This window comes from Marmota monax, unplaced genomic scaffold (genome assembly GCF_021218885.2).
Source record: "Marmota monax isolate L192 unplaced genomic scaffold, Marmota_monax_Labrador192_F-V1.1 WCK01_AAM20220418_F8-fsc00042, whole genome shotgun sequence".
Classification (NCBI taxonomy): domain Eukaryota; kingdom Metazoa; phylum Chordata; class Mammalia; order Rodentia; family Sciuridae; genus Marmota; species Marmota monax.
This window is the reverse complement of record NW_026693008.1, coordinates 2,238,641-2,815,356: the sequence shown is the minus strand read 5'-3', so window position 1 is coordinate 2,815,356 and position 576,716 is coordinate 2,238,641. Positions and strand designations below refer to the sequence as shown.

Below are 576,716 nucleotides of genomic sequence, written 5' to 3'. Positions count from 1 at the left end.
GGATGTAGCTCAGTGGTAGAGTGCCCCTGAGTTCAATCCCTAGTACTAAGAGAAAAAAAAAAGTATATATCTAGTTTATTAAGTTTATGCTGTTTAGTATTTTATTACATGAATAGAATATATTCTATTTATCCATTTTCCCATTGAGACACATCACATGCATTTTAGACCTATAGATAGAAAGATTGGAAAAAGAAAAGGATCTAATCAAACAGTGTTAGGATATATAATGTTGAAAATCTTGATTTCTCCTTTTGATACGTTATTTATTTTATAAAAATGGAATGTATAGATGAGTATACTTGAATGTTTATGTAGGTTTATGTAGGTTAGTTCCTTTGCAAGGAAAAGCTCTAAACTTACTTTAATGTCTCATGCCTATCTGGATGATGCTGGATCACTTTTGCCAAAGCATCATATTCTGAAAGACATAAAAATATTTACCAAGTTTTCTTTTAAAAACCTTAAATATCAAAAGAAAACGCATAGTATCACACATGTCTCCTACTCATTTTCCTAGTACATAAAGAAATGAAAACAACGATGGATGGGAGTATTGCCATGCCACTTGATTGAACCACAACGATAACCATCTGTGACATCAAAAGTGTTAAATACAAGGATTTTGGCTCCAGATTCTGTTTTTCCACTAACATGTCCTGTACAGAATATAAGAAGTCAGCATAAGCATTAATGACTTTTAAGTCATTATCAATCAAGTGGACTGAATCTGAAAAGGATCTTACTCTTTGCCCAGAGTGTGTGATGGTGGTGGTAGGGGGTAGAATCAGTGAGAAAAACATATCTTACTGTTAATTTGTTAATTTCCTCACCATTCTAAAGGTAAAAACTTCAGAAACTTTAAAATACTTCAAAATTAAGATGATTGTTGCTGCTTCACTGAGACCTCTAAGATTAAGTTTTATTGCTTATATTAACATTTCCATGAAATGGTAAATAGTGAGGTTCACTTAAAAGTCTCCTATTCAATCAAAATCCTTTGCAATATATTTTTAAATAATGACATTGATATTAATTATTATGTTATTATATTTTGCTGTAAATTGGCCACTGAAACTTCAGCATACATACTTTGAATTGAATACAAAAGCCACCTTTTATAAAGGGGAAATAAGCCAGGCTTAGTGGTGCGTGCGTGCATCTAATTCCAGCAGCTCTGGAGGCTGAGCCAGGAGAATTGCAAGGTTTTTTTTTAGTTGTAGGTGGACACAATACCTTTACTTTATTTATTTATTTTTTGTGGTGCCAAGGATCAAACCCAGTGCACCACACGTTTGAGGCAAGTGCTCTACCACTGAGGACTGCAAGTTTGAGGCCAGAAGAAGAAAAAAAAAGATATGGGGATGTAGCTCAGTGGTAAAGCACCCTGCAGTCAATCCCCAGAACTAAAAGAAAAAAAAAAAAAAAAGAGGTCAGGATAAAACTTTATCTTAATTAGCTCTCTAAAACGTGAAGTTTATTGTTTTGGAACTCAGTATATTACTAAGCATGATTTTTTTAAATTAAAAAAACCTCCATTACAATATAATAGATATTCAGTATAACACAAAACAAAAACAAAGAAAACCTAGATAATAAAACTCACAACCCCCAAATAACTGTTTACATCTTCTATTTTCTTCCAGTTTTTAATATATATTATCATAATTATGATCGTACTTTTTTTTTGGGGGGGGTACCAGGGATTGAACTCAGGGGCACTCGGCCACTGAGTTCGATCCCTGGTACCCCCCCCCCCAAAAATTATTTGAAAGTTTATGAACTATATAAGGGTATACTCTAGTTAAAAAGAAGATTAGAATAAAACTAAACTTTAACTTTTTCTTGTTATATAGTTAGGCAGCCTGAATATATCTGCTTCCTTTATACTTAATGAAAACCAACTGTGTTTAAATTCTCCTCTCTCTCTCATCAAACAAATCGACCCTATAACTAGTGTACTTATATAAATCACTTTTGCTGATTAAACAAAATATTCAGGCAAAATTGTCTGAAGACAGAAAAAAAGTAGTACTAAGAAATATCTGGATAATCAATACATCTCAGCAAAAACTTTTTTTCAGCAGATCATTCCTTTTTTTTCTATTTTCTATTTATGGTTTTAAGAATTAAATGTTTCTCCTAATTCTTTTTTTCTTAAATTTATTTTTTTAGTTTTAGGTGGACACAATATCTTTATTTTATTTCAATGTGGTGCTGAGGATCGAACCCAGTGCCTCACGCAAGAGCCACAGCCCCAGTCCCATCCTGATTCTCTTTGTCAATTAAATCGATTCTAGCTGCTGATTTTACCTCACATTAAAAACTGCATGAAAATATCAGTCAGTAGTAAAGTATTTGCACATGAAATCCCTCAAAACCCTTACCTTGGCGATTTTTTCGTATTCGTTTTGCTTGAAGAATCTGCTTTTTGCACTCAGCAATTTTTTCATGAGCTCCAGCAATACTACATTCTATATAAAAGGGTATTTTTTAAAAGATAGTTAATAACAACACATATAATCTCCATCCATTTTCAATTTTAAAACGTGTTTTAAAATTGAAGTCCTATTGCTAACTAAATAGATGCTGGTATTAAAAAAGTAGCTGTAACCCCAATCATCATACCACACTATAAACTTTTGCAGATACCACTTACTGTATGCATTCTATTAATATTGTAAGTAACTTTTATCACTAACCCAAGAATATTGTTAGTAGGTATTTTTCCTTTAGATCATAAAGAATAAAAATATAGACGAAACATTATTATTTTTACCTATTTCTTTGTAAATTTTTTCATAATTTTCCATTTCTCTGAGATTCATGTCATACACCAGCAAAGTTTTGCCCATTGAAAATTCACATTGAGATAGTGTACTCAGCATACGTTGGTACTGGCTATATCTGATGGAAAAAAGAGGAAAAAGATGTTTGTGGATTGCTAAAATTAAACTACTTTAATACAGGCAAAGCTTTGTTAATTAAGTTATATCACATTCTGAGACAAATGTTTCCTTTAAAAAAAATCTAGAATATCCATCCCTTATGTTTTCTTTTTCCTTTATAACCAGCTATGGTTACAAACGTAAGACGGGCCTATTGTTTTTATCGGTGTAGGCTTAATTCAAGCAAATCTGTCTGAATTGTTTAAATCATTTTTAAAAATTATTTTGATTAAGAAGTCTGCTTATTTTCACAATTCAATTCTCATAGTTTTTCCGTTCTATATGTATATTACACTTATTCTGTGGAAAGTGAATCCAAATGAGGAAGAATTTTGTTAAAAACCTAGATATCTTGCAGGAACTTTATTAACAAAGGAAAGAAGTTTCATTTAGATTATCTTGTCCTGTTAAATACTTATCTGCTAAAGGTGACCATGTTAACAAGCCTGAATTTAGTCTTCATTTCTTCTTTTACCTGCTTTCTACATGTTTGTTTTATAAGGCCTCCGAAGAGAAGTAAGAAAAAAAAATCTTTTGATGAGACAAGAAGTGACTTAAGTGGACAATTCGGTGAGTGAAAACTTAAAACATTAACAGGACCTTATTAAAATGACATCAGTACACTGGCATAGAGACAAGTGAAATGAATACCCTTCCTCCTGGGATCCAGAGTTGCACCACTTAATGAAACTTTTCACTAGCAAATTAATTCTTCGATCATCTCCAGCACCATCTCCATCAATGAGGAGACGCTTCCGTATCACTTCGTCTGAAGAGAGAAGGGCAAAGTGAATTAAAATGACCACTTAGCTCTTGTGACTTTTCAGGACAAATAATCAATATCACTATTCAGATGCTCATTGAAAAGATAATTATTGAAATGTCAATGTGCTTGGGGCTGGGGTTGTAGCTCAGTGGTAGAGTGCTTGCCTAGTATGTATGAGGTACTGGGTTCGATCCTCAGCACCACATACAAATAAGTAAATAAAATAAATGTCTATAGACAACTAAAAAATATTAAAAAAAATGAAATGTCAATGTGCTTAATGATACTGAATTGTATTAATGGCTAACTAATATCCCACTCTTCAGTATACACCCAAAGGACTGAAAATTAGCATACTACAGTGATGAAGCCACATCCATGTTTATAGCAGCTCAATTCACAATAGCTAAATATGGAATCAATCTAGGTGCACTTCAACAGATGAATGGATAAAGAGAATGTGGTACATACACACAATGGAATATTACTCAGTCACAAAGAAGAATGAAACTATGGTATTTGCCAGTAAATGGATGAATCTGGAGATTATTGTGCTAAGTGAAATAAGCCAATCATAAAAACCAAAGGCAGAATGTTATCTCTGATATGCAGTTGCTGACTCACGACAAAGGGGAGGGAAGAATAGAAGTTCACTGGGTTAGACAAAGGGGAATGAAGGGAAGGGAGAGGAGATGGGAATGGGAAAGACAGTAGAATGAATGCGACAGAACTTTCCTGTGCTCATATATGAATATACAACCAGTGAAACCCCACATCATGGACAACCACAAGAATGGGATCCTAATCAGAATAATCTATACTCCATGTATGTATGATATGCTAAAATACACTCTATTGTTATGTGTATCTAAAAAGAATAAAAAATGGCTAAGTGGATAAATTGTATGATGTGTATCTTACAAATACATATATATGTGTAAGTTTTTTTTTTTTTTTAAAGAAAGTGATTTTCTATTGTGTGTCAAGGTATCACAGGCAAAGAAGAAAAATCTTCAGGTAGAATAAAAATAAATAAATAAGCAACCAAGAAAATAAATTCTTGGATAACTTTTTTTTGAAAAAAAAAAAAAAAGAAAAAGAAGAACCTGTCTGGCTGGGCGGCATGGTACACCACTGTAATCCCAGTGGCTCAGGAGGCTGAGGCAGGAGGAGCACAAGTTCAAAGCCAGCCTCAGCAACTTAGAGACGCCCTAAGCAACTTAGTGAGACCCTGTTTTATAATAAAAAATAAAAAGATCTGGGGATGTGGCTCAGAGGTCAAGTGCCTCTGGGTTCAATTCCTGATGGGAAGGGGGGATCCTTGTCCTGAAAGGCAGTGGTGAGAAGAGATAGAGTAAAGAATATTTAAAAAGACAGAGTGGCGGACTAGGACAAGAAAAGAGAAGTCGGTAAGGGGAAGGGAGTGAACTGATAAAATACAAGTAGAATACAGTTATCTTAAGTTTCCCCATGAGAATTTCTTTTCTTTTTCTTTCTTTTTAACAAAACTGTCTCATTTTGCCCTGAGGAAAAGAGAAAAACAGAAAAGCAGTACAGACCGGCAGTGACTATAACAAGTGGGGTCCCAACCTGCCTGCCTGGCAGGCCTGAGCTCGTGTTTGGACCAGAATCATAACAAAAAAAGGCCAGGGGAATCCACAATACAATGTCATTTCCCATCAGCCTGGCAAAGACCAAAACCTGACCCTTCAAAAGGTTGGCGAGGGCATTGGGAAATTGCACTCACATATACCAGAGGGTGCACACTGTCAAACTCTCCAAGGCCACGGGATGAAGAGTGCACGCACCTTTCTGACTCCATAGTTTAATTCTAGGAATTGAGGCTTTAAAAATATGTGCACCTACACACACAAAGGAAGGTATAAAGGGTTGTTTGTAGAAGTGCTGTCTGTAGTTGAAATATTGCAAACCTATATATTCACCAGGAAGAGACTGGTTTAATTATGAAATGTTCATATAATAGTATGCAGCCAAAAAAATAAGATTGGAGTCTATACTGATGCCAAGAAATCTTATTTTTGTGAAGTAAAACGAAAACGTGCGGAGAAGCACAACATGCTGTGCTATGTGTAGAATGGAGGAGCCTGAGACCGGGTATGTGTGCGTGTGTACGTACATCACACAGGCATGAGTGTAGTCAGAAAATATCTTTGAAAGGATTCATAAAACTAGTAATAGTCAGCCAGGTGTAGTAGCATATGCCTGTAATCCCAGCAGCTTGGGAGGCTGATGCTGCAGGATTGTGAGTTCAAATCACTCTCAGCAACTTAGTGAGGCCCTAAGCAATCTAGGAGAGGCTGTCTCAAAATAAAACATAAAAAGGGCTGGGGATGTGGCCTGGGGGTAAAGTGCCCCTGGGTTCAGTACCTGATACCAAAAACAAAACAAAACAAAACAAAACAACTTTGGTAATGTTGGTTGTTTCAGATGAGAGGGACTACATCTAAGAGATGAGAAAAAATGTAATTCCTTACATGCCATTGTACAAGGATTTTGTTTGCTTATTTTGGGAGGTTTTGGTTTCGTTTTTAACCAAATGCACTTTTTAAAAAATGAATTTTTAAAGTGTAAATAATTCCTGGAGAGGCTGCATGATGAATCAACAGCAAAATCTTTAAACAATAGTTCCTGTGTGTAGGCAGGAGGATTTCTGAGCACAGGTGCAGCGGAGATAAAACCTGGGAAGGCAGAGGACTCCAGTTTTAAAATATATTGTGGTAGCATGAGATAGACATTTTTAGAATTGAGTTTGGTTGTCAGGCATGGTTTTGAAAGACTGCTCAAGCTATAGATTCATCAGATGTTTTATATTTTAAAAACATGAACTAATGCTTTTGGTTTTTAAACACATACAATGTTATCTAAAGAAACAAAAATAAAAGTCCTCAAAGAGATTAAAATGCAAAATGATTTTTTAAAAAACTATCTCAATGTTTCAATTTTTTAAATGAAACAAAACAAAAAGAAGCCAGGTGTGGTGGCGCATTCCTGTAATCCCAGAGGCTCGGGAGGCTGAGACAGGAGGATTAAGAGTTCAAAGACAGCATGGCTGAGTCCATAAGCAACTCAGTGAGAACCTGTCTCTAAATAAAATATTAAAAAGGGCTGGGGATGTGGCTTTGGTGGTTAAGAACCCCTGGGTTCAATCCCCAGTACTAAAATAACAAAAAAACATAAATAAAATAAATAAATACAAGGAAATATCTACAGGTGAGCTAGTCTGGCAGAATTGATGCTCATTACCAATTCTATCGAAATTTCAAAGAACATATGGCCTTTGACTCAACAACCCCAGATGTACTTAGGCAATTATTCAGTAATTTCTCTTACTTATTTTTGCTCTTTTCAATCCCTGTTGTCCCTTCCTCCCCACCAAACCGACCTTCTACCCAGATGCCTAGGCCTTATGCTTAATATTGAGGACAGTGGATTTTGAATGTAAATGCATTCAGGGAACAGAAGAAAGCATATGAGGAAGGGGAATCTATCATAAGACCTGATTTTTTCAAGTTTGATAACTATCTAAAAATGTTGAAACATATTTTGTGATCCTTCTAGCTATTTTAAGACCTGTGCAGTTTTCTATATATAATGTAATACACCAATTAGAAAAGTCTTCCTGAAAGACATGTAGAACATGGTTCAGGCCAAACCAGCCAAGTCTCCAGGCTCCTCTCATCCTCCCTACTTGGGAGAAAGGTTATTGAGGGCCAGCACTATGTCCTATTCCTTCTGTTTCCTCCTAAGCCTCTCACACCATGTCTTATACATTCAAATGTTCAATAAATATTCTTAAATTAGATTTGTGCTTCCTGCACAGGACCATCTGCTTTCTAAAGAGCTTTGTTTCAACCAGCCACTATGGAGGGCTAGCAGGCAACCACCTTATTTTTGTTTCCACAGTGGTGATTACTTGTACAAAAGACATGAATATCTGACCAATCAGATGTATCCACAGGTACCTCAGCAAATTCTGAGGATATGAAATAAAGACCTGAGCCCTTTTACTCTCACTGGAGAAACAGCACACATAGGAATACACACGCAGGGAGGCGGGGATTGTTAAATGAGTGCCACAGTGCCACAGGCAGTTGGTAGAGATCAGGAGTACAGCTCCCTTTAGCTTGGGGAAAATCAAGAGGTTGAGTCTAAGTGGCTTTTTTGTTTGGTACCCATGATTGAACTAAGGGGTGCTTCCCAGCCCTTTTAAGTTCTTATTTTGAGACAGGGTCTTGCTAAATTGCTGAGGCTGGCTTTGAGCTTGAGAGCCTCCTGCCCCACCCTCTGGAGCCCTGTGCGCCATTATGCCCAGCTGAGTTGCTCTTTTGACACTTAAAAATCATCAATCAAAAAAACTGAAAGGCAACCAATTCTATCAAAATTTCAAAGAACATAGAGCCTTTGACTCAACAACCCAGATGTACTTAAGCAATATGACACTGGATTATGCACTGAAACATTATAATAACAAATACTAAAAGCACACCAAATATACATAAATAGGGGAAAATTAAACAAATTTTAGCATAGGAACAAGAGGGAGTACTCTGAAGCTATAAGGAAAAAAGAATAAGTACTCCATGTATTGATCTAGAGATCATTTAAGATACCTTGTTATAAAAGGTGGAGAACAGTATTACGGTATTCTTTTTCAAACAAAAATCAGGGGAGATGAGAATATATATTTTTATGAGCTTACATTTGTTTGGATACCCTGGAATGACAGACAAGAAACTAATTACAGGGATTACCAAGAGAGCGGGCAGTGTAAGTGGGGTAGACAGACTGGAAATGAGAAAATATCCTTTTGTTTGGTTTTTAAATCAGAAGAGTATTCAAAATGTTAGTTTTCTTTTTCTTGGAACTGGGAATTGAACTCAGGGGCACTCAACCATTGAGCTACACCCCCAGCTCTTTTATATAGAGACAGTATCTCATTGAGTTGCTTACATCCTCACTAAGTCGCTGAGGCTGGCTTTGAACTCTCTATCCTCCTACCTCAGCCTCCCGAGCAACTGGGATCACAGGCGTGCGCCACTCTACTTAGCTAGTTGTTATTAAAAGAAAGTTCAAGTCCTTTCCCTTCACCCTGGGTAAGGAGAAAGCTGTGAGCTCCAGTGTGGGAGCGAGAGACAGGCTCAGGGGCCTGAGTGCACTAGAACACCAGGAAGACTGGACAGATGACAGAAGTCAAATAGTGGGACCCGGCATCATATAGGCAGTGGGGTGGGACTTTGAGAGTGCATATTAATAAATGCCCTATTACTAAATCCAGGCTTTGCTGGTAGGTAACTGGGAGTTGCTAAAGATTCATGGGCAGAACTTTCTAGAAGGATCAAGCTGAGAGCAGTGTACAAAATAGACTGAAACCAGGAAAAGCCCAGAAGCAGGAAGGCTGGGGCTGCCAAAGCGCTTGCTGTTAGGAGATAACATGACCTAAATTAAAAGGAGAGATTAGAATCACAGGTCCTGGGAGGCAGGTTAGGATGAGCAGAGTCTTGGTTAGGAAGAGGCAGGGGCCAATGCCAACGCTGGGGGAGACTTGAGAGGGAAGTGGAAGACGAGTTGTGGCAGGGAGGGGATTCCCTGTCTAGGCACTCACAGGCCTCCTCACCATTGGCCTGATCCCCCTTCAATCTGAGCATACCTCCTCACAGACAATCTCCTGGGTTACAAATAAAAAACTGGAGCCAATGTTTGCTTATTCACCTAATGTCTACTTTGTGTGTGTGCACACAGATCAATATTTAACCTCATCTGTAAAATGGGAATAAAACTATCTTCTTTGTAGGGTTGCAGACTTCACGGTATGGAAAGACACAGAGCCAGTCCATGGTAGAAAAAAGCAAAAAAATATATTATCCTTATCTTTATGTTGAATTTAATCCTCAACTTGTTTCATCCTAAAGATGTTCAAAAGTAAATGTCAAAGGTATATCTAGACATATCTATATACCTATGTGGATACATTTCATGCATTTATGCATACACAATTTTCTCCAATTATGATTCCTCACAAATTTGCTTCTGCCTCAAACTTATTCCAAGGTTATGCATTTCTGGCTTAAACTTTAAGATAGCTGCTGCCTAGAAAACTCTCTGCAGACAAAAATTACTGAAATAACACATATAAAGCGCAGAACACAACTCCAACAGAAACAAAATCAAACAAAATGGTGTGGCCCCAATTTGAGAGCAGCTTCTATTATCTCTAAATTTAGAGTTTTTAAATTTAGAGAAAAATTTTTAAATGCTTATACAAATGGTATAAACATTATGATTTTTAATGACACCCTTGTTATTGTTAATGACGCCTTAACAATTAGGTCCATACTGAACACATCTAAAGCTATACACACTGAGTTCATAAATTATCATACATGAAGCCTACCATAAGCAATCTGATTGCTTACATTAGTAATTCGGTGGGCTGTGGTCCATCCTGTAAAAACAATAAAGATGGCTTGGAAATTATTTTATTGATATTAAATTAAGATGAGGTAAGGCCTTGCAAAAACAATGTTTGTTCAGATTCCTGTTAGATTCATCATTAGATCAGCACCACTCATGAGTTATTAAGATGAATTATATGTGGCTTGTTTGTTAAAGATTCCTTATGGCAAAGTAACTCTGGGGCCCTTTCAAAAAGTTCAAAAAGTTTAAACTTTCAAAAAGTTTAAAAATCATTAAAGTAATTTTTAAGGCCAATAATGTCAAAAAGACACATAAAACGTGGGCAGAAAGAACAATAAATAAGACGGTTTGATTCTTCCACGTAAATACTGGTCTCTCCTGAGATCCTTAGGACCAATCTAAATAAGTTGCTGATGCCAAAGTAAATTTTTCAAGTCAAAAGTGTCTAAAAAATTTTTTTTTAAAAAAGCAAAAAAACAGTGTGGGGATCTTCTGTTTTTCTGTCTCAATGCTTAGAATATGGTGCATCTCAAGGATGGAGTGCCAAACTTGTTTATCTATTTGGGCTAAAGAAATATGAAACAGTTGAAGTACGTTAGTTATCCTCTTGCTGGAATAGTGGATTATGGAATAAGCTGGACAAATCTACTGGCACTGGTGGAAAAAGAAAGGGAATCCATTTTTTGTCCCACCAATAGCAGCAGCAAATACTTAAGCGCTGTTCACACACTTCTTGGTGAACATACATCCCATGTGTCTCCTTTCACTCTGAAAAGTGTCCTGGCTTGGCTACTAAATGGTCACTCAATTTCAAAGGGCTTTTACATGTGGTATCACACTTCATCCTTGAAACACCCTGTAAAGTGTGCTATTATCTTTCTTTTATAGGTGACTGGTGTCACCTCTGTATTCATAACAAAATATACAGAATTACATTATTATACGGTTATAGTGCAGTTCCGTTATTCTGTCATATTGTTTATAGGCATATTAAAATCATTATTTCAAATTTTAACAAGCATATATCCATGCATTACACCTTTCTGATTTAAAAAAAAAAATCTGTTGTCAAAACCAACAAGCTCTATTAAATGGAACGTAGAGATGACCCCACTCCCCTTCTCGTCTCCCATCTGTTGCTCTGGCATATCAATGATCTACCTAATGTTCTCTGTACTGCAAAAAGTGCTTTTAAAATGATTTTTAACAGGGTACTAACACTGTTTAATACTCTTTAAATTAACACCTCCAAGATACAAACTGTTAACATATTTTAAATTAACAGTGACAACATCCAAACTATTTTTCAGTTAGCCAAAATGATATGGTGACATCAGGGGAGAGAGAATAAAGGAATTTGACAGTAACTTTCCAGGACTTCCACTCTTTCATCTATAAAATGACAATGCTCCCAGTGGCTCAGGAGACTGAGGGAGCGGGGATTGTGAGTTCAAAGCCAGCCTCAGCAACTTAGAGAGGCCCTAAGCAACTCAGAGAGATCCCTTCTCTAAATAAAATATAAAAAGGACTGGGGATGTGGCTCAGTGGTTAAGCCACTGAGTAACCATGGGTTCAATTCCCAATATTCTCCCCCACCCCAAATAAAATGACAATGCTGGTGATAACATCTGTAGTCCAATATCTACAGATGGCAACATAGTGCTCCTCTCTACTTCCTTCAGAGGCAGTGTTCTTCCTCAAATTAGGTGCAGAAATAAAGGGCTTCTGTATATGCATATGCAGACGTAAGGACTGCATGAGGACAAAGCTAACCAGGTACCCCAGTTTTAAACCTTTTAAAAGGATACTGTTTTGTTGTTGTTGTTTTGGTACTAAGGATTGAATCCAGGGCTCTTTAGCACTGAGCTACATCTCCAGACCTTTTTATTTTTTATTTTGAGATAGTGTTTCACTAAGTTGCTCAGAGCCTAAGTTGCTGAGGCTTCAAACTTGCATTCCTCCTGGCTCAGCCCCTGCCGTACCCAGCTCACACTGGCTCTCATCTAAGCACCAGGGACAAATACTGGTCCTCCTCTAAGAGGTTTTCAGAATATCAAAAACTTCCACTGCTCACTGTCCTCTCCTCTGACGTCACCAACCCAAGCCCATGTCTTTCACATCAAATACTTCACATTGGGCTCCCAGCTTCCATTCTGGGCTTTCTAGAATGCACTCACTACCCAGCAACTGAGAATGATCTAAAAGATGAAGTGATCATTGACTCTCTACTTAAAATCCTCCAATCATTGCCAGGTGCCCAGAGGACAATCCGTCCCTTCCATAGCCTACACAGTTCATCAGGAGCTCCACTTGGCTTCCCTCCCTTTACATCCCTCTCCCTGGGTACACCCCAATTGGCCTTCCTCATCTTCACCCAAGAGGTACAGTCTGTTGTCACCTCAGGCCTTTGCCGCTACCTGAAATACTTTCTTGGGTGCTTCACATGGTTGATCTTTTCAGATCTCACTTTAAATGTCAGCTTTCAGAGACATCATACCTGATCAACATATTTTATCCTAATTGTTGGCAGCTCCACCCCCATTACTTTATCATCATTCCATCAAATTCATTCTCAAAACTTAATTATGCTTCTTCTCAGAAATTATCTTATTTACTTATTTGATGGCATGCTATTACCTCTCTCCCTTAAGCAGAAGTAGGGGCCCTCCCTCCTCTGTTGTGTTTAGAAGGTCTGAAACACTTACTTGTTGACTAATCACAAATATTACTCATTTCAGCTCATTTTTCTCCCCAAGAGCAGAAAAGTCAGGGAAGGGAAATACGAGCAGATTCAAAGATGGAGAGGGCACAAATCTCATCATAGGAGAGTAGAACAGAGGTTAGTAAACAACTTATATTTAATATTTACCGAACGTTACTATGTACTGGATTCAGTGCAAAGGCTTTTACTGCATTTCACCTTCAAAACAACCCTCCGAGGTGGATTTCACCATCTTCATTTACAGAGAAAAAAGCTGAGGTTCAAAGAAGCTAAGTAACCTGCCTGAGGTCAGACACTTTATATTAGTGACAGAGTGGGGATTTTCATGGTCTCAAAGGATGTAGGGGCACTTGACTGCAGTACATTTGCCAGAACTCATCTCCTTTCCATCTCCCATTTACAAAATACCTCTCCTTTGGAGTGCTATTTCTCAATAAATATAGAAGTAGCCCTAGTAGGCCCAGAGTCACTCCAGTCACAACGTGGGATCATCCTGACTCTCCCCTTCCACGCTCACTCAGGCACTGAAGCCCTGGCACCCTACCTTATACCTCCCAACCTGTCCACTTCTCCGCATTCCCTCTTAGTCAGTCCCATCCTGGTCCAAGGCCCCATTACCTCTCACTTGGACCATCGTAAGAGTGAAGAGCAGGAACTCTGGAACCGTCTGCCTGGTTTGAGGCCCAGGCTTTCTAACCTACTACCTGTGAGACTTCAGACAAGCTACTTAATCTCTTTGGGTTCCAGTTCCATCTGTAAAGGGGGGCAATAATTAGAAAAGTGCCTGATACATAGTGTAAGTACAATATACATGTTAGTAAGGGACAGGGAATTTACTTAGCACCTCAACTTTTCCTCAACATGCTTCACACAGTACAGTGATGTGTGTGTGTGTGTGTGGTGGGGGCGGGGGTAAATGCAATTCTGGGGCTGGGATGTAGTTCGGTGGTAGAGTGCTTGCCTAACACACACAAGACCCTGGGTTTGATCTCTAGCCCACAGCCCAAAGTAAATCAACATAAGAAAAGCAAATCTGATTACATGACCCACATCAAAAATGTTTAATAGCTTCCCATTACAGTTAAAAATCTTTGGTTCAACTTTCTAAATTGTAGTCAATACTTCTCATTTTTTACTCCTTACAATATTTTAGGCTCTTGAACAAGTGGAAACCAAGTCCAACTATACCTATTTATCCTTAGAGGAAAAAGAAAAAAGGGATTAGAGTAATTACTTCACAGAGGTTTCCTACTCACTCAGTGTACAACCTATTCCAAAAGTTCCCAGGTTTGCTCTTCCCGCGTGGTATCATGGGTAACCCTTACAACTCATTACTTAATGTGTCCTTCTCACCAGTCTGTAACCTCTGAGGAAAAGATCTTGCTTGTTGGTTCTAGGCTGTAAACCCCAGCAAGGCCTAGCTAGCCCAGGCATTATAAATATCTACTGAATAAACAAAACTGGAAGCCAGCTGGGGTAGTGCAGACTTATAATTCCAGCAGCTCAGGAGGCTGTGGCAGGAGGACTGCGAGTTCAAAGCCAACCTCAGCAACTTAGGAAGGCCCCAAGTCTCAGTGAGATTCTTGTCTCTAAATAAAATACTTAAAAAGGCTGGGGATGTGGCTCAGTAAGTGGTCAAGCACCCCTGGTTTAATTCCTGGTACCAAAAACAAAAAACGAGAGAGAGAGAGAGAGAGAGAGAGAGAGAGAGAGAGAGAGAGAGAAACTGGAATGAAGCAGAGTTAAATTCCCCATGAAAGTCCCTGGCCTTTAACTGCCCCCCCCCACTACTTCTTACGGGTCCCCACATTTGGCCTATCCCCGTTCTTCCCATTGCCTAGCTCCTTAATGTTGGGACCGTCTCCGCCCAGGGTCCAGAAGCAGCCTCTTCACAAATAGCATCAAGACCAACAGCCTTTCCCTTCCCAGGTGCCCCAGAACCTCCCTTCCTAACAGGAAGCCTTCCAGATTCTTCCTCCAGTTGCCCATCATGCCTGTTCACCATTCCCCAAAGTGTCCCCTTACTGATCAGTCCCTAGCCCGTCCACCTTACAAATACTCACAAAACCAGCCCTCCCCAATCCATTCCAGCTGACAAACCACCCGCCCCAACACACACATTCTCTCTCACACACATACACACTGTCCCCATGGCCCTGGTGGCCTCAACCTATAAGGGTGGCACACCAGTGAATCTCCCAGGTGCACTTCCGACTGCCCTCCAGCCGCCCCACTCATTCACAGCCATTCCTCTCGGACCCTGGCTGCAGCCCCCTGTCCCCACCCACATCCCAAGGCTTCCTGGCGATCCAGCCTATTGTCTGAGGGACCCCTCCAGGTGTAAGCAGCCACCCCCAGGCCCCGGAACTCCTGCCCAGCCCCTGTAAGCAGCCACCCCACAGGCCCTGCGGCATCCCGAACCCCGGCCTCCACGCTCCCTAGCCCGCGCCGCTCCCGGGACCTCCCTCCACGGCCCCTGGAACCACGCGCCCGCGCTCGGCTCCCAGCCCTCGGGACCCCACGTGTGCCCGCGGCCCCCGACGGCCGGCCCAGCACCCGCTCCCGGTGCCCCGCGCGGCCCCTGGGAAGGCCGGCCCGGGAGTCGGCGTGGCTCCGAGGGCGGCGGAGGCTGGGCGCGGCGGCCGGCGCGGCCGGGGGCCTGGGGGACGCGGCGGGGCGGCCGGCGGGACCCCGGGAGCGGCGCCAGGCCGCGCGGGCCGGCGGCGGGCCTCACCGTCAGTCACGGCTCCCATGGCGTGCGCGGCGGCGGCGCAGGCTGGAGCGGCGGTTGGCGGCGGCGGAGGTCAAACTCCCACAATGCAGCCGGGTAAACAGCCATGGAGGAGGAGGCGGCGGCGCCCGCGGCCGCCCGCTCCGACGCCTGAGTCGCGCCGCGCCGCCGCCGCCGCGGGACCCGCGCGCCCCGCGCTCCCCGCACTCCCGGGGGACGGCCGCGGCCGGCGCGTGAGGGGGCGAGGCCAGGCGGCCGGCGGCGGCGGCTCGGGCTGCAGCCCCGGCCCCGCCGCCCCCCTGCCGCCCCCGCCCGGCCCACGCCCAGAGGCCGCCCCGGAGGCCGCCGCCAGCCGCCAGGTGAGCTCGCCCGGGCGCCGCCGCGGATGCGGGAGCGCGGGGTCGGGGCCCCCGCGGCCCCCGGGGAAGGTGGCCGCGGCCCCTGCCGCGCCCGGGCCGCCGCAGCTGGGGAGGGAGTGCAGCCGGGGGTGGGGCGCGCGGCGCGGCGGGGCGCCTGGAGCGGGGCCGCGGGCCGCGGCGCGGGGTCCCGGCAAAGTTGGCGCCCGCGCGCGCCGGGGCGGGTCTCGGGCGCGGGCGCTGGCGGCGGGAGCGGCCGGCCAAGGAGGAAAAGGCCCCGGGTTCCAGGTCGCGCGGTTCCGGCCGCCGCGTCCTCCCCCTGGCTGCCTGGGCTCCGGCGGGTGCGGGAAAAAGGGCGAAAGAAACTTGGCGACCTCCTGGAGGAGTTCGCGGGGCGGCCCCGAGCGCGGTGCCGCGGGCCTGCCCACCCCCGAGCCGGGGTCCCGTCGGGGGTCTGGACGGAGGGGGGGCTTTCGTTTCATTTTGTCTTTGGTTTTCAGAAACCGTCTGTGTGACCGTCCCCGTCGTAAGGGGAAGTTGGGAGCGGAGGGGGAGGTGGTGGTGCTCCACGAGAAGCGTCGCCCATGCGTGGAGTGAGACCTTCCCCGAGCAGATCCCAGGGCATCTCTGCCCCCAAAGTCACTTTGATTGGATTTCGATGACTTTCTCGTAAATGGCACCACTTAGGTGCCAGTTGAGGAAACAGACACCACAATGGTTGATTTGACCTCCAAGGAGAATTTATGCAGTTAGCACCAGAAGCCTGGCAGAGTTTTGAACCCAGGTTTGGTATTTGATGGAGACGTGTCCTTCTTTTCCAGTTTTCATGACCCTCTTGCATCTTCATATCCTGTATAAAGCAGTTAGTTGCCTAAGATGAATTTGGTGGATTCGGTTTTCTTACTGAAGTTGGGTCCCTTCTCCCAGGTTTCCCCCAGTTCTTTCAAAGAGGAAGAGTTGTAAATGCAAATGTATGCTAAGGAAGTGTAGTTAACCTCTACAAAAAAATCGGTATATGTAAATTTTTATTCATATTAAGGGAAGCTCATAACTTCAGTAATACCATTGCAGTATTCTTAAGAATTCATGCTCAGATTGGATGTAGGGGTACATGCCTGTAATCCCAACTGCTCTGGAGGCTGAGGCAGGAGGATCCAAAGTTTGAGGCCAGCCTCATCAATTTAGGGAGACCCTGTCTTGTAAAGGACTGGGGATGTGGCTCAGTGGTAAGGTGCCCCTGGGCTCAATCCCCAGTAAAATAATAATAATAATAATAATTAATTAATTAATTAAAAATTAAAGCTCAAGAATTAGCTTTTTGGTTCAAAGGCAAAAAATAACCGGTGTATAACTTTCCTTCCCCTTCCTCCTGAGTTTGAAAAAATATTGGCCTAAGGGGCAGGCCAGTGGTCCTTGGGTTTCAGACCCTGTTCATTTGGTTTTGGACAGAGAAAACTAACCAAAAGAATGTCTTTAAATCTTAAGTAGTACAAATAGTATGTTGAACATATCAATTGGTTGTCTATCACCCAAGAGGCATTTTGGTGGGGGTATTTCTTATTTGAAAAGTAATTGTCAAGTAGTGAAAAGATATTTTTAAAAGCTGCCTATCACTTGATCTTATCATCTTATTGATTTTGAAACAGTATCTAGTGAGTTCAAAGAATCTTTTAATGTTTTTAAAGGAAAGTATTGCTGATCCTTGTAACTGTTAAATTTCCAAGAAACATTTTATCAGTTATTCATAGATGGAGTCCTGACCAAACACTTTATAAGTTCTTTTGGTAAACTTACAATTTTGTTAATGAGTTCTAGAAGTTTTATAAAAGTAATAAGGCCACAGGGGATTGAAAGACTTTGAAGTTTGAGGTGTACCTGAAAAGGAACATTCCTAAACTTCTTGACTCACGTGGGCAACACGTGGTTTGAACTTTCAGGAACTCTTCAAAATCTGCATTGTCAGCCACATAATTTACCTCACAACTGCCTTGACACAGATCTATGCGTTGAACATTTAAGAATTCATTTTACTCCCAGTGGCCTGGGAGGGTGAGACAGGAGGATCACAAGTTAAAAGTCAGCCTCAGCAATTTAGTGAGGCCTTGAGCAACTTAGCAAGAACCTGTCTCAAAATTTAAAAATAAATAAAAAGGAATGGGGATGTGGCTCAGTGATTAAGCACCCTGGGGTTCAATCCCTGGTACAAAAAAAAAAAAAAAAGAATTCACTTTCTTTTTGTCATATAATATGTAGCAAGAGAATATCCTATTGAATTTTAGAAGTGGCCTTTTTTTCAAATACTAACCATTTTGTCATTGTTAATGTAGGATGGACTCAAGTCCTGTGCCATATCGACAGTTCTTTCCAATTTAGGGAGAACTTTGGGTAGAAACATAATTGGAAATAAACAGTTTTAAGCTGTAAGAAAGCTGATTTGCACTTTGAGCTTCTGTGACCTTAGATTTTGTGATTTACACAAGTCTTTAGATTCCTGGTTTCTTTGAGAATATAAGAGACTAGTTGAGGAAATAGATAAAAAATGGGGCCTGTGGGTCTCAGGGGTAGAGTGCTTGCCCAGCGTGTGTGCAGGTCCTGGGTTCAACTCCCAGCCCTGCAAAATAAACAACAAAAAAACGTTCAGAAAAAAAATTGAGTTTGCCTTCTGAAAATATATGAGAGCTCATGTTGGGTCTTTATCTGAGGGCTATGAAATGATGTGGGCCTTTGTGGATATTTCTGAAGTATACTTTTAGAGTAAAGGTTATGCTGGGCTCGGTGGACCTCCAGGAGTGGTTAGAGATTCATCTTTTTATTAAATAAAATGGGGGTGAGAATATTCATGCCCAGGAGGAAAAAAGTTTTAAAAAGTAGAGTTTTGAGCTCAGTACTTTAAAGATGTCTTCAGCCTCGTCCCGTGGCCTTAGAGGTGCAGAAGCACTTCCATTTTGTTCCCACAGCAGATCTTGCCTGTCAGTTGATGAGCCATGCACATACACAAAGGGCAGGCTGGCCTGCCATGCTCGCCCTGGGTGCCTTGCGGCCTAGTCATTGTATCTAAAAGTTCAGACCAGATAGATTGAATAAGCAGGGACTTGAGTCCCTCGCCGTCCTTTAGAGTAAGTGGTTCACAGCTTCACGCTCTTATTTCTCCCTGGCAAATGTGAAATCTGACTAGGAGGCAGGCAGTCACTCCAGGAAAATGTGTTTGTGCCTTGAAGGGAACACGATGGGAAAAGAGTTTCTGTGTCAAAACAGACCTAGGTTCAAGCCTAGGTTCTCTCATGCACTGTGGCTACTTAACCTGCCTGATCTTCTAGTTACTCATGTGGACAGCGGCTGTCTAGCAGAGTTGTTCAGAGGCTGGCTAGAAGTCTCTTTGTGTGTGTGTGTGTGTGTGTATTTAATTTTTTTTTTCTTTTTAGATATCCATGGCAGTAGAGTGCATTTTGACTTATCATATATACATGGAGTCTAACTTCTCATTCTTGTATTTGTATATTATGTGGAGTTTCCCTGGTCGGGTAGTCTTACATGAGCATAGGAAAGTTCTGTCCAATTCAATCTACTGCCTAGAAGCTTCTTGTATAAAATTAAGAGCCCTTGTTTGTCTCAGAGGAAGGAAGGACTTAAAAGCCAGATTTAGGTAGCCGTAAACATGCATAATCGTATGCTAGTGTACATTATTTCCAAATAATGTAGCTATTAACCTATAAAACTTTTTAAAACCAGGTTTTCAATAGTGTGGTAGAACTGAGTGGTCTCCAGGCTGTAGACATTTGGTGGTACATTTGGCATAGCTGAAGACATGTATGCTGCCCAGGAAGAAACAGTGGCCACCCTCCAGCACCAGAGTTGTCTCTGTGGGCAAGAGTCCTTCGAACATTTCCTCTATACTTGTAATTTAAATTCAGAAATTGAAGTTCAGGGCTTGGGATGCAGCTCAGTGGTAGAATTCTGTCTAGCCTGTGAGAGGCACTGGGTTTGATTGCTATTAAAAAAAAAAAAAAGGGCTGGAGTTGTGGCTCAGTGGTAGAGTGCTTGCCTAGCACATGTGAGGCCCTGGCTTCGATCCTCAGCACCACATAAAAATAAATAAACAAAATAAAGGTATTGTGTACAATTGAAAAAATAAATTAAAAAAAAAAAAAACCTTTACATGTACTTTCTAATCTGTTACCCCTAGAAATGCTTCATAATTCCCTCCTTTTGGGGATCCTTACAGTACCTCATGGACTAAGTGGGTGGAAGGTACACCTACAACTTTGCCTAATTTCTTCTTATTATTTTTTTATTTATTTTTATTTACACACACACACCAGGGATCAAACCCAAGGCTTTGCATATGCTAGGCAAGCGCTCTGCTACTGAGCCACATCCCCAGCCCTTTTTGAAATTCTGTTTTGAGAAAGGATCTCAGGATGCTGTCCAGGTTGGCCTTGAACTTGAGATCCTCCTGAGTACCTGGGATTACAGGTGTGTGCCCTGTCCCCTGCTCATTCTGCCATCATTACCTACATGTCTGGGTATCTGTGTCCATTTTTCTCAACAGGAAAAGGAGTCTTCTTGTAGAACTGAATCATATTTTCCTTTAAATGTTAAAAGAGGGCATTATATGTTGAAAAGGTGTAAGTTGTATGAGTAAAATACTTAGAATGCTCATGGCCTTAAAAATAAAGTTGTTTCTTCTGTTTCTGGGGGCTTTCCCCTTTCCTCTCATCTGTTCCTGATGAGCATTTATGCCTGCTGATTTGGGCTGATGGTTATGAACTTGGACTTTAGACTGGAATCTGGATTTGACTCTTCTTTTTCCAAGTTCTCTGGTTTTCTTCAACTTGGTCCAGTAAGCTTCTCTGAGTTTGAAGAAGGTGATCATTAAATGGAATAATAAATGCACAAAACTTTACTCAGTCCTGGGACCCTAGGAAGTGCTCTGAAAGTGGTAGCCATTTTGAAGATAGTTTCGTTCTCATCTTTAAAAGGAGATAACATTTAGTCAGGTTCATTCACACATAAGCATTCTGGAACCATCCTACCTTCAAAAAACTCATGAAATCCTTTCACACCTGCTTACCACAGGCAGGTACCCCAGCCTGTGGGACAATCAGACCTGTCCATTGTTCTTAGCAATGGATGATATCTTCTGATGACAGTGACTGGTTATGTCAAAATCGTGGGCAAGTCAGGGGCCAAACCATCCAGCCTGCCCAGGTTTGGAACCATGACCCATTTAAAAACGATAGGATTTTATAGCCTAGAGCAAAGGTCAGCAAATTTTCTGTAAAGGACCAATTAATAAGTATTTCTAACTTTTCCAGCCGTCCAGGTCTGGTGCACCTACTCAGCTCTGCCACTATGTACAGCAGTGAGTGGCTGTGCTTGGGCTCTAATAAAACTTGACTTATGGACACTGACATCTGAATTTCCTGTCATTTTTAAATGACATAGAATACTTTTTTCCTCTTATATTCAATTATTTAAAAATATAAAACATTCTTAGTTCATGACATGTGTAGACAATAACTGATTTGGCCTGTGGGCCCTCATTAGCTCACTTCACGCCTAGAGGATTATTAGATCCACCGATTTGTGACATTGCCAAGCAACACACCCCTCCAGTTCCCCCATATAAATGCACACATCCTGCTACTTTTCCCTTCATGTAGTCTGTGCTTTAGGTATGGCAGCCTGATGTAATGCTTCCTTCTCACTCCAGCACTTTGTTATCAGTCATAGTGAGTGGCCTTCCCTTCTTAGTGTGTATTAGAGTATGTCACCAGTTAATTATATTTATTGCTAAAAATGTTCTCGCCTTGCCTGGTTTTCCACAGAGCTCCCTGGTGGGACACTCGTGGATGATGGTTTTGAAGGGAATGGGTGCATTTCCAGCTGTCTGGTGCTTCCTGCTCCTGTGATCAGCCTTTGCCCTGAAGGGGACGCCATCAATACTAGCCCCTCAGGCTGCTAACTGGACACTCTTACCTGAAGGAGACCTGCCTCCTGGCCTCCCCCATCCTCTTTCTGCTGCTGTGTTTGGTTAAATAAAGCACACAAAGATTCCTCTTGTGTCCTATCCCCTGGAGATTAGCTGCAGGATTGGTGTGTGCGGAGCATGTGGATATATATGTCTGTGTGTAATTTCATCTGGCTACCCGGAGGCTCCGAGGGCCACTTCTTTTAGTTTTGCTTTTCCATGCTCCCTTGACCCTTGCCTCCTGGTCATTGTGTAGGGTGCACATTTGGAGACCTGGCAACTGCTGGGATGGGTTGACTTGTTTACTTGCCTCTTCCTCCCTTTCAGCATTCTCTACTGATTGGCTTCTTGGGCAGCAAGTGAGTTCTTCTTGGAGTTTCAACTATTCAAAATGTCATCATGCTGAAAATAAAACCGTTAGAAGTTATTGGGTACTTTAGGATTTTTTTTTCTTTTTCTTTTTTTTTTTTTTTAAAGAAAGAGTGAGAGAGAGTGAGAGAGAGGGAGAGAATTTTAATATTTATTTTTTAGTATTTGGCGGACACAACATCTTTGTCTGTATGTGGTGCTGAGGATTGAACCCGGGCCGCACGCATGCCAGGCAAGCGCACTACTGCTTGAGCCACATCCCCAGCCCCGGATTTTTTTTTCTTTTAAGCATAAACCTAATGCAGTATCAGAAGCATGAGTTAGATACTTAGAGATAAAATGCAATTTAAATTTTTTTTGTTATTTTATCTAGATATTAGAGCTGCAAAATATGTTATTACTCTTAGCACCTAAGTATTTTTTTTTAAGCTAAGTTTGGTACTTTTTTTTTTTTTTTTTTTCAGATGACAATTTGGGCAATAAAAATCCTAAGTCATTAGGGCTGGGGCTGGGGCTCAGTGGTAGCGCACTTGCCTGGCATGTGTAAGGTACTGGGTTCGATTCTCAGCACGGCATATAAATAAATAAAATAAAGGTCTATCAATAACAAAAAACCTATGTCATTAAAAAAAATGTTGAGTTTATATCTAAGAAATAAAACAGTTGATCAAGTGGGCATTGGTGTATATGCCAGACTACTCATTGCCTCGTTTTTTATAATGAAGCAATCTAAATACCTATTAATAAAGGCTTAATTAGGCCAATTGTGGCCTGTCTTCAAGTGAAATACTGTGCAGTCTATGAAAAGGATGATGCAGGTTAATATTTATTGTATTGGATGATGTTTAGAAAAAAGAGAATACCTGAGAGTGTGTTGGCATACTCCTATAATCCAGTGATTCTGGAGGCTGAGGCAGGAGGATCACAAGTTTGAGGCCAGCCTGGGCAACTTAGAGAGACCCTGTCTCAAAATAATAAAAGGGAAGGAGTGTAGCTGGGTTCAGTCCCCAGTACCTCAAAAATAAAAAATAAAAGAGAGAACAAAGAAGAGTATTATAGTGGGCATTTTCTAAGATGGACAAAAGCCTTATAAATAGCTAAAGAAAATGACCTGAAAGGAGATACACCAAATAATGGGAACTTATCTCTAGGTAATAAAATTGTGTGTAATTTTTTACTTTTCTTGAAATTTTTTTCCAGTTAGCTTGTGCTTCTTTTATAATCGGAAAAAAAAATGATAAAGCTATTTTAAAAATAGGCATAATTGAAAACATCTCCTATTTGTTGCTAAATGAGCCCTCACTCCCTGGGATGCTTAATTTCCTTCACGGTTCATGTTGTATTCAATGAGAAATGAAATATACTTCCTCATGTAACTTTAAAAGTGTTTTCTATATTTAGTAAACAAGAATGTTTTCTAGACTCTACCAACAGGAAAGAAAAATCCATACAGAATTAAGTGGATTTTCAAAAAAAAATTAAATGAAAACACACATTGTCTCATTTTTACAGTGTGAGATTATTTTCATCTCTTGAAGTTCTTATAAAATTGTAAACAATTAAAAAAAAAAGTCATAAAGAATTCTGTTTGGAAGTGGTATGGAGGTCTCCCGTTTATCGTCTGAGTTAGTTTGATCCAGGTAGGGCCTCACTTTCCTCATCTTTAAAATGGGGCAATACTTTATTAAATTGTTGTGAAGATTAAATGAAGCAAGTGCTTAGCTGAGCACTAGACATGTGGCAGCAAATGAAAGGGGCAAAAGGGTGGAAGAGATAAGGGTACAGTAATAAGAATAGTAATAGTAATAATAATAATGGTGATGATGGCAATAACACTGGTTTGTAATATAATAGTTTAAAATGCTAGCATCCCTTCCAGATGCAGACCTTCATAAGGGCAGAATTTTTTTTTTTTTTTTTTTTTTTGCCGTATTCACCAAACCTGAACTCTCTAACAAGAGCAGGCACCTTGACCAAGACAGGCTTGTAATTTAATTTCACCTTGTCATCCCCCCCGCCCCCCCCCCATTTCTGTTTATACAACACTCCCCAACCCCAGAAAAGTATTCAGAGACTGACAACTCACTAGCATAGAATTGGTGTTGCTTAAGTATTTCCTGAATGAATGGTGACCTAAAGAAACCATTTCTTCTTGACAGAGTGTGGTGGACTTTGAAAGGGATTTTGGTCATTAAAGTATATGGGCAAAAACACCAAACAAAAACTGCTAATGAAGGGAAACTATTTTGATTTTTAGTTTTTAAATAAATTATAGCAATTTTGTTACTTTTTTTAATTCTTAGCTTGTTATCTTCAATTTCAACTCATCCGTGTTCACACCTGCCCCTTTTGTGGTTTAACTATGATAATTTTAGTAAATTTTCACTTTGGGATAACTTAAGTTTTGGATTGTGATTCAGATCCGTAAATCCCAAGTTCTTTTTTGAAATACAATTCACTGTTACGTGGAATTAGAAATATTGACATAGTTATGAAAAATAACTAACTATATCTGGCTGTGATATATTTACTTTTTGATTGAGACAGTAGGACTGAAGAGTTTGTTATAGGACATTTTAGGAAATGCATGGAATATAAAATATGGAAATATGATAATTCATGAAGCATGTCTATCAAGTATGTATTACTGAGAAGTAATCTACTCCAGAGCTTTTTGGCTCGAAACCACCATTTTTATTTGCTTACAATTAAGGCAGGGCAGTTCTTCCACTGGTATTGCCTGGCCTGAGGGTACTCATGTGACTTCTGTCATCTGAAGACTTGAACTGGAGCTAATTGGTCTAGAGGCCTGGAGCTGGATCACCTCTGAGCTTCACATAGTCTCCTCTTCCAGCAGTTAGACCAATCTTCCTTTCTTGGAGGCACCATGTTCCCAGAGGATGAGAGCTGCAGGGCTTCTTGAAGACAAGAATTAAAAGTCACAAAGCCAAGTCTGGTGACCAAAGCAAGTTACAAGCCCAGACAGATTCCAGGGATTAGAAGCAGATCCCACCTCTTGATGGAAACTGCACAGGACTGTATGGGCATAGGGGATTATAGCCAGTTTGGAGAACAGTCTACTGCCTGCTTGCTTTTGTAATGTTAACCAAACTCCTTTTTTTTTTTTTCCATGACTGTTAAACTCTATTTCAAAGCTGGTGCAGTGGCTCATGCCTGTAATCCCGGCAGCTCAGGAGGCTGAGGCAGGAGGATTGAAAATCCAAAGCTAGTTTTATCAACTTAGCAAGGCCTTGTCTTTAAATAAAATATAAAAAGGCTGGGGTTGTGGCTCTGTGGTTAAGCACCTCTGGGTTCAATATCTGGTTAAAAAAAAAAAAAAAAGAAAACCAAAAAAACTTTGCTTTAGGGAAGAATGCTACATACTTCTCTGGTTATCTGGTGAGATGAGAGCTCTGTGAGTTAGGTACTATTATCCCGTGGGCCTTAGAGAGTTTACAAAACTTGCTCTAGAGCTTTTGTCAAGTTAGGGGAATCGTATAAATTAAGGACAGCTTATCCATATACCAGTGCTTCTTAAGCTCACCAATAAGGAACTCACATGGGAGAGAGGTGAGTGAGAAGTGGGAGGAAGTATTTCTTTTTTTTCTTTTTTGGTATTGAGAGTTGAAAGGGGTGCTTAACCACTGAGCCACATCCCCAACCTCCTTTTTTTTTTTTTTAAAAAAAAATTAGGATACAGGGTCTCTCCAAGTTACTGAGGCTGGCCTCAAACCTGAGATCCTCTTGCCTCAGCCTCTCAAGTCTCAGGGGTTGCAGACATGTGCCACTTCATGCACCCGTCAGGAGGAAGTATTTCTTTTAGAATCTTGAAAAAACAGTCCAATATTTGACATAAGTTTTATATTTAACCACATATTATACCTCTTTGTCTTACCATAAAATTAAGTTTAATTACCCATCAAATTAAATTTTATCCTTTTTAAGAAAATGAATTTTTCTAGAATCAAAGTGAAAGCTAATCAGCTAGAGGTCTTTGGAAATTTGACTACTTTAAACAAAAAGAGAGGTTACTGTACAGATGTGGTGTAGTTCCCAGAATTGGCTGAAAATTAGGCTTCAGATGGAGCGGCTTCGGGCATCCAAGTATCGGCACTTGATGAATCTTCTCAGGAGGTTGGAGAACTGCTCTCAGGCAGTTCCCACTCTACTGAGAGTATATCTTTCAGGCCTAGACTGGATGCTGGTAGTTGCCTTGGTTATTGCCTCACTAAGATGGGTACCCCCGGGGAGTTACTCTCCAGCAAGAGAAATGGATGCAGAGCAGGTAAAACCAACAGACAGATGTCCGCTAGCTGAACATTTGTGGACCACTGTGAATGAGTTGCTTTGGGCATCGTCTATCACATTTTATATTTGCCAAAATCAATGACCCTTGATTCACCCTTCTTCCAACTCCATATGCCTCCAAGATTCTTAAACTCCAGTTTGAGAAGCATTCTTGTGGCTATCCACCATATATTTTCACTTCAGCTTTATTAGTGCTTACTACTTTAAGTCCAATAATGCATCTGTTTTTTTACATAATTATCTTTTCTGAAACATGCATTTCCCTGATTTTTATTTATTCACTTATTTTTCTTCAAGGCGGGGCGCGTGTTGGATATCAAACACAGGACCTTGTACATACTAAATGAAGACTGATTTTTTTTTTTAAATCTTTGATTTCTAATTCAACCATTTACTAGTAAGAGAGTGATAGTTAATGTTTTTACCCATTATTGCATAGCAACCCTTTAGGAACTAGTGAGATAAACATAGTAATTGGTCCCTGCATTCAATTTCCCCACACTGCCCTGCGTTTGTCTGTCTTCTCCTGGTTTCTAGCTGCCTTCATTGTAACCTTACTAATATAAAAAAAAAAAAAAAAAAACTAGACTATAACTCATCAGCTGAAGGGAAAACCTACATTTATATAGCTTTTATAAAAGTATGGTAAACCCACATTTCAAATAGTAAAATGCCATGCACATGCAATGTGATTTTAATCAGAGCATTTTTATGTACTTTTTTCTGTTTTGTTTTGTACTCTAATTCTGTGAAGTCAGGAAAGAGCAGATGTTTTCTCTGGTTTTTAGCTGAGGATGGTTTAGAAAGGGTAAGTGATTTCATCTGCAGCACAGGAGTGTTGGCAGTAGAACTCCAGTGTTCTGACTTCCTATGCCTTCTTGAGGTGGTTCTAGAATTTTGTTTTATGGCAGAAGCCTGTTTTCTGGATTCTCAAGGTTTTAAGCTGAATTCGAGATAGATAGGCCGGGCCTCTTTTGGACAATGTTCCCAATTGTCTAAATCTGTTCAGGCTGCCCTGTACCATAAATTGGGTAGTTTGCACACCACAGTTCTGGAGGCTGGGAAGTTCAAGCTAAAGGGTCCAGCAGATTCTGTGTAAGAGCATGCATCCCATTCTTGAGGAGTCAGTCCTCATAGACTAATGACCTCCCAAAATATTCCGTCTTCTAATGCCAGCACCTGGGGGTTAGGATTTTAGCAAATGAATTTGGGGGGAACATAAACATTTGTGGTGGTGTGTGAGGTGTGCAATGATGGTATCTAGTAGTCACCTTGGTAATGGACTTTTTGTTTATTCTTGCTTGGGAGGCCCAGCTTCTTTTTATCCTCACAGATAGCCAGTCAAGGAGCTGGATTACCCCCTCACTTGCCATGGTTATTAGATGGTTTTGAAGTACCTCCTGGAGCCCTTCAGTCTGGCCTGATTTTACTTACTCATGTTGTAATTACCACCTTAAGGTGTAGTCACTTGTCCTCCAGGCCCCTGGAATCTTCTTTTAAACGATCCTTACTGTTTTCTGTTTTCTGCTATTGAGGTCTACTACTACAAGAGGTCTTGAGAGGAATACTTGACACTTTTGTTTAATTAAGATCTCCAGACAGTATTCTGTTAACAGTAGGGTTGTGTATTAGGTCACCTTTCCCCTATACTTTCAAAATTTCATTGTAATCTGAACCATAAACTTGTCTGTGATGGTAGTATGTATGGTGGCTCGTTTGGCTAGGTCTTTTATAAACAGAGACACCTCATTCAAACACATAACACTAGTTTTTAAATAATCTTTTTCTAATTTGTATTTTATAGCCTCTAGCTATGTTCAGTTCAGAACTAGTCAAAAACCTATCTTTTTTTTTTTTTTCCTTCCATTTTTAGTTTGGTCTCATGGTTTTTGCAAATGTCTTGAACCTTAAACTTAATCTTGAAAAGAATGCTAGTAAAGTCCTACAGTGAAAAATATATACTTTTATTCACTGGTGTTTTGTTTTTTTTTTTTTAAACGTTGAACACGAGGACATTTCAGTGTCCTAGCTCACCGCCCTTCCAAGAGGAGATATTTAAGGATCCATTCGCTGTGCCCTCTACTCCCCTCTCTGTTGATTATTATTACTCTGGTAGTTATAACTATAAAGCACTTGCAGATCGAAGTTAGAAAAGAGACCATTTGCCTTTACATTAGGATACTTTAAAGGAATCACTTGTTTAAATTTACTAGCTTCCTAAAGCTAGTAAAGATGTTTATGGCTTCCAAGATTCCCTGTTAACATATCTCAACACTGCAAGACAGTGAAAATAGCACACGTTCAGCTACCCTAGATTATGAGAAAGGCTAGCTCCTAGAAAAGATATTTCAGTAGTATAAATGGTGCAAAACTGAGAAATCAGGTGTCATCATGAACAGCAGCCATGGCCTGGTGGAAGGCAGGTCTCTTGGTGTGCCTGCTCCTTTAGCTAATGGCCAGCAACCATCAGCTTTCTTTCTCATAGCTCTGGTGTCAAACCGGAAAGTTCTTATTGGCTCGCATTCGTAGTGGAACACCAGCCTATTTTCTCTGTGCTTACCGCTGTATAACTGCATAAGATCTGGTCTCTCATGCTCTTACAAAGAGAAACATTTGCATTCTGGTTCTTTTGTTTTAGGAGTACTTCAGAATGCAAAAATAGTGAACTTGGACCTTGAAGATTTAAAAATTTATCTCAATTAAGGTACACCAGAAAACATTGACCTTATAGCCAATATAGCATTCTCATTTTTCACATTTTGAATGGTTTTCTTCTTTCTTCTTCTTTTTTTCTTTTTTTAAAAGCTTCCCAGTTGGTGAACTTATTTATGTATTTATTTATTGTAGTTCTGGGGATGGAACCCAAGGAATTCAGGCATGCTAGGCAAGGGTTTTACCACCAAGCCACATTCCCAGCCCCTGAATGGTTTCTTAAATAACTGTGGCCATGGTGATGCTACTGGGGAAAAAATCGTAAGATATACAAATGGTAAAAAAGGGAAATTGGATTTTGAGTTCTCAAGAATTGTATAAATTGAGTTCTTGTGGAAAACTGAAATTCCTAAATGCTTATAGAGGTTTTTGCTTCATTTTTCCCTGATTATAAAAATCATCTGTATTCACAGAAAATTTCAGAGATTCTGAGACGTAAAAGTTACACTTCTACTAGCCAGAGAAGACCACCACTGTTAACATTGATTGATATCTACCCAGCTGTTTACAGAGTTCCTCAGTAAAATATCCTTCAAAAAAAAACTTAAAAGTAAGGAAAAAGAGTGGCAGAAATTATATATAATGTGAACCAAATTTTGTTAATCCTACTGCCCCTTGGACTACCTACAGGACTTGCCTTCTGGTCCGTGAACTGGCTTCCCCAGCAGGATGGGAAGAAGAGACCTTTCTGACCCTTTGGCCAGCTTTGGCTGACACAGAGTGGAGCCTCCTTTCTGTAGACTGTGGTCTGCATCTGCCTGCATCTTTATCCTAGCGACTCTGTCAGCTCTGAATGCCTGCTGGATGCAGAAGGAAACATTTGTGGAGTCCTTGAAGCAGCTCATAGACATAAGCCTCATCAGTTCTTATCAACCCCCTGGAAGTCAGTTCTTGTTCAAAGGGATGTCCCAATATTCAGGTTACTTGTTCCAAGTGACAGCAAGAGAGAGTGTTTAGAGACTCCCAGGTGATTTCAATTAACATCTAACCTCAAATCCATATGCCTTGGTAAGAGAAAAATCCAGAGAAGGAGCTCAGAGCAGATTATGGTATAAGCATATGCCTGTCCTCTCCTGTGGAAAAGAAAAGTGCTAATCTGGTCAGAACTGTTAAAGAGACAGGCAAGGCTCTGTAGAGCAAAATTTTCTCATCCTGCTCATTTTTTGCCTAGTGTGGAAGGAAGATTTACCCTGGGATCAAAGGGAGATAGAAGGAAGGCTGGTGGGCCAGGTGGCTGGTAATACAAGATGGTTGGCTTGCTCTCTGTCTTCCTTCACTGTTGGTAAGCAGATCCTCAGGTCTGAGAAACTAGCAAAGTGGCCCACAGGGCAGCTTCACCAGGCTGCGATACAACTTCTCAGTGTTCGGTGTGAAAATACAATGCTTGCTTTGATTCCTTGCCCTTAGTGAGAGGAAACCCAGGAGGAGTAGGAGGAAGTGGCATCTCTTTGTAAGCGTTTTATTCTTGACATGTAACAGACTCCTGCCTGGAGAATTGTGGTAGTCCGTCCATTCTGCCAGCTTTTAGGAGCGCCGCCAGTGTTCTCTGCGCTGGCCAGTTTAAAAGGTGTCATTTCTGCCTGAGCAATTTAGAGCTTAATTGTAGCACTTGGAGCAAAGGAATTGCTTTGGAAGATGAATAACCATTGTAGTAACTGCTCACCTGCAAAGAGGGAGACTGCTGATTTTACAAGTCTGTTTAGAATTCTTAAGTTTGGCAGGCAACAGTCTAACTCAGATGGTTCAGGAGACTTTAATGAAGTTGTTATTGTCAGGGTTGGGCAGAGGTGCTGGCAACATGGAGTTTGTCACCCAGAAACTAACAGCAATGGGAAGCCATTATTATCATTGCTAGGTTTAAAGGAGCAAAGATAAGAAGTGGTGTTACTGGGGTTCAGTGAGAAGAGCTGGAGCCGAGGGGTGGGGCCGTCAGACAACTGCTCTAGGACTGGAGGAGCCTCTGCCAACAAGCAGCCCAGGATGGGAGGAAACAAGGAAGGCAGCACTCCCCTCCCGGACTTCCTTTCCTCCTCCTCAGATTGTATTTACTGCCTCCTACTGACCAGATTCTCCCGGAAACGTGCCCGCAAGTGACCCAGTAATATTGTGCACGGAGGTCAGCCTCTTGGGGCACAGAGCAGAACCCAGAACAGTAGAGAATCAGTCTGAAGCTAGAAAGGGAATCAAAATTACATCCCAGAAACATAATTAAAATCTCTCTTTCATCATTCATCATCCTCATCTCCCAAAATTCCAAAATAAACCTTAAATTCCATCTTTTAATAAGTTACCTTTTAAGTCACCCAAATAGTTACCTTACTCTCATCAGCATAATTAAATATTCAAAGAGAATCTGAATAGTTCTCAGAAGAATTAGAAAATCACTGAAAGAACTACTGGGCCATTTTGTTCTTGGTGTTAAAATCAAACTAACATTTTTTTCCCCCAAAAGTATGCATATTAACTATACAAGTGATTTATCCTAATTTATCCTACACTTGGATTTTTTTTATGACACATTGATGAAATGGGTTTCATCATTAAGGTTACGGTGCAAAAGGAAGTGGAACTATTTTTTTGGTTGAAAGGCTTTGCATATTATTCCTTCACATCTGTTTAAAGTGGAAGGGTCTTGCAAGATTTTTACTTGGCCAGTTTGGAAATATAAGAGATTTTTAGCTTATCATAAGAGGATCTTTTTTTTTTTTAAGAGAGAGAGAATTTTTTAATATTAATTTTTTAGTTTTCGGTGGACACAACATCTTTATTTTATTTTATGTGGTGCTGAGGATTGAACCCAGCGCCCCGCACATGCCAGGTGAGTGCGCTACCGCTTGAGCCACATCCCCAGCCCAAGAGGGTCTTTTTTAATCCATATCTTTGATTAGTATTGGGCTTTGAGAGATGGAAAGATAAATAAGGTATTTACTCTGTTCTCCAGAAATTTATGACCAAATAATGAAAAGACGCCCTCACCCAACTCTTAATAATCAGGCATAATAGGAACTTTAATAAATTAACCATCAGCTGTGGAATTTAAAATGAGGGGGGAGTGGTTTAGTTTGTCTTTCCCAGAGATTCTTTCACATGTCTCCCAAATATTATCAAAAGTCTGCAGCTGCCATGCCCTAGAAGTGGAGCTGATAACAAGATACCTACTGGCCCTAACCTGGGGAGTTGGGGTCACAGCCCCTCCCTGCTGTATCATCAAAGGCAGCCAGGCTTTTGGTGCCTTCTGTTGCTCCGAGGACGAAGACGGATGACACCCTGCACTGTCAGCATCCTGTGTGGTGTCTGGCCCTGCATCTTCAGCCTCAGCCATGCCCTGGGCTCTTAGGTCTTTGGGCTTGCCAGTCTTTTCTCTTGAGATTTCTTTTGTATGGAGTGCTTGTTGCACTTCTTCTGCTTCCTGGTCCTGCTTTAAATGCCATCTCTTCACAAAAGCCTTCCTTGACCTTCCAGACAAAATCCAGTGATCTTATTACTTGCTTTAAAATCCATGTGTATTCAGGCACCCTGCCTGTCTCCTTCGAAGCACCTTTTCAATTTATTTAAAGGGTTGATGGCTGCCTTTCCTACTAGAATGTCAACAACAAGGGAGCAGGATTCATGTGTCTTTGTTTGACATCTGTCTCCTCAGTGGCAAGCATGATGCTCAATAGAGAATTGCATGAGGAAAGAAAAAGAACTGGTTTCAAGCCCTGACCCTTACCACTCACCAGTTCTATGACCTTTAGTAGGTCACTTCTTGGAGTCTCCATTTATGTTCTGTAGAACAGGGATAATGATGCTAACTTTCCAGTTATTGAGTGCTTAGTGTGTGCTGGGCACCATGCTTTACTTGAATTAGCTTCTCAATTAAACTTCATCAGAGAGGTGAAAAGACTGGCTTGAGGTCACACAGCTTGTAAGTAGAAAACAGGATTTAAACTCTGATCTTTTAAATCCAAAACCAGATTGCTTTTCATCATGCCTTTTTATGAATGTCCTGGGGATAAAACTGATAAGGAAGAAGGTCTTTAATGCAGGGTGGTATGGATGCCTAGGAATGTGAATGCAGGATGGAGAACTCTAAAGAGTTTTAGGCAATCAGAATATGAGGTTAACTCCACCTACTGGAAGAGGTAGGTGACCTCTAAGAAATTTGCTGGGTCCAGAGGCAGCCTATGGTGCAAATGTTCTGAGTCGAGAGAACATATGAATTTGCTGAGAACTGACCTCGCTCTTGCAGTTGGAGCACCACACAAGGCTAAGAAGTTTAAGCTGTGAGCCAGAGAGTGACAAGCCTTGCAGCCTGGCTCAGGGAGTCACTACTTTTGTGAAATGGCATGAGGAAACTGATAGGTTTTTTATGTTGAAAATATTTTTGAAGCAAGAAGTCCCAAGAGTATCTCTGGGGATTGAAGTGTCCAAAACCCATCTCATAGTTTTGCATCCCTAGCAAAGGACACATTTTACCTGATGGTTTCCTTCCACTGTAGCATCCAGTGAGACAGCCTTTGAAAAGAAGCCAGCATTGTGTTCTTTGGTATAATTCGTTGTTTTTCTGTAGGAGTAGGTTGCCTAGCTCAAGTGGATGGCAACCTTGTAAAAGTCACTTATCCTAGTAGCTTCTCATCTGGAAATTAGGAAGAATAAAAGATCTACCTTGTTGGTTTATTAGTGGCAACATTTACACAATATCTGGCTACAAAATAAATTTTCAGGGAATATTAGCTGCTGTTATTAATATTACCTGTCATTCCAGCTCATGCCTCTCCAATGACTAGGCATTATTTATGTATTGAAAACAAATTGGGTCTTAGGAACTAACATTTTGTTAAAGGTCATGATTTTAGGATGTATAAAGATAGTAAAACTGGCAGTGAAGAAGGCAAGGAGTACTTTGGTGGGACAGTGCTAGTGTTTCCTACGTGTGAAATATATAACGTGAACATAAGTGAGTATGTTGTGTGCACAAGGACTGTTCTTTCTGTGTGTTCTCCCTGAGAAGTAGGTTCAAGCATATCTGTTTTACAGATAAGGAAGTCATGGTCTCTTCTAAAGGAAGTCATGGTCTCTTCTACGATGTTACCAGACAGCTGTAGACCTGAGCTCTCAACCATATGCTTCTCCAAACTATTTGTGCCCTCAGCATTGTAAAGGCTTGACTCATCTCCTATCAACCTCAGCAGCTCTGCTGCATGGGGAAAATGGGAACTGAACCCTTGATCGTTTTCTAATTACTGGATTAATTGAAAGCACCAGAGATAGTGTGTCACTAGATACTTAGTAGAGGCTCAATAAACACTTGTTGAAGATATAAATCTTAATCAGATTGGGCGTGAGGAAAAAGATACGTAAAAGCAGTATTAGATCCTGGCTTCTCAGCCTTTTATTCCATTATTTAAAAAAATAAAAAATAAAGAAATCTAAAGTTACTAAGCATTTTATTAGCATAGACCATTTAACACAGACTAGTGGTTGGAGTTTGAGGTGAAGAAGTGAAGAAGTGCTCAGTGTGTGTTGCATGGTAATAACTCCAATTTGCACAATTTAGTTATCTCTGGATACCTGCAGAAGCCCCCACTAGCTAAGAAGCTCCAGGCCCTTGTCTATGTATTCGACTGATTAGTTTATTCTCAATAAAAACTACTTTTGACATTAAAATATGCAAACCTAAATAGGAAGGTGTATGTGTTTCAAAGCAAGATCTGACTAATATTTGTGTTTTCCTGTAGCTCAGATAATTAAGTGTTGACAAAAAGATAATGCTATTTAATGGTAATAGGCAGAGAAAGAAGGTTACCTTATATCCTACAATACCAAGCCAGCACCATTTAATTTGAGATTTCCTCTCTCTTCCCCAACAGCAGAAAACTAAAAACAAGGCCGGGCACACTGGTGCAGGCCTGTAATCCCAGTGGCTTGGAAGGTTGAGGCACTAGGATGGCAAGTTCAAAGCCAGCCTTAGCAACTTACAAGTCCCCAAGCAACTCAGTGAGACCCTGTCTCTAAATAAAATACAAAAAACCTCTGGGGATGTGGCTCAGTGGTTACACATCTCTGGGTTCAATCAAAAAAAAAAAAAAAAAGAAGAAGAAAGAAAAAGAAAACAAAAAGTCTGTCCCCGCGCCCCTCCCCCCGCCCTAAGAGAGCTTCATATGGCATTTATTTGCCAGATTAAATCTGAAAGGTAGCCAATCAGATGGTAGCTTTATTACTTGGCAATCTCTTCATGATTTATTAGATTATGCCACAGAATTAAGATACTTAAAGGTAATTGTGTTATTTACTATAGAAGTGATTCATTTGGAATTTTAAAGTGTCAAACATTAAAAACCCAGTGCCTAAGCACTGTTCTCCAATGAAAGGTAACAGACAGACTTGGTTGTATGAATGGGACAGGGATTACAGAAGATGAATCCAGGGTGTTTTCAGTGCCAGAAGGCAAGAAAATGCTAATGACACACAAAACCCCTTGTCCCCCCACCATACCCTACACAATGATGAAATATGTCAAAGGGACATAGGAGCTAACTGAAAAAACTTACTGTGGTCAAAGCTAGAACCATATGAGCAACTAAAAAACAGTATTCAGGGCTGGGGATGTGGCTCAAGCGGTAGTGCGCTCGCCTGGCATGCGTGCGGCCCGGGTTCGATCCTCAGCACCACATACAAAGATGTTGTGTCCGCTGAAAACTAAAAAAATAAAATTAAAATTCTCTCTCTCTCACTCTCCTCTCTCTCACTCTCCTCTCTCTCACTCTCTCTTTAAAAAAAAAAAAAATTAAAAAAAAAACAGTATTCAATTATAACCCCAAAATATAAAATAAATATAAATAAAATATACAGTATACATTTATAGTATAAAATAAAGACTAACATAAATAGAAACACATAAATATGTAATACATATAAAATAATTATGTAAGACAAATGTCCACAAATCCATATAATATAAATGAATGATCAAGTGAATTAACAAGTGGGGAAGAATAGATAAATTTTTCATGTAGAATAATTCCAAATGATTTCTGTAAATAATCCCCCTCAAGGAGGGGAACATAACTGCTATTCCCTTAAGTGTGAATGGTGCTTAGGGACTTCCTTCCAAAGAGTATGGTATGGAGAAGGTGGAAAGAGACAGCTTTTTGGCACTGTTCTGGGCAGTGATGTTTTGAATATAATCCCAAAAGCACAAGTAACAAAAGCAAAAATAGATAAATGAGATTGCATCAAACTAAAAAGCTTGTCCACAACAAAAGACACAATCAACAGAGTGAGGAGCATCCTATGGAATGGGAGAAAATATTTGCAAACCACACATCTGGTAAGGGATTAATATCTATGCATATAAGGAACTCAACACAATTTCAAGAAAACAACAACAAAATACTCAAAAAAAAAAAAAAAAAAAACAAACGGGAAAGGGCCTGAATAGACAATACAAATGGCTGATAGCTATATTGAAAAAGGAAAAAAAAAAAAAAGCTTACTGTCATTAATCATCAGGGAAATGCAAATTAAAGCCACAATGAAATATTACTTCACATCTGTAAGAATGTCTGTTACCAAAAAGGCAAAAAATAACAAATGTTGTTGAGGATATGCAGAAGAGGGAAGGAACCCTTTTACATTTCTGTAGGAATGTAAATTGGTACAACCATTACAAAAAAAGGTATGGAAGTTCCCCCAGAAATTAGACATAGAAATAATGTCATCAGTATACCTCCTGAGTGTGAGTTATGCACAGGAAAACAGATATTGCATGGTCTCATTTGTATGTGAAATCTAAATTAACTAATAGAAACAGTGAAATGGCAATTCCAGGGACAAGGGGAATTGGGGAGGTGTTGGCTTAAAAGTACAAGTTTCAGTGAGACTGAATGAGTTTGGGGGATCTATTGCCTAGCATACTGACTATAATTAATTATAATATATATTTGAAAATTGCTAAGAGAAAAAATTCTTTTTTGTTGTTTTTGTTTTTGTTTTGTACCAGGGATTGAACTCAGGGCCGCTCAACCACTGAGCCCCATCCCCAGCCCTATTTTGTATTTTATTTAGAGACAGGGTCCCACTGAGTTGCTTAGTGCCTCACTATTGCTGAGGCTGGCTTTGAACTCACAACCCTTCTGCCTCAGCTTCCTGAGCTGCTGGGATTACAGGTATGTGCCACTGCACCCAACATCCTCAGCCCTTTTTTTTTTTTTTGTATTTTATTTAGAGACAGGGTCTTGCTGAGTTGCTGAGGTTGGCTTTTGAACTTGCAATCTTTCTCTCTCAGCCTCCTAAGCTGCTAGGATTACAGGCATGTGCCACTGCGCCTGGCCAAGAGAGTAAATCTTAAATGATCTCACCAAAAGTATGTGAGGCGATGGATATGGTAATTAGCTTGGTTTTAATCATTTCAAAATATATGCAAGTATCAAGACATCATGTTTAAACCATAAATATATATAATTTTTATTTGTCACTTCAGCCTTAACAAAGCTGGAGGAAAATATTTACATGTCAGCAATAGTTTATTAGCTGTGACAAATGTTTGTATACTTATATAATAAGTTAATAATAGGGGAACTGGATATGGGGTTTATAGAACCCTCAATATAATCTTTGCAACTTCATAAATTTAAAATGATCCTAAAATTAGGCTTATTTTTAAAAAAGAATATGACAAGGAAAAGAGTCTATAGTTCAAGTTTAATTTTCATCTTGCTAAGAGCCTTGCTAAGTAAATAAAATAGCTGTTGGTGTTCTGGGCTGATTGTGGTGTAAAGTGGGGCAATTCTTCCTCACTGTCTTCTTATAAAGCCGTGAGAGTTTGTTTGCAGAATCAGAGAATGCAGGATTTCTAAATGTCCTCCTGTGGAATTTCCTACTGGCATGACTTTTTCCCCCCTTTGCTTTTTTGCCCAGTAGCAGTCCCTTGAGTGGCATTTGCTGTCCTAGTTAATCAGAGGATAGGAGAAATGAAAAACTCTCCTCTTCCCCCTCCCATGAAGTTTCAATGGGCACTGCAAATGTAGGTCAAATTGCATCACTGTAGAGAGGAGCGAACAGGAAGGTATTTAGGAAGTGCTGCCAACCTCACTTTAGATTCAGTGGCAATGAACCGGTGTTGAGCCCGCTTAGGTGTGAGATTCAGGATCAGAGGATCATGTTTGTGATATAGTCCCGGAATGTTACGTTTCAATCCATGACAAAAAGGTCTCTGTCTAAAACCCTAGTAAAAATAACTTAAACTGGCTTTGTTAGATGTGCAACTACCAGCTTCTGGAATTCTTTTTGTCTCTTATTTATTATTGACATACTACAGCAATTTATATTAATTTAGCCAGAGAGATGCTTGAATTATAGAAACTATTGCCATGTATATGTATACAAAATCTACTGTTTGGTAATCACATAAGTCTAATAATGTATTTTGCAAATTACGTATTATCATATGCTCAGTGACATCTTGATTAGCATACAGAAACCACAAATTATGTTTTTTTTAAATCATGTTTAAAGTATGCTTTCTTATAGACTTTAAAGATGTAAGAAGTCTTTAAATTCATGTCTTTATTTTTCACATACTGTATGCTCCCTGCTCCTTTGTAAGACATCCAGATATTGACTGCTAGAATGTTCCATGTTACTGACCTTGTCAGGAAGAGTAAGCATCTTGAGAGCAAATCAACTCTAAAATTTCCCACCTCTATCAAAATAATTTGTAGTTCATTCAGGAACAATTGGAAAGTCAGATGATAAAATGTTTTAAGTTGGCTTGGCTATTATTTAATCTTATGATTGAATGAATTATTCTGTAAACATACTCTTAGCTATTTGTACTTTTTTAATTTCGAGATAATTATAGATTGTTAGTAAGTTGCAAAGATAGTTCAAGAGGTCCTGGTTACTCTTCACTTATTTTCTCCTTTCTTATCTGACTATATACAGTATTGAAACCAGGACATTGGCATTGGTATAAAATGTATTTGTATTTCTGGCATTTTATCACTTGGGTATTTTCATGTTACCACTACCACAAACAAGATACAGAACTAAGCCGGGCTGGGTGGTACACTCCTGTAATCCCAGCAGCTCCAGAGGCTGAGTCAGGAGGATCGTGAGTTCAAAGCCAGCCTCAGCAAAAGTGAGGCGCTAAGCAACTCTGTGAAAAATAAAATACAAAATAGGGCTGGGGATGTGGCTCAGGGGTCAAGTGCCCCTGAGTTTAATCCCTGATACCAAAAAAAAAAAAAAAAAAAAAAAAAAGATACAGGACTATTTCATCACTAAAGAAATGTCCCCTGTGTTACCTTTTTATGGCTATGTTCATTTCTGTTACCCTCAAATCCCTGCCTCCTGGCATCCACTAATCTATTCTTCAACTTTTTAATTTTGTCATTCGGGGAATGTTACATAAATGAGACCATTGGAGATTGCTTTTTTATCACAGCATTTTTAAAAAAATGTTTATTTTTTTAGTGGTAGTTAGACACAATACCTTTATTTTGTTTATTTTTATGTGGTGCTGAGGATCGAACTCAGGGTCTTGCACATGCTACACGAGCGCTCTACCGTTGAGCCACAACCCTAGCCCTTTACTCAGCATTTTTAAAAGAATTTTATTTTTGGGGCCGGGATTGTGGCTCCCCAGTGGAGTGCTCGCCTAGCACGGGCGGGACCTGGGTTCGATCCTCAGCACCACATAAAAATAAAGGCATTGTGTTGTGTCCATCTATACCTAAAAAATAAATAAATATTTTTTTTAAAAAAACAATTTTATTTTTAAAAGAATGTTTATGATAAACACTTTAAACATATTCGTTTTTGAAAAATTGTCATCCAGAGTTTGGTTGACTAATTTTCAAACTGTATTTTTCTAGCTTAGGTGTTCTAAACTCTGTATGAACATATTTGAGCAGCTGCTAAAATCAGATGTGCCAGCAAAATAGCTGATTATGGCATTAACCTTATTTCTGCTCTTAAGGGTGGTATCCTAAAGTTAAATGGAAAATTACCCAGAAAAGGCTTTCTCATTAACAAAGTAAATATTACAATTGATCAATGGGCAGGAATAAAACATCCAAATGTGTACTTTAATTATACCAAATGAAAAATGATCACATTTCTGTGCCATTTCATTTTGAAAGAACTTCAGAGGAGAGAGACTTTTTGGAACATATATTTAAATGAATAGTGACTAAAATATTTACATTAATTGGATAATGTAAAGACTGTGTCATAGCATTGCAGTATGTGATTAGTGTGAAATGTCACCATGTGAAATCCAGTGTCTTCATCATGTTAATAAAATTCTTGGAATGTCTTAAGTGGGAAATGAATTCCGTGGTTAGGAGAGAGCCAGGAACAAACTTCCTCAGAGGAAACAGATCTTCCTCAGATGTCAGTCTGTCATCTAATGAAATACAGAAGATAATCTAGGATCTGTTGGATGGCACATTAGTGTTCACCTACAAATAATGATACCACGTGGCCAGACTGATAGAACTTAAGCAGGTAGAAGTTGAGTTTCCAGGGGCCGCACTGCAGCTCAGTAGCAGTGAAGGTGAAAGTGTAAGCTCTGGCTCTTCACCTTGTCCAGAAGTCACGTTCTTGCAGGTTGTCAGGACAGACTTTTATGAATGGGATAGTTCTGTAACTGGCAATGGCTGTGACTTCCAACATTTAGTCTTTCTGTCAGCTAGGAAACTATTTGGGTGTGTATATGTGTCAATACCAAAAATTAAACCCAGGCTTCCTACATGTTAAGCTAGGCAAACACTCTACCACTGAGCTACACTCCCAACCCTTTTTTATTTTTTGAGACAAGGTCTCATTAAATTGTCCAGGCTGGTCTGGAACTTGCTATCCTTCTGCCTCAGTCTCCTGGGTGGTTGGGATTACACACCTGGCAGGAAACTATTCCTTATCGTTGAAATCATGATATATTTACTGGCTCAACATTTTTCTCTTGATCTCCTGTGTCTTCTTCAAGCAGCATTATTATACTTGAAATAGCTATTGAGAAGTAGACAGGAAATGATCATACTGACCATCAACTATATGCCAACACTGGGCTGAGGATTCATGTGCATGTGCAAATGTAATTACAATATTGAAAAATTGCATTAATTGTGTTCATTAAATGATAGATTCCCCCCAAAGATTTAAAGCAAGTTTTCAGTCAGCAACAACAAAAAGTTTTATTGGTCATTGTGACTGGCCTCTTGCTTCCCAACTATGTATGTATATATGTATCCATATATACATGTAATATGTATGCACATATATTAGAAAATTTAAAGAATATACTTATGTCTCTTAACTAATATATACATACATCATATATATATTTATGAAGCAGTGTGTGTAGTGGTATGAAATATACAGTTGTAAGACCCACCCCTCTTTCTCTTAGCTTTTTATCTGTATGAAATAAGTTATTGACTCATGAAAATCAACCAATTATAGGAGTGAAAACTACCTAGCCCATCAATGCAAAATGTTTAATGGGTATTGCATTAATTACACAATAAACCTTTTAGATTACAAATGCTATATATGTTTAGAGGAAAGAAAATTCTTGATCTCTGACTCTTGATTTCTGTCACCTGTCAAATACAGATAATATCCTACCTCATAGAACTGAACGAGATAAAGTACATAAAGCTAAATATATTTCCTAATAGTTGGCACGCCTTCAATACATTATAGCTATTGCTGTTGGTAATGAAGATTGTAACAACAGTAATAATAACAATAATAATAGCAATAATAATAATATAGTGTAGGCCTACTGCTGTAGCTACCTGAAATCTCAACAACTTAACAAAACATTTTTATTTCTCGCTCCAGCCACAGCTCAGTGTGGGTTGGCAAAGAGGCTCTTGGTTTCCCTCAGTTGTTCAGGAGTGAAATTCTCTGGCTCCTTCCCCCGGGTGCTTGGAGCTCTCTGCATTTGACCAGCAGAGGGTATGAGAGACTGAAGATCAGCTCAGGCTGCGGGGCTGGCCCTGAAGCAGCACCAGCACTTCAGTTCACACTTTAGGACTTGATCATGCATCGAGCCTTATTGCAGTGATTATTGGGAAATTTAGTCAAATGGTATGCTCGAGGAGAGAGAGAATGTGGGTATAGGTGAATGTGGATATTGGAAACTCTATCACAAGTAATATTTAGAATGGCTTATTAGAAGAGGAAGGATTTGCCCTGGATCTTTCAAAGATCTTTTAGATCTGCCCAGCCTGCCTTTTGGAAAGAATATTTAAAGAGCAAGGGTGGAAAAGTAAAAATTTCTGCATGCATTATTAATAAAAATCACATTTACCCCACTAGCTACTGCCTTTACTGTAAGCCATTTGATAGTGACCTAGGGCAAGCCATTTATCTGCCATCGACCTCCATTTTCTTACAAGTGTTCTACACAGGGCTGCGGTGATGGCTAAACAAGACTGTGCATGTAAAGAACTTAACTCAGGTCTGGTCAGGGTAAGCACTGGGTGAAAGTTGTTATTATTGGTCGTGTTAATAAGTATGGTCTCAGAGTAGAATGCTTGCTAGTGCCTCATTTATTTAACTTCTTTCCTAAAGGATTATGTTAGAGTTAGCAAAGAATGACTTGACTGAGGACCTTTCTATGAATTTTAGAGTTCTATAACCCAGGCCAGAAATAGGAAGAGATTAATGTTGCCTTGGCAAAATACTGGGGGAGAACCTCTGTTGCCTAAGCTGGCCTCCCTGCAGTTCACGCCCTAGACTCTTTCCGTCTGTCAGGAGAGCACTGGGAGCCCTGGACTTTCCCTTCTCATCCCTCCTCCCCTCTTTCTCAGGGTCTGTAGGTGAGTCTGGCAAGGAAGCACTAGGTAAATGCCAGAGCAGCTTCTCATTGCTCTGACTTAATTGCATGTCCTTAGCAAGGCAAGACCATCGTGGACCAGGCGTATATTAACCTGAGTGGATGAGTGCCTGTCCGAGCCTTGTTCAGTCTAATCGGACGCAATTCAACAGGCCCTGGGGGTACAGGGATGAACTGTGGCTGATCCTGCATCTGGGAAGCCCATCTATAGTGATTTGTGTTTTGTTTTTTTTCCCCCTTGAGCTGGGGGTGGTTGTGCTCAAGATCAAACCCAGGGTCTTGTGCATACTAGGCAAGTAAGTGCTCCACCATTGAGCCAGCCCCAGCCCTGAGCCAGGCTCTGAAGGCTACGATCTGAGTTACTTAGAAGGTAGAAAGAAAGGAGTGCAAGCAGTTGGAAAAGCAGGTGTTGGGGGACAGGTAGGAATTGCTGTCATGTGTGGAAATGGAGAATGGTTTTAATCTCAACTTCAGTATGCAACTGCCTCAGCTTGCAGGCCTGGGCTCCATGCTACAGGAGTATAGTAGGGCTTTTTTCATCAGGCAGTGGAAGGGTTAGGTGAGAAGATGCAAGTAAAGGGCTTAGTGTTAATACTGGAAACATAGTAAGTGTCAGTGAGTGCCAGTGACCATCAGTATTATTATTGTCATGTACTTTTATAAATTGACCTTCTAATTGTCCGACTTGACCAAGGCTTTGCAAGTGACAAATTGGAGATCTGCTGGAATTTTTATTATACTTTAGTTCTCTTTTAGGCTACTGGTGAAATAGTGCAGTAGAGTCACAATTCATGGAAAAAATGATTAACTCAGCAAAATGGAGAGGGAGCTCAGTGAACCTCAGTGGAACTTGGAGAGGTAGGTCTTGAACTGAGTGAGCTTGAGATGGAAGAATTTTGGCCCCAACATAACCACACATTGCTTTGCTGAACCCTTTTGGAAAGAGAAGAAGGACTGAGTATTGTGCAGGGATGTTGAATCAGAAAATGAGACTAAAAACAAGTTAAGACTGCATTGTGAGGAGCTGCACAGGGCTGGGAATGCCCTAGGACTGGCTGCAGGGATTGAAATGGGCCCTGAGGCCGGGGCCCGAGTTGCCGGAGTCCTTCTTCATGAGTGGCATGGCACCCTCTCCGTTGGTGTCTCAAACACTCAGTACTGAGTGGGGTGACTCTCAGAGCTGTCCCTGTAGCTTCATAGGTACAGAATGACTGGCTGGCCTTCAAAGAGAGGGATACCCAGTAGCTCCATTGAAAAGACAAGTTGTGCAGAGTGTGGAGTTTCATTCTTAAGTTTGCTTCACCCAAGAGAACCAACCTGTCGGGGTTGGAAGCAATTGTAAGTGGGGTCAGAAGAAATGGAGTTAGGCACCCTGTTAATGCATATTTCTGGAGAATATACCTACAGATGACATATAAACTGCTTTTGAATTTTTGGTTACAATTTTTCATTGGGGAGAAGAGACTTAGAAAAAAGCAGTATAGGCTCAGGCTGGGTGTGGTGGTGCACACCTGTAATCCCAGAGACTGAGTGAGGAGGCTGAGGCAGGAGGGCCACAAGTTTGAGGCCAGCCTCAGCAATTTAGCAAGGCCCTAAGCAACTCAGTGAGACCCTGCCTCAAAATGAAAAATAACAAAGGTCTGAGAATGTGGCTCATCCCCAGTACCAAAAGAAAGGAAGGAAAAAAAGAAAAGAAAGAATCATGGCTGCCTACAGGAGACAGGCCCAGAAGGAAAATAAGTGATGACACCAGGTAGGTCCTGTGGAAAGCATACACAAATGACAAGAGGTAGCCCAGTTACCTCCTGCAAGAGAGCTGTCCCCTGGGGCCTGATTTTTGACTTTCCAAGAGAGATTAGAAATTAGGAATTTTATGTGAATCTTCCTGGGTTTTGAAAATTAGAAACAAATTCATATTTTCCCCCCAAGGTCACCAGGCAAAATAGCCAGAAAAAAATGGATTATTTTAAGCTTGTAGGTGGAAAGAAAACATGTCACTTGGGCACTAAGTGGCTCAGCTACATGACCCTGCTGGTCTTGGTGTCAGGCTCCAAACTTGGCAGGGAGCACATACTCAACATTGAGTAAATTAATCAGCTTGGGGAAACCTCTCTTGCTTTCAGTCCTTTCGTATATAGAAGGAAGAGACTGCAATCGTCCTTCAAGGCTTCCAATTTTTTCCCAGCTCTAATTTAGAAAATAGAATCGAGTCACCACCTTGGTAGTGCTCCCTGTGGGGCCTCGTCTCCAACATTTTTTCTTCCCTCGCTGGCCTCCCCTAGTGCCTAGAGTACCATCTCTCTCTAATGCTCGGCGATTTGCCTAAAAGTTAAGGTTTAAGACATAAAAAGAAAATTTATACTGCTATCCTTCAAAACAAGACTGACTTGCTTTAAGCGCCTTGTTCTTCCTTTATCATGGTCAGGAGCTACTTGCTGAATTTGGACAGGCTACATTATATCTCAAAGGGTGATCCAGATTACGCCTGAAGTGCAACCAGGCTGTCAGAGAGCGAGGAAGGCAGCTAGTGGGAGAGCACTTGACCAGCATGTGCAGGGCCCTCCTTGGGTGCCCCGCTGTCCTCTGAAGGCATCACCATGGGTGGGGTGGATGGCTCTCTTGACCATAAAATCTGAATACACTGTCTCTGTCATGGTATTTTGTAACTTACTTTGGGTGATTTTTCATAGCTGTAAAATGTTTATGATGCAAAGCAATTAATTTTGGCTCAAGACAGACATTTTAAGTAAGATAGTGGCTTTTATGGGAAGGAAGGCAGAACAAGGACAGTAAAATGGAAATCAGAAATTCTTTAAAAAGTAGGAGATTGGCCAAGAATTAGAAATCTGGAGGAGAAAAACATCTGGTTTATAGAGATTGTAGGAATGACTTTAAGCATTACCAAGTAACATTTTGTGAATAAATAAAACTGAAACTGTTTTTTTAAAGGGAGAGGGGAAGGGGATGATCTAGGAATAACTTAAAAGCCAATAAAGATGATTATGAATAAATGGATAAAACATGGCGTAGAATTTCAGTCACTAAGTCAGGCACAGTGGCACACGCCTGTAAATCCCAGCAGCTTGGAAGGCTGAGGCAGGAGGATCACAAGTTCAAAGCCAGCCTCAGCAACTTAGCAAGACCCATGCAACTGAGTGAGACCCTATCTCAAAATATTAAAAAGGGCTAGGGTTATGGCTTAGTGGTTAAGTGCTTTTGGGTTCAATCCCTGGTACGCCCCCCCCCCCCCACACACACACACAAAAAAAAGAATTCAATCACTCAGATATTTTAAAGAGATGCTTTATTAGCGCCTTAGTATCCCAAGCCATAGAAATGTTTGGGTTATCATCTTAGAGTTTATGAAAATAAATAAAAATTGAGCAAAGCAATATTCATATTGCCTGACCTTGGTATATATAGCCAGTGAAGATTATAGGAAATGAAGTGTATTTGCAGCGAATTTTCCATAGGAAATCAGCCTGCCTTGTGCTGTATACTTTGACAGCATCTACCCTGTAGCTGTGTCATTGCCTGTATTGGCTACTTTTTTTCTTCTGCTGCATGTCAAAGTTGAAAACCAACTCAATTTCTACCTCTGGTTTGCTAATTCCCAATCCTTTGGAATCCTCCCCAAATTGAGTAGTACCCACATTTCACTTGAAATACCCGTATGCATGTGTGTGCACAACTATGAAGAGTGCATAGCTTCCTTGTGCTTTTTAGGAAGAGGATTTGAGTTTTTTGTTTTCCTGTCTATAGTATGAACAATTGCTTCTTTAAACTGCTGAATGATAAAGGACAGAGGGAGCTCTCCAAATAGTGTTCTTATTCAGAATGTGTGTGTGTGTTACATCTATGATTCTGACAGGTTTCATAGGAGCAGGCTTTCTGAATAGCTATTTTTAAAATTAAGTGAAAACTCATTAGTGGCAAATTACACACAATGATTTTAAGCCCCAGGAGGCTGACTCTATGTACATATTGAGTAGTCATTTGTTCTTAGTTTATTGTAAATACAGCCAATTAAATTCATTGTTAAAAATTAATGAATTACATTTGTCGTAAAATTGGTAAAGCGCCTTGAATTTTATCTGTTTGACATTTCAAAGCACAAGTAATAATTTCAGAACACCTGGTAACTAATAAGATTACAGATTTCTTTTTTTTTTTTTGGTGGTGGTGCTAGGGATTGAACCCAGGACCTTGAACACCCTAGCAAGTGCTGTACCACTGAGCCACATCCCTGGTCCTAAGATTTATAAACTTCAGATTAGCTTTATCCACTGTTTCATCCCTTTTCTTTTTCTTTTTTTTTTTTTTTTTTTTTTTTGATCTGAACAGAATTAAGAAGAAGGAGCATCCACAATCACAGCAGATGAAGATCCACTGGTAAATTATCAGGATTTTTGGCCTGCCCTCTAAAGAAAAGGTAACTGGCTGTTCTGACATAGCAAAGTTGAATAAATGCAATACTTCTAATTATAAGATTATAGTAGAGTTGAAGTTTTACCCAAAGAATGATAGTATTTAATATAAGATATCTGAGTTAGATCTTAAATTTTAAGCATAACCCTGAATATGATCTTCCTAATATAAAATGACAGTGAATTGAAGGCGTGGGATACTATTAGATGTTTGTTTCTCAACACACAAAAATACTAAATAACAAGCCTAACCCCAAAACATTTGTAAAAGTCGCAGGAAGGGATTCGAGATAGAATTCCCCTCTCTCCCCAGCTCTACCCTCTTTGTCCGGGGAGGTTGTCAAAGGTGTGCCTTGTGGTTTTCTCCTTAGCTCTTGTTCTCTTCTCTCCCACACAATGAAGACCCAGCTGGTAAGGGCAGGGGAAATGCCAAACAGGACTGTCACACAGGCAGGACTTCTTCAGGCACACTTTCTGGGCCTAGTGCCCTTGCCCAGGCTGCCAGATAGTCCTGTGCTCGGGAGCAGCATTGGATCATTATGAAAATAGCAGCCACCATTGATGGAGTTTCTCACTACGCCGTCACCATCATGCATTTGCTATTTGGGGAATGGCTGAATTTCACAGAATGAGAAAAAGGATAATATTCCTGGAAGAGTTTTAATTTAAAAAAAAATCCATTCTTCCATCTACTCAAAGGAATGAGGGGGTTTACAAGTTAAGATACATTTTAACATGAATCATTGAAGGATAAAACTGAACAGAATCCAAACAGGAAAGACCAAAAGAATTTCAGCCTCTGGAATTGATCAACTTACATTACTCAGGCAACAAATGTGATGTCTCAATCAGCCTTTAAGCAACTATGGCAAAAATGGAAACATTTTGTATGACATGCACATTCATCTGCAAAGATAGCATTTTACTATTATTAAACCATAACTGGAGCTTCAGGAAAGTGGCAGTTCTGTTTCAGTGTTTAAAAGAACTGAGCAGCTATGAAGCCTCACCTTCAAAATAGGCCCTTAGGATTCTTTGGCCTTCAGCTGAAGGACTACAGTGCAGGGGCATCAGAGGCACCACAGTGGATGGTGTTCATTGTGGACTCTCTGCCAGGTGCTCTCCTGTATGGTGGTGACCCCCTGGCAGTGGAGAGATCTGGAAAGACGGGAGGAGGAAGCACACTTTACAGAATGCCAAGGGAGCTCTTTAGTCCAGAACTATTTACTGAGATTCTACCGTGTTCAAACAGATTTTCCCCAGGAGAAAAAGGAGAATAGGAGGTGATTTCCATGAACTATAATTATGACATGCTTTTTTGAATATTATAGCAATGGAGATTAATGTGATACCAGGACATGAATGACAAGTGGCAGGGAAAGAACAAGAATTACAAACCAAAAAGTCTGCAGGACCTGACAGGAAGGGGAATCAAATGGGCTGGGTGGAACAGTGAGAAATTGACAAGTTCATGACCAGTCTGAAGTAGCAGCCCCTTCTCAGTACTGATTGTGGCCCAATAAGTCCCAAATTGAACACCAACCAACTTACATGCTGTGTTCCTTGCTGGATGCTGGAGCTAAATGAGCAAATCAAGGGGATAAAGGTCCCTCCCATTGAATTAGCACTTATCTTTTTGGTATCAACAAATGAAAATCATATGTGTCTGGGCTGGGGATGTGGCTCAGTGGTAGAGTACTTTCTTAGCATGTGTGAGGCCCCTGGATTCAATCCCTAGCATTGCAAAAAAATAAAAAAATTATATTTATCATGTGTAGCATATTGTTTTGAAATATGTATATGTGTGAAATGGCTAAACTCAACTAATTAACAGATACATGACCCCACATACCTAATCACTTTTTTGTGATAAGAACTTTTAAGACCTCTGGTCGTAGAAGTTTTTAAGGATCCATTATTAACTAGAGTCACTTTAAAGAAGAAAAAAATCCCTTTTATTTAATTGAGATTTTTGTCTCATTTTCCCAGCATCTCCCTCTCCACCTCCAGCCACTGGTGGTTCAAACTCTTCTACATTCCGCATATAAGTGAGATGATCCTGTGTCTGTCTTTCTGAGTGCCATATTTTACTTAGTCTGTGTCCTCCAGGTTCATCCATGTTCTCATAAGTGACAGGATTTCCTTCTTTTTTTAAGGCTAAATAATATTTCATTGTGTGCATAAACTACCATTTCCTTACCCATTATTCCGCTGATGAACACTCAGGTTAATTCCCTAACTTGTTGTGAATAAAGCTGTAATGAACATGAGTATGAAGGCCTGTCTTCAGTATGATGTCATTTCCTTTGTGTATATACTCAGTAGTGCTCATGCCAGGTTATATGGTTCTATTTTTGATTTTCTGAGGAACCTCCATATTGTTTTCAATAATGGCCATACTTTTTAATGAGAGAAACAGACAGTAGAGAGCAGACACAAATAAATGCATTATATATTTATTATATGATAATAATTAGCAAAAAACAAAAACAGGGTAAGGAAAATTAGGAACACTGATGAGAGATGGGACTTGAAGTTTTAAATGGGAGTGATCGTGGTAGGACTTCGAGAAGGTGAGATTTGAGCATTAAAGTCGAGCTCTCTGGGGAAGAGCGAATGGACTGTGCAGAGACTAAAAGCAGATGCCTGCATCGGCTCTGCAAGCCACAGAAAGGAGGGGGCCAGATCTGAGTGGTGAGTTGGGAGAAAAGGGTAGGAAATGAAGGCAGACAGGTAATAGGGCCCAGGGTATGTGGCCTTAGTGACCATTGAACAGGCTTTGGCATTTATTCTGAGAGATGTGGGATATCATTGGAAGATTCTAAGAAGAGTGACTTGATTTGACTTCTGTTTTAATAAAATCACTGAGGCCATTATAGTAAGATAGGCTGTAGGGGACAAGGCAAAAATGGGGAGACCAGTTAAATTGTGGCTATGATAATAACCCAGGCAAGAGATGACAATTTTGCCGGATCTCCAAAAATTTTAAGGGAAATGAAATCTGGACTGAAATTACTATTTTAAGAAAATAACAAAGTTTGAATCAACCTAAATAAGGCTGTGAGATTCTGTTATGTGCTTATTGTTTGCTACGTCAGCTATAGAATTGGTGATGTAATTCAGAGGAAGGTGAAGACTTTGGTTCAGACTAAATTGGAAAAGAAAACAGTTGATTTTACACGAAATGAAAGCTTGCTTTTTGATCAGTGCAGGAGACCAAGGAAAGTGACTATTCACAATAGCTAGAAGGTGGAAACAATCCAAATGTCCATCAACTGATCAACAAACTGTGGGATAGAGCATAGTGGAATAGAGCAATTCCCTACTTTATCCAGAGGGGATGTGTTCCAAGACTCCAGTGGATGCTAGAAACCACAAATAATACCAAACTTTTCTTCTGTGAAGTGTCTGTCCAGTTTCTTAGTCCATTTATTGACTGGATTTTTTTTGTTTGTTTGTTAAGTTTTTTGGGTTCTGTGTGTATCCTAGAGATTAATTATCCGAGGTGCATTAATTATCAGAGGTCTATTTTGTAGGCTCTTTCCTTACATTTTTTATTGTTTTCCTTTGCTGAGAAGAAGCATTTTAATTTGAATCCATCCCATTTATTGATTCTTAATTTTACTTCTTGCGCTTTAGGAGTCTTGTTAAGGAAGTCAGATCCTAGGCCGACATGGTGAAGATTTGGGCCTATTTTTTCTTCTATTAGGTTCACGGTCTTCTGTTCTGGTGCCTAAGTCTTTGATGCACTTTGAGCTGATTTTTGTGCAGTGTGTGAGAGAGAGAGGTTTGATTTCATTTTGCTACATATGGATTTCCAGTTTTGTCAGTACCATTTGTTGAATAGGCTGTCTTTTCTCCAGTGAATGTTTTTGGCACCTTTGTCTGGTATGACACAACTGTATTTATGTGCTTTTGTCTCTGTGTCTTCTAGTCTGTACCACTGGTGTACAAGTCCATTTTGGTGCCAATAGCATGCCGTTTTTGTCACTGTAGCTCTGTAGTATAGTTTAAGGTCTAGTATTGTGATGCTTCCTGTTTTACTTTTCTTGCTAAGGATTGTTTTAGATATTCTGGGTCTCTTATTGTTTCAAATAAATTTTATGATTGCTTTTTCTATTGTATGAAAAATGTCATTGGGATTTTAATTGGAATTGCATTAAATCTGTATAACACTTTTGTTAGTATCATCATTTGACAATATTAATTCTGCCTATCCAGGAGCATGGAAGATCTTTCCATCTTCTGAGGTTTTATTCAATTTCTTTCTTTAGTTTTCATTGTAGAGATCTTTCACCTCTTTTGTTAGATTGATTCCCAGGTTTTTTTGTTTGTTTGTTTGTTTGTTTTTTGGAGGCTATTGTGAATGGGGTAGTTTTCCTAATTTCTTTTTCAGTGGATTCATCGCTAATGTATAGGAATGCATTTGATTTATGTGTTGTTGATTTTATATCCTGCTGCTGAATTCATTTATTAATTCTAGAAGTTTTCCGGTGGATTTTTTTTGGATCATCTAGATATAGAATCATGTCATCAGCAAATAAGGATAGTTTGAGTTCTTCTTTATCTATTTGTATCCCTTTAATTTCTTTCTTCTAATTGCTCTGGCTAGAGTTTCAAAGATGATGTTGAATAGAAGTGGTAAAAGAGGACATCCTTGTCTTGTTCCAGTTTTTAGAGGGAATGCTTTCAATTTTTCTCCATTTAGAATGATGCTGGCCTTGGGTTTAGCATAGATAGCTTTTACAATGTTGAGGTGTGTTCCTACTATCCCTAGTTTTTCTAGTGTTTTGAACATGAAGGGTGCTATGTTTTGTCAAATGCTTTTTCTGTATCCACTGAGATGATCATGTGAGTCTTGTTTTTAAGTCTATTAATATGATGAATTATGTTTATTGATATCCATATGTTGAACCAATGTTGCATCTCTGGGATGAACTAAACTTTATCGTGTGCACTATGTTTTTAATGTTTTTGTATAAAATTTGCCAGAATTTTATTGAGAATTTTTGCATCTTTGTTCATCAGGGATATTGGGTCAATCTGGAATTCTTTGTGAAGTTTTTCACATTTTACTGTTGGCTTTGCAAAAATAGTTTTATTGAGATGTAGTTAAAATATCATAGATGTTTGCACTTAAAGTGTGCAGCTTTTTAAAGATTTTTAGTGTGTTCACATATGTGCAACCATCACCTCTGTCTAGGTCCAAAACATTTTTAGCATCCCTAAAGGATACCCCATTCCCATTAAGCAGTGACTCCTCATATTCCCTTCCCCCTGGATCCTGGAAATCAACAATTTGTCTTCTGTTTCTAGGAATTTGCCTATTCTTGATAATTCATATAAATGAAATTGTGTAATATGTGTAATAATTTTTGTCTGACTTTATTTTACTTAAGCATGATTTCAAGGTTTATTCATGTATCATGTGCTTTGTTCCTTTTTATGGAGTGAAGGAATGTTATTAAAAAGATATAGATATTCCTTGTATAAATATATACAATTTGCTTGTCTGTACATCAGTTGATGAACAATTGGGTTGTTTTTACAGTTTGGCTATTACCAGTAATGTGGCTAATGAACATTTGCATGCAAGTGTCTGAGTCTTGGCTTTTAATTCTTCTTTTTTAAAATTTTTTTTAGTTGTCAATAGACTTTTATTTTCCTTATTTATATGTGGTGTCAAGAATGGAACCCAGGGCCTCACACATGCTAGGCAAGTTCTCTGCCACTGAGCCACCACCCCAGCCCTGCTTTTAATTCTTCTGAATATACACATAGAAGCGGAATTGCTGAATGACATGGTTATTTTAACTTTAACTTTTAAGTGGCTACTAAACTGCTTTCCACACTAGCTGTACCGTTTTACATCCCCCCACTGTCTCCCTGCAATGTAGGAGAGTTCCAGTTGCTTTATGTACTGCTGACACTCTTAACATTTCTATTCTTTTGTCATTTTTTTCACTACAGCCATCATAATGGGTGTGAAGGGCTCTCTCTTACAGCTTTGTTTTCTAATATTTCTTTTTAGTTGTAAATAGACACAATACCTTTATTTTGTTTATTTATTTTTATAAGGTGCTGGGGATCAAACCCAGTGCCTTACCGGTGCTAGGCAATAAGCCCAGCCCCTGTTTTACAGTTTTGATTTTCATTTTCCTAATGACTACTGATTTTAAGTATCTTTGCATTTTCTTGTTGGTCATTTACATTGTCTTCTCTGGAAAAATGTCTGTTGAGATCCTTTACCAATATTAATAATTGAGTTACTCATCTTAGAAAAACGTGAGATGTAAGATGTCTTTCTCTTTTCTTATCAGATAAATCTTTTATCAGATAAATGATTTGCAAAAAAAAAAAAAAATCCTCTGTTCTCTGGGTGGCCTCTTCACTTTCTTGATGGTGTCCTTTAAGAAGAAAAGTTTAATTTCAGTGAGGTACAATTTATCTATTTGGCTCTGTTTTTCAAGAATACCTAACAAGTCAGATTCTAGCCCACTTAGGATTGCTACTCTGCTGCCACAATCCAAGAAACTATTTGGAAAATTCTTAGTCTTTTTGAGAATAACTGTTTTCTCAAGTGGAGAGGCAGGAAGCTTTGGAAAGCTGCAAAGACACATTTCACCTGTAGCATTTTATTTTTTTTTTAGTTCCCCTTTTCTGCTCCTGAATTTCATTCACTTAGATCAGATTTGGGGTGAGGGATTCAGTGGAAAGAAGGATAAGGTCTCTGGGTCGTGAAGATTTTATGTTGACCAAAAGAGATTATGAGTTATAAAAGAAAAAGGTCAGAAACTTTATTATGATCCATTTTTGATACTATTTAAAACTAGAATGGCCAGGAGAGTGTAAAAATTTTTTGCTTTTGGGAAGAAAGGTTTAGGGACCAGTACATCTAAAAAGTCATTCTCATTATATGAGAATTTTCTTCCTTCTTTTCTTCTTCATCCTCCTCCTCCTTTTCCTCCCTGCCACCCCCAGCCCAGTTTAGGAGAATTTATTTTTGTGGTGTGTGTATGTGTGTGTGTGTACACACTTAAGGGAAGGAAAGGACAGGGAACTCTATTCATTCATAGTCATTCACACATATTACTGAAAAATAGTTCAATCTGTAATTCTATAGCCCTTTTACCTCTACTAAGAAAAGGAAGGCTTTCCTTTGGGAATGGAAAAGGATTACAAGTTTATCTGGTACAGTCTGCCCTTTGAGAAGCAATACAAATCCAGACAGGTTGCGTGATGAGGGTGCAAAGAAAGTATATGGAAAATCAGGGTGCCATGTTTCCTGGATCTGTGTCTTTGCTTAGAGCTGGAACTTTGCTGAGGACGAGGGAAGAAACCTCTGTGTCATTCCTCCCACCCTGTGCTAGTACCTGGCATCCTTTGTCCTGGATTCAGCCTTAGGGGTTTTTCAACCAGCTTGGGGACCTGTCTGAAACTATATACTAGGGTTTGGGAGGTAAGGTCCAGGTTCCCAGTGACCCACTAGGAGGCCAAACTTTTCATTCCTAAGAGACTAAGTGCTCCCATTGCTACCTTGATTTCAGAAGATGTGTTCTTGACCCAGTCCATAACATTATGTGATTTAGTGGTGGGGTTCCCCTGTGCTTGGTGGGAGGGAGATTTTGCTAAACAAATAGAATTTGAGAGGGGACTTGATTGGTCAGGAGGATTTCACCCATATTATAGGTGGAGTGACCTCTATGAGCAAAGGCTTAGAAGTTGAGAGCAGGAGAGGGGAGCATATTGGAAACTATGGATTGGATCTTTTGGTTGGACCAGAGAGTACCTACAGGAGACAACCGAACAACAGATAGATGTGGTGGAGCTGAGGGGAGGGCAGCCTGTAGAGAGCCTTAAATGCCTGGAGAGAAGTTTTCATTTATTTCACTTCAACAAGACTATCTGATGGCATAGTGTGGACACATTAGAGTTGGCACTTACTAAATGACTGACATAGTGCTGGTAGCTGATGCAATGCAATTTTTTTTTAAGAGAGAGAGAATTTTTTAAGTTTTTTTTTTAGTTTTCAGTGGACACAGCATCTTTATTTTATTTTTATGTGGTGCTGAGGATCGAACCCAGCGCCCTGCACAGGCCAGGTGAGCATGTTACTGCTTGAGCTACATCCCCAGCCCAATGCAATGTAATTTTGCATTATTAATTTTTTTTTAGTGTTCCTCATAAAGTAGATACTCTTATTTTATTCATTTTATGGATGAAGAAACAGACACAGAGAGGTTAAGTGATTTCCCCAGAGCAATACAGCTAGTAAGAGGTAGAAGTGAGATTCAGCCTGGGAGATGGCTCTAGAACCCATGCTCTTAATTTCTGGACCTTTAAGAATGGTGATATTTACAGTCAGTTTTAGTGAAAGCTTTGTTGGTACAAAGGTGACATAGGAAATTATTTTTCATAGTGTATCTGATCTTTGCATTTTATTGCATCTAAGGTAGCGCACTAAAACTATATGGTTGGCTTTCTTTTATAGCTGATTGTTGGTCCAACTTTTCCATTTCTTTTTTAAAATGTAAACCCTTCTCTCAATTTTTTAAAAATTACTTAACCTAAAGAAGTTAAGTCCTAATCAAGATTTGAAATCAGGTTTACCATAAAATAGGTCAGCATTATATCTCTGGCAATACTTGGGCATTATGAATTGGTTACACTTCATGATTTATTACCTTTTATAATTTATTACTTTTTATATGTGTATTTAAATTTTTTTTGTCTTTCCAAGCACGTTTTTATTACTGATGGATATTTCTTTAGTATAATTCATACCCAACTATACACATATGACTAAGAAAACGAACTGCTTGGAAGATGACACATTTGTGTAGAATGAGTATGTGTACCATCTTCTAAGAGATGGGCATCCCTCATCTTAAGTCTCCACTGTTGCAAGTGCCCTTATTATTTCTAATTTTGCACTTGATTGTCAGAAGGTCCAGCCACTGAGCTGATGAACTCAATTTATTACACACACACACACACACACACACACACACACACTGTTCTCCCTCTGCTGGAATACCATGTATCTCTGACAGGCTATGAGATGTCTCACTAGAGGGAGCGCAGCTAAGGAAAGGCCCTCCTGTGATACCCCTATGCAGAATGGCGCCCTGGCTCACTCTGGAGAAGAAAGAAGGAAAGGGAGAGGTGTGGTCAGAGGAGCTAGAGAGGCTGTGAACAAAGGCACTGCCAATTTTAGGAAGATAGAAAGCCACCATAACTAATACATTCCTAGTTTTGTAAGTCTGTTTCTTTTTACCCTAATAACTTCACTACTTTGAGGTTGATAATGGAGAATCTGTTACCAACCCTGTAATTTACACAGATAAATATACTGTAGTTACTGGTTGTCAAGTTTATTAAAATCTTGTATTGGGACTGGTGGTTTTCCCCAAATAAAAAGACTTGTGTGGGGTCTTGCTTCTTAGAAAAGTTTTGGGAAGTCTCAGCCTTTTTACATTAGACTAGATTTAGGTACTAGAAAGGTAAACTTATTTTTAAAAATTTATTGCATATTGGATGGGTTCAGCCTTTGAACAAAACATTTTATAAGTGAATCTGCTGTGCAAAGAATCCTTTTTGTAAAGAGAGACCTTGTTACCCTTGGCATCTACTGGGAACATACCTAAATTTGGATGGTGAAGTAAGACCATATTTTAAATACATCCTTGGAAGGGATAAAATGCTCAGAATTTGGCAGCATTTCACTTCTGACAGCCTAGTTCTTAAGCTACATACAATCTAATTGGTGGTGACAGCTTTTAACATGAGCATTTCAATGAATTAAAATTTTTGCCTGCTTCTAAGCTTTTTCATACTCTCAGTGAAATTATTATTTTGTGTTCACCCTGGTGCCTAATATAGTGCCTGATATGTGGTAAGTAATGGGGATTGTTAGATAAATTGAGTTCCCATTACTGAAACCTTATAAAATGTATATTGTTTAAAGGTACAGGCAGATGCTGAAGTTCATCCAGGCTAGAGGACATCATCAGAAGTACACTGGCATAAGTACTGACTTATATCATGCAAGACACACTCCTACATTAAAATAATCTGTATTAAATGAATGTCAATTATATGAGCTATTTTCTTTTATATTTCTGGGTATGGAGACTGGAGGATTTAAGTAAGAGGTCATCAAATTCTTTATTATGGTCTGGAGAAAAAAACTAAGTATTTGAATTTCTGTTGTACATGTGTTTATGATCAGTGCTCTTTGTATAAGGAATAATTTAAAACTGTTGCCAACATTTGAAAATCAGATGTACTTTATCAGCTTGCAGTTTTGACTTTTCTTGGTGATTCATTCCAGCTATTAGGAAACCCAAAAGTATGAATATCTATCTTTTCTAGAAGTTAGGGCCTTTTCATGGGTGATGAAACAGTATGGTAAAAATGCATAGACTGTAGCAAAGAGTATAGGGTGGGGAGATAATGCCAGGAATTAATTGTCATTTTCTTGTCCCCACATCCTCCTCAATTTGGTAGCAAATTTCCTAGGTAAGTATTGAACTGAATCACTCATCTTGATATATATAAATACTTGATATTTTTAGTATTTGGGTTAAGCTATGTACCAAGAATCTTTTCGTGTAATCCTGAAATATCTGGCCTTATCTCCATTTTATAGATTATGAAACTGAGGTACTGGCAAGTTAGGTAACCTGCCTGGTGACACAGCTTATAAGTGGAAGAGCTAATGTCTGTACCCAGCAATAGCAAGACTGGCTCTAGAGTCCTACCTCATTTTCCTTATCAGTCCATTGTAAATAATGCAATTTATAACTGGCATGACTGCATATAATGAGATAATGCAATAAGGCACCTACAGCAATTATTGAGGTGCTCAACAATTGATAGCTGCTATTATAATTAAGATCCCTTAGTAACTATTATAATGTTAAGATGATTTTTAAAAAATTTTAAGCTCTTTTGTGTCTTCTTTATTAAACCAATCAAAACTTTGAAGGAAAAAAATATATCAAGCAGGAGTTAAGGTAAAATTTGAAGTATTACAAATTGCTATTTTGATTCTCATTGGCTGGAAGTCCTGTATTGGTAAACTGTGAAATATTTTCACATGTAAAAGAAATCAAGCAATATCTGGAGGAAGTGAGACTGTACTTCACATTTGCCATTCTTCCCCTTATTTTAATTCTCAACCTGCATTTTCAAGAATCAGAAGAACTTTACTCAAGCAAGTTCCCTTTGGTCACTAAATGGCTGAGTAGTCCTCAACTTTTCTTTTCACTGGCAGCTCCAAATGCCATTATATTCAAATTCTCGTTTATTTTAAATGTCGAATTACAAAATTCAAAGTAATTGATAAATTGTATCCTTTGATCCAGGGAATCAGAATTTGGATATTTTCATGCAATTATACATATATTTCAGTAATTCAGAATTATGAAAAGTTGAACATCTGTACTGGAGATATCCAGCTATGTTTATAAAAAATATGTTTATATTCCCTTGTTGGCAAGGGAATCCTTTATTTTATTTATTTATATATGGTGCTGAGGATTGAACCCAGGGCCTTGCAGGCTAGGTGAGCTTTACTGATGAGCCACAACCCCAGCCCAAGGGGATCTATGTTTTGACCATGCATTTTTTTCTTTGATAGTCTTATTTAGGAAGTTAAAACTTAGACATGAATTTTAAGTTAAATACTTCCAATCATTTCTACTACTTTTGGTTACAGCTGTCCCTCAGTAGTATCCTAGGGAATTGATTCCAGAATCCCCCACCCCAGTCACCAAAATTTTGCAGATGCTCAAGTCCCTTATATAAAATATCACTGTATTTGCATATTACCCAGGCACATCCTCTCATGAACCTTAAACATCTCTAGATTGTTTATAATGGCTAATACAATGTAAATGCTATGAAAATAGTTGTTAGCCTGTAGTTATAGAATAATGACAAGAAAAAAATGTACATGTTCAGTACAGGGTCAGTTTCTTTGTTCGCTTTGTTTTAAAGAAAAAGTACTTCCAACCTATGTTGTTCAGTCTGTGGATGCTGAGCCAGAGGATACAGAGGGCCAATTGTATTTTGATAAGGACTGGAAGCATCCATAGTTTCACTTAATGAACTTGTTTGCATTGCAATTTCACTTAAAAAATAGTTCTAAATCTGTCTAAACAAAAAATTCATATGTATTGTGTATTTTAAAATTTGAACCTAAAACCCTTTCCACTGGAGTCCTGCATTTCCTTGTTAATTTTTACTCTTGTTCAAACGTTCTTATATTTCTGCAAGTTGGACTTTGTTTCTTTCAAGGGGAAGTTGGCCTCCTCTGCCACACCAGATGTTTTGAGATTTAAAATACCCAAAAAACACAAAACACCTCCCCCCACCTACTCAGAGAAACACCTGTAAGCAAGCAGCTCTGAACAGATTATAGGAGTGCTGATATTACTGCAGTATGAAATGTGATGATCAGAATCACTGGTTTTGTTTCAGGCTTCAGATTTTCACATCAGTTTGAGATAACAGTAATTATAGTAACATTTAGGGCAAGGGTTCAGTGTGGTCTGCTACTGTTTCAAGTTTCCTATGCTTCAGCTCATTAAGTAAACTTTTATTTTACCATCTTTAGCCTACCACTTAAGAAGAAGGGGTGTGTGTGCAGGCTGAGGAGGGGTGTAAAGTTCTGTGCACTAATGCCCTTAATTTAGTGAACAAACACTGATGGAAAACAGTGCCTTTCAAACATGTTTTCTAGGAATTCTGTACCTTCCCCCAAGCTGTGTGTTCTCACCCTGCCCAAGACAATAAAGAGGGAGAGGCTAATCGCTTAAGTTAAAACTGAATGCGATTTTTAAATGGTAAGATTTTTTATTTTGGGGATGAATGAATCAATTCCAGGAGCAACGGAAGGAAAAATACAGAAATTTGAGGTAGTGACTCTGAACATGTAAACGGATAAAGATCGCCTCGGTTTCCTCTCCTGTACTCTCTATTACACTGATTTCGTGGTCTCTTTTTTGTTAGATGAGAAATTCCAAGTCCCCCGAGCGCAAACCGTGACCTCCACTTGTGAGCACTGGGGCACACACGTGGGCTCGATCGCGTGCACGAGGGGCTGACACCTGGGCCAATACCTGGGCGGCATTTCCATACTGGTCTGTGGTTCCCTACGTGCCGGGCGTCCGCTGTGGCGGCGTCCCATTCATGCTTTTTGACAACTGTGTGGCCGCCCGCGAGACTAGAGTCAAGTGCTTTTCCCTGCACGAGCTTCTCTGCCCCGGCCCTGGCTGCGATACTCGGTGATACCCAGGGGCCGGCCGGCCGGCTCCTCCATAGGTGGCTGCGTTTCCGACTTCGCCCTGGCTCCACTCCGGGGGCTTGACGTGCAAACTTCGCCGGAGCGAGCTGAGAGGGAGGGACCGGCGAGGGGGAGGAGGCGACGGGAGGCGCCTCCGCTTAAGGGAGCCGGCCGGGCGCCGCCGCTCGGACGGACGCGCGGACGGAAGGAAGGAGCGGGGCCGCCGGGCCCGGCCCGGGGATGCGAGCGGCCGCAGGGTGGGCAGCCGGAGAACCCGGGGTGCGGCTCGGGCCTCCCCGCGGCGGGGTGCCGTGCTGGGCGCGGAGCTGGGGCGGAGGCAGCTCCGGGCGCCGGCCTCGGTGCCGGCTCCTCCGGGCAGAGGCAGGCAGGGGACCCAGCGTCCCGGTGGCGGGCCGCCGGCGGCCGGTTCTCTCCCCCGAGGGGCCGCGGGAGGCGAAAGCGAAAGCGAGCCCGCGCCGCGGACTTTGCGCCCGGAGCAGGGGGTGGCCCGGGAGGAGGCGGGCTGGGGGCTGGGCGGCCGGGGGCGCTGTCAGCGCGCCCCACCCGGCCTGCGGGCCGCGCACGCCGCCGGAACTCCCCGGCGCCTCCTTAAACGCGGCCCCCGCGAGACTCTTTTCCCCCTTTTTTGTTACATTGTAGGAGCGGAAAGAATGTCGGAGCGGGCCGCGGATGACGTCAGGGGGGAGCCGCGCCGCGCGGCGGCGGCGGGCGGAGCAGCGGCCGGCCGGCAGCAGCAGCAGCAGCAGCCTCCGCAGCCCCCGCGGCAGCAGCCGCCGCCGCGGCGCCCACGGCCGGAGGACGGCGGCCCCGGCGCCGCCTCCACCTCGGCCGCCGCAATGGCGACGGTCGGGGAGCGCAGGCCCCTGCCCAGTCCCGAAGCGATGCTGGGACAGTCGTGGAATCTGTGGGTCGAGGCTTCCAAACTTCCTGGGAAGGACGGTGAGTGTCCACGCCCTCCTCTTCCCCACGCCCCCCACTTCCCCCCTCCTCTACCCTCTCCTCCCCTCCCCCGCCACCCCGTCCTGTGACCCGCCCCCTCGGGGGTCAGAGATGCTATCGTTCGCTGGGTTGCGGAACGAGGAGGTGCCCACACCTACCCGTGCGTGCGTGAGCGTGCGTCACACTCCTGGCCACTGACCTGCCTCTCCCCTCCTCCTGTGTGTGTATATCTCCTAGGGACGGAATTGGACGAAAGTTTCAAGGAGTTTGGGAAAAACCGCGAAGTCATGGGGCTCTGTCGGGAAGGTGAGTCCAGCCCCCCCTGATGGAGTCTGTGCAAACCCCGGGGAAGTTTCCTTGCTGCTTGACCAGGGACTGGAACCTGAGCCCACCTTACCCGCTCCCCTTCACCCTGGAGGATGCTGCCTGAGGAGGAGGGAGGGGGAGGGCAGAGCATTTGGGATAATCCAGTCTTGGGACTTCCTGTAATTGGGAGCATCCTAGAACCTTTCAGTGGAAGACTGGCAAGGTGCAGCCTGAGTGGCATTCATTGCTAGGTGGTGAGCACTGGGAATCATCAGTTAGGGAGTTTAACCTAGATCCCTTCAGGTGTGACCCCCTTGTGGAGAACATGAGTGGAGGAAGGATTTCTCAGCTTTAGAATCATTTCCATAAGTACTTGGGAGTGGGTACCTTACAAAGGATACCTGATCACCCATAAGTTTCTTTTTGGTAATTAGAATGAATTTTGAACTAGAAAAAAAAAATGTCTTAATCGCTGCTGCCTTATTTCTGTGGAACGTAATGTACAAGATGCTACCAGAGGTTCCTCACGGCATGAGCACAATTGGTCAGACTTTTTTTTTTGAGAGCCGCAGGATGAGGGGGTTAAAAAAATATATATAAGGAAAGCCAGAATTTTAGATGGTGAAATAAAACTTTACTGCCCATATCTAGTGAAATCAGAGTTTAACTTTTGTTTAGTTTTAAGCTATTTGGTGGAAGGATGCTCTAGGGAAATATGTGTAGCTAAAGGTATGCCTACAAATGAAATGTCTGATATCTGGAAGCTGTCAGATTAGTCCTGGAGATTTTCCTTGTTTTTATGAATTAGGTGGCTTGGTGCTTGTGCTACTATTTGCCTGCACCAGGCCCGGGCACACTCTGTTCAGAAAGGAAAAGGCCTTAAGTGAGGCTTGGCATCCCAAATACTGAATTAGGAGTAGGTAGAATGTTGGCAGCTGGGGAATTTTTAAGTCCAGAGCGGGCTGGTAGTTACTGTCTGTACATTTACTTCTTGTTTTCAACACCTGGCTTTTCTTCACTTTCACCACTTTGGTTTTTATCAGTTGCCGACTTGACCTCTTGGCCCTGTGAGGAAGAATAATACAGTGGCAGCCCTATGAGAGCTTCCAGTTGGAACAGATCATAGAGCAAATTAGTTGATTTTCAAAAGGAGAACTGCTGTTTGAGGGCAAAGGAAAGTGGGAAAGCACAGGACTTGTTGGCGATGTTGCAATAGAAAAAATCAGTTGTTAGTCCGGTTTTAGTGTGGCATTGGCAGCCCGCCTGGGCTTAAAAAATTAAAATCACTAGGTGGCAACTCTCATAGGAAGCAGTTGGAGTAGAGCTTTAGAGGACCTGATCCACTCTTGTTCTTAGTTTTCATTCTCTGGGTGTGGATACATTTCCCATAAAGGGTTTCTAAATCTGTGTGAAAACAGGATGCTGATTATTGTAATTCCCCTATAGAGGATGAGTAAGTGTCTTAGTGTTTCACTGAGGACCTTCATCTGGACCAAGACCCAACCAAATTTAGTGGCCTGGACCCATTTTTGCTCTATTTTTCTTTTGGGATACATTTATCAGCAGGTGTTCCATGAAATGCTAAGACCTTTATTTAACTACCTGCTGGAGGCTCAAAAGGGCCATGGATCTGGTTGTGTGTGCTTCTGAACTATCAAATTATTAGTGTTTGTTAGAGGTCATCCCCCATCCCCCACCCCCCACCCACAAGCTGCTCTCACCATTTAGAGGATGCTGTAGCTGCCAGGCTTTCTGTAACTTGTGCTTGCGTGTTTTGAGTAGAGTCTGAAGTTTTAAATTCAGACAGTTCTACATTTGTTTGTGACTGGATTTTTTGGGGCGCTGTTTAAAAATCTAAGCTTGAGAACTCCATGAAGTAGACTTGTATGTTGTCTTAACAAACAGCCCATATCAGAATGTTTCAGGAATAAAAATACATTCAATATTACCAAAACTTATTGAACCTTTTCCATTGTCTTTGGCTAAGATTATCTCCAACGAAGTAAAAGATGTTTTGGAATTAACTCTATACTAATTCCTCTCGTAAATGTCATTATGGTGAGAGAAATATGTAGGTAAATTGTTTGATGAAGCATGGAAAATCAGCAGCTTTCCCTCTTAGAATATCTCTAGGAATCTCTGCCGGGCACCTGGTCTCCTTGAATCTCTGGTTTCTGATAGGTCAGAAAACCTGAGAGAGAAAGTGGCTTAACCTTACATTAGTTACTTCATCTCTTTGAAGGTAGCTTTTTCTATTTGAAAACATACTACATATTTCCCAGGGTTTTTGTAGGGGTTGAAATTAAATTAGATAACCTGTGTATAATGACTAAATACATACTAATTGCTTTTAACCCTTTGAACTGCTGATAATCCCAGACCTGACTTCCTAATTTGATTTTTATCTAGGTCAAGGGTTGGTAACCTGGGACCCTTAAATAGATTTCCAGAGGTCAAAGTTTGTAGAAACTGTATGTAAAATAAAATGTATGTCCACCTTCCAGGGCAAGTGTCCACAGTTTCCCTTGGATTACAACACGTCCCCACCCCTACTGTTTAAATACACATTAGGCTTTATTTCGTTTTTCCTTTTCTCTTTTTCTTCTTATGAAGAAATTCCTTTGTGGCAAGACTGCCCAAGGGTTAATGCTGTGGAAGTCGGTTGGGACTATTGATTTGAGTGGAAGTAAGATTATTTGTGGTTTGGGTCTTCTTTTAGCACAGGTAGCAAATGCTAGGATAAAATTCCAGTTCTTTTCAGTTTAGCCTATTGTATGTCTGCATTCTCATATTTCTATTGCTGTTTTTCCGGTAGTTTGTAATATTTGTTAATGGTACAGTTGACTTGGTAGAAAAAGGTTGGTTATATTTTGACTTTTTAAAAATGAGTGAACTCAAAAAATTACCTTTTTCCCTTCAAGATAATTTGTATAATTCTATATTTGTAATATCACAAATTTGTGTTTAGATGGAATTAATTGGTATGAATAACTGACTAGAATTTCTTTATTAGTTCCTGAACACATAGGAGCCTTAAAAAATAAAAACATTATCAGGCACTGTGGTGCATACCTGTAATCAGTCCCAGCAACTCCTGAGGCTGAGGCAGGGAAAATCACAAGTTTTTGAGGCCAGCCTCAACAACTGAGCTTGGTTCTAAGCAACATAACGAGACCCTGACTAAAAATAAAAAGGCTTGGAGATGTAGCTCAGTGGTAGAGAACCCCTAGGTTCAATCCCCGGTATCAAAAGCCTTAATTGCACAGTATATTTTTTAAATATATATGGTGTCTTTATGGGAATCATCAGTGAAATTGGAAAAATGAACTCTTCTTTGGGCAGGGACCCCTAATTTTTCTGAAGTCCACCTGTTGTGTGGACATCATAGTTCCCCAACTCTTTCCTTTCTCTGTGCTGTCACCACTCATATGTATTGTGATGGCTGTTGCTTTAGAGTGTATGTGTCCTGAAGGCAGGGACATTTTTGTTAATGACTATTCAGTTCCTGCTCACTTCTGTGTTCAGTATTTGCTCCAAAAAAAAAAAAAAGAACGAATGAATTGAGCTGGATGGTAGCACAAGTCTGTAGTCACAGCTAGTAGGGAGGCTAAGGCAGAAGGATCACAAGCAAGTTCAAGGCCTGCATAGCAACTTAGGAAGACCCTGTCTCAAAATAAAGAATTTAAAGGACTGGAGTATAGCTCAGTGAAAGGACACTTGCCTATCATATGGGACCTCCTGGGTTCAATTCCACCCCCCAGGAATGAAGTGGACTACTGTGAAGATTGAACTGAGTGCCATAGGGTGAATGGTTCAAATGACCAATTTCCAATGTATTGTGACTCAAAAAAAACTTACATTGTGTGTTCTACTTAAATTCTGTGTGTTGGGGGTAATGGCACCAGGGGAGACCAGAGGCTTCCTCCCAGTACTTCCTGTTGCTCTGTTCTGAGTTTAGTGTTCCATTCACACTTTCCAGAAAGGGTGAAGACAGGACACTACCTCTCTTATCTCTGATAGTTGGACAGGGGAAGGAGGATGGCAACCCAGGGTGATAGCCACACTTGATGACAGGTGATTTCCCTGTCAAAATACAGGGACCTAGTTGAGCCTGGGGCAAGATGGAAAAGAGGTCAGGAGGCACCTCTAGGAGCTAGCTTTTGTTTTTGTGTTTTAAGGGTGGACTGGGAGGTGGGTGCTGAGTCAGCACAGCAGCATCACCTTCTTTCTTTTCTAGGAGGAAATGAAATGGTTCCTAGTGAACTGGAAACAGGTGTTTGTGTGAAGTCCTGTTAAAGGGCACTGCATTATAGACTCACACCCCTCTCCCTGGGAGTCTTAATCTCTGTTTTTCCCTCGTGTTTCTCTTATCTGTTTTTACACCCAGCTTTTTCTTATGGACAATTTGAAACACACAGGAGAGAAAATATTTTAATGAACCTCTGTAGCCATCACACCCCTTCAACAGCTAATGAGTCACGGCCCAATCTTGCTTCATCTCTGCCCCACAGTGAGTTGTTGTGAAGTACATCCCAGGCATGGTACATTTTTCAGTTTTCTCTTTTCTGCTCACCTGAACTTCAACATGGATCCTGTAAAAATGGAGTCTTGATGTTGTGCCTTTGTTTAGAAGCAGGTCAGGCTGATGTTTCTGATCTCTTCTGTGAGCTTGCAAGGGCTCTTCAGGTGGCAATGCTTGCAGTCTCCTTACATCTTAAGGGAGATCTAAGCCAAGCCTTCCACAGGAGTCTTTGAGATCTATGTCCCTTGGTCAGTCACCTGAGGGGCTTGTTGATCAGGAGTGCACCTTGAAGGAGTGCTCATGCGGTTTGGCGGTAGATTGCCCACACTTGAGAAACGCCTCTCTCCGAGCATCAGTGCTGCAGTGACGTAGGTGGGCAGAATACTGTGTGTAGCTACCTGCCTGTGAGATCTGCACTAACCCATGGGGGAAGGAGCCCCCACCAGACACCCCTGCAACAGGGATTCTTTCCCCCATTCTGCCATCTTTGAGAGTCTATTCAAATTGTAGCTTGTGGGTCAGATCCATCCTGAGCTATTCCAGAATGATTCTTACATTGCTGAATGGTTGAAATCAAAACAAAAGGGTTTCATGACATGTGAAAATTATATGAAATTCAAATGTCTGTGTCCTAAGTAAAGTTTTATTGGAGCACAGCCACAGCCTTTCATTTACGTATTGTCTATGACTGCTTTCTCTGTACAGTGAACAGCAGAGTTAAGTGGGTGACCCTATAGCTCACCAAGCTCAGAGAAGTTGGCTGACCCCTGGTGTGATGACTTCCTTGGAGGATGAAACAAAGCTCCCTTCTGTGATTCTAGGATTCCTTAAGCTTCCTATTTTGACGAGGAGAATACAGTATTTTATTCTGTATTATGTGTATAACATAGAAGGAAATACATGGAGAAAGAAATGGTTTCACCTAAGAAGGTTGCTGCCATGTCCACACTTGTCATTCACAGCTACTCTTCTGTGGCATACATCTATTTCAGGGCAGTTCACATATAGTTTCCAAGAGCCTAGGATGATGGAGTCTCTTAATCCCTTGTGTGGTACATAAATATGCAGCAGAGAGTCTAGAATTTTTATGGAATTTTCACTCAAATTCTTTAGAACTTCTGCCATTGACCTGGTTTAGAGAAACCAGAACTTTGTTGGAGGTTTTGGGATTATTGGAAAGATTCAACAGAAAACAAATCTGCATTTTGCTTGAAGAAGGCAGACAGTGTTCTGAGATCCCATATCTTTATAATTTTGTACTTGGTAAAAAGTGTGCGGCACCTGGTATACGCTATGCTGAATTCAGAACTCTCGAGACTTCGCAGGTTATGGAAAGTGCATGTGTTATCTGCAGTAGGGCAAGATTCCGAGTTTGCAGTTTTGATTGGTTCTTGTAATAACTAATCTCAGGAGGAAAGTATGAGGTTTTATGCCTCCTCGTGGCATATTACCTGCGCATGGTGTAGTGTGTTTCTTCTTTATAAGGACATCCTTCCTAAGGTCCACATCTCACAATGTCCCATGTGTAAGTGGACAGCCCAAGTTTGGTGAGTACTTGTACTGTGTGCCAGCTCATTTTACTTCCTGTAATCTTCGCAGTAACAACGTGTTCTGGCTGTCACCATTATCTCCCTTTTACAGATGAGACGACTAAGGCTCAGATAGGTGAGGTAGCTTGCCAGAATTAGAACGCATCAGGAGGCCTTGAAACTCAAATGAGCCTAACTGTAGCCAACCTGCCTAACTGCTCCCGCGCCCCGTCCATTCTAGAATGTGTACCCACTTCTGATGAGCTTCAGCAGGTTACCCTAACCTTTGTTTTTTTTGTCCTTGTCGGAAATAATTGACCTTTACCAAAAATATTTTTAAAGATGTTAGAACCATTTCCCTGCTGTGCTTTACAATAATGTATATGTTGTATTTAGTTGTTCCTTTATAAAATCTTTTCTTTGTCGGGGGGGGGGGGGGGCACATGTGCAGTTTGCATTAGAAGTAATTGGCTTTTAAAGAAAAAGATTAAATGAAAGCTCAGGTTGCAGCAGATAGCAGGCACAATCATCTGGGATTTGTGCCATTAAAAAAAATCCTTTAAAAAGGGAGAAGTGAAATTTCACTATTTAAATAGCATTTCAGTGCAAGATTGCTTTTAATCACATTGATATTCAAAGTTTATGGCAGTATTTCTAATAAATGTGCTCCTCTGATTATTAAAGTATTTTTTGATTGAAGTTCTAAGGGGAAAAAAAAAAAGCGCCGCCAGTTAGTAGACTTAACAGTTGGAGTTACTCTACTTTTGAGGAAAAGGCAGAGGGTTACATTTATATTCATCATGTACAGCAGGGATTATTATAAATGAGCAAAGGAAGGAGAAGAATGAGTTTTGCATTTTAGCCACTCGTAAAACTAGATTTAGTGTTCTTGTTCCTCTTTGTAATAAAGACCCTGCTAACATGACATACTTTTCCTCTTAGATATAAAAGCATAGCAAGGAAAAAGTAATAGTTCATTATCAATTAGATTTCCAGTCTTAAAACAGAACCTATTCCCCTCCCAGGTTTTACAGATGTTTTTCAAAATCTTCAACTCAAGTGAAAATTTGAGGTTTTCCCCCCTTCTCCAATAGAGAAAAAGTAATGCTTTTAACAGTGGCCCCCTGGCTTTGTATTTCGGTCCAGGAAGCTTCAGAAGTGATTGGGGAACTCCAGAACTAGAGTTGCCAGCATTTTATATATGTCTTCTCCATCATAAAAGTAAGAGCCATTGTCTTGGAATAAAGGACAGTTCTTTAACTTTAGATTTAGGAGAAACTCAATGCGTTATCTTTATTTTTCCTCATTTTATTATGGGCTTTTCAGAGATCAGTATCTGTTTTGGTGTGTGAGAGGCACAGTACTAAATCATTCTTTCCTAAATTGCTGGGCCCCTATTTCTGTGTGCTGTTAGTAGGTGTTATGCAGATAAGAGGTTCCATATAGTAAGCTTGCAAAAGTCAGCTTTCACTGATGGAGGAAGATTGGGAGCTCAGTTCTCCAGCTAAACCCATGTTCAAATCTCAGTCCTAGAATGGAGTTGATGTGAAGGAAATCACCTAGTGTCACTGAGCCTCAGTTGACTTGCCTGTGAATGGAGTAATGGTAATTCCTCATAATGGTTGGGAGGATTAAATGATATAATCTTATCAATAACTAGAACCCAGTGTTATAAGCATGCTTACAATCCAGTGGTCCTTTAGGATTTTCAAGGGAACAACAGAAAGTGAAATAGAGGTTTTCCTGTAGTAAGCAAGGTGTAGACAGTCCATGAGAGGAAGCCTCCCATGTTCAGGATGACCATGTAGCACGTGAGCCTAGGTTTCAGGCCTTCTTGGACTCTAATAAAAATAGGAAGTCTGATAGGTTGTATTTCTTACTTCCTTCTTTAGCCATCTGACTTAGGAGCCCAGTGTGGGTTTTTACTTTTCCACATTTGTACAGAATTGTCTAGAAGCTGTTTCCTGTAATGGTTTTCAGACCTCTTTTTCTGGGCAAGGAAGGTAAATCATAGGCAGCAGAATGAAGTCCTCTAGTTGGGGAATTGATAGTGAGGACTCTGCGCCTGTGATTTTATGTGTGTGTGGTGATCGTCTTGGGGTTTTCTACCTGATGAGGGAGTTTAGAAAGTCACCTTTTCAATTCTTGGAAATTTCTGTTTTCCTTTCAGCAGTTCTCCATTTAAGTTACCTTGTTCTGTTTGGATACCATAAAGAAAGATTCGTTTTAATGGAAAAAAATGATCATTGTAATCACAAATGTTAATCCATGCTCATTGAAAAGATTTTCCCCAAGGTGGAGGCATGGAACGTAAAAGCCATCATGCTTTGTAATCCCACTCAGGGCCAATTTTAAATCTCCAACTTCAGGATTTGGATTTAGAGCACTTCACACTTGATTAAGGACACCAGGTAACAGTGGTGGCTGGCTGATAAGACTCAAACTTGCCTTCCTGGTCATTTCTCTTCCTGACAAGATCCAGACTTTGTCCTTCAGCAGGCCCATGGTTCTTTTGTTCAGCATAACTACTGCTTGGAGAATCTTCTGGGTATTTTGCCTTAATTTCATTCACTTAGCTTTTATCCCACAAATGTTTGACAGCAAGGTTCTCTGGACCTCCTGTAGGGCTAGCGGCTGAGGATACAACTGCAAGCTCAGTTAGGAGGCACAGCCATAACCCCCATCAGGCCTCAGTCAGCAAATACTTAAGGAGTTACCTTCCCACTAAGTGCCAGGTTTCTGATGGGTGTTGAAGATAGCGTGACAGAAGTTAGTCCCTGCCCTCTAGTGAAGTGAGACACAGTATTTATGTTTTTCTCAAGGACTGTGGAGTGCCTTGAAATCAGTAAAATAGGCTAATGTGTTAGGGCTGGGGAGTTCAGGTCAACATGATCAAGGAGGACTTGAACAGGGATTCAGATGATGAGAAAGAAGCAGCCACTGATCTTCTGAAGAGAGGAGATGGAGGAAGAAGGGAGGGAAATAGGATTCAGAGGGTCAGATCACAGAGGCCCAGGTAAGGAATTTGAGGGCATTATAATGGTAATGGGAGCTTCCAGGGGGGCAGCACAGCAGAAAGGTGGCCTGATCAAAGTTCTGCTGTGTGAGGTTCCCTTTCTGTTTATAGAGCCTGCATCATGGAGAGTGGCTGACTGAGGTAGTGCAGAGAGGTTATTGTGTTCCAGATGCTTTTGGAAAGTAGAGTTTACTTGACTTAGTGAAGATGTGGATGAGAGTAAAAAAATTAAATTGGCTTGAGCAACTGAGTGACTCCATTTAATGAGCTGAGGAATGATGAAAGACACAGTAAATTTAGGGTCGGGAGCCCTGTTTGCTTGTATGCAACTGTGGAGTCAGCCATTGAATATACAGTTTACAGCTTGGTAGAGCAGCCTGGGCTGGAGCTCCCAGATCAGTTTGCATCACCAATGAACAGAGACTGGGTTTGCTGTCCTGAGATAAGACAAGTAAGGACCAGTGGCTAAGCCTTCTGAAACTGACACTGACCTGTGGGTACACGGGAGAGGAGAACTCTTTAAGGAGGTGGTTGGGAAAGCCAATGACTGTGGTGGTGTAAAATCTGAAAGGAGAGAAGACTAGGTGGGGGTTAATGCTAGGTGGGGGGTAAGGTGTCAGGTGCTGCATGAAGTAGAGTACTTGGATCTCTGTCTTTGGGGATGTGGTTGTCAATGACCTTGGTCAGGAGAGTTGAGCTGGCAGGTGTTGATCACGGTGCTGGTGCTGGAAGAGCCAGAGCTGAAGTGGCAAGGGCAAGTGTGGACAGTGTTGTTACAGGGTTTTGCTCTGAAAGGTAAAGGAGAAGCGAGGTCATAGCAGGCTGGGGGCCTGGGGTGAAGAGTCCCAGGGAATAAAGGAAGATTGATTTCACTTTATTTTATTGGGAGAGTGGTAGGCTTGTGTGTGTACCAGTGGAAACAATCCAGGAGTGAGGAATCATGGATAGCGTGTGAGACGTGGATACCAGTCAGGGTAATGCCTCAAATTGGGGATGAAACTCAGAGCCCCATAGATAGGTTGGCTTTGGATAGTCAGATTGTTTCCTTCCACTGTATGGTGAGGAAGAGTGTGTGGATTCAGTTGCAGGTCGAGCTGTGGAATTGTGGGATAAGATGGTTGGTTCTTTCCTGTGGCTTCTGTGGAAGAGAGAAATTCAAAGGTCATCAATTGAGGAGGAGGAGGAGGAGACAGGAAGATTACCAAGTAAGCAGGTAATTAAGAATCCTTTGGAGGCTTCCCACTGCACTTAGAAGAAAATCCAAACTCCCTAGCAAGGCCTGAGAGGTCCTGTGTTGTGAGCATAGCATGTAAGCCCAGAAAATCAGGAATGTCTCTGACTTGAGGTGGAATGCTGTTGGAGCAGTGGAGGGGGCAGCAGGGTTCTGATCAGGAGGACTTCTTGCAAGAGGCAGGGACCAGTTAACCAGTCTGGTATGGGGACACTTCAGTGGCAGAGCCTGTAACTTGTCACAGGCTGGAACATGGGCATCAAACCACCAGGAGATGGTTCTGGATGTAGACATCCTGAAAAGAGGTCTGTGCTGAGGGGGGAGTGGGGGTTGTGGTGGCTGAGTTTGAAAGGTCACCATGGTAGCAATGTAGAAACTGAATTGGCAGTGGCTAAAGTAGGAGTTGGGGCCAATTGGGCACATAGCCTACCTCTTAATGTGAAATTCCTGAGTTTCTAGGTAATGATAAACTGCGAAAGTAAAGTTTTAAAATGTATTTATAACGTCTCAAATGAATTGTTTCCCCCTAGTGAAGCCCCTTCCTGACTTCTGCATATGTTTGTTCATTCACTTACCATGTATTTACTGAGCACCTACTCTGGACTTGCTCCTATTCTAGTTTCCAAAAAAACCACAGCAAACCAAACAGCCTTCATAGAGCTTCTGTTTTAGTGCGGGAGATAGGTAACAATCTTAAAAACAAAAATTAAAAATATATGTGTGACGGGATAATGGTGAAAGGGGAAACAGAAAATGTTGGGGTTGCCATTTAAAGTGGAGTGACAAAGGGTTGTCAGAGCCAAGATTCTTAGGACCTGGGGATATAAGTCACATGGTATCAGAACAGCACATCCAGAGAATGTGGTGCAAGGGCAGGTGGGGGGGTGTCGTGCACTGGATTGGGGAGCAGGGGTTGTAGTAGGAGAGGTCCCATGCCAAAAAGTTAGAGTTGGGGAAGCAGATCACAGGGGCCTTGTATCCCATTGATAGTTCAGATCCTTTTACTGTGGCCCACAGGCTTGCTTGGTGTGGCCCCTGCCGGGCTGCTCAACCCTGTCACCTTCCATTCTTTCCTTTGTCTAGTGCGCCTCAGGCACAGTGGCCTCCTTCTGGCTCCTCTGGCTCACTGGAACCTTGCCCACTTGCAAACCCTTGCATCTGCTGTTCCCTGACTGGGCCTTTGCTGCTCCTGCGGCCTCCGCCCCTTCCCTGCTGGCTTCTGTCCTCCTGCTGGACTTGGGTCAGTGTCATCTTCTTCAAGGATCCTCCACATCACTCTGTATACTGCTTTACAGCCAGCAGAGCATGGTGCTTGCTAAAATGTTTTTAATTGTTAGATCTGGGGCATAAATGCTAGGCAGAAGGAATTATCATAAATTTTTTTTCATCAGTCTTGGATAAATTTGTAGAATTACCCTGAGAAGAAAAATAGTATACCACCCACTAATAATCTTATGGAAGCAGGTGGGTCGTGTTCCTGCCGTAGCATTCCACTCCTTTGTTGGTTATAGTTTGGATCAGTGTTCATCTTTGTTTCTGGTGTTCTACCACCTCTTTTTTTTTTTTTTTTTTTTTTTTGGTTGAGTAGCAATACACTGTGAAGAAAGAAATGGTTTTGGTTTGGGAATAACTAGTTATATACAAATAAATGACAGTGTGCCTGAATCCCTCTGTTACATCACCGGGGTTTTCTTTCCCAAGATAAACTCTGCTTTTCTTAGCCTCTGAATAGGATATTTATTTCCTCCCTTCACTTTATTACTATTTCTGGGCCTTTTCCCTTCTACTCTGATGAACTGCTGTTCTGGAGTCAGACTGAGTCTACTGTAGATTTTGTGTGTTACACTTTCTGTTCCTCTTATCTTGCTTAGCCCCACATCTGATGAGCTTTTCATTGTTAACTGGCAGCTGTGGTGGCTATTTTTTCAAAAGATCTTGTATTTGGTAGTTGGCTTTTTTTTTTTTTTTTCTTTTTTAAAGCTTATGGCTCTTGCTGAACGTGATCTATGTGATGTGTCTATAATCTGTTTATGGATCATGTTCTCATTATAGTAGTGGTCATTCCTGGGTAACAAACAAAACTATTTTTTTTTTTAATTCATTAAATTCTAGGTAAGTCTTTTGTAGAAATTTCATGAAGATCCTGTTTTTTCCCCTCACTAGTAGTTCTGCAACAAAAACAGCTTCTTCTTAAATATAGCATTTTGACAGATGGCATTTAAAAATTACACAAACATGACAAATCTTGATCGCAGTATGGTTTGCATATCCCTTTTGAGTGGGGAAATGCTTTAAAAAAATAATTGAGAATTTGAAAAATTAAGCGTCAGTCAATACCTGATAGCACGTAATCATAGTAGTAATAGTAGCAGCTGTCATACTTTGAGCCCTTACTCTGTTAGGAACTGAGCAGAGAGGTGTACATGGATGGCCTCACTTAACATCTTACAGCATATGTGCAAAGCAAAGACTTATCTTCATTCTGAAGGAAAAACTGAGTCTCAGGCAAGCTAACTTGCCCAAATCAGAGTTTATAAGAGGCAAAGTTGGGGTGCCTGGCCTGACCGACCCAAAAACCAGATGGTTCCCTGATTTGTCAGTTCTGCATCTTGAATTGCCATTAGTGAGAGACACCTGGAATGGACTTTTTATTTTTTATTTTTTTGGAAAATATGCCAAACACACTGAAGAGAGCAATTTCAAATTAAGGAAGTGCTTGGTTGATGGTTCAAGGAATAGTAGCAGCATGATTCTAGTGAATAAAGAGGGAATTGTCTTAGGCTCTAGGCTAAATACTTGGGGTTGGAGGGTGTGTGATCGTTAAAAATCCATGTGCACAGTTTATAGAATGCATGGTGAAGAGATGGTTAACTCTCAGAAAGCAAATCCTAATAGTTGAGTAAGGTAAAAACAATTCAGAAATTTCTTAAACATAACTGAAGCATCAGTATACTAACCACTTGAGACAGTATCTCCCCTAAGAATAGAAATAAACATATTGAGACAACCTTTTATAATAATGTGCAAAGATCATTTTAATCCAAAGATTATCTAGGAGCCTTTCTTTTGAAAATTAGAATTAATTTGTACCATCTCTCTCACTAAGCCATGCTGTGGTTGACATTAAGTATCTAAATAGATTGATATCACCTCTCATCTACCTGCCTTGGTGGTAGCACTACCCAAAATGAAAATAGATTAGAACAACAAACCAAATATTTTTTTTTAACCTTGGTCATGTTGCATTGCTGTGATCTCTCTCTCTCTCTTTTTTTTTTTTTTAATATCTTTATTTATTTTTCTGTGGTGCTAAACATGAGCCCAGAGCCTCACATGTGCTAGGCAAGCACGCTACCACAGAGCCACAACTCCAGCCATTGCTGTGATCTTAACCTTCATGTGGCACAAGGCTCATGGGAGTTTGCTTGAAGTCCAGGCCAGCTGGCCTTTCCTGACAGAGCCTGGCTTGTATCGCACCCTTAGTTCACCCACAGTGGGGTCACACTGCATGTTGTCACTGAGAGGGACTGAAAACAAACCCCTCTCCCCAATCTTTCATCAGGAACTGGGAGTTACTCAGTAGCCTCTGGTAGAAATCTAGGATTTTGAAATGGTTATGACTAAATTGAACGTAATTTTTTTAACATGAAAAATAGGTCTTAATATCTATGTTAATCGTTCTCATATAGTGCCTAATTGAGAGTTCAGTGCTTGATTTTGGTAAGATTTAGCAGCTGCTGTTTAGGAACAGCCTCTTCCTCCATTTTATCAGGTAAAAAGTTTCTGTTTTTATTTTCTAACCCTCAGGAAATTCTGAGAGCTGTCAGTTTATGAAAAGGTGATTAGAGAGTGAGTAGAGAATGTCTTCTAAGCAGTTAGTTTGGCATTGTCACTCAAGTTACCATGTGCCCAATGAAAACATCTTGCAATTGGATCCCTTTGTGTGAAATCCCTCTGTAGCTTTCTCTGGAAAGCTGTGGTCCTGATTATATCTGGGCACTGTTAGATGAACAGAGGAACGGAGTAGAAGAATAGTTACCCGATTTTTCTCAAACCCCACAGTTCATAAAATTTTGGGTGGGTTCTAATATACCCATTTGCATAAGGATACTCACACTGCTCTAAGTCACTGGGCAAGTGGCTGTGTCTGTGGAACCATGACAGCTTATGCATTGATTTTGTTCAATATGGCTAATGATTGGCATGTGTGGCATGAGAGTAAAGTGGCTCTGTTTGACAGAGCTGCTGAGCAACTCAGGTGAAACACAGAAGGTTCCAGAAGAGGCGGGCCCTCAAAGCTAGAGTCATGGAGGATGCAATAGGAGTTCAAGTTCTTGTTTGATCTGCTGGTCTTCTTGTAGTTGCTGACTTATAATCACCCGGAACACAGTGGAGGAAAAAGCACGAAGTTTAATACTCAGAATTGTAATGGAGCTTGGATGCAGGTTCTGTGGCAGTAGCTGTGGATACCCATGTGTGGAATCTGGGCTTAAAGCAGATCTAGCTTCTTCTAGTGTGGCAGGAAGGAAGAGTCCCTGAAGAACAGAGAGGGCACTTGGGGACTTCGTTTTGCTGCAGACAGCAACCAAAGACTCCATTAGTGAGGCCACTGCAGGTTGGGCCAGTGATCCCTTTTCCTTATTACCTTTTGCCCTCTTTTCTCCTAAGGAAGAGGATTCATCATTGCCACCTTGTGTTTTGTTTTGTTTTTCTGTTTTCCATGCTTTTGGCTGTCATTTGCTTCAGTTTGTATACCCATACCCTCTTGAAACTGCCCCTCCAAATTCTTACTTGTGAAGAGTTCACATTCAGTCCTGCTGGGTCTTAATGTTTCCATGTCCTGTAGAGGCCATGGTTAACTTACCCAAGGAAAGGAAGGCCTTAGTGGGGAAGTGGAAGTAGATGCAGATGCAGGAGCTTTGGAATCAAAGTTCATAAACTTTTATTATTTAAATAGTGGCACAATATGTAAAACTGTTTCCCACATTTGCATAAGTAGTTTCCTAGGGAGGGACAATACACCTTTTCAACATATTTTCAAAGACCTGCCTGACTCCAGAGTGTTTTCCACCAATCAGTGAAAGTGCTGGGGGCTGGGGGTCAGTGGTGGAGGGCTGGCTTAGCATGGGTGAAGCCCTGGATTCTGCCCCTGTACCACCTCAAAAAAAAAAAAAAAAAGTGCCCAAAGTCTTTAACAAAATCATTGCTGTTATTTTATTTGTAGTTAAAGCAGATTTGTTTGTTTGTTTTGGGTTGCCATAATCAAGGTACTATTTTTGAAGTTTTACTTGGTTTCTAGATGTTTTGAAGGTTTCACAACCGTGAAATTTTCATGGGAACTATATAGTATTCTGGTTGCATTAAAGGTTAAGGGTCAGAGAGTGAGCCAGCCTGAAGTGACTGTTTTTTGTCATAGTGATTTCAGATAGACCAAAAAAGGCCAATTCTACCTGGAGTTTGGGATCTAAACCAACTTATAAATTAAGACAAATGAGGAATAGACTTCAGGATGTGAGGTGACAGTCAAGGTGATCTTTCTAAAACTCATACCTAATAGTGTCTCACACTTGCTTAGTCATTTCTCAGGTTCCCAAGGCCCTTGGGGGTCAGGCTAAAGTACCAATGTGGCTGGTGGACAGCATTCTGTTCACCACAAGCTCTCAGCTCCTAGGCTCTTCCTCCAGGTTCTGTGCTGTCCCTTAACAGGGACACTTCCCTTTCCCTTGCTTTCTTTTTCCCTGTTTCTTTCCCTCACTCTCACCCTCAAGAGTAAGAAAATTATCTACCATCCGTTGGTCTGAGCTGAAAGGTTAGTGCTTTGAGCATCCTTTGAAGGTCTTGGTCTGGTTTTAGGTGTACAGCCTGTGTTTTGTGTTTAGCCATAAAATCATCCCATGTTGCTGCAGATAGTTCTAGTTTACTTACTACTGCGTGCTCTTTCCTTGTTTCAGACCCTGATGGATGGCCATTTAGGCTGTGGCAGTTTTGCTGTTTCCTTGCAGTGCTATGGTTAAAGTCCTTTACAGATCTCTTTGCAGCATTGAGGTTTCTTTTGTTTGCTTAAGGATGTCTGTATAAAGAGATGATGCCAAAGTGCCCTCCAAAACAGTGTTACTACATTCAGGGGCCCAGGGTCTGTGTAGGTGACAGGAAAGTATATTGATGGCAGGGCGTGTTTTCTTTTTTCTCTGTGTCTCTGCTTTCAGAACCGGCAGGATCCAGCATTTCCCCCTGTGTCTTCCTCCGCGGCTCTGGGCTATGGGCTATTGAAATGGTAGTTTTCGGTCCTGTAGACACTGAGAGCCCTAAAATTTGAAAATGCAGTCTGACCTTCAGAGTGACCTGTTGTTCTTAAAGGAATAATTAACTTGTCAGCTTCCTGGTTGCAACAACAGTTCTTCACTGACAATATAAAGTACCCAGACTTTCTTTGCTCTTACACAAAACCTAGGGGCCAACTTTTCCCATTTGTTTCCCTTTCTCTACTCTGCAAGCCCCAGCCTCTACAGTCTCCCCCGAATAAGTCCATGAGGGGTGAGCAGTAAATTTCAAAACAGGAAAGAACTGATAGGAACCGATCCTTATGTGGCTGCCTTAAGTAGTCTTAGCTACTTTTCTTTTACAAAATAAATAAAAGTTCCCTGTGGCTGTGATGATGTCTCTTGTCCTCCTCTAGGTGAAGTGCTGTTTGTTACTACTGAGTGTTTGGGGGGGGGGGGGGACTGTGCAAAGTGACTTATTAGATAACCTTCTATGGCATGGGGGGGGCGTGCAGGGGGTTCCTGCTGAGGCAGGTTATTGCCTGAGTGCCTGTTGGAGGAGTGGATCATTTGATTTCTTTTTATTTACATGGTATTTAGTTTCAGATATGACCATGAGTTAAAAAAATAAAAAAAGCCATGGGAAGTTGTGCAGTTGTCACTTCATTCACAAATTCTGTACTTGAAAAGCTGCTGATACTCACGGTGTTCTCTAAATCCTTGAATCATCGGTTGCCCTTGCTCCTTTGCAGGGAATTGCCCACGCTGTATTTGTATTGAGAGGCCAGAGATTAATTCCTTCAGGAACTAGGAAAGTCTGAAAGCCACCCCCTTGTGTCCTGTCCTTTTATGCCTCTTGCCAGCTGGCAGCCTCTGCCACCTCCCACGGCCTCTTCATTCCTGCCTACTCGGAGGCTATGATTGAGTTTGGCCTCCTTGGCGCACGGTGTGCTGATGTTTTGCCACTTCTCGGAAGAGGTCTCACTGAGGCAAAGAATTGCATGGTTTTCTGGGTTCTTGGGGGCAGAGGATGTTTTTGTTTATGCTGATGGGAACCGATCTGAGCACTAGATGGAAATCCGAAATCAGACAGTCGTCCTATTTATACATCTTTCCCGAGATCAAGATGGCATGGGGGACCACTGGGAAACAGATGCCCTTTGTGAGAGGCAGAAAGAGAATAATTCTGGATGGGCACTGAGCATGGGTATGTTATGGTAGTGTTTTAAGTACTTTCTTCTGAGTTCCTGTAATCACCAAGAATTTGACAGGAAGTCTGTATGCGATCCAGCACCATCAGATTTCTAGGTTGTATTCTCTGCTCCTGCACCCTGGGATATTTAACACCTTTTGCACTAGTTTCCTCAAAAGTGAGCATGATTTCAAGCTGTCTCCCTCCTAGGGTTCTCCTGAGCATGCTCATTTAAGGCAGGATTTCTCCACTTGGCACTATTGGCATTTGTGTGTTGTAGGATGTTTCGGAGCTTCTCTGGCCTCTGCCACGGGATTCTAGTGTGACAACCAGAATTGTTTGCAGACATTGCCAGCATCCCCTGGGGGACAAAATTGCCTCTGCTGCAAAACCTAACCTTTAATGTATGCAAAGCCCTGAGTGCGGTGCCTGGTGTATGGAAATGTTCAGCCATGTTTTGATGCATGCTAGGTGCTAATAATTGTTGGCATGAATGAATGAAGAAGTGTCACATTGCTGCTGTGAAGAGTGCTGTCTCCTCCTTAGCAATCACACTATGGAAAAGACCCCTTGGAGATGCCTTTAGCACTGCAGCCACTGAATTCTTTTTTCTTTTTTTTCCTCTGGTACCAAAGTTTGAACTCAGGGTCACTCAACCAACAACTGAGCCACCTCCCCAGCCCTATTTTGTATTTTATTTAGATACAGGGTCTCACTGAGTTGCTTAGCACCTTACTTTTGAACTCACGGTCCTTCTGCCTCAGCCTCCTGAGCCTCTGGGATTACAGGCATGTGCCACTGTGCTCGGCTACCACTGAATTCTTTTGAGTGGCTGCCGAGGAAAGTATTCTGTCCCCATCCCTAAGTTTGACTGCTCTGACACAGAGACACCTGTGAAATGCCAGAATAGCCATTGCTCCTTGGCTTTGATTTCACGATGCCCACTTTTCTCTTGCTTCAGTAGTTCTGGAATCAGAATGGATTATAAACTTGAAGGGGACAGGGGACAAGAATAGGGCTACCAGTAGTGCTGTCTCTCACATAATAGGTAATGGTTTCAGTGCTGGCAGGTTTTGGTTTTCTTCAGTAACCACCTTTCCCCTTGCAGCAGCTTGTTAGAATGATTGCCTGTTTTACTGCATTGTACTTGCTGTGAAGACGAGTAAACAGCACAAACTGGTGACCGATGTTGGTGGTAAGAAGCGCACGTCTTGAACTGTAGTTGGGTTGCCTCGTAAGTGCTTATAACTTGTAGAAATTATACTACACATTCAGGAGAGCGAGGGAAATGGTGTGGCGGGTCTTACTAGCCTTTCGCTCTTGTTTTGAAATATACTTGAAACAGGCGTGAATCTACCAAAATGTGGGTGCCATGACGGCAGGGTTTGGCCTACTGCTGTATCTTCATGTTGAAAGACTGCTTTGAACTGAGTACGCACACAGAGTTATGGAATGTTAGTTCCTTCTTCCAGCAAGTTTCTCAAAGTGTGAGATCTGATTGTCCCATGATTCCCATTTTTAATGACATGATTTGTTTCTCTCTGTACAATAAGGCCCCTACACGCAAGCCATCTACCTCTCTGTCTGGCCTGTGGTAATAGCAGTGACACAGCTGGCTGTGTGGGATTTGAGTGGTGAGCCTCCTTCTGAGAAGTTTTCAAGGATGATTTTAACTTTATAAACGTTAGCTGAATCCTCCCTTAAAATGGAACTCCACATTTAAAGTCAAGACAGGTGAAAATCCCTAGCTGTGACCTAGGTTTGGTGGGCTTACACTGCTCAGAGACTGTTGTGTTCGTTTACCTTCAAAGTGCTAGAAATAAATCCCTGGAGAGTGAGCCTCAAAGCTGAGATCTAATTAGAAATTTTGTGACTTGAGGAGGGGAATACAGGACTCCAGTAATCTCCTGTTCGACTTTCTCACATACGCTTTTGTGGAGGAAAGGAAGGGACCGCCTGTGGTAGGTTTTGGATAAATATTTGTTGATAGATTAATCTCAGATTATAACATAATGAAATAGATGAAAGTCTCCTGTGGAGTAGAGCGTTATTTTTCTTCATGCACTATTCTGCTCAGCCCATACATTGCGCCTTTGACTGGTTGGTCAATTTTCTAGTCTACCTTTTTAGCTTGAAGTCAAGTTTCATGATGTGGCAGAGAACAGGAACGTTATCACTTTGTAATTACCTTAATCTGATTTGTAAATGCTCTACAATTCATACCATTTAAATAAAGGCTACAAGCCCAATGATAAGAAATCTCAAAAAGAAGAATAAAAATGTTCCTGCATTAGGCTAGTGTTGTTATTTTTGCTGATCAGTTCATAGGCAGTCTGCCAGAAGATGAGGATACAAATTAATTAACTGTTTGTAGAGATATGGCCGTGTCATTACTGATAAGTGAGGACATAAGTAAGGTAATGTGTTGGCTGTTTTTCTGAAACAAGGGAGGACAGAAATATGCTAACTAAAACAAAATAGACCAAAGGCTTAGTAGAGGGGAAAAATAGTTTCTGTTAGTTTCCATTTATTAGTACATTATTTTCCCTATTGTCTTTTAAGTGCTTCCCCTTGTATTGAATGGTGGGAGAAAGTGAGAATCATCATGTTAATTTTTGTTTAAAATATTCAGTGAGGGTTGGGGTTGTGGCTCAGTGGTAGAGCACTTACTTGTCTACCATATGTGAGGCACTGGGTTCAATTCTCAGCACCCCATATAAATTCAAAAAATGGTTCATCAACAACTAAAAATAAATAAATAAATAAATGATAAATATATTCCGTGACTTGTACCTCAGTTGAACGTATTTGGATGCCACCCCATCCCTTACTGAAAACAACCATCTCATTTTTTTTATATACCATAATTCAGGGTTATTGGGATTTATTAGGCCTGTGATAAATTTTAAGTAGGACCATGGATAGTCTCTTATGTGAATAGTTTGGCACAGACCAGTATCTTAAAACAATTTGTGTGTAAGAAATGGTGTCAGGTCTATAAGGCCTGAGTCCTTGGAGTTTCTTGTGTGCTTCCTTGGAGGTAAAGCACAGGAGGACCCTTCCTACTAGGTGATGGAGGAATGAATCCCTGTGGCCAGTGGCATTGTTTGTTGCCTGCTGGTTAGGAACTGGGATCAGGAGTTAACTAGGTGTGACCCTTAACACAGGCCCCAGCTCTTGCCAGCTGTGTGATCTTGAGCAAGTTGCTTAACCTTTCCATACCTGTTCCTGTTTGTAAACCAGGGTTGAGAAGAGCGCCTGGACCACAGGCTGGCGAGAGGGTTACTTACATAAACTGTGAAGTACTTAGCAGGCTCTCTGGTCCATTAAGTGCTCAATAAATGTTTGACACAGTGACTGTTGTGATACTGTATTTTAAACATTTGCCTAACCTTTCCCTTTAGAAGTACTGAAAACAAAACAGATCTGGGGAGAAATAGGTATTTGACTTGAGGCATCAGCCTGAACTGTGGTGGCTTGGGTGATATCACTCAACCACATCTGTTTGCATACGATTATGGTGAGCAAGTGCCTTGTTCAGGTATGTGGACCCGTTTACCCGGGAAGGGCAAAGAGTGAAACTGCACAGTCTGAAGAAGTAAAACTGAGAGAACGTGTAAAACTTTCTTTTGAAAGTATTGCCTGTCAGGTCTCCAAGTACTTGAAAGAGAAATAAGCAAATAAACTAATAATCAAAACAAATGCAAGCTTCCAGTATTTCCTAGTGGTAATAAACTACAGTTTTTTTTTTTTTTTTTAAGTTGGGGGGAAAACACTTTGTAATATTAAGAGATTAAGAGGTGAAGTAATTAACCAGCAGCTCCCACTCCCTTGTCCCCTCTTCAGTGTTCCCTTGCAAATGTCTCTCCTCCCCGCTCCAGACCAGAGAACAAGTGAGTCTCCCACAGGGAGGCTAAAGGAAAGTCCAGAACTAAAACATTTAGTACAGTAGTCAGTAAAGCCAGAATTAAAAAGAAGAATCCACACTTCGGGGACTTCATGTGACCTCTTCCCATCCGTCTCCCCCAGGTCTGACCAAGTGCTGTTAACTGCAGGGTGCTAGAGTATTCGTGGAATGAGTGGAGGAGTCAAAGAATCTGATTGATTTGAGTTGTTTTCACAAGCATCAGTGAGAACATTAAATTGACGTGTGTATTAGTGCAACGCAGTCTTTTAGACTTGGGGAAGATTGATCTTTGTTTTTATTATAACTTCTCTTTAAACAAAGTTGCCTTTGGGGAAAACTAATTCATCGGAGTGTAAGCAGTGAGTGGTTTTAGGCTCTTATGCACCGTTTTCATCATTCTCAGAACCATATTTAAATTTCTGGGACTTTGAGTTATTGACACTTGGTGTGCATGCTTTGCTCTTAAGTACATGATTCGTTTGCATATGGAAGGCATAAAGTTTTAAGATTTAATTTACAAAGCATTTGCTTAAAATTAGGGGAAAATCTTCAAGATGATGACTTTCTGAGCATCTTCTCGGGTATCTTAGCAGCTCCCTGGAACCAAGATGTCCTCAGTGTCGCTCCTCATTCTCAGGCCTGGCATCCTTCCAAGATTTTTTTTTCCTCAGAAAGGGGTACCACCCATTCATCCTACTCTACAGGAAGGGAAACATGGTGTCATTCCCCTCGCCACCCTGATGCTCAGGCCATTGCTAAGCTATGTTGGCACTTCTGAACCACTGAATCCTCCCTGCGCCTTCCCAGTACCATCCCTGAGTCTAGACCGCCCGCCGGGTCGCTCAGCTGTGTTCTGCAGGCAGCTCCTGACTGGCCTTGTACCATGTACCTCCCTTCTCTGCACTATAGTTTGGGCCATGTTGAAAATAGTAGTGAACAATTTGATATCAACCTCCACGAAAGTGCTGCTTCTAGAAGTTAAGAATTTCCAAATAGTATAAGAAGGACCTCCAAAAATTTGCCCTTCAATAAAAGCGGTGACAACGCTGGCAAGAATTACCAAAATCATTGTTTTCAGAATTCTGAAAATCAACCAAAGCTGCCTCCTTCTAGAAAGTGCAAGATTTAAAAAAGTAAAAATTAAAAAAAATTAAAAAAATAAAGAGGCTGAATCAGAGAACTCTGTAGAATTTTAATTTGCTCTGCTTTAACCTCCCCTCCCCAGCTCCACAGTAACTTTGAAAAGAAACAGCCTCACAGCATGATAGCTATAAAACCCAGCAGACTAGCAGCTACCAGGGGGAACACAGTGGGTTTGGTCAGACAGCTGTGTGACTATCTGGTAGCTCCCAGCATGCTCTATTCTCAGAGCTTATCTTTATTTGGCATGGTTCAGAGTTCATTTTATGTCCTATCCCAAGAGTGTTCAAAAATATATATATTAGTGATTTGGGGGCACTACTGGTAAGTTGAACTCAGTGATGCTTTGCCACTAAGCTACATCCCTAGCTCTTTTTATTTTTCATTTTGTGACAGGGTCTCACTGAATTGCTTAGGGCTTTCTCAGTTGCTGAGGCTGGCCTCAAACTTGTGATCCTCCTGTCTTAGCCTCCCAAGTTGCTGGAATTATAGGGATGCACCACTGCACCCGGAAGCAATTTTTTAATATCTCAGTTGCCTAAGCATTATACTAGTTGGAGCTAGCAAACAAACAGAAACTGGATAATTTGTATGGCATAGCAATTGGAGCAAGTTGGAGCTAGCAAGCGGCTAACCAAAATTGAATAGGAAATAAGGTATCAGTTGTGGAGCTGTGTAGAACTTCCACCTATTTCTGGGAATCTAAAAACTATATATCTGTGAGACTATCCATGCCCAAGAAAAACCTAAGAAGGCCCTGTCTGTCACCTCTGGCTGACCTCAGGCTCTGGGCAAGCAGGAAGTGAAGGCTAAGGCAGAGTCATAACTGCCTGCACCTTAGCAGGGGTTGGGAGATTTACAGAGTTCAAAGCATTTAAGGAAATCTCTGTCCAGCAATCAGCCAACCAAACAAGAACTTGACTGGCAACACATGACAAAGAATGCAGACTTTGTACAGTTAGTTCCGGGAAGTCATTAATCAAACAGGGACAGGTGGATGTCATTTCCAGAATTGCTACGCCACATAAATTATCCAGTTTTTGTCTGTTTTTGTGATATTCAGGATTGAACCCAGGGTCTTATGCTTGCTGAGCAAGCACTTTACTGCTGAGCTACATGTCCAGCTCTCTTTTTAAGACAGGGTCTAACCAAAGTTGCCCAAATTTATAATCCTCCTGCCTCAGCCTCTGAGTACCTGGGATTACATGAATCACTGTGCCCAACCTAATTGTCCCATTTAAGTATTATGAGACAAACAAACTGTTTCCATCCATGGGAAGTGAGGGCAAGGAGTACAGAATGGAGCTATATCAAAGCAAAGTTTTTATAAAATACTTTGAAATTGTGATTTTTTTTTTTTTAGGGAATGTTAAAATACTTAGTTTTATGAATGAAATTTTGCAGAAAAAAAATTTTTAAACCTATTGTGCAACTACCCTTTACACTCCCCTTACCATTTCTAGCATCTAGTGACCGTTGTTCTACTAAGTCTATGAAATTAATTTAGTATGCAGCATTTGTGTGTCTGGGACTGTCTTATTTCACTTAACATAATATCCTCTAGCTTCATCCATGTTACTGCAAATGACAGGATTTCAGTTTTTTCTTTTATGGCTGAATATCACTCCATTTTCCATCCCCCCCTCACCCCCCGCATTGTGGGATCAAACCCAGGTTAGGCAAGTGCTTTACCACCGAGTACATCTCTAGTCCTCCATATTGTAGACATACCACATTTTCCTCATCCATTCATCTGCTACAGGACACTACAACTGATTACCTATCCTGGCTGTTGTGAATAATCCTGCCATAAACATGGGAGTGCAGGTATCTCTTAGATGGATTGATTTCCTTTTAGTATATACCTGGTAGTGAGATAGCCGGATCCACTGATGGTACCATTTTTAGTTTTTTGAGGAACCTGCATTCTGTTTCATAATGGCTGTACTAATTTACATTCCCATCACCAGTGTGAGACAGTTCCCCTTTCTCTGCATCCTCACCAGCATTTGTTATTTTTTTGTCTTTTTGATTATAACCATTATGACTAGGATGAGGTGACATCTCATTGTGGTGTTTCTGTTTTTGTTTTTGGTACCGGGGATTGAACTCAGGGGCACTCCACTATGAGCCACATCCCCAGCCCTATTTTGTATTGTATTTAGAGACAGGGTCTCACTGAATTGCTTAGGGCCTTGCTGTTGCTGAGGCTGGTTTTGAACTCTTGATCCTCCTGACTCAGCCTCCTGAGCAGTAGGGATTACAGGCGAGCGCCACCACACCCGGCTCTTAATTTATTTTTATGTGGTGCTGAGGATTGAACCCAGCACCACACGTGTGCAAGGCTATTGCTCTATCACTGAGCTACAATCCCAGCCCCTATAATACACACTTAAGTCTTACTATCTTTTTATATGTATATATAAAATATATAATATATACCTCAGTATATAAAGTATATATTATACATTCAGTTGGTTTTAATTCAAAGTAGGTTATTTGGAGTTAAGGGTGTTAATATATATAAGGTATATATCTTATATACATAAAGAAGACAGTAGAAGAATAATAGAGGAACAAAAAAAGACATACGTATAGAAAACAAATAACAAAATGGCAGATATAAATCATACCTTATTGGTAATTATATTAAATGTAAATGGACTAAGGACTAATCAAAAGTCAGGAATTTGCAGAATGGATCTTTAAGACAATGTCATCCAACCATATGTTATCTGTAAGAGATACACATTCAATTAAAGACAAATACATTGAAAGCCAATGGGTGGAAAAGATATAACATGCAAACAGTAATCAAAAGAGGGCTAAAAGTCTATACTAGAAAGTGTATAAATAGACTTTTATTTAAAATGGGATTAGAGACAAAAAAGGCATGTTATAATCATGAATGGGTCAGTTCATCAGAAAGAAGTAGTTTTAAAGATAATGCATCTTCTAGCAGATCCTTAAAGTACATGAAGCCAAAAACTTTACACTGAAAGAAGAAATGGGCAGTTCAACAATTATAGTTAGAAACGTTAATATCCTACTTTCAAGAATGGCTACAATCAGTAGGCAGAAGATGAAGAATGTGGATGGTTTGGATAACATAAGTCAACTAGCCCTAAGCAGGAACAGGAGAGTACACACTGTTAAGTGCACAAGAACTGTTTCAGAATCAGCTGGTAGGCCATAATAAAACGAGCCTCAGTAAATGTAAAAAGCCTGGAATCATGAGTACAAACTATATTCTCTTACCACATGTAATGAATGATATTAGAAATTAATAGCAGAAAGAGACTTGGGACATTTACAAGTATGTGAAGTTTAACAACACACTGGGCCAGAGGGAAAAACTCATGAGAAATTAGAAAATATTTTGAGATTAATGGAAGTTAAGCACAACATACCATAACAAGAATACAGTTAAAGTCGTGGTTGCTTAGGGGGAAATTTATAGTTATAAACAACTACAAGAAAAAATATGAAAGCTCACAAATCAATGACATTTCACCTTAAAAACTAGGGGGGAAAAAAAAACTCAAAGCAAGCAGAGAGAAGCAAATAATATAGGTCAGGGTGGAAACGACTAGAGAATAGGAAAACAGTAGAAAAATCAATGACACCAGAAGTTGTACTTTGACAAGATCAGTTAAAGAGGAAAACCTTTCGCTAGATTGGGCTGTATTATTCTTATTAATAAAATAGGGATGAGAGTCATGACATCATTACTGACCTTATAGAAATTAAAAGGTTTCTCTGGGAATATTGTGAACAGCTGTCTGCCTGTGGCGCATAGGATAGCCTAGACAGTGAATAAGTTCCAAGAGAGGACGCCAGCCTCCCAAAACTGCCTATAAAGAATCAAAAGATCTGAGTAGTACTAGAACAAGTTATTTGAATTAGTGACATTAAAATGTCATCAGGAAAAGCCCAGGCCTTGACGGCATCACCGAATTCTTGGAAATGTCTGGACATTTACAAGTATATGAAGGTGTGGGGATGTGGCTCAGTGGGGAAGCATCCCTGGGTTAAATCCCCTGTGTCAGTCCTACAAAAACTCCTCTGAAAAACAAGAAGATTAGAAGACTTGACTTCTCAACCAATTCTATAAGCTCAGTTCCCTGGATATCAAAACCAAAGACATCACAAAAACTAAAAACAATGGATCAGATTCCTTCTGCATAAAGACAGCAATCTTCAGTGAAATCCTAGCAAACGAAATCCAGCAACATGTAAAAAGGATTATACCATATAACCTAAGGGTATTTAGCCCAAAAGAATGCAAAGCTGCTTTACCATGTACATGGTAGATGCTTGATATATATTTGATGGCCAGATGAATTGAAAAAAGTCTGGGTCATGGTGATATGGATAACTTCTCCAATATTGGTAATATTCAAGTTTTAGTCCAGATTTAATGATGCTGTATTTGCAATGCTTCTCCATCATGTATGTGAATCACCACCAGTGCAGATTCTGAAGGTTCTGATTCTAACCAGATTCCAGGTGATAACTCGAGCTGTTGGTCCGTGAACCATGCTTCAGGCAGCAAGGCTTTATTCTGAAGATGATATGCACACTGAGTGTGTACTTTGGTTTCCATTGTGACTATTAAAATAGAAGAACTAAAAATCATTTTCCCTGTGACTTGAGGGATCTGAACCAAACTCAAAATGCTTCCTATGTATTTCGTTATTTATTTCTGAACCTTCTGGGTCATATTTCTGGTATGATTTTTAGAGATTTTACAGATATAAGCTAATTATATTTCAGTACGTCTTTTTCATGTAGTTATAAAAGATACAGTTGTCTAGTTTACAACACTCATTACAGACCTGTGGCTGCTAAATTTTACTCAAAAATACCATACGACAACATTCCTGACATGCTAGGCCAAGATTTTTTGTTTTGCTTTTTGGGTTTGGGTGGGGTTTTGTTGTTGTTTTGGTTTGGTTTTTAATTTTATTTTAAGACAGGGTCTTGCTGAGTTGTTCAGGCTGGCCTACAATTTGAAATCTTCCTACTCCTGGAGTAGCTGGGATTATAGGAATGTGCCACTGCAACTGGCCTACACCAAATTTTGAGAATGGGTCTCAACCGTGTTGCCCAGGCTGGCCTCAAATGCCTGGGCTCAAGCAATCCTCCTGCCTCAGCCTCCCAAGTAGCTGTTAGTACAGATTGTCACATGACGATTGCTTTTGTTATGTTGTTCCTGTAGACTGTGATCTTGCTAAACTCCTAAATTCCAGCTGGTGTTTTTGTACATTCCTTGGGAATTTTTCACATGGACATGATGTCATTTGCAAAAGGGGGCAAGTTTATTTCTTCCCTACCAACCTATATTCTTTTTATTTCTTTATTTCTCTTGGCCATACTTCTAATGCTATATTGAATAGCAGTGTTAGGAGTGGATACCATCACAACTATTCCTGAGCTTAGAAGAAAAAGCATTCATTCTTCACTGAGTACCATGCCAACTGTAGGGTTTTTTGGTAAATATTCTGTATCAAATTGAGGAAGGTCTCTGTATTACTAATTATCTGTTCAGATTTTTTTTCTTGTCATGAATTTCATCAAATTCTTTATTGCATCAATGGATATGTTTTTGTTTTTGTTTTTTTCTTATTTAGCCTGTTGAAATTGTGGATTCTGCTGTTTGGTTTTCAGATTGACCAGTCTTCCTCATACCCTTGGACCAAACTCAGTCTTATATGAGTTTTGTCAATTTTATTGATCTTTTCAAAGAACTAGTTTTTTGTTTTATTTATATTTCTCTAGATTTTTCCCTTTGAGTTTTATTGATTTCTGCACTTAGATTTTTTCTTCTGCCTACCTTGGATATAATTTGATTTTAAGATGTGAGATTATGTTATTAACTTGAACCTTTCCCTCAGTTTCTAGGATAAGCAGTTAGTGCTACAGGTTTCCTTCCCAGCACTGCTTTTGTTACATCTCACAAATTTTTGTTATGTTTTTTTATTTTTGTTCAGTTCAGTATATTTATATCTTTTGTGACTTCCTTTAACTAATGGATTATTTGAAGTGTGTAGTTTAGTTTCCAAGCATTTGTAGATTGTTATCTGCTATGATTGTTAATTTGATTCCAATGTGTTCAGAGAATATACCTGATTTATATAGTGTATTTTTATTTACACACGCACACACACACACACGTATAATTTTAGTTCTTTTCAATTTGTTGTGGTCTATGGAGGTTAACCATTTAAAAACATAATGTTATAGGTCTATATCTGGTGCGATTCTGTAGTTAATGTTATTGTTAGTTGTATGAAAGACATGGGTTTTCTGCACCTCCCATAGGAGATACTTGGCTGCCTTTTGAACAAAGGAAGGAGTAGTATTCTTAACTGAGTCATGAGATTATAACTGTAACCACAATAATAATAATGAAAACAATAAATACCATTCTTTATTGAGCTCTGATATATATTGCTGACTGTGTTTAGACGGATACAGAGATGAGCATTTCTTATGTATTAGCTCATTCATTCTGACTTATCAGGTAGATTATCATTGCTTCCATGGCCTTTCAGATGCAGAAATTGCATGCCTACAGGTTAAAGCCAGGTAACTAGGCACTTGAGACCACATCTTACCACAGGCTACATACACATTAGATAAAGATTTTGGTGGGCATTTCCAGATTTCTGTCATCTGGGGTTAAAGGCATGGTTTCTGATTTGAGAGGTTAGAATTTGCTCACAGCATGTTGAAGAGTAGCTTCAGGAACATCTGCGACAGCCTGGCCTGTGGGTCACTGTTGTAACCCTGTTTGCCTTCCCCAGTCCAGGTTCCCCAGGATCCTGGTGTCCGCCTCCTGTGTCCTGACCCAGGTGTTATGTATCAGTTTCAATAGAAGCAGTGACATTGAAAGCACTTAAGGGCTCTTACCTGGGAAGGGTCTCTGTGGGGACATAGGACATTTGTAATTAGCAGTTAATAAATATCAGACAGGAGTATTTTCTGACCTAACTTTGGTTCTCTGATGTTTTTGTTGGTTCCTACTGTGGTAAACTCTTTATTTTTTTCTTTTTAAAATCCACTATTTATTGACTGCTTTAGTTCAGATAAGGCCTCAAAACCACACACATTTGGCAGATTGCTCATTGGCCTTTCCTGTCTCTGATTGGTTACATCATTTAGCATCTTATGGTTAAAGGGAAATCCAGTTCCCTTTAATTATTGGAGTAGATGATATGAATTTGGGAGATTTGCTTGTGGAGGGTGGAAATAAAATTCTATTTTATCTTTTCCTAACTGGGACTCTAAAGCCCATTATAAAACTTGAAAAACTCTAAAGCAATTAAAAACTTTCTATCGTTGATGCTGCTTTTAATTACCCACTATTGAGACTCCCCATTTGAAATCAATGTGGTGTTGACTACAGTGAAGCCTCAGTTATGTGGAGACTAGCCTTCCAGGTGACTTGAAAGTATCTCTAACACTAATGGGGCCGGGAGTCCTTATATCTCAGAAAACTTTGAGCAATAGTAAGAACAGACAATCCAGAGGTACCCCAAGAAGTCTGTTGTCATGTGGAAGTACCTTGGCTGACTCTGATGGAACTAGACAGAAGAACAGGGGTTTCCTGGGAGAGGCAGAGAAAAACTCAGGGAGGTGTTCGTGTAGTGAGGCTGTGAGCCTGGGATGAGCCCACCTTCAACTTGGGCTCCTCCACTTGCTGGCTTTATGACTTAATGCAGGCAGTCTCCTGGTACCACATGTACTTTTTCCTAAAGTAAAAAAGTCACTTTAGGACTTTTTTTTACATCAACCCCAAGAGCTCATGTGAGTTAATTAACATTGTTTTGGGATACAGGAAGCATTCAGTTAACTGTGAACTCTTACTATTTTTGTTGTACATATTAGTGCTTCTCAGGATTGGTTATTTTGTTTGTTTTTTGGTTTACAAACACCCGATAACAGTACCTAGGGATAGTAGATACTCATGTATTTTCAGTAAATGAAATGATGCGTATAGAGCTCTTGGCATGATAGCTGGCGCACAGTAAGTACTTAATAAAGAGTGGTAACAACAAGTAGTAGTTGTAGAACAACAGTGTTGGAAGCAGTGGCCAGTGCATACCGTGACAGTGTAGCAGAAGTAACTATATGCACATGCCTTGCACATACCTCGTGCTGGACATAGTTAAGGGCTTTTTACATAAACCTTTTCTTTTCATCCGTAACAACTGTCCATGAAGGTTATTCTGTTGACGGGTGAGGATACCGAGGTGGAGTAACAACTCTTAGCAACTGGATAGGATTGGGATTTGGACTCCGGCCCTCTAGTTCCGGAAGCTGTTCTCAGATTCTTTTGTTGAGAATTTTCTAGGTTCTGTGCTTTGTGTGTGTGGCCCCTGTCCTCCTGGAGCTTATATCCTAGTGAAGGAGATACACCTGACCCCAAGTGACAAGTGGAGGATGGACGAGGACTGTCTGAAGCCATAGGGGCCGTGGGTGATCAGGGAAGGTGTTTTCAGTGAAATGCAGGCTGAGACTGGAGGCAGCCAGACGAAGCACCCCATGCAGAGGGATCAGAAGCAGCCGAGGTCCTGACAGTCATCAAGTCAAGGAGATGGGAGTACCAGAGTGCAATGAAGACCCCGAGCTGGGGTTGAAGTGATTTTAAGGCACTCAGAACTCCAGAGTGGAGAGCTGGGAGACAGCATGTGCTTATTGGCTGCACACCCTAGGAAGGCCTCCTTAGTGCTGAGTGTGGGTACTAGGTCCTGTACTCGCAGACAAGAAGACTGAGGATAGTGAGTGTCAGGCTGGGATTTGAACACAGCCCGTCTGGCTCTAGAGGCTCCAGCCAACTAAGTTCTTCTATTCTGCATCTCCAGTCCTGCATGCATCTCCAGAAGCTGCAGCGAGAAAGGAAGATGCTGCAGAACCATGTATGGATTCCTTACTCTGCCTCACTCCAACATCTGTGGTCTTCCGACTACTCTGCCGGGTCCTTCAGAGCGTTTCATACTAGTTTCCCTCTTCTTCATTCTGCAGGCTCCTCCTATCTTATTCTGCCTTTTGCATCAGTTTTTGGGGACCATCCTCCACCCTAAGTGACCCACAACCATGCCAGAGTTACCGTTTCTATCATGTGGCTTCCTTACTGAAGGTCTTGGGCTCTCCCTAATGTGCAAGGAAGAGCCACCCATCCTCCTGCAGCCAGATCCCCAGCAGGTGTCCCCTGCTGCTGCCCTGCATGGCCTGTTGGGTGGAGTGTGGTTGGTCAGCAGTGGGAGCAGCAGACCACGAGAGAGTTCAGCTCACATTGTACAGTGGTCAGCTGCTGTTAGATGATGTATCATGTCCTGGGAGGTTGGCAACGGAGCTGGGTAGTTGAAAAACCTCACGTGTGAAATCTTGTGGCTTTGTAGCTAAGTTATCAAGTGTTTACTTTGGACTCAGCACTGTGTCCTCTCCGTGGAATCCTCACAGTAGAGCTATGGAACACTGGTTCTTTGAACTATATGTTGTAGACAAGGGAAACCCAGGTTCAAAGAGGTTAAAAAATTTAACCTTGCTTACACATTTAGTAAAAGAAAGAGTAGGGAGTTGAATCCAAGTAGTCTTGACTGTAAAACTGCTTTGGGCTGTTGCATAGAATGTAGTAGTAAAAGAGAATTTCCCAGTAAGTAGATTTGAAAATAAGACCCTGAAATGTGGAGATTGAACCTGAAACTGTCTCCAGGTATGAGATCACGTGTTGGAAGAGGACTTGAAGTTTTGTCATCCTGAAGGGCATACGCAGTTCCAGCAGGTATTGTGTCACTCAGCAACATGAAGGCACATTTACAGCCTTCTGACTTATGATGGTATCACAGAGACTTAACCTAACATTTTGATCGTTATCCAGCAAGTAATATGTAAGACGTAATCATTGCTGCTTTCTGGATTGATAATCACAAATGAGGAATGATGCTGGTGGTCTGTGTCAGGGCTTGTTTGTGCTCAGAGACCATGTCATGCGGGCCCTGCCTTGTGAGTCTCCAGAAAAGTGACTTGAGGCTAAGAATGAGTGAAGTAAAGCAACAGCCGGCAGAAGTCTGTGGGAAGTGAGTTCCACACGGAGGGACTAGCAAGTGCCAGCATGCACTGCAGGAGAGAGAGCCCACTGTGGCCCAGGATGAGAAACACCACCGACAGGCAGGCCTCCGCTCTGGGCCATGCAGCCAGGTCGAGGAGCTGTTTCTTTCCTCAGAGCAAATGAAAGCTGCAGGAAAGTTCTAGGCACCAGCACACACACAAGAGCGAGCTCACTCCCAGGGGCTGGCCAGGCAGGCACCGTGCTCTCGCTCCAGCAGTACTGTGGAGATTTTCATTTGTGAATCTTATTCGCAAGTCATGAGTCAGTGCGTGAAGGGGCTGTGGTGGAGGTGTGAGTGGGGCGAGGAGGAGCCCAGCTGGGAAGGCCCGGGGGCCACTTCTTGTTGAGGGTTAGGAATTTCAGAAAGAGGGGAAAACTTTCCACGCTGTAGGAACCGTCTGGCCCAAAGGTAGAATTGTGGGGAGACAAGGTAGGTTCCGGGGATTCCGAGACCATCTTGGGACAGGGGTGAATTGACTCCCCATCCTAAATTCTAAGAGGCCTGGCTTTTGGAGAGGTGAGCCCAACCCCACTTTGACGCCGCGGGAGTCTTGGAAGTAGAGGGATGGTGTTATCGCTTTTCAAGTCAGTGGATCGGCCAGCAGGGGAGTGGAGGCCACCGGCGCTGCAGTCAGCGTGGCTGGAGGAGGCAGGTTCTGGGGGACACTGGAACCTGCCTGGGCTGATGAGTGCAGCACCCCTGGGTTCCAGTGGAGGCTTTGCCATGTGCTAGCTCATGAGAGCTGAATGCATGCCTTAGTTTCCTGGCCAGTCGTCGGGGGTGGGGGGTGACTTCTGTCTCCAGGTTGTGGGAAACAGTGGGCACTTCCAGGAGCCAGATATCCTCCTGAGACTGTGTGTATTCTACTTTCCCTGCCTTGTGGAGTACCTGCTAAAAGAGGCACTGTGACCATCACTTTTGACAAATGAAGAAACACAAGTCCACGGAGGTTATAGAACTTGCCAAGGTCACATGTGTCTTGAATGAGGGAACCAGGGGATACAGGGTGATAGAGGGTGGACCACATGCAACCACACTGCTTAAAATACCAGCAATACAGGATGACCGACTGGGGAGCAGCAGGGAGCAAGCCTTTGAAGAGGGGACCGCTGAGCTGAGACCTGAGTTGAGAATGTGCCAGGCATCTCATTTAAAATGATGGCAGAGCCTGGTTGGGAATGAGATTTCTGGGTCTGCAGGGAGAACGGAGGTCAGTGTACCCAAAGCAGAGTGAACCGAGCAGAGAACAAGACAGGCTGAGAGAAGTGAATGCATGCTGGGGGCTGTTCTAAGGGCTGAGGTTTGTTCATAAAAAGCCACTGGAGTCGGGGTGCAGTGGTACGCACCTATCATCCCAGCGGCTCAGGAGGCTGAGGCAGGAGGATTGTGAGTTCAAAGCCAGCCTCAGCAATTTAGTGAGACCCTTTCTCTAAATAAAATATTTTAAAAAGGGCTGAGGATGTGGCTCAGTGGTTAAGTGTCCCAGGGTTGAATCGCTGGTACCAAAAAAAAAAAAAAAGCCATTGAAGAAGCTATCAGAGACTTTTAAACAGGGCAGTGACATGATTTGGTAGAGGATTTTAAAGAATCATACTGGTGGCCTCGTGGAGGGGATTGAAGACCACTTGGGAGATTTCTTCCATAGTCTAGTGCCCTCCAGGTAGCTGTAGCAATGGAAAGAAGTGGGCAGAGGTTTTGAAATGGAGCTAACTGGATTTGCTGGTAGCCTGGATGTGATGAGGGACAGAGAGTTAGAGATGATACCAGGATTTTTAGTTTTGGCCATTGAGAGGCTAATAGTATTTACCCAAGAGAGGAAAGCTTATTAGAAACAAGAAGTGGGGCAGGGCCCACGTGAAGTCTCTTGGACATGCTTGTTCCATTTGAGATGTGTATATGAGACGTCCAGATGGCAGTGTCTAGTAGGCAGTTGGCTACTTGAATGTAGACAGAGCTTGGGAGTAGTCTGGGCTGAAGATAGCAACGTAGGAGTCATTGGTATGTAGAAGTTGGGGATGTGTGGGAGAAGGGAGACACTCAGGATACTGCAAAGGTTAAATGCTTTGCAACAACATTCAAGTTGGGTTGTTGTTGAACACAGTCTCCCATTTGGAAGTAAAGGTCAAAGTTGTATTAACACCCTTGCTGCAGTGGAGATCCTGTCTCCAGCCCAGGGCCTTCATTCTGCAGGGGACTGTGGTGTTTCTGTACGCATGTGCTCACTGGTCTGTGTGCTTAAATCCAGTCCTTCCCTGAATGCTGGCCTTGGGTCCCTAAAGTACCCAAGGCATAGATGTGGGGCCACTCACTCACTCACTTATTAGAAGGTAGTGGTGACCCAGATCTCGAGAAAGGGCCAGGCCTTACACAAGAGCAAAATCCATTCTTTAAATTAGCTTCAGAATCCATGAACTCAAATACAGTATTAAAACTCTTCATATTTTTAAGTACAGAATTGATGGTTGTAGTTATATATTAAAAGCATATTTTGTAAACTTTTAAATTCAATAAGAATTTCATTTTTATTAACTCCGTATTTTTTTTTCTGTTGTAAATCAAATTTTTCTTTGCATTTGGATAAGAGCTGTATGTTAATTTGTGGGTGGCCTGATTACGAATTTATGCTTGAGAAGTATTCAGAAACATATCTATGGCCTTTCATACAAATTATTTCATTTCTTTCTGTTGCCACAACATTCCTCACTCTGTTCCTGTTGCTAAGGCCTCTGGAATGTCCCAATACAGAAAAAGGATATAGAACATTTTGTTTGTTTGTTTGTTTTCCCTGAAGAAATTTTATTTAAATTATCTTGTACACGCTTTGCTTCCAAATATGGGTATGTGTAGTAAAAAATTCAGAAAGCTGAAATTATAATTGCTTAAGATTTTTATAATAGGAACTCAGTTCACGGGGTAGGATGAACTGGGCTTGTGTATACGTTTCTTTCCTTTGAGGGGTGGTGGCACATGGCACACGTGCTCATTAGGAAGATGCTGTGTGCTAACGAGAGACTAAGAGAACTTACAGGTCGCGCAGAGCTTGAGTCCTGGTCATGCTGCTTTCTTGCTGGGTGATATTAGACAAGTTTATTTCTTTATAAGTAGAATGAGGATTATATTGTAAGCTTATTGTTAAAAATAAGTAATGGGATCAGGATATGAAGATGGGGAGGGGACGAGGGTAGATGGAAATGATCAGTGCACATGTGTGCATGTACGGAAGTAATCACAGTGAATCCCATCATCTGTACAATTAATATGTGTCCATAATAATAATAAATCAACTTTGAGATGGGACAAACCCATATATAAAGTGCTTAGCCCAGGACCTGGCACACAGTAGTCAACTGTCATGGCCATCGTATCAGTTGTCTGTTGATCTTAAGTTATTGAGGAAATTGAAATTTTTACAGAAGTATAGGTTCTTGGTCCCTTCCAGAATGACCCCGCCTTCTTAGTTTTACTAACTCTGTCACACATACAAAAAGATCAAAGAAACCAAGATAGAAAGGGAACCTTCTTCCTTGTGGCAAACGTGAATCCTTGCTACTTGAAAGGATCTCTATATCTTGGTATTTATCAAACTGCCTTATTTTTAAATGGGTCCCCAGAAATGTCTAGTGTCTGGCAAAGTGATACATTTTTAAATAGCATTCCTTGTAAGCAATGTAAGAAACTACACAAACTATATCAGGACAAAAACTAAATGAAGACTATGTATTTAAGGCTGCTGTAATTACTGTTTAATTAATAAAACTTATTAATTTGATTTGATAATTATAGATTTCTCATATTTTTCAACTATAAATTGTGAATTTTATACCACTTTAGTAATTTGGATTTTCCTTATTAATAGGCCTATCAAAGATAGTAAGCACAAGGATATCTTGGAGCTTAGGGTAAACTACCTTAAATTTTACTGTTGAGAATGAAATGTCATGTCAGAAACAGTAGCCGTGGAAAATGGCTTACTGTGTGTATACCAGTACACACAGAACCTTTCTCCTCCTCCACGTGCACGGTCTTTACCAACTCAGTGTGTGCATGATTTCAAGGAAAACAGCATGTTGTTTGGCTCCAAACTTTTTTGTTAAATAATTAAGCTTAGCTACAGAAGTTAGCATTCTACTGGAAGCTTCTTCAGTTGTCTGACCTGCTTATGTAATCAGAGGTGTTTAGCCTTGATAGTCCAATTTATTGGAGTTGGAATCTGGATGAAATGTTTAGAAATCAGGGTTTTTTTCTTCAAGAGGGCCCAGAACCCAGCCATCTCAAATCCCAGCTGTTGACCTTAGACAAAGTGCTTCACCTTCCTGAGGCAGTTTCTTCTTCAGTAGAATAGTTATAATGGTACCTACTTAAGTAGCTGTGAGTATCAAATGAAAGAGCAACACATAGAAATGGGTCGGTGCTGCATTTGCATCCCAGAATCATGCTGGACCATGTTGGTTTCGGATTCATAGCAAGCCATCTGCAACTCAGTGTAATAGAACTATTTAAAAAAATCTGAGATGCAGCCACATGTGACTGTCAGATCTGTCATTTACTATTTTAGAAAATATCATCATTTAGTATCTTAGGGCATTTTCTTCTCCCTATAAAAACCACCAGTATAACCCACACTGGAGAAAGTGAAATTAAATTTTTTTTTAAAAAAGCAGATGCTCATCAGCTTTTGGGGTCTTTTAAACATTTGCTGAATTGAAATGTGCCACCTATTCGTTTATAGCAAATATTCTAAATAGTACATGTAGTGTAAAATACTTGTTTAGAATCACTGATGTTGAAATCTTTAAAAAGTTTAGGTTCTCCATCTGAACTTTAAGCTCTGTTCCCTAGATCATTGTTCTGTGAATAACATGAACCATTCTTCATGGTAGGGACTTTTAATTTAACCATATTTACAATGAATAAAGTTACTTTTAATCTTTATGCTTATGCAGATAGGTTAGCTTATTATTGTCAAGTTGACATTATTGTTAAAAACTATCTCCTGCTTGATTCTGGTTGGTAACCAACTATAAGTAATAATGTGAAATGCTGTGTTTGTGCCGAAGCTCTGTTTGGTGGCATCAGTGTATAAATAAATGGACTAGAGGTGATTGTGACCTGGGGGGAAATATTTCTTTATTTATTTAGATATATATTTAATATAAAACATACCTGTATACAATATCTATAAATATGATATAGAAATAAATACAAAATATATGTCTGAATTATATACATATATATATTCATGCTAGTGAAGCCAGCAATTTTCCTCTTCGGTGACATCTCTGTTCCCCTTCTTAACTTATCCATAGGACTTGGGGACCAGCTGACTGGAAACAATCATAGTTAAACAAATAAAACTATCAGATTGTACAGCTTTGAGGATTACTGAGCATTTTATATGATTTCAGATTCTTACACAACTCTTGAAAGAGTTCATTTAACATTGCTTTATTATATGAATGTGTTGTTTGCATTTTAATAGATTTGTTTTATTACTCCTCACAATTTTTGGTGCATGTTATATTAACCCTCTGTAAAAAGTCTGTTCCTTTTAAGCTGGAGTGCAGTTGTCAGAGAACACTGATGAGAAGGTGACTCCTTTGGAGAGTAGCATTCCTCCATGTGGCTTTACAGAAGTCATAACCAGATGAGTAAGTGACACTCTGTTCCTTTGTTGCAGACATGCCAATATTTGGTCTTTGTCCAGCCCATGATGATTTCTACTTGGTGGTGTGTAACGACTGCAATCAGGTTGTCAAACCACAGGCATTTCAATCACATTATGGTAAGTGGTTAACTATTTGAAAATTACTTTTTAATGGGAAAAGTGGGGTTAGACTGCAGGCCAGTCATGGCACATAACATCCCTCCTTTCACAGGAAGTAGACTGTCGAATTCATAGAGAGGGTTAATACCTATCAGATGTTGAGTGTTTTCTGATTTTTATTGAAAGTGATCTGCTAGTGATTTTCTGTTTTTTTTTTTTTTTTTAACTGAAATTAGGGAAAGTGTATTTTATAAGTTGTCTCTTGAAATACCACACCTATGTTTCCTTCTTGAGTCTCTGGTTATGAATTTGGTAGATTTTAAAGTTAAACACACACACACACACACACAGTATAAAGGCATGGGCCTTTCTTGAAATGTGATTTCGAAATTTCCAAGTTCAATAGTTAAGTAGACATTTTTAAAATACTTGTGAGTTGTTTCCTCATTGCTCTTACCAGTATAAATGCAAGCTCGAAAACAGAAAACAGTGAGTTCTAAGATTAGAGTTTAACTGAAGCATCTTAGGAATCAAACTGGAGTTGAGTCCTAAGTGATAAAAAGGAGCAACCCCGGCAGCCTTCTAGAACAAGAGCATTTGATGCAGAGGGAACAGCCAGCTCACAGTCCTGAGGCGGCCACTGTGGCTGAAGGGTTAGTGAAGAGAGAAAGGTGGGAGCTAGAGGAATCCAGAGTTAGAGGCAAGAACCTGCTAACTCTCAGGCCAAGGTAAGAAGCGGTGTGGGGCGTTGGTTTGTGTAAGGGAGTGACACAGTCCCATCTCACTGGGTGATTTGCTGGAGAGTAGTTCAGAGGCAAGAGGTAGCACTAGGCTGAGACTCAAGTTGGCAGTAGAGCTGGGGAGACTGTGGAGCTTGGAGATGTTCTTAAAGCCAGAACTTTTAGGGACTACTGTTGCTTTATGATTCACACCATCATAATCAACATTCCAACATTTTTTCCCAAGGAGTATATCTTATATTTAATCATAAAAAGGTTCTGAGTTCTTGCTTCTGGGTGAGGTCCTGTGGTAATCACCAAAGTGAGATAAAAAATTAGTAAGAAACTCTCTCTGCTAATGACTCAGGCTAGCAACTGAAAGGCTGCTAGTCATTTGGCAGGTACTTTGGAGTTAAGGATTTTGAAGCTGGAATATCCTAGATTTAAACTTAAACCTACAGGGCAACCCTTTTTGGGTCCCCTCTTACCCTGAGGGATCTGTCTCTTCTCACTCTCAAAATAAATAAAATGAATAAATTCAAACCCCCCAAAGCAATATGTTATTACTTTGCTTGAGCAAGTCATCCTGCCTTGGAGTCCTTTCTCATAGTATGGGGAGGGTGATACCCACCTCATTGGGGGGAATTAAATGAAATAACCTAGGTGAACCCAGGCCTAGGGTATGACTGATAAAAGAGGGAGGGCGAGAGCCAGGTGGTTGAAGACACAGCTGTGGATGGATGCAGGTAGTGTGTGTCTAATATCATAACACAGTCACAGCCTTCAGAGTAAGGAGGGACACAGATGGTCTTAGATAGTAACTCGGGGAGGACTCCTTAGAGAAAGTAACCTTCATGTTAGGGTTTGAGAAGTAGAGTGGGTTGTTTCTCCCCATGTAATTTTTTTCTCAATTTTTAAACTTGGAATACATATCCATTGTGGAAAATGCAGAAAATATTGTTTTAAAATAACCTGTCGTCCCCTTAATGAGACGTGTTTGGATGGGAATAGAGAGGACTGCCACATACGGCTGCACAGTTTGTGCACTGAACGCCGTATTTGGCCCAAGGCTGACAACAGGGTGATGTGAGTAAGCTCAGAGGCAGGAAATTCCAGGCAGCCTGGAATGTGCTGCACAAGAGCCGCCATTGGTCAGAACTGATGTACGCACGTGTGAATGAGCCCTGTGCAAAGTCAGGCTGGGACTGGCTCACAGGGCCTCACTGCCCACAGAGTCCCCTGCCCTTGGTGTGTGCTGGTGGAGACCTATTGCACATTTTTAGAACCAGAGAGCTGTGAGTTAGTAATGCTTCAGAGAATTGAGAAGTTGAGCAGATTAGAAGGAAGAGCCAGAGGAAGGGCTTACTTTTTCTAGGGCTTTCTTAGGCAGAAACAGGCCCTCTTGGATGTTTCTTCAAGGAGAACCTCACTCAGTGGTGACAGTACATCTTTATGGGGTTTTAAAAAATCTTCCTCTTGTCTCATTATTAGAATGATAGTGTGTGAGTGAGAAAATCTGTCTTAAGATCCTATGTCTACCCAGTCCCCAGCATAGGGTGCCTGACAAAGCCACTGGGGAAAGAAGGGGCAGAGTCCTTCCAGGGGCAGGGGAAATATCAGAGATGGAAGAGGAGTTTCTGGCAGGAAGGTGAGGCCTGGTACCTGAGTGCCTGCTGGGGAATGTGGAAGGGGTGTCATCTTTGAGGCAGCAGTGGAGGGGAAAGCTGGTGAGATCACAAGAATTTGTTGTCAGGGGCCTGGGAACAACTGCATGAAGTGGAGGGAGCCCCATGTGCTGGCCTTGGAGTGACGCTCACAGTTCAACCACTGTATCTTCTGTCTTGAGGACAGGGGTTACAAAGGAAAGAGTATTTTAAGGAACCTTTCTTTTTGTTGAAATTTCAGAAGGGCAGTTCTTGCATTCTCTTTTTACAGTTAATAACAAAAAAAGAAGTGTTTTTCAAATTCAGAATCTTTCTGAGTGGCCATCGTAGCTTGTTTGTCAGAGTACCAATCCTCCCTGACCTAGGAGTTACGTCCTAATAAACCCATGGTGAGTTGAAAGTATCCTGAGTTACAAATGCATTCAGTCCATCTAACCTCCTGAACACCTTGGCTCAGCAGCACCACCTGCCAAGTGTGGTTGGTCCCTGGTGTTGCTGCTCACTGCTGTTGCCCCCGAGTATCACAAGAGATAATTGTATGACCTGGAAAAACTGGAAATGGTTAAAATTTAAAGTACAGTTTCCACTGAATGCCAGATGGCTTTTATACCATTGTAAAGTCAAAAAATGGCTAAGTTGAACTATTATAAGTTGTGGACTGACTGTATTAGGAAGAACTAGTACCTGCTAAGGGAGGGAATGTAATTTTTCTCTTTTTGGATGAAATTGGTGAACATGTGGGGGCAGCTTTCACCTGTCACTGGTATTCATTTGTGACTTTTAAGAACAAATGAGCAGTTGTTACAAAGTTCAACGGGCAGTTCCTTTAAAACCACTGCTGCCAGTACAGGAATGGACACTAGTGTGAAAGCAAGACGTGTGTAAATCACTTAACGTTAGTGGTAAAATTATTGTGAATTAGTGAGCGACTTACTATCCAGAGGAGTAAGAGGTCATATGCTTTGGGGGAAGTAATGATTAACCAGGATTTCCACTTGCAGTGATGGCGAGTGATTGTAGTGTCATTTTGGCATCTTCAGGTCTCATAGTCTGATTGCTTTTATATAGATTGCTTGCTTTCTTAGAACTACACAGTGATACTGTTTTCTCAGTGTTTTAGTGTTTTGCAATACTCGTCCAACATGCCCTCAGTTACTCAGTGTTTTTAAAAGCAAGATGCTTCTTACTGCTAATTTCAGATTTTAAAATATAATTGAGGCAGTAGACCTGAAGCCTGCTGCACATCTGAATCCAGGGAGCTTTCTAAGTGGCAGAAGCCCCAGGCCCACTCAGATCACCACATCGGAATCTACAGGGTTAGAGCCCATGAGTTGGCAGTGCAGACCCACAAGCTGGCCAGAATTCATTGCTTGCACAGCAGATATGGTCCACTCTGGTGGAGCTGTTGCTGTGTACTCCCAGGACTGGCATAGTGATACACACTATGACAGATTGTCGCTTAGATTTGTCAAATCTAACGATGAAAGGAGGCCCCTGCTTTTTTAAACTAATTTTTAAGTCCTTGTCGTACATTCAGGAAATGTCACATTAATACCTCTAGAACTTTTTTTTTTTTTTTGGCAGTACTAGGGATTGAACCCAGGAACACTTTATCACTGAGCTACATCCCCATACCTCCTTCCTTTTTTAAAAAAAAGTCAAGGCAGTGTCTTAAGATGCTGAAGCTGGCCTTGAACTTGCGATCCTTCTGTGTCATCTTCCTGAGTTTCTGGGATTGCAGGTGTGTGCCACCAGGCCCAGTTGTAAACCTTTTAAGTATGACGGGGGGGCTGGGATGGTGATGTTCCCTATACCTGTAAGCACCATTCTTTAGAAGGTGGGCACCTTAGTTGATCAGTTATTTGATACATTTGTTGGTCTTGTGCCACTGGAGAGAATAAACCGTGTGGTCCTGTTTACCTGTGTTTGTTCTGGATCTGAAGAGGTGGGGACAGGGTAAGGTTAGGGAATGACTTGTGGGGGTGCCTTTGGGGTGTATACTGAGTGGGCCTCCCAGTGATTCCCCTAGAGTGCAGGTGACACTGCTCTGTGCTGCTGTATCACTGTGTTGGCTATAAAGAAGGCCTTCGTTTCTCTCTCAATTATGCAAACACGGGTATCTTTCAGGAAATAGATGAGCCGTGCTAATTCAGTTTGGACAGGTACCACATTTAGAATCGCTGCTCAAAAGTCAGCCGTCAAAGTGATTCTGCCTTAGACGAGTTAGGCTGATCTACTTGTTAACATTTTCAGTCAACTTGAATCTTGAGCAAGGCCACCATAGTAACAAGGGGTTCAGCCATCTTTTCTCAAACTTGGCATCAAGTTCTGGCTTATTATTGGCTAGCATATTTGCACATGATAATCTTTCTTTAAATTAAACCGCTTTCATTCAAATAAATCCATTTATAAAGAAAAGCTTGCTAGAGCCCTAAAGTGTGTTGACCATAAAAGATAGTAAATGTAAAACAGAGTGAAAGAAGACCATAGGCTCCTGTGCTGATGCTCATGCTGGCTCGCAGCAGAGTGGCCACAGCAAGTGTCATCCACGCACAGGGTGCTGCTGCTATAGGAGCTGGAAGAGATTCGGAAAGGGAGAAAGCTGCACTTGTGATTTAATGCTATTAATGTTGGGAAGTGACACCTACTCCATGTTTTGGGAAAAACCAGTTTACAGTGTTGGACTTGACTTCTTAGATATCAAAGGAAAGACTACAAAGACCAAGCCTAGCACTCGGAAGTCGAATTGTAGAATCCCTTGTTGATCTGCAAAAAGAATCTCAGAAGACAAATACCATTGTCATTCGTTGTTGCCATTGTTGCCATTACACATTGAGCCACTATGGAGCCACTACTAGTCACTATAAGTAGCCTGTTGACAAAGTCTATTGATGAAGCCTCAGAAGCCTCAGTAGCCTCAGTGTGGGACGTCTGCCCCTCAGACCTCCGTTCACAAAGGGAGGTGTCATAAATCAGGCTTTTTCATTAACTGTGTAAAAGTGGCTTTAGCAGAAACCCTTGCTGCAATCTTGTCGCTTTCTCCACATACCGACATTGTGAACCTTCTTAGATGAAGAGCTGCACATGCGTTGCTTGGACTTAATGTCCCTTGACGTGCACTGAGGTGCTTTGGAGTCTTTGAGATGCCAGCATAAATTGTATTTGTGAAAATGTCCTTTTCATCTGAGAATGAGTAAATTACTTGTGAGAAATCACACATGCTTTTTTGAGCTAATTGTTTTCAAAGGATGTTAGTGTAAGGACAAAAAGAGGCCTACTCTGAGAGAGCTGGTGGGTGGGCTGGCGCTGGCTGGGGTGCTGCTCCTCACTGTTGACAGCTTTTCTCTTGGTTGTGACCAGCAGTCACCATTGTATATAACTAAGGTACTTTGGGTCACACAGCCAAGGTTGTGCTATTTAATAAAGGACACAGGACTCTTCTTTTGCCATCTGATGGCCCTAGATATGGAAAATAACAACTTAACCTTATTTATTGAATAAGTTATTTTATTTAACATTTTGGTAACTATTTCTGAATGAAAAAATTTTGTTTCTTTGAAATGTGGTAGATTTGGCCACTAAATGTTTATAATCTGAGTCTTTTTCTACTTTGAAATTTTCAGTGATAATTAATCTTTTTAGGAGTAGCACTCATTTAAAAATCCACAGACTAATGATACATTTTAATAGTACTTGATGATCTATAAAACTTTTTGCACGTATTACTTCATTTCCTTTTCTTAGCGGCCCACTGAGTGAATTTTATTCCTAGTTTACAGATGAAAGTTCTAAATAAGATCTCGCTTACACAGATAAAACATACCAGGCCACGTTTTCTGGCTATTTCTCTTGCACATAATGAGGATTGTGTATAAAAAGGATGGCTAGAGTTAAAAGAAAGTCTAGAGAAGATATAATGAATTCCACATGTCGCCAAACTACCAGGGGACAGATGTTCTAGTTCAGGTAGAATTTTTAAGTTTGCTCAGAGTAGCTGGAAGATCAGCACTGTGGACCCCTGATGTTACATCAGAGGGAACATTTAGTAATTCGAAGATGTAACGGTAGTAGGTAGATGTTTGGATCAGCATAGTCATTGTATTTCTCTTCTGCCTGTTCTGCTTTATTAAACCCCAAATCGCAGCAGCTCTTCAAAGCCAAGCCAAGCTCCTCCTCCTTTCTTGTATGGGCCTCATTATATTTTGTAGAGACTTGGTCAGCGTATTTATTTCTGCGGTCAGAATAAAAACTGAAACTTGTTACAGAGAACTAAGTACTTGGCTCTCTTGCTTCAGAGACGCATGCCAGGCCCTCCTCCAGCAGTCAGAGGATGAGCCAGGGCTGGAGCTAGCCAGAAGGTGCACATCAAAATATGAGTGACGTCAAGATGAACCTTAGGTTAACTCTCAAAGGAAACTCACTCAGGTTGCTGGTTTGACCTAAACTTTTTTTGTCACTTAGTAACATGATGTAAAATAAATACAGTGAATTTTTTTTTTTAACCACAAGCTGAATAAGTGCTAATGAGCTTTTTCAAATTATTTCAGCAGCATCAGATAAAGGACTATTTATTCTCTCTCCAGCTAACATATTTTGGTGTCTTTTTTCCTTAGTTGTAAAGGAAGCGGGGTACTTTATAAACTGTTGTTACTTACACCATTTGTAGCAGCAACATTTTAATTTGTAGTTATAAATGTATTGGTTTTTCCATTTATTGATGCCTATACCTTTATTAATGTTTTTACCTTTGGGCTTACTGTTAAAGAAACTAAACAGATCAGTAGGAATGTTATTCATGCATTTAACAAATATTTATTGGACACCTATTATATGCCAGGCATTTCTCTTCACTCAACTATAAAAGCATTGTTTCTTATTTCATTCAGTTTGTATTCTGATTGGGGAGGGTGGAGAAAGGTGAAATAAGATTATTTCAAGTAGGGATACATGCTGGGAATAATAGAGAGTGCTGGGCAGGCCACTGTAGATATTCAGAGATGTATTTCAGAGATAAATTCAGAAATTTTCTAAAGATTGTAGGGGTAGGAAATAATTCCTGCAGTGATTCCAAGTTTGGGGGGTCATTGATTCTTTGTAACTATTTATTTGTTTTGTTTCATTTTCAATGAAAGAGTGATCTAGTCATAAAAACCAGGAAACAAAAGAGAATGTGCTCATTTTCCTGAGACTTCTCATGTCCTCATAGAGGAACAAGAATTTATTCAGGGACGGGGGTGTAGCTCACTTGCCTGCCATGTCCAAAGCCCTGGTTGGATCCCCAGCTCCACCAGAGTACAAGAATTTATTGATTCAGCTGGGCATGGTGGCACACACCTGTAATCCCAGCGGTTTAAGGGGTAGAGGCAGGAGGATCGAAAGTTTGAGGCCAGCCTCAGCAAGTTATCAAGGCCCTACGCAACTCAGTGAGACCCTGTCTCTAAATAAAATATTAAAAAGGGCTGGGATGTGGCTCAGTGGTTGAGTGCCCCTGGGTTCAATCCCGGTCCCCCTGCCAAAAAAGAATTTGATTCAAAACAAAGATCTCACATATCTTGGTTTGTCTTTAATTATTGAAGTTTATAAGGTACATTGTAAAAGACAATTAGCCAACAAAGATACATATGCAATCAGAATAAACTGAGCTCCTCCATCTTGCTTTTCAGGGGATGGTTGGACATATCTACATTCTTAGAACTGGCACTAGGACCCTAGTAAAATGTTGTGTGCCTGTATACTCCCCCCCCCCCGCCCCTTACACACATGAAAAGCTAATCTGTTACGAGCTTCCCTTTGTCACTGAATCTGCCGTACTGTCACTTGTGCCTGTTGTTCTGATTTATCAATGTATGTGAAGCTGACCAGTCCTCTGCCCGTGGACATGGAGACTGTCAGTGCTGCATTTCTCTACACAGTGCTTTTAGAATTCTTCCTACTTTGGGAATGTCTGTCCTTATTTCAGCCCATTGATTCTCCTCATGGAGGGTAGTCACAGCTGCCCACCAGGTTTGTACTATTATGACTTAATGAACTGCTTCTATATCTCAGAGTATCAGAGTATTTGGAATAAACAATGTAATTTTTTTTTCCTGCTACCAGGGATTGAACCCAGGGGCGCTCAACCACTGAGCCACATTCCCAGCCCTTTTTTTTATATTTTATTTTGAGACAGGGTCTCACCGAGTTGATTGGGGCCTCACTAAGTTGCTGAGGTTGGCTTTGAACTTGAAATCCTCCTGTCTCAGCCTCCTAAGCCATTGGGATTACAGGCGCGCACCACCACACCTGGCTAAATATATGCAATTTTTGTCATTCATATGAAAGGGAGAATACTTGGAATTCTTTTTTTTTTTAAGGCAGGCTATATAAGAATTACATAGCAAGTTAATTTTATACACACACGTTCAGATTTATATTTGTACACCCTCATATGTATCTGCATTGTTAATATTCACCAGGGCCAGTTTTGACTTGTCTACTATAACACATAGAATCATTAGCTGTTATAGGATGGCTGTGCTTTGGATTGTAAAGTGGACATTCTGAATAAAAATCCACATTTTTGTTATATTTACTAAAAAATGTTTTTCCTGATAATCATTTCACAAGACTCGATTTGTGTGTTGACGTTGAAAGCACACACCTGCTCTTTGAACCCTGGTAAGCTGTGGTCTTAACTTCTGACCAGAAGAGGGAGTATCTCCCACGTCTCTGTGATGAAGCACCTACTACCTGGCTGGAATAACACCCCATTAATACATTCATCAATACACATGCTGATTCAGACCTAGGAAACACCCTGCTCCAGGGCTGGGGGCTGCGGCTCAATCCAGCTGCTTTTCTCCCTGTTTCACATTGTGTGCTTAGAAATCTTAGTCTTTAGGTTTACTTCTATATTTGTTTTTAAAACAACAGTTCTCAAAACAAATCTCAGAATAATTTTATACATTTTTTACCTAATGTGTTTGAAAGTTTAAGAAATATAAAGATCAGAGAAGGTAATTATCTCAATATAAAATAAGTTCAAAACCAATCAGTATGTCCCTAATTGCACATGGTAGAGTTCTTTACCCTTCAGGTCCAAAATAACTTCGGGATGAAACTTGTCTCACTGCCTCTTATACTTAGTATTTTCAATAGAATGTTAGAACTCTTAATATTCAAGATTCATGAGAGCTTTAGAAAGTTAAGATGTTGTTTTGCCAGTAGTTAATCCGCCTTTCTTCTCTGTGATTCTATGTGGTATTCGAATCTCCGTCTGCTTAGCCAAACAAATGAAATGAGTGACATAATTTCATGCTTCATAAATTTTTCTTCCACTGCTTTCACTGAATTTTGCAATAAAAATTACTAAACCACTTTCATTATAGATGTTTTTATTGGCACATAAGTATATTAAGTACATGTGCTCATATATTTTTACATAAGTACACAAGTGTAATCATCACAAACATGCTATTTTGGGTACAGCCTGCACTTATTTCATTGGCTCTTTCTGCCTCCCCGCCTTCTCCAACTGCTGTAGTCCCCTCTGTAAATCCTAACTGCATTCTGAGTTAGCGCATAACCCCGTGTGCAGCCTTGCACATTTCCCCATGCTCATAGGCACAGAGTCACGAGTTTTTGTTAGTAGGGGCTTTTCATGATAGTGTCATGAAACGGATCCTGTGATGCACACTCTGTCCCCGTAGTCAGCTGTACTTCATGGAAGGCACTCACACACCAGGATACCAGTAACCCCCTCTTCTAATGGCTGCCTGCTGATCAAAGGTGCGGCTGTGCGGCGGCTTCCCCTCTGTGGACATGGCTTTGTTTCTTGCCTTTTGACCCCGTGACAGAGCAACTGTACCACTCTGGTACCTATACCCGTAACTGCTGGTGGCTTTGTTCATGTTGGGATACGTCATAGGACGGAATTTCTGGCCCATGAGGATGGTCCCTGCATCGTTCCTAGCTGCTGCTGGATTGCTTCAGAAAAACTGTAGTGCTTTAGAGCTCTCCCAGCTGTGTGAGAAAGGATCGCCACCAGAAGCAGGTGTTGTGTGGACTTTTCCAAACTTCCACTCGTTTCTAAGACCTTACAGTGTTCCTTATACATATATACACATGCAAATATCATTAATTTTTACTTGGAAGGAAATTTTTCAGTATTCTAAAACAGGGTAATATGAAGTGATAGAAGGAAAAGAAGCATTTTTTAAAATATTCACTTGAATAATGACAGGAAATTTCCCTGGCATCTATGGGAAATTTCTGTTTCATTTGTATGGGATATACATTAGAGAAGAAACCTAGTTCTCTCAAGCCAGTTTTCATCTGCAAAACGTGTAGCCTCCTAAAGGATAACCATTTTGGATGAGATTAATCGTGGGGCTAAGAGAAAAACTGTTGCCAGTCTTGTTTCACACCTCTGTTGCTTGCATTTGGTGTCATTGGTCATCTTTTCAGTGTTCAATATGTGTATCAAATAATGACTGGACTGAGGTCAAACCGTGGTTTACACAAAGCCAGTGGAGATCAAGTCATGAGGGTCTGTTCCGTTTGCCTGCCTTATACATGAAGTGTGGCTGAGGCCCGAAGACCAGGTGGTGCCAGCCAGAGGAAGGCTGCTATGTAGTGGCCCCCGCCCCCGCCCAGGTGAATGGTCCCGCTTCAGCCCCATCTCCTGCCTCTCCTGATCCAGCGAGAGCGCTTCATGAGGCCCGGATGATAGCATGGCAGCATTTCTTGGCAAAGCTAATCCGATTCTGGACAGCAGGCTCCCGGGTCCTCAGATGAATGAATTGCTCGGTATTTCCAAGTTTGAGAATACTTTCTTCCCCTTTCAAGTGCTCCTTGGCAGCAGGTGAGGAATGTTAAAGCTCCTGTAAGTGCCAATTAAGGCCAATTATAACTCGCCCAGCCTGCCGACAGTGGAGTGGAGTTCGTGGAGGCCGGCACTCCTGTAAAATGGAGAACTGGCTGCCCTCGGTGACAGGGACGCTTGATAACTGCCAACAGCTTGGTCTGCTGCCCTGCAGAACCCAGAGTGTTGTTGTCTTCTCAGGGATTTAGACTAAAATCCCAAGATCTGTGAGGGACTTGATTGATTTCTGTAACAAATCTCTTTCCCTGTCTTGCTCTCTCTTTTCTCTTCAAATGATGTCCGTGCACCCTCTGGTTTCCCCTGGGGTGTGCTCACAGTTGCTGGTGTGTATTGAACATTTAAGATGTGCTGGGCATTGCATTACATGCATTAGCTCATGGACTCCCCACCCAAGTCCTGTGGGAGGAGGCAGTGTCACCTGCCAGGTGAGGACGAAGTCTCTCTCTTACCCAAGGCTAGAAGGCTGCCTGCACCCCCTCTACCCACACCCTCACTGCCCACGGGGCCTGCGGTGTAAGTGTGCTCACAGAAGAACTTTATCAGTTCTGGACTCCCTTCACACCTGAGTAAAGCTGATGTGTGGGTGCCATCCAAACTAGAGCAGATTCATGTTGTTCTTGCTCTCTAAAGCATGGATGTTGCTGTATTAAAATTATATTTTAATTAATATTATTGTTTTCTTAGGAAAAAAGAAATAGGACCATATTCCCAGACCTAGAAACTTAAATATAAGCATCATGAGATTTAATATCAAAATAAACTTTATTTGGATAGGATGCTGGAAAATGACTTAAAGAACTTAAGAATAATGCTTTCCAAGCAGAACAAAGCAGTATTTGTTCAGTTTATTCAGAGCATTGAAAGACATATGTGGGTGTTGAAAACCTTAATCTGAGCTTTATTCCCAGTTTTTGCATATTTGTATATATTCTCAGTGGATTAAACTGTATTTTCCTGACCTACCATTCATCCCCTTTCGGATGCTGGCAGCTGGCATTAAAAAAAAAAAAATGAATTCACGTGACTTCTGTGTTGCTCATGTGGAATTAAATGTATATGTTTGTAGCATTTAGGAACATCTGCTGAAATTCACCCTGGTTTTCATCAGGGTTACACACAGAAAGACTTCATCCCCAGAACTCTCACTGATGGGCCGGTTCTTGGGCCCCTCCCCCTGATCCCAGTACTATGACCATGAACATTAGAATGGCAAGCATTTGTGCCACAGGGCCAGAAAGGACTCTGTTGGTGGCCAAGTGCGATGGACACAGTGATGTGAACTGAGACTGAGCCCGAGAAAGGTCCTCCTAGTGCACGGCTGTTCTGCAGCTGGCAACGTCAAGGAGATCCCTTGGCTGCCACCTTGGGCAAGGCAGGGAGGCAGTGGACAGTACTAAGACCTGGAACATTCAGGCCACACATGGAAAACCAGCGAATTCACCTGAAGTCCCTGTTTTTACTGATTAACTTTTGAAAAGATTTGGGACAAGTATACTCATGCAGTGCTTCTGAGGTCTACTGAGGCTTATCCTTTCTGCTCTTCAGTGTCTTTTCAAGGCCACCTTGGTTTTGGAGTGGATGACTATGGCTGTTAAGAAACGTGACTTTTTTTTTTTTTTTTTTAAATAGTAGGTTTCAGAAAAATCCCTGGATCTGATATCATGTCATGATTGGAATCTGAATGTAAACATAATGAAGAATTGTTTAAAATAAATAAATATTTAAAAAAAAAAAAAAAAACGGGCTGGGGATGTGGCTCAAGCGGTAGCGTGCTCGCCTGGCATGCGTGCGGCCCAGGTTCGATCCTCAGCACCACATACAAACAAAGATGTTGTGTCCGCCGAAAACTAAAATAAATAAATATTAAAAAAAAAAAAAAAGAATTGTGGCTACCATTAGGTTAGCCTGTTTAGAATTTGTGTCTTGTCTCATAGTGCCATTTCTCATGTCTTGGATCTCTTTCCTACCTTTTCCTGGCTCCACATCATTTCCATGCATGTGATTCTTGACTTTTGACAAATATTCTCTGTAGGGTGATGATGGGATTCTCTAATTTTTCCCCCACTTCTTTTCACACTTAAATTTGTTCATTCTGATTTCTCAGGTATCTGAACCATCATTAACATAAAACTCAGATCAGTTGGCAGTTTTTTTCCCCTTGTCTGTTTGACAGTAAGATTTGTTGATTCACAAGAGGGGGAATAGTCATGGGGGTGGGTATAATAGGGCTGAGATAGGCAGACAGCCAGACCAGTAAACAAAGAGCCACTTGGGAAATTTTTTGGATTGAAAGTATAGAAGGTCCCCAGCTTTAGTGGTCCAGTGATTGAACACCAAGCTCAAGGCAGTTGGCAGCATTTGAAATTAGGCATATTTTGAAAGTATGCAGAGAAAATGGGTCAAGATTTTTGTTACTAGATTTAGAAAAGCATGCATGGGTATAAGAAACTTTTTTAAAGTGTAGTAATTATAGATAGTATAAGGGAAATAAAACATGGAGAAAGACTACTATTTATAGAAATATTTTAACTTTAAAAACCTGTAACTCTAGCAAAGCTTAAAACTGTAGGTTTTATGATTAATCATGTAAAATTTCTAATATACCTGTCAATAGCAGTATCACTTTAAAAGCATTTGGGAAAATTAGGGTGTGAGTAATTTACATTTTAGCAGGTTAGATTTGTAAATTCCATCTTCTCCAGTTCTGGCAGTTGCCTTTCAAATAGAAGGATTAATTTACACTGGCCGGGACGCCTTGTATGACCATATTAGATGAAATTAGACTCCACCCCCTGTTTTCTGTTGATCTGCCAGGACCTTTGTAATTCAAGTGCTTTTTACAGTAGTAGCAAATGTTACATAAGCCCAAACATGGAGCATATTTGGAGTTGGTGGGCAGCCCCGAATCATGATGCAGATCTGCGGTAACGAGTGTGCAATGAGGCACAGCCCAGTTCTGTGAATGGAAGGTAACAGGACGCCTCCCCAGTGCAGCCCTTCCTCTGCGCAGGAGCTGAAAGCTCTGCTGGGTAAGTTTGCCGAGGCAGTTTTCTGAGGCTGGACTTGGCGCAGGGCCCAGTCCTGGAGGAGTGTGTGGAAGGTGGGTTAGGTCTTCACTAACACGACATAGGGCCGCAGAGGGCCTCCTGGTGTGTCCTCCCCTGCCTGCAGGCCCCGAGGGCTGCACTGCTAAGTGGTGGCGGGAGGGAGTTCTGCAGAGCCCCGAGATCAGAGTGGGTAATCGCAGCAAGAGGGATTAGCTGCTGCAAGCTGTCCACAGGAGCCATTCTGAAATGTCATTTGAGCGATCTGGCCAAAGTTCAAATGCAGACAAAGTCGAGTTTGCTATTAACTCCAACAAAATGCTGAGGTTTGCACCCAACGGTTCCCGTATCTCGAAACAGGGAGAGCATTGGTTACAGTGCCCTCTTTAAAAAAAAAAAAAAAAAAAAAATGGAGGAACGTTGTAACACGCTTTAATGCGTTAACTGTTTTTTTTTTTTTTTTTTTTTTCCTTTTTCTAATCTTACTTGTGGTGAGTGAGGTTTCATGACAGGCAGTTCACAGTTTCCTGTAGAATGTGTTTGAAAGCTGTTTTGTCAGATACTTCAAATCCACAGCAAAGTTTCAAACAGAACACTGTGTCAAGAGGAAGAACAACTTCAAAATACAAACAGTCACCCTGGGAAGTCATTCAGTAACTTAAATTGAGTGTATAAAAATTTAATTATGCACTGACTGCCAGAAAAGACTTTTTTTCCGTTGTGGTGTTAAGGTAGCCAGCAAAGCTGAACTGGTTCTTCCCTACCTCTTGCCTGTCTTTACGCAGGAAGTGAGGGGACAACTGAGTTCTTGAATTTTCACTGGATTCAAATTTCATGGCTTCTGCAGTAATCAGCTGGACTGGGTGGTTTTAATTGAGGTTGAGACTTTATTCCCAGTTGTAGGATTGAAACTACAAATAGATCTTACACCTTCAGCCAGATTGCTATTGTTGATGATTTTTTCTAAAAACTCTTGTCAGGAAGTTTTGGTTTTGCTGTTTCTGGTTTCATTTTTGCATATCACTTCTGGTGTTTTATTTGTTCACAGCCCCAGCCTGAAGGTGGAGCAGATACTGTTTCTCTCTTCAGAAAAAGAAAAAGTAAACTGTGTTGCAAACTCATTGAAAACATAAGTGTAGTTAAGTAGCTAATAATGATTCATTCGTTCCTTACTATGGTATGCTTAAGCATAAGTCTCTCGGGCTTTGTGAGCTTTCTGTGACTGCCGTGTTTGGGATCTTCCAGATCTTCCCTCCTTTCATCCAGAATAAGTTAAATGGAAAGGGTACAAACTAGGGGAGTCAGCCGTGGAGATGGTGACTGAGCACAGCACTTCAACAGACAGTGCTGTCTTTCCTTTGCACCTTGGAGTTGCTGCTCTTCCTTGACCTGGGAAGATGGGACTCCCTGTTGAGGTTCCTACACAGAAGTTTATTTAACAAACAAACAAAACCAAGAAAACTCTAATTTTGAGTTTTATTAGATTTTTTTTTATTCTGTTACTCCCTGCATGTGTAAAAGTTGGGAGTGGTAAAAGCAGTTTGTTTTTTAATTCTCTTTTTGCATTTTGATGATAGCTCTGTTATCATTCATTTGGGAAAAACTGTGACCCAGACCCAAAATGGGACCACAGAGATGCTTATGTAAGAATGGAATATGATTCATGCTTGAATTGCACATGGTATAGCAATGTTGTGTTGTTGAATTTTTGAGGCACTTTTTCCTTTAAAAGATAAAGGACTAAATCAAGAGATCAAGCGTAGCCAAAGAGTGATGGATTTTTAGGGTTCTCCCCCGCCCCTTCTTCACATGTGGTTCCTGAGGACTAGAAACATTGCAAGTGCATGGCCCTGTGGGAGGGAGAGAGAGAGAGAGGTGGCTCTTACAAATGACGTGCATCACCCGGTGAGGTCATGTTTGTTTCAGGCAGGGTGATTTGTTGCTGTTCTGTGTCATTGTCATTTGGGTAACACTGTGCTTCCTGAGGACAGCAGGGAGAAGTCCTCCTGGCTGTTAGGAAAGTACAAGTGTCAGCCAGCTTCTGCATGGCCTGGTGTCTGTACTCAGAATCTGTGACTCCAGGACCACAAAGGTGGCATGAGAAGTTGGGTGGCTGTGTTTTGTTCAGAGCAGTGGCAGCTCTCCCCCACCCCCAAAAGTGTGTGTGGAGGGGGGAGGGAGGGAAGGAGAGGGAGGGAGCATGAGCAGGGAGAGGATGCAGATGATAGCCCTTGTGCAGGTCTGCACCATGAGCAGGATTGCGGGAGTTTAGGAAGGGCGCCCAGCAGGAAACCAGCTGGCTACCAGACAGTCCAGTTTTCCTTGGGAAGAGCCATCTTCTGGCAGCGATTCTGCCGAAGAGGTGCTGCCCCGACAGCCAGAGTGGTCAACTGTTACAACCCTTCTTTGTCTCTGCCCTTCCATCCCTGTCAGAGAAGCCCTTGGATGCCTTTGAAAGGGCTTTTACAAATGCTTGCAAAGAGCTACAAGTTAGGCAGGCAGAGGAGGAATACCCCCGAGATATGCAGTAAGGTTTTTCATATTTCTCACATACTTGAAAGTGGAGTTCAGAAAGAACAAGTCCTCTTGGGAAGAATTCCTGGCAAGAAGATTATTTGAAGTTGCCATATTTCTGCTCCTTTCTTAGCAACATTATTTACAGTCTGTTCACGCCTGGCCCTTCCCCCACTGGAGTGGAGTCTTTCTCCCTTGTAATCTGCCCTTTGTGATCTGTCCCTTTCATGCAGCCAGTGTGAATGGGTGTGCTGCAGTGCTGCCCAGCCCAGAGCCGGGAAATGCCAAGAGACCCCAATACTTCAGTGGGGCCTTTATTTCCGTCATAAAGCACTGACTTGAAGGGCTTGATAATTTGATTATAGACCTTTAGCGAAAAGTTGTTTCAAGTGGCCCAAGTGCTGTAAATGACTCTCTCCTGCACTTTCCTCTTACGTTTTAATTTAAAAGCACCTCTGCATCGGGGAAGGACAAGTGCATTTGGCAGAGGTAGCAGTGGGAGACTCATTTGTTAGGGCAGCCAGTGCTGAAATCGTCCTTTTCAGTGGAGCCTCTCTAGTGGAAGTGATGCCGAGTGCTTTGTGGCGAAGGCTCTTTTCTCAGTGTTTTCAGTGCCTTTCGTAACCCTCCTCAGCCAGTGGTGCTGCCTTCTGCTGGCCCCACTCTTGGCTAATTGTCCTTTGAGGCGCTGCATGGCAGAGGTCAGCTCTGGATTCCCCAACTCCAGATGTACATGTCCCTGGGACAGTCCTGCCCATGTGCTTCCTTTTCAGCAATTAGGCAATACCTGGCTGTCTCTAGAGTAGTCTAGTCAAGTGCTTGGAGAACCCAGAGGAAAGGGATCAAAGGAAAAGCAGATGTGGAGTTAAGAAGAGCCTCTGACAACCAAGAGTGCAGGAGGGCCATGTTGCTGGTCTGGCACACCAGTGCTGCTGCTTGAGAGTCAGAACATGTGCAGGGAGAGCTGGCAGTGACCAAAGTAGCTAGAAGGTGTTCATTGCTTCATGTCCCTGTCTGGGCTCATGGTATGACTTTAAGTGTTATACCAAGGATCTTTTAATAGTTATTGGGAAGATACATATGTTATCTCCTTCATCGGGCCCAGAGTCAGTGTTTCACAGGTATCATTGCTCAGACCAGTACTAAATTGGCGTCTACTCAGCCACTATATTTACTTAGCAAATTGGGTAAATAATAGTCCAGATTTTAAGTTGATATTGCTAAAAGCTCTGAATAATAATTCAGTTGTGAATGACAAAAGTTAGCACAAATTGATGTGTAAAAAGAAGTGCTGGAAATTATATAAATAGAAGAAGGGTTTTGATTTGTCATCTCTTCCAGGTCCTGATCTAGATGTTTCTAAGTAGTCATTCTCCCATGAGAGACACATGATGCTAATTGACACCTCACAAGTTTGGCAGCCTGAAACAGAAGCATAACAGTTGGGTTGATCGGGAGCTGTATGATAGCATAAAGTTATTTTTCATCTTGGACATAAACAGTTTGATTCCTTCACCTTAATGAATGATCCCAAGTTTCTGAACTGAGTTTTTGATAAGCACATTGTGACTTGGTAAGCCTGACCAAACAAACAATCTGTGCGTATTTACCTGTGTTTTGCATTTTATAGCCATGAAAGCTTGATTATCGAAAGTCTTTGCTTTACATTGGAGTGATTGTGGGGTGTTTTGGAAATGGGGCTATCAGAGACTGCATGAAATTATACATTCTTTGAGGCATAAATTGTCATTTTTCCTAAAGCCTTTCTGCATACAGAGTGCACACTGTTTAAACCTACCTGACTGAATCTATCCCAAGGTATGAATTTCATTCAAAGAAAATTGTGGGTTATAAGAATTGTTACTTTGATAATCTGCCTAAGATTTCTACCCTTGGATCCACAAACTGAATTGGAGACTTAATCCTTACCTTGTTGCATTCTAAACCTGCAGTCTGCCCATCCTTCCCTTCATAGTAGGGATTGAACCCTGGGGCTCTACCACCCAGCCCTTTTTTATTTTTATTTTGAGATGGTCCTCCTAAGTTATCCAGGCTGGCCTCAAAAATAAAATCCTCTTGCCTCACTTTTCCGAATAACTGGTATTGCAGGCATGCGCCACCATGCTCTGACTGCCTGCGGTTCTTCCTGAATGTTTCCTGAGCTCTGTCAGGAAAATAAGCTGACTTCCAACTTAAGTTAATTTAAGCTAAAATTAATTTTTTTTTTTTTTTAAACAGCATTGGGGATTGAATCCCCGTGGGCACTCTACCACTGAGCTATATCCCTAGCCCCACTCCCTTTTATTTAAGGCGGAATCTACCAAGTTGCTCTGACTGGCCTTGAACTTGTAACTTTTGATCCTCCCGCCTCAGGCTCCCAAGTCACTGGGATTAGAAGCGTGTACCACACACCTAGTTTGATTATCCTTAACAGATTCTAAAAGTTGTTCCCCTGAACTCCGAGAAGAGCTTAGTATAGAGTTTCCAATTTACAGTGATTCAGTTTAGGATTTTTCAGATTTACAGTGGTGTGAAGACAATGTATATTCAGTAAAACCACACTTCAGATTTTTAATTTTAATTTTTCCCCCCCTCTGGGCTGGAAATGTGTGATTTCATACTATCAGAGATGGTGGGCAGCACAGGATCCACAGTGTCTAATCAGTGGCTTGATGATCAAGGGAAAATGACCGCTCTCCTGTGGTGTTCTGTAGGTGCATTAATGTGGTTTTGACTTATGTTTTCAATTTATTGTGGGTAAATTATTGTGAAGTAATCCCATTGTAAGTTGAGGAACATCTGTATCTTTCTGGAGTGACATAAAAATATATAAACAAAACCCTTACCACACTGGAGAAGAGTGAACTTGGAATAGAGAGAGTTTGGTTTGCTCTGATGTGTGTCCTGCCTGCTTTAGTAATCAGGAGGAATGACAAGTATTTTTATGTCTAAAGGAATGGAGTGTAACTAGTATCAACTGGAGGAACTCTGGGCCTCTGTAGCAGTCCCTGCTGTGATCCCGGTACCTCCTCCCCAGTAGCCCTGTGAGGTAGGCTTGGCAGGTGTGGACACTGCCTGGAGTCAGGCGGCTGTTTGAGTCACCCAGGCAGAGCAGATATTTGGCTCACATGTCTCCACCTCCAAAGTTCTTGTCTTTTTCAGTGAGCTTAAATAATTTTTTTAAGTTAACTATTTTTATTTTTCTTTGGATTCTACTCAGCTGTTTAGTAGCACAGTTCATCTCAAGACTATCCCCAACACACTGAGCTTCTTCTGGGAAGGCAACAGTGAACAGACTGGAAGTATGCGTGATTATGTTGGTTGTGGCATCCTGCTTAACCCTGGAGAACAGGTATATGCTGTCCATGGTCCTTTGCAGAACATGCTCCTCTGAGAAGCACTGGGGGTTGAACCCCCGGGGCACTCTAAGTAAGATAATTCTTTTTGGCCCAGCCAAAAGGCAGCCCTAATTGTTATTTTCTATCAAAATTCATTCTTCAAACCATCTTGGCTACTTCAGAAACCAAAAAATGCTAAATTGGTGGACACTCATAGTTGATCTTTAGAATAGCGACTTCTTAAATGGAAAGATGAAATCCAGAACAATTTGGATTTCCCTCAGATTTTGGATCCCACCTCAATTATAGCAACAAATTATCATCCATGAGCTTGTATGTTCAGCCTGTGTGGACTTCAGCAATTAACCTGCGTTTGCTGAGCACCTGGGAAGAAGAGCTTCCTACTGATCTGTGCCCCAGCTTTTACCTTTACTCTCCCTCTGTTGGCCCTGGACTATATATATGGCTTTCTAGTACCCAGCACCATCTAAGAACAGGCGGACCTACTGTGCTGGAGTTGGCCAGCCTTGGAAGAGCTCCCAGCTCTGCCTCTTATCTAGCTGGATGACACTGAGCCGTTGACTCAGTCCTTGAAAGCCTTAGCTTCCTCATCTGGAAAGTGGGAATGATAACAGTACCTACTTTGTTAGAAGGCTGGTCAGGGCTGAGTGAACTAATCCCTGGAAATCCCATCACAGGGCGCCTGGCACATCCTTTCTACTCGGTAAACAGTGGCAGCAGCTGCCACTTTTACTGTTGTTGAAGGTGAGATTTCTCATCAGTTTAGATTATAAAAGAACAGCAAAAGGTTTAATAAGATACAAGAAAAGCTCTCAGAGTAAAAAGAGTTCTGTGGGTTTTCTTATCCATTAGCCCTGCCGCGTGATGCCCACGAGATGGGATAGAGATACCATGCTCATGAATGATAGAGAAGTGTGTTCTGCAAAGGACCATGGACAGCATATACCTGTTCTCTAGGGTTAAGCAGGATGCCACAACTAACATAATCTTTCTCTTTCTCACTATCATGCATGTGTGTGTGTGTAGACTCTGTGGCAGGGGGTGGGAGGGTACTGGGAACTGAACCCAGGGCTTCGTACATGCTAGGCAAGAAGTGCACTAAGCCACATCCCCACAGCATCTTATTTTATATTTTGAGACAGGGTCTCAGTAAGTTGCCCAACCTGGCCTTGACCTCTGTGATCCTCTTGCCTCAGTTTCCCAAGTAGCTGTCATTATAGGTGTATGCCACCACACCCAGCAAAATTTCTCTTTTTGTAAAGTATGTATTTGATAATCGTGTCAGCTATGGCCATTTTAGAAATATCAAATAATACATGAAAGTTTTTTTTTTTTTTTTTTTTAAATAGACCTATAAGCCTGGGAAGTAGCCAGTTTTAAAAAAGTTTGACACACATCTAGGTTTTTTCCTAAGCATGAATGATAAGTGTTTGAAGTTACAATTTGCTTTGACTCCTTTTTTAAGTTTGTGCCCTGGTTTTAACAGTTGTGCATTATGAATTATTTTTAGTTGTTTTCAAAGCAATATTTATGACCTGAAAAGATATAATTGTTTGCTTTGCACTTCATTTGGCTTATACCTACCTGGGTGTTAATACTAACGATTAAAAAAAAAAAAAAACTCAGCGTGAATTCAGAGTAAGAAACTCGGTTGGTTGCTTTCCATTTTGGAAGACCTACAGAGCGCTCCCCTCCCCTCCCCTGCCCTTGCCTTCAGGCTCGCTGCTCTGTGTGTTCAGGCCACCAGGGGGCGCTGGCTCAGGCTTCCCGCCCCTTTCCCCCCTCCTCTCCCCTCCTCCTCTCCTCTCCTTGCATCTCCCCACCCTGCCCCCCAGGTCTGCTTACCTCTGCATGGCCCGCTCAAGCTGGCACGTGGCTCGCTCTGCCTGCGCCCGCCTGGCTATGGCCTACCCGTCTGAGTCCCTTGCTGGAGCGTTGGCAGCGCCCTCCCAACTCAGGACAGTGTGCTTCCTCTGGGCCACTGCCAGACCCAGAGAGAGGAGCGCTTTGACGGCACAGCCGGGACTGCTCTGCAAACCACACTGCAGCCATGCTCAGCATCTGGCCACCACTTTGTCCCCTGAATGTAGGGTCCCCAACCCTACCCGTAAGTCGCCTATTTCTCTTTTAAGCTCAGAATAAACTTTTTTAAAGCTGTAAGCCCAGTTTAAAATCTTAAGAAAAATAAGTATCCATACTGAAAGGATAAAGGGAGTCCAACTCAACCGTAATTAAATTTGGTTTTTCTCCTTTGCTCTCTTGTGAGGAGAAAGCCAGATGCTGTCCTTTTCAGAGCAATTTACCAGTTTGTGTTGTGAAGGAACAACTTAATTCAGTAGCATGACAAGGATTTGAGCCGGCACTTCTCAGCCGTAATCTCAGCTACACACACACACACACACACACACACACACACACACACAGCCTGTTTTAAGTTTTAGTGAATGAAATGTTCACATGATCTTGGTTTTTAAATAGCTTTCATTTTTGTTGAAGTAGGAATTACAGGGGTTTTTTTTAATTGATACATCAACAGACTTTTAACATTAGGAAGCTTTGAGTCTGGATTTTCTAATGGTGAATCCCATACTAAGATTTAATAGGCAAGGAAAGAAGATGTGAACTAAAGAAAATTGAGGCAGGGAATAAGTTCATTGGATTAGACAAAGAGGAATGAAGGGAAGGGAGGGGCATGGGAATAGGACAGAAAATAGAATGAATGGAACAGAACTTTCCCATGTTCCTATGTGAACACACGACCAGTGAAACTCCACATCATGTTCAACCACAAGAATGGGAAGTTAGACTCCATGTTTGTATATATATAATATGTCAGAATGCACTCTACTATCATGGAATCTAAAAAGAACAAATAAAAAAAAGTAATAGTATAAGTAAAAGTTAAAATTTCTTTTAATAGCAAAATAGATAGATAGATAGATAGATAATGGGGAGTGTGGCCCCTGATGGGAATAGAAAATTGAAAGGACAAGCCTACAGTTGCAGTCAGTTCTGCTATAACACAACATGCATTCCTTAAAACTTACTGCACTGTGCAATAAAAACCACATGAGTCTTATTGGGAAAAATGGGGTTATGGCACAACACTCAAAAACTTCATCAGTGACACATGCAGGAAAAAAAAAGAGGAACATAATGAAAATGGTAGCACAGTCTTACATATAGTAAATAGTCCAAAATACATGAATACTCAGATAAATGTGGCAGTGGACCTTGAAGAGCCTTGGCATTTGCCTGTGGAGTGGCCTGGGCAGGGTTGCCACTCCTGGTGGTAGAGGGAGGTTGTGTGAGACTGGACGGAGAGTTGGGACAGCAGCTGTTCATTGTGAACTGAGATCCATGGTGGGTGTTTGCAGTATGTGCACTGTGTGTCCTGTGTGGCTCCATCAGGCAGGTGTCGTTTCTGCATTGCCCAGTGTTTCTTGCAGACAAAAACAAATGCAAGATTTTGTGGTGGTCAGATTGTTCCTTAATATGTCAATGGCTTTGCCTTCTCAAAACAAGCATGATAGGCGAAGCTGTTTCGGAATTTTATTTAAATATATTTATATATTTTAAATATTTATTTTATAGCTGGACACAATACCTTTATTTCACTCATTTATTTTTTTTATGTGGTGCTGAGGATTGAACCCAGGGTCCCACGCGTGCAAGACGAGCACTCTACCACTGAGCCACAACCCCAGCCCCTCAAGAATATATTAGTACTGCGCTTAAGAGGCTGAAGCAGGAGGATTGAAAATTCAAAGCCAGCCTCTTAGCAACTTAGTGAGGTCCTCAGCAACTCAGTGAGAGACCCTGTTTCTAAATACAATATAAGATAGGGCTGAGATTGTGGCTCAGTGGTTAAGCGTGCCTGAGTTCAATTCCCAGTGCCTCCCCGCCAAAAATATTAATATACCTAACCTTCTGAGCATCTTAATTAGCCACACAGCACAGTGTTCCTTCCTGTCATGATCAGGCTCATGGGGAGCTGTGGCTTTCTGGAACTGCCCAATGTCATCCTGACTGTATTGTATATCATGAGCCTAAGAAAAGGTGACAGTTCACAATTCCAAGTTTTCCTGAATGTATATCACTTTTGCACAACCATAGAGTTGAAATATTATAAAATCAAACCATCGCAAATTAAGGACTGTGTGCCCACTTGCCCTTAGACACCTGAGATCTCTGATACCCACAGAATAAAACTTCTAAGCCCAGCATTCTAGCTTACAGGGGGGTGGGAGGTATCCCCCTCTTTATGCCACAGACAGTATTGTCCAAGGGAACAGTACTCAGGTTGCTTTTGTGGCTTACCATGGGTAAATATTTAAATTTTAATATTTATTTTAGTGTTTATCAGAAAAACATAGCAAGCTTGTTAAGCCTGTCGTTTCTTGGAGATCTTGCTTTGAGGAACAGCTCTCAGCTGAAGGTGGTGGTGCTCTGCTTTACTCTGGAGCCCATCTGGAATGATAGGAGTTGGGTTCAAGTGGTCTGGGGCAGAGGGGCACTAACTGGTGACCAGATGGTGGGGCCAGGACTATGAACCATTCTGAAGTCCTGTATGTAGAACTGTCTGGTCCAAGACACCAAGAATGCCTCTATTAGAGACAGAATTAGACCACAGAAGAGGGAAGTATAGCATTGAAAATAAATCTGTTGAGTAAAACAAATAGTATTTTATATGCCTTTGCTGAGGGTAGGAGAACGGTTTGCAGGGGATGGTGGTGTGGAAAGCACTCATTAAGGACACATGGTGGCAGCCCTCTATGTAGTGCCATGTGCTAGGGGTTCCACCAGCCGTGGTCAATGGTTCTCAAGACATCAGCCTCATCCAGGTGAGTCTTCCAACCTTGGCTGCACAGTAGAGTCACCAGGGGAAGCTTGTCCAGGTCCAGATGCCCAGGCCACATCCCAAACCAATTAAGTCACAATCCTCAAGGGAGGGTTGCAGGTGAGCTCCTGGGGTCATTCCAGGGTGAGAACCACTGTCAGGGCCATTTGGAAATCACTTCTTTGCACGAGGAAAGCTGTACCAGTCTTACAGCTCAGTCTGTCCTGGGCAGGGGCAGGTGGCAAAGCTATAAGAACGTGTTTACAATCGAGGCAGACAAATGCTGAAGCGTGGAAGTAGATTCCGTGCATTTTGGAATCACAGAAAAAAGAAAGACTAGATTTAAAACAGACAAAGAGAAACACACCTCAGATGCCAAATTTGGAAAAGTAATTCCCCACAATCGCTTTAGTTTTTCCTTCCTTATACTCCTTTACCTGGTCGGCACAGCAAGAGGCCTTTATGCATCACTATCAACTTACCCTTTGTAACGAGAGGATAGCCTTTCCGTGGTGGAGTGGTCTAATTTGAATTTGTCTGTAGATAGTATCTGTCTGTCCTGGTGAGGAGCAGGCACTAGAAACCTCATAAAGCATTGTTAAACTGTCCTAACAAGAGTAAGACTCACTGAGAGGTTCTGGGCTACTAAAAGATGGGCTTTGGAAACAAGCCATTTAAATGCTGCTTGGAGTCATTGATTCTAACGTGCTCCATGTTTCAGGTACTCATAGAACGGAACTCCCTTTGCCATAAGTCAGTGTTGGGTCACAGACATTTGAAAGCTGGAGTTAAGCAAGTGTGTGATTTTAATTTACGAGTTTAATCTAAGGCTTCCACCAAGCAGCCGTTGCAGGGGTCTCAAGTAGATGAATTTACCAAATAATTAATACGTTTTCAATAGTAACATTTTTCAACATCTCTTGATTTATATTAAATTGCCATACTCAGAAAAAAATTGATTCTCCCCTGGGTACATTTATTCTCAGTTAAACTTTTGTAGTCTGTTCTCAACCATGAATTACTTCCTGGTTTAAAAAAACATGCCTAGCTATTTATGGTATTTTGTCTTGCGCCTTTGGCACCCTGGTGGTGTGAGCCGGGGCTGTGCCATCTGTAGTCAAGTGAGATTATTTAAAGGGGGTGGGGGGGCAGTGAAATGATTCACTGGAAAATTTTAGCACAGATTCTTAAGGAACGATAAGATAACCCTAGAAACATCTTTATTTGGTGTCATATGCTGGTGGGTAGTGACGGGGAGAAAAAAGGTACAACTTGTTTCTGAAGATCCTGCTATTTTGAAAATCAGAGAGGGGCTGAGCTAGAAAGGAGGAGAGGATGTCCACGCAGTGTCACTTCCAGAGCTCTGCAGATGAGGGAAGAGTCTTCCTCTTCCTGAATCCAGGTTAGAGGTTCATTTCCAGCAGAGAAAACCCAAAAGGCAGTATGCTGGTGTTCAGAATGGGTGTTTAATTCCCGATGGGTATCTGTGATAAACCTCGTTATGTCGAGGTGCTTTGGAAACAGGAGGGCTGGTTCCTAGAACGCTCAGTAAGTGTGGGGCCTAGATAAGCCCTTTCTGAAAGTGACTGCGTTTAGTGTGTTTTGACTCCATGATAACATGTTTTAACCTAAACATGTTGATTTCAGGGAACTCTTCCCGTTCCATGTGAGATTTGCCTGAAACACGGTGTCTTTTTTTTTTTTCCTTTCTTCCTGTTTTCCTTTCCAGAAAGAAGACATAGCTCATCTAGCAAGCCTTCTATGGCCGTTCCTCCCACTTCAGTATTTTCCTTCTTCCCTTCTCTGTCCAAAAGCAAAGGAGGCAGTGCAAGTGGAAGCAGCCGTTCTTCCAGCGGAGGGGTTCTTAGCGCGTCCTCCTCAAGTTCCAAGTCGTTGAAATCGCCCAAAGAGAAACTGCAACCCAGGGGGAACACCAGGCCAATACATCCCCTCCAGCAAAGTAGAGTCCCCCACAGTAGAATGTGAGTATGGCCCTGAGGGTTTCCAGCGCCGGTCCTGCTACAGTGTGCCTGTGTACAGTGGTGGGAGAGTCCGGGAGCCATGGGAACAGACCCATGCAGGGGGCTTTCAAGTGTGTGTGGCTGGCTCTTTTGTTCCCCACTGAGCCTCAGGAGACTTTCAGAGCAGTGGTAGCAATGATAATAATGGTGCTTGTTGATCCCAACGTCTTAGTGGGATAGTTCCCACTAGTATACCCCGGTTCCACATAAGCAGGAAGAGACGCAACTTGAGGCCTTGTCTGAGAAGACTTGAGGTCAGATAGGCCTCACATCCCACTTCTGCTGCTTCCTTGAGGGCTGTGTGCAAGGCACTGTTTCAGCATCTAAGAGTAACAGCCTCCAGGAAGGGGAGTTCTAGTTGGTATCTGTCTCTGGCCCCCAGGAGGCAGTTAATGAATAGGTGCTGGCATTCCTGCCACAGCTATCAGTAATAGTAGAAATAAAAGGTGAAGAGATTCCCAGATGCTACTCTAGGATTTTCTGGGGCCTGCAAAACCAACCAGGAAGCAGTGCTTCCTCCCGGCAGCTTTGGGTTCACATCACAGTCGTGATGCAGGGAGACTGAGAGAAGTTCACACTCTCCTGGCAAGGCTCTGTTATGCTTCCAGGGTGGATCTGGAAGTTGGCAGGCCTCTTGAGGTCACGTGAAGGAGTGGCCGTGCACACCCATAGAAACACATCTTGCTTCGTCATGGCACCCCTCAGCCTAGTAGTGGGTAGCTTTTCCCTGGCATGGCTCCCTTTGCAGTTTATGCCACCCAGCTCAGCCCCAAGGTCTGATAACCTGCGGTTAATCTCAGAGCAGGACCTAACATCTGCTACTGCTCAAGGACCTTGCCTGCCAGGAGAGGCCACAACATCTTGCAGAGTCTCTGCTACTCAGGCTGTTCCAGGTATAGCTGTTTGGGGCTATTTGTCCTGGTTACTATGCCCCCAGTACCTGCTCATCTGTCAGAAGCGCAGGATGATAAGCTCGACTTTCGCTCCTGGAGCTGTCTGAAAGCCAGAGAGGATGCCAGTGTAGTGCCCACGTCACTCACCAGCCTGACAGCCATGGAGCACTGACTCCACTAAACAGTTTGCAGAACCATCACTCCAGCTCCTCATGTGGAGCTAGGGCTTCAGAGGGGACCAGCCCACTATTAGGATCCTATCAACATCACCTGTTTTATGAAGGGAAAATGACAGTGTCTGAGATCCCAAGAGCAGTCAGGGCTTTAGCTGTGCGACAGGTCCTCAGGGCTCACCAACTCCATCCCAGGGACTTATGCTCTAAAGCCCCTGCCATAGAAGCCTCTTATCAGGAAGTGGAGAACTGGCACATCATCTGCTAATTAAACATTGGTCATCATCTTTGACAAGAGCAGGGAACCTTGTCTTGGTGCTGTGTTGTTAGGCATGTATATTTGACATTTATTTGAGTCCTCATAAATCTTTAGTGGCATAAGGGTTCTGCAGAGTCTTTCATCCTTTTAGACTTTTGCCTGGTCTGCCTCTTGCAGAACTTGCATCCGGTGGGTATTCGATCCAAGTCTCCTATAGGTCCATGTGTAAAATTGTTCTGAAATGATAATGGGCCTTTTGCCTCTTCAAAGGGCTTATGGACTGGATGAGTGTGAACATTTACAGGGTTTTCTGGTGAATTCTTACAAAATTCAAAAGGTGCCTTCTGGGGGCCAGTCCGTGTGGTGCTGCTGACCCTGGCTCTGCCTCATCCCTTGGGGCTGCCCTCACTCAGGCGTTGGTGCTCTCTCCTGCTCTTGCAGCATGACGCCGTCTGTGAAAGTGGAGAAGATTCATCCGAAGATGGATGGCACACTACTGAAACCTGCGGCGGGGCCACCCTGTCCTGCTACTGTGAGTTCCTCAGTCAAGCCTGGCCTTAACTGCCCCTCAATACCAAAGCCAACCTTGCCTTCACCTGGACAGATTCTGAATGGCAAAGGGCTTCCTGCACCACCCGCTCTGGAAAAGAAACCCGAAGACGGTTCCAATAACAGGAAGTTTTTAAATAAGAGATTATCAGGTAACCCCCCAGCTCTTTCTTAATAGTGTTTCTGTACTTCAAGTGGGCTTTCCCAGGGACCAAGGGGACTGCTGTGTGTACTGCTGACCCACTGAGCCCTAGGAGAGGCTCCCTAGGTAGTGTTTGTCCTCTTAGCTCTTGCTTTTTTTTTTTTTTTTTTTTTTTGGTACTGGGGATTGAACCCAGTGGTGCTTAATCACTGAGCCACGTCCCCAGTCCTTTTTATTTTTTATTTTGAAACAAGGTCTTGCTAAGTTGTTTAGGGCCTGGCTAAGTTTCTGAGGCTGGCCTTGAACTTGCATCCTCCTACCTCAGTGTGCTGAGTCTTTGGGATTACAGGCGTGAGCCACCATGCTTGGCTCACTCTTGCTTTAAAAGAGTGCCACTTGCAAATATGCACGTGAGATTTGTCTGTCTTGAGATGTCTCCTATTTTCTAATTTACAAAATAAATGAAGGAGTGTTTGGCAAGCCCATTTTAATGTCTCTGTGCTTTTGACAGAAAGAGAGTTTGATCCTGACATCCACTGTGGGGTCATTGATCTCGACACCAAGAAGCCCTGCACCAGGTCTTTGACGTGCAAGGTAGGTCTTCCTGCAGGCAGAGCTGACACCTGTGGCGATCGTGGGGCTCTGAGAAGGGACCACACCATCCCATGGTCTAACTGATGCTCTGGAGACTGTCCTCAGTTGTGTCAGTGAGGACATAACTTGGTCCAGAGAAAGGAGCTCGAGTTGGCAAAGAGTGAAGCGTGTGATGGGAATCATGCTCTCAAGAGAGGTTTTATTTTCAATGAGTTCTGTGTCCTAGAAAACAGTATCCTTCCCTGATCAGTCTGCTGTTTCTCAGGACTCGGTATTGCTACATAGAAATGTAATACTCTCTGGTGTGGTTTAAACTGCACAGACTTACAAGTCCAGAAGCTTCCTTTGCAAATATATGAATTTCCTTAAAATGTGTATGCCACAATTCTTAAACTTCAAAAAACTATTTTTTAAAAATCTATGACTTTAAAATTGCCTTACTTTCTAGTTTTTCAAAAATACAACGTAAAATATAATCTAACTAGGAAATTTAATGATCTTCCTCTCCATTCTGAAGTCTTCCTGTTTTTCCTTTAAAATGGCCAGTAGGCTAATAATGAAGGGGCCTATTCGCTGTGAGTAAAAGGTTGGGCTGGCTTCCATGGGCTCCACTGCCTGAGTGGGCATCTCTGTTGGACAGTATTTCTTTGGAGAGTGTCCCCAATTGTCTCCACAGGGGTTCAAGGAGTATTAGTTTCTAATTTAATTTTATTGTGTATGTTTTGTCTTAAAACAGTGGTTCTGAACCATTTGGAGGAATGGATGCCCCTAATATCTAATTTAAAAAAAAAATAATAAAAAAGCATAGACTCTCTGCTCAGGGATTGGAAAAGTACACATCTACATTCTGATTTTTGCCTTCTGTCCTGGGTTGATGGACACCCCTACCCTGAGTCCTCAAGTTTGTCCTCCCTCAAGGACAAACTCCTCCCTCAAGACAAATAACTTTTGCCCTTCCTGGGATACTAATTGAACACATACTGTAGTGTGTTGAATATGGCCACGTGACCTGTGTAGAATTGTGTCAGGGTTTCAGCTACATCTAAGGGGATTTGTGGAATAACACCCCGGCCCTCTTGCACACCGTGATTCCAGCTGGCCCGCTCTTTCTCCCTCCTCCTGTCTGCCTGGCTTTCAGGAGCAGGCTTGCTCTCTTTATCCAGGATGTTCTACTCGGTTTGTTGGTTTTTTGGTTTTTGCCATGCTGGGGATGGAACCCAGGGCCTTGTGCATGCTGGTAGGCGAGCACTCTACCACTGAACCCATCTCCAGCCTCAGGGTGTTCTTTTTAAAGTTAACTGTGAAACTTCATGGTGCACCAAAGTGTTTTCTTTCTTTCTGTTTTAAATTTTGTTCTACTGTGGTGAGAACTACACCACTTGGCGTCACCCTCTTTTAGTAACCTTTTTAAGTGTACAGCACATCATTGTGGACTGTACGCACACTGTTGTACCACAGGTCCCTGGCACTCATTCATCTTGTTTAATTGGAGCTTTTTGATTGTTGATTGGTAATTCCTCATTTCCCTGTCCCTCTGGCCTCTAGAAGGACTGTTTTTTGATTCTGTGCGTTTGGCTGGTTCTCATAAGTGGGGTCATGAAGTGTTTGTGTTCTGTGACTGGCTTATTTCTCTTAGCATAATGTCCTTTGGACCCACTCATGTTATTGCAATGGCAGGAGCTCCTTTTCGAGGGCTGAATAATATTCCATCCCTTGTATTTTCCACATTTCTCTTTATTGTCTGTCAGTGGGCCTTTACCTTGTTCAGAACAAGGTGTTATAGGTAGTGCTCTGGTGAACACGTGGTTGGGCTGGTATGTTTTTAAGGCCCAGAAGTGGGATCAGCAAGAGGTGTTCCCACTCTCCCTGCGCCTCCTGCTTTTGTGTGGACCTGCATGTTCCTGCCATCTTTCTTTCAGATGGCTCATGCTGTTCTTCTGCTCTTGTGTGTCATTGATGCGTGTGGCCTGGTTCTACGCCTGCCCTTGCATCAGTCTCCCTCTTCAGCCCTGACTTGTCGTGAGTTCAGCATGAAGCTGGCAGAAAATGCAGCCTCCGGCCAGCCTGCTTTCCCAGAGTGCCTTTCTTTCTTCATTGTCCTCTGGTCAGCTCTCTTCCTTCCCTTGCTTCACTCTGGCCTGAACCAGTTAGGCCGTGTAGGACTAATGCCTGCATGGCCCTCCCCTAAATGTCCTAAGTTGCCGCCGAGTCTCTCGCACCCTGGGCTTGGGCCAGTTCTCACCCGAGTCTCTCCCACCCTGGGGTGGGCTTGCTGCTGCTCGCCCCCTTCACTCGTCCCCTGTAGTCTGCTTCCCGCCCGCCTCCCTCCTCCCTCCTCATCTGTATGACAGGCTGCATCATGACCACTGTGCCTCTGTCTCTGTCCAGCATCACTGAAAAACTTGGTATCACACACCCTGCAAGCACAGGTCTTGTTCTAGGTCCCAGGGGTGTAGGGTCCAACAGAATCAGGGTGTGCCCGCTGTCCTTGTCTAACGCCAGAGATGAAGATTGGTGATTTGAGAGGAGTAGAAAACCCACTGATGGTTCATGAAAACGGAAGGGCCTGCAGTCAGAAGATGTGGCTGAGGAAGGCTCCTAGCCACAGGACCCTGCGTTAAAGTCATTCTGTCCTGCCTGGGCTGGGAGGTGTGGGAGAGGCACAGTGGAGGGACGCGCAGGCTTGGACTCTGTGCAGCCCGAGAAACGGGCCGGGAGCTAAACTGGAGGGGAGGAAGAGGCAGGTGACTCCACAGAGCAGAAAGCAGGGCTTTAGCGTGTGCCCAGTCTTCCCTGGTGCTGTCAGCCCCTTGCAGAGTTCTGGATGTCGGGGTGCAGCAGCGTCCTCGGGTCTGTATTTGGAGTGTCCTTCAGAGCCCAGTGGACATCCTGTCTGCTCATCAGCCTGAGCGGGGACAATACCGTCTCCCTGCTTTCTTCACTCAGCTTTCCTTGGCCAAGCAGCACAGCACACTTAGGAGGAGTGTGTATATGTGTGTCTGGAAAGATAGGCAGCTGGGCCAGGGACAGCATGTCATTCATCCCTTCAGTATGTAGTAGAGGGTTTTTTGGGGGGTCTTTTTTTTTTTTTTTACTGGGCATTGAATCCAGGGTGCCTTACCACAGAGCCAAATCCGTAAGTTGTTAGGGGTGGCTTTGAACTTGTGATCCTCCAGCCTCAGCCTCCCGGGCTGCTGGGATTAGGGGCACGGGCCACTGTGCTCAACAAGGATCTTTGTTTTTATGTACTTTTTGACTGGAGCATTTATTTAACATCAGTTGCAGTTCTAGGTGCTGATGTAGCACTGAACACAAACAAAGTTCCTTTTCCTCATTCAGGTTACTTTCATGTGGGTATGTTACATACTAAAGGACCTTAAAGTTTTCAAAAGAAGCTTAGCACATTTATCTGTGCCTGGTTGGGTTTTGGGTGGACATACTTCACAGTGGCCAGTATGACAGTAGGTTGGGTTATCATGTTTCAGATGAATGAGGTAAATCCCCCAAGTTCATAACAACATGTCTATAAGCCCACAGAGCAGTGCGGTGTAGAGCACGTACGGTAGGGAAGCATGGGAAGTGTGCCTTGTCATATTTCAAACATGAGAGGAGGAAATGTGGATGAAGTCACATATGTTCATGGATCACGTGACTAGGGCCTGTCGTCAATGGAAGCTGACCCACTCCTGGGGTTCATCGTCTCCTGCGTTTTTACAGACTGAGACCCCAGCAGTTCATGAATTATGACCTATGAAGTCGTTCCACAGTGATCAGACTTAACTAAGAGTTGCCAACTGTGGTGACCTTGCACTTTGTACATACTAGTTTGTCTTCTGCTGGGAATAGGACTAGACTCTGTTACCTTGGTTTTTATAGAATGTTGGTTATCATCAAAATGCATTTGGCGCACAGACGCTTTCTTACAGGTGTTTCAATCAGAGGTTGACGTTGGTTGCCTTCTGAAAGCCAGCAACTGTCCCTTGGCCTTCCTCCCCTCCGGGTGCCCCTTTCTCAGTTCTGAACCTTGACTCTTGTCTGCAGACTCGGGAGTGGAACTGGCTGCTGGGTGTCTCTTCCTGTTGCAGCTCTTTCTCGGCCTTGTGTTCACCCTCTCAGGTCTTCCATAGCTATGGTGGTCCCTTGTCTCCAGAATGTGTCAGCCCACTCTGTCTTCGCAGGGCATTTTCACTGGAAGACAGAAAAGCAATTGTTTCATTTTTACTCTCTGCAATTACTACAAGAACACTTGTTAATGTGTGTTTATGGAATCATTGTTTCTCTCCTTTGTTAGCATTTGGAGTTTTAAATGGTTGAAAGAGGGACTCTTTAATGGAGTTGATAAGAGCCTCAATAAACAATTGCTCTCATGGTAACAAAACATGAGCACCTGTCACCTGTTTCTACTATTGGCCACTAGTTACATAGCCAGGTGACCCAACTAACATGACTCCTTCATTCTGATAGAAATAACATTCCCAGATTCTCCTCCAGTTAGTCTAGACTGGGTGCTTTTAGTCCAGCGGAGAAAAGATTATGCTTTTGGAATTATTTTTTATCTCATCAAATGCTGAGCTGTCTTTAACTGTGCTGATGGTATAGATTGCTTTTTAAAGAGAGTGGCGTTTGAGGGTATGTGACAGATCAAAGTCATGTAGAGATTCCTCAGTTCTGTGTTTCTTGTTCTTCAGACACATTCCTTAACCCAGCGGAGGGCTGTTCAGGGTAGAAGAAAACGATTTGATGTGTTATTAGCCGAGCACAAAAACAAAACCAGGGAAAAGGAATCGATGCGCCATCCGGACTCTCAGCCACCACCGCAGCCTCTCAGGGACCCGCATCCCGCCCCTCCTAGGTCGTCGCAGGAGCCGCACCAAAACTCTCCTTCTGAATCAAAGCCTTCCGTAGCTAGCAAACCTAAACCTCACACCCCCAGTCTTCCAAGGTAAGCCAAGCCCTCCAACCTGGGCCCCGCCTTCAGGACAGGCTTGTGGGCACCAGGCAAGGCTACAGTCGGGAATCCAGGGGACACACCAGCAGGCTCGCCATAGGGAGGCGCTTTATAGTTGATGCTTACTGTGAGAAGAAGCTTGTCCAGGCCCTCAGTAAGTTTCAGCCAGGGCTTCCCTGGTCGCAGATACAAGCAGCACCACAGAGCTCGAATTATCTGCTCTGTACGTCTTCAAAATCGGGTGTCTCTTAACCCCATTGAGCAGGGCTGACATTGGCCCTTGCCTGCCACAGGTTACTGGTTGGCATATTTCACATGGCCTTGACAGTAGCTTCCTGTTTATTTTTCCCTTCTTGCCGGAGTACACTGTGGGAGTTCTTGCTGGGGACAGGCATTAGGCCCGAGTCTTCACAACATCCACTCACAAACACGACTTTTCATGCAATCCTTTGGGATATTGTCCTGAGTGGAGATGAGACATTTCAGCAGCATAATAAGCAGTGGGCCAAGGTGCTTGAGAATCTGTCACACGCACACCTGAGGTGGTGTTGGTGGAGGGTGTGCGTGCTTGCATATGTAACCAAGTTGAAGTTGAAGGACCCTTGGGCCCAGGTTCCAGGCGGAAGGGAGAGGCGTGCAGGAGGGGGTTGGTGCCAGTGGTTGGGCTGAGGGCAACAGGGCTTCCGCTTAGGGAGGTGCCAGCTCTGGGGTGCTGCAGCTTGCATTCTGCCCTGCAGTTGTCGCATAATGATGGAGTCCCTCCCTCTCCAGGACCTGTGTGCTGGGCCCCTCCAGCGTCAGCCCTGGGGTAACACCCTGGAGGAGCCGTCGGGGTGCTCCTGGCTTGTGCCAGGGTCCCGCCCCAGACTCCCTAGAAACTCCTTCCCTTGGCCATCTTCAGTGGAAGGCTTTTCATTAGGAAGAAAAGCACACTAATTCCAGAACCACTGGGCCACTGTTGCTGTGGGCAGAGAGGCCGCACCAGGCTCCAGAGTACCCACGTAGAGTGGGAAAGCCCCTGTACTGGTGTCACTTCCCGTCACTTCCCATTCCTCCCAGGTTAGCGTAGAGCCCTGGCCAGCGCTTTATAATTTATTGCCTTAGTAACCCAAATCCATTTGAAATTGAAGAGGAACGGGAGTAATTAATTCTCTTAAACTCCACACACGGTCCTCCTCTGGGGAGGACAGAGGGGACTGAGTTCCCAGGTGGTGGCAGGCGAGGGGAGAGGTGTTCCGCTCCCTGGCTGCCTTGCCAGCAAGCCTCCCCAGGAGTGGGGAGCCCAGCCCCCAGGAGGTCTGGGCACGCTGTCTCCCGGGTGTGTGACCTGACCCTCTGCACTTCCTGCTCCCCAGGCCTCCAGGCTGCCCTGCTCAGCAAGGTGGGAGCGCCCCCGTTGACCCTCCTCCAGTCCATGAGTCTCCACACCCTCCCCTGCCTGCCACTGAGCCAGCCTCTCGGTTATCCAGTGAGGAGGGTGAAGGCGATGACAAAGAAGAGTCTGTTGAAAAACTGGACTGTCATTATTCAGGTCGTCATCCTCAGCCAGCGTCTGTAAGTTCCGCGTCCACCCCACTTTGACCCTCCTCCGCAGCAGGGACAGGGCACTGTGTGGCGTGCCCGAGGTGTGGGACGTGGTCCAGGTGTGAGCAGCTGGGCCAGGTGCCCCATGGGAGCCAGCACTGTCGGGAGCATCTTCTGCGCTCCCTCCCTAGCAGGACACTCGGGCAGGCACTGTCACCTCGTGCTCCATGGCCTCTGGTGTCGGGGGCAGCTGTGCCTGAGGGGCAAGCCCGCTGTGTTCTCTTTCAGTTTTGCACATTCGGGAGCCGGCAGATCGGGAGAGGGTATTACGTGTTCGACTCCAGGTGGAACCGGCTCCGCTGCGCCCTCAACTTCATGGTGGAGAAGCATCTGAACTCGCAGCTGTGGAGGTGAGTAGGCGGGGGCAGCTCACCTGCATATCTCCCACTTCCCAGACGGCCCCTGCAGCTGGTAGTCTAAATGAAGCTGTGCCTGGCCACCCTGAGGAGGCACCTGGTCACCCAGCCACTCACTCGTTCAGTGACCACATTGTCCTGGTTGCCCGGTTCAAGGTGGGAGGATGGACACCCTTGCCGAGCTCATGGTTGGTCTGGAGTCAGGGGAGGCCAACACCAGTCAGCAGATGAGTGGGCAGCTGGTCCTCGGGGGGGCTGGACAAGGTGAGAGTCAGCCGAGAGCTTGCTGCATGCCCTCAATCTGTTGGGTATATTTATTTTCCACTGTTCTTTGGCAAGTGACTGCAATGGACCCCTAATTTTTTTAGCAAATAACACTGAAATACAAGGTCACACAGAAGATTGGTGATAGGGTGAGGATTTGGACCTAGAGGCACTTGATTTCCAAATAAAAATGGGGGAAAACAACCTGGGGGATTCAGGGAAAGTGTCTCTGAAAAGGTGACCTTGACCTGATTGAATGAATCAGAGGGCAGCCACAGGGGGATAGGATTCTAGGGATTCTAGGATTCAGGAGGCAGGAGGCAGGAGCCAGGAGTGTGAAGACTGAGCGACAGTAGGCATGAGTGTCATGCGAGACCAGGCCTGAGAGACCAGCGGGGGGCCAGTAGACGGTGGGGCTGACTGTGCAGTGGGAAACTCCGAAGGCCTCAGGTAGAAGAGCTGTGTGTTGTGATTTGCACTTGAAGACTTTGTGTTGTGTTGTATTTGCACGTGTTTCCCAAACGGGAATTTAAGTGAATGAATGGTTCATCCAGCCTTTCCTGAAGTAAAATTGTTCTCATTCCTGCAGGACTTCTCAGAGCCTTTAATGAGCACTGGGCTTTGAAACTCAAAGCAGGAGCAGTCATGAGCCACATGGAGTCTCCTGAACTCTCTGGACTTGGGAACTAGCATTTGGTGGAGTCTACTTTGATGAATATATAAAGCTTTGCTAAAGGGGTTGTTCAGAGTCCCAGATCTGTCATTTGGGCGTCATCAGCTAGTGCTTTGCTGAGTGGGCTCTGCCAGTGCGTCCATTTCCCTCCTGTCGGGTTTCCTAGTGGGTCTGAAGAGCTGGTCAGAGGCCTTAGCACATCGGTGACAGTTGGGAGGAGGACGCGTTGCTCGCTTAGAACAACAGGTCAGGAGCGGCGCTGCTCTGCTCTCCCACTGCGCACTTCTTGCTTCCTTCTGAAGAGAAATCCCCCCTGCCAGTGGTGGAGTAGAGGTTTGTTGGGGTTCAGTGCACCCCAGGGCCCCTAAGGGCCCAGCTTGCCGTTTCTTCAGACTGCCCTGAGGGCTCGAGGCTGGGCAGGGCGGTTGAGCTGCTCCTGCCTTTGAGCTTCCCCGGTCTGTGCTCTGAACTCTGAAAAAGCTGGAGGGGTGGTGAGGTGCACTCACTGCCTCCTTGGGCTGTTGCTGCTGGAGGGCTGTTGTCACTTGCTCTCAGGAGGAAGACGGAGTCCTTTCTACTGACATGACCTCTGGTTTTGAAAGTCAGTACACAGTGACACGCGTGGCTCAGGGATGAACTGATGCATGGGCTTGGAGCAGGTGGGAACTTGGGGCAGGTCCAGCCCCCTGGGCCTGGTTCCAGGCACTCTGTGAGATTGGATGGGGGAGTGCTCCTTGTCCCAGCCTGCTGGCCTAGCACAGTTCCCTCCAGGAAGAGCGCTGTTTGAGCAGCTCTTCTTGGCCTCTTACTGCTAATCACCGGGGTACAGTAGGGGTGAGAGGAGGTGGGCTGAGTGTGATCTAAGCCCCTGCACTTTGTGGGGCCTCCGAACAGGGGTGGAAGTGGCCAGTGCCTCTCCTGAGCACAGTCATGGCCCAGGTGGCTACTGGGAGCTCCTGTGCCCTCTCTCCATGTGGGACCACTACTCCACATCCCTAAGAGGGGCTAGGGAGCTAGTGAAGGATTGGTGTTTGGGTTTTTTTTATATTTTCATTTTTTAGTTGTTGATAGACCCTTATTTTATTTATTCATATGTGGTGCTGAGATTCGAACCCAGTGCCTCACACATGCCAGGCAAGTGCGCTACCGCTGAGCCCCAGCCCAGCCCTTGTGTTTGGTGTTTAACCGTGTGAATTGGGAATGCACTTGCATAGCTTTAAAGCAAAAATTGAATATAAGGAGGCATACAATGAAAAGGCTGTCCCCTCGTCCCCTCGTCCCCTGCCCTTCTATATACCACCCAGCCCACAGACCTTTTTTTAGTTTCTTATATACCTTTATAGAGCTGGTTTGTGCAGACAGAAATCAAGACTACTACGTATTCCTGCTTTGCTTCTGCTTATCTGAAAGGTCACATCACTGCATAAGAACCTCTTCAGAGGACCTGGTGGCGGTTGTTTGGAGTGAGCCTCCACATCCCCAGCCCTTCGGAAGCCTTTTTCCTTTTTCCAGTATTTGATTCAGGACAACCTAGTCCTGAGGCCCCAGCTTCATGATCCCCCTGGTGGCCACAAGAACTCACTGCACTCACTAGATCACCGTGTGTGGGCTTCATTTAGAGCAGAGCTTACCCCTGAGTCACCTGGGGTCCTCTGGGTACAGATTCTGCTCAGGTCCTAGGCCAGGGCCCAGGAACTCGCCGTTCCCAGCACCTCCCTCTCATAGTGCCAGTCCCTGTCCTGTGGGGGAGCCAGGACTCTCTAGACGGTAGAGTCTGCCCACTGCCCTGAGGTGGTATGGGGGGGTGGCTGAAGCATCACAGGTGGCTCTCATGCAGCCCAAATCAAGAAGCTCTGACGTGAGGCCACAGCCGCACTCTGGAGTGGGGTTTAAAGCAGGTGCAAGCACTTGCCCTCGTCAATCCCTGTTTGGGAGAACGTGGTTCTTTGTTGTTGTTGTTGTTGTTTTAATATTTATTTTTTAGTTGTACACAACACCTTTAGTTTGTTTATTTATTTTTATGTGGAGGTGAGGATCGAACCTAGGGCCTCGCACGTGCTAGGCGAGTGCTCTACTGCTGAGCCACAACCCCAGCCCAAGAACATGGTTCTTAAAAGGCACCGGGGAGGCGCTCGGGCCAGCTTCCTGTCTTGGAAATAGAGCGGGGTTGGACTGGGCGAGCGGGAGCCGGTGGAGGTGGCGCTTGCCCTCTAGTCAGGCCCTTCTTTTCTGCTTCCTCGGTTTTTGTGGTTGGGTTTTTAAGAGATGGTTCTTGCTCCATTGCCCAGGCTGGCCCACCGTCCTGGCCTCCAGGGATGGCCCCCTCGACGGGCGGGTAACGAGGACCCCAGCTGCATGGCACTGCAACAGGCTTCATTTTGCCACAGGGGCTGCTGAAATTCTGGTGCAATTACATTTAAAAATTGAGCTAAAATAAAAGTGGGGCCTCCCTACCCTGACTGTCTGCCCAGCTCCTACCCAGATGTCACCAACATTACCACACTGTGGCTGAGCCCCCTGAGATCTGGAGGCTGTATCCCGTGGGCAGTGTTTGGCCAGTAGTTACAACCTAGTCGCTGCTGTTAACTGGTGATGTCCTTCCCCCCTCATCTTTCTAGAATTCCCCCTGTGTTTATGCCTTCTGTATTCCAGGTGCTAGGGCTATCATGGCGAGTCAGCTGTGGGTGGCCCCCTCTGCAAAGGAGTTAGCAACTTGCAGTCTCAGAATGTCTAGGGACAGGTCGGTGCAGGCAAGTCAGCCTGGAGCTCCTGAGAGAGTGGTGCTGAGCCGACCCGAGGGGGCAAGAGTGGGGCACAGAGGGCAGGCACACAGGGTCAGGCCATGATGTCCTCGAAACACGGAGATCTGTGGCTGGGGACGGGAGTTGGCGGTGAAGCTGGGGCGGCAGCACGGGGTGAGGCACGCATCTCGTGTGATTCTAAGAGCCCCAGGAGGGCATCAGAGAATTGGAAGAAGGAAGTGGCAGGCTGGCTGGCTGACTGGTGTGCGGGTGATCGATCCCTCTGCTTGCGGTGGGTTGTCAGGGTCTTTGAGCCTCCATGAGTGGCTGCGGTGAGGTGAGTGTCACACTCTTGCCCTCTCCTTTTTTCAGGAAAATCCCACCAGTGCCCAGTACCACATCACCCGTCTCTGCACGTGTCCCTCACCGGACAAACTCTGTGCCGACGTCACAGTGTGGGATCGGCTACCTTGCCGCAGCCACCGTCTCTGCGTCCCCAGCACTGCTCTCATCCACCTGCATCTCCCCACATAGCAAAGCGGTACCAGCTCATGGAACCACACTAAATGCACAGCCTGCCACTTCCGGGGCGATGGATCCTGTGTGCAGTATGCAATCCAGACAAGTGTCCTCTTCATCCTCGTCCCCTTCCACACCCTCTGGCCTCTCTTCAGTCCCCTCCTCCCCCATGTCCAGGAAACCTCAGAAGTTGAAATCCAGCAAGTCTTTAAGGCCCAAGGAGTCTGCTGGTAACAGCACTGACTGTCACAATGCCAGCAGCGGTACCAGCGGCGGCTCAGGAAAGAAACGCAAAAACAGCTCCCCACTGCTGGTTCACTCTTCTGCCTCCTCCTCCTCCTCCTCTTCTTCTTCTCATTCCATGGAGTCTTTTAGGAAAAACTGTGTGGCTCACTCCGGGCCTCCCTACACGTCGGCAGTGACATCTTCCCACAGCATCGGCCTCAACTGTGTGACAAACAAAGCGCACTCGGCCAGCCTCCGGCACGAGCAGTCAGGGAGGGGCCCCCCCAGTGGGAGCCCCGCAGAGTCCATCAAAAGGATGAGCGTGATGGTCAACAGCAACGACGCCACGCTCTCCCTGGGCCCCTTCATCCACCAGGCCAGCGAGCTCCCCGTGCATGCCCACGGGGGCTTCCCGCTGGCGCACACTCCGCTGGACAGGCTCATAGGAAAGAAAAGGAAGTGCTCGCCCAGCCCCAGCGCCGTCAGCAGCAGCAGCAGCAGTGGCAAGGCCACCAAGGTCGCCAGACTGCCCACCATGAACAGTGTGCACATGAAGCACACGGGCACCCTCCCCGGGGCCCAAGGACTGACCAACAGCTCCCTCCTGCACCAGGTAGGATGCGCACTGCGGGCCTGGCCCCCAGCTCTCCCTGGGCTCTGCTCCAAAGTCCCCCCAGGGGGCAGGGGTTGCCTGTAGACGAGTCCAGCTTCATGGTGTCATTTTAGAAAGGCAGGAGTCGCTGGCCTTGGAGGCCACAGCAGGCTCCTCTGTAGAACTCCTGCTGCCTGCGGGGGATGCTTCTGAAGGAGGGAGCCACGGGGATGTGCTGCAGAGGGGGCTGAGGAGGGCCTGGAGCCGGGACCCCAAGATCAGGACGGGGAGGGGGCAGGGGCATTTCCTGGAGGGTGTTACTCTGAGGATCGCCTGCATTGGAAGTCACACTGACCTAGAGAGGGATGCTTCAAGACTGGAGAAGAAAGTGCTGGTAATAGTTTTCACCTGGAACAATTTCAGATACTCTGTTTAAATTCCACCACCAATTTTCTCCTTCCTGTTTTAGAGGAAGGCATAAAGCCAGGAGTCAGTGTGGGCATCCCCCATTGCACCTTAACAAAGAGGTGGAGCTGGGTGTCCCTTAGCCGGCCAGGGGTGTCGGGCTCCCAGTGAACCATGTCTCTGTCTCACGCTGTGTGTCGTCTTCTCCCAGTCTCCCATGATGCTGGTTCTCCCGCCCCTCCCCTGCTGTCTCTTCCAGCTACCTTTGCTCTAACTCCAGCTCATCTCTCATCTTGTTATTTCATCCATCAGGATATCTCCTCACCTTGCTTACGAACAGGAATTTCAGCTGCAGCACCCCAGAGCCCTGACTTAAAATGTGAGGCTCTTCTTTGTTTTTCCTCCTTTCTTCGTCTGCAGAACGTATGACAGGCTAGGACTCTCGTCAGCCAGGCCACGGCGCTCCCCACGGAGTTCCCTGCAGCATGGGGTGGTGGGCAGTGCTGGAGGGTGGGCAGACACCCGGGAACTAAGTAGCTGCTGAAATTGTGGGCTTGGGTCATTTGGCTTTTTGAGTGGGGGTGGAGAGAGCCTCCTGGGCGAATGAGAATTGCTTTTCCTTCTTATTTGGTGGATCCTCCTCATAGTTTATGGTGAGCATCCCTGCACTGGAAACTCCCTAAAGCTGTCCCTCTGGCTGCAGTGTCCCAGTGGGCCCTGGCCCCAGCAGGAGGGCTTGTAGTGTCAGGTGAGAATTCCTGAGCATACTTGGTCTTCATGTGGACGGGGGCCAGGGCTCGGGCAGGGCAGGGGTGCCCACCTCAATGGAGCGGCTGCTCCCAGACCCTCGTTACCAGTTTCAGAGAAATTGCAAATCTGGACTTGTGTAGAAACTTGGCCATTTTTTAAAGCTATATGATCTTTTAAATCTAGCATAGCCCACTGTCTGTTGGCCAAGCTTATGACCTGCCGGTTTATCACCTCTCTGCTCGCCTGGGGGCACCATGGCACACACCATCTAACTGGGTTCTGCTTGTGGAATCACTCTCCACTGAAGCCTGTGTTGGAGAAGGCTTGCCCTCCGTGCCCAGAGCACTCTTCTCACACTGCAGGAGTCCTAGGGGGCCTGTGTCTAGAGAGCCGAGGATGAGTGAGCCCAAGAAGGGTCACAGCTCCATTCAGTGATCTGCAGGCGGTATCCTGTAGTGTGCTTGAGAGGCTCAGAGGGACCCGTGACCCCACAGTGCTTTAAAGATTGCCACTCCTAGAAAAGTAGACCCTCAAGTTGCTGTCCCTGGAGGAGCTGACGTCAGGACGGTGTCCAGCTGCCTGAAGTCCTCTGAGAAGGGCTGAGGCGGGCAGTGCTGGGAGCCTCTGGGATGCTCCATGGCTGCTCACGGCTGCTCCCAGGCCTCAGGCAGCCCTGGGAAGGCAGAGGCCCCCTGCCCCTGCCTGAGTATGGCATGCCGCAGATGTGTGCTGGCCCGCAGGTGTGCTGGCCTCTGCAGCCTTGTTCTGCTCTCGGGTAACCCGGAATGCCTTCACGGGCACAGAATCAGAAAATAAAACCAAAGGCAAACATGGAACCTTTCTTCAGGCTGGAAGCCCAGGCCTGTGTCTCTTGTAGCCGGTTTCCTGAAAGGAGACCTTGAGAATGGTCAGGCCCAGGGACAGCGAAGGCTCCTGGAAGCTAAGGCCAGGCTCTGTAGCTCGCCACCCCAGCCTCCTGCAGTCAGTGGAACACTAGTGACGCATGGCCTTTGGAATGTTCTAGTGTAGGATAAAGGGGGCACAGAGTCCAAACGCACACTCATCTCTCGTTTCCCCACCCCTCTGTTCTGAAAGCCAAAGGCACGACCCTGACGACTGAAAACAGCACAGGGAGGAACAATCCGGACACTTTTGAAGACAAGTTACACCTCCATGCAGCACTCTGGACTCCGCGATGCCTTTGAGTCTCTTCCCGACCTCCTGTGGGCCCAGGGGAGCCCGCCAGGCCCATGTTTGACGAGGACTTCCCTGAAGCTGTGTCTGTAGCAGTGAGTACTCTTAAAGGACACTGGATCGAGTTCAGCCACCGGATTGCTTTTATCAGTGTTAAAGTGGTCTGGACTGCTTGCTACAAATCTGTGAGAAGTTTCTGTTTTGTTTTGTTTTGTTCTAACTTGCAGTATATCATGGAGCCACTCTTGGAGTAGATTGGCTGGGCAAAAGAATGTTTTGGCAAGAGCGTTACTGTAGACTTTCCTCCCTCCTCCCTCTCCCTGCCAGTTCCTCTTCTCCCCCACTCCCCAGCACCGTCTTCTGTAGGTCACCCTCCAGCAGGTAGGCGCCTCCCCTGGGGCCCGGAGGCCTTCCAGGAGGGAGGGCTGTACCCCAGCAGCCTCTGCAGAAAGAAAGCTGGCTTTAGATTTCCACAGCAGTGTTCCAGGACTAGAGGGCAGATGTTGGCACAAGGCGTCATGACACAGTGACCCAGCCTGTTGCAAGTCATTTAGGATAAGAAGCTGTCCGAGGTTTTGGACTTACAAAATGGTTTCAAGTCATTGATGCCCTGACAGCCAGCATAACCATATTGGAGGCTTACTTTTCATGGTACAAAAGCAATTCTGTGTGATTTAAAGAAAAGAAAAAGAAAATACAAACTAGTTTTGATAATGGAAAACCAAATTGAGGGTGGGGCTGGGAAAGGTAAAATAAAAATAGGGGGAGAAAAATCATCTTTTTCCAAGATTTCCAAAGAGATGCAGTTTTTTTATCTTTAAGTTTTCATGTTAAACAGTACTTCAGGTTGGGTTGATGGTCCTACCCAGTCTTTTTTTTAAGAATTGCCTTTTTAAAGTGATATCATTAGGATGTACTTCCGAGGGGTTGCCCCCCTTTATCTCTGTGGATACTGTCCTGGGACTAAGTGTAAGTTTCTGCATCCAGTGCTCCTGGCATCGCGTGTGTCCCCTCTCCCGTAGGACCACTAAAGATGTTTACTTGGATGCAAGTGGGGTGGGGTGGGGAGCAGATCCTGAGGTGGGTGGACGTCGACAGTGTGCACTCAGGCCCATGCAGGGTCCCCGTGGGGCACGCCTTCTTCCTCAGGGTGACTGCTGTCGTCTTCCTGAGCTGTGGAGCCCTGTGAGGAGTTTCCTGTAGTATCCACCCCGAAGCTTGATACAGTGGAGCAGCTTGGCTCACGAGGGGAGTGAGCTGGGCCTTTATCTGGCGATGCCACACCACAGTCCTGAACTGAGGACCAGGCCTCCTGCCTCAGAGAACAGAGTGGCCGAACACAGGGTAACGTCTCCTCGGCCCTGATCGTCACCCTGATGGGGCCCAGGCAGAGCCAGTCAGTGCGTCCTTTTTTTCCCTCAAATTCTTGGGTGACCAACTTCAGTTTCAGGGAATTTCAAGTCAACAACAGGTAGAATGAATAAATACTTGGTTACCAGCCTAATAATGTGAATTGCTACAGAATTATTCTTATTATGTAAGAAAACAAAGACTTTATGCAGATACTTTAGCTATAAATTGATGTAAAATATTGATTTTTTTTTTAAGAAAGGGGAGAACAGTTCTTGTTCACTTATTATGCAATCAGTAAATGTTTTTAAAATGATACTATAGGAGAGCTAGTGAGGAGAAACGCACGGGCCAGTTTGGTGTAGTTGGGAGAAATCAGTCTGCTTGTTCCATCCCAGTGTGGGAGGGAGAGAAGGAGAGAGGGCATCAGAAGGTATCTAGTCAGTTCCCTGGTGACAAGTGCAATGGGGTATGGGTAGAATTTATTTTCAGAGCCAAGGGGACTTGATGGTTATAAATTAAGTTGCTTTTAGCAATGGAATTTATAGACAGATCATGTTGTTCCGAAAGATGTGAATAGGATCCACGATAGCAAGTTGATTCAGAATATTGTAGATACTTAGATTAGTGAGTGTTGACAATTTGATTTCTTAGACTGAGATTTGAATTGAATTTCACTATGTCTCCCGGTAACACACACAGCATCGGGATTAGGAAATTAGCCATTTGGGATTCTGCCTGCCACAAACAGACCTATTCTAAACAGTGCTATTAAATTTTAGACTGTTCAAATATTTTATTTTCTCCAACAACTACTTTTTATTATGAAAAACAATTAAGACCATTTAAAACACGGGAGTACAAGTATTTTTTTTAATTAAATTAACTCGCAAAAACCAAATTTGCAGTGGTTGGGATGTTTCTAGACAGACTTTGGTATCAATTTAAAACCAAGATAATTTTTATATTCTTTCCAATAGAATTTCATGACAACTTCTGCAGTTTTCTTAACCTTCAAAAAAAAAAAAAAAGTGCTGCAATGATGAACAAAGAATTATACAAAACCTACTTTTGTATCTTTATTTTGGGATTTCTCGTTCTATTATAAATATGGAAGTATCCCTATTTCAGAAGACATATTTTGTTAAAAATGAATTGTACATATTTAAATATGTATTTTTGCACAGGTCTTTTTTTCTGATATCCTGTTTTGGTACAATTGAGATCATCTAGTATTTATTTATTAATTAATAAAGTAAATACCTTTTTATAATTTGAAGTGGTTCACTGCCAAGCCAATAGTTCTAGAACCTGCCTCCTTTACAGTTTAAGGGATGCCTCTGTTCTGTGAAAGTCTTTGTCCCTTTAATGTCTCGGGAGTGGATTCATACAGATGAAGTGGGCATTGCTCTCCCTAGTTGCCTGATTTCCCAACAAGACTACACGTAACTAAGTGACACACTGCTTTTCTTTTGTTCGTGTTTTGTGTGCGCGAGTGTGTGAATGTGCGTGCGTGAGTGTGTGCGTGTGTGTGCCTGTGTGTGTAGACACTCTGAGCACATATGTGTTATTAGTATGTGATGTGGTTTAAAACTAATGGAAAAAACTGAAAGTGCCTGAACCCTAGTTTTAAGCTTAGACAGATTCTCTTTAAAAAGACTTGAATGTTCAGTTGAACTTTGGAGTTTGCTTTTTCCACCTAAATATTGTTTCCAAAATTTTAGGGGAAGAGTCGAAAACCACCAATGCTGGTAATTTTATAAGGTATTTTAAAACTAAGACCTTTGGGGTCACAGTAATTCAACTGGTGATGGATTGCCCAGTGGCACCCAGGGTTACAGATCTTTGTCAGCCAGCAAACTTACATGAGGTGTCCGTTTTGTTATTCACTCATGAAATACAGAGTTTAAAATAGAATATTTAAAATATTTTGTATTCCAAAAATATAATACAAAGAAGTACCTCTGAAAACATTGAAAAAAATGTATAATTTGAAAAATGTAACTTATAAAGGCAGCTGTCTTCCTGCAAGAGTTCTGTTGCCAAGGAATTTCTTAATGTCTCTCATTCTGTCCTGGGTGGGGGGGAAGTCGGGCTTTGAAAAATGATTGTTAAAAAAAAGTTTCATTGTTTAGCAGAAAATAATCATTTTTACATTTTGTGGAAAACATTTTACATTTTCAGATCATTTAAATGAGCACTACATACTGTCAGTGTGAATGTAGGGCCTTGAAAGCGTTTTGCTTTTTTTTTTGAGCTTGGTTATAAAAGCAATCTCCTGTGTTAAAATGTGTGAATAGTTTGATAATTTGTACACATAATCAAGAGCATCTCAGCTGGACTTTGTTGGCTGCTGTATAGAACATGAACAAATGTCAAGGGATAGAAAATTACTTTGGATATTTAAAAGAGAAGAAATATATAGTCTATTTGTTTTGTAACAAGTTTCTGTAAATAAAATAATTTATACTATTTATAAGAAAAAGTTGTGCTTTGCTTTATGAGAAATTAGTTTGTGGAACAAACATGTTACTAAACGGGCAATAAAATTAGGACTTCTCAATAAATGAGGTTGGTTGCATGAAATGTTTTACATGTTTCTGCCTCGTGATCCTGAACTCTTTCGGTCCAGTCTGGCTTCTCTTCCATGTTGGCATCTCACACCTCGGGGAGGGCCTGCGCTGGGCCTCCCTCCTGCACAGGCCCAGGACTTGTGAGGCCGTAGGGTGTTTCCAGCCCCGGGCACAGAGCTTTGCCTTGGATAAGTCAGTTGTAGTGTAAACAGTGGGCACACTGCATTCTGGCCCCGAAGGTTTTTGAGAGAAACAGGGCGGGGTTGGGGGGGGGGGTGATACTGGAGAAACGAATTCTGTTTATACTTTAAATTTTATAACATGGAGTCACTTGGGGTTCGAGTGTTTTGAAATCCAGAGCTGGTCTCTTCTCTTCTCTTCTCTGCTTTCACATACTTCCCTTATTGGCAAGACGAGCATACTTGAGCATTCAGAGAATAACATAATCTTTCTAAAATCTGGTCAGTTTGCCCATTGCAAATAAATCACTCTAATAAATTTTTAAAGCGTGTTGTTGCTTAAAGTAAGGGGGCAACTGCTTTATGTAATGGGAAAAAACATATGCAGACCTTACATGAAAGAATCAGGCTGGCTTCAAACCCCACGGCCCCGTGGACTTCCCAGTTCCTCTAGATGAACCAGGGACTCAGTCCAACCTGAGGACGTCCCTGTGGATGCCTCCTTTCACTTCGGGTGTCAGATTTTCCAGGAGAAGATCCAACCTCTTAGTCTCTTACCATTTGTCCTTTCTTTCCCTTTCAGGTGACCTGTCCCTGGATCCCAAAAGACCAGCTAGATTTTCCAAGGAAGTTGGGGGCAGCATTTTAGGATGGTGGCATGTGGGACCTCACCCACAGAAAAACAGGGTAAGGTCCTTCTTGGCAGAGGAAGCAAACAGGATGAAGCGAGGAAGAAATGTGGGAGAATAATAACTCTGTAGGAAACTTGCTAGACGGCAGAGGTTGAGGGGATCGGAGAAGGTAGGGGCAGGCACATCTGTACTGGAGACGGGGGGAAGACAGAGGTGAACAGAAATCTCTTCCCATATTTCTGATGTTTTCATTCTCTTGCCTCAAATATCAGTTTTTACTCCCCCTTTGAAGGCCTCATCACAAAGCTTTCCCATAAGCTGGGTGCAGTGGTGTACCTCTAGTCCTAGCTCCTCAAGAGGCTGAGGCAGGAGGACCACTTGAGCCCATGAATTCAAGACAGCCTGGGCAAAATAGTGAGACCCTGCCTCAAAAAAATAAAAATAATCTGGGTGCAGTGGTGCACACCTATAATCTCAGCATCTCAGGAGGCTGAGGCAGGAGAATCGCAAGTTCTAGGCCAGCCTCAGCAAAAGCGAGGCCCTAAGCAACTCCGTGAGACCCTGTCTCTAAATAAAATACAAAATAGGGCTGGGGATGGGGCTCTGTGGTCGAGTGCCCCTGAGTTTAATTCCCAGTACTCAAAAATAAAAAACTCAGCTCCCCTTAAATCAAGCCTAATGGGTCCTCTTCTGTTCTCCTCTTCCTCCTCCTCCTCCTCTTCAGCTGCCATTCTCCTAAGAAACTCTTGATCCTGTTTCTAATGGTAGTTAAACCTGTCTTCGACCTGGTAAGGCTGTAATTATTGGCACTTGCTATCCTCATTTTCCATGACCCAAGCTGGCACTATCAGAGTCCCTCAGGAGGTGCAGGGGAGGGTAAGACTGTCAGCCACAGGAGTCTTCAAGGGAAGGGAAGAATCAAGTGCTTATGATTTAATACTTTTTATTAAACTCTCCATCACACAGGGCCTCCAGCAAAACTGTGCAAGACAGGATGAACAAATGAGATCCTTGGAACAAAAACAGGTCACAGAGCTGTTGTAATAATCCAGGTGAGAGCTCCGGAGTTTACAGACTGGCTCTGGAAACCTTTTTAAAGGAGGAGCCAACAGGCCTTGAGGTCTGGTTACGTTGAACATTAACAGGAAGAGTGAGTTTAAGGTTTCCACCTGGGCCAGACTGGTGGATGAGCTTCAAGTACAATGTGTGACATGGTCACAGAGAATAAGACAGACATATGGCCTTAAGCTACCAGCGAGAAATTCAGGTTAATTTAGAACCTATGTGGCCGTCTGGGGTGCTGGGTGCACTCTCTCCCTTCAGCAAAGAATTGAAGAACAGACACAGAGACAGCAAGCGAGAAGTGGGTATATTGCAAAGATGACAGAGAGACAGGACTTCTCCTGACAGAGGGGCCCTCGAGCTGGGAGTCTGGTGGGGAGTTCTGGCCTGTTCCTTTTATGGTCTCTGGAATGTCCTCCTTCCCTTAGCTCCGCCCCCGTCCATGCTCTTCTGTTATTGATTGGTACCTTCTCTGTCCAGGCTTCTGTTTTGGTTTTTCTATTGGGTCCCCCACTTAGGAACACAAGTACGGAAGTGTCTGTCTGATTGGGTCCCCGCTTGAGTCCACGAGCACTTTGGTCCAGCAGGAAGCTGACCTCATCAGAAGACCCTCTCCGTGCTCCTCTGTTCTGGCCCTGCCCCGACCTCCTCACTGGCCGTCTTACCCTGGCCGCCCCAGCCCTTCTGCAGCTCCCTCACCTGGTTGGCTGTGGAGTGTGGATGCAGCTCGGGAGGGAGGTCGAGCTGTAAGACGTAGATTTGTTTTTCACGTATAGGTAGATGGTGAGTGAGGCCATAGAGGGGATGGTTTACCTGGAGAAGGTGCTCATTACTCTATCTGACTTATTGAAGTAATGCTTACGTCTGGTCCTTACTCTGCTAAATAGCGTGCCTAGCATTTCACAGTCTCAGCCCTTCCAGGACAGGTGTTCTGACCCACCCACACTGAGGAGAAACTAAGGTGTCGGGCCTGAGGTCTCATGGCTGGTAGGCAGAAGAGCCAGGGGATGAATTCAGGACAGTCGGGACAGAGGTCTTTTTTTTTTTTTTTTTTTTGGTCACACTCCAAGAATCAAATGGAAGAAGTTGACGGGGACCCTGACAGATGCACAGGCACATCACATTCCATTTCTAGAATTTCACAGACTTGAAGCCCACCCTCCATCAAGCATGATGATGCTGTGCTTCATCCTGGCTCAGAGAGAAAAGACCCAGGATGAAACACAGCATCAACACCACAGAGCCAAGAGTCAGAGGGGAGACAGGGACTGGAGAGACCAAGATGGTTCAGAGAGACAGAGAAACGCAGGCCAGGTACAGTGGTGCACATCTGTAACCTCAGTGGCTTGGGAGGCTGAGCCAGAAGGATTGCAAGTTGAAGGACAGCCTCAGCAACTTAGATCCTAAATCAAAATGAAAACTAAAAAAGGGCTAGGGGTGTAGCTCAGTGGTAAAGCACCCCGGGTTCAATCCCCAATACCAAAAGAAAAGAAAAAAGGAAACATAAGTTTAGAAAGTTGACACCACTAAAATCATCAACCCATTTAGGTAACAGGTGTTTGGGGTTTTTCTCTTCTGCTGCTTTCTCCAGGACCCTGAGAATGGAGGGTGTTGGTTGGATGGGAGAAGTTAGGAGCTTGGGCGGGAGAATGGAGGGTGGAGAGAGGGAGGCAGGGACCCGAGGGTGGAGAGAAAGAGGGAGGGACCGGCCGCTGGGTCTTGGGGGAAGGGAACTGGAGGCCCCCTGCGGAACCTCGGCAGGCCCTCTCAAGACCCTGCTTCCAGTTAAGTTGTAGGTTAAGTTGTAGGTTAAGTTCCGGTTAAGTTGTAGGGTGGTTCTTCCAAGGAACCCATGGTTAAACAAGCTCAGGGGTTTGTTCAGCGTGAGTCTGTGTTCACATCAATATAGCCAGCAACTAAGGGCTGACGCGCAGGGTGGGAGCCAGGGACCCGTATCAAGGTGGCTTAGTTCTTTGGGGAATAGGCCAGAAGACAGGAATAGCTAGAAGAATCTAGAGGAATCCCAGGCTTCATTTCCAAAATCACATCTGGACACAGGTGCCTGTGGTTTCCTAAGGGAAACCATGGGAGTGGTTGGAAGCGGCCTGGAGGAGGACCTGCAGTTAGGGCTCAGAAGGGTGGCCCGGGCTGTGGTCTGGGGTGTCCACTTCAAAGTCCTTGGGCTGTGAGGAAGGCTGAGCCTGCCCTCGAGCCTGGAATGAACTGGGGCAGCGAGTCGGAGGTGTGTGCTGGAGGACAGTGTAAGCAGGTCCAAAGAGAAGGTGTACAGTGGCCAGGGACCAGCAAGCAGTGGGTTTCACCCTGACCCCATATTTCTGAGGCATGTGTGAAAGCACAGCTTCTGATCCAGAGGGGGGCCGGGAGAAGCAGAGTCCTCAGAAATCATGCGTAGTTTGTCAGCACAGCTCTCTGGTAAGGTCTGACAAGGAGGGCAGTGTGGTTGTCAGGGCACCACCTACTGGCAGTTGGGCTAAATGTCACTTCCCCCAGGGAAGCCCAGGAGGGGAAGGCCGATGGAGTCTCTGCTGTAATGAAGGTCAGTCATTCACTAGCAAATTGTTCATTTTTTTTTTTTTTTTTTCTTTTTGGTAGTTAGATGATGGACAGTGGGCCTTATTTTGTTTACTTTTATGTAGTGCTAAGGAAACTCTGCCACTGAGCCATATAGCCCCCATTTTATTTCTTAAACCCAATCCTCACAGGGACAGTTATGTCATTACAAGAGATTTCTCAATGACTGACAGAGGGTCACCCTCCTCCTTGACCATGTCCCTCAAGGCTACAATGGCTTGGACTAAACCACTGCAAATTCTCATAGCACGCGTGTCCTCGGGAACACAGCAACGCGCGCCTGTGGTCTTATGGCTTGGAAAGGAAAACCAGTGGCTGTTGAAGCTCTCCAGTTTCCAGACGGGGACTGACTCACTCCCCCATCACCGTTTGTCAGGGTGGGAGCTTGCTAACAGCTGTGAGTGTGTGCAGCATTGGGAAGGTGAGGAAGGGGGATGGGGCAGAGAAGTAGGAGCCGTTCATCATCATCTTCAAAAAAAAAAAAAAAAAGGTTCATAGCACCAACAGAGTTACTATCAGTTGATTTGTTAATGACCAGTAAGCTTCTATTATCAGTTTAATGTTCAGTCAGGTTGCTGAGAACTAAATGTGTTCACTCATTATCCTAAGTGATTGCAGGTGCTCAGGGATCAAATTGTAGACACCCGTTTAGCCATTTGGGTCAGGTAGAGATTCGTGCAGATGCTGAACAAAGTTCATTTTTGGACTGTATATTCCTAGAAGTTTGTTAATGTGTTAAAAATTAATCTAAAGGGGCCAGGGTTGTGGTTCAGTGGTAGAGTGCTCACCTGGCACTTATGAGGCACTGGGTTCAATCCTCAGCACCACAGAAAAATAAAGTTATTGTGTCCACCTATAACTTAAAAAATACATATTTAAAAAATTAAACTAAAGCTGTTATTTCTGATATAGATGGCCATCTGGACTGGTAGATTTGGTGGATAAACACATTTTATTAAGGTGAGAGAAACTAGCATTATTGCCTTAAAAAATAATCACACAGTTCATCCCCCTGATTGGATTTCATAATGACTACACCCAGGGTTGATAGAAGTGGTGAGATCAAGCTTCCAACTTCAAAAGAAAATACTCACCAATATTAAAAAGGAACTAAGTATGATTGTGCTAGCTTTGTGTCACAGTGCAGATCAAACTATCATTTGATGGTAATCTCATTTCCATATGGTGAGGTGCCCTTTTTGTCTAAAACCAGAAAATTAGGACTTTGATAAAACAAGCTACAAAACTTGAAGCTACCAGAGGTGAGATGCAGGTTAAGAATTCTTTGGCTAGAGTCTCCTAGCCAGCAGATGCTGGGGCTGCCGACCTTCACCTTCAAGTGCACAGTATGAGGAGCAGGGCAGGGTGGCAAGCTCCAGTGCCACCAGGGGCCAGACGGGGGTCCCGTCTGTGGCTCCCAGGCAGGTAGAGGGGCCTGCTGGAGAGCATGCTCCCATCACGCTCAGCTGTAGGGAGTACAGGTCCACAGTGAGCCTCATCTACCCATTTTTCCAGAGAAACTGGAAATAGTTTTTTAACTCACTTAGATGGTGGCCATAAACGTTTGTTGTTTTGCACTTCTGTGGCATCAGGAAGCTGCGCCTCTGCCTCCGGGTTTTCGGGGAAAGCACAGCCATGGACCTGACATTGTCTGGACAGGCAGCACTGTTTAAATGAACTGGCTGAAGGCAGAAAAGCAAGGTTGGAAGTCCCCATGCTATGTCTTCTCCCCTTCTGAGCAAACCCAAGTTGGTTAACAACATCAATTTGGTGGTCTTTCTGTACCCAAGTCTGTCACACTGGCATAGATGACCCTATTCAGTCATCTACTAATGTCCCAGTGGCTTTATCTTTTACTTTGTATTGTCTGAGGTCACCTAAGCAAGCCTCGACTGAGCCTGATCGGGGCCCATTTGACAGACACAGGTGAAGCACCTCCCTGCTCAGCGCCGTGTGGGCTGGGCCTAGAGAGAGGCAGTTTCTCCCAATCTCACAGCCTCACTTAAAATTAGAGTTGTTTGGGGCTGGGGATGTGGCTCAAGTGGTAACGTGCTCTCCTGGCATGCACGGGGGCACTGGGTTCGATCCTCAGCACCACATAAAAATAAAATAAAGATGTGTCCACCGAAAACTAAAAATAAATATCAAAAAAAGATTCTCACTCTTAAAAAAAAAAAAATGAGAGCTGTTTGGTCCCAATTTTATTTTCACCTCCAAATCAGTATTCTGAGGTATAGCGGGGTGCCACTGAGACCTGTAATGGAGAGAGAAACTCCTGAACGGTGGGTGACAAGGGCTGCAATTCTGCACTAAAACCTTGATGAGCACAGAGAATATTCTTCAGAACGTTAGCAGTGGTCATCTCTGTAGGGGACCATTTCAAAGCAGTTCCACTTTGCTTGAATTTCTTTTGAAATGAGCATATATTACTTTTCATGACGGAAACACTCCCTCCCCCAGCGGCACTATCTGCTTCCTTGGTCCCCAGGCTCGGAGTTCTCAGTGTCCATCCCCCATGGGGAGGAAGTACAACTTTGTCCCTTTCCGCATCTCCCTCCTGTCATTCTCACCTACTAATTTTAGGCAGTTGGGCTAAAATGGTAAAAGGAAAAAGAAAACCAAGCACATTTTAAGCAAGGAAGGAGGAGAACAGATGTTCTGGCCACTTTCCTCTAAGGCCACAGGGACTCTCAGCAGAAAAGCCACAGTTGCTGTATGATCACATCAGGCTGTGTCCTTTCACTAGAGGGAGTTGAGGGAAAGACTATTTTTAAAAAACTGGCAATTTGATCTTATTTTCCTTCTAGCATGAACTGTAAGGAGTCAGTTGGCTAAAAAGTAGAATTCTGCTCATTTTATTTATTTGCAATACTGGGGAGTGAACGGTAGGCAAGTGCTCTACCACTGAGCTACATCCTGGGCGCTTTTTGAGACAGGATTTTACTAAAAATTACTGAGGCTGGCCTCAAACTTGTGGTCCTCCTGCCTCAGCCTTCTGAGTAGCTAGGATCACACACACACACAGCTCATAACTGTTCTAACTTTAAAGGGAGACAAGGAGCACAGTAAGTTCTCAATGACAATTTGCTGGATTTAACAGACTACACTTGATGAATTGCAGGATCTTGTATGGACACTTACGTTCAGTTTGTTCACAAAATTAAGGTTTTATGGATCATTTTGAAACCTATAGGCGGGTATTCTTAAATGCTTTACGCATCCAACTGAAAGCCTCCTGTCCACCTCCACACAGCCCCACCATCTCTCCTGTGATAATCTGATGGCAACCACTGTCTCAACCTGTAAGATAATGCTTCTGATATTTTGCCATTACGTATCTTGTCGTGGTAGGTTTTTTTATTTTATCATTTGGTTTATAGAAGAGTTTTTGTTGATTATGAGAATGTTGGAGTTAGTTTCAAATAAGATCACATTTTCTCTAATGTTAGTGATCATTCCCATCAACCAAAAAAGCATGCTCCAAAGCAACAACGAAACCTCTTTCTCTTCCCTGTGAGATGCCAAAACTCACAGCCAAGAGTCACCTTTAACCTAAGCAAACAGCCTCCGATCTCCCCGATTTGTTTTCTCACCTGCCCTCCTGCCATTTTACTTTCAGCAGTTGGGCCACTGCCGCCATCCACCCCTGTCCCACCCAGTGTCGCCTCCAGCTGATTGCTACAGTGACACTTTGAAAGGTAAGTAAGGTAATTTCTCTGATTTCTCTGCTTAAAACCTCCAGTGACTTGCTGTCGGTTTCCCAAGGTACCCACATGCTCTCTCCCTGGTTTTCACTGAAATGTCACCTTACAGAGGCCTTCTATGACACCCTGTTTAAAATGTCCTCTATCCCTATCCCACTGCATCCCCATCTACATAGCTCTTACCCCACCTGACTCAGAGCTCACAGTTGGAAGACAGAGAAGGAGCTGTTCTAATTCCCCCCACTGCTGTCACTGTTTTGGGGGGAGATTCATTTTGCTAATATACGCACAAGATTCCTTAGAATCTATGCTCTGTAAGGTATGTTCTAGAATCTAGGTTGCCAGCTTGCTAATGAGGTAACTTCTTGTCTTACATGGTTACTTGTTTGTGAGGGAAAGCATACATGAAAACATGTATGTTCCACTATACTAAGAGGGTAACAGTGTTTTCTCTCCAGAATCAGAGGTCCTTACCGTACTGATGAGTCCTGGGTCCTATGCCTCTGACTGTGACCATCATACACCTTGAACAGCACTCGTTCGAATGACAAAACACTTTTCATTAATGAATAATTCAAGTGACATTATCATTATAGGACTACCATCCTTAAAGGCAAGTATGTTTAAGAAAAAAAGTGAAACAACAATGTAGTATTTATTTTATAAGGTGAACTGGGCACATAGTGAAATAAGCTATAAAAATTCCAATTACTCAGAAGAAAAATCCTTTGTTCAAATGACTTTACATATTAATTACTCTGGAAAGTTTCTGAACTCTGTTTAGTAGCAGATCTCCTTTCTTGATAGTTTCTTGGTACTGCCAGTTCTTGCTATCAGGTCTATAAATAAATACAGGAAGAAAGTGAATTATTTACCAGCCACATTTCTCCATGACAATCACTGACCTACATTTCTAAGCCACTTGCAAATACCCCTTATTCTATGCACAAAACAGTACCTGTTGGTCTCCACTATTTCATTCACTTTATCAATTTTGCAGTGTAGTCTCCCAGCGGCAATAAATCTGGACAGTTCCCTAATTGAAAGAAAGGAAAACCAGCATTAGCCTTAGAAAGAATAGTACTTGCAGAATGCTTTGAAACTCATATTCAGTGTTCTTTCAGGTAACCCTTAGTCTTCCTTCTAGCCTGAGCTATTATTGCATATGCTGTACTTTTGAGATGTCCTTGGTGTACTGTTGGATTTATCATCTACACATACAACCCTAGAATTTACAGTAATGGGACACAGGTGTCCAACAGTGAAGCCATTCATACCAAGTTTTTAAAGGACCTGGAGAAGAAATGATTCAACTATTACACTGTTTCAGACAAAGCCCATGATCTGCAACAGCCTGTACTGAGATAGTCCCTTCCCGGAGGAAATGTACCAGCTGCCTTGAATTCACTGGTCATCAAAACTGTGGCTTCCGTGCATCTCCTCCTCCACCTGAGCCTCCCATTGCCACCACTAGTGAAGTTTAAGGAACTGACCAAGGCCACACAGCTGTTCAGTTGCAGAGCTGGAAGAAGCAGCCACTCCTTCCCCCAACTCAGAAAACCCATTTATGGGGTCCAGCCCAGTAAACAGTCTTCTGGGCCATGATTACCGAATTTGGAATTCAATATGCAACAAAACCAGGAACACCAGCATTTAAAAACAAGATTACTATCACTGCTTTTCTTTCTTTCAAAGGAAGAAAATGAGGGAAAGACAACAGGGCTTTGGATTAGGTCTAGCTGTGCACTGCATCTCAAAACAAATACTGATCCATTAGTGTCTGAAACTTGCTCTGACATGGTTAAAAAATAACAGCAAATAAAATGATAAAATTCATTGTAGAATTAAAGAATGACAGATTACAAAGAAAATGGTCTTATTTAAATGAAACACACCCTCATTTTGTCATCGTGAACCACTGAAAACTGTATATGACTTAAGGACCTGTATCGGAAGCCATGATGGCACATGGCTGTCACATACACTCAGGGCAAGGAAGTCCTGCAGTAGCCTCCCAGCTGGAAAACAAGGACGACCCCACACACAAACACCCGCTGCCTAACTCACTGACCTCAGTGCCACACTCGACCACCATTCCCCAATGATGCTGAGTCCCCCTGGCTTTTTCTGTTCCTGTGATATCCAAGCTTGTCCCCTTCTCTGCATCTAGAACTCCATGGGGCTAACTGTCAATCATATCTCAAAGCAAATCCTCCCCTCTCAGGCCTGCCACATGTATATACAGTCCCGAGGGCACTAGAACACTTTCTCATCTCTATCAATACCAAGCACACACAGAGATCTATTTGAATCACTGTCTTATTCAAATACAAAAAGTCCTAAGTTCAACCACTAGTTTGGCCAGAATTAGGACCAAATGTAAATACAGAAACCTAAGGTAAAACATTAGCTGCGCGTAGCTGTCAGAGGAACAAAGGATCACGGCAACTTTAGTGACCACTTCTCTGCACCTCGCTCTTCCCATGTATCAACAAGAGGGGAAGACTGAGGAAGGAAGAGATGACAGATGTGTTTTGATATTTAGAATCAAATTCTTGATGTGTATTTTTTCCCCTCAAAACATAATATCCATAGGCAATGTAGAAACTCACATTAGAAGGCAATTGTAAAACTAACACGGTGCTAAACTTACTGATCAATGAATTCCACTCCAACACCAAATGCTTCTGCCATGTAGCCTAGGGTTAAGGACCTGTAGGATTCCAGCAGCTGGCTGTAGGCGTGAATTCTCATTTCTCTTACATAGTATCGATAATGAGGAGCAAAAAGCCAATCCTTTTTCATTTCCTGTTCCACAACCGCTGCAATGAATAAGATGATAAGTTATGTGATTCCACCTTCCATCTTAAGGGATTAAAATCTAAAACAACTCTTGAGTCCAAGAGACAGACTTAGTCAAGTAGAGAATTTCTCTCTGCCCTTCCACACCACCTCAACAGCAGCCGTGACCAAGTTGAGGCCAGCTCCAGGCACATCAGTCATGCGGCACTTGGCTATCTGACATCACCTATTAAAAAGAACCCAGTTTCTAAAGGAATGTGTCCACAGACTGACAAAGTAACTATAGGGAACTTCTTATACCCTTAAGAAAAATTTGTGACATAAAAAAAGACCAGAAAGCAGTATAAATTGGACATTTTAAAAGTAACAAAGCAGAAGCAGTAAAGGGAAAGACTGATGAACCCTACTGTCAGAAATGTAAATGGTCTTAACGCCCTATAAATGTTTAATGAAAAGTGATTTATAAGAACTTGAAAGAGCTCTTAAAACTCAGCTTTAAAAACCAAAAAAGCAGGGGCTGGAGCTGTGGCTCAGTGGTAGAGCACTTGCCTGGCAGGTGTGAGGCCCTGGGTTCGATCCCCAGCACCACATATAAATAAGTAAATTAAGGTCCATTGACAACTTAAAAAAAAAAAAAAGCAGTAAACCATTCACATGATGTTAATGAGCAGTCCATACAAATACAACTTATTTTTTTTGAATATTTACAGATGATATGGCAGGAAAGCAAAGTTTGCAAGTGTAGAAATAGAGGAACGCAATAGTCTCAGAAGACAGTGGGATGAAGCCCTCCATGAACGGGGTGGACAGGAAGATGGCTCTGCTAAGCTGGCTACAGACAGCAAAGAACAGAGCAATGCAAATAAGGGAAGATCTCAGGGCAGGATAAGCACAGCTCGACCTGGGAACAGAAAGGACAAACTTCAGAATACAAGCATCTGCTACAGACATCGAAGTGACCCAGAGAAAAGAAGGACGCTTGTGCCTTGAACAAGGTGGATGACTGGCAAGGATGGGGAGGTGGGAGAGGTTAATGCCTTAAACATCTCCACAGCTCCCAAGCCACCAATCTCATCACACCAGCATGAAACCCCCTTCAATCACTGCTCTCACTAATGCAGCACTTACATCAAGCCCTCGGTAAATGTGCCAGCACCATGCTGGTGTCGGGGACAGGAAGGGAAAAAAATATGAGGTCTGCTCCCAAAAATTCTAGTCAAGAGAGACAATCTAAGAAAGCATGATGAAACGGTGTGCTAGGCTCTAACTACTTATGTAAGTGGCAAGGAGCAAATGAAAACATGCTCAGCATTACCAGTCTTCAGAGAACTGCAAAGTAAAATCACGGTGAGGTCCCACCTCACACCCACTAGAATGTCCATGATCAAAGAGAGACACAGGTACTGAATTCCCACAGTACCCACAAGTTCTGGTGGGAATGTCAAGTGGTACAACTCCTTTGGAAAATAATTTGGTATTTCCTTTAAAAATTAGATCACCATATGACCTGGCAATTCCAGACTCCCAGGTATATATACCTAAGAAAGAAAAACAGCCACAAAAAACTTGTACACAAGTGCTCACTAGCATTATTTATAGTAGCCAAAAAGTGGAAACAGTGTAGACGTCTGCTGACTAATGAATGGATAAACTGTGGCATATTTATACAATAGACTATCACTTGACCATAAAAGAAAATGAAGGAATCCATGCTACAACATGGATGAACTGTGAGTGTATTAAGCTAAGTCAAAGTCTTCGGGCACAAGACACTTATCCTGATTCCACTTACGTGAAATGTCCGGAATAGACATTTATAAACACAAAGTAGACAGAGGTGGCTACGGGGGAGAACTAACTGCTAATGAGTTCAGGCTTCCTAATGGGAATCTGGTAATGGCTGCACCACCCTGTCTGCATAGGACACCTTAAAATGGTCAATTTTATGATATGGGAATTGTATCTTTTAATTTGTAATTCCAGGAACGAGAGAAGTAATGAGTTTGTTCTGATTGAGGAAAGGCTCTAGAGACCCCCAAGCACAAAAAAGAGCAACTCTGCATTACAACCATGTGTACATATGAAGAAGGGGTGAGGCCAAGGGAGCAGTGACTCACGCAAGATAGCCCTGTGCCTGCGTTACATGAGATCGGCCCCTCGAACACAAAGTGCTCCATAAATCCGGCCAAACCCCGGGGCAAAAACAGAACAATCATTTGGAGTCCCCCCCTTCCCATTTTTCATGAATGTGATACATTTAGACAAGCACTTTCTGAAGTCTGCAGCATAAACAAGAGACTACATCAATGCTAAACTTTGCTGTTTTAGCAAAATCATTTGTAAGCTAATTCTTCTGTCATTAGTTCGGTAGTCATTAGAAACCAAATGGCCAGGGAGAAAAGGGGACTGGAGGAAAAAGCAAATTTGTGTGGGCGGAATATCTGTAGAGTAGCTTTGAAGAAACACAGATATTTCCCACAGATTATGTTCTCAGCCCACAACCTCTGAAAATGACATGCAGATCAGCACAAAGCCTTAATTACTGCAAAAAAAAAAAACCTATCAGTGAAGTCCAGGCTCAGCTGACCTCAACCCAAAGACACTCCATATTCCCTCAACTCTTTCCTCATCAGAGTCAACCCTTACAATCCTTTATTCACCCTTAACTTATTACCCGCCCCCCTCCCCCAGCCTCTAAGGGCATGGTGAACTTCCTTGTCAAAGGGCCAGAGAAGGTAAGTATTTTTAGGTTTGCAAGCCACATAGTTCTCCATCAGATACTCTTCTGCTGTGTTCTGCCAGTACCACCGAGACACACACACACACACACACACACGCCCTTTTCATTTTCGAGACATGGTCTCCCTTAAGTTGCCCAGGCTGGTCTCAAACTTGCAATACCCCTGCCTCAGCCTCTGAATAGATAAGATTACAGGTGTGTGCCACCTGTAATACATGGACCTCTTTTTCTATTCTTTTAAACAACACTTTAAAAATATTAAAATCATGGTTACCTCCTGGCCTACAAATGTAGTCCTAAAAATGGACTACAGCTTGCTAACTAACCTTCCTCTCAACGAAACTGGCAGAAAATGAGCCATATTGATCAAAAACTTGCGGTTATCTACACACTACATCTTCCAGGTATGTGAAAAATCATCTTTGGTTATTTGTACACAGGATCAGAAGATAAAGACAGATCATCAAAATGGCCACTCTCTCCTTACCTAATGATTGGAAGAAAACGGAGTAACGACATTCGTAAAGAGAAAAGAGGTATTGCCGAACTGCTGGAAGACTGTGCAACACTTCAAGGATCTCTGCTCCTTTAATGACCTGGGTATTAAAAAAATAAAGCTTATACTTTAATGACTTTGTGTACTTAGAGAAGCATGGAGTGGTCCTTTACAGTAGTACAGGGTCAGTCATCACCTTCTCCCTGAGGTCTGGTCTCTCTAAGGCAATCATGCTGACATAGACAGTGTAAGTCACAAACGTCTTGTAATCCATGAGCTCATAGGAGGTAAACGTCGAGACGGTGTCGAGAAAGAGCTCAGCTGCCTGTTTAAAATCTCTAATGGCCACACAGTAGAGACCCTGGTAAACCTTCAGGCGGTTCCTTCTGTCCCAGTCTCCTCCTTCTTCTATTAAACTATTAAATAAAAACAGTTGAGGTCATAACCTGAAAACAGACAATGCCACTTTTTAAAAATAAATTTGTTGTAGTTACTAGGAATTTAACTCAGGGGAACTCTTACCACTGAGTCACTGACCACCCCACCCCACTTTTTTTTTTTGAGACAGGGCCTCACTAAGTTGCTGAGGTTGGCCTTGAAACTGCGATCCTTCTGCCTCTGCCTTGCTGGGATTACAGGCTTGAGCCACCACATCTGGCCACTTTTTTAATTTTTCAAAGAGAACACAACTTAACTTGAACAAAAGGGCGTATTTTGAAGAAAGTATTTTATTCAATAAGCACAGTTACTTGACCAAATTTAAGAGTTGTAAACAAAATAAGCAAGTTTCTCCTATCAACTTCTCATTAATAGCATCATAATTTAGAGGAAATTTCACCCCATTACTTTTAAAAGTACCTTTTGGCTTTTTCTGTGTTTCGGGTGATAAGATCATTATCCATATAAAACAGACCAATCCGAAGGAGATAGAATACAATGTCCAGGCGGTGACCCAGGGCCACAGTTTTGTCGTATGTCTTACGAAAGGCAGTCAGAGCTCCCTCCTGTCCAGAAAACCAACACAACAGGTGAGGAAAGTTTACAAGTTGCCAAAGCTACCAGCTGTCTGGGAGTTCTTCAGAAAAGCTGGGGCAACAGGTCAAAAACAAGACGGCCACGCGCTGATCACTGCTGAAGCTGTACAGTGAGTAGATGGGTTTATTATACTGTTCTTTCCACTTGTATAAGAAATGCCTAGCATATACTAACATTCTAGAAAATATAAGACATTAGTAACTTATAATTGTAGTATCCCTTGTCTCATGTATGCAATGTTTGCTTTAAAAATTATAATACACTACTTGAAAAAACTTTACTATAAATTAGCAATTTTTATCACTTTGAAAGCAATGGGGGGGCTGGGGTTGTGGCTCAAGTGCTAGCGCTAGAGTGAGGCCCTGGGTTCCATCCTCAGCACCACATAAAAATAAATAAATAAAGGCATCGTGTCCAACTACAACTAAAAAAAGTTTTAAAAAGGCAATGGGAATATTATCTTATGCCACTGATTATTAGCATACAACTATGTACATATACAATCCTATCTCAAAGCACTGTCGAATAAAATAATTCCACTGTTTTGAAGAATATGAATAAAAATTTGTTTATACTTGGTATTTTTCAAAACATGTCTAGCTGGTTTGTATGAAATTCATTCCTTCATAATTTCCATGGACTTACAAGAGAGGCTGTCAAGACAGCAGTGGGTGCACCTCACCTCAACTCCTGACATGTAAACACTACCCCCCCATGAAAAGGAACCGGGGTCCTAGGAGAAACGGACCATTCCAGGTATGGAGAGGAAAGATAACAGGTGAGCTTGTGAAATGTTCCTGTGTCAAAACATAAGAAAGAGGCAGCTGGGGATGTGGCTCAAGAGTACAGTGCTTGCCTGGGGTCCTGGGTTTGATCCCCAGCACCACAAAAAAAAAGCCCACTAATGAAGTCATGTCAAAGGACAAAGAAGCTGTCTTGAAGGGACCTCCACTAACAAATCAACAAATCATAAAAAATAAAGATTACAACCAGTGGCCAACACAATAATAAAAACCCTCCATGTCTATACTTAATAAAAACAGTGTATAGGAGGGGAAAAAAAGAATGTGCTTTTTGGAAGAATGCTACTTAGTAAACATAAGAGGAACATAGTATTAGAACATAACCAATTCGTAACTCCTTGATTTTGACTCAGGCATGTCCTTGTTGAAGTTAAAGGTCTGAATCAAAAGTTTCTCACTCAGAAGTGATATAGGCAGCAGCTAACCAAAACTCTTTAAAACAAAACCATACACACACATAACCTAAAAGCAGAACTAGTATTTTTAAACTTTCATTATATATTCCAAATTTTTACCATGACCAAGTCTTTCAATTAAGTAATAGCTTCACATTTTGTGCCAAGTACTGGTCTAAGTTCTTTGCCTCTATCTTTAGCCAGCAATAAGTAGAAACTGTCATTATCCCTATTTTACAGATGAGAAACTAAGGGTTCAAATCAAAATTAATTAAGCTGAAAATAAAACTCAGATGATCTGATCCAAAGGAGCACACCATTTCATTCTTTATATTGACCCATCATCCTATATACTTAAGTCTACTACTTAAAATTAAGGACATTCAGAGCGCATCCTCTTACCCACTATCACACAACTACTAAATTTTTTTTTTAAAAATCCAGTTCTGGTGAGTGTTATGCAGAACTGGCCACACAGGGCAAAATAAAAAATCGCTCACTATCCCAGCAATTTCATTTCACAGACTGATCAATACCTCAGAGAAACACTAGCTTACAAAAATACACCAAGAGACAAATACAAGCATGTTTTCTACAGCAGCAGTTTGTTAAAACAAAAACAGCTGAAACAGCATATAGGTCCACCAACCCCTGAATAGACAAACTATGGCATATTCTACAGTTGAACATTAGGCAGCAGTTCACCAGAATGAGTGAGATAGGTATCTGTTAACATGGGAAGTCCTCTCAGATATACCAGGTGAAAAGAATAAACAGGACATGGGCTGTAGCTCAGCCAAGCATGCATGAGGCACTGGGTTCAATCCTCAGCACAACATAAAACAAATAAATAAATAAAATAAAGGCATTGTGTCCATCTACAACTATAAAATATTAAAAAGAGAGAATAAACAGGACTACCTGAGTACACTATGATTCCATATAGGTTTTTTTAAAAATTAAATACTACCTATTTTCTACAGGACAAGTGCATGCACATAAATGCACAATAAAAAGAACTAAAAGGTCATCTCTGTGGATGTTAGGAGTAAACGGTCAAACCAGAACTTCAACACTTCCTGTGCCTTTGTATCTTAGAAGGAGAAGAGCAGTGCAGTGTTTTCATAATGTACCACAATAAATACTTCCCAAACAAGTGAGAAAAATGAACTATTGAGAATGACTCCAATTTTGTAAAAGCAGTGAATACAAATCTCCATGTGCACTTGTCTCTAATGACAGGGAGACGGGAGTGGAAGAACACACTGGCATTTATCCAGAGTCAATGATAGGGTCTTGCAAGACTATTGATTACTTATTCATCTTTGCACTGACTCACTAGTTCAGGAACACGACTGCCTCTGGATTTTTAAAGTTATTTTTTACAATGAGATGATATTAGTACAGAATATTCCCCAACTTTACATCATACTCACACAGGAGTGGGGACATCACCGCCACTCACCTTATCGCCTATCCGACAGAGGTACTCGGCTTTTGCCATCATGGCATCTCGAATCTCACTCTCTCCCAGGTTCTTCTCTGCATCTTCCAGCTCCTCATCCAAACGTTTCAACTCCTCCTCATTGGCCTTCTTCATTTTATTGAGCAGGTCCATATCCATCTGCCAGTCGAGGGATTTGCACAAGGCTTCGTAGTAAGGAGCCATGTCTGAAAGCCAAAAAGAGGGACGCACGGGTGAGGTCACTTGTAAAGTCGATGTCTGCCGCCTCTTTTCATGCAACTGTCATCCACCAGTCTCCTCCGCACTCAGGGTAAGGGAAGGGACAGGGCGTGGCAAAGGACATGGCCACAGGTAGACGTCTGCAGGTGGGGGGCCGCCCAAGGGCCAGTCCTGACACTGGCCAAACCCTGCTCGGTCTAAAGGGAGGGTGACCCTCTGCTCTAGACGGCTTCGGTTGCAAAGGAGGGAACTCGTCTCCAAGCAAGAGAAGGCGTCAGACGCGGCCGTCCAGGCACGTCCTCCATGCTAGGAAAGGAGGGCTAGGCCCCGACGGACAGGCCGCCGGCCCCTGGGCCTTTGCTCTCGGCCTAGCACCGGGCTCTCCCCCCAGCTGCCCTGGGAGAGAAAGGACCCCAAAGCCATCGCCTCCGGAAGGAAGGCCCTGCCCCCAGAAAAAGCCAGGCCGAGCGGCGGGGACTCGGTAGCAGGACGCCCGGGTTCACGCCCGGGTTCGCGCCCGTCGGGGAAAGGCCCAGGCCGCTGACTCGGCGCTCGCGGGGCCTCACTGTTGTCGCGGACCGCGGCCATCAGTTCCTCGCGCACCGCCGCGTCCCCGCGGTGCTCCGGCAGGCTGAGCAGGAAGCGCAGCTGCGCGATGCGCAGGTCGGGATTCTTGGGCAGACCCTCCTCCTCCAGGTTCTCCAGCGGCATCTCGGCGGCCGGAGGGACAGCAGACAGAAACAAACCCGGCTCCGACGCGCTGCGACTACGGCAACGGAAGCGGGAGGAGTCGGACAAAACTCCCAGCCACCTCCGGCCCGGCTTCCGGTCCCTTCTCTGCCACCGCCGCCAACAGCGTCACCTACCGGACACCGCCGGGAACGCCTCGCCCGGCCTGAGCACCTACGCCCCCGGGTGGTCACTAGTGATTTTTCCTCGCTCAAGGCCAGGCCCGGAGTGGGTGGAACTCAACTTCCAGGTCGTGAAGCTCTTCCTCCCTCCCCTTTTATCTCTTTGTGTGAAAATTTTTGAATATTTAATAATAAATAGTGACAATGAAAATAACCAGCAAAATCTGTCAAGTCCTTACTCATCATTTTCATTCTTCTAAGGCTGTGACATTAGCCATGTGTGGGCATGTGATCCACTAGGTCATGCAATAGCTTTGTAGCTTGGGCTACATAAAAACCCCTACCTAAGTCCTGCGCATTGGTGCGACCTGTAACCCCAGAGGCTCCGGAGGCCGAGGCAGGAGGATCGCGAGTTCAAAGCCAGCCTCAGCAACTCAGAGAGGTATATGTTGCATAAATTTCCATTCAGGAATAATAGACAAAGAAATAGTGATTTTTGAATCTTTACCATCAAATTATTTTCCAAAAGAGTTGAACCAGCCACTGAAATGACACATTCTCATAAGTAGTAGGTCTTGTACCTACTTCTATAAAAATGAAATAGGCTCTCTTCCCCCCCCCCCCCCCTTTTTTTTTTTTTTTTGTACCAGAGATTGAACCCACAGGCCCTTAACCCCTGAGCCACATCCCCAGCCCTATTTTGCATTTTATTTAGAGACAGGATCTCACTGAGTTGCTTAGGGCCTCACTAAGTCATTGAGGCTGGCTTTGAACTCATGATTCTCCTGCCTCGGCCTCCCAAAGGCCAGGATTACAGGTGTGTGCCACAACGCCCAGGGGAAAAAAAAAAAGGCATTTTTAAGACAAAACAAATGGCAGAGAAAGTAGAACAGCAAAGCAAAAAAAAAAAAAAAACTACCAGCACTCAGCCACTGGTGAAGAGCTTTCTAAACATCTTTCACTTATTCATCCATCAAACATGATGGCAAAGTACCAGGCTGTGTTGTAGGAACCAGGGATACAGCAGTGAAAAGAACAAAGCCCCCCAGGATCGTTACACAAATGCACTTTAAGAATTGTTCTGTTCATCCCACCATGTGCTGAGGCTGTCTTGCTGCATCAATAACTACAGACTGACCTATAGGAGCCTGTGATATTATGGGTCGACTTGTCCCCCATTAGTCCTTAGCTGATATCAGTTTGGGTCATTTCCATCTCTCCACCCTTGTAAACATGGATGGAGGTGGGGATTATGTGTGGACAGTATGCTTTGCATTACTGTGTGATTATTTCTTAATCTAAACCCCTAGAAGTTTATTGCTACATAAAAGAGTGTGTACATTACACATCTGGATACATTCTGTAGGGATTATATCATTTATTTTTCCATTTACATTCCCAATACTGAACAGAAGCCCTGTGGGAGGAGAAAAAGTAATACCCTTCCCTTCCCCACAGCCAGCTTCATGACTGAGACACATGCCTGTCATCCCAGCGGCTCAGGAGGCTGAGGCAGGAGGATCGCGAGTTCAAAGCCAGCCTCAGCAACAGTGAAGCCCTAAGTTACTCAGTGAGACCCTGTCTCTAAGTAAAATACAAAATAGGGCTGGGGATGGGGCTCAGTAGTCAAGTGCCCCTGAGTTCAATCCCGGGTACAAAAAAAAAAGATTAACAGCCCAAAGCATGCAGATTTACTTAATGTAAGTTCTATGGGACAAGAGAGCCTTCAGAAATGAGTGGTTCTGTGCTGAGCTGGATGAAGAGAGGACTCAGGTGCAAAGCATCCTGGGACCCAGGAGCTGTGGTCCTGCAGCAAAGAACTAGGCAAAGGAAGAGGCCCAGCTCAGACTCCTCTTGGTGTCACTGTTCAGAAGTGAGGACGCTTCTTTCTGTCAAGAACAGAGAGGGCATCAGAAAGGACCTGCTTTGAAAGAAGGACATAGATTTTGCTTATGGCCTGATTCAGGGGAGAAGGTGGGAGAAGATACAGTGATCTTTATTCTACTGTTTCCTCAGATCACAAGGTGCCCTATTTGGGGTATCAGGCCTCTCTTCCCTCTTTACCAATTTCTTTTTTCTTTCTTATTTATTTATTTATTTATTTTGGTACCACGGATTGAGCCTAGGGGCACTCGACCATTGAGCCCCATCCCCATCCCTGTTTTGTATTTTATTTAGAGACAGGGTCTCGCTGAGTTGCTTAGGGCCTCACTAAGTTGCTGAGGCTGGGTTTGAACTCAGGATCCTCCTGCCTCAGCCTCCAGAGCCTCTGGGATTCCAGGTGCGCAAAATCCTTTCCCCCATAAGCTCTGCTCACAACCACGACTTCCTTCCCTTGGCCTTTCTTTTATGGAGGTGAGGTTCTTCCCCATTTGTACTGACTGGGTGTCATTCCTGATCATGAGTCCCAGTGCTCTGGGGGACCTCTGTCCTCGGGTCCTGAGCAAGCCTCCTGCGTCTAGACTGTGATCTATGAGGTTTGCAGTTTCCCCTTGTCTATCTTTATGCCTTTCATGTTTTTTAAGCAATGTGACTTCACAATGTTCATATAGCTAAATCAATCACTCTCTTGGGATATGTGACCCAAATCCCCTGCGTGATCATAAACTCCTTTTTATGTGAATATCTCCATTAAGTCACCAGGAAGTTCCAGTGATCTGTAACTGGTTTGTTCTGGTTTCCAGTATGTCCTCGGGTTGATTCATAATCAAATGAAAGCTGCCACTGCCAGAGGACCTCATTAGTAGGCTGCCGCAGTCTGGCTGGGCACAATCAGGAGCCACTTGTCAAAAGAAACTAACTTTATTTTTAGAACCACACACGCCAAACAAAACAGCCTCTCAGGAAAAACCCTCAGAGCCTCAACTGCCACCACCGGCTTTCCACAAGCCTCTCTCTCCCCCACAAGCTTCTCCCCACCTCCCACAATCCTCCTGCTCTTGAGGCCGATTGGCTGGGTCACGTGGGCGGAGCCAAAAAAGTCCCCCAATGAGCAGCTCCGTGGTCTGAAAGGGCAGGGAAACAGCCCAATGAGCATCACCGCAAAGGAGCCAATCAGCTAGATGTTGCTGGGGCCGCTGTGAGCCAATCATCAGCCAGCAGCTGGAAGTTTGCTGGCAGCTGGAAGTTTGCTGGGGCCCCTTTGGCTGTGGCTCTCAACATCTCCCCCTCTCTGTTTAAACAACAAGCATGTGGCTTAGGGACCATGCCTGTTAGGCAGTCCAATTCAACATATGGTCCTTACCCGTCATCGGATGAAATGACCTCTAGGCGTCAGCCTCCTGTCTTAGGTTGGTACCACTGCAATTGGATCATACCCGTCACTGACTACCGGTCCAGCATACAGCCATACTTGTGGATAGGCCTTTGCACCTGTGGGGGGGTGAGGTTCTTTGCCTCACCTCTGTTGGCCCCCAAATTTTAGACCATCACTAGTAGAGGAGGATGCAAAATGCCATGACATTAAGCCAATTGAGGGCTCCTTTGAAAAATTGTACCACCGGTGACACCATCAGCAAAAATACTCCAGCACTACCACAATTCGCTGCACCAACAGATAGTTCACAATGCATACAGGTGAGCTCACAATGTGTCCAGGCAAGTTCTGCAAGCAGTTCAGTGATGGCTATTGTAGAAGCTGTAGATTGGTTTTATCTTTGACTTCACTAGCACTGGGATGAAGATAGGAATTCTGGCAATAATGGCTAAAGAAAAAATTATGTAACATTACAGAAGGCACTAAAAGAAAACAATTTTCTTAACAATTTACATTGTCTTCACCGGCACTGGGATGAAGATAGAAATTCTGGCAATAATGGCTAAAGAAAAAATTATGTAACATTACAGAAGGCACTAAAAGAAAACAATTTTCTTAACAATTTACATTATCTTTAAGAGAATTATTAAATATAATGAAAAGGAAAGGTGAAAGTAAACAAACAGATCTGTTAACCTTCTTTTTTGTTTACATATTAAAACAATCCTCAACAGTTGTTTACCCAATTTAAATTAAACCATATAAATCACGTGAAAAAAATATTTGGATCCATTTTATCATGAGCGCTCATCATATATGATATATGGACATACGTACATTCAAACATATAACACAAAACACAAGTGTGCACACATAATATAATACATACACCACATAACATTATAGTAAAGGCCTTATAACTTTTTACAGGTGAAATCTCCATTGCAATGTTTAAAAACTCTATAGTCAAAAAATAGAACTGATCAGCAAAACATTAACCTAGGTCTGTATGAGCTCAAAAAACAAAATAGAACTTCATGATATGGCAAAGGGCAATAATAAAATAGATATTGAAAAAAGCATCCTGGTTCTGTTGCAGATGTAAGAATAGCCAAACTGGAGTTTTGGATATCAGTTGTTATGGATTTGAGCCAAATCATCTTCTTTTTGGTCTGTAGAAATCGCTTTAGTTAATCTTTCTGGAATCCAAATCGGCTGCTGTTCTCCCTGTGGAAACACATAAACAGACCCCCGACTCCAGACAATCACTGGGTCAGGACCTTGGTTAATCTCTCTGGAATCCAAATCGGCTGCTGTTCTCCCTGTGGAAACACACAAACAGACCCCCGACTCCAGACAATTACTGGGTCAGGACCTTTCCATTGTCCTGTTAGAATATCCTTCCAAAGTACCTTGGGCTTATGTACATTTTTTGGACACATATGCCTTTCCGCAGCACTAAGTCCTGATGAATCCAAATTTAAAAAGTTTAGAGTAAAAAGGGTTATTTTAAGTTTATCTTTGGGGAATATATACCCCTTCCCAATTCCTTCTTTTTGCTTTAATAAGTACATTTTAATAGTTTGATGAGCTCTTTCAACTATGCCTTGTCCCTGTGGATTGTATGGGATTCCTGTTATATGAGTAATGCCAAATGTTGAGCAAAATTGTTTAAAAGAGGTAGAAGTATAACCAGGGGCATTATCTGTTTTTAACTGTTTTGGAACACCCACAGTGGCAAAATTTTGTAAGCAATGAGCTATAACATCTTTAGTTTTTTCTCCGGTATGAAGGGAGCCCATCAAAAATCCAGAAGAAGTATCAACTGTAACATGCAAATATTTTAATTTTCCAAATTCTGGCAAGTGTGTGACGTCCATCTGCCAAATATGGTTAGGTATCAATCCTCTAGGATTGACTCCAAGATTAACTTGTGGTAAAAAGGTCACACAATTTTGACATTGTTTTATTATTTGTCTAGCTTGTTCCTTAGTTATTTTAAAATGCTTTTGTAAAGTATTAGCATTGACATGGAACTTTTTATGAAAATTTATAGCTTCTTCTAGTGTAGAGAAAATATGTATGTCATGTGTAGTTTTATCTGCTAAATCATTGCCCAAACTAAGGGCTCCAGGCAATCCTGTATGTGCCCTGATATGTCCTATAAAGAATGGATCTTTTCTGTCCCAGATTAGACTTTGTATAGTGGAAAGTAAAGAGAAAACAGTAGAAGAAGGGGAAATCCTACCAGCATCTTCAAGAGATACTATAGCATTAACTACATACTGACTATCAGAAAATAAATTAAATACAGAATCTTTAAACATCACAAAAGCTTGTAAAACTGCATTAAGCTCTACCTTTTGAGCTGATTGTTTGGGTACTAAAAATGTAAAAGTTTGATCAGGGGTAACTACTGCTGCTGTACCATTATTTGACCCATCAGTGAATATATTTGGAGCATTCATGATAGGTGTTTTTCTTGTCATTTTTGGAAAAATTACAGGATGTGATGACCAAAAAGACAATAAAGGATTAGATGGTAAGTGGTTATCAAATGAAACATTAGATTTGCACATGATTATTGCCCAAGTATTTAACTCATTAGCTAACTCATCAATTTGATTCATAGTATATGGAGTAATAATTTTATTGGGAGAAATTCCAAACACTCCCTTTGCTGCTTTTATTCCTTTGAGTATTAATTGTCCTACAGCCTCAGGATACCTAGTAAGAATAGTGTTAGGAGAATAAGATAAATGTATCCATAATAATGGACCTTCTTGCCAAAATACTCCTGTAGGAATATTTTTTGTTGGTAGTACAATAAATAATAAAGGCAAACTTATATCAATTCTATCCAAATGCATATTTTCCATATATGTTTCAATGATTTTTAATGCCTTTCTTGCTTCAGGCGTTAACATTCGGGGTGAATTTGGATCTGATGGACCTTTTAGGATATCAAATAAAGGTCCCAACTCTCCTGTTGGTATACCTAAATAAGGCCTTATCCAATTTATGTCTCCTAATAACTTTTGAAAGTCATTAAGTGATTTAAGTTGATCTACTCGTATTTGAATTTTTGGTGGACGGACCATGGTTGAGGATAATAGAACTCCTAAATAATTAATTGGAAAATTTAATTGTACTTTATCTATTGCTATCTCTAGATTATAATTTTTTAATAAGTTTGTAAGTGTGGCATAACATTCTAGCAATGTGTTTTTATCTTTGTGTGCTAATAATACATCATCCATATAGTGAAATATTTGTAGTTCAGGATTTTGATTTCTAAGTGGCTGGATTACTTTGTTAACATAAATTTGACACATAGTTGGGCTGTTAGCCATCCCTTGAGGGAGTACTTTCCATTCATATCTCTGATCAGGACCTTCATGATTCAGTGCAGGGATAGTAAATGCAAAACGTGGACTATCCTCAGGATGAATTGGAATTGAAAAAAAACAATCTTTAATATCTGTAACTAAAACATACCAGGTTTTTGGCAAAGCAGACAACTGAGGAATCCCTGATTGAGCAGGTCCCATAATAACCATCTCATTATTAATGGCTCTTAAATCTTGCAATAATCTCCATTTACCAGATTTCTTTTTGATGACAAAAATGGGAGTATTATGGGGAGATACAGAAGGTTGTATATGTCCTTCTGCTAATTGTTGTTTGACCAGGTCATGGGCTGCTTGCATCTTTTCTTTAGTCAGGGGCCACTGAGGAACCCATACTGGTCTTTCTGATTTCCAAGTAATTTTTATTGTCTCAGTGGCCCTTTCTGAAAATCCAACCCATGTCTGTCTGTTCCTTGATCTATTTGTATTGGTGCTGCTATACCTTGTTCTTGTTTTTCTAATCTTTTTCCTTTCCTAAAACCTTGTCTAGTCATAATAGTGGGTGCATTTTGGTTGATGTTATTTGTTAATGTCAAACCTAATTGATCTAGGACATCTCGTCCCCATAAATTTATAGGAAGATGATCCAATACATATGGCTGTATAGTTCCTTCACATCCTTCAGGATCCTTCCAATCTAATACCATTGCACTTCTATGGGGATTAGTTGCCACTCCTAGGCCTCGAAGCGTTTGAGTGGCTTGTTGTAATGGCCAATGTTTTGGCCATTCTTGACGAGAGATGATGCTAAGGTCTGCACCTGTATCCAGTAGCCCATTAAATTCATGTCCTTGAATATTTAGTTTTAGCATGGGGCAAGAATCTAAATTTAAAGAAAGCATAGCCCAATCTACACCTGTGGAGCCTAATCCCTTGGAACCTCTTTCTACAGTACGACTGGAAAATTTATCATGTAGGCTGGGTATTATTAGTAACTGTGCTATTCTATCTCCTGGTGAAATTACTGATATACCCTTTGGAGAACTGGCTATAATTTTTATTTCACCTTCATAATCGGGATCAATTACCCCAGGACTTATCATAAGTCCTTTTAGAGTAGAAGAGCTGCGTCCCAATAATAAGCCTACTGTTCCTTTGGGAAGAGGTCCTTTCACCCCTGTGGGAATGATTTGAACTCCCATCTCTGGAGTTAGTACTGCTCTGGCGGAGGCGCAGATGTCCAACCCTGCGCTCCCTCTGGTTTGTCTGATGAGGGATCTGATGGACAATGTGTCCTGGGCACTACCCTGATGGGGTTGCTGGGTTCCTCCAGTGCTCCGTATATTTGTGGTTTTGGGCCCCGGAGCATTGGGCCCCCCTGTCCATTTTTTGGCAATGGAGCCCGATGCCTTTCTCCACGATATCGTGGATAAACACCTGGTCCTTGTTCGTTTTTTGATAATGGAGTACCCTCTATGGTGGTTTGAGAACGGCATTCATTAGCTCAATGTCTCCCTCTACGGCATCGTGGGCAAATACCTGGTATTCTACTCCTTTGATACCTAGTTTTGTTAAACCCTCCTCCAATGGGGCAATTCCTTTTAAAATGTCCTGTTTGTTCACAATTGTAGCATGTTCTTGGCCTGGCATCTAAAGCCTGTTTTACTGCAGCTGCCACAATTTGCCCTTGTTCATTAATGTCTCTGGCATCTAAAGCCTGTTTTACTGCAGCTGCCACGACTTGCTCTTGTTCATTAATGTCTCTACATAATTTAATATATGTGTTTAAATCTTCATGTTTCCATGGTCTAATGATATCTCTGCACCAACGATTCGCTTGCTCATAAGCCAGGTGTTTTAGTAATGGCATTGCTTGTTCTGTGTTCCCAAAAACTCTGGTAGCTGTTTGAATAAGCCTATCTACAAATTCAGCATAAGGTTCATTAGCTCCTTGTATTACCTTAGATAATTGACCTTGTAAACCTCCATGTCCTTGTAAAGTCTTCCATGCCTTAATTGCATCTGCAGCATTTGTGCGTATACGCCAGGATCATATGCAATTTGTTGCTGCTGATCCTCATAAGGTCCCTTTCCTAACAACATATCTAGATTTCTCTGAGGATAACCAGCTGCTGCATTTCACCTAGCCGTCTCCTTGCAAAATTCCTCATTGGCAACCTTCCATAACAGGTATTGTCCTCCATTTAGCACAGCTTTACACATATTAGCCCAATCTGCTGGCGTCATGTTCAAGTTGTTAATGGATTCGACCATGCTTACAGTGAAGGGTGCTTGAGGACCATAGGTTGTTACAGCCTCTTTTAGCTGCTTCACTGTTTTGAAATTTAAAACTTGGTAAAATCGCTGCCCTCCTGCCTCAAATACAGGGCATGTTAATATTTGAGATCTTGTCTCAGGATCCCAACTATCAACTGCGGGGGTTGGGGGCCTCCCAGCATATGGAGGTGGCGCTGTTGGTTGGACACTTACGCCCTCTGGTGATAGAAAGGTGTTAGTAGCAGTCTCCTGTAGAGGTGGTGCTGTTGGTTGGACACTTACACCCTCTGGTGATAGAAAGGTGTTAGTAGCAGTCTCCTGTTGTAACTTTCCCCCTGATGGCTTTTTCTGTTTTACACTTTCTTTCTCTGTCTGACTAGCTTGAGAGGCCTTCTCTTTTACTTGAATCTTTTCCTCTGTCTGACTAACTTGAGAGACCTTCTCTTTTACTTGAATCATTATGTCTTCTCCTTCCTCTACCATTGTCTGAACTGAAGGCTTTGGACTAAGCAAACAAGATACGAATGTCCACAATGGCAATGTGCCAACTGGCAGAGTCCCTGGGCTTTTCTTTTCTATTCTTTTTAAATCTTCACCATGATGGTTCCATTGTGATATATTTAACAACTCCTCCTTAAAAAGCCATGGGCTACATTTTTGTATTGTATCAACGTATGCCCTGACTGCTCTTGATTTTACTGGGATGCCTCCTTCCTCTAACAATTTACTTAACACTCTTTCAGTTTGTTTTTTACTAATTTCTGATCCCATATTTCTACTATAATACAACCCAACAAGATGACGCCAAACAAAACCGAGACAGAATGAAATAAAAAGGGAACAACAAAAAGTCATTATAGCCTTTCTATCCTCCTGACATGGGCATCCGTCCTTTCTCCCTATCTGTTCCTCAGACATAAATAGTTTTTCCTCAGATGTGAGCAGTTTTTCTTCCATCTCACTCATCTCCAGGGACAGGCAACTTAAAACAAAAGTGAAGCAAAATAAAAGAGGAATCTTAAAATGGCTACCCATCCTCTCGCCCTGCCCTCAGGGGCGAGCAGTTTCACTTACCCTCAGTCGCCCCCCGTGCGAGCCACCAAATGCCGCAGTCTGGCTGGGCACAATCAGGAGCCACTTGTCAAAAGAAACTAACTTTATTTTTAGAACCACACACGCCAAACAAAACAGCCTCTCAGGAAAAACCCTCAGAGCCCCAACTGCCACCACCGGCTTTCCACAAGCCTCTCTCTCCCCCACAAGCTTCTCCCCACCTCCCACAATCCTCCTGCTCTTGAGGCCGATTGGCTGGGTCACGTGGGCGGAGCCAAAAAAGTCCCCCAATGAGCAGCTCCGTGGTCTGAAAGGGCAGGGAAACAGCCCAATGAGCATCACCGCAGAGGAGCCAATCAGCTAGATGTTGCTGGGGCCGCTGTGAGCCAATCATCAGCCAGCAGCTGGAAGTTTGCTGGCAGCTGGAAGTTTGCTGGGGCCCCTTTGGCTGTGGCTCTCAACAGTAGGCTTCTGTGACCTGTTCCAGGTACAGGTGACCTGGCAGGCAGGCGCCGGGAAGGCAGGCTCGGGCGGGGCTGTCTCTCTCTTTGCTCTTTAGCATCTTTGCCATTAATGGCTGAGAGATCAATCGCACTCTGAACCGTTGCTGTGATTTGGTGGCTTGATTGATCAAAGCAGCTCCAGGCCCCAGATCGACAACTCATTATTGAACAGCAAATCACCTCTTCTTTGTAGCCATTAACTCAATTTGACTAGATTAACTCGTTTTACAAAGACCTCTCTTTAAGCTTGAAGTCTGGGGTCTTTGTGGTCACAGGGTGAAAATAAATAGGTAATTTTCTTTCTTCTTTCTTTTTTTTTTTTTTTTTGGTACCAGGGATTGAACCCAGGGGTGCTTAACCATTGAGCCCCATCCCCAGCCCTTTTTATTTATTTATTTATTTTTGAAATAGGGTCTAGCTAAGTTGCTCAGGGCCTTGCCAAGTTGCTGAGGCCGGCCTCGAACGTGCAATCCTCCTGCCTCAGCCTCCTGAGCCCCTGGGTTTACATGCATGCACCACTGTGCCAGCCCCGTAGGGCCTATTTTTGAACCACTTGGTATTAGAGTCACAAAGCCTGATGGGCCTCTGGGGACTTGATTTCATTTAGAGCGACTCCCAAGCAGGGCCCCTCCTCCCTTCCAGCCTTTCTTCTTTCCCTTTATGTTAGGTCATTTGGCTCTGAAAGGACTCAGAGCGTAGCCAGCTCTGTACCAGCCCATGGGCTGCTGACTGCAATGACTGCCGTCCCTGCTGCATTAAAAAAAAAGAAAGAAAGAAATGAGAAATGCTCCTCTGAGTGTGTAATTAACTTTATCTGCTTGCTCTGGTGAGGCTCCCTCTTAATTACATGCACTTTCTGTTTTTTTCTTTGAATTTCAAAGACGACAGCTTCTCTGCACGGGCCCAAGACAGTTTGTGCTGACAGTTGTCTCTGCTCCTAGGGCCTTCTTCCTAGAAGCAGGTTTTTTCTTCTTTTGGTACCAGGGATTGAACCTAGGGGCACTTGGCCACTGAGCCCCATCCCCAGCCCTTTTTTGTATTTTATTTAGAGACAGGGTCTCGCTGAGTTGCTTAGGGCCTCACTAAGTTGTTGAGGCTGGCTTTGAACTCATGATCCTCCTGCCTCAGCCTCCCGAGCCGCTGGGATGACAGATGTGCGCCACCGTGCACAGTTTGGAAGAATTATTGATGACACCGCATAGCTTGGGGACATGATGGGGAGCATCTGCTTGGATTGTACCAACGAGGAGCAGTACAGAGGCCCCGGAACCACCCAGCAGCACTCAGTGCTCCTCCTTGCCACCTCGTGGGGTCAGGAGTGAGGGGAGGTCAGGAGTGAGGGGAGGTCAGGAAGTTCTGCTGCTCTGGGGAGACCCTCCAGCTCAGGGGGTGCATGAAATCAACATGGGTTGGCTTTCTGTGCCACTAGAAGCCACCTGCACTGACCTCAGACCACCCCACTGCTGGCAGAGATCTACGATGTGCCAGACCTGCTCTTGGTGACATGGACACAGGACAAAGCAATGGTCACCAAATCCATGGTGTCAGACCAGAAAACGTCACAGCCGCAGGGAACATGATTCAGACGGTGGCGAGGAGGGAAGGACGTGCCAGCCCCATGGGACTGAGAGGGCAAAGAAAGATTCTTTGATGAGGTGACGTTTGGGACAGATGGACACAGCAGGTTTGGGTTAGGGCTGCCTCTAAAGGACGCACCTTGGGCCAGGTTTCTTCCTTCTGTTCGTATGGGGTTTTTTAATAGCTTGTTTTCTTCTTCATGATTAAAAACTTACACACACGATCATCTACATGGGCAGAAGGAATGATCCTGAGAAGGTGATCGGAAAAATTAAGACCCTGTCGGGTGCCACAGCCCACGCCTGTCATCCCAGCAGCTGGGGAGGCTGAGGCAGGAGGATCGTGAGTTGAAAGCCAGCCTCAGCAACTTAGTGAGGCCCTAAGCAACTCAGAGAGAGACCCTGTCTCTAAATAAAATACAAAATAGGGCTGGGGATGGGGCTCAGTGGTTGATGGACCCTGGATTCAATTCCCTGTACCAAAAAAAAAAAAAACAAAAAACAAAACCAAAAACCTGAACCTGTGTCACCACTGAGAGGGGGTGGGACTCTATTTCCAGTAAATGGCCTAAGTCATACTTAAAAACCATACTATCATTGAGCCCCACCCACAGCCCCTCTGCAGGGGCCACCCTAGGGACACCCCTCATTCCCAGGGAAGCCATCTGAATGGCAGTTGAGCATCTCCCTGTGGCCTACAAGGGACTCTGTCCCAGATGGAGGTGTGGGCCTCACACATGGACTCGTGAGAATCTGAATCAGAAACCGTGATGAGCATCCTGGGCCAGAAGTGGGCACAGAGAGCAGGAGATCTGAACAGACAGGAGGCCGTGTCGGGAGGGGCCATGGGGAGGGGCCAGAAGCCAGGAAGCCAATGGCAGGCTGCGACCACAGGCAGGAGGGGCCACCCCTTACCAAGCAAAGGAGCCAGGTGGGAGTCACCAAAACAGCCAGCACACAAATCATCCAGGAAACAGGCAGCCATAAGTGTTGGTGAGGATGTGAAGAAAAGGTAAGGCGCACTCAGACATTGCTGGTGGGACTGCAAATTAGTGCAACCACTATGGGAAGCAGTTTGGAGATTCCTCAGAAAACTGGGAATGGAACCACCATTAGACCCAGCTATCCCACTCCTTGGTTTACACCCAATGGACTTAAAATCAGCACACTGTAATGTCACAGCCACATCAGTGTCTATTGCAGCACAATTCACAATAGCTAAACTGTGGAACCAACCTAGATGCCCTTCAACAGATGAATGGAAAAAGAAAATGTGATCTATATACACAATGGAGTATTACTAAGCCATAAAGGAGAATGAAATGAGGGCATTTGCCAGTAAATGGATGGAACTGGAGACTCTCCTGCTGAGTGAAATAAGCCAATCCCCCAAAAACCAAAGGCTGGATGTTTTCTCTGATGTGTGGATGCTGATTCACAATAATGGCAGGGGGAGAATAGAGGTGCTTTGGACCAGGCAGAGGGGAGTGAAGGAGGGGAGGGGTAGGGGGTAGGAATGACAGTAGACTGAATCAGACATTATGACCCTATATGCATATATGACTACGCAACAGGTGTGATTCTACATCAAGTACAACTGAAGAATGAGAAGTTATTCTCCATCTATGTATGATAGGTCAAGATGCACTCTCCTGTCATGTATAACTAATTAGAACAAATTTATATATATATATATATATATATCTCACAGGCCTGACTACCGGTCAACCTATGTAGCAGAGGGACTGGGTCAGCCTTAGATCCCGTGCCAGCCATCACCCACCATCCCTCCCAACCACCCAGTTCATGCTCTCCTCGCTCAACATCACCCTAGATTCTTTTGCTTCCACATTTTTAAATTGGTGCATTGGGGTTGTACATAATGGGACCTCCCTATATTCTCGAGTAATCGTGAGGCATGACCCTGCAGCTAATATTCTGGGCTTCCGGTTCGTTAGAATCCCGATCTTATTCTCCTCACCACAAATATAAGGCACAATCTCAGAGTGAGTCTCTGCTCCTGGGAATAACAATTTGGTACAATTGAATGAAAATTCCTGAGCAATTGGCTCATCATTGGCCCAGAAATCGCACTTCTGGCAACTTGAAGATAAACCTTCAGATCCCACAAGAGTGAACATGCACAAGGTTATTCCTTGCAGCACCGTTTGGAATTGCAAAACGTAGGAAGTAACATAAAGACTCAGACATAGGAAAGTGGTTGAATAAAGTATGTACCTAGTGTGGAGTGGAGTAGTATACAACTGTGGAAAAATAAGAGAGGAAATCTTTATGAGCGGATGTGTGGGGTAGTTTCCAGACATCAAAGGCTACCATTTCACCATTAAAATAGTAAAGGGGCCTGGACGCAGTGTCACATGCCTGTACTCTCAGTGGCTTGGGAGGATAAGACAGGAGAATCACAAGTTCAAAGCCAGCCTTAGCAACTTAGCCAGGCCCTAAGCAACTCAGTGAGGCCCTCTCTAAGTAAAATGCAAAATAGGGCTGGGGATGTGGCTCAGTGATTGAGCACCCCTGAGTTCCACCCCTGGTACCAAAAAAAAAAAAAATGTATTTTGGTCACATTGATCTACCAGTCTGCTTGAACAGAAAGCACATAAATTGCAATTAAATTTTAAAAAGATCGTCCTGAAGAAAATCTCTGAAATCGCACTGCATCGACCAGCAGCGGATTCAGCCATCCAAGACCAGAGGCGGCGAAGGCACTGAGCAATTAGACACCTGCTGTAGGCCAGGGGCAGGTCGGAACCAGGTGGACTGCCTCATCCATGCCATTTAGACCCGTTTCATTTCTAATGTTCGCCGGCAGGGCTCGCGGAGGGCTGGTGGAGGCTGGGTTGGAGGCTTAGGGTGGCAGCCGTTCCGAACCCCTCTGGGACTTGGCCTGTCCACCCGCTGCTCCTTCTCGGCAAAGGCCACCGCGGGGTGGGTGCAGTACCGGATGATGGCCAGAAGAGGGCAGCAGCGCCGCTGGGACCAGGATCCTGCTCCCAGGCCGGCCTGGCGACAGGGACTTGCAGGCAGGGTGGGCATGGCCGCGGGCAGCCCTTGCAAAGGATGCGAGGCGCACTCCGGAGGGATGCACATGGAATTAAACAGCCATTCTGGGTGTTTTCTAAATATCTCAGGAGAAAAAAGATAGGAAGGAGTCAAATACAAAATCACACACCATCCCCCCCTCCCGCCTCCCACCGTTATTCTAGTTCCAAGTGAAGCAAAAGATCTTAATTTTAGACCCTGATGTTCATGACTGTTATGGTGTGGATACAAGGCGTCCCCGAAACCTCCTGGGTGGGACCATGCGGGAATGGTCAGAAGTGGAATGGTCAGTTTAGGGTTAGCTTAATTTGAATGGATTGATAATGAGTGGCACCTGTGGGCAGGTAGAGCTGGCTGCAGGGTTAGGTCACTGGGGCTGCCCTTGGGGACAGTAGTTCACCCTCCTCTAAGTTGTTCTCCTTTTGGTCACATCCATGAAACCCTAACACAAGGACCACCTCCCCAAACACACAAATCACTGCTTCCTTCCATAGATGAGTCAACCACATATTGATTAAGGCCTAGAGTGTGTTCAAATCCATAAGTCCTGGGCAAAAAAAAAAAAAAAAAAAAAAAAGTTGGAGATGTGGACCTTGGCCATCAAGACAAACAAATCTAAAACTTCCTTAGAGAAATTCCACGTCAATGAATTCTTAAAAGTTAGGATGATACCAATTAGGTGGGATTAGTCGAGGTTTTTTTTTGGGGGGGGTGGGGGAGAGAAAATCTTTTTTTTTTTTTTTTTGTAAATGGACACAACACAGTGCCTTTATTTTTATGTGGTGCTTAGAATCGAACCTGGGTCGCGCCCGTGCTAGGTGAGCGCTCTACTGATGAGCCACAATCCCAGCCCCAAGTCAAGGTTTTGTTTGCTTGGGTTTTGGTACCAGGGATTGAACCCAGGGGTACTTAACCACTGAGCCCCATCCCCAGCCCTATTTTGTATTTTATTCAGAGACAGGGTCTCACTGAGTTGCTTAGGGCCTCACTAATTTGCTGAGGCTGGCCTAGAACTTGCAATCTTCCTGTATCAGCCTCTCAAGTCATTGGGATTATAGGCATGTGTCACAGTGCCTGGCCCAGTTAGTTATTTTGAAGATAACACTTCTCATTAGTTTAAGCAATAAGCCAGTATTCTTGATTCAAGTCAAAACACAGAAAACACACATTTGAACCACGGCTACCTCTAAGACTTTGGGACTTCCTCATTTCTGATTTCCTTGGTAAATTGACTTGCTCCAGCTTGCAGGAAAACCTTTCTTTTGCTTTATTTCTTAAACTAGCCTAAGAATAATGATAATGGCATCAAACTTGTGTATAGTACTAAGCATGTACCAGGTACTTGTTAAGAGTCCCAGGCCTAGGAAGCCATTTATTCCATATGACAAACCTATGAGAGAGATACTTTGTTTAGACTATTTTTATGTTGCTATAACAAAATACCACAGACTGGGAGATTTATAAAGAAGAAAAATCTCTTTCTCACATTTCTGCAGGCTGGGAAGTCTAGTATCAAGGTGCCTGCCTCTGGGGAGGACCCTCTGCCACATCATAAGATGGCAAATGGCATCGTCACATGGTGAGAGGGTACATATGCTTAGCTCTACTGTCCTCCTTTATGAAACCACAAATGCCATCAGGGGACACCATACTTCTGACTGCATCTAACACTAATTATCTCTCCAAGGCCCCACCTCCAGACAGCATCAATTTATGAATTTGGGGATGAAGTTTCCCACAGATGAAATTTCACAGGACACAGTTAAACCAAAGGACTGTAATTGTTAGAAGTTCAGCTTTGCTATTTGACTTGGGTATTTTTCCCTCTCCCTAAGTTGCTGACGCTGGCTTTGAGCTTAAGAGAGGTTAAGTATCCACCAAGGCCACACAGCTCATATGCAAAACAGTAGGATTTGAATTCAAAACGTCTGGATCCAGACTCCATGTTGCTAGTCATATCTCACTAATATCAAACATGGACAACACACTCGGCCACACAAAAATAAACATCCAGCTGGGCGTAGTGGTGCACGCCTGTCATCCCAATGGCTAGGGAGGCTGAGGCAGGAGGATGGTGAGTTCAAAGCCAGCCTCAGCAACTTAGTGAGGCCCTAAGCAACTCAGGGAGACCCTGTCTCTAAATAAAATAAAAAAAGGGCTGGGGATGGGGCTCAGTGGTTAAGTGCCCCTGAGTTCAATCCCTGGTACCAATAAACAAACAAACTTCCAGGTAGGATCAATTCACCCCCCTGCACCCCAACTTCCGTCCCTCTCTGTGGATGGATGGCTGCCGCAGGCTTGACTTCCTCTTTCCCTTTCTAAGAAAATGCCACCTCACCGTCACACCAACGAGACATCCAGCAGCCCTGTGAATCGCTTTGCCTTTTGACTTGGGTTCCCCCCCAAAAGAACATCATTCCCATCCTGACCTTTCCCTTCTGTACTCTGTCAATAAAACACCACTTCTGCTACTTTTTATAGAAACCCAATTTAGAAATGTGGTTTAAAAATCAATCACCCAGCTCACCCAGACGGCAAACATCTGTCATCGCCCTCCCGTTATCCCCAAGGTGGTTCTGCCAGGTCAGGTGACAGCCCCCTCCCTCCCCGGTCCCTACAGCATCTCCTGAATCTCTGACTCCATTTCTGTGGCAGCCCCAAGGCTGTGTGGCCCCCGGCCTGCGGGTCTCCAGACCCCGATGGGTCCCCCAAATCACTGCCAGAGGCATGGCTGGGAGCCTGGCTCTGATGGCTGGCTCTCGGGCTCTTGCTGGCCTGGGGAATGCAGGCCTGGCAGGCCAGCCGCCGGTCAGCAGACTCCAGCTCCAGGTTACTCCCTGGTCCACAGGAGTCCTTCATTCTGTAGGCAAATGGGAAGGACAGAAAATAGAACAGGGTGCCCAGGGGCCAGGGTCGGGGAGCGAGGGCTTGGTGCTTTGTGGGCACAGAGCTCCTGATGAGAGCAATGGCATGTTTTGGAAATAGATGGAAGGGAGGGTTGCCCGACATGGTGAGTGCGATTAAGGCCACTGAATGCACTTAAAAACATTTCACCAGGCGTGGTGGCACATGCCTGCTGTCCTGGCTCCTTGGGAGGCTGAAGTAGGGGAGGTTGCATCAGCCTAGGAGTTTGGGACCAGCTGAGGCTGCAGAGCCAAACCCTATTTTCAAGGAAAACAAAAAGACCTTAAAGTATGAAATTGTTGAGTGTGGCTGGCCCACCCTGTCATTCCAGCGGCTCTGGAGGCTAAGGCAGGAGGATCGCGAGTTCAAGGCCAGCCTCAGCAATTCAGTGAGAGCCTGTCTCTAAATAAAATATAAAAAGGGGCTGGGGATGTGGCTCAGTGGTCAAGCACCCCTGGGCTCAATCCCTGGTACCAAAATAAATAAAGTGCCAAAATTTTGTTATGCATATTTTGATATAATAAAAAAGGTTCAAAAAAGTCTCCTTCATGTAAGTGCAACTGCACATATTGTTCTTTTCTCTCTGACTTATTTCTTCCTTTTTTTTTTTTAGCTTTTATAAAAGGAAGAAAAAATTGTTTTCTCCTTATTGCTGACAACTACTTTAAAAAAAATATTTATTCTCAAGTTTTAGGTGGACACAATATCCTTATTTTACATTTATGTGGTGCTGAGGCTGGAACCCCGTGCCTGGTGCGTGCTAGGCGAGCCTCTACCTCTGAGCCACAACCCCGGCCCCAAACAACTACTTCTTGAACCTTGCAAAATTTCCTGCTTCTTCCTCCTCGTTGGTGAAGTACTAGAATAAAACATGTCCTAATGTCTCTGGTGGCTTTTATTGCTTTCCTGCCACAAGTCATAAACACCTTGTGTTTCTTCTCAGTGAGCATAGATAGGCCTTTTGAAACACACAGAAATAGCCAGACAAGTCCAGGCAAGTTTATTTATTTATTTAGTTTTTGGTACCAGGAATTGAACCCAGGGGTGCTTAACCCCTGAGCCATGTCCCCGGCCCTTTTTACACTTCATTTAGAGACAGGGTCTTGTTGAGTCACTTAGGGCCTCGCTAAGTTGCTGAGGCTGGCTTTGAACTTGGGATCCTCCTGCCTCAGCCTCCTGAGCTGCTGGGATGACAGGAGTGTACAAGTGTGCTCAGCCAAGACCTATAATTTTTTCATAATTTTCAAACAATAGCATATATATTTTAGAGACATTACAGACATTTGAAGATGCAGTATATAGTAAATAATATTTGGGAATTATTACTAACTTTCTTTGTTGTGACAGTGTCATGGGCCAGGCTATCTGGGCAATGACTAAATATTTTACCCTGAGACTCTATATCACCTAAGAAATGCTTCTCCCAAGGGAAAGCCCCACCTCTGTACCCATTAATAGTTCCCTGGCATAACATACTTGGCAACACTAAATAGCAATTCTCATACAATGTAAAATTGTTCTCTTTGGTTTCCATTTTTCCTGGGCGATGTACCTTGTCAGAGATGGATTGTCCAGACCTTAGTAACCATTCTCTAATCTGTACTCAACTAGGGTCATTTTGACCCCCTTCCCTCTGCTTGCTTGCTCTATGCCAACCTGGAAAGTCCCCTGGGCAATACCAATGTACCCATCGCATCGTCTCGCTAGCTGCCCAGTCCAGCTTCTGCACCTGCTGGCTTGCAGCTACGTCAACCCAGATGTGGTTTTTGCCTTTAAGTATCCTCAAAGGCTCAGGCTCGGGGCTGTTTCCTGCAGAGACCACTTGGTCCTGTAGTGATCAGTCCCGGCCCGCTGGCTAAATAGACTCTTCAATTTGGACAAATCTGGGACTTGGTGTGTTTTCTGAGCCACCTGCCCCACAACAACAGTATGATAAGACCTTTATTCTTCAAACTTTCATACTAGAAAATTTAGGGGTGGGATAGGATGGGTACGACTTTATACACTTACCTCTCCATATGACATTATTATTGTAAAACTACCGTGATCAACACAGGCTGGTGTTGGTGTAGCGACAGACCCACTGGTTAATGGAGCTGGCTACAGAGTCCAGAAATCGGCTTTGAACAAAGGCAGAAATGATGCTGGACCCTGGCTTCAATCCCAGCACTGTTAAAAAAAAAAAAAAAGTAAAAATAAGGGCTGAGGTTATGGCTCAGTGGCAGAGCACTTGCCTAGCACGTGTGAGGCACTGGGTTCCATCCTCAGCACCACATAAAAATACATAGATAAAATAAAGGTATTGTGTCCATATCTAAAATAATAAATAAAATTAAAAATGGTCATGCAATTGGATCTCCATATGCAGGAAAAGAAGCAAATCTGTATCCCCATCTCTCATCCCACTAAAATATAACATGATAAACATCCTAGAAGAAAACAGAGAGGAAATTCGCAGGACCTTAGCAAAGATTTATCAGCTACAACACTGCAAAAGAATGGATTTATGTATTGAACTGCCTTTCCAATCCACATATTTTAAATTTGTAGAGCGACCCACCTATGAAGGGATGTGTGGTTCAAACTTCATCAACAACAGCCGGGTGCACTCCCCAAGAGTGGTCCTGCAGGCCTGTTCTACAGTCATTGCAGTAACAGGGACGCTACGGTTGGAAGCCACAGAAATGGACTTGGGCCAAGTGAAGCAAAATGAAACCAGATTCAAGGAAGAGGTGGCCCAGCACAGGAAGCAAGTGAACCCACACAGGGATCTGTGAGGGACTTCCGCAATCTGGCCAACTGCTTCAGGAAGCCAAAACGGGATGAGGGAATTCTAGAATTGGTCCTTTTTTTGGTTTGTTCTTTTTAGTTATACATGATGGTAGAATGTGTGTGGGCAAGTTAGACATACATAGAGTCTAACTTATTCTATTTAGGGTCCCACTCTCGTGATTGTGCTTGATGTGAGTTTCCCTGGTCATGCATTCAATAAAGGAGAGGAAAGTCATGAGCAATTAGTTCTACTCTTTCCTGTTCCCACCTCCCTGACTTCCTTTTGTTTCACATTGTCTAATCCAAAGGATTTCTATTAGTCTCGTCCCCCACCTCCCTTGGTTTGTGTTAGCATCCACAAATCAGAGAGAACATTCAGCATTTGGTTGTTTTGGGATTGACTTATGTCACTTAGCATGAGAGTCTCCAGGTCCATCCATTTACAGGCAAATGCCATAATCTCATTCTTCTTTATGGCTGAGCAATATTCCACTGTGTATATAGACCACATTTTCTTTTTCCATTCATCTGTTGAAGGGCACCCAGGTTGGTTCCATAGTTTAGCTATTGTGAATTGAGCTGCTATAAACATTGACGTGGCTGCATCACTGTAGTATGCTGATTTTAAGTCCTTTGGGTATATACTGAGGAGTGGGCTAACTGGGTTAAATGGTGGTTCCATTCCAAGTTTTCTGAGGAATCTCCACACTGCTTTCCATATTGGCTGCACCAATTTGCAGTCCCACCAGCAGTGTATGAGTGAACCTTTTCCCCACATCCTTGCCAACACATATTGTTTCTTATATTCTTGATAGCTGCCATTCTGACAGGAGTGAGATGGAATCTCAGTGTAGTATTTATTTGCATTTTTCTAATTGCTCAAGATATTGAACATTTTTTCATATATATTTTGACCATAGAATCAGTCTTTTTATCACAATACTGAAGAGTGGAAGAGAGAATCCATGTGGAGCACTTGGCAAGGTGCCCCCCCCCCACATTTCCCCAGGACCATGTACACTGAGGGGCAAAGGTATTCTTCATAGTCAGGGTGTGTCTATCACCAGGGAAAGAAGGGGTGATACTGGACAGGGCTGTGGTCACTGCCTGCAGCGCTGTGCCCAGGGCCTTTCCACGGTATGATTAGTGTGTTCACTTCAGGCCCAGGTGCCATTCTGTTCTGGCGGGTGTCAAAATGGTATCATCACTTTGAGAATTAATAGCAGCAGTCAAACTGTAAAATAGCTCTCTTTGGCCAGTGCAGTGGCCCACACCTGTGATCCCAGCGGCTCAGGAGGCTGAGGCAGGAGGATCATGAGTTCAGCAACTTAGTGAGGCCCTCAGTGACTCAGGGAGACCCTGTCTCTAAATAAAATATAAAATAGGGCTGGGGATGGGGCTCAGTGGCTGAGTGTCCCTGAGTTCAACCCCCAGCACCCCCCAAGAAATCTGCTTTTGAATCTTGACCTCAGTGGTCTGGGGGCTTCCCCTGTCACTAGGGGCATGCAGTCAGCAGGTCTCCTGTGGGGGATCAGCCTCCCAGCCCCTCTGGTCTTGCAGAATCTTCTCCACTGTCTTTTGCACTTCTGACTTCCTCCCCCATAAGAGACTCAACTTCTTTCCCTCTAACATAATTCCTTCAACAAACCTAAGCTTTTTTAGGGGAAAACCCAGGGAAAGAGGCTGTTTACAGGTGGTGTCTACTCAAGGTTTCAAGTATGAACCTCTTTGGTCAACGTGTTTGAGATAGTTCCAGGGGCCAGAGCAAAGCCCCGGGCAGTAGGCATCATAAGAATTTATTTTCCCACAACTCTGGAGACGGAGTCCAAGATTAAAGTCTCCGTAGTGTCAAGTCGGAGGCCTCTCTCCTTGGCTTCTAGAAGGTTCCCATGGTCTTCCGAATGTGTCTGTGTTCTAATCTCCTCTTATGTAGACGCCAATTGGATTAGATTAAGGTCCAATCCTATGACCTCACTTCACCTTAAATTAATCTTTAAAGGTCCTCTCTAGCTGGGCACCGACCATGGTGCCCGCGTGTAATCCCAGTGACTCAGGAGGCTGAGGCAGGAGGACTACAAATTTGATGCCAACCTCAGTAACTTAGGGAGACCCTTAGCAATTTAGTGAGATCCTGTCTCAAAATAAAAAGGACAGGGGATGTAGCTCAGTGGTAAAGCATCCTGGGCTCGATCCTCAGCACCAAAAAAAAAAAAAAAAAAGAATAAATAAAATAAAGGTCCTATCCACAAATACAGTCCCATTCTGAGGTACTGGGGGTTCGGGCTTCAACAAATGAACTGGGGAGGCTCAACAGATGTGATGATTTGAGATTCTGAGATGCTCTGTCATTGGGGGTTTTAATGGAATTGTTGATAATTACGTTCATGATTATGTTCTTGAATTCAAGAATTCAGAGGATGGGCTTGCACTTCAGGGTGGGGAACTTGGCCTGATTCTGGAAACTTCTCCAGGGGTGGCTGCACGGTATAGCACTTGCTTGGTCATGACAGCTGTTGGTCTTTGCATTTCTGTTGTTACCAAAATTCTCATGGAGATTCAGTAACAGGTGTCAAGGCTAAAATTAGAGGTAGTAGGCATGGTAAGGAGTACAGTGTGATTAGTCTTTTTTGATTAGAGGGGATAGTTTGAAAGTATTATTTGATTATGGAAAATGGATTTGGGGGCTGTTTTTTTTCTACTCAAATTAGGTCTCCGAGTGGATGTGAGTACTGACTTACAGGGGGTTTGCATGTGGGGGTGGGGTGGATAATTGTCGGGGAGGATTCTAGGAGATTTGGAAATTTAGAGGCAATAAGGGTAGCATTTGGTTCTGAGGTTAAAGGTCAGCAGGCTGAGTTCTGTGACAATGGCAAAAACTCAGGAGGGATGTTTTGGAGATAACGAAACCGGCAAAAATTCTGCCAATTGTGAGGCATTCAATTGAGTTAATTAATAAAGGGTTATTTTCATCACTACCAACGAATGCTAAAAAACGTGATTTTCTTATAGGGCAAAAAAAGTGACGCGTATACTGCAAACAGCTATAAGAGGAGTGCGATGAGTGTAATTAATGGGGCTCAGGAGTTGGTATTTGTTGATGTGATGATTAAGTCTTTGGAGCAGAAGCCTGATTAAAACCACCCTGAGATTCCATCTCACTCCAGCCAGAATGGCAATCGTCAAGAATATAGGCAACAATAAATGTTGGCGAGGATGTGGGGAAAAGGTATGCTCCCACGTTCCTGGTGGGACTGCAAATTGGTGCAACCACTCTGGAAAGCAGGATGGAGATTCCTTGGAAAACTTGGAATGGAACCACTCTTTGACCCAGCTATCCCACTCCTTGGTCTATACCCAAAGGACTTAAAATAAGCATACTACAGTGACACAACCACATCAATGTTCATAGCAGCTCAATTCACAATTGCTAGACTATGGAACCAACTTAGGTGCCCTTCAACAGATGAGTGGAAAAGAAAATGTGATCCATATACACAATGGAGTATTACTCAGCCACAAAAAAAAATGAAATTATAGCATATTTCAGTAAATGGACAGAACTGGAGACTATCATGTTAAGTGAAATAAGCCAGTCCCAAAAAACCAAATGCCGAAGGTTCTCTCTGATATGTGGATGCTAACACATAATAAGGAGGGGAGGGAAAGAATAGAAGTTCACTGGATGAGACAAAGGGGAATGAAGGGAAGGGAGGGGGATGGGAAAGGGAAAGACAGTGGAGTGAATGGGACAGAACTTTCCTGTGTTCATATATGAACACACGACCAGGGAAACTCCACATCACGTCCAACCACAAGAATGGGGAGTTAGACTCCATGTGTGTGAGATATGTCAAAGTGCACTTTACTGCCATGGATATCTAAAAAGAACAAACTTTAAAAATTAAAAAAAAAGAAAAACTGAAAAGGCCCTGCTGCACGCTCGGCTGCCCATAGGTGCACAACAGTACACAGGGAAGACTCAGGGCAGAGCACAGATGTGGATGTGACTCCGTGGGCAGCTCGGGCTCCTGCTGTCACTGTGGCACTGGCTGCCTGCACCCCCAGGTTTTTAACTCCACTCTGTCTCTGGGCTCTTCTGCATTATTAGTCAAGCCAGAGGACTCCCAATGGCCTCACGTGGTCAACCCGGGCAGGCTGTGACCTCAGAGGAAGGGAGGGTGGGCAGGTGAGCCGGGTGGTATCACTAACCAAGACAACCTTCCTGTCAGAAAGGCTGCCGAAGACAAGCTGCCGGTGTGTTCTGGACCTTGTTCAGTTATTTCTACCCAGAGTGATCACACCTTCGCTGCCACCACCCATGGTTCCCCTTCATGGAGCAACATAGCAAGGTGTTAAGAACACAGTCTCACAGGGCGTAATGGCGCACACCTGTAATCCCAGTGGCTCGGGAGGCTGAGGCAGGAGGATCGCGAGTTCAGAGCCAGCCTCAGCAAAAGTGAGGCCCCAAGCAACTCAGTGAGACCCTGTCTCTAAATAAAATACAAAATAGGGCTGGGGATATGGCTTTGGGGTCGGGTGCCCCTTGATTCAATCCCTGGTACCTCCCCTCCCCAAAACAAAAAACAGAAGAACAGTCTCTGGGGTCAGATGGTTCATGATTGCACCCCAGCCCTACTGCTTATGGCCACTGTGTGGCCTTGGGAACATTGTCTCTGTGCCTCTGATTTCCTGTCTATGAAATGGGCACTGCCCAGTGCATGGGCTTCTGTGCCAGGATCAGGTGCCTTACTCCAAGTGCTCAGAACAGAACCTGACAAATACCAAGTGCCCGGTACACATCAGCTATTACTTTATTATGCAGAGATAAGAAAAACCCCACCTCCACGCTTCAGAACCACTGGATGGGAAGAGGAACTGCAGACCCCACACTTGCTATTCTAAATAGCAACCAGAACCTTCCCCGCTTTCCACGTGGGGGTCTCTGAAGACCTAACCCATCTGGCCAGAGCCCTGTGCCTCACAAGGTCCGACCCCCTTGGGCCACCCTGTGAGCCTTTGGACCCCTGCTGGACATAGGTTTCTAGCATCCTCGCTGCTCAGGGCTTCCAGAAGCAGGCACGGGGACAGTCCTGAACTGACAGCTCACAGCCTGTCTGTCACCAGGGAAGAAAATTAAAGAGCAGAGCGAATGGTCTGCCCCCCCCACCCCCAGTAACTCCCAAGGGCTTCCCGCCAGGCACCGTGATTGATGTCCTTGAAGATGACCTTCAGACCTGCTCTGCTCCCCAAGGCCTCTCCATCCACTCTGCAGCTCAACCTCAGAACAGCACCTCCCAGAGCCACCACCGCCCCCTCTCCTCTTCCCCCTGATTTCAGTCACCAAGTCCTGCAGCTCATCCCAAACACACCTGCAGGTTCTGGGGCTCGGGGTCTGAACCCTGGCATGTACTGCCCGACACACTGTTGTGACCGGATTTTTTTTTTTTTTTTGCTGAACAATTGTGCAAGGGACACTTAGCTCATCTGCCTGCCTCCAGTCTCCTGGTGACCAGGAGGTCAGGGCCAGCAGGGCTGGGGCTGCAGTGGGGACACACAGGAAGGGTCGCTGAGCCTGGGGTTCAAGGTCACCATGGTTCTCCTGTTGACATGACTGTGACAGTTGCAACGGGAAGCATTAAAGTCGCTCTTGTCTTTTAGAAAATAAGGCTGAATATATAAGTTCAGAGTCCAGGAAAGAAGGCGAGGTCATCAGCTCACTGACTCAGGTCCCAGGTCTCCCTTTGGTCCCTGCTCAGCCCTTCCTCCCTCCCCTGCAGGGATAATGGAGGGAACCCTAAGGGGCTGGGTTTCATGGGAAGTATCTCTGCATCGACGAACCTTGGATTGAGCAAGGTTTGGTCCTCTTTTTCTGATTCTGCATCTCACTTTATTCTTCTGTTTCTAGGGCATCCTGAATCTGATTCACTTTGCTTCAGGTTTTGTTTTTCACACGTGGCTATCAAAAAGCAAAAAGAAACAAAAAAAAAAAAAAAACAGGAAAAGGCCAGGTGCACTGTCTCATGCCTGTCATCCCAGTGGCTCAGGAGGCTGAGGCAGGAGAATCGCGAGTTCAAAGCCAGCCTCAGCAACTTAGCGAGGCCCTAAGCAACTCAGTGAGACCCTGTCTCTAAATACAATACAAAATAAGGCTGGGGATGGGGCTCCGTGGTCAGGTGATCCTGGCGTTCAATCCCCAGTACAAAAAAAAAAAATGCCCCACTTCTGGTTTGCAACTCCCCGGGGCTCTAGGCAGGGCTGTGGCGGGCACCTGGCAGGTGGCTGGTTTGCCCAGGAGAGAAAGCTGCCATTCTCTGGGTCCCTGTGCAGCAGGATGCAGTGTCCACGTCCAGACCCGGGGTTACTCTTTCTCCACTCACTTTATCCGGGGCTGAACTCCAGGAGGGCCATTAACACAGGGTGGGAAGGAACTTCAGATGCCGATCTTGAGAGAATTCTCCTTCTTTCCATTCCCTCCTAACTCTGAGCTGAATGTAAATGGGCCGCGAGTCTTTAATGCAGGCATTGCTAATAATCAGTGTCCTCACGATCATTAGGTTGATAAAATGTTTTCCAATTAGGAACCTTAAATGAAGCATTTTGCCTGCGCAGAAGCAATTTGCCATTTAGCAGGGAAACCTTTTAGGGAGGATATTAGTGGATGCATTAGGTGTGTTCTGCGGAGCACCCTTTATTAACAACTGCCAATCACGGGCAGATCTATGGCTGGCCACACGCACATCGACTCCACTGCCCTAGTTTTCCCTTGTCATCTGAACGCCCCATGTCATTTCCCCCATTCTTGCTCAGAATCTCCCTGATGTCTGGCGCACCAGGTCCTTAGATCAATAAACCCAGCGTTTGTGTTCTGACAAATCCCTCAACCACCAAGCAGCACCTCGGACCGCATGCTGCCTGGCCCCAGACAGACTGCCCTTCTGCGGTGACATTTTCCCTGAGATGTGTCACAGCATTGAGGCGTTTGTCACGGAATGTCACACAGCCAAGCCAGAACACCACATCTCTGCCACAGAGATGCCGGGGATGGGCACAGACTCACAGACAATTCACGCAACCAAGCAGGGGAGATGTTTGTTCTTAGTATCTATTCACCCGCCGCCCACCCACCGCCTTCCTTGAAGTCCTAACAAAACACTGATTGAAAATTCAACATTATTCTGTTTTAGTTTAATGTATGATGGGCTCGCATTCTGAGCAAGAGACAGAGCTTGTTTTTTTTTTGTTGTTGTTGTTGTTTCAATACTTTATACCAATTCTATATTTATACAGAGTACAAATTAGTGTAAATAAAATACTTTAGTTTTTTTGAGGAGGGCGGGGGTAGCAGGGATTGAACTCAGGGACACTCGACCACTGAGCCACATCCCCAGCCCTATTTTGTATTTTATTTAGAGACAGGGTCTCCCTGAGTTGCTTAGCGCCTCCCTTTGGCTGAGGCTGGCTTTGAACTCATGATCCTCCTGCCTCAGCCTCCCCAGCCACAGGGATTACAGGGTATCACCATGCGTGTCTAGTTTTTAAAAATTTGTTCTTTTTTAGATACAGTTGACATAGAGTGATAAAATACATTTGTATGGAATTGTCAGGGGAAAAAAATCTTTTTTTAACTTGTGGTTTTAACCTAAATTGGTCAAGTAACCACACAGGCCCAGCTTAAGTCACCTTCAAACTTTTCAGAGACACTTACATAACCATTCTTTGTAGCTCTTCACGTATAATTTCTTTTTATCCTTGTCTTCTCTCTTTGTGTTGACTTTTCTCTGATCCTTTTATAAACATTCTAGAACACACATATAGCAGTGCCAGAAAAATAGGGCCTCCACCCCCTCCGAGAGCCTGGGGCCATGAAGAAAACTGTCTCTTCTTGTTCTTTATCAAAGAAAGTGTGTAAAAATAATATTTAATTTTGTTCTCATTAGATTTCTTGCCATTTCCCCCAGAGAAGGAATTAAAACAGTCTGTAATCCTACCTCTCAGAGACCATCGCTCTTAACCTAGTGGACAGCGAGTTAGACTCCTCAAAACAGGGAGAAGGTGGTAAGTGGCTTTGCAAATTTTATAAGTTGAATCTAATGGTAAAATGCAGTCAAGATTTGCTAGCAAGTATAAATTGCTCCAATGGTCAAATAATAAATTAAGTCAAAATGAACTCGGTCATCTGAGATAATCCAAAATACATAATTCCAAACTTCTAACTATAATGGTGATACTGTCTGTGTTCACTAATGGAAAGCTCAACCTCAAAAAAGAAATAAGCTTAGAGACCTGAAAAAAAGATAGGACTTTGCTGTGTACGGTGGGTGGTGCACAACTGTATCCCAGCAGCTTGGGAGGCTGAGGCAGGAGGATCGTAAGTTCAAAGCCAGTCTCAGCAAAATTGAGGCCCTAAGCAACTCAGGGAGACCCTGTCTCTAAATAAAAAATAAACAGGGCTGGGGATGGGGGCTCAGTGGTTAAGTGCCCCTGGGTTCAATCTCCAGTTCAAAAAAAAAAAAAAAAAACAGGAAAAAAAAAAGGACTGGATTTCTGTATCGGATGCAGAAATTGGTGTCCTCTAAGAAATGCTCAACCAGGGGATTTCTTTTTTTTCCTGATGCTGGGGATTGAACTTGGAGCCTCATGTGCCAGGCGCTACCACTGAGTCACAGCGCCAGCCCCTAAGGGTGATTATTATTAAGAATCCTTCCATATGATACCATAAAGCACTTTCTTCCCTATTTTCGGCTTCTGCTGACCTTAAATATAATCAGGGCTCCCACTGGGAGGGTGTATCCATCACCTTTCCTTTGAACAAAGGCACAAGGTCAGCTTCCCTTTCTCTGTACAATTAAGACAGCAGATCCAGCACATAGCCAAAATTCAATAAGGGAGCTCATCAGGTTACATGTGGGGGGACAGAGCGTGGTCCATATTCCTTTGTGATGAGGTTGGGCAGAGATTTCAGCAGAGCTTGGCTGACAGGAGATCTCACTCACCTGGGTATCTTCTTGGTAGGACTCCGTAACGCCCCCTGCAGCCAGATGCTGGCATTGCACACAGATTCTGTATCCCAGATAACATTCCCATCTTGGTTTATAATGGGAAAAAGAATAGAGGGGGAAGAAAGGCAAGCCATAGAATCCAAGTAGAGATGGGCTTGGGGACTGGCTTTATTGGGGAAGTGCTTTAGTCAGGCTTTTTAATTTAATTTTTTATTTTTTATTTTGTCACTGTGACTAAAAGACCTGACAAAAATAACTTAGAGGAGGAAAAGTTCATTTTGGCTCATGGTTCCAGAGGTTCAGTCCTTGGTTGGTTGACTCCATAGCTCTGGGCCGAGAGTGAGGCAGAACATCATGGCGGAAGGGCCTGGAGGAGGAAGAGGAAGAGGGAGGGGGAGGGAGAGGAAGAGGGAGGGGGAGAGGGAGGGGGAGGGGGAGAGGGAGAGGGAGAGGGCTCTCTGCTCACAAGGGACAAAATATAAACCCCAAAGTCACACTCCCAGTGAGCTACCTCCTCCAGCCACACCCTGCCTGCCCCAGTTACCACCCAGCTAATCCATGTCAGTGGATTAATCCACTGATTAGGCTGTAACTCTCACTACCCAGCCATTTCACCCCTGAGCACTCCTGCATTGTCTCACACAGGAGTTTGGGGGACACTCCCCCTAAAACAGTCTGCATTTGAACTCAGAGCACAGGCTAAGAGGCCTGCGGGTCACACTGAACTGCACCCAAACTTGCAGCTCACATCTAAACCCAGAACAGAGGAACATGAAACTTATCTTTGAACATTTGAAGGGTACACTCATGGAAGGCAGAGGAGACTTGGTCTGAGTCGTGTCTGGGATGTGAGAGGGGATAAATAGGCAGGAAGCCAACAAGCCAAACTTATTCCATCTGAAGAAGAAATTTCTCATACAGAGAGCAACCTGTGATAATAACAGCAAGTGTCTGTGCCACTTACTAAATTCCAAGCATTCATCATTCCACGTGATACATGGGCTGAGTATCCGTTATCCTAAATGCTTGGGATCAGAAGTGTTTTAGGGATTTCTTTTTCAGATTTTGGAATGTTTGCAAAATAAGATGTTGAACATCAAATTCATGCATGTTTCCTGCACAACTTATACGCATAGCCTGAAGGTGACAGCATGCAGTATATTTAGTGTGACTGTTTTGGGCTGCAACCTGTCCCATGAGGTCAGGTGTGGAATCTTCCACTTGCAACATCATGTCCCTGCTACAAAAGTTTTGGATTTTGGAGCATTTATGGATCTGAGGTTTTTGAGTCTGATGCTCAACTGTATATCTAAGTATATATGGTTGAGTTCTATAGCATATATAGAGAGAGACATATAGCATATATATATAGATACAGCATAGATGCTCAACTCATATATAATTCATGAATAAATCAATATGCATGTGCATATATAATTTTTGCATAGAATTACATATTATCTATAAAGTAATTTTATGTGTATGTCTACATAAATATATATACAATGAAATCCCCTCACAACCTTGACTATTATTATCACCAAATTATAGGTATAGAAATGTAGGCCCAGAGATGTTAGGGGACATCTCCAACGTGCTGCAGTCAATCCCTGGTGGTCCTGCAGACTGGCTTTAGTATTTGTGTCCTTACCTATCCTTCTAATCTGCAGTGGGCCAGCACATCCCCTAGTAATGTTTCCAGGTAAAGTCAGGTGATCCTTCCTATGAGGGTCCCAAATGGGCTTCCTGCACTGAACTGAAGGCTGAGCCTTGTCCCTTGAACCTGAGAGGCTAGTCATTTTTCCAAAATTTCCCTTCTAGTTTCATAACTTGTGACTCATAACCACCCTTCTTCAAGTCTCCCTTTTTCTTTAAGAGCCCCAAACTTCACCAAACTAGCAAACTCGCTCAGTGCTAGCTGCTTGGTCTAACCTCCACACCTGTTCTTGCTGTTTCCTAAATCTCGGTCATATGCATCGATTTCAGCCTTCCTGCAAAAATCTCTCCACCTTCCCTCCCTGCCTCTCGGCTTCCTGCATTTGTATTCTCTCCCTGCCTCCCCCCACCTTCCTGCACCGCCCAGGTCTAGACTTAGTCTGGCAAAGACAGGATGGACCTCCAGGAATGCAGGGGAGAAACAGCGGGTCATGCACTAATTGGTCAGAGTCCCTTCTCTGTCTAACCCTTCGTGGTCGCTATTCTTCAACTAGAAACTCCTTGGGCTTTGAGAACAGAGGAAGTCTACAGAGAATGAGCCCTGCCTACCAGGCTCGCCCACTCAGGCCAAAGGATTTTTGCTGAGGGGGTTCCTCAGCCTTGGACATGGTGCGGGGATCTCTCCATCTCTGCAGGACTGGGAGATGCCAGACAGTTCTGTTTGTTTGATGAACAGCTGGGGTGACTTCTCCTTGAATCTAATTAAGCATCCTCCTGGCTGGAAACACTCCCAATTCTATTTTTAAGATTAAGAATGTTTGCCCCAACTGTATCTCTGAGAAGACGGGCTTTTGACATTTCATCCCCAATATGCCGTTTCTGGTGCAGGCTAAATCTTGTTACAGAAATGACTCTAACCTGAAGCTTGGCCCAATCAATAATATTGATTGATGAACCCAGGATGTTAACTGTCTGAACAGAGTGCTTCAGACCTGACCTTGTTCTTTAACCTTGTCATATTTGTGGCTAATGCCCCTTCCCCAGCCAGTCCCTCCCTAATATAATAAATGTCAGGGAAAATGGAAACCGATGGCATTTGCTTCAGTCAAATGAAGCAAGGTGAAGCTGCGTCTCACTTTGGAGCCTGTGCTGACATCGATCCTGTCTCTGGAACTTGGGTGGGCTTGGTTTTCACTTCCGACCTCTCCTGTGCAAACACTTCTAGGACCCCTCCATGTGTCCCTTCAGCCAAGACCTGCAGCAGGAATATCTTTGAGACAAAAGAGACGTGCAGATAACAAGATGTCCCATTTGGCAAATAGAAGTCAGAGTGACAGACAGCTACTGTGACGTAAACTCCAGGGCTCCTTTGAATATGTCTTTAGATCATGAATGTGTGCATGGCTCCTTGAATCAATGATAGGGGTGTGTCCTCATAAACCCACTGTAAATTGAACATATCCTAAGTCAAAATTGCACTTAAGACACTGTTATGGTTTGGATTGGAATGTTTCCCAAAGGCACGTGGGTTGAAGACCTGTCTTTTTGCCCAGAGTTCAGAGGCTGAGCTTTTGGAAATTGATTGAATCACAAGGGCTATGACGTCTTCAGTGGATTAATCCATTGATCAATTCTTGATTATTGAGAGGTGGTAGAAATGATGAGATGGATCTAATTAGAGGAAGTGAGTTGTGAGGAGCATGCCCTTGGGGACTATATCTTGTCCCTGGCTCCTCCTTTTCCTCTCTCTCTCTCTCTCTCTCTCTCTCCCCCCCCCCCACTTCCTGACTACCATGAGCTGAGTCACTTTTCTCTACCCCACCCTTCTGCCATGATGTTCAGGCCAAGAGCAATGGAGCTGGTCAACCAAGAACGGAAATATCTGAAACTATGAGCCCAAATCAATTTTTCCTCCTCAAAGTCGATTTTCTCAGGTATTTTGTTCCAGTGATGAAAAATTAACCCATACACCCGACCCACAGAACCTCCTACTTTTTAAAATTTGTTTTAATTAGTCATACAAGACAGCAGAATGCGTTTTGTTTCATTGTATACAAATGGGGCACAACTTTTCATTTCTCTGGTTGTACACCATGTAGAGTTGCACCCTTTCGCAATCATACATATACCTAGGGTAATGATGTCTTTCTCTTTCCACCATCTTTTCTACACCCCCGTAATCCTCCCCCTCCCCCCTCCCCTCTGCCAATCCAAAATACCTTCATTATGGATCAGCATTCATTATTAGAGAGAACATTCAGCCTTTGGTTTTATGGGATTGGCTTAGTTCCCTTAGTATAATGTTCTCCACCTCCATCCATTTACCTGCAAATGCCATAATTTCATTATTCTTTAATGCTGAGTAATATTCTGTTATGTATATAGACCATGGTTTCTTTATCCATTCATCCGTTGAAGGGCACCTAGGTTGGTTCCACAGTTTAGCTATTGTGAATTGAGCTGCTATGAACATTGACATGGCTGCATCACTGTAGTATGCTGATTTTTAATTCCTTTGGGTATAGACAGAGGAGTGGGATACCTGGGTCAAATGGTGGTTTCATTCCAAGTTTTCTGAAGAACCTCCACACTGCTTTCCAGAGTGGTTGCACCAGTTTGCAGTCCCACCAGCAATGTAAGAGTGAGCCTTTTCCCCACATCCTCGCCGACACTTATTGTTTGTGTTGTGTTCTTAATAGCTGCCATTCTGACTGGAGTGAGATGAAATCTTAGAGTAGTTTTGATTTGCATTTCTCTAGTTACTAGAGATATTGAATGTTTTTTCATATATTTGTTGATTGATTGTATGTCATCTTCTGAGAAGTGTCTGTTCAGGTCCTTGGCCCATATGTTGATTGGGTTATTTGATTTTTTGGTGTTTTTGAGTTCTTTATATATCCTGGAGATCAGTGCTCTATCTGGTGTGCGTGTGGTAAAGATGCAGAACCTACCAATTTAGCCACCCTCATGGAGCACTATAGAGAACTGGTTTTCCCCTCACGGAGGTGTGGCTGACTGGGAGCTGTGGCTCGCTGTCACTCCCAGCACTGAGAGAGGACTAGCTCCGACATCTCTAGCCCAGGAAAAGGCCACAACTCAAAGTCTGAAGCCTGGTTTCTACTGAGTATCACTTTTACACCATTGTCAAGTCCAAAAATTATAGGTCCTATAACCATGGTAGTTTGGGGACCATCTGTCTCTGTAACTCAACTGGTCCTTCTAGAACTCTGCCTGAGTTCCCCGCTCTCTGTGCCACCGTCACTACAGGGTGTGATCAGGAGAGTGACCTCTGTAAAGGGAGCAGAACCGCAAACCAGAGAGACTGTGCCTACCAATCTCTCTCTCCATTTTTAATCTTAAAAAAAAAAAAAAAACACAAAGTAAAAGAGTAAAGCAAGGGCTATAAAGTAAAATATGTTTTTTTCTGACTAAATAAAAAGAGAAAAGAAGTTTTCCTCACTTCTGGGTGGAAGACTGCTCTCAAAGGGCCTCAGAATCATCCAAACAGAGGAGGCTGGGGTGAGAGGTCAGGGGTGGGCCCAGGGGAGAGAGGCACCACAGACATAGTAGAGAAGCAGCCCCAGGGCACAGAGCCCCCCTATAAAAGAGGGGAGGAAATCATAAAAGAACCTGAAAGGCTTCTTCAAGATTCCTTCCCAGCTGAATGGAGCAGGGTTTCCCGTGGTTACACTTTCATGGGGCTGGAGTGGTTATTAAGGGGGCTTCTCTTTAGAAAAGGGAAGGGGGTCTTGGGCTGTCTCTGGGTTCTGTCCCACGGGGTGACGATCTCTCTAGACCTCACTGGAGATGCCACTGTGACCCAGGCAGGCCGGCCTCGGGATACAGGGTTTAGATCCCTGCCAAGGCCCTTGACATTGGCAAAGGCTTCACGGGATCCTGGCTGTCCCCAAACCAGAAAGGCTCCAACGCCGTGCCAAGCCGTCCACCACCAGTGGACACAGTGACGCGGCCTTCACGTCCCTCTTTTCCAAGTTTCTGTGCTTGCCTGTGAAAAGGGGCAGCCTTCCCCTGTAGAAGAAAGAACGGGAAACCGAGAAGAGCCCTGTCCGAGGCTAATGGACACAGACTCAGGAACGGGAGAGGACCGAGCCCAGAGGAGCCAAAGCAGGAGACCTTCCGCAAGGCCCAGAAGAGAGCAAGAAATACAGGCATCCCTGGGAAACACGGCAGCCACCGAGAACCAAGGAAAGAGCAATCAGAGGGGAAAAGGGGATTGGGATGCGGGAGAATCATTCCTGATATCCTGGAACTGATGATCTTGAAATCATGGCCAGCAGGCTTACACTCATATTTCCCTGTTTCCTCACAGGGGCATGGAAATCCCACACAGACCCTCTGACTACAAACCTGGGCATCAGCCTCCCTTCCTGCCAAGGAGGGGCACCCCTACTCAACACAGGCTCTCGGCCTCCCTTCCTCCTACTCCTCCTGTCGCTTGGCCAACTCTCTGCGCCCCTCCGTGGCCCCGCCTGGTACTGCATGTTCCCTCCTCTGGGAAACTGTGAGGGATAAAGTCTTCTGTCAAAGGAGTTGTCTCTGGGTCATCTCACCCTCCCTGATTAAATAAACCCCAAGTGCGTTTTAAAACAGCTATAAAGTTTCATTCTGGATCTTCAATGGTGCAGGCACTCCTAAACTGGGTTTTTATAAGTCAGATTCATAAGGCAGATTTTTTTTTTTCTCATAGCCTATGTGATTTTTTTTCTCATTTTAATTTGTTCTTTTTAGATAGACGTGATGTAGAGTGCATTTTGACATATTATACAGACATAGAGTCCAACTTCCCATGCTTGTGGCTGTCCATGATGTGGAGTTTCACTGGTCGTGTGTTCATATATGAACAGAGGAATGTTATGTCAAATTCGTTCCACTGTCTTTCCTATTCCCATCCCCCTCCCTTCCCTGCATTCCCCTTTGTCTAATGCAGTGAACTTCTGTTCTTCCCTAGCTGCCTGCCTCCCATTGTGTGTTAGCATCCACATATTAGAGAGAACATTTGGCCTTTGTTTTTTGGGGATTGGCTCATTTCACTTAGCATGGTATCTCCCGTTCCATCCATTTACTGACAAATGCCATAATTTCACTCTTCTTTATGGCTGAGTAATATTCCATTATGTATATATGTATGCCTATGCAACTTTGAAAGTACGATTCACAAATTAATGATCAATGACTAATGTGGTTTGATTACATGCAAACAATGAGTGCTTAACCTGATCCAACTCGTTTTATCCTCACCCCAGCTCTATGTGGCAGTTCCGAACTGTCATTATTCCCTTTGAGAGGGGCTCAAAGAGGGTGAAGAAGGAGCTTGAAGTGACACAGCTGATCGGCAACAGCGCTCAAGGCAGCGTGGCTGTGGAGTAATATCATATCTAACACTGTAACTCATTCTTACTCCAAACCCACGGCTGTCTTTCCTCACTGTGATGTGTCACGTGGTTTCCAACATCAAGGACATTCACTAAGTGCCTCATTACTTTAGGGACCAAGGATCCTTGACTATCAAAAACATGCCCCCAATTACCTAAGGACCTCCCATGCCCCATCTCCTTTAAGGGCTACACAAAAGAACGAAGCCATCAATCTGGGTACCTTTGGTAACACATATTCAAACCACGGCACAGGTATTACAAGAAACAGCAGGAAAACCACCGTTGAAGATCTTGCTCTCTGTCTGTACTTTAAGTCTCACCAGATGTATTTTGAAAGCTGGCATAGAGTGGATTTTGTTTTAGATGGGGAGGGGTACGGGGGACTGAACTTGGGGGCACTCAACCACTGAGCCACATCCCCAGCCCTGTTTTGTACTTTATTTAGAGACAGGGTCTCCCTGAGTTGCTCAGGGCCTTGCCATGGCCGAGGCTGGCTTTGAACTCACGATCCTCCTGCCTCAGCCTGGATCACAGGTGTGCAGCACCACATCCAGCTTATAGTGGATTTTTGATAGCTTAGATTAGGAAGTCTCCACTTAGTATTACGCTTCTCAGAAAAGCATTTGCTTCAGGAAATTTTCTTTCAATGTTTATGTTCTTAGATTTAAAAACGAAATCATGAAAGAAAAGGGACTGTTTAGGCGTTGAAAAGGAATATTCTAAATCACACACAATCCTACAAGCTGCACATACTGACAGCACTCATTTGTATGAAGTAACCTTCTAGACTTTAGAAACATTGTGTATACACGTGTGTGTGCGTAGATGCCCGTTTTATAAAGAATCGATCATAATTGTAAATTTTATAAATAATCATAATTGTGCATGCTGATCTGCCCTCACTCACCAGCCTACCATTCCTTTATTTCTATGCCAATAATTTCATACAGTGTACTTGCATGTGTAAAAAATTTTTTTGGCGCACCAGTTCTATGATTGTGCCATAATTCGCATATTTACTTGCTTTCTTTGTTATGCATGATGCACAACATAATAATAAACGTCATTAGACGTATTTCTATTTAATTTTTTTTTTAGTTGTAGGTGGGCACAATATATTTATTTGTTTATTTTTATGCGGTGCTGAGGATGGAACCCAGTGCCTCACATGGGCTAGGCAAGCGCTGTGCCACTGAGCCCCAGCCCAATCCCTATTAGACATATTTCTAAGTACTTGTCTGATTGTTCAGGTGATTATCAAAAACAGATGAAAAAAAATTTTTTTTTCAGATTATTTTTTCTCCTTTGTTGGAGGAAAGAAAAAAAGACTTCCTCTGTATCTCTAAACATCTGTTAGCCATGATTTTCTTTCTCTCTGGCCCATTTCCCTTCACGTTGTCTCCCTTGAACAGTAACTACACAAATCTCTCATGACGAAGAATTCCAACTAATTTATGTAGACACTGTCTTCAGGAGGGGGACCATAAATCCTTATTCCCTAAATGTGGGCTAGGCAGAGTGACTTCCTTGCAAGGAGGAGAAGAGGAATGTGGTGGTGGAGACCTGTGGCCCTCTCACACCAGCCAGGTGAGGAAGGCCCCTCTCAGAGACCAGAAGACATCAGAAGTCATGTACCCTTGATAAGATGGGATCAAACCAGCATTCCACCTCCCCAGCCCTGAAATGCTGGCCTCATCACCAGAATTACATCAGACAGTTACATCAACAGTGAGGGACCCCACAAAACTCCTCATCATCCTTGTTCTCAATAGAGCAGGCTATAGAAACAGGGACAGTCTGAGAAACTGTCATAGCTAAGAGGGGTCATCCTAGACAGGGCTCATAGAACACAAAAGGGACATAAGGCTAAAAACTCAGCAATCCAAGCCCAGTGAGGTGGCGCACGCCTGTGATCCCAGAGGCTGGGGAGGCTGGGGCAGGAGGATCTCGAGTTCAAAGCCAGCCTCAGCAAAAGCAAAGTACTAAGCAACTCAGGGAGACCCTGTCTCTAAATAGAATACAAAATAGGGCTGGGGATGGGGCTCAGTGGTGGAGTGCCCCTGAGTTCAGTCCCTGGTATCCCCCCTCCCAAAAAAAACCCTCAGCAATTTAAATAAAGTATGTACTTAAACTAATATTCATGCATCAATATTGGTTTATTAGGTGGGTGCGGTGGTGCACACCTGAAATCCCAGCGATTTGGGAGGCTGAGGCAGGAGGATCGCGAGTTCAAAGACAGCCTTAGCAATTTTCCTCTGGTTTCAATCCCTGGTACAAAAAAGGTGTGTGGAGGGGTCATTAATTACAACAAATGTACTATCATAGTGCTTGATGTTAGTAACTGGGAAATTTGCCACTAAGTATTCTGGAAACCCCTTGTCCCTGCTCCCTCCCATCTGCTATATCTTCCTGTAAATCTTAAACTGTTCTAAAAATAATGTCTGTTAACAAGTTATAAGAGCAAGGTGCACGTGGTTAGAGACCTCCCCCTCTACTCCCAGAATATTGGGGACCCAGGGGGTTGGCCTCCTCCCTACTGTGGGCGGAGTCTGGGCCTCCCCGAGGGAGGGAGGGTGGACAGTCTGGCCAGAGGGAGAGCTCAGAGGGTCAGGTTCTCCTCTCTCCCACTACAATCCGGCCCTTACCCTTTCCTGTGTTGAGGTTTCTTTAAAGGCAGGGGTTGAACTTCTCAGATGCTAATAATAAGCTGCACAGAGACTCTGCACGGTCATACCCACCACCCCTGGTCCTTGACTTGTAAAACAAGCAGGTCCACGAATCGTCTTCCTTCTCTGGCCCTTTTTGAAACTGTGACTGTGCCTGAGTATGTGTCCCCCTCTGAGGGACTGCACGTTCTCTCATTCCAGTAACACAGACCACAATAAAAAGGAGAATTCTCAACGTGGTGGTGCACGCCTATAATCCCCGGGGCTTGGGAGGCTAAGGCAGGAGGATCGCAAGTTTACCCCAGCCTCAGCAACTTACCAAGGCCCTGTCTCAAAATAAAAGTAAAAGGGGCTGGGGATGTGGCTCAGTGGTTAAGAGCCCCTGGGGGGTTCGACCCTCAGTTAAAAAAAAAAAGTGAATTCTCAAAAAAATGATACCACCACCAACAATGAGAGAAGCCACCCCAAAGCAGCAGGCTCTGGGCATTCACATAACTTGTGCCCTGACATCTGAAGCCTCCCGAGGGTAGAGGTCACAATTCCCCCAAGAAAGCCTTGGACCTGGTCCCTGTCCACACTTACAAAAGTGGAATGAGGCAACTGACTGCTACCATCCGTTCACACTCTCCAACAAGAGCAAATAACAGCAATTATGCTATTCCTATTCTTAATTGGCTCATGCTATAAAACGCACCAATAAAAGAATGTCTCAACTGCAGGCAATTTGATTTTTTAAAATATAGGCTATTTGGACTATTTCTCATAGAAAAAAAATGGCTAGTGTTTACTGAGCTCCTCCTTTGTGCCAGATTCTGATTTAAGCACTAAATATATACTAATTTAATCATCATAACAACTGTATGAGGTTGTTACTAGTGTTCTTCCTATTTTACAGATAGAGAAACTGAGAGGCAGAGAGATCAGACAGGGGGCAGAATTCACATGAAAGTTTGATTACAGGACCCATACCCTCAACCTCTATACCCCATATGACATATGGATCCTGATATCCTGAGTGTGTACATATTTACATACACACGTATGTGCATTTATGAATACACATACATCTTTTTAAAAAATATTTTTAGTGGTAGATGAACACAATATCTTTATTTTATTAATTTATTTATTTTGTTTGTGGTGCCAAGGATTGAACCCAGGGCCTCACATGTGCTAGGCAAGCGCTCTGCCGCTGAGCCCCAGCCCCAGCCCTACACATACATCTTGATCATAAAACATGCTCAAATGATTTATGTAGACACTGTCTTCAGGAGGGGGACCATAAATCCTTATTCCTTAATATCATCCTAATATCAAGTTCTATTTTAATTGAAACTCACAATAAAAGATCATTAACTTGTTTAAAGGTGCAGAACAACACTTGCTGATGGAACTGTGTGTAAATAATATAGGAAAAAGTAAGTTTGGTACTTAGAGAGGAATTCTGAAGTTAAATGACATTTTAGTATCAGGTTCAGCCAAGAGAAGCCTTTGAAGATTCTTGGAATGTCCTCGGGGAGAGAGGATTCTCTTAGGACAGTCATTACCAGAGATGCAGTATTTAAGAACAATTGGAAAATCTGAAATCCCCAGGAGGTGGAGAGAAGTGGATTTCTCTAATGAAGGCTATTTCCAACTCTCCTAAGGAAAGTAATAAAGGCCAGATTGATTTTCTTTGGAAGAGACCGAGTAGGCATTTCTCGCACCTCACCCGCAGGTGGCTGCCCTCTGACATGGTATTTAGAGTCTGTCGGTCACAGATGTCATTTCCATGAATGCTTACATAAATAACCCGAGAAACCGACGCTGCTGGCCTTTGGAAACCTGGTTATCATTATTATTTTTAGAAAGATGGAGAATTTCAAATAACTTGAAGGTACAGGAGAATCCTTGGAGCTATTTCTGCAGCCCTGTCGCCCACGAAGGGGAAAGACCCCAGCCCAGGGACCAAAAGATGCCCGTGGGCAAGTGTTTCTCATCAGCAATGACGGGGACGAGACATGGAGCTCCCTGGTCCTGGGGGATCGCTGATGGAAAGGCCGATAAAAGAAAATCAAGAAGCAGTGCACATCTGGGGGACCCAGGAGATAGTCCGAGCATCCTATGAGGTCATGGTTCACATGGTGGCTAAAGTCCTCCCCAGGGGTGAGTGTGGCAAACCACAGGTTTTCCCCCTACAGGAGGGGGGGAGCTGCTTCTGCTCATGTTACCATGGCAACACAAGACCAGTTCAAGGGACCCTCTGACAACCCGTGGTTCCATGAGTGTGTATTCCTGATTGTACCTACTGCGGGGGTGACTCATGCACCAACTCGTGCGTGCTGAAGTCAAATCCAATTACTGACTCTTTTATTGGACTCGGGATTTGATGCCAGTATTTACTCCGGTTTAGATCTGACTCCTCCTAAGTGGGTCATCAGTGGGAGGTAGGAGGAGGTTATGTTTCAGACATTGTCACTGTAGCTATGGGCGGCCCTGAGGCAAGGTTCCTCATTTTTATTTTTAAGACCAAAGGTGAAATATAGGGCAGAGAGAGACCACAGGTAAAATGGAAATATGCAGACTGGCTCAGGGGCTTGTTTTTTCTTTATGAAATCTATTGGAACTTTTGGGGCAAGTCAGAAGTATTTATGAATTCCTAAAATGAGATAGTGTGACGGGGTAACACAAATTTGTCCCTTTTTGGGAAGCAGGGACAAATTTGAATTGAACTCAGGGGCATTTGACCACTGAGCCACATCCCCAGCCCTATTTTGTATTTTATTTAGGGACAGGGTCTCACTGAGTTGCTTAGGGCCTCACTAATTTGCTGAGGCTGACTTTGAACTCATGATCCTCCTGCCTCAGCCTCCCAAGCCACTGGGATGACAGGCTTGTGCCACTGTGACCAGCCAAATTTATCCTCTCTTAATTTTAATTATTTCTAATTGGACCTGGTGGTCCAAGTCAAAGTCCTCAGTTACCCCCACCTAGGCATTTTTTCTCAAACTCTGGTGCAGTCTAAATCTGATGCAGTTCCTTCTCTCAGAGCCTCTTAAATCTTAAATAACTTAAATCTTAATAACTGGGAAATTTGCCACTGAGTATATTGGAAAGCTCCCCAGTCCCCGATGCCTCCCATCTGCTGTATCTTTCTGTAAATCTAAGACTCTCGCCATCCTCAAGGTTACAGGAGCCATTCAATCTCGCATCATCTTCACCAGGACCCCTGCAGTAGCCTCTTAACAAACTTCTCCTGTCTTGCTATTCCCTAGGCCATCACCCGCATGACCACCAGAAAAGCCTTTCTAAAACAGAATTGGTGGTATCACTGATTTAGTCCAAACCCCCTTGGAATAGCATTCAAGGCTATTCAAAATCACATTCCCAGGAATTGATCTCCAGCGGAAATTCAGAGGCCAACATGTCCCTTGAAATCTAAGCAAAATGAAGTTTGTGAACCTACCTTGGGTTCTAAGGAGGGTCTCACATTTTCCCCAAGATTTCTCTCTTTCTCTCTCTTTCTCTCTCTCTCTCTCTCTCTCTCTCTCTCTCTCTCTCGGTACCAGGCATTAAACCCAGGGTGCTTAACCACTGAGCCCCATTCCCAGCCCTTTTTATATTTTATTTAGAAACAGGGTCTCACTGAGTTGCTTAGGGCCTCACTAAGTCACTGAGGCTGGCTTTGAACCCGCGATCCTCCTGCCTCAGCCTCCTGAGCCACTGGGATGACAGGCCTGCACCACTGGAATTCTTTCAAATACTCTTACCTTTACTCCTGCCAACTCTATGCTCTTCTGGCCTTGTCTTGACCTTGGGAACCATGTCAAAGTGGTTTTCAGAGACCTTTTTCTTCCCAAGAGGAATTCTGGTCTTTTCTACAATGACTTTCTAAAACCCAGCCACATTTAAATTATTAACACCATCCATCCTAACCAGATCACTGGCATCTTTGCCACTAACCATGGGTCCACCCTGGCCACTTGGTCGCATATGAGAATCCTCATAGTGGCTACTGCCTGACAAACCATATGTGACAGTTGCACATGTGGAATATGTAAGAATAACTAAATCTGTCTGGCAGTCGTTAAGGGAGGCAATGGTACATGAACCTGAAAACACACACATCTTCCTGGTAAATCGGAACCCAAGTCCAAGGTTTAAATTTGTCATCCATGTGCTCAAGAGGAAAGGTGCACGTATCACCATCGATCACTGTGCAACAAATGACCCCAAAACCAAGTAGTCAGATCACCAAGCATTTTGACATCACACAGTTTCTGACAGTCGGGAGCTTGAAGTGGGTCTACCTCAAGATTCGTCCTAAGGATGCAGTCGAGCTGCTGGCAGCCCTGCAGTCAGCTGAAGTCCTGACAGGGACCCGAGAGTGTGTGTCCAAGGCAGTTCACTTGTGTGGCTTGCTGGTTCTTGGCTCCTTGCCAGCCAGGATTCTGCACAAGACTGCTTGAGTGCTCTCCCAACATGGCGGCTGTCTTCCTGGAGACCGAGTGACCCAAGAGAGCAAAGAGGAAACCCCAAAGCATTTTACCACTTAGTTCTGGAAGTCTCCCGCTGTCACTTCTGCCATATTGTATTAGTGAGAAGTAAGACACTGATTTCAACCCACGCTGAAGAGAGTGGGGAATTAAGATCCATGTTCTAGAGGGAATGTCAGAGCATCTGGACATGTTTAAAACCATTGCTGCTCATACATCACTGGTGGGACTGCAAATGGGTGCAACCACTCTGGAAAGCAGTATAAAGATTCCTCAGAAAACTTGGAATGGAACCACTTTTTGAGCCAGCTATCCCACGCCTCAGCATATACCTAAAGGACTTAAAAACAGCACACTACAGTGATGCAGCCACATCAATGTTATAGCAGCTCAATTCACAAGAGCTAAGCTATGGAATCAACCTAGATGCCCTTCAACAGATGAATGGATAAAGGAAATGTGATATATATATATATATATATATATATATATATATATATACACACACACACACACACACACAGAGAGAGAGAGAGAGAGAGAGAGAGAGGAATATTACTCAGCCATAAAAAAAGATTGAAATGGGGGCTGGGGTTGTAGCTCAGTGGTACAGCACTTACCTAGCAGGTGTGAGGCCCTGGGTTCAATCCTCAGCACCACATAAAGAAAAATAAATAAAATATTGTATCCACCTATAACTACAAAAATATTTTTAAGAAATAAGAGTGAAATGATGGCATGTGCAGGTAATTAGGTAGAACTGGAGACTCTCATGCTAAGTGAAATAAGCCAATCCCCAAAACCAAAGGCCGAATTGTCTCTCTGATATGCAGATGCTAACACATAATAACAGGGTGAGGATGCTTTTATTTTATTTTTTAGTTCTTTTTAGATATACATGACAGTAGAGTGTATTCTGAAATTCATGTACATTCTGTTCTTCCAGAATAGAAGTTCATTGGATGAGACAAAGGGGAAGGGAGGGAAGGGAGGGGATGGGAATGGGAAAGACAGTGGAATGAATGGGACAGAACTTTCCCATGTTCCTATGTGAACACACGACCAGGGAAACTCCACATCATGTCCAACCACAAGAATGGGATCCTGATTAGAATAAGTTACACTCCATGTACATAAATTTCAGAATATACTCTACTGTCATGTAAATCTAAAAAGAATTAAAAAATAAAATAAAAGCATTGCTGCAGTAATACTTTGAATCTCAGAGCAGTTTTGAACTACAGGAGAAAATTAAATCGATCCTTTCCCAATTTAAGGAGGACACATGCTCTCCTTCTCTTTCTCCACAAATACCAGGGAAGTCCTGAGCCCATTCTACAGAGAAAGCCCTGCAGAGATGGATAGGTTCAGGGTGGAAGGGAAGACGTGGATGCAGGACGGGCCCACGTTGAATACTCTGTACCGTCCAGAATCATGTCAGGAGCAGAGTGAGATTAATTGGTGAGTTAACTCCCCTCTTTTCTGGGGCTACCCCCTTTCTCTCCCAAACTCTTCTCCTTCTCCAAGGGTGTTATCAAACGACACACAGAGTTCTTCCCTCCATTATTCTAGCGCTAAGGACCCATTAAGCAGCACCAATGTTTCCAAGGATCAAACAATCCATCATGTCTTTGAAACAGGCACAGAATGATCACACGTTTCTCTCTGCCTTTAAAGGCTACAGCTGGGGAGCTAGCGCACACAGGACAGAAATACCTTCCAAGTGATGCACGGCTATTATTAGAGCTGGTATTTACTTAAAGGGTCTGTGTCACATATTGTATTTACTGTATTGTGTCGGGGAAGGAATGTTTAGCTCCAGATTTCTGGTTTTGATCCCGCTAAGCTGCTCTGATTTACATCTGCAATCTCTAGTCTGTTTCTTCCTCTTAGAAAAAGGAGTCGTCTCCTTTTAAAATAAATAAATAAATAAACAAACAGTTTTCATTTAAAGCAAATCATTCCAGTTTGAAACCAAGACTAAAAATTCAGAAGGCTTTATAGAAGAAATCGATCTGGCACGAGAGGGTGAATTCATAGGTTTCCCAAAGAGCTTTACAGTGAGTACTTCCTGCAACAAGGCCCCACATTAGATGCATCTGGCCACAGGGATGTGCTCTTCCAGCAAGGACTGTGAGGGAGGTAAGCATCTGCCACGACTTCGGTGATAAACGGAGACGGCCCAGAGGGTGAAGGAGGGGACAGCCTTCATCAAGGTCTCTACAGGCACCTCCCACGTCTGTATTTGGTCCCCTTTGAAATGGAGCCAGGTGGAGCCCCGCCACGTCAGACCTTCATCGTCTTGTCCCCGATGTGTCATCTCTTTAACGCTAATAGCAGCTGGCCCTGAAATGAGGCGCTCCATCTCTGGGGCACATTATAGGAAAAGAGTAAAATGGACCCAAAGTGTGTCATGGTCACTGAGTCAGACCCACAGGGGATGGGTTTAGTCTCCTTTTTCATTGCTGTGACCAAATACCTGACAAAACAATGGAGAGGAGATAAAGGTTATGTCGGTTCACTCCATGGCCAGCCGACTGAAGTGCTCTGGGCCCAAGGTGAGGCAGACCATCATGGCCGGAGGGCGAGGCCAGACAGCTCAGGACAGGGCAACCAGGATGCGGGAGAGAGCTCTGCTCACCAGGGACAAAACATCACCCCCAAAGACACCCCCCCACCCCAGTTACCTGTGTCCTCCAGTCATAGCTGACCTACAGAGAGTTACCACCGAGTTAATCCATGTGGGTGGATTAATCCACTGATGAGGTTCAGGATGTCGTAATGGAATAATTTCTCCTGTCTGTTCTTGCATCATCTCACACAGGAGCTTTGGGGGGATACTTCATATCCAACCATAACAGGGTGGAAGGTGACTGGGGTCCTCCAAGGCAAGAAGGTCATCTGAGGAGGACCTTGTGCTCCAAACAGCACCCAGCACAACGTCCCACACACTGGAGGGGTGCTTTAGATATTTTGTGAGTGAAATAACTTCTATCGGTTTTGGAGGAACTAGGGCATTTTAGGCCTTGGTTCTGAAAGATGCAGACATTTCTCCCTAAGGATCAATTGAGTCTTTAGGAGAAATCTCAGCTATTCTAGGAATCAGGGGAACGTCATTACCACAGGAATCTCAACAACATGTGGGAATTTTAATGGAATCTCCCCCCACCCCACGTTCCTCATCAATTTCAAGCCCTGGAAAAAACATGTTCATTACTTAAGTTTACAAATCCTCTATTGATGCTTCAGAAAACGTTTGCAAAATGCATAAAAATATACATTAAAAAAATCAAGCATAATGCTTTTTTTACCTAGGAAACGACATTGGGTACAGTCTGGTTGATTTCTCCCCTGTAATTTTGTAGGGCTAGAGTAACAGTGCATCCTGCTTTTCACAACTGAAAACAATGACATTTTTTTCTGATTAAAAAGTGAATCCAAGCCAGCTGTGGTGGTGCACATATCTTTAATCTCAGGGGCTCAGGAGGCTGAGGCAGGAGGATCGAGAGTTCAAAGCCAGCTTCAGCAACTAGTGAAGCCCTAAGCAACTCAGTGAGACCCTGTCTCTAAATAAAATATAAAGAGTTGGGATGTGGCTCAGTGGTTGAGTGTCCTGAGTTCAATCCTTGGTATCAAAAAAATTTTAAAAAGTAAATACATGTGTGTTGTGGAAAATCTAAAGAAAAAAATATCCCAGAAAGGTATGACACATACTTTTTTTTTCCCTGAAGCAAGAAATTAAAAAATCACTGGCAATCATTATTTCTCACAAGCATAGTGAATATTTTGATCCTCACCCCACAGTCATTAACAAAACTAGAGCCTTCCCTGGAGAGTTGATGTGTTAGAGTATGGCATGCAATTACCATTTAAGCCAGAATTTAAGTTAAAGATCCCTGGAAAAATCAAATTGTTTACTCCTTTGCTCAGTTGATTTTTTTGTTTTGTTTTGTTCTCTCTCTCTCTCTCTCTCTCTCTCTCTCTCTCTCTCTCTCTCTCTCTCTCTTTGTAGTTGTAGATGGACAGTATCCTGTAAGGTCAGGCGCCGGTGATCAAAAGGAGGCAGATTAAAAGCTGCTGAAGGAGGTTTATTGAGATCCGCTCCTGGCGAGACCCTCCAGTCCAACAGAGAAGTCCACAGGAATGGCACCCAGGCTCAGCCGGATTGGAATTTTATTGGGCTCAGGGCAGGAAGGGAGGGCTTGGGGCAGGAGAGGGAGGTTTTTAGGGTCCCTTGTCCTCCTGGGGTTGGTCGGGGATCTTGCTGAGCTCCATACCCTCCAGGATGAGTCAGGAGACCCCGCTGATTGACAGGTGGTCATCACTGCTAGTCTGCAGGCGCCGGATCGTTTCTTTCCTGCGCACACGCAGGTCGCCTGGTGCTCGGTTCCCTTGTGCTTGGTTCCCTTAGCCACCTCAAACTGACCTAACGTGTGCCTTTATTTTGTTTGTTTCATTTTTATGTGGAGCTGAGGATGGAACCCAGCACTTCACACATGCTACACAAGTGCTCCACCACTGAGCCCCAGCCCAGTACCATCCCCCACGGTGTCCTTGTGAGGAGCTAAGTCACTAGACGTCAAAGTGTTTTGCAAGCTGGGAAGCAAGACGGGGCACCATCTTGTACTCAGCTCTATCTGGAGAGGCACAGGGGAGGACTCGAGCATCCCGGGAAGCAGCTAGGTTCAACTGTTTATCTATTAATATTGAAGGCCAATGCTCCGGCAAATTCAGTGATGAAAAATTCATCAGGACTTGCTCCACACCAGAGCTGTTTCCCTCGATAAGTTAGTTTGAGTCCATCTTACACTGACACAATTCCAGAGACTTCCATCCTCCTATTGCTTACCGTGGCCCATTGTTCCTTTAGGCAGAAGCCACTGGACACGGAGGGCTCATCTCTAATCAGGAGGAAATGGCAGGAGGCTATCTCCCTCTCTGCCTCCTGAAGATAAAACGGAAATGGAGGTGGGGTCCCCTTCAGTGCCCTTCGGAGAGGTGGATTAGCCGTGTCTGGATGACTTCATAAGTGCTTCAGGCTGGTGAGCGGTGCAGACAAGATCCCTCAGGAGTGGTGACCCACAGGTCACATGAATAAGCCTGTCTGTCCCTCTCCTGCAGTACAGTGGGACTCACTTCTTATTAAGGTAAATCCACTCCATCCCCTTGACAGCAAGAAAGGCCTGACCCCGCCCCCCTCTGGATGGCCAGCACCCCCGTGCCAGGTCATCAGCTCTTTTGCAAATGACACCAGCCAGTGCCATGTCAATGTTGCTTTCAACTTTCTCCTTGAAGCCAGGTGTGGTGGCGCACACCTGTAATCCCAGCAGCTCTGGAGGCTGAGGCAGGAGGATTGTGAGTTCGAGGCCAGCCTCAGCAACTTACTGAGGCCCTAAGCAACTTAGAGAGACCCTGACTCTTAATAAAATACAAAAATGGGCTGGGGATGTGGCTCAGTGGTTAAGTGCCCTTGGTTTCCATCCCCAGTAGAAACCAAAACTTTCTCTTTTGAATTTGTCATTTATAAAATGTCCTAGAAGCAAAATCAAGGCCTTTGAATTTTAGGGGGAAGAAAGGAACTGGGGTGGCTCTGATTTCGCATGTCACTAAGGAAAGACATCCCAGCAGTTCTGGGGTGTCCCAAAAGGCTGTGGACTGAGACTGGGGCTGATACGGAGGCTTTGAGGACAGTGCAGAATCACCATCTCCATGACCTCAGGAGCCTCAAATGCAGGCCAAACCAAAGGCCAGGTTCAAGTTCACTTTGAGTTGAGCAGAAGGACTTGGTCATCAGAGACAAGGAGTGGTCACAATCTCCAGAGTTGTCCCCACAGTTCATTTAAGGATTTTTTTAACTTCTTTGACTGTGCCCTGCATCATGAGTCTTATCACATAATTCACTAGCTTTTCATCAAGACACAGTCCATCATCCAAAGGGCCCAGGCGATTTTTCCTAACCTGAAGTCCCTTTTCTCCTACGCTCTCGTTGACAGGTGTTAGATCTTCTTACGAGTTACTGACACGGGAGAAACACTTTGAAAATATACCTAAATGGGGATCAAAATGTGTGACCGTCCAGGGGGGCTGGGTGCGTCGTCTCTGTTCAGCAAAGAACTGAAGCCCAGGACGCAGGCACAGCAAGCCAGCTGCAGGTTCATTGCAAAAGCAAGAGGGATGCAGAGACAGACCCCTCCCCAGAGAAGGGGCCCAGGGCTGGGACTCCGGTGGGGGCGTTTGGGCCTGTTCTTTTTATGCATTCTAGAATGTTCTCCTTGGCTTATCAATTCCTCCCGTCCCCACTCTCCTCGCTATTACTGATTGCTGCCCCCTGTGCACACATCTGTTTTAGTTTTTCTCTTGGATCCCCTGCTTGGGAGCACGAGTACAGAGGTGTCTGTCTGATTGGGTCCCCGTGTGTATCAAAGGAGCACTTTGGTCAAGCAGGAGGCTGACCTCATCAGAAGCCGCTCCCCGTGCTCCTCTGTTCTGGCCCCGCCCCAACTTCCTCACTCACCATCTTGCCTTGGCCACCTAGTCCCTTCTACATCTCCCTCAAATGGATAAAAATAAGTCTTATGCACTTATGGATTTGTCAAAATGAACCCCACTCTTGTGTATAAGTATAATGGATTACTTTTTTTTTTTTTTGCTGGGCATGGTGGTGCACACCTATAATTCCAGCAGCTCGGGAGGCTGAGGCAGGAGGATCATGAGTTCAAAGCCAGCCTCAGCCAAAGCAAGGCCCTAAGCAACTCAGTGAGACCCTGTCTCTAAATAAAATACCAAATAGGGCTGGGGATGGGGCTCAGTGGTGGAGTGCCCCTGAGTTCAATCCCTGGTTATCCCCAAAAAATACACTAAAAAATATTTAAAAATAAAAATATATCTCTGTTTTCCACTGGGAAAACGCTTCTGTGAACAAAAACCAGATCTTTCCATTTTGTTAGGAGCAAAATCTCAGGGCCTAGCGTACCCCACTGTCATACCCCACTGTGAGCCAGAGCCTGGCTGCTCTCCACGTTTTAGTTTTACAAACCAGGCAAGTTTCTCCTAAACCAAGAACTCTGCTCTTATCGCAAATTCCAAGACGCTCCTGTGCTTGTGTTCTCGGAAGCGACTTTCAGACCCATTGTTCAAGCTGCCAGGGAGTGAGGAAGACAAACCAGCCGTCAAGTGCACAATAGTCTCCGTCCAGGGGGAAAAGGCACATTGCCAACTTCAGTCTGCACGGTCCCCAGAGTGTCTGTGAAACTCTGTGCCCTGAGCAGTCTACGGTGAACCCCCCACAGGATGACCAGCAGACGCAGAGGAGCCGCGGACAGCAGAGCAAACTCATCAGTCATGAGACTGTCCCTCCACACCTGACCAGGCCTGGGTAAAGGCTGGGTCTCTAAGGAATGGAAAAGAAGGTGTCCTTTTGATTTAAATAAGGTGAGCGGGTCGTGTGGTGTGCGTATGGGAGAAAGAAGACATCTAGAGTCAGACTTGGGGTACAGGGGCCATTTCTCTGCTGTGAACTTACTTGCCAGGTCTCGGGAGATGAGTTAGTTTCTCAGGCTGCAGGTGGAGATGATATGAACACAGCCCTGGATCAAACTCATCCTGAAGCAGGGAGAAGCAATGAGATCTTCCATACACAACCAGGGCTCTACAAGTGTTTGCATTTCACAGAAGAACAGATGTCACCAGAAAGAGCAGAGGTGGCCATGACCTCACATCTCCAGAGAGGGATGAACAGAGACTTGGGGAAGGTCTGTCAGCCTTGGAGCTAACCAGGGCCCTGGAATGTCTCTCTCTTCTCACTCCCCTGATTGTTTCCAGGGGAAAATCAACTACATTCTATCTTTTTTGGGGGTGGTGGTGAGGTGAGGGGTACCAGAGATGGAACTCAGGGGCACTTGACCCTTGAGCCACATCCCCAGCCCTATTTTGTATTTTATTTAGAGACAGGGTCTCACTGAGTTGCTTAGCACCTTGCTTTTGCTGAGGCTGGCTTTGAACTTGCAATCCTCCTGGCTCGGCCTCCTGAGCCGCTAGGATTACCGGCGTGCGTCCCTGCACCGGGTAAAACAAATATAATTTCATAAAAACTCTTCCCCTAAACCCTCGGCCTCCAAAATGAAAATAAAATAAAACAAAACACACACACACACACACACACACACCAAACCAACCCAGAAAAACGAAACCCCCAAAACAAAAAAAAGGACTTTTCAAAAGAGGACTCATGCAACTCTATGGAGGATGCAAACTGAAGATGAGCGGGATCCATCAGGGGATGTTCGCAGCCCGGGCAGCGGGAGGAGTCCCCGCTCTGGGTCCCCTCTGCACATGCGCGGTGCGTTCCCCGCTGTCTCTGAGGTATGCAGAGGAGGACGTTAGGATGCTCTCGCCGGTTGCAGGGCTGATGCTGATATTCTGCTCTCCGTTAGAGAGGGGCCCTTGGGTTTAGGGTGCATCTTTTGTCTACATGAACTTTGGCCACCTGTTGGAGGATGGGAGGCGCAGTGGCCCTGCCCCCTCTGCAATGTCCACCCTGGGAAGGTTCCAGCGAGTGCAAGCTCAGGCCTCTCGGCCTCCCTGGGAAACCTCGGGAGGCAGCATCTCTACGCCGGAGGCTAATCAGATTCTATCCAGATGCTGTATAAACAGGGCAGCGGTTGAAAAGCCCTCCTCTGATTGGGACAAGATTGCATTTTCCAGTGCTGTAGGTAAAAATGCACAAGTAAAAATGCAACTCTGTGGTTGCCTAAATACACCCTGAGGGGCTTTATTTTTCTTTGGCACATGGAAAGCCCAGGTTGAATGAATATTGCGTACATTCCCAGGAAGTCTGCAGGAGAAAGCAGAGTGGACATGTGCTAAGTCCAGTGCCAGATCTGAACACTGTTCAGGTTTTAGTAAATTTCATTCATTTGTGCAGGTTGAGCTCCTGGTGTTCACAAGTACAACTTATTACATACTGAAGGATACCCCAGTTTTTCCTAATCTGTGTGGGGCAGCACCATTGAAAAGTGGTGTGACCTTTGAGAGGCAGAGCCTCATGGGAGGAAGTCAACTTACTCCTTGAAGGGGACATGGGGACCCAGACTTTTCTTGTCTGTTTGCTTCCTGGCTGCAAGAGAGGAACAGGTCTCTTCCGCCATGACCTCCTGTCATGGTGTACTGTGCCACCCCAGAGGCAAATCAACAGTCAAGCAATCATAGACGGAAACCTCTCAAACTATGAGTCAAAATGAACCTTTCTTTTTTTTAAGGTGTCAACCTCAGGGATTTTATCACAGTGACATAAAGATGACCATTATACACTGCCATCTGTTGAAGTCCTCCCTTATGCATTGGGCACTCAGAAAAATGTCAGGGAGCAATATGGTAGACAGCTGTGAGCTTTCCAGGAGCTTGGAGTGTCGGAGCGGAGACAGACAAGTAAACAGGAAATTATAACACACGTGGAAACACTCTACCAGAGGAAGCTTAAGATGCCGAGGGGGCAGAGGCAGCGCCCCAGATTTCTCCTGGCAACTGGGATGGCCTGAGAGAGCTGCCAGGAGGGAGGGACGGAGGGGAAGGGGCCACTGAGGCAGAGTAGAGGGAAGGGAACACTTAGGCTCCAGGAAGCACGCCATGCACCACGGTCAGTGGCTATAAACTACAAGGATTCTGATCAGAAGATAAATAACTAAATTGTGTAAAAATGTAATGGATTTTCCTAGAAAGCAGTAAGATGCATATGGAGGAGGGGGTGCAGAGTCCAGATGAACGTTCTGAGGAATCACAAAGGTAGACTCATCATCAGGTGTGAGGCTGGGTCGGTCCTTGGTTCTGAAGCCAGTCCCCACCCAGATCCTGAGCTAGAGCTTGGAACAGGTATTTGTTTAAAAGTCCCCTAGTGAGTCACAGGCAGATCACAACTGAGCGGAGGCTCCACTTCACTGCCTTGCGGGTGTGAGGCTAGAGTGTAAAAATGGAAAATAACAAGTGACCGCAGGTCAGCTTTTCGTCCCTGTGACCAAAGTACCTGACAAGAACAACTTAGAGGAGGAAAAGTTTACTTGGGGCTCATGGTTTCAGGGGTTTAATCCATGGTTGGCCAACTCTACTGCTCTAGGCCTGAGTGAGGCCGAGCATCAGGGCAGAAGGGTGTGGTGGAGGGAGGAAGAGGGTCAGTTCCTGGCAGCCAGGAAGTAAAAAAATAAAGGAGCCAGGAATCCGTATAGTTCAAGGGCACCCCCCTAGTGACCTACCTCCTCCAGCCATGCCCCACCACCTACAGTCACCACCCCGTAATCCATTCCGCCATCAATGGATTAATCCACTTTTGAGGTCAGAGCACTAATCATTGCCTCAAAAGCTCCGCCTCTGAATCTTGCTGCACTGGGGATCGTGCTTTCAAAACATGAGCTTTTGGGTGTATGGGGGACATTTCTAGATCCAAACCATAACAGTTGGGAAGGACTGGGAGAAATTGGAACTTCTGTGCATCACTGGTAGGAAAAGGAGAAGGTGCCGGTGCTGTGGAGACAGTGGTGTGTCCTCAAATGTATCCACAGAATTCCCACAGGACCCGGCAATTCTGCTTCTAGGAATATACCCAAGGCTGAAAGCAGGGATTCTAACATGTACTTGCATGCCCATGTTCAAAAAGCATTATTCACAGTGGCCGAAATGTGGAAGCCACCCGGATGTTTACCTAGAAATGGGTACAAAGGACATAGTTTATGACACAATGAAAAATATTCAGTCTCAAAAAGGAAGGAGATTCTAGCCGGGTGCGGTGGTGCACGTCTATAACCCCAGGGCTCAGGAGGCTGAGGCAGGAGGTTCGCAAGTTCAAAGCCAGCCTCAGCAATTTAGTGAGGCCCTAAGCAACTCAGTGAGACTCTGTCTCTAAATAAAATATAAAACAGGTCGTGGGGATGTGGCTCAGTGGTTAAGTGCCCCTGGGTTCCATCCCCAGGACTACCTCCCCAAAAAGGAAGGAGATGCTCTCATACGCTACAACATGAATGAACCTTGAAACATTATGCTAAGTGGAGTGGAAGGTTACAAAAAGATAATAATGGCCTGATTCCACTTCCATGAGGGACCTCGACTGGGCAGAGGAGTAGGGCGGAGGCTTCCCGAGGTGGGGGCAGAGGGAACAATGGGAACTACTGACCAATGGTACAGTTTGTCTGGGGTAAACAAAAGGCTTGGAAATAGATCACAGTTATTCAACACTGAACGCACTTCATCTATTGAATCCCACACTTAAAAATGGGCCAGTGGTAAATTCCATGTTGTGTGTTTTGCCACAGTTTTAAAAGAATTTTTTTTTTACTTGTAGATGGGCCCAAGATCTTTATTGATTGATTGATTGATTTTTATTTGGCCCTGACGATTGAACCCAGCACCCCACACATGGGAGGCAAAGCGCTCTACCACTGAGCTATAGCCCAGCCCGCCAGAGATTTTTTTTTTAATATTTATTTTCTCAGTTTTCGGTGACACAGCATGTTTATTTTGTTTTATGTGGTGCTGAGTATTGAACCCAGCGCCCCATGCATGCCAGGCGAGCGCGCTACCGCTTGAGCCACATCCCCAGCCCTTGTTTCTTTTTTTAAGGCAAAAACTCCCTCAATGATTTTGAACCAGTTGCACCAGAGTTTGGGGAACCTGTGAACCAGCTTACCCTGTGGCTATAGAAGTCCTACAGCCTGAAGTCTTGTATGCCATCACCCGTGTGACTGCGGTGGGTATCACTGTCCCTCAAGAAGCCCCTGAGCTGGGGCACGGAGAGCTGTCCCTTCATATAGAACTCGGTGGACCTCTAGGACATAGCTACTTATGAGTACCCTAACTCCAAGCCCTCTGCTGTCCACCCGGGCCACACAGAGAATCCAAGGGCGTTGTCCCCCAGGGACATGGCAGAGGGGGCACTTGCATGAGTCACTGAGGAGTCACCTCAGTTCTTCCTGTCAGAGCTGTCCAGCAGAAGCCAGCCAGCGCCAAGTTCCCACCTGCAGACCCTCTGCAGACCCACTGGAATCTTTGGATTTGCATCCACTGCCCGGTAATGGGATTGCGGGATGGTGGTCCCGGGCAGTGTGTTAGCCTGTTTCCCAAAGCAGAGCCTGAGACAGAGGCGGGAGGGCAGGGAGGGTCATCTTGGAAGTTGTTAAGGTTTGGCTGTGAGGTGTCCCCCAAAAGCTCACGTGTGAGACGGTGCAGAAGGTTCGGAGGAGACATGACTGGGTGGTGAGAGCCTTAACCCACCAGTGAATGGACCCCTGATGGGATTAACTGGGTGGTGGCTGGAGGCAGGTGGGGGTGGCTGGAGGAGGGGCATTGGGGGCGTGGCTTTGGGGTCTCTATTTGTCTCTGGAGAGTGGAGTCTCTCTCTGCTTCCTGATCACCATGGGAGCTGCTTCCCTCCACCACACTCTTCCTCCATGATGTCCTGCCTCCCCTGGAGCCCTGAGGAATGGAGCCTGCTGTCTATGGACTGGGACCTCGGAAACCGTGAGCCGTTAAGTAAACTCTTCCTCCTCCACAATTGTGCTGGTCGAGTCTTTTAGCTGCAGCAGTGATAAAGGGACTAAAACAGAAGTCATCCCAGGGAGCAAGAGTGAAGGAGGAGGGTGGAATAAACAGAGCAGGATCTAGACATGGAGTCTGAGCATCTCTGATAGGAAAATCTGGGAAGGCTCCGAGATGGGAAACTGTTTGAACACCCACGTGATGTCATGAATGGGCAATTCTCCATTGGACCTCCTGTGATGGGGTCACAGTCAAAACTGGCCCACACAGAATATTGTACAAAATCACCTTCAGGCGATGTATGTAAGATGTACATGAAATATAAATGAATTTTGTATATATAGCTGGGTCCCATATCCAGGATATCTCATGGTTCAGGTGGAAATAATCGAAACTTTGAAAGAAAAAGAAAACCCCACCCCAAATCTAAAATAACCCGAGCAACTCAAATAAGAGATACCCAACCTTTCCTAAGAGTTGTTACTTTGTTGGGCCTTTTATAGAATATTATAGCAAATCACGTCCTGAGAGGCCATAACTGTCCACTAGGAATTGAAGAGGGGGGTTTCGTCTCCTGTGGCCCATTCCCATGAGTCCCATGAGGATCCTTTATATAATTTCTTAGTGTCAAAGTTACCCAACAGGAGCCAGCGAGCTCCAGAAGTCTCAACACCCCACGTTTCATGCTGTGCACCCTGAATCTTTAATTTACACTCATCTCCTCATCATGGAGAGGAGGAGTGGGCCGTTCCCTCTTGCCAACCATGCTCTCCTGGGCATTAACACCTGCATTCCCCGCTCTGGGCTGGGTGTGCGAGGAGGAGTCCGAGGAGACCGAGGGCTGGAAGGGAGAGACAAGGGACCCGGAACAGAGACCCCAGGGGAAGGTGTCCACTTGTGCCTACAGGAGGCTGCCTGGAGCCGGAAATGACCTGGCATTGCAGGTGCAGGACGAGGCTGGGAAGAGGATATAAACGAGAAGTCGGTGGCGTAAGAAGTGATCCTGCTGTTCTCACCATGTCTGGGACTGCGCATGGAGCCTCCACGTCCCCAGGGGCCTCTGAAGGGCCCACCAAGCACCAGTCCACAGACATGTCGCTGCTCAGGGGACACTGGCAGGCGTTCAGCTGGGAGAAGTGTCTACTTATACCAGGTGGGAATCTTCCCCAAAATTTGTTAGTTTCTAAAATGAAGGGAAGAATTGAAGGTTACTGGATGACACAAAGGGGAATGAAGGGGAGAGGGGGATGGGAAATGGAAAGACAGTGGAGTGAATGGGACAGAACTTTCCCATGCTCCTATATGAACACACCACGACCAGGGAAACTCCACGTCATGTCCAACCACAAGAATGGGCTTCCAATTAGAATAAATTACACTCCATGTATGTATATCTTAAATGCACAAATTTTTTAAAAAATGAGAAGCTGGGTGTGGTGGCACATGCCTGCCATCCCAGCGGCTCAGGAGGCTGAGGCAGGAGGATCATGAGTTCAAAGCCAGCCTCAGCCACTTAGCGAGGTGCTAGGCAACAGTGAGACCCTGTCTCTAAATAAAATACAAAAGAGGGCTGGGGATGGGGCTCAGTGGTTGAGTGCCCCTGAGTTCAATCCCCAGTACCAAAAATAAAAAAAATAAATAAATGAGAAGCACACCTAAGCTCCATGTTCTCAAAGTGTGGTCCCCAACTGGGTAGCATCAGCCACATGTAGGAACTTGCCAGAAATTCAGACCTCTATCCCAAACTTCCTGAATCAAAACTCTGGGTTGGGGCGGGGAGATACCAGGTTTAATGAGCACCCCCAGGTGGTTCTGGTGCACGCTGAGAGGGAACTGTTGTCTGGAGACACTTAGTGAACATCACGTGCTCTGGACCTGAATCTCCCGTCGGAAACAGCAGGTTGGGGGCTGGGGTCGGGGCTCCTGGGTGGAGCACTTGCCTAGCAAGTGTGGGGCACTGGGTTCGATGATCAGCACCGCATATGAATAAATGAATAAAATAAAGGTCCATCAACGTCTGAAAAGAAAAATTAAAAATATAAAAAAGGAAGAGCAGGCTGACGTCAGGGATCAGTCTCCACTTTCACACCAGCAAACTATGCCCACATCCATATCCAAGGCTGCCATGACACATTACCCCAAAGCAGGTGGCTTCCAACCACAAACTTATTCTCTCACCGTTTTGGAAGTCAGATGTTCAAATCTGGGTGTCTGTAGGCCACTGCTCCCTTCAAAGGCTCTAGGGAGGAGTCCTTCCTCGGCTCTTCCAGCTCCTTGGGGACATCTGGCCTTCCTTGGCTCCGGGTTCCAAAACCTGGTCTTCTCACAGCTTCCCCTGGGTCTCCTCCACTCTCTCCTTTCTCTTATAATGCCAATCCCTGTCTTTAGGGCTGGCCTTAAATTCCAGAGGATCTCCATCTGCAGATTCTTAATGACGAGGGCAAAGAGAGGTGAAGACATGGGATGGATCTTTGATGGGGGATGTCAAAATCCAGCCCCTACAAAGTCCAACATGATCGAATCTTTGTAGATTCATCAGACTCTTCCACAGGTAGACAAACACAGAGGCCACAACTAGTTGACCGACCCCCCCCCCCGCCCCCGAGGCAGCAAGACAACAGAATCACGTGTCTCTGGGATGTTTCTTCATTAGCCTGATGTGCAGACATTAGCCCTCCCCAACACTGATGCTCCAAGGTGCCATGACTCATTATCCCTGACCACCCAGAGGGGCCCCTCTCCCTCCTTGATGCACCCCTAAGCTCTGTAGTTCTCAAAGTGTGGTCCCCAGCTGGTAGCACATCCCAAGTGGGATGTCCACTCCACATCCCAAGAAGACCATTAACCCATGGCCTCCAATGCTTGATTGCTGATCTTGTGGCCCAGGGTTTGCTCCTGCGGTGGGCCCCCATATCCTGCAGTCAGCCTTCCCCCCCAGCATGGGGCAGGAGTAAGGTCTATTTTCTACCCTGTCACCTAAGCACGGGCCACAGGCCCTCTCAGGCAGAAGCCCAAACCTGTTCGCCTACAGAGCTACTTCCTGTCTCTGCACTCATCTCCTCATCATGGGGAGGAGGAGTGGGCCGTTCCCTCTTGCCAACAGGGCTCTTGTGGGCATTAACGCCTGCATTCACCGCTCTGGGCTGGGTGTGAGAGAAGTCAGAGGAGACTCAGGACTACATAATGTATGATTCCACATGGAACGTTCACACTGGTTCTCTGAGAAAGGAGTCCCCGCGGCCCGTGCATGACCACAACCTGGACATGGCCTAGTCCACTCTTGAGACCACTCACCTGCAGCCTGTGAATGAAGTTCTCCCTTCCCCCAGGGGGGACTTAGGCCCATGTCCCTTGGCAATGGCACAACCCATTCCCTTTAGGAGAAGCTCCACACCAGTCACCTACCTTCAGGGATGGGGTCTAATGCGGTGGCCCAGAAGATAATTCCCCCAAGCACGGACCTTCCAGCAGGTTCCAAAGGAAAGGCTAGTCCATCATACCCAGGCTATTTTATAAGTATGATAATAAGAGATGTTTGTGGGCATCCGATGCTACAGTGTTGAGAACAAATATAGTTCTTTTAAAAAAGGAAAGTAAACTTAACTCGGGCATTTGCCAAGTGTCAATCAAAAGGGGCCATCTGGAAGGGAGATAAATATGGCTTGGCCCCCAGCACTGGCTAACTTCGAATCTCCCTGGGGCTCACAGATGGGATGTCACATGGATCAGCTCCAAGGGCTTGATGATCCCGTCCCTTTCTAGGTGGTCCCTGTTGGAAGACAGTGAGGGGGAACAATATGGTGTTTTGCTGGAAAATAAATGGAGGCAGGTCCTGTCTGCAGTTCAACCAGCTGGTCAGAAATGCCTTCCTCTTCTCCCCCTGGCTGAGCCGGCCCCAGGCCTTGAAGTGGGGGGGGGGGGATGAATGCCACCTGAAGGTAATGACCCATAATAGGAGGGAGGATGGGAGGAAGAACCAGAGCCAAACAAGCTGTTTGTCTTCTTAGCTCTGCCTGCTTGGGCTTCCTTTTGCACCCGATCCACCTCTTCAGGAGTTTGTCTGTGCTTCTCACATGCTGGATCTTATGCTATCTGGGGCCCGGAGAGAGTGAGCACGGATCCAAGGCACACAGTTGGCAACCAGTGGAGCCAAGATATAAAATGTGAACCATCCGACTCTATGGCATAGTGCCCTTGAAAGTGATCCTGCGTCCCCAGAGGACCACAGCCACTGAAAGAAGCATCCAAACGGATGCCAGGAAAAATATTCCATCTTCTGGGAGGTTCCAGGTTGATCTGCTCGTCTTCATGAGCTTCGCCACACCCATCTTTCAGCTTGTGTTCCCACACATTCTTCCAGACCTGTGCACCTCATTTGAGCATCCAGATTATTTCTCAGAAATAGTAGAGAAATTTTCATAAGACATCCTTGTAACAAGACCTGATATCAAACATATCTCGGGTGGACTTATTGCAGGACACTAAATCTATCTGCTTTGTTTGATTTATACAAGTCCTGAAAAAAAAAAAAAGCAAAAACGTATCCCTATCAATTCGTAGTGTGTAGGCACACCCATACGTGTGGACAGGTTGTAGCACTGTTAGTGCATGCTAGTGCAGGCTCTCAGTCAAATTATAGTTCCAGGATCCAGGAGCTGCTGAACACAGACCCTCTATCCCACAAGGGTTACCGCCAGCTCCACGGAAGCAGCCTCCACAGTCCCCCTACCACCAAAGAGACCTCCCAACCATGATCATAACATATAAGCTTCCCCTGCCTCCACAGGTCAGGAGAACATGTGTTTCTGGGGGTGTGTGCCTGGTGGGTGACACTGGGTCCCTGCACTCACTCAGAGGGCTGGGCTGGCTGCTGGGGAGCCCCCTCCATCCAGGGACCCCACACCATGTAAGTTTCTCTCCTAGTCAAGAGACTGAACAAAGAATGTCAGCAAGATTGCTATAGAGAGCACTGGCTGCTTGCTTTTTTTTTGGTACCAGGGATTGAGCTCAGGGGCCCTCGACCACTGAGCCCCACCCCCAGCCCTATTTTGTATTTTATTTAGAGACAGGGTCTCACTGAGTTGCTTAGGGCCTTGCCATTGCTGAGGCTGGCTTTGAACTCACCATCCTCCTGCCTCAGCCTCCTAAGCCACTGGGATGACAGGCGATGGCCACCGTGCCCAGCTGGTATGACTCATTCTTACCCCTGTTGGTAACCTGCAGGCCCAGCCAACAGCACGAAGAAGGTGTCGTTAGCTTTCACAGGTCACACACACACACACACACACACACACAGGGTCAAGGTTGGAGAGGAGACAGCGAGAAAGACCCCCTTGAAGATCCCTGATGTCCTCGCTTCCTGGGGAGTCCTCTCTCGCTGGGCTTTTCCTGTAGTTTGTCCTCTGCGGGCACTTGACTGCCTGCTCTCAGGGTTTATTTCGGCTGTCCTGCCCCAGGGTGGAGGGGTTGTGTCCTGGGTTGGTGGGCCCCTTCCTGGACCCGGCCTTGTTCAGTCTTTCCAAATGGGATCCATCCGCAGGACAGTTTGCCTGGACCTGATTTGCAGAACAAAGAGCTGGAAGGAGGTTGGGGAGGTGGGGGGGGGGGCTGTCCTGTTGAGGTCTGTGTCATGGGCACACGTGTCTCTGGGGGTGTGCCTGGTGGGCGACGCTGGGTCTCTGCACTCCCTCAGAGGGCTGGGCTGGCTGCTGAGGAGTCCCCTCCACCCCAGCTCCTCCAGGGTGGCCAGCTTCTAGTCACAGCTGTTTGGTGACCCTGAGGGGGAGGGGCCGAGAGCACTGGCAGGAGGGGGCATGAGCAGCTGTGCTTGTGCATTTGTGCATGCCCTGGGAAACTGCTCTGTGTGGTCCCCAGCAGTCCTCTGAGGAAAGCAGGTGGGAGGAGACGGACTAGTTTAACATCGATTTCATTTAGGACTACTGGAAGCATTTCTGAGGAGATGCCATGATCCTTTAGAAAACACTTATTGTTCTGAGCTTCAAGCTGGGCGGAGGATGGTTAGCACAGGGTGGGACCGGCAAGCCGAGAGTTGACCAAAGGAAGTTTACCCAAGGAAGCACCCACCCTTTTTTCCTTCCTCCCTTCCTCCCTCCCTCCTCCCTCCCTCCTTCCTTCCTTCCTTCCTTCTTTCCCAGGGATTAAACCCAGGCGCACTCAATCACTGAGTCACATCCTCAGCCCTGGTTTTGCATCTTATTCAGGGTCTCACTGAGTTGCTCAGGGTCTCACCAAGTTGCTGAGGCTGGTTTTGAACTCACAATCCTCCTGTCTCAGCCTCCAGAGCCTTTGAGATTGCAGGAGGACACCACCATACCTGGCTAGGAAGCACCTTTTCTGAATGAGGTTAGCAGCTCAGGAGGCTGGGGCAGGAGGATCACAAGTTGAAAGCCAGCCTCAGCAACTTAGTGAGGCCCTGTTTCTAAATACAATTTTTTTTTTTAGAATTTCTTTTATATTTATTTATTTTTTAGTTTTCAGCGGACACAACATCTTTGTTTGTATGTGGTGCTGAGGATCGAACCCGGGCTGCAAGCATTCCAGGCGAGCGCACTACGGCTTGAGCCACATCCCCAGCCCTAAATACAATTTTTAAAATGTCTGGGGATGTAGTTCAATGCGAAGCACTCCTGGGTTCAATCCCCAGTACCCCCCCCCAAAAAAAAAAGCAGAATGAGTTTAGGCTAGGGAAGAGGCTAGGAGCCAGATGTTCAGCTCAAACAAGAAGTAGGGAGGTGGGAATCTCTAAGGAGACGTGGCAGAAGGGGAAATAAAGGCCTCCAAGAAGTGAAATTTGTTGGGTGCAAACATTACTGGGGCACTTGGACCTTCCCCAGGCCTCAATTTTTACACCAGCTAAGTAGATAACTGGAAAAAAACCTCTTGTTGTAAGCCAGACTCTGGATGGGAAAATAGACATGAGAAAAGCTAAGCAGAGCTGCAGTAAGAGAGGACCTTTGTCTGACTCATTGTTTTATGGTGAAGGCGTTCCTTAGAATAGAGCGCTCAGGGGGTGCTCAACAATGTCAGAGAGATGAGCTGTGCTGTCCAGTGCATTCAGCTCTGGGGTTTCCTTGCACCACCTGCTATTGCATCTCTAGGAAGTCGTCCCCTGTCCTTCACGAGGAGCAAGGGCTAGAGGGGCTAAGGACTCCACGCAGTCTCCATAACCTCTGCAGGGGTCATTTAATCCCTTTATGAGTCCCTTATGCCTTTGATTCAGCAGATGTTTACTGAGCACTTACTCTGCGCGGGCACTGGACTTAGCCCACATGACGACAGTGGCAAGCAACCCAGGTGTGCACCCTACTGCAGCCTGCAGTCCACAGGCTAGTGTCCTCCTTGGCCATTGTCATGGCTGCAGACTGGACTGAACCGATCATTTTAAACAAACCCAAGCAACCAACTGAATCAAGCAACAAAAACTCTACATCCAAAGCCTTGGTCCCCCTTGGCCCTTAGAACTTCTCGTGGTCATCAGATCACATACCTGACCAGATTCCAGAGTTTGGAGAGAACCATTGGAGCCTGGCCCCCATGCATTAGTCACAATAGCTTGGGTGATGTTGTGGTGAAAAATGAACCCTGACCTGTCGTCAGGTGAGCACAATGAAGGTCTGTCTTTTCCTTAAGGAAAGCCTATGGTGACTGGCCTCTTCCGCACAGTGACTCAGGGATCTAACCTGTCTCTACCCAAGGGCTCCACACAGGGCATCCAGATCACCATGGCTTGGGATACGAGATTGCAGGCAGAGGCCACCTTATTCTCCCAGTCATCTGACCACACCCAACTGCAAAAGGGCTGGGAATTGGGTGAGAGCCCATGGGTATTGGGGAGCAGTGAACATCTTAGCCATGTCTGTTCCTTCCACACAATTCTCCTGAATCACTGTTCTGTAGAATTGAGAAACCACCTTGAGAGTTGACGGATGAGATTTAGAGAACAGAATTTGCAGATAAGTGGGTCAATGTCTTTTCTGGGCTCTTTATCTGAGGCTCTCTTTGAAATGAGAGGAATATAGTTAGTTCCTCTTTATTCTAGGTCAGTGAAATTTACTACTAACTTGGGCGGATACCCATAGTTCTTTTCTCTCTTCCCTAGGACGGTCTTACAGGATTTGTTTTTCCACCTCGGCAAGGAGAGAAAAGAACGTTCTAGATTGCAGGACAAGTAGATATATTTTTTTTAAAAAATATATATTTTAGCCGTCGATGGATGTTTCGTTTATTTATTGATATGCGATGCTGAGTATCTAACCCACGCTAGGCAAGCGCTCTACCACTGAGCCATGACCCCAGTCCCTAGGTTGATTTTAATAATCCAAAAATATTGTGGGTGGTAGCATCACTTGGTTTTCAAACGTTTGTCTTTGCAAACCTTTGTTTCCTGGATTCCTGTCCACAGTGAACGCTCAGCTGATTGAATCTGAACTATTAGAATAACATTCGCTTTCGCTAGAACTGCTTTTTTGTCACTGGATAGAAAGCATGGCTCCTTTCCTTGTGTGAGTGTGTTTCCTTCCTGACATTGGGGTTTTCCTGAAATGAAGTGTGGTAGCACTCTATCTACTTCTAACTCAGAGCTGATTCCTATTACCCACCAAGGCTGCCCTGATTCTGTCCCTACTTGCCTAGGCACATTTTCCAATAAACAATGGCATTGCAATTAGCACTAGACCCATGAAAGAAGTATGTTGAAATATGATAATGTATTCCGTTTGTTAATGTGAAGTTCATTGGTCGGGGCCTCTTCCCCATCCATGTGGATTTGGTTATTTTGAGTCTTCCCTTCCTAGCCGTGGTGCTTTCATTATATTATGAATCATCTGATTATAATTCGGTGGCAGGAACTCTTGACTTTTTTCTCTGTCTTTATAGTTGATAGTACTTGAAATGTTGGTAGCTTCATTAGGGAGTCCAAGGTCACGATGACTCTTTTAAATTGGAAAACACGGCTGCCTAGTTAGACTCTATTTTTTTTAAGAAAACCAATTTGGGGGAAATTCAGCAATGCAAACCTGATCTCAGATACAGCCATTAATGGGGAGCTCTGGGAAAATTTCACCTTGAAGCACCTTGGGATTCAGTGGAAAAAGGACCGCGGAACGTGGATCCTCTGGTTGTCAGATGGGGACGCACACTCACAGGTGTGGAAGGCTGAACCCATATTCCCTCCTCCGTTTTTTGTTGTGGTGGTGGTGGTGGTGCTGGGGATTGAACCCAGGGCTTTGTGCATGCAAGGCAAGCTCTCTCCCAACTGAGCTAGATCCCCAACTCCCATGTTCCTCCTTTGAGTTTGCTAAATGAAAAGTTTTTTATTTTTTTTTTTTTATTTTTGGTACCAGGGATTGAACCAAGGAGTGCTTAACCTCTGGGACACATCCCCAGCCCTTTTTTTGTATTTTACTTAGAGACAGGGTCTCACTGAGTTGATAAAGGCCTCGATAAGTTGCTGAGGCTGGCTTTGAACTCGTGATCCTCCTGCCTCAGCCTCTGGAGTCCCTGGGATCATAGGCATGTGCCACCATGTCTGGTGAAAACTCACAATTGTAAAATAGTTATAGAGGAGGGGAGAAACTAAGTCCCACAGGAACCCGGGGCAGGGGTACCCATTTCCAACTTGCTGGGACTAGACTTCTGATCCCGGTGGAAGGGCATCTAAGCTGAGATGTGGAGAATAAGAACGAGTCAGCCAGGAAAAGAACAAATAGAAAGGGAAAGGTAGGAATGTCAGCATTTTAAGGGACTAGAACATTAAGTACTCTAAAGATCCAGGGACACGGTGGTGACCATGAGGAGGAGGAACTGGACGGTCCACCCGGATGGACTTTCCTGTTATTTATTTATCATGTGCACATCACACAATTCTTCCCAGCGGTTACAGTTTGTGTGAAAGGGTTGCAGAGGTGACAGGGAGAAGGTGTCAGACCTGAGTCGACCACAAAGGACACTAGTGGGCTTGGGGTCTTGGGTACAACAGTGGGCACAACCTTCCCATCGCTATAGTCTTACCTGTCATGTGGTCAGCAGTTGGGGGCGTTCACACAGGCTAGGAGTCAGGGGAGGAAGACCTGTTATGCTTTGGATCTGTGATGTCCCCCCAAATGCAGGTTTTAGACCAGGAAAGGAAGTTTAGAGGTGAAATGGCCGGATTATGAGAGTTTTAACCTAATTAGTGCAGTGACCCCTAGATGGGTTAACTCAGGGGTAACCTAGGTAGGTAGTGTGGCTGGAGGAGGTGGCTCACCGGAGCTGTGCCTTTTTGTCCCTGGTGAGCAGAGCTCTCTCTGCCTTCCCTGTCCCGTGTGACCTGAGCTGCTTTCCTGGGTCAGGCCCTCCAGCCATGAGGTTCTGCCTCACCTGGGCCCAGAGTCACAGAGTCTAGTGGCCATAGACTGAGACCTCTGAAGCAGTGAGCCCCAGATGAACTTTCTCTCCTTTAAAGTTGTTCTTGTCAGGTCTTTTGGTCCCAGAGGTTGGGAGGGAAGAAGCTCCTTCAGCATCTGAAACAAGAGAATCCTGAAACAAGAGAATCCTGAGGAAGTCTGGGGATGGAGCAGAGCAGAAGCCAAAGATAAAACAGGAGAGTGTTGAGCTTTATTTGCATAATAAAGAGCCGGGGACAAAAGAGTGACAGAAAAAGCCTGTGCTCTGGGAGTGAGAAACTGAGAGTAGGAGAGAGAGAGAGAGAGAGAGAGAGAGAGACTGGGGGTCAGGTTGGCATCCATATGCAGGACATTGATGGCAGCAGCGGGGGAGACGTTTGGAGACATCTGCTGTGTATGAAGAATGTACCTGCCAGGCAGGGTGGTGGCGCACACCTATTATCCCAGGGGCTCGGGAGGCTGAGGCAGGAGGATCCAGAGTTCAAAGCCAGCTTCAGCAACTTATCAGGGCCCTAAGCAACTCAGTGAGACCCTGTCTCTAAATAAATACAAAATAGGGCTGGGGATGTGGCTCAGTGGTCGGGTGCCCCTGGTTTCAATCCCTGGTACCAAAAAAGAAAGAAAGAGAGAGAGAGAGAGAGAGAGAGAGAGAGAGAGAGAGAGAGAGAAAGAAAGAAAGAAAGAAAGAAAGAAAGAAAGAAAGAAAAGAAAGCACCTGCTCCCAGGGTGTAGTGGCACCACCTGTAATTTCTGCTCCTTGGGTAGCTGAGGCAGGAGGATTTCGAATTTGAAGCCAGCCTCAGCAACTTAGTGAGACCTTGTCTCAAAATAAAAAGAGAAAAAAAATAAATAAATAAAGGGCGTAGGGGTGTAGCTCAGAGGTAGAGTGTTCCTCCTGGAGTCCTTTCCCATTATCACATAAATAAACAAGTAAATAAATGAATAAAAGCTACCTGCTCCTTTGGGTTTTCCTTGACGGACAGTATAGATTGGAAATTCTAGATACTGACTGATACTTCTTGGTGGCTGAACTGTGTTTCTTTGAATGTCATCCATGTCGAGACGGAGCCACCTGCAGACTTAAAGTCTGGGAGATGATAGAAATTTTGCCATGTTCTTGTAGATTCAACTCAATTAAGCAGAGGGCAAACAGGTGTTGAGAAATACGCCCAATAGGAAAAAAAGTCTGTACCTCATGTTTGTATAAATATGTCAAAATATACTCTATTGTATGTATGACTAAAGAGAACAAATGAAAAAAAGAAAGAAAAGACTCTCCACCCTTCTCCTTGGATGGCCCTGGAATAGTTCTTACAGGGGATCCATGTGGGATGTCTGCCCAGCCCACAGCCGTGTCTGGACCCTGTTCCTCCACCAACAGGACTAGACCTCTGCCAGGCTGCCACTCTCCAGGACTCCATCCTGGCCTTCAAGTGCCCCTGGAATGAAGGCCTGATCCAAAGTGGGCCACTCAGAGTGTCTTTCAAGAATGTGACATTAGGCCAGGGTGTGGTGACACCGCCTGTGACGTTTCAAGAATGTGACATTAGGCATGGGCCTACAATCCCAGCAGCTCAGGAGGCTGAGGCAGGAGGATCATGAGTTCAAAGCCAGCCTCAGCAACTTAGTAAGGCCCTAAGCAACTCAGGGAGACCCTGTCTCTAAATAAAATACAACAAAAAGGACTGGGGATGGGGCTCAGTGGTCGAGTGCCCCTGCGTTCAATCCCTGGTGTGTGTGTGTGTGTATTAAAAAAAAGAATATGAGATTAAATAAAGGGGATGGTGAGAGCTGTGAAGAGTCATCCATGTCCATGGGCCGAAGCAGATTAACAGAAGGAGATGATTAAGGCAAAAGAGCTTAAAAAATTGGGGCTGAGACTTCTGTGTTCTTGGTGGCTTTCCTGTTTCAGGTCTCCACGAAGCCACTGCCTCGGGGTTCTTCCAGATGATGGTTTTTTCAGATAAACCACCCACCTTCCTTTTGTTTGTGTGTTTGGTTTTTTGCTCAAGTTAGAAGTAAGCTTTGGGGCTGGGGATGTGGGTCAAGTGGTAGTGCGCTCGCCTGGCATGCGTGTGGCCGGGGTTCCATCCTCAGCACCATGTACAAACAAAGATGTTGTGTCCGCCGAAAACTAAAAAATAAATATTAAAAGATTCTCTAAAAAAAATTTTAAAAAAAGAAGTAAGCTTTGATTACTTAAAATCCAAAGAACCTGATCCAAGATGTGTTTCTTTTAAGATCCAAATTCCTCAGGTTATTGAGTTTACTTTCTAGTACTTTTGGTACTAGAAATCTGGACCAAATAATTGTTTGCTCAGGTTATGGTTTGGATGTGAGGTGTCCCCCAAAACCTCACGTGTGAGACGGTGCAGGAAGGTCCAGAGGAGACATGACTGGGTTGTGAGAGCCTTAACCCAACCAGTGAATGGATCCCTCGGAAACTGTGAGCCTCTGAATAAACTTTTCCTCCTCTACAGTTGTTCTGGTCAGGTCTTTTAGTCACAGCAGCAAAAAAAAAAAAGCTGACTAAATCAGATCACATGTATATTAAGGACACAAAGCTGTCCATCAACCCTGAAGATGTTTGATTCCAGAATCAGTCAGCCTTGCAGGGGGAACAAGCATCTTCTGGTATTTTTATTAAATCCTCTCATCCAATGCTGGGTGGGATGGTGTCATTTAGGAGCTTACCCACATCTGACTTCAGCCTGTGATTGCTTTTGATTATTTCTCTACACTATCTTCTGCTAAATTCTTCTTCTTGTGTGGACATCTGTCTCAGACAAAATCAACTGCATTCAGCAGTTATGCTGAGATGAATTTCCAAAAGTGTTGATGTTTCTTATTCCAGAGCAAACGTACTGATGTGTATTTTATGCATCAGGTAGTGAGGATCTGAGCTGCAGACCCTCCTTCCCAGACCTCTGTAGCACCATCTGGATACAGGGCTCACAGAAGATGCATGGTTTCCCCTGGTAACAGGCTCAGGGCAGGTTTTACTAAAAGATGGTCCCAGATTGCTGGATGCGTATGAAAACTACAGTTTCCCAAGTCTTGTTCAGTTCCGCTGTCTAGGAATGGGGCCACGGACGTGGAATTTTAAATAACCTGCCCAGATAATTTTGATGTGTGAAAGCCTTTGACTATGAACAAGGAGTATCAATATTGAAACCCAAACATAATTGTAGACTATATTTCACAGTAAGCTCTTCTTCTTCTCTTCCCCCTTCCCATCTGTACCAGGGATTGAACTCAGGGGAACTCAACCACTGAGCCACCTCCCCAGCTTATTTTGTATTTTATTTAGAGACAGGGTCTCACAGAGTTGCTTAGCACTTCACCTTTGCTGAGGCTGGCTTTGAACTTGTGATCCTCCTGCCTCAGCCTCCCGAGCCACTGGGTTTACAGGTGTGCGCCTCCACGCCCGACTCACCTTCTTCCTTAAGACAGTAGTGACATGTATCTATTAGGAAAATTATTTCAATCCCTTCTTGAAGACTGTCACTCCTGGGGAAAAGGGAACATATTCTACATCCTCCAAAGCTGGGTTATAAACCTCTGGTTTAGATCTCTCCGTCTAGATCCATGGGCCTTGTTACCAGACAGCTCTGAAGCCCATGGGACTGGAACTGAGTTTTTTGTTTGGTGTTTTATTTTTCCCAGAGACTTGAAACAAAACAAAAGTGAAGCTAGAACATCTTTACCTTATACCACCTAGGTCAGCGTGCCACGGAGGACCTTGATGACAGATTCTGGGACTCGAGTGAACTCGAGTTCACTGGCCAGAATCTCTGTGGGCAGGGCCACATTCTGCAGGCATTTCCTACACATTGTGAAGATCTCGGCCTTCTTTGGAAGTTTCTAATCCTACTTATTGCATAGACAAGAAGAAGAAATAACGGGCAATCTTAGGTATTTAGTTTCCACCGTCCTTTCTCATTGGGTAAAACCATCCTCATGTCAACAGCAGCAATAACTACAGTGCTGTGAGCTCTCACAGTGGCAGCCACAGCACTAAGAGCCTGAGACGCACAACTCCACGAAACCTACATGACCCCGATGAAGACTCCTCAGTGAAGGCCTGATGGGATAGATTAAAAACTGAGTCAGCTGAGCGCGGTGGTGCACACCTGTCATCCCAGAAACTCGGGAGGCTGAGGGAGGAGGATCACAAGTTCAATGCCAGCCTCAAGGAGACCCTGTCTCTAAATAAAATATACTTACAAAAGGGCTGGGAATGTGGCTCAGTGATCAAGCCCCCTGGGTTCAATCCCTGGTACCCAAACAAGCAAACAACCCCTCCCCCTGTACAAAAGCACAGCAAGTATTTTGGGATCATCTGCTGGTTTCAGTTCTTAGTAATAACTGACAATTTACTGTCTGGCCTGGGCGGGGGCAGGGGGGATCTTTTTTGAGAATCTTCAGTGAGCAGTGATGCTAAAAGGCAAACCAAAATCCATTGGTTCTTACCTGGGATGGTTTTGCTCTCAGGGGATGTCGGCTAGTGGGTGGAAACTTTTTTTTTTTTTTTTTAAAAATTGGATTAAAATAGCCGGGCACAGTGGTGCTCACTTGTAATCCCAGCGCTTGGGAGGCTGAGGCAGGAGGATCCCAAGTTCAGAGCCAGCCTCAGCCACTTGGTGAGACCCTCAATAGTTAAGCATGCCTAGGGTTCAATCCCAGTATTAAAAAAAAAATGAAAGAAAAAAATTGGTAAAGACAAACATCATGTAACAATTTACCATCTTCACCATTTGAGCGTACAGTTCAGTAATAAGTTTGACATCACTCTGCAACTCTTCTCCAGAACTTTTTGTTTTGCAAAAATGGAAACTCACTCATTGCACAGCAGCCCCAGCAGCTTCTCTGTTCTGGTCCGGATCCGGCAGCTGCCATTCATGCTGAGCTGCTTGGAAGGCCCTCTCGGTGAGCTTGAGACTGTCACCTCCCCTCCGACACACCAGGGGGGAGAAACGGTGGGCGTAGATGGCCCTGGGAAGCTCTTCATTGGTGGGCTTAATATAGAAACAAATGAGAAAGCCCTTGAAGGAGTATGTGGCAAGTGTGGACGAACAGTGGAACCGCTCTTGATGAAAGACCGTGAAACCAACAAATCAAGAGGATTTGCCTTTGTCACCTTTGAAAGTCCAGCAGGTGTGGAGAGGGTGCAGCCAGAGACAGGAATGGAGAGTCCTTCCATGTAAGGGCCACCAAGGTGGAACAAGCCACCAAGCCATCATTTGAAAGGGGTAGAAGTGGCCCATCTCGGCCTCCAGGAAGCAGAGGCCCTCAGGGGTCTCAGAGGAGGAAGAAGAGGAAGCGGAGGACCTAGAGGACCCCTTCAAGGGGAGGGCACAGGGACGATGGTGGTTATCCCATGCATTTTAACACGAGTCCTTCCAGGGGACCTCTTCCGGTAAAAAGAGGGCCACCACCAAGAAGTGGGGTCCTCCTTCTGGGAGGTCAGCCCCTTCAGGATCAGCTCACAGCCACAGGGGAAGGGGAGGAAGGGCTGCTGTACTGTGTGGGAGAGAGGAATGGGGGCCCACCTCCAAGGGACCCCCTGCCTCTCCTAGAGGTGTTTATTTGTCCCCAAGAGATGATGGATATCCCACTAAAGACAGTTGATCAGGCAGAGGTGACTCCAGTTCTCATGACACAGGAGATTATGCATCACCTCCAAGAGATCATACCCTCCCTGAGGATGGTCACCCCTGTTCACATGATGACCATCCATCATGAGGCTGCAGTGATAGAGGTGGATGTGGTTGTGTGAGGATGGCCTTAGGCCTGAGCCTAAGCAACTCCATTTTAAAAACTCCAGTTTGAAACCTGCAGTCTCCCCAGGCAACACCCACAGAGCCCTCCAGTGTGGCCTCAAACAAGTCACTTCCCCTCACCCTGATAAACAGAGTGAAGCCCCTGGCAGGCTGTCCTCGCCTGATTAGAGGGAAAGGTGAGAAGATCAGGGTGGAGACCACCAGACCAGATGTTTCTGACCCCAGGGTAAATGATGTCACAGAGAAATCCCATGGTAGCTGTTAAGGATTGAAATGGGGGTCAAAAGACCCAAAATTTAGTGTAAATAATGGAACAAATGAACAGGGATTCAGCCAGCCAAAACAAGAATGCACTCGAGCTGGAGAGCCTGATGAGGACCTGACATCCCGTCACTTGTCATCGTCAGTTGTCATCGTTCCCAAGCCTCTGCATGATCCTCTTGGCTCTCAAACTCTACCGCCTCATCTGGACCCTGGTGAGAGCTACAACTCCTCCCTACAACCCTCTCCTCAAGATCGTCCCCTCCACACCAGGAAAGGCCTGCCTTGGTTCCAGACCTGGTCACCATGGTCTGAGTGAGTGTGCATCTGCTGGACATAAAGCCTAAGTCTTGAGACTTTGGTACTTAGGATGCAGAGGGAATGTCTGTCATTAGCCTGTCATGATTAAGTGTGTTTGCAGTGCTAGAATTACTCTAGAATTGTTTGCTGTGAATTGATCATGTCTATTGCAGGGCCTAGCACTAAGGATCATCATTTTCTTGATTAAGAACCTACAGAGTAAAACTGTATTGAGTAATTTGAGTGAAGCATTAAAAGGGGCAGAGGCGCATGGACATTCTTTATTTTTCCCCTCGACTGCATACGACGCAATTTTGCCCCCTCGAGACAGTTTGGGATGGTATCATTCACATCATCCAAGTGGAGGTTCCTCCAGAGAGTCATAAGAGAATCATGGGAACTCACGGACAGCCCACCTACAAGAGGCCCCGCCATCTTACCGTGGAAGCACTCACTATGGTTACGGCAGCAGCTAAGTGACAGATATGGTGGAAGTCAGGAGAGTTCCTCAAGCAGCCCGAGTGATCTCTACTCAAGTGGTCATGATCGAGTGGACAGACAAGAACGAGGGCTGCCCCCTTCTATGGGACGGGGTGCCCCCTCCACGTGATTCCTACAGCAGTTCAAGTCACCAGCACTTGAAGTCCCCAGGTGGTGGCCCTGGAGGAGCCGATCCGATCGAGGGGGAGGCAGAGCAGATTGATCCTAGAAACAAACCAAACTGAGGACCAAAATTCTCCGTTCAAAGAAACAAACAAAAAGTGGAAACCATTCTGTCATATAACTACCCACAGATGACCAAAAGGAAAAAAAATGGTGTGACCTTTTGTACATTTCCTATTAAGTTCCCTTTGTAATTTTTTAAGTTCTTGGGGAGGAACCAAAGTCAAACATGTTTCATTGCATGTGATCTTGAGTTGCTTTTAACAAGCAAATGCCAAATGTCTAAGACTGGTTGTACTCGTGTTGTAATTTTCCAAATAACAGTGTCCCTAAAGGCCACTTCCTATCCAGATCTTCCCAGTAAATGAGGCAAGCAATTCTAAGATCCCCCACAGACATCCAGCCATCTAGATGTCCACTGATCTCCACTGAGAGATGGATCCTTCCACCTACGCAAAGAAGCCAGCTCTGAGGGTGGCCGGGTGTGCGGCTCAGGACTGCAGGGTGTCTCCTGGCTGAAATCTCAGTTCTCAGTGTGCAAAACCCGGCATCAGATATCTGTGTAAGGAAAGTGGCATCCACCCAATCCCTCCCCCCCCCAAAAAAAAACCCCAAAATCCAATGGATAATGCTGGCCATATTTTGCCTTTCTGACATTTCCTTGGGAATCTACAGGAACTTCCCCTTCCCCTCCCCCATAAGACCTTTGAAGAGTGTGTTAAACCACAGAATCCGAAATAAAATGTTTGGCCCCAACCAAAACCAACCAACCAACCCAAACTGAAAACTCTTGCTCAATAAACAATAATTCTTCAGTGTTCTCTCCCCTCAGCCCTGATGATGGCTGCCCTTTGACTTTTTGCCTCTATGACCGTAGCTACAGAAACCTCATTTTAGTGGGATCATACGGTATGTGTCTTTTGTGACTGGCTTGTCCCGCTAAGCATCATGTCCTCAAGGTACATCCTCATTGCAGCATGTGCCACAATTCCCTTCCTTCTCAAGGTTGGATAATACTCCACTGTGTGTATTCGCCCCACTGTGGTTTACCATTCATCCATTGGTATACATCTGGGCTGCTTCTACCTTTTTGCTACTATAAATAACACTTGTATGGACACAAATGCACAAATATCTCTGAGACTGATTTCAATTCTTTTGGGTATGTATCCAGAAGTAGAATTGCTGGGTCACACAGTCATTCTATCTTTAACTGGGGGTGAGGAAACTGCGTACTGCTTTCCACAGTGGTGCGCCATCTTACATTCTTACCGACAGCACACATGGGTTCCATTTGCTCCATAGCTTCACCAACATCTCTTCTTTTTTTTTTTTGTTGGTACTGGGGATTGAACCCAGGGGCAGTGGACCACTGAGCCCCATCCCCAGCCCTATTTTGTATTTTATTTAGAGACAGGGTCTCACTGAGTTGCTTAGGGCCTTGCCTTTGCTGAGGCTGGCTTTGAACTCATGATCCTCCTGCTTCCGCCTCCCAAGCTACTGGGATTAAAGGCATGTGCTACTCCACCCAGCTGATTTGTTATTTTCTTTTTCATTTATAGTAGCTGTCTTCGTGGGTGTGACGTGTAGAGGAATTTTTACTTGGCATAACTTGGGTGGAGGGTGCTCCTGGCGTGTAGTGGGCAGAGGCTGATGATGTTAGCACTCTTCAATCTACGACACCCAGGACAAGCCTCTGCAACCAAGACTGAAGTGCCCCAAATGCAGATGGTGCCAAGACTGAGAAACTCGGATTTAAGCCAGGTGCTGTGGTGCTCGCCTATAATCCCAGCAACTTGGGAGGTTGAGATAGGAGGATCATGAGTTCAAAGCCAGCCTCAGCAAAAGCAAGGCCCTAAGCAACTCAGTGAGACCCTGTCTCTAAATAAAATATAAAATAGGGCTGGGGATGGAGCTCAGTGGTTGAACGCCCTGAGTTCAATCCCTGGTACCCCCCCACACACACCAAAGGGGAAAAAAAAACCCTCAGATTTAAACAATCAGGTCCATCTTTCATAGTAAGTCTCCTGCTGACACATGTGGCCTTTCTCTTTTTATTGAGATGCTTGAAGGCCAAGACCACTTGAAAAATCTGCCAAGTGAGGAAGGATCGAGAAAGAGGGCAACACTTCTTTTATTCAAATTTTATTGGAAGTTTACAAATGTATTACAGACATCAGTAAAACATCATATCCATGGTACAGGGCACGGATCTCGAGCAAAGTGTTCAGAACAGTCTCTGGCAGAGCCCACACCCAAGGCCCGTGGTGGGCCTTCTTGACAAACAGCGTGACGCTCAACACATAACAGACTCTGGCCTGCCTCACCTCCTCAGGCCCTTTGAGGTTGTTTACGCATGGGAAATTAAAGCAGGAGATGGGCAGAGCCATCCTGTGCAGGAAGAGATGAGTGTAGGCAAGGAAATCCTGACCAAGTCCTGATTTACTAGAGAAAATGGAGGATTCATGTTTTTGTTTGTTACTGGGGATTGAACCCAGGGGCACTTAACCACTGAGCCCACCCACAGCCCCTTTTTTTATATTTTATTTAGAGACAGGGTCTCACTGAGTTGCTGAGGGCCTCGCTAAGTTCCTGAGGTTGGCTTTGAACTTGCGATCCTCCTGCCTCAGCCTCCCAACTTCAGAATGTTAAGTCAGGGTCCGTGAGAGAATCAGAATATTTAATGGGAAAATATGGAAATCAGGTTAGATAGGCTTGAGCACAGACTTTCTTGTAAGTAACAGAGTCTCTGAAAATTTTAGAAAAACTTGATCAGCAACCTGTTGAACAGGAGTGGCCAAAGGTCTAGTCAGGTAAAGGGATGTCTCAGAAAACTCTCAGGATAGAGCAAGACAATTATTTTTCTCCCCTACCCAAGGGATTCATCATATCTAAATCACAGAAATGTCTCCTAACACGATGTGACTTTCCCCCCTGCTTTTTATTCTCTTAAAGAAAGCCAGTTTGGTCAGCAGGAAGTGAGCTTGTAAAATGGTCTATCTCCCAACGGTGTGTCACGATTTATGAGGGTTGTCAACGGGCTACTCGGTTGGAAGAAGGGGAAAAGAATCCCATCCTTTGGGGATTTTAACTTTGATGAGGACTTCCAGGTGGACACCTGGTCACTCTGGTGGCTGCTGAGGCCCCAGAGGATCCGACCCACTGGACATGAGGCCAAGGATCTTTCTACTTCCACTTCTCTTGTGCTTAAAGAAATGCACCTCAAATGTAGCTACCTGCAAATGCCATCAAAATCAGCAGGGGGGACTTAGGACACATGTCTGCAGGCTCCATCCTGAAGCCTTCCTGAAGGTGCCGGACAGTTGCTAGCAGCAACTGTTCTTGCATGAAATATCCAGATAACTGGCTCCACCTTCCACTTTCCTGGGCCATAGAAGGATCGAGCCCTCAGCATCTGGTTTCTGTTAGAAATACACAGAGAGAGCACTTATCCTTGGAATTTAAATATTTGTTCTCTTTCTTGTCAGAAGATGGGATCAGAAAAAAGAATAAGAAGGACTCTTACTGGACCCCTGTAAAATGAGCAGAAGGCTCTAATTGGTAAGGAACATGGGCCTGCAAAAGGAGGCCAGAGAGATCTGTCTTTGTTTGGCCTAAGAGGCCAGCTTCCTTTAGCCTCCACAATCTGGCGGACAGAGGAAATGCAATCTCCCAATTAGTTCTGACTGCTGCTTCTTTAATGTCAGGTATCCCATGGCAAGAGAGCCCAGGGCAGAAAGACAGATAAGAATCTGAGGTTGGTTTTGAACTTGCGATCCTCCTGCCTCAGCCTCCCAACTTCAGTTCATAAATATCTATTATCAAAGGACATCAGTTTTAATCAGTGGGTCCTCTGGCTGGTTGTTGAGGCTGTATCCACATTTCCTGGGAAAGCATAGAGTAACACATTGCTTACATCTGCTCAGGTTGCAGGGCAGGCAAAGCAGGTGTCTGTCGTGTGTGTGTGTGTGTGTGTGTATCATGGATTCAATGGCCAGCAGAACCCAAGAAGCAGACAGCAGGTGCAAGAAAAGAATCACAATCTTGCTACTGTACAGAAGATGGGAAAGGGCTCCCTCCTAGGCTCACACTGGGAAAACCCATCTGCTTCTTCCCTTAGCTGGCTGGACTAGGAAGGAAGGGTTAGAGAACAAAAGGGCAAGGTGGAGAGATGGCATCAATAACCAACCCCAGGAATTCTCCCTTGGATGTGTGCAAAATCAGGAAGTGTGGTCTGATTTCCCTAACGTCCTTCACCTTCATGCTTGGAAGAGATCCCAGAACTCTATGACAGAAGGAAGACTCCCGAATGCTATGCTCAAAGCCACCAGGTTGGCAAGAAGTCTTTTCACAGTTACAAAGGTCAGGTGTGCCTTGGCAGGACCGTGAAGGAACTGCAACTCAGTGACGTTCACTTCTTGGACCTGGAAAAAGAGCCAGTTCTGTGGCTGGATTTAGCAGCAGTAGGAAAGGGCTTGACCTCCAAAGTTGCAGTGTCCAAACGACAAGCCCAGTATTAGGAGAGGTAGTGGGGGGCAGGGGAAGAAAGCAACCAAGGCATCAGGGAGGAGAGCAAGCTGGGAAAAGCTTCCTCTTCTGAAAACCAGTCTATAGAAGATAAATGACCTTCTAAGAGGTGAGCACGGGCCCCACCCACCAGAGGAATGTAACCAGTAAGAGCTGATGGTTATGATGGCGGACTCAGAGGAGAACCCCGAATTCTTGCTCAGGGAAAGAATTCACAGAAGTTTGGGGAGTGAGATTCTGGGATGTTAACATGTAAGTTATCACTTATGGGTGGAAGTCCCAATGTGATGTCACCATCATGGTGAGGAACTGCTTCCTCCACTGACATTCCCTGACGGCGCCTGGCTGTGTTTAGCGTGGGAGGAAATCTGGAGTGGTGGAATTTATGGAGGTGATCTTGCTAGTAGACTTTGACCTTGACGCCTGAGTCTCATAATACATTAAGCTCTGGCCAGTGTGATCCCTAGATGAACTCGTGGTTCACCTCTCGGTGCCTTTGGGTACTGATTAGACGTCAGTTTCTCGGCCACCTTCTTCTTTGTGCAGATGGTGGTTAAAGCCTTTTTTTTGGGAAATGTAAGAGCTACCGCATTTACGGGAAGATTTCTTTCATGGGAATTGGGGCCACAGAGCACAGATATATTTTTGAACATTTGCTAAGTTATAAGTTAAGTGATCTGCTTTTCCTCTCTTCTTTTTATTTTCCCCCCAACAAATGCATTTTTATTCTGATCAATCAAGGAACTCCAAACTCCAAATGGGACTCACCCAATTTCTACCAGAAACCTACCACTTTAAGTAGTGTGGTATTGTACATTATTTCTTAATCAGTTTGCCAAGCAGTTTACAAACTTACTATACAAACGTTAATAGAGTTAATTCTCCAGAGGCTCGGATAATTAATGAAGCATTTAGATATGAAGATAGCATGCGGAAAAACAGCCACAACCAACATTTGCATTGCTCTTTTTTAAAAAAATCAGTGACAATGACAAATGTCTTATTAATACCTGAAAAGCAAATTATTTTTTAATCCATCCTGAATGGACTGCCATGACCACGCCCTTTACAGCCTTCCTTCCCCACCACCCCAGACCCACGTGGGATGGTGTCTGAGAAGCCATGGTGGTTCACATTCTCTCCATTAAAAATATTAGAAAATGTTAACTACGACAGCAAAGAGACCACCACGCTCACGTCACCATGGCAGATGGCCATGGAGACACACACACCAGGTACTAAATGGACAGTACGTCTCAGTAAAGGTGGGTCCTCCAATGGGTCACTTTGATGGCCACAATCCACTGAGTGGAGGAGAATGGACGAAAGAGCAAAAGTGCTTCATTTTTAACTGAAGCAAGGCAGGAAGTTTTATTTTACTATATAAACAGCACAACCGTGAAATGTCTTCTTGAAGCAAACTTACTTCTGAGCCCACTTTCTGTCTGACCCACAGCCCTCCAAGTTCAAAATGGGAATCTCTCTTTCAACAAAGTCTGTTTTTTTTCCCCCCCCAAGTCATGACCCTGAAATCTCAGCAGCTGGACCTTCCTGGGGAACTCAGGTTACTACGCTTGGGAACCAGCTTCTCTCTGCAAGCACAAGGGGACTGTTCCTCCATTTCCTCTGCGGAAGTCCTTCTTTCATATACTTACTTCTTCTTCCCCTCCTACCTTAACCTTGACCTTGACCTTCCTGTCCTCAAACAGCTTTGTTCCTTCCTCCAGCATAACATCCAACACACCCTGGCTCCCAGAGCCCCTCAGAACCATCCCATCCCTCGAATCTAAACGCTTAAGTTTAAGTTCATTTGCTCTGAGGACAACCGGTTGTCAGGCGATGGCAGCAGCTCTGTCTGCCTTGGGAAAGGAAAGCAGATACAACGATCCAGGAAACAGGAGCACCAGAAAAATAATGCCACATTCAGAACAATGTCATGCTGACAGCACACAACGGCACCACCACTCACGGTCACTTTAATTTTTCCCGAGGGATAGATCAATATTAAGCAACTTCAATGTTCCCGGGTAAGGGATGGCATTTCTCACGCAACTTGACTGACACTGGTTGATTAAATCGGCAAAAGTTACATTTGCAATTAAGAAAAAAAAATTACTATCACTTTGTAGAGAACAAATCCTACCAAGGTTGGGAGCGGGCTTAAGGATGGCTCCTTAAGATGAAATGGAGCATAAAATACTTTGGGTAAAATTTTTTTTTTCAGCCACAAAAAGCCAGATTGAATACACTCCTTTGAAAAAAGGTCTCACTGACATATAACAAATTTGTATAGGAAAAAAAAAAAAGGGGGTGGTCCTGGGCCACCTTGTAATACTACTCAAAGACAAGGCCAGATGAGCATGCAAAGACCCCACGGAGTCCTACCATATAGAAATTCCTTTGATATTACAAAATACAAAAATATTTTATCAGAACTCTCATTTACAATGCATTTACAATGGACATGTAAATAACTTAGTCTTGGGTCTTGGCTAATAAACAAATTACTTACTGAAAAAGAAAAAAAGGGGGGGGGGGAGTCCTAAAAGTAAGAGTACCAGAGAGGAAATAAGCGAGCAGGAAAGGGTTTGTCACCTCGTAAGCAGCCACTGAACACATGACTGATGGGAAAGGGCCTCCATAGACTCTACTGTGTTTCCAACGTGAAATGGGCACATGATATTCAACATGCTAAGAACTGTGACTACCTATTGAGTCCATCTGTAACCTTGCCTCCAGCTGAGAACGCTCCCTTTTTCTCCCCCCACGAACCACCCCCACCCCCAAAGCGCTTTAAAATCGAAAACAGTGCAAGTTTCTGAATGTACATTCTTGGTTCCCATCGCCCCCGTTCCCTCCGACCCCCATCCTATTACGAAATGATACAGTTTTTGCTCTTCTGTCTTTTCCTGCTATGCAGCTGTCCTCTGCCCCCCAACGTGGAGGAGGATTTGGGGACGCCGCCGTAGGAGCTGTATTTGTGCAGCAGCTCGTCACTGGTGACATACCGCAGGCGGGCTGGCTGGGGGATGGGTTCTCCTAGGAAGTAGCCCTCGTTGTCAGACTCGGAGGATGAGGAGCAGGTGGAACACCAGTCGTACTCGGTGAAGTAGGGTCCCCAGCGCTCCCCAAACGCATTCTGCAAAGCCAGGTCCGAGACAGTCCTCGGGCACTGGCCGTACAGGTCCCTCCGGGGCCCCTGCCCCAGGCTCTCCTGGAAGCTCCGCTGGCGCACGAACTGGTCGTAGTCCTCGCGGGCTCTCAGGGAGGGCCTTTCTTTCAATCGCGACATGGCCTCGCGGTCGCTGGCCAGGTGGAGGGCGTTGTCCGAGCGGGAGCGGCGGGATCGCCGGGAGCGGTGGGGACGGAAGCGCCGGTGGTCGTCGCGCGGGGTAGTCCTCCTGCGGGTGCGTTCGCTCAGGGGCTGCGCCCGCACCGCGTCCTGGCCCGCCAGCTTGCTGCCCGCGAGGCCGCCATCGAAGTCGAAGCTCTGGTGCATCCTCCCGTGGGACTGCAGGTCTCGGTACCCGATGGGGTTGCCGAGCTGGTGGAGGCTGCCCTCCATCTCCTGGTACTGCTGGGCGGACAGCAGGCTGCGCACCGACTCTGCGCTGCGGAACTGCATGGACGAGTTGAGCGTGCCCATGTTGCTCAGCTTCTCCGACACGTTCATGCCCGAGTCCTTGCTGAGGTCGGGCATGGAAAACCGGGACAGGTGCTCCTGGCGTTTGGCGCCACCTTCGGCAGAGAGGCCTGGCGGGGACAGAGCAGAGGACCGCGGGGTTAGTACAAGTGGGCGGCAATGGGGGCCGACTGGCACTGTCACTGCCAGGGCACAGAGGACGCAGGGGGGATCTTGGGCCCTGGGCGCCTAGAGAGGATGCGCGCTTAAAACGCAAGACTAGTTGCTAATTACGTTGCTAATTCCTCCCCATCTGTTATTAAGAGCCCATTGTATATTGAACTCAGGGGGCACTTAACCACTGAGCTACATCCCCAACACCCCCACCCCATTTTTTTTTTTTTTGGTATTTTATTAAGAGATAGGGTCTCACTAATTTGCTGAGGTTGGCTTTGAACTCACGATCCTCCTGCCTCAGCCTCCCCAGCAGCTGGGATGACAGGTGTGAGCCACTGGGCCTGGCCCACTGTGTATCTTATGTGTGATGTTTCCTGTTTCCAATTTCACTCTATAAAGCACTTCAATGAACTCTTCTAGTGATAGTTCCATAAGATATTTTGGATAAAGAAACTAAGCTACGGAAACCGGGCCAGACCCAAGTTGTTCTGGATAATGCCCAGCCTAGAATCCAGTTCCATGATACCGGACCAGTTCACTTCTTTCTTAGTGCGCCTGCTGTCCCTAAGTAGCAGGTAACCTCTGTCTCAAATGCACTGGACATTAAGTGACTCTGTAGTGTAGATAAAGAGATGTTTCCTCTCTTAGCCTGCTCAGTAAATTACTACTCCAGGGTGATAATGGGTCCCTAGGAGTCAGAAGATATGAGTGGGACCCTGGGACATCTTTCTATCACTGGGGGGAGGCACTTTGCAGTGACAATAATCACTAAGAGCAGGTACTCCAAACAGTGGGCCTCTATATCCCAAGTGCTGTCACATGAGCTTCTGGCAGCCCTGAGATGAAGACCTGGGAATCACACCCAGAAGGACATGGCCCAGATGAACGTAGCTTCCTTTCAAACGGCACAGACATAAGTTGTGTGTGTGTGCACGTGTGCATTGGAACACAAAAGAACAAAGAAGTTATCTCAAGAAGAAGAGTATATTCTATCAAATGTTGTATTTTCTATCTTTTAAAAAATCTATTATTCACTGGGATGTTGAACAAGAAGTTAACAGGTGAAGTTAGGTAAAGAGTATAACATGGGCAGTGTTTGTTCTTTTTGCAACTCTTCAATGAATGTGAGGTTATTTCTTTAAAATTATAGTGTCTTCATTGACCCCTCTATCCCACTTCTCAGCATATACCCAAAGGACTTAAAATCAATGCACTACAGTGACACAGCCACATCAATGTTGACGCAGTTCAGTTCACAATAGCTAAGCTATGGAACCAACCTAGGTGCCCTTCAACAGATGAATGGATAAGGAAAATGTGGTACATATACACTTTGGAATATTACTCAGCCTTACAGAAGTATGAATTTATGGCATTTGCTGGTAAATGGATGGAACTGGAGACTATCATGCTAAGTGAAATAAGCCAGTCCCAAAAAACCGAAGGCCCAATATTCTCTCTGATGTGTGGATGCTGACTCACAATAAAGGGGTGGGGGAGGGAAGAACAGAAGCTCACTGGATGAGATAAAGGGGAATGAAGGGAAGGGAGGGGGATGGGAAAAGGAAAGACAGTGGAGTGAATGGGACAGAACTTTCCTCTGTTCATATATGAACACACGACCAGGGAAACTCCACATCATGGCCAGCCACAAGAATGGGAAGCTATCTATACTCCATGTGTACATAGTATTCAACATACAGTTTACTGTCGTGTGTATCTAAAAGGAATAAATAAAAATAAATAAATCAAAAGGTAACAGTGTATCCATATGATGTAATTGTTTTAAATCTAGATAAAATTGGGAATTATCTGGAGAGACCTTGATATGATGGACTCCCACAGAACAATGAGAATGGGCTATTGCACCCAGCAACATGGATGCATTTCACAGAAAATGTAGAGGTCACAGGAAGAGTGTATGCTATGCTTCTCATCTATTAGAAGCTTAAGAACAAGTAAAAGCTGTCCATGGGGAAAGAAGTGAGGGAGAGGAGACACCAAGGAAGCTTCTAGAACACTAGAATTGTTCTAGAGCTAGACCTGGAGGAAACAGAAGGATGGAAGTGTAAGACTACACTACACTAAGGTATAGTCTTGTTTGTCTGCTTCATTTTATGAAAGTTACACATCAACAAAATAGTATAAAAATAAAGCCATGTTTGTGAGAGTCGATTTTTCAATTTTGGATTTGCACCTGGAGAAACCTCAGTGGTCCCTCTGTATGCAGGATATCCTTGGATACCAAAGTTCCTTGTATAAAAGGAAATAGCATTTGCATATGACCTGTTATGGTTTGGATGTGAGGTGGACCCCAAAGGCTCATGTGTGAGACAGTGCAAGAAGGTTCAGAGGAGACATGACTGGGTTGTGAGAGCCTTAACCCAACCAGTGAATGGACCCCTGATGGGATTAACTGGGTGGTGGCTGGAGGCAGGTGGGTGTGGCTGGAGGAGGGGGCATTGGGGGCGTGGCTTTGGGGTCTCTATTTGTCTCTGGAGAGTGGAGTCTCTCTCTGCTTCCTGATCACCATGTGAGCTGCTTCCCTCCACCACACTCTTCCTCCATGATGTCCTGCCTCCCCTGGAGCCCTGAGGAATGGAGCCTGCTGTCTATGGACTGAGATCTAGGAAATAGTGAGTCCTGAAATAAACTTTTCCTCCCCTTCAATTGTTCTTTTTGTGTCTTTTCGTCACAGCAGTGAAAAAGCTGACTAAAACATAACCCGTGCTCATCTCCCCCCCTACATTATTTATAATTGTAAATGTCCTGTAAGTAATTGTCTTGTTGTGTTATGTAGAAAATAATGGCAAGAAAAAAGGGCATGCATTTTCCATACAGATACAAACAGTGTAGGCCTGGTGACATTTTAAATCCAGGGCTGGCTGAACCCAAAAATATGAAACCTACACAGAGGGCTGACTGTATTCTACCAAAATGGTGTATTTTCTAGTAATTTCTATATTTTTGGTTTTTTGGTACCAGGATTCTTGAACCCATGGGTGCTTAACCACTGAGCCACATCCGCAGCCCTTTCTTACATTTTATTTAGAGACAGGGTCTCACTGAATTCGGAGGCTGGCTGTGAACTCGAGATCTTCCTGACTGAGCCTCCCTAACCCCTAGGATTACAGGTGTGCACCATGGCTCCTGGTGATTTCTATTTTTTTTTTAATTCATTATTCACTGGGTAATTGTCAGGGCAAGAGGAGTTAGGTCCTCCAGTCCTGCTTTCTTGCTGCTTATTTCTGACCTATACATCCTAAGAGCTGATTTGCAACCACCTAATCACTTCCAGAGCCTCCCTGATCTGGAGGTGGAGAGGAGGGGGTGTCATGCTAAGACGATGAACAGTCCGAACTGATGAACTCTAGTAAGGAAGGAAGAAAGCCAGGCAGGGTGGTGCACACCTGTGATCCCAGCAGCTCGGGAGGCTGAGGCAGGAGGATCACCAAGTTCAAGGGCAGCCTCAGCAACTCAGCGAGACCCTAAGCAATTCACTGAGCCCTGTCTCTAAATAAAATATCAAAAGGGCTGGGGATGGGGCTCAGTGGTTAAGCACCCCTGGGTGCAATCCCTGCTACCAAAAAGAAAAAGAAAAAATCTTCCAAATCACATTAAGAAACAAAAGCTATCCCGGTAGGCACCACGATCCCAGCAGGGATTTCTACCCAAGAGTAGAATTAGGGTTAGTCTCAACATCCTAACAAATACTCTCAATTCCCAAACATGCTGTTTTCCTGAACCTGTCTTTTTTATGAGCCCTGCAGTGAAACCTGAGAACATTCTGCCTGTGAACAGATTCCTAAACCACACAGCAGCGGTAAACATGAAGAAGATCGGGTTCCATTCTGCTGGGGGTGGGGCAGTGATACACACTCTGATTATGCTCCTGCCTCCTGGAAACCCCTGGCCACCAGGGAAAAGGAAAGTATTCTGGCAAGAGCAAGAGGGCTCCTTGCTCCAATCCAGAATCTCCTGCCAGTATTACCTAAACCTAAGCTACTCCCCTGGGGGGCCTGTGGACGGGATCTCAATTGGGAGAGAAGTGTCTCCTCTGATTCATTCACTAACATGTTCCTCCAGGGGCTTCTGCAAGCAGGCACATGAACAGAAAAGGCTAATCTTGCCCAAAGATGAGCAATATGTATGTACTTGCCTCTGGAAAGGGTGGTTCTGTGGTTCATTTCATTATTGGCAAGATGCGGAGTCTTTCTGCAGAACTCAAGACCCTACGTGACTTGGCTCCCTTAGGCTCAGCAACGTCACCGGCTCAACAGGCCCCCTTACTCTGCTTCAACCCACAGTCCTCTCCCACCTCCTGCTGCAACACACCCACAGCACACTCCTCCCCCCTCCACCCTCGCCCCCCCCCCCGCCCGCAAACTCTCCCCTCTGCATAGCTGACTTCCGTTTGTAAGTCCTCCCCATAAATGGCACCTTCTCAGTGATGCCCACCCTGATCACTCTTTGCAAAGTAGCACAGTCAGTTAGCCACCCACCCCACCAGCCGGCCACTCTTGGGTACACTTGACTTTAAGGGATTTATGCCCCGCTGACTCATTAGGTGTATGTGTGTTTGAGGCTAAATGGATCCACGTGGAAGCCGGGGTCTTGTCCCCTGTTCTCTGCACTTTCACAGAACTAGCATATTTGTGGCATAAAGGCAAACAGATTCTCTTGCTGCCAACAGATTAGACAAAGACATCACTCTCTGACCTGGAGTGGGCCCGGGGTTGTAATTCAGATGAGCAGGAATCTAAACCTCAGGAACAATGATTGCACTTGTTAGTCTCATTGTCTCTGGCTGACCATTATATAGCTCACTTTGGGGGCTCTTCCAGTTCTAAAGTCAAAGAAAGTGTGATTTGGTGGTGGTGGGGGTACTGGGGATTGAACTCAGGGGCACTCAACCACTGATCCACATCCCCAGCCCTCTTTTGTATTTTATTTAGAGACAGGGTCTCACTGAGTTGTTTAGCACCTTGCTTTTGCTGAGGTTGGCTTTGAACTCTTGATCCTCCTGCCTCAGCCTCCGGAGCCACTGATAATACAGGCATGTGCTACCCCGCCTGGCAAAGAAAGTGTGATTTACACTTATCCTCCTGAACTGAAAAAATGCTTTAACCTGATTAACCTCAGCTCTGCAGATCAGTTTAAACTAGCAACTCTCATGTCCTCAAGATGATGCAGTACTAGCATAGCTTACCCTCCAACTTATGAAACACCCTCTCCTGAATTGTGCAAGAACTGGACAGCTACCTCCTGGCTGGGTGACTTGTGGTCATTTTTAAACGCCTTGAGCTGTATCAATAAAACAGGCATTGCTGAGCCTGGTAGTGCACACCTGTAATCCCAGCGGCTCAGGAAGCTGCAGCAGGAGGATCACAAGTTCAAAGCCACCCTTACTCAGCAAAAACGAGTCCCTAAGCAACTCAGTGAGATCCCGTCTCTAAATAAATAAATAAATAAATAAAAGGGCTGGGGATGTGGCTCAGTGATAAAGTGCCCCTGAGTTCAATTCCCAGCATCAATCAATCAATCAGGCATAGGAATAGTATCTGAGTATCACAGCTGGAGAGACTCTTCCTTTTTAAGATTCCTCACCACCGTAATGCATGTGTGATGTTTTTGTTTCTTTTCTTTGGCTAGACATTTATTGCAAGAGGACAAATATGTGTTCCTATTTGCTAGCCCCATCTATCTGGTGTACAGGATGCAGGAAGAAAGTAGGCACTCCCTGAAAGTCCCCAATGAAAGAAAGTATGCCCCCAAAATCTGTTACGCAGCTACTAGCCTTAAAGGCAAATAACTGTTGTCAAGTGCATGATTGATGAATGGATCCAAGAACAATGACCCACATAGAGTCCAGTGCATGGTAATAGTTTCTAGAATAAAAGCCACAGGTACAAATAATTTGTCTCTCCAAATTGCAGCTGGGGATTTCTTCCCTAGGCTGATGGAGTTCCATTCTCACTCTTCACTGTGTTTGTGCAGAAAGAGACTCCACATCAAAACATGGCCAATCAATACATTCCGACCCAATGGGGCTGCAAAATGTCCCTCTGCGGTCCTGCAAAGCTCTGCTTTTCTTGCTACCCAAGAATGGTGTGTGTACACAAGCACCCATGCACAAGCGGGCGTGTGTGTGTGTGTGTGTGTGTGTGTGTGAGAGAGAGAGAGAGAGAGAGAGAGACGGGGGTCCCTACCACATTCTGCAGAAAGCTCTGGCTGCAGTACACAGTCTGACCCCACATTTAAAACTGGCCTCATGGGGCTGGGGTTGTGGGTCTGTTGGTAGAGCGCTCGCCTAGCATGTGTGAGGCACCGGGTTCAATCCTCAGCACCACATCAAAATAAAATAAAGGTGTTGTGTCCATCTACTATATATATATATATATATATATATATATATATATATATATATATATATATATATATATATATATGCACACACACACACACACAAAACAAACAAACCTGGCCTCATGGGTGCGGAACACTGGCAGAGGAAGCCACCCAACCACCAGGAGACAAAGGTGCAGGCTCTCCTGTCTCCAGGGCAGCTGTGCTGTATTCACAGAGAGGGAATTCTCCTCTCCAAGTAACATAGCTCTGTGAGAGCGGCTCAGTGGTGACCAGGGAGCTAAGGGCCTTGATTTATCCTCCTCCCAGGGGTCAGTGTGGCGGGGAGGTACACAAATGTCCATGTACCACAGAGGCACGCTGTTTCCCTCAGGCCCCTTGGTCTTGCTGCATCAAGGAGAGGTCAGTATTGAATTTAACCTGCGGGTCCCCCTGGTTCAACTGTCAACACGATGGTGCAGCTGGGGGTGCTTTAAGTGACACCAGCATTTCTGCCTGAGCAGTGTCCCCCCTCTCTACCGATAGGAGTTCTCCTGGTTACTGGCACAGGAGAGAAAAATCAATGGCCTTCAAAGAATGTTCTGGGTTGGAGGGAGGAGAAAGGCTAGTCTTGCCAGGCTCCCCTCCCCCACGGATGCTGGGAGCAGAAGGCAGGCGCTGGAGACAGGAGGGGAGGGAACGCAAACTGGAATTTAAAGGCAGCCCTATGGGCACGACTTTCTGTTCTTTATTTATTATCCTGTCTTGTCCTGCTCTTTGAGAAAAAAAAAATAAGAATTGGTTTGGGAAGACAGGGAGCCGTGTTTCTGCCAACTTAAAAGATGTATTCACATTTTGCATTTCTCTGCAGTAAAAGGCAGAATACCTGCTTCCTTTGCCCTCGGGCCATTTACATCTGGCGCTGATGACGGAGCTGCCCTTTAAGGTTTCCCTGTGTGATTTTTTTTCCTCTGGAGGCAGGGACACGATGCAATAGAGATGATTTTAAAGAGAGATGGTGCACGAACACAGACACGAGGAGATGGAATGGTTCAGAACAGGGGTTGGCCGAATTCCGCTCCCAGCTCCCAGGCCCATGCTTGCTGGTTGCTGCCCCATTTTACAAAAGAAGTTTCTCAGGTGCACGGCCACGCCTACTCATTTGCATATCTCCCACGACTGCTCTGAAGAGCTGAGTCATAGTGACAGAGATGATCTGCAAAGGCTATAAGGACTTTGTGGTACTGGACTGTCAGTGAGGGGCTTGGCACCCAGTGGAAAGCCTGAACATCCCCAAAGTCATGGGCTCCACATCGCTGGTCTCAGAGGAGGCCAGGGAGGTCCAAGGTGCAGGTCTGTCTGTTTGAAGCTGTTGGGGGAGACCGACTAGATCCCTGGGGGTCTTTTATTCCAGTTAAGTCAGTTGATTTCATCAACACCCTGAACTTCAAATTGGCACCAGCTGGACAGAAACTAACCTGGGCAGTGGAGTTCAACTCCACGTTGCTTGGTGACAGGCAGGGAATGGCTCCAACCAAGACAACAGAGAAGGCTGGTGGGTGGGGGTGGACAGAGAGGGAGGGTCGAAGGTGCACACAGAGGTTGCCCTGCCACTCAAGCAGGCCTGGGGACCAGCAGCCGTGGCAATGTCATGCGGGGAGCTGGCTGAAAGGGTGGGCTCCCAGGTAGGCACTGGACTTGCAGACTCTAAACCTGCACTTGAACAAGACCCCCTAGGGATGCCCATGCTCAGGAGAGTCACTATTCAGGGAAAACTGTCTTTGCAACTGAAGGTGATTCTGCTTCAGGACACTGGAACCTCTTGCCCTTGGAGATAGATTCCGGGTTTCTCGGCCCTGGTACCATGGACATCTTGGGTCCACCGATTCTTTGTCAGAGTGGCTGTGCTGTGCACTTTAGGATATCTGTCGATGTTCCTGGGCTCTACTGGCTACATGCCACTAGGCATCCCGGTTGTGAAACCCAAAATGTCTCTAGACATTGCCAAAGTCATTCTGAACTGTGAACCGGGGCTCTAAGGGAGCCTGGAGCTGCTATTGACCAGAGGTGAAGGGGACTCCGCTTCCAGATGCCCAAGAGGGGCAGTGGATAAGACAGATCCAATTGCAAACATGGTCCCGAGGACTCCAGGGTGTCTGTCCTTACCCCCTACCGAAGGATTGGTATGTGCCACGAGGTTGGTGGTGGCATGTCACCTAAATCAGGGGGCGGCCTGGTTATTTTCTCTCTTAACTCCTCCCAACAAACCCACCTGACTCCTTCAATGGGTTCAAGAATTCCCTGGGGTTGCTGGGTAGGTGATTCACACCTGTAATCCAGCGGCTCAGGAGGTTGAGGCAGGAGGATTGAGAGTTCAAATCCAGCCTCAGCAACTTAGCGAGGCCCTGAGCAACTTAGTGAGGCCCTAAGCAACTCAGGGAGACCCTGTCTCTAAAGAAAATATTTTTTTAAAAAAAGGGCTAGGATGGGGTTCAGTGGTTAAGTGCCCCTGGGTTCAATCCCCAGTACCAAAAAAAAAAAAAAAAAAAAAACCTCCCTGGAGTTAAGGCCTTCACTGCCTTATTTCTTGGGCCTGTTTGAAGCTTTTAAATCCTAAGTCCTTGATCACCAGCCTGTCTGGTGACTCCCCAGTGGCCAGAGATCCTAAATCAAGGGCAGTTATTCATGCACCATCTGCTCCTGGGGTCCAAGTGCTGGCAGACCATGGAGCACTTTCCTGTCAGCTGCTCCAGGGACAGCAGTAGGAGGTGGCTTCATAGCCTGTCCCTCCTCCAGCCTGTCCCCATCTCCCCCCATCTCCCCAAGGGCTGCTTCCTTGTCCCTGACTGCTCCAGACCACTAGCCCCAACTAAATAGCTTCTTGACAACCAGCTGGTGCCAGAGAGGGCCATAGGTTATTTCAGTTTTCCCAACAATCGGAGCTTTGTTTTTCTAGCAGCCTTCATTGGAGGGGTTTGCCTTGTACCAGCCCCCTGGGGAGGGACCAGCCTCCCAGTGGAACTAGAGATGCTGTGACGCTTCTGATATAGACCCAGTATAGTTACAGGGACAAGCCTCGCTGGCCACAGTGGCTGCAAGTTTGAGGCCAGCCTCAGCAATTTAGAGAGACCCCATCTAAAATACAAAAGGGCTGGGGACGTGACTCACTAATAAAGCCCTCTTGGGTTCAATCTCCAGTACCAACAGGACACCCTCACAACTCGGCCTTAAACCAGAGGTCTCCTCTTTCCTATCCCCCAGACTTATTCATTCCTTTATCACTTCCTGGTAAACCAGTTACTCCAATAAAGAGAGACTCAGCCAGGAAGGGTGGTGCACACCTGTAATCCCAGGTGCTCGGGAGGCTGAGGCAGGAGGATCTCAAGTTCAAAGCCAGCCTCAGCAACTTAGGAAGGCCCTGAGCAACTCAGTGAGACCCTGTCTCTAAATAAAATACAAAAAAGGTCTGGGGATAGGGCTCAGTGGTCGAGTGTCCCTGAGTTCAATCCCTGGTACAAAAAACAAACAAATAAAGACAGACTCGGAAAAGTGAAGGTAGGGACCTCTTTTGGAAACATGTGGAGTCCATTTGAACTACATGGAGTCGATTTTAACTAGGACTGCTCAGCTCCTGGGGTGGAGGGATTCTGGCTGTGTTGGCACAGAGCCTATTGCTAATTGAAAGGATGCACAGGAAATTCAAAGCAGTTGAGGACCGTCTGACAGCATTTGCTCTGGGCTCACACTGACCCATGCTGACTTCTAGAATCCATTAGCCTGAGTCAACAGGCACACGAGCACTGGAGTACTTGCTCAGGAGACACTTGACTACGTGGTGACAGAAGTAAATGGTCCCCCGGGGTAGAGAGCGGGGAGCCAAGGGCCCGAGACCATTCCGTTTCTTCAAAGACTGCTGAGGAAGCTGTGCTGTGGCCAGCCACCGGTGGACACAGCCCTTTGAGGTGACCCCTCACTGTACAGGGAAGACGGCAGACTCAGCAGAGCACACCTCCCAGGCAGACAGAAGCCACCTGGAGGCCAACAGGAGCAAATCTATAGCACAGAACAGGCTGGATCTAGGCCCTAAGTTGTCTCTAAATAAAATACATACATAAAGGTCTGGGGATGTGGCTCAGTGGCCGACTGCCCCTGAGTTCAATCCCCAGGACCTGCCCCCCCCACAAGTATCTATAAACTGTGGAATAAAAACTCTTAGGTAAGGATTAAGTTTCCAGGTAATCATTACTGCTTTTATCGTCCATTTGCATTTAGAGGGCTCTTCACACTTTCCCAGAATATAAGGCTCACTGCGCCTCCAGAAGCCTGGGGAGGCCAGCGGTGGTCCCTTCATCTGACAGAAGAAGAAATGAACACAGGACCAAGATGGGCCCTTTGCCCAGGGTGATGGGCGAGGCGGGGGTCAAATGACAGAGACAGGGACTGAATCCTGTCTCCAGGACTTTCTAAGCAGCCACTTTTCGACCTTCACTAGACATGCAAACCACCCAGGGATCTTCTTAAAACCCAGACTGGGGGCCCCTGAATCTAAGGGGGTCGCACCCAGGAGTGTGAATTTCTAATGAGCTCCCAGAAGGTGCTGAGACGGCTGTTGCATGCACCACTTTTGGAACTGCAAGAATTAGGGGGTGTTTTCCTTTATCTCATGAGTTTGGAAGGAAAGTCTGGCACCCCTGGTTCCTCGCAGCACACTGAGAACGGTGTGTACCCTGTAGACCAGCCGGGGGTGGGGTGGGGGGTGGGCTGTATCTGATCATGCAACAGTCCCCGCTTCTGCTCTGGAGCCAGAGAACCTAACATCCAGGGAGATGAGCTAGGCAGCTTGGTGGCACTGTGACCGAACACCCCACAGGAACAGCCTGGAGCAGGAAGGCTGGCTTTGGCTCACAGTTCAGAGGTTTATTCTGAGGTTGGCTACGTCCATTGCTCTGGGCCCAAGGTGAGGCAGGACATCATGGCGGAGGGAAGTCGGGGAAGAGGCCAGCCTCACTCATGGCAGCCAGGGAGCAGACAGAGGGAACCCAAGGGGCCACAGGAAGGTGCATTTCTCAGGGCACGTCCCTGGTGACCCACCTCCCCCAGCCACCCCTGTGCCTGCAGTCACCACCCAGTCAGTCCATTCAAAGTAGGATGGACCGGTTAGGTGAGCGCTCTCACCATCCAGTCACCTCACCTCTGAATGTTCCTGCATTGACACAGGAGCTCTGGGGACACCTCGTATGCAAACACTAACAGGAGACAAGGCCTGGCCAGGTTTCACCCTGTTTTTGTCTGTTCTCTTTCTCAGCAGAAGTGAAGCTGCCACCAACTGATCACCCTGCCTCTGCCAGGACACCAACAAGCCAGGACTGCGGAGTTCCCAGAAGGCAGGACATGTCGGACTGGGCCACAGAACTTCCTTTGCTGCTCTGAGTCTCCAGGGCCTGGCTGAGCCTGCCTTGCCCTTCCCCTGGCTTCCCAAGGCTGGCGGGTTTGGCTGGGCTCCCTCTCTTCCCAGATGGAGCAAGCAGCTGCTCACCCGCAGGGCGCTGCGCACCCAGAGTGTCCTGCAGACCTCTGCACTGACATGGTTACGAGGGACTGACGCCTTTCCAAAGCATCTTCTCTGGAGTATGCAAAGAAGGATTGTGTAAGCAAGGAAGTCTGCAATTTCTGGAGAACTGCTCAGGAATCAGCTTAAATGGAGGAGGACTTTTCAGGAAGAAGACAGAAAATGGCTGGGTGCGGTGGCCCACGCCTATAATCCCAGTGGCTTGGGAGGCTGAGGTAGGAGAATCGTGAGTTAGAGGCCAGCCTCAGCAAAAGTGAGGCCCTAAGCAACTCAGGGAGACCCTGTCTCAAAATAAAATACAAAATAGGGCTGGGGATGTGGCTCAGGGGTCGAGTGCCCCTGGGTTCAATCACAGGTATGCCCCCTACCAAAAGAAAATGCACTGTTACTCATACTTTGAAAACAAGTATGAGTGAACCCCTCCCCGACCCAGCCCCACCCCAGAACTCTTAAAGATACATTTTGGGAAATAACTAGTTTACCAACACTATTTCCTGTGAAAATTCAAACGTATCTGTTTAAAATTTGTGCCCCAATTTCTCTAAACAGTGCTATGCAGAGGCAAATTGGAGCCTAAACCTAAAAAAAAAAAAAAAAAAAAAAAAAAAAAAAAAAAAAATCAGTAAAAGGCTCCTCATCTTTACTTGTGAATTGCATTATTTTGTTAATCATGGACTTTGCTTTATAGCATGAATTCTTTTTTGGTACCAGGAATAAAACCCAAGGGCACTTAACCATTGAGCCACATCCCCAGCCCTTATTCATATTTTACTTAGAGACAGGGTCTTGCTGAGTTGTTTAGGGCCTCCATAAGTTGCCCAGGCTGGCTTTGAACTCGTGATCCTCCTGCCTCAGCCTCCCAAGCCACTGAGATGACAGGCATGCGCCACGGCACCTGGCTTAGCACAGATTTGGCTAATTAGCATATTTCCCTAAAATAGTCCTTGATTCCCGATTGATTTGTGCTCCTTTATTCTTTTGCTTGCTTATTCATTTACTAGGGATTGAACCCACGGGCACTCTGTCCCTGAGCTATATCCTGGCTTTTTTTTTTTTTTTTTTTTTTTTAGACAGGGTCTCACTAAGTTGTCCAGGTTGGCTTCAAACTTGCCATCCTCCTGCCTCAGCTTCTCCACACCTGGGACTACAGGTATGCTATAGACTTGCTTGAATGTCTGTAAATCATGTTGCTACAGGGGTGTCTGGGCGGCCTTCCCCTGGTCCTGCCTGGCCTGATGGGCCAGGGCTTTTTTCCTTGGTTGAGTTTTTCATCCATTTGTGAAATTCCATGTGTCGTCCTATTCCCTTTCCATGGGGCTTACCAGGAAAGTGAAAAGGCACCTGGCCTGGAAAGCAGGTCATTCTGCTGCGAGGCACCAGGGAGTGGGGGGCCAAAAGCAGCCCTTTCCTCTCCCAGCTTTGCCTTCCTCCTCTTCTGGACTCTCACCAGCAAAGTCCCATAGCCTTTCAGCTGAGCTTGTGGTGTCCCATTTCCTGATGTTCTGGTTTGACTGCGAGATGACCCCAAAAGCTCACGTGTGAGACGGTGCAGGAAGGTCCAGAGGAGACATGACTGGGTGGTGAGAGCCTTAACCCAACCAGTGAGTGAACCCCTGATGGGATTAACTGGGTGGTGGCTGGAGGCAGGTGGGTGTGGCTGGAGGAGGGGGCATTGGGGGCGTGGCTTTGGGGTCTCTATTTGTCTCTGGAGAGTGGAGTCTCTCTCTGCTTCCTGGTCACCATGTGAGCTGCTTCCCTCCACCACACTCTTCCTCCATGATGTCCTGCCTCCCCTGGAGCCCTGAGGAATGGAGCCTGCTGTCTGTGGACTGGGACCTCTGAAACCCTGAGCCCCCAGATAAACTCTTCCTCCTCTACAGTTGTTCTGGTCGGGTCCTTTAGTCACAGCAGGGAAAAAGCTGACTAAGCATCTGCTCAAAGGCGTCCTCAGACCATGAGGATGACTTGCCAGGCATCTCTTCAGGGAATGGCCCAGGTAAGGCAGGTGGCAAAGTCAGGTGGGACAAACTTGAAGGGGGTGCAGGGAGAGAAAGGGGAGTTGGCAGGAAGTTGCCAGAGAGGTCAGAACCAGAAACACTGAGGAGGTTCCTAGACAGGAAACATGTTGAAGAGTTGTTGTGGACAGAAATAAAAGGAGAAAAAGAAGCCCAAATCCAAGATTCACCTACATCATTGTCTTTTATTACATGACCTGGACTCAAGAGCCTGCTAGCTGGCACTTGGCCTCCAGAAATTTCTGACTCAGTGGCCAAGGCTCAGTCTTGGCACCTTTTGGGTGCCAGAATCACTGGGCTGCTTGCTCCATGGCAGGTTCCCTGGCTCCATCCTCAGACCCACGGAGTCAGAAGTTCTGGGCAAGGGGCTCAAGAATCTGGATTTTATCACTTCACAGTGGCCAAGCTATGGAACCAACCCAGGTGCCCTAACAGATGAATGGAAAAGGAAATGTGGGGCATATAGACAATGGAATATTACTCAGCCTTAAAGAAGAATGAAATGATGGCATTTGCTGGTAAATGGATGGAGCTGGAGACTCTCATGCTAAGTGAAATAAGCCAGTCCCCTAAAACCAAAGGCCAAATGGTCTCTCTGATATGCAGATGCTAACACACAATAAGGGAAATGAGAGGGAAGAATAGAAGTTCATTGGATGAGACAAAGGGGAAGGAAGGGAAGGGAGGGGATAGGGGAATGGGAAAGACAGTGGAGTGAATGGGACAGAACTTTCCTATGTTCATATATGAACACATGACCAGGGAAACTCCACATCATGTCCAACCACAAGAATGGGAATTTACACTCCATGTACCTATGATATGTCAAAATACACTCCACTGTCATATAAGCAAAAAGAACAAATTAAAAAAAGAATAAAGACTGCAATTTTAACAAGTTCTTCAGGAGATTTTGATCTCTTTGAAACTCTCCAAGTACTGCCTTGAAGTCACATGGGTATGAACACATAATCAGGTCCCTAGCACCAGGTCCTCTCCCTATGACGACCTTGGAATTCAGAGCCTGAAAAGCTCTCGGTTATGTCAATCTGCCGAGCTTGTGCCAAGCAAGGTGTGAGGATTCGGTGACCTGCCAAGCCCTGGGCCGCTGTCAGATGCAGGATTTCCAGGACGATTTGTGTTCCTCCTCTCAGCAGATCTTGGCTGGGGAAGACTGATGACTTAATTCCCAGGCTTCTGTCACTAAATGTGACGTCTGTGCCAACCTACACCAAGAGAGGTGAGACTTGTCCTCAGCCAGGGTGGACAGCAACCCAGCTCCCCCAGAGACTGTTCAGATGGCTGGCATTTGAGGAACCCAACGGGATGCAAGATCTTGAAGAGAGGGACTGGACTTGGTACGGCTCCAACTCTTGGGCCAATGAGCTCGCCTCTGTTCTGCGAATGCTTAAAACCCCCAAATATCAGAGCCTGTGGGTGACCACTCTGGGCAGGCTGTGGAGCCTTGTCCTCAGCAGGGCGTGGTTCTGACAACCGCACGACTCAGAGCTCCTACTACACTTGTGATCAGAATGCAGTTGATCCAGTCTGTAGGACTGACAGCTTCAGCAGCATCGACACCAATTCCCAACCTGTGGGCTCTCTGTTCGAGTGACCCCGAGTTGATGCTGTGGAAGCATGTGACCAAGCACTCTCACACAAGTAAAAAGCTGTCCACCAAAATGCAGGCTGTGATAGCCACAAATTAGGGAGAGGGACTGTTATGGCTTGCAACATGAAGTGTCCTCCAAAAGCTCATATGTTGAAAGCATGATCCCCAGGATTCAGAAGGGGGGCTTTTAGGCCATGATTAGGGGTCTGACCCCATCAGTGCATTAATCCAGCAAATGGATTAATCCATGGACAGCTGAATGGACTACTGGGTGGTTTACTGTAGGTAGGTGGGGTGTGGCTCGAGGGAGGAGGTCACTGGGTGTAGCCTTACATTATTATAACTGTCCCTGGTCCCTCCCTCCCTCTCTGCTTTCCGGCTGCCATGAGCTGACTTGCTTCTCTCCACCACGCCCTTCCGCCATGATGTTCTGCCTCATCTTGGGCCCAGAGCCATGGAGCTGGCCCACTATGAACGGAACCTCTGAAATCATGAGCCAAAATAAACTTTTCCTTCTCTGAGTTGTTCTTGTCACATATGTTGGTCACAATGACAAAAAAGTGACTAATAGTAGATGACTTGTAGCTTTACATTTCAACAGAGAATAATGAGCAAGGTACACTGTTCAGCAAAAGGCACTAAACAGTAAAAACAAAAACAAAAAAATTGTGACTTTTATGGAGTACTAGGGATTGAATTGATTCCAGGGGTGCTTAACCATTGATCCACATCTCCTGCCCTTTTAAAATATTTTTTATTTAGAGACAGGGTCTCCCTAAGTTCTTAGGGTTTCACTGAGTGGCTGACGCTGGCTTTGAACTGGCGATCCTCCTGCCTCAGCCTCCTGAGCCACTGGGATTACATGGGTGTGCCACCACACCCAGCATGACTTTTTGTTTTTGTTTTTAAAATATAATTGTTGGGGCTGGGGATGTGGCTCAAGCGGTAGCGCGTTCGCCTGGCATGTGTGCGGCGTTGTGTCCGCCGAAAACTAAAAAAAAATAAATATTTAAAATATAATTGTCAATAGATACCCATAGACAAAGGAAAAGATGATGGGGAGGGGGGACAATTTTAATTTGTATACATATATTTCTGCTGTTTTGCAATGTTTGGGAAATGACTTTTGTTTGTAATTAGAGAAAATAATAAATAATGGAAAAAGTTAGAGGTTCATTGTGTATACATTCCACATTTTCTTTATCCATTCTTTCACCATGTCTCCCTTGGCCTTCCCCAAGAGTGTTGGAAGCTGTCTCTTGGGCTGACACTGTGTCTGGGACAAGGATGTTTAGCACCTGGCCCATCACTTCTGGAGACCTTGAGGTGTGGCAAAGAAATAAAATTCATCACCGAGTCTTGTGCTAAGTTATTCAGGGCAGCGAGTTATTCTGCAATTTCAAACACCCGACACACGGGAGGTCGGGGAGGTCCAGAAGCCAGGGCAGGCGGCTGCAGATCTGGGAGGCATTTCAAATTATCCCATCTCTAACCACCCTTGACCTTGAAGCTCTGAACTCAAAGAAAGGACCTACTGCCCTTGAAGCCGGTTATAAGAAGACAATGCAAGGTGACTGCGATTGGCCAAGCAGAGCTGCAGAACAGGTCACTGTGGCCACCGGAGGCTCTGGAGCCCAGCCATCTCCCTCCTTAGCCATGTAATCTTAAGCAGGTTTCTTATCTTCTCTGAGATTCCATTTAAGAAAAATTTGATCAGTAGAGTGCATTTTGACATATCATATATACATGGAGTACAACTGAACTTCCCATTCTTGAGGCTGGACATGATGTGGAATTTCCCTGGCCGTGTGTTCACATAGGAACACAGGAAAGTTCTGTCCCATTTACTCCACTGTCTTTCCTATTCCCATCCCCTCCCTTCTCTTCATTCCCCTTTGTCTCATCCAGTTATAGTGGGTACTGTTACTTTTATATGTAATTAGAGGATTCTAGGTGTCTGCTCCGACATCCCAGTGGCTCAGAAGGAGGATTGCAAGCTCAAAGCCGGCTCAGCAACTTAGCGAGGCCCAAAGCAACTCAGCGAGGCCCTAAGCAACTCAGTGGGACCCTGTCTCTAAATAAAATATTTTAAAAAGGGCTGGGGATAAGGCTTAGTGGTTAAGCACCCTTGGGTTCAATTCCCAGTACCAAAATAATAATGATAATATAAAAAGAGGATTCTGAGGGTCAGAGAGGCTGCAGAGCACCCAGATCACCCAGGGAACGTTCCAGTCCTGGTTGGCCCAACTGGAGGCCTAAGCCCTGAGCCAGAGCTTCTCTGCCTGCCCTCTGGCACCATTTCCTGCTGGGTGAGCCATGCCAGGCCACGGTGCTGATGGTGACTGCAAAGCCAACCCTGGAATCCTGATTTCTCTCCTGGTCCCATGTTGTGACTGTAGGTCTCCAAAACAGACTCCTAATGAGTGGCTGATCAGGAAGAGGGCAGCGTTATGACTGAACTGGAACTCTCTACAAGGCACAGGGGCTGAGGCAGGGGACATTAACAGAATGGCTGCCACCAAACGTCTGAACAGTTCCTCCAAAGAGCCCTGCCTCTTCCCTGTTCACAGCTGCTGGGCCACTCCCATGCAAAGAGCCCTCCGCCTTGTAGTGACAAGGTAGTTGGTGCTGGTGGTGGAGGAGGCTGGGCAGGACTGGGAGGAACAGCATGCAGGCTGCAGGAAGGGCTGGCCTGGTCTCAGAGCACCCATGAAGGAGGAGCAGGACCAATGGCACCCACCTGCTTCATCCACCCCAGAGTGACTGGATTACTGCAGCTGGGACAGTGCAGAAACTGAACTTCTCCACGAGCCAAAGTCAACTTTTGAAGACAGACTCCACTTCTTCCACTAAGTGGATAAAGTCCAAAGCAGGGCTTCTCAAAGTGGGGAGTGGAATGGCCACGCTGTCCCCAATCAGAAGAACCGCAGAGGGAGGGAGGAATGCTTTAAAAAGTCTATTAAGCTGAGCTTTTTGGTGCACGCACGTAATCCCAGTGGCTCAGGAGGCTGAGGCAGGAGGATTGTGAGCTCAAAGCCAGCCTCAGCAACTTAGCAAGGCCCCAAGCAACTCAGTGAGACCCTGTCTCTGGTACAAAAAAAAAAAAAAAGAACCAGAAACTCAGGAGGGACAGAACCAGCAGAGTCTTGAGTCTGGCTTATTAAAAAAGATAGTGCACCTTGTTCATTCATTCATTTGTTCGTTCAATCATTCATTCATTCATAAAAAGGCTTCAGAAGCACTCAGCTGCTTCCTTGGGGTTGAAAGCAGAACTGTAGAGGCTCTTGCTCTTTAGACTTGGCCTCACACATGACAGGCAGGAGGAAGAAGAGGGGAGACCCATCCAGCTGGGGACTCTAATCTTGCAATGGCAGCTGCGGAGGGAGCTGGGCTGAGCCTGGGCTGGTCCCTGGCTGCTGGGGTGCCCCAGGGCCTGGACAGCTGTGAGGAACAGAAGCCAACGTTGAAAGAAGCATGCGCTCATTACTGCTTGCAGGCAGTTGGCAGACCTGGACCTTTTTAATTTTTTTTTTTTCTTTTAATGATGTCTCTCTGGAGGACCTTCCCATCATAGAAAGGCCAGAGCTGTGTCAGCCCCCTCGATCAGCCAGTGTTGAAGGCTGTTGTTAACAAGAGCCTCCGCCTTGTAAAAGCTTTTCATTCACAGAGGGGAGTCAGGAGTAGAGGTTCAAGGTGGAGACTGACAAGACAGACTTTCACCAGCTAGGTGACCTTGAACTCTCTGGTCCTCCCTTCCATTCCCTATCTCCCAAATGAGGAGCATTGCTCTAACAATGGTGGGTGCTCCCTTGACTTTTCCACTTCGGCCCTTGGCTACTGCAATGTCAAACAGACGGACAGACAGAACCAAACTGGGGCACTAGAAGCAAAATTACCCATACATTATCCCAGGAGCTAGAAAAATGGACACCTGATGAGGAATATGCATTTGCATTCATCGGTGTTTCTCAGTCTTGTCCACCTGGTGGAATTATTCTTTTTTTGGGCAGGGGGTGATGGTGGTGGTGGTGCTAATATGGTGCCTCACTTAGGCCAAATGCCGGACCAGCTAAACTGGAATCTTGGGGTATTGCTTTCTTTCTTTTTTAATCTTTAAATTGTCAGTGGATCTTTTACTATTTATTTTATGCGGTGCTGAGGATTAGACTTGGCCTCCTACATGCCAGGCAAGGCTCTACCACTGAGCCACAACCCCAGCCCACCTGGGGTGATTTCTCTTAAACTCCCCAGGTCATTCCATATGTGGCCACGTGTTTGAGCATTTATCTCACGTCTCTCCAGTGGCTGCCCCTCTCTTAGAAGAGGTGAAGAAGATCTGTCCACTCTAAAATCTAAAGTATTAAACGTTTATCCTGAACCCTGCCAGGCTAAGGGAAGAATTCTCAAAGGACACTGGCCCCCTTTGTCACCTTAAGCAGAACAAAACTGGGGCCTCAGACGTGTGATAGCTCTTCAAATCTGTAAGGCCCGGCACTGGCCGCTGGTCACTGGATCGGCCCTAAGTTATGAATTCCCTTGGTGTCCTGGTCTTTTCTACCACGTGAGGAGGGTCTTGGGTGACACGTTACAGGAGGAACTTCCCCCCGAGTCACGTGAAATCTTCCTGCTGGACGCTTGGACCTCAGTTAAGAATTTGAAGAAGGACAGGAAGATCCAGATCTTTGAAAGATGGGGGAAAGCCTTTTGTAACCACGGCAACATCCACACAGGAAAAATGATAACTGCTCAATCTTTCTTCTTAAGGATCAGCAGTTATATCCAGAGACCCTGGAGCTGGTCTGCCACAGCCACACTGGCCGATTTGTGTAAGAAAAGAAGAAAAATAGGGGGATTTGTGAATTAGACCTTTGTTTAGCCATGTTCTTAAGGCTTACTCTCTCTTAAGGAAACGCTTTTGCTCTAATCAGATTTATATGTTAATTGCTTGGCTAAGCCACGGTGCCTGGAGTAAAATTCAAATAGACTATGTACATAAAATCCAGGATCTGAGCAGGGCAGAAATTAGCCCTGAAATTAAAAATAAGCTTTAGCAATAGAATGATCCGCAGAAGCTCACAGATATTGCTTCCCTCTTTCCATTTTAAGTGTGGGGTTCTCCACCCCCATTCTGCAGGACACATATCTCTGACCCACTGCTTCTCTGCAGTTCTGCATTTGCTTTCTCAGCCCCCCTCTGGAAGTCATCTGGCATTTTTCTACTTTAAGACACACCACTAAGAAAGGGGAGCAGGGCAGTGGTCTCACAGGGACACCAGGAGGCTGAGTTTGAGCCAGGAATCAAATGTGAGTGCTTCACTGTTCCAATTATAGTTCTCATCCCTTCTACAATGAGAATCTTATCACTTCAGCCCGTTTTTAAAGATTTTGGAACCAGACAGATTCTCCTTTGCCCCAGGGCCTTTGCATCTATTATTCCTGTTTTTATTTTATTTTATTTTTTTGTACCAGGGATTGAACCTAGGGGCGCTTACCACTCAGCCACACCCCCAGCCCTTTTTCATATTTTATTTAGAGACAGGGTCTCGTTGAATTGCTGAAGGCCTCTCTGAGTTTCTTAAGGCCTTGCTAAGTGGCTGAGGTTGGCTTTGAACTCATGATCCTGCTGTCTTAGCCTCCTGACCGCTGCTGGGATTCCTGGCATGTGCCACCGTGCCCAGTCGCATATGTTATTCTTAAGGCCAACAACCACCTTCTACCTCCCCTCACTTCCTTTGAAAAGTCCTTCTTATTCAAGTCTCACCTACAGGCCACTCTAGAGAGCTTCTCTGACCACACCTTTTATGTAGTTAGCCTTCAAGGTTCCCTCTTTCCCTGGCTTCCTTTTTATCTTTCTTTGCACTTACCACGGTCTGCCCTTTGGTGTATTGGTACATCCCCAGCTACAGAGTAAATCACTCTCCTCTCTTCTCTGCCCTGGAAGGAGCATCGATGGCTCCTCTGCCCTCTGGCTTCTAGTTGAGTTTGACCAGTGGGGGAAGCTCCAAGGTAACACAGATCAAGGTTTGATTGCTCTGGCTCAGCTTGACTGTGGCTCTCTTCCCAGCGCTGGGTTGCTATCCTCTCCGTCTTTGACCTTTCTGTAATTACCCCTTGAGTGCTAGATCTGTGTCCTGCTGGGGCCCTGACTCCCACAGGCACTGCATCTGATTTATTAACATATACTTGGTACCTAATAGAGTGCCTGGCACAAGGTAGGTGCTCAATAAATATCTGTTGCACAAAGGCATATGAAACTCAGAATCGAGGTTTTTAAAAATATCTTTTTCTTCCCCATAACTTTCTGGTTCCAAAAATGATCTTGGATCCAACCGTGGTGGAGAAAACAGCTAAAACAGGGGCTGATGGGATTGTCGGTGGGTGGGGCAGACCCACCAGCACAGCCCCCTCTGGAAATGGCAACTCCAGAAACCCAACAGAACTGGAGACATATTTTTGGGGGGTGCTGTGTGGGAGGATGTGGCATTTTATGCAGTTTCTGCAAATGAGATACACAATATCAGAGGCTGGTGTGAGAGCAAATGGTATTTACAAATGGAGGCTCCCAGGAGGGGCTTTGGAGTTCAGCTGCTACAAGACTTGGGTAGATGGGTGGTGGGTGGGAGGGGGTGGTGCTCTAGGAACTCATTAAAAGTGTTAAAAATTCTTGTTTTGCAGTAGTCCTGGGGTTCAGTGGACAACAAGAATAAAATCTGTCCTCTGATCCGCTTCTTCCAACACTGCCAGATCAAAGGTACATGGGTGACACATGCCTGTAATCCCAGAGGCTCGGGAGGCTGAGGCAGGAGGATCTCGAGTTCAAAGCCAGCCTCAGCAACTTAGCAACTTCAAACCCAAAGCAACTCAGTGAGATCCTGTCTCTAAATAAAATATTTAAAGGGCTGGGGATGGGGCTCAGTGGTTAAGCCCCCTGGGTTCAATCCTTAGTTTAAAAAAAAAAAAAGTTCATCTCCTATTGTCCCCACAAATGCACCTACAATAAATAGCTTCAGAATATAAAAGCGACAGCAGAAAGCCTGGCCAGGTCCAGGGTCCCTGTGGGTCCTGGGTCCCTCTAAGGTGCTGGTGGGCTGCATCAAGGCAGCTGAGGAGAAGCTAAGGACAGTTGTTCCCTCTCCCTGCAGAGGGACAGAGCTGGAAAGAGATGCAACCAAGCAGAGGGTAGGGTTCATTCCTGGAGCTGAAACAATCTCGGTGGAAACGTCCATTGTTATGACTTCACCATTGTCTGTCTCTATCTGGCCCAAGGCTGGGCCTGTTTCTCATCCCAGACTCAAAGAACAAATTAATTCCTCTAAGCTGTGGCTAATGGGAATTTGCTGAGAAGTTAATTGATACTGGGGGAGGGAGGCTTGGCGCTGGAAAGCAGAGCTCTGTGAGGTGACAGTCCCCTCTCTCACCCGCTGAGGCTGGGTTCCATTAGCCTTAATAGGTGTTACAGGGGCATAATTAGGCCACAGATTCCGATAGCCTTAATTAGCTCAGGCAAGATGGAGAATCAGATCCTGGGGGCCGGGGCTCATCTTTCAGGTGGCGAGCATTCCCCAAAACCCCAAGCCACAGAGCTTCCCAGTTGTGTGGGGGTCAGCATGGGTCTGGGTCACTGACACTACCCAGATGGCCAAACCTCCCGCTCACCCGCTGATTCTTAACCCTTTTTATTATGATTCCTGAGCTCCATTCAATCTTCCTTCTCCCTGTTAAGTGAGCAATAGGCTGGGACAAAATTAAAGGACGGTGGCAGGAGGTCGGCACTCCAGGGTACCTAATAAGAGTAATAACAACTCCTACATCAAATGAGCAGGTGCCAGGAGGGGTGGGGGTGGGCTTCCTGCGTGATACCTCCCACCTCCCAGCAGCCCACACGCTGGTGTTACCTTTGCTCAGGAAGCTGAGGGCCTGGGAGAGTCAAGCCACGTGCTTGGGGTGGATTTCAACCAAGTCAGTTTGACTCTTCAACACTCAAGTGCTATAGCTGGGCTCAGATCAAGAAGCAAAAAGGGCTCTTTCTGGCTTAAAATCAGCATACTACAGTGACATAGCCACATCAATGTTACACCAGCTTAATTCACAATAGCTAAGCTATGGAAGCAACCTAGGTGCCCTTCAACAGATGAATGGATGAAGAAAATGTGGTCTATATATACAATGGAATATTATTGAGCCTTAAAGAAGAATGAAATGATGGCATTTCCAATGGATGGAACTGAAGACTATCATACTAAATGAAATAAGCCAGACTCAGGAAGGCAAAGTCCGAATGTTTTCTCTGATATAGAGATGCTAACACACAATAAGAGGAAAAGGGGAAAAATAGCAGTTCATTGGATGAGACAAAGGGGAATGAAGGGAAGGGAGAGGGATGGGAATGGGAAAGACAGTGGAATGAATAGAACAGAACTTTCCTATGTTCATTCCTATGAATTCATGACCAGTGAAACTCCATGTCATGTTCAACCACAAGAATGAGATTCTAATTAGAATAAGTTATACTCCATGTATGTAGAATATGTTAAAATACATTCTACTATATATAACTAAAAAAACCAAAATTTTTAAGAAGGCTTCTTTCCACTGCAGAGTAATCTTCTGAGATGCTCAGTGGGGAGACCCCTTCCCATCATATCACATTCTCCTCTGATTTGGTCCAGAGTGACTTAGATGGGGACTAACGGTTTCCAAGGGGAATTCTCTGAGTCTAGGATGGGCTTCCTGTGTGGGCACTGCTGGCAATATGAGCCTACATAATTCTTTGTTGAGTGGGAAGGAGGACTGCTGATCTGTGCATTATAAGATGTTTAAATCTAACTTCTCCTATGAGAAGCCAGTAGCACCTGCACCCACATATTTTTGGGTACAAGGGATTGAACCCAGGGGTACTTAACCACTGAGCCACATCCCCAGCCCCCCTTTTTAATATATATTTTATTGATAGAGTCTCCCTGAGTTGCTTAGGGTCTCCCTAAGTTGCTGAGTCTGGATTTGAACTCGTGATCTTCCTGCTGAGCTGCTGGGATTACAGGTGTGAGTTACCATGCCCAGCTGCATTCATAGTTTTGACACCCAAATATGTTTCCCAACTTCCCAATATCATCTGGGTGGCAAAACCCATCCCCTCTCACCATCCCTACCCCCTCTGATCCAGATCGCCCTGCTCCCACTGATCAGAGCTTGTGAAGCCTGTGGTGGAGATTCCCCCCTCCCTTGACTTTGTACCTGGAACTCATACTCACATATAAAGAAAGAAATAAAAAGGATGAATTATTCTTGTCTGTTCTCTTCTTTCACTTGCAGCTATGAGCTCATTCTGTGCCCAAGGAAAAGACACAAGTAAAGTCAGAACTGGACTTTTCTGTCTTCAAATTGGCTCTTCTGATTTTAAAAGGCACCATGTGTTGGGAAAAGTATAAACCGCAGCCATACCCCAGAGAAAAAAACCCCAACATGGCGCCTAAGCACCTCTTCTTCCTACCTTCTTCTTTTCTACAGTGGCGCGAAAAGTTCCCACCGTGTGAACTCTCCCGCCGGCGCCAATTTCAAATCTCGCTGGCGGGGAACCTTAGCCCCAATGAGAACTAATTCCTGGGCTCCGGAGCTGATATCTGAAAGAACTTGCCAATAAACGGGTTGCCTGCCATTTATCTAAGCCCTACCATCTCCCCCTTAGTTCTATATAAGCACACAGCTTTTTGCAATAAAATTGGAATTCTCCAGGCTAAGTGTCTTTGCGTGGGGAATTCTTTCACCGTGAAGGAGTCTGCTCCTGCCAGGACAAGAGATCTTGGCAAGGTAATGCCCACTCACCGCTAGGCAGTACAGAGTTAGTGCCAGGGACTTTCTCAGCAAAGAGCACAATGTCAAAATCAGAAGCAAATCCCCACAGGTGTCTTGGGACCAATAACAGACAGGCAGGCATCTTGGATGGGGCTGGACAACTGACTCCAAAAAGCAAGGATCCCTTAGACTCAGCACAGCTGAGAAGTAAAGATTTGTCCCAAAGAAAGACCCAGAGAATGGAAAAGCACAGTCCCTGCTCCACTGGGCAAGAAGCAAAATGGACAAGTTTTTGTCTCTATTCCTCATACACAGGGGGGAAAAAAGGGAGAGAAGACCAGAGTTGGATAATCTGCAAACTGGATCAAGGAACCCTTGGCAGGGAGGAGCCGAGAAGGGCTATCTTCTGGAAACAAGGAAAGATGGCGGAACCATGCTAGCTTCGGCCAAGTGGGTGGGGATTCCGCGTGACACTTTAAGCTGTTGCACGTTTCTTTAGTAAAAGAAAACACTAGGATTTTTCTTAATGACACTGTAGTGGAAGACACAGACTTGGTCTTCTGAACGGTGTCCTGTATGTTGGCTCGGCCCGATTTGTGCCAGCAGTCTCCCAAAAATGTGTCCCGGTGTGGTCTTGAGCTGGGGAGGGTAGGCTGTAGGGGACGCCTGGCTGAACGAACTAGAAACACAGGAATACGCCTGCGCATATGTGCACCTATGCGCAGACGCAGCACATATGCACATGCGCACATACGCACTCGCACATGCGCACACAGCAGCCGGGATCCCAAGGGTGAGGCTGGTAGCAGGTTCAGGGTGAAAATTCCTTGTGGGTGAAACAAGCAACCCTCCAACCCACCAACCTCACATTTCTGAGACTTTGCTCTCACTGTCTTTTGATTTTCCTATTGAGCTGAAATCTGAAATACGAAATGTGCAGTTTGATTTCGCACTGAGCACTGTGAGCGTCCTGTTGTCCCCTGTCTCTCATGCAGTCATCAAAGGCATGATCTTGGCCACTGTTGTCATCTTATATATCTAATCCTTGCTGCATCCTTAAGGAAGATACCACCGCATGCATCAGAGAAGGTGCTCTTCACTAACTGAGATGCTGTGTGCTATGCTGAGGGCTAGCTGAGCTCAGGACAGCTCCAGAACTTTTGAGATGAAGCCTAATCTAATTTTTCTTTAGTCTCAACAGGAGGCTGGGCCCAGGGCTAAGGGAGGATGTAAAGGGGTAGGAGCACATAGATGCAAACTCTGTTTTTTGTTTTTTTGGGTTTTTTTTTTTTTTTTTTTTGGTTACTAGGGATTGAAACCAGGGACACTCAACTCCCGAGCCACATCCCCAGCCCTTTTAATATTTTATTTAGAGACAGGGTCTCACTGAGTTGCTTAGGACCTCACTAAGTTCCTGAGACTGGCTTTGAATTTGCAATCCTCCTGCCTCAGCCCGGGAGCTGCTGGGATTACAGGCGTGCTCCACCTTCCTGGCTAGACAAGTTCTAAGCATGGGTAAGCTGCTCAGTGGTGTTGACTGCCCTACAGGACACAAGGAATCTGGTTTCTGTGGCTCAGTGGTCTCAAAAGGGGCATTTGTTGAAAAGGCTGATTCCTTGGTACAAAATAGAAGACAACAGAGACAGTCATCTCATACTAGATAAAGGTTCCAAAAACATACAGTGGCGAAAAGAGGCCTCTTCAACAAATGGTGCTGGGAAAACTGGAAATCCATATGCAACAAAATGAAATTAAACCGCTATCTCTCAAAGCTCAACTCAAAGTGGATCAGGGACCTAGGAATTAGACCAGAGACCCTACACATAATAGAAGAAAAAGTAGGCCCATATCTTCATCATGTCAGGATTAGGTCCTGACTTCCTTAGCCAGACTCCTACGGTGCAAGAAATAAAATCAAGAATTAATAAATGGGATGGATTCAAACTAAAACACTTCTTCTTAGCAAAGGAAACAATCAATAATTTGAAGAGAGAGCCTACAGAATGGGAGAACATCTTTACTACATGCACATCAGAGATAGCACTAATCTCCAGGATATATAAAGAACTCAAAAAACTTAACACCCAAAAAATAAATAGCCCAATCAATAATTGGGCTAAGGAACTGAACGGACATTTGAGAAGAAGATATACAATTGATCAACAAATATATGAAAAAATGTTCAACTTCTCTAGAAATTAGAGAAATGCAAATCAAAGCTACTCTAAGATATCATCTCACTCCAGTCAGAATGGCAGTTATCAAGAACACAACAGATAATAAGTGTTGGCGAGGATGTGGGGAGAAAGACACACTCATACATTGCTGGTGGGATTGCAAATTGGTGTAGCCAATATGGAAAGCAGTGTGGAGATTCCTTAGAAAACTTGGAATGGAATCACTCAGCTATTCCCCTCCTTAGTCTATACCTAAAGGACTTAAAATCAGCATACTATATTGATGTAGTCAGGTCAATGTTCATAGCAGCTCAATTCCTCCTGCCTCAGCCTCCAGAGCCACTGGGATCACAGGTGTGCTCCACTGCGCCCAGCTTATATTTAATACGTTTACAACCCAGGTAGGAAAAAAGAAGGCACCAGTTATGAAAGCCTAAAAAATGCACCAAAATATTAACACCAAACTATGTCTTAATTTTTCTCTTCTACTTTTCCTACTGTTCATATATTAAAAATAAATCATAAAAACCCGAATTTCAAAGCCATTTTCAAGTGGAAAAGAGCAATTTCTTTCACTTCCCTTTGTGAGCTTCCCAGATGCAAACGCTCCAAAAGAATTGTGTGCATATTCTTGAAAAATTCCCTTCAGGCGCGATTTTTGCACCATTCCGAAGCACAGTTGCCGCCTGGCTCCCCCGTCGGCCCCACAGTCTGCATCCCCACACCCCGACCCCCCACCCTGAACCCCGGCCCTGCCGCCACCGTGGAATCAATTTTCTAGTGTTGCCTTTTCGTTATAAGATGAATAAAATCAGTCACCTCTTCTGCCCTGTCAGCAGCGCGGACGACTCTGGTCACAGGTGACTGCCCCTGTCCAGGAAGGTTAAAAATATACCTCCCCAAGAGCCAGCAAAAATCAGGACACTGGAAAAATTTCTATGGACCCAGAAAATGTCCATCAGACCAAGGCATGTGGCAGGAATGGGCTACTCCGGGGCAGGGCTCTGTCCCTCTGTCCCCTGCTGCCCTCCTCTGGCACCTACTGTGGGAATGTCCTCTGCTTCCCTCCCCCACCCAGGAAATCCACTCAGAGAGCCCAGTGAGAGGCCGCTTGGCCCATGACTTTCACTCTGTGGGTTTCTATCCAGGCTCTGTTCTGTGGCCAGGAGTGGAATTCACAGCTTTTCTTTGGGGGTGGAGGGGGGTACTGGGGATTGAACTCAGGGGCACTCGACCACTGAGCCCCAGCCCCAGCCCTATTTTGTATTTATTTAGAGACAGGGTCTTGCTGAGTTGCTTAGGGCCTCACTTTTGCTGAGGCTGGCTTTGAACTCACGATCCTCCTGCCTCAGCCTCCCGAACTGCTGGGATGACAGATGTGCACCACCACGGCTGGCCTGGAGCTGGAATTTTGATCCTCGTAAACAGAAGAGTTGTGTGGTATCAAGGGATAAAGACAGTCTCTAACCCTTTCCCAAGCACATCCTAGGCTGGACCTGGAGCTGACTGATGGGTGAATTCCAAGGGCTTTCAAGCCTGCAATTCCAGGCTGAGCCCCACATCTTCCCCAGCGAAGGCAATGGACGGAAAGATCTAGACCCTGCAACTCATGAACATGTCTGAGGTGCTGTCACTCAAGTGATGGGCGCCGCTGGTTATGAGGCTTTACCCAACTATTCAGATAAAGCACATGGGTAAGGGGATGGCCACCCCAGCTCTGCAGAACAGAGGAATTTTCCTCCCCCAAACTAAATGTGGAGCTGTTTTGCATTATGAGGATTAAAAAGCATTTCAGACATTCTTGGTAGAGTGAGCTGTTCCAATCGTTGCTTCAGATCCTCACGTGGCCGTTTTGAAATTCTCCTCCACTTTGCCAAGGGTGCTGGAAAAACCACCCACCCACCCCAGCCACCCGTCCCCCTGGGTGCTGCTCAACTTGGCTTCCCTTCTGAGGCGCAGGGGTGATGCCGTTGGGGTTGTACATCAGTAATGCTGATGGGGGTGGGGGGGTGGACCTCTGTCCCTGCTGTGTCAACTCACACGCACAGGCCTTCAGCTGAAGCTGGCCAGGGTCAGAGGTCATAGGGCAGCAAGGCTTGACGTTTCTAGTATTTTCTGACTTGCCTTTCCTCTGACTCCCGGGACCTCCCCACACCAGGAGGGAACCTCGGCAACTTCTCCTCTCAGCTGCTGGCATCCTGCACCCTGCTCACACCTGGAAGATGTGACCTTCACCTCCTACCTGGGCTGCACCGTCCTGCTTCCTGGCCCTCTCTGCATTAGCACCTGCAGAGAGGTGTACCTCCCTCCCTTCTTGCCCTGACATTTTAAGAAGTCTCCGTGGCCCTTAGTAAGAAGGCCTAAGCCCTCGGGCCCTTAAACGAATTGGAACTCTCTTCCTTCCCAGAAGTCTTTTGACCCTCTGCACCATCCAGCCATGGATCTTCTCCCAGCTCCTCATACTTCCCATATAGTCCCACCACAGGACCTTTGCACAAGCTGCTCTTGCAGCCTAGAATGTCCCCTCCTTTATCTCTAAGTACCGCTTTTTCAGGATGCCCTCTCTGGCTTACCTGACTTGGCCAATATCCCCTTTGCCTCCCTTTCTAGCCCCATGCGTATCCCAGATGCAATTTTAGATCACACAACTGGTTGGTGACTGTCAACTGCCATAGGCTAGGAGGGAGAAGAAGGAAAGACCCAGGTCCACTTTTCCTCAGCACTGCCCCCTCCACACCCGGCCTGGGCTGTCATGCCAACTGATCCAGATGACAGCTACTATTGGGGAACCCTGTTCTCAATTCTTTATGGGAATGAACTCATTTATTTCCCACAGCGTCCCCACAGGGCTGGGCACTGCTGTCACTCCATTCCAAAGATGAGGACACCGAGGCACCAGAAGAGATGTCAGCTGCCCAAAGTCACACAGCTGTTAAACTGCAAAGTCCAGATTCCAGTGTCTGTGGGTCACGGTCTCCAACTGCTGGAATCACCGGGCAGGCGCTCACGTCCGATTTGCTGAATGAGAGCATGAGCGGAAGTCACCGCTCCTCTTCTCTTACCCCATCCACAGCCAGACTTCCTTCCCATGTGCCCCAGACTTTGCTGGTCCTGTCACCCCTTGCAGAAAGGAACAGTCTCATAATCCTCCCCCAGAGTCCTTCACCAGGGACCAGCTCACAGTCTGCAGCTGTCCAGGGCTGTGGCCTCTGTCCCCAGACCCAACTCTTTTTTTTGCAGCAAGGGGTACCAGGGGTTGAACTCAGGGGCACTCGGCCACAGAGCCACATCCTCAGCTCTATTTTGCATTTTATTTAGAGACAGGGTCTCACTGAGTTGCTTAGCGCCTTGCTTTTGCTAAGGCTGGCTTTGAACTTGAGATCCTCCTGCCTCAGCCTCCCAAGCGGCTAGGATTACAGGCAAGCGCCACTGCAATGGGTTACTTTATTTTTAAGACCAGGATCATCCAGGTTCTGAGCTGCTTGAGACGCTCCTTCAGGGAACAGCAGGGTTAAAGAGCTTTTGCAAAGCCCCCAGGCGGAGGTGGGGTGAATGGGGGCTGAGCCTGCCTGCCTCACGCTGGGCGAGCATAAGGGATGGCTGTGTTTTCGAAGAAGAAAGGACTGTATGCTCCCAGTTCTAAACAAACAGAGAGGGGCCAAGGCCCAGATGGGAGTCTGGCCAGCCACTGGAGTTATCTGCTTCTCCAGATATGTTCTAAGGATAAAGGCTGCCCACAGAAAGGTCACGCTTCATGCCAGATTAAACACAACAGGCTGAGTAACAGTCACTATCTATGGAAGGAAAAAAAAGAAAAAAGGTCCATTATCCTGAAGCCTCAGTCAGAGGAAGGACGGAGGAGTTTGGCCTAAGCTTCTGGGGCACATACGGTTACTCACATTTTTGTGGTGTTGGGGATTAGAACCCAGGGCCTTATGTGTGCAAGGCAAGCACTCTAACAACTGTGCTATATCCTAGCCCCCCATCCCGATTTTTTTAAAGATATTTCTTCAATTCTCTGCTTCTCATGTTCTTGTAGAGCTTGTTTAGGAGAAAGAGGAGCCTTTAGGAATATATATATATATATATATATATATATATATATATATATATATATATGTTGTAGATGGACACAATACCTTTATTTTATTTATATATTTTTACATGGTGCTGAGGATCGAACCCAGTGCCTCACACGTGCTAGGTGAGCGCTTTACCACTGAGCTCCAGGCCCAGCCCTGCAGGACTATTTTAAATTCAAAATGAAAAACTGCACAGCTCTGGACACTGGGAGAATTCTGTAGCTAAAATCATGAGCAGCATCTTTGGAAAGAGAAGGAATTAACAATGGAGAGAATCAGGTAGCCAGTACAGAAAGTCAGGTGTGTCAAAGACTGGAGCAATAAAATTGAATGCATTTATGATTTAATTCCCACCAAGTCCCTTCAAAGGAAGTGTCATTAGTCACCAAATTGCAGGCACGAGGAAACAGGAGTCCTAGAGAACTTAGGCGACCTGTTTAAGGCCACACTATTCCCTATTGACAAAGGTAGAATGAACCTAGGGAGTGGCTCCAGGACTCACTTGAGAATGTCCCCAGAGACTGAAGATGGGATTAATATTGTGCCCACCCATCAGCTCAATTATGTCATGTGTGAGGTCCAAAAGGGCTGCCATTAACCCCCGGGGGCTCATTAAACTAATGACAATTAAGTGAAATTCGAATTTCAGCCCTTTGCTATTGAACACCTGAAATGTTGCTAGTATAATTGATGGCCTAAAACGTTCATTTCACTTAATTTTAATTTCAGTAGCCACATGTTGCTAGTGGATCCCTACCTTGAAGTTAAGAATTTTTTTTCTTTCTTTTCTTTCTTTCTTTTTTCTTTTTTTTGTGGCACTGGGGATTGAACGCAGGGAGCTACACCCTCCTACACCCTCAGTCCCTTTTATTTTGAGCCAGGGTCTCATTAAGTTGTTGAGGCTGTCCTCCAACTTGTGATCCTCCTGCCTTGGCCTCCCAAGTAGCTGGGATTATAGATGTGCACCACCACGCCTGACTTGTATCCTCAAGTGTTTTTTCAGACATGATTCAGGGTTGTCCCAAAAATCTGAGGTGAAGAGGGGCTTTAGTTACTTTGCCCAAGCATCCACAGAAAATCATGAGGATAAGTAGTTCGTGATCTCAAGAGCTCAGAAGGACAGCCTGGACATTCTTTCTCACTTGGGTTTTCCAAGATTTCCCAACCTTGAACTCTCCTGGTTTCCTTCCTCACGAAGCCCAATGTGAGGCAATACCAGACAGACCCAGGCACAGTGGTCCTCAGAGGAGGGTGCACATTGGCACCAGCAGGGAGCTGGTTTGAATGCAGATTCCGGAGCCCACCTCTGAGTCCTGCTGCAGGGGCTCTCTGGGAGGCCAGGGAGGCCACGTTTTCACCCAGCAGCCTGATGGTTCTAACGCAGGTGGTTGAGCTCCGAGAAACTCAGACACTCTGCTTCAGAGCTGAAGGACATATTTATCTGCTGGCCTCTTAAATAATTATAGCACATAAATCTTTCGAGAATAACACAGGCGGGCTGGAAGCCAGGCAGTTATCACTATGCATTGATGGCTGGCCTCTACGATGTCAGGGAGACCTGCCACCAGGGCCTCTTTTTTTTTTTTTTTTAATCTGAAACACAAGGGTAAAGAGATTTACTGTGTGTGTGTGTGTGTGTGTGTGTGTGCGTGTTTTGGTGTTGGGGATTGAACCCAGGGGCACTCAACCACTGAGCCCCTCCCTAGCCCTTTTTCTATTTTATTTGGAGACAGGGTCTCACTGAGTTGCTTAGGGCCTCGCTAAGTTGCTGAGGCTGGCTTTGAACTCGAGATCCTCCTGCCTCAGCCTCCTGAGCTGCTGGGATTACAAGTGTGTGCCACCGCACCTGGCAGATATCTGCTTTTTATCCTTGGGGACAGATGGGAACACAGATGTGAAAGCATCTGAGGGGAGATAAAAGGTAAACACACTGTATAGACATCCTATGACTCAGAAATAGGTTCTGTCTAGCAGAAGGTTTAAGTAGGTTACACATTTTTAAAAAATCCATGTTTTTAACCATGCTTAGAAAAACTGGAAGATCTGAGAAGATGTGGCTCATGTTAGGTTAGTGGCCTGAGGTGGCTAAGAGCTGGGCTCTCGAGTCTTATGTGCAGCCTTATCCGCTCCAGTACTGAAAAGCTGGGTGACTGGGCAAACCCCTTGACCTCTCTGTTTTTCAGTTTCTTCAACTTCAAAATGAGAATTGTAACACACTCCCCTTATAATTAGTAACAATTTAATAAAAGGAACTAATATTTCTAGTGCGCCTAGAGTAATATTAGGCATGTAGTAAGAGTGATGTACATGTTCGCTAAATAAAAAAGATTCCTGCACATGGAAACCGGCAGCAGGTGGAGCTAAGTAATCACTATCCCCTTCAGATGCGGTTGACACACAAACTATCGCAATCACAGGCCGACACCTTTGACTATGGGGTCCCTAGTGTAAGAAGTCCATGTGTGGCCCTGGTTCCCCACCCTTAAAGGGACAGACAGACTTAGTGCGTCTTAGAACAGTTCCTGTCAAACTTTCGTGATGAGGGACCGGTTGGTTTTATTTTCCATCCACTGTCGACCAGTGCATGGCGCTGCCCATGGCAGATACACCGCCCTCCCCACCTGTGACTGGTGGTCTACTGCCTGCTGGAGAGGATGAGCCCTTGATCGTGAACTTGACTATGGCAGCAGTGGCGAGCTGAGCCTACTGTACAGCGATCGCTCCCATCTCAACCAACATCTAGTCTTCGCAAGCCGGCTGGATGACCGTGCTGCGGGCAGCATGCGCGAGGGCCTCTCCCTCTCTCCACTTGGGCCATTCCCGCCCGCCAGCCTTTCCTCGTCTCTCTCTGAACACTGCTGCGTCTTTATCTGCAGTGGGACTCACAACAGCCTCAGCCTCTGTGCTACGAGCCTTGAGGTCCCAAGCACCCCCAGGCTGGGACACTGGGTATTGCATATACTGCCATCCGCTTCCAGCAGCCCCTTCTCCTGAAAGTTGTCTTTGGCCAGTGGGAGGTGCCTCGCCCAGGCCACGCCCATGGCCTTGCCTAAACCACGCCCATGGTCTCACCCAGGCCACGCCCATGGCCTCACCTAAACCTCGCCCACAGCTTCGCCCAGGCCACACCCATGGCCTCACCTAAGCCACGCCCATGGCCTCGCCTCCCAGCCACTCCCCAGCAGCCCAAAGCCAAGGACCAAGGGGCAGGGTGGCCCGAGATGTCAGCGCCTGAAATGACTCTCTGGTCCCATTCACCCTGCAGAGGAGGTGTCCACACTCACTCGGCTCCTCGTCTGGTCCTGTCCTGTTCCTAGAGTCCCTCCATCATCAGGCCACCTACAGGGAACCTCAGTAAGGACAGAAGCCACCTGGAACCCGGGCTGATGGTCCTTGGGGCAGCAGGCAGGTGGCGGGAAAGACCCTGAGATCCCGAGGACCAGCGCCCAGCCACCCAGCGCTCAGCCCCCAGCGCTCCCCCGCTGTTTCGAGGCCGGGAACCTACCTGTGGCGTTGGACAGGGCTAGGGACTCCATGGAGCCGCGGGGGGTCTGCTCGGTGGGCGTCATGTCCTCCGTGTATTTCAGGGAGCTGATGGGATGGCGGGGCCGACACTGCTGAGCCGACAGGCCGCCGCCGCCCTCCTCCTCCTCCTCCTCTTCCTCCTCCTCCTCGTACTTGGGGACTTGGATGCTGCCTCGGGGCTCACTGAAGCTTTGACTGGACATGTCACTGTAGCTCTCCTGGGACCTGAGCCTCCCTGGGTAATAGTCCTCCCGGCAGTCCTTGATGAAGCTGCCGCCGTGTCCCTTCATGGCCATGGACGAGCTCCTCTTGGGGTTGTTGAAGTGCTTGGGCCACATGTCGGGCTGGGCGCCGGCCGCCTGTCCCCCCGGACTGTAGGAAGTCCTGATGTTGCACTGGCTCAGCAGCTGCAAGGGGCTCTGGGCCTGGTTCTGCTCCATCTTGTTCCCGTAATGGTAGGGCTCATCTCGGCTCCTCCAAATGGGGTCCCGGTTGAGGCTGGGCGTCTGGCTGGACAGGCTGAGCAGGTCCATCTGCAGCGACAGGGGGTCCACGTCGGCCGACAGCCGGTTGGAGCTCACCTGCAGCTGGCTGTGCTGGTTCAGCATGGCCTCCTCCGTCTTGCCCTTATTCTTGCCGATCTTGGCGCTGCGCCGGGACTCCTTGGCTCGGGCGTTCTGGAAGGCGGAATCCGACGAGTCGGAGCCGTTGGGGTCCTCCCCGGCGCTGCAGGCCCTGGAGCAGAAGATCTGGCCCTGCTTCGGGAGGAATGGCCGCCCCAGGAGGGACTTCTTGCAGTGAGCACAGCAGAAACAGGTCTCGGTGGCGTGCCAGTGCTGCCCGTCGTAGGTCATCTGACCTTGGTCGATCCCTGCAGAAGTAAGAGACAGGGAGGAGGCTGAGCGGCTTTGAGCATCGCATCACCACAGGATAAAGCTCCCTGGGCTGCCTCAGGATGCAGAAGAATAATGTAGCAAAAAACAGCCGGCACGACAGCACAGACCTGTCATCCCAGCAGCTCGGGAGGCTGAGGCAAGAGGATAGCAAGTTCAAAGCCAGCCTCAGCAAAAGTGAGGTGCTAAGCAACTCAGTGAGACCCTGTCTCTAAATAAATACAAAATAGGGCTGGGGATGTGGCTCAGTGGTTGAGTGCCCCTGAGTTCAATCACTGGTACTAGGGGAGGGGGGTGGAAATCAATGACCAGTCCCCATATTCTCTTAGAGTTTATCCTACCAGCTTCTCCTAACTTGTTTGCTCCCAACACAGAGACTCTAGATTAAGTGTTCCTGAATCCAATTCCCTGTACCAAAAAAAAAAAAAAAAAGCCCATCCATGCATTCTTCCTGGGATACATTTTCCCCAAACAAACAGTAATACAGGTTGCACATCTCTAATCCCCAAATCCAAAATCCAAATGCTCTAAAGCCAAAGCCTGAGACTTCCTGAGTGTCAACTTGGCACCACCATGGGCAGAAAACTCCATATAATGAAACTTGGCTTTGTGCACAAATAATTAAAAATAATATATAAAGTTATCTTCAGGCTACGTGTGTAAGGTGTATAGGAAACCCAAGTGAATTCTGTGGTTAGAATTGGGTCCCATCCCCAAAGAATCTCATTATATATATGAACATTCCAAACTCTGAAAAATCTAAACTCTGAAACACTTCTGGGATCAAGAATTTCAGAGAAGGGGTCCTCAACCTGTAAAAATACTAATATGAAAAAGCAATGATTTAGGCATTTTGCTTTACGCATTTTGTACGAATGTGTGTGTGTGTGTGTGTGTGCAAACTCATTTAATCATTAACTGTTTGGTAACTGTTTGATGTAGGTTTATAGTATTATTTATCATCATCATCATCATCATCATCATCATCATCATCAATATTTTGGTACTAGGGATTGAACCCAGGCATGCTCTACCTCTAAACTACACCCCCAGTCTTTTTTATTTCTATTTGGAGTTAGAGTCTAAGTTGTTGAGGGTCTCACTAAGCTGCAGAAGCTGGTCTCTAACTTGTGATCCTCCTGCATTGTCCTCCTGAGTTTCTGAGTATTACAGGCATGCACTGCTGTGCTGAGCAGATTTGTGTTACTTATCCCATTTTTCAGATGAGGAAAACAAAGGCACAGATGCCTAAAGTAATATAATGGAATCAGAGATGAGCTGTACCCAGAAGTCTTACTCCTAACCATGATAGGAATCCTGTCCCCTTCACTCAACTTAGGTGTCAGTTCAAATGCCAACTCCTTGGAGAGGTCTATGTGCCCACCACAATAGCAGCTCTCCTCACTCTCCACCCTTCCCTGATGTCTTTTTCGTCATAGTATTAATACTGCCAGATGCATTATTGTAGGTCCGCATTGGTTTATTATTTCTCTTTGTCCCTAAAAGTGATGCTTTATGGAGACAGGGTCATTAAGTTTCCTGTGGTATCTCCAGGACTCAGAACATGGCCTGGTGCATGATAGGGTTCCTCCCATATTAAACGAATGGGTGAACTGAACCCCATAACCAGTGTAAGTCATCCCAATGAGTAAGCCACAGGAGTAGCTATGGTCTAAATGTACATCTCCCCTCCAAATTCCTACGTTGAAACCCTAACCCCCCAGGGGACTAGATTAGGAGGACTTTTGAGAGGGAATTAGGTCAGGAGAGTTCTGCCCTCATGAATGGGATTAGCGCCCTTATAAAAGAGGCCCAAAGGGATCTGCTTGTCTCTCCTGCTCTGTGAGGACACAGCAAGAAGGCATCATCTAAGAACCAGAAATGGGCCCCTACCAGACACCAAATTTGCCAGTGCATTGACCTCAGACTTTCCCATCTCCAGAAACCTGAGAAATACACGTCTGTTGTATTACTTTGGAGGATGGGTGCTGAGGATTTGAACCATGTTCTATCTTACACTATTTCAGCACACCAAAGAGACCGAGGCAGTGTGTCATGGTTTGGATATGCAATGTCCCCCCAAAGCTTATGTTAGACAACGCAGGAATGTTCAGAGGTGAAATGATTAGGTCAGCCATGAATTAGCTGTGAATCCACTAATCAGTTGATTAATCCACTTGCTGGGTTAATTTGAAAGGACAACTGTATTGGGCAGTAACTTGGGTAGGTGGGTGTGACTGGAGGAAATGGGTCACTGGGGGCCTGTTTGGGGGATTGTATCTTGTTCCCTTGGCTCCATACTACCCCTCTCTGGCCATGTCCTGAACTGCTTTCCTTCACCACGCCCTTCCACCATGATGTTCTGCCACACTTGGGCCCACCGCAATAGATGTAGCCAACCATGAACTGAACCTCTGAAACTGTGAGCCCAAATAAATCTTTCTTCCTTTATGTTTTGCTTGTCGGCTATTTTGGTCAGTGACAAAATGCTGACTAATGAACAGTGGAATAGAAAAAAACTGTGGACTTTAATTCTTGGTAAGAAACATGCTGCTCCAGGTAAGGAAAACGTTGGGCCCAGTTTGTGAAAGACATGATCCTCCATGGGCATGCACACCCGTCCCTTAAGAATACCAGGAAAGGGAGACGGAGCTGCCCTGCTGGTGGGAGTCTGCCTGGTTTATACATTCTGAGCACTGGAGAGCTTCTCTCAGCCCCTAAGGTCCTTCCTCTCACCAGCTCTCCTGCCTCTTCTGGTGTGCAACTTAATCTCCCTGCCATTCTCATGCCATGATCTTGGGGTGGGGCTAAAGCCACTGTAGGACCCAACCCTGGCCAGTAACAACCTGTCTGTCCCTATCTCCCAGCCCCAGGGGCAGGCTGGGATCAGGCACATGACCTGCACTAGGCCAGTGGGCTTTGGAGTTACATAGTACAGTGTTTTTATTTACTTCTTTTTTTGCAGCAGCTGATGAACTGGCAGAATGGCAGCTGGAGATGTTGGATTATGTCAGTGCACAATGACAAGCCTCCTCAGGAAGGCAGAGTCCACGGGGTCCATCTCCAGTGGCCACAGCTCCTGAGCCTGGCCTTTGAAGGGATGACTTCTAGAGACTTGCCTAGAGAGGCAGTGACAAGAAACTGGGGGGAAACAGGCAGGAGAAGTGGTGCCTGCAAAGCAGCCTCTTCCCTCCGGGCCACCCCAAGTGACAGGCCCACTGTGAAACCAAATCCATCCCCATAAGCACCAGGTTCCCAGGGGAAATGAGCTGAGGAGTTGGCTCTGAGGCTCCACCCACACGTCCTCAGCTCTGTGGCTCCGCCCACACTTCTTCTGTTCTGTGGCTCCACCCACACACCCTGAGGCTCCACCCACACTTCCTCAGTTCTGCGGCTCCCCCCACACACTTCCTCAGCTCTGCGGCTCCGCCCACACTTCCTCAGGGCCAAGACTCCGCCCACACTTCCTCAGAGCCGAAGCTCCACCCACAAGTCCTTAGCTCTGTGGCTCCACCCACACTTCCTCACAAAGGCGGGTTCAAATCCCCAGTTCCACCCCATTCCAGTGGCTTCTCAAGCTGCCCAGCCCACCTGCTTGGGTTCAGATTTGAGCTCTCATTCTTTCCAGCTGTATGACCCTAGGCAAGTGGCTTCAGTCTCTGTGCCTGGGTCTCCTCAGCGGTACAACGGGGACGATTGCAGTTCTTACTTTGGAGGATGGGTGCTGAGGATTTGAACCACGTCCACAGACCTGGACCTGTTACCTGTTCTTTTTAATTAATTAATTAAGTTCACAGTAGAGTGCATTTTGACATAGTACACACACGGAGCCAGACTTGTCATTGCTCTGGCTGTGCGTGGTGCAGTCCCTCCAAGCAGTGCAGCCCTACCCGTCCACAGGGTAACAAGACCTGTCTCTTACCGTCCTTCCCCACACCCCACCCCTCCTTCCCTCTACACAAACCACAGCTCCTTCATTCTTCCCATCCCCCAGCCCCACTGTGGATCAGCATCCGCTTATCAGAGAAAACATGCGGCTTTTGGCTTTGGGGGACTGGCTTATTTCACCTAGATGTCACCTTATTCTAACTGTTCTTTTCTTTTTATTAGGAGTGAAAGCCTGGCTCCCTCTTCGCCAAGGGCCACTGCCTCCTGCAGCCCAAGAACAAACCCTGAGGTCACGTGGTCGCCTTCCCTCTCCTCCTTTTCCCTTCCCCTCGCTGAGCCAAGGGTCCCAAGGGCTCATGCTGACAACCCCCACTGCCCTGAGCCCTTGGCTGTGAGCAGCTCCTCAGTCAGGGACACCCCCAGGGGTGTGGCCCCACCCACGCCCTGCCAGAGGTGCGGGGAAGCGCAGGGCAGGTCTCCTGGGCTCCACCAACTGTTCTCTTAGAAATCAGCAGGGGCATCTCTGAGATGCAGCAGCAGGGGCCTGGAAGAAGGATGGGCTCTGGTGGACCAGCTGTCAGAAGCAGCCTGGGAGGCAGCGCAGGGAGCCTGGTAAACCGCAGCACCGTCAGCGGGCCCTCTGCACTGCCCCTGAACTCCAGACAGCTGGAAAAGGGCTCTGCGTTCGTCTGGGCGCTCCTTTTTTTATTCCCTCTCTAAGCCCTTCAAACACTTCTCAGAGGGCGGACGTGTCTAGGCTGCCGCAGCCCCGGTCTGTTTATAGGACTGTTTACTCTGCTGTGCGCAGGCAGGAGTACTGTTGCCCTGGCAACGGCTGCCTGATGCAGGGTCTGCTCGGAGCGGCTGGATAAATATGGAATATTTGTACAAGTATGGTCAGAGGTACAGCACTGGAGACCGAGGTATGCATGATACACAGCACAAGGAGGCTTTGCAGGAAAGTGCATTTGAAAAGGAACACCAGGGAGAGCCATTTAGCGACAGCAGCAAGCGCACCACAGGCCACAGCGGTCCCCTTTTTCTGGTCAAATATGGATGCTTTTATGGATTTGAGAGGAAGGGAAAAAAAGAAAAGACCAGCAAAAGCCCTGAACTGCTGATAGAAGAAGAGGCAGACATGACCAAGTGGCAAAGCCATCTTCTCTCCCCTGATCATGACCCGGAGCTACAGGGTGGAAATCCTAAGTGGCAGCTTCAGGCTTGGAGCCTCCATGGAAAGGGAGGGGAGATGGAGATCCTAATGGGAGGTGCTGCTGCTGTGGATTGGTTCTCTGTCGCTCAGCCCCTCTCCTTTGAGACTGGAGAGTTCCTGGGTATATGATGAGCTGTTAGGCTATGAGGGGAGACTGAGGGGTTTAGGACACAGGGCACTTGCATCACCCAAGTCCCCCAAAGGCAAAGCAGCCAGATGACGGTCTCCCAGCAGTGCCGATCCCCAGGTTGATACCCTGCAGCAGGGCAGGCCTCAGGGGACCAGGGCAGGGTCTGTGGGAAAGGGCTGGCCACCCACGCATGCCCACTGAGCATGCAGCAGCCACCCTGTGCACAAAGTGGGTGCTTCTGTCTGCACAGGAATCTCCCCAAACACTAGCTAAATTTTCATATGACTGCATTATTATGATGAACCAGGACACAAACCACTTCTTTTTCAGTCCTAATAAAGCCTGTTAAGAGGGTCAAAATGGGCTCCCAAATACATCATCTCCCCATCTCTCTGTAGGTAAGTTCCCCGCAGCTCCTGAACAGACCGGGGCTGCTGCATAAGCCTCAGGAAGATCAGGCTGTGGCCTCACCCACAGTCATCCATGGCCAATTTGTTTTTTGCTCCTCCAAAGGGTAGCTCCTTCCCAAGTTTCCAGAAAAGGCAAACTGAAAGAAGCAGCCACATGCAGCCTGAACTGGAACAGGGCTGAACAAATCGGTTATTTTGCAAAGGGAAAATGCTTTCCACCATGTCGGTGGACCTGACTGCAGGTTGGGGGTTTACAGTTGATGAGCCATGTGAGTTCTCATTGCTGACTTTTGAAAGAAGACATACTTGCCAAGAGCCATTGGCTTCCTCGCCTCTCCTTCCCTACCTCACTAAGTTGCTGAGACTGGCTTTGAATTCTCAGTCCACGTTGGTTCCTCCTTCTGCTGATTCCCGAGGAGGATAAGGAAGACATCTGTTTATCTTTCCTCCTGAGGCTTCTCCCTTTCCTCTGGTACTGAGGCTTGAAGCACATGGACCCACCTCAGAGGTGGACCTATGGCCAAGTCAGGACCTAACGATGCTTATTATTATTATTATTATTATTGAATCCAGCGCTTGGATAAGTGTTCTACGACTGAGCTACATCTCCAGAACCTTCTTTCCTTTTTATAGATGTCAGATCTTATGATTTTTTTTTTTCGGTACTAGGGGCTGAATCCATAAGGGCTCTACCACTGAGCTACACCTACACAGGGTCTAAGATGCCCAGGCTGGCCTCAAACTTAAGATCCTCCTGCCTCAGATTCCTGACTCACTGGAATTACAGGTGAATACCCCTGCACCTGGCATAGAAAAGAATATCTGGAGGAACTGACTTAAAACTCGAAGATACACAGTCCCTATGATGTGAAAATGGCTTATTCTCAAGTGATCCCAACAGAGATCAAGCACTTGAGACATAGAGGAAAAAAAAAAAAAGACATTGTTTGAACCCTTGATCTATCCTTACCTGAAGCTAAACTATTCCTTTTTTTTTCAATGCTAGGGATTGAACCCACTGAGCCATATCCCCAGCTCTTTTTTTGTATTAATTTAGAGACAGGTTGTCACTGAGTTGCTTTGGGCCTCACTAAGTTGCTGAGGCTGGCTCTGAACTCTTGATCCTCCTGCCTCAGCCTCCCCAGCCACTGGGATTCCAGGTGTGCACCACCATGCCTGACTACTCCTTGGCTTTTCTAGCAACATGAACCAAGAAATTTCCTTTTCCACTTAAGCTAGTACACGCTGGGCTTCTATTATCAGCAACCTAAGGGATTCTGAATATGACAGACACAGAGGAGGTCCCACCGGGAAGTGAGTGCCAAGCACCGCCTTACCTATATGTTGGGCACAGGTGTCACAATATTCCGCATACAAGGACTCGAAGCAGTGGCAACAGTAGGGCCTCCCCTCCTTCATGATGTAGCGCTGGCCGCCCAGCACCGTCTCGCACTCGAAGCAGCAAAAGTGTTTCATGTGCCAGTGCCGCCCCTCTGCTTCCGTGCATTCATCTGCAAAGATGATCTGGAGATGGGGAAGCCAAATGGTCAGCGTTTGAGACCCGGCCATAAGAGCACACTTGGTTTCTTGTACGAGGGATTGAACCCAGAGGTGCTTAACCACTGAGCCACATCCCTGACCCCTTTTATGTATTTTATTTAGAGACAGGGTCTCACTAAGTTGCTGAGGCTGGCTTTGAACTTATGATCCTCCCACCTCGGCCTCCCAAGCACACTTCTAAGCAGGAAAGTTACAGGAGCCCTAAACTGGAAGGGCAAGGAAGCAGGTCTCACCCATAAATCGTTAAACAAAACCAGTCTATGTGTGTGTGTTCTGTGTCTGTATCAGTTCCTACATTTGGGTTTGCCTGAAGCACAGTTAAATATGGTGCCTGGCCTGACCGGTGATTAACTTAGCCACATTTAAATAAGAGAGAGAATGTTTTACCCTGAAGAATATAAAGAAGAATGAAAAACAGCTCTTGGGCACACTGGACATACGTGTGTTTCATTTAGCTGCTACACAGTATGTTTAGGAATGGAAAATATCATGCAAACACCTGGAATCCTGGTTTGTCCTCTGAAACCTAATACTGACCGAGGCTCACTATCCATTCCTGCACGGTGGTAAAAGGTGGAACTAGGCAGCGAGAGTGCTGCTTTCAGAGGAGAGGCATGTTGTCCAGTTTGTCACAGTCCTCACTACTCCCTAGTGCCTTAAGATGGGGCAGTAGCTTCATTTACGACACCTACCCAGCCCGCTAAAGCAGTTGTGTTTTGTGTACTGATGGACAACTACGCTACATTTCAAAACACTCTTATTAAAACTTAACACCAAGCTACAGTCACCAAGCCAGCATGATACCGACCTTAGGATGGACGTGGGACTAACTAGAAGAGAGTCCAGGAATAATCAGTCAATGGCCCACAGATTGTCAAAAAGGGTGCCAAGAGCATTCCACGGGGAAAGAATGGTCTCTTCCATAAATGGGGCTGGGACCACTAGGAAAGAATCGATTCAAATCCTTACCTCAAACCACACGTGCAAGGGATCAAAGACCTAACCATAAGAGCAAAAACTGACAAGGGATCAAAGACCTAACCATAAGAGCAAGAACTGATAAAACACGTAGAAGAAAACACAGGTGTAAATGTTTTTGCCCTTGGGCAAGGCAATGATTTTTTAGATATGACACTAAACATATAAATAAAAAAAGAAAAAAGCAGATAAAGTGGACCCCATCAAAATGCAAAACTTTTATGCTCCAAAGGACATCATCAAGAAAAGGAAAAATACAACAAATAATAATAAATGCTAGAAAGGATGTGGAAAAAGGAACACTTTTACACTATTGGTGGGACTGTAAATTGGTATGATCGCTATGGAAATCAGCATGGCAGTTTCACAAAAGACTAGGCATGGAACCACCATACGACCCAGCTATACCACTTCTAAGTATTTATCTTGAAGAATTAAAGTCATCTTACTACAATGACACATGCATACCCGTGTTTACAGCAGCACCATTCACAATAGCCAAACTATGGACCTAGGCTAGGTGTCTACCAATGAAAGAATGGATAAAGAAAATGTGGTGTATATACACAGTGGAATATTACTCAGCCTTAAAGAAGAATGAAATTAGGGCAATTTGCAGGAAAATGGGTGGAACTAGAGATCATCATGTTAAGCAAAATAAGTCAAACTCAGAAGGCTAAGGGCTGTATGTTTTCTCTCATATGTGGGAGCTAAAGCGGAAAAAGGAAATGAAAGGTGAGGATGGATCTCCTAAATATCAAAGGAAAGAGACCCAGGGGTGAGAGGCAGGGGAGGAGGGGGGATATGCTGGGGAGTAATACTAACCAAAATATATTATTATATTGTGTGCATGTACAAATATATAATCATAAATCCCATCAGTATGTACAACATAATGTACCAATAAAAAATGTAGGAAAAAAGAAAATGAAAATAACACCATAAAATTGGAGAACATATTTCAAAATTATATATTGCATAAAGGACTAGTACCCATATTATTAGAACTCAGTAAAGAAAAATAACATATTGGAAAAAAATGGCAAAGGATTTACACAGACATTTCTCCAAAAGAGAATATACAAACAGATGATAAGCATTACTAGTAACTCAACATTACTAGTAGTTGTGAAAACATGAATCAAAACCTCCATGGGATATCACTTCACAGATACTGGAGGACTATACCAAAAGACATGGATGAGACAAAAGCAGACATTAATAAGAATATGAAGAGACAGAATCCTCATTCATTGAGAGCAGGAATGCAAAATGGTGTAACTGTTTTTGAAAATAGCTTTGCATTTTCTCAAAAAGTCAAACTTAGGATTACCATATGACCCAGCAATGCCACTCCTAGATAGATACACATGCAAGAGGGTAAAATATACCTAGAATCTATTCACAAGCAACTTCGTTCATAATAGCTAAAAACAGAAACAATTTCAATGTTCATCAATTGCTTAAAGGTTAAGCAAAATACATATAACTCAGCCATGAAAAGGAATGAAATACTCGTATACACTCTGACATGGATTAACTTTGAAAACATCCTGCTAAGTGAAAGAATCCAGATGCTTTTATTTCATTAATAAGAAATGTCTAGAATATATAAATCCGGAGAGACAGAGAATTTAAGCAGTGGCTGTCAGGGCCTGGAAAGAGAAGAATGATTGCTAATAGAGACAGTCTTTTTGGTTGATGAAAATGATCTGGCATAAAACAGGAGTGATGATCTCACAACTCTTTGAATACACTAAAAACCACTGAGTTGTCTATTTTCAAAGGGGAACTTGAGCTATGCACATTATATCTCAATAAACACAAATTTCAAAGTACAATTCCTTCCATCATTGCATTCTCTTTGGCATTAGTGAACCCAAACTTGCCTTAAGGGCATGGATTGCCAGATGTGGAAACTGAGGCAGGATGGTAAAGAGATGATATAGAATCGCAGAGCTGGATCTGAGTTCAGTTCCCCAGTGTATGCTCACAGAGTCTCTCTGGTGCATTGCTATTGGCATTAGAACCCAAATTATTATAATTATTTTTTGGTACCATGCTGATTGAACCCAGGGGTGTTAAACCACTGAGCCACATCTCCAGCCCTATTTATTTTACTTTTTTTTATTTTGAGACAGGGTCTCGCTAAGTTGCTTAGGCCCTCACTAAGTTGCTGGGGCTGGCCTTCAACTTGTGGTCCTCCTGCCTCAGCCTCCTGAATTGCTGGGATTACAGGTGCCCTCCTGACATTGAGAATCCCTTTTAGGCCATTTTATAAGAGAAACACCCATGTGATTGTGGGTTCCAGCTGGAAAAGGGCAGTGTTCTCTCCCAGATTGCTTGCTTATAAGGTCAGGTGGACCCCAAAACACCTCTATGCAGAAGGAAGCCTGGGTCTAAGGCCTTACCCCACAGGATTCTCATAAAAGTGGTCAGGTTTGGACCGTTCCTCTCTCTGCTCCCAGTCATTCATTCTGAATCAGGTCTTCTCTCCTGCAGCCCACATATCAAACATGAGCTTACTTCTGGCTCAGGGGAGGGATGGGCCAGGTAGGGGCCTTACGTTCTATTCTGACTTCTTACTTGTGTAACACATTTGGACACCGCCTAGAGTTAGGTGCCCTGGCAGAATAGCCATCTGCCCCCTGAATTTTCACTGAGAACTTGTTTAAACAATGGGTAAATCAAATAGCACTACCCAGTCTCTTCTTTTCTCTAATCAACCTGTCCCGTCAAATCTTGGGCAAGTGGCACCTCATATCATTCCCTAGGATTTAGGCTGAAATCTAAAGCTTCACAATGCTTTTTTTTTTTTTTTTTTTTTAAAGTTCTGAGCTGATCTAGTGCCAACCGTATCCCCTTGGGAATTTCCCTGGCCACACTCAGTAAATTGGGCCATAAACCCAGCCATGTAGCGACCTTATTTTTGCAGGGATTGGGGGTGTGGTTCCTGGAGATTGAACCCTGAGTCTATACCACTGAGTTATATCCCCAGACCTTTTTCTTTCTTTCTTAAGTTTTGAGACAGGATGTCGCCAAACTGCCCAGGCTGGCCTGGAACTTGCCACCCTCCTGCCTCTACTTCCTGAATCACTGGGATTACAGTGGGCTGTCACCACACCCAGCGAAGGTTCTTGAAAGGGTTAAGGTTTGCCTATAGTTCTCTGCTGTACAGGGAGCTACAGAAGGAGGAGGCTGTGGCTGTGACGCAGCCCAGGGGGTGACAGGGAACAGGTGCAGGCTCTGACCTCATCGCAGGCTGCACAGCGTGGCTTCAGGCACTCGGCATGGTGCCGGCCGCAGTAGATCTTCCCGTCTTGGTAGAAGTAGATCAGATCCACCAGGAGCTCATTGCAGACGGTGCAGATGAAGCATGGCGGGTGCCAGCAAACCCCGTGGCCGGCGCGCGAGGCGAACACGGCGATGTCCCCGCCATTAATCTGGCCTCCGCACTGTGAGCCAAAGAGACACATCAGCACCCAGACACCAGCCCCATCTCCTAGTGCTGTGCACAAATGACAAAAGGCCGCCACCACCAGCTGGTGACCAGCCCCACTGTGTTCCTTCCTTTACGTTCCTTGGCGGGGCAGGTCTTGCGGGTCCTTCTCCTGCCCTTGCCTAGGGTCTCCATGAGATGACAATAAAGAGACCTGGAGAAGGAGGTCTCTTTATTGTCATTAGGAAGGGGGGACGGGAAGAAAAAAACCTCAGCATAACATCAGGCAAGGGGCCGTGCATATCTTCTAGAAATTCCAAGCTGCACTCAGAGGGTCACCTGCTCAACACCAGCAGGAGCAGGCTGGGGAGGAAGGAGGGCAGGCGAGGGGCGTGGCCGAGGGGCGTGGCCGGGGCGTGGCCGAGGGCTGGGGCCTGCACCATTGGATGGAACAGGGAGTGGGCGGGCCTACCAGAGCCTACCGCTTTAACTACCTTTTCCAGGTATCATTCAAGTTTGCTTCTACTCTCTTCTGACATCCTTTTACATAGTCTTGATCGAAATGTACCACTTCCCCCCTCCCAGTACTGGGGTGATCTACCACTGAGCTACCTCCCCACCCCTTTTAATTTTGAGACAGAGTCTCCCTAAGTCACTGAGGCTGGCCTCAAACTGTGATCCTCTTGCCTCTGCCTCTGAAGTCGCTGGGATTCCAGGTGTGCATCACCAGACTCAGTGGCCAAGTCCTACCCCTTTTTTTCTTTTTTAAATTCAGATCCCACCCTTTAAAGGGCACTGGTACTGGGAAGATCCTGGGAGAGGGGCTGGATCATGGTCCAGGCCATCTCCATTAGTAAATGCACACATTTCAAATATGAATCCCTCATGTCAGTCCTCTGCCAGGTACTTCCAGGGGCTCACATGACCCTCCACGAACTCTCACTTTATTTGCTAACTGTCTTCCTTCACCTGCTCTGCCCCAGCCACAAGCTGTTGTTCCTGGTGCCCCAACCCCTGCATGACTCCCTCCCTCTTGCAAGTCTTTGCCGAGATGCCCCCTTCTAAGTGGAGTCTTCTCTCCCATCTAAGCCTACAGCTTCTCTAGCCTCCCACTCCTTCCCGGTCCCCTTCTCTGACATATTTTTTGTTGTTCTTGGTTGAATGTATTGTCTTCTTTCTCCAGAGAGTGCTTCCTTACAAAGGCAACATTACGTTTTCATGTCTTATATACTACTGCATTCTCGAGTCTAGAAAAGTGCCAGGAGTACAGTAGGTACTCAATAAAAACAACTGTAAAATGAATGAATGGGCAGATGAAAAAATGAATGAATGAGTGGGTGAATGGATGGATGGATGAATGAATGAATAAACAGATGAATGAACAAATGAATGAATGGACAAATGCATGAAGGAGGGACAAATGAATGAATGAACAGTTGAATGAATGAATGAACAATTCCTCTTCTGACCCAGGAGTCCACACTCACCTGCTCACAAATGGCCCCTGTCATGGTGACAGGGAAGGGCCTGACATTCCCTCTGCCCAGGTTTTCACGTTTCCTCTGGTTGCTGAACAACTTAAGCTCCCTCTTCTCTTCCTCATCCAGGGAGTTGCAGTATCGAACCTGAGCACACACAGAAGGCAGACGCCCCATGAGAGTCCTGAAGCCCAGGCCCCAGAGTTTCCTGCTGCTGCTTGGTTTTCCAGTCCCTGCCTGGTCTGACAGCAGTCTCGGGCTTGGAGCGACTTAAGATGAGCTGCTCCTAAGATCATCGACAACCCGAGGGGCTAACGGAGGGCTCTGAACTCCGGAGCCCAGGCCCCCGGCAGCCCATGGATTCTGCAAGTGCTTCTTTCTCCCTGTCTTCCCTCACTCTGTGGACCACCCTCAGGCCCAAGTCACATGGACAGGCGGAGCTGGCAAAGCTCTGGGATGTGTCTTTCCTCCCAATTGTAGGTACCTGATACTTTCTCCTGCAGCTACCTAGGTAAAGGGTCCTTGGCACCAAGAATGGTCCCAGGCCACTGAGCCAGGGCCACTGTCAATGTGCACATGGCTTCTGTCCCCATTTCACTTGGGAGAGTGGGAACGTGGAGGCTCGAGCCTGTGAAGCTGCAGCACAGGTGTGCTCAGGGTTGCAGGATGGGAAGGCTGGTTTGTCTGGGAGCAGGAGGAAAAGGGCCGCCTTCTGGGCTTCGGCTAAGTGTGACAATGTGCAACAGAGATTGTTCTTCTTGTTGAACACAGAATTAAGGGAAGGACACTCAAATTCAGCATTTGCCATTTTCTCCCTTATTTCTGCAGATCTGGTCATTGCAACATATTTCTGAACTATTATCTATTAATGCTGGTTTTAAAAGTGAGTCATTTAGCTGGGTGCGGTGGCACACACCTGTAATTTCAGCAGCTCTGGAGGCTGAGGCAGGAGGACCATGAGTTGGAGGCCAGCCTCAGCAATTTAGTGAGGCCCTAAGCAACTCAGTGAGACCCTGTCTCTAAGTAAAATACAAAATAGGGCTGGGGATGGGGCTCAGTGGTCGAGTGCCTGCCTTGCACATGTGAGGCAACTGACTGGGTTCAATCCTCAGCACCACATAAAAACAAATAAATAAAGATATTGTGCCTATCTACAACTAGAAAAAATATTAAAATAAAACATACAAAAGGGCTGGGGATGTGGCTCAGTGGTTAAGTGCCCCTGGGTTCAATCCCTGGTACCAAAAAAGGAAAAGGAAAAAAAAATCCCCCAAACCAAAAAACGTCCTCACGGAATGTTTCAGAAAGAGGACTGCAGTGACCTGAGCTGCCCGGAACAGACGGTTCCACTACTGACATTTTATGAGCACATTTTTAAAGGCAGACACGCCCCTCCTGCTTGTGAAAACCCGCATTTTCACTTCAAAATTAGTTTAATTGGTCAACAGGTTACAACATTTGCTCTCAGATTTAAAGGAGAAAGCATGATTTGTGTTTGTTTCATGAAGTGTGAAGGAAGCAGAAAGAGAATTGCAGCTCTCTTTCTAGAAAGATTATGACAGATTTAAGCTTTGGTTCTGCTGACCCAAATTCATTTATTTATTTATTTTTTGTGGTCCTGGGGATTGGAACCCAGGGTCTTGAGCAGCCAGTCAGGCTCTACCACAGAGATACACCCCGGCCTAGGCCCTGACATTTTTTAACATTTTGCGGGGGAGGGAGGTAACTGGGGTTGAACCCAGGGGCACTCGACTACTGACCCACATCCCCAGCCCTATTTGGTATTTAGAGACAGGGCCTCACTGAGTTGCTTAGGGTCTCGCTTTTGCTGAGGCTGGCTTTGAACTCTCGATCCTCCTGCCTCAGCCTCCCGAGCCACTGAGATTCCAGGTGTGCGCCTCTGTACATTTGTTCTTGAAGTTCTCAAATGGTCCCCTTTTATTCCAATGTGGGAAGACAAAACTAAAAAAGCACTCATTCACTTCCTGTTGGGGTGGGGGGAGTCGGAAGAAATCGGCTGTCCATTTTTGTAAAGGGGTTGTTTTTTCCTTTCTATCTAAAACCATGCTTTGTTTTAAATGCCAAGTTAAATCGCAGGATTTCACAGGAGTCCTATTTTTCAAAAGCAGATACCTAAAAATTAATTTCTAACTGGCAAACCTAATCCCTTCCAGCAAGATCTTTTGCCACAAAGTCCACAAAGTCCCTCTATGATCAATGTGATCTCAAGGATGAGGAGGATGTGGCTTAGCGCACGGCGTTCCTGCATTCAGAAAAAAAAGTGCAGTTGGTGAGCCACACTTTCAAAATGGCAGAGGATGACCCTAAGAATCCGGACTTCATTGTGACAAAAGCCCCTGAGGTTGAGACCCGTGGAACGTGGAGGACGTGCTCACCCATTCAACAGGAAATGGGGCTGGACAAGTCCCAGAGACTCGCCAAGTCTCATCAGGGCTTCAGAGGACCCAGGGACTCGGGTCCTCTGCTGCAACCCACGCAGGCACTCAGAGGACCCAGACCTGAGCTTTCTTACTTTATTGCTCCCTGGTTCCTTCCCCCAGCGAGCAGTGCCTGCCACAGAGGCTAACCCAGTCCATGATGACACTCTGTTTTTGTTTTGGAGGGGGTGACACTTTTTGGAAAGTACTGGTCACTGTCCTTTGCCCCTCCTTAAAGAAGCAAAAACCTCAAGCAAATTGCCAGAGTTTTCTTCAGCCACCGGCTGATCACGGACAATTCACAGAGGTCCTCCGGAGCCTGGACCCTCTTACCTCATTGTCATGTGGCGGGAGCTGGTGCAGCAGCTGCTTGATTCGCAGTTTCTCTCCGGGGCTGTTGACATAGGGGACTTTCTCTTCTGGCAGGCAGCTGTAATATTGGTGCACCTGAAGGAGAAAAAAGAACACGTGTCCTCACTCACGTCCACTGCCTACTGCCCCGTAAGGGGACCAGGATTCCCCGCCCCCCACGTAGGGCGCAACCCAACTCGATGGCCCCCACCCAGCGGGACACAGCCCACAGCCTGCACTTCTTACTGCAAGCGGAAAAACACATCCTTAAAGAGAGAGCCAAGCAAATCGCCCCTCACTTGGGGCTTCCCCTCTCTGCAAGGGAAAAATAAAGCCAAGGAGCTTGGATAGCAAAGGAGAGATCAGTGATCACGCTGGGGAGGCCGCAGGGTAGGGCTTTCTCGCTGGAGTCCCCCGTGTCCCACTGGCTTTACCATTTTCTGAGCGTCTCTGGCGTGTGGGGTGCCTCCCTAGCCAAGGGATATGTCTGCGCCTGCCTGGGTGCTGCAGTCCAAGCCTGTCTCTGGCACGGGGTGAACTCCTGGGTACCTCAGCCTCCACCTATGTGAAAAGCCTTCCAGGTCTGGAGCCACTTGTGAGGCGGGCTGTAGCTGCCAGCCATCAGAAAGAGGCTCACCAAACTTGGGGTGCACAGCGCGTAACTTTGCATCGCCAGGAGTGTGAAGATTTTTGCATATCTTACAATGCTCCTGTTTATGACCCGTAGGGTCTATTCCTGCACTTTCTGAAGCTCCTTCAATCTGATGTATGCGGAAAGCACCAAGAACCTCATTTTGCTGAGAAAAGAAAACAGAAGTTGGGAATCAGGCGTGGTGGCGCAAGCCTATAATCCCAGGGGCTTGGGAGGCTGAGGCAGGAGGACTGGGAGTTCAAAGCCAGCCTCAGCAAAAGCAAGGCCCTAAGCAACTCATGATACCCTGTCTCTAAATAAAATATATAAATGGGTTGGGGATGTGGCTCAGTGGTCGAGTGCTCCTGAATCTAATCCCCGGAACCAAAAAAAAAAAAAAAAAGAAGTTGGTATGTTGGTATAATCTGTAATTCCAGTGACTCAGGAGGCTGAGGCAGGAGGATGGCCTGTTCAAAGCCAGCCTCAGCACCTTAGTGATACTCTAAGCAACTTACAAAACCCTGCCTTTAAATAAAATATAAAAAGGGCTGGTGTATGGCTTGGTGGTTAAGTGCCCTGGTTCAATCCTTGGTACGGGGGGAAAAAGACATTCTACCATCCAGCCATGTGTATAACAAGGGAGAGAAAAGACAAGATATGCTGTCATAGAGGAGGAGCAGAAAAAAATCCTATAGGTTCACACCACGTCATGGAAAATGCTCCCCAGTGTCTCTGAGCATCATGAGCAGCCCTCACTGAACAAGCTCATTCAAGAAAACGAAAGGACAGAGCCCAAGGCTCCAACTCCCTCCTCGGGTCCCCTCCACACACTGGTCTAATCCCTTGTGTCTGGGGAGTCTTGGATCTGAACACATGGGTTGGGCTTGCTGGGGTGAAGAGCAGCGAAGTCTCCTCCACCTTGATCTCTAGAAGCCAAGCCATGAGCTTTAGCAGGGGAGAGGCTTGCGCTGGTGAGTTAGAAACATGCGGAAAGCCGTCTTTAGTTCCTTAACCAGTGATCAGAACCATCCTCCATCAGGTGCCCATCCGTGTCCAAATCCAACCCCCAAAGCAACCATAGGCAGAGCTCTGACCCAGCCCAGCTGGCTTCTGGGAGGCAGTGGACCTCTGCAGGATGATTCCCACCTGCATCAGCCTCGGGCAGCAGTCCCACGGGCTCCTTCAAGGTACAGACCCAGAAGGACTCCCCGAGATGGCGATGCTGTGCGGGAACTGGGGGCTGTGGAGAGGAGGGTTGGGCAGCTCCCATGGTCATGCACCCAGCAATAGAGAGGCACCTGGCAGGGAGACTGGCAGGTTCTGGGTTTTGAAGGAGCCAGCAGCCCTGAGAAGGAACAGTCCCATCCTAAATGAGTGTGGTGGCGGTGACTGCTACTTGCTCATGGGAGACTGGCACACGATTAGGGACTTCTTCAGGAGAGTCCTGTAGCTCATGGACAAGGGCCAGGTTTAAGGAGACACGCCTAGGGGTGTATCTTGCATGAAATGTATTGCCAGGTGCATGGCCACCAGAGCCTGCCCAACCTCCTCTCCAGGCCCCCAGGTACTGCACAACATCACCATCCCGGGGAGCCCCTCCTGATCAGCACCTGGAAGGATCCCTCTGGCCTACTGTGTGAGGCTGACGCAGGCGGGAATCTTCTCCGCATCTTGTACCACAAGGCAGTAGACCTGGACCTCCAGCCACCGACTATCATTTCCCATCTCTAGGTTCCCAAGCAAGTCACATAACTGCTCACAACAGGCACCCCAAATATCATGACGGTTAAATAAGAGTGGAGGTGAAGCATGTGGCCCTCAAGTTCAACAGATAGCACAAACACAAAACCAAATTTAGAGTATGGCCTTGCTGCGGGACTGCAAATTGGTGCAACCACTCTGGAAAGCAGTGTGGAGATTCCTCAAAACACATGGAGTGGAACCACCATTTGACCCAGACATCCCACTCCTTGGCATATATCTAAAGGACTTAAAATCAGCATCAGTAATATAGCTACATCAATGGTTACAGCAGCTTAATTCACAATAGCTAAGCTATGGGACCAACCTAGGTGCCCTTCAACAAATGAATGGATAAAGAAAATGTGGTATATATACACTATGGAATATTACTCAGCCTTAAAGAAGATTGAAATGATGGCATTTGCTGGTAAATGGATGGAACTGGAGACTATCATGCTAAATGAAATAAGCCAGTCCCAAAAAACCAGAGGCCAAATGTTCTTTCTGATATGCAAATTCTAAGACACAATCTGGGTAGGGGAGGTAATAAGAGAAGTCTACTGGGTTAGACAAAGGGGAATGAAGGGAAGGGAGGGGGATGGGAATAGGAAAGACAGTGGAGTGAACGGGACAGAACTTTCCACACGTTCATATATGCATGAACACACGACCAGGGAAACTCCACATCAAGTCCAACCACAAGAATGGGAAGTTAGATGCCATGTATGTATAATATATTGAAATACATTCTACTGCCCTGTATAACTAAAAAGAACAAATAAAAATTCTTTGAAAAATTAGAATATGGAATGGAACGATCCAGATACTTCCTGGCTTTTCTTCGTATTCAGATACGACGCCACACTGGTGGCGCAGAGGGTGATACCGAGCCCTGGAGCCACCTACCTTAGCCTAAGCAAGAAACACAGGTTGTAAGGAATGTCATGACAGAAAACTAGCCTGATGTCCCAGGGGGAAAGTCACATGGTGATAAAGGCGTGGTGCTCTCCCAAGAGACCCAGCAGCCAGTAGGGCAACAGGAGGAATCAGAAGCTGTCGCTGGAGGGTGCCTGGGGCTGGATTTCCGCCTTTGGGATCCCAGCGTCCTCTCCTCCTCCCTGCACAGATCTGTGGTGGCTTTCCCAAAGCGTCTCTTCGCCCTCAGCAGCTGAATCGGCAGGGCTTCAGCTCAGGAATCTGTCCCAGACCTAGGAGCTTCTCCCAGTTCCCCAGAGACGGCCCTGACGACCTTGCTCTGGGTTGACATCGGGAGGTGGGATCAGAGAAGTTCCAGGTGGTGAAGACGGAGGTGGGACCCCAACTTGGTGTGACCAGCTGAGGTGGAGCCGTGTGCTGCAGATCTCTGGGGTGGCAAGGTCCCTCCTGAGGACTGTGTTCTGAAGTCACCAAAGGCTTGGCGTGACTCTGTAGAGCCTAGACACGTCCTTTATAACTCCAGCCTTCAGTCCACTGGTGACATTTCTTCTTTCTACCAGTACTCCAACAATGTGTGTGGAGTGCGTAAAAATATGTTTTCCCAAGACAATCAACAATTCGATGGATGACTTGAAGGCCCATTACTGATCAGGGTGCCCCATTATGGAAACATTTATAAGTCTATGTTAAATAGCAGCCTCCCAAAGCGTCCCCTACCACAGGGCAGGTGATCTGGCAGGCTCTGCCGAAAAGGAGTGAGTCCCTTGTGACCTTCAATCCTCTTCAAAGCCTGTTCAGGTTCACAGGGATCCTGCTCATGTTGACTTCTATCTCCTCCTTTTATTTTGGTACTGGGGATTGAACCCAGGAGTGCTTCACCACTGAGCCCCATCCCCAGCCCTTTTTTATATTTTATTTAGAGACAGGGTCTCACTGAGTTGCTTAGGGCCTCACTAAGTTGCTGAGGCTGGCTTTGGACTTGCGATCCTCCTGCCTCAGCCTCCCAAGCTGCTGGGATCACAGCTGTGCACCACCATGCCTGGCTTCTTGCAGTGTTTTGACCCTGGACTCTCCCAGTTTTTCATCCAGCCGAGGGGACTCGCGGGTGGAGGGCAGGGGGAGAGAAACAGCTCCCCTGAATACCCAGCCTAGCTACGGGGATGCTGCCCGCACTCTCCTCCGCCACGGTCCATAATGAAAGAGCCGTACGGCTCAAAAACAAACACCATCTAAGCCAGTGCAATGAGAAAACACTGAGTCTACTTTTTGGCACCACAAAGATTAAATTTGGCACTGCCCCTGAGACACCAGCAGATAGCTCGTGTTGGCCCCAACACGCCGCATTCTTAGGAGTAAATAAGCAATCCCAACAGAGCTCACTCAAGGAGGATCATTCCCAAGATAGGACCTGGTACGCTGAGAACTTAGGTGTCTTCAAACACAGGCCTCTGGAATGTGCCAGAAGCTTTGCTCCCCGTCGACTTTCTTGGGTAAAGGTGTCCTGGGATTCTGCCTTGGGTGAAGTCATAGGAGGCTCGTTTTCTCCCCCAACAAAAGCCTTTTGGACACAGTACACCATCTTATGAAAACAAAATAGCTGAAGGCCTTTATTTAAGGTGTTGCTCCCCAACAGGAGGGTTGGCAGCAACTCCAGTCTGTCAGACGGGTTCTAAGAACTTTAGTCAGCATGCAGATAACTCCACAAAGCTAGCCTCGCCCAGTGGGAAAGACTGGGCTTGTTAGAAGGAACTGCACATTTGACAGCATCTCTGTCTGAGCGAAGAGGTGGAAGGAAGCGAGAGAGTCGAAACCTCTGTATTTGGGAGAAAAGCATTTTTTTTTCTAAAGAAGTTTGTTAATGAAAAATAAAGTAGGCAAAGCACTTTGGGTTTTTTTGGTACCAAGGGTTGAACCCAGGGATGTTTAACCACCGAGCCACCTCTCCAGCCCTTTTGATGGTTTTATTTTGAGACAGGGTTTTGCTGAGTTGCTTAGGGCCTTGTTAAGTTGCTGAGGCTGGCCTCGAACTCTCGATCCTCCTGCCTCAGCCTCCCGAGCAGCTGGGATTCCAGGCATGCGCCACGGTACCCAGCACAAAGCACTTGGTTGCCTGCCAGGGTTCTCCAACTTGAGCTTGCATCAGAATCACCTGCAAGGTTTGTTCAAATCCAGATTTCTAATTCAGCCTAGGGTGGGGGCCTTGTAATCTGCATTTCTAACCACTTCTCAGGGTCTGCCAGGGGTGTGGGGGACCACACTTTGGGAGTTTTGGAGTTATCCAACTGTTTTCCCTCAACAACCCACTCCATGCGGCTCCAGGCAGGCTCATGTACCCCCAAGCCCTCGAGAAACCCAGGGACTTCCGAAGAGGGGAAGAATCTATTGGTCCTCACCCAATTTTTCAGGGGCCTCGTTCCACACCTGGATGTATGATTAAGCAGGAAGATTCTAGAAGCTCTGGCAAAGAGAAGCGATCCTAAGGCAAAGATTCGCATTAGGAAGTGGGATCCCAGCACTGGGTTCAATCCCCAGGCCCCCCCAAAAGTATCCTTATTTTGTTACAGCAGGAGTCCAACAGAAGCCACTTTAGATTTGGCCGGGTTGATTGATTTTTTTAAGGGGGGGTACCAGGGATTGAACCCAGAGGCACTTAACCACTGAGCCACATCCCCAGGCCTTTTTCTATTTTAGAAAGAGACAGGGTCTCACTGAGTTGCTTAGGGCCTCACTAAGTTGCTGAGGCTGGCTTTGAACTCATGATCCTCCTGCCTCAGCCTCCAGAGCTGCTGGGATTACAGGTGTGTGCCATCATGCCTGTGCGTTGATTGATCAACTGTTTTTCACTATCTATGTGAGAACAAGATCAATGAGTGATTTATTTACTGAGTGGCTCTCAGGCTTCAGTGTTCTTATATATGATATTTTGTGAGCTCTTCCAGGACCAGGGATGATTTTTTTTTTTTTTTTTTAGGTGCTGGGGATTGAACCCAGGGCCTTGTGCATGGAAGGCAGGCACTCTACCAACTGAGCTATGTCCCCAACCCAGGGCCAGAGATTTTATGTGCATCCAAGTACAAAACGGTAGAGCCACCTTGAACTTGGTATTCTTTTCCTCTGCTCCTGCTCTTTGTGGATTCTTGGCATTTATTAAAAAAAAAAATGAGACTGGCAGATGGAACAATAGAGGGAAAGGAAAACCAGGCCTAGGTACTGTAGACCCTTGGTCTGTCCGAATGGCCAGGGCAGCAATGATGAGCACGTTGCTCCTTTGTTCTCTAAGACAATCAACATATGGCCCCAGATCCAAGAGGAGCTGACAGTAGGTGAAAATGGTCTTTCTCTTACTCGGTGCTTTTACAACACTGTGTCGTGACGGTGCAGGAGCTGTGCAATCATCTTGTACCATGAAGTAACCTCAAGAATGGAAGTTGTGGCGGGCATGGTGGCGCACGCCTATCATCCCAGCGGCTTGGGAGGCTGAAGCAGGAGGATCGCAAGTTCAAAGCCAGATTCAGCAACTTATGAGGCCCTAAGCAACTTGGTGAGATCCTGTCTCTAAATGAAAAATAAAAAGGACTGGGGATGGGGCTCAGTTGATTAAGGGCCCTGGGTTCCATTTCCAATATTAAAAAAAAAAAAAAAGAAAAGAATACAGAGTCCCAGGCTCCTTTTCAGACCCTGTGAAAATAACAACAGTGTTCTTTGTTTTTTGGAGGATGGGACCTGGGGCTTTGCACATGCTAAGCAAATGTTCTATCCCTGAAGCACAACTCCACTCCAACAGCAGTGTTCAGTAAGGGCCTCAGATGGCTCTGGAGCACGCCAGCATTTGAAGTCTAGCACCACATCACTTAGAAATGGCATCGGCTTCCTATAAATAAAGATTGTAAAAAAAGGAAAAAAAAAAAGAACTTGTGTCTTTTTTTAACTGGTAACAGAAGTTCAGAAATAGACGACCTAGAGGATGGTGGCTCCGTGGTGTGATCAAGCCCAGGCTCCCTTCTGTCCTTGGCCTTCCTTTCTTCTCTCTCTCTCTCTCTCTCTCTCTCTCTTTCTGTTTTTTTTTTTTTTTTTGGCACTGGGGATTGCAGCCAGGGGAGCTTTACCTTTATCTGAGCTACACCTCCAGCTCCTGTTATATTTTATTTAGAGATAGGGTTTTGCTAAGTTGCTGAGGCCTCTCTAAATAGCTGAGGCTGGCCTCAAACTTTTAATCCTCCTGCCTCAGCCTCCCGAGCCACTGGGATTACAGGCATGCGCCACCGCGCCCAGCCTGGAACTCTGTGTTCTTAATAAACACCTCAGCGCACACCAGGACTAGCACAGGTTTAAGGGGAAGGCCAACCTGACTGTACAAGGCAAAGAGTCCTTCAGTGTGAACCTCAAAGTGAGCTTCGCTTCTGGAAGGTTCTATAAAAGGCACCTAAACTCAGGAATTAGTTAGAAGACGGGGCCTTCATTTTCTGTTCCCTGTCACCTGCAGGATGCTGGCTACGTCAGCCAGCCTGGGTCAGCAGGTCCTCGTGCACCCTGAGCCGCAGGCCATGCAGAGGTCGGGGAGGGTCGGCCTGAATGGGTGGCCCCAGTGGGTTAAAGGAAAGTGCACACTGGTTCCCAAACAGGGACCTGGAGGACAACCAGTGGTGTCACAGGTAAGAGCAAGGGGCTGCGCTGTCTGGGGACCCACCGGCTGGCTGAATGTCACCTGTTGGAATGTCATTAACCAAGCAGCCTGCAGGAGCGGGTGGTTCCATGTTGGCTCCTTGGCTTTTCCTCCCAGGGACCCACATTATCATTCTAACTGGCCTCCTCAGGAAGTCATCAGGAAACAACAGTCTAATGCTGCATGCGCGACCATGTCCCCATCATGCTTGGACTCCCACAGGACAGGGATCAAAATCATAAATAAAAACCCACTGGAGGTATTCATTTTCAAATACCTCGCAGACTGTTTTGTTTTGCTTGCACCAATGCTTAATTCAACAGCCAGTTTTTGTTGTTCTGTTTGTTTGGATTGAACCCAGGGGTGCTTAACCACTGAGCCACATCCTCAGCCCTTTTTTTTTTTTTTTTTTTTTAGAGACAGGCTCTTGCTAAATTGCTTAGGGCCTCGATAAGTTGCTGAGGCTGGCCTCGAACTTAATCCCTACTGCTGCTCAGGATAAAATCAGGACCTGTCTCGAAGAGAGGAGGTGACCTCTCTGAATGTCCTCTCTGTGTCCTCTCCGAATGTCTGAGTTTTGGGGCTACCTCTTTTCTTGGTGGCCTCCTTAGGAGTACCCCACCCGGCTTTTGCATTTTGTATATGGCTTCACATACACCGTAACTAGCTCGTCTGTCCCCTGGCAAAGATACAGAGAGATTAGAACATCTGCATGCTACTGGTGGGAATATAAAATGGCACAGCCACTGTGGAACCCTCTGGAAGGTCCTCAAAAAGCTTATTACTTAGTGCGCTTATTACTAAGTGCCGTGTCACAACGTCATGCCAACCCTGCTTGAGTACGAAAGCAACAGCGGACATCCTGGGACTCATCCAAAGTTTCACTGTCCAACATGATTCACAAAGACACACGCTACAATCCAAGGAGGGAATTCTATCTCCAAGGGACGATGAACTATTGCTGATCCCAGGACATTCATGGAAACTCTTTTTAAATGACACCCGCAGTTACAGTGACCTTTGTGTGCAGGTAGCTCATTGAAGGAGGCTTCGTGTCTACCCATTAAAGGAAAGGAAGGCTGTGAGTCCACAAGAAAGTGGGCCACTTATACACGAGGAACTAGGGATTCCTGACTATGGCGGTACCTTTGGCCCCAGTAACTGGCCCTGCCCCACTAAACTTCAAAGAATCATGGATAAAATCTCAGGGGATCAGGAGGCTGAGGCAGGAGCATTGCAAGGTAGAGGCCAGACTCAGCAACTTAGCAAAGCCCTAAGCAACTCAGCAAGACCCTGTTTCAAAATAAAATAAAAAGGGCTGGGGATGTGACTCAGTGGTTAAGTGCCCCTGAGTTCAATCCCCAGTACCAAATAATAATAATAAAAAATAAAAATAATAATAATAAATAAAATTTAAAAATTAAAAAGAAAAAGAATATGGATACAGTGGCAAAAAATTTTGTCTGTCCTATTCTGAAAGATCAGAAGATCAAGGAAGAGTTCAAGGGTACAGACTGTCAGGAAACCCTAAACGCCCTATTTTATGCCATTTTAGAAACAGACAGGAAAATTCTGTTAGAATGAGCTGCATTATGCGGAAATAACACATACCATCAAGGTATTTCTGGCTTCACAGGACATTTTACTTTAATTAAAATGCTTTTATTGTGGTAAATAGATTTTAGTAACATATTATTAATGTTTATATTATTAAAATGTCATTTAACATAATACATAAATATATATTTTATATTCATGTCTATTTCACATGTTTATATGTAAATTTATATTTTAGAATATATGTATAATATATTATAATATATGTATAATATATGTATAATATATAATATGTACATATAATATATGTAATGTGTGTATATGTAAATATATGTACATTACAAATGTATATATTCATATAAAATATATGTATAAATAGTACTTATAAACATATTAGTTAAATAACATTATTAAAATTTCCTATTTTAATTATGTTTAAGTCAATTCAGAATCCAGTGGTTACTAGTAGATTCTAGTAACCTGGAATCTACTGCCTGTCTCCCTCAACTTGCGGGGCTTAGCTATTTCATGTAAGTGAGATCACAGGTGTATCTGTTGGGTTTGGCTTTTTCCCCTAAGCATGATGCTTTCTAGGTGAGCTTGTGTGGTGCTATGTCTCACAACTTCCCTTTCCTGGCTGACTCAATATTCCATTGTTCCTGTATTTATGTATTTACAAACTCGCACCTTGATTCATTCATTTGCTGATGAAACCTGGGTCGATTTACCTTCTGACCATTGTGAATAGTGCTTCAGGGAACTTGGTGTAGACAACTGCTAAATCTCCGCTTCCAGTTTATTTATCTATTTGTTTGCTATGTACCTAGGAGTGGAATTGCTGCATCATATGGTGATTCTGTTAAGCTTTTTGAGGACCTTCCAGACTGTCCCACAGTGGCTGTGCCATTTTATATTCCCACCAGTAGCATGCAGAAGTTCTAATCTCTCTGTATCTTTGCCATTTAAAAAAAAAATTCACAGTCCTTTGGTTGGGTGTGTTGAGATATCTCATTGGGGTTTTATTTGCACACTCCTGATAGCTAGTCCTGAGTCTCTTTTCATGTGCTTTTTTTTTAATATTTATTTTTTAGTTGTAGTTGGTCTCAACATCTTTGTTTTATTTATTTATTTTTATGTGGTGCTGAGGATTGAACCCAGGGCCTTTCACATGCTGGGCGAGTGCTCTGCTGCTAAGCCACAACCCCAGCCCCTCATGTGCTTACTGACAACGTATAAATCTTCTTTGAGAGGTGTTTGTCTAAGTCCTCTACTCACTCTTTAACTGAGTTGTCTTTCAGTTGTTGAGTTGTAGGTGTTCTTCTGACACTTCACAGAAGAAGAAATACAGTCAACAAATACATAAAAAACTGTCCAACATCTCTAGCAATTAGAGAGACGCAAATTAAACTACACTGAGATTCCATCTCACTCCAGTCAGAATGGCAATTATCAAGAACACAAGTAACAATAAGTGTTGTCGAGGATGTGGAGGAAAGGCACACTCATACATTGCTAGTGGGACTGCAAATTGGTGCAGCCACTGTGGAAAGCAGTATGGAGATTCCTCAAAAAATTTGGAATGGAACCACCATTGGACCCAGCTACCCACTCCTTGGTTTGTACCCAAAGGACTGAAAATCAGCATACTACACTGACTCAGCCACATCAAGGTTTATAGCAGCTCAACTCACAATGGAGCCAACCTAGGTGTCCTTCAACAGATGAATGGATAAAGAAAATGTGGTCTATATACACAACGGAATATTGCTCAGCCATAAAGAAGAATGTAATGATGGCATTTGCCAGTAAATGGATGGAACTGGAGACTATCATGCCAAGTGAAGTAAGCCAATCCCCCAAACCAAAGGCTAAATGTTCTCTCTGATGTGCAGACACTAACTCAAAATAAGGGGAAGGGAGGGAAGAATAGAAGTTCATTGGATTAGACAAAGGGGAATAGGGGGGAATGGAGGGGGATGGGAACAGGAAAGACGGTGGGATGAACCCGACATAACTTTCCTCTGTCCATATATGAACACACGACCAGTGAAACTCCACATCGTGTACAACCACAAGACTGGGAAGCTAGACTCGATTTGTATATAATATGTAAAAACATACTCTACTGTCATATCTATCTAAAAAGAGTCATAGGGGTTCTTTATATACGCTGGTTATTAAACCATTACCTGCTCCCCAGTTTTCTCACTCATAGTTGGACTCTCAGATGGGCAGGCAGAGGCCCAGGTGATGGGTGCGCCATATTGACGTGTCTCCACCATGCTGGGGACAGAGCAGAGCAAGACTGGGACGGACCCTGACAGCTCTCTGCTTCTACCTGGATGTGACACATGTGAATTCTGTTAGCATGTCACTAGTTCAGGCAAGTCACGTGGCCACGCCTACTTTATGGGTGTAAAAAGGTGCAGCCCTCCCCTGTTTGTGGAATTAGAGGGAGCCCATCATTTTTAAAGAGTCCTGACCCCTGCCACAGTGGGAGAAGGATGGAGTGCTGGGTGAGCAAGACATGACCTTGTGCAAAGGTTGGCACACTTGACTTTCCTTATCTGTGCAATCTGAGTTCTGTAAAGTCATAGCAAATACTGAATTAGTGACTCCTGAGCTGCTGCTCCTAGTTCATAACCATGTTTCATATGCATGTCTCTTAAGAATAATTTATTTAATATATATTATTGAAGCCGATCAGGCACCCTCCCCCAAAAGACCCTTGCCATAATTAAGCTTCTCAACAGAAAGATTTTTACAAAGAGTGTCAACAAGATTTCACAGGAATTCTGCAGAAAGTTCAGTGTGGTTTGAAGCTTTCTCTGTTTTGTAAATGCCAGGTTTGCAGAAAAAAATGTGTGACACCTCTGTTGAGCTGGGGACAAAGAGTGACTATGAGGTACCCACCCACTGACATGTAACCACCCCACTGAGAATAAAGTTTTGAGAATTCCCAGACTTGGGGTCCAGACATTTTTAGGCATCAGCCCCTCTGGACCACTGCAGCTCAAATAAACCTGCTTCCTGAAAATTCCTCAGGTGCCCAACCTCACCTGTCCTCCATCATTACTGATTTACTAACACCGAACTCGTGAGCAGCAGCACTATAATTCATGCCCCACAGAAGGTCATCTAACACACACGCCCATGGTGTCCATGAGGTACACCTCAGCCTTCTCACCCTTGGGAAATGGCACTTCGTTATGATGGGGACACTCCAAACAGTGGACTCAGCAACCAAAAGCACAAAATGCAAAACTCAGGACACCAAACAGACCATTTGGTATGAGACGGAATTAAGAAGCCAGAACACTGCTTTGTGGGACCTCAGCTGGTGAAACGCACATTGGGCAACTCAAAATTGTTTTTGCCCCTTTGTGACCATGAAGATGCTGTCGTCATCGATTTGGGGGTTACAAACCAACATTGGTGTGCAGGTGGATTTGTCAATACAGAGTCCTGGATGATGAGGATCAGATAAATGATAAGCTATCTGACCTGCTCAGGGATGAAGAGCGGAGCCTGGATTTAAATCCGGGGCTCCTGTCAAAGCTCGATCTCTGTCCCCTTCACCTCACTGTCTCTGTAGATAGTCAGGCTCACACTCGGCCCTATGTATTCATGAACCAGTGGATAGCGGAGTCACAGTTTGTCACAGTCCTCTCAACTCTGTTCTCAGCCCTGCTGTTAATTCAGAAACCGGACAAGGGGTGACGGGGGAATGAAGAAAGGACAAACAGACACGAACAGAGAGTAAAAGGTGGGCCAGGTGTTTCCGCCAACTGATGGGGGAAGACAGACCCACAGCTAGCTCAGCAAGTTTATCACATAGGTTTCATCAAAAGGTCATTGGTGGGAAAGTGTCAGCCAAGCAGGCCACCTGAAGGATGCAGAACTGGCAAGACATCAGGGTCATCCTGTTTTGCTCAAATTCTCTGTCCCTGGGAGTTGGTGTCTGAACCCAAGGTCTCAACTGATAACTATGGCCTTTGCTCAGAGTCTTCTCCCACAGGCGTCGCCATAGCAACCAGGCCGTCTTGATCTGCACTTCTGTACAGGCAGCTCCCTGTGCCAAGGCAGCAATCAGAGAGTCAGAGGTCAGATTTATACCACTGCTCTCCACGACAGTGTGTTCTTTAAACTTGAAATTCCTGCTAAAACCTAAAGCAGGCTACAGTAACGTGGAGTCTTCATCCCTAGAAGAAACCATGTAGCCTTCCAGGAGATTGATTCAATTCTTTTTTTTTTTTTCTTTTGGTACTGGGGATTGAACCCAGGGGTGCTTAACCATTTGAGCCACATCCCCAGCCCTTTTCATTTTTTATTTTGAGATAAGTTCTCTCTGAGTTGCTTAGGTCCTAGATAAGTTGCTGGGGCTGGCCTCAAACTTTCAATCCTCCTGCCTCAGCCTTCCAAACTGCTCATATTACAGACGTATGCCATCATGCCCAGTTCTCTTTCCATTTCTACGGATTTCACAACTCAAGAATGGTTTTTATTACATGTTGGGATTAAATGTTCTTTGGTAACATTTCCCTGAACTTGTGATGAAAGTCAGTGGGGGAAAAATGAGTCAGTATATCAACAATGAATTTAAGTCCCACTATGAGAAATTTTCCCCTTTTCCTCCTCCTTCTTCTTCCTTTTTTTTTTTTTTAAACCAGGGATTGAACCCAGGGGGCTCTTAACCCCTGAGCCACATCCCCAACCCTTTTGAACATTTTATTTAGAGACAGGGTCTGCTGAGTTCCTTGGGCCTCCCTAAATTGCTGAGGCTGGCTTTGAACTCACATCCTCCTACCTCGGCCTCCAGAGCCTCAGGGATCAAGGCGTGCCCACCACACCCGATGCCGCCTGTTCTTACTAAGACTTACATTGAGGACTATGGGAAAGTCGCTGACCCCAACCCTTAGGCCTGTAACAGAGGGAGGGGGCTGGGAGCTCTTCTGCTGAGAGGACCCAGCAGAGAATCATCACTGACACTGGCCAGCGATCTCTTCTGAGTTTTCTGCCGGGGCCACAGGCTGTATGCTACAGATCACAGAACTGCCACCACAGAGCACTTCCCGCTGGGAGAGGGGTCGGGGCATCGAGAGGGCGGGGCTGGGGGCGTCGGGAGGGGGGGCTGGGGCGTCCCGAGCCCCAGGAGGCCGAGCTCCCTGCCCTGCTAGCTTCTGAACCCACCGCGGTCACTCCCAGCGCCTTCTGATGGTGGGAGGGCGGGGCCGGTGCGTCGGGAGGGCGGGGCCTGGGATCGGGAGGGCGGGGCTCGATGCCCCGGCCCCGCCCTCCAGACGAGCTCCGGTTCCGCCCTCCCGCCCCGCCCCGGCCCCGCCTTCCTGACACCACGGCCCCGCCCTTCCGCCCTCCGGCCCCGCCCTCTCGATGCCCCAGCCCTGCCCTCTAGACGTCCAAAGTCCCACCCTCCCAACGCCCAAGCCCCGCCTTCCAGATGAGCCCCAGCCCCGCCCTCCAGCCCCGCCCAGCCACGACCTCCCAACCCCGGCCCCGCCTTCCTGACGCCATGGACCCGCCCTCCCAACCCCCGGCCCCGCCCTCTCAATGCCCCAGCCCTGCCCTCTAAACGCCCAAAGTCCCGCCCTCCTGACGCACCGGCCCCGCCCTCCCGACCCCAGCCCCGCCCTCCCGATCCCCGGCCCCTCCCTCTCGATGCCCCAGCCCCGCCCTCCCGACGCACCGGCCCCGCCCTCCCACGCCGCAGCCCGGCTCTCCCAAAGGCCCCAACCCCGCCTTCCCGAAGCCCACCGACTTTCCTGGCCCCAACCCTGCACTCGGAGGTCCGCTGCTGTCTCAGCACATTGGTCCCGTTTCTGTGGTAACCATGTCCCTCCCAGTGTCCCTCCAGCCTCGTCCCTGGGTTTGGTCACCCACTGAAGGCCCCAGGCTGCCCTTCTGGAAACGGGCAGGGAGTGGATGAAACCCAAGACTCCACTTTGCTCCAACGTCTGTAGGAAGTTTGCCTAAAACGCGGGAAGTTTCAGGGTCACTTCTCACCCGTGGTGAGTATGGGGACAGATGCGAAAGACACAAAGAGAAAGGACCCCACAATACGAGTATTTTTAAAGGAGAAACTCTCCAAAATTATGTTTTTTTTTGGCACCAAGGATCCGACCCGGGGCGCTCAACCACTGAGCCACATCCCAAGCCGCGACCCTCTTTTAAAAAATATATTTCTTTTTAGTTGTCAGTGTACCTTTATTTTATTTATTTATTTGCAACGCTGAGAATTGAACCCAGTGCCTCACACAGGCTACGCAAACGGAGCCACAACCCCAGCCCTTTTTAAAATATTTTATTTAGAGACAGGGTCTCACTGAGTTGCTTAGGGCCTTGCTAAGTTGCTGAGGCTGGCTTTGAACTCCCCATCCTCCTGCCTCAGCCTCCCAAGCCTCTGGGACTATAGACATTCACCACTGCGCCTGGCTCCAAAATGATATTTAATGTAGGATTGAACAAGAACTCAGAGCCAGGCAAGGTGGCTCAGAAGCACAATGTCAGGCAGGCTATTCAAGATGAATAGGAAAAATATTCACATGAATTCTAAAAGATCATACTAAGAAGTTCCCGAGGAAAGACCCCTACCATATTTAGAAGGAAGACAGAAATTCTGAGTGACATTTTGTTAAATTAAATGCAAAATGTATTTAAAAGGGATGTGGCAAGTATCCTGTTACATGGAATAACAGAATATTTGTTAAAAACAAACGAAGCAGACAGTTATGGTGGTGCACACCTGTAACTCCAGCAGCTTGGGAGGCTGAGGCAGGAGGATCTAGAGTTCAAAGCCAGCCTCAGCAACTTAGCAAGGTGCTAAGCGACTCACTGAGACCCTATCTCTAAATGAACTATGAAAAAAAAAAGGACTGGGGACGTGGCTCCGTGGTTAAGCACCCCTGGGTTCAATCCCCAGTACCAAAAAAAAAAAAAAAATCTAACACCATGAAGCAAAATGTAAAGCCGGGCAAGTGGGAGCCCTGGAATTGCACTGAACCTGGAAAACGGCCTCACTGAAATCCTACCTAGACTCCTGATCTGCACACAGCAGGTCGTTAATAACTAAAGAACAAACACATGGCTGAACACGCCAATGAATGATGGGCAGACAGATGGATGGGTGGAAAGATGGAGGAAGGAAGGAATTAACTGTGGATTCGATGGTGGATGCATCATCCAACCATCTCAAGGCACGACTCAAAGTATCTCATGAGTCCTCAGCAGAGAAGATCACATCAACTCAACTCCACCAGCCAGCAGTGTAGACTGCTCTGTGAGACAGAAAGGAGTGTGTAGCTGTGAATTCCCACAGGAGTCCACGCAGAGGCCCCCTCGAGGTCTGTAGGATCCCAGACAGCGGTGACTTTAAGGGTTGCGGCCATCTGTCGGGAGAGCGGGGACCCGGCTGCAGGCCTCCTTCCTGAGCTTGCCAACGAGCCTCAAGCTTAGGCAGGTCCTGCTGGGGGAACCTGGCCACGCGGCTGCTGGTGTCATGTGGCACAAGCCCTAAAGCCTGGAAACCCAAGTTTCCAGCCCCATCTCTGACAGCTGGCTGGAAACGAGTTTGTGAACAGGCACTTTTACTGCATGCTGCAGACACGGGCTGTTTCCCACTCCTACCGTGTGACATCATGCACTTCTGGGGCCAAGATCAACACAGCATGATTCGTGTGACTGGCTCCCAGAGGACCCTGAGGCGTGATGCAGTGGGGACTCCTCATCCTCCCTCTCCTGATCATCTTTTGCATTGCACTGAAAACCCTGGGGTGAGTGACGGGAAAGCTCACCAGGAGACCAGGCTTAGGGGAAACGGAACCCTGTTGGGTCGGGAAGACACGCATCTCGCTGCAGCCCTGAAATTCCCTTCTGAGCTCAGCGTGCACTAATGGAGTCATGAAGCCAAGACAACCAACGCTCTGCAATCGCTGTGAGCCTGATGATGGTTTTTACGGGGTTTCTAAAGGGGCTATTACATGGTGCATTCCCTCTTGAGGAGCCCAACCACCCAGCAGGCTTTGAGAGAGGAGCCACTTTGTCATTCCGATCTCTCTACACTCCCTACCCCAGCATCTGCCAACCTCTGTCCCTCCTGGCATAGCTTCTCATATAAAGAGAACAGATGTCAACATCTGAAAATATAGGGTTACGCTGGATGCCTGGCTCTGTGGCCCCAGCCAAGTGGTGGCGGGTCACAGATATATAATTCATGGCAAGCTGGGTGCAGTGACACATGCCTATAATCCCAGCGGCTCGGGAGGCTGAGGCAGGAGGATCGCCAGCCTCAGCAACTTAGCAAGGCCCTAAGCAACTCAGTGAGACCCTGTCTTTAAATAAAATATCTTTAAAAGGCTGGGGATGTGGTTCAGAGGTTAAGAGACCCTGGGTTCAATCCCCGGTACAAAAAAAAAAAAAAAGATTCATGGTGGAATAATCATGGGGATTGGAGCATTTTCTGGGACACTAGCCAAGGAGGGAGTGAGGAAAGTAGGACCTGGGAAAGGATTTAGAAGGATCTCGAGTTTTCCTTTCACCAAGAGCCTGTATAGAGATGCTATCTAGGATGCTGTCTATCATGTCAGCTGTGGGGGCAGGAAGCTAGGGGTGGAGTGGGGCATCTCCTGGGCTCATCCACTATTACCTCCTGCATGTGAGTTGCTTGCACATCTTGAAGCCCCAGATCATGAGGGCGGTCATGACAGCAGCTACCATTAACTGAGCACCAACTCTGTGTCAACTTGCTCCTTGGATCTTTTCAGACTTTAACCTACTTATTCTTCAGAGTTACTCTCAGACATGGACATCGGCCTCCCCATTTGGCAAATAAGAAAACTGAAGTTCAGGATGTCTAAGGTTACACAGGTAAGAAATGACAGAGCCAAAACGTGGCCCCCATATTTTTTTAGGGTGGTCTTTTCCCATCACAGTGGTTCTCCAACCCCAGCCGAGGACAAAAACTCCCCAAGTCTTTGTTCAACAGACTGCTGGGCCGCACCCCCAGAGTTTCAGATCACAGGTGAGGACAAGGCCTGGGAATCTGGATTTTCGGGAAACTTCCCAGGGGATCCTAATGCTGTGGAGGGCAGGGAGGTACATTTCAAAACACACTGAGCGAGGCCGACTCATTCTGGGTCCTCTGACCACAGCGCCATGTAAGGACTCAGCTCAAATGTCAGGGCTCCAAGGGGGCTTGTCTTGTGATCCAATCTAAAGCAGGTTTTCTCCAACGCAGGGGCCAGCGAACCTCAGCCTGCGGTCAGCTGAGGCCACAGCCTGCTTTTGGAAATGAGGGTTTACAGTTACACGGCCACATCCATTCTCTGTTTGACGCAATGCCTGTGACTGCGTTTGTGCTAGACACCGGAGCTGTCTGCTGTCGGAGAAGCCTCAAGTATTTACTCCTGGCTCTTTGCAGAACTAGTATCTCAAGCCTGTGCTCGAAATCAAGGGTTTTAGATGTGCTTTGCTTGTTCAGTTGTGATTTTTTTGTGTGTGTGTGCCAAGGATTGAACCTGCAGGCTCTTAACCACTGAGCCCCACGCCCAGCCCTTTTTTTGTGTTTTATTTAGAGACAGGGTCTCACTGAGTTGCTTAGGGCCTCACTAAGTTGCTGAGGCTGGCCTTGAACTTGAAATCCTCCTGCCTCAGCCTCCAGAGCCTCTGGGATTACAGGCCTGCACCACCGTGCCCGGCTTCAGGTGTGAATCTGTTTGCACCCTTATGATCAGGGACACTTGTGTCCCCCAGTTCCTAGGAAAGCGCCTGACAGGTGGTTGGCAGCCACTCCGTATTTTCTGGATGTACAGGTATCACTATTGATCACCCAGGAGTGTGACACTGAGCCAGGATCCTACACACAAGTCCCCGGAAGAAGCAAAGGCCGGAGCAGGGAGGGTGAGGAGCCCAGCACCAACAGGAATTGCCACCAGGGAAAGCCAGCCTTGAAGGTAGGGCCAAGTGACTTCCTCCAGGGGTGGGGAAACCAGGGGTGGGCAGAAGACAGAATCCTGAGTCACCAAGTCAACCTGAGATGAGGAGAGATTCCAGACCCTCAGCATGAAAGCGCCTGCTGTGACCCACGCTATATCCTCCTCCCACAGGCCGGCCGGTGTCCTAGGTGCTGATCCTGGTGGAGCACCATGGAAGAGGCAGAGAGGGGAGGACGAGCCCGGGGACTCTGGAGTCAGACAGATGGCTGGCGCTGGCACCTCGGTTTCTGATCATCTTTGAGCTTCGATATATTCATGGGAGGTTTAGTTTATTATTTTTTATTAATATAGTTTTTTCTTTGATCTTTTTAGTTAAACATGACTGGAGAGTGTATTCTGACCTATCACACACACATGGAGTCTAACTTTCCATTCTTGTGGTTGGACATGATGTGGAGTTTCCCTGGTCGTGTATTCATATATGAACATGGGAAAGTTCTGTCCCATTCACTCCACTGTCTTTCCCATTCCCATCCCCCTCCCTTCCCTTCATTCCCTTTGTCTAATCCAGTGAACTTCTAGTCTTCTCTACTCCCCCTTATTGTGGGTTAGCATCCACACATCAGAGAGAGCATTTCATCTTTGGTCTTTTGGGGATTGGCTTATTTCATTTGGCATGATAGTCTCCAGTTCCATCTATTTACTGGCAAATGCCATCATTTCTTTCTTCTTTAAGACTGAGTAATATCCCATTGTGTATATACCACATTTCCTTTATCCATTCATCTGTTGAAGGAAACCTAAGTTGGTTCCATAGCTTAGCTATTGCGAGTTGAGCTGCTAGAAACATTGATATGGCTGTGTCACTGTAGTGTTCCGATTTTTAGTCCTTTGGGTATATGCTGAGGAATGGCTAACTGGGTCAAATGGTGTTCCATTCCCAGTTTTCTGAGGAATCTCCACCCTGCTTTCCAGAGTGGTTGCCAATTTGCAGTCCCACCAGCAATGTGTGAGTGAGCCTTTTCCCCACATCCTCGCCAACATTCATTGTTACTTGTGTTTTTGATAATTGCCATTCTGACTGGAGTGAGAGGGAATCTCAGTGTAGTGTCAATTTTCATTTCTCTAATTGCTGGAGATGTTGAACATTTCTTCATATATTTGTTGATCCTTTGTATTTTTTCTTCTGTGTGGTGCCCGTTCGTTTCATGGAGGATTTAAACCCTGGATTCAACGTGACTGTTCACACAACATCTGTGTTCCACAGCTAAGGTGAAGTGCCTTGTGTTATTTTAGGCTCTGAGTGTCACAGTGGTGAACATACGCCTCCCTCCAAAGGATTCGCCTTTTTAGAAGGCAGGCAGACGATATCAAGGGGCAGACGGAGGTAAATACATGCCAAGTGCCAGCTACGGCAAAACCCAAAGCAAAGCTCTCCACTCTGCACAGGGATCTTGGTCACCCCATCTCCGCTTGCTGCACAGGGTTGACTGGACTCCCAGAGCCAAGCATGGCAGTGGGACTTCCCAGCCTTCAGGGCCATGGACATCCTGGCCAAAGCAGGACATTTCAAAGGTTCCAATTGCTCTTCTCAAAATAACGCTCTGACACTCTTCCAACACTCTTTTTTTGGGGGGTGGGGTGGGGTGGGTGGGTACCAGGGATTGAACTCAGGGGCACTTGACCACTGAGCCCCATCCCCAGCCCTGTTTTGTACTTTATTTAGAGACAGAGTCTCACTGAGTTGCTTAGGGCCTCACTAAGATGCTGAGGCTGGCTTTGAACTTGCAATCATCCTGCCTCAGCCTCCCAAGCCTCTGGGATTACAGGCTTGCACCACCACACCTGGCTGCTATCATCATTATTGATGTCATTGTACTTAAAAACATTTGGAATTGTCTTGATCCCTTATTTGTGTTTTGACTGATTTGCATCTCTGCCCTTAGGACTGCAGAGTGGTAGAAACCATGATTATGTTGTTTGCTGTTTTATCCCCAGTGCCAGACAGCACCTGGCACACAGTAGGTACCTGAGGAATATCTGCTGAGTAAGTGAATTAAAAAAAAAACATTAAAAAGCCCAATGGCCATTCCTTTTTCATAAATTTTCTAGCATGTGCTTCAACTCATTCATTCCACTCTTCCTTAGGGAGAAAAACCCAGTACATGCTGCCAAGAAGCCCAGAGAGCAGCCATTAGAGACAAGCAACGAACAGGCTCTGAGTTTGAGCGGGCATCGAGGAGTCTCCTGCTGGCCTGTTAATCCCCCAGGAGAGACGTGCATGGAGAGCCTTCTTCTTGGTGGCAAGGTTGTTTGATGACGGAGGCAGTCTACAGAAAACGCCCCAGGGACTTGTTCTTCCCAGGCCTGGGGTCTGTGATGTTGCAGCAAATCTCAGGCCCCAAGAAAAGTGGGTGGCAGGGTTCCGTTCTTCGGCAGATGGCCCTGAAGCCTGCTTGGGGCACTGGAGAATTCAAGATCAGGTGCTCTGTCTGGGCCTCTGTCCAAGTCACTCAGGCTCAGTGAAGCCGAGCACTTCATTAGAATGAAGTCACACCTTCCTGACAACCCGGATCAGGGATCCAGAGACAGAAAGACTCCTGTGTTGGCAGAATTTCAAATGATTTTAATGAAAGCCTTTGAGAAGGTCGGGCAGGAATCTGAGGTTCCTGTAAACCCTTCTCCCACGTCTCCACCCGAGCCTCCTCTTTCCTGTCTATCTGCCCCTCTGGACCATCCCAGGGCAAGAGGATATGAATATATCACTTGATATATTCCTTCCCAACAAGGGAGGGGAAGAATCAACTTTTTTATTAAGCAACTTCTACGTGCTTTATTAGCACTTTCTCACCTGGGGCCAGATCACTCCTGAGACCCACAGGTCTGTGAGAGCTAGTTCCAGGGTCTAGTTATCAGAGATTAAATATATCTCTGCTACCGATGAGCTGTGTGGTCTGGGCAAGTTATTTAATTGCAGAGCCTTGGTTTACCCACCTATATAATGGAAGACAGGAATAACGATCACCAGATCAGGCCGCTATGAGGATCAAGTATGGTATGTGACAAGGGTTAAAAGGGCGGTGGACACATGGCTCGTATTCAGTGAAAGCTGAACAGCCTACTACATCATTGCTGTCATCTTCAGGATCACGGGGAAACTGAGGCTTCTGGAAGCTGAACCCCTTTCCTGGGCTCAGAAATTGACAGGGTGGTCAGTGGTCAGATTTGCTTGATGCCAGACACCAGGCTGTGTGCCCTCGGGGGTCTGCTGCTTCCTTGACAGGCTGTGGCTCCCCAGGAGCTCTGCACACTTCGATGATGACACAAATGGCACCCTCCTTTGAAAACACAGCATGCTTCTGCCAGGCCCCAACTCCTCCCCACAGGGCTCTAGATCCTGAGTCTTTGGAGTCAGAAGCAGATTCGCCCAGAAGCGCGGTCCTTGCCAACGTGCCCCTGTCTCCCTCCAGTTTACAATCCAGGGAAACGGCCGTGCTCGGGGAGCCCTGCTTAGAACACATATTTTCACCAGCAGCTCGGGAGGCTGAGGCAGGAGGATCGCGAGTTCAAAGCCAGCCTCTCAGCCACTTAGCGAGGCCCTCAGCAACTCAGCGAGACCCTGTCTCTAAATAAAATATAAAAAGGGCTGGGGATGGGGCTTAGTGCTTAAACGCCCCTGGGTTCAATCCCTGGTCCCCAAACAAAAATAGATATTTTCAGAAGTAGAGGGAATGGGAATCATTGATACAGAATGGTCATTTATGGGAAACAATCTAACAGACTTTTCACCTCTGCAATGTGAAGCAAACCTGAACACTTGGGGTTCTGCGGGGGACACCTGCCACTCGCCTGTCTCTTAGCCAGTACTTGCCGGGTGCCTCCCATATAGCAGGCACTTGGCTCAATGCTGTAGGATTTCCTCAAGTACCAAGCAGGCAAGACTCCTGTCCTCCTGGGTCTTCAAGAAAACAGGCTGAGCTAAATATTAAACAAATAATCACACCAATAGGTCTCTAATTATGAGGTGGATAAGCATTAATAAGGAAAATTGCAGGGTCTGTCACAAAAGCATGCAACTGGAGACCTGCTTTTGAATCAGGGGGCTGGTCAGAGAAGCTCTTTGAAGAGATTTAAATGATACTGATGGATGAGTAATGGTCACTAAAATAGCAGCCCAATAAAGAATCTGATGTATTCCCAGGAGAAGTATGTTAGTTAGTCTTGCAGGACTCAAAACCAAGTAATTCACCCCCATCTCTGGGTGGTGTGGGGTGTTCTGTTTTACCTCATATGGAAGAAGGCTTTAGCCCAAACTGGGCAAGGACTTGTGGTATCTATTCTTTGTTCTTCCCCTAACAATTTAAATGAAGCAAAAAGCAGAGTGGTCTGGACAAATGACCTAATTACCACTTTTTGTGTATAAAAGCAGTTAAGCCAGGCACAGTGGCACACACCTATAATCCCAGCAACCTGGGAGGCTGAAGCAGGAGGATCGCAAGTTTGAGTCCAGCCTCAGTGACTTAGCAAGGCCCTATGCAACTCGGCAAGACCCTGTCTCAAAAATAAACATTAAAAAAAAGCTGGGGATGTGTTTCAGTGGTTAAGCCCCCCAGGGTTCAATCCCTAGTACCAATTAATCAACAAACCACAGTTAAGGCCAAGTTAAAAATCAGGTTTCATTTTTTGTATGATTATTTCAAAATGTGTCCTAATGTGTGTGTGTGTGTGTGTGTGTGTGTGTGTGTGTATATATATATATATATATATATATATAAAAAGAATTTTTTTAAAAAATGACTAACCTTCAGAGACAAAGAACTGGAGATAATCACATTGAGGATGCTCCATGGGTATTTGGAGAATCCAAAATGTCAGTAAAAAGGACGTTCACTCATCAGAAGCAATATAAAGGTCTCTTAGATTGTCACGGAGCAGAATAGAAAACCCATGGCTATGTGGACCCAATGAAGACTCTACCCAGAGGACCCGCCAGTTACTACGTTACTGGAGGGCAGCTTGACATAATGAATCAAAAGCCTTAGAGAGGGCTCCATATGACCCCTGGACTCTAGGTAGAGGAGCAGGCAGCCATTCAGGGTCCCCAGAGGCAGCTGCTGCGGCCCTGTGCAAAGAGGATCTATCAGTAATGTAAATGACTAGAACAGACATTCATCTTGGTGGCACTCCTGGCACCTGGGATGGTCAACTCTCCTTCCTGTGGAATCATCTGACACTTGTGAGACTATTGGGCATCTCAAGTCTCCACTCCTGGGCTCCTGGAGTCCGCCCATCATTCAGACAACCGGCCCCTCCCAAAGGGACGTGTTCGAGTGCCCCCTGGTGCCGGGAGGTGGCATTGCAGTTAGAAACCACCCGTGGGAAACCATCTGGCTGTCACTCAGGACCATCGACTGAGACACACCGCGCAGGAAAATGCTCCAACAAGCGAGGAGCGAAGAACCAGCTGGGCAGGTAGAGAACACGTCGCATAACTGTGCAAAACAAAACTGACCTGCTTGTCTGCATGTGGACCCAGAAAGGTTGGCAAACGTTTTCCCTTGTTTGGTGCAAATACCAGGGATTTTTATTCTTCTCTAGATGCCTCGTGGTTGTTTTGTTGATTTGTTTTTCTTTCTTTATTTCCCTCTCTCTCTTGTCTTTCATTACCAGGGATTGAACTCAGGGGCACTGAACCACTGAGCCCCATCCCCAGCCCTATTTTGTAGTTTATTTAGAGACAGGGTCTCACTGAGTTGCTTAGGGCCTCACTTTTGCTGAGACTGGCTTTGAACTCGAGATCCTCCTGCCTCAGTCTCCCAAGCTGCTGGGATTACAGGAGTGCACCACGGCGCTTGGCTTACATGTTTCAGGTTTTAACATTTTTTATTTTTTAAGGGGAAAGTCTTTCCTTTATAAAAGGACAAGAAAGGACTGGGGCTGGGGCTCAGTACTTGCTAGCATGTGTGAGGCACTGAGTTTGGTCCTCAGCACCGCATAAAAATAAATAAAATAAAGGTATAAAAAAAAAAAGCCAGGTGTGGTGGTTGTACACCTGTCATCCCAGCAGCTTTGAAGGCTGAGGCAGGAGGATCATGAGTTCAAATCCAGCTTCAGCAACAGCAATGCCCTAAGCAACTCAGTGAGACCCTGTCTCTAAATAAAACACAAAATAGGGCTGGGGATGGGGCTCAGTGGTCCAGTGCCCCTGAGTTCGATCCCCGGTACCAAAAGAAAAAAAAATTCTTATGTTTTGGAGAATGAACGGATGTCCCACCCACAGACGGGTCCTTCTGCCACTCCAATTCTTGCTTGGACGTAGTGAAGATGGCAGGGTTGGCCTTAGAGAGCACAGCCCCTGCTCCAGCAGCAAGAACTGCACCTCTTCACTCTGCTGAAGACCTGAACGTGTTACATGGTGCAGTTGTTATGCAGAAGGTAGGAAATAGTAGGTGCTAAATAAACATGTACCAAGTAGTCATTCTCTTTTGTCTTGACTCAGGCAGAATTTTGCAGAGATACCTGGGGTTTTCAGGATCCCTTTCACCCAGTGGTTCTTCCTTCTCCCAGGAACGCAAAGCCACCTTTGGAGATATATTTGGTGTCGCACCTAGCACCTAGTGGGCGGGGTCAGGGATGCCACTAAGCATCTTGGGATCTGCAGGACAGTTCCTGCACCAAATGACTTTCCAGCTGGAAAGGTCAGCGGTATTGCAGGTCAGAAATCCTGCTGACCATAGAAGGATTTCTGCCATAGCTTGTCAACAGTTCTCCAGATTCTTACTGAAGTATTACATACTGTAAATTTCTCACCATAGAATCTGTAGGAGACAGGGTATAGACCTCAGTTCTTCTAGTCTCTGGATGGCATTATGTTCCTTATTTGGAGATGGCGTGGTGGTGCACGGCTATAATCCCAGCAGCTGGGGAGGCTGAGGTAGGAGGATCTCAAGTTTGAGGCCAGCCTCAGCAATTCAGTGAGGCCCTAAGCAACTCAATGAGACCCTGTCTCTGAATGAAATATAAAGCAGGCTAGGGATGTGGCTCAGTGGTAAGTGCCCCTGGGTTCAATCCCTGGTAGAAAAAAATTTTTTTTTCTTATTTGGGATGAGCAGAAGCAAAGGACATTAACAGCATCTCTGATTAGTTTTTGGTCCAGTCATTTGAAATCACAAGATAAATGTCTTTCCTTTCTAGCATCATCTGTTATATTTATCATTTTCCACACTATTTTAAGAAGGCTGGGTTTTGCAGCTAGTGGAGCTTGTGAAACTAAACGCTTGTCTTCAAAATACTTCTCTTAAATGGGAGGTGGCTTTTCGTTTGCATTACATTAAATTGAAGGCATTTCTCAGAAGAAATAGAATAACAAAGAGCATCACCTGAAGGGACCTTAGCAACCCGGAGATCAGCAAGATCAGCGGGGAAGATGAAAGGTTCCCAGCTCCAATGGAAGCAGGTCCCTCAGCCCTAACTAGCCTTTAGCATCCCCCTCCGGCTCAGAGCAGGTGAACGGTCACTGTGATTTCTCTTGATAGAAAAACGGGTTTAATTCAGTCGCAGACAACTAATACCCCGTGAAACATCAGAATTTTTATTAGGAAAAGATATTTAGGGCTCCAATTTTTCTAATCTTACAGTATATTGAACAGCTTTTCAAAGTCACAAATAGCTTTGCAAATAACAGACTTGCAAAGACCTCATAATTTGAAATTTGAAACCCATTTCTTCCAAGCAGCAGGATCCTTTTAAACACCTTTAATAGCCATTCACCTTTTATTGGGCAAATAGAGACCCTTCAAATAACTTGAAAAGATATTCCCTCCCTGGGGAGCACTTCTCCTCTCCTTTTTTTTTCCTTTTTTTTATTGGGGTCAGGAGCACTTAACCACTGAGCCCCATCCCCAGCCCTTTTTGTATTTTATTTAGAGACAGGGTCTCACTGAGTTGCTGAGGGACTCGCTAAGTTGCTGAGGCTGGCTTTGAACTCATGATCCTCCTGCCTCAGCCTCCCAAGCCGCTGGGATTATGGGCTTGTGTCACCACGCCTGGCAAGTTTACCTCTTAACCCTTGGCATTCTGTAGGTTAGTGTCAGCTAGAGAACAGAGAAAAACTTCAGAGGAAGAGAGAATAACACGAGATGGGGACGCCCTTCCATTTGCAAATTGGAACCATTTGTTTAACAGCGTTAATCATTTTTCTTTCAAAACAAATCACAGCAATTTCAGGTTAATGCTTCCCGGAGAAGTTCACTGTGGATGAGTCAAGTGACCTTCAAAAATGCCACGGGCCCTCCCACCCCTCCCTTCTGGAATTGGGGGGTTGAATCAGATCCTAGCATCAGCCACTGCCATGGTTGGTGGAAAGCCTTCCCGGGCCTCGGTGCCATCCAGGACGCTTAATGGTGCCAGAGAACAATCGGCTTCAGTAGAAAATTGCAAACAGGTTAACTTTGGAAAGCCCAGGGCCAGATTTAGCAGGAAGCAGGCCCTTCAGGTGTCACAAGAAACAGAATAAGCTCCTGGCTCTGCCTTGGTGCGGGGACGCCATGCTCAGGTGCTGGGGGCAGAAGGCCAACCCCTGCTGGAGTTTTCTGACAAACTCAAACACGTGTGCTTTTTTTCTTAAACTGATTATTTAAACTCAATATTTCATTTTTATTTTATTTTATTTTTTTTGGTACTAGAGATTGAAGCCAGGGATGCTTAACCCCTGAGCCACATCCCCAGCCCTTTTAAATTTCTTTTTATTTTGAGACAGGGTCTCCCTGAGTTGCTTTGGGCCTTGCTAAATTGTTGAGGCTGGCCTCAAACTTGTGATCCTCCTGCCTCAGCCTCCTAAGCTGCTGGGATAATTGGTATGCGCCACTGAAATCTTTACTGAAACAAGAAATGAAAGATACAGCCACAACCCACAGGCTGCTGGAAAGAGCTTATTTCCTGCCAATATCCCAACACAAAACTATCTTTGATGCTCATGCACAAGTTTTCAGTGACTATTTCTAGTCTAAGAAAGATTATTTTCTTCTATGTAGTAAGAATCATAAAACCCAAGTGCCTGTAGGGCCTAGGAAAATAACATGAAATACATTTAGTGAGGACTCAGGTGATTTAGGGACATCAACTTTTGTCTATAAATTAAAGCCTGCTCTCAATTCCCACCAGTTAGGTCTTTGCAGAAATAAGATCATAGATTCGCAAAATCTGATATAAATACAAACACACACATCATCAGATATTTCTACTTTCCAAGTACCATTAATTAATTAACTAAAATTAATCAGCACCTAATTACTTTTAAATAATAGTTTGCTGGCTAGATAAATCCCACCTGTATGCCCAAGTTCATCTGCCAGTTTGTGAAGTTCAATAGAGAGGAAGAAAATGAGAAATAAGCAATAGAAAGAGATGCTAGACGTTTCCCTCTGTTGACATGATGAGTGAATTCTGGGGTCTTTCATGATTATAAAGGACTCTGTGAAAGCATCACCATATCTGAAATTCCTTTTTATTTTTGGTACCAGGGATTGAGCCCAGGGGCGATTAACCACTGAGCCCTATCCCCAGCCCTTTTTTTTTTTTATTTTGAGACAGGGTCTCATTGAGCTGCTGAGGGCTTCTCTGAGTTGCTGAGGCTGGCCTCAAATCTGTGATCCTCCTGCCTCAGCCTCTCCCACTCAAATCACTGGGGTTACAGGCATGTGCCACCACACCAGGCAGACCTAAAGTTCCTGATTCATAATTTCAAAGCTGTTTAAACTTTAAAAGAGTCTGACATAAAGAGCCCCAGAGAATGAGGTTTAATGGGTCAGAAGAAGGTAATGGTCAAATACTTGAGCTTCTGGCAAAGCTCACAAAGAAAATGGAGAAGACACTCAGGGTACGGACCTGCTTTTAAGCCAGCCTGGGGCTGTTAGCTGAGAAAATTCCAAGAACCGGAAAAAAAAAAAAGTGCAAAGCAAACTCTATATATTACTGAGAAAAAATACAGCAGGGCAGAGAGAAACCAAATTCTTCTCATCAAGCCAATAATATTTACCGCCTCTGGGTAGTGCCCAAATATTTCAGGAAATGTCGATGTCTTTCTTTGTCAAGTCAGGCCAGACTGAATATTGAAACACAGCATATAGCACCAGGAAGAATAACCAAATCAACACCTCCGCCTCCTCTTGTGCAAAGAATCTGAACAGGAAGATTCCTGGCCAGGCCCCAGAGAGATGGTGCATGCCCATAATTCGAGCAGCTCTGGAGGCTGAGGCAGGAGGATCATGAGTTCAAAGCCAGCCTCAGCAAAAGTGAGGCCCTAAGCAACTCAGTGAGACCCTGTCTCTAAATAAAATACAAAATAGGGCTGGGGATGGGGCTCAGTGGTTGAGGGCCCCTGAGTCAATCCCAGGGAGGAAGGGAGGGAGCAAGATGCATGGCCAGTAACCCTTCTCTTTTCCCCACTGACAGTGACTGTTTCAAAGCGGCATGTCCCAGAGTCTCTAGATGATCTGGGAACGATACAGAAGGAATCTGCAGTGGACCCGTGGGGCTCCACGTCACTTCCCTCCCTGTTTCCCTCTGACACCCCGACTCTTCTGGCCCCAAACCCTGGTCTGATGGATGAAGTCCACTCTCGCTCTGAACCGCGGTCAGGAAGGAAGGCAGGACAGTGGCCAGGGCCACCCTCCCTCCGGGCACAGTACCTGCTCGGGCTTCAGCCCTGGGGGCACCCAGGCGTACTCCTCCAGGGCGCAGCCCGAGTCGTCGTCCGACGTGGAGTTCCTCTGGAAGTCGAACATGAGTTTGCTGATGGTCTTCTCCATCTCCAGGGGCATCACTGTCACCATGTGCTCCTCCTGGGGACACTTGCAGTGCAGGCAGATCTTCCTGTGGGTGGTAAAAACAGGGTGGGTAAGAGGGAGGACTAAGAAACCACCTGGTCAAGGGCCTGCCAGCCACCAGCCCTTGGATCCCACACAGTCCTGGGTGACAGGCTTCTGAGCACACCTGAGGGTGTGGAGGGTGTGGCACACGTGTGTCATAGGAAAACAGCAAGAAAGGTCAGGGTTCACAAGGCACCCATGTTGAGGATGTTGATGCTTGGACCACAGACTTCTCTTCTAAATCAATAACCCAAGCTGGCCGCAGTGGTGCACACTGGTAATTGCAGTGTCTCAGGAGGCTGAAGCAGGAGGATCACAAGCTGGAGGCCAGCCTCAACAACTTAGTAAGACCTTGTTTCAATAAAAAATAAAAAGGGGGGCTTGTGGTGGCAGCTCAGTGGCAGAGCGCTTGCTTAGCAAGTGTGAGGCACTGGGTTCCATTCTTAGCACCACATAAGATAAATAAAATAAAGGTATTATGTTCATCTACAACTAAAAAATTAAAAAATAAAAATAAGTACATAAAAAGGGCTGGGGATGTATCTCAGAGGTAGGGTGCTCTTGGGTTCAATCCCCAGCACTGCCAAAAAAAAAATAATAAAAATAAATAAAATGAAAATAAATTAATATCCCAAGAAGAACAGTAATATAATTCTCACTTTACTAACTCAACCGCTAGATATTGATCATGATCACAATTTCCTCCACTGTTATACCAATTAAATATACGAAATAAATACACTGACCAGAAACTACCAGTAGATTCAACAAACATTGACAACATACTGTTTTTATGTTTATTTATTTATGTATATATTTTTGGTACCAGGGATTGAACCTAGGGGCCCTTGACTACTGAGCCACATCCCCAGCCCTATTTTACATTTTATTTAGAGACAGGGTCTCACTCATTTGCTTAAGGCCTCACGGAGTTGCTGAGGCTGGCTTTAAACTCTCGATCCTCCTGCCTCAGCCTCCCGAGCTGCTGGGATTACAGGAGTGTAACACCAAGCCTAGCGATATACCCGTTTAATAAAAGGTTCCTAAAGCCACACACAAAAAATAGGAAGAAATGGTTTTAAAAAGATCCATGGATGATATTTTCTTCAAGAAGAAGAGCAAATGTATTTTTCCCCCACTAGACAAGCCTGGCCCTGAGATCTCATGAGAAAAGCATTTTTACCTCTATTAAAGGTCCCTGGTTTGAAATTCTAATTGGAATCCCAGATTTTCCTGTATGTTGGAAGTTTTTTATATATACAAGAAGATCGTGCATCTGAATTATTTCAAAAGGTAGCAGCCAAAGATAAAAATCTCTCCCCCAAACTGAACATTTCTGTTTTAAGGTTACCATCTGTTCCCTTATCCATGGCTGCAGAAACGAAGAAGCAATCAAAACACCAAAGTCAGCGCCACAACAGCATTTCTATTCCATGTGTCCTCTGATCCTTCCTCCTGGTTCTCTTAGCAATCTTCGTTTATAAAGGCAATGAGAGAGCTCAGGATTCTGGACCCCAACCAAGACTGAATTGTTTGACAACAGCTTTGTTAAGATTAACACTTTGCTAACATGCACAGTTCATTAGCTCCTATTATATTCATGAAATCCTCCGATCATTACCCACCCCTCAAAACGCCATGATCTTTAACAGTGACTTCCCAAACCCCCCACGACCATGTTCTCTGATAGACACTAATCTATTTTCTGTCTCTATTGCTCTTTCGATTCTTCGTGTAAATGAAACCACACAATATTGCATCCTTGGAAACTGGTTTCTTTCACCTAAAATGATGCTAAGGTGAATCCAAGTTGTAGCATGACTCAATCCCTCATTCCTCTTGATGGCTTAATAATATTCTGTTGTATGGACATACCACAATTCGTGTTCACCAGCTGACAAATATTTGCACTCTTTTGACTTTTGTGAATAATGCTGCTCTGAAAAATTAGATACAAGTTTTTTTGTGTGTGGCTACATGTTTTCATTCCCCATGAGATGCTATGTAGGGATGAGATGCTGGGTCATACCTCAGTTTATGTTTAATATTTTGAGGGACTGTCAAACTGCATTACAAAATATCTGCAACACTGCCTTTATCAACATCAGTGAAGGAGGGTTCCATTTCCCCTACATCCTTGACAAACTTGTTACTGTCTATCTTTTTGACTGTAGCCATCCTAGTGGGTATGAAGGTGTCTAATTGTAGTTTTGATTTGCATTTCCTTAAAGGCTAATCAAGATGAGCACCTTTTTATGTGCTTCTTATATATCTTTTTATGGAAAAATATATCTATTTTCCCCATTGGGTTGGGTTGGGTTCTGATTGTTGTATTTTAAGTGGTCTTTAATATGGTTTCCAGATACATGATTTACCAGATATACAATTTGCAAAACTTGTTTCCTCATTCTGTGGATTGGTCTTTTACTTTCTGGATTATATTCACTGAAGCATGAAAAATTTGAATTTTGATGAAGTCCAGTATTATGGTTGGATGGGAGGTGTCCCCCAGAAGCTCACGGGTGAGATGGTGCAAGAAGGTCCAGAGGAGACATGACTGGGTTGTAAGAGCCTTAACCCAACCAGTGAATGAACCTCTGATGGGATTAACTGGGTGGTGGCTGGAGGCAGGTGGGTGTGGCTGGAGGAGGGGCATTGGGGGCGTGGCTTTGGGGTCTCTATTTGTCTCTGGAGAGTGGAGTCTCTCTCTGCTTCCATCACCATGTGAGCTGCTTCCCTCCACCACACTCTTCCTCCATGATGTCCTGCCTCCCCTTGAGCCCCAAGGGATGGAGCCTGCTGTCTGTGGACTGAGACCTCTGAATCTGTGAGCCATTAAATAAACTCTTCCTCCTCTGCAGTTGTTCTGGTGGGTCTTTTAGTCACAGCAGTGAAAAAGCTGCCTAAAATATCCAGTTCAGTGTTTTTCTATTGCTCATACTTTGGTTTCATATCTAAGAAACCACTTTCTGGGGCTGGGCTTGTAGCTCAGTGGTAGAGCACTCACCTTGCATGTGGAAGGCACTGGGTTCGATACCCGGCATCAAATTAAAAAAAAAATGGGGGCACTGAATCCATCTACAACTAAAAAATAAATTAAAAAAGAAACCACTTTCTTTTTTTTTATCTTTTTTTTTAATTGGTTGTTCAAAACATTATAAAGCCCTTGACATATCATATTTCATACATTAGATTCAAGTTGAAGAAACCACTTTCTAACCCAGGGTTATGTTTTCATTGAGGAGTCTCATGCTGTTAGCTGTTACACTGAGGCTGATGAGCACCTTTGGGCTAATTTGTGCTGTGGTATGAAGCCCAACTTCATTCCCACATAGCTACCCTGGTGTCACAGTGCCATCTGTTGCAAAGACTATAGTCTTTCCCCAGTGAACTAGCTTGGCCCCTTCATCAAAAGTCAATTTGACAAAGGGTTTCTTTCTGGATTCTCAATTCTATTCCACTGACCCCACATCAGTACCCCCCTGTCTTGATTATTGGAGTTTTGTAGTAAGTTTTGAAATCATGAAGTCTGTGTTCTGCAACTTGTTTTACTGGAAAAAATGTTCTAGCTCTTCTGGGTCCCTTGCATCTGCACTCATAAAATGTGAATTTCAGAATTAGTTTGCCAGTTTCTACAGAAACTCTAGCTGGGACTGTCATGGAGACTGCAGTGACTCTGTAGGTGAATTAAGGGTCACTGCCACTTTAACAATGCCATCTCTCAATCCATAAAGACAGGATGCCTTTCCATTTATTTATGTCTGTTTTAATTTCTTTCCATGATATTTGGTATTTTTTAGGCACAAGCTTTACCCTTCTTCAGTTTAGTTTATTCCTAAGTATTTTATTCTTTTTTGACGTTCTTGTAATTGGAATTTTTTCCCTGATTTCATTTGCAGATGGTCAGTGCTTAGAACCAGATATGATTTTCTGTATAGATGGTGTCTCTACAATTCTTTCTAACAGTGTGTGTGTTCTTTAGGATTTTTTATACACAAGACCATGTCAAATGTGAAGAGAGAGAGTTCTACTCCTTTCTTTCTAATCCGGTGTCTTTTTTTTTTTTTTCTTATCTTATTACCTTGGCTGGAACCTACACAATATTGAACAGAAGTGGAGAGACTGCATACCCCCATGTCTTGTTCCTGATCTTAAAGGAAACTTTCCAATCCTTGACAAATCCTATGTCAGCTGTAGGGTTTTTCTGTAGAAGCCTTTTATCAGGCTGAGTGTTTTTATCAGGAAAGGATGTTGGATTTTGTTAAGTACTTTTTTTTTTTTTGCATCTATTGAGATGATCAGTTGCTTTTTGTCCTTTCTCTAATACATGTGTTATGCCTGAATTTTGACACAGAAATGTACTTAAAGAAATAGAATCAGTTTAACCCAGTCAAGTTAAGCTGTCCGATTCTCCCACCACGTGGGTCTCACCATACTGAAAAATATACAGATGGTACACAACCCCCAGATCTGGTTTGCATCTCCAAACTCAAAGAAGTTCCATCCAAACTCTGGATGTTGCTTTTAAAAATAGAGCTCATTTTAGCAGAAAAATCTTTAATCAATCAGCTACTGAAGAGGTCAAGGGTGTTGTAAAGCATCAGGAACTCACCCCCTCCCTCCCCAGGAAATTTAAAGCTAGTTTCTGTCATTGGGGGGGGGGATTTTAGTGTCTTCAATCAAATTTAGCAAGTTTTGTGGCGATGACCATAATTCAAAAACAAAACATAGAACATTTTGTAAAAACCAAATTCAGATCCCAGAATCTCCATTGATGAAACTCATTTATTCGGCGGCAATCCAGGGGAGAGAGTGACATTTAATCCTCGGTGGACATGACCCAGTGAATATAAGATGCAGAAGGGGTGGGGGGAACATGAACAAAACCATGAACAAACCAGATTCAGAATGTGCCTTGATGTGTAAATGGGGAGAGTGCTAAGGTCTCCATTTGGTCCCTCAACAAATAACTATCAACTCTAGGCACCTGAGATTTCTAACAAAAACAAAGATCTCTGCCTGACAGCACCTGAATTGATGGGGAGACACCACTAACAACAAATGTGACCAATCATTCCATCACATAATACATTAAGGGTGGTAAGTACTGTGGGGAAATGAAATGGTGACCAAGTAAGGTCATCTGGAGTGGGACAGATGCTGGGCTCCATGCACAGCAATTGACTTATTTATACCTTACACACATGACCCCAGATGTTATGGTGTGGATGTGAGGTGTCCCCTAAAGCCCACGTGTGAGACGGTGCAGGAAGGTCCAGAGGAGACATGACTGGGTTGTGAGAGCCTTAACCCAACCAGTGAATGGATCCCTGATGGGATTAACTGGGTGGGGGCTGGAGGCAGGTGGGTGTGGCTGGAGGAGGGGGCATTGGGGGCGTGGCTTTGGGGTCTCTATTTGTCTCTGGAGAGTGGAGTCTCCCTCTGCTTCCTGGTCACCATGTGAGCTGCTTCCCTCCACCACACTCTTCCTCCATGATGTCCTGCCTCCCCTCGAGCCCCGAGGAATGGAGCCTGCTGTCTGTGGACGGAGACCTCTGAAACTGTGAGTCCCCAAATAAGCTTTTCCTCTCCTAAAATTGTTATTGTCAGGTCTTTTAGTCACAGCAGAAAAAAAAAAGCTGACTAAAACACCAGACTCGCTCATCAGCTCTCCAAACAAGGAAATATCATCCTTACTGTCTAGAGAACAAACCAAAGGTTCCGAGTGGTTGAGTAACTTGGTTCAAGAGCCTCCCTAGGTACTGAGTAGAACATGAAGGGAAAGAGGATCCATTGGAGCCATGAATAAAAAATTGACTAAAAGAAACACCCGATTCCAACCTCGGAGCATTCTTTTGCCCCCCCCCCAGCCCTCCCCCAATAACAAAGTCAGAAAAAGACAAAGCAAGGACAAGAAAAGGAAAGAAAACAGAAATGGCAAATGGGAAGGCCACCAGGGCCCCATTCAGCTTCCCCGCTAGCTGCTGCCTCTGCTCCTCATTTATAATTAACAGGCTCTCCTGCGGCAAGGCGTTTTTATTTGCAGAGAATTTGCAACCTATGAGTGATTCCATGTCAGCCTCTGGAAAGGCTAATTTAAGAAGCTCCCACCACAAACCGGGAACCCAGGGCCCAGACCCTTGGAAAGGAGCCGAAGGTCAGAGGCCAAGCCGGGAGGATTTCTGGGGATCCTCAACGTGGGCTTCTCCCTGGGGCAAAATCACACAGCCCCACCCCACAGCTGTGTCTTTCAACATCCAAATCAAAGCTTTTCTCCTGAATGAAGCCTATTCCAGAGTGTGGGGGGAAATATCTGATTTGGCCTTTTTTTTTTTTTTTTAAATAGACATTTTGAATATAGAACCTGCTAGTAAAGCAGGATTTCATTTAAAAAAATAAATAAAGGAAGAGTCTTCGGTTTCATTCTGTCAGGGTTGACATTCTCCCTGCACCTAATTGGCTGTGTGAATGACAGGGAGAGACCATGATTCAGGGTGGAGATTCCGCCCACCCCCCAGACAACCTCTGCGAAGGCCCGACTCCCTTTCCTTCCACAGTTCGGAAGCCTTGGCTCCTCCATGGGCTGTTCAATATGGCGGGTGGAGGCCACTGCCCCATCTCAGCCTGGCTCAGTCATCTGCACCAGCGGCCACAGCATTCGGAGGAAGACTAACAACGTACACCAATCAAGGCTGCAGTGGGGAAGGATTCATGATAAATAGATCAGGGTTGGGGTGGGAAGGTTGATCCTCGAGAAGTTGACAGGTTATTTACAACCCTCAACCCTGAACCCCCAGGTCTTGCTTTGTGAGAACACTGATAGGGTGAAGGCAAAAAGATTTTTCTTGATAACGTGATTTCTGACCAGCACAAGTCAGAAACCGTAATGAATGAGATTTGAATGAGTTGTATTTTTTGTACCAAGGATTGAACTCAGAGGCACTTCACCACTGAGCCACATCCCCAGCCCTATTTTATATTTTATTTAGAGACAGGGTCTCGCTGAGTTGCTTAGGGCCTCACTAAGTTGCTGAGGCTGGCTTTGAACTCACGATCCTCCTGCCTTAGCCTTCCCAGCCACATGGATTATGGGCACGTGCCACTACGCCTGGTCTGGATGAGACTGTAAACATCATTAGGTCCCCCCACTTCTTCTTTTACCCTTTCCCCCTTTTAACAAGGAGAAAATATATAATATATATATATATATATATATATATATATATATATATATATATATATATATATATATATACACACACACACACACATATTGTTTTTTTGGTAAAATAACTCATATGCAGACACTCAGTATCTAAAATAGAGCTGCCTGTGTTGATGTTAGAGTGGGAGAATGCAAACCCAAGTTCTCTCATGAGCAAGCTCTACCCAAACTCCAGCCAGGTTCATGGTCCTCAGGATTCCAAAGACACAAGACCACCACAGTCCCTGGAATCAACATCTGATCTGGGTGCTTGGTGATCTGAGAGATGGATAGAAGGAAAACAGAGGCTATGGACAGTTTTTTTTTTTTTTTTTTTGGTGGGTGGGGGATGGGGGTGGGTACAGGGGATTGAACTCAGGGGCACTCGACCACTGAGCCCCATCCCCAGCCCTATTTGTATTTTATTTAGAGACAGGGTCTCCCTGAGTTGCTTGGGGCCTCTTAAAATTGCTGAGGCTGGCTTTGAACTCCGGATTCTCCTGCCTCAGCCTCCCAAGGTGCTGGGATTACAGGCGTGTGCCACTGCACCTGGCTTTTAAGAGAGAGTTCCTAGTCATGAAACTCTGCAAGTAAATAGTGATTCTAGTCACAGGAAATTGTACGCCTGGTTCGCAAGGCACAGTACAGGGGTGCTTGGAGAGTAGCGGGGCCCCAGGGGTGGATTAGATGGGTTTGAGTCAGCACCCGAGAAAGGCATTTTCAGAAGGGTTCCTGGGTGACCTTGGAGCATGCTCTTTAGTATCCAGTCTCCAGATGTGCTCTGAGATGCTCCTTCCAGAGTGTCTTCTGAAAACTGGTGTTGTTTCTGAACCAGAAAGACCCGATGATCTTGGCAACTCTGTGCAGTGCACACTGTTCAGGCTGTTCAGAGGATCTACACCCGTCCGACCCGAGTGCCGCGTCTGAAGCTCCTGCGTGAGTCCACCCGTCCGTCATCTGGTGGGCACCTCCTGGGGCAGGGACTTAGGAAGGTACTTGGGAGAGGCCAGGTGACGTCGGCACAGAACAGTGTGCAGCCCTGCAGGCTGTCCCCCGGCCTCCACCTTCCCTGGGCTCTGGGCTCTTTCATCCCAGGTCCATGCCAGATCAGGTTCTTCAAGAGTGGCTCAGCCCTAGTACAAACCAGGTGACCGAGCTGGACTTCACAGACCTGGACTTCACTTGGCAATGCCTTGGGCAGCTGAGCTCAGGTGTGGGAAAATAAATGTTCATTAAAGACAAAGGATGAACATGATCCAGGGTCCTCCCTGGCTGGGTGCAGAGGTGCATGCATGTGACCTCAGCAACTGGGGAGGCTGAGGCAGGAGGATTGTGAGTTCAAAGCCAGCTGTGGCAACCCAGCGAGGCCCTGAGCAACTCAGTCAGACCCCGTCTCTAATAAAATTCAAAAAAGGGCTGGGGATGGGGCTCAGTGGTTGCGCCCCTGGGTTCAATCCCTGGTACTAAACAAACAAAAATAACACAAAGTCCTCCTTTGCTTTTTTCCCTAAATAATGGATGTGTCCTAGTTATTTAAATTCTCCTTTTGTTGGGTGCCAGGATGCAGGCCTATGATCTCAGTGGCTCAGAAGGTTGAGGCAGGAGGATTGCAAGTTCGAAGCCAGCCTCAGCAACTCAGTGAGACCCTGTCTCTAAATAAAATACAAATAGGGCTGGGGATGGGGCTCAGTGGTCGAGTACCCCTGGGCTCAGTCCTCGGTTCCAAAAACAAAACCAAAAAATTCTCCCAAGATTCTAGCTGGCTAAAAGTAAAAGAATCTCTTTTTATTTGTAATAGTAAAGCCAAAAAGGGAAGACATTTTCCTCCTCACTATACTTATCATAATTTAAAAAGTTACTGCTTCCTCGTTCTATAAAGAAAAAAAAAGCAGCAACATACAATGAATGTACAAAGAAATCGGGAATCACAGACAAGCGAGACCGACAAGAAACTGCCACACACTCACAGTCCCAAAGATGATGACTGTTAAGGAGAAACAGCTGCTGGCCGGCTTGTCCCTCGGTGCTCAGAAAACTGGCGAGCAAATTTCATTCTGTGTGCTTCCTTTCAGCGAGAGCCAGGGGACAAGACTTGGGCCTGGAGTGAGCAGACGCAGCCAGAGCCACCCACACAGGCCCAGCCGGCCTCCTCAGCAAAGAGTCTGCAGGACTCAGGCCCATAAGTGGCTCCTTCTGATCCAGTGCCCTGTGGCAGGATCAAGAATTTGCTGATGTCGTGTGGAAGATAAGCTGAACGTGGCAATGACGTACGTACCTAGGGTATGGCGGAGTTTAAAAAGGTCCCTCGGATCAAAACGCATCTGCAAACCTGATTTCCATAGCTATCAGCTTTGCATGTTGTGTTCGAGTGGAGAGAGACGGGGCGTGGATCATTTCAACCCTCCAAGACTTGGCTCTGAACCGTGTCTTTGTGTGTCCGTCACATATCCGCCAAGGGAGCAGTGACTTATCCCACTTTAAATCACCTCATGGATCTGCCCTGGGAAAGTCCGACTCTGGGGTTGCTGGGAAGCATCGCCGTGCTCTCTGGGCTCAGCTGTCCAGCTCCCTGAGTTTTCCAGAGAGCACCAACTTTTCCCATGCACCAAAGCGCCAGCATAACATGAGCTAAACGTTCCTTTTACCTTTCCTGGTCTTTGGTTGTTAATACCCTTCCCTGGGTTCAGGCTCACTCAGGTGTTATAGGCAAAGAGAATTTTTATGGGACCACAGGATGCCCAGAAGAAGAAGCAAGCAAAAAAAAAAAAAAAAAAGCCAGTGGGTTTGCCCAAAGACCCCCTGCTGGGTGTGGTGGGCACACCTATAGTCCTAGTTGCTTGGGAGGCTGAGGCTGGAGGATCGCAGGTCTAAAGCCAGCCTCAGCAAATGAGCGAGGCTGTAAGTGACCTTGTGAGAACCTGTCTCAAGATAAAAAAAAATGAAAAGGGCTGGGGCTCAGTGGTAGAGCACTTGCCCAGCATATGTAAGACATTGGGTTCCATCCTCAGCACCACATATAAATAAATAAAAGATGTGTCCATCTACAACTAAAAAAAAAAAAAGTGGGTGGGGGTGTGGCTCAGTGGTTAAGCACCCATGGATTCAATCCCTGGGACCAAAAAATAAATAAAACAAAAGACAGGCCCTTTTGTGCCCCAGGGAGTCAGTAAGGACTAGAAGCAAGATCTGGTGGTTCGGAGGCCAGAGCCAGGATGACTGAGCTGTCACAAAGAACATGACCCATCCTCCTCCTCAGGAGGATCCGCACAGGGTTTCGGCTCTTGCCTTACACAGGCCTCATGAAGTTCAAGTGGAAGATCGGAGGGTCAGGAAGGAAGAAGGAAGGAAATGCGTCCGCAGAGGCTGGCCGGAATGTTCCAGAGGGATCCCAGGGCAGGCGTGACCTGCAGGGCCCTCCCTCCAAGCCGGAGGCCTGCAGGGAAGGATGGGTCCAAGGCTAAGTTCTAGTCATACGATCACGTACACCTAGGGAGGATTGGCAGTACTCATACTTTTTCCCTGTAGTTAACTTGATTTATTCTCTCTCAGCAATCCTGTGAACCTGGCTGCTTTTCCTTTTTTCTTTCTTTTTTTGGTACCAAGGATTGAACCCAGAAGTGCTTACCACTGAGCCCCATCCCCAGCTCTTTTTGTATTTTATTTAGAAACAGGTTCTCACTGAGTTGCTTAGGGCCTCACTAGTTGCTGAGGCTGGCTTTCAACTCCTGATCCTCCTGCCTCAGCCACCTGAGCGGCTGGGATGACAGGTGTGGGCCACCAAACCCGGCAAGCTGGCATTTTTTTAATGCATTTCACATAGAGAATAATTGAGGCTTAAACTCATAAGTGACTTGACTGAAGTTATATAGATTAGAACCTGTGTTGTTCCAAGAGCAGTGCTTTCTGCAATCTTGTTTTAGATAGTCAAATATTCCTTCCTTCTTTTCTTCCATGCACACATAGATCCATCCACCTGTCCCTTTATCCTTCCTTCCTTATCTACCCACCCACCTACCAACCTACTCACCCACCCAACCAAACAATATTAATTGAGCATCTACTGTAATAAGATGCTGGGCAGAGCCAGATGAGGTGGTGCAGGCCTGTAATCCCAGAGGCTCTGGAGGCTGAGGCAGGAGGATCCCAAGTTTAAAGCCAGCCTCAGCAACTTAGCAAGGCCCTAAGCAACTCAGCGAGACCCTGTCTCAAAATACAAAAAGGGATGGGGACATGGCTCAGTGGTTGAGTCCTGGCACCAAAAATATGAATTCTGGGCACAGAACAATAATTAAGCCAGACATTTTATCCATATCCTCATGGAGCTCGGAGCCAAGTGAGGAAGACAGATAAGAGTCAAGTGAACAGAGATAAACTTCCCTTCATAGATAGGGATAAAGTGTCCCAGCAGACAGACTGAGGGTGGGCCAGACGGCTGTCCCCGCTGACGTGACATGGGAGTCCCAGGGAGCAGATGACCGCCAGGCAGCCAGAAGAAACACGGGGGTAAGAGTTTTCCAAGAGGAGAGAAAGTGAGCCTCCAAGCCCTGGGCAGGGAGGGTGACTCAGGCAGGTGACCTCGTGGCCACCCTCCTCCCCCAGCACCACCTGCACGGTTGACAGTGGCCAAACTGGCTGAGCCACTGCCTGTCCCAGAGCCCAGGCACAGATGTGAAATTCAGGGGACCGTGCCATTTTAGTGGGCGTTGGAAAGTCCTGGCCTTCTCCCTAATTGGCTTCTCTGTCCCATACCCAGGCTTCAGTCAGCACATCCTGTTTTGTGGGGTCTCACTGGCTCCCCCTGAACTCCCCACCTGTCACCAGGGACCCAGGCATGAACCTTGACACTTGGCTCGTCTGGAAGGAGATTTCTATCTCTGTGAGAGAAGAGAAAAAAAAGAGGTTTCCTAATCAGCACAGACGCTGAAGGGCGGAGACCGTGCCAGGGCCAGCTGCGCATGAGGCTGGTGGCAGCTTGGTGCCAGAACAATTCTGCCTGGTCCTGTCGCGCTCCCTCCCTCCCACCCGGGCTCCAGCGGCTCCAGCCATCTGCACAGAGGAGCGCCTCTGCCCTGGGGCCGCAGGAGGCTGTAGGGGGAGTCTCTCGGGGCAGGTGTTTCTTGACACTCTGCCCATCCAGGTTTCAATGAAGAAAGACGTAGGGCATTTAATTTATCTTTTTTTTTTTTTTGGTGTGGGGGGGTGCTGGAGTTTGAACCCAGGGGCATTCGGCCACTGAGCCCCCTCCCCAGCCCTATTTTGCATTTTATTTAGAGACAGGGTCTCACTGAGTTGCTTAGGGCCTCGTTTTTGCTGAGGCTGGCTTTGAACTCACGATCCTCCTGCCTCAGCCTCCTGAGCTGCTGGGATTACAGGTGTGTGCCACCACAATTGCTTGGCCATCTTGTCATTGTTGAGCAGTGGGAACATACTCCCTTTTGAACCTCCTGGATGATGGCTCAGGAACATGCATTTTTAAAGATGTGTGACTACACCCTGACTGGCAAGTAGGACAGCATTGGGTTCCCCCTGAATTGACCCTCAGGAGGTACTTGAACATCAAGACCTGTGGGAGGTGATCCCCCCAAAGCTGACAGGCAGCTGGGGAAGGGAGGTGGGGAAAGGTGCATGCTCATACAGGATGGGTCAAGGACATGGTTATAGTTTTGGGGGCAATCAGTACAGAATATTCCTCAGATAAGATCCACGGAGAGGGCCCAGGGCTGGGGCTCAGTGGCAGGGCGCTGGCCTAGCACATGTGAGGCCCTGGGTTCCATCCTCAGCAGCACATAGAAATGAATAAAATAAAGGTGTTGGGTCCACCGGCATCATATACATATATGTCTCCATGGAGAGTCGCGGAGGTAGCGGTGCTTGTCCACCAATAACCATGGGCCAGAGCACAATGGGGTGCTGCGTGCCAGGAGAGAAGACGGGCAATGACAGGACGTTTGTGACAAGTTTCCATAGTTCACGTGGACCAAAAGAAACAGTAAGGGGGCTGGGGCTCAGTGGTAGAGCACTTGTCTAGCATGTGTGAGGCCCTGGGTTCGATCCTCAGCACCACGTACAAATAAATAAAATAAAGGTCCGTCAACAACTAAAAAATATTAAACAAAAAAAAGTAAGGAAGGCTGGGAGGGGTGGGGCAGGCCTGTCATCCCAGGGCTCAGGAGGCTGAGGCAGGGGGATCACAAGTTCAAGGCCAGCCTCAGCAACTTAGTGAGGCCCTAAGCAACTCAGTGAGACCCTGTCTCTAAATAAAATGCAAAAAAGGGCTGGGGATGGGGCTCAGTGGTTAAGCACCCCTGGGTTCAAATCTTGGTACCAAAAGGAAAAGAAACAATAAGGAGTCCCAATCTGGGACACAAGAGAGAGCCACAAGGACTAGGCCGTGAATTTCAAAGCAGAGCTTACATGTGGGGGATATTGAAAATAAGGTTCTTATTTTGAGGTAGATGCTGTTTGTTTGTCTATATATAGATAAGGGATGATGTCTGTGATTTATTCTTAGATTGTTCATCAAAAATAATATGTGGGCCAGGCATACACAGGCCTGTCATCCCAGCGGCTCAGGAGGCTGAGGCAGGAGAATCGTGAGTTCAAAGCCAGCCTTAGCAACTCAGCGAGGCCCTAAGCGACTCAGTGAGACCCTGTCTCTAAATAAAATACAAAATAGGGCTGGGGTGGGGCTCCCTGATCTAGTGCCCCCGAGTTCAATCCCTGGTACAAAATAATCCATGTGTCCGTGTGGGTAAAGGGGGAGTCGGAGGTGAAGAGGTGAAATAGCACTTGGGCATGCAGTACAATATGGCAAAATGTTAACAGTAGAAAAATCTGGAAGGGTCACGGGAGTTCGTCACACCATTCTGGTGACTTCTATATAACACTGAGAATTTTCAGAAGAAAACCTGTTCAGCAGAAGGGTGGAGCACTGGGACTGTTCTTTGGTGGTTGGCAACGTCACGAGCATCGTGTGTCAGGGGGTGGCCGGGTCAGGAGATGTCGGGGAGGGGTCCCCGGGAGGCAGCTGGATGGAAAGGTTGCCGAGAGGGAGGACTCCAGGCAGGAGAGTAAAGGAAGGCGTATTCCTGACAGGTGAGGGAAGGCATGGAGGAGGGAGGGGACAGGGTGCCCTCGTGATACTGAGGGGAGTCTCTGTGGTGACAGGGTGGCAGCTGGGGAAGGATCCGTGCGACCCATCAGGAGGAGTCTGGCTTTGTCGTAGACGCCGGTGCCAGCCCTGAGGAACCTGCCTATCAAGCGCACAGAGGGCTAATTCAGCATGGTGACGAGTAGACAGAGCCTCTGCGGAGCTTGGCCACGGATGGCGTCTCCATGGCAACCCCGCTACCTGCATCACCGCATCCCTGCGCAGGGCCCTGGGTATCCAGAGCGGCTCCGAGTTCCTGAGCTATCAGACCCACGGCTCAGCTAGCCATGAGCCAAGGCGGATGGCCCAGGGGGCTGCCTCAGGGTGGGTCCCTCCAAGTCCCTGTGTCCACATGCCAAGTGGGATTTTATGGCGTGGAAGGTTGTGCTTCATTCACAGAGCTAAGTGGCCAGAGATGAGTCATTCCGGGGAACAGCTTCTGAGGAGATGGCTGTAAACTGAATCCCAAGACTCCTCAGGCCCAGACCTCAGGGCAAAGGAGGGCGGAATCTACAAAGTAACCTTTTCTGCTTTTCTTCTCGGGCCATCTGTCAAAGTACGTGGTCGGCTTCCATCTCCTTAGTGGAAATGACTGGCTAAAGCCACGTACCCAAGATCTGAGGTATTAAATATCCCTTAGAAACTCCAAGATGGCATGATGCCATGGGTTTTAAGAGCTCAGATTCTGAGCAGGGCGCAGTCGTGCACACCTGCAATCCCAGAGGCTCGGGAGGCAGAGGCAGGAGGATCCCAAGTTGAAGGTCAGCCTCAGAAATTTAGCAAGGTTCTAAGCAACTTAGCAAGACCTTGTCTCCAAATAAAATATAAAAAGGGCTGGTACGCAGCTTAGTGGTTAAGCACAGCCCTGGGTTCAATCCCTGATACAAAAAAAAAAAAAGAAAAGAAAAGAAAAGAAAAAGAAAAATATCTCAGATTCTGTAGTCACAGTGACCTGGGTTCAAATCATAACTCTGCCTTTAGGATTTGCAGAATAGGTGTTAGGATTTAAAAACTGAATAGATAAACATGCTTCACATTTAGCAAAACTCGACTATGTGCCAAGTGCTGGGTCCTATGCTGTGCCTAGAGATACAGAAGAAATTAATACATACAATCAGGGTCCTCGTGCTCTAAAAGTCAATCTAGACCCTCCTAATGTATTGCAGTTAGGATGGAAAACCAAGTGGCCAACAGTTCCTTTATGGAAATCTTTATTCAACGTTAAGCTTACCTGAGCCAGGTAATCTGATCCCTATCCTTACTTTGATTTTTCAAAGTCACACAAATGACATACAATAAAGCAGACAGGTTAGATATTAAATAAGCAATGATCAAGCACATTGGAGTTTACCAGTCACTTTTCACTCCAAGTAACATGAACTGCCAATGACTGACTCTCTCTGAAGTGAGTCAGAGGAGCAGGGTTGTCTGCAGACAGGGCTCAGGGAAGGCAAGGGCTGTGGGTGCTGGAGGCATTTGGAGCGACACACCTCTTGTTCCCCTGAGTCAGGGGAAGTCATGTCACTCTCTCTGGATTCATGCCCAAGGTAGTAGGATTTCCTCAACTTTTTTTTTTTTGTTACTAGGGATTGAACCCAGGGGTGCTTAACCACTGAGCCACATCCCCAGCCCTTTTTATATTTTATTTAGAGACAGGGTCTCTCTGAGTTGCTTAGGGCCTTGATAAGGTGCTGAGGCTGGCTTTGAACTTGTGATCCTCCTGCCTCAGCCTCCTGAGCCACTGGGATTACAGATGTGCACCCCATGCCTGGCTTTAACTTTTCGTTTTAAGAATTTTTTTTTTTTTTTTTTTTTTACTCTGTTGAGCACTTCCTGTTTATCCTCAAGCCACACCACGAGCTGAAAATCATCACTTTATTGATGGGACAACCAAGGCTCAGAGAGTTTACAGAACTTCCCTAAAGTCCTTCACCAAGCCTCTAAGGGTGTTTTGGGAGGGCCCTGCAGATGGGCTGCCCAGGTCCCTTAATCTGTGTCAAACAAGCTGTGCCTTCCCCCTGTTCACACGGAGGCCCCCACACCACTGGCGAGTCATGGGGAATTCTTAAGTGGCTGCTTATTCATAACATTTTTAGTTTATGTCAGGCCGCCTTTCATCCAGGGGGATCAGCCAGCTCTCGACAGAGAACCCCAGAAAGCAGCCATCTCTGGGTGGACGCGGGCCAGCTGGCAAGGACATCCCGCAGGGGCCGGGCTGGTGGGGATTCTGGCAATGGTCACAGCCTCCAGACTTGACAGGGCCCTTGGACATCTGCGCTGAAGGGCTGGAGGCAGAAACTTCCCAGAAACCCCAAGATGCAGGCTGACCCCGGCAGACTTGCGAAACCAAAGGATGCAGGATCTGGGTGCTCAGCAAGATTTGTGAGCCTGATCAAACCCCCGGGTTGGGCTGGAGTGAGACACCCCGGGGAGCCGCAGGGAGCATCAGAGCCACCTCACCTTGGCCAAGTCCAAGGGGAAAGCAAAACCAAACAAGTTCTCAGGGGTTCCCACAGGAGGAGGCCCAGGGAGCAAGAGGCTCCCTCCCCTTGACAGGCTTCTGTGGTTTTGTCCCCAGCCACAGCAGCCGGAAGGGAAGGGGAAGGATGTGCAATGAAGAGAACATTTCCTGGTCCCTGCTGTAGTGGAAAGAAGCCCCTGAGGAACTGAATCTGCCTGCTCGAGGGCAGGAAGGTTCTAGAACTCTTTAAAAAGCCTTTTTTAACTTTTCATCAACCTTCTTATTATTGTACTTGTATTTGGATCTCACAGGGAGCTGGAGGGAAGACGGATGTCTCTTTGACCTTCTCCCCCCCAAGCCTACACCGTGCAGAGACGCCCAGGCTGTTGGCCCAGTTGACATCATGAACCGCCAACCCATGGAGCTCCCTGTAACCGGGGTGAGGCTCCATCCTTTATTCACCGTCTGTCCCCATCTCCAGCTTTCTCCTTGTCTAAGTCACCATCGGCTCCTGCTAAAGCATAGTCTTTAATTTCCTGCATCTTCCTACTCCTGCCTTCCAGAAGAATCTAACTTCCACCACTATGCGTTTTTTAAAGCAGAGGTGATGACATTCGAGTCTCCTGCTTGAAATGCTCCCATTGGCTCCCCACTGCCACTGTTTGTCACCACAACAAACAAGACCTGTGGCACCTGGACCTCTCCTGTTGCCCTTCACAACTTCATTTTATGCCACCACCCATACCCCCATCTTGTCCAATGCTTCAGCCACAGTGGCCTTTATCTGTCCCTTGCCCTCTTTTAGGATCTTTGCAATGTCAGTGTTGCCTACGATATCCTTGCAACGTTTCATGGTCTGGCCTAGGGTTCGTTACTCACATCATCAAAGGTACAGCCTACAAAACTTGGCTCACCTCCTCGTTCACTCTCCACAGTATTATTATTATACTAGGGATTTAATCTAGGGACATTCTGTCATCCCTAGGTTTTTATTTATTTATTTATTTTTTATTTTGAGACAGGGTCTTGTGAAGTTGGTGAGGTTGGCCTTGAACTTGCAATCCTCCTGCCTCAGCCTCCTGGTCACTGGCATTACAGGTGTGTGCCACTGTACCCAGCTATTTTATTCTCTAACATTGTTCATTACCAGAAGTTATTTTATTTATTGATGTGTCTTTCCCATGTCCCCACTATAATGTGAATTCATAAAATCAAGGATCTTATATCTGTAACAATAAACATTTGTTAATTGGCTCTTAAACATTTGAGTCTCTGATCCCTGGCCCAAAATCGAGCCTGGGAGTTCTCAACCAGTGGGCTATGAATCCTTCATGGGCATTATTACAGGTATGAGCAACGTGCCTATTTTATTTTACTTTTATATTTACTTTTGAAACTATAACCATGAATATATATTACTATAATAATGTCAAAAATGATGTTGGCGAGGATGTGGGGGAAAAGGTACACTCACACATTGCTGGTGGGACTGCAGATTGGTGAAACCACTCTGGAAAGCAGTGTGGAGATTCCTCAGAAAACTGGGAATGGAACCACCATTTGACCCAGCTACCCGAAGGGCAGTTTATACCCAAAGGACTAAAAGTCACCATATGATGGTGACGCAGCCACATCAATATTTACAGCAGCTCAATTCACAAGAGCTAGACTATGGAACTAGGTGCCCTTCACTAGATGAATGAATAAAGAAAATGTGGTAAATACACTCAATGGAACATTACTCAGCTTTAAAGAAGAGTAAGTTATGGCATTTGCCAGTAAATGGCTGGAGTTGGGGAATATCAGAGTAAGCAAAATAAGCCAATCCCAAGAAACCAAAGGCCAAATGTTTTCTCTAATATGCAGATGCTGATTCACAGTAAGGTGGAGGGGCAGTAGGGATGAATAGCATTACCTTAGATTAAGTAGGAAGTGATGGGAGGGAGGGGAGGGGATGTGGGGATAGGAAAGTTAGTAGAATGAAACAGACATTATTACTGTATGTGTATATGTGACTGCATGACCAGTAGGATTCTGCAACATGTGCACTCAGAAAAATGAGAAGTTATATCCCATCTCTGTGTGGTACATCAAAGTGCATAAATGCATTCTACTGTCATGTATAACTAATTAAAACAAATAGATAAACTTATAAAAAAATAATGTCAAAAATGTAGAGTGCGATTCAACTGTGTGATATCTGGAATAGGAGCAACCCAGAGAAGAAACATGCTTTGCCCTTAGTTAATGAAAGGGTACAAAAGAGTAAGGTTAGAGTAGAAGAGGATCACTGCTGAGAATGTTCCAGAACATCAGTGTGATTTAACTGTTATGTAAACTACAAAATGTCCAATATCGAAAAGTAAGTCTGGCTGGGCTCAGTGGTGCCTGCCTGTAATCCGAGTGGCTCAGGAGGCTGAGGCAGGAGGTTCACAAGTTGGAGGCCAGCCTCAGAAATTTACCAAGGCCCTAAAGAACTTAGCAAGAGCCTGTCTCAAAATTAAAAGGGCTGGGGATGTGGCTCAGTGGTTAAGTGTCCCTGGGTTCAATCCATAGTACCAAGAAAGAAAGAATAGAAAAGCAAGACTTGAGACAAGAAAAATAAAGAACCCCTGACCTAACCCAAAGTAAATGCTCAAAAAAATCTGTTAATTTATTCAGCAAACAATAGAGACAGAAGAAACAAGAACCCTTACGGCCTCGGCATCTGAGACCTCAGCCCTCAACCCACTCCTTATAGAGCAGAAGAAAATCAGTGGTTCTCCTTGGACCTCGCGGGGGCGAGCAGGAGATCCTGGGCAGTCGGGCAGGAAAGGGCTGTACTTTCACAGGGCAGAGTATTCTTTTTCTAGTCTTCTGTTAACCTACGGAGATTTCTCCAGATGAGAAATGAATGATCCCACCACCCAATCACCCCGTTCTGTTTTTTGGTAGGGGGATTGAACCCAGGGGCGCCTAGCCCCTGAGCCACATCCCCAGCATCCCCCCTCCCCCACCTTTTTTTTTTTTTAACGTATTTTATTCCCGAGTCCCTGGGATTACAGGCAGGTGCCACCAGGCCTGGGTCTAGCACTTCTTAACTTCTGGGGGTGACTTGATGCCTTCAAGAATCCAATGAAAGCTGGAATCCCTCCCCTTAAAAAAACAAAAAAAATGAACATCTGCAGATTCATGGAAACTTCTGAGTTGAATTTCAACAAGGGTCCCCAGTGCCGTCAGTCACTTGGCACGCAGGGATCCCAAGCTCCAAGTGCCTGGTTTGTCGAAGGGATTCAGAGGGAAAGGCCTTCTCTGGTGTTGAAGGGACCCCCGGGGCCTTGGATCTGGCAGATGCTTTGCTGCTATTTCTCTCTCTCTTCTCTCTGGCTCTGCAACACTCCTTTAAAAATTCAAAATAGCTCATGATATCATAGCTGCCATTTAGGATGCTGCCTCTCAGCAACTCCGTGGTGCAGGATGAGAAAGGATTTTAAAGCAAGGCAAGGGCAGAGCAGGCTGGTGTGTGGGAAGCCAGGCTGGCCAAGCGCAAGGGCGGTGGCAGGTGCCTGGTCCTGACCGGCCACGCCCCGGGAAGCTGTTGCTCTCTACCTCTCTGCCTCTCGGAAGCCATTCTGGCCAGAACAGAAGCCTCTGCTGTTAAGAGGAGCCCAGCGCAGTGACTGGTTCTTTTGGAGCCAGGGATTGAACCCAGGGGCACTCGACCACAGAGCCCCATCCCCAGCCTTATTTTCCATTTTATTTAGAGACAGGGTCTCGCTGATTTGCTTAGGGCCTCCCTAAGTTGCTGAGGCTGGCTTTGAACTCGCGATCCTCCTGCCTCCGCCTCCAGAGCCACTGGGATTACAGGCGTGCACCACAGTACCTGGCAGCACGATGAATCTTGGTGCTGCATTTCCCGGGTGCTTCCTAATGAGGCAGGGGCTTCAGGGGGCCCAACCTGCAGCAGAAAACAGGGGGCTCATGGCTCCCCTCCAAGGCAGGCTTCTTAGACTGACAGGCTCTCCTGGCACCTTCTGAGATGATAAATTCAAATGCAAGTAACGGACTCAGGCGGAGACTTAAATGTCTGGACTCCTGATGGACAGGCAGGCAGGAGGAGGGCTGCAGCTGAGCGCTGTCACTGCTGAGCCAGGGGCAGCCACTCATGTGCACTGGCTCCAAGACCAACTGCCCAGAGGACACCTAGAGAAGGACCCATCACCAAGGAGGCGTTCCTCAGAGGCCCTCACGCAGGAAGACCAGAGAAGGATCTGGCATCACTGGTAATGACAAGTGGCAGGATTAAAACCTTAACTAGCCAAAAATTCAACTAAGACATTGAGTAAGTCCCACAGACCCCCACCCCCCCCATTTGGGAGAAAGAACAAAGTGCAGAATAAGTAGAACTCAGAATTTCTTTTCGCCACACCTAGGCAGCTGGAAGGTATTCCATACCTATTTACTAAAATGGTCAGGACAGCATGTAGGTTGGAAATCTCTTGGTGGCTGGGTTGTGCCATGGCACATGTTTGTAATCCCAGCGGCTCAGGAGGCGGAGGCAGGAGGATCGCCAGTTCAAAGCCAGCCTCAGCAACAGTGAGGCGATGAGCAACTCAGTGAGACCCTGTCTCTAAATAAAATACAAAATAGGGCTGGGGGTGTGGCTCAGTGGTCGAGTGTCCCTGGGTGGTATCAAAAAAAAAAAAAAGAAAAAAGAAAAAGAAAACTCACTTTATTATCCAATTAACAATTTCTGGGAGAATAATGAGGAAGAGTGAGGGAAAAAGTACACATCTGACATCCTGCCAGGTCATCGCCTGGTGTCCAGTGAGGTGACATGTCAAACTCAGATGTTCACAATCACCTCCTCCAACTTCCACGGGGAAGTCAGGTTCACAGGAACTCACTTTCAGGATCCTCATTCACAGGGTCTCCACGTCCTAACCCACGAGACACACTCAGCTGGGCGAACCCTGCGTCTCCTACTAAGGCAGAAAAGTGATCTGATCTGTGGTTCAAATTTGCAAAAGCAAGACTTCAATGGGAAGCTGATTTCAAATAACCAGAAACTCGGTTGACAAGAATGGCCCTCCTGAGTGAGCCCCCCTAGACAAAGGAGCACCTGTGTTCTGCAGAAATTTCCAAAGCCTCCAACTGCACGTAAGTTGGAACAATGTAAAAACAATATCATCTTGTCTGGCTGTGATCCCGGCTGGGGAGGCTGAAGCAGGAGGATCACGAGTTCAAGGCAGCCTCAGCAAAGTAGTGAGGCCCTAAGCAACTCAGTGAGACCTCGGCTCAAAATAAAAAATCAAGAGGGCTGGGGATGTGGTTCAATGATAAAGCACCTCTGGGTTCAATCCTTGGAACGAACACACGCACGTGGTAAGTCCCCACATCTATCGACTTTTAAGTTGTGAAGGCTTCAGAATCAGATGGATTCTGATGGACTATTTACCAGCTGTGTGATCTTGGGCAAGTTATTCAAACTCTCTGTGCTTAGTTATTGTAGAATGGAGATGATAACAGAACCCACCACAAAAGGTGAGGGTGAATTAAGAGATAGCGTCTCCAACAGGGAGTCCAGCACACCTTCAGCCGTCATTTAATGTCAGCTACTCATTATTTTCATTATTCTGGGCAGAAGAAACCGAGTCATGGAGCAACAAAGTGATTTCTATGAGTTGCACTCAAATGAGACAAATGACGTGGACAACAACCTGGGGTTTCTGAATTTAGTCAAATTGTCTTTCCTGTGGAAAACAGCAGGAGCAGCAGCAGAGAGCTGGGTAAGGATGCAGAATCTGCATTTCAACAACTCCAGGTGCTGGCTCAGAGCTCAGACGTGTGGACCCTGGACCCGGGCACTCTGTAGGGTGCCTCTGCATGACACAGCCTCACAGAGCTTCCAGAGAGAAGGAGAGACACCCCACCCCCCCACCCCCCACCCGCAGGGTGATGCATCCAAAGGCCAGATGTTCTGCAGGCAGCTCCTGGTCATTCTCTGGAGGGCCCAGGGCTCTGCACACTTTCACAAGACAAGTGGGTCCTGGTGTGAATCCTGACCTTTCAGTTCCCCTCAAGAGCAGCCAACAGCCCCTGTTAGAGCTCTTTGCTGACAAGATTGGATTCAGCCCTTTTTTTTGGTAGGAGGGATGGAACTCAGGAGCACTTGACCACTGAGCTCCATCCCCAGCCCTATTTTGTATTTATTTAGAGACAGGGTCTCACTGAGTTGCTTAGGGCCTCGCCAAGTTGCTGAGGCTGGCTTTGAACTGGCGATCCTCCTGCCTCGGCCTCCCCAGTCACTGGGAGGACAGGCGTGCACCATCACGCCCAGCTGGTTTCTTGATTCTAAATAAAGCTAACAGCATCCCGCTGTAAAGTGCTGCAGGAATTAACAAGTGGTGTCAGGCACGCTGCCTACACCACACGGTAGGTGCCCAGTCCACGGCAGTATTTCTTCTGTCCACACAAACACTAACACACAGGCGGCCTGCAGCCACACGGACACCCCAAACATCCATTTCCATCCACTGCCGCTACCCTGAGGCCACTCCCGACGTGGTGAGCACAGAGTATCACCGTTTCTCCGATGAGTTCTGGAACCTTCACCAACAAGTATCTCCGAGGACTCATAACTGATGAATCGCAGCCAAGGAAAGAGCTGGAGAAATGGCAGGGTGCCCAGATGAAACGAAATGCTAAGAATTTTTGTCCCAGTTATTCTTAACCCTGGATGGGGCTGGGTAATATTTATAAAGTTTGATTTTCAAGGAGCCAAGAGGGAGGACGGAGTCGAGGCCAACGGTGCACCAGGGTGAGAATAGCAGAGGTAAATGAAAGTTGCTTAGGGCCTCACTTTTGCTGAGGCTGGCTTTGAACTCGTGATCCTCCTGCCTCAGCCTCCACCTGTGCTCCACACCCTCCATGCTCAAGGTCCACCCGTACTCTACACCTTCGGAGAGGACCGGCTGCTGTGGCCTCCAGTGCCCCAGGACAGCAGGAAGAAGGGAGGGCCACAAATTGCCAGCTCATTTTTTCCCCCTTTGGTACCAGGGATTGAACCCAGGAGACTGAGGCAGGAGGCTCATGTGTTCAAAATGTTCAGAGCCAGCCTCAGCCATTTAGCAAGGTGTAAGCAACCTAGGGAGACCCTGTCTCCAAATAAAAAAATAAATAACGGACTGTGGATGTGGCTCGGTGGTTAAGCACCTCTGGGTTCAGTCCCTGATATAACAAACAAAACCCCCCTACTGCCCCCTGTTGCTCACAGGTTGAGACTAAATGGGAAATATGGGGATCAACAGCACTAAAAATGAAGCCCGGCCTCGGTCTTCACAGCAATACTGTGTGTTCAGGGAAACTCACAGATGAAGAAGCCAAGTTCAGAGAGGTCAGGCCACTGTCCCAAGATGACACAGTGCGGATCAGGAGGCAACAGAGGTGGGCTAGCATCAGGTCTAAAGCTTGTTCTCTGTGTGAAACAGCTCTACTAAGATCAATAACAACCAGCAACTATCAACTCCAATTCTAATTTTCTTAAGAAAGCATTATAAGCCAGAGTCCTCTGGCTCCTTCAATTCACTCTATCTCCTCCAAAGGCACTCGGCCACCGAGCCCCATCCCCAGCCCTATTTTATATTTTATTTACAGACAGGGTCTCGCTGAGTTGCTGAGGGCCTCACTTTGGCTGAGGCTGGCTTTGAACTCGCGATCCACCTGCCTCAGCCTCCAGAGCCACTGGGATGATAGGCGTGGGCCAGCTCACTAGCATGAAGCAGGAAGATCCCAAGTCTGGAAAGATCTAGCATGGCAGGGACACAAGACAGAGCCAGAAAGCAGGGCCACAGGCAGGTGGCCAGGGGAGGCCATTCCTTTCCCTTAGAGCCAACCCTTACGCTCCAGTTCAGCCACCCACAAGTAACACACATATCCAACAGCCTCCCTGGGAGGAGGAGAAAATGTTAAGTGTCTGTGCTGAAAAGAATAAAAAAAAAAAAAAAAAGATCACAAGCCTCTCGCATGCAGAGTTGGAGCAGAAGAGAAATCCAGAAATGCAACGGTTCCAATTTGGACCCTGCAACTCTGTCCACGTGACTCGTCAGCTGCTGAGCCGGGAGGCCTACTCCAAGGATGTGGGGCCCAGCTAGCCCTAAATGATTTTCCTGATCCCATCCGGTCACTTTGCATCCTGCAAAATGCAAGAGGGTAGAAGTCCCTGGGAGTGGGGACTGTAAGGAGCGGGGGCATCTTTTCTGGGGCACCCTCTCTGCAGGAGACTCATGGGAACAGACTGCCTCCAACCACTATTCCGTTCTCACCAGCTACCCTCCCGGTGAGAACCACGGGAAGGTAACAAGGAATTAACAAGGTTGACCAAGCCCTGGCTCAGTGGCTGGGACTGTGCCAGGTGCTTTTCATGTCTCCTCATCAAATCCTGACGTCCTTTCCCTGGCCTATAGGTGTGACTGCTCCCCGCCCCCCCTTTTTGGTACTAGGGATTGAACCCAGGGGTGCTTACCCACTGAGCCCCACATCCCCAGCCCTTTCTATATTTTATTTTGAGACAGGGTCTCACTGAGTCGCTTAGGGCCTCGCTTTTTGCTGAGGCTGGCTTTGAACTCGTGATCCTCCTGCCTCAGCCTCCTGAGCTGCTGGGATCACTGGCTGGGCTGCTCACCCCATTTTACAGATAGGGCTCAACCCTTGAAAGGGCAGCTCTAGGTCCCTTCAGCTCTTACAGTGGGAGCCCTGGATAAATGCATCTTCTGCTGTTTAACCGCTTAGTCCCCAGACCACCCCTTCTGCTTCCACAAGGCATCCCCCTCCCTCTATGTCCCCTCTTTACCCCACGCTGTAAAACACGCTACTTCAAACATGCTATTTGGCCATTTCTAGCCACCCCATGACTCTGTGCAGGCTGCGATGCCTGGTGGAGCCAAGGGGTTTTCGTTTTCACATTAGAAAAGAAACAGCATTCCCGAGGGGGTGGGCAGAGCATTTGACGGAGGGGCAAAACCTTCACGGGCACTCAGGGAGGCACTAAATAGCTAAATTTCCAGAATATGGTAATTCTGTCAAAGTGGCGACCGACTGACTCTGGAGCCTGCGGGGACAGTCGCCCTGACCCATCTGTGACAGCCAGGCCTCCTTCCCCAGGAGCAGGAGAGCAGTCGATCTGGCCTCTAGCACAGAGGCCAGGCTGCTTCCTGCAGTGAGTCTCACTGAGGTGGTTTCAGGCACCCTTTGGGAAGACATGCAGAGGGGCGAACCTCACCCCGCCGCACAAGGTGCAGGCCCTGCCCAGACAGCAGCCGGGCCCGTGTGTTCAGGGCGCACGGGGCCCTCCAGACTGCAAGCACCACTCGGTCGTCGCTGGAGAGGTAACCTGAGTCACATCCAGATCATTACATCTGGCGCGGATCATGCCCGGTGTGATTCAGCCCCAGCCTGGATTATTTATAGCTCCTAAAAGTCTCCCTGGACCTCAGCAGAGTCTAAGATCCTCTAACGAAAAGGAACCGGATTTTAAAAATCTGCGTTTCTTCCCAAGAGCTCCCGTGGCAGATGAGTGATGCTGTCACTGGCTTTTGAGAAACCCAGAGCCAGGAGGAGAACCAAGCAAGAATGGTTCCAGAGGAGCCCAGGGCAGGGAACGGACCGAATCACGCTTCAGCAGGGCTGAAGTTCTGTCACCATTCCTCATGTGACTATCGGCTTAAAACTAAACGGTAATCATTCGGGAGCCATTTCCTTACCTAGAAATCAGAGCCACCTCAAGCCCGGGCACCTCTCATGTTCTGACACCCTTTACTGAAATAACAGCCGTTGAGAAAAATGGGACCAGGGACTGTCCTTTTAAACCCTTTCCCCCCGGATCACCCTTTGTAAGGAAGGTGCCATCCAGACAAATGCTACTTCGGAAGCACCCTGAGCCTGTGACTCACCAACCTTGCAACTGAAGTTTCTCACAAACCAAAGGCACAAGGTGCCAGACCCCCCCGGGGCTAGCTGGCCAAGGTAGCATCCTCCTCCATGGCAAAGACCCTAGATCTCTGCCCGGAGACCGTCCCTAGAACACACACTCGCTGCTCATCTGTGAATCAGAGCGGATCTCTTACCCACCTCCAGGGAAGCCGAGATGCTCCAGTCTCCAAGGAAGCTTCCGACCCGATCCCCGGCGCTCCTCAATTGAGCCAGTTCACTTTCTGCCTGGATCTGGTTTCTAGGAAGGCAGGCAGGACCTCAGCAAGCCAAAGCATCTTCTTCTCCTCCAAAGCCTTGGCCCATCTGAGCCCTTCCCGAGCCAAGCCGGCAGCGGGCTCAAGCCAGAGCCCTTCTATGTGTATGCACTCCCTTGGAGAAAAACACCGTCACCATGTCACCATCGCTGGCTGCAGACCCTGCTGGGGGACCCACCAAGCAGGGGGCAAAGTGTGCCTTCTGCCTTTCCTCCGGGTCCCCCCCCCCCCCGGAGCTCTCTGATCGCCTGAGATCCTCAGATTGCTCTGAACTTCCCCTTCTTCAGGAGGAGCTGAAGGAAGTCACAGACCCTGGCCGCGGCTGTCACCCACAGATCCCGAGCCAGACCCCGGAGACCAGTCAGCTGCTCGCGCAAAGCCCCAGGCACTGAACCAGGAAATGTGCAGCTCAGGCCAAAAGAATAATAATAACTGTCGGCAGAGTGGCTGGCGAGAGCCCGAGAAGTCGCTGTGGCCGAGCCAGCATCCTCCGCATGCTAATGAGGCCGTGATGTCAGCAAGTCAGTCACGGCATCTGGCCGTCCCAGCCCCGCTGCTGCCCAGGGCTGAGATTTATTTACATGTAAATTAGCCTCGCCTTCCAAATCAATAATCCCCCTGCCGCCGCCGGGAGGGGGGGACGGCTGTGCAGAGGCCCAGCTTTGCAGCCTCCAAAGGAGCACGGAAAAAATCACATTTAAAAAGGAGAGGCTTTAAAGACACACGCCTGTTTTTTTTTTTTTTTCTTTCTTTCTTTCTTTTTTTTCCTCTCAAAAGCAGTTCTCTGATGTGCCAGGGATCAGAGCTGGGCACAGTTATCAGCCCAGGCGCCTGTTTCAGATTATAAAATGCACCAGCCCGAGAGAGGAATCCGAGCCCTCTGTCTCTTTAAGAATCAAAGCTGTGTGAGACCTTCCAATGCTGCACTTTGGTCTTCTCTCTTCTACTTTCGCTTCAGGGTTTGGGGACCTGGCACCACAGCACCTATGAGTTAGGGGTCCCCTCTTTCCTCCCGTGCACGTGTGAGTGGGTCACCATCCTCCAAGCCCCTTGCCCCAATTCCAAGCCACTGGGGAGATGAAGACCATCAGCCTGCCCAGGGGCCAGGGGGGACCCTCAGACTCCCAGATGGCACTCATTTGAAAGACCTGACGGATCAGAAAACAGGTTGGGTGGAGAAGGGACTTTTTTCCAACTTTACACCAGGATTTTAGCACTAAGTTGCTTAGGGCCTCACTAAATTGCTGAGGCCGGCCTTGAATCTGTGGTCCTCCTGCCTCAGCCTCCTGAGTTACTGGGATTACAGGCGTGCACCACCGTGCCTGGCCAGCCCCGGGTCTGGATGCTGACTTTATTCAGCAGGCAAACTGACCTTGGGCAAGTAAGTTAACTTGTGACGCCTTCCATGACCTTATCTGTCCCATTCCCTCCCCCAAATAAATACTTAGTAAACACACACCATGGCACACACAGATCGAGAACTGGGTGTTTCCCATAGCCTCTGCTTTAGCTGAGCTTACCTACTACAAATATAAGAGAAAGCACAAATATCAAATGGCACTATGGCGACAAACGACACAACGTCACATGCCCAATAAATAAGCAGCTGTTTCTGATCATTTTGAATGAAGTGAGAGAAGTTCACTAGGATGGCCATCACTGCTCTGCTCTCCCCTGAATATTTCCCTGGTCACTTTTATTGCCTATAATTGATGGTTCTTTTATCTATTATTTCTTATTTGTTCTTTTTAGATACATATAACAGTAGAGTGTATGTTGACCTGTTACACATACATGGAGTCTAACTCCCCATTCTTGTGGTTGGACATGATGTGGAGTTTCCCTAGTCGTGTGTTCACATATGAACATGGGAAGGTTCTGTCCCATTCATTCCACTGTCTTTCCCATTCCCATCTCCCTCCCTTCCCTTCATTCCTCTTTGTCTATTGCAGTGAACTTCTACCCTCCTCTTATTGGGTGTTAGTATCTGCATATCAGAGAGAACATTTGGTCTTTGCATTTTGGGGATTAGCTTATTTCTCTCAGCAGGATAGTCTCCAGTTCCACCCATTTACCAGAAAGTGCTATAAAGTCATTCTTCTTTATGGCTGAGTAATATTCCATTGTATATATAGACCCCATTTCCTTTATCCATTCATCTGTTGAAGGGCATCTAGGTTGGCTCCATAGCTTAGCTATTGTGAATTGAGCTGCTAGAAACATTGATGTGGCTGTGTCCCTGTAGTGTGCCGATTTTCAGTTCCTTTGAGTATATGCCAAGGAGTGGCTAACTGGGTCAAATAGTGGTTCCTTTCCAAGTTTTCTGAGGAATCTCCACACTACTTTCTATACTGGTTGCACCAATTTGCAGTCCCACCAGCAATGTATACATGTATCATTTCCTTCATATCCTCGCCAAAATTCATTGTTACTTATATTCTTGATGATTGCCATTCTGGCTGGAGTGAGATGGAATCTCAGTGTAGTTTTAATTTGCATTTCCCTAATGGCTAGAGAAGTTGAACAAAGTATACGAAAAATATATATGATACGTCAAGAGCTATGTAATGTTTTGAACAACTAATAATATATATATATCTGGTCCCCTCAGTGTGGCCTGCCGTCTCCTGGGCCAGGTGAGCCCTGCCAGTGCTGGGGAAGCTCTGTGGGCGTGAGGGGAGGGCAGGGAGGGGCCTGGCGGGGACAGAGGTGTGGTCCAGCCTGTACAGAAGCGCCCCAGTGCCCCGGGACAAAGCAGTCAGCTCAGCTGTCGCCCACACTCCCCGCCTGCAGCACCCACTCGGATGAGCTCTCCCCGGGCAGCTGGAGTTCCTGCCGCCTCCCATGAATGTCTTTGTCAGATGTGGGGAATTCAAATTATGTCTTTTGTTATATGTAATTGTGTTAATAATGCTTCATAACTTCTTTCAGAATGCTTCTCTCTGGGACACAGAGGGCCTTTCATGGAGAAAATCATGAGACCTGGAATAACTTTTCACCAGGAGAAATGGGAGATAAGCCCATGAGTAACGCTTTGCCTCAGGTCTCCATGGCACAGAATTCAGAGAGGGTGGGGAAGCAGAGGACGTCCCCAGGCCTCAAGAGCCACCAAAAAGTCATTTAAGAACTGGGCAGGGGCTTGGGCTGGGGCTCAGCAGTAGCGCACTTGCCTGGCAGGTGTGGGGCGATGGGTTCTATTCTCAGCAGCACATATAAATGAATAAAATAAAGGTCTATCAACAACTAAAAACTATATATATATATATATATATATATATATATATATATCGGGAACAGTGACCCACACCTGCAATCCCGGTGGCTTGGGAGGCTGAGGCACGAGGATTGCAAGTTCAAAGCCAGCCTCAGCAACTTAGTGAGGCCCTAAGCGACTCAGCAAGACCCTGTCTCTAAATAAAATTTGACAAAGAGCTGGGGATGTGTCTCAGTGGTTAAGCGACCATGGGTTCAATCCATGGTACCAAAAAAAAAAAAAAAAAGAATAGTGCTCCTCCTCATAGGGCTCTTGGGGGAAATCAAAGGAGATGCACTCAGCTGATGTCAGCTGTTGGTAAAGAAAGGAGGCTTCCAAGGTTATCTTTGGCACCACTTAGTTGTCTGGGTAAAGTTGAACAGGAAGTGAGTAGAGACCTGGGCAAAATCAGCCCCTGTCCCAGGGCAAGTCTCCAAGTTCACGCATCCAATGAGTGGGGAGCCCTTGACCTGCCCTTTGCTATAAGATTCAACAAACCCCCTGAAACCAGGAAAGAAGGCTGTTAAAACAACCAAGAGGCACAGGGGGCCTCTTCCTCTGAAGCTGTAAACCAGGGCGAGACAACTGCAGATGCTCCTTGACGTGGAGGGGTGACATTGAGATAAACCTCTGCAAGCTGAAAGCATCATGGAGAGTGCATTTGACACAGCTCACCTAACCAGCATGGAGACTTGGCAGCGCAGCACCGGGGAGGGTGTGGGCTTGATCGCAGGGCCGGCTGGGAGCTCACTGCTGCTGCCCTGGATTGCAAGAGAGCATCAAACTACTTATCAGTAATGGGGGAATATATCAAAGTGCAAAATTGAAAGTGCACTTTTAACTGGGTGCATATGGCTTTTGTGCCACTGAAAAGTCAAAAAAATTGTTAAGCCAATCCATTTCTTTTTTTCCCAGATACCAAGGATTGAACCTAGGGGCACTCAACCACTGAGCCCCATCCCCAGCCCTTTTCTGTATTTTATTTAGAGACAGGGTCTCACTGAGTTGCTCAGGCCCTTGCTCAATTGTTGAGGCTGGCCTCTAACTTGAATCCTTCTGCATTAGCCACTGCCCAAGTTGCGGGGATGACAGGTATGTGTCACAAAACCCAGAAGCCATAAGAGAGAGCTGAAAGCGCCAAGGTCAGATTTTAGCAGCTAGAGAAAGTGACCTGGGGGCGGAGGGAGGGCGCCAAGATGTGGGGAAAGTGCAAGCACAAATGTAGAATCCAAGGCGGTGCAATGAGATGAGGCGCGGGGGCCCATGACTGTCATCCCAGTGGCTCTGGAGGCTGAGGCAGGAGGATCACGAGTTCAAAGCCAGCCTCAACAATTTAGCAAGGCCTCAGTGACACCCTGTCTCTAAATAAAATACATAAACAGGCTGGGGATGTGACTGATGGGAACATGAAGATTCTATATTCATCCTTCTTTTTATTCTTGCAGATGTTTAAAATTTCCCAAAGTAAAAAGGTTTTGTTATTCTTCTTTAACTTGTTACTGTTATGGTTGCCTGTTCTTAGTCCCTTTATACTGATCTGTCTTTTCCAAATTTTTCACAGTGGTAATAATGATTTACTTTATTTAATTGATTGATTTATTTGGGTGGTTTTGTTTTGTTTTTGTACCAGGGATTGAACTCAGAGGCACTTACCCACTGAGCCCCATCCCCAGCCCTATTTCATGTTTTATTTAGAGACAGAGTCTCACTGAGTTGCTTAGGGCCTCGCTAAGGGCTTTGAACTCGCCATCCTCCTGCCTCAGCCTCCCCAGCCGCTGTTGATTTCCTTTCCATTATGAGAAAGCATACTTTCTGGCAAGGAATACAGCAAAATATTTAGTGGGTGCCTGGTTTCCAAGTAGCTCATTTTGTGAAGTTCAGTAATACCAGTGGTCACTGAGTGTGTTCCGTAGGTGACGGGTATATTCTAAGTACATATGTAGGTTAATTTATTTACTAAAAAATTTTTTTAAATAAAAAAAGAAAGAAAATAGAAAGCCATGTCTGCATGGGCACAAGACAGATCAACAGTGTCCACAGGACAAGGGCGGGAGTGACAGGCAGGCAGCTCCCCAGGAGCTGGAAAATCAGATCATCTTCCCATCCCAGCCGGCACCGGGTAGGATCTTGTTAGAGGATTAGGAGGAAGGTTAAGTGAGTCTCTGCTGGTTAGCTTACAGAGAAGGGTGAGTGGTGACAAGGACAGTGACCTCCCAGGGGAGGGGCTTCCAGCAAGGGTGTAAGAGGCCATTTCCAATTTCTGTTTCTGTAGGCAGATAGTAAGAAGGAACGAATTCCTTTTATTTGTTCTTTATAGTTATCCATGACAGCAGAGTGCATTTGACATATGGCACATGTATGGATAATGACTTATTCTAATTAGGACCCCATTCTTGTGGTTGGACATGATGTGGAATTTCCCTGGTCGTGTGTTCATATATGAGCATAGGAAAGTTCTGTCCCATTCACTCCACTGTCTTTCCCATTCCCATCCCCAACCTTCCCTTCATTCCCTTTGTCTCATCCAATGAACTTCTATTCTCCCCCCCTCCCCCTATTGTGAGTCAGCATCCGCATATCAGAGAGAACATTGGGCCTTTGGTTTTTTGGGATTGGCTTTTTTCACTTAGCATGGTAGTCTCCAGATCAGAAGGAATGAATTTTAAGATTTCACTTGGACCTAAGGAAGACATTTGGATACTGAGATGACATGAATGGTGTAGTCACTCAAAGAAGTGACAGTATTTTGGTTTTGGAGAGCATGAAAAAAAAGTAAAAGCAGCCCGAGTCCTAGCTGGCTTAGATTGCTACCTGCAGGCCTGGCTATGGTGAGATCCTACTGACATGTTTCAACGGCTCATCCAATCAGGTTCACAGAAGTTTATTTTCATCTTAAAAAGTACACAGTGTTGAGTTTTGTGTGCACTTTCAAATAATCTGCTCAAGAGTGGTTCTCTGAAATGATTTCAAAACCCAGTAAAGTAAAGGTGGGAAGGAGGCTGACAAAGAACTGTCACATTAGCCAGACAGGACTAGGTTGTGCTGCAGTAACAACCAATCCCAGGTCTCAGTGGTGTAACAAAAGCACTATTGATTTCTCACTCAAGGCTTTCTCAGCAGTGACTCAGTAATGCAGCTTCCTCCTTGTAGTCACAAGATCCTCCTATGATAGCAACCCCTAATTTCGAAGTTATAGCAACAGAAGAAGAGAGGACTGCGTAGGTTTTGATGTGACTCAGCTTAGAGATGAAAACATCACTTTGATCCATCAAATCCCTCGTGGGCCAAGGAGGCCAGAAGTGGACACCCAGGAAGAAGAGGAAAAACATCCCGAGGGACTCCTCTGAGGTCTATGACAGCTGTCAATTTTTATTTTTGTTATGTCAAGATATTAAAAATCAAAATGAGGGCTGGGGTTATAGCTCAGTGGTAGAGTGCCTGCCTTGCATGTGTGAGGCACTGGCTTCAATCTTCTGCATCGCATAAAATAAATATATAAGCAAAATAAAGTATATATTTAAAAAAAAAAGAGTACTGCAGGTAGCATTTTTTAAAAAAATCAAAATGAAACACAATCTATTAAACTTAGAGTGTCTTAAATCAAAGGAACTTATTTTTATTTTTATTTTTTGGTATTGGGGATTGAACCCAGAGGCACTTAACCCCTGAGCCACATCCCCAGCTCTTTTTCAAATTTTTTATTTGGAGACAGGGTCTCACTGAGTTGCTTAGGGCCTCGCTACATTGCTGAGGCTGGCTTGGAACTCGAGATCCTCCTGCCTCAGCCTCCTGAGCCACTAGGATTACAAGCGTGTGCCACCATACCTGGCTTCAAAGGAATGTTTAATATTCAACACCCGCCCCCTCCCCCCAAAAAAAAAAATTCCTGATGATTGTTTTGAATGAAAACCAGAAATCAAAGCTGCATCCATTTCATCCCAGCAGAGAGAAGACAACATTCTCTATTTTTATTATCTTTCAAGCAAAAACAGCCAACCCAACAAACCCAGTAGAAAATAAATACTGGAGATGCATGAAACTTCTAGATCTCAGGTAGAGAAGCAGCAGACGGGGGAGCTACCTTTGCAGAAAAGAGATGCTCCAGAGAGATACCCCCAGCGGTTCCTGCCTACTTCTCCATTCAGGCTTAAGATCTACCCCCTTCAACAGGCAGGGCATTGCATCAAAATAGCCCTACCAAAAGCCGTGAATGTAAATGCGACTCTCACCTCCTAGCTGCGACACAAATGTCCTGCAGCTGGGAGGTAATGGCTCCTCTAAGCCTGAGTCTCCCCATCAATGACATGTAGACACCTCTCTAGCAAAAGATCAGGGAAGATCAGGTGAACGAAGGGAAGGATATAAAGTTCTTTGTAGATAACGTGGCATACAGTAGGTGCCAAATCAATGTTACTTCCCGCTTGGTTTTCAAAGAAGAGAGCAAGAGGAGGTTGGTGCTCCCATAAATGATAAAATCATTTCTGATTTGAAATAAAAGAATGAGTCTCCCGGTACCAAAGGATAAAGAAATCTTTTCTGTCTGTATGTAAAGATTATGAATCATTATGAAATATTATGAATGCTTCTCCGACCATGGACATTTCTAAATCTTGCAGAAAAAAAAAAAAAAAACCCATCTGGCCTCCTTGAAATCCCAAAAAGGGGCCTGTTCTTGTTGCCTATCATCTTAGGAATCTGCCACCTTTCATACATTTTAATTATTCTTGATCCCAATAATCAAATGCACAAATTTTCAACACAGCCTTTTTATCCCCCTTTAATTACATTAATTAAAATGAGAAATATGGGCAAGCTCGACTCTGCCTATCAAAATGAAAGGCTGCTGAAGGGCTGGCTTCCCCCACCCTGAAAAGATTAAAAATTACATCAATGATTTAAAAAGGCTCGCCACTGCACATTTCCATGGAAATATTAAACGGGCACCGATGTGCTACCAACAGTTTTTCCTTAGATAAAGAAAACCGCACTTATTATGGGAGCTTTGGGCAACGATTCGTTTTCATGAAGCTGCTGAGTAAAATCTGGCTTTCCTCTGGGTACAGAGTTGGGAGCCCCAGCAAGCCCTGCACCGGGAGGATTCACTTTTCCAGTAATTTCCAGATGTAGGACCACAGGCGCCTACAATGCTTCTCTTGAATGAACACTGGCAAGATGAAAGATTTCCTAGGGAAAAAAAAATGACTGAAAATTCACTTGGAAAGTAGCAAATGGACAGCCAAATTGTGCCCTGGGTCCTGGAAGAACCCACGTTCCAGATGCACAAACAGACACATTGTTTTTCTCAAGGAATAAGAACAACCTGGGGGTCAGGAGTTCTGCACACTTGGTCGCACTGAGTCCTACTATGATTCCAAGTGCAGCTTTTCTTATCTGCTATCATCCAGAAGGAGAGCAATGAGGTTCAAAGAGGAGGAAAGAATGAAACGGAGATCCAGATCTGAGATCGGGTGCTGGGTCTGACTGCAAATCCCACACTCCCCCCTCTAATTCAGAGGTTCTCCATCTCTCAAAACTCGGGTGCGCACCAATCCGGAGGTGAAATGTTAGAAGTAATTTCTTATTAAAAACAGAGGAGCTGGGTGCAGTGGCACGCTCTTGTAATCCCAGCAGCTTGGGAGGCTGAGGCAGGAGGATCTCGAGTTCAAAGCCAGCCTCCAGCAACTCGGCGAGACCCCTGTCTCTAAATAAAATGTAAAATAGGGCTGGGGATGTGGCTCAGTGTTCAAGTGTCCCTGAGTTCAATCCCTGGTAATCTCCCCACCCCTGAGGGGGTTGGGGACAGCTGTCTAGATTAAACAGATTCCTTTGTACATAAAGAAAGAGGACACCGTGGTGCATGCCTGTAATCCCAGCAAGTTGGGAGGCTGAGGCAGGAGAATTACAAATTGGAGGCCAGCCTCAGCAACTTAACAAGTCTCAATCTTGTAACTCTGTTGTGACCCCTGAGTTGAATGCCTAGTACCCCAAACTAAACTGAACTAAAATAAAATTAAATCAAATCAAAAGAAAGGAAGAAACAGAGCATCCTGTTTCCCCTGGGGGAGGTGAGCTCTCCTTCTGGTTCACAGTTCTATATCCTGGGTCAGTGATGGAGATTCAACCTTGGTTAACTATTACTTGATTGATGTCTCTCTAACTAAACTCTGCTGAGGGCAAGCCATCCTAAACACCTGTGCCTAGTGGCCTGACAGCTATTGAACATTTGTTGCGTGAGTAACAAGTTTGACTTTTCCTGCCTAGAAAACTCAAGGGCAGGCTGCCTTCTTCCCTTAAGAGCCTCTCACTTGATGTATTTCTAACACCCGCTTTGAAGTCTTCATCTGCGAAGTCCAACATCTGGACCTCCTCACAGGCAGTTTTTCTCCCCCTCCCCCACCACGTATAGGTTACAATTTTCTGTTTGCTTTCATGGCTCAGAACTGTGGTTTTTCAAAAAACGGATATGTTATATAAAATATTGGAGAAACTGTCAATACTGAGTGCCCCCTTCCTTTCTCGAGCTCATAGATTGCTTATTTAGTGACTTAGGTAGATGTATCAAGGGGAACTGCAGCATGCAACCTCTGGAGCATGCAATCTCTGGAGCACAGCCTCTGGAGCAACTGGGCTGGTCCCCTTTTACCAGTATCACACCCAGCTGTTAGTCTGCACTAATTGCCAGCTGATTGTTCTATTGTTTTTGATGCTATCCTTTGAAATAAATTGCTCAAAAAATCTGAGCTGATGAAAGCAGGGTTCCTTGGAAAGGGCAGGGTGTGGCCAGCCTTTGAGGCTGCCCCTCCCAAGGTGAAACAATAGCCCTAGCCTAGGAGCTAGTGGGAAAAGAAGCCCAGAGTTTTTCCATCACCCTGATCTGGGTTGGGAGGGAAGAGGGTGGGGAATGGGTCCTGGCTCAGAATGTCACAGACTCTCTCCAACCAAGACTGAGTAGATTTTCTGGTCTAGATGTTTCCCCAGGCAGAATCTTGGGACAATTGTTCAGAAAGCTTAAATGGTTGTTTGTCAAATATATATTAATATGATTTTCAGCAAATGATTATTTGCTGAAATGATTATAATAATCATTTCAGCAAATGATTATTTGATTGAAGGATCTACCACATTCCTCACGCTGCTATCCTGGAAGCTGATCCCCAAGACCTCTTAAACTACCATGAATTTTGTTTATGTTGCTTTATATTTTCACCATGGAGCTAGGATGCCAGCTTTACTCAGCCTGCTAATCCCAGAGCTTAGAAAAATGCCTGGCACACAGTAGTCCCTCAATAAAAATAGTGTGAAAGAAAGAGAGTGGTCCTGAGCCAGGGCCTAGCCTCGCCGCTATGCCAAGGCCATAAACTGCTACAGCTGATGATGTATCTATGGTTATGACAATTATGAATGACCACAGGTCTTTAGTTCCACCTAATTCTTTTGCAATTTCCTCTGAAGCTGATCATAGTCCTGGGAGACTGTCCTACCTGTAAAGGGCACCAGGCAGGTGATTGATGGAGATGACGAGAACTACAGCTACGATGTGTACCTCTCAATCTGCTCTCCTGGATTCTGCCTTTGTTCCTTGAATCTTCAATATTCCTTAACTTCTATAAATAGCTTGTTTCAGAGAGTATCTAATTTATCTTTGTTTGAAAGAAAGTCCTGCTAAACTGGAACTAGCCCTGGTATTAAAATTCAGAAGTCTGTGCTTGATCCTGAGCTGTGGGCTCTTGCCACAGTTACTCAACTTCTCTGCTCTTCAGAAGATTTTCTTTTCTTTTCTTTTCTTTCCTTAAAAATGTAAGCAACATATTAAGGCAATAGCACAGCGATAATTTAGTATTTTCACAAAGGACTCCGTATCGGGTCTGACACATCAGGTGAAGTATCAGGTATGAGCATTATTGTCTGCAAAACAGCGACCACAGACCTTGTTAGTAGGAGTTCAGAGACACCCAGATGGCGGAGACAGGGTATAAGAAAGAAGCCGCTGGAGGACAAGACAGGGAGATGAGTCCTGTTCCTATTTACAATAAAATCCATCACCATGAGGACTCCCACTGCTGAGGACTTATCCCCATGGCAACTCCAACCACAGGTTGGAACTTTAAAATAACCAATGGGGGCAAAGTGGGAAATATTCTAATGAGGTTTTCTGAAATAACCAATGGGGGCCGGGGAATTGGAAAATATTCTAATTAGGTATCATAAGGTAACCAATGGGAACAGCTGGGGTGAGTAAGGTCTTCAATCTGGTCCACAGAGGGAAGAGGACACCCCACAGCTCAGGATATAAGGCCCTAATTTTGAGGCCTTGATTCATTCTCTCTCTCTCTCTCTCTCCCCCCCCCTCCCTCTCCCCACTCTGCTCTACCTCTGCACTTCACTGGTACTTCTATGTGTCCTATTCAATTTTTTGTTCAGGATTCCAAGGACCTGGACTTCAACTGGACATCCCCAAGCTCAACTGAACCCTGCATGAGATGCCTGGGAATTGTGCATGGAAATCGCCATCTCCCCTGCGCAGGGCTGGATCCCTCCAACAAGGCCCTCATTTTGAAGATGGCCTCCCAGCCACCCCTTTGATGAGCAGATATCAGGCCAAAGCAAGGTTCAAATGATTTTAAAAAGGAGCTTCAGAACTTGAAACAGGAGAAATGAGCAGCAGAAGAGGCTTAATTAAGCACCATGTGTTTCCTTCCAGAGGTTTAGGAGTAACAGGGCTGAGGTGGAAGGGGATGAACTGCGGAGAGGGCTAGTGTCTGAGTCAGGGGACAGACAGTAAGGACGGGGGACTCGAGGTAAGAGAGTAATTCCCTAAAGTGGGCCCACAGTGCTGACCCCCGTGCTTTCTTTTCTAAGAAGCAATTCGCCTGCAGCGCTGCCTGGCCTCAGGGGACAGGACATGTCACTTTCCTCAGCCAGCTACCTGTTCACTGCAGGAGAAACGCAGGCCTGTGGTAACCTTGATAAGAGACCCAAGTGACCCTGCAGGGGAGGCTTCTGTGACCAGATCCAGAAACTCTGGGAGATAAAATCTGTAAGAATGCATGGTTAAGAATCCAATTAGAACCGGTCAGTAGAGGCCCAGGTGACCTAGAGTTGCCCTGACAGTGGGGACTTGAAAGTCTGATGTTACCCTGCTGTCCATCAAAAGTCAAGAGGTGGACCTGGGCGGGACTCTCTGGAAACTTCTCTGGGATCCCCAGTAAAACTGGAGTGCAGAAGAGACACCTGGTCCCTCTCCTCACTGAGAGGACCCACTGTTCCCTTCAATAAACTTGTCCCTGTTACTCTGAATGACATGTCTGAGACCTTTCTGACTTGATCGAAAGAATCAGGGTTTGAAGGGGGATTTTCATGGTGCCTCAGTTTCTCTGAAGTCCCTATTACAGGGCTCTCTGTGTCACCTCTGTGTCGGGTGGCAAGTGGCTTAAGGGCAAATTCTGACTCTGCTCTAATTATTAGCTGTGTGAATTGGGACAAATCACGTTTTTCCCCTCTGAGACTCACCTAACAGTCTCTGCCTCATGGACTTTCTGGATTATAAGAGATAACTCAGGTAAAATTGCCAAGCACACAGCTGGTGCTCAATAAATGTTTAAGAACTCTGAATGCAGCTGGGCGTGGCACATGCCTGTCATCCCAGCAGCTCAGGAAGCTGAGGCAGGAGAATCACAAGTTCAAAGCCAGCCTCAGTGACTCAGTGAGGCCCTTAGGGAAATCAGCAAGACCCTGTCTCAAAATTAAAAATAAATTTTAAAAAAGAGACAGGGGATGTGGGTCAGTGGTTAGGCACCCCTGGATTCAATCCCTAATATCCCCCACCCAAAAAGAGTCTTGAGTACAAACGCACCACCAATCTGTATACAGTCAGGGGGTCCCCAGATCCTTAGATGTGAGCAGCTGCCAGCACACACCTGCCTGACTCTGGGGACGCAGGAAGCCTTGACAGACAGGGTGGGTCTTATGGGGCCTATTTATTCTTCCTGAGATGCCACAGCACTCCAAGTGGGTGCCCTGCTGCTGTGTCCTTAGGGGCCCCAGGGGCCAGGCCAGGTGGATGTCAGAGCAGGCTTCTGTGGGGAATTATTAAGGCCCCTTCCCTGAGGGGACAGGGGTGCACTTTGAGAAGGCTCCCCACACCCAGGTAGCAGCCTGTGACTCATTCTCAGGACCACATTCCTCTTCCTTGAATGGCACACAGAGAGGCCTGCTGGGGGGTGGGGGTGGCAGATTCTCTGCTCAGTTGACCACAGCTCAGGGGGCTGTAGGGGAAGGGCTGCTCAGAGCCTGGCCACAGAGGACATAAACAGGGGATAAGAGGAGACCACCCAGGGGCCATGAAAACCACCAGGAATGAGAGGAAGTGAACCAGGGGAGGCAGGGATGCTCCCTGATGGCAAGGCCAAATCACAGCCACCAGGCGGTGTCTACAGATAATCCAAAGGCCACTGTCCTCTGGGAATTTCTGTCTAGCTAAGGTGATTGCTATCAGGTGCTCCAGCCATTGGGGGAGAGGAGACTGATAAGCCAGTTTGGCGGGTGACATTTACGGCACCCACGACATTTAATGCAACCCTCCCAACCACTCTCCAAGGTTGTACCCATCGTCCCCATCACAGGGGAGGAGACTGAACTCGGAGAAAGAACCATCTAGTGGAAGGCTCCAGCTCCTGTCTGAATCCATTTCCTTTTTCTTCTATTTATTCCTGTTTTTAAAATCTCCACTGAACCTTCTGCATGAGTTCTTCCACCTCCTAGGTTTGGGTTGGCACTTATAAGGGACACTTAGTGTGGCCAGTTAGTTGGGGAGGACATCACAGCACCAAGAGATTGACCAGGCAAACCAACAAACCAACAACACTGGGAAAACAAAATCTTCTAGGACTGACCACGGGCTTCACCATGGTCACCAATTCATGAATTAACCAGCCACAGCCCCTGTTTTCTAGAACTGTTTCACTGTTGTAACTTATAGATCTTATCTGAACAACTGTAGAGGAGGAAAAGTTTATTTAAAGGCTCACAGTTTCAGAAGCCTCCATTCCTCGGGGCTCGAGGGGAGGCAGGACATCATGGAGGAAGAGTGTGGTGGAGGGAAGCAGCTCACATGGTGATCAGGAAGCAGAGGGAGACTCCACTCTCCAGAGACAAATAGAGACCCCAAAGCCACGCCCCCAATGCCCCCTCCTCCAGCCACACCCACCTGCCTCCAGCCACCACCCAGTTAATCCCATCAGGGGTTCACTCACTGGTTGGGTTAAGGCTCTCACCACCCAGTCATGTCTCCTCTGGACCTTCCTGCATGTCTCACACGCAAGCTTTTGGGGGACACCTCACATCCACACCAGAACAGCCCCTCTCCACAGCAACGACAATGACAGGCAATTCCACACACCAACAGCCCTTTGCAGGCCAAACCTGGGGGGCTTTGATGGAGCCCCCGGGCTACTCTTCAAATTGAGAACTGTGTAGGACTCTGGGAACCCCTGATTCTTCACTTAAAGTCCCCCTATGAGCTGTGAGAGGTCTCAGAGTGTCTGTCCCACAAGTTCCACGGCCTGCACTCATCCCCGTGGCCACCTTCTCTTCTGGCTCCACAGGCCAGGTGCTTTGACAGCTCCCCACAGCATGGAGTGTCGGAGCCAGTGACTCTCCAAGTATGACCTGGGCCTGCAGCGCCCCCTGGGGTTTTGTTGGAATCTGAAAGATGTTCAGACCCCACTGAGAACTACAGGATCAGCACCTCCCGTGGGCAGCCTGGTCACCTGAAGCCCCCAGGGGACTCCGCGTGCACTTCTGTCTGACAGACAGTGGTTAAAGTGATCCCAAGATGGCTGCTGGGAGCCCAAAAGATGGAGGGGTGAGTGATGGCAGAGGATGGAGGAGCCTCCTCAGGGCCCAGGATGGCGACAGGTGGGCTGCAGCTGAAATTCCGCCCACGTGTGTGTTTTATTGTGTTTCCACCAGAAATCAAGGAACTTTGCCTGTAAGTGGTCACAGTGTGTAAGTTTTAGGTTCTGAAGGCCACAGGGTCTAGGTGATGTGGTCTGTGTCACAACCACTCCATTCTGCCACTGTGGGGCAAAGGCAGTCATGGGTGGCTATGTTCCAATAAAACTTTATCAACACAGGTGCCAGGCTGAATTTGGCCTCCAGGTTGTGGTCTGTGGACTCCACATTTATATGATTTTTTTTTTGTTATTATTTTTGTTGGTACCAGGAATTGAACCCAGGGGTGCTTAGCCACTGAGCCACATCCCCAGCCCTTTCTTAATACTTTATTTAGAGACAGGGTCTCACTGACTTGCTCAGAGCCTTGCTAAGTTGCTGAGGCTGCCTTTGAACTTGAGACTCTTCTGCCTCAGCCTCCCGAGCCACTGGGATTACAGGTGTGCGCCACCACATAGGTTGCATAACTTCCTTTAAAAACAAAGCAAAATACCATGATATCTGGCCACCCTGACCTCAGTTTCCCAAGAGGCAGCCTGCATCTCATTGACCCATGTAGCTTTCTGTTAGTCGGGGGGACACATGCTCCCCAGATTTCCACTGCCCCACTTCTTCACTCCTAAATACCAGGGCTGAGCCCACTGTTTTTTCTCATGCTTGTTTTTCTTATTTACTATAAATGCATGTATGTGCATGTGAGTGTGTGTGTGTGAGAGAGAGAGTATCCGTGTATTTTAACAACGACCAAATTCCAGCACTTTGAGTCATGTGCACTTCCACCCCCTCCTCCATTATCTCTGAAGTGGCCTCACACCACCCAGAAATCCAGGAAATAACATCCCAAACACGCCGCATGGCTGTGGTGTTGACCTCAAGCTGAGGGCATCTGGGAAGCAACGAAGCCACACAGGGGCTTTTCTAGACTTTTCCTTATTTGACTACATGCCGATTCTCCAGAAGGACTCTAACTGCCATAAAAACCCTTTTTATCTATCAAAGAGGATTAACATACATGGGGAAGAAAGCAGGAGACGGCACCTCCATCAGGCAGGTCTGACCTATTTTTCTGAGGGCCCACCTGGTTTCCCCTCTATTCACCACTCTCTGGGTTGCCTACCTGGCCACCTCCCTCTGCCACACACAGAGGCATACGAACTCCTCCTCTCATGGGCCCCTGGGTCCTCGCTTTCCTTTAATGTCTCCACGCACATGATACGTTTGTGGGACTCTTGGCCTGCTGATCTGTCTGCTGCCAGTTTTCTTCTTAGACTCAAATATACTGACCTCAGGGGGAGAGATGGACTCTGTCCCAACCCAACCACCACATTTGGATGAAGGCTGGTTTCAGGGCTGGGCCTCCAGCACCTGATCTGCCTCTGGCTTTCTGAGCAAGACCGTGACCCCCTTGGCGTCTGCTCCCCCCTCATCCAACTGCAGAAACTATCCCCCACACTTTTTTTTGGTACCAGGGATTGAACCCAGGGGCACTTAACCACTGAGCCCCATCCCCAGTCCTATTCTGTATTTTATTTAGAGACAGGGTCTCACTGAGTTGCTTAGGACCTCACTAAATTGCTGAGGCTGGCTCTGAACTCACGATCCTCCTGCCTCAGCCTCCTAAGTCACTGGGATCACAGGCATGAGCCACTGTGCCCAGCGAAACTGTGGTCTTCTGCATCCTTCACAGGGTGGCCGTGAGGGCCTCTGGCAGTGCTGAGAAGCAGCCCGGAGGACAGAGGATGCTCACAGGGCGGGACAGAGAGGGAAAGGAAAAGGTCCCCTCCCCCAACATCAGGCATCTAACAACTTCCTTATATTAAAAAAGGTGACAAAAAATCCACTACATCAGCCTCCCACTAGCACCTGGCTCCAATGCATGAGAGACCCTGGACAGAAAGCTGGCCACCTCCACCTACGTGACTTAGGTGAGATTAGCTGCCAGTGCTGGGGACAGCCTGGGCTGTGAGGGATACCCCCTAATCATCTCTCCTCTTTCCTGTCACCATCTTTAGAGCAGAGATCTTTAGAGCACTCTGCCTTCATTCAATTTGCTTCCCTCCTCTCCCATCTCCACACTGACCCAAATAAATAAATAATGCGCTCCTAATGATGCTGATCTTTTCCTAGAGAAGCAAGAGGCATACTTAATGTCACTTTCTTACAGTTGCTTTCCAACTTCAGATGTCTGACTGAGTGCAGCTTCTCCAACTGCAGGGGTCTCCTTGGGCTCCTCTTCCTGCAATCCCTTCACCTGACCATCCCCTCCCCTTCTGTATTCAACTTACACCCCGCCCCCTCCCCCCCCCCCAACCACCACCAGGAAAGGTCTTTCCAAAGAAAACGCATAAATCTTCAGCTTATCTGGGTGGTACGGGCCACAAAGATTCCTGGAGTGGTTACACAAGTTAATTTTCCATTTACATTACAGAGCAACAATTTATTCTACAATAAAACTAGCCAACCCTGAGAGGCCACTTCAGAGGATGCCTTGGCCAGGAGCCGAGATTCCTAGATTCTTTGGCTTCTCCCATCCCCCTCCTGCACTCACGCTGGACCGGCTGCCTTTCTTGGAGTATGTTCACCTACCCTAGTTCATGTGTGCCCCAGTTACCCCAAGATAGAGACCGATCCTCTCTGTTTGCAGACTGAGAAACACGAGGCTTCAGAGTTTAAGTGTTGCCAGGTGAGGTGGTGCAGACCTATAATCCCAGCAGCTCGGGAGGCTGAGGCAGGAGGATCACGAGTTCAAAGCCAGCCTCAGCAATTTAACGAGGCCCAAAGCAACTCAGTAAGACCCTGTCTCTAAATAAAATACAGAATAGGGCTGGGGATGGGGCTCAGTGGTTAAGCACCCCTGAGTTCACTTCTAGGTACCTCCCCCCAAAAATAGAGATAATATCTCTTGAGGACAGAACTCCTCCCCCTTTTAATCATCATTTGTAGACATGGTGAATAGGGGGTTTCAATGAGTCACCCACTTCTAATCTAGGACCAGAACAGAATTTCTAGACCTTAGCACTATAGGCCAATTTGTGTTGGATAATTCTTTGTTGTGTCTGTGCCAAGTGGAGTCACACACAGCATGAGAAGCTACCTGTATGATGGTGGTCCCATTAAACTACATGGCCTAGTGATGTCATAGCCTAGTTAGGGTGAGTATACTCTATGATGTTTGCACGATGACAAAATTGCCTGACAGTGTTATTTCTTAGCCCCATTGATAAGTGACACTTGCCTGTGCTGTTCAGTACTCCCCAGCCTCCACCCATCAAGTGCCACTGACCACCTGTTCTCTGGTCTTCTCAATTAAAGGTGTCTCCAGGAGATTCTTCAGAAAACTTGGAATGGAACCACCATTTGATCCAGCTATCCCACTCCTTAGCATTCACCCAAAGGACTTAAAATCAACATACTACAGTGACAAGGACACATCCATTTTTATAGCAGCTCAATTCACAATAGCTAAGCTGTGGGACCAACCTAGGGGACCTTCAACAGATGAATGAATAAAGAAAATGTGGTCTCTATACACAATGGAATATTACTCAACCATAAAGAAGAATGAAATTATGACATTTGCAGGTAAATGGATCAAGCTGGAGACTCTCATGCTAAGTGAAATAAGCCAGTCCCAAAAAACCAAAGGCCAAATGTTCTCTCTGATATGTGGATACTAACCCACAATCAGCAGAGGGAGATAGAATACAAGTTTACTGGATTAGACAAAGGGGAATGAAGGGAAGGGAGGGGGAATGGGAATGGGAAAGACAGTGGAATGAATGTGACAGAACTTTCCTGTGTTCATGTATGAACACACAAACAGGGAAACTCCACATCAAGATACACTCTACTGCTTAATTTCAAATATGCTTAATCAAATATGTCCCAAATATGCTTAATCATTTTCTACATAAAACTCTACATTTGAAGCTGGGTGCAGTGGTGTATACCTGTCATCCCAGTGGCTCTGGAGGCTAAGGCAGGAGGATTTCGAGTTCAAAGCCAGCCTCAGCAACTTGGTGAGGCCCTAAGCCACTAAGTGAGAATCTATCTTAAAATAAAAAATAAAAAGGGCTTTGGATGTGGGTCAGTGGATAAGGACCCCTGGGTTCAATCCCTGGTACCAAAAAAAAAAAAAAAGCCTCTACCTTTGAGCCTCCTGGCGTATTATTCCTATTATTACCCATGTTTCCCATCTCACAATTGTTAGTGCTCCACTTTGTGCTGGTGCTATGGAATGGGAAAGTCACATCTTTTCAGAAACACCTAGCACCTGTTTGCTGTGGTGCTGAATTAGACAGGGGGCAGAGGACAGGTGACCTCCCTGGCCCCATAGCAGTGCTTCAGAGCAAACTTCTCAGCGCTGGGAGGTCAGGGAATTTTGCTCCCCATGTTTTGCCCACATGGGCCACTGTCCTCACCTGCTGGTGATGCATGATTTTGCTCAGGGAAGATAATGGTGCCTGCCCCTGGCAGCCAAGACTAGAAACCCTGGGATTTGAGTCCCAGAGGAAAGCCACCATCTCATGTGCTCCAGCTTGTAATACTTATTTGTGCCTTGTCACTTGCAAGGAAGAGATGAGATGCACTGGCTGGCTGAGGGAGTCATGTAGTTACTGATGCAGAAATTAGTCTCTCCCTGGAAAATGTCGGGGTTAATGACCAAGTCATCTGGAGACAGGGGTGCTCCCTGGCTAGGGCTGACGTTCAATTACCCTAGATTTAGTGGACATGTGCCGCACATTCTGATGTCCACTAGTGCTGGCCACCAGGTAAGGGCAATAAATGGCAAAAGCAGTGATTAATAAAAAAGAGATTGAGGGCTGGGGCTGGGGCTCAGTGGTAGAGCGCTTGCCCCGTGGTGTGAGGCCCTGGGTTCGATTCTGAGCACTGCATAAAAACAAATGAACAAACAAACAAACAAACAAATGTATTATGTCCATCTACAAGTAAAAAAAAATTCTTTAATGAGATTAAAAAGGGGGAAAAAGTATGTGTGTGTGTGTGTGTGTGTGTGTGTGAGAGAGAGAGAGAGAGAGAATGAGTGTGGGTCTACCCACACCTGCCTTCCACACACCACAATATAACTGATCAAGGCTTTATTTGGTCAGCAAGATGCAGCTGGACTAAAGCACAGTCCTTGGATCCAGTGGCTCACAGCTCCAAAAAGAAAGATATAATCACGTACGTACTATACAGGTATGATTATATTGGGGTGTGGGTAGACCCACAATTCTCAATCAGTATGTCACAGCACACAAGAATGGACCCTGAATCCTTCAAAACCGGGCCACCCAATTTTGATCCACGCATACGTGTTATTTTTGTGATCCAAGATGTACACACGGTCGCATGGACATCCAGTCTGAGAAGGTGGAGTTAAGTGATCCGGCCGCACGGTGTCAGTGGGTCGATTAGTGGTAGGAGGACATAGGAAGAAGAGCACAAGTCTGAGCCAATTTTTCTAAAAGAAAAATGGTTCACTGGATATTGTTGGGAATTATTTTCCCATTTTCCAAGTCTTTCCTTAACAGAAAAAAGAAATGTCAACTCTAATCCCTTAAGATGTCCTGCCCCAAATTCAAGTGTCCGATAGCCTGCTACGTTTTCAGAGGGTGGATGAGGAAGGAGGGGAAGCTGACCCTGGGGGTGCACGGGGTCTCTCAAACCTGGGAAAACTGGGAGCCAACCCATAGGAAGTCCTTCTCGTAGCCAAGCTCTGTATATACAAATGGTCCTCAGGCCCAGCTTCGTCCTCCCACTCGTATAGAATTCCAATGACTCAGAAATCCACGAGCCCTGCGCACACTGCGCCTCTGTCTAGCGTCAGGGCCTCTCCTTATGAGAACAGAGGATCTCCGAGGAAAAGGAGACAGGGAAGAGGTGACTCTGTTCAGAGAGACGTCTGGAGGCTCCCGACCAGGCCGCGGGGCCACTCTGTCCAGGCCGGTCACTCCAATCCAGAGAGGCTTGGGGGAGAGTCTTCTTTGGATATCAATAAAAGATTCCTGGAAAAGATGGAGACGCAGCCTCAGTGGGAACTGAGCAACCCTGACCTAGGGTTTGAAATCCGAGTCTGGGCTCAGAGCTCTCAGGGTGAAGAGAAGACACTTAGGTTTCAGAAAGGTCCAGGAATCTCAGAACACGTGAGCTCCCCAATGTGCCACCTACCCATGGAGTTCCCTCTTGTTAAGTGACACTTAGCTGAGACTGTTCCTATTGGTTGGTGCTTTTCTGAATCTCACTAAAGAATAAAATTCTTCCCATACACACCCCTCTTTAATGGAAACCCTCACTGGTATAATTGTCATTTCAAAACTTTGTTCGAGGGATCTTGGCGATGCTGTTAATAACAGCTGAGGCCTGGGATGGTGGCACACGGCTGTCATCCCAGCAGCTCTGGAGGCTGAGGCAGGAGGACCTGGAGTTCAAAGCCAGCCTCAGCAATAGCCAGGCCCTAAGCAACTCAGTGAGTCCCTGTCTCTAAATAAAATACAAAATAGGGCTGGGGATGGGGCTCAGTGGTTGAGTGTCCCCTGAGTTCAATCCCTGTACTAGCCCCTCACCCTCCCCAAAACACAGCTGAGTTGGAAAAAGACTTAAGTGATTTTCACAGAAAACTCTGACCCAACCTACAGCTGCCCCACACCCCTCAATTTAACATGGGAATAAAATCCTCTCTTTTCCCTCTGAGATCTTCTATTCTCTTCCCATGATAAGCCCTGTAGTCTAGGTTCAGTTAGATCACTGGTTCTAAAAATTGAAAGTGCATCAGAATCATCTGGAAGTTTTGTTGAACACACACCCTGCTGGATGTGGTGGCGCACCCTGTAATCCCAGAGGAAAGGGAGGCTGAGGCAGGAGGATCATGAGTTCAAAGCCAGCCTCAGCAACTCAGCAACTCAGGGAGGCTGTAAGCAACCTAGTGAGACCCCATCTCTAAAAACAAGATTTTAAAAGGGGGAGCAGGGCTGGGGATGTGGCTCGGGGGTTAAGTGCCTCTGGGTTCAATCTCCAGTCCAAAAAAAAAAAAAAAAGAAAACAAATCCTCATAGACCGCTGGGCCTCGCTCAGCCTCACAGTTTGTGCACTTTGGTGGGCCTCCAGGGGGTGCAGTCTGAGAAGGTCCATTTCTTACCAGTTTCCAGGAGCTGGTGAAGCTGAGGCTGCTGATCTGAGGGTTACACTTGCAGAATTCACATCCCTTGGGGAAAGCCTCCTCCTAAAGGTCTCTGGCTACCCAGGACCATCCTGCCTTCCATTAGGGCAAGGAATCCCAGAGAAGGAGGGTGTGTGAAGGAGCCACGTGACTCATTTCAGGGCTCAGCAGCTGCAGTCACAGGAAGCTCACAGCCCTCACAGTGCAACCTGAAGACAGCGTTGTCAGAACCACACATCTGAGAGGGTGTGTTGGAGCATCTTATTTTATAGATGCAAATCCTGAAACTCCATCAGGTCACGTGATCAGCCCCAAGCTGCCGTGCTAGCAGCAGAGACCAGGGCTCTCTGACCACTCAGCTTTCCACACAGATGCTTCTCCAACAGGTCAGGCTCCCTGAACAGGGGACACATTTGACTTATCTCTACCAAAGTTTTTCCTTTAGATAACTTTAGATAACTCCTAAAATAGACTTTGATCATGGTAGCTATTATTAGACACGCATTTTAATGTACACAAAAGATACAGGTGAGGCTTGAAGATGTCTTTTGAGTGGCACTATTCTATTTATATTCCCTTTCCCTGCATTTATAGGCTTCAGATTACCTTTAAGCATTCTGATGTGAAGCGAGTCACTAATACTCTAAAATGACTATTATTCTCAAGGGATAGAGGTACTTTATTTTGCAATCTTTTTGTCTTGCATCACACATAACCCCTACCCCCTGCATCTTCTGAATCAGGCTTAATTGTGGGTGGATTCCTTAAAATCCATTGTTTAGCTGTGCAAAATTCTGCAGCAATTAGGAGCAAGGCAAAGAGTCCTTCCCTTTACTTCATAAAATACCATTTCAAAGGAAGATCACAGCTGGGTGGGGTGGTGCATGCCCAAAGTCCTGGGGACTCAGGAGGCTGAGGCAGGAGGATTACGAGTTCAAAGCCAGCCTCCTGAGGCTGAACCCCTGGGATTATAGGCATGTGCCACTGCGCCTGGCTAGATTGATTCTTAATGAATAAAATTACCAGAGTTAGGAGTTACAGCATGGAATTTTCATTCTGAAATGGACTTCCAACTGTAAAGTCATTTTAAGATCAAAGTGACTTCAGGTCTTGATTTGTTTTCACCAGCCTGTCACCAATGGAGACATCAGCCATCCATCCATTCCTTAAAACCAAGTCTCCCCAAGCTGGCCACACCCAGGTCTCTACAACCTTAAAACCCATCTATAAACTTATGTAACTGAAACTTTACTCACCAAAAAGTTTTACAGTAGAAAGTTGAGCACATAATGCTTCTCTTAAAAAAAAAAAAAAGAAAAAAAAGCAGCCCACTATCTTACCAGATGAAAATTAAAATACCCATTAGAAGTAATTCACTCAACATCAGTTAATTTCCATGAGTCATTCCCACTAACTTCTTGCTAATGATCTGTCTTAGCAGGAAAAAAAAAAAAAACAAAAAAAAAACAAAAAAACGGTCTCACCTCCCTCCTCTTCCACCTCCCTGGTGCATTTCAAGGATAGCGTTTAATAATGGGCAAATGGCAAATAATGAGGCAAAGAACAAAACCAAAAACTCGCCTGGTCAACTCTAAAAAGGGGAATCTCCTTCCTTCCCAATAAGTTTCTAATCAGAAAGAACCAGGGGGTTAATGAATGTGCAACCGCAGCGTATGGATGCAAGACACCCACACATTCATCAAGTTGCAGGCTGATAATTAACATCCACCACATCCACCCAGGAAGGTCAACCTCTCCAGCTGTCCAGGAAGGGTGACAAACCAGGGATCAATCACCCTTCACATCAAAGCCAGCAAGGGGTGATGATCATCAGCCAAACCCAGCTGGGAAAGTTTGTCCCTTCATCTGCCAAGGTGTCACCTCCTGCAGAACACATCTCTGTCCCCGCCTCCCCGGCATGCCCCACTGCAAAACAGGGCACATCTTTTCTCCTAATGAACTCTCTTAGGAAACAGTCAAACAGCAATACTCCAACGGTCACCTGTGGGGACCACGATGATGTGACCTTGGCTAGCAATGGAACTCACGTGAAGTTGAAAAACGAGTCGAGAGCTGAACTCGGAGGGGGAATTCTTTTCTGACCCCTGTAACTGAAAGCGATGCTTCTCTGATTGACTGATTTACCTAATTTTTTTTTTTGCACTACGATTTCCCACCTTCAAAAACTCTGACAATCTCTTCCCTTTCCAGAAAGTAAGATAAAGACATTAACAACCCAAGAAAAAAAAAGGGGGGGGGGGTGTGTTAGTTGACTGCAGGGGACTCGGGGGATGTGGCAGCAGAGCTCTTGTCCTAGGGAGACTCTGTGCAGATTATGATGATGCACCAACAGGCCACACCTAATTCGCTCCTGGGAATGGAGCCAAACCATACAGTAAAGGCCTTGAAGACCACACGGCTCTCCCTGAACCCCATGGATGATTCGATCCATTCCACTTGCACAATGTTCTGTTGCCCAGGTCTGAATTTCTCCCAGCTTCTCTCCGTGTCTCATAGATCAGGTACGTTCCTATCTACCAAACTACAACAGACACTCCACAAGGTGGAGACTGCCTCAGGGGACAGCTCTCACACAACGGGTTGTTCACCAGAAAGCCTTCCTTGGGTAGTGGATCCTGTTTGTAAGTTGTTTTCATAGAGAGCTTCTAATTCACTCTCCCAGGGACTTGGTGAGAGGGTTAAACTGAAGCTTAATGTCTGGCTCACGTCCTTAAAACTCTTAAAAATCAGCTGGGCACGGTGGTACAGTCCTGTCATCCCAGCAGCTCAGGAGGCTGAGGCAGGAGGGTTGCGAGTTCAAAGCCAGCCTCAGCAACTTAGTGAGGCCCTAAGCAACTCAGTGAGATCCTGTCTCTAAATAAAATACAAAATAGGGCTGGGGATGGGGCTCAGTGGTCGAGTGCCCCCGAGTTCAATCCCCGGTATCCCCCCCCACCAAAAACAAAAACAAAACTCTTAAAAAGCACCAGTAGAACTGAACCCAGGAATTCCAATGCACATCTGCTTTCCTTCCCATACCCAGCCCTGGTTTACTGTCCACCACAGTGTCACCAATCGCCAAGTGTCACAGAAGTTGTGAGAGTCAACCTCGGTTACTGAGTATGTACCACAAGTTCTCCGTGTAGAGGTATAAGTCATCATGGGGTATAATGATTTGGATGTGAAGTGTCCCCAGTGACTCATGTGTTGAAGGCTTGGTCCCCAGTGCAGCAATAAACAGAGGTGGGGTTTTAGGGAATGATTGGATCGTGAAGGCTCTGACCTCATCGCTGGACTAATCCACTTGATGGATTGATAATGTGAATGGGCTGCTGGGAGCTATTGGAAACCTCAGGAGGTGAGACCTTGTTGGAGGAGTAGGTCATGGGGGTTGTGCCATGAAGGGTATTTCTTTTTTGGGGGGTTGTACCAGGATTGAACCCAAGGGTGCTTAACCACGGAGCCCCATTCACAACCCTTTTTGTATTTTATTTAGAGACAGGATCTCTCCAAGGTGCTCAGGGCCTCACTAAGTTGCTGAGGCTGGCTTTGTACTCGAGATCCTCCTGACTCAGCCTCCTGAGCTGCTGGGATTACAGCATCACTGCGTCTGGCAATTTCAAACATTTTAAATGACTAGGAACCATCTCAGCCCTGGGGGATCCTTTGAGACACACAGAATGACCATAGTGCACTGTGAGTCAGGAGTGCATCCGAGCTGGTCAGAAACAACCCCAAGAGCTGGCAGCTGCTGGCCTGTCACCATTTCTACAGGCCCCTGTCCCCCACTGCATTAAGCCCTGTACTGGTTCTTTATCAATGGGAGGTAAGGAGTCCAAGTTCCCACTAAGCAACCCGTGACACTGAATCAGTGTGTACTATTGACAAACCCCAATACAACAGACTTTGACAGAAAAGAAGAAATTCCAGTGTGGTGGAGAGACAGTCTTCCAATTCCCCCTTCACATAGCTGAGAAGCCGAGTGGATTTTTTTTGTACGGGGCAGGGGAGAAGGAACTCTATTTGTTTGGTTTTATTTTTGTTTGTTTGTTTGTTTTGTACCAGGGATTGAACCCAGAGGGGATTAAGCACTGAGCCACATCTCCAGCCTTTTTAATTTTTTATTTTGAGAAAGGGTCTCACTAAGTTACTTAGGGCCTCACTAGTTTGCTGAGGCTGTCCTCCAACTTGTGATCCTCCTGCCTCAGCCTCCCCAGTCACTGGGATTACAGGGGTGCACCGTTACGACTGGCTAGGGAACTCTTATCCGCTGCCTTTCATCCTGATTTGCAAGTCCGGACTGAGTTTACTATTTCTGAGTCCAACTCGGGGGCTCTGTTCATTTGGATTGGCTTTCCCTGGCTACACAGCCATCCTATGACCTTTGGTGACTTGAGCCAGTGACATTCACATCTGAATTCTAGTTCACCAAATATGCAACAAATATTTACTAAGCTCCTACTACAGGCCAGTATGGGTTCCAGACTTTGGAGACACATCAGTGAACATAAGAGTCAGAACCTCTGCCCCCATGCACCATCTAAAGATGGGGGGGCTCCTACCCCTGTGCCCACAGACTTGATTTGTCTGCTCAGACTTCCCAATAGGTGAACACCTATTGATATTTCCTACCGGTTCCTTTTATGGGTTCCTTTTAACAGAACACATTAGACATTAGAGAAACATAATTGAGTGCATTTCTAACCACCTAAGATGGTCCAGAAAAAATTAAGTAATAGGCATAACCTGCACCCTCAGTTTTCTACCTTACATAAGCATGTTGGAAAGGATTAAATGAGGTGCTTCAAATAGGAACTTGAACAAAAGGAAAAATTGGAGGCAATCAGCATGATTAGATATTTGGAAGCAAAAAAAAAAAAGTCTAAGCAAATCATCTCTCTGCCAGCCCGAGCTCGCTCTCAGTCTCCCAGGACCTCCAAACCTGATCCCCATTAAATGAGCCCACCCAGGTCAACCACATGCTAGAAGGGAAGCAACCCACCCACCCCTCACTGGGTGACTGGCTGGAGAAACTGAGCTCAGGACTGGAGGCCCTTGGTGTGCGGATCCCGGATCCCTGATCTCTGAGCAGGGGTCTACTGCTGGTTGGGAGCAGAGCTACTCTGGTTTTCACACACAGAGCAGGAGCCCTTCCTGGGCTCTGCAGAGCTCTTCCCTGCAACCAGCAGGCAGCAGTCTGCACAGTCGGGACGTGGTCATGGCAGGCAGGAAGCTCTCAGGGAAAACTTGGCTGTGTTTCTTGGCAGATTATCTTCCTCCTCCTGAGTCTCGGGTTTGCTCAAGGGTAAAACCTCACCAGATGGAATCAGGGCTCAAGAAACTTTCTGTAAAGGTTTTAGGCATCTTGGGTCCTACTGCTTCCGTCACAAGGGTTCAACTCTTCCCTGGCAGTGGGACAATTGTCACAGATGACACACAGAGCAATGGGGTGCTGATGTCATTCAGTAACAGTTTATTTACAGAAAACAGGCTGCAGGCAGGACTCTCTCAGCCAGAGATGGCAGACCCTAGAGCAGACCATCTCTTGGGCTGAATTTCATAACTGGATCATTTATTTACTTCCCATCATGTCTTACAGAAAGTCTTCCATTTTTTTTTTCTTGAAAGAACATCTTAAAGGCTCGAAAGTTCTAGGTTGAAATTAAAAGTGCAGGAAATAAACCAGGCGCAGTGGCACATGCCTGTAATCCCAGGGGCTCCAGAGGCTGGGACAGGAGGATCGCAAGTTCAAAGCCAGCCTCAGCAATTTAGAGAGACACTAAGCAACTTAGGGAGACCCTGTCTCTAAATAAAATACAAAACAGGGCTGGGGATGGGGCTCAGTGGTCAGGTACCCCTGAGTTCAATCCCCAAAATAAAAAATAAAAATAAGTGCTGCAAATAATAGTAACAGCATTCGATCATTCATTCATTCACTCACTCATTCATTCATAATGCTGGGGATGGAACCCAAGGCTTCCCGCATGTGAGGCAAGTGGTGAACCACGAGCTAGATCCCCTCCATCATTTCTTAAAGGACAGCTGTATACCAAATATGGTGCTAAAGGCTTCATGCGCATTTTAACCTGGGAGCAACGTGTTAAGGTGGACACCATCCTTACTCCATTCCCCAGAATAAAGAAACAAGACTGTAGCAGACTCACTCACTCAGGGGCAGAGTGCGGAATCGCATTGCTGAATGACTCCAGAGCTCCTGTTCAAATTTGCTAAATATGTGACCATCTCAAAGTCCTTCAGACACCTACCCCCACCCCCGGCCGTCCCACCCCCTTACCCTGTCCCTCTCCCATGAACCCTCTTGGAGTTCACGTGAGAAACCCAGTTCTCGCATGCCACATAAATTAAAAAGTTGGCCTAAAAATAACACAGGAGTTCACCACTCCAGATGATGAATTGCTTTTCAATGCATAATAATTGATTCCTTGGCCTGCTCAGGACCTCACGGCGGCTGCAATACCTACGCCATGCCTTATTTGGAGGTGACCGGGGGACAAGTGCTGGATCTGCTAATGCCATCTGCAGTCGCTCATCCAGCCCGGCACAGCCCCATTTAAAGAATTCCTTCCACTAAGAAGGAGAAAGGAAAAAAAAAAAAGTCGAGGCTCCACATCTCCCCACAGTTGATCACAGTTAAGCCCATCATAAACAAAGCTCTCAGAAACCGCGACCTTGGAAAGAATCAAAGGGCGGACTGGAGCACCCAGGGATCTGCCTCTCATCTCAGGCAGCTGCAGGGTGAGGTCCCTGTGGGTGCTCCATCGCCCGCTGCAGACGGTGCTGCCCTCTCAAACCTCCTGGGGCTGGGGGTGACTGACACCGTGTCCTGGGGCCATCGGAGGGACAGAGGTTCCTGACCATGGGGGTGAATTTCGTTCCCACCACGGCTCCCTTTTCTGGCTTGGTAGACAGCTACATCCCAGTGGCCACAGCCAGCCCAGCGGAAATGTTCCTGCAACAATCAGATAAATATTTAATGGCTCTTGCCTTGGCTTGCCGATGCGATTAAGCAGGCCCCTCATTACTAAAACCCACTTTCACCTTCTCTCTTATTGATGAGCTTTATTCCTGTACGCGAGCACACAGCCCGGCTTAAACAAACCCAGTCACAAGTACAGCAGGGAGGGGACCCACGACTTAATACCAGACCACTGAAGCCCACGGGGAGGGGTCTTCCAGCACCAGGTCTGCTCCTGTACCCCGGGGACAGGCAAGAATGAAATGTCACTAGACAACAAGGCTTGGGAACAGGGATCAACCATATTTTTTTTTTTTTCCTACTAGGTATTGAACACAGGGGCAGTTAACCACTGAGCCACATCCCCAACCCTTTTCTTAAAATATTTTATTTAGAGACAGGGTCTCCCTGAGTTGTTGAGGGCCTGGCTAAATTGCTGAGGCTGGCCTTGACCTTGTGATCCTCCTGCCTCAGCCTCCCGAGTCTCTGGGATTACAGGTATGTGTCATCAAGCCCAGTTAAGGGATCTACTGTCTTAATGGTAATGGTGACATTCTGAAGAAAGGGAGCAGAATCAAAGAGCCCCTGAATCCATGTCTCACCTCCTAACTGACCAGAGCAAGTTATTTATTATTCTAATGTGTTATATGAGACATTGGATGAACCACAATTTGTCTCAGTGGAATTTTTTTAGGGGGTGGGTGGGTACCAGGGATTGAACCCAGGGGTGCTTTACCACTGAGCCCCATCCCCAGCCCTATTTTGTATTTTATTTAGAGACAGGGACTCACTGAGTTGCTTAGGGCCTCACTAAGTCGCTGAGGCTGGCTTTGAACTCGAGATCCTCCTGCCTCAGCCTCTGAGCCGCGGATATCACAGGTGTGTGTCATCAGGCCTGGTGTCTCAATGGATTTTAATTGTTCCCACCCAAACGGCCCCCTCCCTCTTTGAGCCCATCTCAGACATCACCGCTTCTTGGGAGCATCCTCCATCCCTTCTCCGCATCAAAAGGAAGCCCTGTGTTGCCTTGGGTCTGGATAATGCTATAAGAGCTTAATACCCAAGTCACCTCACAGGGTGACTTGGGTATTCGAGTCCCAAATAGCACAGCTGAAACAAAGCTGGAGTTGGATTTGTCAGCGGGGTGGCCGTGAACAGGTTGTGTCCACACTCAACAGCATATTCACTAATCCTTGAAATGGGATGAAGATGGTCCCCGAAAGGACTGTGTTGAGGTGACGGGAGAGGCAGAGCTCGATTTTTGGCCAATGCCCCCAGGCTCCCGCTAAGTGCTGGCTGCCATACCTCCGTATCATGTCCCATGTGAATGGAAAGAAGGTATGACGGGATCTCAAGAGCCCCAACTGTTTAGATGGGAGCAGGGGGCCCCAGTCAGGCTCATCCTCAGCATGGACCCCAATCCGGCTTTACAGGGCTCTCTGCTGAGGGTTGACAGTTTTCAACATCTTTGGAGGGAGCCAAGGTGTACACAAAGCAAGGTGACGCCTCACTCCTGACCTTATACACACATGCCTCCCTACAATGTGGAGGGCAGACCAGGGAGAGGGAGAAGGGAGAGGAGGCAGAGCTGAGGAGACCTTGGTTCAATGCTACCCCAATAGCATAAGGCCTTGAGGAAGATGGTAATCTTCCTGGGGGCCTGTTGTGACCTTGTTACACATGGCAAAGAAGTCTACTTACAGTAGACACTGTGATAAGTGAACAGTGTATATGAGAACCAAGATGGCACTGAGTGACTAATGGGAGGGTTCCATATACAGAGTGGACACGTAGGACGAAGGGATTATCCATGCCCCAGGCAAGAAGTTGTGAATCAAGGTTAGCATGAGATTTTACCATGCTACTCAGAACTGGGCACAGTTTAAAAACTATGTTTACTTCTGGAATATTCCCTTTCATAGTTGACTACAGGTCAATGAAACCTTGGAGAGTGAAAGTGCAGAAAAGAGGAGACTACTGCAAGTATCCCAGCATCTCCTCTTCCTACCCAGTTACAGGATTCTGATTTAATCCTTAGGACACTAAAAACCAGGGCACTCATTCACGCCACTGTTGAGTTTCCAATCTTCTGTGCACCCCAACTGAAGCACTACTGGACACAAGGGTCGGCCATAATGTAAATAAAACCACGGCCGGCGGGCCAATTCCAGCCCCCTACCTGCTCTGCATGGCCCATGAGCTGATTTTTACAGAGGAACACTTGCAACCCACTCAGATGATAAGGGACAGTGACTCTATGCCCTTTGACCCCCCAAAACAAGAATCCCACTCTTCTCATTAGTAAATCCTTGTTATAAAAACTTATGATCAATTTCCATCACTATATTTGAATTCTGTCTAAGAAAAACTTGGTGAAAGTCTATTTTCTCATTATCCATATTGTTCTTGAGTTTTCCCTTTTCACTTGCAAAAAAATGTAAAATATCTATTATCTGGCCCTTGTCAGAAAAAGTTTGTGGACCCATGATGTAGGAAAGTCCCTAATACAACATTTGTCATAAAGAAATGACAACTATTATTATAATCATCTCTCCAAAACAGAGTTACTCAATTACTTATTCATTTTGTGTGTGAGAGAGAGGGAGCCGAATCCCACAGGGAAGCCTGGCTGCACTCTTTGTTGACTGGGAAAGATAAAGATTTGCCAGAATCAACATCACCCTTCCCAGACACTTCTGCTCTTCTTTCTTGGTCATCAGGCAAGGGCAAAAATGATAAATAAATGAAAATAAATTCTAGGACATACCAACGATATTTACTGTGGATTGTCCCTCTCGCCTCCCTTTCTACCCCATCTGGCACAGATACATGTTTAAGATCACTTATTTTTTTTGATAGTGGGGATTGAACTCAGGGGCACTTAACCACTGAGCTACATCCCCAGCCCTATTTTATATTTTATTTAGAGACAGGGTCTCTAAATAATGAGTTGCTTAGGGTCTTGGTAAGTTCTTGAGGCTGGCTTTGAACTCGAGATCCTCCTGCCTCAGCCTCCCAAGCTGCAGGGATTACAGGCATGTGCCACCGCACCCAGTTAAAGCCACCTAATTAAAAAAAATATATATTTTTTAGTTGTGGATGGGCACAATACTTTTCTTTATCTATTTATTTTTATGTGGTGCTGAGGATCAAACCCAGTGCCTCACATGTACTAGGCAAGTGCTCTACCACGGAGCCACCAGCCCCTAAGACCACCATATATATATATTTATTTAAGGGACAAATGACAACCCTTTTAGGCACCAAGACTGATTTCCCCGAGATCTTGCTGGAGTGATGTGGTCCTGGGTCTGATGCCTCCCAGAGACTTCCCCAGCTAATTCCAAATGGACCTGTACCCACTGCCACCCAGGCACCCACTCCTGGAACCCTGGGGGAAGTCCCCTTTGTCCTTCTACTCGTCACCGCATCCCAGCAGGGCTTCCCCCTGACCAACTCAACCTCAGGATCCAGGAAGATGTCACGCAGGCCCCCAGCAGGTGAGGCGTGAACTTGAGCCTCCTCGGGGAAGAAGAGTGACGGCTGAGCCAAGCCAACCGCTCCAGAACTTTCTAGGCAGCGCTGCCAGGTTTCCGGCTCACGCCCACGCCATTCTGCCAGTCTGTGCCAGCCCCTCCTCCACCTGTGCCCCCAGCCTCAGCGCGACACCCTCTCCTAAGGCTGCCTGGGATCAGGAAAGGGGAGCGCTGGGGCGCGTCCCTGGAGGAGAAGGTGGTCCTCGGGGTCCGCTGTGTCTGTCCCTCCCTCGAGCAGCCCGGGAGGGCCGGGCCACTTGGCACTGTCCCTAGAGGGATGAGGAGGTGAATAGCAGTGTCCAGGGGACACGGAAGGTGTGGCTGCATCCCGGGCTGGGAATCGACTCCTTCAGAATGAACACATCCAGGTCCAGTTGCACCAGAAGGCAGGCCAAGGGGAGAGTGTTCTGGAAAGAGTGGCGGCGTGAAGGATCTCAGCACATTAAGGAGAGGCAGGCATGGCCAACGGCGTGGGAGGGGCGAGGGACAGGCCAGGAAGCAAGAAGAGTTCCTGGGAATCAAGTCATAGGCCTTTGCTGGCCTCTGAAGGCACAGCCCCAAAGTCCCATGATGACATCTAACCCCCCCCCCCACCACCACCACCACCACACACACACACACAGGGAGGCAAGGTGAGAGCTGGTGGGGCTTCAGGAAATGATTAGGCCATCAGATGGCGCCCTCATCACTGGGATGAGTAACTGTCATGGTGTGGATGGGAGGTGTCCCCCAGAAGCTCACGTGTGAGACAGTGCAGGAAGGTTCAGAGGAGACATGACTGACTGGGTGGTGAGAGCCTTAACCCAACCAGTGAATGAACCCCTGATGGGATTAACTGGGTGGTGGCTGGAGGCAGGTGGGTGTGGCTGGAGGAGGGGGCATTGGGGGCGTGGCTTTGGGGTCTCTATTTGTCTCTGGAGAGTGGAGTCTCTCTCTGCTTCCTGATCACCATGTGAGCTGCTTCCCTCCACCACACTCTTCCTCCATGATGTCCTGCCTCCCCTCGAGCCCCGAGGAATGGAGCCTGCTGTCTGTGGACTGGGACCTCTGAAACCCTGAGCCCTAAAAATAAACTTTTCCTCCTCTACAGTTGTTCTGGTCGGGTCTTTCAGTCACAGCAAGGAAAAAAAGCTGACTAATAGAGTAACCTTATAAGAAGAGGCCCAGGGAGACAGTTGTCCCCTTCCACCTTGTGAGGACACAGAGAGAAGGGGCCCTTGTGTGTGAGGAAGAGGCCCCACCCAACACGGATCTGCAGGGCTGCCTGGACTTCCTCGCCTCCAGAACCGTGAGAAATCCGTTGTTCCTAGGCAACTCCATTTATGACACTTTGTGACCACAACCTGAACAAACCAAAAATTTGACTATAAGAAGTCCTCCATGTTGTAAAGCATTTGAAACAAGACACTGGGGGGGTGGGGTGGGGAGAGCAGAGACAGCACCAGATAAAAATGGACTGTGCACCGTGTCCCTGCATCTCATGTTCCCCAAGAAGTGAGGAAGAATGTCTGCAGCAGTGCTGTTTGTCATAGCTTCTAACCAGAAATCATGCAAACTAACGACCGTTGACAACGGAATGGGCAGACTGTGGTAAATGCTACAAACCATATGACAATCAAAATGCATTAAACCTGACAGAATGATGAGCAAAATATGTAAGAAAACACAGTGTGATTCCACCGATGTCAAGTACAAGACATCATGCATGACGTTAGAAACAGGGACAGTGATTAGCAGCATTAAAGGAGTGGGAGAGGGCACCAAGAGGCTCCTGGGGCACTGGTAATATTTTATTGCTTGACCTGTATGCTGGTCAAGAAACTGAACATGAGTCTGTCCACAGAATGTATCAAGAATTTATGTCCCAGGGCTCGGGAGGCTGAGGCAGGAGGATTGCAAGTTTGAGGCCAGCCTCAGCAACTTAGCGAGGCCTTAAGCAACTCAGTGAGACCCTGTCTCTAAATAGAAAATAGAAAGCACTGGAGATGTGGCTCAGTGGTTAAGTGTCCCTGGGTTTGATCCCTAGTACCAAATAAATAAATAAAAGAATTGGACCTGATGACTCTGTGGAATCTTCCAGCTCTATAACATTCTCTAATTCTTTAAGGCACAATAATGAATCCTGCCCATGGCAGCCATTGCTAATCAATCGCAGCACTGCCCCCCCCTGAGATCTGAAAGGACCCTCTTCTCTTTAAACCCCAATTCCAGGCAAACAAAATCCCTGCACTTTTCCTGTTTTTAGTCACCAGAAGAACAGTTCAAATAAATAAGCTCTGGCTTGTGGCTTTGCAGAAATACCTATCTGAGTCTCCTCTTCCCCAGGGAAGAACATTCTCATCCCTGCCAGTATCTGCTCGTTTTATTCCCCAAACAAAATGGACGTGCACCCTGTGCTTGGGTGCTTTAAGCAAGGCCTCCAGCCCTAACAAGAGGTGGGAGGGGGAGGGAGCCTCAGGGGTCACAGAGGACAGGAAGCCCAGGGTACCTGGCGTACCATTCCACTTTTGTTCTCTGGGAAGGATTTTCAGCAACAGATTAAAACAAACATATGTTTACTGCCCTCCCATTTGAGAGAGTTGTCGTTGATCTTTAAAAACCCTTGGATCCCAAGTCATTTCCCCGAACAGCTGCGTCTGATCAGACTTCCTAAGAAGGAGAGTTCAGAAGCCCGGGGTCTTCAAAGAAAACCATTATCCAGGGGTGCAATTTTATAAAGGTGATGAAATACTGGTGCACGCTGTGCAAATACCACCTTCCCCCGAGGGTTGCAGACCTCCATGTGGGGCAGCCAGCAATGACCTCGTTGGGCAATAAAAAAAAAAATTGAGGCTCAGAAATGTTAAGTACAAGGGATTAGCAGGGTCAAAAAGCACATTAGTTCTACCATCCCCCAGGAAGGAAACAGGAGATCAGCAAAGGAGGGAACTAAATTGCAAAAAAATAATAATTTAAACATTTTTTAATTAGCTCACCATTTTCTTGCCGTTGCTATGTCAGATGCTGGGTCAGGTAATAGTCCATCAAAATCTATTTAGGGAGTCCCTACCAGGTGACAAGTACTGTCACTGAAGATGAGACACAGAGGACACTGTCCCTGACATTAAAGGACTAGGAAGGACAAGCCGAGAGTGTTATCAGATTGAAAACAAGTATTTTGGATTTGGAGAAGAGCTTAGAAGAAAATTCAATAAGGTAACGTAGCCAAGAAGAATGTTGGCTTGGGAGACAAAATGGTGACAGGCTAAGCCCTAAGTCCTGTTCTCAGAATGGTGTTTTAGTTAAGAGCTGAGAGGAGAAATCGTAAACCAGGCAAAGTTCGAGAGGAAGAAGCATCCCAAGCAGAAAGAATGGCAAGTTTAGCCAGTCGTGATGGTGCATGCCTGGAGTCCTTGAGCCTCGGGAGGCTGAGGCAGGAGGCTCATGAGTTCAAAGCCAGCCTCAGCAATTTAGCCAGGACCCAAGCAACTCAGTGAGACCCTGTCTCTAAATAAAATATAAAAAGGGCTGGAGATGAGGCTCAGTGGTTAAGCACCCCTGGGTTCAATCCCTGGTATCAAATAATTAAATAAATTAAAAAAAAAAAAAAAAACAAATAGAATGACAAGTTCAAAGGCCCAGAGGTAGGCAGGATAAAGGGCATTGACAAGCTAGTGTGCCAGAACTTAGGCACTGCTGGTGGGGCAGGGAGAGGCTCCGAGGGGAAGATCTTGTTGGAGCTGAGGTCTCAATATCACAGGGCAGCTTATCAAGTAATAAAGGTGAAAAATGAGGATGGTGGTGTGGACGAAAGTTGCACCTGCAGAGGTGGTGAGAAGGGGTCCTATTTGAGGAACATATTTTTTTCTATCATCTCTTTTTGTGGGAAGCGGGTACCAGGGATTGGACTCAGGGGCACTCAACCACTGAGCCACATCCCCAGCCCTATTTTGTATTTTATTTAGAGACAGAGTCTCATTGAGTTGCTTAGTGCCTCGCTTTTGCTAAGACTAGCTTTGAACTCACCATCCTCCTGCCTCAGCCTCCCAAGCTGCTGGGATTACAGGAGTGCACCACTGTGCCCAGCCAGACATTTGTCTTTCTGAGAGATTATCGCATTAGGTATTTATGATAAGGCATCTAGAGATGATCTGAAGTATAGAAGAAGATCTGTGTAGGTTATATGCAAAGACTCTGCCATTTTATATAAAGGACTTGAGCATCTTTGGATTTCTAGTTACCATGGATACTAACGGATGATGCTGGGAGTCTGGAGCTCAGGAAGGAGGTCCAGGATGAAGACAGAAATGTGCTGGTCATCACTGAATGATAACAAGAAGCCATGCGTCCAGTGATGTCACCAGGGGGGCCACAGGAAGTGAAAAGAGATGAGCCAGGAGGGAGGGGCAGGGCAGCCCAACTTTTAAGAAAGAAGACCGAGCAGCAAAACAAATCTAAGTCAAGATCAAGCAGGACACAGAAGCCCACAGAGGGTGCAAGGAGAAGTGCCAGGTCCACGTGGGCCACCACCGCGGACAGCTGGAGGGGGGCCAGCTCTCCTGTCTCTGAACTTATTTTCCCCTCCCTACAACTCTGTAGGGCAAGTGTTACCATTATGTTTGCTTTACAGAAAAGGAAACCGAGGTTCAGACAAGTGACCTGTCACAATGATAATAAGGGGTGGAGCCAACATTTTGAAGCTTAGCCACTTCCTCCTAAGTATGTTCTGCAAAATATTAAAAGGTACTTGCCCAGCCAGCATGGTGGCACACTCCTGTAATCCCAGCGGCTCAGGGGGCTGAGGCAGGAGGATCGTGAGTTCAAAGCCAGCCTCAGCAACTCAGTGAGGCCCTAAGTAACTCAGTGAGACCCTGTATCTAAATAAAATATAAAAAAGGCTGGGGATGGGGCTCAGTGGTTAAGTGTCCCTGGGTTAGATCCTTGGTACCCCCCCAAAAATTTACAAGGTGAGATTGAAAAGGGGGTTTGTAAATCAGGCTAGACAGGTTTCTGCACCCCACGGCTTCTCAGACTTATTAGGTGACCTGCGATTCTTCAAGAAGATGTAGCACGTTCCGAATGCACCAGAACCTTTTTAGTTTTCTTTTGTAGAAGAGCAAGTCACCAACATGCAAGGAAACCATGGCGACAGGCAACATCAGCCATCCTCAGAATGGATCTGAGCAAAGTCCAAAGTGCTCCCCCCAGCTCCCATCCCCTGGACCCCCGGGGGAAGGGCTGACAGGGGCCTTCTGCTGCACAGATAACTGGGGCCAAGCCCACAGGTTCAGTGGTTTGTCCTGTATCACGTTCCTGCAGCAATTAAGCAAGACAAATCAGCCTGGCCCATGTGCAAGAGCGTGAGAGAAATCAGGTCAAGTGGAGCAGAAGCAGCCAAGGGCCAAGATGTCCCTGCCCGTGTCCCTGCCCGCGTCCCTACCTGGGTCTTTCCCAGGCTCCCTTTCTGTGTGGTTTCCATGGGATCGACCCAGAGTTAGGGTGCAGAGTGGAGGCAGAGGGCACGGGTGGGCTTGGGTGGGCTTCAGGAGGAGCTTCTATGGCCTTGGGCTTGCGGAGGGCCCTGTGGGAGCGGTGGTGGATCCCGGGAGGGGATGTACGTAGCAAAGGGAACTGAGGAAGAAAACTCCCCAGCCCCTAGGGAGAGATCTGTCTAAAGACTTCCAAAAGCTGGGGGCTTAGGCACCTTGCAAGCCTATCCTCCTTACCTCTGGTGGTCTGCACTTAGCACTTACAGACCCCAAGGCACCCAGTGGCTCAGGAGGCTGAGGCAGGAGGATCGCAAGTTCAAAGCCAGCCTCAGCCACTTAGCAAGGCCCTAAGCAACTCAGTGAGACCCTGTCTCTAAATAAAATGCAAAATTGGGCTGGGGATGGGGCTCAGTGAGTAAGTAAACCTGGGGTTCGATTCCTGGCACCAAGAAAAAACAAATTTTAAAAAGATCCCACAGCAAATGGGTGGGACATCTGTCCAGTATCAGCACTAGGCCTTTCCCCCAACAGGCACCACTACACAGAAGGGCCCGTGCATCACTGCCTCCTGATGAGGAGCTGTGCCTCAGCAGAGAGGGGCACTCCCCTCTGGGAGGGGGTATTGCCAGAAGCAAACTGTGAAGCAAAGACCCCCAAACCACCCAAGGCATATGCTTGAGAGCAGGGATTCTAGAGTTGGGATAGTCACAGGTCCCAGGACCCTCCGTGACCCTTTAGTAACCTGTGACCCAGACTCATAGAGAAGTGGGTCTGAAGTGTGTTCTAATGCACAGAAATGTCAGAGAAAGATGGATAGGACACCAGTCTGTGTGGAGCAAAGCTCATTCCTTTTACTACTATTATCATTTATAATGTTCCACAGTGAGTCGTCTCAGATGGCTGGCTGACCTACTCCTCAAAAGTAGAATTTACCTGAACTCCAATACAGCAGATATTCACTCATCTCCAGAGGCCTGAACAGTCTCCATTATTAAAAAAAATAAAATAAAATGAAGAGCTGGGCATGGTAGCACATGCCTGTAATCCCAGCGGCTCAGGAGGCTGAGGCAGGAGGATCATGAATTCAAAGCCAGCCTCAGAAACTTAGTGAGGCTCTAAGCAACTCAGTGAGACCCTGTCTCTAAATAAAATACAAAATAGGGCTGGGGATGGGGCTCAGAGGTTAAGTGCCCCCTGGGTTCAATCCCTGGCGCCAAAAATAAAAATAAAAAAGTAAAATGAAGTGAACCCATGACTAAGTGCATCGGCCTTGTGAATGCAGCATAACCTTCTACAAATGTTCCCAAGAAGCCGGGTCGTTGTTCTTTCTAAGATGTGATAAGCAACGTCAGGTGCGACACTCCCTGTAGGTGGGCACCGTGCCCAGGAAGGTACCTTGTAAAAAGAGAGCCCCTCCTGTGATAGATGCCGTGATTTCTATACCCGGGACGGCTCCTTCGAGTCCAAGGAGAGCGATTCTCAAAGGCCCCTGGGCCTCTCTTGCAGGGAAAATCTTTCAAGAGCTTTCCCAGCCACCGAGTCCCACGGTACCTGTGTGTTCCCTCTGCCATTATTGAGACTGCAGTCTTTGCAAAAAAGGAAAAAAAGTCTTCCTCAGCTTGTCACATAGCAGCAGGATGTTTAAAAAAAGAATGTCACACACACACACACACACACACACACACACACGACCTGCATCGTAATCAAATGTTAAGTATCCCAGAAAAGAATCCCTTGCCATTTAGATTTTGAGAAAAAAAATGATTTATATATATGAAATTTTTGGGGGACATTACACTTAAACTCTCTAGATGACTTCTTCCATCGAGATTCATTATATTCCACTAGGATTGCCACTGTGTGACTTGGTGGCTAAAAACATTATTCTGTCTGCGGCTTTCACTGACATCAGAATGTCGCACGGTGTGGGTCCCCTCTCGGAGTGCCTCTATTTTATTACACAGCTAGGAAGGGCTTAATGGGACTGGATCTCTTTCAGGAAAGATTAGGAAAACACATTCTCAGGGAACACAGCAACACTGACATCGAGTTCTCCAAATTTTTAAAAACCACAGCTCTCCGCACACACGGCTGCACAAAGCCCACGCTATAGTCCTCAGTGGTCCTTTAGAGACTTTTAAGTGCCCACTCTTCATGGGGTGCATGGACTTGAGGGTAAACCCAGCCAAGGAGTGCTCCCCCTTCCCTGCAAATGGCTCTACCAAGACCATCAATGTCACCACCAAATTGGCAAGCACTGAGTTCAAACCGCAGCCCAGGCTCCCCCTTCCTCCAGACATCTGTATCCCTGAGGACAACAAGCCCAGCTTAGAGGAAATCGGGGGAAAGGGAGCCAAGAGTTTTTCCTGCTGGAGCTAGGAGGAGGAGGCTGCAGGGGAACAGGCTCCATAGAATAAGTTCTAGCTTAAAGAGCTCTGGAGGGGAAGGAGAGCTGGCTCAGCATCTTCTGCGAAAGCGCAGTCCCCCAAAAACATTAAAAAAAAAAATAGAACACTCGTTGATGGAGTTGCTTGCACAACCGAGTGAGGCTCAAGGTATCACAGAAAAAACAGAGTTTTCTTGTATTCCACCCCAAGCTGTGTACCATCTGAGGCTGATTCAGGAAAACACTCAAATCTCCTGGTAATTTCCTGCAGACAGGACGTTTAATCATCTCCAAGCCTCCACCGCAAAAGAAAAAGCAAAAAACCTAAACCCAATGATTCACACTCTCAAAATGAATCTGTCTTCGGAACAGAACAGTTTTTTTTTTTTTCCTTTTGCTCTTGAAAAGCAGCCACGATATGTTATTCTAACAAAGTGTTCCTTGCCTTCAAACAGAAATAAAAAAAAGTCACTCAAGGAGGGTTTGTTCTGATGTCTGTTCTGTGTTTTTTTTTTTTTTTTTTAACTTCTATCCAGTCAACAGTTTTCTTCTGGCAGGTTCTCAGCAATCCAGGGAGACCTGGGTAGTCGGTGACTCAGAACATAGGGTCATCTTTATGAGCCTCCCCGCTCCCTCACTCCTTGGCCCCCATGCGAAGATGTTTTATTGTGGGACCAGCAGAATTAGCTGCACATACAAATTCTTCAGCTCACTTGACACCTTTATCTGAATTGCCCAATGGCTGGGAAGACTTGGCAATTGATTTGAAAAAAGGAAAGGCCCCCATCCGCCCCAAGTGGTATTTGTTCTGTCTGCACAGACAGGGACGTGTCCACCTCTCTAATTACTCAACGAGTTGCACAGATAAAAACATCTGTGTGCAGAAAGCAGGGAACCCAAAGTATACAAATGATTCACACCACCTAAACAACCGAAAATAAAAGCCAGCCCAGCGCAACCAGGGCCTGCTAAAAGCCAAAATAATTTAATATGGGCGGAAATGGAATTTGGCAATGCATGCATCAGACGTTGCTCCAATTTGGGAAGGTATGTCTACCAGCTGCCTCATCTTAAAGGGGAGGGGGGAACGACATTAAACTCTGACCCTCTGCATTACCTCCCAACTTCTTGCTTAGGTACAAACAAGCGAACAGATGGGGGTGGGGGTGGGGGTGGGGACTGAAACTGCATCTTTTAAAACCTCAGCCACCCACCCACCCACTCTCACGATTATTTTGGTTTGAAATCTTCCCTGGGCACAGCTGCCCAAGCATCCCAGATTTCCAAGATTGCAGTCTTTCCCCAAGTCCTGACACGAGGGGCAGATGAAAGGGTGCATGTAGCACCCCCCCCCCCCACCAGGCAGGGGGCACCGAGCTCCCCCCCCCCCCCCCCCGCCAACCCCACCAGCTTCTCCAAACAGATTCCCCAAGGGAGAGAGAGAGAGAGAGAGAGAGAGAGAGAGAGAGAGAGAGAGAGAGAGAGAGAAAGGGAAGACCAGGAGAGGGGGACCTCATGCCCCTTCCTCCAACTCAGAGCAAATGAATTAACAAATCCAGAGTTGCTTATTTACCGAAGTCCACACCAAGGAGAAAAGATATGAATGTTTAAAGTCTTAGCAAAATGAGCGACACTTCCATTTTTAGGGACTGTAAACACACACCAGAAAGGGTGCAGGTCCACCCAAAGGATGTTTTGAGATAGCTCTTCCTAGACACAGACGTTAAGCAGTGTCTTCTGAGTTCAGCGGAAATAAGTAGGTCGCAGCAGTAAACATACTTTCAATATTTACGGGAATGGAAAGATAAGAAAGCCATTTGAAAAGGCTGTTGAAAAAGCAAATCCTTATGAGTTTAATCCCCCGCCCCGCAATGTATCCCGACGCAGGGACAACATCTCCCTCTCCTTGTGATGTCATGGTGAACCACTGTGGGCTGGGAAAGTGGTTGCGCTCTGACCCGAGAGCCCAAGGTCCCCTGGGCAGAGCTGCCCTCCCAGCCAAGGGTGACTGGGCGCATCTGTCGCACAGGTCCCTTTCCCGGTACCGGGCCGGCCCTCCAGGGAGGATCGCGCGCTGGGGCCACCCGCCCTGCGCCCGGCTCCGTGCGCCCCGCGCCCCGCTCCGTGCGCCCTGCCCGGGGGCCACTTACCCGGCTCAGCCCTGCATCGCTCGGCGCGGCGGCGCCTCGGAGGCCGGGAAGCTGCGGGCGGCAGGAACGGGGCCGCGGGCCGGGGCGGGGTGCAGCTACGCAGCCCGGTGGGCGGTGGGCCACCAGCTGCTCGGGGCCCGGGAGCGCCCTGCCGGGGCTCCGCGCGAGGAGCGTACCATGCCCCGGGCGGCCGCCGCTGCACACGCAGCTGCGACCCAGGAGAAGCTCTCGGGTCCCGGGGAGCAGCTCGGACCTCCCCAGGCTGCCTCCGGGCTGCTTTAAGGGACGCCGCCCCACCTCCCGCCCCGCTGATTGGAGAAAATTCCGAGCCACAGGCCAATCGCAGGCCTGTTCCCAAATTGGGATCTCAATCAAGGGAGCTAAGGCTTTAAAATTAGAAAGGGCTGCTGGGGGGCTCAGCCATCTTCCAGAAGCAGGACACAGGCTCTCCCGTCCTTGGAGAGCGCACAGAGGCGGGAGGAGCCATGTCAGAGCCGGCAGAGCATCCAAGGGGTCCTGTTGGACCGTCGGTGCTGCTCATCCTCCTGGCAGCCTCCCCAACTGGCTCTCCTCCTTCCAGGCCCTCCGGGTGTCTCTCCATCCTGGAGGCCCTCTTGACCTCCTGCTCTGGAGAAGGCCATGCTCCTAAAGCCTCTGCTGTGGGGGCCACTCAAGACACGTCTCACTGATTGGCTTAACGTGACCCTCGCCTTGCATCTTAAGTTCCACCTGGTGGAACGTTTTCATCTGTCATCAAGATGGATCACTCCCTGCCTGGGACATTGTGAACTCCCAGTAAATATTTGCCGATTGATTGAATGAATGGATGAAGGAATGAACAATTAAACATTGGCTGTGCCAATACAATTGTTAATTAAGAAGCAGCAGTCAAGAGGCCAGGTGTGGATTTCAGACAAGCCCTGTTCAAATCTGCCCTCCGCCTCTTACTGGTGGGTCACCTGCGCCTCAGTTCCCTTGTCCGCGGGAGGAAGGATCCTGAAATCCTTCATCTCCCAAGGTGGTTGTAAAGCCTGCATTAGCTCATGTCTAGACTGGAGGAGGCTTCAGCTGATAGCTACACACTACTCAAGAGTCAATGGCTGTCCTTATTCCTGGGATTAACATTTGCTGGAAGTCAGGACTGAGTTTGCTGGTTTGATACTCTGGGGAGGCAGTTATTCACCAAAGGAAGAGGAAGTAAGTTCCCACCCAGGGCCAGGCCCATGCCAGGTGCCAGTGTCGTCAGTAAAAGATAAAGTCCTTGACCATGAGGCACTCATGGGCTAGGGTGGGAAATAGATAAATAATGACAATTATATTAAGTGAGACATAAGGGAAGACATGGAGAGGAGTATTCACTGTAACATGAAAAGAAATGAAGCCGGGCACAGTGGCGCGGGCCAGTAATCCCAGAAGCTTGGGAGGCTGAGGTAGGAGGATTGCGAGTTCAAAGCCAGCCTCAGCAAAAGTGGGCACTACATAACTCAGTGAGATCCTAAATAAAATACAAGTAGGGCTGAGGATGTTGCTCAGTGGTCAAGTGCTCCTGAGTTTCAATCCCCAGTACCCCCTCCCCCCAAAAAGGAAAAAGAAATGAAAACATAACTATTCAGTAATAGGCAACTTGGTTAACTAAATCATGGCACACCCATATAATGGAATACTATACAGTCATGATAAAATAGAGGCAGCGCCAACCCTAAGCCCACCAATGTGCAATGAACTGCAAAGTACATTAAGTACAGAGCCGAGAGTAAAGGATATTCCTGCTTATATCAACAAATCCGCGTGTTGTATGCACACATACATATGCTGGCTAAGAAAAACAGACTTCTAGAAAGAGGCCAAAGAAAAAGGTAAAAGTTATTACTACCAGCAAGGCGGTTTGAGGATCAGGCTGGTTTCAGATGAGGAGACTAATCTTTCAACACATGTCCTTATATATTTTTTGAATATTTTGCCACGAGCCTGTAATAAGCCCCTCATTTTGGCAATATGGCAAGTGATGACAAACACTTTCAAACACCTGGACATGCTAGTAATAAAAAGAAATCCTCCTCAGTGCTTAGCTGACTTCCAAGGAAGAAAGGGAAATACCGAGGCGGTAAGAGAAAGTGGTAACTGAAAATAAGATTAAGACGATCTCCTCCAGGCACAGTGGCCCAAACAGGTAATCCCAGCATCCTGGAAGGCTGAGGCAGGAGGACTGCAGGTTCAAGGCCAGCCTCAGCCACTTAGCGAGGCCCTAAGCAATTTAGCAAGACCCTGTCTCAAAATAAAACATAAAAGGGGCTGGGGATGTGGCTCAGCGGTAAAGCACCTCTGGCTTCAATCCCCAGTACAAAATCAAAAACAAACACCTGCCCACCAACCCAGTGACACTCTGTCCCTCCCTGCGAGCTGGGTGGAAGGGAACATTTCAATTGAGTCTATTAGAGACCTGAGGCCTCTGATTTTCTGGAGATTAAAATGCAAAGAGCAAAAAGAATGAAGATTAACATAAAAATTGCTATCCTTCATGACGGGTCAGCCGTGACTCCCAGAAACAAATTGAAAATTTCTCTGAAGAGCCAGTTCCCACAACCAGCCTTTCAAACAAAGCATTAGTTTCCAAGAGTGAATCAGGCACATCAGGGAGACTGGTAAGTCACATGAGAGAATCAGAGACTCAAGAATTACTGGTCTTAAAACAACATTGTGAAATAGAACCCAAAAGAAGCTGGGTGAGGTGGCACATACCTGTAATCCCAGCAGCTTGGGAGGCTGAGGCAGGAGGATCTCGAGTTCAAAGCCAGCCTCAGCCACTTAGCAAAGCCCTAAGTAACTCAGTGAGACCCTGTCTCTAAATAAAAAATTTAAAGGGCTGGGGATTGGGCTCAGGGGTTAAGTACCGCTGGGATGATCCCAGTACCCCGCCACACCCCCCCAAAAGACGTGAAGTATGGAATGAGAAGGCCCAACACTTATCTAATAGGACTCCTATAGGGCGAGGCAGAGGACATGGGGAGAGGTAATAACTGAAGATAGAAAGGCTACGGATTTCCTGGCGTTTATAAAGCTCATGAATCATCCCACTCAAGGAGCAGGAGGCTTTTCGAGAAGGATCAATACACATAAGAACATTTGCATCTCTTAATTGTCTATAAAAATACAGTTAATAAGGAAAGCAGGGAGAAATGACACAGCTTCACAATGTCATGATTTTATGACATTAGGAAGTGAGGGGAAGGCCAGGATGGCCCAGAAGAGGCAGCTTCTGCCATGCCATGATTGGAATTTGCCCATCGTCCCCAAATCTATCATCTGAAAATGTACTGAATGGAAGTTTCTAGAAGACACAGCTGCACATCCTATAGGGTTCCTAGGTATCAGGGCAAAGTGACTGTGATCTCCTAGGAAAAGTGAATGCACTTGGTCACCAGATATAAGCAGTTGGAAAGCAGGAAAAAAATAAAAGGTAAAAATCCAGAGGACTACCTTTGCAAATTACTCTGGCGGTGCAGACAGCAGGGAATCTAGCCCATCACAGAATGGAAAGGACCACAGGGGACATAAATTGCTATAGAAACACATGGGAAGCCGGGCAAGGTGGCAAACGCATGTCATCCCAGCAGCTCGGGAGGCTGAGGCAGGAGGATTTCGAATTCAAAGCCAGCCTCAGCAACAGTGAGGCCCTAAGCAACTCAGTGAGACCCTGTCTCTAAATAAAATACAAAATAGGGCTGGGGAAGGGGCTCAGTGGTTAAGTGCCCCTGAGTTCAATCCCTGGTACCTAAAAGAAAAGAAAAGAAAAGAAACACACGGGAAGAACATGTCATAGGGAGAAGTGGCACTTCCTGGAAGGGACAGCTTTCCTGCAGCAGGAGCTGGGATCTCCCAGGGAAAGGACATCAGAGCCAGTCTGGCCTTAATCTCCAGTGTTGCCACTTCACATCTTGTGACTGGCCAGGCTGACTCTGAGCGCTTCACTTATCTCCTCTATAAAATGGAATTCCTACACTGATCTCGGGGTTGCTTGGAGGTTTATGAGACCCTAAAGCATTTCGCAGAACGCCGGGCCTCGTCACTGATTTCATGAGATGGGCATTTAATCTCCTGATGAAAATCCAGAGCTTGAGGAGAAAAGAGGAGTCCTTCTCTTTGCAAAGACAATATTCTTCAAAGAGTTAAAAAGGACAGAGGCTGCAGCCTATTTTCCCAAGAAATACCAAACGCTTACTAAGTGTCTACCCTATAGAAGGCGTATCATCAGGCCATCAAAATGCGGAGATGAAAATATGCTGCCCTCAAAATAACGAACAGAGGCTGCATATGTTCTGCGTCGAGTTGGTGATTCTCCGCAGTGTTACAAGCTGAAATTGTGACAGCGTCCCCATCCGTATCATTAAAGCTTCAGATTCCCAGCCACGTGTTAAGTTGCCAGAATTCAGACTCGGGCAGGGGGAAGGACGCAGAGGACCGTCCTTGGCATTGCTGGATAGGTCTGTAAATGACTGGACCCAAGGAGGGAGGGGAAACTTGTAAAGTCCCACCAGCAGGCCAAGTTGCCAGGGCTTTGGGTGGGTGGATAAGCACATCCAGCAATCTAGCCCATCTGGAGGAATGGCCTGAATTAAAGCGGAGGAAATTCAATAATGTCAAGGCTTGTGCCTGCCTTTTGGAGGAAGCAGTGGACTATAAAGTCATAGAGGGGAAAGAATTGGCCGGGGATACGTTCTTTCATTGACTGCTTCATGCACCATTAAATGAACATTTACAGTGTCTACTGTGAGACAGGGTCTGCCCCGTAGGCTAGATACTCCCAGAAAAACATGACTAAAACCTACTGCCTGTCGGGTGGGGTGGCACACGCCTGTGATCCCAGCACCTCGGGAGGCTGAGGCAGGAGGATCTCGAGTTCAAGGCCAGCCTCAGCAATTTAGCGAGGCCCTCAGCAACTCAGTGAGACCCTGTCTCTAAATAAAAACTAAAAAGGGCTGGGGAGGGGGCTTTCTTTCCTTCTGTCATGCAATGACCCTCTAACTTTGGTAAACAAACCCAGCCATACTTTAGGGATTAAATACCACTGTTTTGAGAAAGGCAAATGAATTTCATCTCTTGGGCTAACATTGATTGATTAGCAGTGCCTTCCTGGAGGGCGGACTTGACAGGAAGTCTGAGGCTACCTTTGGCAGGAAGGCGGGCTGTAATTGATTAGTGATGTCTGTCATGTCACTAGATCCGGAGTGACAGCACTAGGGACATCGCCCAGTGGGTCCTATCGCCTGAATTCACAGATGAGAAACAGATCTTTTTTTTTTTTTTCCTGGAGCTTTTAAAATTCAGCAACTCAAACAGAGGCAACCAAGGAGAACCTTCCGTATCAGAAATGTTGCTGAGAGAGAGAGAAAAAATCTATAGCTTGGAATTTTTCTGATGAGCTCTTCAGATAGGAACGGCAATCCTTTAGCTGCAAAGGATTGTTATTTGTATTCTGATGCAAACTGAAATGAGGGAACGCGCCCAACTTTGATCTCCTGTTCCTCTCTACGCCTAAGTTTATATTAAATAGATAAAATTTGAAGATGTCCAAGGATTTAAAAATGCATCCTCGGGTTGAAGTGTCTATCAAGTGAATATATTTCAGAACCCGACAAATGAAACACTGCAGAGAAGTGCAATTAACATGTTATTTAAGAAAGGGGAAAGATGTGTATCACTTTATTCTAGTAAGTGATACAGATATCATCAGCCCAACAAAGGAGAAGAAAGGCCCTTATTTATTTCCACAGCGACACTTTATATTCTGGGGACTCTGTAACACTAACTCAGGAGATAGGGTCTGTCCCTGTTACGCAGTTCTGCACCCAAACAGCACTCAGAACCATCACCCACCCAATCCAAAGAGGCCAGGCTCACTCTAGGCCAAGGACAGGAGGGTACAAATGGAGGAGAGATAAGCAGGAGGCCCAGCCACAGCCGGATTCAGACACAAAGAGCAAATTGTAGCATTGGGTTCATAAGCCAGCTCTTCTGCCAACTGCACAGTGGATTTTATGGAACACACCTTGAGAAACACATCGAACCATTCAGTTACAGAAGCTCTGATGAAATATCGGGAAAAAGGGACCAGAGAGAGAAAAGGAAAGGGAGCCATCGAGGATGAGAATAACGAGGAAGAGAGGGAAGGAGGGAGGAGGGAAGGGGATGGATAAAAACAAAGGAATGAGAAAGGATGGGAAGCTAGGCACGGTGGCTCGCTCCTGTAATCCCAGAGGCTCAGGAGGCTGAGGCAGGAAGATTGAAAGTTTGAGGCCAGCCTCAGAAATTTAGTGAGGCCCTAAGCAACTCAGAGAGATCCTGTCTCTAAATAAAAAATATAAAGGTCTGGCGATGGGGCTCAGTGGTTAAGCACCCCTGGGTTCAATCCCTGGTACCAAAAAAAAAAGTGAAAAGGATGCTCTAGAGACCACTGAGTTTACCTTAAGACTCCAAAAGGTATGTTGTGACTTAAGATGACATTAATGGGACACATTTATGTGTTGACCAAATTCACCACTGAAGAGGGGGATATGAAATTGGTTAAACCAGTTTATTTCCCTCCCTGCCCACTGAAACCTGGTCATTTGTATATTCCTTTCAGAGTTTCTAAAAAATCTGCTGTTTTAAAAATATTTTGTGTTGTTGATGGATTTTTATTTATTTTATTTATTTATAGGTGGTGTGGAGACTCAAACCCAGTGTCTCACACGTGCTAGGCAAGCACACTGAGCTACAACCCCAGTTCAAAAAATTTGCTTTTACTAAGTATCATGCTCATGACAGATGATACAAATCTATCTTATTATCTGTAACATTGAGCAAATTATGATACATCCATACAACAGAAAAGTATTCAGTAGTTAAAAGGAACAAATAAATGCGAAAACGGGTGAATTTCAAATGCACTACACCAAGTGAAAGAAGACAGTCTGAGAAGGTACACACTAGACGGTATGGCATTCCAAAAAGGCAAAATTATAAGAGCAAAGAGCAGATCAGCAGTGGCCAAGGGTCAGGCACATGGGTGCAAGTCTGTAATACCAGCAGCTTGGGAGGCTGAGGCAGGAGGACTGCAAGTTGGAGGCCAGCCTCAGCAACTTAGGAAGGCCATTAAGCAACTCCGTGAGACCCTGTCTCTAGATATAATAGAAAAAAAGGCTGGGGATGTAGCTCAGTGGTAGAGTACCCCTGGGTTCAATCCCCAGGACCAAAAATAAATAAGTATACATATGCAGATGAATACAGGAAAGTCATGTCTGATTCATTCTGCTGTCTTTCCTATTACCATCCTTCCTCCCTTCCCTTCATTCCTCTTTGGCCAATCCAATAAACTTCTATTCTTCCCTCTCTCATCCCCTTATTGTGTGTTAGCATCTGCATAGCAGAGAGATCATTCGGCCTTCAGTTTTTTGAGATTGGTTTATTTCACTTAGCATGACAGTCTCCAGTTCCATCCATTTACCAGCAAATACTATATATAATTTCATTCTTCTTTATGGCTGAGTAATATTCCATGGTGTATACACCTCCACATTTTCTTTATCCTTTCATCTGTTGAAGGGCACCTAGGTTAGTTCCGTAGCTTAGCTATTGTGAGTTGAGCTGCTAGAAACATTGATGTGGTACATCACCACAGTATGCTGATTTTAAGTGCTTTGGGTATATGTTGAAGAGTGGGATAACTGGACCAAATTCTAAGTGGTTCCATTTCTGAGGAATCTCCATACTGGTTTCCAAAGTAGTTGTACCAATTTGCAGTCCCACCAGCAATGTATTAGTGCACCTTTTCCCCCATGTCTGTGCTAACATCTATGGTTACTTATATTCTCGAAAATTGCCATTCTGACTGGATTGAGATGGAATTTCAGTGTACTTTTCGTTTGCATGAAGTGTTCTTTAAAATGCAAAACATTCAAGTATATTTTTGACCGGGGTTGGGTACAGTAGGGTTTGGGTACAATAGGTCTATACCCTCCTCATTCCTGAGACTGTGATTCAAAGATCACATTAACTGGATTCACGCTGAACTGCTTAACCAAAATCTGTGCACGTTTAGGGTTGCTTTTTCTTCTTCTTCTTCTTTTCAATTGTTTTTCTTTTTCTTTGCCTCCACCTTGTCTCCCTGGATTCTGCCTACTTTATTCTTGAGCTGGGTAGCTGGGTTTCTGGCTTCAATGCATGTTTACTCATTTAAAAATTTTTGCATTCAACCTGTCACCCCTACTTGTGCAGATATTTGGGATCAACCCATCTCCCAATGCCACATCTAGTAGTTTTTAAAGGTCTATGAATATCTACATAGGAACCACCCAGGAATCTGTTGATTCTTTATAGGTTCCTAGCCTCAGCTCGGGAATGCAAATTCATTATGTTTGGGACAGGGCAGAAAGCTCGTATTTTCAATTCTCAAAACAAAAGTAATATACTCATTATTTCTCCATCATATCATCAAGTAGATTAAAAAACTGATAATGATACCAAAGATCGAATAGAGTCTCTTAGGTACATTTTGGGGAGGAAGACAAGGGATGGAAATCTTTGTGTTATCTCATACTGACCACATCTAAATTGAAAAAGCAGACTTCTGGGGCTGGGGTGGTGGCTCAGCGGTGGAGCGCTTGCCTAGCACATGTGAGGCACTGGGTTTGATCCTCAGCACCACATAAAAATAAATAAATAAAATAATAAGGGCATTATGTCCAACTACAACTAAAACAATATATAATTTTAAAAAAAGAGAAAAATTCCTATTTCACAGGGGAAACTGATGCTTCTCCACCTCTTGTGGGAATTTCTAGGGAAAAAAATGATTTGTACAGAGAGATCTGGGGGTCAGCATGTTTGATTTGTAGACATAAATCTTTCTTTTTTGAAGGAGGGATTTAAACACAGAGGAACTTAACCACTGAGCCCCATCCCCAGCCCTTTGTGCATTTTATGTAGAGACAGGGTCTCCCTGAGTTCCTTAGGGCCTCACTACGTGGCTGAGGCTGGCTTTGAACTCGAGATCCTCCTGCCTCAGCCTCCTGAGCTGCTGGGATTGCAGGCCTGTGCCACGGCGCCCATCTTGGACCTAAATCTTACCAGCTCTTTTCCTGGTGGGGGCAGTTTTGGGCCCTGTATTCCCAGGCACATTCCTCTGGAGGTGTGGCCCACCTGTGGCCATGCTGACCTGCGCCTTTCCGTGGGAAGCTCACTGATCCTGTATTTGTTTTAAAAAATAAGGAAGCATTATGTAAACGGACACTCCCTCTCTGCCTCTTCCTGAGCGCTGTTCTGAAGGAACCCTTCCAACAGCCCTTTGAAGTAGACACTAGGAGGATGACCCCGTTTCTGAGAGGAGAACACTGAGACCCAGGCACATTAATAACCTGCCCACAGGAACAAAGCCTATAACTGGCAGGGATGGGACTCAGAACTGGGCAGTCCTGTTTCCAAGTCCCTGGGAGCCACTTCCTCATGTCCTCCTAGGCAGTGGCCCTTGGGCCAAGATGTCCATCAGCTGCTGGATCCCAGGCATGGAAGACATTCAGAAGAAGGGCCAAGTGGAAACAAGGGCGAACCCTCATCTGCCTCTCCAGACACTCCCTGTGCTCCTGCATCTGTCTGTCCATCCGCAGTTACTACTGAGTCTGCAAGGCATCATGGTAGTAAGTCCAGGGACACAGAGATTTTCCTTCACATGTTTTACTGGTGCATCATAGTTGAACATGCTGATGAGATTTGTTAAAATATTCATACAGGCACATTCATAATTTGGCCAACATCCCTCCCCAGCAACCCCCCTCCCCCTCCCATCCCTGGGTCTCTTTCCTCGACTGATCTCCCTTGAATTTTTGGGGATCCACCCCCACCTTTGTTATCCTGTCCAGCTTCTGCATAGGAAGAGAGAACACACAACCCTTGGCCTTCTGAGTTTGACTCATTTCACTTAACATGATGGACTCCAGTTCTATCCATTTTCCTGCAAATGACATCATTTCATTTTTCTTTGTGGCTGAATAAAACTCCCCGGTGCACACGTATCACGTTTCCTTTGTCCGCTCATCCACTGGTGGACACCCCGGCTGGTTCCCTAGTTTGGCTGTCCTGAATTGGGCTGCTGTACACATGTGTGCACGGGTCACTGAGGTATGAGGACAAAGTCTTTAGGATACAGACCAAGGAGTGGTCTAGGGGGGACTCTGGTGGGTCCACACCTAGACTTTGAGGAGCCTCCATGCTGATTTCCCCAGCAGCTGTGCTAATTTACAGTCCATCCACAGTATAAAAGTGTTCCTTTTCCTCCACATCCTCCCCGGCATTTATTATTTTTTGTATTCTTGTTGCCTGCCATTCGCGCTGGTGTGAGAGGAAGCCTCAGTGTAGTTTTGACTTGCATTTTCCTCATTGCTAACAATGCTGAACATCTTTTCGTGCATTTTTTGGCCATTTATACTCCTTCTTTTAAAAGGGGACACGGATTTTTTAAAAGATGAAAAGATACTAGGCCAGGCATGGGGGTGCATGTCTGTAATCCCAGCAGCTGGGGAGGCTGAGGCAGGAGGATCGCAAGTTCAAAGCCAGCCTCCGCAAAAGCGAGGCCCTAAGCAATTCAGTGAGACCCTGTCTCTAAATAAAATACAGAATAGGGCTGGGGATGGGGTTCAGTGGTTGAGTGCCCCTGAGTTCAATCCCCAGTACCAAAAAAAAGACAAGACACCATTTGTACTCAAGAGCATCTCACAGATGGATGGAGGGAGGGGGAGAGAGAGGAAAGAGAGAGAGATCTGTTATATAATAAACAAAGCACAGAGTGACAGAGCATAGGTGTGAAGGACCTGGAGCAGCAGGAGGCAGTGTGGACAGCAGACTCTTGAGGAAGAGGCAGAAATCCCTGAGATGGAAAAGAGAGATGTTCCCTCAGGCAGGTGCAATCGTAAGGGAAAAAAATCAAAAGAGCCAGAAAGAGACTCCGGAGCAGCAGGAAAGAGGGACTGGTGCCACGCTGATCACCCTTGGCACCCTGACGTGCGGGTCTGGGTGGTCCCGGCTGCAGGACACTCTGGTGTTTGTGTCGCCATGTCCCTGAGCCCTCAGCGTGGAGCAGGCAGAATCCTGAGATGGGTCCTTCAGGTCTCCAGCCACTGGGTGCATCCACCCTCACCCAGGATTTCAGTCCAACATGAACGGACAGGAAACCAGGAGGGAACTCTGCAGCGGAGGGCCACCCTGGGCCTTCTGGGCTTTAGATAAGGAGATCATCCTCAGAGAGCTGGTCTAACGGGGACGACTTTTTAAAGAGATTAGGTTCTTCCTGGAGGCAGATTCAAAGTGTCAAGGGCATGTGACCTGAGGGAGGTTCTCCATCCCAGCTTTGAGGGTGGAGGGGGCACATGGGCGTGGCCTGTTGGAACCGAGTGGTCCCCAATTAGCAACCAGTAGCAATGGGGGCTCAGGTTCCATCACAAGGCCTGACTTCTGCCAACGACCTAAATGACCTTGGAGGGGGTCCAGATGACGATGCAGAGTGACCTTCTCCTTGCCTTAAGCTTTGAGAAGACTTGAGCAGAGCAGCGAGCCACACCGGTTAGATTTTCCAGTCTACAGAACTCTGAGATAGTAGACAGGTGTTTGAAGCTGCTGAATTTGTTTTGGAGCAACAGAAAACCAATATAACAATGCCCCAATCCCCCAAGGTCAGCTTAAGTCCTTCTCTCTCCGTGAAGACTTCCTGCTGTGGGCAGGGAGCCAGCTAGAATTGCTCATTGCTCACTGGCTGGTCCTGCTGCCCAGGCCCTCTCCTTCTGATGACGCCCCATGCTAATAGTCCACCATCCTGTCTACCATTGTGCATTTCCTAAGTGACTGCACGGTGTGTTAGTCAGATTTGCATTGCCGTGACCAAAACACCTGACAAGAACAACCAGGAGGTGGAAAAGTTTACCTTGGCTCACGGTCTCAGAGGTATCATCCACGGCTGGCTGACTCCATGGCTCTGGGCCCAAGGGGAGGCAGAGCATCATGGCGGAAGGGTGTGGCAGAGGGAAGCTGCTCAGCTCAGGGCGGCCTGGGAGCAGAGAGAGGAAGGAGATGGGACCCTGGGGAAGATGTGTCCTTCCAGTGACTCACCTCCTCCAGCCACACCCCACCTGCCTACAGCCACCACCTGGTTAGTCCACTCAAAGTCGGATAAGTGAGTAGGCTACAGCTCTCATAATCTCATCTTTCCACCTCCTACGCGAACACTGAGCTGTTGGGGGGACACCTTATAGCCAGGACACGGCACCTGGTTTTCTGTCTTGGGGAGGTTTCTATTTTTTTTTTTTTTTTTACCTATAGCTTCCCTCCCTTGCCCCTATCAAAATCAGCCCTGGGAAAGACAGTGATCCTATCTAGGATTCCCCACAATGTAGACACTCAGAAAATCGTGACTGATTTATGGCTAGGACTCCTCCACTTCCTACCTCTGGATGAATGGAGAGGACAGAGTGCATGCTGCTGCCGAAATTCATATTCTGAGTGGGTCGACTGGGAGCCCCATGCTAGCATGCAAACAGCCATTTACACACCCCCCACGCTCCCTGAGGCCCTAAGGGTTAAGCAATGGATCCTACCCTGTGAGCTGTCAATCAAGCACTTTCCACATTCCTTGGGGTTTAGGCTGGTTTTTGGCTTCATCTCTCTGGATATAAAGTGGAAGTTTCCAGGTACTGGCTTAGAGTTTGGTTTCTAATCACAAGATCCAATTGAGGAGGTTTCCAAAGTGCCACTGAATATTCTGCCTTCCTTAAAATAAGTTAAATCCAAAGGTTTCCTAACTGACCCGATCATTCTTTACCATGGAACTGGAAATCTGTAATAACTGAACACCTCAGAAAAATCAGCTGATCGTAAGAAGCTTTCACCTTGACATTTTTTTATTTCTCCAGGATAGAGTCTAGAATTAGATCTCCTAGGACAGTAATTTACTAGCCAGCTTATACACAGTTTTCTTTTACTTCTGTAATTACCAGCAGGTCAATTAATATGACTCCAATAATTATAGCGCTTGGGGTTGATTATGTCTCGAAATTATTTATGCTAAGGCAAAAATAATTACAAACAAAATTGAAAGATTGAACTCATAAGCTATGGAGTCACCGCTTTCCTGGCTAGCATTAAAATTACCAGGCTGTAAAATGTCAACCTGAGCGTTGGCCTGATTTAACACCCTGGTGACTCAATGGCAATGAGACCAAAGAGGACCACAGGTGACCAAGAAGCTCCAGGGGAACTTGGGAAAGCAGAATTCAAATGTAGTGGACATACACTGTGTGAGAGAGAATGTGCTTCTGGAAAATTACTACTTGGAGTCATTGATTCTCTCAAAGAGAGTGGGGAATGACCGTCAGTTGTGACGTTACCAGGCTCAGCTCCCATGGCAGTGATGGCCGCTAACTGAAACTGCTTCAGAGTCTCTCTTACCACGTCTCTCCTGGATAGGAAGCCCTGCATGATTGATCCAGTTGGGCTGAAAAATTAAATCCCTCTACTTCCTGCTGAATCCAGTGGAGCGACAGTCACCATTTTTTATACCTGTGCTCCAAAGCCATGCATGCAAGCTGAAAACTTTTTAAAAGCAGAAAAGAAAAAAAGAAGGGTGGATGGATAGAAGGAAGAAACTGGAGAGTGTGTATTGAAAATTCTGTGTCCACTGTTTTCAGAAATCGCCAGGTAGCCAAGAATGGCTCTGTTTGAGTCTTTGAAAGGTTTTTTTTTTTTTTTTTTGGTACCAAGGATTGAAGACAGGGGCTCTTAATCATTGAGCCATATCCCCACCCCTTTTTATATATATTTTTTACAGACAGGGTGTCACTTAATTGCCCAGGGCCTTGCTAAGTTGCTGAGGCTGGCTTTGAACTCGTGATCCTCCTGCCTCAGCCTCCCGAGCCGCTGGGATGACAGGTGTGCGCTACCGCACCTGGTGGTGTCTCTGCTGCTTGTCTTTAAGTTCCCTTCCTCAATAGAACCACTGAGCCTGAGTCCCGAGTCACAGCCCAGACGTCACTCCTGTCTCCTTTCACTCCCTCTATATCCAAACAGCCTCATCACGCCCTTCAACACCCTTCGCATCTCTCTTCCTGCCTCCAAGCCCGGGGGCCAGGCACCAGCCTCAGTCCTGGCCTGCTGCAGGAGGCTCACTGACTACCCGAGGGATCTCGGCTGTCCTCCCTCTGCCTTTATCCCAGTCCCATTCTCTGTCCCGTGGCTGGGTGGTCATGCTGAATGTATCATCTGAGGACACCATGACCTGCTCAAAACTTGTATGGCTCCCCAGTGCCCTGCGATGCGGGAGCTAGACTCACGAAGCCCTTCGAGATGTGACTTTCTTCATCAAAACTGTCCTTGCGGTCTCCACACTTGAGCTACACTGGCCGGCATGCAGGTCTTCTGGGTTCCTGCTCTGAGTGCAACAGCTACCTGAAACTCGAGGTCCCCTGAGTCTGACCTTCCTCTCCTCCAAGTCTCTTCTCCTCAAGGGTCACGTGGGAAGCCGACCCTGGCTCCAAGAAGCCCTCTCAGGGGTCCTCTCTCTGGACTAACACAGTCGTTAGCAAGCTCTCTGGCACGCAGCAGGCACCCAAGAATTATTTTTGTGTCAACTGACAAAAGCAATGTAAATGTCCAAAGAACAGAACCTTCTGGAAACCATACCAACTTGTGCAATAGTGGCCGATTTCTTTGAGGGCTCAGAATCCTGACTGATGCGTCCCCAGTGATCTCAGCCTTCGAGAGAAGAAACTCCCACGCGTGAGCCAGGTCATTTATTCTCTCCGAGCCTCAGTATCCTCACTCCTGTTTGCAGGAGGTGTTAGGAGAAGAAACCCAAAGACCTGGCAGACAGCCTGGTACCAAGTGCCACCAGGTCTACATAATAGTAACTCTGGTTATTTAAAAAAAAAAAAATTCTGATGGCAATGGAGAACAGAAATGCTCCCTGAGAGTGGTGACATTTCCCCAGGGTCATAACACTGAGGAGAAAACGGAGAAAAGGGAATCTTCCTTATCAAACGCTCTCCTTTCTCTTGGCCGGCTCCCTAGCACTTCGGACTTTGCTATTCTGTGTTCACTCTGAGTTCATTTCGCTTTAAGATCACAGTCTTTATTTTAATACACACTGCATTTTAACAAGTAGGTCAAAGCCATTTTATACTTGCAATATGATTACCATAGTAATCGCTGTATTTTATAACCTGCAAAATGCTCCCAGGGAGACCAGTAAGGACAGCTACAGTTTGTAACAAAAAATAATAATTTTCAGCCCTGCAGAATAAGCTCCTCTTAAAAACTCTCTGGTTGCAAGTATTAATTTTTGAGGCTCCCACAATATTTGAAAACAGTGAATGCTAATGACTGACAGAAGACCAACTCTGAGCAGTTAATTTCAGTAGCTTTATGTTTGGAGAGATGATAACAATAATAATGACAATAATAATAGCAGCTATTGCTTTGCGTCCTGTTTGGTATAGACTGTCTGAAAAAAATGGTTTGCACCTGTATCCACGCTCCCTCTCACAGTGGCTCTGGACTTGGCTGTGAGATTTGCTTTGACCAATGGGGGGATTATTAGCAAATGTGACAGAGAAGAGGCTTGGAAAAAAAAATTGTGCATTGGAGGTTCTCTCTCTTGCTGCAGTAGACAATGATGTAAACACAATCACGCTGGTATTGTCCCACCTGCCATCGTACTAGACCTGCAAGGAAAGCCACCCTGGATTCCAGACAATCAAATCATGAGAAATAATAAACACGTGTTGATTTAAGCTACTAAATTTCAAGGTGCTTTGTTACGCAGCACAAACTGACTGATAATAGTAGTTACGTCATGTCAGACAATCCTCGAAGGACTTTATCTAAATTAACTCATTGACAATAAGCCTTTGGGGTCAGAACTATTATTTAGTTCATAGATGAGGGAATAAAGCTGCACAGATACCTGGTAACCCTGCCTGAAGTCCACAGCTAGAATGTGAAAGAGCCAGAATTTGAACCCAGGCAGTCCAGCTCCAGAGTTCCTCCTTTTGAACTGTACAATAGTGACTCTCATCTCTGTTTATTTTTGTTCTACAGAAATCTTTATTTTATATGATACTTATGAAAACACTGTTTAATATTGCTTATATCAATAAGCAAGAGTACAAAATATGATTTCCCTAAGGAAATACTGGAGTACATTTTGGATCCTAAAAAGAGTAAATTAAAAGTATCTCCACCCATCCAAAAACAAAATTCCATTAATAAATACTGATTGATATATACAATTTATAGAACAAATTTTGATTTTTCCCCCCTTTGGGCACAAGGGATTGAACCCAGGGGTACTTAACCACTGAGCCCCATCCCCAGCCCTATTTTGTATTTTATTTAGAGACAGGGTCTCACTGAGTTGTTTAGGGCCTCACTAAGTTACTGAGGCTGTCTTTGAACTTGCGATCCTCATACCTCAGGCTCTCGAGCAGCTAGGATTACAGGCAGGTGTCACTTCACCTGGCTAGAATAAATTTTGAAAACAATAGTGATTAAGAAGGTTCAAGTGGACCTGATTGATTTCAAATTTTGAGGTCATGCACTCCCTCAATCCGTTATATATTTTAGTACAGTCCATTAAATCACAAAAGCAATGTGGGCTTTTAAAAATTGAAGTCTATAGTATAAAAAGTGAACATGTGTCTCTCCCTCACCCATCCTTCAACTTTACCTTGCAAATATAACAAATTGCTGATAATGTAATGTGCATCTCTTCATATTTTCCCTTTAATTATGCAAATAGAGTTATTAAAGGCCTAGCAAGTTTCTGTTCTTTAAAATTGAGAATGAGGAAAAAAACCAGTTGACTGTAAACTCAAGAGCATATTTTAACAGTTTTGTCATTCAAAGAAAAGCTTTCGTTCATTATAATGAAGTATATTAATGGTACTTCAAGTCTCAAAAGTGATAATTATTCCTTTACCTTACACAATCAACAGAAAGGTTAGCTTCTCCAACATATTTAAGGAAGCCAGTTTTCTGTTCCTTTTGATTTAAAATAGAGTTCTTCTCTATTCTTCTTCTAACTCTTATCTATGGTAAAGGTATTATCATACTGTTCAAAACTGAAGATAGGAGGCCTAGGCAGAAGGATCATGAGTTCAAAACCAGCCTCAGCAAAAGCAAGGCCCTAAGCAACTCAGTGAGACCCTGTCTCTAAATAAAATACAAAACAGGCCTGGAGATGGGGCTCAGTGGATGAGTGCCCCTAAATTCAATCCCTGGTACCCAAAACAAACAAACAACTGAAGTCAGATTCTCAGATTGGTCATGCTGGATTGCAGTTCAGAAGGTCTAAAGCAAGTTTTGTTGTTTGTGGGTTTTTTTTTGTTGTTGTTATTTTAGATATTTTGGGAGGGGAGGGTTGCTGCTGAGAATTGAAATCCAACCCAGGGCCTCATGCATGTGAGACCAGCACTCTACCACTGAGCTACATCCCCAGCCCCTAAAACAAATTTTTAAAATCATAAATCAATTAAGCTCTCTAAGTCTAGTACTTGCATAACTAACAAAACAAGAGGCCATTCTTCTCTGGGATCAGAGTGCAGCAAAATGGAAAAAATTTTCTGGTAAGACGAGAGTGTCAGTTGGAAAGTTCTGAGTGAAAATTAAGAAATTAATCACAGAACCATGGAGTGTCAATGTCTATTCAAATGACAGACTCATGGCAGAACAATTCACTTTCCCTAAACCCCAAATATTGGCTGGGTGTGAAGGTGCACACCTGCATTCCCAGTGGCCCCGGGAGGCTGAGGCAGGAGGATAGAGAGTTCAAAGCCAGCCTCAGCGACTTAGTGAGGCCCTCAGCAACTCCGTGAGACCCTGTCTCTAAATAAAATACAAAATAGGGCTGGAGATGGGGCTCAGTGGTAAAGCACCCCTGGGTTCCTTCCACAGTACCCCCCCCAAAAAATTGTCCATTTATGACTTAAAAAAATCCAACTGAAAATATTTTTATTTGGATCCAAAGTTTTGCCCTGCTGACAGTGGGGCTTTGCATGAAACATATAAAACTGAACACTAACCCAGAAAACGTCACACCCTGCTCGGTGCCACTGATCCTCCTCTCTGTCTATATGCTTTTTTGGAGAAGATGATGGATAAGGAGCGTAAGGGTGCAATTTGGATTCCACAAGGGACAGCTGTTCAATGTTGGCATTGAGGAGGAGGTTCCCCTCACCACCCTCCGTGGATGAGATGTGCACCCCAGCCTTCCCATCAAGGAATACGCGCTATGTCTTTCAGGGCACTAGACCCCCAGCAAAACGCAGGGTAGTGCTGGTGAACAGCATGCAAATATATAAGTAAGTGTCATCCGCACACTCTACACACATATATGCACAAGCAAAAGAGTTTTTCTTTGAGTCCGTGATTCAGTCCTGAGTTTCATTTGGGTAGGTCTTTAAGGGAGGAGAAGCATTCATCTCGCCCCACCCAGCCACCATGGAGACCTTTGCTTCCAATAGTTCATCTAGTCAATGCATCTTTATTGAGCATCTCCTACCTGTCAGGCCATGGGCCAGGTCTGAGACACAGAGATGGCAAAATTGTGAGGTTTCCTCTTTCTAACAAGTCTAATTAGACCTCATGCAATGTCTGATCATTGAGATTGTGAGACTTCCCTGAATGTGCTCATGATTGAACACTTCTGTCATAGTCCTGTCCCCAAAGGCTCATGTGTCAGAGGCTTGGTCCCCAATGCAGCAGTGTCCAGAGGAGGGGCTTTTTTTGAGGGGGTGGTACTGGGGATTGAACTCAGGGGCACTTGACCACGGAGCCACATCCCCAGCCCTATTGTGTATTTTATTTAGAGACAGGGTCTCCCTGAGTTGCTTAGGGCCTCCCTAAGTTGCTGAGGCTGGCTTTGAACTCATGATCTTCCTGCTTCAAACTCCCAAGCTGCTGGGATTACAGGCATGCGCCACCATTCCTGGCCCAGAGGTGGGGCTTTTGAGAAGTGATTAAATCATGAGGACTCTGACCTCATTAGTGGATTAATCCATGGATGAATTATTAATTTGATGGCATTTTCGGAGACAGTGGGGCCCAACTAGAGCAAGTAGTTCACTGGGGAGGGTCCTTGAAGCATAGGTCATGTCCAAAGTCCCTTCTTCATGCTCTCTCTCTCTGCTTTCTGTTTGGAAAGTGGGCAGTTTTCCTCTGCCATACCCTTCCTCCGTGATAATTCTGCCTTAGGGCCAGCTGACCATGGAATAAATGAAATCGTGAGCCAAAATAAAGTTTTCCTTCTTTAATTGTTTTTCTCAGGTAATTTGTCACAGTGACAGAAAGCTGACTAATACAACCAGTATGTGCTAGGTTCTGTGACAATGCTAGAAATACAAAGGCACTGTATTTCCAAGAAGACGTGGCCCTTGCCTTCATGGGCCCTCAATCAATATCCAAGTACAGGCTGGGCAGGGTGTGTACGCCGGTAATCCCAGCAACTTGGAGGCTGAGGCAGGAGCATCTCAAGTTTGAGGCCAGCCTCAGCAACTTAGTGAAGCCCTGTCTCAAACAAAATAAAAAGGGCTGGAGATGTGGCTCAGTGGTCAATGTCCCTGGGTTCAAACCCTGGTACAAAAAAACAAACAAACCAGGCAAGTAAAAATGATGATGTGATAAGGAGTCCCATATATACAACACCTGACATGGTTTGGGGACAAGGTCTTTCCAGAGAAGTCACATCCAAGCCAATACTTTAAGGAGAAGGTTGCCTTCTGGACTAAAAGAAATGGAAGTTCTTCCCAAATATTTCTATCAACAAAAAGCTTTCTATCAGCAATTTCTATTATTTACTCTTTCATTTGTGACTGATCACCTGAAAGAGATCCCTGGACTAGTAATTCATAAATTTTACTGTGCACAGAAATTACCTGGGACCTTGTTAATCAGGTGATGGTGAGGCTGCTGATCTGGGGACACCCTCGGAACAGCCAGGCCTCAGCCCCAAAGAGCCCTTTGGCCAACTGATGTATTACATTTGGCTCCTGAGATATTCCAAAACAGTCTCTGTATGTTGACAGCTTTGGAAAACCATGAGATTATAGCTATCTAAAAGAGGATTCCAGCTTTTTTTGAGAAATTGAAGGTCAAACGGAGCCCTAAGTTTCCTCAAGGTGGTGGTCAGCAGGGCAGGTCCACTCCCACCTCTACTGCTTTCACCCTACTCCCCTGTAGACATCTGTATTTGTTACTCTGGTTCTAGTAGCTGGAAAGGGTTAACAACCCACCAAACCACCCAACTTTTCCAGGAGTAGCGTGCTCACCCAGCTGGAATTAATGCCATTCATTTATATTAAGAAAGACCTGTCATCCCAGCAGCTCAGGAGGCTGAGGCAGGAGGATCTCGAGTTCAAAGCCAGTCTCAGCAACTTAGCAAGGACCTAAGCAACTCAGTGAGACCCTGTCTCTAAATAAAATATAAAATAGGGCTGGGGAGGGGCTCAGTGGTCGAGTGCCCCTGGGTTCAATCCCTGGAAGGGAGGAGGAGGGGGAGGGGGAGGGGGAGGGGGAGGGGGAAAGCTAAGGAAGCTGGTGGTGTAGCGTAGTGGGAGGGTGCTTGACCCTGGGTTCCCTTTCCACAGCAAGAGGGAAACAAGCAGCCTTTATGGAAGCAGCACAGGTCTCTTGCCCAGTTTGCCCGGCTTGACAAATGCCTGCCCTGCTTCAAGGTGGCATTTCTGTGTACCCGGTAAAGGAGATAACAGGCATTATGGAAGGACCAGCACGGACCTACTGTGTGCATGTCTGGGAGGTACCTGAAGCCAACCTGGGTGCAGCCCGGGGGCTCCCAGTTGGCTGACGTTCCCAGGAGCCCATCCTTTCCGATGTCAGACCCTGGAAGCATCTGGAACCACCTCTCCACCGTGAGTGTCGGCCAGGCGTGGGGAGGGACTCCACCTGATTGGCAAGCGTGTGGTGGAGCGAGGACAGGTAGTGGGATATTAAGGGGCACCGGGCTCCCAGCTATCTCTACATCTGAAGGACGTCTCTGTGACTGGAGGAGAGAGCAAGCCGTTCTGCTGCATGGCTGGGGCTTCTGAAATGTCCCCAGCCCGCCCCCACACATGTCCCTGCAACACGTATAGGAACACACCCGTGCGGGATGCGCTGATGGGATTCTTAGCAGCCAGGGATGAAAGTCTGCCTGAAGCCACTCACTCCCTGGTGCCTCTGCTGCCTGAGGTGCCTGTCACTTCTCAGGGCCAGGAAGAGCTACCCCGGAAGGACTGGAATCGGGGCTCCTGGAAAAGAAAATCAGCTGCTGGCCACTGTTGGTGACAGGCAGCGAACATCTCGTGGTCATCACTTCTTTTTGCTAAGACCGCGTGGATGGGAGACCCCGAGGATTTGCATTGACTTTCACCTGTCGCAGCTGACTTGTGAGACCCAGGCCAGCCTTTTTCAGAGTCAGGGATATGGAAGGGAGTAACGATTTTTTTCTTTAAATAAAAATCATGATCAAGGAATAAATGTTTAAAGCAACCTGTGCAAACAGTGGCACATAGAACCCAGGTACAATCATGTTCCATGTCACACAGACACATATTAATTTTGTGATAATGAGAACAGAGAAAATCTGCATGTCCTTTATATAAACATGATTGGGGAGTATGAGAATAACTTGCTTTTCCATTGACCTCTACTATTTAAATCCCAATTTTTAGAAATTTTAATTATTGCAGTAGTAGGGATTGAATCTAGGGATGTGCTTCCACTGAGGTACATCCCCAGCCCTTTGAAAGTTTTTTATTTGGAAACTTGCTAAGTTGCTGAGACTGGCCTCTAACTTATGATCCTCCTGCCTCAGCCTCCCAAGTGGTTAAATCCCAATTTTGGAAACTTTCCAGATAGCAGATCTTAACACAAATGACAACACATGCAAAACTGCATTAAAAATCTATCCAACACTGCAGGGAAGCCCAAGTTGAACTAAGCACATCTTCAAAATTTTGTCTCTAATTATTAGCAACAGTTCTGAATCCTATGATCTCTGAGCGAATGTCAGTGTGTCAAACACGATGTGGAATGGTCTATGCACGTCCTGTAGCACTGCCCTCATCTCCTACTGCCTGGGTGAACTAGCTGAATTCCCACCCCACTCCAATCCTTCCACCTTTGAAGACAGGACACTTTCCAAGTTGCTCTTGAGGCGAACCAGCTAAAACTGACTGGCTCTAGAGTGGCTGTCAGGAGGACCACCAGACAACCTCCAACTTCATGAACATCCCACCAGCAAGCTGAAGAAGCACCCGCTCCCCCAGAGCATGGTGGTTGCCATGACAGCAGCGATCAGAAAGAATCATGAAAGGAGCCAAAAGAGGTGGTGCCCAAATTTCTGGAAAATCTCCGCGCAGTCCCAGAAAAGCCACGCCCGCTCCTCCCTTTCATCAACCATCCCTTCCCCTCATCTCTTTCAAGCTTCCTCTCAGTTGGATAATCCTCTTCTCCGGGGAAGGAAATTGATTGGCATATTTCTCTCTCTCTTTTCCTTATTCTTTGCGGAGAATCAAAGTCCCCCCTCCAGGGCTCCACAGATGCCCTTGTAACTGTTTCCACGATTGCAAGAGGAGAAAAGGCCCCAGTCTTTGGGGTTAGGAATTCCGAACAATCCCAGCTGTGACTAAATGACCCCTCATCAGATGGTCACGTGGGTTTTCTGGGCTAGAATATAAGTCACACCCCAGGAGGAGCCAGGCTCAGGCGTCAGTGTGATCCCAGATTCAGCACAATGCCTGACCTGCGGAGGGCCAATATTGATGGATTATTGAGATAATCACAATCTCCTGCCCAGGCTGCTCACCAACCAGAGTCAAGTAACTTGCCTCACAGGACAGAGGACTGGAGGTTGGCGCCATGCCCCGCCCACAGACTGCGGATCTCCAACATTAGCTCTCAGCACCGTGCCCACATTCCCAGGGGACCCGCCCCTATGAAGAAGGCACACAGGCTTCTAGCTCCTGTGGGTCTCTGGGGACTCACTTTTCTTTCACGGGATGCTCCTAGGCATGTAATAAATGTGGATGCCTTTTCTTCTGCTGATCCACCTGTTGGTGGTGGTTGATTTCAGAGACTGTTATTGCCCACTCAGGGGGAAGAGGGGAGGTCTTCCTTACCCTACACTATCCTTAATGCAACAGAGCTCACAATGAGAATCTAGGGCCAGGTGCAGTGGTGCACACCTGGAATCCCAGTGGCTCAGGAGGCTGAGGCAGGAGGATCGTGAGTTCAAAGCCAGCCTCCGCAATTTAGTGAGTGTCCAAGCAACTCAGTGAGACTCTGTCTCTAAATAAAACACAAAATTAGGCTGGGGATGTGGCTCAGTGACTGAGTGCCCCTGAGTTCAATCCCTGATACCAAAAAAGAAAAAAAAAAGAACTTAAAGAAATAGTGTTATGGTTTACCTATGAGGTGTCGCCCAAAAGCTCATGTATGGGACAACACAAGGACTTTCAGAGGTGAAATGACTAGATTATGAGAGCTGTAACCTAGTCAGTGGATTAATCCACTAATATGGATTCAATGGGCAGTAACTATAGGCGGTTAGGAGGTAGGTCACTGGGGATGTGCCTTTGGGGTTTATATCTTGTCCCTGATGAATGGAGTTCCCGTCTGCTTCCTGGGTGCCGTGTCCTGAGCTGCTTTCCTCCTCCAGGACCTTCTGCCATGATGATCTGCCTCACCTTGGGCCTAGAGCTATGGAGTCAGCTGACCATGCACTGAACCTCAGAAACCAGGAACCAATACAGACTTTTCCTCCTTTACCTTGCTCTCGTCAGGTCTCTTGGTTACAGTGACAAAAAGCTGACTAACACACATGGATTCACTAGTCTGACATATAAAAATGGCACTGCCAGGCTGAGTGGATTACATCCTCACGCTTAGCAGGAAAACGTGTAGAAGCAAATGAGTCAGGTGAGATTCTAGGGGCTCTGGCTGACCAGGGACACATTCCTAGTCTGGGAGATCAGACAAGAGTCAGGTCCTAATTATCAGCACTGGGCTTTGCAAACACCAAACACTAACTTAGGAACTTGAATTTTGAGCTCAATTCAAAATAAACAGGTTGACTTTTTCCCCCCAAGATTCAGTAAATAATTTATCTCCCTTTCTCAACAGCCCTTCAATAATCTTTTAAAGCTCCCAGATCTATAGAGTATTCAAATATTCTGGGTGCAATGCCTATATTGAAAACCTTAACCAACTGGGCATGGTGGCACATGCCTGTAATCCCAGCAGCTCGGGAGGCTGAGGTAGGAGGATCTCTAGTTCAAAGCCAGCCTCAGCAATTTAGGGAGGCCCTCAACAACTCAGTGAGACCCTGTCTCAAAATAAATAGAAAAAAAATGGTGGGGGGTAGTGGTGGTGGTCTGGGGATATGACTCAGAGGTTAAGCATCTCTGGGTTCAATCTGTGGTACCAAAAAAATAAAATGAAATAAACCCTAATGAACATTTTAAAGGTTACATTTACTCTCAAGTGCTTAGATAATGACACAACAAAAATGGAGACAAAGAACTCAGGAAGACAAACATGAGATTCAAATGCAATTCAAATACAAGGTGGATGGATTCCTGAGAAATAGAGAGAGAATCAAGTGCTTGATGAGCTACAAAAATTTACAAGATGTGCCAAAAAAAAAAAAAAAAAAAAAAGGAATGACTCTCAACTCTGCATATATCACTTGAAAAAAAAATCATTGCTCAAAACTGTCAAATGTGAACAAAGGTATTTCAAGATGACAGAAAGAGATTAGCTAAACCATAGCAGTTTTAATCCTAACAGAGGTAATGGCTTAATTTTTTAAAGTTCTTTTAAGGGCATAGGACCATATTCGGTAACCTTTTTTTTTCTTTTCTTTCTTTCTTTTTTTTGGGGGGGTACTGGGGATTGAACCCAGGGGTGCTCAACCACTGAGCCCCATCCCCAGCCCTTTGTGTATTTTATTTAGAGACAGATACTCGCTGAGTTGCTGAGGCTGGCTTTGAACTCGAGATCCTCCTGCCTCAGCCTCCCACGTTGTGCACCACTGATATTTAGTATCGTTAATGCCACTGACAGGCTTAACTTCCGGCACCCACAAGCATAAATGGCTAAAAGTTTTCTTTTATCCTTAGCTACAAAATAAGTGCATACCCATCAGTGAAAGCCCCATCAGGCAAGAGACTCCTGAGCACAAATTCCATACAAAATCCCACTTCCTTTAGTGTGCAGAGATTGGCCCCCACCTTCACTGACTAGATTGGCCAGACGTATCTAGAATATTCTCTTTCAGGAGACCTATCTTCCAGGATAACTTTTCTAGTTCATAAAATTATATAACAACCAAGAAAATGTTTGAAAACATGTAAAGAAATGTTTCAGTGTGTACCTGCAGTCAAAATACAATCCCAGGAGATGATTTTTTCTGTTGGTAACATCTACAACAGATACCCAACCCAGGCATTTACCCAACAACCAACGCTACAGCAATGCTACTGCTTATACAAAAGCCTTTCAAAAGCATTTCAGTGATCGAATCCAAGACCTGCTCACATTTTTAAATAATAAAATGTAGGAGAGAATTAAAATAAGTATCTGACATAATTTCTCTCATAGAAATTATGGGAACCTTCTATGAAAAATATCGGTATAAAAGACGGCGACTGTGAGTAGCACTGGTCTCGCTGGCAGGACTCCAGCACGGTGGGCCAGCGCATAGCCTCTCTCCTACTGAGACCGAACTGAATGTGAGTGTCTCTCTTTTTCTCTTATTTAAAATGAAAGAATTGGACTACATCCTCTTGATGGTCTCAGCCAACTTTAACTATCATATATTCCCCCTGGGATTAGTCTGGCCAAAGACACCACAAAGATGATATTTAACTGCTGTGACAGCATTTAGCCCCAAAGCAGTTTAATGACCTGGGCTAACCCCACTGGCAGAAAGACCATAGAAGTTGTGGTCACATGTCAGTATAAGATACCAAAATTAAATAGGTTTTTTTTCTCTCTCTCTTTTGGTATAGGGGACTGAACTCAGGGGCACTCAACCGCTGGGCCACATCCCCAGCCCTATTTTGTATTTTATTTAGAGACAGGGTCTCACTGAGTTGCTTAGGGCCTCACCATTGCTGGCTTTGAACTCACGATCCTCTTGCCTCAGCCTCCTGAGCCACTGGGATCACAGATGTGCACCACCACGCCTGGTTAGGTTCTCTTTTTAATAGCTAGAAAATTGTGATCCTAGGAAGGTATTTTAAAAGGTGCCCTTGTCCAACAGTCTCAAAGGTCAAGTTGGCAGGCCAGACTTTAGATACCATAAGAGACAAAGGCAAACCCCACTTTAGTAAACTGGGACTTAGGAGCATCACAGTAACTATAGACAGCTCTTGGGGCATCCTCACGTCAAAGTCAAGAATCCATCCACATCCCAGCATGCAGTCTTAATTCGTTGACCAACTACCCCAGAAATCATTAGATTGACAAGGGTTTCCTTAGGAGATAAACATCTTTACCCCTGGTAGGGCAGACAGTGAGACACAGAACCACTGAAAAGGAATAAATCTAATAAAAAAATGTTCATGTTGTTTGTATTTTTAATCTGTAAATATTTGCTACTTGAATCATTTTAACATTTAAGAGAATTTGGCCTGTCAGAATAACAGATTGTGCTTGCAACTCCAATGTAGAACATGTAATTAATTGCTATAGGTTTATCATTTAAAATGAAGATCTTGCGAAACTTACAGTTTTAGGATGTTTAAATCAATAATGTTTACCATATTTATAAGTGTGATTTATGAGAATTACAAGAATTATTAAAAGGGAAGGGAGAGGATGTTTTTCTCGGGGAAGGAGGGGGAAAATCAGAGGACTCAAAAACCAGTTCGTATTTATGACTGCATTTTAAAATATAATGAGTTTAATTATTTAAATTTGTACACAGGGACTGAAGGTTTGTCAACATGATTGAATAATAAGCCCTAATGCTGAACTTGTGGAAGAGTTAGGTTAATTAATTGAATATTAAAATTTAAAATCAAAGCAAGCTCTAAGTAAAACTCTTTCCTTTAAATAAAAACTTCCTTCTAAGGCCTCAAAAAACTCAGACTCCCTCCTCTAAGGTGGCCTCCCCGGGCTGAATTGAAGGCCACGAGAGGGACTCTAGCTAATTCCTAGTTGGTGGAATGTCATGGGGCACCCAGTCCAAGGGTTTGCTAATAAGTACTGAATCCGCACTCTATGCCCAGCCCTATGCTAAGCACTCTAGAGACAGCACATCTCTGTTTTAGGGAGCAACAATCTGAAGTCTAGGGACATTAGGCATCTAGCCAAGATGATAGGAATGGGAACTGAACCCAGTGCTCTCAACACCAAACAACCTGCCTCCTGTAACAGCACTATCCCATCAAGCTAATCAGCTCCTGGAACCTCACTGTTCAGAGTGTGGTCCAGGGACCATCAGGACTGGCACTGCCTGGGAGCTTGTTAGAAATGCAAATTCTCAGGTGATTTCTGAGAGTTTGAGGAGCTCTCCTTAAGAGCAAAGATCACGTAACTTTTTCTGCAAAAGGCCAGAAAGAAAGTATTTGGGGCTTTCTGGGTTATGTGGTCTCTGTTGCAACCTCTCAACTTCCATGAAAGCAGCCATTGATAATATACAAATGACTAAGCATTACTGTGTGTGTGTGTTTTTTTTTTAAATCTGTATTTATAGAAACAGGCTGTGGGCCAGATTCGACCCATGAGCCACAGTTTACCAACCCATGGTCTGCAGAAAAGTAACCAAACCACTGAGATGGATCCACTCTCTGATCAGCTGGGCCCTAGCTGAACACATTCCCACCCTGGAAAGCGTACTCAGCCCGACTCCTTTCTCACTGGTAGCAAGAAACAGATCCCCAATAACACCATTCTGTCAACCGTGACAAACACTTCTTTGAGCGTGCAGTCAGACAGTTCTGTCTCAATCTAACCATTATTTTACAGAGGGCTCAGTGTTTAAGAGGCCAATGGGAATTTTCTCCAAAAGCATTTTCCTTCTGGTATAAAGAAATCAAATTAAATGGTGTGAGCCCATTAAGTTCTTTGGGGAGTTAAAAAAAAATTGGCCTTTTTTTTTTTGGTAAACACGATTGCATAAATACAACCAGCTTTAGCATATGAACAGAGCAAGATGCCTCAAATTCTGAAGCATTTCTGAGCCAATGACTACAGGATGACTAAACGCATTGGACAGCGGTTCTGCCACTGGACTATTTTGCTCCACAGGCGAGCCCGGTCTTGCGTTAGGGAGCACCCCATTTATTGCTCAACTGTGAGCAATAAGGTTGAGCGTCCGGTTTCAAAATCTCAACTTTTCCATCAGATGTTCCCACACAAATCTGAACCTGGCAGTGAAGAGAGTCATTGCAGTATTTCCTTCTCTCTCACTTTTCCTGCCATGAGTAGGAAAGAGGCCACTCACGCTGGCCTGGCCAATTCAGCAAAGGAGGCTGAGGAATTGGGTTCCTGAGGGTCTTGGTGGGGGACAGTCCAAGAAAATGTGGAGGCAATGAAAATGTAGCAAACCAGGCAAAAGGTATTTCCCGGGGCCACTTCCTGAGGGATGGCCACGTGGGCCATGGGCACAAGTTTTACCAGGAGGGTCTCCCTTAACCTCACTGCAGTGTTATGAAGAGAGAACCAAAATGGAGAGGAGAAACCCGTGAGGCCATGGTGAGGTTAAAGGTCAGGCAGCAGATAGCGATAAGGACGTGGATCTGAACCTTTAGGCATGAGAGCCCACTGTCTCAACACTTCAATTTAATCTCCAGTGCAACTGTCGTGCTGCAGCTCGGGAGGCTGGGGCAGGAGGATCGTGAGTTCAAAGCCAGCCTCAGAAAATTAGTGAGGCCCTGAACAACTCAGAGAGACCCTGTCTCTAAATAAAATAGAAAAAAGGGCTGGGGATGTGGCTCAGTGGTCGAGTGCCCCTGGGTTCAATCCCCAGCACAAAGAAAAAAAAAATCTGAATTAGACAGAATTTAAGTACTGTCCAGGGCGTCCTGCAGCCGAAGGTGAGGGCAGAAACGACCGTGGTGTTCTCCCTCACCCACCAAGAGGGTCAGTGAACAGCTCCCATGGTGCCCTGCCCTTCCTTGATCTCTCTGCGCTGCATCATCCACAGCCCTCTGATTCCTTTCCACGGTGTAAACCACGGCTCCCCGACCTCCACACTATGGGCATTTCCCAGAACCCTCTCTGGTGACCCCTTCTCCTGTCCTGCTCAAGATATTAGACAACTCTTTTCAAAATTCAGACCTCTTCACCCTGCTCTCTTGCTTGGGCTCTCCGCTGGCTTTCCATGGCTGTTTTACAGACGTCTTCCTGACACGACGCATGGCATCCTCGATGGCCTGCCAGAGCCAACCTCAGCCTCCACACCACTCACCACTGCGCCTGCTCCAGGAGGCCCTAGCCTGGGCATATGCAGATCCACGTGCATGCAGCACTTCTTCCTGTCCTTCTTGGGGACCCCAGCTGTAATAGTTCAGATGAGGTGTCCCACAAAAGCTCACGTGTGAGTGCAGGAAGGTCCAGAGGAGACATGACTGACTGGGTGGTGAGAGCCTTAACCCAACCAGTGAATGAACCCCTGATGGGATTAACTGGGTGGTGGCTGGAGGCAGGTGGGAGTGGCTGGAGGAGGGGGCATTGGGGGCGTGGCTTTGGGGTCTCTATTTGTCTCTGGAGAGTGGAGTCTCTCTCTGCTTCCTGATCACCATGTGAGCTGCTTCCCTCCACCACACTCTTCCTCCATGATGTTCTGCCTCCCCTTGAGCCCCGAGGAGTGGAGCCTGCTGTCTGTGGACGGAGACCTCGGAAACCGTGAGCCCCCAGATAAACTTTTGGTCCTCTACAGTTTTGGTCAGATCCTTTAGTCACGGCAGTGAAAAAGCTGACTGAAACGGCCACCATGAATGTTGGCTGCATACACCTGCATGACCAGTCGCTCAGCAGAGACTCTGTCTCAAAACACAGAGGTTTTGCAGATGAGATGAAGGGAAGTAGGGAAATGGGTCATCATGGAGTTAAATTGCCTGGATTCATTCTAGCTCTGAGATGTTAACAGCTGTGAGACTGTAGATGAAGCACTTAGCCTCTCTGTACCTCAGTTTTCTCGTTTGTAAAGTGGGAAAAGGTGTACTTACTCTCATGGAACCCTTGCCTAGAAAGTATAAGAAAATAGCTGGGTATGGTGGTGCATGCATGAAATCCCAGTGCTTGGGAGGCCGAGGCAGGAGGATCATGAGTTTGAGGCCAGCTTCAGCAAATCAGCAAGGCCTAGGCAACTTATCAAGACTGTATCTCAAGATAAATAGGGATGGGTGTATAGCCCAGTGATAAAGCATCCCTGGGTTCAATCCCTAGTACCAAAAAAATAATAAATAAGTTACACATAAGAAAATATATGAAGTATTACCTCAGAGGCTGGGTATAAAAATGTGCCACTTAAGAATTTGCTGCTATCTTTATTATTATTGTTAATATTCATATTACCAGTAGTGTTTTGATTTCTGTATGATGATTGAGGTAATGGGTCATTTTCCCCTCCCCCAACCTCAGCACAGGAGACCATGGCCGTCACAAAGGAAGGAGGAGGACCACCTCGTAACCAACCCCTGAGTACACAACCATAGTGCCATTTCTGTGCCTCTGCAGTCCATGGCTGACGCTCAGGGGTAACCAGAAACTTGGCCATCGGACTAATAAAAGACGAGATTTGCTTGCAATGGTGATTAAAACCCAGCCACTCTGGAAAGCCCAGTTCATCTTGTGGACCTATTCCATTGAGAATCTCTGGAGACACCAGTCAGAGATGTGCTTAGTCTACTCTTCATCCAACAGATAGCTTCCAAATGCAACCCAGGTGCCAGCGGCAGGGACTCGAAACCTGTTCTAGGAGCCTGAGCCCCTGAGCACATTTCAATGAGCAGCTTTTGCTAATCTCCAGGATGCTTACAAGGATTCCTCTTGTTATTAGAGGGCTGCTCCGGTTCGCTGAGAGCATATTTCAGAGAAACACAAATGAGGTTCTTTCCCTCCTTGCATCCGGGCAGAGAATCACCATTCCCCAAGCATCTTTCTAATTCCAACCATGACTGCAGGTCAAATCCCATTATGAGAAACTCCTCATGCATTGGGACCTGGCTGCCTGGACGGGCAGGCCATTGTTTGGCTGAGATCTGGAAATGCTATCGTCATGCAACGGTTCTGCTGCGCTGGAATTTGTTGTGCTAGGAGTTGGCCTGTAACTCACCTCCAAATTAGCAAAGGGCCACTTTTATTTCCTGAATCCAACTGCCAGAGGGTATTGGCGCAAGAACCCGATTTCTCCTAATGAGGCAATTAATACCTCAACATGGTCTGCCTAAAACAGATCTCACTGCTCTGCTCATCAGAAGGATGAGTAATGAAATATCAAAAGACAGCCAGATAAACATGAAGGTATAGGGCAGAAAGGCTGTCAGCAGGAGGGCATTTACATTCTCACTTTAGGCACTGAAATATGGGAAAGCATAACTTGAAATAATTTTTTTTGTGTGCGCTGCGGATTGAACCTCATGTATATACGTGTTATGGTTTGGATGTGAGGTGTCCCCCAAAAGCTCATGTGTGAGACCATGCAAGAAGGTTCAGAGGAGAAATAATTGGGTCATGAGAGTCTTGTGAATGAATCCCTGATGGGATTAACTGAGTCTAAATAAAATAAAATATATCTAAAATATATCGGCTTGCCGATCTCCAGGATGTTCAACAAGTTTGGATAACTAGGGGAAAACAGTATATTTACTGTCTTCCTTTCAGATTAGCAACTGGCCTCATTGTTTTAAATGTAAAGATATTTCACATATAAAGATGTCAGGTGTGGCATTGCACGCCCGTGATCCCAGCAGCTCAGGAGGCAGAAGCAGGAGGATTGCCAGCCTCAATCCAGAGGCTGGGTAGAGGTTCAAATCTCTTACCTCTGGTTGACCTTGAAGCTCTGGATTAATAAGAAGTGAATCTAATGCAGAGTTATACATTGCCAGACAGTTGAGGGTCTGTACTCCCCCCACACACACACACACAAAGTTGACTGGTAAAAGGGTTTGGTGTGTCCTATATATCATATGTTTAAGAACCTCTCTGTTCCATTATTAGCTGAACCCTAAGTTAACTAAACAGAAACCTCAGTGGATACATATAACAAAGATTAACGATATAATAGCGCACTCAAGAAATTCACAAAACAATCAAACACAGCACAAAAAACTCTCAGATGGGGAGATATGGTTTCCAGAATTGGAACATGATATTATTTCAAGTGTCCAATCCCGTTTCACATTGCAAGATCTGAAAAGAGATGAGTAACGGGCCAACAGACAACGAAAAAGCTTTGAATTTAAGCTGTACCAGAGGAAACGCAAATGCTGGATTTACAAGACAAAAACTTTACTACATCAACTACTATAAACATATTAAAAAAAAAAGCTAAAGAAAATCACATATAAACAACTTTCGCTTCTGAGAACAATATTTATTACATAAAAACATCCATGAAAAGATTTAAAGTATTTTAAAAAGGAAAACAAGCAAGGAGAAAAACACAGGAGTTCTTGAGCATAATAATAGAAGTAAAAAGTTTTACTGGAGGAATCGAAGAACACATCTGAGTTGACAGAAGACAGAATCAGAAAGCTGAGAACTAAAGGAGTTCCTCAAACCACCATCTAGGCAAGGAACAAAAACAGAAGTAAAATGCAGAAAAATGAACAAATTCTGAGACTACTAGGACACCATCAGGTACACTAATACACACATAATGCAAACATCATAGCTTTTTGTCACTGTGACCAATGTATCTGATAAGAATAATTAGAAGAGACAAAGGTTATTTTATGTTATGGTTGAAATATGAGGTTCCCATCCCCACTCAAAAAAATTCATATGTGAAATGATGAACGAAAGTTGTTTAGAGGTGAAATGATTGGACTAGGAGAACCTTAGCCTAATCCACACATTGATCCACTGGAATGGATTAGCTGGTGGGAACTGCAGGCAGGTGGGAAATGGCTGGAGGAAGTGGGTCCTTGGGAGCGTGGCTGAAGGAAGTAAGTCAATTGGGGGCGTGGCTGAGGTGGGTCCTTGGGGGCGTGGCTGAGGTGGGTCCTTGGGGGTGTGGCTGAGGTGGATCCTTGGGGGCGTGGCTGAGGTGGGTCCTTGGGGGCGTGGCTCTGGGGTCTATATTTTATCCCCCCTGAGCAGAGCCATCTTCCTCTGCTTCTGATTGTCATGTCCTGAGCTCTTTTCACCTGCCTTGCCCTTCCGCCATGATATCCTGCCTCAATGGAGGTGGCCCACGATGGACTGACCATGAACCATGAGCCAGAATCAACTCCTCCTCTGCCAATTTGTTCTTGTTAGTTATTTTAGTCAAGAGCAGCAAAAAAAAAAAAAAAAAGCTGACTAAAATATTTTGACTCATGGTTTCAGAAGTTTAGTCCGTGGTCAGCTGAGACCATTGGTCTGGGCCCCCGGTGGGGCAGGACACCCTGGAAGACAGGTGTGGAGGAGACTGCGGCTCCCTTCATGGGGCCACGTGGCAGGGAGAGAAAGGGGAGGCGACAGGGGAGGATGCCCCCTTCCAGGCCACGCCCCCAGGCCCCCTCCTCCAGCCACACCCCACCTCCCTGCAGTTCCCACCAGTCCGTCCAGATTGGATGGGTTCATGTCTCACAGTCCACTCATTTCACCTTTCAACATCCTGCGTTCACTCGGAAGCTCTGGGGGAACAGCTCACATCCAGACCATAACGGATTCAGAAATATTTACATCTGAGCACAACAGGAATCCTCAAAACGCAAAGGCAAGGGGAAAAGCTGGAAGGACTCACCCCTTTACGCACGAGTATCCTCAGATCATTAAGAGCTGACTTCTCACTAGACACCCCGGAGGCCAGGAGGCAGTAGGATCGTGTGTTTCAGAAATAAGGAAAGATCATCCACCAAGCTAGGAAAACCAACCTTACCAAGAAAGAGTAAATTAATACATTCTAATATTGGAGAGAGAGAGAGAGAGAGAGAGAGAGTTTGTTTCTAGCAGACCAGCAATATAAGATGTAATAATAGGAGTTCTTTAGACTGATATTCACATGCAAAAGAATGAAATTAGATCCTTTCCTTACATGTCATATAAAAATTAATTCAAGATTAAGCACAAGCAACAACAGAAAAAAAAAGTTGATAAATTGGATTTCATCAAAATTAAAATGACTTTTGTGCTTTAAAGGAGTAAGAAAGGCAATTCATGGAATGAAAAGAAATTCACAAATCATATATGATAAAGAACTTGTATCCAACAAATACAAAGAGCTCTTACAACAATTAAAAATCCAATTTAAATATGTTGAAAGATTTTAAATGTCTATTTCTCAGAAAAGATAGTTAATAAACATATGAAAAGATGCTGAACGTCATTCATCACTGGGAAAATGACTGCAATGAAACTCCACTTTACATACTCCAGGATGGCTATAATCAGAAGTCGGGTGTTGCTGAGGATATGGAAATGTTCAGGTCCTCACACAGTCATGGTGTGACTGCAAAATGGCGAGTTTCTTTGGAAATTGCCAGCAGGTTCTCAAAAATGTTAAACAGGTACCTACCTGTGATCTGTACCCAAGAGAAATAAAAAAACATGAACACACAAAATATGTATGAATATTAACAGCAGTATATTCACAATATACAAAAATAAAGGCAATCCAAATTTCCACAAACTGACAACTGCATTAAAATACTGTGGTAGGTCCATAAAATGGAATACTAGGCAGCAACAGAAAGGAATGAATACTGACACATGCTATGACATGGATCAACAATGAAAACATTAACATAAATGAAGAAAGCCAGGCATTTTAAAAAAGCATAGTCTGTATGATCTCATTTTTATAAAATGCCTACAACAGGTAAATCCAGAGTCACTAAACTAGTGATTAGAAGGAGCTGGGGGTGGGGATAATTGGGGAATGACTGCTAATAGGCACCAGGTTTGTTTTGGGATGATGAAAATATTCTGAAATTAATGTTGTTGGTTGCACAACTCTGGGAATATTCTAGAACCCATGATATTTGTATTTTTTTTTTTACACAATGCCTTTATTTTTATGTGGTGCTGAGGATCGAACCCGCATCCTGCCCGTGCTAGGCGATTGCTCTACCGCTGAGCCACAACCCCAGCCCCAACATTTGTATATCTTAAAAAGGGGAATTTTATAATGGATGAATCTTAGCTCAAAATAATTCTTTTTTAAAAATTTAATATGGCAGGAATGCATAGGGGAAGGAAACGGTGGTGACAAAGAAGTATGTCCAGGATTGAAAGAGACTGGGTGGCGCTCACGAGCATCTCTGCATCTGGGCCCTATAATAATGGGTGTGGTTGGAGAAAAGGACCCTTGGAAGAGTTGCCATGGTAAAGCTGACAAGCAGAAGAAAGGACCGGCCAAAGTAGGAAACCGTGTGTGTAGACACATCACCCACATAGCCATGAGAGGCTTCCCTTGGGAAACATGGAACCCAGGATCGAGGGCATAAACACGATGGCGATGTCCCCGGGACTGTTGATTGGCTGGGGTGGAGGCAAAGAAAACCGGAGCAAACCTAGGTACTCAACAGATGAGTGGTCTATATACACAATGGAATATTACTCAGCCACAAAGAAGAATGAACTTATGGCATTTGCCAGTAAATGGGTGGAACTGGAGACTACCATACTAAGTGAAATACGCCAATCCCCAAAAAGGCTGGATGTTGTCTAATATGCAAATGCTAATGCACAATAAAGTGGATGGGGGAAGAACAGAAGTTCACTGCAGTAGACAAAGGGGAATAAAGGGAAGGAAGGGGGATGGGAATAGGAAAGGCAGTGGAATGAATCATGCATGACTTTCCTATATACACATATGAACACACCACAGTGAAACTCCACATCATGTCCAACCACAAGAATGGGATCCTAATTAGAATAAGCTACACTCCATGTATGTATGATATGTCAGAAGATGCTCTGCTGTCATGGATATCTAAAAAGAACAAATATAATTAAAAAAATAAAATCTAGATGTATTTTTTTATTAAAAAAAAGCAGTTTTGTTTGGATGAAAAATTACCATGTGATATCTATTATTATTGTTCATAGATTCACAGTTTGCAACAAAGACTAATATATATATATATATATATATATATATATATATATATATATATATATATATAAAATATTCTATTTGCAATATTCATTAGAAAAAGAAAAGAAAACTGGAGTCAGAGAAAATGAGGATGCTCACAACCTTCACTGAGGTGTTGGCCACGGAGGTTTGGCAGAGAAGAGAGGAAGGTGCTCCTCTTTTGTTTTTCTTTCCTTAAAAATTCGTTCTTTTTGGATATCCATGCAGTCGAGTGCACTTTGACACATCACACATACATGGAGTCTACCTTCCCATTCTTGTGGTTGGACATGATGTGGAGTTTCCCTGGTCGTGTGCTCACATATGAACACAGGAAAAGTTCTGTCCCATTCACTCCACTGTCTTTCCCATTCCCATCCCCAAGGATGTTCTGCTAAGGAAACAATTGCATTAAATTTCTCAAAAGAGACGGCCAGCCTGAAACACAACTACAGAGTCAGAATAAGAGAACTACATTATTTTATTTTTTTAACCAGAACAGAGAAAAACCAGGGATAATGTGTCTTGATTGTCCTATTGATTCCATTTCTTTCAGTATTTTACCCCTGAGCTCTGTTTCCCTCAGACTTCACCAAAATCAAGAGCCTCGTGCTGAACACTGATTTTTGAACCAGGCTTACAGGATGATGCAGATTTTAGTGGAGGTGATCAGTTCGAAAACAGCAGATCAAAGAGACCTCATTAATTAAAAAAAAAAATGAAGAAGAAAATACACCATGAATTTCAGTAGCACTTTTCTCTAAAACCAAAAGTAATTTAACACAATTTATTCTACATATCCTCCAAGGCAGCGTTTCAGGTCTAGTATTCCTTGAAAAAAGCATTCTTTAGTTAAAGTGATATTTTATTTACTTTGGGGGGTGTGGGGATTCAACCCAGGGGCACTCCACCACTGAGCCCCATCCCCAGCCCTATTTTGTATTTTATTTAGAGACAGGGTCTCCCTGAGTTGCTTAGGGCCTCACCATTGCTGAGGCTGGCTTTGAACTCACAATCCTCCCACCTCAGCCTCCTGAGCTCCTGGGATGACAGACATGCACCACCACTGCACCTGGCCAAAGTGACACTTTAAACATCAACACAAACTATTCCCTTACAACGAACATTACCATATTAAAAGGCTCTGAAAATATCTGCAGTGAAGAAAACTCCCGGTCTGTTTCCCAGCTACACCTGATCACAGAAGCCTGTCTTCTCATAGAACCTTTCCTAGCCTGATTCAAATCTAGGGACCTGGGAAACACGTACCCTGCGAACTATTAGTCTATGCAAATGATCTACAATGAACAGACCAGCAACTAGAATCCCAAAGAGGGAAAGCAGCCCCTTATAGAAGAGTGAGGGAAAGATTCCAAAGAGACAATCTGTTCTGTTCTTCCTCGTTCTGCTAAGTCAATTTCCCCAGCCTGGATCTTGTGAAATGCACTCCTTCCAGCTAACCACCAGACCAGGGATCCACAAAGGCAGTGCCCTCCGTGACATCAAAGCAAGGCCACGGGATGGATTCCCAGGGTGTCTCAGGACACTGAGGTATAAACAGGACCATGGTATCATGCTCACAATCTCAGTGCTCCACTCTGCTGGGGCAGGCTTCCCTTCCCTGTTGGTACATGGCTTCCCAACAAACATCTGAATCCAATGCATGATTCTTCAGCAACCTTGAATTACAGGAAGCATCTTATTTCAATTGTCTTAAGTTTTTCTTTTCTTTTTTTTTTTTTAGTTACCAGGATTGAACCTAGAGGCACTTTACCACTGAGCCCCATCCCCAGCCCTATTTATATTTTATTTAGAGACAGGGTCTCACTGAGTTGCTTAGGGCCTTGCTAAATTGCTGAGGCTGGCTTTGAACTGGGGATCCTCCTGCCTCAGCCTCCTGAGCCGCTGGGATGACAGGCGTGCACCACCATGCCTGGCTGGACCACAGCCTTCTAACATGTGTGCCTCCTGCCCTCTGCGTTTCCCCAGAGTCTACAGCTGCATCTCACTCCTAACTCTGTCCTTCAACTCCAGCGCCTGTGGGCAAAGGTGGGAGAAGCATCTATTTTCTCCAGAACTGGAGGCTCCCTGACACAACTGCTTCTCACTTCTCATCAGCCTTTTCGCTAAGGTCACATTATTGCAGTGGCTCCCCGATCGGCAGACCAGAGATCACCAGGTTCTGTTCTGGTTGCACAATAGAGACGAGATGATTGGCACCTAGGACATGTCCAGACTTTACAACCCATTCTCTTTCCAAACTTTGAGAAGGTGCTGTACTATTGTGTCTATAATTTACTTTTAAATACATCTGTATAATCACCACAATACTATATGGGCCAGTTAGGCTAGCCTTCATTTTATAGGTTGTCAGCTAATGTGCTACCAAGAACACACAGACTCAGCGAGGTCAGCAGCCACCATACTGGAAAGGACCAGGACAGGGCTGATACATGCACCCTTCTCTCAGCCCATCCTAGTCAACAATCGGCAACTGCTAATCAGCTTCCAGGAGGATGTTCTTCCTGGTCCATTTTCTGTTGCTATAACTGAACATCACAGATTAAGTAAGTTATAAGGAACAAAGGTTTATCTGCCACATAGTTACAGAGACTGGGAAGTTCAACATGGGGCAGCCACATCTGGGGAGGCCTTTCTTGCTGGTGGGGACTCTCTGTGAGAGTCCCAAGGCAGCACAGAGCATCCCAATTCAGGGGTCTCCTGCTCTTCTTATGAAGCCACAGTGACATGGGCTTATGGCACCATGTCACTATACCCCTCCCAAGGGCCGGCCCCTACGTACCATAGTGGGGTTAAGTTTCCACCCTCTAACGCCTCACAGAGGGGGTTAAATTTCAACATGACTTTGGGCAGACACATTCAGACCATGGGACATGTCAAAATAAACTCTGTGTGTGTGTGTGTGTTGGGGGGGGTACCAGGGATGGAACCCGAGGGCACTTAACCACTGAGCCACATCCCAGCCCTTATATATTGTATATTTTATTTAGAGACAGGGTCTCATTGAGTTTCTCAGGGCCTTGCTAAATTGCTGAGGCTGGCTTTGAACTCATGATCCTCCTGCCTCAGCCTCCTGAGCCATTGGGATTACAGGCGTGAGCCACCACACCTGGCCCAAAATAAATTTTGTGGGTTTTTCTTGTTGTTATTGTTGTGTGTGTGTGTGTGTGTGTGTGTGCGCACGCGTGTGCGTGCATACCAGGGATCGAACTCAGGGACACTTAACCACTGAGCCACATCCCTAGCCCTTTGTGTATTTTATTTAGAGACAGTCTCACTGAGTTGCTCAGTGCCTCGCTTTTGCTAAGGCTGGCTTTGAACTCGGGATCCTCCTGCCTCAGCCTCCTGAGCTGCTGGGATCAAAGGCATGTGCCACCGTGCCTGGCTCAAAGTAAATTCTTAATGGTGAAACTGGTGACTTGTTAGCCTGATGGACGTTAGAAATAGGGTCTCTCTGATAAAATGGGAGATGTTACGATGTGTGGGGTGGCTGAAGGAGACAGTTCCTACTCCTGAAACGCATGCACAGAACCCACCTGGGCCTGTACCCTGCACACCTTAGAAGGATGCCCAGGCCTTAATCCCCCATGCAAGGCTCAGCCCCTGGCTGAAGAAGAGGTTCCCAACTGAGGAGTCCTGAGGAAGAGACAGCACCCTGGCTGCTTCTGGGTTGGCCTTCAATTCAACTTTCAACCCAGCTACGGCTGGAGTTGCTGGTTCTCCACCTTGGCTGAACTTTGGATGCAGAGCTTTTAAATAAACAGCCCAGCCTCACCCAGACGGAGCAACGTGGGCCTGTCTGGAGGGAGGACTGGCACCCACATCTTTTTACAGCTCCCTGGGGGTTGCAGCGTGCGGGGCCAGGGATGAGGCTGGCTACCTGGCAGGACAGCAAGCCCGGACGGCAGTGGGCACGCAGAGTGGGCTGGGCGCTGTTCTGAGCCTGCTCTGCTGATCCATATTCATTGAGTCAGTGTCTGCGTGTGTGGGAGAACTTGGTCCCAGGCCCGCTTTCGTTAAAATCAGAGCAGGTTAGAGAAGAACGGCTGACACTCACCGACTCTCACCTCATCAGCAGCCTCCAGAGGCACCAAGTGGCTTCAGACAGCTCCCAACCAGGGACGACCCACTCGCCTCTCTCACGGGAGGAAAGGGGCACAGCAGATTTCAGTCCATATTCTTCTCCCTCAAAGAGCACCTCTTGCCAGGGCTCAGTGGCCCATCTGTAATCCCAACGGCTTGGGAGGCTGAGGCCGGAGGACTGTGAGTTCAAGGTCAGCCTCAGCAACTTAGCAAGACCCTCAACAACTCAGACCCTGTCTCTAAATAAAGCATTAAAAAGGACTGGGGTTGGGGCTCAGTGGTAAAGCGCCTCTGGACAGGGTCTCGCTGAGTTGCTGAAGGCCTCCCTAAGTTGCTGAGGCTGGCTTTGAACTCGTGATCCTCCTGCCTCAGCCTCCCGAGTCACTGAGATTACAGGTGTGTGCCACTGTGCCGGGCTGAGTGGGCTCAACTTCTGAACTTAGAATGTGGGGTCCTTGTGCCCTCTGTCCCCACCTTAGATCTTGGCCACAATTCTGGAATAATAGGGGCTAACCTCCCCCAAGTCCCTAATACCACTCTGTTTCAAACGCATAAACCAGTGGGCACCTACTGCATAGGATTAGAGGCCAAGGCCAGTTATGTAGGGAACCACCTTGATACACTTGAACCTAATGTAAAACCATAATGAAGGGCCGTCCCTGGCCTCGACAAAGACAGGATTGGCGCCCACAGTCCTCATCTCCATGCTAAGCAAAGCTCCCAGCCTGGGGAAATCGCCTCTCTTATTGCCACTTGAGGGCCTGGTTCACTTTAATTACACACATCCATCAGAAGAGGGCTAGGAAATCCACAGGCATGACAGATAGGACCAGCGACATTTATAGGAAAGGAGAAAAAGAGACCAGGTGAAATTGGTCTGTGCCTTGCATCGCCCATGTCACTTTCACCGGCTGAAACAGTTTACGGTGTCCTTTTTCCACCCACCACAAGCTGGCTGAGTTCTCCTAGCAGAGATTCTGGTAGATAAGAACACCGTGTGGATTGGACGCCCACAGAAGACCTCACATTAGGCTTCTTGTTTGGGGATTGAACTCAGGAGCGCTTAACCACTGAGCCCCATCCCCAGCCCTATTGTGTATTTTATTTAGAGACAGGGTCTCACTGAGTTGCTTAGGGCCTCACTGTTGCTGAGGCTGGCTTTGAACTTTCGATCCTCCTGCCTCAGCCTCCCAAGCCCCTGAGATGACAAGTGTGTGCCACTGTGCCCGGCTGTCTTAGGCTTCTTGAAGGGGCAGATACCCCATAATGATTATTCTCTCCAAACTCACACCTTAAAGTAACAACTCCCAATGGAACAATGTTTGAAACTGGGGACCTCTTAAGGTAAGAAAGGTTAAATGAGGTCACAGGGTAGACCTTAAATGTGATAGGACTTTTTATATGGAGACACCAGAGACTTCTCTTTTTTCCTTGGGCATGAATACAGAAAAAAGTCATGTGAGGACCCAAAAAAAGAGGTGGCTGTTCCCTGAGCCAGGACAAGAGGCCTAACCAGAAACCAACCCTGCTGGCACCTTGATCTTTGACTTCTGACCTACAGAAGTGTGAAAAAATAAATTCACCCATGCTGTGGTATTTTATTATGGCAGCACACGCTAACTCATACAGGAGAGTGAAAGAGCTTTCTGAATAATGAAGAAAAATAAATCCCCATTGTATCACCCTGTTAGCTACAGTGTGACAGAGGAAAATTTTTCTCTATCAAAATCTGGGGAAGTATGGAGGCTGGAAACAATAAAGCCCCTACCTGTTGTCCTCCAGAGGCGGAGGGTGGATGAGAAGTCCAAACTGGTTAGCTGGTTAGCTGCTTTTGCCAACCATTCAGGACTCAGAATGAAAGCAAAGCACAAGCCAGTGCATGCAGTACAGTTTTAAGCAGCAAATCTAAAAACTTGGAGATAAAAGCTTCCAACTGGTTGTAGAAATGCCAAGTTCAAGTTCCTCCAGATTTTTTTTTTTTTTTTGCACTGGAGCAAGCAGGCATTGCAACGTGGGAGCAAGACATTGAGAGCTGTGTCTGCTTTGATTGGGAAAGGGAGGCTCAAGGCACCAGTCCCTGAAAATTTCCAAGCAAAATCTTCCAGGAGAGACTAATTCACAGTGAGCTGCTTTTGATTCTTGGAATAAATGTAACAACATCTGAATTCCCGAAGCTGGATTAACAGCTACACAGGCTTCTCTAAGTACAGGCCACATTCTTCCTTTTCTCTTTAAACAGATGCTTCCCAGCAGTTAATAATTGTGCTAGGCTACAACATAGGAAGTGCTTGAAATATATTTTTTAAATACCCTTGAAATAGAAATCCTATGTTGCAGGGCTGGCAGGAGTAGAGCACTCTCCTAGTATGCGTAAGGTCCTGGGTTTGATCCCCAGTGCTGCAGAAACAAATGAAAGAAAGAAAAGGAAAAGCCGGGCACAGTGGCCCATGCCTGTGATCCCAGCAGCTCGGGAGGCTGAGGCAGGAGGATCACAAGTTCAAAGCCAGCCTCAGCAAAAGTGAGGCCCTAAGCAACTCAGAGAGACCCTGTCTCTAAATAAAATACAAAATAGGGCTGGGGATGGGGCTCAGTGGTTGAATGACCTTGAGTTTAATTCCAGGTACCCCCCAAAAAAAAGGAAAGAAAAAGAGGAAGAAATCCTATGTTGCCAATTGCATCATGGTTAAATATGAGTTTTTATTTTAATTTTTTTTAAATGTTGCTTTTCTTGCAATTTATCTGCATCCAGAAACAAAATTGAGCCTGCGGCAGTTTGTCGGTGTAAGTATCGCTGAGTTTTCTGATTCTGATAATCACACACTCCTCTGAAGTGCCCCTCTTTCCAGTGAAAATAACCACCATGACAAACTGCTCTTGCTCCCCATCTGTCAGGACACAGTGTCTTAATGGTGACCTGGACACCAATTTCTGAGAAACGGACATGCCCAGAGTGTGAGGGCACAATTTGCCAACGGTCTGGAGAGCATGCTTCTCAAACCTGGGCCAGAAAGCAATCCCCGGCCCCGGGGGAGGTGGGCTGCAGGGGGGAGCCAGGCTTGGTCGGGGCCCTGACTGCCATCTCAGCCTGGATCAACTTCTGCATGTTCCCCCCAGGAAGGAGGAAAAGGACTTCCTTTGCAGGAGGTGGAGGCACGTGTGTGTCACAGATGTCAAAGACGCCGCTCTGTCCCTGATTTCTGTCTGTCGTGACTCTGTGCAGAGCCTTCAACCTGTACTATGATCTCACTTGCATATGCTCATTTACAGCTTGGTAACTATTTTTTTTTTTGGAGCATTCTGCGTGTCTGTCTGATTTGTCTCTAAGACAACAAACACTGTCAACTCCTTAGGAGCAGGCAACCAAGGAACATTTGGCTAGGACCACAGTATCCTATACAACAACTCTATGGGATGAGAAAAGGGAAGAAATGACATCAGGGAACCCCATTTAGGATGTGGGCTTCATAGTAAACATGAGGAAAAGGAGACCTACTGTGGACATTTGTGGTGTTTTCTTGCCCATCTTAGTGGTAGAGCATGTGTTTAGCATGCACCAAGCCCTGGGATCCACACTCAGCAGCAACAACAAAAAAGGTGCAGGTCTTTAAGAGATGATGAGGTTAGTGGGGACCCTCCCCTGGGAATGGGATTAAATGCTCATCAAAGAGGCTGTGGAAGTGTCAGGTTAACTTGCCATTCTGCCTTCTGCCATGTGAGCATGGTGTTCCTCTCCTCTCTCCTGTTATGGTTTGGATATGCGGAGTCCTCCCAAAATTCATGTGTGAGACAGTGTAACTGAATTCAGAGGTGACAGGGTGAGATTATGAGAGCTATAACCCAATCAATAAACTTATTGATTTGCTGGATTAATAATTTGAAAAGATTTCTGTACTGTAGGCAGGTAGGGTATGCTTAGAGAAAGTCAGTCACTGGGGACATGCCTTGGGGTTGATATTTTATCCCTGGTGAACAGGGCTATTTCTCTCTGTCTGCTTCTCGGTTTCTATGCCCTTCCCCCAGGATGTCCTGCCTCACCTTGGGCCCAGAAATATGGAGCTGGCCCACCATGGAATGAGCCTCTGAAACCATGAACCAAAGTAAACTTTTCTTTCTCTACATTGTTCTTGTCAGTTCTTTTGGTGACAGTGATGCAAAACTGACTACCACACCTCCATACAAGGCTCCATACTGCACGCACAAACAGCTCATAAAAGGCAATGTCACCTGCCAGTACCTCCAGAAGGGCTCCCAGCCTCCAGAAGGAAGAACAGCCAGTCTGTTCTTTATAAATTGCCCAGTCTTGGATATTTTTGTTAAAGCAGCACAAATCGACTAAGACATCAGAGGTGCCAAGCTGGTTAGATATAGACTAGAGTGATCAGGGTCACATCCTGCCTAAGAGTGATCCCAACTGAGAGGGAAGCCAAGCCCAAGGGACGTAGAGGGAAAAATCTAAGCTCTGATTTCATTGGTTCAACGCCTAGATCTTGTCACATCCGAACTTGACCCACCATTTGCTTTTGCTAGCAAGAAATGATCTTTTGTTGCGGTTGCTTAAACAAAAGAAGCTGGAGTTCTGTCAATTAAAACCCAAAGTCCCAATTAATACCAGCCTGAACTCATTTACATAACAATGTAGTACCTCAGCTACTCACTGCAAAATGGCAGGACAGAATCAACAGGCAACTTCAAACCCAGTGACATGGGTTCTGATCCTGGCTCTCCTGAGTATTTTCAAGAAAAGTTCAATCATTTAATCTCCATGTTCTTGACTACAAAATGGATTTAAAATGTTTATCCCTGGGGCCAATCACATAATTTAAATTAAAAGCTGTGATAGAATTTCTCCACCGACTGAGCCACCTCTGGAGTGTATTTGATGGGTTGGAAACAGCCCCAACACCCCTACCCTGCCCTGTTTAACTGGATCATAAACTTCGTACCAGGAAAGTGGGGGAACACAAGGTAAGTAGTGGTCCACAAAGTGCAGTGTGGACACTCCCAGTGACCCCCAAAGTACCCTCCAGGCTTCTGTAAAATAGGAAATACTTTCACAACACTGGGGCATTCTCCGCTCACTCTTGTTCTCTAGTGAAGGTACAGTGGCATTTTCCAGGGGCTAAATGTCACAATAAATTAAATGCAGAGGAAGCTATGGTTACCCCTCTGCCTTTTATTAATCCAGACACTGAGTTTTTGACAACGTTATGCCACTGTTTACACTAATTTTTTTTTGTCCTTTGGAAAATATGAAACGTATGTTCACAAGTAATAGGTGTCCTATTCTTATTAAGTAAATTAATAACTATTTTTTAAATTGGCAGTGTAAGTAATTATGGTCAATATTGATAGATAGAACTCACATAAATAAAATCCTCTTTCAAGTGAATACATGGAACCTGAGAACAAAATCTTTTCAGAACCCATGAAGCTCAAAGCATAGACCGTGGAGGTGGGTTCAGGTTTCAGTTGTGCTAATTCCTGACAACAGGAAGTCACCTACCTTCTCTTTACATGAGTTGGTTTCCTCCTCTGTAAGATGAGCCCAAGTATAATACCGATCTCCTAAGGTGGTTGTAATGATTTAGTGAATTAATACATGTAAAGTGACTAACTCAATGAATGGCATAGAGTGACTGTTCAATAAATCTTAGTTGCTATGATTATTGTTATAATTCAAAACACAGCATAGAAAAAAATGATTATTTATTTTTATTTTATTTTAATTTTTTTGGCACATGGGGGTTGAACCCAGGGATGCTTAACCACTGAGCCACATCTCCAGCCCTTGGTATGTTTTATTTAAAGACAGGGTCTAGCTGAGTTGCTTAGGGCCTCACTAAATTGCTGAGGCTGGCTTTGAACTTGCAATCCTCCTGCCTCAGCCTCCCGAGCTGCTGGAATTATAGCCATGTACCAGTGTGCCCAGCAAAAAACAAAACAAAACAAAACTAATTATTTAGAGCAACACCTTAGGAACATGGGTTCTGCTGTAGCAATTCCCTACAGCAGATGATTTCTGAATACTTACTACCTATTAATAGACTATGTGCATTCAAGATGAAGAGAACTTGGTTTTGCCTTCAAGGACATCTTAATAAGAAGAAATAGCGTTTAGCTTATATTTTGTACCAGGCACTGTTCCTATACTCTTCAGTCCCACTCTGCCTTGTGCAGGCACAGTATCTGGGACTGACGGAGATGGAATATTTGCCCAAGATCTCACAGTCAATCAGCAGGCCAACTGGAACCCTGGTGTGCCAGGCCAGGACCCCCCTGCCCTATACCAGTACTCTGAAGATCTACACGGAGGGGTGGCCAGATCCTGAAAAGTTCTGAACTCACTCTGATCTTCACGGAAGATGGACATACATCCTCACCCTGAAAAGGTTTGGTGAAATCCTGGTCCATCCACTGGTGTGGATTTCCTGCTACTACCGAAGCCCATGGAGACATGAAGAGAAGAAATGCACCTGATTTTGGTGTGGGCTAAAGAACAGGACTGTTAATGTGAGAGGTAAGGCCATTAATCTCAATCTTTAAAAAAACACCGAAATGAGCCAGGCACCAAGGCACACGCCTATCATCCCAGCAGCTCAGGAGGCTGAGGCAGGAGGATTGTGAGTTCAAAGCCAGCCTCAGCAACTTAGTGAGGCCTAAGCCACTCAGTGAGACCCTGTCTCTAAATAAAATGCAAAATAGGGCTGGGGAGGAGGGGCTCAGTGGCCAAGTGCCCCTGAGTTCAATCCCTAGTACCACTAACAACACAAAAAGAAAAAAAAAAAAAAACACCAAAATGAGCCACATTAAACTGTATTACAGGACGGGTGGGGGGCATGCATGTTTCGGGGAGCACTCTGGGCTTTCAGGCAATGCCAACAAAAGCAAGAGCTCTCCTTCCACCACAATAGAGATCACCTCCAAATGAGACACGGAAATGTCACACACAATTTGTAGCCCAAATTACCAGCTATTCCCCTTACTGTACGATCTTTCAGAGAAAACGAAATGTGCCCCAGGGGCATGAAGCATATAGCTGAAGCCAGCCAAAAATATGGCCTTTAGGAAGAGCGACAATAAAGCGGCTATTATTTTTAGCAATTTCTCATTGTTTGTCTTGGGAGGGTGCTTTTTCTTTTTCTTTTCCCCCCTCCTTCTTTTTCTCAAAAGATTCATTTTCGGATTAGTCATAAGGGCTGGGGAGGGGAAGGCGTCTCAGAGACGTCTTTTGGGGCAACGCTTCAAAGCTTTTCAGGGAAAAGAAGGATGCCAGGCGAGACCCAAAATCTGCAGGGGGACAGTGTGAAGGCCCAGCGGAGGCCGGGACCTGGCCGGCCCGCCCTGCCCTGCAGCTGGACTTGGACGAGACCCCCACACTCTGGGGAGCAGCTTCCCTAGGAACTATGGGAGCCGGACACAGGCTCCCCAGGAGCATCAGTGCCAAGGGAAACACTGAGGAAGACGTCCTGCAAAGAGAGGGGAAGGAAAAAATTGTCCAGAAAGCAAAGTTCAAAAGGAATTCCTCATAAAAGGTTGACACACGGTTTGGATCTGGACTGTCCCCAAAGGCTCACGTGTTGAAGGCTTGGTCCCAAGCCAGCAGTGTTCAGCGCTGGGGTGTTTGGGAAATGATTGGACCATGAGGGCTCTGACCTCATCCGTGGATTAATCCATGGAGGGATTCATGGCTGAATGGACCATTATGGGCTGTTACAGAAACAGCAGGAGGTGGAGCCAAGTTGGATGGAGAAGGTTCTTGGGGGCATGCCCTGGGGGATGATCTCTTTTCATCTGCCTATTCCTCTCTGCCCCCATCTCTGTCTCTCTGTGCTTGGGAGCCACCATGACACAAGCATCTCTGCTCCACCATGCCTCATCCGCCATGATGTTTGATCTCACTGCAAACCCTCTGCCATGGAGCCAGCCAACTATGGGCTGAAACCACAAGCCAAGATAAATCTTTCCTCCTTTAAGTTGTTTGTTTCAGGTATTTTGTCACAGCAATGAAAAGTTAACACACTTCGGTATTATGGGTTGTTTAAAGAGAGCTTCCTCTCTCTAAAATATATATATATATTTAAATATATGTACACACACACACACACACATACACACATGGCTGTGGAATATAAAATATCAAACAGAAAATGACCAGATGATCCAACAACTCCACTTTGTGCACACACCCAGAGGAACTGAAAGCAGGAAAGTGAACAAAAATTTGCAGACCCAGCTGGGTATGGTAGCACATACCTATAGTCCCAGCAGATCGGGAGGCTGGAGCTGGAGGATCTGGAGTTCAAAGCCAGCCTCAGCAACTTAGGGAGGCCCTAAGCAACTCAGTGAGACCCTGTCTCTAAAGAAAATATAAAAAGGTCTGGGGATAGGCTCAGTGGTTAAGCACCCCTGGGTTCAATCCCTGGGACAAAAAAAAAATTTGCGAACCCATGTTCATGTTCACAGAAGCACTATTTCCAATAGCCAAAAGGTGGAGGTACACGGGAGGATGAATGGATGAGTAGAATGTAGCATATACATCCATTGAAGTATTATTCATCCTTAAAAAGGCAGGGAATGCTGGCACGTGCTACATCATTAATAGATTTTGAAAATATTATTATGCTAAATGAATTGAGCCAGTCACAAAAAGAGTGACCCTGCAAGATTCCACACAGATGATGCATCTCGCTAGGTCATTCCTAGAGGAATAAAATCCACAGGTAGGAAATAGCATGAGGGTTCCCAGGGGATGATGGGAAAGGGACAGGGGAATGGGAAGCCATTGTCCAATCAGGATGGAGTTCTGATTTCAGGGGAAGAAACAAGATGCAGAGATGGATGGTGGTGATGGTTGCACGACCCTATCAACAGAGGACCCTACAGAGGTCCCTCAGTGTCTGTGGCTCCAGAGTCCCCTGCAGATACCAACATCTGAGGGTGCTCCAGTGCCTTACACAGATGATCAGTATGTCGTCCAACTATGCACGTCCTCTGGTAGACTGTGAATCACCTCCAGGTTACTCAGATTACTTATGATACCTTAATACAAATTGAGTGACCCTTATCCAAAATGCTTCAGACCGGAAGTATTTTGGATTTCTGATTGTTTCAGATTTTGGCCCATCTGCATATACAATGAAATTGTCTTGGGGAGAGGACATAAGTGTAATTCGCTTGTGTTTCCTATATACCCTACACACGGCCAGAAGGTAATTTTAGACATTTTTTGTGTACCTGCGTTTTGACCATAACTTGTCACATAAGATCAGGTGTGGAATTCTCTACTTGTATCATGTCAGCACTCAGAAAGCTTTGGATTTGTTTTTTTTTTTTTTTTTTTGTACCAGGGGCCCTTAACCACAGAGCCCCATCCCCAGCCCTATTTTGTATTTTATTTAGAGACAGAGTCTCACTGAATTGCTGAGGGCCTTGCTAAGTGGCTGAGACTGGCTTTGAACTTGTGATCCTCCTGCTTCAGCCTCCCGAGCCACTGGGATTACAGGCCTACACCACTGGCCCAAAGTTTTGGATTTTTAAGCATTCCACATTTTGGATTTTCAGAAAAGCAACATTCAACCTGATCAAGGAACTGCTAAGTAAATCCTTGTTATGCTGGAGTGCTTAGGGAACAAGGACAAGGGTAAAAGGTCAATGTCTTCAGGACAACGCAGTTTCTTCCTGAATATCTTCTACCTGTGGTTGCTGAAATCCACGGATGCAGCGGGCTGACTACCTAATGCCACTGAACCGCATACTTGACAGTCGTGAAGGTAGCTGATTTTGTTATTTACCACTCTGAAAAAGGTAAACTGAAGCATATACACAAATGTGCATGCACACACACACACACACACGCACACATACACACACGCACACACACACACAAACCCCAGCCCCTTTGCTCTTTCTAGCCCCTATGTTCAAACCCTCTTTGCAATAAGATATTCCTGACCTTCCCACTCAAAGCCAAGGTCTATCTCCCAGCCCCTGTGTCTGAGTTGGCTCTGGGACTGCCTTTGACCCACAGAATGCTCTGGAAGTGACATTCTGGAAGCTGGAAGGCGAGGTCCTGTGAGGCCTTTGGAGCTTCCATTTTCACTCTGGGAACCCGGCCATCGTGAAAAGAAGTCCGACTATCTGGCTGAAGTGAGAGGCCACAGGGAGAGAGGGGCCCCGGCTGGGTGAGAGGCCATGCACGGAGGGAGGCCACCAAGGTTTTCCCAGCCACCACCAGCACCAAGGGCCCAGTGAGTAAGGACAACTGGATCCCCCAGAACCAGCTGAGGTGCCCCAGCCAGCACCATGCGGAGCAGAGACCAGTTACCAAGCTGAGCCTGGCCCAGGTGTTGTTCTAAGCCACCACACTTGAGGAGTCTGGTGTCACACAGGTTCCTGAGGCAATTGTGCAAATACACACCACAGGCTCAGGAAATTTCCTCTCACTAGTATTTATTAGTAGTATTGATTATTAGCATTAATCACCCAGTGGTTCACAGATATTTATTGATCACCTACTACACAGCACAGATCTTCCCTGGCACTCAAGATGTCATAGAAACGAAACAAAGAACCCTGTCCTGCAGAACCTCACGTGTTCAAAAGACCAGGTCATGTCAGATAAACGCAACTGGTAATCAATCACTATGAGGGGTGAGTTACAAAGTGTGATTGAAAAGGAAAGGATGGACCCGGGTCAGAGACACCAGCCGAAGGGCTAGGGAGACAGGCATTTCTTCTTTGGGGGTCCGTCCAAACTCGTTCCTGTGAGAAAAATCATTCATCTTTTCTGTCCCATGTTTTTTTTTTCCTTTCTTTTCTTGTCATCTGACCTTTCCCGATGATGCCGTGGTTTTAATTATACGTAATCACTGTGCTAATGGAAGTAAATATAGGCAATTCAGTTCATTATGTTGATTACAGAAAAAAAAAATCACATGTTCTCTCGCCCCGCTACAACTATTTTAAAGAAACTTCATCTACAGGCCAAACCTTGAGAAAAGACCTGGGGATCTAAGATGTTCCAGAATTCCCACCCGGATCTAAAAGGGCACCTGTGGATCATCTGTAAGTCTTTATGCAAAACTTGTACAGAAGCGTAACTCCACAGCCTGTCCAACCATGAGAATGGGATCAAAATTGGACTGGGTTGCACCCCATGTGTGTCTATGTCAAAATACACCCCACCTGTATATCTAAAAATAACAAATAAAAAATAAAATAAAACAAACAAAAACCCCAAACCCCAAAACAACAACCACCACAACAAAACTTGCACGGATCTCTGACCCTTTATAACGCTTAAAATGATGAACAGCACAGCCTTCTCGGCAAAGGCTTCTAAATGCTACCCTTCACCTCTGCTTTATATGAATTTGTGGTCGAGACAACAGCTGTGGTATCTGACACACCGTGGCTGGAATCCAAGTTCCACCACCTCAGTTTTCTGGTTTTGCAAATGGGATAATTGCCCCAAGCTCTGCCGAGTGAAGGATTCAAGGAGACGGTGGGCAACATAAAGCTTTAGCCCGTGGCCAGAATGTAAGCAGTACATAAATGTTTCCTATTATGGTGTGATTACTTTTAGAAGGTAATCTAAGGCATTAAAAAAAAAAAAAACCACAGGAAAAAAAAATAACCGTGGATACAAGCCTATGTGACCACGGAATTATTTATGACTGGACATTTCACGGGTGTCTGCAGGTCTCACTGGGAGTGTAAAGGAAAGAGCTCTGGGTTCCAGGTACCTCCCTGGTCTGAAGCTACATATAAGTGACCTTTGAACCATGCCTGACCACGTGTGGAATCAATCAGAAGGGGTCAAGCTGAAAGACAGGGTCAGATTGGTGCCATGGTTAGCTATTGTGAATTGAGCTGCTATAAATATTGAACTGGGGCTCAGGAGGCTGAGGCAGGAGGATCGTGAGTTCAAAGCCAGCCTCAGCAACTTAGCAGGGCCCTAAGCAACTCAGGGAGACCCTGTCTCTAAATAAAATAGAATAAAGGGCTGGGGATGGGGGTCAGTGGTTAAGTGCCCTTGGGGTCAATCCCTGGTACCAAAGAAAAAGAGCCTAGACCAGCAACGGCATATACATTACGGCAACCATGAAGTCACTACCAGTGCTCCTCCTGCACCCCAGGGCCCATGTGCCGTCCCAGAATCCCCTTCACAGAGCCCCGTGGGGGGACAATCCTGAAAGCTCAAGTCTTCTGCAGAGAAGCCCTCTCTTTGCCATCTCTGTTAGGGTTCCTTGGCTGCACAACCAACGGCCACAAGTTTAGCAACTCAACAACCTCATTTTCTCATGACTCAGTCCACTGGACGTCCACGGGGCCTGCCTGAGCTCTGAGATCTCTTGAGGGGGACGGCAAGGATCCGCCAGCTGGCCTCTGGTCGGATGCTCTGGGGAAGGATCTGCTTCCAAGCGGGGAGGCTCCTGGCAGAATTCTGTAGCTGAGCTTCTCAGGCTGTTTCCCTGAGAGTCAGTGGTCACTCTGGAACTGTGTAGGCCATCCCCAGGCCACCACGTGGGGCCTCTCCATCTGCACAGCCAGCAGCTGTGTTAAACCCTCCTCATGTGTCTACACCCTTTTAACCCTTTGCTAGTGTGACCGGGTCAGGCGGACCTCCATCATGCCCTGGCCCTCTGTCACGCTCGGGACACAAACAGAACCAACACCAGGAACCAGGTGGCAGAGCCAGCTCACGATTCTCGCCAGGCCCCTGAGCCGGGCCGGCTGCAGCTGTGATGTGGATAGTTTGAACACAGTCAGTCTCCCCGAGTGAGGTTTTTTGAGTTGACTGAAGAGCAGGACTACTTTTAAGGTGACAGGAGAGAAATGACTTCAAGGACATGAGCTAACTTCAAGGACCAAAGAGGTCTAGGGGAAGGGACTGAGACAAAATCCCTAAAGTCACCACTGGAGTTCCAAATGACGGGTTTCCACGGGGCCCCACCAGGTTCTTGTAGGTTGCTGCAGTCAGATTTGCATCTCTGTGACCAAAACACCTGACAAGGACAACTTAGAGGAGGAAAGCTTGCTTGGCTCGGGTTCCAGAGGCTCACTCCATGTCAGTGGACGGCATGCTCTTGGCCCAGGTGAGGCCACCGTCATGGTGGAGGGCTGTGGTGGGGGAGAGCAGCTCAGGACCCAGAAACCAGGAAGCCAAGGGAGTTCTGCGCACCAGGGACAAAACCCCAGCTGCAAAGGCGTGACCCAGTGGCCTGCTTCCTCCACCCCCCCTATCTACAGCTACCGCCAGGAAATCCATACCAGGGATCCATCCACGGATAAGGTTACAGTCCTCATAGTCCAATCACTTCACCTATGAACACCCTTTACAAAAAAAAAAAAAAAAAAAAAAAAAAAATATATATATATATATATATATATATATATATATATATATATATATATAGTTGTAGTTGGACATAATACCTTTGTTTTATCTATTTTTATGTGGTGTTGAGGATCGAACCCAGGGACTTGCACATGCTAAGTGAGTGCTGTACCGCTGAGCCACAATCCCAGCCCCACCTATGAACATTCTTGCATCACCTCACACATGAGATTTGGGGGTACCCCTCATATCTAAGCCATAACAGGAGTCCAGGTAAGGAATTTGGCTTTAACGCTGGGCAAAATGGTAGCCTCTACGTGACTGTGTTCTAACTCACAATTGAAAACATCATTCTTATGTTATGGTTGGGTGTGAGGTGTCCCCCAAAAGCTCACACGTGAGCAGAGGAGACATGACTGGGTGGTGAGAGCCTTAACCCAACCAGTGAATGAACCCCTGATGGGATTAACTGGGTGGTGACTGGAGGCAGGTGGGTGTGGCTGGAGGAGGGGGCATTGGGGGCGAGGCTTTGGGGTCTCTATTTGTCTCTGGAGAGTGGAGTCTCTCTCTGCTTCCTGATCACCATGTGAGCTGCTTCCCTCCACCACACTCTTCCTCCATGATGTCCTGCCTCCCCTCGAGCCCTGAGGAATGGAGCCTGCTGTCTGTGGACGGAGACCTCTGAAACCATGAGCCCCCAAATAAACTTCTCCTCCTCTACAGTTGTTCTGGTCAGATCCTTTAGTCCAAGCAGCAAAACAGCTGACCAAAGCACTCTTCTCACCATGTTGAAGTGCGTAGATAGCAAATGTGATTGTTGAGAGACCAGCTATGGGGCTGTTGCAATAATTCAGAGAAGAAATGACGGTGGCTTGGATCAGAATGGGTGACAGATAAGATGAGAAAGTGGTCAGATTCTGAACATATTCTGAAGGAGAGGCGCCCAGGGTGAGAGAAAAAAGACAAGACAAGAACGAGAAGGGCTTTGGAGTCGGTCAGACCTGTTTTTAGTTCTGGCCCTAGCTTTAGCAAGCTGTGTATCTTCAGGCAAACCAACAAAACTCTGCATGCTTAGTTTACAGGGTTGTAAAAATAAAACAGGGCATTACATATATTTCATGGGATTTTGTGAGAAGTAAAAATGGTCATGTGTTCCAGAATCTTACAGCACCCCAAATGGCCAGTTTTTCTTATTTGTTACTAGTTGTTTTAGAGTACATGCCTGCTATGGAACCCCAGAGCCTATATTTCCCTTATTTATTTATTTTTATTTCTAAATTTTTTGTTTTTAGATATACATGACAGTAGAGTGTATTTGGACATATCATACATCCATGGACTATAACGTCCCATTCTTGTGACTGTCCATGATGTGGAGTTTCCCTGGTCGTATGTTCATGTACGAACACAAGAAAGTTCTGTCCCATTCATTCCATGTCTTTCCTATTCCCATCCCCCTCTCTTCCCTTCATTCTCCTTTGTCTGATCCAATGAACTTCTATTTTCCTCCCGCCCTTATTGTGCGTTAGCATCTACATATCAGAGAACATTCAGCCTTTGGTTTTTGGATTGGCTTATTTTACTAAGCATCATAGTCTCCTGCCATATTTCATTCTTCTTCATGGCTGAGTAATATTCCATCATATCATTCATTTCTTGTTGTAACCTCCTTTTCTTCTTCCCTAGCCCTGCTCCTAAGTAAAAATTTTTTTAAAAAACTCAGGTTGGCACTATAAATGGGGGAGGGCATGTGCACTGGTGCAGTCTGTCACCCTACAATTTAACCAAGGAAACTCAACATGAAGTCTCCAGACAGCAGAAGCACCTTACAATCCTCTCACTAGTGGGTATAAAAATGAGCAATAAGATGCTGGTCTTCCCAGGGGACACCCATACGCCCCTCTGACTGTCAGAGTGTCTCTCTGCTGTGGGGGAACAGCTCAGGAAGAATTTGTTAAATGAAAAGAAAGTGGTCTCTGTACTGGGGATGGCATCCAGGGCCTCCCGTGTGCTGGGCAAGCACTCTACCATGGAGCCCCCCACCCACAATGAGATCCTGAGGACGTGACATCTCAGGTATGAAGCTCTGACGTGGGTCTCCACAACAAAACTTCCAGGTTCCAGCAAAAGAACCCCTAGTAGGGCAGCAGGTGGCATTCGGATATCAAGCACCTGTTATTGATGTGGCGGAAATGTCACCATCCTTACGGTCCAGTCCTTCCCTTGTCACTTAATGAGGTGTGGCACCCTGGACAATTAACCTGAGGAACAGTTTTGTCACGGGCATTTCCTCAGGCACAGGATGACCTAGGTATAATGTACTTACATATTCTATGTATATTTTATACATTACATATCTATATTGTATATTTACATGAAATATATGTGTATTTTATATGTAGTATATTAATATCATATCAATATATAATATTTATATTTTACAAATAACAGAATGTATGCTATAGCATATATTTATACAACATATATTACATGTATATTTTATATATTTATGTTTTATATATGTATTATATATTATATGTATTTATTTGTTACATATAGAGAATTCACGTGCCCAGTGGCTGCCTGAGGAATTGCATATATGTAGATACATATTACATATATATGTGTATATTCATGCTGAATGTCAATGCCCAGGGCCTGGTGAGTAATCAATAAATGGCTAACAGTCATCACCACCCACGGTCCTATGGGAACAGTGGTCTCGAGCCGGCAGCAGGCCGTTTCATAAGCCTGCCACCCTACAGCCCTACGTCTCTCCTCCTGCTGCGAAGCCTGCGGGTTCCTCTCTGTCCCTTCCCCTGCCACCCAGCCAGCAGACCCCCCCTTGACCTGTGCGAGTGACTCCCACCATGTTCCAAGGTGCATTGGGATCTTTACCCCAAAGCAGTGCCGATATGTCATCAGCAAATTCCACCAGCCTGCCCGGGAGAGGGCTGGCATTTACACAGCTCCCGGCCGGGTGACCACACGGGGAATTTCTAATGAGCGAGGCATCGTGTCTAAGGAAATGACTATTTGGCAACTGGAAATTTCCAGAAGAGCATTGATCATTTTAAACAGCCATGTCTTCTCCCCCCCTGGCCTGGAAGCCATGTTTATTACCTACCCAGGTGTCTAGAGAGATGGGCAGAAAAGGCCCAGAAAGGGAAGAGGTGAGTGGGTTATCATCAGACAAGGTTTGCTGAGGTCAGTGGCTGTTTGTGGTGGGGAGTGGCAGGATGCCTTGCCCTCCAAAATACAGAGCGTCCCAGACAGTGCCTGACCACAGGCGAGATGCTGCTGGACAGACGGCAATATGACTTATGTTTTCCAAACCTCCTTTGCCTCTTCTTGGAGAAAGAGCAGAGCCGTTTTCCCTTGGGAACATGTTCTTTCCTCAGTTTGGGTGGGAATGTCCATCGAATTCCTTCCTCCCCCAAACCAGACACAGGACCCCAAGCCATGCAGAATTTTAAGCAGAGACAGAACAGGTTAGGCCTGCTCTCTTGATCCGGAGGCCCCGTTCTGAGGTGAGCTCTGCTTGGCCTGGGAATCTATGGGGCACTCTGTGGATTTCCTTTCTACGGAAGTTCATAGAATCAGTTTCTGTTGCTTGCAATCAAAGAATCCAGAATGACACAATCTCTGAATCCAGCCTTTGCAAAGAGAGCCTATCGTTTTAGAAAAGCAATCAAGGGAACTGAATGTATTTGTGGGTGCTATTATTTATTGCAGGTGAGAAACTACTTTTCAGGACAGTAAGAAAATCACCACTTAGGTCATCTTATGGTCAGTTACTCCCTCTCCTCCTGCCAGGCACCGGGGAGAAGTGGGGGTGCGTGGGAGGCTGAAGGGCACAGGTATGACTGATAGACCAGAACTCTGGTGGAATTAATTAAATGAGGCTGGTGACTTTTATCAGCATATAAAAAAGGAAATGGTGTGAAAGGAAAAGAGATGTATGTCAAAACACTCACGGAGAGAAAGTAGAAATAACAGAGACATCTTAGAAGCTAGGTTCTAAAGTCAAGACACAAGATGAAACTAATGTAGAGTCAAAATTAACCTGTACGCCGGGCACAGTGGGGCACGCCTGAGGCAGGAGGATCACGAGTTCAAAGCCAGCCTCAGCAACAGTGAGGCCCTAACCAACTCAGTGAGACCCTGTCTCTAAAGAAAATACAAGACAGGGATGGGGATGTGGCTCCGTGGTCAAGTGCCCGAGTTCGGTCCCTGGCACCAAAAAAGGAAAGTGTTAGTAGCCAAAAAAAAAAAAAAAAGAATACATACAACTGAATATCAAACAGTCAATCAACCCAATTTAAAAATTGGCATAAAGTATTTCTCCAATTTGGAAAAACAAAGACCAAATGTTTTCTCTAATCTGCGGATGCTAATTCACAATAAGGCAGGGGGCACTAGGGAAGAATAGCATTAGGTTAGATTAGGTAGAGGGAAGTGATGGGAGAGGAGGGGAGGGGATGTGGGGATAGGAAAGATAGTAGAATGAAACAGACATATTACTTATGTATATATGTGACTGCATAATTCTACAACATGTACACTCAGAAAAATGAGAAATTATACCCCATCTATGTATGATAATCAAAGTGTATAAATGCATTCTACTGTCATGAATGACTAATTAGAACAAATAAAAAAATTTAAAAAGAAGATTTAAAAAGATACAATGGCCAATGAGCACATGAGTGGATTGGATGTTCAATATCACTAGTCTTTAGACAGTAACAAGGCTGATGATGTGGGGAAATCGAACCCTTACCCATTGAAGCTGGCGCTATTCCTTTGGAAAATAAATGCACAGTTTCCCAAAAGTTAAGCGTTGACTTACTGCATGATCCAGCAATTACACTCCTGGTCCACAGCTAAAGGAAAAAATAAAATACGTCCACACAAAAATTTGTCCTCAATGCTTACAGCAGCATTTATTGATAGCCACCAAAACACAGAAGCAATCCAAATGTCTCCCAGTGGCAACATATTTATACAACGGAAGACTATTTGGCTTTGGCTATGAAAAAGGAATGCTGTGCATTCAAGAACCTCTCCTGAAAGACTATGGATTGCTGGATCTACATAGGCGAACCGGCCAGATCCACAGATCTATGGGAACAGAAAGTAATTCAGTGGCTACCAGGGGTTGGGGGGTTAGAAGACAGTGGAGAAGGACTGCGAATAGGAATGGAGTTTCTTCTTGGAATAATGAGCATGTTCTAAACCTAGATTTTGGTTATTTCACAACCCTGTGAATATGTCTACCAAGCAGAACTATAGGCTGGGCCCAGTGGCCCATACCTGTGATCCCAGCTACTTGGGAGGCCGAGGCAGGAGGATGCCAAGTTCAAGGTCAGCCTGGGAATCTAAGTGAGACCCTGTCTCAAAACAAAATTTGAAAAGGGCTGGAGGCATGGCTCAGTGGTAGAACACTTGCCTAGCATGTGCAAGGCCCTGGGAACCATCCTTAGTAACACACACACACACACACACACACACACGCACATGAAACTACAATTTAAATGAGTGAGTAGTAATTGAGTTATATCTCAATAAAGCTGCCTTAAACATACACAGACACAATTATGGCCTCTAAAGGTGTTTACAGGCAGCTCTTCCTCTAGTCTGAAGGTACCCTCCTAGCATCAGAGTTCTTGTCTCTGCTACAAACTCAGTCGTTTTTCCTTCCCAACTCCCTGCTGTAGCCCCTGACTTAGGTGCCAGAGAAAAGTCACCAGCAGCAGAACCCGCCTTCCTCCCCAGCAGGGGTGAGTACTCAGGCACTCCAAGTTCCTTCCTCCCACATGGAACAGCAGCCCATACCAGACTGTCCCCGGGCAATGATCACGGTACAGATCAGCCCGGAAACTGCTCTCTGATGCAGTCTGCTGCAGGAGCATCTGTTCTCTTAGCCGAACTGGGAATTTCAAAATGAAGAAAGAAGGAACCAGGTTTTTAAAGGGATAGAAAGCACTTTATGCACCACTGAGGGGAAGGAAAAGAGGAAAGGGAGATGAGGACAGGGGACTGGAATCGTCCAGGAGTTTCTGCGCGTCCACCACCCTGTCCTGGTCCAGGACAGAGCCCAATTTCCAAGGGGAAAGGCTTCCCGCCCCTGGGTCCGGTGGGGCTGAAGCTCAGCTCCAGAGGAGCTCCCAGGACCCTGGCCTCAGCCAATCAGAGCATCGGTCCCATCAGACCCAGTGACTGATTGGTTCAGGGGAGATCCAAATGGGCCAATGAGATTCAGCCCTGGATTCCCATCAGAAGCTGGAGGAAGAAAAAGACTCCGTGCAGATTTCAAGCCAAGGCCCGGGGTGGGGGTGGGGGGTGTTGTATTGAGAATGCAGAGGGGACAGGGAGGTCGTCGCGACATCACATGGGGCTTGGATCTAGAACCCCTGGACAGTGTGAGAGCAGAGTTAGATCTTCCTCCATGCTCCGGCCCCACCCTTTCTCCTTAAGCCACCTTGTCTTGGAGGCTTTATTGTAATATAAAGAGTCTGTCATTGCAATATAAAAATTCTGCTTGACACAGAAGATGACCAATAGAATTCCACCAGTCATCCCTTAGTAGCCTCCCAATGACAGAAACACAACCCGTGATGGTGCTAAGCCACCATATCCAGATACTTGATCCAGCATTCAATATTTTTAGTGGTGTTTTTTAGATTGATGTTTAAGTCAGAAGAAGGTTTTGAGTACAGCAGCTTACCTTTGGTGGTGTGTGTGGGCCTCTTCTAATCAGATGAAAACCTTCATTAAAAAAGACTGAGCTCCCCAGAGAAGAGAGAATTTTACCAAGGGACCACCTATGGACTCCAACTAAAATTCTTCCCTGGATGTTATGGTTTGGATGTAAGGTGTCCCCAAAAAGCTCACGTGTGAGACAATGCTAGAGGGTTTAAGACGGGAATGACTAGGTTGTGAGAGCCTTAACCCAGTCAGTGAATGGATCCCTGATGGGATTAACTGGGTGGGGGCTGGAGGCAAGTGGGTGGTGGCTGGAGGAGGGGGCATTGGGGGCGTGGCTTTGGGGTCTCTATTTGTCTCTGGAGAGTGGAGTCTCTCTCTGCTTCCTGATCACCATGTGAGCTGCTTCCCTCCACCACACTCTTCCTCCATGATGTCCTGCCTCCCCTCGAGCCCTGAGGAATGGAGCCTGCTGTCTGTGGACTGAGACCTCTGTGACCCTGAGCCCCCAAATAAACTTTTCCCTCTACAATTGTTCTGGTGGGGTCTTTTGTCACAGCAGAAAAAAAAAACAAAACCCTAATAACACTGGCTCTCCATCCTCTGGCTAACTCTGCAGATTTGGGACTTAACCAGTTGAAGGAGACAATTCCCTAGAACAGATCTCTCTCTTTATGAACTGTATGCACCTCCCATTCGTTGTTTCCGGTTCTCTGGGCGCCTTAGTACATACTCCAAGATGGTCCCAGGGCAACACGTGGGCTTCCGGAGCTTTTGTTGGGAGGTACACAATGTAGGCCTCCCTTCACCTGCTTCATCTCTGCCTTCAAGGAGACCACACCTGGATCCCCGCCCCACCCCTGCCTCTACCAGCCTCATTCACAGGAACACCCCATTTCCATTTTACAGATAACAAGAGTGGAGTAAGACCAGGATGCCAGTGCACGGTGACCAGGATTCTGTACAGGTCTCCCTTCATCCACCCCAAACCGCAACCACTAGGCAAGGGGCCCAGTTTTCTGGGAGGAGATCCCTGAGGATTCTCTTTTCCTTCTCAAAGACTCGGAGCAGCAGATTTAAAGTTACAGGAAGAAGCAAGGCCACACCCATAACTCCTCCCCATTCAGCTGTGATTTAAACACCTCCTTGTGGGTGGCCTTGTCTGGACTGAGTCCCTGAATCTCAAGGCCATGGTCTCTGCTCCTGGAGATGCCAATGCCCCCAAAGTTGATCTGGCTGGCTGCCTCGAATTAACAGATGCCACATCCCCAGCCATTTTTTTTTTTTATACTTTATTTAGAGACAGGGTCTCGCTGAGTTGCTTAGAGCCTCGCTAAGTTGCTGAGGCTGGCTTTGAAGTCTCCATCCTCCTGCCTCAGCCTCCCAAGGTGCTGGGACTACAGGCATGTGCCAGGGCGCCGGCAGGACTTGACTTTCCACCAGATCCGGCATCCTTGGGGATGCCTTGGGGGTCACATAACCCTTGGGGGTCACGTGGATGCCAAGCTACCCAAGACAGCTCCCCTCTGTGCTTAAGGAAGGACCGTAGGAACTCTGCTGGGACAGAGTGGCAGACCGTCCTTCTTAGGATAGAAGAGCAGCTGTTTCCATATGTGGGTCATTTAAATCCCACCTGCATGACAGATGCCATACTGGGGCTCAGAAACTGATACCCTACCTGATACGCCTGGCGTTTCTGTGTGCCCATGACTTTACGTTGAAAGCACTTGCTTGGGAACTTCTTCCCACACCTGCTTAAAGACTGGATCCTCCAGGAGCCTTTCAATGGACAAGAATCCCTCCCCCAGACAGTACACCAGCCTGGACAGACCGACCCCTGTCCCAGGACCAGAGGCGGACGGCCAGCAGAGCCCAGGGAGACTTGGGCACAGCCCGTCACCCACCCTTCTGAGGAATGTTACCTGGGAGATCTTTATATTTTTTCCACTCATGTACAGTGATGATACAGATTTATGGGAGACAATGTGACATTTCCCTATATGTGACCACTGTGTCGTCATCCAATCAGGATAAATGACACACCCATCACCGTAACATTGATGGTTTCTTTGTGCTGGGAGTGCCCAAACCTGGCAACTTTGAAATAGACAGTTAACTTTTGGGTTGTTTCTTTTAGATCACATGTCAGCAGAGTGCATTTTGACTATCCTACAAACATCCTTCCCATTCCTGTGGTTGTCCATGGTTGTGTGTTCACAGATGAACAGAGGAAAGTTCTGTCCACCGCGCCTATCCGACTGTGCCAGAGAACACTTATCAGCATTGCAACAGAACCCCTGGTCACCCCACGCTGTCTCTCTCACCCTCCTGTCCCCTCCACACAGAAGCCCCAAACCCCTCTTTCCTTCTGGAGTTGAGGGCACTACACTAACTTCAGTCCTCTGGCCCTTCTTGGAGTCTTGGATGTTGAGAGGCTCTCATGCATATGCATGTGATTAATTTGCATGTCATTTCTCCTGCTGATCTGTCCACTCTCAGTTTATTCCAGAGACTCAAGTGATCAAACCTCCAGAGAACCCAGAGAAAGGCTGAACTCCCCTCCAGCCAAAGCAGAAGATCGCCTTTAATAATATGCATTGAGAACTGGTATAACTAGATCCTTGTTTTACTCCAAAAAAATCCGTTTAAAAGCAAGTTTTATGTGATCATTACATATGAAAACCATTTTCACTCGTAGTATATAGAAAATAAGTAAATTTTAACAAGTTGTCCAACTTTACTAAATACTTCCTTCTCCTTCAAGGGCTTCAGAGTCTCACACTAACACGTGTGGAAAGAGAGAGAGAGAGAGAGAGAGAGAGAGAGAGAGAGAGAGAGACTGGATGTAATAGGAATAATTAAAGACCTGGAGACTTTGAATCCCTGGGATCAGAGACTAAATTATAAATCACTTGAAGAGGCTCCAGGTATTATATTTTTAAGATAATTTTTTTTGTGTGCAAACACCCAAAATGGGAGTTCAGCGGACCTTAACTGAGCATCTATTTTGTGACAAATTCTGGACCAGTTACCCCTGACTGAACATTTCAGTAACAGTTCTCCAAGAAATGGTAATATAAGAAGATCTGGTTTTTAATTCAATTACGTTCTAAAATAAAGAAAAACATATTTTTAGATGCTCCTGTGTTTAGGTGCCAATACACATTCAGAATTCCCTGCTTTGCATGCCAGTCTTTGAAACAGTCTTCCACTAAGGTAATTGAAACCTGAAATCTTTTTTTGGCGGGGAGGACTAGGGATTGCACCCAGGGGCACTCAACCACTGAGCCCCATCCCCAGCCCTATTTTGTATTTTATTTAGAGACAGGGTCTCACTGAGTTGCTTAGGGCCTCGGTTTTGCTGAGGCTGGCCTCAAACTTGGTGATCCTTCTGCCTCAGCCTCCCAAGCTGCTGGGATTATAGGTGTGCACCACTGTGCCCGGCTGAAACAATCTTAAACATTATGACACCAGAATTCATTTAAAAGGAAAAAGACCTGTTAGTTGGATTCATCTTTTCCTTCAGCACACAATACATGTTACCACTCTTCAGTGGGAAGGTGCAAGAGTCCCTGGGGACACTGGCTGTGTCCCTTCTTGTCAGGGATGACCACCTAAGGGACCACAGGGGCCAGGCAGGTCCTATGAGAAGGAAGGAGGTGGGTGGCATTCTAATGAAGAAGTAATGCAGCCCAGGTTCTGTCTATAGAGGCACAAGAGTCTTCCATCATGTCACCAGCAGGGAGCATCTGTTCACCTGTTTAAGGGTCCACAGGCTTCATATCTGCTCACCCGTGTGACCCTTCAACCCCAGGAGGAAGGCCTTGCTCTCATCCCCTGTTACACAGGGCAGTGGGGTCATAGGGAGATAGACTGTCACACGGCACAGCTCGCAAGTGCCAGCCCCGTTTAAAACCCAGGCACCCGTCATTCAGAGCCAGTGACCACGGCCTTGGCGGTGGTTCTCCAACATCAGGGTGGATCAGATGCCCACAGAAGCTCTGCTAAGGTAACCCTGCCAGCCAGGTGAGCCGAGGTCAGGAGACTCAGGGGCGAGGGCCTTCCTGGCCTTCCTCTCCACTGCTGAGACTTTGGGCTGAATGGAGAGAATCCTGCACATCCTGTCAGGTCACCAGGGAAGGAAACGAAGAACCCACAGCAAGAAAAAGAATGGGAACCACGTAGATGTGTGAAGACGGAACAACACTCCTTTAAAGGAAGAGTGGATCATAGAAATGAGAGGAGAAATCAAGAAATTCTAAGAAACAAATGAGAACAGCCTATCAAAATCTCTGGGTCAGTATGAAAGCAGTTCTAAGAGGAAAATGTGCAGCACAGAGTGCCTACATCTAAAAAATAGATCCCACTGGACGCGGTGGAGCACGCCTGTCATCCCAGCAGCTCAGGAGGCTGAGGCAGGAGGATCGTGAGTTCAAAGCCAGCCTCAGCAACTTAGTGAGACCCTAAGCCAATCAGAGAGACCCTGTCTCTAAATAAAATACAAAATAGGGCTGGGGATGGGGCTCAGTGCTTAAGTGCCCCTGGGTTCAATCCCTGGCACCAAAATAAATAAATAGACAAATAAATGAATTAGATCCCAAAATAAATAAGCTTATAAGTAAATATCTTGACATATAAAAACTTTTAATGTTATATTTTAACAGTTTTTGTACAAGACCCCCCACCCCAAAAAATAAGTTAGCAAAACAAATTCAGTTCTGTTAGTTTGTGATTTGTGCATCTCTAATACATTTTAAAAAACCTTTGTGCAACAGATGTTTATTAAGCACATGCTACATGTCAAGGAACTGGGCATACAGAATAAATGCAGTACAAACAAAAATGTCGCTCTTCATGGATGCTACATTCTGGGTGAGAGAGTGTGAAGACAGTGGAAAAAAATAATTTAATTGGCATATGCCTATAATCCCAGTGATTTAGGAGGCTGAGGTAGGAGGATTGTCAAATTTGAGGCCAGCCTTGGCAACATTTTTTTATTTTAGTTTTTGGTACCAGGGATTGAATTCAGGGGTACTCCACCACTGAGCCCCATTCCCAGCCCTTTTTTATATTTTATTTAGAGGTAGGGTTTCACTGAGTGGCTTAGCACCTTGCTTTTGCTGAGGCTGGCTTTGAACGCTGGATCCTCCTGCCTCAGCCTCCTCAGCTCCTGGGATAACAGGCGTGGGCCACTGTGTCCCCGCTCAGCCTCAATGACTTAGTGGAGCCCTAAGCAACTTAGTGAGACCCTGTCTCTAAATAAAAATAAGTCAATAAATAAATGGGGCTGGGAATGAGCACGGCTGGGTACCATCCCCGGGGATGGGAGAGACGGTTTCCCTAGCTACGGGAGGCTGTCTAAAGGAAAAACCACGGGGTGGGAGGCTAGATGGCTGCCGTGCTCACTTAGCCCTCTAGAAGGGGGAGGGCAAGTGTGTAATCGTGTAATGCGCCTCTCCAGGAGATGAGAAGCAGGCACACATGCACACAAAAATTCAATTACGCATTACCTCCTCTGTCCCCGGGGCCTGGAGGCCAGCACTACTCCGCAGACTTCCCGGTAAATGCTGATCCTATGACATCACCCACCTCCCAGGGAGGGTGGACTCCCCCCCCCCGAGTGTGGAAGGCCAGACCTCCTGTCCTGCAGCCTGTCTCTGCGGGTGAAATGGGGCTTTAATTGTCTAATTGCTACTCTGGCAGCGGCTGCCAGGTTCCTTGGAGCCCCAGGCACAGGTGCACGGGGTGGCTCCTGTTCTGTTTTCAAGGAGGAAAGGAAGGAGAGAGGGAACCTGATTTGTTCTGCTTCAGGAGTTAAGATGAGGTTATTTCCCCCCCCCCCCCAATCAACGCGTGTTATCTCATTTCAATTTTCCAGAGTGTCTTCTCATAAATTAAACTGGGCTGCCAAATCCCAGAGCAGGGGACATGGAAGGGTAGACGGGAGATGGAGAAGAAAAAGTTGGGGAGCTCACTGCAGAAAAAGGCTTCTGTCTTTGAAGTCGAGTCATGACAGAAAGGAGCTGCATGCGATGATAATGGTGCTAATGAGGAGGAGGACATCATAATGGTGATGTTGATGATATAACCAAAAGGTGAGCTTCGTGTGGGGGCTCATGCCTGTAATCCCAGCGGCTCAGGAGGCTGAGGCAGGAGGATCGAAAGTTTGAGGCCAGCCTGGGCGACTTGGCAAGGCCCTGAGCAATTTAGCAAACCCTGTCTCTAAATAAAATATTAAAAAGGGCTGGGGATGGGACTTAGTGGTTAAGCACCCCTGGGTTCAATCCCCAGTACCAAAAAAATTCAAAAACCACCACAAGGTAATAATGCTGCTACCGAGGCTGCCCAGGTCTGGCACTGACGCGTATTCACTCATTAAAGCCAGAGGATCGCAGTCTGAGGGAGGTAAGCAGCCCGAGGCCTATCATGCATTTTTACAAAACACATTTTAAAAGCTCAATGTGAAATTCTTAAAATAGTTCCTGCATTCTCGATTCCAGTAGTTAACTCCATTTTAACAAGACAGTTTTCTCCCCCCTTCAAATACTTGGAAGACGGATGCGCTGACGTTACGTGTACTTTAATTATTTTCAAGTCAGCACAGAGGAGATGAGCTGTAGCCAGTGGTATGCGCTTTCACAAACTTGACATGGGATGGAATTAAGAATGCCACAGCAGACAGCGTTCACAAGGAGAATGCCAGTTAGTAAGTTCCAGAGCCTTCTACAACCTCACAGTCACTCCAGAAACCAGCCCGGGGTCAGACCCGGACCGTGGAAACATCATGCAAAATGCTGGTGGAAAGATGTCATTTCCCGAAGCCCCAGGGCACACACCTGCCCATCGGGGACACAGGCTTGTGTGCTCTGACTATGTCATATCCTTGGTAGATGAGGCAGTGTGCCAAGGGGTCAGGGTTTGCAGGGGTCGAGCTGGGAGCCCTCTGGAGTCAACATGCTCACCTGCAGTAGGGAGGAAAGCATGAAACGCACAGGGGCCCTGGCTACCCTCCTTGAGCTGCCGAGGGGACCAAACAGAAGAGAAGCCCACCTTGGAAATTGAAAAGTCACAGTACAACAAAGCAAAGAGGTTACCGTGTGGGTCCTCTCTCCAGCTGGACTTGAGAGCTACTCCTGTAAAAAGAAAACGTCTTGTGCTTTTTTTTTTCTTTTTTCTTTTTGAACTCAGGGACACTGGACCACTGAGCCACATCCCAGCCCTTTTTTATATTTTATTTCGAGACAGGGTCTCACGGAGTTGCTCAGGGCCTCGCTAAGTGGCTGAGGCTGGCCTTGAACTCACCATCCTCCTGCCTCAGCCTCCTGAGCTGTTGGGATGACAGGTGAGCTGCACCACTGTGCCCAGCTATCTCAAGCTTCTTTATACCACTTTCTGCACTGTCACCACACAGAAATGTCAGACAGACGAGAGGCTTTGTCAGGGCTGTTGATTTACAAAACTCTTTGTCCCTCTACAAAACCACACACCTGAGGTCATTTTTAGTCAATTCAGCCAACACATTTAAAATATTGTCTGATAATCCAGGAAATAGACAAACAGTACTGGCTAAGCTCAGTCCTCTCTATCAATACTTCTTGGGCCACTGTTCCCATTACAAAGACACATATAGAACACTAGAGATTCTTCCCATTGATTCTTTAAATTCCAGAACTTGGACGGGGGGAAGCAAGCAGGGGTAGAAATTTATTGCATTTTGGTGGCTCAAGCCCTAAGCATGATTGGCCAACTTTAGCCTGCCTTATCCAGCAGAGACCCAGGGAGGCCGGTTAAAAACTCAGATCTGAAGCCAGGTGCAGTGGCTTGTAATCCCAGTGGCTTGGGAGGCTGAGGCAGGAGGATCGTGAGTTCAAAACCAGCCAACAGCAAGGTACTGAGCAACTCAGTGAGACCCTGTCTCTAAATAAAATATAAAAAGCAGCTGGGGATGAGGCTCAGTGGTTAAGTGCCCCTCAGTTCAATCCCCAGTACAAAAAAAAAAAAAAAACCCACAAAACACAAGTTCCCCAAGTGAATCTATTATGCAAGAAGAATTATGAGGTCCAAAGACCTCAAAAGCTGCCCGCCATGCTGGCTCAAGGAGGCACAGACTCCCGCCTCTTCTTGCAGAACACCCACTCCCCTCCTGGAGAGCAGGCCAAGTGGACCACAGGTTCAGGGGAGTGGTCTCCAAAGAGGATTAAGTGGAAGCATTTGAGTTTAATTTCATTCTTACCTAAATTAAGAAATTAAATGTTACAAATACTTGACACCAGGGTCCCCACTTGATTTTGCCAACAGACTGTGGTGGAGCAAAATGGGAACTTCAGCAGTGTAAGAGGTGACAGGCTGTGGCTTTGCACGCTCACACACAGCAGCTCTGCTGACTGACATTCAGCCACAGAGGCCTGCAGTGGCTGACAGGTACCTGTAAGAGATAACTTCAGTGGTGGAAGCAGGAAACACAGCAACGGGACAGAACAGTCCCCCTTTAGGCTTAGGGCAGTGGAAGTCCCTAAGCCATATGAACTGAAAATCCCTAGGATGTTGACAAGCTTATATCATATAAGCAATGTCCAATGCACCCTCCCATAGAATTGCACCAACTTGCCTTGATGTGCCCAGAACTTGCTTATGTAAAAGTAAAGCCCTGCTGCGCTCGGGGCTCAGACTTTGGGAATGATCCCTCTGGGCCATGGGGCCACTAATAAAGTGTTGCTTCCAGATCTTGGTGTCCTGACCCTCATTTCCTGCAACAAGACAGATGTGCCACCTGTGTGGTGCTGACCGTGACCCCATGGAAGGGAAGGAGGGTTTCAAGGGGAGACAGGTAACAGCAGGGACGTCAGGGTTCGATTTTAGAGTACGGCAACATAAGACTGATGTTACCAGGTTATGGATTTGGGACATCTGGTGTGGCTTGAACTAACTTCTACCAATGACCTAACCAGATGGCTATAAAAAATGCAGAGTGCCACTGTGATAATGCAAGCTCAAGAAAGTAGAGAATGGCTGAGGAGATGCACCTCCTACCCTTGATACGGGCTCTTCGAATGCCCCGTTATAAAGTAAAAACAATACTGAGAACTAGGAACTGTAGCCAAGGGTCTAATGTTTTCTATCATATGCAGAAGCTAGAGAAGAATACGAAATTAAAAAAAAAAAGGAAATTCCAAGAAAAGAGGAAGGAAAACAGCAGAGTAGAGGAAGGGGAGCCGCGGGGCAGGAGGGAAGGGAAAGGGGAGGAAGTGCAGAGGAAATTGACCGAATTATGCTCAGTGCATGTATGCTCATATCACAGGGAATTCCACTTTGATGTGTACCTACATTGTACTAATTACCAGTGTGATAAAGAAGTGAGGTGCAGTGGTGCAGGCCTGTCATCCCAGCGGCTTGGGAGGTTGAGACTCGAGGACTGTGAGTCCAAAGCCAGCCTCAGCAATTTAGGGAGGCCCTTGTATTTTATTTAGACACAGGGTCTCCTGTGTCTAAATAAAATACAAAATAGGGCTGGGGGTGTGACTCAGTGGTTGAGTGCCCCTGAGTTCAATCCCTGGTACCAAAAAAAAAAAAAAAAAGATAAAGAATTAGAAGAGCCGGTACAGCGGCACATGCCTGTAATCCCAGTGGTTCAGGAGGCTGAGACAGGAGGATTGTGAATCCAGCCTCAGCAACCTAGTGAGGCCCCAAGCAACTCAGAAAGACCTTGTCTCTAAAAAAACAAAAACAAAAACAAAACAAACAAACAGACAAAAAACATATATAGAAAAGGGCTGGGGATGTAGCTCTGTGGTTAAGTGCCCCTGTGTTCAATCCCCAGTAGCCCCCCAAAAAAAAATTAGAAAGAAGACCAATAGCATAGAGGAATGAGATTCGGGAGAGGGAGGGGGGAAGGGAATGGGGACATACTGGAGATTGCAATGGAGCAAATTCTGTCTTATGCAATAATAAACATGTTGAAATGAACTCCCTTAGTCTACAAAACTTCAATGCACTACTAAAAACATTAACAAAATGCTGATAACCATGAAAAATATCAAAATGATGAAGATAACTGAAGCATGGATTTTATATACTGATATTAACGATGAGCCTTGTCTTAGTTACGCATCAGGCTTTGGAGTGGGGAGACCTCATTCTGCACAGTCGCTGTCTACGCACACTTCAGTTACCCGGCTTTAAATAACACCACTTCCCCACCGTATTCCAACTCAGTTGCCACAGTACATTCACTTCCAGCCGCATAAACTACAGACTTCACGGTGGTCTCAGTCCACCAATCACCGTGTTCATAAGAAACGCGCATCCCTCATCCATGACCAATCACATCCCTCCTTTCAAAGTCTGCCAGTGATTGGTTACTGTGTATCTGTGAGTCAAGTCGCTCCCAGACAGCAAAGCTGGTAGGTGTGCTGCTTCCTTGTCTCCCAGGGATGCATGTACGTGACCTTTTCCAAAAAACGAGGGGTTGGCCACCAAAATTAAAAGGGCAGCCAAGAATCCAAATAAGTGATAATGCCCAGAGTGAAATTCAAATAGAGCATAAATGGAATGATTGGGGGGGAAAAAAAAATAGGTGACCACAGAGTGATGAGATTTCATTCATTCAGCCAGACGAATCTGATAAAGGCAAAGTTACTGGCGTTCCCAGGGAAGTGGCTGTGGCAAAGAGAAGGAATGTTCTAGAAGGAGTGATGGAGACCAAAAAACAAACAAACACAAAAACTCCCCTCTAAACAAATTCTCGGAGATTTTTCGCCAGACCAAAATCACAAAGCATGAAATGCTAGAAACTGATCCCTGCTACGAATGGAGGACAGCCATCCGCCAGTCTGTAGCAGACGTGCTTGCTCTGTATGGTACCGGGGAAGGGCACTGCTCAAACCCCACTTGGTACATTTTTTTACACAGAAATACAATATTTTAATTCTCAATGTTTCTAATTTTAAGTTGCACTGTACTAAATAAATATCCCTTTTGCTATTGTTCTTATTTCCCTGTGCATGCATAACCAACAGTAAGAGAGTTTCTTCTTTTTTTTTTTTTTAATTTTTAAAAGGTCACATTACAATTGTAACTTCTCCCACTGCTTATTAAGATGGCCTTGCCAAAGTTTGGCTTCTGTGGTTATTTTAATGGTCCCATACTGCCTTGCAAAGCAAGTACTGCTTGCTTGAGCTCGTCCCAGTATATGTGAATAATTTATGGCTGTGTAAATATACATGATTGTCAGCTTATGTTTGAACATTTTCTATAGAGCAGGTATGATTAAGAAAGTCTGCAGCTTTCTGACGTAGGCAGTGTTAATTGGAGAATACAGGATGGCCAAAAGGAACGGTCTAGAATCCCAAAGAACTAGAAAACCCAGGACTCCTGGTGATACCTCCTCATTTCCTGCTTCTTCCCCCTGCCCCCCAGCCTGCCCCCAGTGACAGAGGCCAGCTTGAACACCTCTACCTGGGCTTGCCTGGGAGGACTCGCCACCTCTGAGGTGGTACTCAGAAGCATGTCACCCAAGAACATGTTAGAAATGGAGGCGCCTGGGCTCCACTCCAGAACTTCTGAATTAGAATGTGCATTTTAATACGATTTCCCCAAGTGACTCGTGTAGTCTAACATTTGAGAAGGGCTACTATAGACTTCTTCGTGTCTGGCCTAAGAGAGAACTTAAGAGCCAGGCAGAGAGAGGGATTTCCCATGTCTTATAAACAAGGACTACAAACTGAAGTCTTTGTTTTGTAGTCAGACATCATCATAATCAAAAATTCCTGTTTCACCGGGCACAGTGGTAAACGCCTGTAGACCCACTGGCTCAGGAGGTTGAGGCAGGAGGATCGAGAGTTGAAAGCCAGCTTCAGCAACTTAGTGAGGCCCAAAGCAACTCAGCAAGATGCTGTCTCTAAATAAAATATAAAGAAGGGCTGGGGATGTGCTTAGTGGTAAAGCACCCCTGGGTTCAATCCCTGGTACCTATAAATAAAAAATGTTAAACAAATTCCTATGTTCCAAAGGATACCATCAAGAAAGTGAAAAGATAATCCACAGGCTGGAGGAAATATTTAGAAATGGAAACTATGTATTTGATTTGTATCCAGAATACACAGAGAACTTTTAAAACCCAGCAATACAGAGATTAATCATTCAAAAACAGGCAAAGGACCTGAATACACATTTTTCTGGGCCAATAAGCACATGAAATGATGCTCCATGTCATTAGCCATCAGGGAAGCACAGATCAAACTCACAGTTAGCCAGACACAGTGGTGCACGCCTGTAATCCCAGCGGCTTGGAGGCTGAGGCAGGAGGATCAGGTGTTCAAAGCCAGCCTCAGCAACTTAGGGAAGCCCTAAGAAACTCAGTGAGACCCTGTCTCTAAATAAAACATAAAAAGGTCTGGGGAGGTGGCTCAGTGGTTAAAGTGCCCCTGGGTTCAATCCCCAGTACCAAAAAACAACACACAGTGAAATCCCATTCATCCTCACTAGGGTGATGATAACCACAAGAAAGAAAATCAGTACCGGTGACATTGAGGAGGAATGGTGACCTTCATGCATTTCTGGTGGGCATGTGCCATTTCTATAGTAATTCATATAGCGATTCTAAGGAATTCTCTGGAATTACTATATAACCCAGCGATGCCACCTCTGGCTATGTATCCAAGAGAAAACACATACCCACACAAAACCTGTACTTATATGTTGAGAGTAGCATTATTCACAATAGTTAACAAGTGGGAAAACCAAATGCACTTCACCATTGCTGTAATCAGAATGCGGTAGAGCCACACACTGCAAGATTACCCAGTAATAAAAAGAAAAGAAGTACTGATCCATGCTACCACACGAATGAACCCTGAAGACTGTGCTGGATTTTTTAAAGGAGCAAATAAAAAATGACCTGATACTGCATGATTCCATCTGTGCAAAATGTCCAGAAGAGCAGATCCACAGAGACGGAAAAGTGGGGATGGTCTCCGGCTGGGGGAGGCTGGGCTGGAGGGGAAACAAGGAATGCCCACCATCAGCAGAGACGTCTCCTTCTGGAGTGTGCTGGGGATGGGGCTCGGTGGCAGAGCGCTTGCCTAGCACATGTGAGGCACTGGGTTTGATCCTCAGCACCACATAAAATAAAGGTATTGTGTGCTTCTACAACTAAACATATTTTTAAAAAAAGAAAAGAAAAGCTTCTGGAGTTAGAGCTGTCCTACTCTGTGAATATGCTAAGAAGCACTGAATTGCATAGGTGAGTTATAGGATAAGTAAGTTATATCTCAATAAAACGGTTGAAAAAATTGGGGGCCACGGTCACCTCTCTCATTTACCTACCCTAAGGACACTCCTGATGACTCAGGTCAGGGGCTGAAGGCCACCTCTCCCCTTCACCCCGGCCAGTCCCACTTCTATATTCACCTGCTGCTGAAAAGATAATTTTTTAAAAATTCTTGAGGCATAATGAACATGACAGGTGGTAGGTAGCGAGGTCCTTCCAGGCTTGGGGGTATTTTAAGAGACACAGCAAAAAGCTCACAGGCCAAGCCTCCTGGGCATTTTCACTACCTTCATGTAGCACTCAAGTTCCTGGTTTGAGAACCCTCTCTGGGGGCTAGAGAAGCCAACAGGGTGACTGAGTTCATGTCATGGTCTCTAAATAAGAATAATACGGGGCCAGGTTCAGTGGCACACACCTGTAATCCCAACGGCTCGGGAGACTGAGGCAGGAGGATCTCGCGTTCAAAGCCAGCCTCAGCAACTTAGTGAGGCCCTAAGCAACTCAGTGAGACCCTGTCTCTAAATAAAATGCAAAGTAGGGCTGGGGATGTGGCTCAGTGGTTAAGCACCCCCTGGGTTCAGTCCCTGGTACGAAAAAAAAAAAAAGAAGAAAGAAAGAAAAAGAATAACCCAGCCTAAGGAAGAGGGCTCGGGAGAAATACTGTCAATGTGCTACAAATGCAATCCTGAATTTCTCTTTTTTCTCAACTAATTAGACTTTCCTCCTAATTAGGCTAACTCCATCTGCCGTCCCTTCTTCAATCCACATACTAAAAGAACACGAGAATGTATCAGAATCCAAACTTTCTACCCGGATGGCTTTGAAACAGCAAAGAATTAAGAGAAGCCTGAATAATGGGAACAAGGCTTGTCCAATTAATAATTCAAAGAGCTCGGATACTATGGGTAATTTACATTTCATTTCTGATCTCCCTACCCCCTGCCCGTCCCCCATGCACGCATTAACCCAGGAGAAGAGGGCCTCCTCAAAATGCTAGAAAGACCTTCCCATATACCTCGGAGGTTCCCAGGACATCAGGAAAACCAGACAGAAACCTGCAGGCATGACTCAAAAGAGCTGAATTCCCACTGGTAGTTACTCATGCTGCTTGGGAGGAAAGAAGACTCTCCAGTATCAAGACGTATGCACAAATACGTCTGTTCCCTGCACATTTTCCAAACGTCAAATGCTGGGGTTCCTTCCAGACTCCCATTAAATGGAAAACGAGGTTAATTGCTCTGACCTACACCCCCCCACAAGAGCGGTGCAGATTAGCAAACTGGTGCATCTCACCAACATACACGCATGCGCACCTTCCTCTAGGTCTTACTGACTAACATACAATGCTGTAATTCCAGTGGTCTGGGAGGCTGAGGCAGGAGGATCACGAGTTCAAAGCCAGCCTCGGCAACTTAGCAAGGCCCTGAGCAACTCAGTGAGACCCTGTCTCTAAATAAAATACAAAACAGGGCTGGGGATGGGGCTCAGTGGTGAAGGCCCCTGGGTTCAATCCCCCATACCCCTTCCCCCCAATAAAAACAATCTGGCAAGCATACCTGCTGTGTCCTGTGGTCACTTCCAAGCCCACAGCTGTCCCCTCAGTATGTCACTTAGACCTATAAAGATTTTAGCTGCAGTGGTCAGTGTGTCAACAGCCGGGGTTTCTGAGGGGGTCACTCATTTCAACTCTAGGGACACTGCCCATCAACTATGAAATAAAAGGCCCTCATAATATAATATAATGTGTTTTCTCTTTTTTTGTTGTTGTTGGGCAGTTCTAAATTTTCATGGCTCCTACCAGTTAAGTGAAGTTGTAGTAAATACCTTAAAATGAAGCCTGTAAAGGAAAAAAAAAAGAAAGAAAGAAAAGAAATAGTCCTCCCCCTCCGATCCAGCTGGAGTTCCGAGTGACTTCCTAGCCTGCTGTTCCTGACCGCCCCCACCCTCCCCTCTTCCCCTGCCTGAGAACCAACTGCATCCCAGCCTGTTCACACTGGGCCCCGCCAGAAGGGAGCCCTCCTCGGTGCGGGGACCACCCACAGCCTGCAGCTCTGTTTGGACAGGAGGACCCAACGGCAAACAGGGAACATCCTGCCTGCTTCCAAGAGGGGGCTGAGTCACCTTGCTTCAAGTAGCCAGCTCTGGGGAGCAGTCACACCCTGCCCGCACCTGGGCCACTTACAGGGCCAGAGAAGGGTCGCATCTAGAGTCAAGGTGACCTGTGCTTTGCAAGGCAGAGCACAGGACCTGCAGAGGTTTATAACACATCCAGAATCCAGAGCCCATCCCCAGAGGTTCAGACACAGCAGGTCCTGGCCTGGTACTGAGAACCTGCCTTCTGTGAAGTCCCCACACGGTGGGTGGGGTGGGGATGGACAGCCAGGCTGGGGGATTACTGGTCTGGAGCTAAAGGAAAGGCCTTCAAAGAAGTGAGATGAGGTAGAACTAGGGGTGGAGAACGACATGTTTCTTAACACCAACACGATGGGACTTTTTCTGGGTGCCTTCCAAAAAAAAAAAGACCCACATGGTGGGTTTAAAAAACGTGAACCTACCTGGGCACAGTGGTGTACACCTATAATTCCAGCAGCTTGGGAGGCTGAGGCAGGAGGATCTCAAGTTCGAGGCCAGCCTCAGCCACTTAGTGAGGCCCTAAGCAACTCAGTGAGACCCTGTCTCTAAATAAAATACAAAAAGGGCTGGGGATGGGGCTCAGTGGTGAAGCACCCCTGGTTCAATCCCCAGTACGCCAAAAAATTTTTTAAAAAGTGACACCTTTGCAAGTGAAGAAGACATGGCTTCCAGTATCTCTGAGATTGACAGACCAACTTCCAGGCCCCCTTTATTACGTAGGAGGAGGGAAATCCTCCAGCGATAAGTGGGGATGGTAAGGCCAATGGTGATCAGGATTGTCATGAACAATCATACTCCCTGCTCTCTGCTCCAACATTATAGACATCTGTCCCCCGGGGTGTTGAGAGTCTGAAGTCAGATATTTCCTCTAATGTGCTCAGCATACTGCTGCAGACACTGTTCAAAAGAAGCCATTGTTAGAGCCTTAGGGCCTTGGCCAGGAAGATAACTGCCCCTACTGTCTCTTTGAAAAGGATGAGGAAGTTCCACTTGCCTCCAGCCAAGGGCTGGCGGTTCCTGGCCCTGCACCCCTGTCTCCTCCTGCCCTTGACCTCGTTTGTCATGTCACCACTGGACACAGACCTTTAGGCTCTGGCATGACAGGTCCTGGCTCAAACAAAACTGTTCTCATGGGATAAAACACTTTCCTGTTAGACATGAGAGAGATCATACTTCAGGTATAATTTGGTTTTCCAACCAATTACTTAGCAGGATCCTAAAGAGTTCAGGATAAAAAAAGAAGACGGGGAAATCAGAAGTCAAAGTGTAAACCAGGGTAAAATTTGCATATCCTTTCAAGTTACAGATCTTCATCTGGGGAGCACAGATACCTTGGAAGAGCTCTCAGGAGCCATGCACTCTATCTCCAGAGAATCCTAGGTGGGTGTGCACATACACGCGTGCACATACACACACACACACACCCACACACACAGAGAAAATATTCTACATGTAACTTCAGGGGATTCATTCCTCAGTCTACAGAAGGCCATCAATAAATGCCCTTGGAAAATTGTGGCCTCTAAGTTTAAAAAAAAAAATGGACTTTTTAGGCCAGGCACAGTGGCTCACACTTGTAATCCTAGTGACTTGGGAGGCTGAGGCAGGAGGATTTCGAGTTCAAGGCCAGCCTCAGCAACTTAGTGAGACCTTGGCACAGAATAAAAAAATAAGAAGGGCTGGGGGATGTAGCTCGGTGGTAAAGCACCCCTGGGTTCAACTCTGTGTGTGTGTGTGTGTAAATAAAATAAAATAAAGAAAAAGGCCTGAGCATGTAGCTTGGTGATAAAGTGCTCCTAAATTCAATCCCCAGCACCAGAAACAAAACAAAACAAAACTTTAGATCAAGGCATGGTCACCTCTTTCTGTAAGGACCCAGATAGCAAATGTTTTCTGGCCTTGTAGGTTGTAGGATCTCTGTCCCCATTACTCGGCTGTGCCTGTGTAGGAAACATAGCAACAGATGATGTCTAACAAATCCTATGGCTGGGTTCCAATAAAACTTTATTTATAAAATGGCAGTGGGCTGCATCTGGCCCTATGGCTGCCATTTATGGACCCTTGCTTTTGAGTTCCAGAGTGCCATCATGAGCCAGCACCCAGTCAGCACCTGTGAGGACCTAAGGCCTCCACAAGGTGAGCTGGACAGGTGAGATTACCTGCTGCCCAGGAAGTGTACCCAGTCTTGGTTGAGACCCTTCACAGTGTAGTGTTCTGGCTTAGGATGTAGCTCAGGGCTACAGCACTCTCATAGGATGCAGGGGACCCTGGGTTCAGTCCCCAGCACCCCAGAAAATAATCCTAATCATAACCATCCACACGGTTTAGTATTCTGGATTTGTGGGATCATGGTGGCTCTGAGAAGGTCTTGCCTACATCACAACCAATAGGGTCCCCAGGAACTTAGAGCCCCCTAAGCTGTTTGCATTAAACCGTCTTCTATCTAAACAAAACCAACTATCAAACAGAATATTTTCATTCCTGGAAGGTGCACTTCCAAATACATTTACAAGATTGGATGGAATCCGGGCATGGGGGTGCACCCCTACACTCCCAGAGGCTGGGGAGGCTGAGGCAAGAGGATCGTGAATTCAAAGCCAGCCTCAGCAACTTAGCAGGGGCTAAAGCAATTCAGAGAGACCCTGTCTCTAAATAAAATACAAAATAGGGCTGGGGGTGGGGCTCAGTGGGCAAGCACCTCTGGGTTCAATCCCTGGTACAAAAAAAAAAAAAAAGAAAGAAAAGATTGCATTGAGAGATTGGCCAAGTGGTACCAGCTCATTCCAAGGGCCTGGAAGGGGGGTGGAAAAAGAAAAGAAATGAAAACCAAAGCACACGGCCTAGAACAGGCTGGGCTGTCCCTGGCAATTACCAGAGTTCCCCAAGTGAAGCTGGCACAGGTTAGAAAATTGCCTTATTAGATTTGACAAATTCCATCGGAAAACGCAGCATCTGAACGCGAGACGTAATTAGAACATTATCCGCAGACAGCAGGAAGACACAGCCACTCCATCTTCCCCTGGGTCATGTTTTTTTCAAGGACCTTTTAAATAATACACAGGGCTGTAATCAGCTGCTACCCAGAGAGAGAGAGGACGCTATTCCCCATGGAGAGGGGCCCGATCCTCGTCCCTCCGGCTGCCACTGCCCCGTCCCAGGCCCACGCGGGGTGGCACATTGGGGCTGGTGCTGAGGGAGCCTTCTGCTGGGTGGTTGTCGCAGGCTGCCTTCCCTGTCCCCAGCCTGGACTCACCCACCCACAGCAAGACAAGGCCCTGGATTCCAACACCCTGTGGTCCCAATTCCCTTTCTTCATTTCTGAGGAAACTCTTCTTCTTCATGTAAATGTCACCCTCGTTGACATGAGTGGGGGAGGGAGGACAAGTCGGTTTGCATCCAGAGAAAACCTTGAGCTCAAGGACCCAATGCGCAGGAAAGGTGCCTGGACCCGAGACCCCACATGCCACAGGATGAGTGCATTTAGTATCCTCAGGGTCTGACCCTGGAGTCCTCCTGCAGGCAGCCTCTGGGCCACATCTTTCTTTTTTTTCCTTCCTTCCTTCCTCCCTCCCTCCCTCCCTCCTTCCTTCCTTCCTTCCTTCCTTTCTTCCTTTCTTTCCCAGGTTGATTGAACCCAGGGTCCCTTAACCACTGAGCCCCATCCCCAGCCCTATTTGGTATTTTATTTAGAGACAGGGTCTCACTGAGTTGCTTAGGGCCTCGCTATTGCTGAGCCTGGCTTTGAACTCACGATCCTCCTTCCTCAGCCTCCTGAGCCACTGGGATGCCAGGCGTGCGCCACCACCCCCAGCTTTACATCATAAAACTCGAAAAGCCCCACGATGATCCCTCAATGCTTGAGCTAACTCGATTTGAAAACACGCAGAGCTTGGGAACAATGCATCCTGCCTGGGACGGTTTCCCTTCACAGCCTTGGCGACCTTGCCATCTTAAAGGGTGCATTTCTCTGTCCTAAGAGCGGTCCCACTGACTTGCTGACGCTGTCCCAAGAACGCAAGGAGCGGGCCTGTTACTAGGTACAGATTGGGTTTTGGAAGAGAGGTTTTCTTTTCCTAATGAAATCGATCCAGAGTGCCACCCGGACAGCTTTCCCTTGGAGATGAGCTGAGACGACTCCAGGTCACCAGCGGCCCCGGGGGCTGCGGGCTCAGGTATTTCACCCAAAGCAGGTGCTCTGCGCACTGGTGTGTGGCCGTGTCCTTGGAGAGCTCTCTGGGCTCCTAACCGGGAAGGCCTGGAGAACCTCAGAGGTGGAGGATTATGCACTTGCTGCGCTGATGCGCTCTCCCCAGGCGCAGGTGACTCTCCCACAGGCAGCCAGAAGGGCAAGCTGCGGCGTCCACAAGGCTGCCGACCTCCGGGCGCAGGCCTCCTTCCTGAGCATGCGCACAGCCCGACTCTCCAGGCCTCCTGGTGGCTTAGCGCAGCCAAGGGCACAACTCAGGCTCCGTGGGAGGTCAGCTCCCTTCCTGCCGGTGCAAGCCCAGTTGGCCCCCAAACGTTGTTACCTGGAGGAATGCAGAGTGGAGTCGACAGACACCCTGTTTCCTTGGTTCTTCCAGAACTTTCTTCCATCACCCACAATCTGCTCCTTTTCTATTCTCTGCCTCTCTTTCCCCCTTCCTCCCCACCCCACCCCTGTACCTTTACATCAACCCTCTGCGTTCCCTGGAATAAAGCGCTCCATCGCCTTTCTTTCTTGGTCTTGAATCTGTCACTAATTGGGATCCGAATCTTTTAGTTACATAAAGGAGCCTGGGTGGCTTCACAACATATGCTGACAGATCATTGGAAAACCGCTTTCTCTTGTAGCAGCCAGGCGCTGTGGAGGCCCGCAGCATTGGCCACCACCGACCTCCACCCCTAAGGAAGCAGCAGAGATAAGGAATTCATCTCCTGCAGACGGTGGGCTCTGGGGAGCCAGAGTCGTATTCAAAAGGAAAACAGTGATCTATGACGTAGGATGGATGTTTGCTTGCAATGCTTTCCAGATGGATCCAGGAGCCTCTGGGAGAGAGGTTACTAGAGAATTATGCAAGGGTCACTTGAAGAGCGCTGGCAAGTCACAATTTGCTTTGGAAGGATCTGCTCCCAGCTTTATCAATGTAATTAAGCCCCTAAAGAGGGCTGCTTCAGGCTGGACGGTGCACAGGTTAAACGACAGTAAAGAATTAAAATTGCTCTCACTCCAGAAGGCAGAAGGCTGCACTCAGTAATTCAATAAAGGCAACCGAGAGGCCACTATGCACTGATCTAGGCCCTTCAGACACATCTCTGCCTAGGACAAATATTCCTGTCCTTACATTCAGCAGGAGACATGAGGGCCTGCATTTAGCAATGGCTGACACAGAAAAAAACAGGCTAAATAAATAAATTACTTGCTGTGTTAGAAACTGGCAAGTGCTTTGCATGAAAGAAAAACAGTATACTTAAGGGGACAGAGAGTCCCAGAGGAAGAAAGTTGAAATTTAAACAGACTGTCAAGGGAGATCAAAGTCAGATTGGAAGGAAGTGAAGGCAAATGAAAGGAATGGCTGGTACAAAGGTCCTGGGGCAGGGGTAGACCTAGCATGTTCAGCAAACTACACACAGCCCGTCTGGCTGCTACAGAACAGGCCTGAGAAAGTGTAGTGGTGGGTGAGAAATGAGCAGAACAGTGGTGGAGGCTTGGGGCTGAGGATCACATGGTGACTCAGAGGCCATAAAGGATTTGCGGTTCTTGACTGAGAGAGAGGGGGAGCCATTGCAGGGTTTTGATTAGAATCCTGACTTATGCTTTCACAGGACCTGGGAGAGGGGGCGGTGCTGGATGGAAAGGTGTGGTTGCTAGAATCCAGGCAGGAGATGGCAGTGACTAGGAGTGGGGTGGTAGCAGTGAGGTGCATTGGTCAGAGAATGAATCTATTATTTTTTATGGGGGGGGGGGTACTGAACTCAAGGGCACTCGGCCACTGAGCCCCAGCCCCAGCCCTATTTTGAATTTTATTTAGAGACAGAGTCTCACTGAGTTGTTGAGGACTTCATTGCTGAGGCTGGCTTTGTACCCATAATCCTCCTGCCTCAGCCTCCCAAGCTGCTGGGGTTACAGGCCTGAGCCACCGCGCATGACGAATTTGAAGGTAGAACCCACAAGCCACCCAGGAGACACTGAGATGGCCACCCAATATGCTGGTCTGAGTTCAGGGCCAGGTCTAGATTTGAGACAAGAATCTGGAAGTAGAGTCGAGGGAAAGGTGGATATCTTTTTTTTTTTTTTTTTTTTGCAGGGGGTGGGCATTTTCAGAGAATTGAACTCAGTGCTTAAACACTGAGCCACATCCCCTGCCCTTGATAGGGTCTCACTGAGTTGCTTAGGGCCTCACTAAGTTGCTGAGGCTGGCCTCAAACTTGTGATCCTCCTGCTTCAGCCTCGTGAGCCACTGGGATTACAGGCATGTGCCACCTCACCTGGTGGGAGAGGTGGATCTTATCTCCATTGCTGGCATTTAGTGCACAAAGCCCTCAGAATCCAGAAAAGGTGTCCGAGTCCCTCACTGTCCAGTTCTGAGTCAGAATGCTCCACTGACCAACCTATCAATGGACAGACGTGGAGAAGCAGTCAACCCTTGCACCCCCACATCTGAGCAGGTCAGCCGGGAATTCAGAGACAGAGTTACCTGGAAGTGGGTGGGAGCCTGGCAGAGAGAGCAGGGTGGGTGACTCCTGATTATTCTGAAAATTATACAGCACTTCCAGAGGAGGAAGATAATGGGAAAACCTAGTAGGAAGTCTAAGTCCCAGTGTGCAGCCCATACAGGCAAAATAACCAGTTACGGGAATGAAAGGCGCCTGACTAATCCCCATTGAATTCCCATTTCCTGTGCCTCAAAGGTGCTGGGGTCTCCCCTGGAGACCTCTTAGACCTCCTCCCGCTCCCTGGAGGCCTCAGAAGTCACCTGGGAAACAGCGACTCCGTGAATGCACTTTATTTCAGACTCTTCTGACTCTCCACATCTCCACATCTTTCATGCTGATGGATGGATACTTCGTCTTGCTTCAGAGAGAAGTTCGGGCGGTTTAGGAGGATGCATGAATACAAGATGGCATCGATTAAAAATAGGAACAAAGAGAAAAGAAAAATGAGGACAGGGACGTGAAATGGATCCAAGAATGAGGCTAAATTGCATCCCGAAAAGACGTATGGGCTACAAATTTGGCTCTGAGTTTGTTGCAGTCGGTGTGGAAAAAGAAAAAATTATACAATTACACAACTCACTGTGTCCAAAAAGTAAAACTCAGTCCAGGAGCTCTGGAAAAATTAAAACACTTGCATGCATCCTAAATAACATCACTGCATCCCTGTCCTGCTTGGGGGGCCCAGCTGCGTCCTGCCTATAGTGTCTGTGGACAGGTGAGAAGCCAATCCATTCACCCATTTATTTATTGTGATTATTGGTTCTCTCAGACTGCAAATACTTCCTGTGTATAAAGGAGGTGGCAGGCACCAAACCAGGAGCTGGAGATAGGAGCTAGGATGGCCTCTGCCCACCTGGTTCTTATGCCACAGTGAAGGGGTGTGTGGCAATACAAGTAAAACGATTATAAAGTGCATCATGCCACAAAGGAAGGTTTGGATAAGGAGGGGTATGATGCAGACTTTGGATAGGTGTGCTCAGGTAAGGTCTCTCTGAAGAGGTGAAGATGGATAAGGCCTAAAGAGAGAGGGAATGGGCTACATGAAGGGCCAGGGATTTCCAGAAGTCCCGTGCAAAGGTCCTGAGGCAGGAAAGAAACCAGTCAGCAGAAAGTGGCATGAGGTGACGCCTGTCCGTTCAGATCGGGTATGGCTGCTGTGGAAACTGTGGGAAGCAGTTGATTTTCATCTAACATGCAATAAAGGGCTTTATACCAGAGGGGTACCACTGTGTATTTGAAAGATTGTTCTGATTGCATCTCGGAGCACAGACAGGGAGGGGAGAAGGAGGAGGATCAGGTAACAGATTGCTGTTGGCATGAACTAGAGAGAGGAAGAGTGGGGGAGAGGGAGGGGGCAGCTGATTACAGATGCCACGGTTGGGATCTAAAATCGCCCCACTAAGAGCACATGTGTAAGGAAATGCAGCCATGTTCAGAGGGTTAAAAAAAAAAAATGAGGATTCACCCATTGATGGATTAATTTGAATGGCCCACTGGATGGGAACTGAAGACTGGTGGGCGTGGCTGGGGGCGTGGCCTTGGACTATATCTGTGCCTGTCCGCCCCCCCCCACCCCTGACCCCACCGCCCTTGCAGAGGCTGGGAGCTGGCCAGCTTGCCCACCAGCCCTTCACCCTCCCTGCCTCACCCGGGGCCCAGAGCTAGGGAGCTGGCCAACGGTGGACAGAACCTCTGGAACCACCATGAGCCCCTAACGACTGCTCTGAGTTTTCTTGCCAGGGATTTTGGTCCCAGTGACAGAGAGCTGACAAGTAAACTGGAGGGGTTCGGAAGGCACGCGGATGTGCAAGCAGATTGGACAGTCAGGACACAGACAGAGGGAGGAGCCGAGACACCCCAGGAGTGGTGAGGACCCTGAGCACAGCGGCCTCCCTGATGAGGGGAAACTGAGGCTGCATCTGTGCTGGGCTCTGTGCCAAGCATCAGGACCGAGGGACCGTGTGCTGTCTCTGTGCGGCTGTGCACAGAGGAGGAGAGGTGGGACACAGGAGATCACAGACACCAGGCCTCTAGTATAGGTCTGGGATGAGAGCACATGTCAGCCGGGCGCAGTAGCCCACAACCATCATCCCAGCAGCTGGGGAGGCTGAGGCAGGAGGAGCGCAAGTTTAGAGCCAGCCTCAGCAACTTAGTGAGGCCCTGAGCAACTCAGGGAGACCCTGTCTCTAAATAAAATATAAAAAGGGCTGGGGATGGGGTAGTGGTTAAGCACCCCTGGGTTCAATCCCTGGTACCAAAAGAAAAAAGAGGAAGCATATGTGTGTTTAATACAGTTACCTGGGTACCGCCAACCTCCTGAGTTGGAAATCCAGAGGTGGAGAGCAGCATTCGAACTTTTAGGACAGTGTCGGGGTGAGCCCATGCAGGGTCACACAGATGGGCTCTACAGTTGAAGAACTATAGATCTCTGCTTGGCTTACAAAGTTATGTTCAAAATACACATTACTGCTGACCACATGTGAATGATTATTTCTTCTTTTTGTAAATTGTGACTGTCTCCAGATCTTTTGTGTGTGTGTGTGTGTGTGTGTGTGTGTGTGTATGGTACTGGGGACTGAACCCAGGGCCTTGTGCATGCAAGGCAAGCACTTTACCAACTGAGCTATGTCCCCAGCCTCTTGGGTATTAAATTTTAGCAACAAAACCCACTCACCAAAGGTTCCAGAATCTTTTCTTTTCTTTTTTGGTACCAGGGATTGAACCCAGGGGTGACTAACCACTGAGAAACACCCCCAGCCCTTTTTATTTAGAGATGGGGTCTCAATGAGTTGTTTAGGGCGTAAGTTTCAGAGACTGGCTTTGAACTTGTGATCCTCCTGCCTCAGCCTCCTGAGTGCTGGAATTATAGGTGTGTACCACTGTGACCAGCTTCTAGAATCTTTCTTTTTTGTTGTTTTTTGTTTTAATTAGTCATACAAGACAGTAGAATGCATTTATGCACTTTGATATATCATACATAGATCGGATATAATTTCTCATTTTTCTGATTGTACATGTTGCAGAATCATATTGGTCATGCAGTCACATATACACATAAGTAATAATGTCTGTTTCATTCTACTATCTTTCCTACACCCACATCCCCTCCCCTCCCCTCCCATCACTTCCCTCTACCTAATCTAAGGTAATGCTATTCTTCCTTAGTGCCCCCCACCTTATTGTGAATTAGCATCTGCATATTAGAGAAAACATTCGGCCTTTGGTTTTGTGGGATTGGCTTATTTCACTTAGCATGATATTCTCCAACTGCATCCATTTACCAGCAAATGCCATACTTTCATCCTTCTTTAAAGTTGAGCAATATTCCACTGAATACCACATTTTCTTTATCCATTCATCTACTGAAGGACACCTAGGTTGGTTCCATAGTTGGCCTATTGTGAATTGAGCTGCTATAAACATTGATGTGGCTGCGTCACTGGGGTATGCTGATTTTAAGTTCTTTGGGGTAAACCGAGGAGTGGGGTAGATGGGTCAAATGGTGGTTCCATTCCTAGTTTTCTGAGGAATCTCCACACTGCTTTCCAGAGTGGTTGCACCAATGTGCAGTCCCACCAGCAATGTAGGAGTGTAAGTTTTCCCCACGTCCTCACCAGCATTTATTGTTGCCTGTACTCTTGATAATTGCCATTCTGACAGGAGAGAGATGAAAACTTAGTTTTGACTTGCATTTCTCTATTTGCTAGAGATTTTGAACACTTTTTCATATATCTGTTGATCGACTGTATTTCTTCCGTGAAGTGTCTGTTCAGTTCCTCAGCCCATTTATTGAGTGGGTTATTTGGTTTTGTTTGTTTGTTTGTTTGTTTTTGTGTTAAGTTTTTGAGTTCTTTATATATCCTAGAGATTAATACTTTATCGGAAGTGCATGTGGTAAAGCTTTTCTCCCAATCTGTAGGCTCTCTCTTCACGTTATTGTTTCCTTTGCTGAGAAGAAGATTTTTAATTTGAATCCATCCCATTTATTGATTCTTAATTTTACTTTTTGCGCTTTAGGAGTCTTGTTAAGGAAGTCAGATCCTAGGCCGACATGGTGAAGATTTGGGGCTATTTTTTCTTCTATTAGGTGCAGGGTCTTCTGTTCTAGCACCTAAGTTTTTGATGCACTTTTACCTGATCTTTGTGCAGTGTGTGAGAGAGAGAAATTTGATTTCATTGTGTTACATATGGATTTCCAGTTTTCCCAGCACCATTTACTGAATAGGCTATCTTTTCTCCACTGAATGTTTTTGGCACCTTTGTCTGGTATGACATAACTGTATTTATGTGCTTTTGTCTCTGAGTCTTCTATTCTGTACCACTGGTCTACAAGTCCGTTTTGGTGCCAATACCATGCCGTTTTTGTTACTGTAGCTTTGTAGTATAGTTTAAGGTCTGGTATTGTGATGCCTCCTGCTTCACTCTTCTTGCTAAGGACTGCTTTGGTTATTCTGGGTCTCTTATTTTTCCAAAGAAGTTTCATGATTGCTTTTGCTATGTCAATGAAGAATGTCATTGGGATTTTAATAGGAATTGCAATAAATCTGTGTAATGCTTTTGGTAGTATCACCATTTTGACAATATTAATTCTGCCTATCAGGAGCATGGAAGATCTTTCCATCTTCTGAGGTTTTCTTCAATTTCTTTCTTTAATGTTCTGTAGTTTCCATTGTAGAGGTCTTTCACCATTTTTGTTAAATTGATTCCCAAAATAGAAGCTACTCTAACAAATTGGGACTAAATAATTTTTTTAAAAAACAATTTTTTAGTTGTAAATGGATCTTTTATTTATATTCGATGCTGAGGATCGAACCCAGGGCCTCACACATGCCAGGCAAGTGCTCTACACTGAGCCACAACTCCAGCCCCTAAATAATACACTATTGAATGATGAATTTATAGTAGAAGAGATCAAGGATGAAATAAAAAATTCTTAGAGGTAAATTGGAACACTGATACAACATATCAAAATCTCTGGGACATGGGGCTGGGGATCTAGCTCAGTTGATAGAGTGCTTGCCTCGCATGCACAAGGCCCTGGGTTTAATCCCCAGCACCACACACACACACACACACACAAAAAAAAAAAAAAAAAAAAAAAGAGAGAGAGAAGCAAAGAAAGAAAGAAAAAAAGAATCTCTGGGACACTAATAAGACAGTACTAAGAGGAAAATTTATTGCATTGAGTGCATTCATTAAAAGAATAAAAAGTCAACAAATAAATGATCTAATACTATATCTCAAAGCCCTAGAAAAAGAAGAACAAATAAACACCAAAAGCAGTAGAATACAGGAAATAATTAAAATCAGAGCTGAAATCAAAACAAAAGAAACAATTGAAAAAATTGACAAAATAAAAAGTTGGTTCTTTGAAAAAACAAATAAAAGAGATAAACCCCTGGCCATACTAAAGAAGAGAAGGAAAGGGAAAACTCAAACTACCATAATACAAGATGAAGAAGGAAATATCACAACAGTCATGTCTGAAATACAGAGGATAATCAGAAACTATTTTGAAAATTTATACTCCAATAAAATAAAAAATATTCAAAACATAGACAAATTTCTAGAGACATATGACCTACCCAAAGTGAATGAGGTGGTCATACACAACATAAATAAATCAACTTCAAGTAATGAAATAGAAAATGCCATCAAAAGCCTACCAACCAAGAAAAGCCCAGGACCAGATGGATTCTCAGCCGAGTTCTACAAGACTTTCAAAGGAGAATTAACACCAATACTCCTCAAAGTAGTCTATGACCTAGAAAAGGAGGAACCCTTTTTAAATTCATTCTATGAGGCTAATATCACCCTGATACCAAAACCAGACAAAGACACATCAAGGAAAGAAAACTTCAGACCAATATCCCTGATAAGCGTAGATGCAAATTCTCAATAAAATTCTGGCAAATCACATACAAAAACGTATTAAAAAGATAGTGCACCACGATCAAGTGGGGTTCATCCCAGGGATGCAGAGTTGGTACAACATACAGAAATCAATAAACGTACTTCACCATATTAATAGACTTAACACCAAGAATCACATGATCACCTCAATAGATGTAGAAAAAGCATTTGACAAAATACTGCACACCTTCATGTTCAAAACACTAGAAAAACTAGGGATAGTAGGAACATACCTCAACATTGTAAAAGCTATCTATGCTAAACCCAAGGCCAACATCATTCTAAATGGAGAAAAATTGAAAGCATTCCCTCTAAAAACTAGAACAAGACAAGGATGTCCTCTTTCACTACTTCTATTCAACATCATCCTTGAAACTCTAGCCAGAGCAATTAGAAGAAAGAAATTAAAGGGATACAAATAGGAAAAGAAGAACTCAAACGATCACTATTGGCTGATGACATGATTCTATATCTAGAAGATCCAAAAAATTCCACCAGAAAACTTCTAGAACCAATAAGTGAATTCAGCAAAGTAGCAGGATAGGAAATCAACACCCATAAATCAAACACATTCCTATACATCAGCGATGAATCCACAGAAAGAGAAACTAGGAAAACTATCCCATTCACAATAGCCTCAAAAACAAACAAACAAACAAACAAACAGAAAAGCCCAGAAACTTTCTTAGCAGCTCAGACCGGAACTGAGCCGGAAAAGCATTAATAGGGAACGTACAAGATGTGGAATGACCTCCCAATTTAGAAGCCTTACTGCAGGCTGTTCCAGATCATGGCTTCTCAGGTTTCACCAGAACCCAAGAAAGGCCACTTTACCCCTTGCCCTAGCTATGAACTCCCAGTTTGGTAACTTTGTCTGAAAGTTCCTTCTTATATCTAACTTAAGTCCCAAGGGCTGTTATTTAAACTCATTCCTCCTTAACTGCTGATGGAAATTCAAAAGAGTTGGCCTTGATCTTCTTTGAAGCAATCCTTCACATTGAATAATAATGCGAAGGACTTTTCTAAAGTCCTTAGAAGAAAAAGAAAGGGATACATAAAGTTAGAGGAAAAAAGATAAAGGAGAAAAATCACTCTCGGCTTCCATTCCCAAGAGTTGCCCTCCATGGAAATATAAATTGATTTATCGCAAGCATCTGGCATGAAGCTAAGGCCTGCGCTTATGGTGAGCACGGCTGAATCTCAGAGGCAGAAAGAAGAGAACGGTTAAAGGAGAACAACACCTAGAGAATATTAACTGTAACTCCCAGGAGCTCAGGTTTCTCATTTCATCCTCTCAGCCTCCTACAGGAAGAAATTAGCAGGCCTTCATTTCAGGGCCAGAAAATCATAGCTGACGCATTATAAGATCCCAAGGTCACAGTGGCCCCCTGCAGAAGTGTCAGAACCCCAAAGTCAAGACTGATCTGGTGGCAGCTCTCAACCAGGGTGACTTTGCACTCCAAGGAACATTCAAGGCCATATGGAGGTATTTTGAGTTTTTGCACCAGGAAGGGAGGTGAAATTGCTACTGACATCTAAACTATTATGGTTTGAATGTGAAGTGTTCCCCAAAGGCTCACATGTGAGACACTGCAAGAAGGTCCACAGGAGACATGACTGGGTTGTGAGAGCCTTAACCCAACATCTTAACCCAGCATCTGCTCTTGAATCCTTAGCTAAAGCCCATGAAATGATCGTGCCAACATCAATGGGCATAAACCCCAAGCTCTCCTGGGGGTTGGGCTGTGGAGGCCAACACTTGTGAAATTAGCAGAAACCACAACAAGCACCTAGTTTATCCTCATTGCAATGCCTGACATGTGAACTATTTCTCCATTTTACAGGCCTAGGGAGTTAAAAAAAAATTGCTGAGTGTTATGGCTGGCTGTGAGGTGTCCCCCAAGAGCTCATGGGTGAGACGGTGCAGGAAGGTCCAGAGGAGACATGACTGGGTGGTGAGAGCCTTAACCCAACCAGTGAATGAACCCCTGATGGGATTAACTGGGTGGTGGCTGGAGGCAGGTGGGTGTGGCTGGAGGAGGGGGCATTGGGGGCGGGGCTTTGGGGTCTCTATTTGTCTCTGGAGAGTGGAGTCTCTCTCTGCTTCCTGGTCACCATGTGAGCTGCTTCCCTCCACCACACTCTTCCTCCATGATGTCCTGCCTCCCCTCGAGCCCTGAGGAGTGGAGCCTGCTGTCTATGGACCCAGATCTCTGAAACTGCGAGCTCCCAAGTAAACTTTTCCTCCCTCCAGTTGTCTGGTCAGGTCTTTTAGTCACAGCAGTGAAAAAGCCGAACAAAACACTGAGGTCACAAAGCTAGCAGGCACAGATCTGAGATGTGACCCTCCAAGGTCTAACTTCCAAATTTATACTCACAGACCCAACCTCCCCCCGCTTTCTGCAAACACCAGAGAGACACACTAACCTGAAAGTCATCTGCTAAAGGTCTTTATATCTACCACCATGTTGCCCCAAATATTGGCTCTATGACCCCGGTTCATCAGACATTATGACCAGTCACGCCCCCAAGACACTGGGAGCGTGCTGGGTAGACAAGCTCCTTCTAAAAGGGAAAATGTTTAACTCACCTCAACAAATAAGATTCAAACAAGCATCATTTTACAAAGCAAAATCAATGAGCTAAAACTCAAATGTGTCTGCAGTTATTCCATATCAAACTAGGCTGGCTGTCCTACCTGAGAGTGACACCAAAGAGCTTTGATGTGACCAAGAGGATGTGTCGAGAACGAGCAGTCCTCTGTACCAGCTCTGGGCTGAGCTCTGCAGGAAGCAAAGATTGGATGAAAGAAGGATCAAGAGTGGGTGGAGGGGCTGGGAATGTGGCTCAAGCGGTAGCGCACTCGCCTGGCATGCACGGGGCGCTGGGTTGGATCCTCAGCCCCACATAAAAATAAAATAAAGATGTTGTGCCCACCGAAAACTGAAAAATAAAATATTAAAAAATTCTGTCTCTCTTCTCTCTATCTCTTTAAAAAAATAAATAAATAAAAAATGCCTGGTCTCATTACCGTGGCTGATTTCTTATGGTCCTGCAGAGGCCATCTCTGGACGCTCCACTACGGTGAGCCCCCTCCAATGCACACTCCCACCCCTTTACTGAGCAGTCACACATGCTAAAATCAGCTCAGTGCTTTACAGAAGTGCTCGTGACAACTCTATGAGAGGGTTGTTGTCCCCCCATTTTACAGATGAGGACACGGAAGCTTAGTGGGGGTGATTTGCTAAGGCCACACAGCTCAAATGTCACAGAGCCCAATCTCAGATTCAGATTTCTTCTCTTACTCTAAAGTTTGTCTCTCACGGCACTCTAAGAATCAATCCAGATGTGCCCCCAAAGCTCTCGGGGTACCCTTTTAGGCGCACATAAGTCATAGGTCTAACAAAATCTTTAGTCATAAGGGCTGGCATTTTCTCTGTGTGTGTGTGTGTGTGTGTGTGTGTCCCGAGAGAGATGACCTAGATCATGGGTTATTACAAAGACCAGAGTAACAGTAGCTTAAAGAACAGAAAATTTGGCTGGGCACAGTGGTGCACACCTGTAATCCCAGGGGCTGGGGAGGCTGAGGCAGGAGGATCACAAGGTCAAGGCCATCTTCAGCAAAAGAGAGGCCCTAAGCAACTCAGTGAGACCCTGGCTCTAAATAAAATACAAAAAAGGGCTGGGATGTGGCTCAGTGGTCGAGGGCCCCAGAGCTCAATCCCTGGTACCCATCCCACCCCCCAAAAAAAACCCTTTCTTTCTTCCCGTGCAGTCTGAGCATGTGCAGAGCAGGGGTGACGTGCAGATTACCTGCTCTCAGGGCTAGGATGCCTCCTTCCCTGTGGCATCTCAACCTGCACAGGGCTCTCCTGGTTCACAGCTCAGGGATGGCTCCTGATTGCCACAGCCACGCCCCACCTGCCATGGAGGCAGGGGGGACAGGGGTGGGAGGGCCCACTGCTCCCAGGAGAGCGTTGCCAAGACCGTGGTTCAACCTCGGGTCAGCACTGAAGGAGCCGCTGTGCCCAGCTGCAAAACGCAGCTCTTCTCCCTGATCCTCCTGATCTTCAGAATCAGCGGCCAGGGGAAGGACACTGGGAAAAGTCAGGCAGCGTCCAGGACAGGGGGGCCAGGGGCACAGCCCTCATCCTGCTGTGACCGGCAGAGGAGAACCAGCACCGGCCCCTGCTGCCTGGCCGTCCTTTCCTTGCAGGTGACAGCCTTGCCCAGGAGGAAGAGAGGAGAAGGGACACAGGGCTGCACAGGGACAGAATGAGGTCCCACTGCTTCTCCGCCATCTCAAGCCAACAAAGCTGGGGGCCAGCCCTGGGTGCTTGTGGCATGTGGCTAGGTCCTGGGGGAAGCAAGCCCATTCCGAGAAGGCTGTCCCCAGAGCATCCCGAGCCTTGAAACTGAGCCAAGCCTGGTGCCAGGGCCAGACTCTGCACAGACTTCACCCAAGCAACCTCACAGGGACAGTGTGACTTCCAAACACCATCACTGGGGAGTTGCTCCTAAGTGAGTCCTTCTTTTGGTATTTGTTTTGGTACCAGGGACTGAACCCAGGGGCACTCGACCACTGAGCCCCATCCCCAGCCCTATGTTGTATTTTATTTAGAGACAGGGTCTCACTGAGTTGCTTAGGGCCTCACTAAGTTGCTGAGGCTGGCTTTGAACTCATGATCCTCCTGCCTCAGCCTCCCGAGCTGCCAGGATTACAGGCCTGTGCCATCACACCCAGTGGGAGTCCTTCTTTTTGAACACAGGTGTGGTAGGACAGGATGGGAACTTCAGCAGTGTAAGAGGTGACGGGCTGTGGCTTTGCACGCTCACACCCAGCAGCTCTGCTGCCTGACATTTAACCACAGAGGCCTGCAGTGGCTGACAGGTACCTGTAAGAGATAACTGCAGTGGTGGAAGCAGGAAACACAGCAACGGGACAGAACAGTCTCCCTTTAGGCTTAGGGCAGTGAAAGTCCCCAAGCTGTATGAGCTCAGAGTCCCGAGGCTGTTGATGAGCTAGGACCCAAATAAGGAATGTAGAATGCACCCTCCAATAGAATGGTACCAACCCCCTTGTCTTGATGTGCCCAAAACTTGCTTATGTATAAAAGTAAAAGCCCTGCTGTGCTCGGGGCTCAGACTTTGGGAATTATCCCTCTAGGTCATGGCGCCACTAATAAAGTGCTGCTTCCAGATCTCAGTGTCCTGACCCACGTTTCCTGCTACACAGGCAATTACTCCTGCTCTTGCTTTTATCACAAGGAAAGGTCACCCATCAGGGGACACTGGCCTCTCGAAAGTTGTGAAACTTTTCAAGAAATATTAGAAATTGGTCAGGTCAGGAGTGAGAAGAATTTGAAAAGAGTTTCTTTGGGATTAATATGCAGAGCAAAACAATGGCAGCTGTAATAGGGTGTGTGAATTCAATGTGGCAGGCACTAAGTGATATGGATAAAATAAAGAAATAATAATGTCTATGTGTGTGCCTTTCTATACACTTTCCCCCTTAAGCAACTCCAATTTGCAGAAAAAGAAACTGAGGCTTAAAGATAGGTGCACGTGTCCCAAACGTGCACTGCTAGTACATGTGACAGTCAGGGTTGGCACCCAAGCTTCTCATACTCGGAAACCATGAATCAATGTTCCCAGGCCCACACACTGTCACCACCCCTTCTCCTGCCCTGCCACATCAGACAAGGTACCTTGAGTACTAAAAGCTACTTAAATACAGGAAGACCACACTCTGTGTTGGAGTAATTTCTAAGAACTTGCAGGAAATTCAAAGTCTGTTCCGAAGAATCGTCCCTGAAATGAGCTCATCGTTTTAGTGAATGTTCTGCTAAAGGCTTTTGTCAACAGGAGAATCCTTCTGCACAGCGTGTACCTGAAAATGTTTTGCATGATTTTGTTTTCAGACACGGCATTCAGTTGGTTTGAAAGGGGGACAGGGGGAGGTGTTTACATCTGCATTGCTTTCAATTCTACTGTTGCACTGGGTACATTAGAACCCTTCAGGAACTGACGGTCTTCCTTTGCATTATCCAAAACATCCAATTTTCCTTTCAACCTGAGAAATAATGAAAGGAAGAGGGGCAGGTCAGATGGAGGAGGTGGCTGTACTGGCAAAAGCCCCACGTGAAAGGGGTGGCAGACAGTGAGCACTGGCCAGCCGTGCCGTGCTGTGGGCCCAGTGCCAGGTGACCAGTTCTGAAACCATAGCAATGGATTCCATTCTTTAAGGAAATCTGCACTCGTGATCCTCCTGACTCAGCCTCCTGAATCGCTGGGACTAAAGGCGTACACCACCGTGTCTGGCAGCCTCCGAACTTTCAAGGTGCCTCTAGCACTATTTGTTAAGGCCCCATTGAAGGTGTCGCAGGACCATAACACGGATAATAAATCAGGGCTGATAAGTAATTGGCATCTAATCAATGATACCTGGTTGAAAACTGCTGAACGGAGCAAAGTGAAACAAGTAAGCATTCAGAGAAGGGAAAAAAAAAAATGTTTGGGTGGGTTGGCCTGTCATCCCAGCCACTCAGGAGGCTGAGGCAGGAGGATCATAAGTTCAAGGCCAGCCTCAGCAACATATGGAGGCCCTCAGCAAGTCAGCGAGACCAGGTCTCTGAATAAAGTATAAAAAATGGCTGGGGATGGGGCTCAGGGGTTAAGAGCCCCTGGGTTCAATCTGCAGTACTGGGGGGGGGGGAAATAGGAGAGTGAGTGAAAATTCCACAAGACAGATGTTCAACCACCATTAACATTTTAGCATATTTCCTTCCTGTTTCTTTATACATTAAAAAAAAAAAATCACAGGGCACAAACTGAATATACAACACTCATTTTCAACAGAGCACAAGCTTTCCCCAAGTCATAAAGATCTTTGAAAGCATCCCTTTTAATGACTACATTATTCCAATATATTAATATTCCTGTTGCTATTGCTAGACTGTTCCATAGCCTTCCTGCTAGTTATATTGTTTCCAATTTGCAGTTATGAAAACATAGCATTGTTCTAAATACCTGAGCAAGACCATTTTTTCTTCTTTTTATAAGATTATTTCCTCAGGAAGGATTCCTTAAAGTGACATTATTGAATAAACAAAATTAATAGCTTTTAGGCTTTTTTTTTTTTTTTTTTTTTTTTGGTACCAGGGATTGAACCCAGGGGCACTTAACTACTGAGCCACATCCTCAGCCTTTTTAATATATATTTTATTTAGAGACAGGATCTCACTGAGTTGCTTAGGGCCTCACTAAGTTGCTGAGGCTGGCTTTGAACTTGAGATCCTCCTGCCTCAGCCTCCCAAACCACTGGGATTACAGGTGCGCACCACCTTATCCAGCCATTTGGAGCCTTTTGAGAACGTCTTGGCATTAGCTTTGTTCCTACAACGTATGTCCCTAACATCGCTGTATAAAATGCCAAGCTCCCAGCACCGAGCATTACCACTGACGACCTGAAAACCAACGAGTCCCCTCCTCCCTCCATAAACCCTTGCTCATCGAACAGGCGAAGTGGCGTGGAGACCTGCTTTCATTTGCAGAGTGTTGGGAGTCAATGGGGCTCCAAAGACTAACTTCCCCATCCCCCCCCAGAAGAGCTGTCCAATGGTGAGCCCTGCTGGCTCACATGATCCTTACCCACCAATCAGACTAGCCCTGCTGGCTCACATGATCCTTACCCACCAATCAGAAAGCACCCCGTGCCAACTGTCAAACCCTTCAACCATTAAACTGTTATAACTGTCAAACACCCCACCCGCTCTATAAATATGCAGAGCTGTTCCTCAGTAAACCGGCATTTTCTCCAACGAGGAGCCTTGTTCGTTCTTTCACAGAGCACACCGTGCTGACAGGCTGAACCTTCCCAACTTGCCACGTGGGTTTGACTTCTCCAGACTCCCTGTCTGTATCCTTTGCCCATTGGAAGGCACTGTGGAAGCCAACAGTCACCATGCAAGAAAAAGAGAACAGGTTCCCCCCTGCCCTTTAATACTGATAATGATGATAATAATAATAATAATAATAATATTATTATTATTATTATTATTATTATCATTATCATCATCATCATCATCATCATCATTATTTTAATGCATCTTCCCGCTGCTGATCTAGCACTGCGAAGTGAAGGTGGAAGCCAGCTAATCCCTTCCCACCTCCCGAGGAGAGACTGGCCTCTCCTTCCCCACGTTGGAGTCCAATTTCTGCGTGTCTTCGACCTTCTCATCCCTGGGAGAAGGAGGCTGCTGGCCTCCGAGGGGGACTGGAGCCAGATTCACAGGGAGGCCCACCCTCCAAGAAGAGCTTTCAATGAGAGAGGAAATTAGACACCTATCAAAACCCATCTCAGCAGCCATCCTTGCCCCTAATCTGCCTCCCAAGACCCAGGGAACCCGGTGCTGACCGGTGCTGGCCCTCACCACAGGGACAGCCGCTGAGCAGAAGGCTCCGGAAAGCCTGCGGGAGGCAGGATGGAAACTCAGCTCACGGGAGCTGGTGGCCTGAGGAAATGGCTCAGGAAAGGCGCACCTGCGACAGAGCCGGGCAGGCGGCCTTTGGAAAGATCTTTACTGGGGCGTGAGGGCGGCACAGATTGTGGGCTTGGGCTGCGTGCAGCGCTGCAGGAGTGCGGGGTGTTCAGTGGAGAGTGAGTGAACGACTCCATCCTTAACCCACGGAGGAGACCAGAGCCCCACCAGCATCACACAGGGCGCTAGCACAGCTCAGAAGCAGCTTCACTGCGAAAGACAAAGGAGGAGCCCTGGGTTCTACCACACAGCATGGCCAGGATGAACTGCGGCTCCTGGACAACAGAGCTAGGCTAATTTGCAGGAAGGGCCCACTGTTCTCTGGAATAAAATCAACAGGGAGCAGGACTTGGTGGTGCAGGCCTATCATCCCAGTGGCTCAGGAGGCTGAGGCAGGAGGATCGAAAGTTCAAGGCCAGCCTGAGCAATTTACCGAGGCCCTAAGCAACTCAGCGAGACCCTGCGTCTAAATGAAGTACAAAATAGGGCTGGGAATGGGGCTCAGTGGTTAAGCGCCCCCTGGGCTTAAAATAAAAAAATAAAAAGGGACCTTCATTCACTTTGGTAAACTTTATAAACAAAAGACTGTTGTATTTGTTCTCTTTGTTCATAAACCTCACTTCACAAAGGCCTGAGCTTACCCTACTTTCCAGGCACTGTACCATGAAGTGACCAGTATGCCCTGGACCAGGGACCAACAACTGCTCCTGTCACCCCTCTGCTCCTAGGTGCTGCCCAGTCACCCAATCAGCTAGGGGCTTGGCTGACCAGGCCTCACGGAGGCAAAACCTCCCCCTGTCTCTGCATCTGAACACTTAGCTTTTCATCAGAGTGATCAAATCAATAATCAAGCAAACTGACCTTGACCTCAGACTGTCTTTGACTTAATACCCAGCTCTGCTTTTACAGGTTGTACCGCAGCAGACACGTTACTGATCTTCTCTCAGAGCAAACAAGCTGATAGTCAATGAGTTCAAATAAGACTATTCAAACAGTGCCTGGGACGTGGTAAAAATGGAATAAACTGCTCTTATTACATTTCCTTATCTCTAAGGTGAACACTTATTTCAAACCCAAACTACCTTTTGAGGATTAAATGGTGGGAATTAAATAAAAGCAGTAAAATGTTCAGCATAAATGCTAATGCTCCATAGGGTCAGCTATTATTTGTAATTAATGAAGAGCTTTGGGATTTAAAAAGAGTTGTACCTAGCATACTTCTGTGATGCAGGCACATCCATGTTTTTAGCAGCTCAGTTCACAGTAGCTAAGCTGTGGAACCCACCTAGGTGCCCTTCAACAGATGAATGGATTATGAAAATGTGGTATAGATACACAATAGAATATTACTCAGCCTTAAAGAAGAATGAAATGATGGCATTTGCTGGTAAATGGATAGATCTGGAGACTATCATGCTAAATGAAATCAGCCAATCTCAAAAACTCAAATGGCAAATGTCCTCTCTGATATGAGGAGGCTAACCCACAAAGGGGGAAAGGGAAGAATAGAAGTTTATTGGATGAGACAAAGGGGAATGAAGGGAAGGGAGGGGGATGGGAACAGGAAAGACAGTGGAATGAATGGGACAGAACTTTCCTGTGTTCATATGTGAGCACACGACCAGGGAAACTCCACATCATGTCCAACCACAAGAATGGGGAGTTAGACTCCATGTATGTATGATAGGTCAAAATGCACTCTACTGCCATGGATATCTAAAAGGAACAAATAAAAAAGGTGGGGCTGGGTATGTGGCTCAGTGTATAAGCACCCTTAGTTCAATCCCAATCCCTGGTACAAAACACCATACACACACACACACACACACACACACATCAGGCTGTGCCACAGACATGACACCTTTCACTGACAGCATGCTACAGTGACGCAGCCATATCAATGTTTATAGCAGCTAAATTCACAATAGCTAAGCTACGGAACCAACCTAGGTGTCCTTCAACAGATGACTGGATAAAGAAACTGTGGTCTATATACACAGTGGAATATTACTCAGCCATAAAAAAAGAATAAAACTTTGGCACTTGCTGGTAAACGAATGGAACTGGAGACTATCATGCTAAGTGAAATAAGCCAGTCCCCATTCCCCCAAAAAACACATGTCAAATGTTTTCACTGATAGTTGGAAGCTAATCCAAAATAAGGGGTAGGGGGAGAAAAGGAGAAAGAAAAAAAAGGGAGAGGAATTTTATCAGGATAGAGGAAAGATCAGTAAAGTAGATGAAGGAGATTGAGGAGGAGGAAGGGGGAAGAGAAGAGGAAAGAAGAGTGGAATGAATCTGCCCCAACTTTTGTAAGTACATACATAAATAGTCCACAGTGAATCCCAGCGTGAAGTATATCACAAGACACTAATTTAAAAAAACTATAAATAAATTACAGAAAGAACAGTACAATAGAGGGAAGTGGGGAGGGGGAGGGAGAGGGGGAGGGAGCAGCGCTGGGCACTGAATCAGAGCAAAATATATTCCATGCTTTTGTGACTATGTCAGGATGTAGCCTCATGTTCCATGTAAACTAAAAAGGATTTTTAAAAAGAGTCGCATCCAATGTTGAGACAACTCAGTTCTAATCCTGGCTTTATCAATTCCCTCACTCACTCTGTGACGTAAACTCATTCCAATTGTCACCTGGGAATGTAGCATTGGTGAGCCAATACTCAGGATGTGATATGCATAACTCAGATCACAGGATCAGGTGTGCGAGGCCAAGTCCCCAACAGAGGTGAAGTTAAATGAGAGGGAACACAAATTCAAACAAGACCACTAGTAAGGAATCCAGCCTGCACTGCATAGCTAGAGGGGCCAGCTCCCAGGGACAAGAGAAGGTCCTTGTCCTTCCATGCTCCCTCTCCAGCCCAAACTTGGAGAACCATTACAAAGATGGGTACTGGGGATTGAACCCAGGGCACTCAACCACTGAGCCACATCCGCAGCCCTATTTTGTATTTAGAGACAGGGTCTCACTGAGTTGCTTAGGGCCTCGCTTTTGCTGAGGCTGGCTTTGAACTCGTGATCCTCCTGTCTCAGCCTTGCAAGGATTATAGGTGTGAGCCACTGCACCCGACTCCTGTGAGATTTTTTTTTAATAAGATATTTATAAAATTGTTCATGAAGTATTATTGTAAATGGGTAAAAATAAGCACACAACAAAGAGAAACAAGAAAACGGGAAAATGTATTTGAAATAAGTTTAGATTTATAGATAGTTGCAAAAATATCTCCCGGCTTCTCTATCACTTTTATCTTACCAAATCATTATACAGTGATCGACATTATATATAGACACACACATATATAACATGACATCTGAGCAAGAGAACATATGTATATATACATCTATAACTATATGTGCACTATAAACAGTACATATATGTATACAACTGTACAAGTATCTATATGTCCGTACAAGTGTATCTATGAATGAAAATTTCAGTTAAGTTTATTAGGCAAACAGCACAGTGATAATTGTTGCAAGCAAAAATCACCCATGGAGGCTCAGATGGGGAGAGTGGATGGAAAAGTCTGAAGTAAACGAGGATATGTGCAGGCCTGGGAAGTCTCCCTAGGAGCTATGTGTTTACCACAAAGTGAAAAGAGGATCTTCACCTAGGAGCAGCGGGCAGGCGGCACTTTAAGCTGATGGTTATGATCAGCCACATCCATAACCAGGCACGTCCATCAATCAGCCTCATCCATAACCTGGCCTGTCAATCAATCAGCCTCATCCATAACCAGGCAGGTCAATCAATCATCCTCATCCATAACCTGGCCTGTCAATCAATCAGCCTCATCCATAACCAGGCACGTCAATAAATCAACCTCATCCATAACCTGGCCTGTCAATCAATCAGCCTCATCCATAACCAGACACGTCCGGGTCCCAGGCCCCCTGATGCGGTGCACTGAGAAGGTTCCAGCATCCTTCACCTCAACTCAATCGTGCAAACAAACCAGAAAACTGCAAACAGAAGGACACTCTGCTAACCGTGGACCAGCTCTCTTCCACCGTGTCAAGGAAGACAAGGATTGAGGCAGAGTCCCAGATGTGGGGAGAGACCGTAAGGAGATGTGACAACCAAATGCAGCGTGAGACCCTGGATGGGATCCAGGAGCAGAGAAAAGGGTGTGAGTGGGGAGGCTGCTGTCACTGCGTTAGCGGTGCTGTCCCCTCGTCAGGTCCCTAGTGTTGACCATGTACAAGGACTTGGGACAGGAACCACAGAGAGGGAAGCTGGAGATGGTACACAGAACTCCCGACTAGTTTTGCAACTGACTGCAAATCTAGACTTATTTCAAAAGAAAATGTTTTTAAAATCACTGCATGAGCAGGACAGAACTTCCTATGTTCCTATATGAACACACAACCCGGGAAACTCCCCACCAGGGACAAGCACAAGACTGGGACCCTCAGTGGAATAAGTTAGACTCCGTGTAGGTACCATATGTCAAAACGTACCCTAGTGACATGTGTATCTTAAAGGAACAAATAAAAAAAGATTACTGAAATTTAGTAAGGTAAAAATAAATATGAATGGGTTTTTGTTTTGTGGGGTTTTTTTTTTTTTAGTATTTTCTTCCCTTCTCAACTGTGTCACCATGTGAATGTGCTCCAGAGATTCTGAAAGAAGGGTTCGAGGATGGCCAAGGAGGACAGACAGGGACCCCCATGGATAGAGGCCGGCTGACCCTTGAATGTGGAATTTCCATTCTAAAGCTCACGCTGATGGGCATGTGAATCAGTGCGACACTTTGATAAGTGAGACGTATTGGGCAAGTAATGAGGGGATGATGGGAAAGTCCCAGATTGGGGTCCAAGGGACGCTCCAGTGTCGGTCCCAACCCAGTCAAGCTTTGAGACCTTGACTGGGTCTCTGTATCACTGGGGATAAACAGACTTCCCTGCAGATGACCCTTGTGAGGTTCAAGTGAACAGAGGCTTCTGAGAGCATTGGGTAAGTGGCCAAGATCAGCCATACCCTCCTGGCCAGCAGGATTCCGCAGCTTTACTCCTAAGTCCCGGCACCCCAGCATCTCATGGTCCCCACCCCATATGGAAGCAAATCTGTCTTACCTTGTGCCTGACCCTGGAGCCTGGGGCCACCAGTCTTCACCATCTGTCCTGAGTTAACACAACTCCTCCTTCCTTGAAGCGAGACACTCGGGCTGAGCTGGCTGAAGTCTAAATCCATGCAAGATGAAGGCTTCCCTGTTCTGCTTGTAACTCCGGGCAAGTGGCAGTCACCCCCTAGGTGCCTACCCATCTGAATGGTGGGATAAAATGTTTTTCTGAACATTTTTTACAAGCAGATAGATGCATTTGGTTCTCTTTTTGCTCACTACTCCTTAGCAAATAAGATATTAACAACGATAACAAGAAATAAAAATCAGTGAGAGGCTGGACTTCACTGCAAATCTGTTTGCCTGCTGCCCATATATTCCCTGTGGCCACCCTCCCCTTCCCTCCATGAAAAGCCTTAAGAATTGCTAGGCTCACTGTTCCTAGGTCATTTTTCTCATTGCTTAACAGTATCATACTACGGCACCAAAAGCAAGCTTAGACATTTTGTTCATCCTGTTTTTTTTTTTGTTTGTTTGTTTGTTTTTGGTACCAGGGATTGAACTCAGGGTCCCTTAACCACTGAGCCCCATTCTCAACCCTTTTTTATATTTTATTTAGAGACAGGGCCTCGCTAAGTTGCTGAGGCTGGCTTTGAACTCAATCCTCCTGCCTCAGCCTCCCGAGCCTCTGGGATGACAGGCCTGCACCACCGCACCTGGCTATGCGTCTGTTCTTTAAGTTGCCTCCAGATTCATTCACATTCATGCTAACAGCACCCAAGTTTTCCTTTGGGGACCCACCTTCCCTTGGCTCTTAGCCTGAGGTTTGAGGAGATTGGGCACCTTCCATGCCAGACTGAGAAGTCACAACCGGACAATCCGCATTGTCTGTCCTCCTGGCTGGGGAGCTCAGATGGGGGACCTGGTGTGAGGCCTACAGGAAGGAGTGGAGGAGCCCTCCCTCGCCCTGGGGTGCAGAGGGCTCTTCTTCTCTACGAGGCCTTTCTGAGCAAGGACACACCAAGAGGAGAAGACAGAGTCAGGGAAAGAGAGAGACGGGCAGACCCTCAGACAGGGGAGACCCCGCTGATGTCACCACACTTCTGTGCTCCAGCCTGAAGCCAGCACCACCCCCCTACACCCCCCCCCCCACAGATTGCTCAGCTACACACCCAGTATCCTGAGGTGTCCCCCCTAGCAGCCCAAAACGGTCTGATCAAGAAACCAGGTACAGACACACTAAGCGCTCCCCTTTCTGAGCACAGAAGGCACTGCCAGCATAAATCAGGGGACGGGGATGGGGACTGAGGGGGACCCACAGATCTCACACCCTCCCTTTACAGTCAAGGGAACAACTATCTGCCAAGGAATCAGCAGGTGTGTCCGGCACCTGAGGTTTTCCATGAGAAAATCCCCAGACCACCTGTCCAGCCCCGTCTGCCAGGAGACTCTGATACTCCGGACACACAGGACGTCCTTCTCTTTCCTAATTCACAGCCAGCGGCTTCACGCTGCCGTACTAATGCACTGGTTCTCAGAGGCTTCCCAGGTCTTCACCAGGTGGAGCTGGTGGCCCTTCTCATGGATTCTTCTAGCACTGAGGAGGACTGAACTACAGCATGGGGCCTCAGTCAATGATGCTCTAAAGTGTGGGGCTGGCTTCTTTCACTAGCATGAGAGTCTCCAGCTCCATCCATTTACCAGCAAATGCCATCATTTCATTCTTCTTTATGGCTGAGTAATAGTCCATTATGTACCACATTTTCTTCATCCATTCATCTGTTGAAGGGCACCTAGGTTGGCTTTGTAGCTTAGCTATTGTGAATTGAGCTGCGATACAAAAACCCGAATGTTTTGTCTGATATGTGCAGGCTGACACACAATAAGGGGAGGAGGAAAGAAGGGAAGGTCACCAGTTAGACAAAGGGGAATGAGGGGAAGGGAGGGGATGGGAATAGGAAAGACAGTGGAGTGAATGGGACAGAACTTTCCTGTGTTCATACATGAACACACGACCAGGGACACTCCACATCATGTCCCACCACAGGAATGGGGAGTTAGACTCCATGTTTGTGTGATAGGTCAGAATACACTCCTTTCTCCCCAGCAGTAGCCCCACATAGAGGTGACCATGGGACAAGACAAGGACTGACGTCCTCCCTCGCCTCACCGACCCATGTTCCAGCTCTGCCGAGCGGTTTCTCCATCAGCTCCCTGCACCCCGTCTCTGAGGTCTGGGGAGGGAAGAGGACCTGCGTTCTCTGGGGTTGGATGATGAACCTTGGAGGAGGTGAACTGACGGACAGTGACAACAGAGGAGAAGGAACCAGAAGGACGTGGGGGTGAAGGCCAGGGAACAAGTGTCCTCTGAGGAACTCGCGGACGGGGTGGTGGGGAGTGGGAGAATTCTACGGAAGTCCCTCCAAATAGAGCTCTGTGATGTCCTCGAAGATCGAGGGGAGGGCTTCGTGTTTGGCGATCCCCTTGTGTTGTCTAAGGGGCCTCCTGGAGGACAACGTCTGTCTTAAACACCCTGACTGCACACAGGCACCATCAGGCACACACGGCTGCAGAGACCCAGCGCGCGTCCATTTCCCTCCTGAGGAGGGGACAGAACTAAGATCGGGGGCATTAGAACATGGCCCCCAGGCTCAGCACACGGTGCCTCTGGGCAAGTTCTCTGGGTGGTCATGATTTCCCCTGATCCTTGCACAATCGTGTGAAGAAAAGGAGTTTCCGGGTGAGGGAACAAGGACTCTAAAAGACTAAGAACCGACAAAGGGTCAGAGAGCCAGGAAACAGCCGAGACTACCCAGAGTCTAAGTCATCTTCCCCCTAAACTGTTCTGTGCCTTCTACAGATGCTCCTAGAGGCCACTCAATGCCCACACGTGGACCCCAGGAGGGTCTCATCCAGGACTCTCTCAGGTGCTATGGCTGGGAAATCCTTGATACATTAACTAGAGAGGAAATTTTTGTTTCCTTTCTGGGTTCTAAAATAGAACCTGGTGCCCCTTTTCACAAAGGAGAGAGACTCTCTTTTTTTGTTCTTTCTGGTAGCACAGCAAGAATATGGGCCAGGTGCGGTGGAAGTCGCCTGTAATCCTAGCAGCTCGGGAGGCTGAGGCAGGAGGATCACAAGTGTGAGGCCAGCCTCAGCAACTTAGCAAGGTCCTAAGCAACTCAGAGAGACCCTGACTGAAAATCAAAAATAAAAACGGTTGGGGATGTGGCTCACTGGTTAAGCACTCCTGGGTTCAAGCCCTATTACCACCCCCCCTCCAAAATAATAATAATATGGACTGGCATTACCCTTAAACCCCTACTATGTGCCAATCCAATTAGTGGCACATAGTAGGTCTCCCAAAAATAGACTGAGTCATTCAAGTCCAAGGTGAACCTATGTCCTGGTCTGCTCTGTATAAGAAGTCCCCAAGCTTCTGAGTGTCCTCCTGGGAATGTCTGGCTGGATTTCCTTCCTGCCACCCCTCCACCAGGGCAGGGCCATCCTTGAACAGTATGGAGAAAACCCAAAGAATCAAGCCCTAAGCTTCCCACATGCAAAGATGCAAGACGGACTCATGAACCTGGGCTGGGAGGAGACCCAGAGCTCCCTAGGGGACCGGCTGTTGTGTCCATTGGCTCCTGGCCAACCCCTCACAAAATCCAACCCCATGGCTGACTATCTCTGGTTTGTTGGATTTCAAAACACACACTCAGACAGAAAGCCAAGAGACGGTGGGGGGAAGAGCAGACCAGAATATGCCCCAGCAGGTCCAAGCAACCACAGTATTTTATTTTACTTTCTGTAGCAGCCAGTGTTTCCCCGAGAAACCGAACCAATAGGAGACAGAGAAAGAGGTTTATCTAAAGCATTGGCCCCTGCGTTCCTCAGGGCTGGCAAGTCTGAAGTCTGTAGGGCCCTCGAGGAGGCTGAAGGTGAGGTCTGAGTCCTTACGGCAGCCTGGAGGCTCAGGCAGGGATTATGCTAGAGTCCAGAGACAGAACTCCTTCCTCCTTGGGAGACCCTCTGTCTTTTCCCTTCTGATCTTCACCTGATTGAAATAAGGCATACCCACATTGCAGAGGGAAATATGTTCTACTTAAACCTAACTAATGATAAACGTCAATCATATCTAAAAATACCCTCACAGCTGGGCACGGTAGTGCACACCTGGAATCCCAGCATCTCAGGAGGCTGAGGCAGGAGGATGGTGAGTTCAAAGCCAGCCTCCGCAAAAGCAAGGCTCTAAGCAACTCAGTGAGACCCTTTCTCTAAATAAAATAGAAAATAGATCTGGGGATGTGGTCAAGTGCCCCTGAGTTCAATTTCCGGTACCCCCCCCCAAAAAAAAGAATACCCTCATAGAAACATCTAGACAAACCTTTAACTATTAAAACAAGTGGGTACCACAGCCTAACCATGAAATCAATGGCCATACCTTAATCTAACACATAGAATGAACACATAGATGGTTTTCAATCATCTTTGGACTGTGGGGACCCCCACTGAGGCACATGCTATTTGCATATCATAAAATTCACCCCCCATTCTAAGGGTACAAATTCACCATTTTCAATAAGTTTACTGAGTTATGGAACCATCACCACACTCCAGTTCTAGAAGATTTTGATCATGTCAGTAAAATCGCTCACATCTATGGCAATCTTTTTTTTTTAATTTTCAAAGGACACATAATGATCACACACATTTATAGGTCATAGCGGGACATTTCAATACATGTGTACAGTTTGTCATGACCAGACAGGGGTAACTGGTACCCATCACCTTCGATCTTTACCATCTGTCTGGGGGTGAACATCCCCTCTGCTAGCCACTGGGAAATCAACACTTCACTTGTCTACCAGAGATCCTCCTGGGCTGCGGAACTCCTGTTCCCCATCCTCGGTCCACCTCGCCCTCCCCAATGCCCTTCCCAAGCCCTGGTGACCTCTATTCGACACTCTCCCTTTATGAGATCAGTTTTCTAGCTTCCACACGTACGTGAAGACATGTATCTGTGTTTCAGTGCCTGACTCCTTTGACGTAACCTAACATTCCAGCCGTGTGATAAAGTAATCTGATTACTTCACTTGGAAGAAACAGGTAGAATCCCAAGGCTGTTTCCACCCAACACCCAAGTCCCACCACTGTGAATCCTGTCAATCACCCTTTGCACACCTGCAGTTGGGTGAGGAATTTTAGGGGTCACGCACTCCGGTGTGGCTTTAGCTGTGCATCTGGGCTGACGCCCCTGGCCTAAGTGTTCTCTGACCCTCCACTCCCTCTATTTCTCTGACCACTCTGTGCGACTAAACCCCCATCAGTCATACTGGAAACTGCAGGCTCCTTCCATGTCTCCATCTCAGATCCTGTCCCAAACAACCATCCTTCATCCCTTAGCCAAAAGGGGTCTTCTTCTTCTTCTTCTTCTCCTCCTCCTCCTCCTCCTCCTATTCCTCCTCCTTCTTTTTTTTTTAATTTGTTGGTTTTAGTTATACATGGCAGTAGAGTGCATTTTGACCTATCATACATACATGGAGTCTAGCTTCCCATTCTTGTGGTTAGACATGATGTGGAGTTTCCCTGGTCGTGTGTTCATATATGAACACGGAAAGTTCTGTCCCATTCACTCCACTGTCTTTCCCATTCCCATCCCCCTCCCTTCCCTTCATGCCCCTTGTCTCATCCAGTGAACTTCTATTCTTCCCTCTCCCATCTGCCCATTTATTATGAGTTAGCATCTGCACATCAGAGACAACATTCAGCCTTTGGTTTGGGGGATTGGCTTATTTCACTTAGCATGAGAGTCACTAGTTCCATTCACTTACTGGCAAATGCCATAGTTTTATTTTTCTTTATGGCTAAGTAATATTCCATTGTGTATATAGACCACATTTTCTTTATCCATTCATCTGTTGAAGGGCACCTAGGTTGGTTCCATAGCTTAGCTATTGTGAATGGGGCTGCAATAAACATTGATGTGGCTGCTTCACTGTAGTATGCTGATTTTAAGTCCTTTGGGTTCATGCCAAGGAGTGGGATAGCTGTGTCAAATGGTGGTTCCATTCCTAGTTTTCTGAGGAATCTCCATACTGCTTTCCAGAGTGGTTGCACCAATTTGCAGTCCCACCAGCAGTGTAGGAGTGTGTCTCTTCCCCCACATCCTCACCAACACTTATTGTTCCCTGTATTCCTGGTAATTGCCCCTTTGACTGGAGGGAGACAGTCTTCTAAAGTGCCATCATCCTTTGCTTAGAGCCCTTCCGGGACCCTCACCCCTCCACTGTCCACTACAGAGGTGGCGTCCATCACTCTGCACAACTGTCCAGTCCAGAGGTGGCGTCCACACTCTCCATAACACACCCCGGACTTGCTCCAGCGCAGCTCCTGGCCGTGCTCTGGCTCCGCCCCCGGCTGCTCCCACTTTATAAGCCCCGACTGCTTTTCCTAAGCCCAGCTGCTCCCACCGGTGCTGTGCGTGCTGTGAAGGTGGGGCGGCCACTGCCAGAACATCCACCTTCCCTTGGGATTCTCAGCTGCACCAGGATCTGTTCTGGAAGCTTGTAGGATACTGCAGGGAAGTCTGGGCTCGGCCAAGCACGTGGCCCAGGGCTACCATGTTCTTCCTTCCCCCCAGAGGGTCCTGTTCTCACTTAGGGGCCTTGGCAGTTGGCCGTCCAGGAGACCCAAGGCCCCTGTGTGGCTTCAGATGTGGGAGGGTCATCCCTACTCACTGGGGAAGAGGCAGCAGAGAGGAATGAGCCGTGGGGCATGGAGAGAACTGAGCGTCTCCTAACAGTGGGAAGAGGAGAGGAATTAACTGTGCACTTAGAGATGTGGATCCCCCCACCCGGGGTCTCGATAAATTGCTGAGGCTGGCTTTGAACTCACAATCCTCCTGCCTCAGCCTCCCTAGCCGCTAGGATCATACAGGCGCGTGCCACCACAACGCCAGGATCAGTCTTTTATTTTGATCACAGAAATCCCAGTGTTTCTCTATTTTTTCCTCCATGGCATTTATTTTAATAAGCAGCTAACAACAGGGATATTTATTAGATTACTCTTGATCTCTCTTTCCAATAATTTGAGGGTAAGTAGAAACAAAGCAGCCTCGGTCTCTTGACAAGCATGCCCTAGGGGGACTTGTTCCCCCTTCAATGACCGCCATTGGAGGCCCTGTGAAATTGTCATGGTAACCATTCAACTATTAATCAGTTGAAAAGATGATGACAAAGTCCATCCATCCCTCTGCATCGACATCTGCCATGAAAACCGATCCTCTGATCTCAGCCACTTCTGATCCCTTCCATCATTAGGCACTGTCTTCCTCAGTCTTCCTCCCAAAGGCTCCAAGGTGGCTCAGGGGAAAATGGGGCAGAAGAAACACGGTAAGCCCAGCACGCAAAGCGTGGGCAGGTTCAGGCGACCTTCCCAGCTTAAGATTCACTCTGAAGCATCTGTCCCAGCCCCACCCAAGAAACTGCATTTGAGGCCCAAGCTACACATCAAAATCTAACAGAGAGTCAAGAAGTGCCGACCACGTGGTAGGCCCTGAGCTAGGTGGCGACCCCAGGACCTTGAACATGACCCATAAGGACTGTCCCTTCAAGGAGCTTACAGTCCAGTGGGGAAGATGGACAACAGACGAGGAATCAAATGAGGGAACGGGATGAGTTAGACGGGGCCCCGGAGGAAACAGAGAGATTGACAGCACACCAGAGACAGGGAGGGTCACGAATGGAAGACCCTGAGGTTCACAGAGAGCTGCCCTGTGGGGAACAGGGACAACCACAGGCTGGGCAGGAGGGTCAGCCAATGCCAGGAAGCTGAGGCTGGACCGAGCCGGGTGTTCCAGAAGCAGAGGAGGCTGCCATGGCCCAGCTCGGTGCACTGAACCGGATCAGAGCCTGAGGGCCCTCGGGATCCACCCAATGGAACCAGACCCATCATTGGCTCTGGAAAGAGGGCAAGCAGCCGTAAGAGTGCCATCCACAAAGGCGGATGAGGTGGCTTGAGGGCAAGCATCACAGGTGAACTTCACACGCCAACTCACACTTGGCCAGCAACACTCGCTCGATGTGAGACGGGTGGCACCAAGGCCACCATCTTTCAGAAAAGCAGTCTAAGCAGGGAGGGGTCCCCTCTCAGGGTTTTCCTGCAGCTGTTGAGCGGTGGTAGGGCTGGGATTGGGACCCAGGCAGCCCATCCTGGACCCTCACCTCTCCGCCCCTGCCCACTCCAGGGGACAGCTCCAGAGCCTCGCTTAGGTCTTGCAGTAATGGGGACTCAGGTCGGCGCATCCACCACCCAGGCAAAAAACCAAGCCATCTTAGATAACGAGGCAGGAAGACAAAAGCCATCAGTCCCAATTTTCTAGCAGAGCTGCACAAGATTCTGCCTGCCGCCCACACCCTCTTTTATTAAGCTATAATAAGCCTCAGATGAAAACTGTTGCCATAGGTGAAACTCACTTTAACATATGGTTGATCCAACCAAAGAAAAACATGCTCAAAGTGCGTTTTGAAATTTCATTTTACTTGTAAAAAATTGTTTTTTCAGATCATTTATCGTGTCTCTGGTCTGCTGACGCATTCCAAACACCAGGGTTTGGACACGTGTCAGGGTCCTGGAGTTGCCTGGTAAACTGACACCAAAGGTCCTCTGCCCCACCACCCGCTCCGACCTGGCTGAATGTGGCTTTCACTGTCTGATCGGGTGCGTTTGGGTTTGGTAAACTTGGTGAAGGACAACGTGTTTCTAACTTGAAGCTGGCTGGGATGTGTAAGCAGGATAAGTGCAGCTACTCGGATGCCCTGAGCTGAGGAAGGTTTTCCTCTCTGCAAGGGGCACAGGTATCCTGCTCCCTGGGAGGTGAGCGAAGGGGCAGGGAGCAGGGACCGAACTGGGAAAGGGTGGAAGATGGGAAGGATCCGAGCTTCCTCTTGGCTATCATTGAACTTGGCCAGCGGCTGACGCTTCATGAGCATTTAGTACCAGGCGGGGTCCCAGACGCTTCTCAGGTGTCAACTGCCTTTTCCTTACCGCAGGTCCATGAAGCAGACCTCATTAGCCATGCCCATTGACTCGCTTAGCAAAACAGTCACTGATGTGCAAGGTCCCCAGCACCAAGAGGTAGATAGATGCTCTTGGATGATGCACATGTGTGGCCCCGGGAGACCCTCAAGGCCTTCATGGTTCTGGATCAGAGGGGAAGCTTCTTCCTGACCCATCTAGACCAACAACACCCCACCCCCACCCACCGGACGCCAGTTCCCAAACCTGGTCCACTTGCATTTAACCGTGAGGATGTCGAGTCTCTGGCCCGCCACCCATCTCCGAGGCCGTTTCTACATTTTCTGTACACATCACGTCTACTCTTTTAATCTAGTGTTATGCAAGCTTACTAAGTTTTTGTTTGAATATATTTATTTTAAAGGGGAACTTGATAATCTCATAGAAAAAACCAATATACTCTGCTATAAATAGAAACCAACCATGATTTTAAAATCCATGAAATGTCCTGAACAAATATATAAAGACAGAAAGTAAATTAATGGTTGCCCAGAGCTGGGCCCGGGAGGGGAACTGGAGGATGGTGGCTAAGGGTCACAAGTTTTCCTCTTGAGGTAGTAAAAATATTTGAAAAATTTCATGACAGATACACGACTCTATACTAAAAGCCATTGAATTGTATACTTTCAAAGGGTGAATGGTGTAGCATGTAAATTATATCCCACTAAAAGCTGGTTTTTTTCAAGTCACTATTAATGACTTCACTTTAAAAGAGAAATAAAAGGAAAGTATCGTTTTTTTTTTTTTTAAAAAGCACACACACACAAAAAAAGGCAAAATCCTACTTAGACCCTACAGTTTCCCAGCTGACAGCTCTGAGGATCTACTTTCTCTGTTAAAAAAAGGAAAGGCAAAAATAAATCCACTTCCACACACACTGAAAGATAATAATAAAAAAGGCACACAATAACAAGTGCTGGCAAGATGTGGAGAAATAGTGAGCCGCACACACGGCTGGTGGGAACGGGAAATGGTGAGATCAACTTGGAAAACCAGCGCACGATGCCTTGAATGTTAAATCACAGAAATTCCTGCCAGGTACGGTGGGGCACACCTGCAATCCCAGCAGCTCAGGAGGCTGAGGCAGGAGGATCTCGAGTTCAAAGCCAGCCTCAGCAACTTAGCAAGGCCCTAAGCAACTCAGTGAGACCCTGTCTCTAAACAGAACATAAAAAAGGGCTGGGGATGTGGCTCAGTGGTTAAACACCCACTGGGTTCAATCCCTGGGACCAAAAAAAAAAAAAAAAAAACCCTTGAAAAACTAAAACAAGACAAAACAAAAAAAACCCAGAAATACCATTATGATTTAGCAATTCCACTCCTAGAAACATAAATCCAAGAGAACTGAGAACATGTGCAAAAGCACATATGCAAATACGTACGGTAGCATTACTCGTAACAGCCCCAATGGGAAACAGCCCGAATGTCCAGCCAGGTGGAGTGTCACACAGCGAAGCCTGAGTTGGCCTAGCCAGGAGTGAAGCACTGACCCTCGCTACAACATAGAACAACCCGAGAGTGTAACGCTGAAGTCAAAGAAGTCTGACACAGAAGGCCACACACGGAAGGATGACGTTCTTATGACATGCCCAGAATAGACAGAAAGTAAATTAGGGGCTGCCTGGGAGGGGTGCGGGAGGGTGTCAGTGGAAACGCAGTGGCTTGTGACATATATGAGGCTTCTTTTCCGGATGGAGAAAGTGTTCCAAAACAGAAGATGGTTACAGTTGCAGAACTCGATGAATAGACTTCAAAACACCAAATCATACCATTTGAACAGGTGAAAGGCATAAAATGAGAACACTACCAATAAATCTGTTAATAAAATAAAAATGTACCACACACTACTTCCAAAATTTAGAAAAAGTCAGTTCACACTGTGATTTTGGGGTGGGGGCGGGGGTACCAGGGACTGAATTCAGGGGCACTTGACCACTGAGCCCCATCCCCAGCCCTGTTTGGTGTTTTATTTAAAGACGGGTCTCACTGAGTGGCTTAGTGCCTTGCTTTTGCTGAGGCTGGTTTTGAACTCAAGATCCTCCTGCCTCAGCCTCCAGAGCTGCTGGGATTACAGGTGTGTGCCACCAAGCCCGGCTCACATTGTGATTTAATAGTAACTGCTCTGCTTGAACATGAGTCCCCATCCCACCCCACCACCCCAAAACGTGCTGAACCTAATCTCCAATGCAACAGGGGTGACACGTAGGGCCTAACGAGAGGTGACGTGGTGAGTCAACGCCGTGATATCAGGAATAGGTCCATAAAAGGGGAGGACTCGTCCCTTCACACTGAGTCACAGAAGCTCTTTTGCCCTCTAGTCCTCCGCCATGGGACATGCAGGGAGAAGCTCTCAACATGTCACAGCCTCTCCACACTGGACTTGCCGGCCTCCTGTAACAGGGACCAGTACATTTCTGCTCATTATAATTAACCAGTCTCAGCTAGTCCATTAGAGGAGCACAGACGGATTAAGGCAGTCCCCTGTCCGGGAGCGTCCGAGGAGGCACCCACAACCAACGCTGAGCATTGCATGTTGGGCCAGATCTCACGGGAGCCCTGCCAGAATGAGAAGTTCAAATGAGTCGCAGATCCAAGACCCCAAACCAATTTCCTAGGACAAGGAAGTGCTCAGCTTTTCTCGGAGAAGCCTCCTGGATCGTTTCTCTCTGTTGGCTTGGATTCGTCCTCTGTCAGGAGGAAACTCTCACTCACTGTCCGGATTATTTTTTATTGCACAAGCTTCTCACTGGTTAATGCTGTCGACCAGGACTCCCGGCGTCCCTAACACGAGGCCAGCAGTGTCCTAGACCTAAGTGCACAGAGTTAAGGAATTCCAGAGGTCCCTGTCCTGATGGAGTTGATATTCTAGACAGGAAAATCTCCCACCAGATCTACTATTAAAACCTATGACATATGATGATAGACGGTGAAGTACTATGGGGTCCAGGGGGGGTGGACTTGAGGGATGGCTGCTTACTCCACAGGGGAGGGCCAGCAAGGGCTCCCTGAGGAGCCGAGGTGGAGGAGGCCGGAGGGAAAGTCGGGAAAGTCGGCAAGAAGGTGGGCGGGGCCAACAGGACGGGGGACAGGGGCCTGGGGAATCCTTGGTGCACTTGGTAAGCAACAGGCCGATGTGGGTGATAGAACATGGAGACTGAGGGGTTAATGATACAGTCTGAGCCTCGGGGCAACCTTTAACCCATTTTTAAAGAAACAACTGAGACAAAGTTGTCCTGGCCCTGCTCTGACTTAAGAGAAGAGTCCAGGACAAACAGCCCATTTATTATTCTCAGGGCTGAGGGGTGTCTGTCCGAGACCCCCTCCTTTTGACAAGAGAAATGTGGTTTTCCTAATTGGAGGCTGCAGAGCTCAAAGCCTCAATGTCCAGGAAAAGAAAAAAAAAACAAAAAACAGGCTGGTGTGGGCCAGGGTGACCAAAAGCTGCCTTGGGTCCTTAACAGGATCTCACTATAATTATAAAATGTTTCACCCAGTGGGTTTCACTTAGATACTTATGGGGTAAAAACATGTTCAGGAGAGACTTAAAAATCTGATACAGTCCTACTGTCATTCAAAAGAGAGAGGGGGCGTGGTGGCCAGGCCTGTGATCCCAGTGGCTCAGGAGGCTGAGGCAGGAGGATCGCAAGTTCAAAGCCAGCCTCGGCAAAAGGGAGGCCCTAAGCAACTCAGTGAGACCCTGTCTCTAAATAAAATACAAAAAAGGGCTGGGGATGGGGCTCAGGGGTTGAGTGCCCCTGAGTTCAATCTCTGGAATCAAAAAAAAAAAAAAAAAAAGATAAAGGCCTGAATAGACATTTCTCAAAAGAAAGATATACACATGGCTAACAAAGATATGAAAAATGTCCACCATCTCTAATCATCAGAGAAATGTAAACTCAAACCACAATGAAATATCCCCTCACACCTGTTGGACTGGCTATTATTTTTTTTTAAAGGATGTGGAGAGAAGAGAACTCTTACCCACTACTGGTGGTTTGTAAATCAGAAGAGACATTTTGGAAAACAGCATGGGGTTTCTTCCAAAAAAAAAAAAAACCCTAAAAATAGAGCTTTCATATGAACAAACTCCCTCCTGCGTATATGCCCAAAGGAATGGAAATCAGTATGTCAGAGAGACACACTCCCATGTTCCTTGCCAAGAGAAAGAGGCAACTGGAGTCCTCACCAGGGCACCAGTGGAGGTTTTAAATGTGGCATAGACGTGATGGAAAGCTATTCAACATTAAAAAGGAAGGAAATGGGGCTGGGCTGGGGCTCAGTGGCAGAGCACTTGCCTAGCATGTGTGAGGCCCTGGGCTCCATCCTCAGCAGCACATGGAAATAAATAAGCAAAATAAAGATCTTGTGTCCACCTACTATATATATATATATATATATATATATATATATATATATATATATATATGGAGAGAGAGAGAGAGAGAGAGTGTGAGAGAGAGGTGGGGGGAGCAGGAAATTCCCCCTCCAATCTGGGTGCACTTGGAAGCTGAACTCCTAGGAAGCAGAGAAGAGGATGGTGGTTACCATACCAGAAGCCTCAAAGGAGACAGAAGAGAAGCTGGCCAAACAGCACAAGGTCTCAGTGAAACAGGGGGCACGGGCTCTGGGTCTGTCCCACAGGAGGGACACGGGAGTTGATCATAACGTATTAAAATAGCTGAGAGGGGGATTCTTACATGTTCTCACCACAAAGAACTGATCAGTGTTTGAAGTGTCAGTCTGATCGTGTCATTGCACAAGGCATCCGTATCATACCCCATAAATGGCCACAAAATATTAGCTGCTATTATGGCTTGGATATGGGGGTCCCCCCGAAACCTCCTGTGTTCATGCAGGAATATCCAGAGGTGAAATGGTTAAGTGGGGAGAGCTCTAACCTAACCCGTCCACATCCACCCGAGGAGAATGGACTATGCTGCTGGAGACGGGTCACTGGGGCTGTGCACTGCAGAGTGCATCTTCTGGTGGCCAATTCTTCTCTCTCACTCTGCCCCAACCACCACGCTGTTCCTCCATGATGCTCAGCCTCACCTGGGGCCCAGAGCAAGGGAGCCTGCTGTCTGTGGACTGAGGCCTCCGAAACCCTGAGCCCCCAGATAAACATTTCTTCCTCTCGGTCATTCTTCTTGGGTATTTTGGTCACAGCACCAAAAAGTTGAGTAAAAATGTTGTCGATTAAAAATAAAATGAGGGCTGGGTGTGGTGGCCCACGCCTGTTATCCCAGTGGCTCAGGAGGCTGAGGCAGGAGGATCCCAAGTTCAGAGCCAGCCTCAGCCACTTAGGGAGGCCCTGAGCTACTCAGTGAGACCCTGTCTCTAAATAAAATATAAAAAGGCTGGGGATGGGGCTCAGTGGTTAAGCGCCCAGGTTTAATCCCTGGTACCAAATAAAATTACATTTAAATTAAAGAAAAAGCAGGGGAGAAGGGACATGAAGAGCTGAGGAAGGACAAGCAAAGACAACTGTCACCCAGATCAAGAGCTCTGCTCTGAACAACATGAAATAAACATTTACCCGGGGGCTGTCACCAGGTCCCAGGGCCTCACTGATTTCCACCCCACTCCTTGTTCAACCCATCCCCCACACATGAAAACACATTTCTTTTGGTGTTTCCAGTTTCCTCAGGGACCCCAGTCTTCACAGACTTGTGCCTTCCCTGTCCCTGTTTGATCCAACTGGGAAACGTGACCCGGCCCCAGCCGACAGAGCCTGAAGACCTCCCCCATTCCCGACGTGTGTGCAGGTCATTCACATCTCCACTGAGCACTTCCCGCCAACACAGGGGAAGCCATGTGTCCAACAGCGGCGCTGACCTGCAGCTGCTGCGTCTATAAATGGAATCCCCCCAAAATATATGAACTGCACTTGCAAAATCTTTAAGCCCCAAGGAATCTCATACCCAAAATACATCCACGACTCTTACTCCTCAAAACCATTTAGCTTTTGATCAGCTCCCAGGGGGCGGGCTACCTCTCCAGGACGGAGGAAAAGAATCTCCCCTCGGGGACACATCGGCACTGTGGGCAGTAAACAGTCTGCAAGTTCAAGGAGATGGGGGCATGCACGAGAAGGCTCTCTGTCTGAGCCCTGATGAGATAGAACTAGTCTTCATCCGAGCAAACCTCCAACACACATCAAACTACCAGTTAGCTCTTGGAACACACACTTGAGCATTTTTTTCTCCAATGAAAGGTTACATAATAGGATTGATCTTAGAAAGCCAGTATAAGATCCTAGACCAGCACCGGGTGCGTGGTGCATGCCGGTCATTCCAGTGGCTCTGGAGGCTGAGGCAGGAGGATTGCAAGTTCAAAGCCAGCCTCAGCAACTCAGCAAGGCCCTAAGCAACTCAGGGAGACCCTGTCTCTAAATAAAATACAAAATAGGGCTGGGGATGGGGCTCAGTGGTGAAGTGCCCCTGGGTTCAATCCCTGGTACCCGCCCCCCCCCAAAAAAAATCCTAGCCCAGGGAGTTCCCAGAGATAGAATAGACCTTACCATGGGGTAGAGTCTAATCTACTCTTCTACCCCCAGGCAAAAGAGAAAGTGTGGCTGCCTCACAGTAGGATAGATCAGGATACGTCAGTTCCTGTGAACTTTATTTTAAAACACTAATTTCTTCTTGCTAAATGCTCATCAGTTCTTTGCAAGCAGAAGGCAAGCTGTGGATGTGACTTCTCCGAGCTCTGGCCAGCTCCCCTGGCCCTCTGTCCTAGATTGGCCGGTCAATACGCCTGGGCTTGTTTTTAAGAAAGAGAGTGAATCCCTTTATCCAGGGCCAAATCCATGCCAATATTTTGGGGACCTGTCTGAGCGTGGGGAGGAAAGAGAAATGATGACTTTTTATCCAGTGAACAAAAACTCCTTATAATTAGGTTGGTGGTTTCTATGGTAACGAGGAGCTGACTCTTATTTGAAATAAAAAATAGCAACACTCCAGCTGTCCTTGCCGTCCGGACGCTCCAAAGCAAACGAGAGAGATTTCTATTTCACATTTGCTATGGCTGCTGACGGCTTGAAACCACGGATTTTACTTGGTCGTGAAGTTTGGGCGAGACCCAGAGTTCCGTGCCTCTGAGAAAACAGGTGTGAACAACAAAGCAGAAAACAACCACAACCAAATAACCTTCCCTCGCCGCAACCAACATGCTGTCTGTTCCTGTTTTCCTAATTATCCTTTTTTTTTCTTTTTTTTAAAATCAAGCAGCTTCTTGATGAAACTACTGTTGATGGTTCATCTTGAAAAACCTTTGGGGAATCACCAAAGTGAATTTCTACATTGATGATAAGAACATTCACCATCCCGGGGGCTTCTCTATGTGCTCTGGGCTGTGCCGAGGGGGTTTTCTGCATCATCTTGTGAAAGGCTCACAGCAGCTCTTAACAGGTCCTGTTGTCACGTCCATTTAGTAAGAGATTTATTCAAATCTATTCTTTGTAGATATCCATGGCAGTAGAGCGCACTTTGACATATCTCACACACATGGAGTCTAACTTCCCATTCTTGTGGTTGGACATGATGTGGAGTTTCCTGGTCGTGTGTTCATATATGAACAGAGGAAAGTTCTGTCCCATTCATTCCACTGTCTTTCCTGTTCCCATCCCCCTCCCTTCCCCTCATTCCCCTTTGTCTCATCCAATGAACTTCTATTCTTCCCTCCCCTGCTTTACTGTGGGTTAGCATCTGCATATCAGAACATTAATCCTTTGGTTCTTTGGGACTGACTTATTTCACTTAACATGATAGTCTCCAGTTCCATCCATTTACACCAAATGCCATCATTTCATTCTTCTTTAAGGTTGAGTAATATTCCATTGTGTATATAGACACATCTTCTTTATCCATTCATCTGTTGAAGGGCACCTAGTTTGGTTCCACAGTTTAGCTATTGTGAGTTGAGCTGCTATAATCATTGATGTGCCTGTGTCACCGTAATATGCTGATTTTAAGTCCTTTGGGTATACCCCGAGGAGTGCCATGACTGGGTCAAGTGATGCTTCCATTCCCACTTTCCTTAGGACTCTCCATTCTGCTTGCAGAGTGGCTGCACCAACCTGCAGTCCCACCACCCGTGTGTGAGAGCACCTTTTCCCCATGTCCTCGCCAACATTTCTTGTTACTTGTATTTTGTGATAATTGCCAAGAAATAAGGAGATTCAAAAGGTTAAGTAATCTGTGGATGTGACTTCTCGGAGCTCTTCTCCCCTCCACTAAGCGCCCAGAGTCCCACCCAATTCTGACGACAGCAGGGCATATGGGCTGGGCTACTCTGCTTATACTGTCATTTTACAGCCTAGGCCAGGAACCATCACGGGGACTGTGCTAGAAATGCCCCCCGGAGGACCATCACCATAGAGGACCCTCGGAGTCGTCTCTGGGAAGGCCCACTTTTCCTCTAGCGTCCCTTTATCTGGCATGGTAGCAGCCAAGGAACCCAGGACATCACGTCCCCTCTCGGGAGGATCCACCTGAGAGCCACAGGCAACAGTCAGCACACCAAGGTCACGTGATGACAAGGTCGAAGGGTGACTGGGGCCTGTACCCAGAAGAAAAGAGAGTCGTGGAGCAAGGACAAGACCAGCAAGGCTCTCGGAGAAGGTGACAGGCGAAGGGTATGCGTTACCCGGGTTATGGAGACAGAGAAGGAGGAGAAGGTGGCCAAAGGGATGGCACCTTGAGGAGCCTGGCACCTGGGCCTGGGGCAGGGCTGGAAGTCCAGCCAGTCAGACAGGCAGTGAGCAGCCTGCCTCCCTGCCCAGAGGGGGCAATGAGAGGGGGGAGGGGGCCCGCTGGCCTTCCACGGAGTTCTAGAAGGCGCAGATGGCGTGGCCTTCCTTCTGGGTGGAACAGCTCTCGGTCTGAACCCTACAGCGAGAGGTTCTAAGCGGTGCCAAGATGGTCAGGGCACAGGAACACCCACTCCCCACCCCTCGGGGACACCAGAGCCCTTCACACAGGAGTTTATCTTTGTCATCTTTATGCCACACCCAGGGGCCTCGCCTACAGAAGAAATGTCACAACCCTGAAAGGAAGGAACCTAAATGACCGTGTTAGTTTGAAGATATAAATTAATGCATGTCAGCCACGACGATTAGCCAGCTGCCCCGCAGAGCACGGTGGACACGGCGTCTCATGCACTCGCCACACTCGCCGTCTATGGGAGACCCCCGAGAAGCCTCCTTGGTAAATTAAGGAACTGAGGCTCGGGAGACCCAGAAACTCACTGGAATCCACCAGGATGACAAATGGCAGAGTCCCAGTTCTGTCATCCCAACATTCAGGCTCTTAACAGACTATGGAGTGAAAATCAATTTGAATGACCACCGCAAAAATCCATGGCTGGCTGGGTACAGTGGCGCACACTTGTAATCCCAGCGGCTCGGGAGGCTGAGGCAGGAGGATCTCGAGTTGAAAGCCAGCCTCAGCAACTTAGTGAGGCTCTAAGCAACTCAGTGAGACCCTGTCTCTAAATAAAATATAAAAAAGGGCTGGGGGATAGGGCTCAGTGGTCGAGGGCCCCTGAGTTCAATCCCTGGTACAAAAAAAAAAAAAAAGAAAAAACATGGAGGGTTTCAAGATGGCAGAACAGAGAAGGTCTCTTTCCTGGCTGCTCCATGGTGTGAAACCAAGAAAACAGACAGGTAGCTTCTCAGCAAGGTGAGTGGGGAAAAAAAAAACACATGGCTTCATTAATCCAACAATCCCAGCACACAGTAGGTGCACAATGGCATTATATGGAATGGAGCCGTTATTGAAAAGCTGTTGTGTGCCATGTACTGGGCCATGCTCAGAAACGTGTGTGCCCCCTCCTTGAAGAAACTCCCAGGCTGTGGATGAGCAGGGGATCCTGGGGCCACGGCTTTGGAGGTAGGGGGGCTGCGGCTTCTCTGGCAAGATTCAATCCCATGGAGACACTGAAAAATGACCCCCTGGAGATTTCTACAGTGACCTTTTCATCTGCTTTACCAACTGCACACCTCCCTTCCTGTCCAGGATAAATTAACTTTAGCCTTGAGACATCCGAGTTTTCCTTTCTCTCGACTCAAGCGGTCCAGGAGAGGCTGACCTCACACCCTGATCCAAGGTGGGGCTGCCCAGACCCCGCAAATCAGTCTGCTCGGCCTCAGCCCAGGAGGAGGAACAGAACCGCAGGTTATTTCTCCTGGAGCAAACTGGAATCTCGGGTCCCCTGGGGTGCTGAGCCGAGGTTGGACATCGGATTGACATCTGATTGACAAGGGTGCAGACAGCCTCAGAGCACTGCAGCCGTGTGACACGAGTGTCCGCCTCCCGACGCAGCCTTGCTGGGTATTCAACAAGGTCAACCAGTGACTTCTCATTGTTTTTAAACTAAATCCCTTTGAGATTGGTTTGTTGCTTCCAAATCACAGTCCAGTAAACACAGTTCTAAAGAGATATTGAACCAACAGATGTGCTGGGCCGAGAGAGGTTGAGGAAGATAAAGAGGGAGGGCGGTGTGTGCAGTTACTCCTTTTTTCTTGTTGTTGGTTTGGGTGACAGGGATTGAACCCAGGGCCCCTTAGCGACTGAGCCCCATCCCCAGCCCTATTTTGTATTTTATTTAGAGACAGGGCCTCACTAAGTTGCTTAGGGCCTCACTAAGTTGCTGAAGCTAGCTTTGAACTCGCCATCCTCCTGCCTCAGCCTCCTGAGCTGATGGGACTGCAGGTGTGCCCCACTGCCCCTGGCCATTCAGTTACTCTTGAAGGGCCTTTTTATTTGATGCCTTAAAGCATGTTCCACAATACAGCACAAAAGTGCTCACTCCACTCCTCAGCATTTACCTAATTACTGCCTCAAAGCATACAGAATTAGTCCCCTGGTGACCAGGAGGGGTCTATACAATTTCCAAGAGAACAGAAGGCAGTAATGGAAAGTCCTTTCAGATAACACAGCTCCAGGGCACAGTCCCCAGGAGGCTCTCCATCAGGGTCACCCGCCAGCTCAAGTGGAGAGCTACTGTGGTCTGAGTGTTGGTCCCCTCAAAATCCACATGTTGGAAGTTAATTCCCAATGTATTAATGGGGAAGGGCTGGAAAGTGATTAAACTACAAGGACCCCGGCCTCATGGATGGAATTGATGCCTTTATAAATACCGAAAGGCACGCACATGAAGATGCAGCAAGAAGGAAACACTTTTTTTCTGGTACTGGGAATGAACCCAGGGGTGCTTGACCACTGAGACACATTCCCAGCCCTTCAAAAAAATCATTATTATTTTAAATTTTTAGACAGGGTTCACTATGTTGCTGAGGCTGGCCTCAAACTCACAATCCTCCTGCCTCGGCCTCCCGAGTTACTGGGGTTACAGGCGTGCACGGCCAAGCTCAGCTAAGAGGAGCTATCTCTGAGGCAGAGAAGGAGGTCTCAGCAGACACTGGGCACCTTGGGTGCTGGACTTTGCAGTGTAGGGAGATTAAGTGTCATCTCTTCCCTTCTGAAGATTGGGTCTATGAAATAAACTGGCAGTAGAGACATTAACAGGGAAAAATTTCATACCAATTTATTAACAGGCAGAAACACAGGAGCCATTCCTAGAGTGGGAGAGCCTACGGAAGGGCCAGCTAGGTGTCAGACCCTAATCCATTCTTCCTCCAGGCAGACAGCGAGATGCCGGAGGAAACCCACGTCCACTGCCCACCGATGACCACACACACACACAAACCTTCTTACCAAAGTTCAGCTCTGCAGAGCCATGCCTGTGGCTGCCGAGGTCCCCAGTTTCTCTGATCAGCCATCTCGATGACATCACAGAATACATCTGGGGCGGGGCCTTTTGCTCTCCCGTACCACCCTCCAGAAGTGTAAGAAATAAATTCTGCCTGCGATGGAAGTGGAATGTGTCCTTGTGATGCCCAGTGGAAGGGGTCTTTGTGACAACATCCCACGCAGACCAGAGCCCAGACACCAGGCCCCAGGGCACAGAAATCCATTCTGCAGCCCAACACAGAGGAGGAGGCTGCCCGGCCTTGACCTTGGCCAGCACAGGCCTCCATCAATACCAGGGCTTAACTGAGCATCAGTGCAGAGCAGTTAGAGCCCCTTGAAGTTCTTGAAAAGCAGCTGCTCTGCTTTGAAAAACAGGCCTGGCTGCTCAGGACCCTCCATGGATTGAAAGCAGCCCTGCTGCCCAGAGAGAATCCAAATGTCTGTGGAGGAGGCAGAATCAGCTGTCTGTTGGCTGTGGGTCTGAAGCTCCAAAAATCATGTTTTCTTTTCTTGTTCTTTTTTTTTTTTTTTTTTGACAAATTTTACTTGTTCTTGCAACAGTCACAAACAAAATATAACACGTCACCCTCCCGCCTCATAAATGGAGCATCTGAGAGGCCTTCGAGTCCTGCTGTCCAACAGAAGTGAGACGAGGCACGTGGATGGTTTTAAATATCTACGAGCCACACTGAAAACAAAAACAGGTGGAAAATTTGTTTTCTTCTTTCTACATTTAAAAATATATATATTATTTATTTATATTTTGTACCAGGGATTGCACTCAGGGGCACTTCACCACTGAGCCCCATCCCCAGCCCTATTTTGTATTTTATTTAGAGACAGGGTCTCCCTGAGTTGTTTAGGGCCTTTCTAAGTTGCTGAGGCTGGCTTTGAAGTCGTGATCCTCCTGCCTCAGCCTCCCAAGCCACTGGGATTACAGGTGTGGGCCACTGTGCCCAGTTCCACATTTTTTTCTTGGTGCATGACAGTCATACATAGTGGTGGGATTTGTTGTTACATATTCGCACGTGCACACAAATACAACAATATAAATTGGCCGATACCCCTCCCAGCACCTCCTCTCCCTTGGTCCCTTTCTCCTACTGATCTCCCTTTGATGTTCAAGATCCCCACCCCTCCGCCTTTCCTTTTTCTTTTCTCCCCCTGCCTTCCACATGTGAAAGAGAACATATGACCCTTGAACTTCTCAAGTTTGGCTTATGTCGCTTAACATGATGGTCTCCAGTTCCATCCATTTTACCTTCAGATAACAAAGCTTCATTTTTCTTTATGGCTGACTAAAACCCCATTTGGGTCCATATACCGCAGCTTCTTTATCCGATCATCTGTTGACGGACACGGAGGCTGATTCCATAGTTTACTGTTCCATCATGAATTGCTCTGCTGTAAACATGGGTAGGCGGGTATCACCGCAGTAAGATGACTTCAGCTCTTCAGGATAAATACCAAGGAGTGGTAGAGCTGGGTCCTAGGGTGGTTCCATCCTAGTCTTTTGAGGAACCTCCACACTGATTTCCACAGCAGTTGTACCAACACACAGTTCTATCAATAGTTGTAAAAATGTTTCTTTTTCTCCAAACCTTCCCCAGCGTTTATTATTATTTGTATTTTTGATGACTGCCATTCTAAGATGAAATCTTAGTGTAGTTTTGATTTGCATTTCATGAATTGCTAACGAAATTCAACACATTTTCATACATTTGTTGGCCATTTGTATTATTTATTTATTTATTCATTTAGTGCCAGGGATGGAACTCAGGGTGTGCTTAACCACTGAGCCACATCCCCAGCCCTTTTTAGTTTTTATTTTGAGACAGGGTCTTGCTGAGTTGCTTTGGGCCTCACTATGTTCCCGAGGCTGGCTTTGAACTCTCTATCCTCAGCCTCCTGAGCCACTGGGATTACAGACGTACACCACGGTGCCCGGCCTATATTACATTCTTTAAAAACAACTATAAAAAGTTACTGTAAAAAAAACACCTTCGTTACAAGTGGAAAGAAATTGGATGAACTGTCCCCATCTGCCCCTTTCCCATGGATGAGGAGAATCAAGGACTTTCACATGGCTCTCCTTATACCCTGTCATCTAGTACCACTTGAATTTGATGTGTCCTCTCTCCTGAGCAGAAACCAATATGACACATTCCCTCCGTGGAAAACATCCGGTCCCTCCGAGACAGCCCAGTTCAGGAGAAGGGATTCCGAGCGGACCCAGGGGCCTGGAATCCTGCCTGCCTGCCTGCTGATTGGAGGCAGATCCTTCTCAGTGCCCCCATTCCTTCACGTCTAGAGCAGAGAGAGCCTCTGTACCTACCCCTGGCCGATTTCATGAGTCAGTGCTTGCAATGTTTCCTGTGTGCCTGGCACAGGAGCTCAATAGAGGGCAAACAGCATCGCCAGCATTATTAGGATGATTTTATTAAAAGCATCCATGTAGAACTTATTACCAGGGCCGGGACGGGGTGGGGGGCGGGGGGAGCGCATGAGACAGTCACCTGGGGCACACAATTTAAGAGCACCAAAAAAAAAAAAAAAAACCTCAGTGATCAAGAGAATAATATGTTCATGCACTATTTTTTTTTTGCCAAGAAAATCAACAATGAACAAAATATCCAACATTTTAAATAAAAATATGGTTGAGGCAACTGCTTTCTTATAGTCTTCAGGCTCTAGTATAGCGCTGTGTGACCCTGTCAATGTGGTTTTTATTTTAAATTAACTGAATCTATTTATTTAAGCTGCTGATATTTTATTCTTCCACCAGGAGGGTAGGGAGAGATCCCTAAGCCCAGGTCCTTGGCTCATGGGAGACCAGGCAGCTCTTGGTCACCCAGCTCCTCTTGTCACCTTGAGACTTCGCAAAGGAGGCCAGAGACCTAGGACAAAGGGAACTGAATGGGAGGCCCAGCTGTGAGGGAAACAGGGTGCTGTGTATGTCACATGGTAAGAACAGTCGTCAGGCGTCCGTCCATCAGCGCCCAGGAGGAGCGAGGGGCACCAGGCAGATAAAGGCCCCAGGGACAGCCACCACCCTGGGTCATTCTGAATTTCACTTTCCATCTTCTTCCCAGGGGATCTCCTCACAGCAGCCCCTCTCCGGGGACGGCTGCCCCTTCGCCCTTCCTCACTTAAAACCCCAGCAATCAGAAGACTGTCCTCCAGGCCAAGATGATCTCAATGGCAAATGAACACAGTTTGTGGGGTTCAGCAAAATCAAGAAAGATGCAAGTCCCACTTCAGGCTCGGATTATTTCAATGCATGAGCAGAATTGTCAATGAACTGTAAAAGGAAGATCAGTAAGTGAAAGAGAGAGAGGGGAGGAAGCCACCATCAGCCTGGCATTGCTGGATGGAAAGATGTCTTGCATCTTCTTCTACCCAGGGCTACATCTTTGGCCCAGGAAGGCGGCAGCCGGGTCCCCAGGGCCTTCTGTGCTGTCTTGAGTTCCAGCAACCAAACTTTGCTCCCCTGGTGCTCTGGAGGTCAGGCCTGGTCAAAGAGCTGCTAAACACAGGGCCCTGAGGAGGAGAAATGCATCCTGCTCACCGCAGACCTGTCCCTTTTACAGTTCTTTTCAACAGCCTCAACTGAGTTTTCTTTCTTTCTTTCTTTCTTTCATTTGGTGTCAGGGAAGCATCTTCTTTTAACAAGTTCCGTCTCTGATGCAAAAAAAAGAAAGGAAAAGAAGAATCCATACCACACACCAGGCACAGGGCTGGTCCCAGCTACTTTGGTTTTCTAAATGTTTTTCCAGTTTTAGATGGACACGAGACCTTTATTTTATTTATTTGTTAATTTCCTATGTGGTGCTGAGGATGGCACCCAGTGCCTCACCCGTACTGGGCAAGCCTCTACCACAGGGCCCCAGCCCAGCCCCTGGCCCCTGCTTTCCTTCTCTACCCTTGACTCCGACCTCCCTCTGCGGAATCTTACCTGCTTCTCCATCTAGTACCATGTTCTGTGCATAAATCCTCCAGCAATCCCTACTTTCCCTTTAACTCTGCTCCTCAAAAGCCTTCAGTAGGGACTTTGGAAATAGAAAGCAACAAATGGAAGCCAGACGTGGTGGCCCCTGCCTGCAATCCCAGCTGCTGGCTCAGGAGGCTGAGGCAGGAGGATCGCAAGTTCAAGGCCAGCCTCAGCCACTTAGTGAGGCCCTAAGCAACTCAGTGAGACCCTTTCTCTAAATAAAATATTTTAAAGGGCTGGGGATGGGGCTCAGTAGTTGAGTGCCCCTGGGTTCTATCCCCCATACCAGAAAAAAGGAAAAAAAAAAAAGCGAGAAATAGCTCAGAACCCCAGGAGACCAGGAGAGATCCAAATGGGCTTGGCCTAGTGACTTTGAAGGAACAAACCAAGCTGCGTTTGACAACCCAGGGAGGGCTCCCCGTTTGCTCAGTGACACTTTCCTTTTGCTGAGGTTTTGATTGGTGACTAAATAATTATCTGTTTAAAAATTATTCCTGGGCAGAGTTTCAGCAATACAAGTCGATACAGATCTGATTTGACTACAATTAACCACGTCCTCTATGGAGGCGCAACTTTCTTTTCTGGAAGGCAGTTGACAAATTAAGTCCTTTCACCTAAAGCCAAGGACAAACCAGGACTTAATGACTTAGGACCCCACAAATGTTGGCTAAACAGTCCTTTGCTACTCCCCGGCTCAGGCACATTTTGCTTTCAAATGCTAATACCCACTCAGGGGTTATGATTGGGGATAAATACCCCCTTTTTCAAACTCTCATTGGGGTTGTTGATCATTATCAAATAGATTCAAAGGCATCCATTTCCTCTGCGCTGTGCTGAAAGAGCCATCTTAAAATAAACCAGGGAGCTGAAATCAAACGCATTTATAGACGTAGGATCCTTTGTGCAAATACAAGGCACAGGGGGGAACCACTCCTACCAGGTTGGGGGTAAGAGCAGATAGCAAAGCAATTATAATATTAACACACCAAAGCCAAACACACATCTATGGCCAAGATCCTTCAGAGGAAGACGTTATCTTGCCACAGAAAACCAAGAGAAAAATCTCAAAAGGTAGCAATTTGTAAAACAAGGACGCCAATCAACTTCAGTGAGCTCCACAGGCACTATGTGACCACAAGCCACCACATTGGACAAATGTTAGGGGCTTGTCTTGAAAACCACAAATGCGACAACACAAGCTACAGGACCCAGCTGGGATTCCCAGAGAACCGGCAGGCTGTCAGCCATCCGGATTAAAGGAGGGTGGAGCCACCTTTAGAAAGAACCACAGAGGGCAGAACTGGTACAGGGTCGGGGAGAAGCCACTGGATCCTGGCTATAGAAAGTCATTACATTCTCAGCCAGGCACGGTAGCACTCACCTGTCATCCCAGCAGCTCGGGGAGGCTGAGGCAGGAGGACCACGAGTTCAAGGCCAGCCTCAGCAACTTAGTGAGGCCCTAAGCAACTCAGTGAGACCCTGTCTCTAAGTAAAATATAAAAAGGGCTGGGGATGGGGCTCAGTGGTTAAGCACCCCTGGGTTCAATTTCTGGTACAAAAAAAAAAAAAATCCATTTCCTTCCAATGAGATGGGATGGAAGGCAAATGGAAATTCCTTGCCTGGGCTTCTGTTGCCCAGTGCTCTCAAGACAGAGGTGTTGACCCATTCTGTCCCACTGTCCCAGATCCACTGTCCCAGATGTTAAGCAGCTACAAAAACCTGAGTATCCAATACAGCACCTAATTACATAATGACAAGTATATAAAAACCTAACTACAGTACAATAATATTATTGTACTGTATAATATATATAATATTATTGTAAATATTATATACAATGATATTTATCACCTATGATAATACCTAAGCTTTAGACTGTGATTTCCGACCGACTGTAATGCACTTAGGTCAACTTCTCTGCAGACCTCCCAGAACCCATAACTTGGGACTCACTGGGTTAATGCACTTCTGCTCAGCTCACAAATGTGAGTCCCTCAAGGACAGGAATGACATCCGATTCCCCACTGTGTCTCTGGCCCGGAGCCCAGTCCCTGGGACAGCGGGATGGCTGCATGGGGCTACATGAAAGATCTCCGATCCGCTACCTGTCACTCTCGAAAGGCAAAGGTCAGCTCTGGGTGGCGAGGGAAAGGTTCAACAGCTATTTTTATCCACTCAGCCTTTGTACCTTTTATATCCCCAACATATTTATAAAACACAGCGAGATATTTCTCTTTGGCAAATCACACACTGGTTCTCCACCAAGGACATTCCTGGGGAGCCCTGCGTGACCCAGCCTCCTACCAGGAACATCTAGAAATATTTGGGGACAATTTTGGATGCTCTATTTTCTCAGTGAAGGACAAGGATGTTACTTATGTGATTCAGTCCTATGCCACAAAGAATCCACCCCACCCGAGATGCCTGCAGCTCTCTCACCTTGAGAAACCCAGATTCTATAAGTGAACTTGACATTTCTTAGAAAATGAAAGATTTAATAAAAATGCCCTCAAACTCCCTCCCTCTGTTACCTGTGCCTGGATATTGGGGACATTTGGTCACAGACCAGGTGTTGCCAGACTTGAAGTTACAGTTCTCATGGACAGGTGTCGGTAACTCACCTCTGAGTCATTGATCTTGCAAATCTGTGCCTGTAAAGTCAGCAGCCAGGGGCAAACACTAAGATATTTAGTCTACTTCACTAACCAGTCAGGATGGAGGTGGGTGTCTTAAGGGGTAGATCCTGCTCCTCAGCCCTGGAGGTCAGCTCTGACAGTGGCCTCCAGCTGAGAAGCAGGCTGTGGGTCAGGAGCTACCAGCAGCAGGGAAGGGTTTAGGGAGATATGCACAGATCTTATTTTTGGTGGGAGGTAGGGATTGAACTCAGGGGCACTAGACCACTGAGCCCCATCCCCAGCCCTTTTAATATTTTATTTAGACACAAGGTCTCACTGAGTTGCTTTGGGACTCGCTGAGTTTCTGAGGCTGGCTTTGAACTCACCATCCTCCTGCCTCAGCCTCCTGAGCCGCTGGGATTACAGGTGTGCACCACCGTGCCCAGCTGTGTCCTCCTTTTGACGCCTTCTAGGACAGTGTCTTTCTTATAGTTCCACTTAAATATTTGCATATGGATTCTCTTTAGGGGGACATATATCTGTAAGCATAACTTAACTGTATTAAAGTGTAAATTCCATCAGCATCGTCAGCAATAACGAAGTATCTGCTGTGTATATAGCGTGCCAGGCACTGTGCCAAATCCCGTAGGTCTGATGGGACGATTCTCACCCCAATCCTACAAAGCAGGGACTATTCCTAGTGCCTTGTATGTGAAAACTGAGGATCCAAAACATGACATAACCTGTGCACGATCACACATGCCTCTAACTCTTTTTGTAGTCTTCAAAAGTACATGTACCCACAGAGGGCTTAGCAGCAACCTATAGAGACATAATGGTACATCATTCATTCATTCATTCATTGGTTCATTTATCCCTCCACTCATTCACTCTTGAGTTCAAACTATATTCTGGACAGTTCATGTACAAAACAAGAATAAGCCCCACTTTCTACCCCTAGAGGAATCAAGTCAACCAGGAATGCTCCTTGCTTTAAAAAGGCGAGTAATCCGGGCACGGTGGTGCACACCTGTCATCCCAGCTCGGGAGGCTGAGGCAGGAGGATGGCAAGTTCAAAGCCAGCCTCAGCAACTTAGTGAGGCCCTTAGCAACTCAGTGAGACCCTGTCTCTAAATAAAATGGGGATGGGGCTCAGTGGTTAAGTGCTCCTGAGTTCAATCCCTGGTACAATAAAATAAAAGACAATTAAAGCCTCATGAAGTGACAGTAGATGCTCAGATTCCTAAACTGCTGTGGGAGCAGGCATGCGGAAGGAGGTAGATCCAGGTGGTCCTGGGCATGGATTTCTGCCCAAGTCCCTGCCAGCGGGTCCTTCTGGAGAGCACCCCCAGTTTGTAAACACTTAGGGCACGTCACACTTGCCCTTCGGTGCCCTCCTCGGCAACAGTCCGTACACAGTCCAGACTTGCATAGCAGCTGCGATCACCTCTGAAGTCTTGCTTGGTAGTGACCCAAAGACCTGGGATGTCATCCCTCTAAGTCCTCATCAGTAGAATTCTGCAGAGAGAGGAAGTCCCCTTCTTGTTTTTACAGATGATGGTCTGTGGCATTTACAAGCAGCTTCAAATGAGTACACAGGTTTTATTTCCCTGCAGACCTTCAATGACAACGTCCTGCCACCCACTGGCAATCTGGCTGGCACTCCTGAGGACACGCTGACTTGCAGTCACCGTCCCTTTGAGGCATCGAACATAGTTGGAAAATTAAAATTTCAAAAGACAAAAAAAAAAAAATCCAACACTGTCCCTATGGAAAAACGGCTACGGGAACGTGGAGCTTCCTCCGCCGCATGCGTCCTTACGTGTGGCAACGATAATGCAGGCCTTTGTGGCATTTATTTCCCGTGAACCTTTGGGGCTCACCCCAACTCGGCTGGGCTCCCTCATGCATCTGGGTGGCTGACTCGGGTGGAGTCGACTGGTCTACCCAGCTCTCCTTCACAGGCTGCTCATCGTCCTGGACCCAAAGGCCACTACAGGGCACATGTTCCTTGAGAACAGAATCATATGATGCTGTTGGGAGTTTCTGCTCGCCACTGTGGTCCCTAAACTGGGCTCACAGTCAGAGAGGAAGGGCACCGTAAGCAGTGGGAACAAGAGCAAGGAGAAGAATGAGGGCCACCGATGTCCTCCAGATCCACACCAGGGACAGGGAGGCAGCTCAGTGGTAGAGCATATGCTTTTTATCTGCCGGGCCCTGGGTTCAATCCCCACTAACCCCTGTAAAAAAATAAGCAAATAAAACTCCACATGGGTCCTGGTCACTTCTAGAGAGAGAAGCCACATTTTCTGAACCCCACATCACCCTTGACTAGAATTCTCGTGCTCTTTCAAGGGGAAAACTATATCCTGGAAAGAGAGTTATGTATGGAAAAAATGGATATTTCCAGGACTTCTTTCATTTTTTGGGGGGCGGGGAGTGGGGAGTGGAGAATGAATGCAGGGTTGATTAGCCATGGAGCCACATCCCCAGCCCTTTTTTTTATTTTCTATTTTGAGACAAGGTCTCCCGAAATTGATGAGGCTGGCCTCTAACTTACGATCCTCTTGCCTCAGCCTCCCGAGCTGCTGGGATTACCAGTGGGCTACCTTTTGATGATATAGTCCAAGTAGTAAACGAATCACCTGGAAGGACATTTCAATAACTGGGACTGTAGTGAAAACCAAGAGGGATATCAACAGCAGACGCAAATACCAACACACCTCTGAGCAAAGGTTGAGAGTTTCTGACAAAGATGGAGAAGGGTCTGTTTCCTGCCTGCGACTACTTAACAATAGAAACAGCAACAGAAACTGCAAACATTGGCTCAGCAATCACCTCGTCTCAGGCACTATGCTAACTCAGCACCTTCAGCACATTTGATCTTTATAACTGGCCTATGGGATACAAATGTATGTTTGGAATGTCCATTTTAAAGATGAGAAAACTGAGGCCAGAAGCTAAACATGTGGGCAATTAATTCCTTCTACCTGAGTAGAAGGAAGAGGCAGGATTTGAACCCTGGACTGTCTGGTCACAGCCTTAAGTTATCCTCCCTTGATTCCCATGAGTCCCCACGGCTGTTCACATTATGCTCTTTCTTTATAAAAAACCCTCCGAGCTTCAGAATGCTCCGCGTTTACTGACAGAAAGCCTATTCCCTCTACATTTCACCCAACGCTTGACTAGGCGAGTTTAGTGTTTTGTCCTTTTGCACATTAACTGAGACAGGTTCTGTGGAGCAGTCGGAGAGGACTGAAGACACAAGGTCGCATGGGCCGCCGCAGACCTACGAATACACATCCCACAGAGAGGAGATCAATACAGCTCCCTGGAGCAGAGGAGGGGGAAAGCCCAGCGTTTTGGTGTCAGACACCCCTCGGTGGCTCTTGTGTAAAATGAGACTTCTCATTGATCACATTCAACCTAGTAAATGTGGTAACATTGATCTGCAAACACAAGCCCAAATTTCAGAACCCGATTCCCTTTGTTCTCTCCATGACACACACGTATGTGCATCAAAGTGAGTTCTTACCAAGAACTGCCCTGGTCTACGCCACGCCACGTCCGTCGGATGCATCAAATTATTCTATAATTTGTTGGTCTGGGGCTTTGTGGGCACACTCTTGTCTGATGTGGTGGTCACTAGTAAATGATGCCCCTGTCTGAACTGTGGTTGGCATAGGGGACCGTGCTAAGCTCCTTCAAGGACATTCCATGAACAGTCACCAGGAGCCCATCCCCTAGCACTTTGCTGTCACCATAAGGAGGCCAGGTGCCACCCGTGCACCTTGGCCAGCAACCAGGCGTCAGCTCTCCCCACATGACCTACATGAAGAGACCCAATCTTGGCCTCTGCTGACAATGTCACTAGTATCCCTGCTCTGTGTGTTTCTCTGAGGTCCTGCCTGGTGCCATCCACTCTGCAACTGTGGGTCCATCTCAGTCCACTCTACTGCCCCAAGACCTCCCAGCCTTTCCGCGGGCACTGCTCCCTGGCTCTCTCCACCACCATGCTGTTTAATATCCGTGTCAATCAATATTGGAACCACGGTACAGCTATTCTAGGGCCTTATGACTAAATTTCAATGCTGAGAAATACTTATTTCTGTATCCGCCAGGGAATCCTGTGTTGTTTAAATTAGTTAATGCATGAGAAGATGTCTTCCAAAACAAACAGTAAATATTGCTTAAAATATGCTTTGGGACACCTTTTTAGCGACGGAATGTGCACTTGGAAAAGCAAAGAAAATCCAAGCATTAGTCTTCCGTTCTTCATTTGCTCTCTGTTTACTAATTCTAAGAAACAATCTGCAAAGCATGTCAAAGAAACTATTTTAGTCAGCTGTTTCACTGCTGTGACTAAAGGACCCGACCGGAACAACTGGAGAGGAGGAAAAGTTTATCTGGGGGCTCAGGGTTTCGGAGGCCCCAGTCCATAGACAGCAGGCTCCACTCCTCCTCGGGGCTCGAGGGGAGGCAGGACATCATGGAGGAAGAGTGTGGTGGAGGAAAGCAGCTCACATGGTGATCAGGAAGCAGAGAGAAACTCCACTCTCCAGAGACAAATAGAGACCCCAAAGCCATGCCCCCAATGCCCCCTCCTCCAGCCACCTCCCAGTTAATCCATCAGGGGTCCATTCACTGGTTGGGTTAAGGCTCTCACCACCCAGTCATGTCTCCTCTGGACCTTCTTGCACTGTCTCACACATGAGCTTTTGGGGGACGCCTCACATCCAAACCATAACAGAAAACAAAGGACTAGGTCTGTCAGCATACTGCAGAGCTAGGCAGAGTTCAAACAGTTAACATTATAGGGTAAAAAGAGTGTTTTGGGGCTATCATGCATCCTATAAGCATCCAATAAGGGCAGTGCTCCCAGCACAGAGGGCCCTGTAATAAGGGTGAATATCTTCACTGAATGTGAAGAGTACCAAAACTTTCATCCCAACAGCATCCAGAGTCTAAGAGATGCCTGTTCAAGGCCTTTCAAGGTCATGGAAAGTTCAGAGACAGACTGTGCAGAACAGTGGCAGAAAGCATTCTAGTCGTCGAGGTTCTCTTAGAGCAACAGAGCCAGCAGCACACATGACAGACACGGATGTGGTGTAGACGTAGAGAGTCACTGTTTGACCTGGAACATTCCCTGAAAGCTCATGTGTTACGCAGTACAGTGATGTTTGGAGGGGAAAAGACTGGGTCATGGGGGCTCTGACCTCACCAGTGGATTAATCCACTTGATGGATTAATCATGACTACTGAGAGGTGGTGAAAACTACAGGCAGGTAGGGTGTGGCTAGAGAAAGCAGGTCAGTGGGGGTATGGCCTTGGAGACTATGTCTCTCCCTGGCTCCCCCCTCTCTGTCTCTCTCTTTCTGCTTCGCAGCTACCTTGAGCTACACAACTTTTCTCCCACATGCCTCTCCGCCATGATCTCTTCCACACCACTGGCCCAAAGCAATGGAGCCAGCCAGCCAGCCACAGACGAAGTCCTCTGAAACCGTGAGCCACAAGACACCTTCCTCCCCTGAATTGTTCTTTGTAAGTGTTTGTCACCATGATGCAACATTAACAGAGAGAGAGACAGAGACAGAGAGAGAGAGAGAGAGAGAGAATAAGGAATCCGCTCACACAATTATGGCAGCTGGTCAATCCAAAATCTACAGGATGGACTGTGGTACAAGAGACCAGGTAGCAGTGATGTCCAAGTTCAACGGCCAGAGGAGCCATTCATGAAGACGGAGTCGGAAAGCAAGTCAGCCAGGGGTTTCTCTCACGAGGAGAGGGTCTGCCTCAAGTCCCCTGCAGGACGTTAGCTGCTCAGGCGGCGCGGCCCATGTCATGGAGAGCCATCTGCTTTACTGAAGTGCACAGGTTTCAAGTTAATCTCACCCAGCAACACCCAGAATAAGACCATGGTCAAACAGGTGGGCGCCTGGTGACCCCACCCAGCCGACGTCAAGGTCCCCCATCGCAAGCAGACCAGTGCAGGCATCGCTCAGCCACCACTGATTCTGGATGGTGGGGAAGATTCCTGGTTCCTTGGACAGGAACAGCCCAGAAGGCTCAGGATTTCTGGTGGATCTGGAGAGACGGATTCTCTACACCTGGAAACCTGTGCCCAAAGGGGATGAGGGGCTGTAGGGGACAGGGAAGCCACAGGGGAAGGATGAACAGACAGTGAGTGGTCATCTCAGCTCCCACTGCTTCCTGTCACCAAACAGCATCTCCGCCAGGCAAGGTCATGCTGCAGGGAGGGGTCACGGGAGAAAGGCTCCCCTGGACGAGACTCCTAACAGGGACTCCCCACGGTGCACCATGTGCATGGCTGAGAGCGCCAGGCTCTGCCAGCCCTTCCCAAGGACGCCTTCTCCCCTTCCTCTGTAAATCTTCACTCCATTCTCTCCCCCAGGGGTCCCACTGACGGGCTGAAGTGCTACCCATGTCGCTCGTGATTCTCAAATGTACCTGTCCCACCCCAGATCTCCCTTCTCAAGTAGCGAGGGCACGTGGTACCACTTCAGGTCGCAGCAACATCAAGCCTGCCCCTCTCACCATAAGTCCTCTTCTCTGTAATGGGGTGGCTTCTGGTCACGTGATCTGTAAACCCACAAAACCATTCAACAACCTCACCCACGGCCATTGATAACAGCTGATGGACCAGTTCGGAGGTGACCAAGGGACACCCACTGTTACTGCAGGGCCACTTAGCGTGGACCTTCCACTCCTGCTCTGTTGGAGTCAGGTCTTTCACTGCTGTGACCGAAAGGCCTGACGAGAACCCGCTCAGAGTTTATTGGGGCTAATGGTTTCTGAGGTCCAGTCCATGGTGGGCCAACCCCATAGCTCTGGGCCAAGGGGAGGCAGAACATCACATCACGGTGAGGGCACGGCAGAGGAGGGCAGCTCAGGACATGGTACCAGGAAGCAGAGAGAGCTCTGCTCATTAGGGACAAAATATAAACCCCAAAGGCATGTCCCCAGGGACCCACCTCCTCCAGCCACATGCTGCCTGCCTACAGTTGCCACCCGGTTCATCCCTTTCTGGGGATAAATGCACTGATTATGTTCAGGCTCTCATCAGTCAATCACTGTGTCACATGTGAGTTTGGGGGGACACCTCGTGTCTAAACCATAACATGTCCACTAATGCTACATCACACCCAGCGTCCATAGCCAGGTCAGAGGTGTCCGGCCCAGTTAAAAGGATCAGAAACACTCCTGTGAGTCTTGTGAGAGCGGTTGATGCCTCGTAGAATAAAACTTCCATCTAATAAGATGGCCACCAAGCCCGGCCGGATGCCCGCCTGTCATCCCAGAGACTCGGGAGGCTGAGGCAGGAGGATCCTGAGTTCAGTCTCAGCAACAGTGAGGCCCTGAGCAACTCAGTGAGACCCTGTCTCTAAATAAGATACAAAATAGGGCTGGGGGTGTGGCTCAGGGGTAAAGTGCCCCTGGGTTCAATCCCTGGTACCCAACACCCAGGAAAAAAAAAATTATGTAAAAAAAAATAAAATAAAGAAAAAAGTCTACTTTAAAATGAACTCCCTTCTCTCCTTGAAGAACAAAAGGGCTCCTCCTCCGGGTGACAGACGGATGGCCTGTGGGGCGGCAGGGGAGCTGCCTCCCCATGAAGCCTCCTGGTAAACCCCAGGGCCCTTTGGTTCAGGAGACCTGGTGGCGGCGCAGGCCTGACCGCGGGACACACTGCCCTCTGCTGTGCGTTGGCGTTAGTGCAGGCGGTGTGCACCTTCTGCAGGGCCTGGGCCAGGCAGCTGGCCTGACGCTCCGCCCTCCACAACCCAACAGGGTGCGCTACCCAGTGAGGAACCCTAGGGAGGTGTAAGCGTCCCAGACCCAGAGGACGATGCCCCAAGCTGACCCCTGACGAGGCAGACCTGAAGCCACTAAGGGCTCACAGGTAGAGTCCAGGCCAGGTGCCTCTGGAAGCATCCCTAAGGTAATGCTTGGCAAACTGTGACACGGTGCCAAAGTGAGGGCAGATGAAAGATGGCACGCTCCTCTTTCTGTAAGTTAAAAAAAAACAAACAAAAAAAAACTTAGACTATCCTAAAGGTGTCTGTGCCCATCAGATGTCTCTTATGGTATTGTGACTGGCTGAAAAATGTCACACACTTTAAGAACGATCCAACAGGGCTGGGGATGTAGCTTACAGGTAAAATTTCCCCAGGGTAAGGATGCTTGTGTGATGCCCTGGATTCAATCCCTGTACTAAAAAAAAAAAAAAAAAAAAAAAACAGATAAGAAAACGATCCAGTGGTCACAGCTGACCAGTGATGGCAGCTTCCACCTCTTGGGGGTAATCAGGGTGTGGATGGCTCCTTGGGGATGGGGAGAAATCTCAAGACTCCAGCTTCAGAAGAGCAGCGAATTGACCTCAGTGCTTTTCAGAGTTTGAGATGTGGCAGGAAAGAAAAATGAACAAAACCATCTTAAGGAGCTACGCAGGATTTAAGGACATTTATTAAAGCTACTATTTAACATCACCATGATTTCTCAGAAGAAGAAATGGCTTTAAACAGATTTAAATATCAAAGGAGAAACATCAGGAGAGAAAGAACTATTCTTTGAACGGATCAAAGTGCGTTCAATGCACTTCACAACACAGTCTACATATTTTGATGTGAGCGGGTGATGGATACTCATCAAACACTACTGCTGACCCTTAGCATGGGAGAAACACTTTTGAAATCCAAAAAGTCAGACAGAACCATTTTCACTTTGAAAAAAATGAGAAAAGGTCCCACCCAACCCAAGTGTTTGCATTTGAGAGTTTTTAGGCACTTGAAACAATCAGAGGGGAAGGTCTTGGGAGTTCTATTTTTCTTGAATTGTGGTGCTCAGAATCAAACCCAGGGCCTTTTGCATGCTTTTTTGGTACCGGGGATTGAACTCAGGGACACTTAACCACTGAGCCCCATCCCCAGCCCTATTTTGAATTTTAATTAGAGACAGGGTCTCACTGAGTTGCTTAGGGTCTCGCTTTGGCTGAGGCTGGCTTTGAACTTGTGATCCTCCTGCCTCGGCCTCCTGAGCCTCTGGGATAACAGGCCTGTGCTACCATGGCTATTTTTAACTGGAGATTTCCCTACTCCTTACCCAAGGCTTGTCTTGGACAATGGCAACCGGGTAGAAATGGTAATGTGCCACTTCCAAACACAGGCCTTCAGAGACCCTGTGTTGGCTGGCTTGTTCTTTCACATCTCTGTCCCTGCCAGGAGAGAACGCCCAGGCTAGCCCACTGGTCCCAGGAAAAGAATAAAAGAAGGAGCAGAGGCAGGCATGGTGAGGCACACCTGTAACCCCAGCAGCTCAGGAGGCTGAGGCAGGAGGATCACAAGTTTGAGGCCAAACTGGACAACTTAGCGAGGTCACGCTCAAAATTAATAAAAGAAGCTGGGTGTGTGGCTCAGTGGTTAAGCACCCATGAGTTCACTTTCCAGTTCCAAAAAAGGAAGGAGGAAAAGAAAGGAGGGAGGGAGGGAGGGAGAAGGGGAGGGAGGAAGGAAGGAAGGGGAAAGGAAGGAGCAGAGGACCCTGCCAGTCCTAAGGGAGAAATGGACACTCCGTGTCACATGCTGCTGAGATTCTGAGGTTAGCTGTTACCCATTGCTGTGGTGGCAAGAGCTAACTAATGTAAGATCCAGATTCCAGAATTCTCCTAGCATGAAAGAGAGCAACTGATGCCCACAGGACCCAGTGCGAGACAGTGACATGAGGCACAGTACAGTGTTCCCCTCCACCTCACCCACTCCCAGCTTCTGTGAAAGCCCTGGAGTCCTTGCCTATCGGGCTCCAGTGACTGGGTAAGACGTCAAGAGTGCACTGCCCTTGAGCAATGACCTCTAAGAGCTGTGAGGTTCTATTTCAGCAAAGAAAAACCAATGACACATTGGAATATTACTCTGCCTTAAAGAAGAATGAAATGATGGCATTTGCTGGTAAATGGATGGAGCTGGAGCCTCTCATGCTAAGTGAAATGAGTCAATCCCATCTGCAACACGGGGGGGCCGTAAGGAGGAGTGACTGAAGTCACGTCTGCCGTCCTTGGTTGCGGAAGGCACTCCTGACACCCCAGGTTGACCTGCTGATCAGTCTGGACCGCATTTGGAGATTGGGGAGACCACTTGGGGATGGGAAGAGGGCTCGGGTCTCACAGTCAGAACTGCATTCTCTTCATTCTCTTCCTGGCTCTGTCCCATGCCTGAGCTGAACAAGCCACCTTTCAGGCCCTTGGCAAACACAAACGTAAGGGCTGGGGCTGGGGCTCAGCAGTAGCACACTTGCCTGGCATGTGTGAGGCCCCGGGTTCGGTTCTCAGCATCACATAAAAATAAATAAAGGTCTATCAACAGCTAAAAAAAAAAAAAAAGTAAAAGCAAAAAAAAAAAAATGCTCAGGATGCTGGCTGGTGTCATAAGATATATGCAAAAAGGTTTTAAAACTTAAACAAAAAAGAGTAAAGAAAGAAAGAAAAGAAGAAGGAAAGAGAACTAGGGTTGTGGCTCAGTGTAGAGCACTTGCAGGTGTGAGGCACAGAGTTCGATTCTCAGCACCACATAGAAATAAATAAACATCAACTGACAACCAAAAAATGTATGCATAAAAAAGAAAAGACATGCAGAATATGAGGTGATTCTTATCCCTGGACAAATCACAATGACATATTCAAGGGCACTTCTGTTTTAAGTGCTTAACAAGGAGAACTTAACTAATGTGCTTACTAATGGATACCTGGCAATAATGTGCTATAGTTTATTATAAACTGTAGGTGTGCGGTGGTACACACCCTAATCCCAGCAGCTCGGGAGGCTGAGGCAGGAGGATTGTGAGTTCAACGCCAGCCTCAGCAACTTAGCGAGACCCTGAGCAACTCATCAAGATCCTGTCTCTAAATAAAATACAAAATAGGGCTGGGGATGTGGCTCAGGGGTTGAGTGCCCCTGGATTCAATCCCTGGTGCTGATAAAAAGAGAAAAACTGTATGAATCTAAATAGGATCCATTTATTAATTTATCTCAGCAGGATGTGACACAGAGTGTCCATTTCTCATTAAAGATAAAAATGGAACTTAACAGGAGTCTGGGTGGAAAACTTGCAGCTCTTTTTACCTCCAATATTATGATGAATGTTCCCTTCTCCCTGGGGAGAGGATGCTCATGAGATCATATCCCAGGACCCAAAAGAGGGACTGCAGGATGTAAAGTGTCCTCATTTTATGGGCGCACAGGACAGGGAAACAGCGGCAGGAAGAGGTCTGCTGCCACTCAAAGAATCCAGCTCAGAAAATCCAGCCCCTGAAAACCGAGAACCACAATCGAAGTGGAGCTTTTATGTGGCTCGTGATCCAACCTGACTCGGGTTCACATGCCAGAATGTATTCAACAGATGGGTCATCTTTCAAAAAACATCTTCAACTTCATTGTTTTTGCATAGCTCTGAGCTGATGTCGCCTGCTGTCAACGGGGCATTGGCGGAGGGGGATTCCAAGCATCCCTTCAGCATGGCGGTGAGGTCTGTGTGCAGGAATTGGCCCCGGGGTGAATGTCGCAATGAGTTCCATGTGTGAGAAGGGGTGGGACGGAATACATCTCCACATTGTTCCTGCAAGATTTCTTTTTCTTTTCTTTTCTTTTTTTTTCATCACATAGTTTTAAAGAGAACTTTTGTAACCCTGCTGTGGGACTCAGATTCCCAAAGATAAACGAAGGGGCCAAAAAACAAAATATGTAGATACACTGGGTCTGTCAGGACCCTGGTAATAAATCCCCTGAAATCAGGGGATGCATCTGAGTAGGGACATGGGAGACCCGAGGAGGAGAAAAAAGTTAGCACCCAATTAACAAATACCACCTTTTTCTGGTATGAATGGTTGGATTCAGTCTGGCTAAGAGGGATCACCAATCCCAGCCAGTGGAAGACGCTCTTCATTCTTACAGGGAAATTGAGGGAGCCTTCCTCGTTGGCATGGCCTCAAGTTCAAGAGTAGAAATCAGCTACTCGAAGCCGGGCACGGTGGCACAGCCCTGTGATTCCAGTGGCTTGGGAGGCTGAGGCAGGAGGATCTCCAGTTCAAAGCCAGCCTCCGCAACTTAGTGAGGTGCTGAGCAACTCAGGGAGACTCTGTAGCTAAATTAAATAGCAAAAAGGGCTGGGGATGGGGCTCAGTGGTTCAGCACCTGTGGGTTCAATCCCTGGTACAAAAAAGAAATCAGCTATTTGTCATAATATTTAATAACACCTTTCAGCTAGTGCCAGGCACTGTATGAAATCTTGACACGCACAGTTGGCCCTTCCTATCCGCAGGCTGTACATGGGGTGAGGGGTAGAGACTTCCTCTCCTTGTCATTGCTCCCTGAACAATAATGTCTTGACTGTTAACAGGGCATTGATGTTGCATGAGGCTTTATAAGTCATCTAGAGACAACAGCAAAGCAGGAGAGGATGTGCCTCTGTTATCTGCAAAAGCTTCGCCATTTTATACACAGGACATGAACATCCTCAGAAACTGAACCAGGCCTGTCTGCACCTGAGGCCACCCCCAAAGGAATGTCCACAGAGACGTGTGTAGCACCATGCACACATTTTGATCTTCTGGAGTCAGATGTCACAAAGTCACTTTAGGTGACAGGACAACTTTCAGAGGAGAAAGGGGTCACACAGCATCCCTGCTCATGCCAACCTGCCATCTCCATGAGTTACGGCTTACCCAGACAGAAATTGCAGCACCCAAGTCTTGTGCCATTAAAGCATTTATGGGCTCTAAATGATCCATTATAAGATAGGAGTTTTGTGTTATAATAAATAAAATAATTTTTACAGAAATATTTTAAGCCATTTCTTTAAACTTTCAGAGAATGTTTGCAAAGGACCACACGGAGACGCAAATGCTGGCCTCAGCCATGCCACCAAGTAGGGTCCCCTTAGGGAAGGTCTCTGATTTTTCGCCCTATAAACCAGTTTTCTCAAGTGGATGTACCAGATACTCTGCAGGGGTCTTTGTTGGTCTAAGATTCTGTAAGTCAAAGAAAGAAGGTGGTTCCTACTTAGATTGCTTAAGAAAATTCTGTTCATCAGGAATTGAACAGTAGAAGCTGGGTGATGACATGCCTGTCATCCCAGCAGCTCGGGAGGCTGAGACAGGAGGATTGCGAGTTCAAAGCCAGCCTCAGCAATTTAGCGAGGCCCTAAGCAACTCAGCGAGACCCTGTCTCTAAGCAAAATACAAAATAGGGCTGGGGATGGGGCTCAGTGGTAAAGCGCCCCTGGGTTCAATCCCGGGTACTGACCCCCCACCAAAAAAAAAAAAAAAAAAACGAAACAAGAATTGCGCAGTAGGGTGTAGGAAGACAGCAAGTCCCATGTTCAAGAAATTTCTCAAGGTCCTGATATGGATGTATACTGAAAAAAGATTTTAATGAGCCAAAGGATAGTGTAAAGGTAACAGCGGCAACTCCAACTCAAAGACTAATGACTGAACAATGAGATCCTGTCTCAAAAGAAAAAAAGAAAAAAAAATCATTAGATTTCTTCATGGAAAGAACTCCCTGTTGAGGACTGCCTCTGGTGTACTGAGTTTTCAGATCTCAAAGGGCACATCTGTGCCTGGTTCTCTCGGCTTCCTCCACTATCTTAAGATCAACCTTAACAAAAACTCAGCAAGAGGTGGGGGACCCATTAGGCATCAGAGGTCCATTATTTCCTTTTGACTAGTGCTCTCTAATCAAGCACACGGAGGTCCATGGGAAAATTCTAGAAGGACCAAACTCTTTTTTATTTTCCATACCAGTGATTAAACCCAGGGGCACTTGATCACTGAGCCCCATCCCCAGCCCTTTTCATATTTTATTCAGAAACAGGGTCTCCCTGAGTTGCTCAGGGCCTCGCTAAGTTGCTGAGGCTGGCTTTGAACTCATGATCCTCCTGCCTCAGCCTCCCAGCCGTGGGGATTACAGGCCTGTGCCACTGCACCCAGCCAGCACAAATCTCTTGATTGCCAACCTCATGATTCTGACTGATTGCCAGGTCCTAAACTACCTCGTTTGAGGACATCAACCCAAGAGAATAACAACGGAAGATAAGTCAGGCCCAGCATCAGTTATGAATTCTTTTTATACAGTGAGTTCCGGAGGCGAAAGGAGACGGCCCGCCCTGCTGGGAGAAGGATATTGCATGCAGGAAATCCTCCGGCTTTCTATCACACACAGAGATCCCGGAGAAGAAGCCCTGCTATCTGGTGACCCAGGAAAGGGCTGAGCGTGAAAAGTTGCCAGCAGCTGGTTCGACTTACGCAATACATTTCTCAACCGAGTTTCCAGCATTTTGGAAACGAGGACCTACATCTCGGATCTGCCTGAACTTCGTATTTCCTTTCTCAGCTTTCCTGTTGAGCCTCTCCCAGTGGCCTGGCCAAATTCCAAATGCAAACACCATACTCGTGGGTTCCTGCCTCCTTATGAACATCGGTAAGCAGGAACTTCCCATTCGTGATCTTGCCTACGTGCCAATAAAATCCCTTCATCAAGAGAAACCCGGACCAGCAGCCCATGTGTGCCCCGGGCCCGTCCCCCAAAGAGACACTGAATCAGAAATCCAACTTCTCCCCCAAAAAAAGTCCTGATGTTTATGACAGACGGTTTCCAAAGGGGAATTATATGTTTCTGGAAGAATTTGGAGCATCTCTCTGAAAGGACCTAAAAGATGGCTCATTACCAAGAGCCAAGTGGAAGGGAAAGAGATGAGAACCACTCTTGGGCGTCTCAGAAACAGAAACCATCCATCTTTGCACATGTCAGGCAGGAGGCACACCGTCCTGTCCCCTGACCTGGGAAGAAACAAGAGGCCAGGAAAGAACCCTGGGCTCTCGCCTCCTGAATCCGCATCCACTTGATCTCCTCCAGGGAGAAACTGAAAAAGGGGTCTCACCAAGGTCACCTCTTCTGGCCCTCCCCAGACGAGCCAGCCTTTGGTCCTTAAGCCTCCTTAGAGTACAGGTGAGAAAGATCTAGAAGGGCCAAGGCGGCCAGGGCAAGATGGTGAGTGAGGAGGTCAGGGCAGGGCCAGAACAGAGGAGCACGGGGAGCGGCTTCTGATGAGGTCAGCCTCCTGCTTGACCAAAGTGCTCGTGGACACACGCGGGGACCCAATCAGACAGACACCTCTGTATGCGTGCTCCCAAGCGGTAGACCCAAGAGAAAAACTAAAACAGATGTGTGGACAATCAGTAACAGCAAGGAGAGTGGGGACGGGAGGAATTGATAAGCCAAGGAGAACATTCTAGAATGCATAAAAAAGAACAGGCCCAAACGCCCCCACCGGAGTCCCAGCCCTGGGCCCCTTCTCTGGGGAGGGGTCTGTCTCTGCATCCCTGTTGCTTTTGCAATGAACCTGCAGCTGGCTTGCTGTGTCTGCGTCCTGGGCTTCAGTTCTTTGCTGAACAGAGACGATGCACCCAGCCCCGCTGGACGGTCACACAGGAGAAGGGAAAGGCATGTTACCTCCAGGCACTGGGACGATGAGGAGATCCGTGGGGGCCCCCGCATTTCTACTCACCCAGTCGGGAGGGAAGGGGGTGCGGTGGGAGGGGAGCGCGGGCTGCAGGCCAGGTTTCCCATGGTTACAGCTGCTATGGAAATCGCGCTCTCCTCTGGGGTCTCGAAGACCGTGCGGCTGGCTCCCATCACCCGTTAGAGAAGGAGAACAAAAGGTAGAGCTCGGGCAGGAATGGCTTCTTTAATTTAAAGTTTTAAAAAGGTTCCTAACCAGGGTGGGTGGAGGACAGGCACAGTCGCCCAGGGCGGCCGGGATGTCAAGACACTCTCTACCTGAGTCCAGCAGGGGACGAGGCCGACCCCTTGTGGTCTGGAGAGCAGCCTGTGCTCCCCGGGCCCAGACAGGGACACAGGGATGTCTTGGAAGACAAATGGATCAGGTCACTCCTGGGAGGAAAGTCCTTCAACAGCTTCCCGGTCACCGCGCTCAGGATGGAACCCTGGTGTCCGCCACGCTCTGGCCTGGGCGCTCCTGTCCTGCTTTATGTCCCTCTCCCTGCCAGGGGTCCCAGGTATCCACCTCCCCTGGGTGTTAACCCATCACTTGGTTAATCTCCTTCCAGCTTTGGGGACACTGTGCACCCAAGTCACTGCCTCTACCAAAGACTTTGTCCCCCAGTACTTCCCTCCTTCCACTCAGTTACCTTTCAGTTCTCACACTCATGCCACCTTCTCGGGTCCCCCTATAGCTTGGTCAGTCCCTCCCTTCCTTCCCGACAAGGCACTTCCTGCAATTTAAGTAAATATAAAAAATGTACCTTTTTAATTAATTAATATTAATGTACTAGAGATTAGGCCCAAGGTTGCTTTGCCACTGAGTCACACCCCCAGCCCTTTTTAATTTTTTAAATTTTAAGTCAAGATCTCACTAAGTGGCTTAGGGTCTCACTAAGTTGCTGAGGCTGGGGATCCTCCTGCCTCAGCCTCCCAAGTCGCTGGAGTTTAATGACCTCTATCATTTGATGTCTCAGGCTTTCTGGGTTCAGGAAATCAGAGCCTCCTGAGCGCCAGGGAGGGTCGATCCTTGACCTGGCTGCTCCCAGGCCTTGGTTCATGGATAAATGATTTAAGGGAAGGTAAAGGTAGATTCTGTTTGTCTGTCTCCCCAAATCTCACCCTTGGAAGCTTTCCAGACGCCTCATGGATACGGACATCTTAGGCAGGACTGAGGTTTTGCAATCAACAGCCAAGGTCAGGTCAAGGACAGCAGTGATTCTCAACCAGGGGATTTGCTTCCCAGGGGACACACGCATCATCCAAGATCTGGCTGTTACAACACACAGGACAGCCCCAACAATGAAAGACGATGCAGCCTAACATGTTAATAGTGCCAAGGTTGAGAAGCCCTGTTGAACAGTGAAACAACTTCTTCAGCAACCAATGGACAAGGGGTTTGTGACCGCTTTTCCTCACAGTTCATTTGGGCCACTTTAGAAAGTGATAACCAGCTCTTCCGGGCCATTCCAGCCAGTTCCCCCAGCTTGGGTACCCACTCTGCTTCCACTTGAGTACCAGAGAAGTCACCCGCTGAATTAGAGGGCCATTAAAAAACAAAACAGAGCCAGGCGAGGCGCACACCTGTCATCCCAGCAGCTCGGGAGGCTGAGGCAGGAGGGTTACGGGTTCCAAGCCAGCCTCAGCCACTTAGCACGGCTGCAAGCAACCTAGTAAGACCCTGTCTCGACATAAAAAATAGAAAGGGCTGGGGATGCTGCTCGGGGCTAAGGGCCCCTGGGTTCAATCCCCAGTACCTGGTGTGTGTGTGTGTGTGTGTGTGTGTGTGTGTGTGTTTTACTCAGCTTTTTCCTTGCTGTGACTAAAAGACCTGACCAGAACAACTGTAGAGGAGGAAAAGTTTATCTGGGGGCTCACAGTTTCCCAGGTCCCAGTCCACAGACAGCAGGCTCCATTCCTCAGGGCTCGAGGGGAGGCAGGACATCATGGAGGAAGAGTGTGGTGGAGGGAAGCAGCTCACATGGTGACCAGGAAGCAGAGAGAGACTCCACTCTCCAGAGACAAATGGAGACCCCAAAGCCACGCCCCCAGTGCCCCCTCCTCCAGCCACACCCACCTGCCTCCAGCCACCACCCAGTTAATCCCATCAGGGGTTCACTCACTGGTTGGGTTAAGGCTCTCACAACCCAGTCATGTCTCCTCTGGACCTTCTGCACCGTCTCACACGTGGGCTTCTGGGGGACACCTCACATGCACCCCAGAGCAGGTGCGTGGCTGAAGCCGGGGGGAACAGCATGGCGAGTGGAGGGTGCAGACACTGCACGCTAAGAAGAGTCCAGGACTAGTCACAGGCTCCAGTGACACAGACCCTCTCTCCTCAGGATGAGAGAGAGTAGAAATGAACTAGGAATATTTTTCGTGTGTGTGTGTGTGTGTGTGTGTGTGTGTGTCCAGCATGGTGAGCTCCCCACTGCAGGAGGGCTGTGTCACCTTGGCCCTCTCCTCTGGGACCCATGCTTCCCTCCCTTACCATCCCTCCTCAGCACCCCCTCCCCCATCCTGAAGGGGACAGGTGGCAGCTTCTTCCGTCCCCACGCCCACCCTGCACAGTCTCCATGTCTGAGGCAGGCAGGGGAAAGGAGAGCACTGTTTCCATGAACTGATCTTCCTTTCCTGCAAGACCCACTTGTGATGTCTGTGATGATCCCATTGGCCAGGATGGGGTCACATGACTACCCCACCTCCCTGGGAGAGGGAAATGTCACTGTTGAACTGGACTCTGCCATCTTGAGCTCCACATCAGGGTTCTGTTTGCAAGACTCTAGGGCCAAAGGGATGAAGGCCTTCATGAGTTAACAGTCAGCAAATATGTATTGAGCACCACCTGTATGCAAAGCATGTGAGTATCGCCCCTCTAAGGGCTCTGCTCTCACTCTTTTTTTTGGGGGGGGGGGTACTAGGGATTGAACTCTGGGGCACACGACCACTGAGCCCCCTCCCCAGCCCTATTTTGCATTTTATTTAGAGACAGGGTCTCACTGAGTTGCTTAGGGCCTTGCTAAGTTGCTGAGGCTGGCTTTGAACTCAGGATCCTCCTGCTTCAGCCTCCCCAGCCGCTGGGATTACAGGCCTGTGCCACTGTGCCCGGTGGCTCTCCTCTCTTTATTGGACAGTCTTCTTTCAAATGGATCATGGCCAGCCCCAAGTCAATTGTAAACCATATGTTGAGTACTTACATGTCAAGAAGGGGTCTAAGTGCTTCACATTTGTTATTGCATTTGATCTTCACCTAGAATCTTCTGAGCTGGCACAGTTATATCCATTTCACAGGGATGGAAACTGAGTCACAGAGAGGTTCAGTCACTTGCCTGCTGTCACACAGCTGGTGGCACTGTTTTCTGTATTCTTTATGAACCATTCCAAAAATGGCTCCAGATACTGTTATGGTGTGGATGTGAGGTGTCCCCCAAAAGTTCACATGTGAGACGGTGCAAGAAGGCTCAGAGAGGACATGACTGGGTTGTGAGAGCCTTAACCCAACCAGTGAATGAACCCCTGATGGGATTAACTGGGTGGTGGCTGGAGGCTGTGGGGTGTGGCTGGAGGAGGGGGCATTGGGGGTGTGGCTTTGGGGTCTCTCTTTGTCTCTGGAGAGTGGAGTCTCTCTCTGCTTCCTGGTCACCATGTGAGCTGCTTCCCTCCACCACACTCTTCCTCCATGATGTCCTGCCTCCCCTCGAGCCCCGAGGAGTGGAGCCTGCTGTCTAGGGACTGAGACCTCTGAAAGAGTGAGCCCCCAGATATACTTTTCCTCCTCTACAGTTGTGCTGGTCGGGTCTTTTAGTCTCAGCAGAGAAAAAGCAAGACTCTCCCCTGGACCACCTTGGTCTGTTGTGTGCTGTGGCAGCAGGACTCGGAAGTGGCTCAGACCCAAGCCCCACCCTGCCCTGGTCAGGCCACGAGGGCACTCAGAGGGTCCCGGGGGGAAGGGCAGATATTGACAAAGGCCTTCTGGACGCTCTACCCTCTGCCAAGAGCTCCAGGACCATCAGTTTCTGGAGCTGACGTGGTGCCTCAGCCGGGCCCTTGAATAAAGAGCAATGTGACCGCCATGTCTTATGACATCTGGCCTCTGTGGTCAAAACAAAGCAGGCAGTGAGGACAAACGGCCAGCCCAATGAGTCCGACAGATATTGCTATCCTGAATCCCGTGGGCACTTGATGGTGGCACTCAGGTAGGTTCATGTGGAGTGGACGATTTTGCAGGGGTCTAAATCCCATCCCCTCTTACTTAGAAGCATTCCCATAACTAGCCAATCAACTCTGTAGTTTAACAGGACAGTTTTTCCCTTTCCTACTTCATACTGCACCCCACCAGGACGAAATAAAAATTCAAAAGCCTTGCCAGGCACAGGGTGCACACCTGTCACCCCAGCAACTTGGGAGGCCGAGGCAGGAGGATGGCAAGTTCCGATGCCAGCCTCAGAAATTTAGCAAGGCCATAAGCAACTTAGCAAGACCCTCTAAAAAAAAAAAAAAAAAAAATTAAAAGGTTGGGGATGTGTCTGTGTGGGTCAGCACCCCTGGTTCAATCCCCAGTATCAAGAAAACCACAGAAGCCTTCTAAAGGGCCCAGGAGGATTGGACACCTAGATGACCATGATGCATGCAGCTTAACAGACAATGAGGAGAAGCATCGGGCCATGCAGACCCCAGTGCTCCCACTGCCCGCTTTGGAAAGACCAGCGGCTTTCTGCTGCCACACAGGCATTTGGGAATAACATCAATCCATCTTAGCTGATCTCCTCTGTGATAACTTCATGATTATTTATGGGCAGCTTCAAAAGCTCAGAAATGCTAAACAAACAGAGAGATAAGTTGCCAGGGATGTTCAACATTTGGCCTGACCGACCTCACAAGATTTTGCTAAGGGGAATTCTTCTCAAGCCATGGAAATTATCACTGGAAACCAAATGCCTTGATAACATCTTTAAAAAAAAAAAAAAAAGATTTATCCTAGGCCAGACTGAGGAAGCTCCCAAACAACACAAGGTTATTTTTAGAAGGTTGGCTCCTGAGAAAAAGAAATAAGACGGGAATACGATTATAAAGCTTGGGTTGCTTTTTCTTCACAAACTGTTTTGACCTTTACCAAGCCTGGAAACTTCAGGAGTTTAGATTAAAAAAAAAAAAAAAAAAGCCTAATTAAAAATCACTGCTGTTCTTTCGGTTCAAGTCAAGGTAATAAGCCTTTAAAATTGTCAGGCGAATACATTTCATTTTTCAGAGCTCATCTTTCAGAATATTCTAAATTGGATATCTGTGAATTTTTTCCTTTCTTTTTTAAGCGGGTGATGTTAAAATGATTTTCTCAAATGCCTTTTCTTTTTCTTTTTCTTTTCATTTTTAAAGAGCGTGGACAGATGTGAACACAAGGACAAGGGGAAAAAAATGTGCACTCTTGAAGAAACAAAAGAGGCAGCACTCTTTTTACAGAATCCGTATCCACATGGCAGAAAACAAAAATTAAAAGTGAACTAATTGGCTGGGCGCGGTGGAGCACACCTGTAATCCCAGCTGCTCGGGAGGCTGAGGCAGGAAGATCACAAGTTCAAAGCCAGCCTCAGCAACTTATCGAGGCCCTCAGCAACTCGTGAGACCATGGAAATGAAAGGGCTAGGGACATGGCTCAGTGGTTAAGCACCCCTGGGTTGAATCCCTAGTACCAAAAAAAAAAAAAAAAAGCCAATAAGGAACCAAGATTTGAAGCTCACTTCATCCTCCTAGCAACTCCCAGGCAGGCAGAGTTCTAATTCCCACTCTATAGACAAGGGAACCAACCCTGAGGGCAAGGGAGGTCAAGTAACTTACCTGAAGTCACACAGCAACTAAGAAGCAGGAGAACCCAGGCAGTCTGACCCCGAGCCAGAGCTGTTAACAGACTCACAGAGCAAAACTGCCTCTTGGTGACAGGGAAGGTCCTCGGATGTGGCAAAAGGTGTGGAGGGGACACACGAATGGGCTCTGGGAAGAACTGTTCTATACACACTGCCAGGCCCGGTCCCTTCCCAAGAGGCACATGGCATGTTCCTACAGAGACGCTGGCGGGTCCTGGCCACTCCTGAGTCCGGGCCTTCCTCTCTTGTCAAGCGCTGGCTAGGAGGAGCACTGGGGAGCAAGTGTTCAGCACGCAGTGAGTCGGAGGGAGGGAGCCCAGAGGGGCCTGTGTGTACAAGTCAGTGTACAGGAGGGACGAACCCACGAGCCAAAGAGACATGCACATGACCCTTTTCTTTTGTTACCAGGATTGAACCCAGGGGCAGTGGACCACGGAGCCCCATCCCCAGCCCTGTTTTATATTTTATTTAGAGACAGGGTCTCACTGAGTTGCTTAGGGCCTCACTATGTTGCGGAGGCTGCTTTGAACTCAGGATCCTCCTGCCTCAGCCTCCCCAGCCGCTAGGATTACAGGGGTGCAGCACCATGCCCAGCTTCCAACTTGCCTCTAAGAGAATCAGAGAAAAAGACACTTCACAAAACACTTGAGTGGAAACACCCTCCCTGCAGAACAAGCCCGCGGGTTCTTGGTTCCCTCTGCACCTCACATGCCTGGACACCTGGTGGGGTCCACGCGCCCCTCCCTACTCAAAGGAAAAGGAGTAATGCCGGACTGAGCAGAAGGCTGATTCCATTAAACAGCTGGAAAGTTCTTCAAAATATGATGTCGTAAAGTATACAGGGTACACATGCACACACACATATGTGCACACACAGTCTATATAACTTGGCATATAGCATATATTAGAGAGCTGCTATCTTACATATGCATATGCAAAATACACACATACATATATGTAATAAGTGTAATACATGTATCATACGTAACAGCTCATATAACACAATATATGGTGATAGAATAAGGTACTACATAAATAGTATATCTAGCAACGTATGTCATACATCTCAGTTTTGACTTAGTGTCTATGGCTATATTTATTATGCATATATAATACATGATGCCCAAAGATCTAGCAGCAAGTGTCATAACCGCCATCATCTCCTAGCGGTGATGAGCATCAATGATATTTCAAGATGACTGACATGATTGTTAAGTGACGAGGAAACATCTGGGACTCTGGTTGGCCACACAGCCACAGGGCAGGCTAATGCAACTCCTGCCATTTGTTGCCTTGGCTCCTAATCGGGGGACATGCTGACGTTCACACAGGGGTTAACAGCAGTAAGGGTAAAGACCTTTCCAGCCAAGCTGGGGCTTGTCCTCAACTACATTCCCAGGTGCTCAGGCTGAGGGCTCTTCTGGAAGGATGTCAGGAAGGGCGGGGTTGAGGCGGGAGGGTGGTGGGCTGGGGCGAGCCGCCTCCGAGGGGGCTTCACAGCTTCGCTGGGTCACTAGCAGGAGCTGGTCTGCACACTAAGTTCACTTCTCCCAAAGAAAGCACTTCCTCTCGGCCCTGGCTTGCCAGCGAGAAGGGTCACCAAGAGCCTCCAGGAGCCACCCTCCCTCACAGGCTTGCAATGTGACAGACAAAGCCACTTTTACTATCTTGCTGCTTTTTTATTTTTGGGGTACCAGGGATTGAACTCAGGGGTACTCAACCACTGAGCCACACCTACAGCCCTATTTGGTGCTGAGTTGCTTAGGGCCTCGCTAAGTTGTGGAGGCTGGCTTTGATCCTCCTGCCTCAGCCTCCCAAGCTGCTGGAATTACAAGTATGTGCCACATTCTTGGTTCATTTTTCTTTTGGGCCAGTGCTGGGGATTGAACCCAGGGCTTGTGGGTGCGAGGCAAGTGCTCTACCAATTGAGCTAGATCCCCAGCTCTTTCTTGGTTCATTTTTAACAAAACTTCCAAGTCATCTGCCATTACTGTCTGCTTCCAGTGCCACCAATTTCATTGTCCCATGTTAAATCTTAAGTGACTCGGATTGAATTGAAACAAGGAGTAAGATTTGTGAGAATTCGTAAGAATTTTTAAGAATAAGCACAGCCCCTTCGCAGAAGGAGCATAATTAAGAAAGGCTGAATGTGTTGGAGCAGTAAAAAGCAGTGAGTCTCCAGGACAGAGGCCAGGAGGCCTTACTTCTAGGTTCTGGCCTCCAGCGAGGGCCACTTCATTTTTTTTCTTGCAAATCACTATGTGATTCAAAGAAATCCAAGCTCCTCTGTATATCCCCTGCTCCCTCATGTAAAAATAAGAAAAATCCTATTAAATACACGTATCTAGCCACATACATATGAAGCCCCCACGTGCCGGTCAGTCACCATGCCAACTACATTCACCACTGTGACGCCACCATCCCTCGCAGAGAACTTGTTAGGTTCTGATGTGCCCGTTGGTTTCACAGATGAGGAAACTGAGGCACTGAGCTGCTTGTCCAAGCTTCCAGAGCTGGTCAGCGGGGCAACCAGGACCTGCTTGAGCCTAGGAGATGCCCCACCATGTGCAACCCTGCTGCTGGGGTTTCACAGGAACACCTGGGCACCAGTCACTCTCCCCCCACCTTCAGTGTGACCAGGTCATGAGAAAGCGCTCTGGCTGACTTCCGGGGACTCTGTGTCACGGACGTCATTGCTTATGGCCAGCATCTGGGTATGTCCTTGCCTCCTTCAATGATGGCGCCCAGCCCCCATGGCCATCTCCCCAGGACCCCAGTTGTTACGACCCAGCTCTAAACACACTTGACTCTCCATGTGCCCTCCCTAAGGACTGCGAGAGCCCAGTCCCCACCGTACAGGAAGGACCACAGAAATGCCCAGAAGCAAATTCGAATGTCCACAATGAGAACGTGTATGGCTAAGCCAAACACCCCAGGCCTCCAGCAAGAGCCACTTAATTTTTTTTCTTGCAATGCTGGCTCAAATATAAGTTGATTCTTTAAAAAAAAAAAAATTGTTCTTTTTAGTTATATGTGACACTAGAGTATATTTTGATATATTTATACAAACACAAAGTATGTCTTATTCTAATATGGATCCCAGGCTTGTGGTTGTACATGATGTGGAGTTTCACTGTGGGGTAGAGTCATTCCACTGTCTTTCCTTTTCCCATCTCCCCTTCCCTTCATTCCCATTTGTCTAACCCAATGAACCTCTATTCTTCCCTCCTCGCTCCCCCTCCAGTTGTGTGTTAGCATCTGCATATCTGCAGAGAACATTCCACCTTTGGTTTTTTGGGATTGACTTATTTCACTTAGCAAGACAGTCTCCAGTTTCATCCATTTACTAGCAAAAGTCATAAAGTCATTCTTTCTTTATGGCTGAGTAATATTCCATTGTGTATATATACCACACTTTCTTTATCCACTCATCTGTTGAAGGGCACCTAGCTTGGTCCCATACCTTAGCTATTGTGAATTGAGCTGCTATAAACATGGATGTGTCCGTGTCACTGTAGTATGCTGATTTTAAGTCCTTTGGGTATATACTGAGAAGTGGGATAGCTGGGTCAAATGGTGGTTCCATTCCCAGTTTTCTGAGGAATCTCCATACTGCTTTCCAGATTGGTTGCACCAACTTGTAGTCCCACCAGCAATGTCTGAGTGTGCCTTTCCCCTACATTCTTGCCAACACTTACTGTTGCTTGTATTCTTGATGATTGCCATCCTGACTGGAGTATCCAACTAAGAAGCTTCTTCACAGCAAAGGAAACTATCAAAAGCGTGAAGAATGGAACAAAGTCTCTGCTACCTGCACCTGAGATAGAGCATTAATCTCCAGGACATATAAAGAACTCAAAACCACACACACACACACACACACACACGCACACACACTAACCCAATTAATTATCAAGCAAAGGAACTAAACAAGCACTTCACAGAAGAAGAAACATGAATGACCAGATATATGAAAAAAATGTTAGACTTCTCAAGCAGTTAGAGGAACGCAAATCAGAACTGCACTGGGTCTCCATCTCCCTCCAGCCCGAAAGGAATCTGGGTTAATTCTGCACCTCAGAGGCGTCCCTGCTCCTCCTTTCTTCGAAGACAACCAGAGAAACGACTCCTGCTTATTTAGAACCTGTTGGCTCATTTATTTCATCTAGAGACGACTCTTAGCATCCAGCTTAGAAACATCCTGTTGTGAAGACTTTTCAGCACTGCGGCCTGAAGTGGAGCAAATTATATTCCACGCATTTCCAATTAGGTCAAAAGGAATCCTAATGATTAATATGAACCAACAAAAAATGAAGGAAAAAGAAATATCCTGTCCCACCCAAGGCTAAGATCCATGCTTCTCCCAAGAAGCCTCAGGTGGTAACTTTGTCATGGAACTTGCCTTGAAGTCGGAGGCACCCGTGGGGTGAGTCTCCCTGAACTTCCTCCCGTCCTGTTTCATGTCCCTGCACCAGAGGACATCAGATGGACAGCTCTCCCAGCCACTCATTCCCTTCACCAACCAAGACTCCAGCACCCACCACGGGCCAGGCTCAGTGCTAGGTCCCAGGACTCAGTCCTCTCAGAGTTTACTGTCTTAGGGCAGGGAAGAGACAGGGTCCGAGAGGAAAGAGGGTCAGAGAAGCGTTCTGAAAAGGAGACAATCAAACTGAGCAGTAGACGATGAGACCAGGAAGCCATAGCTAGAAACAGACATCCCAAGGTGGACGGAGAAAGGACACTCCAGGAAGAGGAAGCCACACCCGCAGAGAGCTGCAGAGACGTGACAGAATTAAACATAGACAGTAAGTGCGGTGGCCCACGCCTGCCATCCCAGCAGCTCGGGAGGCTGAGGCAGGAGGATCAGGAGTTCAAAGCCAGCCTCAGCCACTTAGTGAGGCCCTGAGCAACTCAGTGAGACCCTGTCTCTAAATAAAATATTAAAAGCGGCTGGGGATGGGGTTCAGTAGTTAAGCACCCCTGGGTTCAATCCTAAGTGCCCAAAAAATAAAAAAATAAACATAAGCAAGAATGAGAGGCAAACAGCAGGTCACCCGCTGGTGGGAGCACAAGGTGCCCCAGCCCTTTGTAAGGCAATGCGCCCTAACTCGTGGGCACACACTGCATGCCTGGCACCAGAGTCCCCCAAACAACACATGCAGACCCACCAAAAGACACACAGTGGGCAATACTTCAGGAAGAGAGAGAAAGAGAGATGATGATAATTCCAGAGAGTGGTACCTGCGAGGGGGAGAGGATGGAGAGGGAACAGATAATTACAAGGCTCTATTTCCTGAAGCCAGGTGGCAGGCTGGGGGCGCCCACGGTGTGACTCCTGCTTATACATATTTAATGGATACTTTTGTATTTTGTATCTGCTCAATATTTCATAAGAGCTGCTGCTTTTTTTCCCCTTCATTTTATTTTTAGTGGTGCGCAGGATGGGACCCAGGGCCTCTCCATGCTCGGCCAGCGCCCTGCACTGAGCTGGCCCGGCCTGAGTTGCCTCCCCCTGCAGTCGGGAAATGGGTGGAGGGAGAAGGTGGAGCAGAGGCTGGGGGGCAGGCGGGGGTCGGTGCTGGGGGTGGCAGGAGTGGGTGGGTGCTGGCTGCTGGGTGCTGGGGAGCAGGTGGGTGTGGGCGCTCAGGGGGTCAGTGCTCGCCCCTTAGGGATGCTGTGTATTGGTGATGGTTTGCAGCAGAGCCGGGTGGGGGTGGGGGAGAAGCAGCACCGCCCCGGACCGTGGTCCCCAGCTGGCTCCGGGGTAAGTACAAACTGGGGACTCTAGCCGGGCGCGGTGGCCCACGCCTCCAGTCCCAGCGGCTCAGGAGGCTGAGGCAGGAGGATCGCAAGTTCAAAGCCACTAGGGGGACCCTGAGCAGCTCAGTGAGACCGTGTTTCTAAATAAAAAATGAAAAGGGCTGGGATGGGGCTCAGGGGTTAGGCACCCCCAGGTTCCATCCCGGTTTAAAAACAAAACAACAACAACAACAAAAAAAAAAAACAACAACAACAACAACAGTTTTTTCAGCAAAGGAGACCTCTGGGTGGCGATTTGCGTTTAGAGGCTGCCAGGGCATGGGCCTCCTGCGATCACAGCAGCCCTGCAGCTATTTCTGCACCTCTGTCTGCCAACGCGACGCCTGCCCAGTCTGGAGGAAACACGCAGGGGCCACCAAGAGAACTGACCGCCTGCCTTCACCTGCAGCCTTTAATCCTACAAGCAGTGCGAAATGCACTCCCCAACAGCACAGGCGCTTCCTTGGATGACATTCCTGAAATGTCCCTGGTTATTCCTCCATAGATAAAGGTGCAAGTTTGCAGAGCAGCTGGATTCCTGGAGGGGGGTGGGGATTCCTGGGGGGGGGGGGGTTCCAATTGATCAAATGTCCTCCAGTACCCTATGGAAAGTCAAGGTTTCAGATGAAGTCATCCCAGCTCAAAACGGAACACGTGTCCTTCGCCTGCACTTCAAAACCTGAAAGAAGCAGGGTGCAGGGCACATGCCTATGATCCCAGCAGCTGGGGAGGCTGAGGCAGGAAGACAGCAAGTTCAAAGTCAGTCTCAGCAACTTAGCAAGGCTGTAAGCCACCTAGTGAGACACTGTCTCAAAATAAAAAGGGCTGGGGATGTGGCTCAGTGGTTAAGTGCCCTTGGTTTCAATTCCCAGTACAAAAAAAAAAAAAAAAAAAAAAAATCTAAAAGAATGATTCTGGAGTCTCCACCATGGAGAACATAATGTTGTTAGAAAAGAAAGTTCTAGCATTCTGTTGAAATAATCTAATTTAATTCTTGGCCTGAAGGCAGTACCTGGTATAAGAGAACTTTCATTGAAAATAAGCAACATCTAGAGTTGGTCAGTTAATTTTTTTTAATGCAATTGGTATAAAATTCCATTGAAAACCCCCAAATAACAGTGTCTTAAATAAGTCGGAAAGTCATTTCTCTCCCTTATAAATATAGCGCAGCCTGGAGTTATGCAGTTCAGGCTACCAGAGCATCTCTCTGGCCATCAGAGACCTGGACACTGCCTCTCTTTTTGTTTTCCTCCATACCAGGCTTCCAACTCACTGTTGAATGTAGCTGCCTGAGCTCCAACTATCACATCCATATTCCAATGGAGAGGAAGCAGGGAAAGATAGGCACATTCCTTCCCTTGAGAAGCACATTCCTTCCCAGGTTGAGCAACCCTGGGATAAAAACTTCCAGGAGTTGTGCACAGTACCTTCCCTTATCCCTTTGACTAGAACTTACTTAAATAGCAATCCTTACGAGAAATGAGGGCTGAAAAATCTTGTCTTCCCTCTTAGGTTTTATGTCAGACAGTAATTGGAAAGTTGTGTTTCCAAGGAAGAAATAAACAATGGCTATAGGGACAACTTTATATAATTCTCACACTAACAAGTCACTATGTAATCTTAAATCTTTACACCTTTTTTTTTTTTTTTGATACTGGAGATTGAACCCAGGGGCACTCAATCCCTGAGCCACGTCCCCAGCCATATTTTGTATTTTATTTAGAGACAGGGTCTCACTGAGTTGCTTAGGGCCTCGCTGAGTTGCGGAGGCTGGTTTTGAACTGGCCATCCTCCTGCCTCAGCCCCCTGAGCCACTGGGATGACAGGTGCACGTCACCATGCCCATGGAGACTGAATGAAGAACTTCTGTTCTCTTGAATTTCTTCTTCACAAAACGCTCTCTGTTGGCTACTCCCACAGCCATGCCCAGCCACTCTATGGCCTGGTGTTCACCACGGTGGGTCTGCCCCTTCCAGACTCTACAATCTCTCTCGACTTCCAGAGAAGGAAACTGAGGTCCAGAGAAGGTGAGCGGGTTTCCAAGCCTGAGAAGCACAGTGCACCTTCCCAAGGCCGCCACACTTTCCAGCCCCCTCCCACTGCTCCCTAGGTCAGAGGCTCCAAAAGCAGTAGACAGGGCTACCTCACAGACTACACCTTAACCCCCCCGACCCCAGCCCCCCCGAAGGCCAGGGGCACACCCCCAAGTCAGGGTGACAAGAAGAGACACGTTCACGTGGCTGTTCATGGGCACATGTCTCAAGACTCAGGAGTGAGTTTTTTGAGGTTGTAGGTGATGGGGTTTTATAATTGCTTTCTTGTGGTCTGTTCAATCACACTATTACAAATGTCTGTCTTGCTTATATCCATGGGCAAGTCTAAGGAAACAATTAAGTATGTAAGAGAGCCGGGCAAGGTGGCACACATCTATAATCCTAGTGACTTGGGAGGCTGAGGCCGGAGGATCACAGATTGGAGGCCAGCCTCAGCAATTTAGTGAGGCCCTAAGCAACTCAGCAAGAACCTGTCTCAAAACAGAAAATAAAGGAGGCCAGGGATGTGGTTTAGTGGTTAGACAACCCTGGGATAAATCCGGGTACAACAAAGAAAGAGAGGGAAGAATCATCAAGTTAAGTGCATTCCTCAAAAAGCTGCCTCCAAGTGCAGACCCAGCAATCCTGTGTCACTGCAGTCTTACAAATAGCACATCTGGAAAGCCATTATCGGGCACAACACTTAAGGAACAAAACTGCGTATATTTTATTATCATTATTGCTACTGTGGGTTGAATATAGTGACCCATACCCCCAAAACATGCGGGAAGGAAAGATGTATTCCCTCCCCGCTAAAAAGGATGCATCTCCCTGGACCCTCTAAATGCGATCTTGTTTGGAAAAAAGGTCTTGGAGATGTTATGAAGGCTCTTGAGATGAGATCATCCTGGGCTAGGGATGGCCTAAGTCCAATGCCAAGACTTTACAGAGGAAGACAGGAGCCTGGGGTGAATGTCATGTGACCGGAGGCTGAGATCCACCAGCCTGAGACACCAAGAGCTACCAGCAGCCATAGAAGCTCAAAGGGAGGCACAGGGCAGATTGGCCCCGGGCCCTCTAGGGGGAGCTTGCTGACGCCTTGAGTTTGGACTTTTAACCTCCAGAAATCAGAGTAGATAGATTCCTGTTCTTTTTTGAAAAAGTCACTCAATTGCTAGTAATTTGTTATAGCAGCTCCAAAAACCTAAGACATCTATGTGAAACTATATGGAAAGCAAAGACTACAAAGAAATCACACCTTGCTGGGTGCAGTGGCCCATGCCTGTAACCCCAGCGGCTCAGGAGGCTGAGGCAGGAGGATTTCAAGTTCAAAGCCAGCCTCAGCAAAAGCAAGGTGCTAAGCAACACAGTGAGACCCTGTCTCATAATAAAATACATATTAAAGAACAAGGTCTGGGGATGTGGCTCAGAGGTTAAGAGCCCCTGGGTTCAATCCCTAGTAACAAGAAATAAGGAATCACACCTGAAAACTAGGAGGACTCATCTTTGGGGAATGGAGTTTTTTATTTCCTTTATTTCCTAATCACTTAACTTTGCTGATTTTTTTTCACTGTGTATACATTTATGATCCAACAACTTGATCAAAACTGATATAAAATCAGAAATGAACGTGCCTTAAAATTCTGTTAGCACCAGGATTGAGAAAATAATTTTTTCCATTACCCTAAATCCCTAACGGTTGGACACATCCATTAGTTGTTCTACACCTAGAACCCAAGGAACATACTGATGTGCCCTTCCCCGTGGCTACAAAGGGTCGAGGTCCAAGGGGAAGCCGACATTCCCCAGTAATCTACTGTCTCCAAATGTGGGGCTTCACAAAGATCAAAGGAACCTGTCACTGCGATTTCCAAATGATTCAATAAGTCACTGGAAAGGTGCCAAAGGCCCAGTCATCAAGGATGCAAATGACAAGGAGCACCCCCGGGTGCCTGGTGGGAGAACAAAAGACTCAGAGAAATCATCTCATTGAAGTAATTTCATAGAGAAGAAAGAGAGCCCCTGCCTTCTCTTAATAAGTCCCCCGGAGGCCTGATCTCTCCGCCCTGCAAGTGGGGACGTCCATGGTGGGTGTTCTACGCACACGTAATATCGAGCCTGCTTTTAAGAACCGTAAACAGCAGCTTCTGCATCACCAAGTAGTTTACCAAACATAAAATCAAATAAGGGCACTCATTAAATGCCTTCCACGGGCAAACGTGCTTGCGTCTGTTTGGTCACCTTGACACCCAGATGGCCCAAGTGGCGGGAAGCCCAGGTTCCAAAGCACAGGGCCACTGGCTGGCCGAGGGCCACCTCGTTCATCTTGATGCATGTTGATTCTAGCTGGCTGCAGAGGGGCTGCCGGGAACTCCCTCCCTCGGCCGATCCCTTTTGTGGAGATTTCTTCTAGAAAACATGATGCAAATGGCATTTATAAGATGTCCTGATGCCACCCAAACGGAACCCCAGGGATATTCACTGGCTGAAGGGGGCTTCCCTGGAATAGAGGGAGATCTAATTAGAAAACCAGGAGTGACCCCCCCAGAACAGGAAATCTTGTTGGGCTTGGGTCCCCTTGTCCCAAAGTGGCACCTGCCAGACACCTCAATGTCACCCCGGCTGCTTTGACAGGAGTCTCACCTTAAAGATTGCAGCCCCCAGAAAAATCAGCTCACCCAAGAATTTATGTCCACAGCAGACACTCATTAGATCCCACCCCCCAGGCCCCTGAGTACACAAGATGGTGTCCCCCAACACACAGTTTTATCTTTAGACTCAGAGACTCAATTTGCCAGAGCTAAACACCCTCTTTTGGTTAAAGACTTAACATCATTTTTTTTTCTTAGCTGTAGATGGACACAATACATTTATTTTATTTATTTATTTTTATGTGGTTCTGGGGATCGAACCCAGTGCCTCACACGTGCCAGGCAAGCGCTCTGCCACTGAGCCCCAACCCCAGCCCAGGACAAGCCATCTTGAGCCCCAAAGATCTGGGTTCCAATTCTAACTCCACCACCTGCTACCTGTGTGAACCATGGCTCCTAATTTTCTTATATTTAAAAAGTAGAAAATAAAAGACATACCACAGAAGATGGTTTTCAATATAACAGGAAGTAGTTGGAGCATGCAGGAAGTCAGGCGCAGAGTAGGGAGGCAGGGATGCAGTAGCATTAGCATTAGCTCCTTCCTCACACCATCTCCCAGACAGGGAGGATTCTGCTGCTTAGATGACCTGCCCTGCACAGCGGTCCCTGCCCAGCAGGGACTTTGTTCCAGTCTGTCACTCACATCATCCTTCCAGGCATATACATTATTCACTCACTAGTTACTTTCAAAACAACAAATAATGTCAATGAGCAAGGCAGGCCCCGGGGTAGGACTATAGAGAAGGGTGAGGACTGTGGAAAAGTTGAACACACGTATTTCATCTAAACGCAAAGAAGAAACCGTAAGAAGAGAGTTGCTAGATATTTTCAATTTCCCAGAGGCAGCCCAAATCTGCACTTGGACACACACTCAGATGTTCACAACCAACTGAACATTTCAATCTTGTGCAAAGCTAAGAAAATCCACACGCAGGCCAGATCTAGCCTCAGGAGTTGCCAGAATGTGACCTCACATTCACATACTGTAGAAAGACCCTTGTTTCTCATGCCTCAGGAGACAGAAAACTTGGGCTTGAAGACTTGTGTTGGGGTCAATGGAGAAGTGTAGCAGGGTGCACACTCACAAGAACTCACATGTTCTAGGTGGGCTAGAGGGAGGCATGATACGTAGAATCAATCCCATGTCAATGACGTGGATTCTCATCTTGGACTTGAGTTTTCAAGATCCAGTTGGTAAGGATTCGGGGCCCAAAAGAGTCCCCTTCTTGTATACTGACTCCAGGGCTGCAGTTGGAAGTGATCTTCCTCTTACTGTTAGCAGACTGTCTTTAAGATCCTCCTCTGTCCTCAGCCAAACAGACGGTGAGAGGCCAATTCCACCTACTCCGTTTCACCTGAAATCTATGTGCCCCTAAGTGAGGGCGTGACATGCCATGTATACTACTCCATCAGGAAGTCTCATTCCCTCAAAAACGGATGCCCCACGTGAGGGCAGGGGGCAACTCTACTATATTTTATTGCATAATTGCTGCCCCTGATTCTTTTCAGTCCAAAATTTGGCTTATAACCTTGTACTGCATCATCTCACCTAGTACATGTCTGTTGTCAGTCCATTTAAAAGGTTAACAGCAGCGCCAGGCACAGTGGTGCATGCCTGTAATCCCAGCGGCTCAGGAGGCTGAGGCAGGAGGATCATGAGTTTGAGGCCAGCCTCAGCAATTTAGCAAGACCCTGAGCAACTCAGTGAGACCCTGTCTCTAAATAAAATACAAAAAAATGCTGAGGATGTGGCTCAGTGGTTGAGGGACCCTGAGCTCAATCCCTGGTGCCAAAAAAAAAAAATTCACATTATAGTTGCATCCCATATTTTTGCAAAAAAAAAAAGGCATAAAATCTGCAACAGTTATGCAGTAAAATATCTCCTCTCTTCAGAGCTCAGTCCATGAGCCAAGAATTGTCACTGCCATTTATCCAAGGAAGGGCTTCCGCTCAGGGTGCAGAAGTGGCTTTTTATCTGTCACAGGATCTACCATTTCTAGGGTCCTAAATGAGCATCTTCTTGTTCTTCATTCATCCCTGTTTCCACTGAACCTTCTGAAACCAGAGCACCCGTCAAGCCAGGCCACTTGCGGTGTACAGAAGGACACACACGGCAGGCATCGTCCCACTTAATCCTCAAAACCACCGCAGCAGACAAGTAACGGCATCCCCATTGTACTGAGGAGTAAAACAAGGCTCAGAGAGGTTAAGTCATTGGCCCATGACGGTCAGCCAGTAAGAAGCAGAACCAAGGCTGTATCCCAACAATCCGTCCCTTTGGCCACTCAGCGTCATGCCCCACATAAGCTCTTAAAAGCTTCAAAGCGGTTTTTCTAACATTAGCTAGAAACACATTTCTCCCCAGAGATCATCCCCCAGGATACTCCATATATAGGCAGGTAGAGTCCCTCTGACCTCAAAAGATCAGAACTCTAGGAATCCATTCTCGCCAGGGAATGCTCCCTCACTCCACAGGGAGAGCCCTCAGGGCCCTCATTAATGGCAGGGGTGAAGGATAACCTTTGAGCCTTCTTGAACCAAAAACAAAACAAAACAAAACAAACAAAAAATACCCAGCATTTTCATTAGGTCTTCCTTCCTCCCACTACCCTCAAACTATGGAGGCATTAGGATGAATGATCATCTCTCAACAAAATGTGGGTATTACTTTCAGGATTTAAGATAAAGAAATGTATTTCTGGGGGGTAAAAATGAGACTGACGGCTGGGCACAGGGTGCACACCTGTAATCCTAGCCATTCGAGAGGCTGGGGCAGGAGGATGGCAAGTTGGAGGCCAGCCTCGACAATTTAGTGAGACCCCATCTCAATTAAAAATATAAACAGGCCAGGCACAATTTTGCATGCCTGTAATCCCAACAGCTTGTGAGACTGGGACAGGAGGACTGCAGATTCAAAGCCAGCCTCAGCAACTTAGCGAGGCCCTGTCTCTAAATAAAAATACAAAATAGGGCTGGGGATGTGGCTCAGTGGTCAAGTGTCCCAGAGTTCAATCCCAATACCCAAAAAATAAAAAATAAAAATAAATAAAACAGGTTGGAGATGTCGCTCAGTGATAGAGCACCCCTAGGTTCAAATCCTAGTACCCCCCCCCCCAAAAAAAGATGCCTGATCTCCATGTGGCCATGACTCCTCACTATTCATCAGGCACAAGTTGTCACTAGGGGTGATTAAACAAGGATTAATTACCAGCTTGCTACAAGAGCTGAGATGTTTTAACAGTGCTGCCCAGAGAGCACACAAATACACTCATACTTTTGAAGGACTGAGGGTGGAATTTGGCACCATTTCTTTGGAGGACAATTTGGCAAAGAGCTCTTAAAATAGTAAATGTTCATATCCTCTGACCTGGAGATTCCAATTATGCCACAGAAACATAATTGGGGAAATAAACACAGGTATGTTTTAGCACAAGAAAAGTGGTTGTTACAGTACACAAACAGCAGATCCCATCAATGTGGCTGTCGACAGAGAAATTTTTAGCTCTATAAAAAATCCATGTAATGGATTCTAAAAGCTAATAAAGGTATTAGACTTTTATAGACTGACAGGGAAAGATGTCCAGAAAGTATTCCTAGGTTTCATGAAAAGAAAAAATGAGGTAAGACAATCCATGGAATGCTTATTTTCTGTCATGTTAATAAATACTAATTTCAATGAATCAGAGGAAATAAATACCAATCTGTACACACTATATCGTTCTAGCTTCAGGGTCAGCAAACTGATTCAAAACCCTGTCAAGTAGTAAATACTTAGTTTTTCCAGCTGCAAGTTAGTTTTAACTAAGCAACTTGGTCATTGCAAACGCAGCCCAAGATGCCACTAAATGAATGGGTGTGGCTGCGTTCCAATAAAACTTTATTCATGGACTTTAAAAATGAAATTTCATGTGCTACAAAATGTTCTTTTTTTTTTTTTTGACTCCCCCCCCCCCCCCCGCGCAAATATGGAAAAATATAAGCTAGATGTGGTGGTGCATTCCTGGAATCCCAGAGAAACTGGAGGCTGAGGCAGAAGGATCATCAAGTTCGAGCCAGCCTGGGCAACTTAGCAAGACCCTGTCTCAAAACAAAAAAATAAACAAAAAGGGCTGGGGATGTGGCTCAGTGGTGAAGTGACCCTGGGGCACAATTTCAGCTACCAAGAAGAAAAAAAAAAAAAGGGAAGAAATAGAAAGAGAGGCTGGGGGTGGAGCAAAAGGGTAGAACACCTCTGGGTTCCATCCCCAGTACTAAATAAAATAAAAACACAAAACCAAATAAAAAGGTAAAAGCCATTCTGATTTTGTCCCACCAGCTACAGTTTGCTAACTCCAGACCTCAAAGGTGCAATTAAGAAAGGTTTTCTCTTTTATGAAAGGTATGCTTTATATGTGCATGTGATTTTACTATCTGTAACAACAGTAATAGCTATTGCAAAATCAGAGATAATAATACAGATATCTCAGACTGAGTTGATTTTGTTTTCCAAGAGAAAACCCCTATCAAGATACTTCAGCTTCTGCCAAATACGGTGGTGCACACGCCTGTACTCCCAGCAACTCGGGAGGCTGAGGCAGGAGGAGCAAGTTTGAGGCCATCCTTAGCAACTTATTGAGACTCTGATTCAAAATAAAAAGGGCTGGGAAATGGCTCAGTGGTAGAGCTTCCCTGGGGTCCAATCCCTAGAACCAATAAAAAACAAAACACAACAAGGGACCTCACCTTCTCTCAGACATGTTCAAATAGGTGGGCCAACCAGCAGCCTTAGCTGCTAAGCATCTTCCCTGGCTGGAAGGTTCCAAAAACCAACTGTGTCTGTGTGTCTGTCTGTCTGTCTCTCATACACACACTTTCCTTGTTTGGCCTACCCATCATGGGCTGAGAGTGTTTTTCCTTCCAGAGCAAAATCATCAGCGGGAACCCACTTCTAATCCAATTTGCAATCCTCTGCAGGAAACCAGGACTGCGTCACCCCCCAAATTGTGGGCCCCCGTCATCCATCCCCAGAATCGCCAGGGCAACCGGGGAGGGGCACTGCTTTGCAGGCGCAGGCTTGGCTGGCCCAGCCCCAGCCCCAGCCCCAGCCCCAGCCCCAGCCCCAGCGCTGCTTCTGGAGCAACGGCGACGCGGCCAAAGCATGCGCCTGGAAGGGCCTTGTCCAGAGACAAACCGCGCCGCACAATCACGCCGACCTCAGGGGCCAGCCCCGCCCCGCCCCGCCCCGCCCCGCCCCGCTTCCCAGGTCAGCTGCACCCAGCTGGGGCTGCAGGGGACCCGCTGACTGCCCGCCTTCTGATGCTCCAGCCAATCTACAGTCATCAGCAAGTGGCGACATTGAGGGGATTACAAGGGGCTTAGAAGCCACTGGAGATTCATTGATGTGGTGTCACAAGCCTCATGGCCACATGCCCTTTAGGAAGGGCTTTGGTCTGTCCAGGGTTCTCGGTGGCCTTTGATCTTACCACCCCTCTCTCCACGTGGTGGGGACGTTGCCTCCACCCTGATTCCACGCCACTTTGTTCTCAGCTACTTTTATTCTTAAACCTAAAAGAGTGCGGTGCATATTCTTCCAGCGGGACAGAGCAGGGGTCACCCACTGCCTGGAAGGAGCCGGGCACTGAAGAGTCGTGGGGGTGCGCACGGGACCCTCGGCCACAGCTAGCCAGATTTGCGGTCCACGAAAGATCCCACTGCGGAGGGTCAGCATTCGGACCTGCACCTGCTCAGCTACGCTTTATTTGTGAGCGCTGAAATTTGAATTTCATATAATTTTTAAGAATGCTCCTTCAGGATCTGCAAACTCCAGTGACTTCCAGTACCTGGGAGGGGACCGAAATATTCAAACAAGTCCTTGAACTAATTGGCACACTGGGAGACCAGGGTGAGTCCACAAAACACCCATCTAAAGGGAAACCACTCATGTCCTGCGCTCGACAGATGTGACATCTCTGGTGGTGGCTGTGTTTTAATGGTACTGGGGATGGATCCTGGGGCCTTATGCATGCTGGAAAAGTGCTCTCTCACTGAGCTGAACCCCACAAAGAAAGTTAAAAATCTGAATATTAGAAAAAGTTCTCTTAGCCAAGTTCAAAGCCAGCCTCAGCAACGGACTGAGGCCTAAGCAACTCAGTGAGACTCTGTCTCCAAATAAACTATTAAAAAGGGCTGGGGATGGGGCTCAGTGGTCCAGTGCCCCTGAGTTCAATCCCTGGTACAAAAAAAAAAAAAAAAGACACAACTCTCTTACTTAATATGTTCTACAGACCAAACAACACCCATCTGCAGAGTGGATGTGACGTGGGAGCCTCTGGTTTGTGACCACCGCCTAAGTCACAAGAAGCGTCCAGCCACAGGAAATGAGCCTCGGTTCTGGAACTGAATCACTGCCCCAGCCTGGTGACCCTGGCTACGTTATTTAACAATCAAGAGCCTCAGTTTCATTAACAGGAAAATAATCACTTTGATATCACAGGGCTTGGTGAGGATTAAAAGAAAATGTGTGTTAAACAGGGGGACATGACACCTTCATGGGATAAATCCTCATTGATTGCCAATGTTTTTTTTTTTTTGGTACCGAAGATTGAACCCCAGGGGTGCTTAACCACTGGGCCACATCCCCAGCTCTTTTTATATTTTATCTAGAGACAGGGTCTCATTGAGTTGCTTAGGGCCTCCCTGAGTTGCTGAGGCTGGCTTTGAACTCACGATCCTCCTGCCTCAGCCTCCCAAGCCGCTGGGATTATAGGCATGCCCCAGGGCGCCGGCTTTGCTTGCCAATGTCACAGTACTATTATTACTATAATTCTTCTTCAGTTTTGGACACGCATGGAACAATTCTACACTGTAAAAATGGCTCTTTTTCTCTCCCTTCTCAAACTGGTTGCAAATAAGCAAGCCCACTGGCCCCCCTTGGAGAGGCCTCTTGTAGCAGATACACCAAGTGCCTAGTTTTTAATGACTTGGTTCCAGCCACAGTCCATGGCACTGCCATCCTCTTCCTGTTAATGGACATTCTTCTGCAGCCTGGCAATCTGGGGCTTCCCCTAGGCGACAGGGAGGTGATGGTTCTTCCAGGCTGGGCCACCTGTAGAGAGCAGAGGCCAGGTTTGCTCTCCAGCTGCCTTACCTTACATCAGTGGAGGGGAAAGGCCAGGCATCTGCTCTCCAAGACACACAAACCCTTGATTAGTTTTGTTTTTAGAATTTCTAAAAATTCCCAAATTTGCCACCTAAAGGTATGCATCACAATGAAAACACAGAGATTAGGGTCACCCAGGAAAAATCCCCATAAAATGGAACAGATTTGAACAAGAACATGGGCATCTTTACTCCCCCTGAGGAAGACCCAAGGTGGGGAAAGCTGTCTGCCATCCATGGTGCTTTGACCTGGTGCCTCTCCATCTTCAGGGGCACCTGAATCAGCCAGGGCTCTTGTTCCAGCTCAGATTCTGGTTTAGTGGGTCTGGGTCAAGGCCAAAGCCCATGCATTTAAAAAAAAAATTTTTTTTAATTATAGATGGAGAAAATACCTTTATTTTATTTATTTTTTTTTATATGGCACTGAAGATTGAACCCAGTGCCTCACACGTGCTAGGAAAGCACTCTACCACTGAGCCACATCCCCAGCCCTTTTTTATAGTTTATTTAGAGCCAGGGTCTCACTGAGTTGCTTAGCACCTCACCATTGTTGAGGCTGGCTTTGAATTTGCAATCCTCCTGCCTCAGCCTCCCCAGCCGCTGGGATTACAGGGGTTTGCCACTGCACTCGACTGAGACGACGCATTTTTAAGAGGCTCCCCCAAGACAAATCAAGGATGCTACCTGCCCCTGCACCTGCATGAATCATCACGGCCTTGGCTTCATTTAGGTCTCTGCTCAAAAAAACACCTCCTGAGAGGGTCCTTTCCCGATGGCCTTATCTAAAGTGTCACTGCTTGTGGAATGGGGTCCTGGATCCCATCTGTTTTGTTCTTGCTGAATCCCCAGCATCAGTGGAACACCTGGTACCAAGCAAGCACTCAAATATTTGTCCAGTGCACAGATCCCAGTGTGACAAGCAAGCAAAATGAAACTCGGGGAGCCGAAGCCATGTGTCCAAGGTCACACAGCTAATCAAAGCCAGAACAGAGGCTGGGCCTGCTCTGTCTGCACTTCAAAGCCCTAGGTCTCTCCACCAGGCCAAAGGGAAACAAGGTCTGTTTACAGCAGGCTTCCTCCGGAGGAGAACTCGAGGGTCTTCCTGCTGTGAGGCAGTAACACAGTTCTGCATGCTGTTTTTTAAGAGCTGCCTGGTTATGTGGACAATGACTGGAGAGGACCAGAGTGGAAGCAAAGAGATCTGTTCAGAGGATGCCACAGTGGTCCAGGACGATGCATGGCAGTCCCAGGGTTCCTCTATATTTATTTATTTATGTATTTGGTACCAGAGATTGAACCCAGGGGTGCTTACCCACTGAGTCACATCCTCAGCTCTTTGCATATTTTATTTAGAGACAGGGTGTCACTGAGTTGCTTAGGGCCTCGCTAAGTCACTGAGGCGGGCTTTGAACTCACGATCCTCCTGCCTCAGCCTCCAGATTCCCTGGGATTAGAAGCATGCCCCTCCACACTCGGTTGGTTCCTTGAGACTTGGTGTAAGAGGAGTTCTACTCTCCTAGGGTCAGAGCCAAGGCAGCCTTCCTGTTAGGTCTCTATCAGGCCTATTGGAGCCCAACCCTCCCTCCAGGAGGTTCATGGTCTCCCAAGGCAGAGGAGGGTAACATGGATTTCAAACTGCCAAGAAGAAAATTGTGGTATAACACAAAAGGTCACCCAACAGTACACCCGTGGGGGAAAAGGAGGAGCGGCTTCCTTTCCAGCAATGGGTGGAAATGCTATGAAAAACCCTCTTCATGGGTCAAAGCGAAGCCCTTCTGCTGCTAGCAGGGAAATGGCTTCAACATGAAAGTCCTTCCCACCCCAATGAGAGGGTCTCTCTCCAAAGGAAAAGCTCCAGAGTCGGCTGAAAATCAAGCACTGTCTTTCCATCGCAAAATGAGTTGGGTTAAATGTCTTAAAATTCTCATCGCAAGTTCAAAGCCAGCCTCAGCAACTTAGAGGCCCTAAGCAACTTAGCAAGACCCGGTGTCTAAATAACACACAAAAAGGGCTGGGGATGGGGCTCAGTGGTTAAGCGCCCCTGGGTTCAATCTGAGGCTTAAAATCCTCCAAGAAGCTGTGGTCATGAGGTCTCAAGGGACCTCAGACACCTAGCATCCTCAAAGACCCTATAAGTCCTCCTGAGTAACCGTTGGGAGGAAGCTCAAAATAGTTAACAAAATGAGTGAATATTTCCTGCATACCTGGGAGTAGGCAATGCTAACCACATCTCCCCTCATCCCCGCAATAAGCGTGTAAGGGAAGTGCCCTTGTTCTTCCCACTGAACAGCTAGGGAAACTGAGAACCCCGGAGTGTTAGTGACTGACCAGGGGTCAGAGGTCAAGCAGGAGGGGAGGACAGGCACCAAGCTACACGCCCACACTGCAGCACTACCCACAGGCCTCTGGTGGGAGCTGAGCCACAGGCAAGGGAGGGGAGGAAAGGGAAAAGTTGGAACCCACCTACCCTGCCCTGCCTCATCCTAGTTAGAAAGCAAATGGATTAAAAAGGAGGCAACAGAGCCAGGCACAGTGGCACAACCCTGTAACCCCAGCGGCTAGGGGAGCCGAGGCAGGAGGTATCCCCAGTTCAAAGCCAGCCTCAGCCACAGTGAGGCCCTAAGCAACTCAGTGAGATGCTGTCTCTAAATAAAACACAAAATAGAGCTGGGGATGGGGCTCAGTGGCCAAGTGCCCTGAGGTCAATCCCTGGTACCCAAAAAGAAAAAAAAAAGGGGGTGGGGGGAACCATCAGTCTTCTCTCTTACATTGGGTTTGTAAAATAAGCCTTCTACACCCAGTCCCATGTATGACCTGTGATCACACAGGAGCCCAGCACAGCCCACACAGGAGCCCACCTACTGGGGTATAGCATTGGCACTATTGATGGACACCAACGTCTGCCAATTACATATTTATAAGGTCGCCTGGCTGGACTGTGACACAGGAGTTATTAAATGCTCCAGAGCATCAGGGTTGCGCTCAGTGCCCTGAGACAAAGGCAGAAGGGCTGCCAGACCCATCCAAGCTGGAACAAAAGCATTTAATTTCTGAAGAAACCAACGGCGGGTTTACGTAGAACTGGGTGCTGGGCACACATGACCCACGAGACCCAGGAAGAAAACCAAAGTAGACTTTCCTCCCTGGCACCCAGAAACAGCAGCGCCCTTGCCAGCAGCGTAGGATAGTAGGAAAGGCGTACACATCCAGACAGAATGCTACCAGGCAGCAGTCTGCGCTCACTGTCTCCTTCCTTTGAATGAAGACACCGAGGAGAATTGACCTCTTCTCTTTCCATCGCCAAACGGACAGCCCGTTCGCCTGCACCCCAACTTTTTTCCCAAGCAGTGCCCCAGCAGCCAGATGCACTGGAAGGACACTCAGACTCCCAAACAAAACCATTCCGCTCCAGGCTGACTCTGCCTGGAAGTCAACATGCAAGGCACATTAATAAGAAACATCTGGCCACCGAAGACGGTTGACACAGCACAGGCGGGCAGTGGTAGATTTGTGGTCGGGACCCAGAGTTACAGGGACTGAATTGAAAACACCAGCCAGTCCAGGCAGTGCTCCACACTGCTGCGCTCTGGCACTTGGTGACGCTACCATGTCCTGTTTGAGTTGTTTGGGGCCTAGTTACCTAGGCACAGGGTGGTGCCAAGCCTCTCAAGCTCTCCCATCAGGGAAATGCAGCATGAACCGGGCTCTCCCATGTCTGGCCACCACTTCCACCTTGAATATTTGTAGCAGATGTAGCACGGCTTTTAAAGGCACAGACTTTGCATTCTTTCCATGTGACTTACAAGTCAGATTGAAAAGGGGAGAATTTTATTTACTTTTCTCCCTGCAGTGTTGTGCGGGTTTTAGAGTCCTACCTCCATTTATGCAAGGCGAACCCAGGACACTGGTCACCGCAGGCGTTACATGGCTGGCCTCTCTCTATCCGCCCCAGTCCAGTCAACTTCAAAACAAAAAGATAACACAGGCCACGTGTGAAGATGAGGGCTTCCTCCAAAACCCCACTGTGCCCCAGATAGGATGGCCTGCCTCTTCCACCCCACCTCCTGGGATCTGAGTCAGGGTTCCTCTGCTATGTGGGGGCCTGGGTTGGGGGGCTGCCAGTGCCCCAAGGGTGGTCTCCTGCCTAAGACAAGGCTGCAGACCCAGGTGGGCTGTCTCCAGTATCAAAGCACCAAGAAATGGCTTTGGCTGGGGCTTTGTCTCCCCCCAGACACATTGGTCACAGGTTTCTAAGAAACAAAAGCAAGATCCTTCGGTTCCCCCAGAGCGTGCCCGAAAAGGGACTCTCCGGCGCCTGCCATGGTCCAGGCTGCTGCTCCTGGGAAAGGGGTAGCAAAGGACACCCCCAAAGACAGCCCCAAAGTGCAAGCTCCAGGCTGGAGCTCCACACGCTGGACGCTGCATGGTGCTGTGGCTTCCGATCAGCTTTCCCTGGGCGCCCCAAACTGGGACACTTGGGGCCATGGTTCCTGGTGGCACTGTGGCCCGGCTGGCAGGGGTCGGGACTTAGCCCCTCGCGCGCTCCCCGGTGAGCTCATGGGCGCCCCAACTGGTTACCTGGGGCCACAGGTGCGCGACCGAGGGGCGGAGGGGGCTGGGCACTGGAGCCGGTGGCGACTGCAGGTACCCGGTGGGCGGGTGGGGGACACTCACCGAGCGGCTGGACAGTCTTTTCCGCGAGCTGCGGCTGAACATGGCCGGGCGCTTCCGGCACGCAGCGCCGTCCGTCGATCTGTCCGTCTGTGCCGCGGCGGGGAGGGCAGGTCGCCTGGGCGGGCCCCCTTGGCGCCCACCGGCTGCTGTCTCCGTACGGCCCCGGATCGCGCTCGAGCGCACGCCTCCCTCCTCCCGGCCACCGCCTCCCCGCCCCGCCCCGCCCTCGGCCCCGCCCCCTCAGGAGACCCCGCCCTCCAGAGGTCCGCCCCGTCTGCGGCCCCGCCCCCTGGCTCGCCCCGCCCCGCCCCGCCCGCGCTGCGCCCGCTCTCTCCCTTTCCCAGCCTCCGGGGCCCCGAGGTCCAGCTACCCAGGGCTGAGCTCTGGTGGGTCGCCTGATCCCGCTCCAAAAGATCCTTCCCTCACCCTGTCCCCGAAGTTCGGGGAGGGGACCCCTTCACGGCCCCTTGCTGATGTAGCCGGGGTGGCGGGTGGAGATGGAAGATGAGGGTTTTTTTTACGCGATGGTGTCATTCACAGAGAGTTGAAGTCAACCTGTGCGGTGCACAGTGCTGCCTACTGGGACAAATTCACACAGCCTTGGAACCGCCACTACGTGGAGTCTTGTCACTCTGTGAGATGAACTATTTTTAAAGTTTGCCTGGAATCTAGTTAGGATTGGATGTTGGAGGAGGAGGAGGGGGCTGGGAGAATGAATTACGCCTCTCATGGTGCAGAGCCTGGGATGCAGTAGATGCTCATTATGTCATTCTCAATCATTTCATGCAATCGTCGATCTTTGAAGCCACCGGGCCTATCTATGTTCCTTGAATTTCCCCGACATTTACTAGCTAGTGATCTACAAATTAGTTCACTTCCTGTGCCTCTTCTGCCTGCCTGTCAACTTCATTTACACACACACACACACACACACACACACACACTAGTCTTAATCTCACAGTGTTCTTGAGAGATGAGTTCAGACATGTATAGTTGTTAAGACAGCCACAAACTCAGGATTCATTAAAGATTAGCTGTCAGAAAAAAATATTGTAATTTTCAGAGGTATGGCCATGATGTCCACTTATCATCAATGTTTCAGCTCAGATATCCTCTCCTCTGAGAACTTTCCTGACCTCATACTGTACCATCTCTCTCATACATTCTTAGCCCACATAGCTTTTTTATTTTTCTTCATACCTGGAATTAAACCCAGGGGTGCTCTAACACTGAGCTCATCCCCAGCCCATTTTATTTTTATTTTGAGAAAGGGTCTCACTTATGCTGGCTTCAGCTTGCCATCCTCCTGCCTCAGCCTCCTGAGGCACTGGGATGACAGGTGTGCACCACCATGCCTGGCTTGTAGCATACATTGAAATGATCCTGTTTACTTCTTTGTCTGTCCTCACCCAAACCCAAGTTGCATGACAGAAAGATGTTCACATTAGTTTTGCTAGAGCCTGTCACAGAGCTTGCACGTAGTAGGTCCTCCATGAATATTTGTCAAAAGTGGACACTCTTGTCAA

General features: G+C 46.1%; 4 protein-coding genes and 1 pseudogene across 19 annotated transcripts in view; 2 read left to right on the top strand and 3 right to left on the bottom strand.

Moving 5' to 3' along the window:
• Thoc7 (THO complex subunit 7) overlaps nucleotides 1-15,765 on the bottom strand; it is an 18,274-nt gene extending 2,509 nt beyond the window's left edge. Inside the window, exons 1-5 of one of the 2 annotated variants that reach the window (XM_046452927.2) lie at nucleotides 15,606-15,765; nucleotides 3,600-3,717; nucleotides 2,780-2,907; nucleotides 2,388-2,474; nucleotides 364-421 (exon numbers count right to left, since the gene is read on the bottom strand). In XM_046452927.2, coding sequence (XP_046308883.1) covers nucleotides 364-421; nucleotides 2,388-2,474; nucleotides 2,780-2,907; nucleotides 3,600-3,717; nucleotides 15,606-15,624 — 410 coding nt within the window. In that variant the 5' untranslated portion in view covers nucleotides 15,625-15,765. Of the gene's footprint in view, nucleotides 1-363; nucleotides 422-2,387; nucleotides 2,475-2,779; nucleotides 2,908-3,599; nucleotides 3,718-13,489; nucleotides 13,612-15,605 lie in introns of those variants that run through there. The other variant, XM_046452928.2, reaches the window with a different exon arrangement.
• Nucleotides 15,766-15,893: 128 nt separating this feature from the next.
• On the top strand, nucleotides 15,894-162,981 carry Atxn7 (ataxin 7). Of its 13 annotated transcripts, none has more exons than XR_009227565.1 (18): nucleotides 15,894-15,961; nucleotides 47,494-47,581; nucleotides 61,528-61,827; nucleotides 62,065-62,133; nucleotides 100,726-100,830; nucleotides 127,545-127,797; nucleotides 129,603-129,862; nucleotides 130,364-130,446; nucleotides 135,135-135,388; nucleotides 136,750-136,948; nucleotides 137,207-137,328; nucleotides 141,385-142,369; nucleotides 143,066-143,132; nucleotides 144,599-144,792; nucleotides 149,383-149,486; nucleotides 150,398-150,483; nucleotides 156,708-156,783; nucleotides 162,772-162,981. XR_009227565.1 is itself a non-coding variant. In XM_046452919.2 (14 exons), exons 3-14 carry the CDS (start codon nucleotides 61,539-61,541, stop codon nucleotides 144,706-144,708), a joined length of 2,796 nt encoding a protein of 931 aa, XP_046308875.1. In that variant the 5' UTR covers nucleotides 15,894-15,961; nucleotides 47,494-47,581; nucleotides 61,528-61,538; the 3' UTR covers nucleotides 144,709-148,633. The 13 variants fall into 13 exon arrangements, 7 of the variants coding, with proteins under 7 accessions (XP_046308875.1, XP_046308877.1, XP_058438063.1 ...); XR_006853493.2 differs by having other exon boundaries at nucleotides 157,248-162,981; XR_006853492.2 differs by having other exon boundaries at nucleotides 156,705-156,783.
• On the bottom strand, nucleotides 157,426-167,530 carry Psmd6 (proteasome 26S subunit, non-ATPase 6). The gene is made up of 8 exons (XM_046452923.2): nucleotides 167,311-167,530; nucleotides 166,526-166,731; nucleotides 163,686-163,831; nucleotides 163,024-163,243; nucleotides 162,819-162,927; nucleotides 159,443-159,611; nucleotides 157,748-157,825; nucleotides 157,426-157,628 (listed from the first exon to the last, which is right to left on the bottom strand). The coding sequence occupies exons 1-8, from the start codon at nucleotides 167,453-167,455 to the stop codon at nucleotides 157,532-157,534; spliced, it is 1,170 nt and encodes a 389-aa protein (XP_046308879.1). The 5' UTR covers nucleotides 167,456-167,530; the 3' UTR covers nucleotides 157,426-157,531.
• Nucleotides 167,531-239,290: 71,760 nt separating this feature from the next.
• Nucleotides 239,291-241,508, top strand: LOC124098131 (RNA-binding motif protein, X chromosome-like; annotated as a pseudogene).
• A 5,163-nt stretch (nucleotides 241,509-246,671) lies between these two features.
• On the bottom strand, nucleotides 246,672-575,353 carry Prickle2 (prickle planar cell polarity protein 2). 3 transcript variants are annotated; one of them, XM_046452953.2, is made up of 9 exons: nucleotides 575,191-575,353; nucleotides 574,392-574,477; nucleotides 331,855-332,038; nucleotides 301,672-301,785; nucleotides 298,910-299,047; nucleotides 297,235-297,438; nucleotides 292,783-292,969; nucleotides 284,892-285,782; nucleotides 246,672-249,748 (listed from the first exon to the last, which is right to left on the bottom strand). In XM_046452953.2, the coding sequence occupies exons 1-9, from the start codon at nucleotides 575,230-575,232 to the stop codon at nucleotides 248,868-248,870; spliced, it is 2,727 nt and encodes a 908-aa protein (XP_046308909.1). In that variant the 5' UTR covers nucleotides 575,233-575,353; the 3' UTR covers nucleotides 246,672-248,867. The 3 variants fall into 3 exon arrangements, with proteins under 3 accessions (XP_046308909.1, XP_046308910.1, XP_046308911.1); XM_046452954.2 differs by lacking the exons at nucleotides 574,392-574,477; nucleotides 575,191-575,353 and adding an exon at nucleotides 401,953-402,177; XM_046452955.2 differs by lacking the exons at nucleotides 574,392-574,477; nucleotides 575,191-575,353 and adding an exon at nucleotides 358,957-362,300.
• Nucleotides 575,354-576,716: the final 1,363 nt, after the last annotated feature.

Coding starts and splice junctions, on each gene's coding strand:
- Prickle2 (XM_046452953.2), bottom strand. CDS start 575,232: ATGTTCAGCCGCAGCTCGCGGAAAAGACTGTCCAGCCGCTCG. Junction 292,970..297,234: donor GCTGTGCAGCCTGCGATGAG/GTCAGAGCCTGC, acceptor CCCCATCTCCAG/ATCATCTTTGCAGATGAATG. Junction 249,749..284,891: donor AGCCCTGTCCAACGCCACAG/GTAGGTTCCCGG, acceptor TGTCCCCGCCAG/GCCTCTCTGCCGAAGGTGGC.
- Psmd6 (XM_046452923.2), bottom strand. CDS start 167,455: ATGCCGCTGGAGAACCTGGAGGAGGAGGGTCTGCCCAAGAATCCCGAC. Junction 166,732..167,310: donor GGCCGCGGTCCGCGACAACA/GTGAGGCCCCGC, acceptor TTTGGCTTTCAG/ACATGGCTCCTTACTACGAA. Junction 157,826..159,442: donor GGAGTGGAATTCATTGATCA/GTAAGTTTAGCA, acceptor TCTTTCAATTAG/GGAACTGTCCAGATTTATTG.
- Atxn7 (XM_046452919.2), top strand. CDS start 61,539: ATGTCGGAGCGGGCCGCGGATGACGTCAGGGGGGAGCCGCGCCGCGCG. Junction 61,828..62,064: donor CAAACTTCCTGGGAAGGACG/GTGAGTGTCCAC, acceptor TATATCTCCTAG/GGACGGAATTGGACGAAAGT. Junction 137,329..141,384: donor CTGAACTCGCAGCTGTGGAG/GTGAGTAGGCGG, acceptor TCCTTTTTTCAG/GAAAATCCCACCAGTGCCCA.